We start from the raw sequence: 533933 nt of genomic DNA on the forward strand, positions 1-533933 counted from the left end.
CATAAAAGAGTATATCCCTAATCTGATATTTCCTCTTTTGTAAGAGTGTAATATATCAAAATGTGATACTTGGGATTTTCTATATAAAGCTGTTGATTTATAATAGAAAAACATATCAAATTACTGCTCTATTTTAATAAGATTTCAATATAATGGAATGAATTGCACTACATTAAGGGAAAAAAAAAAAGTGAAAATAATTCTGTTTTTGCATTATTTTCACTATCTCTCCGTAATGATCGTCTTAATGCCGCAGGCTACAGCTGCGAAACTTGAAAGTTACCTTCCCTTAAACAATCTTATCTCTACATATCTTCTCTACATATAGTAAAAGAAAGAGTCTGTCTGTGTGTGTGCGCCTTTCGATCGCGCTGCGCGTAAGCTAATAAACCCACGGCTACGAAATTTGGTACATAGGTACATCTACACAAGAGCCAGAGCACTTAGAAGCGATTTTTTTCGAAATTCGAATTCGAATTTTTTTAATTTCATGTTTTGTGAAGAAATCGTGTCATTTTGAAACATAATGGGCTATAGGAAATCGAGATTTTACTCTACACACTCCATTTTCACATCGTCATGAAACGTAGGCACTTAGCTATTTTACGAACTTTAAATAAATTTCGTGTTTCAATAAATCGATTAAATACGAATTTATTTAACAAAGGGAGCTTAACACTTTTACAATGGGATTTTTTCTAAAAAAGTTTATTTTTAAAAATGTACAGTTTATTTTTCTTTGATTTTTGGACACGTTAAACTTTCATCTTTGCGAATGCTTTTACAAAAAGAATTTTGGAAAAATGATAATATTTTGTATTTTTAAAAGATTTTTTAAATGAAGCTTCCGAGTACATTTCTCACATCTCACATCTTTAAAAATGTGATTTTGGCAACAATTTTCCTGTCTTATTGTTGTTGATAGATTTTTGATGAAATCGCATAATTTTGAATAGTTTCATTCTTTTATAAATATGGGTTTGGCAACAATTTTTCATCGTATTTCTTATGTCACTGTTTTTAAGAGATTGGCATATTTCATTGTCATTTTTATATAAATATAATATATTTTTATAGATTTTTTTTTTTTTTTTTTTTTTTTTTTTTTTTTTTTTTTTGATAATGTTGTTCTGTGGAGTAAAATTCTGCGCGGAATTTTATGTTTTTTGAGTTGCTTTCATGTCATTTTTTTGCTTATTTCACTGTTTATAAGATATTGAAAAGTTTTGCATTATTTTTGTTCTTCTACGGAAAGTTGGTTAATTTTTTAATTAGGATAATTAATATTTGTATTAAGAGATATAGCTTATTTCCTTGTAATTTTTTCCCTTGAAAACATAAGATAAAATATCATTAATTATACTTTGCTTTTCAGAATTTTTTTTTTTTTTTTTTTTTTTTTTTTGCATTCTTTTATTTTATTTATTGCTCATTTCACTGTTTTTAAGATATTGAAAAGTTTTGACTGATTTTTTTAGGAAACAAAGTTATTAACCTCCTTTATACCATTTGAGTTGTTAAGATTTTGCAAAGGGAATTAGGTTAATTTATTTATTAGGATAATTAATATTTGTATGAAGGGACATTGCTTATTTCATTGTAATTTTGTTATAGGTAATAACTTTTTTTATGAAGTTGTTCTGCAGAGTAAAATCCTACGCAGTTTTTAAATTTAACGTTTGGAGTTCCTTTCAGCCCTTTTCCCGGTACATTTAAAAGCCAGACGAAGGCTCGCAGCGAAGCTGATAGTTTTCAAATAAATTGGTTTTAAAATTTACCCGGTTAAATTTTAAATTATTACGCATTTTTAACCTAAGTAACCTAAATCTGTATGTCACTGATTATCACCGGAATTTCAGTGCAGACTGATTAAACTGCTATCACTAAAATTTTATTCTGACAAATATCTGGTGCAATTTTCATTCCTTCTGAGATATTTCTGAAACATTTCGTATTATTTCCGATTTTTTGTATTTTTGTCATTAATTAAAAATGTTTAAAACCTTCAGCATTTTCCTATATTCTTCAACTGCAGGCAACTAATAATTATTTTAAATAATTTCTTTTTTCCTTAATTATTACGTAGTTTTAAGAGAGTAATAAACGAAATATTTTGGTGTTTTTAAGGGTGATAATATTAATATTAAATTTGCATTTTACTTTTTCATATACATTCAAGATATTCAGAAAGGGAATTATAACATGAAATCGTTTTCAGTGTATCATAAATTTATGGATTCAAATTAAAAATTCTTGCTTTCCTGTCCAAGAATCACTAGTAAATTTTATCTGAAATAGGAAAGATGAGACATATTAATAACAAACAAAGCAATTAATTTGGAAGTCAAAGAACAAAAATCAGCGTTATATTTTCAAATTTTCACAGGACTAGTTTCGATGGTTTTAGCGAACCATCATCTTCAGCTGCAAAAGCGCAAATGAACGAGATAAGATATAATGAAAATTAGATAGTGAAAACTTGAAAATATAACGCTGATTTTTGTTGTTTGACTTCCAATTTAATGTTTGTTCGGCTTGTTATTGTATCTTAATTAAACAAAGCAATGTTCTTACTTATTAGCTTACAATATAATTTAATCAATATGGTATTTGTGTAAAGAAAGAGTGTTGCTGTACATTTGGTAAAGTATAAATAAGCATTTCATTTAATAATTATAAAAGTTATTAATTATTTAATAATTAAATATTTTTTCGGAGATATATTTTCCGGCGATATTTTTTTTTCTAGGGAACCCAGCATACATTTTCGAAGCATTATGCTCCAAATAAATGTCTTGTTTGAACATAGCATTTATTGTTGACAAATCTCCAACCAAAGGAAATACCTTACTAGGGAGGATATTCAAACAAAAATTTTTATTAGAATAAATATTTTCGTTATTTTAATACTACTAATAATATACACACATTAGTTTAAGTTCACTATAGTTGAGTGAATAAGATTGCTGGATGTTGGTAGTTTGTTGTTGGCAACCGAACAGTTTAGCTGCTTGTGGTCTTTATGATTTTCCCGATGCGTAACGTGAATTCAAGCCAATTTTATTTAGAAAATTGCCCACGAAGGTGTTCTCTTAAAGCAGATAACCCATGAATTTTTAAAAACTGTAAAATATAATCTGTGGATATTTTCCGTTATACGATAACACGAAGAAAATGATTTCCTATACGAAACATATGATCAGCGCTGTTATTGCCCGCCGTTTAATTAAATGCATCCATCTTATTCCTTACAATTAATTTTCCTTTTTCAAAGAAAGTTTGATTTCAGTAAAATGTACTATTTACAATGTGTCATTTTATTTTGCTCGTTTTTTATGCAAATATTCAAATTCAGATAGATATTGCGTAAGTTCAGAAAGCCAACTAGTCTCCAAGCGGTAAGATAGCTGAGCACCGGTAAATTCTAGCGGCTGCATGGGAGGCTTAGGGGTTTTTCATACGTACAATTGATTGTGAATTAACAGTTTCTTTCCCACAAAAAAAAATCTACTCTGAAGACTTCCTTTCCCTTAGACAAATAGGTCCTGTGTGCTTTATCATAATCCAAAATCTTAAGCGTATAAATCTTTTATCATAGCCGATGATGACGATAAAATATTTTCTATCTGATGTGTCAAGTTAGCATAATTGTATATTTCTAACGAAAATTGTTTGGCTCATGTTACCCTATAATGAAAAAAAGATTCAAATCGGTTTTTAGCTTAAACAGTATTTTCATTATTAATTATATCACGAATTTTATCAATAGTATTCTTAGTATTAATTGCAGGCATGTATTCAAGACTATAATATACACAAAGCTGTGTCTAATGATTACGGCTAATTTTTATATAAAATTTTATAGTATAAAAATTTAGGTTCATAGGTCAGCCATATTTGAAAGAGTACTTGTGTATTATAAGAAAAGAGAGAGAGAAATTTAAGAATAAAAAAATTTACCACGAAGTAATATAAAAATGCAATAGAATACAAAAGAGTACAATACTATTTCATGTTTTGTGGATATACTTGAAGTCAGAAACATGTTTCAGCTGTATTCGTTCATCGGAGAAAAACTTTTCATATGAAGCTATTTTTTTCAAATCTTTCACTATACAAGTAATACAAAAGCAGTATAGGAATTTCTTTTCTTAATACCCAACCGAAGAGCTGAGGGGACGTACAATGATTAACATACAATGGGTGCCTTGAATTATTTTGCTTTACATGCAGTTTTCTTATATATGTAAAACAAAATAAACTTTCACCCATTCCAAGATTTCAAGAACTCACAGAGAGAGAGAGAGAGAGAAATATCTATAACAAATTTTATTGCTGTCTGACTTCGGGAACATCTTCCAACTCAAGCTTTCAAGCTTCAAGCTATTCAAATACGAACGCTTCTCAGAAAAGCCATTTGGACCGCATCTGCTTTGTTAAAGAAAACCTTTTGGGGGTAAAATCATCCACTTCATCGGTTTTTTCACACAAAGCAGTCAGTGGTCCTGTTGCGTATTTCCAAACCCTACCCCACTTTTCGAATTTTTGACGTCACGGAAATATCGACTAGTTTCACCTTGCAAGACGCCTACCCCACTTTTGACTACTACGGCGCGCTTTCGAAAGAATTGTGCTGTTGAATAGTGTGTTTAGGTGCTAATTGTGAGATTTTCGCAATTTAAATTATTATGAGTGGGAATTTACGCAAAATCTTTAGTGAATGGTTATTGTTTATCGCCGTAGTGTATTTGAGGAAAGAGGAGAATAATTCGAAAAATCTGGAAGGTGATACTCAGCAATAAATGTGCTGCATTTCATCGCAAAATTTAGCGACGCCAGTAAAACAAACGAAAGTGTTCGAAAAACTTATCCACATCTGAAGCTACTATACAAAAATTGTATGTGTGCCAATACAGCAATTTAAATTTAAAAAAAAAAAAAAAAAAAAATTGCAGAAAACTTCAGATCAAGGAATAAGAAAGAATTGCAGTGCCTCTATGTGTTTAAAAACTGCGAAGCATTCTGCAGACTTTCGTGCCAAAATTAAGGTTGACAAATAGATTAATACATTTTATTGTTTCTTTTAGTGTATATATTTCAAAATTATTAAAATAACTTGAACAGTTGTTTAATTCAATCAAAATCGTAAAAAATTCTTCTTTTAGTCTAGTTGTTTAATTGCTTAAAACAGCTATAAAGTTCATTTATAAAGATATACAAGGAACTTCATAATTCTTTGGTGAACAACTGAAATTTACTAAATTACCTAACTTTATAACATTAAATATCTTCGTAACTGTGTTATTATGCTCTGTTTTATAAAAGCTTAATTATTTCTAAAAGCTAACTACTAACTAAAAGCTTAGCTACTTACTATTCATTTGTTATACATTAAAATATTTTCTGATTTACTTACTAAATGCGTAATCAATCATCAGGATTACTAAATATATTAAGAATTTCGGTACGTTTCCGTTTCGCCGGCACAAACGATAAAGTTGCCAATAATGGTACAACTGATGCCAAACGGCATATCTTCGCTGGTAACCTTTTACGCTTCCTTTTCAAAACAAGTTGCAAACAAACTTTTCTTATTAGATTGATTGTTTATTTCAATACTGGCATATAATCGCATAGAATGTTTACAAGATAGTTAAATTTTATGCACCAAGACCATTCGCGGTTATTAAGTCAATTCGAATGCAATCACACTGCTTACTCGAAGGCGAAAATATAAAAAAGGCAAAATCAAGGGTTAAATTCACCAATTCTAACGAGAATGCATTAGCGAAGTGAAGCACTGCGGTTTTACATAATTTCTGAGTAAGCTATTCGTGCGAATTGAAATAATTCTCGCATTTCAACTTGTATTCCAAATTAAGATTTCACATGAAATTACTGAGAGAATTTGATTTTTGGAGCGTAGTTTACATGAGATGAGATCACTTCGAGTTACGTGACATGAACCGGCGAACCAGGATGTTGAACCATGAAAGCATAGCAAATTCTTAAATTAATGTCTTTGTACAAATTTATTGTCTTTATTTATCGGCTTTTTACAAAATTTTAAACCATATTAAAATGTTTATGCCTTCAAAATAAAAAATTCTTAGAACTAACATATTTTATGTGTATACTGTATGCTGTCGCCAACGAAGTCTGCTTGGCGAGATTTGCGCCGGCGAAACGGAAAAGTACCGAATTTCCATACATGCTTGTGCAGTGTGAATGCATGTTTGTGTAATGAACTTTGATTTTTATGAACGAAAAAGAAATACACTCTCCGAATAAGTACTTTTTTTGTTTTCCAGTTCCTGTGTTTAGCTGTAAAAGCAAATTCACTTCAAGTATGTGTCTGTGCAATTTTGACGATGTAAATGCTGAAATGTATGTATAGTAAAAACTCAACAAAAAAAAAAAAAAAAATATCCAGAAAGCTCTTGAAATTTTGGATAGCCGAGCATATAAAAAATGAAATATTGTAATAAGTGAATGGAAGAATAAACTATTAGTCTAAAATCATAAAAACAGTTCATCTTATTTGTATCAACTTGACTCTCAAAAGCCAATATTTAATATTATGCACGATTTTGAAAAAAATGCTGCTGATCTTTGGAATATGATAACGGGTGATTTTTACAATGGTTGTTATGTGGATTAAGACTGCAAGTTGAGACTTTAAATACGAACAATAGTATCTGAAAATTTGAAGTAGTAATTTCATATCCAACAATCTCTGCCAAATAACTTCTATGTTTTAAGTAATTAAAAAATATATTTTTAACCACTTATTATTAATTTTATAAAGTACATTCTATAATTTAAATTTTATTTACTTTCATCTATTTTTAATGTTTGCCTTTATAAATTTCATACTATGTACTTTTTTAAGATTTCATAGTTGCTAATTAAACTTCCTTTACAATTTATTTAGTTATTCTATACATACATTTATATTTTATGTAAGAAAGGGATTTATGTGCAACAGATATACAGTGAAAATCATTTAACACAAAACAGCGAGGACTGAAACATTTTTTCGTGTTAAAGAATATTGAAAGGAAAAAAAAAAGCATATATTCAACAAAATTAAGCTTGTTAAAGTACATTTTATTTACATAGATATGTATATATGCATGTATTTAATAAAAACCAATGAAACAAAAACATCCACAACAACTTAATGGAATTTAATACAAATTTTTCAAGTTTTTAAAAAACAAAACATTTATTGAGTTTTGGGAAAATAATCTGATATTTTTCTTTGCATTGTCTTTTTCAGCATCAAATTGTTCAATGTCAAACATTTTGTTATTCATTTCACCATTGGAATGTGCCTCTAAATAAACGTCCATACTTTTTATGATATTCCTCATTTCGGATGACGTGGGAACAGGAACTGCATTAATTTTATTTTCGTCATCAGAATCTGCATCAATGATATCTTTTTAGCTTTGAACAAATTCCAGAATAACTTTGCCATAATTGGGGCTATACACACATTATCATAAACTACTGCAACAAATTCTTCCGATAGTACAGTAGGACAATTCATTAATACAGAAATATTCTCAAACATTTCATTAAGTGTTTGAGAAAACAGTGTCAGCTCAGTTTCAATAGCCTACTTCTTCATTTCTTTCGGCGCCGAAGAATCTGATACTTTTGAGAATTGTGTGTAATGAAAATAATTTTCATTTATCCTTGGAGTCGCTGAATTCTATGCAGTGCAACGTATGAGCCAAACTCACTAATTTTTACTCACACTGCCATGTACTCATCACTGAATTCCAAAGCTAACTGATGAGAGATGAGATGTTTGTGTGGCGCTTGTAGACGTGGAAGGCGAAAGTACCGTAGATAAACAAAACTGGCTTGTGTCACAGACTATTCCGAGGGTATTTCAAAGCCAAATTAGCCTCTTTTCTAAGAAACATGTGAAACCACCTCTCTTTTATTTCACACCCCGCTTAAATCTCGCCAGCGATGCCAGTGTTTTCTGTATTTTGTTCATTTCAAGAAAGGATACCTTTTCGTGTTAAGAGAAACAATATGCATGAAAATACATAATAGTTTGTCGGGACGGTTGCATTATTTCGTGTTAACCAATATTTCACGTTAAACGTATTCCACTGTATACAGATATGTTTGGACTATGTATATACAAATAATTTTTTAAAAGGAAAATTTATAATCCTTCCAAAAATTTTTGTGCATTATGCTGCTAAAAATTGATCAGTAAATATATAAAGAAAGAAATTTAGAACCAATTTTTCAGAAAGAATAAAAATTTAAATTCAAATTTGATAAAATCCTGTTTAGACTAGTAAAATCTTTTTAAATTGGAAGATATTTTTAATGATTTTACTTTCCCCCTCCCATTTTCCTTTGCTACTGCTGTTTGATAAGAGGTTCTAGTAAAGTTTTGTGTTTAAATTTTGAACTTTCAAAGATTTTCCACTGCAGGATTTTAATTTTTTCTACATTTTTAAGGGTACATTTTCTTTCTTTCTTTTTAGATTAGAAAAATATTTTTAAATCGGAAGATATTTTCAATGATTTTCCTTCGCTTTGAGGAGGACTAGAATTTTTTGGTGAACTATTAAGATAAAAAATATATTGAAATGGTTCATCAGCTGATTCTGGATACAGAAAAGCAAGGATTTTGTTTTAGAAGGGGAAATGTAATTAAATTTGACATACCTCCTCTTGACGATATTATGTTAAAGTTGGTTGGATTCCTCACCTTTCTTGTTCTTTTATACTACTTTTTTGGTTTTTCTTGTGATGGTTTATTTTAACATGTTGACTGCTGTGGCGGTCACCGGTGACCTGCACTCGACTTGGCTACAGCGCCTTGTGTGCCACTGGCAACGCGACCAATAGTAAAATACATAATTAGAATAAATATTGATACTGATAAATTTTTAAATAGTACCATTGTTACTATAATGGTTTGATGAATAATAAATATTAAAAATTTAAATTATAAATCACAAAAATGGTCTGCAGATGTTTGGAGGTCGCTGGTGACCCCCAGCATGAAGCACAATTATATAACATTATGTTCTGTAGATAATATTTCAACATAATATATATCACATAATAAAAATTTCAACTTGGCGTCATGCGCAAATCACGTAAAATGCACGCGGCAGTCAACGTGTTAATTTTTACATTTTAAATTATTCTTGTCCCACATTTATAGGATTTTATGTAGATCATTTGAACTTCAATTTTTTAGTCTTTGTGAAAAGTTGTTTCTAAATTTCTTTATATACTATATATAAGAACTCCTAGAAAAAACTTATTTATCCCAAATTTTCATTTTGAAACATTTTAGTACATGCTTTTCCTCAATATTTTAAAAGTTGATTTTTTGTTGAATGTAATATGGAAAAATTCTATCAAAAAACATAACTCAGAATCAAAACAGGAGATAAATAGAGATAATAATAATGTGGGATATTTGATTCTCTCCCCCTAATAGTCATTTGAAACATTTTAGCGTGTTTTTCCATTCAGCTGAAACAGTAAAAATATAGAAAAATTCCCCCAGAAACATAATTCAGCTGAGAAACAAAACAGGCAAAAAAATGGATTGGCGCCAGGAAACTGATTGGTCTAAAGCAGGGCTTCTTAAACTTTTTCAGTCGTGACCCTTTTTTACGACCCCAAAATACTTATGAAAATTTTGTGGGACCCCATAAGCATTGCAAAAATCTGACACACACATGAGTGAAACTGTCAATTTTTCACTTGTATTGTAAGATAGTATTGCAGTTTTAGGTCATTATCTTTAATTTCTCATTTTAAGACATAGAACAATGTGAAAATTTTAATTAATTAACTGACGAAATGACAGCATCACATGCAAAGCAAGTAAAATGAACATTTATATTATAAACAGAATGCGTTGAAACATTTTTGTTTTTCTCTTTGTCTGTATCTTTATCTATTTTCAGATACATTGTGTAAAAATATTGGGTAATTGTAAAATTATTATATTAAGTTTAAGAAATACCAAAACTACTAAAATTTTTTGCGACCCCCTGCTGTAGATGGGGGTTGCGATCTACAGTTTAAGGAAGTCTGGTCTAAAATAACATTACCATATTTGATTTTGTTGGAACATTGGATAACTGAGGCCACAGCCAGTGCAGGTATGCAAATTTTGGAATTTACAGAAATATCAAGTAGCAAAATTTTTTTAATTTAGGAATGGAAAAGTTTTTAGAATTTAGGACCCACAGAGATTGCATAGCACAACAAAATGTACCTGCTGAAGCTAGGACTACAGTGCATGGTTATATTCTTATAAAGAGTTTATGCCCGAATGCAAAGATGCATTTTGAGTCATCATTACTAGGTCACCAGCCTACACAGCATTGTGTGATACATCATTCAGGTAAATAAGAAATAAAATTGACTGCACTTTAGTTAAAAAACCTCTCATTCCTTGTAAGTAATTGCAAGAGTATTGTAATTGTTGAATAAGAATACAACACTTGCTTTCTGTTCATCTGAAATGGGATAGATATTCTAGCAGTTATTCCAGCAGAAGTTTGCAAGAACGGATCATTCTGTATTTAGTTAGATAATCAAAATATACAAGCTATGAACATAACATATTAAACCGTAATTCACTTTTCACATCGGACAGTCTATGTTTATCAATTTTCACATGTCGTACTTTCCCGTAAATTTGAAAATACTCTATTGTATGCTGTTTTGTTGAAGACAAGCCTGAAAAACAAATTTGCGGGGGGGAGGTCACCAAATTCATTTGACAATAAAAGATATACGGAATTTGAAGAGAATTTCGGATGTTTTTTAACATTTGCCAGGAATTTTAAATTAAACATTTCCATATTTTAATTCTGATTTTATTGCTTTCCACTTGATTTATGTGTTATGTTTGATGATTTCCAAACAGCTCGAATCAAATTTCAAAGCAACTGCATACGCGCAGCTAAGATTTAGTTTTTTCGGCTATCTTAGTAGTGTCTTGCAGGCAATTTGTAATTGTAATACGCATCATTTATAAGCTATGTTTCTTATTTCTAATCAAATTTGTTGTCAAGTAAGCACATAACAATTCCTAAGCATTGGAAAATTCAGTAGTGTCTTAAAGGATAATAAAAACAATTTTGTTTTCATTGCAATTTTGTTCATGGTAGTTAAATGGCCCAAAATCTCTTGTAAGAGAAATGGGATGGATGCACCAACATCAAGTAAACTTCGAGAGAAACTATTAATGTAAATGCAAACAAAAATGTAACCATTGGCTCTCTTTCTACTTCTAAAAAAATTGAGTAAATATCAAGTAGAGTTTATTTTATACTGTTTTACATGTTGCATTATCAATGGAAAAAGAATATCCATTGTGTGTTAAATGCAGTGAAAACTTGGCACATGGAAAGCATGAAACCTGCAAAATTAAAAATATATTTAGAAACAGTACTTTTCCCGTTTTGCCGTCACAAACAATAAAGTCACCAACAACGGTACTACTGATGCCAAACGGAATATCTTCGCTGCCAAGGTTTTACGCCTCATATTCAAAACAAGTCACAGCCATTTCTTATCAGATTGTTTCTTTCAATATTGGCATACAACTACATAGAATTTTTACAAGATAATTAAAATTTATGCCCCAAGACCATTTGCGGTAATTAAGACAATTAGACTGCAATCACACCACTCACCCAAAGGCAAAATCAAGTATTAAATTCATCAATTCTAATGAGAATGCAGTAGCGAAGTAAAGCACTGCGGTTTTACATAATTTTCTCAGTAAGCTATTTGTACGAATTGAAATAATTCTTGCATTTAAACTTCTATTCCAAATTAAGATTTAACTTGAAATTAATGTAGATAATTACTGAGAGAATTAGATTTTTGTAGCGTAGTTTACGTGAAATGAGATCACATGGTGTTACGTGATACGAACCGGCAAATCAGGATGTTGAACCATAAAACATAGTACAGAGTTGCCAACTCTCCCGATTTAGGCGGGAGACACCCGATTTTCGACCGCTCTTCCGCCTAAGGCTCCTATATACCAGGCTGAATCATCAGGCATTCGCGCTCCCAAGTGGGAGATTTAATAGCGGCTCTGTAGTTACGGTGCAACAATTTTTTGTGTTTTTTTGTGTAAAATGGGCGGATGTACAGCTATTACTTGTTCAAATCATTCACGGAAAGGTCATACATTGGTAAAATTTCCTAAAAATGAAGAAAGAAGAAAAATATGGGTAAATAATTGCCGAAGAGACAATTGGAAACCTGGTCCAGGCACTGAACTTTGCTTAGTAAGTATAATGTTAATTACGCCTTCATTTAGAGTTTATATCTTCTCTGATGTTTATAATGTGCAAGTAAAGTGAAATTCTTGTGTACAATAACCTGAGTATCTGCTAATTTCTGTAATAATAGCTATAATTAAATTAGTCTAGGGTTAATGTACCCGTCGCCAAACATCGCCAATGTAGATGTTTTGAATGTGGAAAAGAAATTTCTCTTCTAATATAAAGCGCAGATTTTGTTTTCCTGTGCTAATTGTGGAATTTATACTAATGTAACGTGAAAATCATTAGCATATTTAAATTTATTAAAAAATAATTTGGAAAGTCAAGATAAAATCTGAATGTTTGCTAAAGATATATGTAACATTATACTATAGTTGCAATATCGTTGGAATGATATATAATTTTTTCTTTATTTTATAATCACTATTGTTAAAAAGTTAGATGAGTTGTTTATGCACGGTGCCCACTACTGTTTCTTGGTTAAAATAACTTCCAGAATTTTGACATTGACATCTGAAGTCAATAGAATAAATTGAATAGTGTGAGACAATATATATATAATCTGACTTCAATAATTGCAAGGATTATGCAAGTTTATTTATAATCACAGTATTATACAATTTGGCAATGGAGTAAAGATTTAGAAATGAATGCAGAACATTCAAATTAGTATTTTCTTGTTTCTAATATATAGAAATATAGTCTATTTTCCAGTATAAAAGTTTTACTTAAAAGTATGGGAAAGCAGATTTGTTTCATGCATGATCTTTATAATACTGGTATGAAATGAATGAATTTTAATCTGTAAACAATTTTTTGTTAATATTGAAATGCGTTTCTTTGGGTACATTTTTAGGCACTTGTGGATCATGTCAGACAACATGCAATAGAAAAAAGATGTCCATGTGCATAAATTTTCCCATTGTGTTACTTCATTTTATCTAAATTTCAAGGATAATTCTTTTCATTTTTATATGGCATGTTATCAGTATAAAGGCTAGTGAAAATAAATTGGTATGTGTATCTGTTTTTGAAGTGTAATGCTTAAATAAAAAGATGGTGTGTGTTTCTTCATTTAAACAAAATTTCAAGGATAGTATTTTTCAGTGTTGTACTGTTTGTTATTTCTCAATGTAAAGGGTAATAAGGGGAAAAAAACTGGTATGGTATATCTGTTTTTTAAGCATGATAATTTTATTTATTTCTTTAGTGATGCATATATAGAGAGAGAAGGTGTTTGGTCCAACTGAAGTTATAATAAATCTAATTTTACTAGATCTCTCCCTCCCCTCAGGTGTAGAAAATTTTCAAGTGCAGAAAGTTAATTTGCAGAATTAATTCATTTCTGATAAACTTATTATCATTAATTTTTTATATAACATGTTATTAAGTTACACATTTGACTACTGTGTAATAAAATTGTATTTAGGGCAAAAAATTAACTATAATTTTGCATCTGGTGACTAATATCATATGCTTCTAAGAATATTACTTTAACTTTTTCCATAATTTTTGTATTTCAGGAACATGAAGCTGTTATTTTGATATACTTAAATAATAAAAGTGTGTATCTGAATCAATTAATGGATACAGATATTTTACAGTTATTTTTAGAAGATATTTGCCATATCGCTTCTAATAATTCATAAAGTATGTTAAAATATAGGTAAATAATTTGGTGCAGAATTCAAATTTAGGGTTTAAAATATAGTCAATCATAAGACTAAATGATTTTTATTGTCATGATTTGCCTGGGCTTAAGAATGTACTTTTCGCCCGGTGGAAATTATCATCAAACTGTCCTGAACAGGCTTTTTGTTGATAATAACTTCCAGGCTTATCAGTACCTCCTTTTGAGTGGAGGGTATGCAAATATAGTACCCAATTTAAATTACATTGTGATTGTAATAATATTGTGGTATTAAATAAGTGATTATAATTACAATTTAGGTAATTGCATTGTAATTATATTACATTGTATCTGTGAACTCTTAATTTCATTACTTTATGCAATTATATTGTAAGTGCATAATCTAATTGCAATAATATAATCTATTCACAATTACAAAATAATTATAAATGCAGTTACATCTTAAATAGAGGCCATTTTAATACTTTTAAATTTTCGCAAGATAACTTCCCATTAAGGTTCATTTGGAGGAAACTATGCAAATACTAAAAAAGAAGTTATGCTAAATTTACATATTTTGTACAGTACTTTCTTGTTATAATGCTGTTCAATATATTTTCAATACTTTTGTAAATTTAACGACATTCTTTGCAATCACTGTGGTGCTTTAAAAAAAAGTTTCTTAGTTATGCTTTCTAATAAGAATGGGTTTAAAATTAAGTATTATGTATAATAACTAGCAGTTAAAAAAAACTTGACTGCATGAAAATGCTGTTGCTGTGTAAAATAAAAAATAAGCTTTCTTTTATGCTTTGAAATGAATTACATGTGGTTAAGTCGTCCTTTTACAATTTAAGAATGTGATTAACACACATTCTTAAATTGGACAGGTTTTATCTAAATTATAAAATATATAAACTATGAATTATTTTGTAACATAACTCAAATTACAAAATTCATTCTATATACGTTCAAAGTTATTATCTTTTATGGAATAACTGTTTTTTAATTTAGGTAAAAATTGGATTTTTAGAAGTATTACAAATACAATGCAACACAAAGGTGATCTGATTGAAGAGGAAGGACTTTTTATTACGGTTTCTAGTTCGTATTTATATTACATTTGATGAAAAGCATCCAAAACACAGAATGCTGTACTTTCTTCTTCCATATATGTTATGAAATATTTCACACATTTAAAAGAAAGTGTTTCTTCAGAATCTTGCACAATTATTTCCATATACCTCAGACTTAAATGACAACATATTCTTAAGTTATTTTTTTAGTATGAATTTACAGTGTTTTTATGGAAATTTTTGTTAAAATGTCATTAAGATAAAGTTATTTGCACACTCTACGCTTTAACTATTTCCCCATTTGACACTATTGAAAGTTTTTATTCATATCTTATTTATTATAGTCTGCTAACGAAACTGAAACATCTAAAGAATAAGTTATTTTGAATATGTTTACAAAATATACACGAAATTTTTATTTAGGTGAAAACGTCTATATACTATTCGAGAATTAATAAATTATCCGAAAAGTTTATATGCGCTGAATGCCGCGCGTCTATAAAATAAATCTTTAAAAAAACAGCAGACATTCAGCCAGCGTGTGCGATAAACGCGCAAAAATTGGCAGCGCGTTCACTCCCTCGCCAAGAGAGAAAAGTTGGTGATTCAGCCTGGTTTAGAGGAGCCTTACTCCCGCCAACCCGATTTACAATATATTTCTCTCGACTTTTTTTCTTATTCTTAAAATTTCTCACGATTTTTATGGAACTTGGCTTAATGCTTTGTTATATGAACAAAAAGACCGAAAAGGAGTCGGAACCAGAGCTTTCTTTGGAGGCTCTGGAGAAGACACCTGAATAGGTCTCCCTTGTCACTACTTCCTTTGAAGTAGTATGCTAAGGATGCGGCTTTTAACTAAGTCTCTCCTAAAATCCTTCAGGGTAAGTTCTTTTCTTTCATTTAACCTGTTTTAATGGTTAAGATTAGTCAGTTAAACTTGCAACATAGCAGAGCAGCTTCATATAATTTAGCTGCTCAATTAGGTAAGCAAGACACTTTTGTTGCATTAATTCAAGAACCTTGGGTGTACAAGGGTAAAATCCTTGGTAGGCCCATGAACGCGCACTTCTTTTCGACAGAGGGACCTGATAAAAGACCTAGAACTAGCATTTACATTTCTAAAAATATAAAGGCTATGAAATTATCCCAATTTACATCAGAGGACTTAACTGCTATTGTAATTAAGGACATAAACAGTTCACTGAGAGGAAACATTTGTTTTTGCTCAGTTTACATGGCTTATGACCTTAACATTCCGCAAGAATTTATAGATCTTGTGAGCTTCTGTGAAATAAACAATATTCCTATGGTTATTGGTGGTGATGTTAACGCTCACCACCTGTCATGGGGCAGTTCTGATACTAATCCTAGAGGAGAAAAACTCATGGAATTTATAATGAATACCAACCTAACTTGGGTAAATAGGGGAAATCGCCCCACCTTTGTTAACAGAAGAAGAGAAGAAGTCATTGACCTCACATTAACTTCATCTGATATTTATAACCTTATTGAGAATTGGCATGTAAGTGACAATCCCTCACTTTCTGACCATCGCCTTATACAATTTTGTATTAGAGATGAAATTCCAGTTGAATATTTCAGAAACATTAAAAACACAAATTGGGACCTTTATAAGGATTTCCTGGTTTCTAATATTATTAACCTTCAGGTCTTAGACAATAATTGTACAGTCGAGGAGCTTGATATTCAAGCAAACAACTTGACAAATATCATTATTGAATCTTATCATGCATCATGCCCTCTCAAACGAAGGAAGTATTCTCCTAGCAAGAGAGTTTGGTGGACCAAGGAGCTTGAAAGCCTCCGCCTAGAGGTTCGGAGAGCGCACAGGAAAGCTGTCAGAAATAAATCTGAAGTTAACTGGTCTAACTTCAAAATTCTACAAAGGAAATTTAAAAGTGAAATCAGGAAAACTAAATACAACTCATGGAGATCGTTCTGCACAGATATTCTGTCCTACCATGAGACTGCCAGAGTACATAAGATTCTTAAAAGATCTCAGGAGTCTCAACTCTCATCGGTTATGCGACCTGATGGCAGTTATACTATAAACCCCTTGGATACACTTTCGACCATGTTGAATTTTCATCTGGGGGACAGAAGTGTCACCTCTGACCCCCAGGAAAATCCTTTGGAACTACTTCATAATCCATTAGATCTGGATTTTGCTAAGACAATTGTGAATTTTGAAAAGGCTAAAGCGGCCCTTGATGTATTTCTTCCCTTTAAATCTCCAGGGAACGATGGCATTTACCCAATTCTGCTTCAGAAAGGCTGGGATATTTTTGGTCACATTCTCGTGGACATATTCAGGTCCAGTTTGATTTTAGGATATGTTCCTAAGGTTTGGAGAACTTCACGAGGTGTGTTTCTTCCTAAACCAGGAAAAGATACATATGAGAAACCAAACTCTTTTAGAATGATCACGCTAACATCCTTCCAGCTTAAGCTGTTGGAGCGATTGATTTTCTGGCACCTCCAGTCAGATAATAATCTGAAACATATCTTTGGCTTAGACCAACACGGTTTTAGGCCTGGCTTCTCCACTGAGTCGGCCTTACACCAACTCGTGTGGAGAATAGAAAAGACAATTATAGACGGACACTTTGCCATTGGGATTCTACTGGATATTGTAAGAGCCTTTGATAACATCGGTTTCGAGAAAATACATAAGGCCCTTACTGGAAGTCATATTCACCCTATGATAACTAGATGGGTCATCTTCATGATTAAAAACAGGAATATCTGTGTTAGTCTCGCTGACTATGAAGTAAAGAGAGATATTACTAAAGGGTGTGTCCGCAGGGTGGTATTCTATCTCCGTTCCTGTGGAACCTGGTTTTCGACTCACTCTTAGTACTTCTACGGGAGGAACCTGGCATGTCACAGGCTTATGCAGACGACCTTATTGTGTTATTACAGGGTTTCGATATCGGAACCCTACATAATCAAGCTCAGCAGATCTTAAATAAAGTTTCACACTGGAGTGATACAAATGGCCTTTCTTTCTCTGCTGAAAAATCTGAGGTCATAGTTTTCACGTGGAGAAGGAAATGGAAACTGGCAGATTTATATCTGGGTCACCAGATTATTAGGCGTAAGGAATGCGTTAAATACCTAGGATGTTACCTGGATAGTAAACTTACATGTATCACCCATATAAAAGAAAAGGCACAAACAGCCACAAATGTTCTAGTACTTTGTAGGCGAATCGTTGGTAAACAATGGGGCCTTAACCCAAAATCTACTCTATGGATTTATACTGCCATTGTCCGGCCAATGCTTTCTTACGGATGCGTGGTCTGGATTAATGTTATTAACAAAAGCTCGTATTTAAACATTTTACAAAAGGTGCAAAGACTTGCTTGCCTAAGCATTAGTGGGGCTTTAAATAGTACCCCTACTGCTGCATTAGAATTTTTACTGCAAATTCCACCCTTGAAATTATTCTTGAGCGGAGAAGCAATTAAAGCCATGTATAGATTGAATAAAAATGGCACATGGTGCCAAAGGACAGGTTTTGGTCATAAAAGCCACCTGAAAAGCCACATTGACATATGCCTGGACTTGGGCAATGAGATCCCTATAATCTATATGCCCAAAGATGCAATTACTAAAACAATAGTTCCAGATAAACTATTCTCAACTCATATACCAAAAAGGAATGAGATAGAATCTCTAATTGACCTAATTCCAACAGGCTCAATTGAATGTTACACAGATGGATCAAAATCCAACTTCACTGGAGCTGGAGCTATTATAAGGACCAAGGGATCTGAAGAAGATTTCATTAGATTTCATCTATACCTTGGTAAATTTACAACTGTTTTCCAAGCCGAGGTTGTGGCGATCAATATGGTTGCCAAGGAGCTCTTAGCTAAAAATACAGTTGATAAGTATATATATATTCTCTCTGACAGCCAATCAGCCATCCTTGCCCTGGCTAATCGTGTCAAGTTACAAAACTGTGTTTTGAACTGTACTCAAGATCTCAATTCCCTGGCTCAGGCCCATAATACCATTAGTTTAGTCTGAGTCCCAGGTCATTGTGATTTTGCTGGAAATGAACTAGCTGATAAAGTAGCTAAAGATGCTTCGCAACTCCCCATGTCTGGCCCAGAACCATTTTACCCAGTTTCATATCAAACGGTTAAAAAAGAAGTAAGAAGCTGGATAAAGAACAAACATGATGATATATGGTCTAAACTTCCAGACTGTGCTCATTCTAAATTGGTGCTCAGTACACTTAACTTTTCAGGTAAACTCATACACCTCAGTAGAACTAACTTACGCCAGGTAATTCAAATTGTTACTGGACATGCTTATCTAGCTAAGCATCTCCACAAATGTGGTCTTGTTGAATCTCCTCTCTGCCCAGTTTGTGGAGAAGAAGAGGAAACATCTTTTCACTTTTTGGGACGATGTCCGGTGTTCTCTGTCCCTAGAAACAAATTCCTTGGGTTTCCCTATATTACCTTTGATCAAGCCCTTTTATACAAAGGGCTCTCTGGCATAATAGGGTTTCTGATGTATACTAAACACCTACAGGTAAGGTGAATATGGAACCACAAGAAACAAGCTTTGAGACGCCCTATGAGTTCTTTCTTTTTTTTCTTTTTTTTTTTTTTTTTTTTTGAAAAGAAACTATGCAGGGATTTCCCTCTCATAGCTGTGTTTTGGAATATAATGATATCAAATCTTTATACACTACCTGGCCATTTGGCTTGAGAATGCACCTCTGCCCTCCTTATTTATTTATTTATTTGACTCTCCATCGCACTCTTGTTTGGTCAAGAATTGCGTTTGGTGGTTTGGGAGGGATTGAATCGGTTTTCCATCCAATAGGGAAGTTTTTACGATCCAGCCGACACCTTGAACTTAGAGATGGGATCTTTTGCTGATACTATGATTTGGTGTCAGTTTAAGATCTTATCTATTTATTATTTACCTTTTATGGGAGTTACCATTTAAATCCCTTAACTTAAATGATCAAATGGCGGAAGAGTAATGGGCAATTTTGCCTAAACTCCTTTCCTTCTTTTCATAAGAAGGAAGCGCCCTATTGTTATGTTATTATATGAACAAAAAAAAAGTGATTTTGGACGTCTGAAAGCAATTGAATTTTCTCTAGCTTATATCTAAAACAAAACCTTGCGAATTAGATAACTTCTGCTTTGTGAGTGAGAGCATATATGTATCCAGAAAGGTCGTTCTCCAGTTCTCCAATGGGCATCGTGCTCCACTGCGTGTCATCTGGCATATGTTAACCAATGAGGACAAACCAAACTGTTATTTGGATGTTCTTTAGTTATTTCTGTCATTTTGTCCTGAGTTGTGTGAGTACACATGCCTTCGGGAAATAGTTTTAGAAATTATCATCTTTTGTTATGTCTGTGAGAAAGGTGAAATACTCGTGTACGTTTCAAAAATCCTACACAGTTGACTTTCCTTCCATTATTTCCTCAAGGAAATGTAATAAATTTGCAATGTGTACTGCCTGTCGTTGCGATTTTTTTATTTCGCATGGTGGAAGGGCAGATGTTCTCAAACATCTGTGTACACAAAAATACAAGGACAACATGAGTTGTTTTGAAAAAAAAAAACGGAAAATTAAATTTTTCTTCAGAAACAGAGGACCAAAAAGTTATTAATGCAGAATGTCTGTTCTCTGCCTTTTTGCTGGAGTACAACCTGCCACTGAATGCATCGGATCACGCTGCAGCTTTATTTAGAAAAATGTTTCCCGATAGTGAGATCGCTAAGAAATATTCAAGTGCAAGAACCAAAACAGGTGCATTTGTTAAAGAAATGGGTTTGAAAAATAAATCATCAGTTATTGATTGCAATAAAACACCTCCGTTCTGCCTCTCTATGGATGGAAGCAATAATACCAATTCAAAACTGTATCCAATTGTTGTTTCTTTTTATAATCCAGAGTCTTCAGAAATTGAGTGCAGTTTACTTTCTGTCCCCACTTTAGAAGGACATTTGACAGGCTTTAATATACCACAGCTAATTATTAAAACTTTAAAAGAAAATGTAGTCCCTCTGGATAATTGCTTAGCACTTGGTGCTGATAATACACCAGTATTGGTAGGCTTGAATACTGGTGTTGCAGGCATCTTAGGAAAATTCAGATTTGCAGATTATGAGGTGCACCTGTCACCCCTTAAATTTAGCAGCTGAAAAAAGGGAAGCTTCTTTACCAATAAATGTGGATGAATACATTGTTGATATTTATTATTATCTTGAAAGGAGTTCTAAAAAGAAGGAAAAATTGAAACAGTTCCAACAGCTGCATAACAGCAGTTTACAATTAGAGAACTTGGATGAAGTTATAAAATCAGCTAAGATTGACACCCAGTGGAGTTTAATTAGAAAACTGAAAGATGCTGATGGAATTTTGAAATATAGTGAACTGTCTAGAATTATGTTGGCCATCTTGACAGTTCCCCATAGTAATGCAGAGTGTGAGAGGATTTTCAGTGTTGTTGCGAAAACGAGGACTAAATTTAGATCTAATATTCGTGATGACACATTAGGAAAACTTTTATTAGCGAAAGCAGGCCTACGTGGCAATTGCTATGAACAAAATTATGATGTTTCTTTCTTAAAGAAAGCAAAATCTGCCACTGTTTATAACATTTGTACAAAAACTGATTAAAGTTTTTTTTTTTTTTTTTTTTCGTTTTCTTAAACGATTGCAAGTAATAAAAATGTTTTTTATGTGTAAGGTATTTTTGTGTTGTTTGCATTTAAGAATTAGTTACTATTTGAAATTAATTCATTATTAAAAACTATATTTTCATCATTTAAAGTTTTTTTAACATTGTGAAAAATCTCCTGATTTTTGAGTGTCATAGGTTGGCAAGTATGATAGTAAATTCTTAATGTCTTTTTACGAATTTATTATCTTTATTTATTGGCTTTTTCCAAAATTTTAAAAGATATTAAAATACTATATTAGTACCGTGTGCCTTCAAAATAAAAAATTCTTAGAACTAACGTTTGTTAACATTTTTTATGTGTATATTGTATGTTGTCGTCAACAAAGTCTGCTTGGCAAGATTTGCGTCAGTGAAACTGAAAAGTACCTCAGAAACTAAACATAAAGATTAAGTAAATAAATCTGAAGAATTTTTTTAAGGAATGAGCTGAGAGCATGAAAAATGAAAATGTATTTTTGAAAAAATATACAACAGTTCCTGAGAAGGATTTACAGGCATCCTTAAAAGTTTCATATTTAATTGTAAAAAATTTAAAACCTCATACAATTGGAGAATCGCTCATTCTTCCTTCAGCAATTAAAATGACATCATTTATGCATGCAGAAAAATATAGTAACGATTTAAAAACAATAGCATTAAAAAAAGATACTGTTTCTCACCAAATTTTTGTCATATCAGACACTATAGAATACAAAATCTAGTCTTTACTATAAAACTTGATGAAACTACCGAAATTACTAAAATGTTTCAATTCATCGTTTATGTGAGATATGTTTTTGAAAACGACGCAGTAGAATATTTTTTATGTTGTAATATTTGGGAAGGAAAAGCAACTGGAGAGAAAATATTTGAAATTATTAACAGACATTTTGAAACAAATAATCTTACCTAGACACACTGTGTCGCAGTTTGTACTAATGTAAGCTTTTAAAACTAAGCCAATACTTTGGCAAGCAGAATTGAATAAAAAAAATTAAAAAAAAAAAAAACATGCTTTTGACAATTTACTAAAGAAAATAATACAGATTTCTTGTTTAAAACAACATATGATAAAAAGTGTTTTTGACAGAAGTGTTTTTGAAAAATTTCCAAATAAGGAATTAGGTTGGATCTGTGACCCATTTTGCCTTTGGTATTTTCAATTCCAATGTATCTCTAAATGAAAAAGAACAATTAATTGATATTTGAAGTGACGGAATACTGTGTGTTAAGTCTCTAACTTGCCAAAAATTTTAGTTGATTGGAAACTAATATGCCGATTTAAAAGGAACGAAAGTAAATTATTACGTTTCTTACATAAAATTGTACAATAAACCTTTAGCTTATATTTAAAACTTCTAAAATGCTTATGTTACATTTTTCTGTTATATAAGTATTGAAAGTGGATTTCTCACTGAAATAGAAATAATTTTGCTATTGAATTAACATGGAGAACTTTTTTATTGAAATATTTTTTCTCTGTGACATTAGTTGCATCTACTACAAAATAAAGATTACAGAACTGTTTTTAAAACATTTTGAATTCGTTGTCATATTGATCTATGAAGCATTAGATTAGTGAGTTTTTATTATATTATTGAAAAACATAGTTTTTAAACAATAAAAAAATTTTCAGCGGAGATAATTATTTGTCAAATATGAATGTGTTTTCAAAGAGGAAATAAATAATAAGTGATAAAAAGAAAATTCAGTTAGAACATTTGCATCTCTAACAAAGTAATTTGCTTTGATTTAATCTTTATAATACAATTTATTTTAAAATGATAAGGCAAAATCCAATGTGAAAGGTTATGCGAAGATTACGATGTACCTAGAGTATTAAGCATTTCGTATAATCCTATAGCCAGATAATAATAATATTAAAATAAATTTTATCTGAATGAAGTTTTCTTATTACAGAAACAGTAAAATTATGCAATTACATAAACGAATACACTCTCAGACAATATACTTAATATCGTTTACAAGTGCAAGCCAAAGTTCTGTTTATGTTACTTCTCGCCCTTCAGCGCATGCTCAAGAATTACCATCCAGGCGAAACTAGTCGATTTGTCCATGACGTCAAAAATTCGAAAACTGGGGTAGGGTAGAGCTACTAGAGTAGCCTTTATAGTAGCCTTAGGGTAGGGTTTGGAAATACGCGGTCCTGTTACTACCTGCTGACCTAGAGAAATTTCTCAGAAACTTTTGTTCGAAGAAAACGAGTTTTATATTTTTAAGAATTTTCATTCTGACAGCAAGATTTTGTTATTTTTCATATATAGATGATAAGAAACTAATTTGTTTTTAATAAAGAAGAAAAAATTAATAAGCTTATTTAAATTTTTTACACAGCACCAAGTAAGGAGACGAAATTTAATTTTCTTTATAAATACTTTTCTCAGACAATACTTTAGTGTTTTTCAAATTACGAGAATAGCGCGTTAGTGCATGCATTTTCAAATCAGATTTATTTAATTAATATATATGGATATGCCGAACAAGCACACTTTCGCACACATACACTGTATATTAGTACATACGTAAAAATGAAATAAAATTTGAAAACAAGCAATTTAAAAACTACTGTATTGAAAAATTATTGAAAATTTGTTTTTACCTCATTTTTTTTCGTTATATACATTTACTTCATTTTTTTATATGCATTTACTTAATGTATTTTCTTATATGCATTTACTTAATTTTATTTTGTTATATGCATCTGTTAGCGTTTTTGAAATATTTTTAGATTTTTTGAGTATGGCAAAGGAAACGAGATCTATCAGCCGAAGGCAATGAATGTCTCCATGGACGATTTTCTAAGTAAAACGTACTCATGTTCATGTTACACATAGGGAAAATCACAAAATTCAACCAATTCGTTTGTTTGGCTTCGAATACGAGTCGAAACAGCAATAATCAGATATCTTAGCCAGGAGGCCATTGATTGGGTCTGACAGATTTGGAAACCTAATAAATAGTATTTAATACATAAAATATTATTTAACGAATCGGATTTACATAAACCAAATAAAATTCTTATATCGAACACAACTAAAACTTGATATAACTTACACTGATAAACTGATGTGTAATAACAACTATCATATATCATAGGTTATCACATATCTGATGGTTTGACTTTTACCTCAAAACACAAAGAATCCACAAAATTCAGTAAAATTAATAACTTTATTTCCCTGTTGAAAATTCTCTGAATCTTTTCAAATATAAAAGCACACGCGCCAAGCAGTTTGCTTGAAATAAATATATGCAGCAACGAGAAGATGCGCTTTTGACAGCAACTCGTTTCGAAAATCGAAAATTTTTCTAAATGTAAGAGATTTGTCGCTTAAATTAATTTTTCATTAAACAAAAAAACAAAATAGAATCGCATATTATTAAAAGAATTTTATTGATAATTCAGATTCTGAAAACAAGAACATTGTTGTTATAAAAAACAAAGGAAAAATAAACAACATATTTCATTCAACGGGGGCCAACTTTGGCGCATGAACTTTTCAACATAAAAATATTTGAAGCATGTTATGGATAAAGGTTTATTTGATTATGGCAAAGTACTCGAGGGTTATTTGCTTAAGGTGAAGGATGCCTTCGTTCGAGGACTGCCTAACGGAAATTGGCTTGCATACATGTTACACATATGGAAAACTAAGAATATCATCCTGGCAACCAGCTCGTTTTCCGGGATTCGAACCCCGGACAGAACCACCAGTTGTTCCGTTAGACTCCGCTCAATCGCTGGTGGGCTGTCCGATAACGGAAAAGTTCAAAATTTCATATTAGAGGAAAAGTGGTAGCATAGTACAATTCGAAGTTATTGCCATTTCAGTAATGTGAAGAGATTTCAAGAATGTTTAATTATTTTATTTAGCTTATGACAAACTAAATAAAATAATTAAACATTCTTGGAATCGCTTCTCTTAACATACTGGTAGTTTGACTTGCATTCAAACCCCCGTGAACAAGCTGATTGCATGGGCGTTTTTATGGTTTCAACATTTTGTAGTGCGAGATTGTTTCCCTTAGAAAATCTGTCACGAAAGCATACCTCCCCTTAGACAGATCGCCTTCACGTGCTTAATAATCTAACAAGCCAAACCAAACACAACCCGAGCGAGGACTCGTAGTCAAGGCACGTCATCATGAAAAGCTAACTAAAATTGTCTCATATTCACATTAAACATGCGCAACAAACATTCGCTAAAACTGGTATGCAGTATATTAGTATTCAACGATTTTACCGCTGCTTCGTTGGCGGCCTTTTGTAGTATCTATAAGAAAAGTTTTCGCAAAGACACAATCATTGCGTACCGACGGATGAACTAAGTTCGGAATTTAAAGAATAACTTTCATTCGTGCTATTGCTGTTAGCATTGACATTTGGACAGATGTTAATTTATTTTAAATTCTTTTAATGTAATTAATTTATATCTTTAAATAATTGATCTTCTGACTGTAATTTTATGTGCGCAGTACATCTAACCCTTCCGTACACTAACTGTTTTAATTAATTTACACTCCATTAATTTTAAGAGATTTTATATCGATAGATTTCTTTCCAAAAATGTTTCAAGGATTACATATTTTTTTCTTTAGATTTCAAAACATTTTGTATTTAAAATCTTAATAATAAAATTTTTAAAACAAATATTTCTAGAAATTCCTTCGGCGTATTCATTTATTCCATTTAGTTGAAGTTTCGAGTAGAATATCTTCCTTTCAACATTCATATAATTTTTTATATGTTAGTTCGCCATTTCTACGGATCATAGAGCCACACATACGAGTACAAAACTCAGGCATGCTGAAAGCACAGTTTTAACATTTAAGAATGTAAAATGAAGAATATAACATTATAATAACGCGCATTTGAAATACGAAGGCAAACAAGGAAGCTGGTTGCAATATTTTATATTTTTTCCTGACGAATCAGAAATTGTAATCATTTTTCAATACAAAAATAAAATATTTGATTCTATAACATATAGGCATAAAGGCGTCCTCCGTTACAATTCTTATTTTTTCTTGTTTCTACTAAAATTCGGCAATGTACTATAACAACGTCGGATCCTGTTTGACTTTCATTTGTATAAAGTACCACAAGGCAAACAGTTGTAAAACGATTTATCTTCTTTCGCAAACTTTTAGTCGGCACACAGATAATACATACCTGCTGTCTGACAAAGATACTTCACTCTAAGGACTTTTTCCTAAAGTGCTCTTTTCAAAGAGACTTCACACCCTATTAAGACCTTTGTGTCAACTGACAGCCGCCTGCAGAAAGGTAGGGGAAGGAAGACCAGATCGCGTCGTCTAAACACGTCTTAAGCAATCTTCGCGAAATTCGGGCTTCGTGTATACACGTCTTAAACATTTTTCGTGCGATTTGAAATTCGTGTAAAGACGTCTTAAGCATTTTTAAAGAATTCCAAAAAACGTTTAAACACGTCTTAAGCAGTTAAAGGGTTAATACTCGCTAATAAGCTGCCAAATTTATCTTCAAAAGTGTGCATGACTGAAGAATGCAGAAATATTAATTCATATGTAACATCAGAAATACTTGAAAGGGCTTTGAAAACTGAGGAGGAAGGTGTTTTTCCCTTAAATACTATTCATGATTTGAATTTGGATATCATAGAGGAACTTTCTCCTATGGCTTGGGAATTAGAATTGAATTTCACCAGACAATTTTCGACCGCCGAAAAAAAAGCATTAACATATGTTGCAGGTTATATTGCCTACCGTGTGCCACACAAAGACCCATCATTGGGAACAATATCTAAAAATAGTGCTGATGAACCAATGTTTTAATTCAGAATGGATTAAATTATTGTTCGTAGGAGGTTTGACTACACCTTCCCATTCATAGATGAATACAGTTTACGAGTTCGAAAACATATTTTGTGCAGTTCATGGTACAGCTTACTATAAAGGGAAGCATGTAATTGGCTTTTTAATTAATAAACTGGAGAAACTGAAGAAATCCTGAAGTTAACTAGAAGCAATTCGTTTATTTTGCAGAGTGCGAACTTTTATTAGAATACGTTTCTTAAATAGAAATGCATATGTTTTTTCCCAAAGAAAATCAATCCAAAAGACAAAAAGTGGATTGCTTCGAATGTTGTAGCCAATAAATAATATTTCAACAACTTGTAGTTGCATTGTGACTGTACAAGAAAGCATACGTAATATGTTTTGATTTGAAATATTTGTAGATGACATTTTAGAAGTTAATAGCGTAAAGCATATTTAAAATGAGAACTAATTTTGTTAAGTTATTGTTAAAGTTATTTTTATTGTATCCTGTGCTATTATTGATTCGATTTTGTGCAAGCTTAGCATTCTAGATAAAATATAATAATATAAAGTAATTGTCATAAGAAGACCTGCCTCGTTAACCCCCACTTTTGAAAAATTAAATAATTTTTTTTAGGTACTGTGAGTAAAGTTTTTTTGTCTAAATTAAGATAACAATCTTACATGTATTTATTTAAATGTAATATTGATGTAAGCCTAAGTTACAAAATTATTAAAAAAATATATGTTATTACGAGATATATTAACATATATCTTGTAAACAGAAGATATCACTCAAATGTATTGACCACTTTACTCACCCGACTTGAGCATGTGTGGGATGCCTTAAAACGCCGAATTCGTCCACGGACCTTCCAAGAGCTGACAAATCCACTTTTAGATCATTGGCGTACAATTCTACGAGACTTCATCAACACTTTGGTAAAGTCTATGAAATCAAGATGTCAGATGTGCAAACTTGCCCTAGGTGACCATACACCATATTAATGAAAAAATTTTTCTGCAAGAGGGGCTTAATTTTCCCATCAATTTGCTTTTAATTTAAATATTTTGCGAATAATCAACTGGCAAATATTGTAATTTATGTTAACTAATGCTTTTGTACAAAATTCTATTAATAATTTTTAAGTATCAGCTACTTTTATTTCTGTCATTATCCTTAAATTTTGATGACAGTGTAAATACGGCTCTGAAAGACGAGACGAATTAGTTGTTAATCAGCTGTAAGACTTTGAGGTTTAAAATAATGTTAGCGTTTTGTAGTTGATTCATGAGTGATTTGGGAATATGTAATATTTCTTATGCACTAAGGGGGATAGCTTAATGTCCACATTCTCTTTCAGCTATTTAATTTCTTGCTGCTCATCTGAAGTTACTGTTTAAAGAGACAACCATATGTATTCATATGTATATGACAAATGAGATTCTCGTATGTATTATGGCATATGAGACAGATGAGAATTGCCATATGTATATGACAAAAATCAGTTGCTTACAGTTGTTTATAGAGACAAGTAGTTAAAACCACAAACACTTGTAATTTTTCCTGAGGTTTATTCTGGTAGCTGGAAGAAACTGCTTGCATGCATTTCTGTAGATTTTATCTTGTGTAATGATGTATCAGCTAGTTTTTCTTAGAAAAATCTTCACAAAGCCATTCTGCTTGATAAACAAATAACAATATATTTTGTCATACTAAAAAAAAAAAAAAAAAAAAAAAAAAATTAGCCTAATCAGTTCTTTCCTTTCGGACCCAGAAGTAAAAGCTGGGATCATAGTGTTTCCTACATACAACATGAATATGAGACAGTTTCTTTTAGAAATTCCTCCACGAAGGCATCCCTTCATCTAAGCAGATAGCTGTAATGTAATTTGCTATATTCGAACAAATAAAACAAACAATTTAATGACTTCTGTTTCTACAGCATCTAGTCCCTCTCAATAGTTAGAATTTGCTGAATATTTTTTTCATGATGCATTCATTCAACAGTGTCTCTAGTTTCCTTACAAAGGTCATTTCAAAAATAGACATTGCACATAGTACCTTTCAGCAATTCGCAGAAAACCATTTAGTTTTTTTTTTTTCATATTAATGATGAATTCTGAGATTTTTAGCACATTTTTGCATTAGTCTGAATGAAGCAGGTGGATAGATAATTTGTGACAAATTATATAAAAGATATGCCTTTATGAGAAATTTTTTAAAGACAGTTAGCCTAAATTTCTCTAGGAATAAATGCAGCTTTTTTGAAGTTAAGTAATTTGTATTTTTATGGCAAAGCCTTGAAAACCATGTGTTTCCAATCTATTTATCTACTGGTTATTGAATCTGGAACAAACTAATAGCATTCCATGGCTTCAGACAACATTCTACCCATGATGAGCCTTTTTTTTCTAATACAGTAAAACATGGGTAATTTTTTATTAATGGGTAATGATAAATGATGACCTTTCAGTAAATTTATGAAAATTAATACATGTATGTGTACAGTTGGTTGAATACAAAATGAAGAGCAAAATATTAATGTAATTTACTGTATACCATACACAAAATGTTATAGCTATTTCACAATAAAAAGGAATGGAAAAATTTATTTGAATAAACATTTTAATTTTAAAAATGCATAAGCCAGGCTATTTTCCATATAAACATTCATAGTATTGAGCAACTAATTGAAGTGGGAGACAAGAGTTCATATCTACTTTGTAACATACTTCTGTCACCAGTCTATTGATTGAACAATAAGCAAGTGACAATCAAAATCATCCATTATCAGTCAATGATGTGTGCTAATTTAAGTTCTTATTTATATGAAGTGACACCTGCTTGATTTTTACTCGCTAGAAATACTCTTTCATGTGAAATTAAATATCAAATTACGGAAGTTTATGAAGTTGACCTGTTAAAAATTCAAAATTGAGACAGTGACATGGAAAGTTCTTGGGTGAAAGAGATGACATGCATTTCTAAGGAAAACTCACTCGTATACACATTACACATGGGGAAAACCACAAAAACACCCATGCAGCCAGCCTGTTTGCCTTTAATATAAGGTTAGGTACTTTTAATATAAAAAGATTTTACTAAACTAACAGTCTCTATCTTTTTCTTTTAAATATTTTATTCCTAAATGGATACTGCTTTTTGGATTTTTTCATGCATTCATGAATAAATATTTTTATGCTTCAGTTTTGCATGCTTGGATACTGAGCTGCCATTTTTCGAAGTTAATTAACTAAACTATAATTTTTTATCTTTAGGTATCTGACACATAAAATTCTAGTAAATTAAAAAAAAAAAAAAAAAAACTCAACTTTTATAATTACAAGAAACGCATAGTGAACTTTACGAGAATCTGTGGTTATATCTAATCTAATATTATTATAGATTTGTTTAATGGCTAAAGTCATGAACAGGTTTAAGAAATAATTATGTCTATACTTCTCATAGTATATATATATAAAAAAAAAATCTATTAATCAGACCTTAATATAGAAAATGCATAATTTTTGTAAACATACCAAAGGTTCTTCACTAGTTGTTAAACAAATAAAATCTGTTCAGAATTTTAATTCAAAATTCAGAAAGAAAATTAAATTTTGTGTGATTTCTGCATATATGTGATTCATGCATATTAATGATTCTAACTAAAACTTAAGAAAAGCCTCCATTAAGAATAATAATGATGAACTTTATCTCTTACAAGAATCTCAAAGATAAATTTTACTATTTTATTACAAAAGTGTTACTTTATAACAGCTGCACATTTAAATAACCCCTATGTTCTCAACAATTTTAGTACAGAAATTATCTTTAAAGTAAGAACCCCGAAATTAATCTCTAAGAATTGGTAATTCAATCCAGGTTAGACTATTGGCGCACAATTTGTCTTCATAATTTTTCCTATGTGTACAGTGAATATGAATGTTACATAATCTTTCACGAAGGAAAGATTCCTCTTAAGCAGATAGCCTTTGTGTGCGTTGCCATAAATTGACTAAAAAATACAGCTTCATAAAATAAGTAATTAGGGAAATATGAATAAAATAGCCATCAGTAAATTTTTTAATGAAGTTTTTCTTAAAAAATAATTATATTTTCAATTTTAGGGCAAGTACATTTCTGAAAATATTGAATGAACTGAATATTGTAATGAAGGTTCATTGTGTTCTCGATGAAATTAAATAATGCAGAATTTTTAATGTAATACTACTATATTGAATGCTTTAAACTCTTTAATTAAGTTAGCATAAAAATATTCAAATTAATTGCATTTTTATTTGAAATTCCAACAAGCAAACTTAAAACTGTAGTTACTTAAACTGTTTTTAAGTATTTTAAAATTTTAAATGCATTTATTTGCAACAAATATTTTAATTTTGATTCTTGTTTTTAATGGAAAATCAAAATCCTTAAATAAGTATAGAAACAGACAGCTATGTATAAATATTTACAGCACTAGAGAAAAGTACTCAAAGAAACTCTGTTTCACATTAAATTTACTGGGAGTTAATAAACAATAACTAAACTTTGACAAAACAAATAAATTTCCATTAATTGATGTAATAAATAAACAGAATATCAGAATGAAATGAGTAACAATGCAAAATTTATGAAAATATGCATATCAATACATGCAAATTATAAAAATAATGGGTAAAAGTTTACAATTGGGTGCCTTTTGTTTTTTGGGGATTCTTTTTTGACGCCAAGATCAGTGCCAGGAAGGCACAATTTCAAGATGGCCGCTACACAAAACCAAAATAAGAAGTCAAAAAATTGCACAAACTCTGTGTCCATGTACACATCAATCTGTTTTCACTTAAAAAAAACATCTTAGAATTGCACAAACTAGGCATTGCACACTGCCTTAAATTTGTCCATGTACACATCAATCTATTTTCATTTAAATAAATTCAGGAAGCTAAAACACAGTTAAAACTATCATGGTAATCAGAAGTGAGGTTTCATCGGCAAAATTTTTTAAAAAATTGTCGCTAATCCATAGCTAGGGTTTTCAGCGCCCAGGGGACAACTGAAGATTTCGCGCCCCCTACTGCGTGCCAAGGATGGAAAACATTTAATTCTAACATGTCGTAACATCAGTTTGGAGCCCCTTGGATTCTGCACCCGGGGACAGATGCCCCCTCTAGCTACGCCCCTGTACTAATCGAAGGGGCACCCAATTCTACACTAGAGCCAAATAATGAACAGTCAACGAGAAATATATACACTGCATGAATTAAAAAAGAGGGACAAGAAGAAGATGCATGAAATATGCTTTAGTTTCTTCCTTTATTTACCTTTAGTATTACAGCTTTTCAGTTATACAATGAATATTTAAACAATGTCTGGAAAGAATTAAAAAAGTCTAATTATCTGAGCCAAAATTGTTAGTATTGTGACAAGTAATATAAAATTATATAATCAAATTAATAAATCTGAATCAAGATAAGACAAATTATAATAAAAGAATATATAGAATTACAGGAAAATTAGTTTATTTGAAATATGAAAACAGCCTACAGTATAGCATCAGATTAAAACATTAGAAGGGTACCTTGGATTGTAAGAAGTTATTAATATAAATTAGAATATAGAGGAAAGGATGAAATGACAAGACTGGAATTTTAGAAAATTTGTTATTCAGTGACAGATTACATTCTTTTGATAAGATGGACAGAAAGCTATTTTGAAGTAAGATCTTATTTGTTCAAAATGTTTTCTAAATCTGGAACACTGCACCACTAGGTAAGGTTTGAGACTGTATATCCCAGAATGAAAATATTAATTAAAATGTAACTGAAATAATAATACAGTAATTTTATTATAATTCAATAAATGCACAAAATTGTGAGATAATTACTTCAAAGTACATCAAATTTAGAACTACAGTATACAAAAGTTTGGAATACAAAAGATCCCAAGTGTGAAAAATGTAAATGAAAAGAGTACCAGCTACACAAAATTCTTTGCTGAACCTAGATGTATACAGACATTTTATGATGAAAAAATGATTTTTAAAACATTCTGATAGAAAAATATGAAACTCTTTGAAGAGATCTAATGAAAATATCAACATAATCAACTTGAAGATGTTTACAAGTTTTTGCAAAACAGTACGTTTTTTATGAAAAAATAAATAATATTTCTTAATTTCTTGTAGAGTTTTAATCCATAAAAATAAAAGTCAAATATCATTGTCCTAGCAGTTCGTACATGTGGTATATAAATATTGTTAAGAATTAGTTCGATTTTCTATTCCTTTTCATTCATTACAAATAACTGTTTTGCTAATAACCGAAATATGAAATATACTGTGACCCAAAATGTTGTTCTATGCCGTTTAATTACTTTTTCTTACTGTTATTTATTTCACTTAGAGTGCAAGTAGATGCGTAGCAATACAATAACAACAGTATTCAAATTATAATAATTTAATTCAATATAAGACACAGAATATCATATGTAAATTTTCTGTCAAACATTGTGAATTATATGTAATAGGGAATGTTTACAAACTAAGAACAATATCTGTGAATTTAAAAATGTTCTGCCTAAAAGACACTCAAGCTGTATAGTTTTCCTATATCCTTAAAGTTCAAGTGCATACCATATAACAGCGATAGCAAATTGTTACCGATAACTGCTGTGCTTGTTTACGATATTATTTACCTATTCTAATTGCCAAGCAGTGATAAATCAAAGAGTAGGGCAACCACCGTTAGAACTATATTAACCCTGCTCGTATGCCATTGGTCAGCAAAGATAATGTAACGATGACGTAGGTGATGACACTTCCGGTGATGACGTAAAACACATTTTCGGGTTCCGATTTGCGGAATTGTAGCTCGTTCATATTTCACGGACAAGAGAAGGGAAGTTGTGTGTTCCTTTCTCTTTCCAGATCAACACACGTCTAGAATCACTGTTTATACTACGTGTGGACTTCTCAGTAAACAATACTCGGGATCAGTCGTTTTGGCTCCACTGAACATGACGACGGTACCAGTTTAAACGGGCCCCTCTGGAAGATGGAGTGAATGGGACACAAACCATTGGTTTTCTTGCATACAGTCCAACCTCGTTAAGCCTTCGTGTTCTAATTCGAGTTCCTATCGCAGCATGAAGCTCTAAAACCAAATCCCTTGCAGTTTCTTCGCGTGAACAAGGATATAAAACGCTCTTCTGATGCACATGTTGCTCTTGGTCGCCGTTGACCAAGGCTGTCTGTCAACCGATTCATTGCTTAAAAAAGCAGCTCCAGATTCAAATCTTTTGCGACTTCCATTTGTATTTGACTTCTCTCGATTATACCAATTTTTCGCCACTTTTGACCTTCACTTAAATGATGCTTTGAGCCATAACTATAGAATACTGATCACTCTCAGAAACCATATTCCATTTAAACAGTACAACAGACCGGAATTCCAACATGCATCCATTGCGCACCACATTGTCAGTCACCGAATTTGCATATTTCTGGCGTTAACGTACGCGGAAGTGCAATTTTGTGTTCAATTGTATATAATTAATAGAGGCGTAGCTAAGGTTTTCAGCGCCCGGGGACACCTAAAGATTTTGCGCCCCTTTCTTCCAAGAATTCCAAGAATGGAAAACATTTCATTCTGAATCCCCTTATTCCAAGAATGGAAAACATTTCATTCTGAAATGTATATCATCAATTTGCCGCCCCCTGGATGCTGCACCCGGGGACGGATGTCCCCCTTGTCCCACCCTAGCTACGCCACTGTTAATTAACGTAAATAATTATAGCATCGGGCATTGGTTGCAACATTAACTTAATAAGCATATTTTTTCCTCATTATCCTTTAATTTTGATAACCAGTGTATATGGTGCAGCACGAGTTCTGTAACAAAATTGGTCTTAGGGCTTCAAAAGCAAGTCAGCAGCAAGACGCGTTAGAAGCGTACTTGTTCATACTTAACGTATTATTTAAGCTATTTTTACAGTTTAAATATTTTTGAACTCAGACAAGTGCATGTAAGAAATATATCTATATAAGAATAAAATGAATTTAAATATTTATAGAAATTTGCAACAATTAATATTTATTTACCTACCACAGAAATGTAATCTTATAAACATGTCTGTCCGGTCATGTACTTACAGAAAAATACTTGTGTGTATTCAGAAATATTCATGAGCATTCACTGATCCATCTATATAATGTAAAAGAGATGACAGACCTCCTGAGGAACAGGATAGCTTATTTGAATACGGGAAAGCATACTAGTCTTATCTGCTGAGGGGAAATGAGGACTTTCTAAAGAAAACTGGATCAAATTCATGTTTCAGATGTAAATACTGTGAAAACCTATCATGCAACCAGCGTTCGCATGGGTTCGAACTTGGGTGATACTACTAGTATTCAGTAGTCTTAATCATTCAGCCTGTGAAAGTCTCATAAAACCTCCAAAGTATAGGTGGGAAGAACTTAGCACCTTTGTCGCCTCATCCGAATTTCAGCCCTCTGTTTTAGTGAAATTCTTAGTAACATGTTTCGTCTGATATTATTTCTTTATGCCTCTTGTTTTCATAAAGAGACAAATTAATCCTTAACAATTTAGAATCAGCCATAATTTAAGTTTTAGAAGCTAGAAGTCATTTCTGGCCAATCATCCAAGATATAGGTTTTAATGTGGTTTTGCATGCGATTCTCATGGACTATCTTATAAGACCTACAAAAAGCTTCCGAAATCTGTATTTATCTATCTTAAACTGCTCAGGTAGTTGAACTGCATAAACATCACATGTGATTGTGTGACACAGCAAGTCGCTTTTCAAAAGGTAGAACGGATCAGTCTAGGCATTTTGTACCGTTTTACACGTATCCTAATTACCTCTTTGCCTGCTCCCTTTTTCTCATTGACCTATGTTCATCGCCTTTGCTTTCCTTTTCATAGTGGTGCAGTTTCCGAGATGAGATGTCTACTCCAAATCCTTTTGACATCCTCACCGTCCCTCTCTGTCTTCTGGCATCTCGCGAAGACGGTGGTACTACTCACGTATAAGAATTATTTGAAAAATAAATGAATTTTATTCATTGTAAATTCCAGAATTATTTAATTTACTATATTCTGTATGGTTGCTAAGGCAGACTCCACAGATACACTACCTATCAATTCTTGCAGAACTGGACAGGCTGACTGCCAGTACATTGTGCATTTCGATGTCCGACGAAAAATGCTTTCCTTCTGGAACATCTATGTGTTTGGCTCACTACTGTCTTCAACCTGTACAGACTGATATTATATATCTGCTATCGATTTTACCTGCCTTCTAATGGACTCACAGATAATATCAACTGAAAACGCTTAAGATAGCACTTATCTGCATCATTCGTTCTAAACGATGATTTTAATGACTCTTTGAGGAAGTAAGGATAAGAACTTAAATATATAAACAGAGCTACTAAGTATGTCACTGCGTATGCCTCCATAATGATAGATAGCAAACCCATATCTACAAACTTAAAAGGCTACTTCACAGCACTGATCTGGTTATATGTACGCCATAACATCTATCATTTTATACATTTAGAATCTAGAGTGATCCATTCCCAATATTTGCGTCTTTTAAAGGAATATGAATGTTGGACATATTTAGAGTTCCAAGGTTTCTTTAAGAGTGAGAGACTTAAACTTGTTTCCCTCTCTAGCTTTTCTTACGAATGAAAAAGTAAGGTGTGTAAAAATAGATGATACTGTGAAGGCCGTTACTGATCTGTTGTCCAGGCGTTCAGAAACCACAAATCTGTATTCCTACGTCATCAGACAGACTTCCTAGATACATATCTAAAATCATAACAGAACCCTATGAAGAGAACTTTAGTTAAGACATATAAGGGAAACCCTAGTCTCAGAATATTAGCAATTCCATGCTGAAGCATTCGTTGACTAAGTCTTTTATTAGTTTCCCTTCTTACTCTTTGTAATAGAGGTTATAGCAGGGCATTTAATGTTGGGCATTGAGAAATCCAAAAAACAAAACTTGGAAAAGTCAGAATTTCAATAATGTTCCGTTATATATTAAAAAATGCTTTTTACTATACTTGCCCATCAGCAGCCGAGCGGTAAACTCACTGAACACTGATAGTTCGGCCCGTGGTTCGAATCTCGGAGAATGGGCTGGCTGCATGGGTGTTTTCTTGATTTTCCCCATGTGTAACGTATATACGTGGCAGTTTCCTTTAAAGAGTCCTCCAAGAAGGCATCCCTCCCTTTAGTCAGATAGCCCTTGAGTGTTTAGCTGCAATCAAACAAAACGAACGAAATCGCCAGAATTTTGCACTAACGAATCACCTACGCAAACTTCTGGGGGAGGATGGCATACTGCAGCCTTGATCATTATTTAGAAGAAAATGATAATAGCTTTCCTAATCACAATGGTTTTCTAGAAAAGGAGATCAATACTGAAAATGTACTTCTGTTCAGAGCTATATTTTCTGCTTTTTTTAAGAGGAATCACTTGATGTCAATATTTTTGTGACAAAGAAAAAAAGTGTATGAATTAGAGTTCTCTAAAATCTCTTCATTGTTGTTTGCAGAGACCTTCCAATTTTTAAACAAAAATTTCTCGAAGAACTGGTTGTTTCCCATAAAAACTGGTACTTTGTTGTTTTAAGTCATTAACTCTTTCCAAAATTTTTGGAGTGTTATGTTATGTAGATTATTAAATTATCTGCAGTATCTGAAACCTTTTGGCTGACTGCCAATAACCATCAATATTTTTGATGGGCACTGCTGTTCTTTAGTTTAGTTTTAAAATCTGTTCAGTCCTTTTTTCACCGTCTTAACCAGTAAACTAGGTAGGCGTTCATCTCCACTGGCTGCCAATTCATAGGCCAGTAGTGATCTTCACGGGTACAAGTATTCTTGGATTTAATTTTAAAAAGTATCTAAATTTACTGCAATATCATATATCAGGGATCTTTAACTTATAGGTCTCTGGCGATGAACAACATTGGCAGGCATCCATGTTCTTCAATATAATTTTAATTAAAAATGCTATTTAAATTTAGTGCACTACTCTGTACTAGTGAATCTGTTTGTTAACAAGAGACAACCAAGCTTTAACTTTTTTTGGATCGAATGTTATAAATTATGTAGGGGCTACCTTTCTCATGAAAACAGCCTCACATTAACTGAAGATTTGGAACATCTATTCACAGACTACGTGGTTTGCTTCTAGCAGTCACTGCACCTAAGGTACAAAAAGTTCTCTTTGATTTCAAAATTTTTTAGAAATCTGATCGTCCAGTGCTTAGTAACTACCATTCTTGGTACAAAATGCATCCATTCTGCACTCCTGCCTTCGGATCTCACGTCGAAAAGGTAACACAACTATTATTATGCCTGAATAGAGGATCTAGAAATATCCCTCTGCACATATCTATACAAATGTTTCTAGGTTCCCTAATCACATCTGTTTGGCTGTTATGTATAATACAACACTACCTTAAATACCTTATATGGCATTTAACCTATGGTAACGTTTTTAAAAAGTACAAAATCTTTTTTATAGATATATTAAGTTTGTGATGAAGCCACGGTTAATTTTTATACTCCATAAACACAACAACGTGGTTTAACATAGTAAAATCTAAATTTTTTTTGTAGTTTTTTCAACAGTTCACAACAATTTTATTTATATGTAGTAGTATTTTAAAACTGTACTTGGACGTATTCTTGTCTTTACTTACCAGTTTAGAAAATCTGGAAAATGTTTGGTATATACTTGATACTGTATAATGCATTTAATTTGCACCAACAAAACCAATTCTTATTTTTGTTTCACTTATACCTTGCAAAGTTCATAGGATATGTTTCATGTTTTGCAGGTGTAATCTTTGGCATGAAAATACAGTTATATCTTGAACAGATCACTTCCACATACACAAATGATATACCATAACACAAAATATTCTGGTGAAATCCTATCTGAAATGATCTAAATTTTTGTGTCATGTTTCTCAGTATAAATCATACACACCAATACAGAACAGTATATCGTATCTTAAAATATTTTTTGGTTCCTTACGTATATCATTACAGTATTCATTTATGAAACCTCTCAATTTCTAAAGTGCAGGTTTTATTCCATATACTTTTGACACTTTGACGTTTTCAATCTGTAATAGTGCTCAACTAGACCCAATATTTAAAATTGCTTGTTGTAGGCTTTTTACACCCCTATTCTGCATATCACAATATTAGTTGCTGTTATAATCAGTCACATTTATTCATGCTGTGAGAGAAAAACAGCACAGTTCAACATTGATGAAATAATTAACACTTAATTCCAAGAACCATTCCTACTATATTATGATACAAATTTAAGAGATTTATGAATGTGTTAGAATTGTAAAGTTTTCCGTTTAATGAAAACATTAGGAAATGTGACTTCAAATGGTTGCTACAGAATATTACAAGTTTGAATTTAACTGCACACTTTTGCCCAATTCATGCACTATAGAACCTCATTATTTTGGTTTAGTAGATTAATAATTAGATATCAGATTAGCATTAAGTTTTATTTTCTCAGTCATAGAGCATCCAAGAATAGAAATGATAATTAATTTAACACTTCAAAATATACTCATGTGCATGAAAATAACTGTAACTGATGCAAAATGGGAGAAAACATGGTCTTTGTAAAAGCAGTGTTTGTTCTTTAGTTATGAATGTTTAAATCAAATCTGGATTTTATGTATATGCTATTATTATTAAATTTAAATGAAATACATGTATATGCTTAGAGCAAATATTCACTTATTTTTAATGTGTCAAACAATTTATGGATATTAAGAGTTCTGCATAAAATTCAACTCTTTGAAACCATCCATGCAAATGGGAAACAAAGAAATTTCAGCAAGTACTTCTGTAATGACAGGAAATAATAATAGGCATTATCTAACTATTAAGTAATGATAAGACTTATTCTAGAATTAGAATTATTTAATTTCCTGAATGCTTTAACATAAGTCTGGCTACACTCTTCTGTGTGAAAGACCACAAGCCCTTTGCCTGACACACAAACTTTTAAGCCTCCTTATTTTGCAATAAATAGTTAAAAATTAAAAAATGGGCTGTAACTTTAGCACTCATTTTTCATAATTATTATAAGACCAGTATATTCATCTTTTTGATTAGCAGCAAGTTCACTCCTATTTCTTTGTTTTTGAATGTTGAAAAATTAAAATATCTAATTATTGGTAGCTCTTTTGATATTGGAATGTGTGAAAGTTTAATTTGTATACAGCTTTACATACTGAAACTTAATATGCAAGTACTCTTATTAACCAGAAAAAAAAAAAAAAGTGTCCACATTTTTAAGTGACTATAGTGTTTTTTAATCTTAATCAATGAAAATCAATTGATATCATGGATGATGAAATAAAGAATGAAAATATATTTTATTTAAGAAGAAATTGGGATAATGTATTAGTCAATGTCTTGTAAGAAACACTACTTATATTATGCTTCATAGATATGACTAATTCCTAATACGTGGAGTAATTTTCAGTAAAAAATAATTCAACAATGGATATTTTTTTCCCAGACTTTATTCAGAATACATAATAATTATTTTACACAGTTTTTATTCATCTTTTATTTCTGAAAATAAAGACATATCAGATAAAATTCCTTGAATAGAGTATAAATATTATTATTCAACCATATTACTCAAAAATTTATGAGTTTCAGTTTCAGAAAATTCTCCTGGCAGAGCTTGCTCTTGACTTTTAAATACATACCAGATTCCTGCCAATCGTTTACTGAAAAATAAAGAAGACTAAATTCAATTGTGAAACAGCCAAGATCACTGAAAACAATGCACTATTCATTTTGCAAACATAAGTCTGAAATATTAAAAATGATCAGATTGAGATCAGATATGAGATTATTTATGAACAGAAAAATTTGCAGTACTTGCATACTATCCCATTGGCCATGAAAATTGGTGCAGAACCACTAATCATTCCTGAGGAAATCCTTCACAGTCAATGTGATGAAGTGTTAAGTACAAATTCTCTGATTCCTCTTTAAAAATAAGAGAAAATTTTGGCATGTAGGTCCTCGAGAATGCATTGTTAACATAAAATGAACTATTCTCTATTATCCACAATTGGGGGTATCACCCTGGCCAAAAGGGTTCATTGTTGTCTACTTTAACAATTTTCTCTTATACTACCAAGTTACATACAAAACATAAGCATTTTTATTTGTTTATTGGCCATATAACATCATTACAAAATAAAGCAAACTAAAAAAAAAAAGTGTTTTTATAGAAACTGTATGGCAACAGATGAATTGCAAAATATTTGTCCATTATACTTTATATTTTTCAAGCATCACCAAAGAAATGGAATGCTGTCCTGAAAAACATTTCTTAATTTAAATTTCTTTAAATATATCAATCACTTAAAATTATATGCTTGTATATCAATTTCCGGAATTCAGTTATATTAACTGGTGTATTTAAACTTTGATTTTTAATCCTCTGATAAGCATAGTAGCATACTAAAACACCACAGCTCATATTATCAGTTTGCAAAATATGTGAAGGACAAATTATTTTCCATTTAGTGCTAGTAGCAAATATTTTAGCTAAAACCTCACACCATGTATGAATTAGGGCCGGCCCTTGTGATAAGTCATATGACCAAGTGTTCTTGGTTGGGTGGGCTGAGGGCTGCGCCCCCGTTAATTCACCATGTATGAATTAAAATTTGATACTTTTGCCCACATGATTTATTTTGTGGATCATAAAATTCAAAAACCATATCTGGAATATTTACTATTATTAATATCCAATGACAATTTAAATTTGCAGGGATAAAAAATAATTTCGCTGATTTCAATCTTGTTAGTAATGGATCTTTAATACAAAAATTTGGTTTAGGAATTTGTAAATTAGACTTAACAAAGGCAAAATCTTCATAACTGTTTAATATTTTAAATAAAAAAGAATCAATTATAGTATTATAGAGCCATCCTTTTCGAAAACATGAAGATACAGATTTAAACAAGTGCTCTTCTTCATTACTTATAAAAGGATCTATAGATTTTAACATATATGGTGTAATTTCAATATCATGTATTTTTAAACATGATTTGGTCAAATCTTTATTCATTCTAACATTTACTGAAAAGTTTTGCTCTGCTGATGATAAATTTATCTTTTCCTGTGTACAAGGTGGAACATTCTCAGTTAAAATATTATAAATAAATCTTCTAAATTGAAGGGTATCTAAAGAAAGATTTAAGGCTAATTTATTTACATGTTGAAATGCATAATAACAGATGAAGACCCCACAACTGCTTTCATCATTTTGTAAAGCATGCGGTGGACACTGAATATCCCATGAACCGTTAATTTGTAACTCACTGTTAATTACATTAGACCATTTATTAGTTAAGTTTATGTATTTTGGATTGCATGAATTTATTAACGAGTCATATAAATAAAAGGTATTTTTCTTTAAATCTGCTATGATCAGAACCCAATGAGAATCAATGCAAGCAGGAATCAATAAATATTTGAAAGATTTCAAAGAAACAGGAAAAACATTTCCAAGTGATAATGCATCAGATAAGATAAGCTGGGTAATCGAGGAATCAGCAAAAGTATATTGATCATCACTTTCTAAAATTTTGTATAAAAATGCATTTATGATTACATCAAATAACCACCCCCTAACAAAATCTGTACAAACCGATTTTATAAAAAATTCTTCACTTTTACTGATATAAGAATCTAAAGACTTTAAAGCAATACGATTGATACTATAGCAGCCAATTTGTAAAATTCTTTCAGAAATATCTTCGCTAGACTTTAATGGAAGGGAAAATGATTTATTTTGATCAACACTGGTTAAATCACATAGATATTTATCACTGTCATTTAAATCAAATGCTACGGCTTTAAATTTAATTTTCTTTTCCACACATTCATTTATTTCTGGGTCATCTACATTATCATTAAAATCTTGATTCTTATTCTGCTGACATTTCAGTAATTTTCTCTTTTTAGAAGTTTTAAACAATTGTGGATTAAGTTTTTGATTTGGTGCAACTGAACACGATGCACTTAAAACTGCTCTTGAATTTTCATTCGAGTTTAAAATTCCTCTACATTCTGAAACTAATGAATTTAATGTTGTATGAACACACTTTAACATGACATTTTGGACTTTTGGTTGTCTTATTAATTGCAGTAATTCTTCTACAAGCTTTTCACATGCATTTACTCTCTGTTCAATACTTTGTGGATTGTAATGATTAACAGAATACACATTTATTGATTTCATACTTTCATTGCATTTCTGATTCGATTCAAGATTAATCCCCGAGGGATTAAACACACAATCATTTTGTCTATTAAGGAATGAATGCACTTTATGTATATGTTTGCACAGCAATTTATCTAAGCAATTGCAGTGATACAAGTGACTACATAATTTGATACATGATACTTTAGGGCATCTATAAAAGCAAAAATCCTGACACGGACAAATTTCAAAAAGACGCTGCACAGTATATATTTTATTTTTTGTCTGAGAACAAACAGTCCAAGAAGTATCAGAGCATTTATTTACATCACTGTCCCTAATTTTTAGTCCTCTCTGATGCCTACTTAAACAAGAAATGGAATTTCTGGGAGCTACATTAGTGTATAATTTATAGGTATGATTTAAATATTTATCTTTCTCAATTGTCAGAAGTGTAGAAATTAAAATATCTAATCGTCTATTATGTCTCCGCTTAAAATAAACAGTTTTCAACTGATTGTGAAAAGATTCACAGTACATGTTAGTATCAGTAAATGCATGTGGAAAGTTCCGATAACACAAAGCCCATTCCTCTAATCTATTTTTATAATTTTCAGAAAAATATTCAATAAAATCTCTACTTTTCCTAGAATAGTCATTCAAAAACTTACTTATTTGATCATGAAAAGTGATCTGGTTTCTTTCATGTAATATTTTTGTTAATTCTCCTAGCATTTTTTGTCGCACTTCCTTTATCTACCACTTTAGAATTTAGTTGCCGGAACCAACTTTGGCGTACGTGCCACGAACATAAAAGATGCTTAACATCTTGACCAAAAACCTTTGAAAATACAGGATATGTAACTTTGTCATCATCTGTCATTACACAGTTTACATATAAATTTGGTACACGACACTTTAAACTATTAAATAAACAATAAAGAGTGTCAGCATCTAGAAAATTAATAATAAAATGAGCAACTGGATAGCCACAACCAAATTCATCAGGTACTATAAGATTAAGAAGGTAAAAATCATACTGGTTAGTCTTATGTGTAGAATCGATACATAAAATCTCTGTACAACCTTTTATCATCATTTCTTTCTGTTCACGCGTCTGAAGACCAAGAGCAAACGATACTTTATGATTTGGAAGATTATCTAGATCAGTTGGACCGTACAAAGTTGAATTATTCTGAGGCTTATATAATAACACAGGACTGCATGCTTCACATTTTAAAGTTTCAATGATTGAATTAACAGAAACTGTATCACTACTTGGACGCAATGAATTGTTTAAATATCTAGAAATAGTTTTACGGGAGACAAAGCTTTCCTTTACAGGGAAATTATTTCTATTCTCGCGATTTCCTGATCCATCTTGTAAGATATCCCTTATTTTTTGTGGAGGCACAGATAAACGTAAATTTGCTTTTATCAAACACCGCGTACTTTGTTTCAATGGCTGATATTTACAATTTTCAAACTTTTGCTCATGATTATGTTTAGGAAAGTAAAAAACAGAGATTTTATTCATTTCTTCACAAGACCATATTCTGACCGGACAACATACACTTTTTGAAATTGTACCTTTTTCATTTTTCCAACTAGTTTTTTTTTTCAAAATCAGAATAACCTTGCGTGGTAAACTGACAACAATAATAATGATAAGTTTTAGAATTTTTCGTTACTTTAGAAAACTTTCTGAATGAAGTAAATGTCGAGGTTCCTTCCAGTTCTAGCCAATCTTGAAAATAACTCATTGTTTCAAATGAATATTCTTTTAAGTTATTTAAATTATGTTCATCTGCTAAATGCTTATTAAAATTTAAAACATATGTAAAAGACTTATGGCAATCAGGTATGAAGCATACATACAATTTATTAACTTCTGTGCAAAATTTCTTATGTTTAAAAAAATGATAATTTGCAAGGATAACATTTATTACAATTTAGACATTTCCGAGGGTAAACAGATGAAAAATTTTGTTTTAAATCAGGTACTTGTTTATTTGAACATTTTTTTTTTTGTGGTTATAAAATGAATTCTTCGATTTATAAGTTTTCAAGCATATTTCACATTTACGAAGATAAGCCATTTCTATTTTATCACTAATACATTCTTTGGTTTCTAATTTTTTAGCACTCAATACATTATCAATGTTTATAAGAATATTACTCCGAGGAGAAGTTATTGAAAGTTTAAAATTTTCAGTTTCAAGTTTTTCTTTGCAATTTTTTTTTTATGATTATTAAAAGAACTTTTAGTTTTATAGTTTTTTTTTACAAATATCACATTTTCTAGGATAAAGCGATGGTGCATTAGAGTCAATTTCGGACCCCCCTCCAGTCAGAATAGAACACATAGACTTATTTTTCCTCACCTGACAATTAATTTCACTGCTTTCTACATGATCTTTTAGTAAACAAAATTTATTAAAGTGAAAGAAACTTAGGCCTGAACTACAAGAAGTGCTTCTTCTGGTCATAGAAATGTTCTTTTGCTGCAAAACATAACTAGAGGCAAAGTCAGAGTAAAAATCATCTTTTGTTGTACACAATTTAGGTTGTGAAATATCAAAATTTGTTGAATCATTTTTTAAACTCCCTTTGCCACTAACAGAAGCACAATACAATGGATAACAATCACTGAAAGAAACAGCACTTGCCTGCTGTACACTACAACCAGCAGCAGTGACTGCATTCTTTAGTGATGATCCCATGTAGGCCATTACACTTCTTAGGCGCAAAACAGCTGAAGCAGCATTCTTCAGATGCAAACTGCCACTAACAGTCAAATCCCTCCTTGGACACAAACCATCACCAAAAGCACGAATTGGTTTCTTCTGAAAACTAGCAATTGGGACAGTAGTGTTCGTAGAAGAATTAACAGTGGAACTAGCACTGCTCCTCAGAAAACGGCCAGAACCATGGACTGCAACACGCCTGGAGGAGTCAACATCAGCAAGGATATCATTTCTATGACAGGGGCTGGGAGTGACGTTATTCCTTGAATGCAAACCAGAAGCAGCATTCTTCGGATGACAGCCAGTACCACGGACACCAACAAGTCTAGAATGACAGCCAACACCGGGAATGACAACGTTCTCAGGACTTAGGCCAGGGGTAGCAACGTTCCTTGGACGCAAATCAGAACCAGAACGAGGGACGGCAGCATTCCTTGGACGTGAACTAAAACCATTGACATACTTAAAATGAGAGCCAACACTACATATGGCAACATTTCTAGGATGACATCTAGGTTTAGTCCCATTCCTTACATGCAAACCAGAACCAGTTCTATGGACAGAAGCGTTCCTTGGGCGAGATCCACCACCATGGCCAGCAATGCAAAGAGACCGAGAGCTAGCATCTGGGTTGGCAACGTTTTTCGGATGTGAGCCAGGGGTGGTATCATTTTGCAGATGCAAACTAAAACCATCTGTGTGGTTAACAGCATTCTTTGAATGAGAGTCACCACCATGGACAACACATTTAAAACGAGATCCAGCACCAGAAATAGCAACCCTCTTCAGCCGAGAGCCAGAAGCAACTTTAGCAGCATTTCTCAAATCAGAATTAGCCTTCCTAGTAGCATCTACAGCACAACCATGCTTTAAAACAGTTGAATAGAGAGGATAAGAAGGGCTTGCAGAAACAAAAGAATCACTCAGAGGTGGAAAATCCAATGTAGTAAATGAAACACAAGGCAATACAAAAGGACTTACCTTTGTAGAAACTGGCTTTGAAGTCAAAACAATCTTGATATTATCCAGGAAAACTGCCGCAAGTTTCTTGTTCCCCAGACGGTTTAGATGTAATCCATCCCTAGCCAATAACTTAGCTCCAAAATGATGAGACGACCTGCAAATAAAAAACGCTTCTCGATTTTGGCAGTACTTTTCAAGTTGGGAATTAATTTCTACAATCTTTCTATTAATTACCTGTAAACGGTTCAAAGCTGCTACTCGCTGATTTAAAGTTGTGAAAAAATCTTCACCACGTGGTAGGATATCTGAAATGATAACATTGATATTCAGGTTCAAACGTTTAATATCCTTAAAGAGGCAATCGTACTTTTTAAGAATATCTTCAACACTGTCATTCGAATTGTTGGTACCAACATGTACCAAAATTAAATGGTATCGATTGTCCAAAAAGGATATCTTACGTCTTAACCTTTCTATCGTTGCACCAGGAGAAGAATGTAAATCTACTTCATAATTCAGAAGATTCGCCGGTAAATATTCATCCAAATATTTAACCATTGAATCTCCAATTATAAGTAATTTCATCTTTTTTGGTTGCATATCGGCAAAACAAACAACTACAAATCGAAACACAGATCAATAATTATATATGCTGTAAATAAAATGCAACTATAAATTAAATGAAAATCAAACACTAATCATAAATATAACAAAATACAAATAATTATTAATAGAAAAAAAGAAGATAAATAGCTGAAGGAAAGCGAGAAAAATGGCGCAAAAAATACACACCTCACACTCGCTAATTAACACGTGAACTAAATTAGCGCCAATTCTTGACCTCGCGGAAAAATTTACGGGAAAAAAATAACGCCAAATGCTCGCCAAGCTTTGTTGCCAACGGAGATATCAAAGGTACATATCCGGTGATGACGTAGAACACACTTCCGGGTTCCGATCTGCGGAATTCTGTAAAACTCCACCATGGCTATGTCATCACTCCCCGCTGCCTGTTTCAGGGTAAAAAGCTCTATAAACTAGCCCTTCTCTTTGTGAATAGCCTGTTAGCTATTCCAAGGAGGTTCTATTCTAACCTCCTTGAGCTATTCGCACCACGCACCGTCGGTGCGATTATCCACTGCGGTTTCGCTAGCCGTCCGACGCTAGACAGGTAGTCACACCTTTAGGTCTGTCTGTCATTGTTACTGCGCTTATGGTTTCTACAAGCGAAGAATCCAAGTAATTTGTTTCTGGTCATAGTAATTGAGAACGTAGAGGCTGTAAAAATTGTGTGTTAACAGTATTGAAAATAAAACGGATATTATGATATATAATTCCATTTCTTGGTAGTGAAGATGGGTTCTATAGTTTTGAGCACACTTTCAATATTTTTAGGATTATTTTTTATCCTTGTAGGCTCCATGAAGATTTCTCCAAAAATTAATAAAGAAATGCATAGAGAAATTGTAAGTGAATGTTTTTATTTGTATGCTTTTTATTTTATTTGCATTTACAAGGAGTATATTTTGAAAAAAGTTCCAATAGTGCAAAAGTTTCCGCACAAAAGTCTCGATTGACAATTATAATTCTGACAGTCAAGCAGTGTAATGTTCAAAAGGTCAATTTCTTTACGCAAAGCAGAATTATTACATATGTATATGTAGGATTTGAAAGTGACAACCATGGAACAATGCCTTCTTTTTATTACATATGCAGACTTGCTAGAGAAAGTTGTTTTTTAACTGATTTAAAATTGTTCTCAACTGCATTGCAAGTAACATATTTTGTTTGTTGAATGTTCTTAATCATTAAGGTAAAAATAAGGGAAAGATCTTAGTCTTTTATTTTCCAGATTTTAAGGTTTAATTAAGTGAGAATATTTTATTAAATGATAAAAAAATATATTTATGAGGTTATTAAAATATATAGAAATTGAAAATTTTGGAGTGATACAGAGGATTTTATCAACCTAATTTTCATTTTATTGATATTATGTTGTACTTAATTGGTATGGTGAAACATCTGTACTAGTAAGGCTTTGCGAATCCATAAATATTTGCATAACTAGTAAGGCTTTGCGAATCCATAAATAAAATTTTAAAACAGTGTGTTACAATATTTTCCACACTTTTAATATATATAATAATTTTATTTTTAAATATGATTAACCTTTTGAAGACGGGATGGCCATTATAGTGGCCATAGAGTCCTCTCTTTGAAAAGACGGGGTTGTCCACTTTAGTGGCCATGTCTTTTTCCCCCATTTTCCAGGCTGAAAAGTGGGGTGAAATGTCAAATTTGACGTCCCTAGGGTTTTAACCACTTCTAAATCACATTTGATGTGGTGGACCTATAGAGGGAAACTGAAGTATTTACAACTTTGCCAATAGTAATTAGTGTATAGTTGGAGTGAAGTGGTAAATGGTAGGTAAAAGTCCTCTTTAGATAATAGAATATTTTTGCTTCTGAGAAAGAGAGACCTATGCTTCTTATTTTTCAGATAACAAGAACTTTTTTGTAGAACTAATACTAATGTGAAATGTGCCTGCTTAAAAATATTGTTAGTAATGTAAATATAATTTTTTAATTCATATGTTTCAGAGAAGAAACTTTGTGCAATATGCGAAAGTGTTTCCCTTGGCAAAAACCATGGGAATCAAAATGCCATCTAAATATTTCCGAGTAGTGGTTGGCTGGCTTGAAGTTCTTTGTGGAGCTATTCTTATATTTGTCCCAGGTATGTTTTAATTTTTTAATAGTAACAGTTGTATAGTTTATAACTATATTTTAGGATGGCAAAAATTTATGTGTTAATTATATTCCAACTCAGTTAGGTGTATCTATAATCAGAGCTTAATTTCTAAAATTAGAAGTGCTAGAACCCTACGGAGAGTCATCAGAAAAAAAGGAAAAAAATAAAAATAAATATTACAGTAATAAAATAAAAAGTAGTCAAAATATTACATAATTAAAATAATAAAATAATCAGCAATTAAAATACTGGGTAAAAATATATTTCATGCTGCCCCTTGGTGATTTTTGTTAATTGGCCAGCAAGGCACAATTTCAAGATGGATGCTATACAAAACCAAAATAACAAGTCAGAGAATTGCATAAGCTCGATGTTTATGCACACATAGAGGTAAAAATATATTTATGTGGCCCCCTTGTCTATAATTGCTGATATTTAGCGGTACATGGACACCAAGTTTGTGTAATTCTTTGACTTGTTATTTTGGCTTTATGTAGTGGTGATTTTTGGTGAAAAATTGCCGCTACACAAATCGAAAGTAAGGTACTTTTCCATTTTGCCGGCACAAGCGATAAAGTCACCAAAAATGGTACAGCCTATGCCAAACGGAATATCCTCGCTGGTAACCTTCTGCGCCTCATTTCCAAAACAAACCGCAGCCATTTCTTATCAGATTGATTGTTTCTTTCAATACTGGCATACAATTTCATAGAATTTTTACCAGATAGTTCAATTTTATACCCTAAGGCCATTAGCGGTAATTAAGTCAATTAGGATGCAATCTCACCGCTCGCTTGAAAGCGAAAATATAAAAAAGGCAAAATCAAGGGTTAAATTCATCAATTTTAATGAGAATGCACTAGTGAAGTAAAGCACTGTGGTTTTGCATAATTTCTGAGTAAGCTATTCGTATGAACTGAAATAAAGTAAATTCTTAATGTCTTTTCACAAATTTATTGTCTTTTTACAAAATTTTAAATGATATTAAAATTGTGATGCCTTCAAAATAAAAAAGTTATTAGAACTAACATTTTTTATATGTATACTGTGTGTTATACTGGTGTCGCCACATAAATTCACAGAAATAAGAGTAAAAAATATCCTCCATAGTGACGGTATCCTGACGGTCTACCATACGCATTTCTATAAGTGTTTATAATGTATTATAAAGTGTTGTATAATGTATTATAAGTGTCCTGTTTATAATGGCTACTAAGTAAACCTTCATTTACACACCTGTCAATTAACGCCTTTCCCCCCTTTGATTCCAAATCGTACAGAAACTTCAAATTATTCAAACTATTTTGGCCTGCATAGTGGCGATTTTTAGCACAAAAATTCCTGCTACGCATTTGTGCAATTCTTTGACTTGTTATGTTAAAAAAATAACAAGGTCAAAGAATTGTACAAACTCGGTATCCATGTACATAAATCGACCTATTTTCACTTAAAAAAAATCCCCGAATTGCACAACCTATGCTTTACGCACTCCCTTGAGTTTGTCCATGTACACATCGATGTATTTTCACCTAAAACGTCAAAGGAGCACCCAATTCTACAGTAGAGGCAAACAAAAAATACATAATCTCAATAAACTACATTTTGTATCAAACAATAAAATAACACAAAAAGGGAAAAACCTGTTATGTGTTTTAGCACTACACAAAGCAAAAATCCCCTTACCTTATTTAGAAATTCATTCGTCTTCAGTCTGTGGCACACAAAATTCCTTAACAGCATCCAAAAACTTCCTAAAATTATCTGAACTACAATCCGTACATTGACATCGCCACAGAAATTCACAAAAATAATAGTAAAAAATATACTACGTAGTTCCGTACCATGGCTACTAAGTAAACTTTTATTTACACAATTATTTCACTCAAATAATGCACTTTTCCCCTTTCGTTACAGAAACTTCAAATTAATCCTACTACATTCAGCCATTGTAACGTCTAAACAATGAAACAAACAATGTACTCCCTAAGCAACACACACCACAGAAGCCCTTGCAAAACATCCCATGATTCAAAATTTCTCAGAATAATGCAAATGATTACATCATAATAGGGTTTCCATAACATTCAACTACTCAAGTTACCATAAATGATACAAAAATTTGGCGATAAACGAAGCAACAACTTGGCGATAAACGAAACAACAACTTGGCGAAAATGAAACAACAACTTCGCGATAATGCAAGGGGTACCTTAAAGTCAACTCTAACCATATATAAATACTGTATTAAAACTACATAACTAAAATGTATTGCTCAGCTGCCAGGTTTAGACCAATATTTTAGAATGTTGAGATTTTCACGATCAGTGTACAGAAGTTCTGTATCTGCCTAAAAGTGTGTCAATGCCAAACACACTAACTTACACCATATGTTTTTTCTGTGATAATTATTATGATGATAGGAGGTATCTGATTCTTCTGTTATGTCAAATAACATTTGATAATGCTTTGCAGCGAATATCTGGACTGGGAGAAGTATGAATTTCTATAGGTCTTCAGTCTTATTTAATTTGATTATATGTCTAAATAAAACACTTTTTCGTATGAGATGTAATCAGATATATATATATATATATATATATATATATATACTGTGCAAAGAAAAGGACGGGGGAGGACAGTTCTATATCTCCCGTTCTACTGGGCCAATTGATGAAATTCAAATTGCATTTTTCATGTCTCAAAAGTGCGACTTGGGATGTATATTAGATTTATATATAGCATCATTCTAACAAAGGTATTTCGACACAAAATCTGACTTTTTCTGAAACGACGTCAATTTTTCCCCATATTTCGATTCTACGACTCAAATTATGCCTAAATATTAAATTTTATAAAATTTGGTGTGACATTTACGGAGAAATTAAAAAAATTATCTTGGCATATTTTTTTCAGTTTTTGCCAAGAATAATTTACTTAACAAACTTTTCCCATTTCCTTTTCAACTCCTTTTCCTTTTTTTTCTTTCATTGCAGACGAGTGGGGAAAAAGTCATCCTTCATACTTTCAAATAATTTTAACAAAGTGCGTAAACCACATTTGGCATTATTATTGCTAAAAAAAAAAAAGATGCCAAATTTCAAAACACTCCAATATATAAATTCATGTACATCTTAGACAATTTTGAATAAAAAAACTCCAATTTTTTGCAGGTGTGCCTAAAAATCCTTTTCCATTGATGAATTAGATTTTAAGAAATATTTTTGGATAATATTAAAAAGGCTAAGGCAAAGCGAATGAAAATAAAGAACCAAGAGCCTTTTGATATAAAAATAAAAAAATACAAACAGAATTTCTACACAGCCTTTGAAGAAATAGAGAAATAGGACTGCTCTTGCAAGACACCTTTTTTAGATTCAGGATAGATTTATAAAAATCTATCCTGAATAGTTAAAAAAAATGCAGCCCTAACAATAATAGCTCTTCCTCATACTCAAGTTAGTGTGGAAAGACTCTTCTCAGCTGTAAAGTTTATCAAATCGTAGCTATGGTCCTCCAACACAGAAGATCTTGCCGAAGCTATACTGTTTCTTAGAAATAACTAATGCCAGTTTTTCTATTTCATAATAAATGCTAAGGTATCGGACTACGTTCTGATTATCAATTTTGAAGAAATTTTTATTACTTTAATTTAAAGCTTATATTTTTAGCTTCCAAAACCCATTTTTGTTTTGTCTCTCTGGTGATTAGAAGTAGCATTATGGCTGTTTTTGTTCTACACCATGAACCGGAAGTTGATATTTAAGGGGCATAGACATAAGGGGGGGGGAACAACATAGCGCGCAATGAACTAGAAGTTGGTCTTTTAGCACTATCCTTATCTTCAGGGCAGATGTTTTTATTTTATTCGGCTTATAATTCCTTACTAAATGTAGTATTTCATCTCCATGTACTCCGTCTTTGATATGATTTAAATCAAATTCCTCGTCATTATAAATATCACGAATACACATCAAATAGTTTCCTGGTTACAATTTTCTAATTTCAAGTATGCGTAATGTATGCTTTACGCATGCACGCATTGAAAGAAATGTTTAATAAAATAAACAAATAAATATTAAGCTTTTTTTTTTTTTTTTTTTTTTTTAATTTTGATACTTTTTAGATCATAATTATTGCTCTTTATTTCATAAATTATGGTTTCATATTTTTAATTTTATAATTTTTGCATGCCATCTTACCAGATTTAAACTGATGATCTATAATCCAGAATCGCCGAAGTCCCAACAAGTCCGGATTAAAGACTTTTGACTGTACTGTGAAAGCTTCTGCCAGTGAATAGAAACTAGGAGACAATAAAACATTTTCTGAAAATTATAATGAAGCTAATAATGCTGCTGGTAATAGAATATTTGATGTTGAAATTCTAAAATCTGTATTTTCTGCATTATCCTGTCCAGTGTGTTTCAAAACTCAAAACAATAATGAGAGTTTTAATAACGTATCATACCAAAACAAATGCTTGTTGAGTTTGTTGTTTGAAAAAATGAGTTGACAACATTTTGTCTTGGTTCCTATATAGGAGTAATACATTTTAATAATGGATTTTTGGGTATGTTAAAAATATTGGCAGAACTTAATATGAAACATGGACAATATACTGTCAAGGGAAATAACTAAATTGATAAAATTCGGATTGTCGATTCAAAACGGCATTCTTTACATTCCGCAAAAATCGCAAGAAAAAAATTAAGAGCTTCTTTAAAGAAAAAATCTTCTAAAATAGAGTTAACAGAAGGAATAATATACAAAACAGGGCAGTTTTAGCAACATAATATATCAGTTTCTAATATATTTTCTAAAGATAAATCTTTAAATTTGTTTTTTGAAAAACTTGTTTTTGTCAATATTTCTAATACGAAAACACCGTAACATAAAATATTACTATAGCAATTTTATGATACTTCCCACAAATATTCTATAGAATATTGGGAATTAAATGGACTAAAAGTTTAGGTTTATATACATATTTAAGATTTTTGCAGACAATTTTGTAAATGAAGAGAGAAACATTTCTCGAAAAATAACTAGTGTATGTACTCAAACAGGTACATTTAATAGACATTTTGCTTTATGACTTAGATTTTAGTCCATTTTATTTCTTATACTTTAATAAATATAAGGGAAAAATAAATAAAATTAAAATATTGATAAATAATTTTGAGAGAACTAATCTTGTGATACTGAAATTTGAATACATATTTGATCCAAAATGTGAGACAAAAGTAAAAATTACATTTTAATAATATGTTTATAAACTGTTTCTATCATTTTAGGTAGCATTCTGCTAATTAACACCAAAAATGAATTTATTTGTACACTTTTTCAAAGTTAGGGTATCGAACGTAGTCAGATACCTTTTTATAAATAATTTGCTATGCCATCATTTTTTCTTCTGTAGTATCTATTATTTATTTTATATTAAAAAAATAAGCTGTAACCCAGTGGCGTAGCGAGGGGGGGCAAGGGGGTGTATGATGCCCCGGGCGTCGCTCGCAGAGGGGTGCCAAATGGTCTCCAAACAAGATTTTCATCATACCACTGTGTTTCTTTCGGGGGGGGGGGGCGCCAAAAAGGTATTTTGCCCCGGGTGCCAGTTATGCTCGCTACGCCACTGCTGTAACCCATGCGTATATGTTTACATATATGAGGGAGTTGGAGGCATTAAAATTCCAGGAGTCTGAGTCGGTCATTTTCCCTACTTACTTCACAGCCCAGCATTGAGGAGCTAAAATTTTGAGAGCCAATTTTTAAAAAACTGCTCGTGCGATTTTTACAAAACTTGGCAGTTTGGCATAATTTCAGTCGTAGAATTGAAATATGGATTAAAATTGGCATGTCATTTCAGAAAAAGTCCCATTTTATGTCAAAATACCTATATTAGAACAATGCTATATATAAATCTAATATATATCCTAAGTCGTGCTTTTGAGGCATGAAAAGCGCAACTTGAGTTTCGTCAATCGACCCAGTAGAACGGGAAATACAGAACTGTCCCTTTTTTGTGGTGTACATATTCCAACAACTGATATGGATAACATCATCATGAAGCCTCTACATTCAGTAAAATCGGAAACAGCATTTATAGTGGCTGCTACAAGAATGGATATCCTGCTTTATCTTAAAGTTAATTGGAAATTCCAGCTTTATACAAGGGTCTAATTAACAAGCCTTTGTATGATTAAATCTTCAGAATGAGCATCTGTTCTTGAAAACTGCTTCCACAGTTTGTGAACTTTAGTAATACATTATTCACACTATCATATCTTAGCTTGATGACTGTTGTGCCTCAAGCTACCTATGCTATTACATCGCACATTGTATGCAAGTGATATAGTGAAGTCTAAAAAATAGCTGAATTTTTAACTTATATTTAAAACATGAGTGACAATCCTTTTCAAAATAACTGTTTTATGCGACTTTTGTATTACAAAAAATGATACAACTTAGACAAAAGCTATGCAAACAATATTCACAAGCAATGCAAACTTTCTTTATGAGACTTATAAGCAAATTTGGTGAAGACCGCTTTATTTTTTAGGCAAATGATCATATACTGTGATTTCCCCCTTTCTTGATAAATAATCAGTGTGTTTTAAAAATTGTTGATATTTTTTTTCTTTAAAACTGTAAAAGTATTTAATATTTGTTACAAAATTTTAGTTAAAAAAAATTTTTTTTTTAGGTGTTGTAAAGCAACTGGCAAATATAATCTTACTAATCCTGATGTTGGGTGCGTTTTACACACACACAATTTTAGAAGACAAATTTGAAAGAACGGCTCCATCTATTGTGTTTGCTCTTATGCTAGGATGTCGGCTTGTCGTCTACATGCAAGTTAAACGTAAGGAAAAGAAATTGGCAAATGAAAAAACTCGGGACGCCACACATAGAGAGTTGTTTAGGACTGATATGGTTGCAAATAAAGATACTAAACAAGATTAGAATAATTCACTTTATCAGCCTTTAGTGAAATGGTATGCACAATATAAAAATAACTTATATTCTTTATATTATTTTCATATAAGTTCTATTAACACCTTTTTTTACTTATACACGTTTATGTTTTAGGTATATTTATTTTTTTTATTCTGTATATTACATACTAGTCATTTTCATGTTAACTGTTTTAGGAATTTTATTTAAATATATTCTTGTTAAATTAATTTTAATTATTTAAATATCTGTTTTGAAGTTGATTTCATAACTGTGAAATTTGTGCAAAGGGAGCCATTAAATGAATTTTTTTTTAATTTTAAAAAATTGCATGAATCATAATTAAAGCACTTTTCCCCCCTTTATACATTTTTTTATATCTAAAAAAGCTTTTAAAACTCACTGGCATTCCTTGTGAAATGAGTTTACACATGCATTATGAAATTTAAGAGTGCATTTTTGGTTTCATAATCTGTATGAGCTTGTATTTGCATGATATATATATATAAATACACACATATATTTGTATACTTCTAGTATAATTTTTTTGCTTCTGGCATAATATCAATAGTAAATATTTAAGCAACATTTTCAGTAAACGAAATTATTAGTTTAAATTTTTCCGTACATGTTAAATAATTTTTCACAGGAAAATTGATCATCCAAGTGAGATTATTTTTGTTATGGAACAATCTTGTATTACTCTTTGCATTATGTCATAAGTTCAAGGGATCAGTGGCAAACAGGCACATGCTACAAAAGTGCAATTTTAGATAAAAAAGGAACATATTAAAATTTTTTCTTGCAGAAATGTGATGCACAACAGGAATTATTCAAACTTGTACTTTTAACAGATATGACTATGCATGTATGAAGCTATGACACCTCCTTTAAAGATAAAACACAAAATTATTTATAAAATATTTCAGAAATGCAGTATAAATTTATGTATTAAAAGTAGTTGCATATACATGTTGCTTGGCAGGGATTCCATCATTATTTAAGCTAATCACGATATAAATGAAGCATTTCAGTTTTAAGTAAATAATGGTTATATATGAGATATGTTAGGATTTTGCATTCTGCTCTAGTATCATAATGTATTTCTTGGAAGCATTTTATTCAACATATTTACAAATTCTACTTTTTAGATATCCAAATATCATCAGTTAGGGATTTTCAATGAATGAAGGAATTATTGTGGGAACAGTTCTAAAATGTTACAGAATTAGTCTGCCTTATTATATCTCCCTCCGAAAAGTTTGATGGTATACTCCCTCATTTAGTTTAAAGGGCCGCCCGTGTTTAATGTGTAGGCTTACTGATGGAAGTTGGAGGATGGTATAGAAAAATTAAAATGAAGATTTTACACACACATACATTTAAGTTAAATTTATTCATTCAAAATGACCCTATGTAAAATTGGTCGATGATATTAGAAATAAGATACATAATTTGTCTGCAATTATATTCATAGTAAATATTAAAGCTGTTAATGAATTGCTATGTGTGCTTGGACAGTTACTTGGCATCATATTGAGATTAAAATGTTTCATAAAACCAAATGCCTTTTAATTTAGTTTGAAATCTCCAGTCTTAATAAGAGGAACATCTGTAGGCCACTTAATGAAATAGAATACACAAACACACTCACTGTCTAACAAACAACCTTGCCACTCCCATGGGGTTGCATCAACAAAATAGGGCTATTTTTGATGCATTACTATGCATATACCCTTTTCCCAGTTAAATTTTGTGTGTTTGTTAATGTGTTCTTTCATCTATTTAATTATGTATTTAAATTGATAGTAACATTTGTAGTTTCAAAGATATAAGCATTCACACACATTTCAAATAGCGTCTCAATTTTTACTTTCCCATCAGATCATTATGGAGGATCGTAATCCCACTTTAAAAAGTAGACACATAAAATGTGCCTCTTTTCTTTTAGGCCCTTTAATTTATGAACCTTTTGTTTCATGCTGTTTTGGAGTAAATCATTTTCTTGTATAGTTAAGCTGCATTCTTTACAATTTTAAATGTTTTCTTGCATATCAAAGCTTAAATATATTAGTGTGTGTTATGTAAATAGTTTATTAGATAGAATTTTCAAAGTATTACAATATAGTGTTAGCATAATTATAAAACTTAGATTCAATGTTGCATTTCTCTTACTGTTTACATCGACAGAACTAAACATTTTAACATAGTTAATATAGTGGTTCTTTAAAATTAGCATTTTAGAAAATAAATATTGCCATAAATGTGAATTTGTATGAATATTTGTGAATTTGCTCTTTCTGGTGATGAAAAGTGAGAATATTCCTTCATGTTTTTTACTGAAGAAGGTCTGCATTGGATAAGCAGTGCTATTTAATTTTTTAATGTGCCAATACTGAAAGATTCTGAAAAAAATTAATGCAAGGCATTGTAAAATAGTTATGTCTTATTAGCAATTGATTAATTTGTAACCTTAGCATATTCAAAAATTAAAATAATTGAATGGAGCATATTTTTTGTGAAAATCTATTGAATTTCATTTCCTAATCCCTGTATGTAATTTAATAAAAAATGTATATGTAATGTTTTCATTAGTATTTCTTTCAAATCTTTTTTTTTTTTTTTTAAAGAATGAACTTTAGAACAGAACTTTTAATAAATTTTTATTTTAAGAAAATGCACACTTATTTAAGGATATCAAAAATAAATGCATAAATTTAGTTCAATAGCATTCATAATGAATGGATACTCAGATAAATTTCAAGATTCACTGATTGAATTTACTGAAGTACTTCAGCTTATCTTCTGGATTAGGAATAATCTAAAACAAAAAAATAACATTAAAGAACAAACAAAAAATACTCATTTTTAGTTAATGTATAATTCTGAAATTTTATAATAAAGATCATGATATTGTATAGCATCATTATACAGACATAGTCTTTACATTCAAATTTTTCTATATATTGTACCTGCACGAATAGTGCTAGATTAAAGGCCTTTATGTGTGAGCTTTTATAATCGCATCAAATTTCAGATTCTTCTTTTTTCCAGCTGGGAGAACATTTCAGCCTTGCTGACTATTAGACTAGGTACAGGGTGGTCATAAACAAACTTGCCCGATATATGAACTCCTAACCGCTTATTCGCTGAACTAAATGAAAAGAAATTTAGGTACTTTTATCTGAAGGTATGTACTCGAGATTGTGATTAAAACAATACAGCTTTCATGGTTATGATTAGAATAAAAAGATTTAGAAATTTTTACAGCATCCACTTTTTTATGTGGAAATTGATCAATGCATTGAAAAACCATAAATGGCATTGGAAGATTTCTGGTTCTGGGGTTACCTGAAATCTAAAATGTACACATGTAATCCATGAGATTTGTCAGAATCGAAAGCTACCATAAAACATGAAGTTATACTAATTCCCCCCCCTGTCATGTGATATTCATCATTATTGTGAACTTTCCTGCATGCAATGTATTGTCTGTGAAGGAAGGCACTGGTAATTCCAATAACAGTTTTTTTCCCTGTCGTGTTGTCATTGATCCTTTGCAAAAGTTTTATGCCAACAGTTTTCATCATATGCGTATTGTTCAACATCATTTATGGTTTTTCAAAATGCTGATTAACAGGAAAAAAAGTAAGTGTTGCCATTAGAAAATTTCACAATGTTTTCAATGTAACCATAATCATAAGAGCTTTTTTTATTCTGAATCATCACAATCTCAAGCACCTGCGGTTAAATAACAGTATCTGAAACTTCATTTCAACTGGCTGAGCAGATAGGCAACTAGAGGAAAGTTTTTTTCTGACTACCATGTATTTAATGTTCGAAAATATCAACTAGACTGACCAATCCAAAATATACAAAGGAAATAGATTTATGTATCATTAATCTTGGTGCCGAAGATATTGTTTTTAATCCTAGGACTATTTTCAATAGATTACCCCCATGACAGCTATTTTATAAAGGTGGTGTTTCACATCTTTCCCTATATATATATATATATATTTTTTTTTTTTTTGAAAATATGGGTTTGTAGTGCTTTTTCTTTTGTTAAATTTTATCACTCTTTTAAATGTAATGATTTGATGCAAGAGCTTCTTGATAAGAAAAATTGTGTAGCTCTATCATTAATGCACTATATCTTTTAATCTGAAACAGACTACTTTGATGCACTTAGCAGTGCATTTCATCTAATAGACACCATAGTCATTAATATTTTAACCTATACTACTGGAAACTGTTGAATGCATACTATCCAGTAGTACAGATTTTTAGTGGTTTACAAAATAACACACAAGTTGCAGAAATTTAATTTCCAGGCTCTGTCTTAAGAATATTAATGGATACTACTGCTTTTAAAGAACTTTCCTTATGTACTTACAAATTAATTTAGACAACACTTTTCATTTCTGTTACTGGAAGCAGACTTGAAACACTCTTCTGTAATAACATTGAATTTTGCATGATGTTGGATATCAGTTCCATTAGAAAAGCTTCATCCCTTCGGTGCAGACATTAATTTTTATAATAGACAGTTGAATAGGCAGGGACTTTGCTTTTTTTGGCTAGAATGTGTCTCATAAGGACAGCACTTTGCTTACATATGTGAAGCACAATTTTAGTAGAAATTATTTTCATGCTCAGTTCTAAAATTAGCCAATTTCTTGAATTATTTTCAATTCTTCAGCTATCAGTCTCAATCTTGAGTGCAAAACGTAGTATAGTTGCATTGAAGAATACTATATCTTGCACTCTATTAATACTTTCGCTGCCAGTCATTTGAGGTTGTGTTGATAGTTATCGGCCTGATATAGAAGTAGACTGTACCAATATGCTGATTTATTTATTATAAGAAATATGATTTAAAATGAGGTCATAAAAGATGATTTTGTGCATGACACTGATTACCTTTAATCATAAAGTTTTATGACTACGTGCCAGCATGTGACTGGAACTAGAGGTAAAGTTATTTCCTCAATACCATATTACATGCCAGTGCGTGAAAAAAATTCATTTAAAATGAATCAAAATAATCTTTTCAAAATAAGAACACTATGTTAACTATATGCATTACATTTGCATGCAACTATATCACAAACAAACAAATATATATCACAAACAAAGAAAACATAAAAACACAAAACATTAATACAGTCAAAAGTCGTTAATCCGGACTCATGGGGACTTCAACGATTCTAGATTATCGATATTTCCGGATTATAGATCATCAGTTTAAATCTGGTAAGATGGCATGCAGAAATTATAAAATTAAAAATATGAAACCGTAATTTATGAAATAAAGAACAATTATGATCTAAAAGGTATCAAAATTTACAAAAAAAAAAAAAAAAAAAAAAAAAAAAGAAAGCTTAATATTTATTTGGTTACTTTATTAAACATTTCTTTCAATGTAAGTTGTTTAAGTTGCTTCGTTTTATGTGATAATAGTTTCTCTAATTCTATAAACAGACATAATTTCTTGTTCAGTTACAAAGTTCCGCTGTTCAAATCCTATAATTGCCGTGTCGAGAATACCGACTAATTTGTCAAGTGAAATTTTTTCATTTTCAATAACCTGTGTGTCACTTTCTTCACTATCGGAAGCGAATTATAATGATGAGGAATTTGATTTAAATCATATCAAAGACGAAGTACATCGAGATGAAATACTATATTTAGTAAGGAATTATAAGCCAAATAAAATAAAAACATCTGCACTGAAGATAAGGATAGTGCTGACAGATCAACTTCCAATTAATTGCGCGCTGCGGCGTCCCCCCCCCACGCAGAGCAGCGTGAAATTGATAAACAGATTTCGGAATGGTCAGAGAAACAAAGGATATGCCTTTATCCATTTTTTGCAGCAATTCCACTTTTTGTTTAATGGACTTCGAATCATACTTTCGCTTTGTAGATCCTTTACATATTAGTAAATATATATTGGAAATTCTATTTGACATAATCGAAAGTTCAAGCTTACTTTTATAAAATTGCTCTAACAGTCTGCAAAAAATAATAAGCCGAATTCAATTCGAAGATTAAGGAACGATGCAATCTGCAACATTAACTGAATTAGATAATTTTAGCTTAGCTTATACCGTCCGTTATACATTAAACGCGCATGCACACATGCATATTCGCAGCCGTAAAGGTCTTGCGCGCATGCGTCAACGCGACGTCAAAGTTTGTAGCTTTGAGGTCCGGATTATGGGTGTCCAAATTAACGACAACTGTATATAACACACATATATATATGTTACGAATGAATTTAATACAAGGTGGTTGTAATAATAATATTACAAAGCATATATTTCAGAATGTTATTCGTATATAATCTTTGCATGAAATAAAACTTTGCTGTAATTCAAAACCACATACTAGTTTCTAACCTTTATTCCATGACAATGCCAGCATAATAGTAAAAATGAATGTGGATTACACTAGAGCAGGGTTTCTTAAACTTTTTCCAGTTGCAACCCTTTTTTATCACTGAGATTGTTTCACGATTCCTAGGACCCCATAATATTTACAAAAGTTTTGTGGGACCCCATAAGTATTGTGCAAATCCGTTCTAATTTTAAAATTTTAAACAAGTAACAGACGAAACGACAGCGTTACGTGCAAAGCATGGAAAATGAATGTTTACATTATCAAAAACATGTGTCAAAATGATTTCATTTTTTTCCTTGTCTGTATTGTCTTATCTTTATCTATTTTGAGATCATTGTGTAAAAATATTTGGTAATTGTGAAATTTTTATAATAAGTTAACGAAATATCAAAGTTGCTAAAATTTTTGGCGACCCCCTGCTGCAGGTCCCGTGACCTACAGTGTAAGAAATCCTGCACTAGAGAATAAACGAGGTGCCAGCATATAACTGGCATCTGAGACATCATCCCACACCACATGCCAATGCATGAGCAGCTCTTCAGCAATAATAACACATTATGTGCCAACGTATGATTGGCAGTGAACGTGTTAATGCCTGCTGACTACTGGGATCATCTGTCACACATTCTCACCTGGTTTAATCATTCATGCCACTTAAGCAGACTTAGCTTTCTCACGGCTACAGTAGGTGCCACCTGATGTGATCACTTTTGTATGAAACTAATTTGATAACATTAAGCAATGAGAAAAAATATCCTTAAAATCAGCAATAGAACTTAGGTAATTTAATATAAATATACAGTAGATACCATTTAATGTGATCACAATGTTATCGAATTGCCAAAGGACTGCCCATCTATAAATGGGAACCATGGAAAATACATCACTTATTGTGACCAACAGTTTGGTTAATATGATCAAAATATAAAATATAATTTTTAAAATTTCAAAATAATTTTAAAATAGGCTATAAAAATTACCAAAGGGTTAAATTGGCAAAGAGTTTGGTTTCAGTTTTAATTAACTATTTAAAATTAGACCAAAAAGTTTGATATAAATTTTCAATAATTCTATTAATTTTGAATGCGATCAGACACATGTTCCCTTTTTCAAGAGCAACTCCTGAAAACATCTATGCCAAACTAAGGTTGCATTTTTGCCTAATTTAAAATCTTACATTGGCATATTCTCTTCTAATGAGGGATGCCCTCTCAATATTAAGATTAGATGTACAGCATCTCTCAAATAATTTTAAGAAACATTATGGACAGTCTTCAGAGTCACTAAGTTATATTGATGGAGGAAATATGAAGATGTGCTAAGCCCTTACTGGGATTCGAATTCTGGATCACCCAATTACCCAAAACACATGCTTCTAGTTCAAAAGGAAGATGAAAATACCTTATAAATTCATTAACAAACTTTTGCATTTTCCTAATTAAAATGCTGTGAAAGTACCTATTTACATATTTCTAGTTATATTCATATAAAATTAGTTTAAATCTATTGTTATTTTGAAGGATATTCCCCGTCACTGTTAAATGTTATCAAAACAACGTGATCAACAATGTTGTCAAAACAAATGTTATCAAAGCAACGTGGATGAACGTGATCATATTAATTGGTGCTACTGTAAACTGAAACATTTTTTTTAAATCCTTCACCAGACCTAGGCATGACAGTTATTAGTCTGTAACAGGCAGCCCAATATAATTCAGAAACATTAAAAAAAGTACAATAATTTTTGACAGCATTAGCCATTGGCACGGCATAAAACCCAGAACCAAGTGTCCAAATGGCCACCACACACGCTCTCAGCATCACATAATGGGTAAGATGGAGAGTCTGCTACACCAGATCTTTACGTTCTTCAAAGATATAACATGATGTACTTGGATTTGTTTCAGAAAGTATCTGGTAGATTTATCTTATGTTGTCTTCTGTTCGAACAATAGAAACCTGTGTCTGATCATTCTCGGAATCAACATGACCTAATCCCCCCACTTACTGACACAGTTATTTGATAATTTTTTAAATTTATTTTGATATTGTTTTGGAGAATTTACTTCAGTTTGAAAAATTCATTCTGCAGCATTTTGATAACATTAACTGAATTGTTGATTATAATAAGAGATGTATTTACCATGTTTTCATATACAAGTGAAGGGAACTTTGGCAACATAACAGTATCTGAATGATAATAATATACTATTGGCCATTAAACTTGCAACACCACGAAGGAAAACAAATATGCAAAAGTTATTTATTGTGCATAAACAGTACGGCATGAAGACAAAATGTTTAAATTTGTAAGAAGTTTGGGGGTTTACAAGGGTGAAATTAGTAGAAATAGCTGACCCCCTGGGCAACTAAAATGGTCCTTACCTGGCTATCCTTGGAGTGGAATGGAGTCGAACTGGGCTTGGGCAACTCATTCCATGCTGCTTCAAGTCTATGCCACACTTCAACTGTATTAGCTGAAAAGGGATGGCGGGCCTATCGCTCAGCAACCCATCACCAAATGTTTTCAGTAACAGATCTGGAGATCGCACAGGCCAGGGCTGCAATTGAATACCCTGTGTATCAAGGAAGGTCAGAACATGACTTGCACCATGTAGTCTTGCATAATCTTGTTAGAAAGTGGTGTTTGGCAGGCCTCGAAAATAGGGCACAACCACTGGACGTAAGATATCAGAAATATATCGATCTGCGTTCAAATAACTGTCGATCTGAACTACAGATATGTATGTTATTTACCCAATGTCTGCCCAAACCATTATACCAGGTGCAGAGCCCCTATGTGGATATTGAATGCAAGCAGGTGACGTGCAGTCTCCTCAGAGCCTCCAGACCCATATATGGCCCATAACAATACTGCACGCAGAACCGAGATTTCCTGACTAATGGTCTGTGATGTGGTTGTATGTTTTTGCAGGGCTAACAAAATGCCTGCCCTCTCGGGCATTGCAATCCTGCATGCAGTTCAGCATGATCCTCATTAACCCATTGATTCCATGTTCGCATGACAGTGGCTGGATGTCGACCAGTGCAACAAGTGACATTACGGAACTATAAACTACACTCTTGATAGGCAACGATCTTGGCTGTATCAAATTCTGACACTTGTTGGTAAGCATTTCTTCTTATTCAAGGCATAACGCTATATTCTGACTAATCTTTGGAATATGGTAACAGGTAGTTTGGTGACATTTTGGTAAGGGGATAAAGGTTACTAGCTAGGACTTTAGCAGTGTAGATGGATAAAGTCAAGAGTGTGCGCAATGCCATTTTTGTGCAATTCTGGGATGTTTTTTTAAGTGAAAATAGGTTGACGTGTACATGGTTACCATGTATGTGCAATTCTTAAAAAGCAGTTTGCGATTCTGCACTTTCTCCCAATTTCGCACCTAGTCTTCGTCATTATTAAGCACTTTTGTTCCATAAAAGTTCTAGCAAAAGCGTAATTCGGCTAGCAGATTGTTGAAAAAAATGTTGAGGGGAAAAAAAAAAAACATGCCTTTACTTCATGAAAACAAAATGGTGTCCAAACAAAAACTAGCAAGTTGCTGTAGCAGGGTTGGTCGCCAAATTTTTGTCAAAAAATCCCCAAGTTACCATAATCTAAAGATTAACCAATATTCTGACCTAACTCCAACCTTACAAAGCGCATTCCGAATAAGAAATCCACTATACAGCTTTTCTTTAATGCAGTGCTTCAGGTGCAATTCTTCTCTCCTGCATCATCTAAATGTGCTGAAATACTAATCATTTGCATATCTCAACCTCTTCCTTTCAAGTGATTTTGCATTTGTCAAATCACTCCTTCTTGGTGTTGCAATTTTAATGGCCAGCAGTTTATTAACAGTAATAACATTAAGCAATGTCTACTGTATATGATAGTTTTAGAATTTGAATATTTTGGTAGCACATCTAATTTTCACATGAAGTATGATGTTTAAATGATGCTGTCAATGTTGACTACACATTTTCATGCCAAAGTGACATGCAGTTATTTATTTTCTTCCTAAGAACTAATTATTACACTTGCATTAGTCAACTTAAATATATATTATACTTAAACATGAATATTAATGTGACTTCAATAGTTATGTCATAGTCAATTCTGGGAATTTCTGTATCACACCTTGTGTCTTCTGTAACACCATTTTTGAAATATTTTGAGAAATAATGTGAAGTTTATGAGTATTTTTTTAAAGCTACAAATCAGGTACATTTAGAAATATTTGGATTCATCTGTTTGCAATGAGAAATGTGTGCATTTTTTAATATTTTCAACAATTTGCATTCAAATATTGGACAATAATGGCACAGCATATGTATTAATTCTACAATAAATCTAAATGCCCTATTTACATTTTTAACACATATGTTCACCAGTATTTCTTTTAAAAACAGTCTCAATTTAAAGGGAATTTATTGGAACTATAAAAAACAAAATGTTATCTTGAATCTAACATCTCGTCAACAGCATTCAAGCTGTGTATGAAAAGAGTTATAATACAAACTGTTGCCACATACCATTTTCTAAATCACCGTGTTTTTACTACTTTTCCTGTTGCCATTCAGAGCTAGAGAAATGTATGTATTCAAATCAAAACAATTATCTTTAACTGCCCAGATGAGAAAGTGGTTAGTAATGCTGACCTGCTGTACTGGAAGGCCTGGGTTCGAATCCTGGAGAAGGCATGGATGCTTGTAAATATATAGTGTCTGTGTGGCATGGGGACACTAAAAATATGTGGCAAGCAGGAAGTTCTTTTGAGAGGTTGGTGATAGGGAAAGAGAGGTGGGAAACCCTCAGATCTGCCAGCCCCCGAGATGCTCTTCTTCAAAACTGGGACGGAACAAAGCAGAACATGTGCCATCACCTGTATTTTGCTCAAGGTTCATGCCAAACAACAGGTGTAAAAATTGCACTCCTTGCCGCCATAATATTTGTGAGTTTGTTCACTATATGTTAGACAGATAAGATATGATAACAATAACAACATCATCAATGTAAAGAAATTAATTAAAAAAATCAAAGTATTCTTTTAGGTAAAGATGATTAGGTGTTTTGAGGTATGATTCAAAAAATGTTGAAAAATATGGCTCACTTTTTACAAATTAAATTTAATTCTGGGTTTGTGAATACTAATCTATTTTCCATATAAATGGATGTTTTTTGTACTCATCACTTTGATTCATGAGTTTCAAAGAAATATCTACTTTTAGATGAGACAGAAAACACATATAAATAACCAAATTTAAAACTCTATACTAATTTCGGTATACTTATGAATTAAAATAATTACCGGCTATGCATTTAAGTGATCCATAAATTAAAAAAAAAATTCCTTGTCAAAAGTGTATTTTATCTATACTTGGCTAGAATAATTATTGCCACACACATTATCTAATTCAGTATCAGAAGGGTTTTGTTCAATTGCTAATTATGGTGTTGTTGCTTAATAGTTTATGTATAATACCCAGCTATCCATATCATACATTCAATAGCATTTTTGAACATAGCAAAATTAAAAAAAAAAAAAAAAAAATTTAAACTACTAGTTAAATAATGTACAATTACTCAATTACTTACAGTATCTCCACCTGGTTTCCATCCTGCAGGACAGACTTCTCCATGCTTGTCTGTGTACTGGAATGCCTGAACTAATCTTAAGGTTTCATCCACAGATCTCCCAACAGGCAAATCATTCATTGTAATTTGTCTTAATACACCTTTATCATCCACAATAAATAAACCTCTATTAAAAAAAATCAATGGGTTAGAAGCTTACTTATCCTGATTTTCAAATTTAATTAATGGCAGATATACATATTGCAGACATACGATTATATGTAATTTCACTTATATGAACTAAAAATTGTTTTAAAATCATTAATGCAAGTGTTCATGGTGTAATAATTTTAATGGCCAGCAAAAAATTGCTACACCATGGAGGAAAGCAATTACCAGAATCATGTTTTTTTTTACAAATATGATATAATAGACATTTTCAACTGGTGAGAAAGGTGGAGAACATGGTAGCTAAGATGGAAGATGAATACCTTGTGCAATGAGGAAACACAGGAAAGTATGGGGCAATAAGCTATCTTGAACTGTCCAAATAAAAGGTGGAATTGCCAAAAATTAAACTTGAATGAATTAACATAATTCAGGAGTTTCATTTATTTAGTTAAATAAGGAAAAATTCATCAGATTGCAGCAGTTTTTCCCACAGACATGATAATTATTAGCAACATTCTATAACATTTATACTCTTTGTGACAAGAATTTCTGTAATACATTGTTGAATGTTGTTTCATTACACAAAATTTAATTTATTTGTAGAGTATAATTTAGCCAGAATATACTGGAAATCCATTATACAGTACAAAGTCTTTAATCCGGACTCATTGGGACTTCGGCGATTCTGGATTAGGGTTTTTTCCAAATCATAGATCATCAATTTAAATATGGTAAGATGGCATGCAGAAATTATACAATTAAAAATATGAAACTGTAATTTATGAAATAAAGAGCAATTATGATCTAAAGGGTATCAAAATTTATAAAAAGAAAGCTTAATATTTATTTGTTTACTTTATTAAACATTTCTTTCAACACGCGCATGCGTAAAGCATACATTACACATAGTCGAAATTAGAAAATTGCAACCAGAAAACTATTTGATGTGTATTTGTGATATTTATAATGATGAGGAAATTGATTTAAATCATATCGGAGTACATCAAGATGAAACACTACATTTAGTAACGAATTATAAGTCGAATAAAATAAAAACATCTACCCTGAAGATGAGGATAGTGCTGACAGATCAACTTACAGTTCATTACGCGCCGCGGCGTTGGCACACTGATTTTTAGTGGCACAATGTCAAGAAACCGATTCGAACTCTTACTAAAGTTTTGGCACTTTAGAAATAATAAAATATATCAATAGAAAGGCTGTACAAGTTGCAAAAGATTTGTGATGCTTTCCTGGCTAATTTTCAGAAAAAATATACACCAGGTAAAGAACTCTGAATAGATCTTGACAGTTTTGTAGCAAGGACTTCTTGTTTTCCATCAATAGATTCTGAGCAAACAGCACAAATACAACATTTATATGCCTTCTGAGCATTTACATGGGAACTGTACTTGTGTATTGTGGTACAGTGGATCCTATTTTAGTATTAGATCTCGTGGAAAGAGTAGTAATGGCATTGATGAACAAATTTCTAAACAAAAGGCAGTTGCTTTAGACATAATTGTTACACAAGCATTCCTGTGGCAAATAAATGAAGCAAAACAACATTATGTGAAACGCTGCAAGCAAACAGAAAATATCTTTCTAAAGAAGTTGTGAATACAAAGCTAAAATGAGGAGAAACAATCCCGTACAGAAAGCATCATACAGTGATGACACAGAAAGACAAATGAGATATCCTTATACTTACAACTGAGCATTCTGGTCAAATGAAGACCTTGGGTTAAAAGAATCAAAAGGGGAATCTGTCACCAAACCAAATTGTGTTCTAGATTATAACAAACACATGTGTGGTGTCAATATAATTGATTAACTGCTTTCCGATTACTGATCATTATAGAAACCACTAAAATGGTACAGAAAAGTTGTGCTTCAACATTTCTATATATCAGTCTCTCACTTCTATGTTTTGCATACCAAAATTGGTGGAAAGCTACCTCAGATAAGGTTGTGAAAAGAAATGATACGTTCACTACTAAATTCTAATGAATGAAAGGATACACCATCTCCTAAAAATTATTTCATGCACCATATGTTGCAAATGAAAGCCAATAATTACATTGACACAATAGATGCAACATCAACTAACGACAACATGAAAATGTATTGTGTGCAGAACATGCATACAAAGCCTGTATTGTGTGTGGTGCCTTGCTTTGAAAAATATAGTTATTATATATCTATATTTGAAAAATATAGATAAATTCTAACTTTATGCAAGATTTATGGCTTTCATATTATTTTGTTATTTTTTTAAGTCTACACATAAATAGGTTTTAAATCATTACAAGGACTATTATTGATTATTATTTTTTAAAGTAAAATAAACAACTTTTAAAGGAATTCAACTTTAGTGTTGGAGGGGAATTATCATCCCATGGAGAAAGGCAAAGGTGTGCTATTTCCACGATGAATGTGTTAATAAGCAATGATCCTTAATTTCTCCTACATTAAAAAAAAAGGGGGTGTGTGGAAGATTTAAAGCATTTTAACTCTGTTTGGTTTAGTTGAATTTGACTTTAAATAATATTTACAAGTCTAAAGAAATAAATAAAAATGTCAAAATATGTAGGAAATGTATTTTATAATTGTCCCATAATGCAAATAATTTTATATTCAAATCATAATAAATATAAAAATACAGAGATACTCCATTAATATGTTTAAATTATATTTCCAAAAGTCATTCAAAATAATCATAAAAAATTCATGCAGTCTGGTACACCTACAAAATTAATAATGTATTTCACAGAAGTATGCTCAATTTCACATGGACTACAAATCAGTGCCTTTTCTATAGATGAAAACTTTCATAAAATGCTAGCAAAATTAAATTTCGTATATATTAAAAACTGTACAAATAAATATTGTATTATAGTACATTAGCTTATTCAAATATGGCTAAATAAATATTGCAAGGTCTATCTGCCTATGGGGAGGATGCCTTCGTGGAGGACAGACATTCTAAGAGGTATTTGCTTGTATTCATGTAACACCTAGTGAAAGCCAATCAACCATGCAGCCAACCTATTTGCTTGGGATTGAACCCAGGTCATACTACCAACATTCAGCAGTCTTCAGATACTGGTGGGGCTTATTATAATGTCATATACAAAAAAATATTAAAAAACACTGATACATTAAAACTCGCATGTCTAGATAAATTATTTTCTACATATGCAAATACAGCAAACAGAAACAGCATAAAAAATATTTACATTAATTATTACAATTAATTACAAGTTGAAGCATAAAACATACCTATTATTTTAAAATTCTTTCTATTTATAAAAATAGAAGCAATTTCAAAAGCTAATACATAAAATATTTATTGACATTTAAAATTTTAACTATTAAATTGATTGTTAATTCAATGCATGCTTCATTACCTCAAAGTATGTCCCAAATCTTCTAGATATACACCATAATCTTTTGAAATCTGATGTGTGAGATCAGATAACAATGGAATGTTAATTGGTCCTAAGCCGCCTAATTTTCGTGGAGTACTTATCCTATCAAAAAATTACATTATTAGAACTGAGATGCTTAAACATTTATACAACTTTCTCAAATGTATAAAACACACAATAAATCATATAAAATTAATAAAAATTTTCATACACAGACATAGTACTGTATAGGTAATTAATGACAAAGTATTCAAGGTCAATCTTGAATGCTTTGCAAAAATCTTTATGGATAGCTTTCTAAGGAAAACTGATTTTTGCTAAAGAAATGCAAGGAAGCTTATGAAATATGTATCAGAGAAGCTATTCTACAATAATCAAGACAAAAGTATAAATGTTCAGTAATTTTATCTACTCCAGCCTTGATAGTTGAAATTTGCACATAATTCAGAATTAACAATGATTCTTAATTTCTAATACTAATATTTAATTAATAAGAATTAATAATTTGATCTTTAATTAATATTTCAGAATTTAATCTAATTGTAAAGAAACTCACATCTACACTATAAAAATTATACAAAACTACTTCCTTAGCTTTTTAAATAAAGCATATTACATCTTGCTCATGCTTTGATGTGATATTTAAATGTTTTGTACTGAGAGTATAACTTAACATGAATACTTGTTGTTAGTATCACTTTTCAAAATTCTGCTTATTTTGCTATCCCTTTCCACATTTGATATTACGCTGCCTCAAGTTATATTAAATATGAATAACATAACGAGAATTTAAAGCACATGTTTTTTTTTTTTTTTTTTTTTTTTTTCCAGTTTTGATTTGAAAATAAAACAATCTAAACTGAACTTTATATAATATTTATTGTTTAATTATGCATAGCTTTTAAAGCTTGGTCAGATAAATTACACTGTCACTGAAAAATGACTATTAAAATTGCAGCTAATAAGTCTTTTTTTTTCTAACAAATAAAAAAAAGCATAAAAAATCCGACGAGGACAGCACATGACATTCCACCACTTCTATGTTTTAAATGACAATGAGCTTATCACTTTAATATCATAAAATATCACTTTAAGTTGTTGCTGTTTAAAACATTGAAATGGTTGAATCTTTGTAAATAAAATCTAATACTATGTTTACAAATTTTATGGCTAATGCTAATCATAAACTTATTTTTTAATTAGTTTGTTCTCCCAAACAACGGAAAATAGAACTACATGCGCTCACGCAAAAATTTTTTAGCAGCATATCTTTAGAATTCCTGATAAAGTGTTGTCATACAAATTTTTTTTCAGTCTTTTCTCAGTTCATGACATCAGTGTCCAGTTTTCTTAATAAGATGACAACTTTTTTATTTGTCCCTTTAGTTATATTTTTTAAACATTACTTTCTTTGCTCTCTCTTATGTGTTGTAACTACATAAAATTTAACAATAAAACATTCAAAAACAGTCTGTCTTTGGACTTCCTAATACAGCATTAAGTGTTACGTTTTTAGTCCAGCAAGGCAGAAAAAGAAAGACTTCAAGCAACTAAAAATGATTAAAGTGATTATATTTTTTATGACCGTAAGTGTTGTGGATTAATGCTTATAAGACAGGTGACCGAAAAAATAGCCAGAGCTGCAGAGTTTCAAGAAGACAGCTGTGGCCAAGATTTTAGCCAGAGAAATTCTTCCCCCCCCCCTTTAGTGTGCGGAGAAAGTCACTGTGCAATAACCTTCCCTTGCCATTTGTTCGATGACCTTCTCACCTTTCAACTATGGGGTTTCATAAATTCCCTTTCATTTTCCCGCAGCAGTGCAATGTTAGCAGGCAAAAACTTTTAGTTGTGTTTCGCATGATTAACTTGCTCTCTAGAATTCTACATAAGTAACCTAACCATACTGATATGCATATGCGTGTGGTATAGACTTGTACAAATGAGGTGTGCATGCATATGCAACAGAAACACCAATGTGTAACAAGTATGTATGCTAATTGTATACATGTATGCAAACAGATATATGAATATTATATGTACATGGAGATAAAAGCATACACATGTATGTATGTGTAAATACCATGCATATATGATATATATATATACATATACATATATCTATGTGTATACATATATTTGTAAATCACGGATTTAAATTCAAATGTGATATTAATTTATATTATTTCCACATTTGACATAGAAATTTTATTCAGAAATACAAAGAGATGAAACATGACAATATTCCAGTTATTGATGATTTTACGGAAAGAGATTAATTCCCCTTATAAAGTCAGGACTTTCTATGAGATCATCAATAATTACTCTTATATATTTGATTCTAATACTAAATACATTAATAACCAAGAACAATATGATAAACTATCTAACTGTCACGTATATGACAAATAAATTTTCCCCTGACTCTGACTAGCATGGATTTCACTAAAAGAGCCCAAATTTTCCAAAACAGACATGAGAAAGAGAAGGTATTTTCATGATTTTAATGCCTCCAGTCAGTACCTTATAACCTAAATTTGTGTACTTTTAATATATTGCTATAAATATAGTATATATACAGTCAAACGTCGTTAATTTGGACATCCATAATCCGGACCTCAAAGCTACAAACTTTCTGCGCATGTGTCGCGTTAAAGCATGCGCATAAGACCTTTACGGCTGTGCATAAGCGTGTGCGCATGTGCATAACACGTTTACGCATGCGCGTTTAACATACAACGGATGGTATAAGCTAAAATTATCTAATTACCTATTTCAGTTAATGTTGCAGATTGCATTGTTCCTTAATCTTCGAATTGGATCTGGCTTATTATTTTTTGCAGACTGTTAGAACAATTTTATAAAAATTAAACTTGAACTTTCGATTCTGTCAAAAAGAGTTTCCAATTCTGGAGCTGCCAAAGGATCTACAAAGTGAAAGCATGTTTCAATGTCCATTAAACAAAAAGTGGAATTACTGCAAAAAATGGATAAAGGCCTATCCGTATCAAAATTACACGAGAAGTATGGCAATGGAAAGTCCACTATATATGACACAAGGAACTTTTTGTAGAAGCATCTTAAACAACTTATATTGAAAGAAATGTTTAATACAGTAAACAAATAAATATTAATAATTTTTTTTGTAAATTTTGATACCCTTTAGTTCATAATTGTTCTTTATTTCATAAATTACGATTTCATATTTTTAATTGTATAATTTCTGCATGCCATCTTACCAGATTTAAATTGATGATCTATAATTCCGAATCGCCGAAGTCCCGATGAGTCCGGATTACAGACTCTGCACTGTATATGCTTTTGGCGATGTTACCAAATGTATCCTGACATGAAACTATACATACTTTTTCAACAATGGAATAGCAAATACACATGAATAGTCACAATGTACAATTAAGGACCTTTCTTTATAGATATTACTTTATAAATTACAGTTTCATATTTTTAATTTTATAATTTCTGCATGCCATCTTGCCAGATTTAAATTGATGATCTATAATCCGGAAAAATCGGTAATCCAGAATCGCCGAAGTTTCGACGAGTCCGGATTAACGACTTTTGACTGTACATATATATAAGTTTCAGCTTTTTCCAGAATTTTTAATAATATTAATGCGAAAGTGCATAGTGAAAAATATCATACCATGCTAAATGAGTAAATGGAGAATCTACAGAACAAGCAACAACTTCTGTATTAATAGCATGAAACTCTTTGATGCGGTCACTGAAAGCAATAATCTCCGTTGGACAGACGAAAGTGCTGAAATGATTAAATGTAAACATTAACAATTTATGAAATGAAGCTTACTGTTTTTATAACAAAAGTACAAAAAATATATGAAAACATATAATAATTTTAAAAATATTAAATTCAGCATAATCATTTATTCCACTAATCTAGCATGTAACTTTTTAAAACATAGTCTTTGTACATAACAAAATACTAATTTTGGACTTGACAACAAATGGTAAGAAATGCAATAGGGGAATAAAAAATTACATATATGATTTTTATTCCAGTATCATTTGATGTACATGCCACACAATGCAGATATATAAACCATATTCTTTTAGACAACTTGGGGGGGGGTGTTATTTTTAGCAATGAAATTGAAGGCATTTATATACACTAGTTTGAAAATTAAAGGAACAATTGTAAAAAGGTGCTTCATCTTAATGTTATTGAGTAAATTTCCAATGAAAGGTCATTGGTTGGCAGCTCAAGGTCAACATTATCATGTAGTGTCAATGGGGTCAATGTGCAAATTTTTTCAACTGTTCTATTGGCATGTGTAGAAAAGAGAGCAAGAGTGCTTCAGATTCTAATTTCAAGGGCTATATGAGTAACTGGATAAAATTTTCAAGTGTAAGAGACAGAACATGTTGTTGAGAAGGCATCTGATTGATAGTAAGAAATGATTTGTAATCAGGAGAATGGAAGTAGGACAGACCCTGACACAGGTCTGTGAAACTGTAAAAGTTCTCAAAAGTGTAATCTAAAGAATCTATAAATGGTTTGATAACACTAGCGATATATGCAGAGATTTAAGTCAAAGATAAAAACGTATCACAAGAGACTCTAAGAACTGTTACTTAACAATAATTGCTGAAAAAGAATTCACTGTAGCTACAGGAACTCAGCTATTTGGATGTACTCTTTCATGCAGTAAAAGGCTCCACTAAGGAGGGTTGTATGCAAGGAAATACATAACTTATGTCCCTCTAATTCAAGACATGAAATGTGTCTGGTTGCAGTAGAACAGAGATCATCATAATTGGAATACCACACACTGAAGCCAAGTTCTTTTTACTGACAAGTCTCGTTTTCATTCGCAGAATGATTTCAGACATGTTTTAATTCCGAGGGAGCAGACCACATGCCATAAGCCTGAAAACATCATGAAACGATTGGATGTTAGAATCATGCTATGGGTGAGCATCATTTTGAATTACTACACTGACCTACACATTTTTATGCTGGAATATACAGAGATAAGATTTTTTATTGTCATATAAATTGTTTAAAGGTGCAAACAGTAATAACTTGGTACAATCAGATGATAATATTGTTGCGTAGATGAAGGGATCATACAAATGAACAGGCAAGTACTCAAGTCTAAACTTGACTTTTTATTAACTCGAACTGAATGAAGAACTACTTATATACAGCTGGTGAACATGCTGGAACATTCCACTCAAAATGTTTTGGAAGAATAAGAAGGAAATTTACATAAATAACATAACATTAACTAGAAGGAAATTTACATGAAAACCAATTATCAGGCATCTTCCCGTTGATGGGTTTTGAACCCGGGACCTTCAGGTTTTGAGTCCTGCGTCTTCTCCGCTAAGCTACGAAAGAGCTACAAAAAGAGCAATTTTCGAACAGTTTACATTTTCCCTTTCTTAGGAAGAAGCAGCATCCTGCTGCAATCTGGTCTAGCTTCTGATTACCTGGAAATATAATTGGCTTTCTTTCATCGTCTAGTTGTACTTTTCGTTTTGGATCAAGATAGGGCTTCAATCTCAATACACGAACGATGTCTTTTGAATTCCGTAATTTCCTATTTTGTTCCATACTTTCTACTTCGTATGTCATGTCAGAGAGCTGTCGTGTTATTGGATACGGTCCAAAGTAAAGTCTTAGGAGCTTTTCAGATAACCTAACCTTTCGTACTGGAATGAAGACCCAGACTAAGTCTCCAATGTTGCAGCTGACAGGTCGATGCCTCTTGTCGTATCGGTGCTTGTCTATGATCTGCACTTTAAGAATATGGAGTTTTGCAAGCTGTCTAGCTTCTTCAGCTCTAGTGATCAGATGTTGCACATAACTATCATCGGAACCTTTGATACTGTATGGAAAAATTACGTTGAGAGGAGTCTGGATATCTCTGCCATAATTGAGAAAGAATGGGCTGAATCCCGTTGTGTCTTGTTTGGCTGAATGGTCTGAGGGTGGTATGCAGTTGTCAGAAGATGAGATGTCTTGCATAGACGAATTACTTCTTTAACAATAGTGGATAGAAAGTTGCATCCTCAGTCACTAATAATTTATTTGGGTCCATCATGCTTCAGTACAATTTCTTCAACTATAAACTTGGCAATTTTCGTGTCCTCAGTGGTTGGTATTGCCTTTGTGACTGTAAATCTGGTAAGGTAATCTGTGCAAACTATAATCCACCCGTTCTGATTTCGAGTAACAGGAAAGCATCCAAGTAGATCTATTCCAATTTTAGTACACAGTGTGTCAGGGGGGGTTTATTGGATGAAGCTGTCCTGGTGGACATTGTGGCGGCGATTTCCGTCTTTGGCATTCTTAGAAGTGTGATATATACCATGTGCTTCCATATAGCCCTGGCCAATGGTACTTCCTCCTTATTTGGTCGTATGTTTTAGCAAATCCAAGATGATCAGCAGTTGGAGCATCATGAAGACTTCTTAGAACCTTGCTACGAAGTTGCTTTGGTATCACCAAGAGCCATTGCTGTCCTATAGGATCATAGCTTCTTTTGCACAGTATACAATTTCTTATTTGATAATTTTGATATGTGTCACCTCTTTTCATAGTTGTAATCATGGATTTTAATCGTTTGTCCTTCTGCTGCTCTTTCCTGTAATCTACGATTGCCGCAAAGAAAGGGATGTCTTCATTGTTCTCAATTATTGGTTTTATAAGAGGCTTTCTTGATAGTGAATCTGCATCAGAGTCTTTGTGACCATTCTTGTAAACGATATTTATGTTGTATTCCTGCAACCTGATAGCCCACCGTGCAAGTCTTCTGGATGGATCCTTAACATTGGCCAGCCAACATAAAGGGTGGTGATCTGTGACTACTGTAAAGGGTCTTCAGTAGAGATATGGCCTGAATTTACTAATTGGCCAAATGACGACAAGGCATTCTTTTTCGGTGGTGGAATAGTTCCTTTCAGCTGCAGTAAGGGACCTGGATGCATAGGCCATTGGTCTTTCTTCGTCATCCTGTACCTGAACCAGTACTGCACCAATGGCCATAGCCACTAGCATCAGAATGTATCCTGTTTTCCGCGCATGGGATAATTACAGAAACAAATGCAGAATTACAGAAACAAACAATAGATAATATGCCTTAATGCATTGGTTAGCATAAGTTGAGTTTGGCAGCAGGAAATACTGGAATATAAGAAGTTGGATGACTTAAAGCATTATCAACGAACAGGTTAATAATGCTTTAAGTCATCATCAATTGGTTGAATTTGGTTCTAGTCTTTTAAATCAGCCAGGCAGTCCAAAGCATCATCGATGTGAGGTAATGGATAGACGTTTCTTTTAGTTACCTTGTTTAGTTTTCTGTAATCGACACAAAAACGCCATTCACCATTTTTCTTCTTCACAAGCATGACTGGAGATGACCATGGACTGTCTGATGGTTGTATCACGTCTTCTTTTAGCATTTGTTGTACTTCGTCTGCAATCACACGCCTCTCAGTGACTGACACACGGATGGCCTTTGTTTGATTGGTGCACTGTCACCTGTATCAATCTTATGCTTCACCGCATTGCATCGGGATTTTTTTTGCAATACTAATTTTTGTGTAAAAAATGCCACTAAATTAATCTAGTAGACTCAACAGCTCTCTTTCTCAGCATTGGTCAAATCAGTATCAAAAATTTCTTTTAAGTTTTCTTGAGATAACCTTTTCCTGGACCTATGTTCCTTGCAACCCTTTGGAGCCTGACCACTTAGAAAGCAAACAACGTTGTTTTTTTATGGTCGTTAAACAGCCTACATTCATCCCTTTCAGTATCAGTTGGGTTCGTCGAGAACAATTAGTTACCCATAATTTACCACAACCATCCTCTATAGTGACAATTGAAGCTGGTATCGATATTTTTTTCGCACATCAGAAATCTACTTCCAACAATTCATATTGTTGGAAGTAGAATTCAGGGCACATATTCGCCTTGTGGTGTTTGCTTCAATTACATAATCGGTTGCGGCAAACAAGGAGGGCTCTGACTTATTTATATATTCATTGTCTAATCGATAACAGCATTAGTGGCATGGAAAAAGTTCCACCCAAGTATAATTTGATGACTACATTCAGGAAACAAGAGGAATTCAAACGGCTTCCGAGTCCCATTCAAATCAACTTTTAATACACAGCATCCCGAGGCGGCTACAGGTTTACCACAAGCAGTTTTCAATACAGGTCCATTCTCAGTAAACACGGGAGCATTCAGCTTTCGACGTAACTCTTCGGATATGATGCAATAATCGGCACCAAATCAACAAGGGCTTTCACACACTGTCCGTTCACGGTGATAAAAGTGGTTTATTTATTTATTTATTTATTTTTTACTTGGCTGTGGTGTACGTCGGAGGATTTCCTTCAACTGTGGCCTCACTTCCTGTACAGGTTGCCTGAGCTAGTTTACCTCATTGGTTCGACGTGGGGAATGGCTGGAGCAGCGTACTAGTGACTGCAATTGAGAGAGTGTTGCGGATAAGGTGAACAGCTCCTTATTTGGGAAGAACAAGGTTGTGCATATTCGTCGTCGAAGCTGTATGTAGATTCACTATCCCTGCCCCATCAAGGGTTGGGCCATTTGCATTTTCAAATATCTGACGTCTCTCCATACAGTACCTCAGAACATGTCCTGGGCATCCGCAATGAAAACAGAGAGGCACATTATCGTCAGTTCTCCACAGATCTGTCCTACACTGTGGAGTAGTTCTCCGGTTGGCTTCATGTCTTGGCTGCAACCTAACTGGAAGTGAATGTTGGGTAGTGTTTTTGCTTCTTCCTGCTCCCCTGAGTAATACCTGGCGCCTCCACCAAACTGTCGTGTAGATGAAGGGATCGTACAAATGAACAGGCAAGTACTCAAGTCTAAACTCAAGACTTTTTATTAACTCAAACTGAATGAAGAACTATTTATATACAGCTGGTGAACATGCTGAAACATTCCACACTCAAAATGTTCTGGAAGAATAAGAAGGAAATTTACATAAATAAGATAACATTAACAAGAAGGAAATTTACATAAAAACCAATTATCAGGCATCTTGCCTTTGATGGGTTTCGAACCCAAGACCTCCGGGTTTTGAGTCCTGCGTCTTCTCCACTAAGCTATGAGGAGCTCGGTCAAAAAGAGCAATTTTCGTTACAATATTCATCTCCATTGCGTTACACCAGTCACTGGTCATCTTGATGGTAAAGGAATCCAACAGATGGAGTGACCCATATGTTTTCTGGATTTAATTTCTGTGGAATTTCTAATAGATTGTTTATCTTCTCATCAGTTTTATTGATCACTTGCTGAATTTTCTGCTGCAAATAATAAGCTTCAATAGATAATATGCCTTAATGCATTGATTAGCATAAGTTGAGTTTGGCAGCAGGAAATACTAGAATATAAGAAGTTGAATGACTTAAAGCATTATCAACGAACAGGTTAATAATGCTTTAAGTCATCATCAATTGGTTGAATTTGGTTCTAGTCTTTTAAATCTGTAGAAGCCTCTAACAGAATGGTAAACCAGTTAAAAATTTTTTATAGTTATTCAAGATTTTTTTTTTGACCGACTCCCAAATTACTGGTAAAGATCACTTTGAAATTCTCTTCAGTGCTTTTGAGGCTCTGTAATGATATACAAGCAGCGATTTAAATTTAGAATCTCCATTAGCGTTACCACCCAGTAAAGGTGTTAAACAATCTTTTGCAGCTTTAAATCCTAAAACAACACAGCAATACTAATACCATGTGCTATTCTGGAAAATCTAGTACTACCATGTAATACTAAAACAATGTGGGGTCTTACTGCATAGTAAAAATTTTATCTGTTATCCTCAAATCTGATTGTATATGTATGTACGAGTTATAAATACCAACTTTAAGAAGTTTTGGATTACATTCTAGAATACTTTTTCATGAAAATCAGTTCAGAGCTTCAAATAAAACATCAACTTCGATTTATCAATTTTAACCAAAACCTAACATGCTGTCACCACTGATGTAAAAGTCTTAAATACTGAACTTGAAAAGTTTTGAATTTTTATTTTTAATAGTTTTTCATACAAAACTGTTATGGGCTTCAAGTAAAGTACCACTTTCAGTCATCCAATTTTACCTCAAATCTAATCAACTCTTTATACAAATGAAGAAAGTTTAAATTCAGAAAATAGAAAATTTAGGAAGTTTAATATGAGAGTTATTATGGATTTAGAAACTGTCATACACATGCTCACAAACAAACATACATCATTCTAAAAATAGTAAAAACATGTTGTATGGACCCTAATTCATGCTTACTCACCATCGAATTTTTTTGACCAAAAACATTACTTGCCTTACCTATGCATATAAGTTGGTGAGAGGAGGAAAAAACAGCAGGTGTCCTGAAAAACCTATTTTTTCCCAACTAAGTGACATTCTTGCATGACACGTTCAAACGCCTAATGTCTAATGAGTCACACCATAATCAATGACAATTTATTAACCTTTTAACTGTCATGCCCGAAATAATCTCGGGCACAGCACTGGTATTCCAAAATGTCACGCCCGAATATTACTCGGGCTAATTTTTTTTGACTGCATCGTATTGTTATACCCGAATATATATCGTGAGAAGTTTATTTTGGCTTCAGTTCAATAGACGGCAGCATTTGACTGAAGGTTTCAAAGGATAGAGGTTAAAGTTCAAAGTGCGCGGCAATTTTTTTGATTTTTTGACTTTGAGGCAAACATTTCATTTTTGGAATAAAAAAAATTGACAATTTATGCACCCAAATCATCAAAATAACTTGACAGTTAAAAGGTTAATTAACATTAGCATGATCATACTTTTGCCCTTGAATGGCTGAGGAGGAGAGAGTTCACACTTCTTCGATTGATCTAAACAATAAGTGAAGCTTCAAAATAATAATAGTATTTACTGGAAGACAGATGCTGTTCATCATGGTTTTCTTTCATTGACATAGTTATGGAAAAGAGACAATAAATTAGATTCCAAAGAACTTCAGTTAATACAATACAAAGTTCGAAATCCGGACCTGTCGGGACTTTGGCGATTCCGGATATTGGATCATCAGTTTACATCTAGTAAAATGGAATGTAGATTGGTTGGTTGGTTGTTTTTTTTTAAATGGCACAAAACCTCGAGGGTTATTATGCGCCAGACAAATGGTGAGTAAAATTCAAGATGCATAAACAAGTATCAAGTGAATTGATGAAATACAGATGTAGGCATGGAGAAATAATGTCCAGGCAGAAATGACTGAAAAATGCTCTAACAACACGTAGAGCAGGATAAAATGTAGTTCAAATCATATGGTAAAAGGAGATGTCTTTTAAAAAACTTAGGTTGATGTGAGGGTTTCTTCCAATGAGATCTGTTAAGTTACCATTCGTAGAGTTAAAATAAAATTCCCGTTTCTGACTAAAAGCAGGACAGCAGGTTAAAATATGATCGACTGAAACGGGAATGTTGCAAGTGCCAAAAATAGGCTCATTGTCTCCTTTCAAGAGCTACTGATGTATCAGTATGCAATGATCAATTCATAAGCGAGTCAATAGTACATCCTCCTTCCGATTCCCTCTCGACTCCCAGTACTCCAAATTGGGTTTTACCTGCCTTAATTTGTTCAGAGTTTGGCATTCCCATAATTCTTGCCTCCCGAACAAGACCTTTGTTCTAATGTAATTCCGCATGCCTGTAAAAGGGACATAGTTTTCTGAGGTAATATCAGCAGATTTTGCTGCAATATCGGCAAGTTCACTGCCTTTGATGCCAGCGTGTCCAGGCACCCAGCAGTACACGATATAATAACCTGCGTTTCTCAAACGGAGGTGTGCCTTTAAAATTTCTAAGACCAAAGGGTGGCTGGTATTTTTATTTATTGATTCAAGAGGACTCAGAGAGTCGGAGTAGATGATGAACTTTCTGCTATTCTGTCTAGAGATAAAGATTAAGGCATTCAAAATGGCAAAAGTTTCCGCAGTAAAGACAGATGCAGCCTTATGAAGTTTACTACTCTTTATTTCTTTATCGCAAACAAAAGCTGCCCCGACGTGGTCATGATTCTTTGAGCCATCAGTAAAAATTGCTTTGTAATTAGAATAACTGCTTCTATGCTCTAGGAAAATTTGTTGGTAATGGATATCATTGGTACTGCTCTTCTTTAGTTCTCCAAAAATGTTCACTTCTTGCCAGGGAGCAATACCGAAAAGGTCAAAGCTTTTGGGATGTAGATCATTTAGGTTAAATTCTTCAATCAGTGAGTGAATACGAAGATCAAAAGGTGGGATACATGAAGGATGGGCATGGTAAAGACGCCAGTACTGATCACATATCATGAGTCAGACAGGATGTTCGGCCTGTGACATTACTTTATAATGAAGATCAATGGACAACTGCTTGCGTCTGAATTCTAAAGAAGGTTCAAAACAGATGACATATAAACATATAAAACACATAATTTGACATATAAACATATAAAACAAATACTTGAGAGACGTTCTGAAGGCTCCACAGCAAATCCGTAGCGCTTGATGGTGGATTGGATCCAATTTCAGGAGCACGGAAGGTCTTGCGGATCCGTAGATAACACAGCCATAGTCAAGTTTGGAACGGATTAAAGCTCTATAAATGCAGAGCATAGAACAACGTTCTGCTCCCCATGAGGTATTGGCCAGGACTTTCAGTATGTTGAGAGCTTTAGCACATTTTTTCTTTAGATTTAGGATATGCGGAAGGAAAGTAAGCTTTCTGTAAAAGATAACTCCTATGCTTCTGGCTCAACATGGATCAAAGAGCCGTTAAGATGCAGCTCTGGATCAAGATGTAGATTTCTTTTGCGACAGAAGTGCATGCAGACTGTCTTCTGGCTAGAAAATTTTTAACCATTGTTGTTGGACCACTTTATGATTCTATTTAGAGCAATTTGTAGTTGTCTCTCAATGTATCTCATATCTTGACCTTGACAATAGATCATCAGATCATCAACATACAGGGAACCGTGCACTGGTTGAGGAAGTTCTCTTAAAATGGAATTAATTTTCAGGCTGAAAAGAATGACACTGAGCACTGAACCTTGTGGTACACCTTCTTGTTGTACAAATACTTGAGAAAGCAACGAACCAATCTTGACTTGGAAAGTGCGGTCCTTCCAAAAGTTTTGAATAAAGATGGGTAGATTTTCTCGCAATCCAGTGCTGTAAAGGTCATGAAGAGTTCCATGCCGCTAAGTTCTATCGTACGCCTTTTCCATGTCAAAGAAGATAGAAACCACATGATTCCTTTTCACAAATGCATTGCGTACTGCAGTTTCTAAAAACAGGGCATTATCAAGTGAAGATCTTCCCTTACGGAAACCACCACTTTGGTGAGGCGATAGGCAATGATTAATCTCCAGATAATAGGTGAGACGGTGATTTACCATTTTTTTCCATAATCTTGCAAAGGGAGCTAGTGAGCGCGATGGGGCGATAATTTAAAGGATTTTTCGGGTCCTTGCGGGTTTTACTATAGGGATAACAAAGACCCTGCACCAAGCAGTAGGAAAAATTTCTTCCTTCCACATCTTATTATACAAAGCAAGAAGGACCACTAGAGATTCATAGGGCAGGTGCTTTATCATCAGATAACTTATGCCATCAGGACCAGGGCAAGTCCTATCAGTGCGAGATATTACATTTCTTAATTCAAACATGGTGAGATCTTTATTATAAGATTCTGCATTAGGATTTGAAAAGTAGATTTTAATCCTTTCCAAGTGCATCTTTGTGGGCAGAAACTCTTTTGAGTAATTGCTAGTGCCAGAGACAGCAGCAAATGTATCACCTAAAGCATCGGTTATTTCTTCGGCAAAACAACTGTATTTGGGGATAGATTTTGAATACCATTGATGGCAAGAAGAAATGTGCAGAAATGGTAATAAATGAATATGATATAACAAAAACTTTCTGTTGCAATAAAAATACTCCAATCAGCAATCACCTAACAGTTGGTAAAATCTTTTGTATAGTTTTGAACACAGAAAAATATCACGGTAAAAGTATATTTACGGGTAACCCTTAGCGATTTTTAATGGTACATGGATACCGAGTTTGTGCAATTCTTTAACTTGTTACAGTCAAAAGTCGTTAATCCGGACTCGTCGGGACTTCTGCGATTCCGGATTATAGATCATCAGTTTAAATCTGGTAAGATGGCATGCAGAAATTATAAAATTAAAAATATGAAACCGTAATTTATGAAATAAAGAACAATTATGATCTAAAGGGTATCAAAATTTACAAAAAGAAAAAGCTTAATATTTATTTGTTTACTTTATTAAACATTTCCTTCAATGCAAGTTGCTTTGTTTCATGTGATAATACTTTCTCTTTAATTCTATTAAACAGACATAATTTCTTGTTTAGTTACAAAGTTCCGCTGTTCAAGTCCTATAATTGCTGTGTTGAGAATACCGACTAATTTGTCAATCGAAATGTTTTCGTTTTCAATAACCTCTGGGTCACTTCACTATCGGAAGCGAATTATAATGACGAGGAACTTGATTTAAATCATATCAAAGACGGAGTATATCGAAATGAAATACTACACTTAGTACGGAATTATAAACCAAATAAAATAAAAACATCTGCTTTGAAGATAAGGATAGTGCTGACAGCGTGAAATTGATAAACAGATTTCGGATTTCAAAACATACTTTCGCTTTGTAGATACAAATTACATATTAGTAAATATATATTGGAAATTCTATTTGACATAATCTTTCTAATCTATCCTAATCTAATAATGACGTTTCTGCCCCCTTCCTCTGCCGCAGAGCAGCGTGAAATTGATAAACAGATTTCGGATTTCAAAACATACTTTCGCTTTGTAGTAAATATATATCGGAAATTCTATTTGACATAATCGAAAGTTCAAGCTTACTTTTATAAAATTGCTCTAACAGTCTGCAAAAAATAATAAGCCGGATCCAATTCGAAGATTAAGGAACAACGCAATCTGCAACATTAACTGAATTAGATAACTTTAGCTTAGCGTATAAACGCGCATGCGCACAAACATATTCGCAGCTGTAAGGGTCTTATGCGCTCTCGTAAACGCCTGTGCGCATGCGTGAACGCGACGCATGAGCAGAAAGTTTGTAGCTTTGAGGTCCGGATTATAGATCATTCCGGATTATGGGTGTCCGAATTAACGACTTTTGACTGTATTTTGTCTTTGTGCAGTGGCGATTGCCGCTATACAAAGACAAAATAACAAGTCAAAGAATTGCACAAACTTGGTATCCATGTACACATTTGACCTATTTCCACTTAAAAAAATCACAGAATTGCACAAACTTGGCATTGTGCACTCTCCTGACTTTATCCATGCACACGTCGACCTATTTTAACTTGAAAAAAATTTCAGAGAATTGCACAAACTTGGCACTGCACACTCGCCTGACTTTGTCCATGTACACATTGATATAATTTCACTTAAAAAGTCAAATTAGCACCCAAGTCGAGGTAAAAGTATATTTACGAAACATTCAACTACTCAGGTTATCATAAATGAAACAACAACTTGGCGATAAATGAAGCAAGAACTTTGCGGTAATACAAGGGGTACTGTTCAGTCTACTCTAACCAATATCGCTACCAATAGTGAAGAAAATGGCCAAGCGGTTTTAAAGAATGAAAAGATTTTGATTGACAGTTTAGTGGGAATTCTGGATATGTTAATTACCATTAACTGTTAATAACAAGACTCAAACGACAGAGCTTTGTAACTGAACAAATTATACACAACTCTAAATAAAAAGGAAGTATTACCAAACAAGACAAAGTAACTTAAACAATTTACATTGAAAGAAATGTTCAACGTAACAAATAAATATAGGTCTTTTGTGGTACATTTTGATTTCCTTAGGGTAATAAATGCTTCATTCTTTCACACGTAACTATTTCAGATTTTTAATTTTATAATTCGCACATGTCATTTTACTAGATAATCTCCTGATAATCTAGAAATTCCTGTAATCTGGAATCATCAAAGTCCATGATGATTCTGAATCTCAGACTTTCTACTATATAGTACAAAGTCTGTAATCCGGACCTCAAAGCTACAAACTTTATGCACATGCGTGTTTAATGTATAACGGATGATATACGCTAGGCTAAAATTATCTAAGGTATTTCAGTTAATGTTGCAGATTGCGCTGTTCCTTAATTTTCTAATTGGATCCGGCTTATTATTTTTTGCAGACTGTTAGAACAATTTTATAAAAATTAAACTTGAACTTTCGATTATGTCAAAAAGAGTTTCCGATTCTGGAGCTGCCAAAGGATCTACAAAGTGAAAGCATGTTTCGATGTCCATTAAACAAAAAGTGAAATTACTGCAAAAAATGGATAAAGGCCTATCTGTATCAAAATTATGCGAGAAGTACGGCAATGGAAAGTCCACTATATATGACACAAGGAACTTTTTGTAGAAACAACTTATATTGAAAGAAATGTTTAATACCCTTTAGATCATAATTGTTCTTTATTTCATAAGTTACGATTTCATATTCACCAAGACTGTACCCTATACTATACTAGGATTTTACCGAAAACTTTTTAATATCATACCTTAAAAAAGGAAAAAAAAATCTGAAAGTTTTCAGATTTTAAATTACGTCCAAAGGGGCATTTTTTTAACGTCTTGTGTGTTAACTTTATTTATTAAATATCATGTTCTTTGCACTTAAACCATAAAATTCAGTTCAACAGGAATGTCACAAAATAGTTTTAAAATGAGCATGTCTTTAGAATTTCCGATATACAGTTCCATGCGCTGGAGATAAAAAGGTTTTTTCCCCCAGTAAAGTGTTGCCGCTGCTCGCTTTTAAATTGTTGAGTTTGTTAATAAAAAATTCATTAAAGTTTTACAAAATATGAAATCGATAATACAACAAATTTCAAATCCGGGCTTTCTGATGCCCATATCTGCAGTAGGATTACATTATTCAAAATTGGATGGCTCTAGGTACCATTGTTTTAATTAAAATGCTAGAAACATACCTACATTTATGCAGATTCTTCGGCTGATCTTTAGAATATGGTAACTGGTAGTTTGGCGACATTTTGGAGGTGATAAAGGTCACTACCTGGGACTTTGGTAATAATGTGAGCAGTACTCAGTTCCGATTACGCATTATTTTGTGTGAGGGAAATGAGAGATCATGGGATATGTCATGCAATATTAATGGACGAATTACGGTTCTTTAATCGGAAAAGGGGGGAATTTGGAAAAATATCTGTGGCTGTATATTATTTTGTATTAAGCTTCATTGTGTGTTGTGTGAAGTAGGGTTGAATAATTTTGGGATTGTATGGCGCTGTCTAAAGTGAATTCTAGATTTTTAATGTGTTTGTGTGATAATTTAATGCGTAAGTGTATCCACCATGTAAGCAAGATTCTGAAGAAGATTAGGTAAGTTAGTATTTTTAATTATTTGAGGTTATTATTTTTATGCATTGTTCTAAATGTAAGGTGGAAGTAAAGTAATTTGGTAATATTGGGAAAATTGTTATTAGCAATGATTTAGTTTAAAGTAATTAGGATTGTAAGCTAATTTTTATTAATTTAATGTATGTGCTTATTTATATTTTAAGTAGTGTTTTTGAATTTAATTATATTTTAATTAAATGATAGTTATTTTGTGAATTTTATGTTTGTAGGAATTTGGTATACGTTTTAGTTGAAGTAAACGTGCATGGAAATAATGTAAATATTTGACACTAAGTATTTGTAATGTTTGCAGTATGAATTCGTTGGTGACGTTTATAATATAATAGATAATTTAGAGGTAAAAGTTTTTGGATATTTTATTTATTTGATACGTGGAAATGATATGGTGAAGAGTGTGCACAATGCCATTTCTCTGCAATTCTCGGATTTTTTTTTTTAAGTAAAAATAAGTCGACGTGTACATGGTTTAGTGATATTTTAATTAAATGATAGTTATTTTGTGAATTTTATGTTTGTAGGAATTTGGTATATGTTTTAGTTGAAGTAAACGTGCATGGAAAGAATTTAAATATTTGACACTAAGTATTTGTAATGCTTGCGGTATGAATTCGTTGGTGACGTTTATAATATAATAGATGATTTAGAGGTATAAGTTTTTGGATATTTTATTTATTTTATATGTGGAAATGTTCATATTTGGAAAGGGTATATACTTTTTCGCGATCAGGTAATTTCATATATGTTCTTTTTACCGGGTTTAAAGATTTAGAAAATTGTCATGTATTTTTGTGAAATTTTTCTAATTTATGAGAAAAAAGCAGTGTACATGGATATAGTGAAGAGTGTGCGCAATGCCATTTGTGTAATTCTGGGATGTTTTTTTAAGTAAAAATAAGTCGACGTGTACATGGTTTATGTGTATGTGTTATTTTGAAAAACGCGTAAGGAGTATGGTATTGTGCACTTTTTCCCAATTTTGCAGTGAATATTTGTCATTATTAAGCAGTTTTGTTAGATAAAATTTCTAGTATAAGTGTAATTTGGCTAGTAGATTGTTGGAAGAAGTGTTGAGTAAATAAAAAGAAAAGAAACATGTCTTTACTTCGTGAAGACAAAATGGCGGCGGGGAAAAAAATAGAGGGTTGCTGTAGGAGAGTTGGTCGCCAAATTTTCGCCAAAAAATCACCAAGTTACCATAATCTAAAGATCAACCGATTTTTCATTATTTAATTTCTTGAAATATAATACAGGGCAATAGCATTTGGTGGCAACGATTTGAAAAGTGATATGTCGTTTATAGAGTTTCAATATAAAATCGCAAAATGAAAACAATAGGCCTTCAGGGACAAAGCCCCTTCGGACTAAAAAATTAAAGGGTTAATCTTTGGATTATGGTAACTTAAAGATTTTTTGATGAAAATTTGGCGACCAACCCTGCTACAGCAACCTGCTAGTTTCTGTTTGGACGCCATTTTGTTTTCACGAAGTAAAGGCATTTGTTTTTTTAACTCAACATTTTTTTCCAACAATCTGCTAGCCGAATTACGCTTATACTAGAACTTTTATGGAACAAACGTGCTTAATCGTGACGAAGATTAGGTGCGAAATTGGGAGAAAGTGCAGAATCGCAAACTGCTTTTTAAGAATTGCACGTACACGGTATCCATGTACACGTCGACCTATTTTCACTTAAAAAAAATCCCAGAATTGCACAAAAAATGGCATTGCGCACACTCTTGACTTTATCCATCTACACTGCTAAAGTCCTAGCTAGTAACCTTTATCGCCTTACCAAAATGTCGCCAAACTACCTGTTACCATATTCCAAAGATTAGCCAATTAAAGTTAGCTCTTATTTGCAAACTTGATGATTTCTTTCAGCAGATATTTCTTCATATGTATATATTTACAAAATTTTAACAATCATATATAACATCATCAAAAATAAGAATTATATTATATTTTAAAGTAATTTTGTAACTCTACTACTGAACATAAATGGAGATAAAATTTTGGCTGGACGAACAATTATTAGATTGATATTGGTTTTATAGGATTTTAACATTTGTTAGCATTTTCTTATTGAAATGGAAATCTTATAAAATTTTGTTCAACTAATCAAGGTGGTTAAGGAAACAGCTATTTAATATTAATTCACTCACAAATATATAAATAAAGCAAATTAAGTACACTTACAAATCAAGAGGGTAAAAGAAAAATACAAGATATTTTCCTTTGAAATCCTTTAACTTTAGTTCCTTAAACTCGCCTTTCACAACAGCCGTGCTTTCCCATTCTGGTGCCGGCTTTGAAACTAATTCAAAAGCAAATAAATCTGTTAAGCTTTAAAAATGTGAATAATAAGAAAATTAATGTTTCTGAATTAAAGAGTGTACAAATAATTGTCATGAGAAATTTTAAAGGTTCATATGTCATGAATGATAAAAGAAAAACCTTACTCTGTGCTTTACTTGTAACTAAATTTTGTCCAACAGATGATCTTGTAGTTTCTTGAGGATAAACATGTCCACCTCCGTATGAATAACACGCTTCTTCCGCTAAGCCAACTGCTAAAACGCTTAGAAATATTAACCGCATTAAATTATTCATTTGTTCAGCTGAAATATGTTTCCGGCTCAAAGTTACCACATCAGCTAGATGATAGCACAGATAAAACACCTGTTAATGTTGGTAATGTTTTTCTCGCTAGTTGACAACACTTACGAACGTTAAAAAGCCGGCAACGCCAAAACTATAAGGAAAAAAAATAGAGATTAAATAAATAAATGAAAAAATAGACATATGAAATGCTATACAGATTGTATTTTACACAGAATACAACTTAAAATTTTTAATTTTAGTTGTTTCTTAGTTAAAAAAAAAATCTTTAATGTTCGTGAAAATATTACGCTGAGTAGTTCCTGTAAGAGAAATTTTACTGCAAACAAGACTTTTCATTTTTAGTCCAATAGAGTGGATCGATTTCTGAAATAAGAGCGGTGGAATCTAGTCCGTCACAATTATGTACAGACACACGCCAAAGGTGTACGGAAAAGTTTACCGTGACGTCACGGGCTTCTGGATGGGTTACAATATTTGGCTTTTTATCATGTTTCGCGGTGAATTATGGCAAAGATTAACAATTTATCGTGCGATGTAAACAAACATCGAAGATTTCTTGTTAGGGTGCAAACGTTGTTGTAGTCAAAGAATATCTTAGATATTCGTTGTTGTAGTGTTCGCTTATTAATAAATTTCTTCTGGTGATAATTCAGTTAAAATCACTGACAAAAGTTTGATAGGACATGTGAGAACTTCCATTGCAGTGTTCTTTGAATTAACATTTATTTCCTGCTAAACGTGTTATAAATAAAAGAACAAAACAATTTCAATTTTTAATATCTCTGTTAGCACTTCATATAATTTTTTTTAGTGGTATGAATAAATTTTGTGCATATTGATTTAAAACTATTACCATCAGGGATACAAAACTGAGTTTTTTTTCCTCTTACGAAAGCACTGAAACTGTTTAATTATAAAAATACTATTTTAATACTGAATTTTGAACGCATTTTTTCTGTTGATAATTTAGTTAATCGTAAAATGACTGTGCTTTCGCATAATTTAACATCATTTGTGAAGTGAATGACACTAAATTTCAGATGTGATGATTTTTTAAATTGTTTCTGCCTCTGAAATAAAAATTTATTCTAATGTTTTGCGAGTTTTTAAGTGTATCAAAATGTCAATGTTCCATCGGCACTTGTGCAGAAACATGGGAAATTGACTCATCGTTTGTTGTAATTATTATGTCATTTAATGTGAGCAAAATGTTGCAATGTATTTGATTTTTTTCTTGATGAATTTGAAATTATGAAAAAATAACGTATGGTGTAGATGATAACAGAAATTTTTAATGAATGAATTTAGAAATTGTAAGATGAAAAGAATTTTACCTTTGATCTGATTCACAACTGCATGTCACAAAACATACTTCATAAAGTATGCCGAAGTTTTATTCCTTGCAAAAAACATGATATCTATTATTCAAGTTTGTGATCAGAGAATTATTATAAAGCAATGAAAGAATATGATCTTCGTGAGGTGAGCTGTATTCTTCATAATGAGGAAAATTTGGAATTTTATTCCTTGCAGAAAACATGATATCTGTTATTCCAGTTTGCGATTAAGGAATTTTTATAGAGCGATGAAAGAATATGATCTTCGTGAGGTGAGCCGTATTCTTCATAATGTGGAAAATTTGGATGAAAGTGCAAATGAATTAATAAGGACTAACCTCCTTGGTGTATTTTCTGCATCTTCTAAATACATATTTTGAAACCATGTTTCAGAAAACACAATAATAAACTGTTTTAAGCAGGATAACTTTTACTGATGGCAAAATCAGTCACTTTCCCAAACAGATCCAAGTACAAAATATGAAAAAAATGTCTTTGAATATGATGATGAGAAAACTTTCTTACTTATTATTTCTCAAAACTGTCTCACCCAGTGCTCATAAACTGTGTATGAATGAAATTTTTCATGACAACTGCATGCTCTCCACTATTATTGAATTTTTAGCTCTTATTTCTTAATAAAAGTCCTGTGGAAACATGCAATTTTATATTTCTATTATACAACCATTTATTTAGTTAAACTGTATTGCAATTTCCTTGGGCATATTTCTCATCATTTAATATTATGATTCAGTTTTTGCTATCAACACAGATATGGACGAATGTAATGATATGCAAAACAGTGTGTGCTTTTTTTGTAGAAAATGCAATCGAACTTTCCAAAGTAATAACCTCTTACTTAAATAGATTTGTATTATGGGAGTGGTTATCTAAGGAAATGTGCTATTAGTGATGTTCTATTATCAGCCATTATTTTATTTTATATCAAGTATGCTAATCATTCGCAAAGGACCTCTTCACATAAATTTTCTCTCCATTATACATGTATAAATCAACTAGTTGAATGCTTTGGCATAATCAATAAAGTATTACTACTTGCACAGTGATGTTTTGGTAAAAGTATATTTACGAGTACCCATTGGTGATTTTTGGCGGCACATGGATACCGAGTTTGTGCACATTGACCTACATAAATGCGACACGAAAAATTACAAATTATGATCAGAACAAGAGAGTTATAATAAAACATTGGTATAACAAATACATTTGTTAATGGAAAAAAACATCACAGAATTGCACAAACTAGGCATTGTGCACTGCCTTGACTTTCTTTATCCATGAACACGTTGACCTATTTTCACTTAAAAAATCACCAGAGAATTGCAGAAACTTGGCATTGTTAACACTCCCTTGACTTTATTTACTGACTGAGTATATTTATGGATGTACAGAACATTCAACTACTCAGCAATCAACATAAATGAAACAACAACTTGGCAATAAATGAAACAACATCTTCGCAATAATACAAGGGGTACCCTTCAGTCTACTCTAACCGATGCTTTATATAATTGCCTGTACTTCTGATGAAATGATATTGTAGCTTTTGCTTACAATATTTTATCAATAATTATTTTCTTTTCTATTAAGAGCATGTATAGTCCTCACTGTACCTTTATTTACCTCATCTTTATGATATGCATTGCTATGCTTAATTTGACATCTGCTTTCTATTTTAAATATTTTTCCTCTTCTTTTTTTTTTTTTTTTTTTCCCCAACTCCTTAAAGGATGGGTCTTTGGGAGGAAAAATTAATGTCTCCTAAAGTGTCATGTGCTGTTCTCAAAGTGGGCCATTCTTTTTTTTCCTGCTTTTTTATTTTCAGCTTTCTTGAAGATAATCTTTTTAGCTCAAAGGGGCAATTTGCCCAGAAAGGCTATTAATTTTGTTTTGGCACTTTGCGTTGATTCATTATAAATGGTGAATCACTTTTTCAATTGTTGCCACCAAATATTAGAGTTTTATATTTAAAGAAGTTAAATAATGAAGAATCTGCATAAATGTATGTATGTTTCTCATGTTGTGATAAAACAACTGTGTTTAGGGCCATCAAATTTTGAATAATGTATGTCTCCATTAGAATATGGGCATCTGGAAGCCCTAATTTGGAATTTGTTTTATTATCTATTTCATATCTTGTAACGCATTTATAAGTCTTTGATTAAGAAACTCAATGATTTCAAAGTGAGCAATAGCAACTCTGTATGGGAGGAGGAACATTTTTATCTCCAATGTGCGAGACTGTGTACTGGGAATTCAAAAGACATGCTCTTTTAAACATTTGTGATATTGCTGTTGAATTGAATTTTATGATTTAAGTGTGAAGAACATGATATTTAATAAATAAAGATAACACAAAATGTTAAAAAAAAAAAAAAAAAAAACCTCAGGGCATAATATAAAATCTGAAAGCTTTCAGTTTATTTATTTATTTATTTTCAAAAAGTAGTCAATGGTTGATCATGTTCAGATAAATGACTTGGTGGTTTCACAAAATGAAATTTGCTGTCTGGTTCCGAAACGAAAAGTAAAACAGATCTGATGAATTGGAAACGGATGAGTAATTACACGAGATGTCAAATTCACTCAAAAAGTTGCCCTAAATGTATTTAATATGATACATAATTTGCTATTTTTATTTTCTTTTATATGAATTGTTGATAAATTATGATTAGCCATGTATACTTCAGATTGAAACTACTTTGTGAAATCAGGTAAGGTATGAGGATTGAATATTAAAATTATCGTACACAAACTTAAGAGCGTATTTCATTTCTTAAATGAGTTGAATGAAAAATTTAAATGGGTGAATTATCTGTTTTCTTGGTACATTCACTCTGCTAAAACAGATTACAATATTTGGATTTTATTTTTGCCTTGTGATTTGGTGCAGTTTTTTTAATCAAATCAATTAAATTACTACAAAAATTCAAGAGGGAGTCATACAGTGAGCTATAGTACAATGAAATTAATAAATATACAGATATTACATGATTTGTAAGTTTTAAAATGTTTTATTCTGTAACATATTACAGATAAAAAATGATTACTACATGAAATGAAATAAAAGTTCATCAAATTTGACATAATACCATAAAGGTCATTGTGTGTTCCTGTTGGTACAGGACACATATCGACCGGGTATCACAATTCTATTCACAAACATAGTAAAATTTCCCTGCTGATGGTCATCAAAGGAGCTATAATGCAGTCTTGGAGTTTTGATATTATTAGCAATAGGAGCATATAAATATAGTCTAAAGCACATTCCAAAAGCAAAAGATTACGGAGTGTATGGTCAATGATCTCATGGTCATCTGAACAACATTGAGTCATCTTCTGATATTGATCAATCCAAAAAAAAGATAGAAATTTATTATTAGGTAATACAACAGTTTTCAGAGAGGAAATGTGTATTTTTCTGAATCATATTTCATTTAGAGAAATAACAACTATAACGTATTAAAATCTGACATACCTTTTACAGTGTTTCTGTAGAAAAAAAGGACCCATGTACCTTTATCAGTGAAATGGCATATAAAATGTTCAAGTAAATATAATTTCTATTCAGTAACAGCATGACAATTTTCCATGTCCAGTACACAAACGTACCTATCCAACAAATGCTTCACCACTAGATAGTGGAAGAATTGTCTTCCATGCATACGATTGCAAAATTTATATTGCAGCATCTGTAAATAATATGGTTTTAGTTGTAATCAACATTGCAAAATCTTCCCTATGTTTGGTTATAGAACACATATATGCTACTAATGTAATTTGTAGACCTATCCTGTTTGTGGATTACATGCAGTGCTGAGCTATGAAAAACTTGACAAAGAGTTTGCATTTTATTCTATATAAACAACTTATGCAATTCTAATGAACTGTTATATTTTTTACAAAAACAGAAAATACTAATAATTGTATATGAATGAGAAAAACGTAATATCTTTTACCAATAAATCACAAAATATCAACTTTTAAATATTTCAATATGTTTACCATTACCAGTCTCAGGTTAATCTCATTGATTTTGGAGGGTTAATCTCATTGATTGGTGATAAAATGCATATAATGTATCAAGAAATATTTCAAAATGATTTCTTTAATGGTTTTGCTTACTGAATCTTGTGATACTACTGTAAATAAGAAGCTAAGCAGTATACAGTAATAAATTACAATATTAAGAAAAATATCTAAAAGTTTGATTACAGCTACTGTTTTTCCTTCTTAATGTCACACCAGCTGTATGTGAACAAACTGCAATTAAATCTTTCTTCAAATAGTTTTAAAAAAATAGGTATGAATGTTAACCACATACATGCATGTGTAGATTCAGCAGCAGCATTTTCTGAGTCTAAACAAAAAGAATAAGTTGTATCTATTATAGCTTAGATATAAATTTAATAAGGGGCTAATGCAAGTTTCCTATAGCTCAGGTACTAATTTATATGTGAAACTAAATTTTTGCACTATTTCATTGGAAATGACTGGCCATCTGGGGTTCTTGCCTTTATATAAGTAGCCAGTGTTCTTGAACTGTCAATACCATCATAGGATACTCTGCAGGCTTAGAGTCATAGGATGCTTTGTGTACACTGGTGTGCAAAAATTAAGGACGAAGTTGAAAAATTAGCATATCAGCTGAACGAAGAGGCAGAGCGGACAGAAAGACCAATCAGGAGATTAAGTAAGGTGATGTATGGTAGCACATGCGCAGATATGCAGGTAGACGTAATGGGGAAGTGTCTGAGTATTATACAGCATGTTGTCGGTGTAAGATCAGTATTTCTGGCAAAGAGATTGCACGCCGTATAGCAGTTAAAATCACACCGAGTTGCTGCCTCAGCGAGAAATGGCGAATAATCAATCTGTTAGACGACATCTGGATGCTTTTACCCGAGGTCGAATCATTGGGAAGTTGGAGGAAGGCCGCAGTGTGACAAGTGTGGCTGCAGAGTTCGGAATTGCTCACAGCATCGTTTCACGACTTTGGAGACAATTTCAAACTACAAGAACAGCTATCCGGGGGTTTAGTAGTGGTCGTCCACGAGGAGCCACACCCGCAGATGACCGGTATATTGCCTTACAGGCCAGAAGAAACAAGCAGGAGCTTATATAATTAAACAGGAGGCTCTTAGCTGTCCCCTGTAGTGTCAGTCGGTTGGTCATTAGTCCTTGGTATCAGTGGTTTCGGGTGTTTCCGCTTTTTGGAAAGCTTACTGTGGGGCTTCAGATTGCGTATAAAGTCAGTTCACCCTGTCGCAGGAATTTGCATCCCTATGTTGGACTCTGTGGTGGGCTGGGCTGCTGCCGGGGCTGAATCTTTTATTTCACTAAATATGGCTTCTAATACACAAACAAATGAACAAAATGAAAATTGTCCTATTTCTATAAAAGTTAAGACAAATGCAAATTCTGACAAGAATAAAAAATAAACTGCAGTTTCTGATAATTAGTAATCCATCAGGAAATCTTCAGAAAGTGACACTGTTTTTAATGTGTGTGTGTGTGTGTGTAAGAACGCTAAGTTCTGCAGCCAACAACCTGATAGGCAGATCATCGCCTGCGTACCTGAGACAGACAAGGATAGACACTATGCGAAGGTGGAGGCTATCGACTTCCGATTTTGTTCTGATTCCGTGAGGGCAAGAAGTGACTGTATAAAAAAATGAAAAATTTCCTTGTGTTTATCTAGCGCGAGGAGCCGCTAAACAACTGTTATATCTCTATTTAGTCTGTTAACTTTTATCCGTAAATAAATAAATGCTCTGTGACGTGGAAAACATTCCAATTTTCACTCAAAATTTTTTTAAGGCTAGAAGTTTTCAAGTTAGAATTGGCTCTGTTTTTTTTTTTTTTTTTTTTTTGTATAACTTTGAACAAGACGAGGTTTGCTCATGGGTGTGTTTTGAGTGTTATCTTAATCACGCTAAAAATAAACCGTATCTTAAAGGAACTTCCTCTTACTGTTTCAGGATAATTGTACGTTGACAATCTTCAAGTTACCAAGGGGCAGATATGAGATATGTGGAGAGGCAATTACGGATCACTATTAATAAGATCCAGATATAGTCAAAGAAAAATGGATTTGCGTCTTCAAAACGGAAGGCTGTCACAAGCACTTTTGCAGAAAGGGAAATCTGCATCCTGAGATTTAACTTGAAGGGTCATTAATTCCAACTACGCCCGAAGGGAAATTCCTAGGAGTGATTGTTCAATCGGAAACTTACTTTCCTTCCACGAATGATGTACCTGAGGAAGAAACGTTTCAGAACTTTTACCTTCTCAAAGGTCCTGGCGAACTCCTTTTGGGGTGCAGAGGATGGGATCATTGTCCGCATATATAGGCCATTCATCCGCTCTAGACTGGACTCCCGATAAAACGTGATTAGGTCTTTGTTTGTACCTTACTTCAACCCATATTATTACTCTCAACACATTTTATTATTCTAGTGTTAGCGCATTTATATACTTTGCATATAATTTTCAATCCTCATCGCTAGAATACAGTGTCTTAATCTAGATACTAATCTAAGTCGCGCAAAAGCGTTTATCCTTCTATTTCTAGCCAAAGGCCTCAGAGCACAATGCCAACTAGAGGTCAAAACTCCTAGTGGTTGATGCCTCAAGAGCCACCAGGGATGTCTAGACTGGCTCAGAAGTTAATGATTCGGTAGACACTTCTGTATTATTGAAACTTGATTCGATTCATCATTGAGCTCTGCGGATTTGCCCTAGAGCCTTTAGAATATCTCCTGTATAAAAACAGTATATTTATTGCTTAGAATCATCGTTTAAATTAAAACGTGAACAATTGACCCTTCATCACTAGTTTCGTATAATGTCGCAACCTAAACATCCTTGTTTGAGTACTCTTGATGACTGCTATAGCTTATTATTTGCAGCACGGCCTCTCTGCATTCCTACGTTCCCTGCAAGAGCTGAGCCTTTGATAGAAAAATATTCAGTGCTTGATGTGAATAACCGTGCCCCGAGCAGAATGACGTGATATCCTACCGTGAGATGGTCCAGAAATTCGGCTCATAGAAACTTTTACGATTATGATAACAGAAATACGAACGAGTTAGCTTACAAATAGCTTTTCTATGAACAAGGAACGAACACTGCAATTACATTCCAATATACATTAATGGCAACAAAACAGCAGGTCATGTGGAAGCATCATTTGCGTTTCGACGTCACGTAGAGAAAAGAAGGCTGCAATGTGCTTGCTGACTATTTAAAGCTGAAGTAACTTGAATGTATCGGTATTACAATACATTCAAGTTACTTCGTATATTTACTTTGATACTTACGTATCGGTATTACGAACTTAAATAATTCGGTGTATGACGCTGTTAAATATTCATCTAAGCCAAAAAAAGTTTATAAAGTTATTTCTCCGGCCTTTCTATCATTCCTTGGTTTGAGTCCCGGCTAGAGCATTGCTCATTTTTCTTGTCTCTTGCTTCGAAATAACCTAATGTCTGTACAACTTACACCGATTTGTTAAGTGCACAAAAAGCTTTTCAAAGTTTCTCTAGACCCAGAAACCGATGGTGACAGAAGTGTTATTGACTACCTGAAAACTTAATAAGCCGTGAGTATGAGATCCTTTACTGCTGGGTTCTTGGACACATACAGATAACGGGTAACGAACTGGCAGATATCACAGCAAAATCTGCCGTGGGACTGTTTAAATCAGCTTGTTACTTTGAGAAATATTAAAGTGATTATCAAGGGTAAAATCCTGAGTCTATGGCAAGGACCTGCAAGTGAATAATAAAATTAGAAGCATAATGCCTAGAATTAAATATTGGGAATCAGAGTAGGAGGAAGTCATTTGAACCTGTCTGACAAACGGTCACTTCCAAATTACGCACAATTATCTCTTAAAAGCGGATAGTGAACCAGTATATTCCAGTTGTAATATTAATCTGTCCTATATGACTGGCAGGTGGCGATTGGCCTCCCGAGGACAAATGTCCAAAACCGGCTGGAAACCACTGTAGGCGGTGTGAACCGTGCGCTTGAGATCGTCGTAGGCAGTGGCGGAAGGCAGGAGACCTGGCGTTTGATCGATGGGCGGGGACTGTGGGAATGGCTTTAGGCTTGCCTGCTTGCGTCTCCCACAGCTTAGCGTCAGCCTCCTCGTGGTCCCGCTGGAAACTATGCTGTGCCTTGGTCCAAGCCTTTGCTCGTATAGGCTAATGACGCTAAGCAACCAATCCCAGGGGATCGACTGGTGGGAATTTCCGGAACCGACCATTTATGGGAGGAGACCCGGGGTTCTCCCAGACCACTGGCTGGACTTGTGTCCTGCCAGCTTCGATTTGTTGGGTAAATAATCAGACTTCACAGGACTAGAACCACAGGTCCATCCTATGGTAGGCGCGGGCTTGGCAGGGACCGTACTGGTACTGTCGTATCCGTTGCCTTTGCTGTGGGGGCGCTCTCATGTAGATTTTGAGTGCTGTGCCGAGGTGGGGGGACGGCTCCCCGCGTAGCCCTCAGTGTGATGGATTATGGCGATGAACATGAGAAGTCCCTGCGGGCTGTTCGGTGGGTTGGCGCCCCGCCATCGCAGCCAACTGAGGAAGGCCTCTGTATCATGTTAAGGCGCTCTAGAAGCAGCCAGGTAATGTTGCCCGAATCGGAGTTAATGTTCTGTATGACAGATTTTGTTAGAAATGCTCACGTTTTGATAGACTTCAGGAAATACTATTTCACTTTTTCAGGTACTTCTCTCGACTTTTAATTGGAAAACCAATCGGGTCTCACGAAAATTTCCTGCCACCGCAAATATCGTTTGAGCAAATAGTTCGCGTTGACGTGTTGAATCATATTTTGTCAAACAATTTTTGGCGTTTGAAAGGAAGAGACTTGCTTTAGAACACTATATTGTGAAATTTGTAAAAAAAAATATCATTATTATTATGTACAAGATGTCTGAAATGGAACTATCACGCTACGAGATTTAAACTATCATTTACTTCCAGTTTTATTACAAAAAGTCAGCTACAGAATGTCACCAAATCGTGTGTATAGCTTTAGGTGTGTGTGTGACCATGGCAAAGCCTCGAGGGCTATCTGCCTAAGGGGAGGAATGCCTTCGTGGAGGACTTTCTAAGGGAAACTGTCTCGTAAACATGTTACACATGGGGAAAACCACGAAAACACCCATGCAGCCAGCCCATTCGCGGGATTCGAACCTCGTATAGCTTTAGGTACTACTAATGTTTGACATTGTTAAGGTCAGTGCCGGATTTATGTATAAGGTGAACATAGCTTAGGGCCCTCCGAAATATTGTAGCATATCCCATATAAAAAAAAAATTGACTGATATCCCTCATAAAGGGCCCCATATTTCAAATAGCTTAGGCTCTCGTCAAATCTAAATCTGGTGCTGGTGAAGGTTTGGTATCGAAATTTCAAAAACAAGTATTACGACATTCAAGAGGCAGAGCATTCGAGTCGGCCTACTGATGTTGATGAGGTCCGCCTGCGAGAGTATGTGGAAGAAGTGCAGTATGCAACCAATTGAGAGCTTGTTAATGAGTTAGTGCCATGTCCATTGATCGCAGTATGCATCTCATACACTTGACGTTAAAGTTGAATCGCTGGGTGCCACATGAGATGATTCAAGCAGATAAGGACGGACGTGTTTGGGCCTGCACTAATCTGCTCGAATATCAATGCAAGGATAAAATTCTGTACCGGATCATCACTTGTCATGAAAAGTGGACTTCAACAACACAGGCCAAAAAGAGGGGTTGGTCTGCACCCGACGAGCCCATCGGCAGCATCGCAAAGGGCAATTTGGCTAACAAAAAGATAATGCTTTGTATCTGATGGGATTGCCGGGGTATATATATGCTGCAATATGTATCTGGAAAAAGATAAAGAGCGAGATGCTAGTCTGTGTTGACGCTGCTATTAAGGGCAAACGTTGAATTGAGTTCCGGAGCAAAGAGGTAATGTTCCATCAAGATAATACAAGACCACATGTGTTTGCTTTCACTGACTGGACTCTTTAAGGACTCGAATGGAATCTTTTGTCACACACCCCATATAGCCCTGACATTGCTGCTTCGGATTTCTACCTTTTTTCACATCTGTGGTGCTATCTTCCATTCGGTACAGGACGTCTGAAATGAGGGTGATGTTTTTTGGATTCTTGGCTAACAAGTTTCTATGCCGAAAAACTACCAAAACTTTGGCAGAAAATCATAGATTTGGGAAGTGATTACTGCCCGCACTAAAGGTACTGGTTTCATGTTTTCTCCCTAACTTTAATGAAAACAATAAACAGATATTAATCCATTTAAGTTTTTAAGAGAGATTGGGTTTTATTCCTTAATCTGAAGTGGTTGTAAAGCGTTTTAATGTACTTTAATAATTAGAGATTTTACTTGGCTTTATATTTTATTTGATCTTGTGAATTTTATGCATCCCTTCACATCACGGTTTTACTATGAGGCGTTTCATTATTTTGTTGCTTTTATGTTGTTTTGCATTTTTCTCATTACATAATGCATTTTCAACATGTGTTAGCTGATTTTTATAATTTCATACCATTTCTAAAGGAGAGAATAGATTATCATGCTTTTGGCCCATTATAGTCATGTGCCAAAATATCCACCAACTAACCAACAGTATATAGTCATAAACAGACCTAAAATTGTATAAGCTTGGTTTTTTGAGATGAATCATAATTCTAGACGGAGCGCACCGGAGTCCTAAATAAGAACGCTCCGGCACTTCTATGTAACTGAACAATAATTTCAGTAGAAATATGGTCTCGAAAATTTTATTTTTAGCAATAAAATTATATTAAAAATTGCTTATTAAATTTTAATTCATCTCTGTACATTTCAGTGCTGGTTTAAGCTCATTTCCGGCGCTGTGCGCAGAGGATCTAGGGGGCCCCTTGGCACTGGCAGATCCAAGGAGGAGTGATAACAAATGAAACAAAATTTTAATTTTTATTGTAAAAATATATATAAAAATAAACAGTATTCTAAAAAAAAAAATAATAATAATAATTATACCAGCATTTGCTATGACTATACTTAAAGCACAAGGACAATCATTCAAAAAACTGTAGGTATACACTTAGCTGAACCTTTTGTCACATTAAGTAGAGTAAGAAATAGATACAATTTAAAAATTGCATTGCCCGTAGATTCAAAAGAACATATTACAAATGTAGTTTACAAGGAGTTATTGTAACCAGATTAAAAGAAGCAATACTTTTATGAAATATATATATACTTAAAAAAAACTTTTAAAGATGAATACTATAAAATCCATTCTCAGAACGGGTAGCTCTGCTAGTACTACTACTAATAATTTACCTTATTCAGTACTATCTGCTATCTTGCAAACCAGTACAGTAATCTATCGTTTTGTTTTTCTGGCAGTCCACACTCCATTATTTATTTATAATGTTTGTGTTGTGTTACATATTTGGTAAGGTACTGTCTGTAGTCTAATTCATCTGCCTGCTTCCTGATGTAAGACTCATTATAGTTGTCATCCCACTCTTACCACCCGGAGCCGCAAATTTGATATAGACAAATAATATGGACATGGATGTGCAGGTGAGAGGCGTGGATTATTTCCACAAAACTATTTATAGTTTTTCTATCGAAGTTTATAACCAAAACTTCTGGTTGGGTCCAGCTTATCCAGGCTATTTTATATTATTATTATAACTACTTAGGTTTTTAAATTATTAAAGTTTCTCATAGCCATTTTATTTATTTATTTACTTTTGTTCCTCTTTCCTGATGGTCTTGCATAGGGCTTCGGCATTTTAGAAACTAAACCCTGGTCATAAAAGACAAAAAACAAAAACATAGCACCAAAATGTATCAGATTTTGCAGATGAATTAAAGCTGTTTTCCCCAATATTTCAATAAATTATCAGCAGCTGTCTAACTATACTACATTACAAATATTAAAATAATTTGGGAAACTTTTCCTCCGGTGCGTATCAGTGCATCCCAATATATAAAGCCTCAGAAGAATGCAGTTTTGTGAAGCCAATAAAAAAATATTCACGATTTTCAACAAATGATGGAAAACTAACAGTTCTTTCAAAAAATAATAGCATAGGAAAATGAGTAGTTAGTTAAGGCATTTTCTGCTCTAAAAACAAGAAAATTAATTAATTTAGGAGGAAAATTATTCAAAGAGAAAGGAAAGAAATAAAAGGAAAAATTATGTACCATTTGTGAATGAACAAGACAGATTTTAATGCAAATTGATCAAAAGCATGTATTGTGATTTGCTAGATTATACATAAAGTATGCCAGACATTTTGAGATTTATTAATTCCTACAAATATTTTCCATTAGATGCTATTTCACTACCTTGTTGTAGAACAGCAATTTGCAACTGGAAAGCAGGGAAATGTGATTAGTTGCAGCTGTTCAGCCACATACCAGCAAGCCATCATTGTACCTTTTACACGAATTAGATGACTGGCTATTAATATCATATTGATCACCAATACGACATTCGACAGTTGCAACAGGATTCACTTTTTCTTCATAACTAGACTCGCACATTGCGACTCTTGTTTAGTACAACAAAAATTATTCCTTACTTAATAATGTCCTGAGCCATTCATTTCATTACACCAAGAATCTTAGCACCTTCACATTAATCCAATCTCTCTTGTCAGAACAGCTGTTACCAAAGGGTTTTCAAAGATCTACAGCAAATCACATCCAAGCAATCTTAAAAAAACTGTCTTCACTTAAAATGGAATATCTGCAATTCCTTGTCAGAATGTCAAAAAAAAAAAAAAAAAAAAAAAAAAAAAAAAAAAAAGTAATTTTCAAAACATAATATAATTATGAAATAAATCTTACCATTTCTTTTATGTCTTGAAATGTAGTGTTTCCCTTGTGCTACTTTAATTGAAAGTAGTGATTACACATTTCCATTTTTTGTCTATCATTTGTTAAAATCAATTCCTTCAAAAATTTCGGTACTGTTCTGTTATCAGGATCAGATTCAGAAATGTATGTGTTCATGTATGCATATATATATATATGTAAACATGAATGTATGTACATTTCTGAATCCAGTCCCGGTAACAAAACAGTACCAAAATTTCATTATAAAACACAGTTGTTACTAATAAATGCACATGTGTAACTGATGTTTGACAAATATCATTATATTAAAAAAATATTTTTATTTCATATAATAATCAACAGATGATAAAATAACAATCAAGAAAAACTATAATAAAGCAAAACTGAGCATAGGTGAACTTGCTATCCTAAGGAGGGTCCAGACACCAGACATAGAACTAAGATGTCCTAATTTTCACAAAAGGGAAATCTGAAAATATCCTAAAAGCACTTATTTTTTGAAAGCTATCCAAATGTACTACATAGACAATCATAAAAACAAGTGCCATTGGGATTTCATGAAATATGGTCAAAACTATATTGAAATCTACGTAAATTAATTTACATTTATATCTTTAAACAGACACAAAAACATCATGTAAGCTCTTATTTCAATATTAATAATAAAAAAATGTCAGCAGAGAAAAAGAAATTGATTATAAAAAAAATCCCTCCTGAAACAAAAATTTAAACTAGTTTTAGGAGACTTTAAAATTATTAACATTAGAAACAGTCCCGACACTGACAGACATCAAGGCCTAAATATGAAATCGAAACAAGATTCATCACAGCAATTTAATTATTAAATTTCAATATATAAAATTTTGAATGTATCAAATTGTATGGTTTTTCTTAATTTGCATAACATATTTATTTTAAGTTTTCCTGTTCTCAACTTCTCAAATTTCCCTTCACATTCTCTCCAGGACATAAATTTAAAATTAAGTGAAGTGCTATTTAAATGTGTGATTATATCAGTTTATTCAGAGCGTGTTTCGCTAGCCTAGCACACGTTTCGTAATTTCGCGGTCACTCGAGTAAGCCTTTTGGCCTCATCCGTTTAGTATCACACTGATTAGAATTCTGTGATTTATAATAACAAAATTATCGAAAAAAAGCAGATTTAAAGTTGTTATATAAAGCTTTATTATTGCTGTAAGTTCATCTCAAAATCTAATTGTATTGAATCTCATTCTAATCGTCTAATGGTAATAAATATTATTATTATTATTTCATTAAATTAGTCATTACCATTATTTTGTTAACGAAAATATGTTATTAAAAATCACATTCCAGCCTGCAGACTTACAAAGCTAGTTTGTATTTATTATGTTTTGTTAAATTTTTCTCTTGTTTTCTTATTTCTAATACGAAAATACACGAATATAAATGAAGAGTGAAAACAAAGTTAAAAAATTCACAAATTATTTACGAGATTGATCAGAAATAGTGAGTGAAATATAAACATTGCATACATTTTGTTCTAAATAAATAGTGCACTAGATATGCATCCAGTACTGCATATTTATTTAGAACTTCATTTAAATGAAAGCAAAATAAATATTGAAAAAATCACAAATCTAGCAACTCATCTACTATGGGACAGTGTCCGACAAACATGTAAATTTTACTGTATCCAAGGGGGGGGGACTAACGACTTTTCTCATTAGGAAATTTCAAAGAGGAGGCAAAACTGTTTCGGATCACGCCGGTCTGAAGTCTATATTATGAGAATTTCGGCCCAGTTTTAGAAGGTGAATAAAGGGTTATTTTGCACCCCTCTACCGTGCTAGTATTTATTTCACACCTGTGACAATTTGCCAGGTTCATCGTAGGATCTAAGTCAGTGTATGTGGAAAAGTAGATAGATCTTACAAAATTTAATATTTAGAAATAGCATAGCATAAAAATACACAGGTTTCCATGCCACCCAGGAGGTACTGTGTCAGCTCGTTACCATAATGGTTCCCCAAAACTTTAATATTTTTACATTCAGTTCTACATAATTACTATAATTTAGGTTTTAAAAGTAAAGTTTGTAGCTAGCCAAAGTAAAAATGTTTGTTAAAGGCCTATAATAAACTAACTTCATGAGATGGATTACAATGAAAGTTTCAGAAAAAAAAAATTAAGCTGTTTAAATTTTTTAAAAAGTGTTTACTTATATGATATAAAATACTAATAAAAAGATAAGTTTAGGACATATTAATTATTTTGAATATGAAAAACAGGATAAAATACATCACTTACATAAATTTAATACTACAAGAGAATTAAAATTTTTAAAAAACAAATATACTAAATATATCATTCAAAACCAGACTAGTTAAAACTTTAGCTCTCATTATCTCAGACACATCCATTTACTTGAGTTTTCAATCTTTAAATTTTTTTTTATCATTTCCAATGGCTTGGCAAAAAATTACAAAAAATTAAAATTTTATAAACAAAGGTTACAAACAATAGAACTATGGTTAAACAGATTCATGGTTTTTTTTATACAGACACAGTATTTTTATACAAATAAAGCAAAAATAAATTTTCTTAAAACAAACTTTATTACATGAATATTAAATTGTACTAAAAAAATCATTAAACATTTTAAATCATGACCTGCAGAAGATTTTGGCAAGCTTCAGAAAGCCACTGTTATTTCAACATAATGAAGGTATTAAAAAATGAAACAGATTAAAATTGTGTAAGATGAAACCATATAACCTGACTAATGTACTTTGGTGTAGGAATAAAAACTCAAAAATCTTGGTCTTCTGTTTCTTATCATTGAAACATGCAAAATTATTTCCTGAACTTACTTTCCTTCATTTATCTTCCCACCTAAACTAGTATAAATAAACTTTCTGAAATCATATGTATTAAAAGGCTGATCAATATCCAAATGTCGGCTAAGTTGATGCACAAAATAGCATATAAATACACCACAATTCGTACCATCATTTTGAACAGTGTGACTTGGAAATGAAACACACCAACTATCACTAATGTTTAAAATACTATTTATGACTTTTTGCCACAGCTGAATTAATGAAGATACTGAATTTTGAACTGAGTTAAAACCAAGCGGATCATAAAATTGAAACATTTTATCTTTAATTCTTGCTACCAGTAAAACCCAATGATTATTTTTTACAAGAACTGGAATAAAAAAGAAATCAACAGAAGCTAAATCCTCTTTTTGCCATACAGTTTGATCTTTACTACCTGATTGAAAGAAAGGTGTATGATAACACTTGACTGCTACTGAAGAAGAACCACAAAGACTAATAAAAAGGAAAGCATCAATAACATTGTCACTGAGCCAACCAGGCTGAAAATTTAAAGATGCAGATTTTAATGTTTGAATTTCCTCACATGGAATGTATGGATCCAGAGATTTTACATCCAAAAATGTTAGCGGTGTTTCTCCAACATATAAAATGCATTTTGAGATATCCTCATCAATAAGCTTGGGAGTAAAAGTACTTTTATTAATTGTGCACGCTAAATTAATGCCTAATAAATCTTCTTTAACGGTTTTTTTATTCTGAATATTCAGGTAAGTTGAAATTTTACACTTTGCACTTTTTGAAGCAGTTGTACGAAACAAAGTCTGACGGGCTAATTTTAAATTTGGGGGAACACTGACAAATGGCATTTTGTCAGGAAATTCTTTCAGATAGTTCGACTCTATTACACCTTTACAATTAGAAACAATTTCTTTCAAATTTTTTGTTATAGTAGGCAACAATATTTTTTTAACTGTTGGATTAGACAGCATAACCTGTAATTCAGATATTAAAGTCTTACAATTATCAATTTTATGTTCTAAGTTACATGCTACTGCATTCGAAATAACAGACTTTGTACCTGTTTGTATGGCTGATGAACAGCTTTCGCTTTTATAAGTATCTGTTACGAAGAAGGATGGATCTCTTTGTCTGACTGAATGTACTTTATGAATGTGTTTACATAATGGACTGAAATCTGGACAATTACAATTATATAAATGACTACACAAATTAAGGCAAGATAAGCTAATACATTTAGAGTAACAGTGATCAGTTTGAGGACATAACTCGTATAAGCATTTAACTGTATACTGAATATTAGAAGTCTGTGATTTTACAATCCACAACAAAAAACCAGCCCCTGTTACATCACTATCTAAAATTTTTATTCCCGAATCATGTCGCTTATTATATGTAGGTGGACAAGTACTCTGCTTGTAATTAGTTTTAATTTTATAGCTGTGAGCCATGTATGTATCCTCTTCAATTTTTAAAAGTACTTCAATTAATTTATCTAAACGCCTGTTAAATTTTCGTCTAAAATATGTAGTTTTTAATTTATTATGAAACGATTCACAATACATATTGGTATCTGTGAACGCAAGAGGGAAGTTTCTATGGGCCATTGACCAAAGAATAGCACGGCTATAGTAATGTTCTTCAAAATATTGTATAAAAGATGGTGCAATAGTTCGAAACTTCTGAAGGAAATTATCCATCATCACTATGAATCGAGCAGAATTGGTTTCTTCAAGTAATACTACCATATTAAAATAGATTTCATCTTTAAGTTTTTGATTAGAAACCATTCGGCACAAATTACGTTGCCAAGCACGATGCACATGCCATTTACATAACAAATGTGTAATACCAGGACCAAATACTTTATCAAATGCAGGATGGGTAGTCTTATCATCATCTGTCATAAGACAATTGACATAAAGTTCCGGTATTACACATTTGATACTAAGGAATAAATTATACATTGTATCCTGGTCTAACTGATTTGTAATGAAATGCGCTACAGGATAACCACTACCAAACTCATCAGGAACGATTAAATTTAATAAATAAAAATCATATTGATTTGTTTTGTGAGTAGAATCAATACATAAAATCCTGGAGCAACCTTTAATCATCATATCTTTCTGCTGTTTAGTCTGCAATCCTAATGCAAAAGACTCATTTGTAGAAGAAAGTTCATCAAGCCCTTTTGGACCGTACAATGCTAGCTTTCCTTGTGGTTTATAAATAAGTACTGGATCATATGATTCTTGCCTGAGTTTTTCAACTATTGTGGCAACTGAAAGTGAATCATCACCCGGAAAGGAACATACTAACTGCTTTTTTGTAAGTGTTTATCACTCTTCGTGTTACAAATACATCTTTATCATATATGCCCTCCCTATTATCCCGCAGTCCACTTCCATCTCTGATAAATTCTTGAATTTGATCCGTGGATACACCTAACTGTGCATAAGCTTTAATTTTGTTACGGCAACTCTGACTAAGTTGGTGGAACCTGCTATTTTCAAAAGACAATTCATGATTATGATTCGAATAAAATATGGCTGTGACAAGGTGCGATTCTTCACAAACTAAAATTTTTGACGGACACTTAAAGTTGGAAGGTATGTATCTTTTAGATTTTTTCTACTGGAAACAGGAACTTTCTTTTTATGCATTACGTTAAATTGACAACAGTAATAATGAAAAGTTTTATCATTCCTACATCTACTTCCAGCAGACTTTTTATAAGAACTGAATGTCTGCTTACTATGCGATTCTAACCAGAACTGAAATTCTCCTATTGATGAAAATGTAAGTTCTTGCATAGCCATCTCATAATCATGATATTCAGCCAAATGTTTATTACATTCATTATCAGAACAAAATATTTCCTTACAATCAGGAATAACACATGGCTTAGAATTATTAGATGTAGGATTTTTAATACTACAGATCTTTTTATGATGAAAAAGGTTACTGCGGCTTTTACAATCTCTCTCACACCGGTCACAAATATATGCCTTTGGAATACATTCAGCTGATGGTGCTTTGCAACATTTTTTATGATTGGAAAATGATTGTCTAGTGGAGTACGACTTCATGCAAACTTCACACACTCTGGGATATTTCATTTCTATAATACCTTTACAGTTACGTTTATGATTAGATAAGGACTGTTTAGAAGAAAAAGGTTTCTTACATTTAGGGCAAATCTTAGATTTTCCATTAGAAGCACAATTTTCTTTATCATAATTACTCACGAGTTCAATTTTATTGTTATTTTCAGATTTATTTGGACTCTTAGCACCCCCAAACTTAAAGTTTGAACATTCATTATCATCTTCAAAAAGTGAAATCGATGAAATGGTTGAAAAACAGCCGAGAGATCGAAGATCAACAACTGTAAGATCTGATGAGATGAAAGAAGCCGAGTCTGAAACAGGAGAACTAGAATAGGTGAGAACCTGAAAAGCAGAAGATTCAGAATTGAGCACAGAAGCAACAGAAAACTGAGGAACAGATGCAATGGCATCAACATTATTTGGACCAATGTTAACAGCACTTTCAAAAAATGGAAAATCTGATAAAGCAGATGAAATGGAATTAATTGCAAGCTCAGAAGCAACTGTAACAGGATACAAAGAACCAGAAAGCTGAGAAACAGATACACTTGGATCAGCAGAAAAATGAGAAACAGATGGAGTACTGGAATTCTGAGAAACTGGTGCAGTGATGTCAAGAATACTCGAAACACTGTCGGCTATAGGCTCAAGAACTGGAAAACCGATAACAAGAAACCACTGGGATGATTATCCAAAGACGTGTTGGTAGAACCATATTTTAAAACATCTGAATAATGAGGTTTAGAAAGAACATCAGGAGAATCCAACAATACTGAAATACTGGGATGGTTATCCAAATCAGTCAAAACACCTGGTAATGCTAAAGCATTAGGGCGACTATCCAATGTAGTACAGACATGCGAAAGTTTCAAAACACTTGAATAAAGTGGTTTCGAAGGAACACTTGAAGGAGCACACAAAACTGAAACACTAGAATCTGATAAGCCTAAAGTATCAGGATGACTATCCAAAGTGCTGCAAACAGAAGAAACCCGTTTCAAAACACTTGAATAAAGAGGTTTAGAGTGAGTACTTGAAGTATCTGAAATGACAGAAGCACGAGGATAATTATCCAAAATCGTGATAGGTACAGAAGGATGTTTTCCTGAAACAGTGGATAAAGCTGGAAACTCAATAGCAGATACAGAGGAAAAAGATGTAGCACTTACCTTTGGAAGGGATTTCACACTCAAAACGCTTTTTATGTCCTTCACAAAAATTCTCCCAAGCTGTGCATTACCCTTACGGTTCAGATGCAATCCGTCTCTTGACAGACAAGTACTCCAATAGTACTCACCAGATCTGCAAAAGGAAAAAGCTTCTCGGCCTTTGAATGCTTCGAAAAGATACAAATGTTTATCCGAGCTAATTTTCTGTTCAGCTTCTTTAAACTGTACGGGTTGAAACCATTCTCGAATAAATTTCGTTCACACGGGAGGACACCTGAAAAGAGAATGATCTTCGGGTTTAAACGCTCAATAACATTATACAGACAATCACATTTATGATGAATATCATCCAAAGTGTCACAAGAGTTATTGGTACCAACGTGAACCAAAACTAACTCAAATTGATTGTCTATCAAGGTTATCTTGCGTGTCAACCTTTCAATCGTAGCACCCGGAAAACAATGAAAATGAACTTCATAATCCAGTAAATTCAGCAATAAATATTCTTTTAAATATTTTATCATCGAATCTCCGATTATAAGTATTTTCACTTTTCCTGTTTGCTTAGACAAAGACATAATAAAAATAATACAAATAACAAAATCAAATTAAGAATTATCACGTGCAGAAAAAACACTCACCGACGAAAATGGCGGAATACGATTTCTATTTTTACTAGATTTACGTATTTGGCGCCAGGTCCAGTTTGGCGTGAAAAAGATAACCCTCCAACCAATCACAGCAAAGTACACTTTTCCGTAAACATTTGGCGTTTGGCTGTACATAATTGTTCAAACTCCGGTGGAATCTTTCTCAGATATTAAAAAAAAAAAAAAAAAAAGAAGAAGATTTAATTTTTTTTTTAAGATTTGTTGTTAGAATTTTTAAAAATAATTACGTTAAATCTTAAATAATACTTTTCTATCAGCCTAGATTTATGATCATATGTTTAAGAAACATCAATGCTGATTTTCTCAATAAAAGCAAAATCAGTATCTCCGAAAAATTGAGTTTCGAAGAAGTGGCATCAAGGTGAAATTGTGTTCTGCTATCTACAGCTACAATATTTTAGCGGTAAAGCATTTTACATTTACTCAGCGTTACTGTGTATAATTTTTTAAGGATTTTTCTCATCAGTAAACCGCAAAGATACAAATGTTAAAGGCCTAAAGTTGAACCGTAATATTCAAGTGTATTTAATAGTATTCTTTCCCTAACCTAATTTTTTATTTAATGTAAAATAATTAATTTGTAATCGAGTGTCTTAGAATGCCTAAAAGAGAGCAAGAATTCATACGCAGTTTAATAAAGTCAAAGAAGACTTCAGCATTTCATTCAGTTAATTGTATGATAAACAAGATTAAATTTCATTTTTAGAACACAATCCGATTTAAATTCTTGTATTAATCTGAAAAATACAAATTTAGTCACATGAACGAAAATACGTTTCTTCATTAAGTGAAAACTCACAAATTATCTAAATGAGTCTAAATGATTAAATATGTTAATAAACTGATATCACCAACTGAGAATACGTGTTGATTGAAATTTAATTTTGTTTATAGTTTTGGGAACTTTCATTTAAACATCTTTCAGAGGAAATCATTTATTTATTTTTGGTTTGGTTTATAGTAAGTGAAAAATTCAGATAAAATTTTACTTTAAGTTGGCAGGTATTTTTGTTAAAAGTATTTATACATAGTGTGCCATATTTTGAAGGTGTGAAATCCACCAGTGCCTAAACAGATAGAAGTGTTGATTGCTGAGATTTTTAAGCCAGGAAAACAGGTAGACTGCAGGGGTACTTTTGCAATTTTCCCACATAATTCTAAAAGCAAGCCAGTTTTTCTTATAAAATCCATGAAGGCAACCTTCTCCTTAGATAGATGGTTCTCGTGTGGCTGGCAGTGTTCAGTTAATTAAGATTGTCAAGAAGAAAAACGAAAATGTAATAAATTATTATTAGGGTAGATTAATAACAAACTTGAAATTTCAGGCATTTATTAAAAATGGGGAGATTTTAATTAAATGCTAATATAATTTAGTTTAAGTAGAGTTACACGATTTAATTCATTTAGAAATGTCGTATTTCTCTAAATTTTCTTATTTAGTTGATTATGAAATTTCAGTCTTTACAAATAATTTGTTTCCAAGAAAATTTTTTCCTTTGTTTTTATTTACATTAAGTGTAATATTAAATATTACTTTCATTAATATATTCAGTCAATGCTTATTTGAATTCTATGCTATTTATATTTGTTACATTTTTGTTAATAAACAGAGGTTATTTAAAAATGTATTTAATCTCTTTTGAATTAATTTAAATCAAGCTGTTTTAAAATTATTAAAGGTAAATCTGGAATATATTTGAATGTAAAATAGATAGCTGAAATATGTTAAAAGGAATTAAAAAAAATTATGTTATTGCAAAGTAAATCATTCTGAACATGGCATTTAAATAATACATGATTTCTAATACCTATTTATGGGAAATAACAGAATAATAATTTTATTGCAAACAAACTTGACTACAAATTCAATAAATAAATTAATTTTAATGTGAATGACTGTATGAGGTTACAGTCCACCAGCGGCTGAGTAGTAGAATCTCTGAATGCTGTTAGTTCTGACCTGTGTTTGATTTCAGGTGAATGGGCTGGCTTCATGGGCATTTTCGTTGTTCTCTCTATGTGTAACATGTATAAGAGCCAGTCTGCCATAGATAGCTCTCCATGAAGGCATCTATCCACTTAGGCAAATAGCCTTATTGTGCTTTGCCGTAATCAACTAAAACAAACCAGTTATAAGGTTATAATGTATATAAATTAGAGGATATCCTAGATCATATTTTATTAATGATAAAGTTTTATCATCAAGGATCTGGCAATCAACATTGCTAGTGACATTTTTGTAACTCTTATTTGTTCATCTCTAGCTATAGATTTTGGCTAAATATGCAGCAAATTCTATAAGGTATACTTAGTTGTCAATATACCTAGATTTTTACTTTTAATGTATTGTCATAATTTTATAAACATTTTTCAAATTGCAGGTATTATACTATCTTAAAGATGTCACTGGATATTCTGGTTCACATTTTGTTGACGATAAAGTTTTAGTACGAAGAATTTGGCAATAAAACATCACTAGTGATATTTTTATAACTCTTATCTGTGTATCTGTAGCTATAGATTCTAGCTCAATATGCAGCAAATTCTGTGACATATACTTGCTTGTCATTATTAATTAAATGTTTAGCTGCTGAAATGGGAAGGGGACAACAGTGAACTAGATTGTTGTATTATTAGATCAAAAGTATAGGATTATTGCGATATCATAGGAGGCGTTTTGTTATAGAAATGTCTTGGCATGACAAAAATTATCAAGGAAATATTATTTAGGATAACTGATAAGTGCCATTTGGAGAACTGAACAGATATAGAAGTATCTCTTTAGCATCACAAGATTTGCAGTCAAATATTTTACATTTCACTTCTCAAATCAGTACAAGATAATAGATAATTTGAAAATTTAAATATATGATTATTTTGTAAACATACTTAATTCATTAGCAAACATATTAGTTGAGTTAATGATAGAATGGGAATATTGAGTTTGCATAGTACAATATATAATCTTATTCAAAAAACAACAGCAAGACTAGGGACAGTATGGAATTACTGTACCACTGAACTACACATATATTCATGAATAAAAATATTAAATTATCCACTGTAGTTTATATCATGATGTTAAAGGCCAAATTATCACTTTGCTTATCAACATATTTAGGTACCATCTTTGTAAAATTCCTTTTTTTTTTTTTTTTTTTTTTGTGTGTGTGTGTGTGTGTGCTGTATACTATTATTAGTTTTCAGATAGAATATGACTTGTCTCTGAAATTTTAGCTGACTCTGCATTGAATTTGTTATATATCCATGTCAACAAGTATGGTGACTGATGAAGTTAATTGAAGGCTGATTTATGAAGAAGGGATGAGCTGAAATGTTTATTCAAGTATATTGTAGTGCAGATAAATAAGTGATGAGGATGGTAAACAGTTTTTGTTGGTTTGGTAATTGATGTTGCTGTTAACGAATTTGATGTTGTTATGTATATAAACATGTGATGAGGATGCTATAAAATTTTTGTTGGTATGGTAATTCATATTTTTGCTAGTGAATTCAGTATTTTCCTGTTGATCATGAAAATTGGTGAAGATCCTGTCAAAATTATGTCTGTTATTCTAATGAAACTTTAAAGAAACTTGTTGCTGTTTATTTAGTTAGATAATCAAAAGATAAAAGATATACTATTTGACACACATAACACTGTTAAATACTGGACTGTAACTATTACCAGTGCAACTGCTGCAGTGCTCCAGAGCCTCGAGCTTAGATGGCCCTCAAGTGAGAAGAAAAAAATATATGTCTTCCTTGTAAGGGAAATTTTATTTACAAAATTGAAAATTTAAACATGCTAATGATATCTATATTTTTCACTAAGCTGAGAAATTTATGTGAATTAAAATGATGCCTGAAAATGCATCAATGATGAATCAGATTATATCAACCCCGCTACCAGATGGCACCACTATGCAGACTGGTTTAGATTAAAGGTTTTTGAGTGAAGCTAATGATTACCAGAAAATGTGTTGAAAAAGGTGGTACTCATGAGAGTGTTCTAGTAGAAACTTGAGTCAGGTGTTCTAGAAGAACATTAGATACAAAAAAGTGATTCAAAGACCAGAAAGGCAGTTTGTTTCTTATCCAAAGAGTAGATTGGTGATAACCTCTTGTCATTGGCTTCCAGCTTTTATGGATAGCAATCTGCCTGCTTCTGCCTTTGCAAAGCTGTATGCCATAGGAAAGGCTTGCCAATTTAGCTCTGCTCTGAACTTGGAATAATCAGGCTAAAAAAATTAACCGTAAAATTTTCTTAATAGTTCGAAAATAAAGATTTTTATAATCCAAATTTAAAAATAAAGTATACTGAATAATTTGTTAGTAACATTTTACCTTAATTACATTATTTACATTTCATATTATATTTTGTATTGCACAAAATAACTTTTGATATCATATTCTCTTTGACTTAACAGAATTAAACACGAATCAGAAATAATATATTATAGCACACATGAACAAGAAATTCATAAAAACTTTTTTCATTTAGTTAAAGTGTACAAAGCTATTTCAGTTATGAAAAGTATAATCGGTAATATCTCAGCAAAAAGTGGATAAGGCTGCAAGCAACTATACAGAGGGAGCCTTATTATCAACTGTTGCCCTAAGGGCCTTAAGTCTCTTGTTAGAGCCCTGATTGAATACCCATTTATTTGTCACAGTATTTTATATTGTATTGTCATTGTTTATCTATTTCAAATAAAGTCTAATATTATGCCCATTAATGCACACTTTTTTTTTATACTTTCTGATTATCGGCACTTCCTTCCCAAAAAGCCACCAACTGTTAGTGATTAAATTTTCACCAAGATCAGACATGAAAGACAACAGCCATTTTAAAAAATGGTGGCACACTAGGAATTGCATAAAACAGCTAGCAATAAACAAAATAAAAAATGTGAAAAATATCCATAATAAACATGTTTTTTGTTGCACTGTTCTACCCATATACACAGCAATCTGTTTTATCTTAAAAAAAAAAAAAAAAAAAAAAAAAAAAAAAAAAAGAAACAGAGAAAACACAAATTCAGTAGTATCAGTATACAAATTTTGATCCATAAAATTTGATCCTTTATAAGTACAACTTCATGGAAAGCAAATTTATGCATTATCTACTGTTAGGTAAAATGCCATATTTCTGGGGAAAAAAAAAAAAAAAATGCAACACTTTCCTTTTTCATCAGCTGGAAAGCTCTACATTGTGATTTAGAATCCTTGCAAGAAAAAAAAAAATTGCTCTCAGTGAAATAAAAACAAACAATAATGAATGTTGAATATGAAGGTGAAAATGTGGCCTTTGGGGGAAAGTGGCACTGGCTAACTGTGTTGTGTGCATACCTGGATTGCCATGTAAATACATTGTGGGGACATCATGAGTTGACTCATGAATATATTCAAGGTGTGGATAGTTGGAAAGTATCTTTTCTTTTTAATCCCAGAATCCTGTAACTTTCAAATATTCCACATTATTCTGTTTGGTAGAAGGTAGATCCCAAATTTTATTTTAAAGTGCAAGGGGAAAACAGAGAAATGGCAGTTAAGTTATATCCTTTTTTGTAATAAACAAATTGTCTTATTGAGAATTAAACATGCTTGTATAAAACCGAAGTGAAGATTTTATGAGTGCATTGTCACGTCATACTTGTCTGTTATTAGAACTAAAGCACATTTGGCAGGAAAAATGGTCAATGGGAAATGACATAGGTGCTGCAAATTTTCTGATAACTTCTAGTTTCTGCAGTTTTCTGCAGAAAGCTCTTTTTACAGTCAAGGAATGATAGTCATACATCTTTATCAATGGATTTATAGCTCATGACTCTAACTATGTGTAGTTTACCATAATCCAACTTTTCTAATCCAATTCAATCTTTGAGATAAGTAATATTGATTTCAAAAAGATAATCCAATTATTTTGAAAATTAAAGATAAGTTGCATGCATTTGATGCAGTACTATAAAGTGCTAAGTTCTAAAATACATAACAATAGTTTACAAAAGGGGAAAAAATAAATAATGATAAGTTACAAGTGAAAACGATGGCAAAATACAGCTGCTAAAATGTGTCCTGTATTGTTTTAACATGACAATTCTGATCCTGAACTTTAAATGTGGATACTTGATTCTGACAAGTATTTCAATGATTTGATGATTGATGCTTTCAGTGATTGAATGATTTTATTTTAAATTGTTCTATTACTCCTTGAAATTTCATGTACTATAGATATGCTTGCTTTTTCATTGCATTATGTTTCTTGAAACTTCAGAATTCCTAACATTCATGTGTATGTGTAAAACAGAAGGATTAAGGGTTATTTTAATTATGGCAAAGTACTCGAGAGCTATCTGCCCAATGGGAGGGATGCCTTTGTGGAAGACTTCCTAAGGTAAACTTACTCGTATACATGTTATACATAAAGGAAACCAAGAAAACACCCTTGATGGTAGCCCATTTGCCAGGATTCAGACCTCAGACTGATTTACCAGAGTTTAGCAACTTTACCGCACGGCCCTGGTGTGCTGCAAAACAGAAAGGAAAGCAGAAAGTGTACTAAAAATATTTAACTACAATACATTTTATTATTACTTTATATAATGTTGATGATGTCTTCATATGCATGATTTATCAAACCTCATTTATATATTCTCCTTATATATTCTACTATTATGCATTTGTTTAGTAATATTTGTAGTTTCAGTAGATTATTGTATCTCCATTATTGTATTTTTATTTGTAGTTTCAGTAGATTATTCAATACTTATATGTATTGAAGATTGTATACTGTACATATTTCTAGGTATTGGGCATATTATTCTGCAAAAGAATTAAAATGGTATTTATGTATTATCCCATCAACTGGCTAAGTAGCATGATTTAGTGCCAGTTATGAATAATTGCTTACTTTAGAATTTCAAAGTTACAATTGGTGGTTGGTGACCATTACCAAAATTTCTGCAAGCAGTCAGTGGGATAATACATATGTACTGTTAACATATAATACAAAATTTTTTTCTTTTCCCCTCTTTTTTTTAAATGAGTTAAAAAAAGTGTTAGAAGAGCAATTAGTGTACAAATATGTGTGAAAGACAAATGTACTTAAATTAAAAATGAAACTTTTAAGTAAAATAAAATTTTAAAGTAAACTTTGTTTTAGAATGGCAAAAAAACTGTAAATACAATTGTGTTTTGTTGTCTACATATTCAGTGTCTGTGGTTTACAGTGAGGAATGGGGTGAAGGCATTTAAGTTCTTAAAGTGTAATGCCACGTAGAGTGAGCTATAACATACTGAAATACAGCACTTCACTTGTGTCCAGTACTGCTATTTTTTCACAGTAATCATGAACATCTGCATCAAGGTCCATAGAAAGAACAGGTTAGCTCACTTGGAGTAAACAAACGAAAAGCCAGCGACTCGTTCGGCTGTGACATCACTGAAGTTCGCTGTAGCATCTCCTAATAGTAGTTTCGTATTTCATTTTGAAATATTTTCTGTTTTTCATCGGAAAAGTAAAAATTCTAATATTTGGAGTTGAAACTTAACTACCTAAAATATTATTTACTGTATAGAATAAGTTTTAATTACGAAAAGTTCCCTCAGCAATTTATTGTTTCAGCAAAAATCTTCCAAACTTCCTTACAGAATTTGCTATTCAAGATTCAGCTGTTTATACCGTTACTCATTTTAGCTTCAACAGACTGAAAACCCACATTTCACAAGAACTGGAAAATATGTAGTGTAGTCAGAGCTTAAATTTTGCCGGCTCTGGTACTTTTCAGTTCATGGGATAAATGATAATTCTAGCCGGAGCGCATCGGAGCCCTACATAAGAAGGCTCCGGCACTTCTTTTATGTAATTAACGGAACTACAATTTCAGTAGAAATTTAATCTCAAAAATTTTATTTTTAGCAGCAATAAAATTATATTAAAAACCGCTTATTAAATGTTAATTTACCTCTACATTTTATAGAATTATTTTAATAAATAATAATCAATTATTAATTAATGGTTAGATAATAATTAATAAATATTAATTGCTAATATTAATTAAATAATTATTTATTAATTTAATAATAATTAACTATTTAATTTTTAAATGCTAAATGATTTTAATAGTCATTTTATTTATTTATTTACTCTTGTTCCTCTTTACTAACGGTCTTCCATAGGGTTCCGGTACTTCTACTTTTAGAAATTAAGCCCTGAGTGTAGCGATATAGAAGAAATTCAAATTAAGAATATTTATTCTATAAAGCTGTACAAACTTGTCCCTAATGTTTGGAATCTAATTTGGCTGAAATTTAAATTAATTTTTTACTAAAGCCTACTTTCGGTCCAATTGTTTCTGCAGTACTTGTCTCATTTAGAAATCTTAGTTTACTTGTGGCTTTTTTTTTTTTTTTCAGATGAACTCGCATGAGATTTTCCTGTAATATATGATTAATTTTAATAGATTAAAAAAAAGAAATTGCATAAAATTATAACTCGCTAGATTCTAAAACTTGTTTGTAATTTCTTGATGTAAAGCAGCAACAAGAAACATAAACAAATGAACTATTCAAGCTATAACTGAAAGGAAGTGTAATACTTAATCAGCAGACTCTTTAAAATCAGCAGCTGCATTATGTAATTTTATATAAAAATTGAGACTTAATTTTAATTTAAATCTTAATTCTTTGAATTTCACTTTTAAGCAAAAATAAAAAATAAAAATTTCTAAAAGTATTCAGATAGAAGATGTTAACTTTTTATATAAAAAATGAGTAAAAGATATTAAAAGAATAGTTGCATATCCTCTATTATGTTTTGCTATTAATATTGTATATTTAGAATTTTATCTTTTAGGTTTCTATATTTATTTCACTTATGTATTGTTTAATTTATAAAAATAATAACGAAATGAAACATGTAGTCATTTTCTGGATTGTCATCCTCATTTTTTATTTCAGAGAAGTAAATCCTAGATATTAATAGGTGGTGTGGTGTGTGTGATTATGGCAAAGCCTCGAAGGCTATGCGCTTGAAGGGAGGGATGCCTTCGTGGAGGACTTTCTTAGGGAAACTGGCTCATATACTCGTTACACATGGGGAAAACCACGAAAACGACAATGCAGCCAGCCCGTTCGCGGGATTCGAACCTCGGACCGAACTACCAGTGTTTAGCGACTTTACCACTCGGCCGCTGGTGGGCAGATATTAATAGGACTGAATGTTGTATGTGTTTGTTTTGGTATCAAAAAAGAAATATGTTTGTATAATAACTTAAATATTACATTTCATTTAGCATATTCAGTTTAACCATTCTATGAATAAAAAAAAATAGAGTTATCAGTTTAGTTATGGAAAAATATTATTCATACACAGATAAATGCACTCATAAAAACATTATGCAGTTTATCTTAACGTCATTTGACTGTCATCGTACTTTCTGTGAACACATGGAAAAAGGGTGAATGTTTATTTAATATGATGACCTGTGTACAATATCCCCACAGACATAATGATTACATTCGTAGATACTAGCAAAATATAATTCTGCAGGTAAATTTATATAATTAAATGCAAAAGTCAAAATTGGTACTAAATTTTAAACACTACATTCAACAAAATCTTAGTAAATATGGATCTTAATTTTATAAATAAAATTTTGTATGAAATATATCATGGTGCACTGTATAGTAATGGAATGCAAATTTTAAAACAATAATAAATAAAATATTTGCTTAAGTTATATTATTCATTCATAATACAAATCATAACAAATTATAAGTACAGATAGAAAATGAAATTTTATATTTTACAAGAATTTTAGCATATTTGTTTTTTAAACGTTTCTGTATTCTTAAATCGTACATTTCCTAAATTTTGATTGCATTTAAATGCATGTTGTGTATTACTCTGTTTTCAAATAATATGAAAGAAAAAAGCCTTAATAATTAGAAAATTAATATTGCTGAAGGAACTGTTTTACTATCTTTGCAAAATTACTGTAACTAAATTATCCAGAACTGATAGCCTTAAGTATAATAATACAACTTAATTTGCTCGCCAAATGAATTGTGGACTTCTAAAATGTTGCTTTCTGTACTCTGCGGTGTTGTTACTCCTTCTTATTGCTTACATGTACCCCGTGTATTAATGATATTGTATTTCTGGCATGTACCATATTAACAGTACAATAGGCTCAAATTCTAAGTAATTGACAAGGCCCATCAGCTGAACACTGGTGATTTGACTTCAATTTCTGGAGAAAAGGCTGGTTGCATGGCCAATTTTCCATGTGTAAAACGAGTTAATTAATGCAGTGAGCTACATACACATAATTTAAAACTATTTAAGCATATTTATATGCATCTGTCACAATTCACAACAATATTCAAAACCGTTGGCATTTAAATACACCTAATAAAATGCATAGAAGTTTCTATATATATTAATGAATAAATTAATTTAAGTAACCCGAAAATTCAAAATAACTTGCATCAAATCAAAAAACACTATAAGTTTCTATACCTATGAAATAATACATTTTGCTGATTATTTTTTATTTTGCCTGCATTATTGGTGCATAACGCAATCGCGCAGTGCGTACCAACCATTATACTACATAAATTTAATTATATTTGAGAGGAAAAAAAAAAAAAAAAAAAAAAAGAAAAAACCGAATGAGTTTCCACAGTCGCGCACAAGCTTACATTCAGCTTAAATCAATGCAAAAATCTATGTTGATCTGAGGAGAGAAAACTTCAGTGACGTCACAGCCAATAGACAGCGAGAACGCATTTTCGTTTGTTTACCCCAAGTGAACTAACCTGTTCTCTACGGACCTTGCATCTGCATAATGTTTTAGGACTAATTAATGAAATGTGGCACATGAAAGTGATTTTAGGAAATCTTATCTTATAGTTTAAGTTTCTTTCTTTTTTACTAAAGTGTGTTATTGCTTTTTGGCTGCAAATATATTAGCAGGGAATCAAAGCTGTCAGTGTTCAGGGAAAGGAGGGGACCTTTATTGATCTTTCATTGCTTCCATCCCAAATTTTTTGCATTAAAATTTTCTCCATTAGTGTCATGCTAGCTGTATTATTTTTTCATTGGTTTGTTACGTAAAGAATTATTATTTTTTTAATATTATGTCTTAATGCAGAACATTGTTATATTACAGAAATAGCATATCTTCTTTTTTCTACTTGGCTTTGGCAGTGAAGCAGCTGCAAAATGTTCGAATCGCTACTTACATATATATAACAGAGGAACAGAGTATATTGTAGTGTACAATATATTTTATATTGATTTATTTAATAACACGTTATGCATTGCAGTGTGATATACATTACTCAATGATGATAATGTCTAATTTATCAATTTAACTTAATCATGTTTATGTATTTGATATGAATATCCTGTTTCATGCAGGTTATTTGTATCAAATTATCTGTTATTATTGTACTAGAAAGCCCGGCGGTCATACGAAATGAGCACTGTTCTAGATATTATAAATTGTAATTAAAATGATTTGTACAAACTGCTAATTCAAATTGAATTGCCAAAGGCAGGCGGCGAGGACGCCCCTTTGCTTACTGCCCCACGGGGTTTCCCCGTTCTACTGCTTAATTGCTTAAAGTAGAGTGCAATGATGGAAACCACTGGCGGTACATTTCTCAAAAGCCACTGCTAGCTCAATAAATAAAGGTGGTTTAAATAATAAAATGTTAATTCATATGTCAAAGATCACTTTGTGCACAAAATTTCTTGTGTAGATCTTTCGATCATTTTTAAGCTCACCTTGCAGAGGACCATCCATTATTTTTAATTTTACGTCCGTTCTCTCACGAACTCTTGAACAGGCAACATAAAAATGACCGTGTCCAAATGCAGGCTCAGGTTAAAAAATTGCCAACACGCTGAAGCGTTTGGCCCTGAGACTTGCTGATGGTCACAGCAACAGTTTTACAGGAAATTGTCTACGTTCCAATTGAAACGGCAACCCTGTGCCGTGGCAACTTCACCCCATTGGCTAGTACAGTTACGCAACCCATAAACTATCGGCGACAAACAGACACTTAAGCCGCATATAATAAAAATATTTATTTATTTCATTTTATTTGTTTTTTCATCGTTGCCGGTTGCATATTTCCGAATTCTATTATATATAGATGTTAAATTTATTTATTAAATGTTAAATGCACGTGCTCTTTTATTTTCAATTTTTCCGTCTTAGCTTTTTCATAGTATTCGTCACGCGCTGCACTGCATGGGGAATAAAACAATTTACAGCTACGCAAGCAACCAATAAACTATCGGCGACAAACACTTAAGCCGCATATATATATGTTCTTAAAATTATCCCTATTTTATTATTCCTATTCTTTTTTAATTGTTACATTCGATTATAAAGTAATTTATAATTCTGTTCACTGTCCTTTTTTATTAGACATTTGGTACAGACGTATTATCCCGCCGACCGTGATACTGTCGCCAGACACCCCGATCTAGCCTCTGCATGACGCCATATCTTCTTTCGTTTGATATAACCTGATTGATTCCCGATAAGCCGCCTTTCTTTGCATGAACAGCGACAGAAATGAGCTGTTATTGCTGTATTTTTTCTTGTTTTTTTTTTTTTTTGGGGGGGGGTGAGGAAAAATAAAGGAGTTTGATGACTATAGAATCGCATTTGTGACTACATTCCGGTTCATCTAGAGTAACATACAAGGTATGACACACATACACACGCACCAAAAAAAAAAAAAAAAAAAAAAAAAAAAAAAAAAAAAAAAAACCACTTGTCCAATAAAATCATTGTACTTACAGAATCAGTTCTCCGCGACATTATCACCTTCAAAGTGGTTCAACATTCACACTCTTCTGCATTCGGTGCTGCCATTGCTGGTAACAGTTCTGAAACGAGGTTTTTGGAATAGAAGATTCTCCGTTTTTGCCTGAACCTCTTCAGCTGAGATAAAATGGGTTCCCTTTAAGTAAGATTTAACATTAGGAAATAAAAAAAGTCACATGGAGCCAATCAGGTGAATAAGGGGGATGCTCCATCACAGTATGTTTTTGCTGGTCAAAAAGTGCTTGACAGATACGTGTAAGCGAGTGCATTGTCCTAGTGCAACAACCATCCATCACTCCACAACTGTGGTCCTTTTTTTCCTAATTTTTTTCACAAAGTCATTTTAGTACTTTAATGTAGTAGTATTGATTAACAGTGGGACCACTGGGAACCCATTCAATCATGATGAACGCGCTGGGCGTTCATCATCTTCCACACTGTCCTTTCCCCCTGAAAACCGCTTATACTATTCAAACACACGTGCATGAGACAAAGTTTCATCTCGAAAAGCCTCGGTTAACATTTGAAATGTTTCCTCCGTGGCTGATTTCATTCTTAAGTTTCACAAGAAACTGAATGTTGAATCGCTGTTCGGTTTTTACATTTTTTCCGGCAGAACGCATTTGCACGTGTTCACTCAAAGGCGTAATACTTTCCACTGGCGTGGTCGGTTAAGTCGAAACTGGCGGCATGGATAGGGGAGGTGTGTTGGCACGACGTCACCAAAATAGTTATAGCCAACTCCACTGTGCTTTTAAACTACACATTTAGTTTTTTTTTTTTTTTTTTTTAGTCCAAAGGGATTTGAATCCCGAAGGACTATTAGTTTCGTTTTGGCATTTTGCGTCGGACTCATAAATGTCGGTTCACTTTTCAAACTGTTGACACAAAATGTTAGAGTCCTGCATTATATTTGAAGAAATTAAATAATGAAAAATCTGCATAAATGTATGTATATTTCTCGTATTGTGATAAAACAACGGTACATAGAGTCATCGAATTTTGAATAACGTAATCCTCCAACGAATATGAGCATGTGGAAGACCAAATTTGAAATTTGAAATTTGTTTTATGATCGATTTCCTATTTTTTAAAACTTTGACGAATTTTTGATTAACAAACTCAAGGATTTCAAAGCGAGCAATGGCAACGTTGTGCAGAAAAAACATTTTTATCTCCAGCGCGTGAGTCTCTGTATCGGAAATTCTAAAGATATGCTCGTTTTAAAACTATTTTGCGATATTGCTGTTGCACTGGATCTTATGGTTTAAGTGCGAGGAACATGATATTTAATAAAGAAAGGTAACACACAAAATGTTAAAAAACGCCCCTTTGGACGTAATTTAAAATCTGAAACATTTCAGATTTTCTTTTTTTTTTTCTTTTCTTTTTGTGTGTGTGTGTGTGTGTGTGTGTCACACCTTGTATGTTAAATTGGGACAAAACAGCTGGATATAGCCAACAAATAGATTGTAAAATTTACTTGCGAGAAGTTTGTGCTCATAGCATTGTAAACAAAGCTTCCGGTAAAATCGGAGGGCCTACAAAATAATAGAAACTGACGAAAGCTTTTTTATGAAGCGGGCTGAATACTTCAACAGTGGGTATTTGGTGGACTGTGCAGAGAGACTGATGAATATTTTTATTGTAAGGGCTGCAGATAAAAGTGCGGTTCAGAATTCCTAAGGAACGGTTGGCACGGGGATGGAATGGTTAGGATCTTCGCCAACTTTTATGATCAACGGGATAATACGTATGTATCGAAATTTGTTTTAGTGAATTATGCTTGCAGGTAAATATATGTACTTTATTTTCAGGTCAATTTGATACCATATATTGATATGATGAGCTCGAGTAAAGTGTTTTCTCGAATAAAGCGCATGTGTAAAAACATTTTGATCAGTGTGCCGGTTACTGTGGCTTTCCTTGATAGTATTGGTTATGTTGCTAAAGTGGAAGGTGTATCAATGCAGGTAATATCTCTTAATTTAAAACTAACATGTTGTAGAAGTAAATATATTCTGCGAATCAGTCTGTAAGTAATGTTTACAACACGCATTACCTGAGAGATAAATTTATTGTAATGAAAATAGAAGATATCAGTCTATATATCAGATAACTACAATAAAAGAGCGTATAAAATTTAATAATTTTGATTGTTTATATAATATGCATGTAATATTACTAAATTATTAATGAATGGATTAATATTTATTTGAATGTTAAATGTAGTTAAATGTATTTTTTTTTTTAGATTCAGCATGCATAACTAATTTTTTTAAATAAGAATTTCTGCTTAAAATTGGACAAAATTTTTCTTTGAATCGATATTTGTGAGGAGTCCTTCAAAATACAAAGAATTTTTCTGTAAGCTAGCTCCTTTTTAAGGTTGAATTCTGTTTAAGTTGGTATGTTTCTCTTATATCTATTAAATAGCTTGATATTTAAGCCTGGAAAAATTTTAAAGTTCTTTTTTGCTCAAGGTCTATAATTTAATTTTTTTTTTCACTATGAACTAGTTTCCGTGGACTAAAGAATGAGCTTTGTAGACACATAAACTTTATTCTTCTTTTTATTTTCATACAAAAAATATAAATATTGTTGCCAATAACAAGATTATCTCATATTAATGATAACATAGAATTAAATCCTGAGGGAAAAATACAAATATTAAATAAATCTAAACATACTTCCAACCTTGCCTTTACATTAAGAATAGATCATCTGCTATACAATGGTAAAAGTTTTACTGTAGGTCTTTTAAAATGGCCATGGACAGTTCTTACTGTACCAACTGTAACATTTCTATCTTTTCCAGGACGGAAACAATGCGACCTAATGACCAAACCCCAGGACGCGTGTTATCTTCCTTAATTAATACATTACGTACAGACAAATTTGGAAGTTGTTTCTTCCATTTATTGGTTTGAAGCATAAGGAATAGCCTTTTTTTACTTTAAAAGAATTTATTTTAACAAAACAAAAAGCAATAAATTAGTCAATTTGGACTTTCCCCATAGACCCAAGATGTCAAAATACAGTCTGGCTACAACCCATTCGTTTGGCTAAAATTCTCTAGTGGTTTGACGCGCGTCTTCGTGCAGAAGTTCATTCAAACGCTCTTCATCAAACTCATTGGGTCGTCCGTAACGAGCAGCGTCTTCGATGTCGAAATTTCCATTTCTGAATTTGGCAAACCAATTTCTTGCAGTTCGAGTTCGTTTAAGCATTGCACCTTCTCCATACACTTCACAAATCTCTCGACCAGCTTTTGCAGCATTGGCGCTTCGATTAAACGCAAAAAGAAGAAAGTGTCGAAAATTCTTATTTTTGTTGACTCGACCCTCCATTTTAATGATCTGAAAAATAACAAAAATTGTCTCAGACAAAAAAATCAAATACGCCATCTTGTAGAGGGAAAGATTCGCTTTCGAATAACACAAAACATTATGCCAATACCTTTTATTCTTACCGCGTAATTTTAAATACAACATAAACGGCCATTACTTATGTTTCAACTCAATATATCTTTGTCGTAAAGAATTTAAATACTTCTTCTAATATCTCTTCCAAAAGTTTTACTTAATTTGCTGTAATGATTTCCATCGTTTTAATAGAGTAAGAGAAATCCTCTTCTGGGAGACTAGTAATGACATCTCCAGTTAAAAAATGAGAAACAGTCAAGGCATCTAAATTAGATACATGAGAATGATTGGTTTTATACAAGGGCCGTTAATTTAACACGGCTTCAGTTTGAATCAGTAGAGTAGTTAATTCCTCAATTGTTAATTGTTTCTCCTATCATTCTTCTCAAATGAAATTTTATGGACTTTATTCCCCACTCCCACAAACTACCAAAGTGGGGAGAATCAGAGGGAGTCATTTTGCATGCCATTGTATTTTGAGCCAAGTAGTTTAAAATCAATTCATTGCTGTTAAGTGAAAGTAGTTAGAGTGTTCAATTCAGACAATTTTCATTTCGCCCCAACAAAGTTCGTATTATTATCCGAAAATAAATATCGAGGTGTACGACGCCTTGATGCAAATTGCCCAAGAGCAGCAATGAAAGAAGTTAAGTCGCTAAATGCCTGAATATGGTAAGCTTTGGTAGCTTAACATATGAAAAAAAACTATATAACCTTTTGCGGTCTTAAGAGGACGGTGGAGTTTAAAAATTAGTTTTTTAAGTTTTTGTGTTTTCAACGAGAAATTTTATAGATATACGTATTAGAGCATCAGTTCATAAAATATATGATCAAAATTTCAATTTATTTTAAATTAAAAAATTTTAAAACAAAAAATTAATTATTTTAATTAAAGATTTAAAATGCTCCTTGCGCGCTAATTTTCAATATTTTTTCCTAATGTTTCCTTTAAGTTAGTTATAAAGACTTGACAAAACATTTTGTGTATCCGTTATTGAATATGATGGATCAGAAATTTTTAAAAAGGATTTTTTGTGAACTTAAACCCAGTTTTCGGGAAAATGTCACCTTTTGTTAAACATTATCACTAGTTTAAACTTCTTAATAACCTCATATCCAAAATTGCATACTTAGATCTACTGTATCATATAACAAGATAGTTTCTTCCAAATATCATTCATTTTTAATTAAAAATGAGATTCATGGAGCATTTTCAAGAGATACGAACTGCGAAAAATTTTGTTTTGAGAAAACCGAATTTAACGATTTTCTTCAAACTTACCTTTAATACATGGTCATAAGAAACAGAAAATTAACTTTAAATATGAATATGTAGACACTAGATAACATTTTCGTATCATTTAATTATTTTCAATCTCATAATATTAAATAGGAGAAAAATAAACATATCGCAAATTGGTATGTGATTCGAAAGTTGGAGGTAGAAACAATTTATGCATAATATAAAATAAAACTTTTAAAATTCATTCGCATCATATGAACATTTTTTACTATTTCTGTTTTTTTTTTTTTTTTTTTTTTTTTTTTTTTTTTTTTCAAACAGGTAAACTCCTCCTTTTGCTTTGGTTCAAGCGACGTTGATCACCTTTTGCAACGAGTAGAGAAAACGAGTTTGTTTCATTCTCTTCTACGCGTATAGCATTCACACAACCAATGTTAAATTCATTAATAGTTGACGATACTGACTTTTCTAGCCCTTTTTCTTAGAAATAAACACTTCTTTTGAGCAAATATATAAATTATTACATCAATAAATATCTGTTGAAATACATTTTTTTTTTTTACATTTTCTTCAAAATTTAAAGGGCAAAGTTTACATTGTTTATACATTTGAAATGCTTGTAACTTCTTTAAAATTAAAAATATTTGAACTCGGTTTTTTTTTTTTTTTTTTTGCATACGATGTAGTTTTGTATATTTAATATTATGAGAGTAAAAAAACAAATTCAATATTTTGCTTGATTTTTTAGCTATTTTAAAGTCTACCGTCCCCTTAAAGCTGCGACCTTTGTAACATTTCAAAATTACAGGACCGGCATAGTCAGTAAATGTGTTAAAAATGCTCTGTCAAGTGTGATTCTTTGTTTCGGCAAGTCTCCCATTGGTTATTTGGACAGTTTATATCTGTGACGAAAATACATTTATGGATAAAAGACTGAATAAGTTCCTTACTACTAACAATCTAATAGTTTTGCTTTAAAATATTAGCTAATAAACTGGGTCGTGCATGCATTTATGTTGCATGATATTGTTTTAAACGTGTAACAAGGCAATCCTCTATTAACCAGGGATGATTATAGGGTGTTTAATATTGAACGCCAAGTCAGAATTTTGCACACGACTTTCCACTCTTAAAACACCACCATCAGCATCGAAAAAAGGACAAAGTGAGCTTAAAACACCTTTAGGACTTAAAGGTGAATTACACTCTTTTGCAAAGAAATCGAAGCACCATGAAGGAAGTGGTTGTTTTTGATTAAATTGAATATGTATATAGCTCAAAAACAGATAATAAAATCATTAAAAAATCAAGGTGATAGTATCTGTTCACGGCTCACAATCGCCCATTGAGTGTTCAAATTAGTAGTTGGTGAAACTGCCCCTGCGGAAATGCATGCTTGAATTCATCAAGGCAAGGTGTGGTAAGGATTCCTAATGTCATCCTGCGACACATTCTGTCAGGCATTCATCAGTTGTCGCTCCAGATCTGCGATATTTTGCGGTGCCCGAATCTGGAAGCCTACTATGTCGCAGACATGCTCGATTGGTGAAAGGTCTGGTCACCTTGCTGGCCAAGGAAGAATATCAACCGCACGGAGACAGTCCAGAGATATGCGAGCGGTATGTGGCCTGGCATTATCTTGTTGGAAAATGGCTCCAGGATGACGTGCCATGAAGGGTAATGCAAGCGGTCGCAGTATGGTATCAACATATCGTTGAGCTTTTAAAGATGTACGGAGGATGACTAAAGATGGCCTGCTGTCATAAGAAATAGCGCCCCACACCATCACACCAGGGGTTATGGCTGTATGTCTTTCTAAAACAAAGGCTGATTGGGACCGCTGGCCCTGTTCTCTCCAGACACGAACACGGTCGTCATCTTCTTCAAGACTGAAGCGACATTCATCGCTGAACACTATACGATGCCAGTCTGTTGGCAGCCATGATGATCGGCTACGACACCACTCCAGACGGCCCCGCGATTGTTGTGGGGTCAAAGGCAAACATCTTAAAGGCTTCTGTGAGTTTAACCCCCCTCAGACAAACGCCGTGAGATGGTGGATGGAACCACGGGAGGTATAACCGTGACTGTAGTGCGTTGAATAGTCGACAATGATACCGTTAGGGCGGTTTGGGCCTGGCGAACAATCATCCTACCTTGCTTCGCATTCGTGCTTTTTGTTCTTCCAGAGCCTTCATTTCCTCGGCAATTTCCTTGTAGCAACCATTGCTGCCAACATATTTGCATAGCAGTGTCTGTACGCTCCAGGTGGCGGCCTATTGCTGGTATGACCACCTAGCTTCACGCAACCCTACAATGCTACCACGTTCGAAGTCGTTTAGATGTCTGTAAAGTCTTCGATATCGCCGTAATGGCATCTTTAGTTGCTTCTTTACGGAATTACAATGGCAGCAACAAAAAAAAGATGAATGTTCCGACTCTGTTACTGGTTTTATACTTTGCGAATTGCGCACTAAAAATGTGCGCTATGATTGCAATTCCTGTTCATTTGCCTTGAAACGTTGATCATTTGCATGTTAGATCAAGATTTTTTTGCATACCAAATTTCGTCACGATCGCAAAAGTCCTTCTTGGTACTTCAATTTTTTACAAAAGAGTGTTTTTTTGAAACCCTTTATATTATTATGAATTCTGGATCCACCTTATGATCATACCTTCTTGTCTTTCATTAGATGAAGGCGGTACTGCAGGATATTTTTAACTGTTGTTTTCAGAAAAGACGTACTTTGCACCTAGAAATTAACCTCAAGCAAAAAGTGATTACATTAAATATTTAAGATAAAAAAGAACAGTTCCTTATCTACATATTTTATAGCTGAAATGGACAGAAAGGACTTTGTCAATGACAAAAATGTAAATTCAAGTCTCTTTCATATCATTTTGTTTTTTTCAACACCCAGATTACGCATAAGAAAAATTTAAATAATACATTTATAAAATACTTTCTAATTCTATATGTTATATATGTTTATATACATAAATAAGTCTTTTTATACATACAAGCTTTAAATTAAATTCAGTTGTAAATTATGCTCAAATAGCTAATTTTATCACCTAATTATATTATAATAATATGATTTACTCCTGAAACAAATCTCATCTCACATGAACGCAAAACAAAGCTTACAGTTGTATTCTGCTCATTTTAATTTAAAAAGAAATTTAAATGTTGAACAGAATACGAGATAATGTATTTTTGTTGTTAAGAAACAGTACAATTTTATGGAAATATTGAATTAGTATGAAGTTGATTTTTTGAATCGTTAATGAAGATGAGCCCGACTTAGGTAAGAGACGGAATTATAATGTCAGGAAATTTATAGGCATAATATCTATAATCACAGAAATTTTTAAATGTATTAATTAGAATCAATACCAGTTTAGCTGAAGTTTAATTGTATCTCAGAAGAGGTATATTCATGATGTAAACTTATTATATTAATTTACACAAAGAAATTTAAAGCAAACGTATAAACAGAAACTAAATTTGAAAAATACCTTTTAAATTTCTTATATCTAAAGTAAATTACTGCTTTTTAAATATATTTATTTTTTTGAAGAATTTTTTTGGCCCCCCACATATGTATAAATGTTTATTCCTTTTCGGTACTTTTCCGTTTTGCCGGCGCAGGCGGTAAAGTCGCCAATAATAGTACAACTGATGCCAAACGGAATATCCTCGCTGGTAATCTTATACGCCTGATTTTCAAAACAAGTCGCAACCATTTCTTATCAGATTGATTGTTTCTTTCAATACTGGCATACAATTATACAGAATTTTTACAAGAAGATAGTCCAGTTTTATGCCCTAAGGCCATTCGCGGTCATTAAGTCAATTAGGATGCAATCACACCTCTCACCCAAAGGCGAAAATATAGAAAAGGCAAAATCAAGAATTCAGTTCTAATGAGAATGCACTAGTGAAGAAAAGCACTGCGGTTTTACATAATTTCTGAATAAGCTAATCGTACTATTTGAAATAATTCTTGCATTTAAACTTGTATTCCAAATTAAGATTTAACTTGAAATTAATGTACATAATTACTTAGAGAATTATATTTTTGTAGCGTAGTTTACGTGAGATGAGATTACTTGGGGTTACGTGATACGAACCGGCGAATCAGGTTGTTGAACCATGAACGCGTAGTAAATTCTTAAATTGATGTCTTTGGTACAACTCTGATATACGCCCTAATTTCACCAAATGTGGCGATATGTATTCTGCGCTGGTTTTTGGCGCGATTGCGTGTTTTATGGCAACCCTGCTAACGTTGAAAAATCTTTCGCTGGACCTCGTTGGTTCGCGTCATGCTCTGTGTCTGAGAAGATAGGGGGAAAAGATAAAATGGTGGAAATTGTTGAATTGAAGTTCGTCAAAAGGAAATATCATCGTGTGGCCATCTTGTTAAGGGGCAATGAGTATTTGGAGGTGGGGAAAGAGGGTCTGGGAGATTATTTTTTAGTGGCTGTGCATGATAGAAGTAGGGATTTGTGATTTTATTTATTTGTGAACCATAGTATGAATTTTCTGGATAGTGTGTCTGGCTGTCATATAAATACGATAGTGATTACGTGGCAACACGTTAAAGGCGGTATGAAATTGGTATTTCTGCTGTTCGAAAAAATTAATTCATGGTAAGTGCATTTTATTTTATTCATGTTCATATTTTGTAAAATGTTATATTCTTTGTTTTTTTAGTATGGATTTCTGTCGTTATTGTTTTTTTTAATTGTTTGAAATTTATTTTAGTTTATTTTGTTGATTATTGCGTAGCGTCTAAATTGTGCAATTCATAGATGTTTTTTAAAGTTGAAATGGTAGTCTACTTTAATGGTAGAAATGGTACATGGTAGTCTTTGAAATTTATTGCTGTTATGTTAATTTATTAAATGTAGATTCGTTTGTTGCATAGATTGTGCAATTCGTAGATTTTTTTAAAGTTTAATCAGGATGCTGTGTACATGGTATTCTTTGAAATTTATTGTTGTTATGTTAATTTATTAAAGCGAGATGTGCGTAGTTCGTAGATTCGTTCGTCGCTTAGATTGTGCCATTCGTAGATGTTTTTTGAAGTTAAAACATATCACTGTGTACATGGGTTTTTGTCAACTATTTTTGATTAGAAACTTTACGTTTTTGCTATTTTTTTTGTTTGTTTTGGTTTTTGTTTCGGATTTTTAACTTAAATTACGTTTTTGGAGACATTTTAGGCTTAAAGTTCGAAATGTAGACAAAAAAATTTAGATAATAATATGGCAGCGTGGAGCTTCTCGCCAAAAATGTTTGGCGAGAAATTTGGCGACTTGAGGGCGCAAATCAGAGTAGTTCCCTTCAAAATAAAAAATTCTTAGAAATAAATTTGTTAACATTTTTTATGTGTATACTGTTTGTTGTCGCCAATAACGTCTGCTTGGCGAGATTTGCGCCGGCGAAATGGAAAAGTACCTTTTTTTCTTTAACCTGATTTAAGAGGATGGATTAACCATCCGATTAATCTGATTTACATTGTTTTTGGGACTTAAAAGGTGTTTATTTTAAATTGCTATACATATTTGTATAAATATGACTTTAAAACAGATAAATGATTGCAATGCATTTCCTTTAAATTGCCATATTATATGTAAATATTATTTTATATATACACTTCCAGTTTGCATTTTAGTTGTTATATTGTCAGATTTTTTGGTGTGAAAAAGTATAAAATTTTTTTTTATTAGTCATTTAAGCAATCAAACCAAATAGTTATTGATGCTGCTATACTATATGTTAATAGCTCATATTTTTGTATAAATAAATTACAGGAGTAGATAGAAAATGGGCGTTCTGCGACAGGTGGGTCAGTGGGTCAGGCGGCGTGGTCAATGACATCACAGAGGGCGGGGCCAAAGGCAACGTCATCACACTAGGGGGCGTGGTTTCGAGTGGAGTTGAGTTGTTCGTAGACTACTGATTGAGTTGTAGACCTCCTGCTTTTCATTTAAAGTTAGTTTTTTTATATTGGCAACGGGAAATATTTTCTGCATCTTAATTTTGATGATATAGCGATGCTGCCCTCTCTTGACGAAAAAGTGAATTATATGTTTTAGAAATATATTTTTTAAGTCTGGTGTTAAAATTATTTAATGCGCGACTCTGAAAACAATGTAAAAGAAACAAATATAAAAAAGACTTTCCTTTAATGATAGTTCATCATGTCATGAAAATGAAATTACAAGATAATTTGTTTTTATTACTCAATTTTATTCTGATACTTTTATCCTTTCTAGTTTTAAATGAAACTTTAACTTATTTCTTAGGTTTTCTGTTCATAATAACATATTCATTTACTGTCATATTTTTTTAATACTTAACACGTTTCTAATTGTAATATTTATTTAATTTCCACATACTATTTTTTTTTTCATATCTTTCATAAATTTCAGCATACCCTGATTTTTAACTTATATGTTATATTTCACAAACGTTCCCGCACATGCTGTTTATTTGTTACATTACTTAATTTTAGATGCAATTTAACACTTTTTTTTAACGTTATAATGTTCAATATATTCTGAATTTTAACTTCATTTACTTTTTTAAAACCACTCTAGTATTCTATACACACTTTAACTTAGTGGTATGAAATTGTATTTAAAAAGAAACGTTTATTTTTCGTGATCTTAGTTCTTTTACTAAATTTTCTACAGAATTTCTAATTTCTTTCACGTGTTTAACAATATCTTCCTTACATTACCGAATCTTTTTAAAAAAAACTTAAGTCTATAACTGTTAATTGCTTTTCTTACGTTCATGATTTCCCTTCTGTGTTTATATTTCTTAATTCTAGCTTAAATTATTTATTATAATGTTTTTATTTCTGTCTCATCACTCGTAATTCCAACATTTTATCCCTTTTTATTCATTTTAACGATATGGATTGTTTTCATTTACTCCATATTCAAATATTTCCTTACAATTTTTATAATACTTGTTTTATTCCTCGATCATAATAGATCATCTACAGGTTTTACTCAGAAATTTCCATTCACAACTTTGCAGTTTAATACCATTTATATCTAAATGTATTTCTTTCTCATATAGTTTTATGGTCTTCAAAGTTTCTAACATCATATTTAGTTTTAAATCCCGATTACCTTTAAGTGTGTTGATAATTTTCATTTCTAATTTTACAACCACGTTCAGTGTTTCATCCACACATACCAAAATATTTCTTACATTTTCTGATATTTAGTCTATGTCATATTTCAGTACTTCAAATGAATTTACACTGCTCACACTATTATTTTTTCATGTTTTAGAGACACTAACTATACTAATTTTACTATTTTTCCTGCACTAATTGCATCTATGTCAGCACTCATGCTAAACTAGCAATTGTTTTGCATCACATGCATAAAGAAATTCTTAAAACCAACTTTTTCAATATCGTACTCAAATTACTGTTTTCCAGATGGGAATTACCAGTATTCTTTGGTTTTACTCTGTTACATCTTTTTAAATTTTAACATCTTACTTTTAATTCTAACATACATCTTTTAAACAGTTTTTTCTTTTAATGATAGCCTTACCTTATTTGTTCAAATTAATTCTTTCATTCACCTTCTTTACTACCTTTCAGTACCTTCATAATTCACTATGCAAACGCAATGTCTTTCACTGACATTCTGTTTAATAATACCACAAGTTTCCTTAATTGACAAACAGCGAATTATTTCTCATTTCAAAATAGAACTACTATATTTTTGCACAAACATTACCTTTATCCATTCAAGCCACCCCTTAACCTGTAACTGACGTAGCGATAGGAAAGGAGATTCTTATCATATGCTCTTTCGACATTTGAGTTTCTAGAACTTCTTTGACAAGTATATCAATACCATCAGAAAATATACTTAACACTTTTACCCAGTTTAAAGGCAACATACTGTTATAAGAATGGTTTTAGTTAAATTTATAACACAAATAAACGCATTTTGTGCTAAATAGGCATAAACATTTAGATTCAGAATATTTCTTTTTAATCCGATGTAAGACTTGAATTTCATTCATGATACGGATTGTCTCTTGATTTTCTTTTTGTTTACCTTACACTAATAGAAAATTTTTATTTTACAAGTTCAGCTTTTAATGAAATAGAAATAAAAACTACGATACACCTGCTGTTTTTAAGAAAAGGAACTTTGATATATTTCTGGAAATGTAAATGCTTTTAGAGTTTTCTTTCAATAACGTTGATTTTCATTACTTTACTAACTTCTATAATTCTCTTATTAGCTAATATGAATGAAAGAAGATTGTCAAAAATGTGACACAGTATAATTCTTACGAACATATGTACCTTTACCAGCATACAGATATTACCGATTGAAATGAAGAAAGATACAGATATTTTACTCCAATCTACATTAAATTAAAAAAAAATATTTAAACTTTCATACATTCCAAAGAATAAACGAAAACTCAATAGATATTGTCATGTTTGTATATATGAGATAAAAGTTTTATGAATGGTATCTAAAGTAATGCTTAGAACTTCATAAAAGCGAACATTCACTATGTTAATACACATATCATCAGTTATTTACATTAATCAATGTAATATTAATCATTACATGTACTATATGCTTATATATTTAAAGTTTAATTGTCTTACAATTGAATAATTAACTATTGAGAGAAAGAGGTTCATATCTTACACTATTTAATTCACATGGAACAAATTTTTCCATCAACCACATTGAACCACGTTTATTAAATTCGCCAAAGCTCTTTTATTTCTGCATTTTCACACTCACGACACATTTTAAATGTAACTATTGATTACCATTTCAAACACCGATATCATAACTCAGTGTAAAACTACATCATAACTCATTTTTTCCCTACTAACTACAATTTTATATATTCAAGAAGTACATCTAAGACATGATCATTTTCTATGTTCTAGCAAATCGATTCAATTGCGAACATACTATTAAGACTTGCGATTTTAGAAGACTTGCATGTATTAACGATGTCAACGTTTCTTCGTTTTTGTAAGATTCGTATCAAACCATGTCGCATTCGAATGGGGTGTAAGAGATCACTTTTTCTTTTAAACACTTGTAAACAATGGATGCAATTTATAAGAAGAGAAGTATCATGCTGTTTCAAAACATCATCATCAGCATATTTCTGTTTCTTTTGACACCAGCAAAATTTAAAAAAAAAAAAAAAAAAAAAAGGTTCGTGAGATTTTCTTCAAATTCTGTTTTACTTGAAAAAAATGTCCGAACATTCAATACGATGTAAAGATTCATATTGTTTTAAATTCTTATGCTCACTAAATATTTTTTATCACGATTTACTCTTAAAAGTAACTTTATAAGTTTTCATATCCTTTTTACATGAAAAGAACTTGTGATTATTCACTACAAAATTCTAAGACGAAAAGCTTCGCGACTTTTCAAACTACAAACTTAAATTTCTTAGAACATACACTACATCTGATGTTTCTTTCATGAGATTTCAAATATCTCTTCAGATTACTCGTATTCAAGAAACCTTACAAATATATCACATAAGTTCAGCGAATAATCGCTTCATAAACTCTTAAATTTTCAACACGAGTGAATCACTTGAAGCATATACTGCACTGTAAACATACAATACTTAAAAAAATTGTTATAAAAAATAAAAATACATTCATTTCACCAAGAAGCTTTTCTATTTAAATACATTTATTTATTTCCAAAGAACATTTCGATTCAAAAAACCTATTACAAAATAAATGAAACATTTTTTTCTGCCTTAAAGAATCTCTTATATTTTTAAAATTAATACATAAAAATATATCTTCCCCAATATATTTAATTCTATCCTCAACACTTATTATAATGCAATCATGTCTTGTTTGTGAAGGATGATTTACAATACAACCTTCGCATTTAAATAGTTTTTTAATCACTGAATTTAATTCAGTTTTGATAGAGTTTATGAGTTCTTTAAAAAGTTCATCATCATCACTTACCATATCCGAACAATTGTTGTACATTTGATTTGCAACGGTAAAATAATTTCAAAAATACTTTTATATAAAGTATTAAATACATCAGGAATAATTTCTTTCAATTTTTTTAAAATATCACAGTTTACTTTTAGGTATGTACGTTTTAGTTTAAAAGAATTTTCATCTTGTTTAAAAACTTGTTGAAAAATACACTCACCTTCTTTGTTGAAAACTACCAACTCATTATTGCAAATGATGCTGGCAGTCGTATAGACAAGATTAAATTCATATATTTTTGAGGAAAATTCTTGCCATGTTGCAGGAGTTATAACAACACCGCGTGTAGTAGGGTATAATATTTTATTTTGTTCCACACATTCACGTAGATGAATGTTCATTCTGTTTTCAAACTGATTTATGGACACAAAATATCCCCAACCAAGAGTCCACTGTGCAATCAACTTCGAACTTTCTTTTTTCTGTTCTCGATTATTCGGCATGAAGATATTTTCAGGAACAGACTTCATATAGTGGGCAAACCAGTCATCCTCTGGAAGTTCATCCTCATTATCTTCCAAGCGTCGTTTTTTAATTTTCGAAATTTTTATGTTTCGGAATGTGATACTAATTCTAGGATCTTTAACGTCAGGTTGAGAGGGTATTCCGTGCATCCAAAATTGATTCGTTGGGGGTTTCATTACAAGGAGAGTTCCATGAGTTAAGTCCACGCTTCGAGATGTGAAATTTCGCCTGGTAAATACCATTTGACGTTTTACACCTAAACTGATGATAGGTATGTCACTTTCAGTTTCGAGACAAGTTTCATTGTCTTTATGCGTTGAAATTTTCGCCACTCCGTCAGGATAATAGTTCAATAAAGCAAAATTATATTTTTTGCCACTTATCGTTTCAACATAATCTTTTACATTTAGAAGAGTTTGAGTCCATGGTTCTGCACAAATGCTCGTTCCAGAGAATTCGTAACTAAGTCCTTCATCACCAAAACCAAGTACTTTTCTTCGTGGAACATATTGAGTCCCATTAATTTCAAAACTAATATTTTTAAAATCATAATTTGATAGTTCATCTAGCAAAATATCAGCTTCATTTCGTGAATAAAATTCTTCGTATAATTCCACATTTAACTCTGTATCACATATATTCCTCATATTCGCTTTTGAATCTAACGACAATTCTGAATGATATAGAAATACGTAGCATTCTTAAATAGCAAAAATTATCTAAAACATACATTAACGAAATGATTTCATCAACACTTATCGTAATACATTCTTGTCATGTCTTGTTTGTGAAGCCAGTCTTTCCGGCGTCATATGTGTAAAAATAATCATGATAGGATAGTGGGAAAGAGTTATAGTGTCCTAATGTTGTTATTGTGAACCTCGATATTACATATATGCATAAGGAGAATCTTAAAAGCATCATCCACTTATCATGATAGAGTAATGGAAAATTTCTAAAACTCTGATAATCATACGCGAAAGAATGTATTATCTTAAGGTTGTTGTTGCTATTCCAAGTTTGACAGTACATACAGAAGTGAAGGAAGATCCTTGATAAGCGCTGTAGACTTCACGTTATCATGATAACGTGCAGCAATTTCGTTAATGTATGTTTTAGATAATTTTTGCTATTTAAGAATGCTACGTATTTGTATATCATTCAGAATTGTCGTTAGATTCAAAAGCGAATATGAGGAATATATGTGATACAGAGTTAAATGTGGAATTATACGAAGAATTTTATTCACGAAATGAAGCTGATATTTTGCTAGATGAACTATCAAATTATGATTTTAAAAATATTAGTTTTGAAATTAATGGGACTCAGTATGTTCCACGAAGAAAAGTACTCGGTTTTGGTGATGAAGGACTTAGTTACGAATTCTCTGGAACGAGCATTTGTGCAGAACCATGGACTCAAACTCTTCTAAATGTAAAAGATTATGTTGAAACGATAACTGGCAAAAAATATAATTTTGCTTTATTGAACTATTATCCTGACGGAGTGGCGAAAATTTCAACGCATAAAGACAATGAAACTTGTCTCGAACCTGAAAGTGATATACCTATCATCAGTTTAGGTGTAAAACGTCAAATGGTATTTACCAGGCGAAATTTCACATCTCGAAGCGTGGACTTAACTCATGGAACTCTCCTTGTAATGAAACCCCCAACGAATCAATTTTGGATGCACGGAATACTCTCTCAACCTGACGTTAAAGATCCTAGAATTAGTATCACATTCCGAAACATAAAAATTTCGAAAATTAAAAAACGACGCTTGGAAGATAATGAGGATGAAATTCCAGAGGATGACTGGTTTGCCCACTATATGAAGTCTGTTCCTGAAAATATCTTCATGCCGAATAATCGAGAACAGAAAAAAGAAAGTTCGAAGTTGATTGCACAGTGGACTCTTGGTTGGGGATATTTTGTGTCCATAAATCAGTTTGAAAACAGAATGAACATTCATCTACGTGAATGTGTGGAACAAAATAAAATATTATAACCTACTACACGCGGTGTTGTTATAACTCCTGCAACATGGCAAGAATTTTCCTCAATATATGAATTTAATCTTGTCTATACGACTGCCAGCATCATTTGCAATAATGAGTTGGTAGTTTTCAACAAAGAAGGTGAGTGTATTTTTCAACAAGTTTTTAAACAAGATGAAAATTCTTTTAAACTAAAACCTACATACCTAAAAGTAAACTGTGATATTTTAAAAAAATTGAAAGAAATTATTCCTGATGTATCTAATACTTTATATAAAAGTATTTTTGAAATTATTTTACCGTTGCAAATCAAATGTAAAAACAATTGTTCGGATATGGTAAGTGATGATGATGAACTTTTTAAAGAACTCATAAACTCTATCAAAACTGAATTAAATTCAGTGATTAAAAAACTATTTAAATGCGAAGGTTGTATTGTAAATCATCCTTCACAAACAAGACATGATTGCATTATAATAAGTGTTGAGGATAGAATTAAATATATTGGGGAAGATATATTTTTATGTATTAATTTTAAAAATATAAGAGATTCTTTAGGGCAGAAAAAAATGTTTCATTTATTTTGTAATAGGTTTTTTGAATCGAAATGTTATGAAGATTATAAAAATGCACTAATATAAATACAGCTATTCTATTTAAATTTCTGTCTTTGGTTGATGTTATGAGTATATTTTTTTTTCATTATGTTTTTTTTAATAGAAATATATTGAAATTTTAGTTTTAATTTTAAAGCAAACATGTATATCAAATATCAGTAAATGGATATTGTTGTTAATTTGATATTAACTAATGAAAGAAAATTCTAAGTATATTTTATGTATAATACAGAAACTTGTTCTTTGGAAATAAATAAATGTATTTAAATAGAAAAGCTTCTTGGTGAAATGAATGTATTTTTATTTTTTATAACAATTTTTTTAAGTATTGTATGTTTACAGTGCAGTATATGCTTCAAGTGATTCACTCGTGTTGAAAATTTAAGAGTTTATGAAGCGATTATTCGCTGAACTTATGTGATATATTTGTAAGGTTTCTTGAATACGAGTAATCTGAAGAGATATTTGAAATCTCATGAAAGAAACATCAGATGTAGTGTATGTTCTAAGAAATTTAAGTTTGTAGTTTGAAAAGTCGCGAAGCTTCTCGTCTTAGAATTTTGTAGTGAATAATCACAAGTTCTTTTCATGTAAAAAGGATATGAAAACTTATAAAGTTACTTTTAAGAGTAAATCGTGATAAAAAATATTTAGTGAGCATAAGAATTTAAAACAATATGAATCTTTACATCGTATTGAATGTTCGGACATTTTTTTCAAGTAAAACAGAATTTGAAGAAAATCTCACGAACCTTTTTTTTTTTTTTTTTAAAATTTTGCTGGTGTCAAAAGAAACAGAAATATGCTGATGATGATGTTTTGAAACAGCATGATACTTCTCTTCTTATAAATTGCATCCATTGTTTACAAGTGTTTAAAAGAAAAAGTGATCTCTTACACCCCATTCGAATGCGACATGGTTTGATACGAATCTTACAAAAACGAAGAAACGTTGACATCGTTAATACATGCAAGTCTTCTAAAATCGCAAGTCTTAATAGTATGTTCGCAATTGAATCGATTTGCTAGAACATAGAAAATGATCATGTCTTAGATGTACTTCTTGAATATATAAAATTGTAGTTAGTAGGGAAAAAATGAGTTATGATGTAGTTTTACACTGAGTTATGATATCGGTGTTTGAAATGGTAATCAATAGTTACATTTAAAATGTGTCGTGAGTGTGAAAATGCAGAAATAAAAGAGCTTTGGCGAATTTAATAAACGTGGTTCAATGTGGTTGATGGAAAAATTTGTTCCATGTGAATTAAATAGTGTAAGATATGAACCTCTTTCTCTCAATAGTTAATTATTCAATTGTAAGACAATTAAACTTTAAATATATAAGCATATAGTACATGTAATGATTAATATTACATTGATTAATGTAAATAACTGATGATATGTGTATTAACATAGTGAATGTTCGCTTTTATGAAGTTCTAAGCATTATTTTAGATACCATTCATAAAACTTTTATCTCATATATACAAACATGACAATATCTATTGAGTTTTCGTTTATTCTTTGGAATGTATGAAAGTTTAAATATTTTTTTTTAATTTAATGTAGATTGGAGTAAAATATCTGTATCTTTCTTCATTTCAATCGGTAATATCTGTATGCTGGTAAAGGTACATATGTTCGTAAGAATTATACTGTGTCACATTTTTGACAATCTTCTTTCATTCATATTAGCTAATAAGAGAATTATTGAAGTTAGTAAAGTAATGAAAATCAACGTTATTGAAAGAAAACTCTAAAAGCATTTACATTTCCAGAAATATATTAAAGTTCCTTTTCTTAAAAACAGCAGGTGTATCGTAGTTTTTATTTCTATTTCATTAAAAGCTGAACTTGTAAAATAAAAATTTTCTATTAGTGTAAGGTAAACAAAAAGAAAATCAAGAGACAATCCGTATCATGAATGAAATTCAAATCTTACATCGGATTAAAAAGAAATATTCTGAATCTAAATGTTTATGCCTATTTAGCACAAAATGCGTTTATTTGTGTTATAAATTTAACTAAAACCATTCTTATAACAGTATGTTGCCTTTAAACTGGGTAAAAGTGTTAAGTATATTTTCTGATGGTATTGATATACTTGTCAAAGAAGTTCTAGAAACCTCAAATGTCGAAAGAGTATATGATAAGAATCTCCTTTCCTATCGCTACGTCAGTTACAGGTTAAGGGGTGGCTTGAATGGATAAAGGTAATGTTTGTGCAAAAATATAGTAGTTCTATTTTGAAATGAGAAATAATTCGCTTTTTGTCAATTAAGGAAACTTGTGGTATTATTAAACAGAATGTCAGTGAAAGACATTGCGTTTGCATAGTGAATTATGAAGGTACTGAAAGGTAGTAAAGAAGGTGAATGAAAGAATTAATTTGAACAAATAAGGTAAGGCTATCATTAAAAGAAAAAACTGTTTAAAAGATGTATGTTAGAATTAAAAGTAAGATGTTAAAATTTAAAAAGATGTAACAGAGTAAAACCAAAGAATACTGGTAATTCCCATCTGGAAAACAGTAATTTGAGTACGATATTGAAAAAGTTGGTTTTAAGAATTTCTTTATGCATGTGATGCAAAACAATTGCTAGTTTAGCATGAGTGCTGACATAGATGCAATTAGTGCAGGAAAAATAGTAAAATTAGTATAGTTAGTGTCTCTAAAACATGAAAAAATAATAGTGTGAGCAGTGTAAATTCATTTGAAGTACTGAAATATGACATAGACTAAATATCAGAAAATGTAAGAAATATTTTGGTATGTGTGGATGAAACACTGAACGTGGTTGTAAAATTAGAAATGAAAATTATCAACACACTTAAAGGTAATCGGGATTTAAAACTAAATATGATGTTAGAAACTTTGAAGACCATAAAACTATATGAGAAAGAAATACATTTAGATATAAATGGTATTAAACTGTAAAGTTTTGAATGGAAATTTCTGAGTAAAACCTGTAGATGATCTATTATGATCGAGGAATAAAACAAGTATTATAAAAATTGTGAGGAAATATTTGAATATGGAGTAAATGAAAACAATCCATATCGTTAAAATGAATAAAAAGGGATAAAATGTTGGAATTACGAGTGATGAGACAGAAATAAAAACATTATAATAAATAAGTTAAGCTAGAATTAAAGAAATATAAACACAGAAGGGAAATCATGAACGTAAGAAAAGCAATTAACAGTTATAGACTTAAGTTTTTTTAAAAAATATTCGGTAATGTAAGGAAGATATTGTTAAACACGTGAAAGAAATTAGAAATTCTGTAGAAAATTTAGTAAAAGAACTAAGATCACGAAAAATAAACGTTTCTTTTTAAATACAATTTCATACCACTAAGTTAAAGTGTGTATAGAATACTAGAGTGGTTTAAAAAGAGTAAATGAAGTTAAAATTCAGAATATATTGAACATTATAACGTTAAAAAAAAGTGTTAAATTGCATCTAAAATTAAGTAATGTAATAAATAAACAGCATGTGCGGGAACGTTTGTGAAATATAACATATAAGTTAAAAATCAGGGTATGCTGAAATTTATGAAAGGTATGAAAAAAAATAGTATGTGGAAATTAAATAAATATTACAATTAGAAACGTGTTAAGTATTAAAAAAATATGACAGTAAATGAATATGTTATTATGAACAGAAAACCTAAGAAATAAGTTAAAGTTTCATTTAAAACTAGAAAGGATAAAAGTATCAGAATAAAATTGAGTAATAAAAACAAATTATCTTGTAATTTCATTTTCATGACATGATGAACTATCATTAAAGGAAAGTCTTTTTTATATTTGTTTCTTTTACATTGTTTTCAGAGTCGCGCATTAAATAATTTTAACACCAGACTTAAAAAATATATTTCTAAAACATATAATTCACTTTTTCGTCAAGAGAGGGCAGCATCGCTATATCATCAAAATTAAGATGCAGAAAATATTTCCCGTTGCCAATATAAAAAAACTAACTTTAAATGAAAAGCAGGAGGTCTACAACTCAATCAGTAGTCTACGAACAACTCAACTCCACTCGAAACCACGCCCCCTAGTGTGATGACGTTGCCTTTGGCCCCGCCCTCTGTGATGTCATTGACCACGCCCCCTGACCCACTGACCCACCTGTCGCAGAACGCCCATTTTCTATCTACTTACAGGTGTCCCTCTTATAACACAATAGATAGGCTTCTAGAAAATACCATGTTGTGTGAAACCGTGTTATACGAGACTAATAACCAATGCAAAATACAGGAATGGGTTCCGAAAACTTCTAAGAGCAAAATTTTTTTTAATAGTTCTCGCTGCTGCATCATTTAAATTCATCCCTTTTGTAACGTCAGATGCTTTTCCTTTTAACAAATGATTCAAAATTTATATTTTCGCCCCAAGAAACAAATTTTTATTTAAAAGTTGTTTTCTTACATTTAGACATAGTTTGGGACTGAAAGATAATTATTTAATAATTACTTCTAAACACGACAAAGATAATTAATAACGCATATCCAAAAAATTTTTTTTTTTCTAAAATCACAGTTACGCAATTTATGAAGTCTCTTAACTAAACATTGGGTTCACGAGATATATACTGTAGAACTTGTTGTCCAAATCAATTGGAACCGGACCCTATTCGGATAATCAAAAATTCGGATAATTGGATTTTTTCCGAAAAAAGGGGCTACATACACTTTAATTAATCACTGTATGTTGAAAACGAGAGAGAAAAAAAGAAACTATTTTTAAACAAAAAGAAGTTTGAATTAATTAAAATAAAAAGGCAACACTTTTACGTACATGTTATATAGCGTACTGTACAGTACTTACAAGTTCTGAAAGTCATTGCTTGCTGAACATCTCGGTCAAAGTAAGCTGTTTGATTGTCTTATCCGTTTTCGAGTACCCAAGTCGCGCATCCGCTTGACAATGAGAAATTGCATGTGGTCAGATTCGGACTGACGCTCCATCCCCTTCAACGCAGTTTCAAGGCCGTCAAACGCTTCATTAGCTGATGACCCCTTGTCTACTTCAACTTTGACATCAAGGTCATCTTCTTCCTCGACACTTTCTTCTCTCACACTTTCAATAAGTTCATCATCATTTAGAATTTGAGATCCAGGGTCTGACGAATCACACACCATGCATTCTGCTGTATTTTCAACATAAATTTCTGAACATCCGGGAACTTTCAAAAGAATGTTTCTTCATTCCTCAGGTGATATCTTATACTCATCTTCTCCCGTCTCTTCCCTTTCCTTTTCTTGAGCTTCTTTTTCCTTTTCCTCTTTTTTCTTCTCTTCTTCAGCTGATTCTGAAAAATTCTAAAATTCTGAAAGCGATTCGGATAATTGAAGTTGTAAATGATGGGCGTGATAGAATTTCAACGTGAGAGAATGCAGGCATTACAGGAGTTTATTTTATTTTTGGGTGTATAAATGTATTATATTTTGTTATTGTGTACTATGCATGATATCATAGTATGTAACTTAATTTTTGCAGATGTTTAGAATAAAAGTCTTGCTATCGAAGTATGTACATACATAAAGTGTTATACGAGAACCTAACACACTGTAATACTTCTTTGGCGATATGAAGCAACTCCAATGATGGAACACAGCAATAACTTTTATTTAACACTGAAAAAAATGGCGACATACAAACAAGAAGAGAAAACATATTCTAACATTTAAAAAATAAATTACATTCTTCGTGCGAGAGTCGCACGTGGCACTCGAATCTGGTTTCAAAAATTGCCATTCACAAATACCTTAATGTTCAACTATTTAAATTATTTAAACTACAAGATTTTAATAATATGTAAAGCTGTTACAACCTCTTCCCCAACGGAGAGACTTTTACCGAAGGGAAAAGTTCTGTAAAATTCGAAAGTTTATAAGCTCGGCTTGCTCAAATGCTTAAAGAGAAAAGGTAATTTCTCTTATAAATTTCCAAATTTCAGGGCAAAAATTTTAAGTTTTAAACAAATACTTTTACACCACATTTAAATAGAAAGAAAAAATGGAGAACGTTCAAATACATCAGTTGAGCATACATTAAATAATAAAATAAATTCTGAACGTGGTTACATACACTAAGAGTTATTACATTACTTAATTCTACTCAGAACATCTACGTTCTTGTGCAAAGATCCTTTGCGATGAATGACCTTAATATTATAAGGTTGTAATGAGAGTGCCCAGCGCATCAATTTAGAGTTACATTTGGCGTTGGATTGTAGCCAAACCAAAGGATTATGATCAGTTTGAATCAAGAATTCTTGCTGACCATCCAGATAAAAATGCAGTTTCTTGATAGCGTAGATGATAGCAGCGCACTCCTTTTCAGTAGTACAATAATTTTTTTCAAACTTAGTAAATTTTTTGCTTATATACAAGATAGGATGTTCACGTTGTTCATCATCTAATTGGCATAGTACTATACCCATGCCATTGTCTGAGGCATCGGTTTGTATAATAAACCTTTTATCAAAGTCGGGTGCATACAGAATTGGTTTCTTGCATAGCAACTCTTTTAAATTTTTAAAAGCTTTGTCACATATTTCAGACCATTGTATATTTCCTTTTTTTGTTACCCCCTTCAAAGCGTCTGTGAGGGGTGAAGCAATTTCCGAAATCTCGGTATGTACTGGCGATAATACCCTACCAGTCCTAAGAAAGCACGTACTTCTTCTAAGAAAGCACGTTTTTGGTTTTAGGTGTAGGATACTCCTTTACAGCCAGGATCTTTACTTCATCCGGGGTTCGTTGTCCTTGTCCCACAACATGGCCTAGGTATCTCACTTGATCTGGTGCAAATTTACATTTTGATGGTTTTAGTCGTAAATTTGCTTTCTGTATTCTCTCTAGAACAGAAGTTAAGTTTTTAAGGTGCTCTTCCCAGTTTTCTGAGAAAATGGCAATGTCATCCAGGTATGGTACAGCGAAACCTTCGCATCTAGCCAGGACTTTAGTCATAACTTTGCTAAAATACTATGAGGCATTTTTAAATCCAAAGGGTAAACGTAGAGGCCTGAAACTTCATAAACTAGTTACAAATGTTGCATATCTTTGGGCTCTTTCTGTTAACGGAATTTGCCAGTAGCTTCTAGATAAATCTAATAGGGTAATATATTTTGCTTTTGCTAGTTTCGATACGTTCTTCAATATTAGGCAAAGGATAGTATTCAGTTTTAGTAACAGCATTGAGTTTACGATAATCAATACAAGGCCTAGGATCCTTTGATGAAGATTCTATCAAAATCATGGGAGATGTATTGTCCGATTCTCCCGGCTCTATAATTTTAAGATCGAGCATTTTCTGGATTTCCCTTTTGAGAATTTCAGTCTGTCGGGGTGACAGTCTATATGGCTTTATTTGTATTGGTTCGTTATTTAATAGCTCAATATCGTGACAAACTAAGTTTGTTAGTCCAGGATTATTTGAAAAACAACCAGAATATTTCCATAAAATCTTTCGTAAATCATCCATTTGCTCGGATTTCAACCTTTTCTCGAGTTCATTCTCCTCTATGATGTCCGAGAAATTTAATATACTAGGATTGGAAGGTAAATGAGGAATGTCCATTTCTAAGTCTCCTTCCACTTCAGTTATCATATTAATCATTTCTGGTCTTTTGTAATATGGTTTAAGCATGTTAATGTGATATACTTGATTTGGCTCATTTTGTTCCTCGAAACTTACAATATAATTGGTTTCTGAAATTTTCTGCTCTATTTTTCCAGGTCCTTTCCACTGTTCTTCTAGTTTATTTTGACGATTCGTTGATAAAACAAGAACTAAATCTCCTCTAGCAAATTCTCTTTTCACTGCGTTTCGATCGTACCGTGTTTTCCTCCGTTGTTGAGCTTCTTTCATGTTTTCCACGGCAAGTTCTTGGCATTTCTTCATTCGATTAATAAGTTCGAAAACGTAACTGGCAACATTATTACTTTCTTCAATCGGTTCTAGCCACTGCTCATAAAGTAAAGTGACTGGCGTTCGTAGGTTTTTGCCATGAACTAACTCTGCTGGTGTAAAACCAGTGCTTTCGTGTGTGACTGTTCTGAGAGCAAAAAGAACTGATGGTAGATAATTCTCCCAATCCGAAGTCGCTCCTATACATACGACTCTTAACACCCTTTTTAGCGTTCTATGGAATCGCTCAACGGGATTACTCTGCGGATGATACACAGAGCTTCTTACATGTTTAATGCCGAAACGCTCCAAAAATTCCTCTGTCAAAGCACTGACGAAAGAGGTCCCCTGATCTGCTTGGATCACTTTTGGGAAACCCATACGACTGAAAATCTGTAAGAAAGCATCAATCACAGATGGCAAAGAAATGTCTGTCACCGCAACAGCATCTGGATATTTGGACGACATACACAGAGCTGTAATAATATATTTTTTTCCAGTCTTTGAAATAGGTAGCGGACCAACGGCATCGACATTTATTTTAGTGAATATTTCGGAAATTACTGTCATTGGAGCCATCTTTTTGTCATTTCCTTTTCCAGCGCGCTGACAAGCATCACAGGTTCTTACAAAATCTTCAGTTTCTTTGTAACACCTCGTCCAGTAAAAATATCTAGCAAGTCATAAAACAAGAACCAAATCTCCTCTAGCAAATTCTCTTTTCACTGCGTTTCGATCGTACCATGTTTTTTTTGACACCCAAATGACCAGAAGTTCCTTCGTGGCACATCTTTATAATTGACGACTTGAGGTTTTCAGGTATAACGACAAGCTGTCTTTCAAAGCCCATTTTATCCGTCGTTTTTTTAACTAAAAGCTCTTTTCTTGTCAGACTATAGTTCTCATTTTTGCATGTACCTTCTTTAACTTCTTGGATGATTTTAGACAGTTCCTCATCAGCAAGCTGAAGTTGTGCAATTTCTTCTGAGTCAATGTTTACCAGTTTCATGAGAGTTTTATCTTCCGAATTTAGCTCCGGTAAATTATCTTCTTCTTCAAAAACATCTCTGGATGCTTTATTTCTAGGACACGTAGTTGGTTTCGGTTCACACGAACCTGACCCAGAAAAAGTTGAAGCCATACAGAATTTAGAAGTTCCCCGGACTAAGAAAGATGTAAGAAGTATTTTAGGACTATTATCGTATTACCGATCTTATGTACCCAATTTTTCTGCGATAGCACAACCTTTAACGGCGTTAACAAAAGAAGGGCTTCGAACGAAATTACTTGGTCGAAGGAACACGATGAAGCGTTTATTCAACTAAAACGTGCCATTTGCAATGCCCCTAAATGTTACTCTCCAAATTTTAGTTTGCCTTTCATCATTTACGCAGACGCATCGGCATACGCTGTAAGAGCTTGTTTAGCTCAACAAGATGAAAATAGTGTAGAACACCCAATAGCCTTCGCTAGTAAAAAGTTGACCGAGACACAAAGAAATTACGCTGTTATTGAAAAGGAAGCGTTTGTCGTTATCTTTGCCCTGAAGAAGTTTGAAGCTTATATCTTCAGTTCTGAAATAGTCATCGTTAGTGATCATAACCCTCTCAGATTTCTCACCGAATGTTCTTCACAAAGTTCTCGTTTACAACGCTGGTCTTTAGCTTACAGCGATTTCATGCAGTGATTACATACCGGAAAGGAAAAGATCATATTAATGCAGATTCGTTATCTCGATTGACTGCCTCTCACTGGAAGCATGACTGATGTTATGAACTATGAACTATAAGACATTTTGACTGTTTAGTTTGATTTTTTTTTTTTAGCTAAAATGCTAAATTTTTTTTTCCTAACGTTAGGTAATGTGTTTAAAGATTTAGCTAGGGTTTGCTAAAGTATTATGTTTAATGTTAATGATTGATTTGTATTGTCTCGTTTATATGATAACTACTTATATGATTATGATTATGTGAAGGATTTAAGTTTGAAATGTTAATTGGATGTTACATTTTTTTTAAATGAATAGGATTACTGAATTTATGTTGAAGTAATTTTAATTTAAAATGGTAAGAATTGGTTAATTAAGTTCGAAAATTTCATGGATGTTATTTTATTTTGTTTCAAGAAATGTTTATATATGTGGATTTGACAGGTCATTGAAAGACGCAATCAAATCTTTTCGAGGGGAGGTGTCATGACGTGATGACCACGCATGCGCAGTTCAGCCGAACGGCCTGCAACGCCTCTCTCTCATGAGACTTACTAGAGAAGAGTAGTTAGTAGGTAGTAGCGAAGTAACGAAGGAAATGTGTTGTATGTCAGCTTAGATGCGAGATACGAAGTGATACTTGTGTGTTCATCGTTTGTACTTATTATTTTAATTTGTGTGTTAATAAAGTGTTGTGCCGTTAAAATGGCTGTTTTATGCAACGCACACAATACGATACGTCTACGGTAAGAAGTAAACACATATCCAGAAGCTACACGCCCAAGAAAAGGAAGGATATGACAAGATCTTCCCTTCAGCTATTTCTCTTTTCTTTTGAGCTCTAGTAGAGACAGCATTAACCTGGTGAGGACAACTATCAGGTTCCTTTCCTTGTTTATTCAACAGTGCAAAAGTTCGATTGCCTAATAAATACCTTCCTTTGTCGAGTTCATTTCTAATAATGGCAGCCTTAGTTATTACTCGCCCAAGATCGCAATTTAGTTCGATCTCAGCCAATGGTAAACAGGTTGGATTCAAATCTAATGGCTGTTGCACCCACACATTTTCACCTGTCAGCATTTCCGGCGTGATGTATTTGCGACAAACTATATCAATACTAGCGTCTGAATCCCTTAATATAGAAATTTTATGACCATTTACGTAACCCATACTAGTATAAGGTAATAGAAATTTATCCTCTGGTTTTGCACTAATTCTGTTAAGATTAGCAGGAGATTCAGTACTATTCTTAAGTTTTGGATATTGGGGTCTTAAATGCTGATAGGACCACATTGTGGCGTTTTTCGTTTTTCAGATTTATCATCTGGACGTGGACTTCTAGGTCTATGAAACCAGCTTTGCGAATTAAATCCTGATGACAATTTTTTTTTTCAGTTTTATTTTTATTATCTGAACTCAATTTAACTTGAGTTAGTGCATTGTATCTTTCTTTCTGCCGATCCACTACAGGCCTTTTTTGAAAGTTTCCGCAAACGTTTTCATAGGCATCAAGTTTTTCAGCTAATTTTTTAGATGAAATCCTCTCTACCCACTCATCAAGAAAATGATCTCAAATTTCAGGAGGAACTCGACGTTTAAGTTGGTCAATCACCATCAAATCTAGCAACTGATCAAAAGTCTTAACTCCTAGACCAGTCACCAATTCTTTGCAATAATTTTCTATTTCATAATTGAAATCCACCCATGTGGATTCTGTACTCTTTTGATGTTTCATAAATTTCTGCCTAAACTTTTCCGGGCTTAGTTTAAACCGTCTTAACAATAAATTCTTCACGTGCTCATAGTCTTTAGCTTTATCGGAGGGTTCTCTAGCTATTAACCGGGTTACTTCGTAAGGAAGTAGTCCTAGTAAATGAGATACAAATTCTTCTTTATCAATTTTAGCCCATTCTGCTTGCCTTTCAAACAAATATAGACTGATATCTCCTTTCTTGTCATCGAATTTCTGCATAAGGTGACGCAGCTCCGTTTTCGGCCAGATCTGTCCGGTATTTTGAGACTTTGTCTCTGCTTCAAGTCTTAATCTCTCTAATTCATACTGTTCGTTCCTTCTCCGTTCTTCTGCTTCTTCCTGTCTCCTACGTTCTTCTCTTTCCCTTTCCTCTTTCCGTTCTTCTCTTTCCCTTTCCTCCCTCTCTTTCCGTTCTTCTCTTTTCTCCCTCTCTTTCCGTTCTTCTATTATTGTGTCTAAGACTCCTTTGACGAAGACTTCATCATAATCTCTACTTTCAACAATTTTCTATTTTAAATCGACTATTTTCAAATCTGCAGTCACATGAACTCCCAGTTCAGCCGCGAGATTTTGCAAATCTTCCTTACGAGCTCTTCCTAAGTAAGACATTGTTTCTATGTTTAAAATTAACGAACACTGTGTTCTTTATATTTCCTCAAAATAGCTCAATTCAATTACTTTATTTAATTAATGCAGTCCGGAATCACGAAATTAAATGCACTTTGTTAAGTACGTATACCTCAAAAATGAAATATTTAAATTATATGAAGTTCATTCTCTCTACCACATTAATTGTGATTAAAATAAGAATAATAACATAGAGCAATATATATATCTACCGTCTGGACAACTAAAATGAATATTAAATATAATATCAAATACGGTAATAAAATAAGACAATTTATTATTAACAGGAAGTAATAATCTGGTATCACTAATATTGCGTTCAGTGAATAAAGCAATTCTATATGAACAGGAAGTAATAATCTGGTATCACTAATATTATGTTCAGTGATGAACTAATAAAATAAAAATACGCATGATTATTCGATCTCGGTCGGTGCCTCCAAAATAATTAAGACTGTAATACTTCTTTGGCGATATGAAGCAACTCCAATGATGGAACACAGCAATAACTTTTATTTAACACTGAAAAAAATGGCGATATACAAGCAAGAAGAGAAAACATGTTCTAACATTTAAAAATAAATTACATTCTTCGTGCGAGAGTCGCACGTGGCACTCGAGTCTGGTTTCAAAAATTGCCATTCGCAAATACCTTAATGTTCAACTATTTAAATTATTTAAACTACAAGATTTTAATAATATGTAAAACTGTTACAACACGCTTGAATGAAACCGTGTTCCAGTGCTATACGAGGGTTCGCGCAATTTCCTTATCGTGTAAGAGCGAAACCGTGTTATGAGAGGGATACCTATACATTCAAATTTTTGTACATGATTTATATCTTTTAAATTAAATTTTATTGCCTAGCCTTCCCTGAATCCTGAAAATGAGAAAACAAATGATTATGTTCTGCTAAACAAATGGGCCATGCGAAACTTTGAAATTCAACATGGGGACGTAGTAGCTATAATGTAAGTAAAGATTAAGCAGCTGTTTATGTATTTCTGCATGCTGTAGGTACGTGTTTATAAAATGCGCTTTGTTAAATGTTATTAATTTTGCATCTTTTCAGTGTAGGTAAAATTATATTTGAATATAAATTAAGATTAAATAATGATTCAAAAGTATTAAAATTCGTTAAATTATCTTTCTTAATTAGTTATGAGATTTTGATTTTTTTTACATTCGCATTAATATTTGCATGAGTATGATAGACATGTTGCAAATTACTTTCCATAGTACCTGAACTAGTAAAAATAGTAATGTTATTTTCAGTCAAGTGTAATTAATATGTTAATTGTAAATTGTTCAATCTGAAAAATTTTGATGGTCAGTTTACAGAATAATGTGAATTATGACTTATAATGTGTCTTTTAAAGTATATGGTAATCTGTGGTTTGTTGAAAAATGAACTTCAATTTTAAAGTCAGCTTATGTACTTCTCATTCAGAATCCTGAAGATTTCCGATTTTATCAACATCAGCAGAATGTGAAGTTTGAATTTTCAGACGTACTAGAGGTACTAACTTAAAACATTGAGAATTTTGACACAAATGGGAGATTTACTTGAGTTCAAAGGAGGGCAAATTTTTCATGCTTATGTGGTTGGTGTATCTCTAACAAAGGCTGCTTCGATTGGTCGACTCTTATACCAAGTCGGCATAGAGTTGAAAACTTCCAACTTTATGCCCAAACCTCTAAACCATATTTTGTGACGTACCAAGGTTTGGTTACCTAGCAACGAAGGCTCGGCTTAAACCAGTTATTTTCATTTATACCAACGCCTGAACGAAGCCTAAGAAGCGCTGAAGTTGTCCATGTTGTGCGCGTGCGCTGAAATCGTAATCATTTGCATATTTCATCGCGGCAAACAGATAATGCTGGTTTCATGCCGTTTGGATGCTTCCTTCAGGGTGTTGCATTTTGGATAGCCAGCAGTTTAGCTGGACACTTTTTCGTAAAGTGGCGTAGTAAAATAAAAATTGCGACTATTTTTTTTTTTGAGGCAAAAGTGTCATGGGACCCAAATTATCGAAATCTGAAAGTGTCCTTTATTTGATTCGTTTCTTCAACTGAAAACAAATTCAAAGAATGAGTCAACAAAGTAGTGCATCATCTTTCAAAAGATTTAGTCGTGCAGTTTCTAAAAATCCTGTGTATCAAATATTTGCTTATTATCACTGTCTATTTCGAGATTTTGGAATTTTAGTCTAATAATTTAAATTTTATACTGCCTTTTTTTAAAAGAATTCTCAGCGCTATATCTTAAGTTCTTTTTCAGTGATCAAGGCTCTCAGAATTTATTTTATTAAAAAAATGAAATAAAATGTAAGTTGCCTCTTTAAGGCCATTTACCATCTTTATAATTTGTTACCATTAGCCTTGTTGATTATTATCAACGAAAATATCGATAGTTTTACTGGACGCTTCACCCTTCATTCTTCAAATTAGAGCTGCCAGGAAAATTTTAAGTAAAACGAGCGTGATGACTAGTTTAGAATAGAGTTAAGACAAGACTCTCACTGACGGTTTAATCAAAACTGATAGCTTGTCAGATACAGAAGACGTTAATTTAAAAAGATCTGAAACTGTTAAATAAGACAAGTATGAATTTGTCATATAAAATGAGCTTCTAGTTAATTTAACTTCCTTACTGTAATGAGTTAAGAATAAAAGTAATTCATTAAAGTTGTTACGGAGTTTACATTTAGATAAGGCGGAATTTTCTGTCTCGGTAATTTTGTGATAATAAAAAGTTCAACTTTTGAAGAGAAAATTGTTAAATGGAGTCAGAAATCATTTTGAATTTCTACGTTTTTAAAATGAATGTCATTGAATGCTATGAATTTACTGTTTTGAAATACACATTTTTGGACATTCATTTATTAAATTAATTAATGCATTTTATTTAAATATATTAAATTAATAGTTGAAATGTATTTAATATGTTGAAAGATGTATAAGATAGTTATTTATTGAAATTATTGTTTGAAAATGCAATTATAAAATTTCAGGACTTGACAAGCAACACTTTGAAATTAAAATTTTGAAAGTTTAGGCATAAGACTTTCTGTGTTAAGAGTTTTTTTTGGGAGTGCCTTTCCAAACAAGTCAGACATTGGAGGGGAAGAGGGGATTAGGTAGATTAATTGATTTTAATGTAAGTTAATGAAAGAAATGGAAGCAGGGAGTGAACTACATGGCAGGAATTAAAAAAAAATTAAGGTAATAATGAGTAGTAAAATAAGTTAACTGAATTAGTATAAGTGCAATAGGACCGCACCCAGTCGTTTTTTGTTGCTTTGGTCAGAGTAGTTATAATTCATAAGAGGAATTGAAGTATTATTTACTTTACTGATCTTTTAAGAATATCTTCGCAATTGTTGCGATAAAATTGTTAATTTTGTTTACATCCAGTTCACTGTGAATTGCATTGTTCCTAATAAACTATTGGCAGTTGGCTATTTGTCTCAGTGCAACATTTTGAGTTTGCTGTATTTTTTCATTTTTGAATCACAAGCAAAACCCCAGACGAAACAGACGTAAGGTATGATGTGCCGCATCATGGTTTTATACACGAGTACCTTGTTTTCTATAGAAAGAATGGAGTTTCGGGAAATTAAGGGGTTGAGTAAAGCTTTAGTACCCCGAAACTTATTTAAAATATATGTTACGTGTGGGGCTTATGTGAGTCTTTGGTCTAAAATAACACCAAGGTATTTATTTCACTTGCTTGGTCCAGGGAATGCTAGTATTATATCTATACTGATTGTGATATTTAAAGCCACTTTTCTTTTGTTGGTGAAGAATACAGCTTCTGATTTTTCAACATTGGATTTTATTTCCCATTCGAGCATCCAGGACATTAATGCTTGGATCCATTCTTGTAATGTGTGCACAACTGAGATCATAGACGCATTTTGGTGGAGGAACGCAGTATCATCTGCGTATAATGCTAGTGTAGTGAAGGGGTTGTGTGGAATGTCGTTTATATAAAGTGAAAAAAGGGTTGGCGAGAGCAACGAACCTTGTGGTAAATCAGCAGGGATTTCTCGGCGTGTGGAGTGAATATTGTTATAACGAACGATAAAGTATCTATCGTAAAGATAAGAATTTATGAGGTTTATGATGTGATTTGGGAAATTCATGGTGATTAACTTGTGAGTGAGTCCCTGTAACCATACGCAATCAAAAGCATTCGAAATATGAAGAGGGCGCCAGTGATGAGTTTCTTCTTAAGTCCATGTGCAATAATTTCAGTACCCGATATAGTTGGTGCGTTGTTGAATGCTTTCGACGGAATCCATAATGCTGAGGGATCATGATGTTATTTTCATCGATGAAGTCTTGTATGCGTTTGAGGATGACAACTTCTGGAATTTAAGGTAAGCAGGAGCGCGTGAAGCAGCAGACTAGTAGACTGAGAACCTTAATAAATTCTTTTGGGCGGCCATTAAAATCTGAAACTTTTCAGATTTTTATTTTAACTTCATTTAATATTTGTAGACGAAATGTCGTTTGCTTATTGATATTTATTATTAAATTAATTTAATTTGAGTAAAATTTTATGAGAGGCACTCTAATAATTAATTTTAATTTGCATAGAATTTGCTTATTTGGTTGGTTGATTGATTACAAGAAAGCACGTGAGGACTAGCTATCTTAGAAAGAATGCTTTCATTCGAAACATCTTAAGGGAAATTGACTTAGATTCTTGTTACACATGGGACAAACCATAAAAGCCTCATGTAGGCAGGTTCCTTCGCCGGGAACAGAACTCGGATGCAATTGCAGTACTGATAGTATTCGTTTGTATTCACATTACATTTGGGAGAAAAGCACGAAAACCTTATTCTGCTGACCGGATGAACCATCAATATTCAGGGATCTAATCTATTCAACTAGTGATGGGCGCATATAGTTTGAAAATATATTGTTACGAAATGTCCAGGCGCGGTAAAATGGCTTCCCCGCAAAGCAGTTTTAGGGTTGCCATAAAATGGCAAGAGAAAGCATGGTTGCCATATTTGGCGACAAATCTCCCATTTGACCACAAAATTGGCGATATACCTTGGACGGTTGGAGAACCTTCTGGATCGAATTCTTACCGGTTTAACCCAGAATGTTCTCGAACACAAGCCGAAAGCTATATAAACCCTGCTGCCCCGCAGTCAGTGTGTGTATGCCTCGTCTAGCGAGCTGGTAGTCAGTCATTGAGCGAGTGTCTCGAAGTCTAGCGCCGAGTTGGTTGTCGAGTGCATCGAGAAAGTCTTTTAGTGCATCGTGAATTAGTACATCGTCACGTTTTGTCTTAGAATGTGCTGAGTCGAGAGCTATACTCTTGTGTATCGTCGTGTGCATCGCGTGGAGAGTCTCGAGAGTACGTGGAGTTCCGAGAACAACCAAGCAGAGTTGGGAGCCGTACTCGGGTGCTTTGCAGTGAAGCTGTCTCCATCGTTATTGCCTGACAGTGTGAAGGCTGTGTCGCTGATCGTGTCAGCGTGTTTATAACAGTTCGACGACTGTAAAAGTGATTTTGGAGCTATCTGATTAATATTGGTAAATAACGTGCGTTTCGATACTTCATCAAGTGTCGTCGTTATTCACTCCAAATTTACGAACCCCGTACGAACGTGAAGGAAGAAAATAACGTAACAATATTATTTTTCTTTCTGTGCGAAAATGTCCACTTAGATGCTGGAATTTCAAGATCTCTAAAACAGACGTCGGCTACCTTCGAGTGTAAAACGTCGTGTGTAAAACTTCGTGTGTAAAAGCAATGTTTCAAAATCGCTCACTGGGCCAACTTAGGCTCACGACATTTTCATGTTCAGCAGCCACTAAAACATATTAAATTCATCTTATAGTAACAGGTTTTCGTTAAATTAAATAGCCGTTTTAATGTTTGTTCGCAATGCAAGACTTGAATGCCAATAGCAAAAAATATAAAAACTCCGTATATTTTACAGGATTTAGTCTCTAACGCATTGTATTGGAGTCCCGTTGTTTGAAATTAAGTAAACCAAGCACAACACTCGTTACTTAAGTTTTCATTTGAGTAATCATCGATTATTATTGATCGGAGTTATTTAATGTATCAATAGAATACTTGTTCTTGCTTCTTAGTAAATTGTTCGGTATCAAGTTTTTTTTTATCACTTTTAGGTTCATACAGATATAAATACTGGGCAACTGCTATGTGGATTTAAAGCAGCTTTTACAAGTGTGAAAATTTGTTCACGTATGTGATTTGATCAAAAAGCCGAAAACGGAACAAATGGGAAAAAAAAAAAAAAAAAAAAAAAACTTTACAGTTGTTTGTTGAGATTATGAATAATCTTTGCTTTGAATATGCATTTTACTCTCTCAAATGCTTACAACACATTATCGCCAGAACTAACAACCTTCGTTTGGAGGACCATTGGTTAACACACAGGCTTGGAAGCAATTTGTCGAGAATGATCGAACCTATTGTTCTTTTAGCCATCTCATTACCGAGAATGTTACCCAGGTTGCATCAGAGGGGGTAGTCCATTTACGAGAAAAAAAAGAAGAACGTACACTACCAAGCTCTACAATAACAATCGAACTCACCTCCTGGAATTTAGACAAGCAATCAGTTTTTGTTAACAACTAGCGGTTATTGAGCAATTATCGAGGGGATTTATGCAATAGTGCTATAAATATATATAACTTTGTTACTTCAATATTGTAAATTAAATTAATTTTAATTTATATCAGTTAATTATTGAAAAATAACGATCAAGTTATTAAATGCGCCACTTTGTTTTAGATCGCTCAGTTTATTAAGCTGGCTGATAGAATTCTCCATATTTAACTTATTTCTCCATATATTAACTTATTTCTCCATATCAGTTTACTGAGTATTCCCCTGAAAATTTCTTGTGCTACGCATAGACAGAATGTCTAGGATTCCGATGGCCGATTTAGGAATTTTGAAACAACGAGATGAGAAGTTTGATGTTTGTTTGATGTTAAAACAGCGATAGGAAAAGTAATTAATTTTTGTTTCTTTGTTTTTTGAACATTTCGTTCTAATATCGTCTTTTAGCTAAAAACATTATATGGTTGTGATGGTCATGGTGTATATATATAAATATAGGCTTTAGAAAATAAAGCAGGCCCATAAAATAAATAAAAAAATTGCTTTATAAGGTTTTTAATAATTGACTGAATTTTGAAAAGATCCAATAAAAATCATTTATAGCTAGTTCCCTAAGCGGTTAGTCCCTAGGTTTAATATATTCACTACCTACGAATTCTCATGCCTTTTTTTTTTTCTACAGCTGATCATATTGTCATTGAATTTTTGCCAAGAGATAATGCTTACCGCCAGTAAGTGAACGTGATTTGCATAATTGCATTCCTTTCTACTTCTTTCACGGCATGAGCTGTAAAGAATAAAAGTGAACTTAATGCATGCATAAATATATGATATAATATATTTAATGTGCCCACTAAATACTACCTTTTTCATATTCACAGCTAAGACACTAAATTTGTCTTATTTTGGATTTTCTCATTTCTGTTCCTCAAGAAAGTCGATATATGTTGCATAAAGTCATGCAAGAAAGAAATATGCTGTAATGGTTATCGATAATGAATAAATATTGTGCATTGGTTAACGGATCCTTTCTTTAGGTAAACTGATATAAACTGATGATTTGTATTACTTGAATTTATCGAAAAGTGTTTAAATTTTTAAAAAATTTCTTCTATTGAATTAGCGGCGTGAAGCAATTTCACTTTTTGTCAATCTTGTCTGGCTTATTTACCTGTGTGCAATCGATGTATTTTTCAGTCTTCTTTTGTATTTTTCTCATTGTAGTTTCAGATATGTTATTTTTCATCAGTAGTATTTTGCGACAGGTTTTGCAATGGATATTGAAATTTTTCCACGCCATGGCAAAGCTATCTGGGAAATGATATTCCAATTAATTATTACACTGTACTTTGTGAATTACTGCTTTTCCAAAGGCAGCGAAGAATTAATTCGAAGTATTCCTTTTCATGCATTATTGTAGTATAGTGTTTAAAAACGGTTGTATGCTTAATCATATCTTAAACGCTTGATAATGGGCTCTTGCTTCTAACTTCAGAAATGAATTGCCATCGAAACTGCGGCAGTTTTGATCACGTAATATGTTTTAGAAAACATACCCGAAATTGAAATTTTTATGTGGACCCTATTAAAAAAATGTGTCACTGAGATAAATGCATTTCATATCCGGATTTGTCAAACACGTAAAGGAATAAAAATTCCATCTTTGTAGAGTTAAAATTATCTGAGATATCACTAATTAAAAATTTTTGGAGATACAGATATTGTCAAAGATAGTTATGGATATTAAATTTTCGAATATCATTTTCCAAAGATAGATTTGATAGAGCGCTTAAGATTAAAAATATGATTATACTTAATCGATTGTTCTTATTTTACAATCCTATTTTTTATATACAATTGCATATGAAAATTAATAGGATTAATTAATAATGAGATGTGGAACTGTGGTGCTGGTATTAATAAGGTCTGGCATAAATCACTATTTGTGCTTAAAAACGTAGAATTTATCAAAAAGTTAGGTAAGGAGATGTTTATAAAGACACTATGAAAGCGCTATTGGAACAAATAAGCTGTGTGTAACGTAACTATCAGTCAAAAAGTTTTGATAATCTTCCTTTTTAGATTAAAGAGGAAGATTTTAAAGCATTTTGCATAGAAACAAATTGTAGAAGCTTAAATTTGCTGAAGAGAAGTACGAATAAAACTATTCATTCTTATTTTAATTTTTCAATTATTTTGATATCACTGCAATATGCATGTAAAGGGACTTGGGCAAGCCTAGGGTTTCGACGCATGTACCATAACATAGGAATGCACTCCTAAGGGCTGATATGACGGTTTGATAATGATCATGTTCTAGGTCTGTCTGATTTAAGAGGTATCTATGATAAAGTTGCAGGTAAGAGTTAAATAAATTGCAAGTTAAGAATAAAAACTACTAGTAATTCTTATGGTGAAGAAACGTATGTGATATTTCATTATTTTGAATAGTTAGAAAATAATCAATCAAGCTTTATTCTTAATGTCTGAAGGGGTTCAAGAAAAAATTCGGTGAACCCATCTTTCAAGTATTTTTGGTAAAAGTATATTTACAGGTACCCATTGGCGAAAATTGGCGATTTTTGGCGGTACATGGGTACCGAGTTTATGCAATTTTGTTATTTTGGCTTTGCGTAGCGGCGATTTTAGCGCCAAAAACTCCGCTCCACGAAGACAAAATAACAAGTCAAAGAATTGCACAAACTCGGTATCCATGTGCACATTGACCTATTTTCACTTAACATCACAGAATTGCACAAACTAGGCATTGCGCACTCCTTTGACTTTATCCAGGTATACGTCGACCTATTTTCACTTAAAAAAAATCAAAGGATTGCACAAACTTGGCACTGCGCGCTCCTTGACTTTATCCACACACATCGATATATTTTCACTTAAAAAGTCAAAGGAGCACCCAATTCTAGGTAAAAGTATATTTACGGAACATTCAACTACTCGGGTTACCATAAATGAAACAACTTGGCGATAATACAAGCGGTACCCATCAGTATACTCTAACCGTATTTTTAGTTGTTCGGTATAGTGGGTTATTCAAAATAACTGATCTCATTTCAGACTGCTTTGCTTTTGAAATTTTCTAAGCGTAAAATGACAAGTAAAACAGAAAATGAGGGAGATAGGAACTGTAATTTTTTTTTGATGATGCAAGTTTTTTGGGAAAATATTTGTACAGATGTATTTGTAACAATTTTATCATATACGTGTTAAATAAGTAAGTCTTTTATTTATTAAATTAATGCACGAATTTCCACGTATCGATAACTTGTGATGAAATAATATCAAAGTTCTTTCCCACCTCCTGTCACTAGACATTACTATTTTTAACAGTCCTTTTTAAATAGGATAAATGTTCCATACTTAGAAATCCTGATGAAAAAAATTTTTAAACTAGTAGGATAATTGTAATCCTTTAGCTTATGTTATTATTTTAGGCGTTGATTTTACTAATTTTAATTTACACTATGTAGAGACTACTAGATGTCTAAAAAATTAATAATAATAATAATAAAAAAATAAACTTTAACTAAGCTTTTGTCTAAAACTCTAGCCACCGCATTTTCCATTTTTTCAGGCTGGATGCACTTTTGGGGTCTTATTAATTGCTAGACACCCATTTGGAAAAGTAAACTCTTTTAATAAATCAAAATGTATATCTTGTCCATAAGTTCGTGCGCATTAAGAGTATGCGTGGAATTCACTATGGCGCATTTACTAAAACAATACAATTTTGAGCCTCTTGAAACTTGTCATCGTTTGACTAACATATTATTTAGTTCATCACCAACTTTCTTAAATATCGAACGCATTTTAGTACCCATAGGAGATGAAAATAGATAATCAGTACAAACGTGCTGTGCTACATATTTTATTTTCGTGTGGTGAATCTGCCAGGTTTGCAGCGATAAAAATTAGTAGTGTACATGGTGAATACACTATTGGCGTAAGGACTGCCCAGAAATGGTTTAAAAAATTTAAAGTTGGAAAAAGCAGCATTGATGATGAACGGCGTTAAGGACGTTTTGAACTATTAGAGCCAAATCAAACGATTCATTCAGAAGTTTATAGTGAACAACTTTGCCATCTAAACTCAGAATGGATCAAAAAACGCCACGGTTGGTGACTATCAAAAAAGTGTTGTTTCATCATGATAACGCTAGACCGCATATGGCTCGAACGACGCTGAAAAAAAATTAGTGAATTTAATTGGGAGCTTTTGCCATATCCTGCTTACTCCCCAGATATTGCCCCAAGTGATTTTCACTTATTTCGTGCCTAAAATTTTCTACTGGGAAAAAAAATTAAATTCTAAACAGGATGTACACAATGAACTTTCAAGTTTTTTTGCATGAAAACCAGAGTCTTTCTACAGCAATGGCATAAAAAAGCTGCCTGTAAGATGACGAGACATTGTAGATAATGGAGGAAAATATATAATTGATTAAAATGTTAAATTGTGTTTTTTTTATATTATTTGAAAATTTACCAAAAAATGCGTGTGAATTTGTGGACTGACCCAATACATAGCATTAGGATAACATAAATCTCAGCGATGAATACGGTGCGTAAGCGGACTCGTAAAAACAGAAGGCAAAAGTTCTCTTTTTGCAGTCACGCAGAGATGACATTCTTATCGCGCATGCGCGAAGAGGAGCTGAAGAAATATTGGGGGGGGGAAGGATGTAGCCCCACAGACTACACAAAACGCATACAGAGTAGTGTGATAATTCCGTACAACTTTAATGGCAGACCTTTTGAGGAATTAGAAGTTGAATAGTGAGAATATTTAGTGAGGTGGCTGTAATCTGAAATTTTCAGACTTCGTTTTCCAAGTAACTTGCTGCTTAATGTGTTTACATTCTTTCAATTATTTTAGTTTTATGACTATTAGTTCGATTCGTATAAGGCTGAGATTCGTGATTAGTTCTTTTATTGAAGAAATACAACATTTTGTGTTTTTATGTATTTTTCCCTATTCTGAGCTACCCTACCAGTGGCTGAATAGTTACTGAATACTGGTAGTTCCGCTACCGCTGAATACTGGTAGTTCGACCTGGACTTGCACCCAGGCAAACGGGCTAGCTGCGTAGTTGGTTTTCGTGATTTTTCTCATGTGTAACGCAAATACGAACCAGTTCTTCTTAGGAAGCCCTCCATGAAAGTATAACTTCCCTTAGCAGGTAATCTTAGTTAGCGTTGCCATATTTCGATAACCAGCTACAACTTAAACATGGTTTTGGCCTTACTTTTGAAGCGACGTAAGTCTGAATGCTTTACAGTGAACCACCGCAAAACAGGTGCTGGCTGTCATGTATATACATATTTTAGAAAATATGGTATCTAGAGATTATACGATAATAAATTAAAAAATGTGAAACTTGAAAAATTTAGCAATTTACACGTTTTGGGATCTTAACGGAACCACAGATAGGTAAAATCATTGTTTCACGAAAACCGAATTTAAGCGTTTTAAATGTTTGATGGAGGTGGGAAAAGTAAAAAGAAAAATTATGTTTCTATTAATATCTAATAATTATTTTATCTTCTTCTTTTAATGTAACGTCAAACAACGGAAAGCAACCAAGCAAATGCTTGGAAGTGAGAAGAGTAAAAAGTTCAGATTCTTGATTTTTGGAGGGTTCCTAGTGATGCGGTATGATTTTACTTTTAACTACGAAAGACGCATTCTGATTTTCAAACTAGTTAGTTTAAAGAAAATTGAATTACCGAGCAAACTTTTGACAAATCAGCCAAATTAAGTGAACGTGTGATCTTTATATTGAACTACATTCTGTAGGTAGATAATGCATGTTGCGAAATTTGTATACATGTAAATAATTTCAGAGAAATTATATGTAAATTCCAATGCATCTTGTGTAATGTAACACGAAAGGCATCAGAAAGCGTAGCATCGCCGGAAAAATAGTATTACAGGGGTAAATCCATTTGAAGTAAATGCCTAGCGCTAAGCTAGCAATATTTTTGGTGGCTAATTATTATCAGCAAATTAGGCGAGAAATTGCCAAAAGTCGTCGAGCTTGGTGACCATGTGGCGGCATTTTGGTCCGATGTGTAACTGTAACTCATACATACCTGGAAATCAAACATGATTCAAACTAATTCAATATTCCAAGCTTAATTACTAGCAATAAGGGAAGCCATAGTATATGCAAAGCAACTTTCAATAGCCAGCATCATAATATCTGACAGTGCCTCAAGCATACAAGCGATAACAGCTAAAAGTAAATCACCTCTAGTCCAAGGCATACAGTTCCTACTTGCTAATTTTCATAAAGAGTACATACCAAAACTCCACTGGACAAGAGCTCAAAAAGGAACGATTGAAAACGAATTAGCAGATACATTAGCAAGAAAGGCAGCAAACAATACTACTATTCCAGTATCTTTTCCAATTTCAAATCCTATTTCAGTATTAAAATCAAGACTGAAAGAAGATTTAATAACACAATGGAATGCATCTTGGTCAAGAGACAATGCAGGCAGACGAAATACTTATCTTACCAAAACCATCAAGGAATTTAATAACTATAAATAATGCAATAACTTATTTCCTTACCTCGCATGGACCTTTTATTTCATATCTTCGTCGTTTTGGCTTCCATCATATTGACAACTGCATCTTGTGGCTCAATAGGAAAAATAGATCATTATATGTTCGAATGCTCAATTAACCAAAGATTTCCACTTTCGCCCCTTCACAGCACAAATCTGGTTGAAACAACTTCTTAAAAGTAATTTCCTTCGTAATAAACTGCAATACTTAATCAAATATCTAATACAAAATTGTGAACATTTAAAAGGAACATAAAGTAAATCCAAAATTCAAGATATTTCATGTTTCAATATATTTCATATTTCAATATATCTCATATTTCAAGATATTTCATATCATAAGCTGTTACAGAACTTTCATATTAGAATTAATTAATTTTTATGTATATTTATCAAAATATATCTTATAACTTTATTTAATGTATATACTAATGTATAATGATTTAATGTATATATCCAAATTTCATATCCAAATTTCATAGTTATGAAATTTAAATAAACATGGTCCCACTGAGTGAGCAAAAAAGCTGAAAGTCTTCTTGGCGGCACAGCTGCTAACCCAGTGGTCTCCTTGTAACTTTAACTGTATACGGCTCTGTGTAACTGTAACTGTCTATATCTTCCAGCAATTTCGAGAAATCGAAGGAACGAAAAATTTCTCGGCAGATCGAGGAAAACTATATAAGACTGTAGAGAGTATCAGTTTTGAGTTCAGAGATCTCCGTGCAAGCTTCGCTTTTAGATGCGCTTTGCATTGCTTTGTGTTCAATGCTTTCAGTAGTTTTAAGTGGTAATTACCGATTGGGCTTTTTCTTGCTGAGAAGAGCTGTACGGGTACTTTTATGTGAAAAGTTTCAGAACTGTAAGACGTTTTTGAAAAAAATAAATTTCATCAAGCTGTCTTCGGTTTCTATGTGCATTCAGTCCGTTACGAACCCGTACGCACATAAGAGTATGTAAGGTCTTTTCCGTTTTAAATTGCAATAAAGAGAGGAGAAGTTGCCTTACATTTCAACAGATGGGTATCAAATTCCGCTTTATTGTATCGGTTATCTAGCACATTGCCAACAGATGGTTTTGATAAGATACAATGGGACATGCCGTCCAGACGGTATAGTGGTTAGGGAAGCCTGACTGCGATACCAAAGGGCCCGGGTTGGAATCCCGAAGAAGAAATAAAAATAATAATGAATAAAAAATTGTTTGTCCCTTCATAGGAGGTAACGGCTATTAGGTGCCTCCATAATAAAATGGCTATCACTTCTGGCCTTAGTAGTGGCCAATGCCGTTATAGGCAAAAGCCCGCCATTTGTATTAAAAAAAAACACTAATAAAAAAAAAACACTTATAGTTAAAGCTTACCCTCAAATTGGTCAGATTATCTTTAGATACATAATTGGCTTAGTTTCAGCATTTGAGGACTGTTTAATCTCTGTTATACGAACGTGGCATATGATGAATATTTCTCTTATACTAAAACTTTCTAAATGAACTTATGATCCATGATTGTGTTAGGATAACCATATATATATAAATTGCTCATGTATTATCTGTCTGTTCTAAATTTGCAAATATGATTTGTAATACAACACTTATAATTTTTCAATTAATAGAAATGTAATCGTATTATGTTAAATATTTTGAGCGTAAATTTAAGCGTTAACTATGAGAGTATATTAAATATATGCATAATTTTCCATTCATACTAAAATCTGAGTTTTTTTTTTTTTTTTTTTTTTTTTTGTTAAAGGGCAGATTTGAATTGCAGAAACACAGAATTATGTTCTCTAAATGGATCTGTTTTGAGGATTGGTTTACAATCAATGTTTTAATGATTTTATTTATGATCAAATCACACATTTTAAACAAAACATGCCTTTATTTATGCAAATTTAGTACACATATTCTATAATATGAGGTACTCTAAAGCGTATTTAATATGTCGACGCTTGTGTAAAATGCCTGCAATACTAGCTTGTATGGAGCTAGTAGGAAATGCAAGTAGCTGTTGTTATTTCGTTTTGGACAGTGAACAAGAACCTAAATTATAAACGAAATAATTAAATATTTAAGCACTTGTGAAATTCTACATTTTTAAAAATCTCTCATAATATATTCTTGAATGTCCAACCAGATTTTAACAATGGCTGTTTTTATTTTTATTATGTTTTTCTCCTAGAACAGAGGAGAAATAAAATGAAATAAATGACTCTCCTCCACTACATTTAAAAATAATTTTATGCTATCCCATGTGATGATCAGGTGACATTTGAGGAATTCAAAGTGGATAATATACATTCTTAGCAATTAAAAATATATTTTTAGCTGTTTTAAAAAATCACCATGTTAAAACTGACTATATTTACAACAATTTAATTGTCGTAAATTTCAGAAGCAAAGGTTATTTTAAGTGTTATGACATTCGAAATTAAAATAAGGCTATGATGTTTTATATTCTGTATAGCTGATCTGTTGCTAAATAACTTTCACTAAATTCAGATAACAATTTTTTAAAATTTATATTTATTATGTAACTATTGTGTGTTGCTTCGTAAGCTATTTTTTTATCTATACACTCATTCTTCCATTCTTTTTTGATTTCTTGAATGTATAGTGCTTTCGATATTTGAATAAAGGTTAATGTTTGAGATTTAGATAGTAATTCAGTTTAAAGCTCGGTTCGAAGTATCGTTAATGATATTAATGATTTTGGATGAAAGAAAGGGGCATTTTTTTGTGCATTGAAATCCCTTGAGCTAAATTCTAGATATTTTCAATCCCTTTACTTCTGACTATTTTTAGACTGTGAAATTTCAAATGAAACAAAATATAAACATTATCAAATAAAGTTTTTTAATTTATTCAATAGGAACATATTTTCGAGAGCTTAATGAATTAATTGTACTGATAAATTTCAAAAGTTAATTCGAAATATTAAGTTAATTCGAATATATAAATAAATATATAAGTTACTGAAGTTGTTTAAATTTGTTAAAAGGTAAACATTTTATCCATTTTTAACGAACTCGAATTATCCATTTATAACGAAGTAATGGTTCTATTGATTACAATGTACTGTTTTTCAATATTCCGTTAAATTAGTATTGCATTTTTAAAGAGGTTTTTAAAACTTGAGTTAAAGATAGAAGGAAAAGATTTTTCGTCTATTTAAACATACTTTTGTTTCACATTTAAATTTCTTACAGAATGTCATCTATTGTTTCCTCTGCTAAAGAAATAATTTTCTTAGCTTCAAAATTATTGTCTTTTAGTTAATAATCGTATTTGGTCATTTAGTTTGTTTGTCAAATTATTTTATGGTAAATAACACTATATGCAGAAACAGAAGGGCAAAACATAATGCAGAAAATGGTATTTAGAAATTACATATGCATGTTTTGAATATTTAAATTCTCTTTATATATAATTGCAAGTATTTAAGTATTGACAAAAATAATACTCTTATGCAAGACATTTTTGTCATGTGTAACCAATAATATTTTAATATTTATTCTAAAATTTGTATCTTTGATGCATTGTTTCTTTAAAATAGTAAAAATAAGCACTGTAATTAAGCTCTAGTCTCAGCTAGAATTATCGCACTAATTTAGCAATAAGAATAAAAAATCATGCTATATAATATATATATTCATAATTATATAGATTTTATTTTTTGTATAATGCAGAATGTTTTCGGAGTATGAAATCCTTCATTTGATTTCATTCTTAGAAAAACATCCTTCATTATTTCATAAAACGGTTGCTAAAATCGATGCCACTTCCAATGGAATATTTTGAAACATAGAAATTCGGTCACAAAAATTATCTTTTCATTTTAAAGATAGTTGATGACTTTTATATTTATTCATATAATTCTTCTTAACATATTTACAATCTGTATAATGTTTAGGTAAAACAGAGGACTTCAGTTACGAACTGTGTTCGTATTCCAAATAATTCTAAGATATTAAGGTTTATGTTGTTACGTTTGTCTATGAACTTAAAGCTGATAGGATGTGTTTGATAGGAAAGCCTTTTTTTTTTCTACGTGTCCATTTCTAGTTCAATTACACTGTATTGCTGTAATTACGAACTTTACATCCACTATGACCCAACGTGAGACATGAGGGGACTGTGTAAATTCTCCATTGGTATTTGTGCCATGTTGCTAACAAGAGATTTCTCTGGTGTATCATAATGTCTTTGGCGGTACTTCCTGGCGGCGACAGTCACGACGCATACGACGACCATCATGCTTGCTACAATGCCTAAAACTACAGCCACTGCTACATTGCTGGTATGGTGAATCCCTTGCATCAAGAAGCTTTCATCTCGGGTCCGCACCCACATGCAAGAAAACTGGACGTACTGTTTGTCTTCTTTACTCTTGACGCCAATGCAGAACTTGTAAGTGCTCTGCGGTTGTAAGTTGTTTATGGTATAAGAACGGAAAAACTGGCTCACTGTGACGGACTGATACTCCTTTTTGGGACTCCCATCATTTTCTTTGCGGTATATGATTTCGTACTCGGGAAAAGCGTTTCTAGCTGTTCCATTCCATACTACGGTTACGAACGTGGATGCCACTCCCAGTGGAAAAATATTAATGTCAATATTCTCTACAGTCAGTTGAGTCACTCCCATAGCTTCGCCCAAAGCATTTTCCGCTATGCAAATATAAGTACCCGAGTCTTTGGGCTTGAGATGGTATATTCCGAGGCTACCAGGACTCTTAAGGTGAATGTGTATGTCATTGGACGTTTGATTGAGGACAGCGCCATTGGGCAGGATCCAGTGGACGTTAGGAACGGGTATTCCGTGAGCCCTGCATTGGAATATGTGTTTGTCACCTATTTTTTTATCCACGGTATTATTGATAGAACCTACTAATACTGGAGGGCAGTTATCTGGAATCTGTGATTTGATTAAACTCTTAACTTGGACTTGGTGAAGTTCCGATGGTCGATCACAAACCATAGTTTCAGCATTGAGCATTTTAATCTGACTGGTATTATTAGTCACAACTTCGTGTATCCATTTGACATTGCAATCACAAAGGAGAGGGTTCTCATACAAACTAATCTGTAAAGGTTTTCTGAATGTTTTAAGTACATCTTGACTGATAGCTGATAAGTTATTGCCATGCAAAGAAAGTATTCTCAAATTTGGCACATTTATGAAAGCTTGGGAATCTACGAATTGAAGTTTTGCATTGTGATGCAAATGCAATGTCCTAAGATAAGGTAAATTCCAGAAAGCTCCTCGATCAATTATTGTCAGATCAGCGATGTTCTCGATGAAAGCTTCTTCCAGCCTCAAACGCACAAAATCACCGGTGTGTAGCTGCGGGAAAAAATTCCCCCCGAGTTTTAATATTTTAATGCTTTTTGTAGCTTGTAAGGATATCGATGGCACTTTCATAAGTTGGTTATCCTCTATGAAGAGGGAAGTGAGGTTCTCTAGACCATCAAAAGCGTGGTCACTCACCCCACGTATTTTGTTACCACTGAGAGACAGTCGCTGAAGATTCTTGAGCGCCGCAAATGATCCACTGTTAACGTACGAGATGTGATTATTTTCCAAGTGTAATTCTTCCAACTTAGGCAGTTCTTTAAACCACTCGGGAAAAATTGCATTTAGTTGATTGTGTGCCAGATATAGGCGTTGCAATTCACTTAGACCATCAAACACATGTTCTTCAATAAATTTGATTTGTACGTGCGTCATGATGAGAAACTGAAGACGGTGTATGCCTCTAAATACGCCATTGAATACTGTTCTGAAATCATTGTACGATAAATTAAGCACACGCAAATCCGTGAAGTTGTGAAATATCAGACCCCTGCCCAACTGTTTAATCTGGTTATGGGATAAATCGAGCCACAAAAGGTTTTGCAAAGGTGGAAGCTGACCGTACAAGTCGGTAAGATTATTGCGCTGCAAAACTAAAGCTTGAGTATCTATAGATATTCCTACGGGTACTGTCACTAATTGTTGTCTAGAGCAGTTTGTTGTTCTTAAGGTAAGATTACCGAGTAGAGTAAATGGCTGTGGCTGGCAAATGCAAGGTGATGGACAAAGGGTCTTTGGAGGTCGAAGGGTCGTTGTTGTGTCGGTCGAGAAGGACACTGCTGGGGTAAGAAGCGGTGGCAGCAGGAGGAGCAGGTGCAGCACACGTGGTTCCGTCATGTCGGACCACGATGGTCCATTCTTAACTTACCCAGCATAATGCTTCATAGTATTCGTAAGTACCTTCTTGTTTGCCCTGTTAAAAAAAGAAGAAAGAAACTAAGTCGTTAAGCATACATAATATATTACTGTTGCTACAATAGACCATATCACATATTATCGCTAATTTTTAAATTAAGGTGCTAATTAACATAAAAGAATGGTGCCTATTCTTCTGGAAAATTGCAAATGCAGGAAAATTGGGAGATTACTGAACATGGGTCAGTATCTCCCATGCGGCCATAATTCTTATAAATTATATTCTGCCCTATCGACTGGTGATCTAGTGTAGTAACAGAAATCATGTGCTGAAAGGTTACTATGTAAGGATTATGTTAATTTATTTAACAGTTAATCTTTAGTTAAAAGTTACTGTCCTATCTTTTCTTAATTTCAAGTTTACAACTTCCGGCCAGAACGTATTTTTAGAATCGCGGTTGAATGCAAATGAGGAGAAGTATTTAACTCTGAATTTCTACTGATTTCGTGAGAGAGAACCAGCGATTCTGACTAACTCGCTTTCGCCTTTTTAGGCTGCTCTCTCTTAAGCTATTATTACGCTTGGCCGTACTTTATGCCCTTGATAGCTTCGCCGTTATTTAGCGTTAAGGGACCAACTCTGTTAGAATATTGATAGCTTCGGCTATATCTTTTTTAGTTAAGATTAGTTAAGTTTAATTTCTTAGTTTCTGAGCTCAAGCCCGAGTAGAGGCTTTATTGTAAAACTTCAAGAAGAAGTTCTGTGAAATTAATTTGGAATAATAGAGGGTATTTAACCCTTCCCAAATTTTTTTTTCTGTCTCATGAACTCAAGCGATTATTCGCTTACTAGTTCTTAAGATTCTTCAACTTTAACTGTAAATTAAAAGTACACAGGTTAGAATCTTACAACTAGTTTGGTAAATCTTTAATGAACAATCGATTTGATTACTTCTTATAATGGGATACCTAATGATTTTACAGAAAACTGTATAATTAGCTATGAATCTTTTTTGCTAAAAGCAGCTCCTTATGTTTATATATAGTAGATATACTATGTATATTATATATATACACACACACACGCACGCACGCAGGCACACACGCACGCACGCACGCAGGCACACACGCACGCACACACACACACGCGTACACGTATACAAAAAGAAACATAACAAGAGGTTAAAATTAAAAACAAATTTTTAAACCCTTCCTGGGCTATAGCTGCAGGTTTGAAGTGAAAGAGCTTCTGAATTGAAGCCGCAGGATTGAAGACTTTGTACTAATATGAATTCTTACTTTAATTTTTATATGTTTGGATTTTGTGTTAAACATCTTTTACACGATTGCTAATATTAATATTGTTGAGGCATAACCTTGCTTTGACTCCAATTTACTTTTAACTTTAGACTCTTTAAGTCTCTCTCTCTCTATATATATACATATATAATTTTACATTAACTAATTAAATTACTACTGTGCTATCATTTAAAGTTACACATTTCGGAATTTTATAACAAATGCATTCTCTGAATTTTAGTCAAGAAATAAGCCTGCCCTGGCCGAGTGGTTAAGATTGATGTATACTGGTAGTTCAACCTGGCTTGGGTTTGATCCCAGGCGAATTCGCTGGCTGCATCGTTAATTTCCGTAGTTTTCCTCATGTGTAAAGTGAATACGAACCAGTTTCCCTTAGAAAGTCCTCCGCAGAGGCATCGCTCCTTTTAGGCGAATAGTTACGTTTTAGCTTTGCCATATTCAGCCTAATCATACCTAACCTGGTCTAGAAATAAAATCTAATGATTACGTGACATTTTTGTCTAATACTGCGAAGTGTTTCAATATTTTAGTTAAATGTTTTTTCAATCATATTCAGTAATGCTAATTCTTTATAGTTTTAGAGATCTTTAATAAAATTAACTATCGTTTATAGCCAAAATATGTAACGCGAGATTTGAAGAATGTAAATTACTTTTTTTGTATGAAATATTATCTGTAAAACAACGAAACTTTAACAACTTTTATGAATACGCGAAATTTAGTCTTTCTTTAAGTTCTACAGAAAAAGATGTGATTTTTTTTTTTTTAGTTAATAAAATGTGCTACATTTCTCCTTCGCTTTAAATAACAAAACTGATTGATTTTATATGTAGTTAATTATTAAAAAAAAATCTTGGTTTTCGCTTATGCTTAATTTTATTTCAAGAAATTACTGTCAGAAACGGAGCGTAATTAAATTTTAGACAGCCGAAGTTAATATTTTTGGTTTAATTGGGCAATTAATGATATAACTACTATAATTCCTTTTGAACTATCGTGGATGTAAGCCAGTTTCCGTTAGAAAGTCCTCCGCGAAGGCATTTCTTCCCTTACGCGGATAGCCCTTGCATTGCTGGGCCATAATCAAATAAAATCAAAGACAGAAACCTTTTGAACTGCCTGGACATAAACGTTTTATTTGAGTAGATCTCTAAAAATTTAATGTTTCAGGTAATAGTAAGTAAATACGATCTTGTATATACAGAAATTTTTCACCGAAAGATTTTCTTTCTCAAGGTAAATAACGATTGATAATATTTTGACATCAGTTAATGAAATTTTTACCGAATTGGCATATTTTTCTACGGGTTGTGGTTTTGGTTAGGCATACATTTATTTCTTTTCTTTCAATGCTTTTATTTCTTTTCTTTCAATTACTTTTATTTCTTTTCTTTCAATTACTTTTATTTCTTTTCTTTCAATTACTGTTATTTCTTTTCTTTCAATTACTTTTATTTCTTTTCTTTCAATTACTTTTATTTCTTTTCTTTCAATACTTTTATTTCTTTTCTTTCAATTACTTTTATTTCTTTTCTTTCCTAGATATTTGTAAAATTTGATGCGAAATTTACGGAGAAATTCAAAAATTTATCTTAGGGCAATTTGTTTCAGTTTGCGCCAAGAATAATTCACTTGGCGAACTTCGTAATATATGGCAACCATTTTTCCTTTCCCTTCCATTCTGCCGGAGCGGAGAAAAAGGCATCTTTCCTATCTTTTTACATTGTGCATGAGCGGAAAAAGTCACATCGTGCCTACTTTCAAATAATTTTAGCAAAGTGTCGAAACCACATTTGATGTTTTATCGCTTTCAACAAATATGCCAAATTTTAAAACGCGCCAATATATAAATTCACGTATGTCTTCGGAAATTTTGAATAAAAAACTTATTTTTTGCAGGTATGCTTAGAAATACGTCTACTTTAAGATACTGGTAAAAATTTATAGATTATAATTCAAAATTTTTTTCGAAAAATTGATAAAAAATATTTTAAAATACAAATTTAATAAAATAAATCATAAAAAATGGGTGAATTTTGTTTGGAATGAACCTGAATTTCGAAATGTGAAAGAAAGAATCAAATAAGTTTAATAAAAAAAGAGAAATTAAATATATACCAAACTCAATTAACATTGAGGAGTTAAAATTTTGAAAGCTAATTTTTTAAAAACTACTCGTGCGATTTTTACAAAATTTGGTAGTTTGGCGTAATTTGAGTCGAAGAATTGAAATATGGAAAAAAATATTGGTTTATTAATTTCAGAAAAAGTCCGATTTTGTGTCAAAATACCTATATTAGAACAATCTTGCGATATGTAAATCTAATACATATCGTAAGTCGCGCTTTCGATACATGAAAAACGCTAGTTGAAATTCGTCAATCGCCCAGTAGAACGGGAGATATAGAACAGTCCCTTTTTTTTGGCGCAGTGTACTTATCGAAGAATAAATTACTACAATATTTGCAAATATTCATGTCTCGGTATTGAAAAGTAGACGAATAAATATTTGGTATTCATTACAAATTTTTGCAAAATTCTATGTATTCAGAAAATTCTCAGGAAAGGTGCAGCCATTGCATTCTTTAACCAAGAATTGCGATAAATTTTTTTTTTTTTTTTTTTTTTTTTTTAAATATGATTTTTTTTGGTCCAGCTGGCCAACAGCAAACGTTTGATAAAGTTCCTGAAATATGCAATTGTGAATAAAAAATCATTCCTTTGTTAACGAACTGTGAAAAATGCCGATACGTACTGCGGAACATCGCATCTTTTTCTTAGGCTACTTTCAGTTTCAATCTGTTCGATGAAAAAACGAATTAATTACTCCGCTTATTTGAAAAATACTGCGCTTTTCTATTAAAAGTAATCTAAATCGATAATTGACTTTCGCTTGATATTTTAACTTTTCGCTCGAAGCGTTTGACATAATTAATTAAGCCGAAAATGATTTAAACTAGTAGATCGTCAGATGGTTGGTTTATAGAAGAATATTACAGATTTAAATACGACTGACTGATAGAAATTTGTTTACCCATTTCTTGTCTGGAATATTATTATTATTTTTTTTTTAGTTTTAATTCGTGTATAGTTAATAAACACTTGCCTTATAAATACTCATATTATTTTTAGTACATATATTTTACAGATAAATATATACAAATATTATGCAATATATCATAAAATATATTATAACATATTATAAAATAAATATTACAGATTTAAATACGACTGATTTATAGAAATTTGTTTACCCATTTCTTGTCTGGAATATTATTATTATTATTATTTTAGTTTAATTAGTGTATAGTTGATAAACACATGCCTTGTAAATACTCAGTTCTTTATTTAACACATGTAGGGCTTCTTCGTGAGCCCTTATGTATCCTCCTAACTTCCTCTTAAGATATTTTAGAGTAGCAGAAGTAGCATTTAAGAAAAGGAACTATGTGCTCTTGATTCAAAATATTTGCAGCGCTTCCAGCGGCAACATGAAGAAGTAAACGGCAAAGCAAGCTAGGCAAAAAAAAATTTATAAATGAGTACCGATCCTAGACCATCGCCACCCACGTGCAAATTAAAACCGTCTGCCCTTACAGATATTCCAAATACGTTCAATAATCATTTCGCCGCCCTTAAAATTGGCGCCCCCCCATGTGCTGTGTACCATCTTGGCCGCCGCTAGGATCCATCCTGAATAACGGCAAAGCGAGATAGGCAAAAAATTTCCATATACAAAGTCTTAGATTTTTTTTGTGTGTGCTTGGGTACAGTATATATTATTTTAGAATATTATGTGTTAGTAAAGAAATTAGGAACATGGCAGTTCTCAGACCCTCTTGGCCGGTAAAAAAAGTAAGTAGATCGCGTTTGTTTTGCATTTAAAACCTCTCTTCTCACCCTTTAAATATTGCGAGCGTTTCATGTAATAAAATATCACAGTTCTAAATGCAGAGGCATTTTCTTTTCACTGCCACTCGCCTATTTTAAAATAATCAATGATTTAAATTCACTTGTGCCCGAAAACGTTTTTTAAAATATATAATTGTTATACTGATAAATCTAACAGAGAATAGGCCCAGTTTTATATGAGTTACAACATACAATAGGCCCAGTTTTATATTGATGTTGTGATAATTAACCTTTCTTTTTACTTCCTTGTGCGAAGTAAAGAGGAAGTATTGTAATCGCGAAAAGTTTCAGGCAGCATATTTCAACGAAAATATCCATTTTGACCGCTATCGAAGACAATTTAACGCTGTTTTTGCGTGAAATCTGTACATAAGGACAGAATAAAAACCTCTTTTCCTAATATATATATATATGTATATATAAATCTGTTTTAAAATGAATTCTGAAGAGAATTTTCTGTGGTGCCTGTACATACGTATGTATCTCGCATAACTCAAAAACTTCACATCTACTGCTATAACATGTAAATGTGCACCTCGTATTTTGGCTACAATCGGCCGCACCAAACGTATGTGAATATATTTGTATATATATCCACTATATTACCCGGCTTAGTGATCTCAGGTTCTTTACTCTTATATGTTTGGAAATTGTGCATTTTTTGCTTTAAAAATGATTGAATTATGTTGTTCTTATCTTCCGGTTAAGGTTTTTATGCCTTTACGAAATCTGCAAGCAATATTTATAGAATTATCAACAATTTAATAGCTGTTTAAGTGCGGTTAAGCCTAATTTTTAAATAACATGGCGGACATGTTTGTTTACATTTGAAACAACAGAATAGTAGATTTGTTGACAATATAGAGAGACTAAGCTTCGCAACAACAAAGATAATGCCTTCATTTTTTATTGTGAATTAAATCATGCTTAAAAATTTCTGGAATTTTTTCGAGGAAATAAGCGTTTAAGATTTACTTCGAAATTTTTAATACAGATATTTTGAGTTTTTATGTATATTTGCCTTGTCGCGAAGTGAGAATAGAATTAATTGAAGGAGAAATACTGAATCGTCTGTAAAAAACTGCTTCTTTGTTGTTGTCGTTTGCTTAATTTCTTTTATACATCGTTCTAGATTTATTACAGTATTTGAATAGAACATGTGGAAACGATTAGATAATTCTTCAAATGATATAAATTTTGTGCATTCTGAGTTGTTATATGAAGGAAATGTAACGCTATTAAGTGAACCTAGCGCCAGAGTGTCGCTATGGTAAACAAATATAGTGAACTTTAAAGAGTGCATTTATTCTATTGTGGTTTATGCGCTATCGACGAAGTAGATTTAATTCAGTCCAATAAATTTAAATGAAATACAAGAAAAGATCCGTATAATTAATATTCCGTACAAGGAAGCCGTGGTGTACACATCAGAGGTTTCCCTGTAAGGTTTCATGTACAATATTTTTCTCAGCAATCACAGAAATCTTCACATATAGGAATTTTTTCTACAATGCAACGATTGTCTTTAGATCGATTCCTCCACTATCGTTATAAATAGAAAATGGTAAACATTGATTGCAGTAAATATGAGTAACGCCGTAGCCTTTAAGTTAACTTTGTTCCAGTAATAGCTTTCATAGTATACAGGGTGTATTAGTACAGAAGTGACAAACTTTCAGGAGAAATAGAGTACACCTAGACGACGGGAAATCACATAGCAATGCATGTGCGGAAACGCTTTCCTGGCGCGGTAGTGACGACAGAAAGCGCAAAATAGAAAGGACAGAAATTGTCAGAACGTGTTTTATTATGTTTAGTACAGCAGAAAGCTACAAATAAGAAGAAAAACGGACAATGATCGTCATTAAAGAAGGTGTTCGAAATTACGACCTCGAACTGGATGCAGACCTCACTTCTCTGGCGCATGGAAGATCTGCATCACGAATGGAAAATCGCATGGAAGATGCATAACGCACGGTTCCTGCATCACGTTCCGGGTCGTAATTTCGAACACCTTTGGTGATGATCGCTGTCTCTTTATGTTGTTTTTTCTTTGTTTTTGTTCTACTCCGAATAACAAATATGCTTCTTCACCCCGTTCTTATCTTTTCTTTCTTAACTTCTGTGTCGTCACTACCGTGTCAGGAAAGCGTTTCCGATCATGCATTGCTATGTGATTTCTCATCGTGTAAGTGTACTCTATCTCTCCTGAAAGTTTGTCACCGCTGTGCTGATACACCCTATATATCGTTAAGTAATGCTCAAATATAATTAATCTCTTTCATGGTTACAACATGAGCACTGTAAAAAAAAAATCTGTAAGGTTACTAAGAAAACTCATGGAAACTGGGATGCCATGGGTTATTTGAGTAACAGAAACAGGTGTTTTCTTTGTAACATTACTAGAGTTTTGCCTGTAATGGTTACAGATCTTTTTCTTGTAATATCACAGCATATAGTTATGTAAGTAGAACATATTTTTCTCATGTAAATTCCCAAACGATATATCTGTAATGGTTACAGATTATTTGCGTGTAATATTACAGCAAATAATTATGTAAAAAGAACATGTTTTTCTCATGTAAAATCCCAAACGATATATCTGTAATGGTTACAGATTATTTGCGTGTAATATTACAACAAATAATTATGTAAAAAAAAACATGTTTTTCTCATGTAAAATCTCAACAGATATATCTGTAACCGTTACAGGTTATTTGCTTGTATTATTTTAGCAAGTTATTATGTGAGTAGAAGATACTTTTCTTACGTAAAATTCCAATGGCTGTATCTGTAAAGGTTTCAGATTATTTCCTTCTAATATCCTATTAAGTAATTATGTGTGTAGTATATATTTTTCATAGATAATACTAAAGGATATGTCTATAAAAGTAATAGATTTTTTTTGTCTAAAATGATGCTTATTATAATAAAATATATTGAAATCAAGATGTTTTGAGTAAAACAATATCTGCATGTGTATATGCATATCATTATACAGATATATGCAAGTGAAGCATAATAGTTTGTCTTTTTAAATTAGTCAATTTGACCTCAGAATAGCATTAATTTAAAAGATGCGCTTTCAATAGCAATTTTCTTTTTTCAAAAAGTAACATTAGTCTGTTGCAGAGTATTTTTGTTTTATGAAGAGAAACTTATGTCTGATATTATTGAAAGGCCTCTCATATTATCATTTTGATTAATTTAAAAGTTCAAATTGATATGCTACTCCTTATATTTGCCCTGTAAAATAGCTGAAAAAAATAGTATGTTTTATTTGCATGTTTTAGTGTCAGTTAGTAAGATATGTTCTAGAACTTTCTTTTTAGTAACTTTAGCTAAAATAGACACATGTTGCTTTAGATTTAACTTATATGAGTAAACGTGTTGCATGTTGATATGATCATATTATTACAGTAAAAGACATTTTGTGAAATATTTCTATGAAGAACTCAGAACAGCTGTTCTTCATATTTCAAAAATATATTCTCTCCTTCTAAAAAATGACATTTTCAGTAAATTAAAGAATTCAACATAGCAATGAACTTCATTTTGTTACTACAAGGAATTCAAATTTTGTTCATACGCTTGAATTACAACGTCTAATTTTTTCATTCTTATCTGCACTCAGTGTTTGTCAACAGTCTGCTTTGTTTGAAATAATGCATAACTTTTTTACTTACCTTCAAATAATTTCCTTTGAATTAACAGATAGAAGTCTTTCATTAAAAACCTAATGTCATGCTTTTTGAATAAGCATAAAACTTTGCCAACTGACCTTAATTTTTAAAGCCTTATTTCCCTTAAAATTCTTAATACAATTATGCCTTTAAGAAATTTATTTCTAAAATTAATACTTCAGTTTAGCTTAAAATTTAATGCATTTTAATTTTACCTATAATTTTTTACAAACATAATATGTAATAAATCTAAGCTTAATATTTACCCATTTCGAAAGTGATACTGAAAAGTATTCCTAGTTATTATAAATTTCGAGATTCGCATACAAAATTGTGAAATAAACATGCGACAACAGAAAACAAACTTTATGCTCTCTCTATATTACAGCATGTTAATTAAGAAGTTTATTGAATTTATAATTTTATTGTAAAACACTATGAAGCAAATGATATGCTAATTAAAATACAGAAGTAAAAATAATTTATTACTTAATTCATAAACTTTACATAAAACTTGAAAAAAGAATTAATTAAAAAATAACATAATATAATTTAATAAACATTTCATAAAAATTCGTTTCGACTGCTTGGAAAAAATGAATGGTTTTTCTCCTCTTTGTAAACCATGTCTCCTAAATAAAGAAAAAAACATTTCTTTTAAAATCATAATCATGCTCTTAAAAAGCTTATAAAAATTATTTTAATAGATGTTTTAAACATGTGCTTATATAAAACTTTTAATCATATTTCTTTATAATATCTTAATTAATTAAGAACAGCTTAAATTCTTTAAAAAATTGGATTACAGTGAACCGTCTCATTACGACAAGCTACCTCAGTCAATCACTTTTTTAATTTAACCAGCATTCCTCATAAAATAACTAATTAGTAAACATAACTTCTCTAGGATGCCCACTATCATTTAAAGATCAAAATTTTCAGGAATCACGTATAGCTAGCTTAGAGAAGGTTCATTGTACAAAAACAGCCAATATTCAAATATTTTCATAAATGAAGCCACCATAGTTATTAAATATAATATACAGTATACTTATATTCAGAATTCAGAACTTGAATAAATTTCTCGAACTGTTTTAGCATTCGAAAAATATTATATTTATTAACTTAAATTTCTAAAACAATATTACATATTCGTCCAAAGGAATCACTGGGACTCGGACAACATTTTCCCCCTAGCTTTCTTTTAGCACAGGATTCTGAATATGTTTTAAAGATATAGGTAATGTTTGTCTTCCTTAAGGCGGTCACAAAACAAGTTACCCTAAATGTTTTGTCCGCATAGTGGTCATTTTCATCTTACTAACTGATTTGCTAGTGGATTTTGGGTGCATGGCCTACCATTGATGAAACAATAATAGTGAACAGCTTCAAGAAAATGGGGATATCTAATGCTCTTGATGCCATATTCCCACTTATTTTTACTAATTTTATCTTCCGAAAATTAAGAGGGAAAAATTAAACGAATAATTTAATTTCCAAAGGACACAGTCACAGTAGGAATATAACAAATGAAAAGTAATCATGGATAAACTACTACTATCACAATATTATTTATTTAAAAGAAACCTCTATTTCAATAAGAATACACATAATTGCAACATCTAATAAGTTATCTCATTTCTTCTTTATAATTTGAACTTCTGTCATTCTCATTGTTGTTCTTGCAAATCTTTAGGCCTCAGATCATACATAAATAATTAGAGAAGGTTGTGGTCCGATGCTTGCTAGGGTGAACATTCAGCTGATATGGCAAAATTGCACAGTGAATGGCAGTTGGTATTTGCTTTCACTATCATAGATCATTGTTTGTATTAGGCTGACATAATATTCAACAGTTAGAAGAGAAAGATTCAACGGGGCCTTAAGTGTGCAAAAGTTTGCCTTTGTTAGTATGACGAAAACAATCATTATGTTGATAAATCCATTTTAAAATCTTGGGATATTCATTTTCTGAATGCATTAAAAGGGGGTAAAATTATGTAAATATTTTTTTACTTTTCAGAATCTGGTTTTAAAGCTCGGTGGGGTGGAATATGCAACGCAATACGGTAATTCTGAAGATCATTGCTCGTGGCAGTACAAACTACACGGTGATAACTTGCATGCTGTAGAAGAAGAAATATTGCAGTTCCAGATGCATTAAATGCTTTGAGGTCTAGGGAGTAGCAGTGGGCAATACTAAGAGTGAAATTCAAGGTATAGGGAAGTAGGAATGAAAATTACTTTTATCAGATAACTTAAATGGTTATGTTACTAAGCGTTCTTATTGGAATGTAGGTTTCTTTTAAATAATAATACTATGATAGTTACCAGTAGTTCATTCATGAATATTTTTGATTGGTTATGATCTTATTGTAATCACATCCTTCAAAATTAAATTGATTGTTTAATTTCCCCCTTGATTTTCATACTATAATATTAGTAAAAAGGAAGAAAAAAGTCTGCAAGTAAACATAACTCCTCTTTCTCCCTCTCTCTCTCTCTCTATATATATATATATAGGTATGTATCTTCGTGTGCAACTAAGCAAACCAAATGTGACTTTTCTTCTTTAAAAAAATTGTGTAAATAAATAGAATTAAGTTCATTTCAAAGACTTATGACACATGAAATGTACATGATCAAAATAAATTAGAAAATTAAGTTCAAATAAATTTTAAGCTAAATTACGTGTTGCAATGTAAGTTTCAATAATTCATTTGTAATAATTAATACTAACAAAACCAAACATCATATTCCCATTCTGCAAAGTATAAAAATTCTTCTGCAAAACTGAAAAAATGACCAATACTTTGGCTTATTTGATAACTTTCAAATTCACTCCTTTGTTTGCATTTCGAATTTATAACTTTAATTTTCCACAGAAATTTGTTTTTGATTTTAAAAAATTTCACTGGCATAATTTCATTCACTTCAGCATATATTAATAGATGCAGAAGGTTTTTGTACCTTACATAATTTTAAATCTTATGTAAACTAACGTAATTAATAACAAAATCAAAACATAGATCAGAAACAGCATAAAATTTAATTAATAATTACTACTAGTGTCACACAAAATGCTATAAAATTAATTAATAAAATAAGAATGAGATAAAATATATAGAATTAATATTCCACATGTGTGAAGTTTGGAAATTTTACGTTAAATATTTTTTTTTAATTAAGTATTTTTAAAAATGACCCCTTAAAGCATGGGACCTTTCGTAATTAGAACTTGCAAATCCACTTCGCTAGTCTTTCATAACATTGCTTTTCTTTTATTAACAAGAAATCTTGCATTCAGTTATTTAATTTAAGATATCAAAAATAATGCTACTGAAAGGCATGAATACTTACTTAAATTTGAAATTAATTTGGTTGACTTAGAATAATATTTAAAAAAATAAATCTTCATATATACGTCTAAAAATCAGACCTTATTAATTTTCTTTTATTTGAACGATATCTGAATTCTGCCTTAGTTTGGACTAGTATATCATTGGGCAATTAAATGCCAAGCTATAAGAGAACTAATGTAGTTTACAAATGCACTGAATTTTATTTCCGGTATTAACTTTCAAAGAAAGTAAAATTTTCTGCATATTTGCATCATTTGGATTGATAGAATATGGCAAAGCATGCAAAGGCTATCAGCCTAAAGGGAAGTATATATTCATGGGCGGTTTTATAAGGAAAAGTAGCTTGCATTTCCATTTATTCATGTATATATATATATATATATATATATTTACATTGTTAATGCTAAAATCAATGCTTCATTAAAAATTCATTATTATTTTATTTTTAATACAACATACAGATACAGAATTGTTTTAAATTCCAATAAACAATAATAATTTATTTTTAAGAAAACTTATTTTATGATTTATATATTATATTACATAAATAAGAGAAACATTTGTCAAGAAATGTATTAAACCTGTATTAGCAGATTCATGCTATCCTAGTAACAAGACTATCATACTTCAAAACTGTATTAAAACTGGGCAAAATAAAATCAACATAAATTCTACATTAAATGTTTAAAAACTTATAAGTATGCAATGGTAGTTATATATACAATATAATATATGTTGTCATTTATAAAATATTAATGAAATGATATTTTTGGAAATAATGCACAAAATTTTAGTTTTGTTTTATAATTAGTTTAACGAATTGTTAGAAAAATATTTTAGGTCATTTCCATTTTTCCCCTCTTGATATTGGTATATTAAAATATATGGAATAATTAAGTTGCATCTAGTTAGTAAAACAAAACATTACGAAAAGTATGATACGGCATATTTTTAATCAATATAATTACTTCATTTTGGAGTTATAATATTTTCGTAAGAAATTAATACCACTGAAAAAAATATTATTACACTAAAGGAATAAACGAGATTCTCGACCGCGTTGTTCAAGTTTTTGTAATTTTACTTCATAACACACTCGTACATAAACATATTAGACTGAATTATAAACCAGGTATAACTAATTAGATAATCCTAGAAAAAGAATAAACTAAACCTAGTAAGCAAAAAAATATATACATTAGATTCAGAATTCTAAATGTTTATATAAACGTTTCTCGCAAGGCCTGCCGGGAAAAAGATGTCAAACGTTCTTTGGTCAGACGATTGGAAAAGAACGCTAAAATGATTAGTTTTGTTTTCAACAACCACATTACCATTTCGATTATATACCACAAACAGTGATTAAATTTTGGAATAATTAGTTTTAAATAATAATACGGGCAATTTAAGGCGTAATTTATCGGATGCACAATGACAAAATACTACTATTAGATCTGCATTTGGAATAAATATTTTGCACTCTTTCAACTCATTAGACATTACGAACACTGATATTAATTAATCGCAAAGCTTAAACGTTTAAATACTTACTCACTACATATAACAGTGCAAAGTGCATGAGAATATTCTGCATAAAATGAACAAAAAATATTTCAAGTAGTAATTGTAAACATTTTCTTACTTACCTGCGCTATACAACCAACATGCATTCAGCCATGTTTTTTTCTGCAACTAGCTTTCAAACACTTTTCTCCTGATTGGCTAATTTCCAGTCAGTCACGTGATTCTTCCGCGCGGCTACTGAAACATTATCTGTAATGTTACAAGCAAATCAGCTGTTACCGCTACAGTTTGCTTTCAACCTGTTACCATTACAGGAAATTCTTCTGTAACTTTTTGATTTCTGTAACTTTACAAACTTTTGCCTGTAAAGAGCGAACTTTTTTTTTACCGTGAGCTACAGGAATTGAAGATAATGCATTCGCACTACTAATAATAACTTCCTTTAAATTGACTTTGGAAAAGTTAATAAAAAGCCTCTAGATTTTGAAGTGATACAGTATATTAATATAGTCATCAGTTCTTGATTATCATGACGACAATATTTTCATTTACAAATAATAAAACAACTACTTTTTCCTTTTTAATAGATACGGTGCCATATTTTATAATGTTTGTATCATGAGAATAAATATTAATATAGATTATAATAATACAGTGTGTACCAAAACGATGTGCACATTTTATATTTGAAACACAAAATTTGTTTTTGAAGTTGCAGTGTTTTGCAGCTGCATTTGTTTTTGACTGCATGTCGAATGCGCATGAGAACATGGAGGCGTTTTATTGTTTTTACTTCCGCAAGTGGCACGCGCTATTACTATATATATATATATATATATATATATATATATATATATATATATATATATATATATTCGAACTAAATGAATTTAAGATCATACAACATTATATATATATATATATATAATGTACCAGCTTTTGTCCGGAATAAATAGAATGCTGAAGAATCATAAATGTAGTCGTAGCTTAAATAATCAGACGATAAGTTTAAAAAACAGGATCCATTATTTATTATTCAGGAGAAAATAGTAGTTACAAAAATCAGATATCCGGAGTAAAGAAAAGAATTACTAATAACTTTTTGTATGAAGTTTACTGCATCGTGACATTTAAGAAAAAGCCCCGATATTCCTTTTGCGAGTCATTTTATAGCCTCTGGAAAGCGGAGCTTCCAAGAAATGACGTCAGCCTCGTCAGCCAATCCAGTTCGCTTGAAATATTTCCAGAACATTCTAAAACTGTACGTGTAGAAAAGGCGGCAAAAACAACTTGACTACGGGGCTGTGGATTTAATTCCACGTACTTTCAAATAAGAGAACGTCGCCATTAGAAATGAAAAGAACATACAGTTAGAATTTAAGTGTAATCTTGATTATGGAATTTTATTATGACATATAATATATATGTCATAATAAAAGCACAAGGAAAAGCCGGAACACTGTAGATGGGTGATTAGACCCATATTGAAGAAGAATTTTGATTGCGTAGTATTTAAAGAACTTGGCAGTTTTAATTCCATTTTTATTTCCAATTTATATTTGTGGCCACAATCACTTGGCACTCTAGTCGTGCCTTTCCACAGAAGATTTACATTTTTGATATTGTTGGGATAGAAAGCAAGCCAGCGAAATTACATCTTAGCACAGTAGAGAGCAAAAGCTGAAGTGCGTCGTTATGAAAGATGGAAGTACGCGAAGAGAAAAGTTTTGGTTTACAATTCGGTGATTGGTCGTCAAGAGGCATCTGGTATTAACGGTTACGTAAGATCGCATGATTAATTTGAATGACGCAATGCAGATAAGTTATTACGATTTTAGAATAGAGAGGAAGAATTAATGTTTATAGTTATATTATAATTCTGATTCATACATTGTTATCTTACATATATATATGTATATGTGTGATGAAAAGAGAAAAAGACGTAGCAAATGTGGATGGTGTAGCACATAGATATCTTAGAATGTAGATCCATATTGAAGAGGAAGTATTCTGATTGCGTAGAATGCTAAAATGTTGAATCCGTAATGACTAGGAAACTTATAATAATTAGTAAGATTAAATATTCATTTGTATATCAATTGATGTTTGTGACCACAGTTTACTTGGTACTATAATCATGCCTATTCAAGAACATTTATATTTTTAATACTGTTGTGATAGAAAGAGAGAACAGCGAAAAGCTTCCGAACAGCACAGAGGTAGAAGCTAAAGTAAGCGATTATCCGCTATGGAAGCTCACCAAGAGAAAGTTTTGGTTTAGGTTAAAAAGCTTTAAGTTCTCAAAACTTTAAGTTCAAGTTCCAAATTAGCTATGTCGTCAGCGTTACGGAAGCCATGTGGCATAGATTAATCTAGAAATGTCGCAGTCCAGAAACGTTATTGCTACTTTTAGAATGTATCTAACTAAAAAAGGGAACTAAGAGGCTATTACTAAATTAAATTATGAAGCTGATTTACAGATTTATATGTATTGAGCAACATATATGAAACCTAACTATCTTAAAGACTAATTTCTGGTTCTTTGAAGACAACCAGGCAACTTATTGTTCTATACATAATCCTTCGGTAAAGAAACATAAAGAGAAGGTTTAAAACAAACCTTATTCGAGCTTCAGCCTAACAATTTACACAATTCATGTAATAACAGACGGGGCACCACTACTTGCGGGATTAACAGAACATAAAAGTTAAAACGGAAGTTATTCACAAGGCAATATGGGCCTGTAACTTTTGGCTCAGGCCCTCGATCACGAGAGAAAACACCGTAGCAAAGGCTAAAGCTCATTCAAGTCAATCAAGAAATGGTGAGATGGTTACCAGTCGCTGCTAAACACTGCCTCTTAAATTTAAGAACTCTATTTATATACATTGCTGACTTGCATCCGGATGGGTGCCGACGAAAGTAGACTTGATAGTACAGGCAAAATAATAAGGTAATGGGTTGATAAAATCCTACAAATGTCGATGAATTTTAGGATTAGTTGAAAATTGAGAATGTTTGTTAGGTGCAAAGTCGATGAAAGGCATAATTTCATGCTCCACCATCGTAAGGATCGTTAGATTACACGATAACTTTGAGTTGGAGAGAATTTCCTGTGAATTGTGATGTGAAGAAAGGATAGCAAAGGGAGGAATTGTAGAGACTGTTACAGATGGTTCAATAAATCCCAAAGAAAAGCTACGGATCCTGGTTGACATTAAATATGCAAGTGGGACTAACTGTTTCTCTTCCTATGGAAATCATGTCCACTCTCTGTCGATGTACTCTAATAGCGTTGCAAATAATGTCTTACTACCTGTTCTAGCCATTTTGGAAATCTATAATTTTAACACATATTATAACGGGGGACAATTTATGCTTACTTTAATCAGTATTTCTGTTGTAAACGCTTATCAAGTGAAAACATTATTTTGGGGTCACGCTTTTATCATTATAATAATCGCAAGAAATTAGAGTTGGCATATAATAAAAACTTTTCGTTCTATGCCCGTGCTTTTCCTGCAGCAAAATTCCACCTTTATGTTAAAAGAACTTATTACTAAAAAATGGTGCTCGATACATAATTTTGTAGGCCATTTTCTGAATAAATAGGGTTTAAATTATACATTATCTTGTCAGTTTTGTATGTTTTCTACTGCAGAACAATGTAACTAAGGAGATGAGTAAAATAATTAGACAATGCTCTAAACTCAAATTTTGAGTAAAATGTCGTAAAAATTTTTGGTATTTTTACACCAAAAGCAAACACATTGTCTTTTTTAGGCATATTTTACTACTAATATTATATTTAGCCCAAAGGACGTTAGCCCAGAATGGCTATTAATTTCGTTTTGGCATTTTGCATTGGTTCACTTTTCAAATTGTTGCCACAAAATATTAGAGCCATGTGTTGTATATAAAGAAATTAAATAATGAAGAATCTCCATAAATGCATGTATGTGTCTCGCATCGTGATAAAACGACGGTACCTAGAGAAATAAGGACCTATTAAAATAGGATGTGTACACATCCGATTTTAAGAAGCCTCACTTCCCTAATCGATGGTTTACCAACTTATGGTGATACGGGCTACCGTATCTGTTTATCTTTAGATGATTCATCATGACAAGGTTCGATATATCGACATCGTTCTGGAAAACATGATATTATCGGTATAAATAAGGCGATTAGCGATTAAAAGAATGTATCAAATGATCCTTATTTATCAGTAAATGATTATATAAATAAGTTTAGAAATATTCGATCTCAGTAGATTTCTCATTTCATTGCAAATCTTGACGAATTGTACTTCAAAGCAGTCATTCTTAATTCTTACAGTTCTCACGATGACCGAAATATTTGATGATCAGTTAATACTATCCTATTTCAAAGATTTTCATAGTGAAGAAAAGACAAATTCTATTTTTGAGGAACTCTGTACGTATCCTTTCCAACCTGTGAAACTGAATATTTACGGCTACCAATATATTCCAGCTCGACTTTGTTGCGCTTTCGGGGATGAAGATGGACTCACCTACAGTTTTTCGGGGACATCGATCGTTGCCCAGGCCTGGACTCCTATGCTGCACCAAATTAAAAGTGAAGTGGAAGCCCTCGAAAAATATAATTACGTTCTTCTCAACAAATACCCTGACGGAGATGTCAAGATATCCGCGCATAGAGACGATGAAAGCTCCCTGGATCCTTCCTACTGCATTCCCACGCTGAGTTACAGTGCGACGCGAGTGATGCATTTTACAAGAGAGAATTATATGACTCACATTCTGAGTCTGGAACATGGATCGCTTTTAGTGATGAAACCCCCCACTAATGTAGTCTGGAAACACGGTATCCCATCCCAGCCCGAAGTGAAGACTATTCGAATAAGTTTGACGTTTAGAAAAATTATATCTCCGCAAGTGAAGCGTTCTTCTGATGAAATGGACTTTGGTTATTATGACAACACAGTCCCTATACCGTGCATGAATAAAAGAACTTTTCCGCGTAAGAAACCATGTTTAGAAGATGAGGTGCTTGAGATACCCCAGGACGACTGGCTGAGTCGTCATTACCAGTCATCACGAAATCATGATGAAGTGATCAATTATTGGTCATTAGAACGGATGTCTCGTCTTTCCATCGTTGTAAGTAGAAATAATAATGTTCGAATTCTTATACAAAACTTTGCAGAAACGAATAATTTCAACTGTGGATCTTCTCTTGTGGGTGTGAGTATGACTCCTGCGACTTGGTATGATTTCATGAACAAATTACCAAACTTTAATTTCAAATATTCAGAAGCACCTTTCATAGCCAATAATCAGTTGGCGGTATTTTGTACAAACGCGCAATGTGTTCTTCAACAAATTTTTAAAAACTCCTGCGGTGGTTTCCGTCTCGTAGCAGATTGTTTTGAATTAGAATCATATCAGACCGATAAACTTTCAGATTTATACGGTGAAATATTTCAGACTATCCAAACTGCTCTATTTCAAAATGTGTTACCGCATGAGATAAGAAAACGGCGATCAAAATGCCAGCAGCTGGAACATTTAACTAGCGAGCAATGCATGCAGAAACTTAACAATATTATTTACGAGGAGTACTTAACCAGGCTCAACGAGGTATTTATCTGTGAGGGATGTGCTGTCGATCATCCAAGTCAGCGTCGCCATCCCTGTATACTGCAGACTACTCGGGAAAAAGCTATGAATAATATTGACAAAGCTATATTGTCAATGAACTTTAAAAGACTTGCTCAAAAGCTTTATGTAAACAATTGTTGTTGTATGTATGACAGTGATGACGTTTTAAAGAATATTTCATTGTCAACTTTATGTGATAGAATAGAAAATTTGTGAGAAAAAATTGTTTTAGTAAGTATGTATTTTAATAAAGAAATGTTTTATTTATATTGAAATGTATCTTTATTTAGCTGTCCACTGTTTCATATTATGTTTTTAAATGAATATCTCTTTACATTACTCTTACTGCTCAAGTCTTCATAAGAATACGGCCCACCAGCGGCCGAGCGGTAAAATCGCTGAACACTGGTAGTTCGGTCCGAGGTTCGAATCCCGCGAACGGGCTGGCTGCATGGGCGTTTTCGTGGTTTTCCCCATGTGTAACGTGTATACGAGCCAGTTTGCCTTAGAAAGACCTCCACGAAGGCATCCCTCCCCTTAGGCAGATAGCCCTCGAGGCTTTGTCATAATCACATACTTCATAAGAATACTCTTTTTTTTTTTTTTTTTACCGTTTACTGCTTATAGGAAATTAATTGTTACTCAAGTTTTATACTAATGCATTGCAAGATTTTACATTTCATTTTAGTATTGGTAAAGTTTTACTGTTCCTAATGAATGGGATTTTCGTATTGTGTACGTGGATATTTAATTGCATTTATCTTAATAATGCTTGGGAATAACTTGATAATATGTCGCATAAATATACTTTTCTTTTTAAAATCTTAATTGAAAGTTAATTAAAATTGTTAATGAGTATTAAAATTTTAATTGTACTGCAAAATGATTCATGACTTTTTTGTATATACTGACAAGGCTAGATGAAGTTAACTTTATGTTTTCCCCACTGATAGTAAATCTGAAGCCGATAAAAAATCTGTTAATACTCATGTTTAGGTAAATATAAATTTACATTATTATTAAATAAGTTGCTTTCTACAGCACATTTTCTAAATTTTTTTGGAATTCTGGGTAAAAGAACTTAAATTTGGTAAAGGTTCTATCTTCATTTTGCATAAAACAGTAAATATTCTAAAGTGGACAATGATTCTTTCGTATTTAGTTCTTAAGAAAATAGTTCTAAGATAGATATTCGGTACTGCGGGAAATACTGCAGGCGAAGATGAATGATTTGAATAGTCTTTGGAGTTGGAAAGTTGAATGATCTTTGGAGTTTTCGCCTTAGAAAAAGGCATTAATTAAATTACATACATAGGAAGTTCCTGTAATGTAAATTTATATGTACAATTATAGGAAAATGGAACACTTATTTGGATGTAATTTTATATTCTAAAGGGGTTATTGACATTAAATGGGTATTAGTAAGGAATATTTAATTGATGTAATGAGTATTTATGAATAAATTTCTGTGTTCGAGATGGATGAAAGTTAAAATATTCGAAAATATAGCGGAGATTTTGGTAAAATGTCTCTTACTGTTTCTTTCTTTGGTTCGTTCTGCAAATATAAGTATATTGGTAATGATATATGTTGTATAAAGGTATGGTAGTGTTTCACAAGATTTCATTCATAAGAGAATAAATTGGTAAATAAATTAATGAAAACTGACACTCACGAAAGAAAATCCTAGTATAAGAAATTAGAAAAATAGACTATGTATGCAGTTGCCTAGGGAAATTGAGTTGGAATTGAACTAGGTTCGAAGAAATGTGTTAACATTATGCACTACAAATAAAAGTATATCGATATATATATGTAACGTAAATAATCGGTAATTTCACTTGAACGTTGTCCATGAAGGCAGAAATACTCGTACTTGGTGCAGAAAAAAAGTGATAAATTTAAAATTTGCATAGTCGGGGCATTTAAAGTGTAAAAATGATGGTATGAATGCAGTGAATTAGCAAAAAATACCGAATTAAAAACGTATTAAGTGTCCAAAACAATATGAAAGATTTCTGTATGTGTACATGAATCAGTGAAAATGGTTCTAAAATTATAGATGAAAACTGAGAATCCATTCTAAAAATTCGGAGCCTATCAAGTTAGCTTAATAGCAATCGAGGTTCAAAACTGAACATTGGTAATACTGAAGGGCTTAAAAACATATATTCAAATATAAATGATGTAAGAAAATACCAGAATATGCAAGAAATTCTAAAGTTTGATAATGCGAATGAAGTTAATAATGAAGGAAAATAGTAGAATCAGTCATGTTAAGAGTACTACAGAATGATAAATTGTACAGCTGGCAAATTAAAACAGCACTATAAAATATAGACTAAGTAAGGCTATTCAACGAATTGGGTTGGAATAACAGTTAAAGGTTCTAAAATAAAATGTTTAATTGAAAACTGTTTCTATATTTAAGACATTGAAACGTGTAAATTTAGCTAAAATAGTAAAATCAAAAGCATGATTACAAAAAAAAAAAAAAAAAAAAAAAAAAAAAAAAAAAAATTGCCCACCAGCGGCCGAGCGATAAAGTCGCTGAACACTGGTAGTTCGGTCCGAGGTTCGAATCCCGCGAACGGGCTGGCTGCATGGGTGTTTTCGTGGTTTTCCCCATGTGTAACGTGTATACGAGCCAGTTTCCCTTAGAAAGTCCTCCACGAAGGCATCCCTCCCCTTAGGCAGATAGCCCTCGAGGCTTTGCCGTAATTAAACCTAACCAATCAAAAATTATAAAAAAAGAGTTAAAATTTAGAGTATTTTGGAAACTAGAAAGAAACAAGTGTCAGAAATGTATAAAAAATGCATCTAAAATTAATTAAAGTTCATGTATATGGTAGGAAGATGCAATAAACGTTAAAAATATCATCTAAAATTAAATAAAGTTCATATATATGGTAAGAAAATAGAGGAATTAAGCTAAAATTAAGGATAAGTTTGAAATTACGAAGTTTAAAACGTAAGAAAGTAGTTAAAAATTAAATGAAAGTCATGTAGATAGTGTGAAAATCTAGCAAATTAGTTAAAAATTCAGAGTATGTTTGAAACTAAAAACATTAAAAAGTAGAAAATAAGTTAAAATTTACATCTAAAGTTAAGTAAAAGTTAGGTATATGATCTGAAAATATAGGAATTGTGTTAAAATTAAGACTATATTGGAAATTATGAAGGTTAAAATGTATGAAAACAATCCAATAACATTCATGTATGTAGTGTGAAAATATAAATTGGTTAAAAATTAGAGTACATTGAATATTATGAAGGTTAAAATGTATAAAAAAATTTAACATTTAAAATAAAGTAAAAGTCATCTAAATGATGATGAAAATGATCAAAATACAGAGTATGTTGAAGATCGCTAACTTTAAAAAGAGCAAAAAAAGTTACAAATTGCATCTAACATTGAATAAAATAACACATAAAAACGCGTGTTTTAGTAATTACACTTGTAAAATAAAATATAACAGATAAGTTAAAAGTATTGATTAAAAGGAATTCTGGGTAGAATAAATTTAATACTAAAAATGAGTAATGTAATTAAGGTTACGGAAAGTAAATCTGGTATTATGAACAGAAGATTTAGGAAATAAGGTAAAATTCTGAGTATATATATAGGGAAGTCTTAAAAAAAATTTACATCTAAAATTAAGAACTTCTGAATCAATGATTAAATTTGAAAATAAGCCCCGTTAAAGGTACCTAGAAAATAACCATCATATATGTAGTAAAATAGCTGGAACACAAAGAAAAAATACAAAGGCTAAAAACTGATTAACAAAGAACTTCCATAAAATCAATAAAAGATAATCTCTTATCAAAGTGTGACGTCATCTTATCAGTTAAATGAATCCCCGAAACACTCCTTATCTACTGCGCCTCCGGGTGCTGGCTCATCCGCAATCCGCCTTCGCAATCTGCCTGGGAGCTTGCTCTGCGCTTCGTCTCCTGTCGCTGAACTGTTCGTTTCACACTACTGCTGTGTATCGGAAATTCTAAACTTATGCTCATTTTAAAATTATTTTGCGATATTGCTATTGAATTGAATTTTATGGTTTAAGTGCGAAGAACATGTTATTTAATAAATAAAGGTAGCACACAAAACGTTAAAAACAAAGCCCCTTTGGGCGCAATGTAAAATCTGAAAGGCTTTCAGATTTTATTTATTTACTTTTATATTAAATTTCTCGTAATTGTAGCAAACATAAGATGTTATATAAGAAAAAGCAAACAAAAGCACATTTACACCGAGTTTTGAAAGCAAATAAAAAGAATTCGCAAAATGTGATATTATAATTATGCTTTTTGGTATTACAAATAAGATGCGGGGGGTGGGGGTGGGGATTAGGAAAGGAACATTGTGAGATGACTTTCTCTACTATTGCGTTTTGTTTGTTGAGATAACGGCAAAGCATACCAGGGCTATCTCTGTAAAGGTAGGAGAGCTTTCGCGGAGGATTTTCTAAGGGAAGCTGGTTCGTATATACGTTATACATGAAGGAAAGCCATAAAAACGGCTATGCAGCAAGCTCGCTTGGCTGGAGTCTAACCCAGGTCGGAACTACCAGTGTGCAGCGATTTTACTGCTTCGCCGCTTTTAGGCTTTTCTTTGGGCGCCACTGTAGCATTCTTGAAATAGCAAAGTAGTTTTTGATGCCAAAGACAGCAGAGAAATGTGGATGTGTCAAAACATCTTCTTCTCACTATTTCATTTAGAAATATATTTAAATACAAACGAGGCATAATTTAATAAAAAGTTTAAACGAGACATTCGCAGAATTACTGCAATTCATTTACCTGATTTTTGTTGTTGTTGACTGTATACAGCATATACAGTTATAAGCTAACTAAACGTCTTTCCATATTAAAAGAAGAGCGCTCAGTAATTTTGTTACCGAAAATATTCGTTTTCGAGATGATGTCATCTTTAAGTCGCTACTAGAGATGCTGCATATGTTTTTAATCAGCAGAGAATTGTCACTTTAGCATAGTCTAGTTCTACAGTAATTCCTGTAGAATATAGAATTCTTCAAAGGAAAGTTAAAAGGATTGCTTTCATTATAATACTACAGTGCTTAAGATACAATAACACGCCGAACGAATATTAATTTAGAAGTCAAACAACGAAAATCAGTGTTATATTTTCAAATTTTCACAGGACTAGTTTCGATGGTTTTACCGAACTACTACGCTCAGCTGCAAAAGCGCAAATGAATGAGATAAGATATAATGATTAGATAAGACAATATCAGAAAGCCTGGACTGGAGATAAGCTACTGGCGCCATCTGTTGATGAAACCAGATCTAAAACATCTTTAAAGGCTGAAGGCAAAGATGAATTGGAATTAGGGTTGTTAACTAGAACAAAACGATTTTTTTGAATGTGAAATGCCTCTAAAAAATCCAATTCACCAATGGAAGATGTTTTTTTGAATAATTTTGGCAGCAGAAAAATTGAAAGTGTTATTTTCGGACCAACAATATTGGGCAACAGAAGACTTCTGTGTTTTCTTTTTTTCTAACATATGCCTCATGTTCCTTAACGCGAAATTTTAAGGCTCTCTTAGTTTGGCCAATGTAAATTAAACCACACTGGCAAGGAATCCTGTAAATACCCCAGGAATTCATATCCGGAATGGAGTCCTTGAGTATGGAACTCGGAATTTTATTGATGGGAGAATAAACGACCCGAAAGTTAAATTTCTGCAAAATCCGTGCAACTTTATAGCTAATTGAAGATGAGAGAGTTAGTTTATTTTTCTATCGAAATTTTTTATGTGGGTTTCATATCGCATCAGAGTAAAATATGTATGACTCTGAATCGTATTTTTTGCATCGTTATTAGAGAAGGATTACAGCGGTATCATTCTCTCTATTGTTAGATGTATTAATCTCTACCTAACTCAACTGGCATCGGGTACTTCCGCTAGTTGAAAATAAAATAAAGCAAATAAATTAGTTGCAGCTTTTTTTTTTTTTTAAATAAAAGCAGCATATTATGTAAAAAAAAAATGCATCATTACAGAAATTTGCCAATTCAGTTATGCTCTTGACATTAGTGTAGAATTATTAGATACTTATTTTTGTCATTATCATTGAAATGGTAGTTTAATGTCAACACTGTCATTTCAACCTTTCCAAAATCCCCGTTTCTCTTAGTTCATTTCCACTCATGAATTTCTGTAGTCTTGCACCACTTCACTTTTTCATCTGAAATTTGATGATCTTCCAATACCTTACTTTCTTTTCCATTGGGTAAGCGAAGGATATTTTCTTTATAATTTTGTAGTGCATGGCTTGTCTTGATTGAGAGATGTCTGAATAACTCTTTTTTTTTACGTCATTAGCTTCCCTTATTCAAGAAAATACAGAATGTACATTTGCATATTTTTACATAATTTTCTCAGTAACATCAGTAAAAAAAAAAAAAAAAAAAATCAGTAAAAACGTAATTGTCAGCATTATTCTGTATCCAAGAAATGCTAATGAATATTTATTTGCTATTTAAACCGGTTTTAAACTGGAATTAATTTCTAAGCATTTATGAATTTAATAGAAACTTAAAAAATTCAAATTGTATACATGCTATCCTAAAGATGATGCATGTTTTATGTTCTTTAAATATTATTTTTGGCTTTGTTTTTAAATTTCTAATAAGACTTACTTAGAAACTTGAAAATTTTGAGCTTGCATCTGCATAACTTATTTCACGAGAATTATTATTATCCATTGAAAGTTTAGTTTAAAAAAAATTTTGTATTCTAAAAATTACAGAAAAAAGTTGTTTTCAGAATTTACGTCATCAAATAAAAATAAAGCAAGACAACAAAAATTATTTATTCTTTTTTTTTTTTTTTTTTTTTTTTTTTACATTTTAAGTCTGATATGGTATAAAGGATTTAATTTTATCAGATTTTTAAACTTTTCTTCTTTACGAATCACTTATGTTCCTCCTCTTATCAGTGACAAAATATACGAGCAAAACTCGTCTCGTATAAATTAATTATTCAGCAATTATTAATTGGGAGAATAGAATCACTAATATTTAACAAAGAAAATATTCGTATTTTTTGATTATTAAATACTATTCAGAAATTTAATGCATTATTAGTATTATTTTTTAAAAGAATATGTGATAAAAGAAATGAATTTTTATTGAATTATGTTTGAATTGATTATTTTATTTGAAGTGAAGGAAAATGTATTCAGCAGGGCGTATATAATTATTATTCAAAGTATTCTTCTACTGGGAACAAAGAAAATCTAAAACAGTAAACGCTTTTATAGTTCGGTTGGATATTAGGTGAAATAATTACAAACAAAATGGTAAAATTGCTATTCTGTAGCTACCGTTTGTTTCTTAAAAAGGGCTGCGTTTTATTTTAGTTAAGTAGTGTTTTAATTTTATTTTGCACTAAATTCGGAAAAATAAAAATATTTCCCCTGACGTGCCATAATGAACTTCGAATTGTGCTAATCAACCATTTACCGCTTCTTAATTTTATTTTAACTCGATTAATTAGTTAGTATTTTTACTAACTAGTTTAGCATACAACTTACTATTATTGTTGAGTATTACTTGTAATTAATCAAATATTGTATTTTTCTCTTTTAACGCAATTCATTGCAAATAAATTTGCTTATGTTAAAGTTTTCACCGAACCACAGTATTTTAGCAACTTTTTAGCGTGCGTACTAAAATTTATCTTCTTATTTCCTTAATTTTGCAGCACAATGCGCAAAATTTTTGACCACATAGGTCTTTTATCGTTTGTTCTTTCTACTTTACGTTTAATTATATATATATATATATATATATATATATATATATAATATGTATATCTTTCTCCACTTATCAATATATATTTGAATTGTCTACATTCCTGTAATCCGCGATCCTTCCAGACATCTACAGTAAACTCGTGGCAGCTACCTCTTTAAGACAACCACCTTTGAAAATGACCGTTATTTCTGAGAATATAAATATTGGTATTGAACATATCTCTTTAATACGACCACTTTCCCATAGGATTGAAATCATTTGAAGCCATAGATTGTTGTCTTAGAGAAGAATCGTTGTATATTCATCTTGTTGTTAAGTAAAACAAAAAATAGCTTCATGTTGGTAGTATATTAATTTCGATATGCGTGAAATATATTTACAGTACTACATTTTCTTTTCTCCAATTCTTGCATGCTTTATTTCTAAACTCTTAAAAAAAATAGAAAGTATGTTTAATTTTTAAGTCAAGATTAAATACTTTGATCTCACAAAATGTAAATTTTCAAGCAAAAATTTATTTTCTTCTGGGGGGGGAGTAGGTGAGAGGAGGGGCGCTGTATTTCGGATTATCATAGACATTGTTTACTAAAGGAAGTAATTTATCTTAATGACCCTTCATGAGTTTGAGGCTTAAATGCAGAAGATCAATATTTAGAGAACTGTTAATTAAAAACTCTAGTATTGACAATAATTCCTCATCCGCAGAAAGTTTTAAAATGCATTTTGAAATGTTGAAAAATTGATGATTTGGAAAGTTGTCTTGCGTTACATTTTTGATAGTTTTTTTTTTGACAGTTACATAAAAACTAGTATTGCGCTATGCATTTTTTTTAACACAGTCACATACTCTGAATTATATGTTGTTTAAAATGTTTTCATGCTGATTGCTTAAGATTTTTTTTAGTTCATGTGTTTATTAGTCCAAAGGGGCTTTGTCATTGAGGGACTATTGTTTTCGTTTTGCGATTTTGAGTCGAATCACTCTGAATGTCCGTTTCACTTTTTAAACTGTTGCCACAAAATATTATTGACCTGTATTTTATTTGAAGAAATTAAATAATGAAGAATGTGCATAAAATGTATGTTTCTCGCATTGTGATAAAACAACGATACCTGGAGCCATCCAATTTTGAATGTCGTGATCATACTGCGAATATGGGCATCTGGAAGCCCAAATTTGAAATCTGGAATTTGTTATATTATTGATTCCATATTTTGTAAAACTTTAACGAATTTTTGATTAACAAACTTAAGGATTTCAGAGCGAACCATTGCAACGTTGCACAGAAAAAACATTTTTATCTCCAGCGCGCGAGTCTCTGTATCGGAAATTCTAAAGATATGCTCAATTTAAAATTATTTTGCGATATTGCTGTTTAAATGAATTTTATGCTTTAAGAGCGAAGAACATGATAATTAATAAATAAAGGTAACACACAAAATGTTAAAAAAACGCTTCTTGGACGTAATTTAAAATCTGAAAAACGTGCAGATATCACGCAAAAACATCGTTAAATTGCATTCGATAGCGGTCAAAATGGATATTTTCGTTGAAATATGCTGCCTGAAACTTTTCGCGATTACAATACTGCCTTTTTACTTCGTACAAGGAAGTAAAAATGAATGAAATGTAACGCTGTTAAGTGAACCTAGGGCCAGAGTGTCGCTGTGGTAAACAAATACACTGACTACCAATAAGTATTTGGACACCTATGCAAGTGACGATATCTGCGGTCCTAAGGTACGTCACGGACTCCGCCGGTATATATCGTGTAGGAAACTGCATCTGCTTTAGTCGCATGCAAGATGCCTCTCAGTTCGCAGCTCTCTGATTTCGAGAAAGGTATAATTATCGGGTATCACAAATGTGGCTGATCCTTAAGGGACATATCTAGTGATCTGAAGTACCCAAAATCGACAGTGACCTATGTGATTAAGAAGTGGAAGGTGAACCGTGATTGTCGGAATGTGCCCCGAGTCGGCAGACCAGCGAAACTGGGATATAGAGACCGACGAGTGCTGTCCAGAGAAATTCGGAAGAACCGCACCCAACCGATGGCCCTCATCCGCGAGGAGTTTCAACAGGCATCCGGGAGTATTGTTTCAATGAATAACATCCGTAAGGAAGCACATCTGCTTGGTTTTTATGGTCGTGCTGCTGCCCATAAGCCTTTGATCACAAAGTCCAACCACGCTGCTCGGTTAATGTGGTGCAAAGCACATCGAAATTGGACCGTAGATCAGTGGAAACGGGTTCTTTGGAGTGACGAATCAAGGTTCACCCTTTACCGTTCGGATGGCAGGGTCTATGTCTGGCGTTTACCTGGAGAACGTCTCCTGCCAGAATGCATTGTGCCAACTGTCAAGTTCGGCGGAGGTGGAATTATGGTCTGGTGGTGTTTCTTTTGGTATGGGCTGGGACCCTTGGTCCCCATTCATGGTAAGCTCAACTCCGATGCCTACTGCACTATTTTGGATGACAATGTGCTTCCTACGTTATGGCAGTTTTACGGGTTGGACCCCTGTTACTTTCAGGACGACAATGCCAGTTGTCATGTTTCGACGTTAACCAAGGCTTGGTATGGTGCCAATAGAGTTCATCGAATGGACTGGCCTGCCCAGAGTCCAGACCTGAACCCTATCGAGAACCTCTGGGACGAGTTGCATCGCCGAATTCAGGGGTGCATTACCCGTGCAAAATCGGTGAAGGAACTTCTATGTCTTCTCCAAGCCGAGTGGAAGAAAATACCACTAACTGTCATACAAAGACTTGTGGAAAGTATGTCCCGGAGGGTCCACGCTGTAATTACCTCTCGTGGAGGCTCTACCAACTATTGATTTTGAATAAAGTTAGTTTTTCTTTTCTATGACAGGTGTCCAAATACTTATTGGTAGTCAGTGTATAGTGAATTTTAAAGATTGCATTTATTCTATTGTGGTTTAGGCGCTACCGACGAAGTAAATTTAATTCCAAGTTTAATTTCAAAACATACTCTTAAAAATTTTTTTTTTTTTTTGGTGCAGTTTTAAATGCGAAAGTAATAAGAGAGCTGAAATTGGAATCTTTACAAAGAAAAATAGTTAAAATAATGGAACTAAGCTTGTAAAAATCATAGCAATGAAATAAAACTATTGCAATTAATTTTAAGTAGTTTTAGTTATAGTAAATTATTTTGTGATAGTAAAATTTTTTGTTTTTCATAATTTATCTTACAAAAATGATCGTATATTTCGTATTACAAAATGATCGCTTATTTCGAAAAAATGTTTCATTTATCGATTACGAATTTTTGATAATTTATTTTACCAATTAACTGATAATTTTTAATCGATACTGATCAGTTAAACTGCCAAACTAGAAGCTTTGATTGTGCGGAATCTTTCGAACCATTCTTTGTGATAACGCAAGTATCTTTTAAAATCATCTTCGTTTCCCTTCTGTCAATATGAAAGATAAACGTCTGCTCTTTTAAGGATTCTCCATCTTCAATTCGCATTCACCTTACAGCTGAATCGCAGCAAACGGAACGAAAACTCAGAAATAGATTAATTACAACTGCCCTGCTTCCCGCTTCATAAGGCATTTTAATCATTTCGCTTCCCGCTGTCTTTTTTCCTCCACGGATTTACACGAATTTCCACTCATGAATATGCCAAGCTTTAATTTGATGTATGCGAATGCTTAATGAAGGGTAGCCATGTTTATGTTAATTGTCTCCCAAAACGTGCTGCATCGGAGCTTGTTTCTCCACGTCTTTAGTTTTACGAGAGAATATAGAATTTTCGGGAGTTCTAACGCAAAATCTTTTTTAAAATATTAAATTATCAAGCAGCAGTTTCTTTAGACTAATTAAAAACGGCAGGTTTTGATTTAATGAAGTGCATATAAAAATGAGCCTACTGAATGCTCTGAAGTGGGAATTACGATTTTCTATTCGGAGGGTGGTACATTCACTGAAGGATATATTTTAATCTAAGGTTTTCGAAAAAGTCTTAAAACTGACGCCTTGACAATTGTAAATAATTTTAATTATTTCGATGTAGGAAAAAAATATTTCAGATTTTAAATTACGTTCAAAGGGGCGTTTTTTTAAAAAACATTTTGTGTGTTACATTTATTTATTAAATATCACGTTCTTCGCACTTAAACTATAAAGTTCAGTTGAATAGCAATATCGAAAAATAGTTTTAAAATGAGCATATCTTTAGAATGTCCAATACAGAGGCTCGCGCGCTGGAGATAATTTTTTTTTTTTTTTTTTTTTTTTGTACAACGTTGCCATTGTTCGCTTTGAAATCCTTGAGTCCGTTAATCAAAAATTCATTACAGTTTTACAAAATAGGAAATCGATAATAAAACAAATTCCAAATTTCAAATTTGGTTTTCCACATGCCATATTCGTAAGAGCATTGCGTCATTCAAAATTCGATGGCTCTATATACCGATGTTTTATCACAATGCGAAAAATGTACATACATTTATGCAGATTTTTCATTATTTAATTTCTTAAAAAAAAACATAGAGCGATAATACTTTGTGGCAACAGTTTGAAAAGTGACTAAAAAAAAAAAAAAAAAAAAAAAAAAAAAAACTTCGGAACATCATATGGTCACAGTTTGTAGAGACGTAGAGATATTAGGTATTTTTTTTGGAAAGCAGGATAGATGAAAAAATGAGCAACGCCCTCGCAGGGAATCGAACCACGAACCTGTGGAATACGCGCCCCGCGTACAGACCACTACACTGCGAAGGCGTGCTACGAAGGCCGGAGAAATACCTTATATACTCCTCCTTTTCAAGGACGACTGGGGTTTTAGAGGACCCAATCGCCAAATCCTGGGTGTGGAGAATCATCATCCGCCACCCTTGTAGTTCGGGCGTCAATGTAGAGACATTAGGTATTTTTTTTTGAAAGCAGGAGAGATGAAAAATGAGCAACACCCTGGTCGGGAATCGAACCACGAACCTCTGGAATACGCGCCCCGGGTGCAGACCACTACACTACGATGGCAGGCTAAAAAGTCCAGAGAAATACCTTATATACTTCCTGTTTTATTATAGGGCGACTGGGGTTTTTAGAGGACCCAGTTATCAAATCCTGGGTGTGGAGAATCATCATCCACCACCCTTGTAGTTCGGGCGCCACTGTAGGGACATTAGGTATTTTTTTTTGAAAGCAGGAGAGATGAAAAATGAGCAACGCCCTCGCCGGTAATCGAACCACGGACCTCTAGAATACGCGCCCAGCGTGCAGACCACTACACTACGAAGGCATGTTAAGAAGGCGGGAAAATGCCTTATAAATTTTCCGATAGAAGAGCAAGGTGAAAGAAAAAAATTCAAGCTTATTCAAACTGATTAGCCTAATTTCAAATGAACATAATTCTCCACCTGTTGAGAATGTATGGATTTGATTCATGGTATTTCAACAAATAGTAAACTTTTTAAGAAGTCTTGTTTCTGTGATTTTATACTATAAAACGAAATGTAATTAGCACAGAATTAATGAAATTACGAATTTGTAAAAGAAGTATATCTGTGTAGATTTTCTTACAGGACTGTATCACGGAATCCTGAATGCATGGATATGCTTTTGAATTGCTGATCTGTTACAAATCAACAGTATTTTTAAGCTTTAAGACATCCATTCGATTCTGAGACACTCTTGCAGGATAATGCATCACTCCATGTTGCTCCTCTCTTGCTGACAACTTTTGTCGAAAATATTTCAATAAGCCATCACTTTCAATATGAGTGACCTGAAATATTCAAATTAATTCTTATTCCTAGGCCTAAAATAATGCGATTTTTCTATATAAAGTCCCATGCGCACAGACACGATCTAACATAACTTACAATGCGAAAAGATGTAATGCAACAGCACGTTTGAATGATACTTGCAGAAATGTTTCTGATTCCATACATCTCTGATGACGAAACATTATTCCTAACCTGGGAGGGGGGAGGTTGGGGGACAGGTAAATAACTGGATTTACAGATAATCCTGCAAGATAAAGCATTTGCGATATTTCTCTTTCTAATGTGATATTCCTCTTTTTTTCCTTCACGCAGTCTGAAAAACACAATGGTAATTAAAAAATTATAAAATATCATTCGTTGAACCTCCATTGAACATCTTTTCTGGTATCATGCATTTCTGTGATAATTGCCTTACTGTACATTGAAAATTTTGTGTCTTTATAATTCTTTTTAGTTCAAAGGGGCTTTGTCCCTGAAGGACTATTGTTTTCGTTTTGCGATTTTGCGTTGGTTCACTATAAATGTCCGTTTCACTTTTCAAACTGTTGCCACCAAATGTTAGAGCCGTGCATTATATTTGAGGAAATTAAATAATGAAAAATCTGCATAAATGTATCTATATTTCTCGTATTGTGATAAAACAACGGTACATAGAGCCATCGAATTTTGATTGACGCAATCCTACTGCGAATATGGGCATGTGGAAGCCCAAATTTGGAATTTGTTTTATTATCGATTACGTTATTATCGATTTTATATTTTGTTTTATTATCGATTTCATCTTTTGTAAAACTTTAACGAATTTTTCATTAATAAACTCAAGGATTTCAAAGCGAGCCATGGCAACGTTGTGCAGAAAAAGCAATTTTATCTCCAGCGCGTGAGACTGCGTATCGTAAATTCTAAAGATATGCTCAATTTAAAACTATTTTGCGATATTGCCCTTGAACTGAATTTTATGGTTAAGTGCGAAGAACCTGATATTTAATAAATAAAGGTAACAGACAAAATGTTTAAAAAATGCCCCTTTGGATGTAATTTAAAATCTGAAACCTTTCAGATTTTTATCTTTTTTATCCTTTTTTTTTTTTTAGTCCAAAGGGATTTGAATCCCGAAGGACTATTAGTTTCGTTTTGGCATTTTGCGTCGGACTCATAAATGTCGGTTCACTTTTCAAACTGTTGCCACAAAATGTTAAGAGTCCTGCATTATATTTGAAGAAATTAAATAATGAAAAATCTGCATAAATGTATGTATATTTCTCGTATTGTGATAAAACAACGGTACATAGAGTCATCGAATTTTGAATAACGTAATCCTCCAACGAATATGAGCATGTGGAAGACCAAATTTGAAATTTGAAATTTGTTTTATGATCGATTTCCTATTTTTTAAAACTTTGACGAATTTTTGATTAACAAACTCAAGGATTTCAAAGCGAGCAATGGCAACGTTGTGCAGAAAAAACATTTTTATCTCCAGCGCGTGAGTCTCTGTATCGGAAATTCTAAAGATATGCTCGTTTTAAAACTATTTTGCGATATTGCTGTTGCACTGGATCTTATGGTTTAAGTGCGAGGAACATGATATTTAATAAAGAAAGGTAACACACAAAATGTTAAAAAACGCCCCTTTGGACGTAATTTAAAATCTGAAACATTTCAGATTTTGTTTTTTAAAGTTTTTATTGATTTTTGGATCACGGATCACAATCTACACAGAGGAAAGTTTCTGACGTTTACTACATTTTGGATTTTAATAAATTGAACAAGGAAATCGCTGTATCATTAAATTGTAGTGGAATGTCATTCTTTCTTTAATGCCAGTGCCATGTAATTGCCACCATGTAAATTGTTGTGGTTCCGATGTCTTGGTTTATTTTAACTGTCCGCCTACTTCCAGACCTTCTGCTCAGTAAATTGGCTTTTAGAGATGATCACCAACTCTTTTTCCTTCGGATTTTTTTATTAGGTATATATTAGAACTGTTGTATTTCTGCGACCTTTGCATATAAACTTACATAATATAGAAAATTCTAATTATTGCTATTCTGAAGACAACAATACTAGAACAAATATGACACGGAATTTTAAATCTATCTTTATGATGTTAGTGATGTTCAGAGAAATCGCATAAAAGAATTGTGAGTAAAACTTGCATCGTTTTAATTTCATGTATTATTTTTCACTGTGTGCTTTAAATATAAAATTTAACGAAAAATTATTAAAATCCTATAAAATCATGGTGTACGCAATTTTTTTATGATACATGGTAATAAATGTGTTTTTCTAGGTCTCTTTAGGATAACTTTAAAGATAATAGCCAATGTATTCAAGAAACAGAAAGAGAAAGGAATCAAAAGATCTCTTTCATGCATTTTAAAGCCGTTAACTGATTTTTTTAAAAAAAATATCATTAAAAGATAAATTGCACTTCATTATCTGGTTCCTGATCTTTCGATGCTGTTACTTGTACTTGCCAAATCACTTCAAAATTAGTTAAATCGATTAGAATAAAATAACACCCTTAAAACTTTTTCTAAACAAGACGGCCCTTTGAAAGCGAGCTGTATTTTTGGTAAGTTTCTATACATGTTCTAAATATATGTTGGAAGTAATCTGAATATGACTTTATGGAGAGTCCATCAGTTTTGAATTTCTAGAATTATTGAGCTGTATTAAAATTTATAATTACTTTTTATTCTTTTATATTTGATTTTATTTTTTAAGCACATGTAGAGAAGTTAAATATAAAATTCTAGGTTTGTTAATCCACGCAGCTGGCATTTTTTAAGCGACTTACTTCGTTATATTTTCTATATTGTTATGAAAAAAATTATTTATTTCACTATTTTTTAATATGCGATAGATTTTTGAAATTTAGATTAGAAATCTAGTTCACAGCTGTCACGGATATTCCGGAGAATTGTTTCCTGTCTTTCTCCTCTCCAGGCCAAATATATAATTAATTGTAACTGAGGAAAGATAATTTTTATTTTTGTTTCATTTTTGGCCTTTGTTATAAATATTATAATTCTAAAAAAGTATGTTTTTTTTTTTTTTTTTTTTTTGTTTAACTAAACATGAAATTCTATTTTTTTTGGACACAATTAAAGATTGAAATTCTTTTTTGCTTTGCGTAAACAAATAACCCATTTATTTTTAAACTAAAATGAAATCGTGAAATTTTTTTTGTTTACTAGGGTATAAAATTAAACACATTATTAGTCCTAAATGGCTTTGTCTCTGAAGGACTATTGTTTTCGTTTTGCGATTTTGCGTTGAATTAAATTAGAATAAATGGCGAATCACTTTTCAAACTGTTGCCACCAAATGTTAGAGTCCTGCAATATATATTTTAAGAAATTAAATAATGAAAAATCTGCATAAATGTATGTATATTTCTCGCATTGTGATGAAACAACGGTACATAGAGCCATATAATTTTGAATGACGTAAACCTCCTACTAATATGGGCACGTGGAAGACCAAATTTGAAATTTGGAATTTATTTTATTATCGATTTCATATTTTGTAAAGCTTTAACGAATTTTTGATTAACAAACTCAAAGATTTTAAAGCGAACGATGCCAACGCTTTATAGAAAAAAAACATTTTTATCTTCAGCGCGTAAGACTCTGTATCGGAAATTCTAAAGATATGGTCATTTTAAAATTATTTTGCGTCATTGCTATGAATTTTATGGTTTAAGTTCAAAGAACATGATATTTAATAAATAAAGGTAATGCACAGAACGTTAAAAAAACGCCTCTTTGGTAATTTAAAATCTGAAACCTTTAGATTTTTTTTTCCGTTTTTAATTCTGCGGTACTAAATAAAAATTAAATGAAAATTCATAATCACCTTATATTCAATTAAAGCCAAATTAATTAATTATTTTTTAACATAAAATAATAAAATTACTTACAGAACGAAGAAAGAGCAACAGCACGACGTACAATGTACAACTATTTTCCCATTAACGTTTATAGCCACTCTTTATAAGTACGTAACTAACTTGAGAACTTTTTAAAAGTGCATGATATACTGTATTATCTTTTAATATTATTGTAATCAACAAAAGCGTTAAAAGTTAATTAGCAGCAGGTAGGTTAACTAAACCTAGAAAGACGAACAAACGATTGGATAGTTGACGTTTCGAATCTCTGGAATTCAGAAAGCTGGAGTTATACTATCTATATGCTTCATTTAACTCAAAAAAGTGACACAGAGCCATTATATTACTTTTAACTATTTTCGTATTCCGACAGCGCTGTGATCTCTAACCTGTCAAATAACCATAAGGATATATTTCACACTGTATATATGTTCATATGTACCACATAAGGATATATGTTCACTTAAATAAACTGATTTGCAAATTTCAGATCTGTGAAATTCATTAAAAAATAAATGAACTCTCTTTTCTGAATTTTGAAGTTTGAATCTTTAAGTACCTTTCTGTGGAAGCAAATTTTATGTTTTCAAATGAAAATCTAAATTTTCTAGTGATCCAAAGCGTGTAAAGTTAGTCAGTGTAGATTATTATTTAGAAATGTATTATTTAGAAATTCACATCAGCTTTAAAAATCTTACGTATTTTGCGAAGCATTTGCAAAACTGTCTCGAATTTTAAGCACCCCTTGATTAAAGATTTACTAAAAATCTGTCTTTATCTCGCAAAATACATGAACCATGACTTGTATAAAGAAAAAATGATTTAAACATCTTTGGATTGACCAAGTGACGAATTATATCAATTTGTGAAAAGAAGATTCCATTTTATTTCATCAAAAATATTTGCGAAAATTATGTTTTAAGAATATTTATATTTTCGAACGTTATTTCAAAACAAAGAAACAGTTTTAAAGTATTTATTTTAAGTAAGAGAACTGAAGCAATATTTTTATAGAAATACAGAATCAGCGCATATGCATTTTATAATATTGGCACATACGTATAAAAAATTCTGAAACTGATTTTTATTGACATCATATATTTTGCGGAAAATTTACATATGGATATATAAAGTAAAATAGATTACAATCTGAGCAATCAATTTTCCCTTCATAGATATAAAATTTGAGTACATTAATTAATTTACAAATAAGCAATCAACAGAGAATTTTTTGTATTATTTTAAATGAGAGTTTAAACTCAAAGTAATTTACACACTTAAATGGCGCTAGACATTTTGCCGCCCGATGCAAAGGCCCACCATCGGCTGAGAGTTCGGTCCACGTTTCGAATCCTGACGAACGTGTTGGCTGCATTGGCGTTTTCGTGGTTTTTTTTTTATGTGTAACGTGTACACCAGCCAGTCTTCCACGAAGGTATTCCTCCCTTTACACAGAGAGCCCTCGAGTGCTTTGCCGCAATCAAATAAACCAAATCGCCCAATGCAATCTCTGCAGCTTCAATACTGGCCCACTTGTACACCTATCTGTATTCAAAATTTTGCCACCTCTAAATTCCGTCGCCTACTGCTGCTCTACCGACTTTGGTGCCGATGTTGTTTGCATGAAAACTGAATTTTGTTCATTATAAAACTTCAGTCATGTAACTATTAAAATGAGGTCCATGCTGCTTTTGTGAACAGAAATATTGAATTTACTTTATCATTAAGGTTTATAAAAAATTCAAAAGGGAAATATTTTCAAATGGGATAAAAAAGAGCTTTTCAAGTATTCAAAATTGAAAAATACAATTTAAACAATGCAATGAAAACGATTTGTAATCTTTCCATGTTTCGATATTATATTATTTTGATGTTAGAAATGGATACCGGTTTTTATTGGTATCAGTGCGACTTCAGTGACGATTAACTCATCTTTTTTATTTTTATCTATTGTTATTTTAAAAATTGCTGCTGACATCAAAAAGCCATCATTTCATTCATCCTTTCCAGATGAATATTGATTAAAAAATTCATGATGTTTACTTTTAATGTTCTGTTAAAATATAAATTTCAATAATGCAAAACCATTTTTGTAAACACGTGAAAATAGCAAACAGTTAACAGGAAACTTAATTGTTAAAACTTGCAATTGATTTTTCATAAATGGGATAATTTCTTAAATAATTAGCGTTAAAATTGTTTGAACACTTTATATAAGTTTTTGGAAGAATGAAGAATAGCATTCACGAAAAAGCTCGCAATTAATTATCTGAATTTCAGATCATGAAAAAGATACCTTTTAAGGCATTTAACTTAATCGAAATTAATGAATTACTTTCAAAGAAGTTTGGAGATGCTTTGTGCCATCAAAACTAAAGACTACAATTCGGTATTAAACAAGGCTTAAAAGCCGAACTGTTTGGTTCCTTAAAATTTCTTTCAAATAACAGCTATTCATAACAGAAGCTACGAAATTTATGAGGAATAGTTTATGGAGATACTTTAACAGTGCTAAAAATGAATAAACAAAAATTTAGCATACGTAATCTGGTTTTCAAATAAAATTCATACATAACACTAAAACTGCAATTTTTAATTAATTATCTTCTTTTTAGCCTTTTTATGCATATTTACATTCCTTACTTCATAAAAAATAGCATGCTACTTAATAATAAATAATTATATTTAATACTTCCTTTTTATATCAAAAGAATTCTTAAGTGTTCCATATTATAGATTATAGATTTTTAGAAGGCATGTACCATTTTTAAAATTATTAAATTATTTTCTTTGAGAATGTTTGTTTCTGAACTTTTGTCAAAATTAAGTTCTTAAATTTAATTTATGTTAATAATTGTAAACATTGATTATTCTTTACGTAATATAATAGTATCAAGCCTCTGTTAAATAGTTATTATTGTTCTTATTATAATAATGCTATTTTGTTTGTACCACATTTTTTGCAGTATGCAGAAACTTTAAGATAAATTGTTAATATATCTTTCTCGAAAACTCTTCTTGTACTCTTTTTCATTTTTGATTTATGTGGAAAAAAAATTCCTAATATTTTGAGATAGGCGGATTTAATCAAAAACGGACACTACTGACCTAGATTTTGCGGCGCCCGAGAGTCTAGACATTCATACTTTATAAGATTATAAGGCCCGTATTCGATTCTTTGTCAGGCAGTTTCGAAAAATTACATGCATATTTCTTTTTCTACTACGACTATCAGAGTTTTCTCACCTGTTGTGCGTTCTCCGACAGATCAGTTGCGTATTCCTTTGGCAAATTCTTTATGAATGAGATTGGGATGCGGCGTCCGGCGTGTCCGGACGCAGCTGGACGAAACGAGACCTGATCGCTGTAATCGCTATCTACCGTCTTTCACTTGCCGCCTGGATGAAGGGGTATTGTGGCAGCCGGATTTTTCCACGCAAGCGCTGTGGATGTTGCGGCGCCTGCGTGGCGATGCTTCAAACTGCCTTGTCTACCGTAATTCTGTTTGGGGTTTACTGTTCCTGCGATGACAGTTACCCGAATGTTAATTTTACAATTCGAAGGAAAATTCAGTTTTAGTATAATTTTATTCTTCTCTTGTAATAATTGGAGATTTATTTTAGTTGAAATTTATCTGTATTTTGTGATAAATACTGCTGGTGTTCCCATAAAATACGTTTTAGAAAACGTCTGTTTGTTCAAACCAAGTTTAAATGAAAATTGTTTGAGCATTTTTGTGATTTTAATGATTGCTGATGTTTTATTTTATTATGAGCGGAAGTACCCGATGCCAGTAAAGTTAAATTGAGAGTAATGTATCTAAAACAACAGAGAGAACGATACTGCTTGCTGTAATCCTTCTGTAATAACGATGCAAAATATACGATTCATAATCATACATTTTTCAGTCTGATGCTATATGGAACCCACGTAAGAAATTTCGATCGAAAAATAAACTAATTCTCTCTCATTATATCAGCAGTAATGGCACGCAGTTGTTAATGATTTTCGTCTTTTTAATCAAACGGTCTTAAAAACTGAAATTTCAACCTATATTCCATTTCAGTCGATTAAATGTGGCAAAAAATGTATCATAATTGATTAGAAATCAGTAACACGAAAAAACACAAGAACATGACATTCTTCTTTATATAGAGAGATTTTGTAAAACTTACAAATGTTTTATTAACAAACTCTACGATTTGAAAGCGAGCAAAAGCAACACTTTTCGAAATCAAGCCTTTTTATCTCCAACGCGCGAGACTGTTGCCGTTCGGAAAAATGAGTGCGAAAATAATATTTTTTAATTATTTAATTAATAATAATTTTTTAATTAATATCTCGGTTGATTAAAGTCGTACGAAGATGGGAATAGTCGAAATGGTTTCGCACGAGTTTTTGGAATTGGAAATAATGTATTTAATGTTTGGCAATGCTATTTTCATTTAGTAAAACTTAGAAATTTTTTATTAACAAACTCTAGGATTTGAAAGCGAGCAGTGGCAACAACTTAAGCAACGAAACTAAAGCAGATTTTCATCTCCAGCTTGCGAAACTGTTGCCACTGGGAAAAATGAAAGCGAAAATGATCGTTTTCCCGAGTTTTTAATTAACATTTCTGATTTTAGCCCCTTTTTTTTGTGGGAAAAACGTGAAAATTGACCTTCTCCATCACCCAGAAAAGAATCGTAGAAAGTTTGGTGACGATAGCTGTAGTAGTGACTGAGTTAAAGGACAAACAAACATACTTTCTTCTTTATATATATATATATAACCTTTCTTTCAGCAGCTGTTCAAGCGAGTTTCGTTTTCTACTGTACAATCGATTATTGTTTTGCCATTACGAGTATAACAATGTTTACCTGTCATTTGGGATTTTGTTGTTATGAAAGTAAATTTATTCACTTTGCCCTTTATAATGCCATTTATTTAAATGGAGGATTAGATGTACACAATGGATCGCACATAAGGAAAGTACATAATTTTGTGCCTATTTTATTTGAAGGGTTCTGCGATTCCTATATTGTTTCCTTTCTTATTAGAAGATTATAAAGCAGTTTGATATGGGAAGAATAATTCTGCAGAAACAAAAAGTGATGGATGAGTTTTTGTCGGTAGCAGGTATCGAATATTGTGATACTATGTATTGCATCTCTGACTATCGTTTTGTAAGAGCTTTACACATTTTATATCAGGTGGTTTTTACAGATGAGGCATGGTTTCGTCTGATGACTATATCTGTAACAAAAATTATCGAACATAGAGATTTGAGAACTTGGATTGTTTGTCGACGTTCCTCTGAACCTAACTGAAACTGGGTTCATGTCAGGGCGACGAATAACCAGTCTCTTATTTTTTGAAAAACAAATGGACACTGAAGTCTACCAAGATACTGTGTAGCTCATTCCTGTACTGCAGGGAGTATGCATTAGTTTTGGGTATAGCTAGATCAGGTGTTTTTAACCAGGAAGAAATTCCCGCCTGATGGGCTTTCATAGTTTCAAGGGGGAATGGGGGTGTGCCTTTTTTTTATTCCTTCAATATTTAGTTTTAGCTTATGAATAAAAAAAACTACGTTTATTCAAATTTTAGTATTTATTAACATTTTCCTTATTTTGTCCTTGTGTATAAAAGATATTAAAAATAATTAATATTTAAAAAAATGTATGCATGTTTTTCGAGTTTGGAAAAGAAGGGGCAAAATGATCGCATAGCAACGATGAAAGGGATGATTGGAGCAAAAGCGTTTGAGAACCACTGAGCTAGATTGTGCGACACGTTCGTACAGCAGATTCCAACATCAAGATATAGAGGAGACTGTTGATATCAGAATTATATTTAAGGGGTGTTGGAACCCCAAAATCTTCAAAAAATTGTAATTTCGGATTTTTGCATTTTCAAATTCTCTACACTTTTATCTTTCTTAAAATACCATTCTTTAATCTCTATGAAAATTAGAAATGTAAAAAAATCTAGTTTTAATTTGTCATCTACTGCTTTGATCAATGAGGATTTTTACATAAAAACGCGTTTTTCTCCAAACATGATTTTTTTTAATACTCGATATACCTTTTCTCAGGAACTATTGCTCACAGGTATCTAAACTTTTTATGGCTTATTTATTAGGTTCCCTAATATTTACTGAAATGAGCTTTTTGTAATAAACGTAGAAAAAAAATTCTTTAATTTTTTTTGTGTGAGAAAAGTGCTAAATTTTACTATGCCTAACAAAATATTCTGTAACTCTAAAATTCAAAATGTTTAAAAGCTCATTTCAGTATAATCAAATAGGTATACTTTAATTACAGAAAAATTTCAAGCTTGTATTGTAAGGATCCTAAGTTTTACTAACGTTTATTTTATTTTAAAACTGTACTATCACTTCTTATTTTCTACTTATGGCCAGAATTAAATGATTTAACTTGTTTATGCAAATTGTCTTGCTAACGCCCAAGTACTTAAGTTGTGGCTTTTTGACGAGAGAGAGAGAGAGAGAGAGAAGGAGTTTTAGGAAGCAAGCCGCTTGCCACTGTAGTTTTACGAGTTTTCACTCGGTTTCTGGTTGCCTTTAAGGCCAGAGGTTTAGCCCTCTTGATATTTGCAGACGTATCGTAGTTTCAGCAGCTCGGCGTACTACATACGTACCTTTCTTAAATAAAGGCCAGTCTTAGTGCTAGGCATTTGTATACTAAATAAAAGTTAGCTTTTTAGTTAGAGTTTTAGTTAGTAGTTTTTATATTCTTACGCTCAAATCACAAGTGGTTGGTCTCTGTATTCCGAAGTTCGGAAGTGCCTGTAAAAGATTGAAAATAAGGGGTTTCGTATACCCTTCCTGCTTGTGTTGTCTACTTCACACCTTCTTGAACATAGCTTGAGTAAGCTCCCTGTTCCTATTCAGGATCATTCATGTTTCCAACGCAAAACAAGAGAAACACAAGTCCTGACAGTATCTACAGCAGATTTTGAGAGAAAAGGTACATCAAAAATGGCCAATTTAACATTGTCGGTATAGGGTTTTCTGATACCCCTTAAAGTCTGTTATCATTATCATTAACATTATAAAGGCACAGCCCCGATCCTCCTAGGCGGCATAAGCCGGCCGTATGATCAAAAATTGGGACTGGCCAGAAAAAAACAAATACAAGAAAAAACAAAAAAGGTCCAAATCTGAGTCTCATTTTCGAATTCCAGTTCTATCTTTGTTCGTCTTTATAATTTTCATTATTGTCTCTGCAAAATCTTTCAAATTTGAATAGTTCCTTTTAAATTCTTCCTTATATTTCTCTTTTGCACTCCGGGTAAGCGTATATTCATCGGCGATGTGCCTGGCGTCCCCAAACTAGTCACATATTAAGCAATTATAATTATTTTGTAGATAGAACCGATTAAAATAAGTTGGGAAACCCCCATGATTAGTCAGTACCTGATTTAAATCAACATTATTTATAATATTCATCTTCTTGTTTAACTTTATATTTTTAATTAAATGTTTTTTCTTATTAGACGACTCCCAGCAAAAATTCCAGTCTGTATAAATCCAGTTTTCCATTTCAGCAATGTTCTTGACTCTTGGATGTCAAAATTATCCTTCCCATCCTCAAGTGCCACCATTTTATCAAGGGTGTCTGCCCTTTCATTTTCGACAATTCCACTGTGTGCTTTCACCCAGATCTAAAGTCTATAGCCAACTATAGATCTTGAACTCAGACCATGTACAATTTTTTTTGGGGGGGGGATACTTTTCAAATTATGCGTATAAACAACACACGGATCTAGGGAGAGTTAAATAGCACTGCTATCATATTAATATTGCTATCATAAAATATTGTAAATAAAGAAACTTCTTAAAGTTGCTTGGAACATGACGAAACGTGTAGAAAAATAGGTAGAATTGGGTGGAAGTCATTTCGAACATATGCCGTTAAGAAATACGTCTCATAAATATGTATATATTGTGTCTACGAAGAGTTCACTTTTAAAGTGAACACTTTAAAAGGGAATTTATAAACACTTTTAAAGTGAACACCCTCTATCTCTCTATATACATTTGATCGCTATTCCAAGACTCACGCTTCACATGATAATCAGTTTTTCGCTTGTTCTCACTTTGAAATAATGCCATATTATGCCATCACAAGCCATGAAATTGTTATCTGTTCCACGCAGGATGAGGAGCCTGATTCAAGTGTTCTCTTGCATTTAAGTCTTGATAATGTAATATAGAATGGTGCACAGCTGAATTCCACTCCTCGTTAAGAGGATCTGCTTATTATCTAGGCCCACAAAATCCAGGCTTAGGGCCCCAGAATTTAGTGGGCTTCCAAATCAACATAAAACTTTTTATAACTCTGTTTTCTCTCATGAAAACAGAGGAAAAGTTGTTTTCTCTGTTTTCATGAGAGAAATTTGAAAAATGAATTTTGTTTGCCACACATTTATAACATTCCATTGTGAATGTATTAAATGTTGTCCTCTCCTCTACTATTCCGCTTCCTGACAGCCACGAGAAGGTGTTGTTTTGACACAGTATTCAAATATAAAATGTGTCAAGTGGCTCATTATATATACTTTCTTTTCTACATGAAACTATATTTGGAAGTGAAATGCATTATAAAATCACCCATTGTTTAGTTTCTTTCTTTTTCTTTTTTTCTTTTTTTTTTATAGGATAAAAATAAAACGTACCTTTTCAATTGGATTAGATTTTTGACAAAGCATTTGAAAACTGCTACTTTATCTGCCTAGAGAGAGAGATGCCTTTGTGAAGGATATTTAAAAGGAAACTGGCTCGATTCACGTTATAAATCGGGAAAAATTACGAAAACTGTCATGCAGACAGCCCGTTCGCCTACCTTGATCACGGATCGAATTACCAATGTTCCAGTGATCTTACCGCCCGGCCGCTGGTATGCTTAACGTTTCGAAGTTCCAATGAAATTCAGTTTTCACCAATAAGATTGAGAAAAACTCTTTTATTTATTTTGTGATAAAATATTTATTGAGAAGTAAAACGTACTTTAAATTTTTATTATTTATTATGTTATTTCTTTTTGATGTTTTTCGTAGTAAAGCTGGAATTTGATTCAGCTGTTTTACCGCCTTGAAGGGAAGGGGAATAACATGTTACATCAATATTTTGAAATTTTTTACAATAATTAAATCTCTCAGGTTAAAACTAATTTTACTGCAAATTGACTGATTATCATTGATATGAACTTTAAAAGTAAAACAGAAAAGAATGTCGTAAACATAAACAAAAAGTATCAGTAGATTTGGTATAGTTGGCTTATTTTAAGTAAATATTGTGTTCTTCATCGAAATTATTAAAATATGAGTTGATGAGGAATATTTTGTTAGAGAGAAGAGCAAAATATTTTTAAAAACCCCGCATTTTGAAAATAACACGGATTATCCATGGAGATAAAAAGTGATAAAACAGACAGTCTTAATATCATTCCACATTAAAACAAAATGCCCTGAAAATTACATGTTTTCGATGGAATCTGGTAAATGTTCCTAAGAGTTCACACTTTTTTTTTATAAAACCTTTAGTAAAACAAGTTTAATATTTGAAAAAAGAAAAGAAAAAATCTGAAAGGTTCCAGGTTTTAAATTACGTCCAAAGGGACTTTTTTTTTAATATTTTATGTATTATCTTTATTTATTAAATTTCATGTTCTTCGCACTTAAACCATAAAATTTAGTTCAAGAGCAGTATCACAAAATAATTTTAAATTGAGCCTATCTTTAGAATTTCCGATACACGGTCTCACGCTGGAGATAAAAATGTGTTTTCTGTGCAACGTTGCCATGGCTCGCCTTGAAATCCTTGAATTTGTTAACCAAAAATTCGTTAAAACTTTACAACGTATGAAATCGATAATAAAACCAATTCCAAATTCCAAATTTGGGCTTCCAGATGCCCCTATTCGCAGTAGGATTACGTCATTCAAAATTGGATGGCTGTAGGTATAGTTGCTTCATTACAATGCGAGAAACATGTATACATTTATGCAGATTGTTCATTATTTAATTTCTTCAAATATAATACAAGGCGATAATATTTAGTGGCAAGAATCTGAAAAGCGAAACGGACATTAAGAATGATTCGACGCAGAATCGCAAAACGAAAACAATAGTCGTATACGAAATGAAGAAGTACGACGTGCTAAAAACTTGTAAAGTTGTAAAATTATATAAGTATTATTATTTTAAGTTAGAATTTCGTCAGTTCCGAATGATTTCCTTAACTATTCATTTATGATATCTTTTGTCTAAAAACTAATATTAGTTTATACTGTAGTTTTTCTAGCGTGTCATAAAGAACTCTTCCGATGGCTTTCACTCATCAAATACGCTAATCCTTAGTTGGTAAATATGTAAATGAAGTTCATTCAAAATGCAAAATTTTAGAGACATCTACTAATTTAATTACGAGCTGCCTTCCCTTCAGCCGGATAACTTCAACCTGACGACAGGAGCGGATTTCGCGAAGAGCTGGAAACTCTCCACTAGGGGTAATTTGATTGAAGGTCGATCGTATTACTCAGTGTATTTTGTAAATATCGAATGAACTGAAATTAGTGAATAAAATGGTTAACTTTGGTTCTCAGAGAGATATTCATCTAGTCATGTTCAGGTTACTATGTTCTGTGCGTGGATAGTTTTATCTCTTTGATAAACCTATTTAATCTTGGATGAAACAAACTTGGATGTGAATGATTGGAGAGAGTCAAGTGAAAGAACAATAAAAAGTTTGTTGAATCTTAAATATGACTTCAAACATATCTAAATCTTAAATCATTCCATTTGTAGTGAGCCTTCTCCATAAACTTTTGTTGTGATGACATGATATATTAAGGTAAAATAAGACGTCGTAAAAGCATTAATTTAGAAGTCAAACAACAAAAATCAGCTTTAAATTTGAAAATTAATGCTGATTTTTGTTGTTTGACTTATTTTGTTGTTTGTTTGTTGTTTGATAAATTAATGACATATTGGGTTTATCATTTCGCTGGTTTTCCGGGGTCATGACATCAACCAACGAGTATTAAAAAGTATGCAATTTTGCGAGCTTTTACCGATGTGATTCTAATTCTTCTCGATCATGCGCGAACTATCGATGAAATTTATGTTTTTTGTCTGTAAACTTATTTATGTTGTTTATTGTAAAAGAAAATTTTATAATTAAATTAGTTTATACACTGTTAAATTACTATTTAATACTTTGGCATTGTTGTGCTTAGAAAACATTTTCAAACTTGGTCGTCAAATGTAAAATTTGAAGAGATGTTAGCTAAGTATTTCTTAAAGGATACTGACAGAGGTAAAATTCATTATCAGCAAGATGTGTAACGTGTATACGAGCCAGTGTCCCTTAGAAAGAGACTATATTCTTTAGTGGATATATTCTTTTCGTATTAGAAAAAGGAATCTGGTCAATAGGTTTCGGCTACATTTGCTCAGGAGTTTCCTAGGTCGTAGTTGATTTTAACGTGAAACTTGCCAATATTGTGGTCTTTTGTGTAATTGTTAGGGATAATTTGTTTATATCGTTAAAGTGAGTTCCGTTGGTAAAAACAAGGCATTTCACAATGGCGATGCTAAGAAATCGCTACATAAGGTCATTACACTTTATGATATGGAAGCTGAGAAAGGAGAACTTAGCATTACCATCTCACAGCCAACGAATAAAGCCATTAACATTGCAGATGTATATTTTAGTTGAAATATAAAAACGATAGGATTATTATTAATTGTAATATAAATTTAATAACTATTTGTTTTCGTATAAATAGTATGATTATTTACAACACTAATTAAATTATTAGAATTCATTGTAATAATGATATTATAATTAAAGTCATGCAACAAAATATAATAATTGAATATTTAGAATTACAGTTATATCAAACGAAAATAAAATAAAATTCATTTATTACGTTTTGTTTAAAATAATGTATGTATAGTAAAACTAATCGGGCAAAGCAGTTGTATTTTTACGAATATGTAAATAAATAAATGCACAAAATTAAAACACGATGCAATAAAACAGTTAATTATAAATGATCACCAGTATACCAGCTAGATTACTTAAAAGCAATATTCTGTCTTCTCATTCCAATTCTCTGCTCTTTTAACGCTGTAAAAATAAACAGAGAAATAATAAGAACAGAAAAAATCTCTACATGATTCATGCCTATCCATCCTATTTTGAGAATACATCGATCCGAATCGCGCTTGCGTGTTTGCGATCATGGCCGCGGCTGAAGCGGTCGACTTATTGGCCCGTTATTTGGAAGTGTAACTTTTGAATTTAATCAACCGACTCTTGTTGCTCAGCTGAAGAGGTGAAGACTGTTTAAGTCTAAACTCAACCCAAGAAAAGCAAGGGTTGCTGCCGGAGGAATTAAATGTGTTGTTAAAAAGATGCTTGTAAAGGGCTCCTCAGAAGAAGATAAGAAACGGGTTCAAGAAGCTTTATTGAATAAACCAAATTTAACATCCGCTTCTGCTAAAGGTAGAAGTACCACGTTCCTTCTAAATGTTCCAAATAATATTGTAGAGTCATTAGGTTATTTTTAAAGTAGGAGTGATGACAAATTAGCAATGCCCTCGTCGGGAATCGAACCACGGACCTCTGGAATACGCGCCCAGCGTGCAGAACACCACACTACGAAGGCACGCTAAGAAGGCTGGAAAAATGCCTTATATACTCTCCCCTTTTAAAGGACGTCTGGTGTTTTAGGGGACCCAATCGCCAAATCCTGGGTGTGGAGAATCATCAACCACCACTCTTTTTTAAGTTCGGGCTCCACTGTAGAGACATTAGGTATTTTTTGAAAAATGGGCAACGCCTTCGCCGGGAATCGAACCACGGACCTCTGGAATACGCGCCCAGCGTGCAGACCACTACACCACGAAGGCACTCTAAGGAGGCGGGAGAAATACCTTATAATATTAGAGACATCGAATTAATAAATGTGCTGAAAAAGCAAAATCCTGAATTAGATGAGTTAGGAGAAGTACGGGATCTAACAAAAGTGAGATTTATATTGAAGAAGTTTGGAGAGGGTGGTCTAAACTTTATAAATTGAATCCAAGCCCCTCAAAAGCAAAGTTGTGATGGTACATAAAAAGACGAATATTGACTGCAGAATAAGTTTATCATTTGAGGACGTTCCTATAGAAGTTACTGCAATAAAGTATTTAAGAGTTATGTTGCATAACAGATTTCAGTGTAAGTATCATACTTCGTATCTCTCAGGCAGGAGGTATAATCAAGATTATTTAAAATTTCTAAAAACATTTATGGAGTCAAAATATATATTCTTAAATTGGTCTATAGACTAAGAATAAAATCGATTATTTCCTATGCATTCAAGGACGTGGAGCGTTTCTTACTGAAGAAACTAAATTGCAAGCTTCTAAGGAAAATTTCAAGATTTCATTTAAAAATTATTAGCAGCTACGGGACTATTAAGTCTTAGTCCAAAGGGGCTTTGTCCCATAGGATTTGCCATTTTGCGTCAAATCACTCTGAATGTCAGTGTCACTTTTCAAACTGTTGCCATCAAATGTTAGAGTGCTGCATTATATTTGAAGAAACTAAATAATGAAAAATCTGCATAAATATATATATATTTCTCACATTGTGATAAAACAACGGTACATAGAGCCATCGAATTTTTAATGACGTAATCCTTCTACAAATATGGCACGTGGAAGCCCAAATTTGAAATTTGGAATTTGTTTTATTATCGATTTCATATTTTGTAAAACTTTAACGAATTTTTTATTAACAAACTCAAGGATTTCAAAGCGAACAATGGCAACGTTAAGATTAGGCAAGATAAGATTGGCCGTCTTTTGTTGTTTATGAAGAAAACTAAAAGAGAGACTTCAAACAGTACCGAATTAATGATGAGTGCAATTTGCAGTCAAAATTCTTGTAGTAGTTTGAAATCAATGCGCATTTTAATATTTAGTGATTTTCTTTTTTCACTGCAATACTACAAAAAATTAGCATTTCAGAGAAACTTGCTGTAAAATTCAGGTTATTATTAAGTTGTCGACAGCGATAAAGATGCGATTAATATTTTTTTCTTTTACTTATCATTATTTTTAATTTCCTCCCATTTGCAATGATATTATACAGTTGTTTATTAATTGTTTTAATGTTATAACTTACTACTTGTGTAAGTCTCGTAGTATTCTTTGATGAACACGAGGAGTGAAGTTGCAATCAAAGTTAACAAAATAAATTATAATTAATGTTGACTATATTTTATATGCATATTACAAAATGAATTTATTTTAAATACTTATTTTTAAATTTTTCTTTTCAAGTCTCATATTATTTTGCTGAAGCCACTACTCTATTGACAAACATAACGTAAATGGTATATAACTGAAATTCAAATTTCTCTAATTGATAATTATTTGTCGAAAAAAATTCCATGTTTTAATGCTCGAAGTTTAAATACTTGAATAGCATTTATCAAATGTTGCGTGTTGTGACAATTTTTGATTATGTTTTATTTACTTTGTTGTGACAATTTTTGATTATGTTATAATTTTTAAAATCCCTTTTTCTAAGTCGTTTTTTTATAGAACTTTTGTATAATTATATATATATATATATATATATATATATATGTCTTTATTATTAGTGCTGATGGAAGTTAGTCAACTCAGAATGTACTTAATTAAATGCTTTACTCTAAATTGGCATTAATTTTTCAGTAATTATATTTCCTTTTGTTTAAGAATATAGTAGCCGAATGGTCAAGTTCTCTTCAGCTTTAAATCCTGTTGAATGGACTGATTGAATGGGAGTTTTCTCATATGCAACGCAAATACGTGTAAATTCACGTAGAAAGTCTTCTGTGAAAGCATGTTTGTTATTTATTCTTTGTTAATTGAATAAAACCAACATCCTTACGTTACAATCTTCAACTCAATCATAATTTAAAATTAGGCAATAAAACAATCTTAGTTTCGTATTGGTTTTTGAATAGAACTCTATCGATTTCAAAGGCGGTCAAACAAAGCTCCATGTTCTTCAGAAGTGAAAGCAATTTTTTCCCTGAAGGAGAGGAATCTGTGTTTGGTCGCCCTCGAAATCGATAGTTTTATTCAAAATCTACACCAAACGTTTTTTTGCACGATTTTAAAATATCGCAATATGATTGATTACATGTGTAATTTACAATTCCTTATTTATTTAAATTTTTAATTGGAAGACCTGGTTTCTAACTATTTACTTAAATTTGTCAAGTAAATAATAATTATGTTACTCCCCTGAAGTTTAAACAAAGAACACGAGAGACCATTCTAGACAGGAGTGAAAAATCGAAGAATGGTTTTAAATTTTTCTTTTTTTTTGGGGGGGGGAGAGGAGTTCTAAAAGATGTGGTTTCCACGTATTGAATATGAAAACTTCGTGAACTGTAGGCAATTTGCCTTTTTAGGTAAAGAAACATTTCCTTTGCCGTTGGAGAGTGGTCATGGATTGAGTTTGGTGCCTTTTTTGAGCATGGCGATATACCCATTAGTGAATAAATACCTCCGTTTCGACGTAGTAGATGACGAAGTGGACGGACAGCAAAATGACCATGTAGTAATGGATGAAGAAAGCGGAACTTTGAGGAAATGACTCCAAATAGCCCTCAATTTCAATGGAAGAAGAATAGCGACAAAGCAAAAGAGGTTTCGGTTTTGAAAGGAGACCGAGACCTCCGCCCTGCGAAGCCAAAAGTAAGCTTGCGGAGCAAAGACTGAGTAAAAATTTTTCATCTATGATTTGAGAGATTTAACCACCTTTCTTCTTGGCGAAAGACTGAATTAGCTTGTCAGAACCCTGGAATAATCCTCTCCGTCCAATTCGTAGTAGGAATAAAGGAGGTTGTCTCCGGTCTTCGACTTCTCCCTCGAGGAAATCAGCGGAATATCCTCGACGTGACCGAGTGCCCAAATTAATTCAGAAGGAACTCTATCTTGTGTAAAGACAATGTCAAATGACATTAGTGGTACTCCCGTTCACTCTCCGGAATATTCTGTGTGTTAGTCTCATTTATCCTGTGGACTAGATAAGAACATCTATGATAAACTTTGCTATTAAGATGGAAATCGGCGGACATAAAATAATTTTTCCAGGTATGATCTTAAATTTATAGTTAGCTATAAATCTACCTGTGTGTTTGAAGTGTTATGTTGTTTATTTTGTGCGTAAACTCCGGACTTCTTTTAAAAGTTTTATATTTGCTCAGGAACTTGTGCAATTCCTTCAGGTAAAGATAAATAGCCCTGTCTCACCTCTCTGCTCAATCATTGGTAGATTGGTCAGCAATCATTGGTAGATGCCTATTGATAACCGTTGGTAGATGCCTGTTGATAATCGTTGGTCAACAGTCATTGGTAGATGCCTGTTGATAGATGCTCAATCATTGGTAGATTAGTAGATTGGTCTCACCTCTCTGCTCAATCATTGGTAGATTTGTTTAGTTTGGAAAGTCTGATTTCGTCACATCGCTTAATTTCTGGAATGAATACTGTTGTTAAAATAGTTAATTACATAGTATCTCATTCTTCACTGGTACACAGGCAATTTAAATCTCTTTTAGAAGAAGTGGAAAGCGAATATGCGGAATATCGATTATGCAGATAATATTTTAAATAAGTTTGTGTCATGTATAGAACGCATTAAAGTTTTTCTTAATAAGAAAAATCAACATTTCCCCAAATTAAACAGTAAAGAATGGTTATGCTAATGAATGTTTCTGACGGATATAGCTAAACATTTCAATGAACTAAGGATTGAAAAGAAAGGGCCAAACAGTGCTTGAATTTAGGCTTTGCTACAAAATTTAACATATTTTCCTGTGATATTAATACTAGTACCTATTAGTACTTACCAAATGTAACGCTCTTGCAAATACATAGACAAAGATGAACTTCAAATCTACGTTGAAAGCACTTAAGGAGGGATTTTCCAAAAAGTGCGAAGACTTTGAAATTTGTATACTGTATTTTCCTTCCTAATCAAACCAGATTTAATAGACACATTATTAATCCCATCAAATTTGTCAACTTTTGAGTGGCTGCAAGTTGAAAATCCTGAAATGGAACTTAATAAACTAACATCTCTACAATTATGGAAAGCAAAATTTATGGAATTACGAAAATGTCTGGAAGATAACGGTAACGTTAAATCGACATATATTTTAAACTATGTCAATGGCGAAGAAATTTAATTTGTTTGAAGAAAATTGCATTGTCCTGTGCTTTCCGCTTTTGCTTCCACATATCTGTGTGAACATATCTTTTCTCATATGAAAAATATTTTGAGTCCACAAAGAAGTTCTTTAACAATTGGTTATTCAGAATCATGTATCAAACAGAGAGTCACAAATTATATCCCTGATATTGCGATGTTAAGTAAAGTGGTACAGGGACAAGGTTCACATTAAAATTTAAATTTTTTATTTAACTATACTGAAGGAATACTTATATTTTCTGTCGTTTATTTTAATAATGTTAATAATATAATATTTTTTATTTTAATAAATATGTTTAAAAGGCCACTATAAATAACCATTCTTGTAGCAGCCACTGTAAATATTGTTTCAGATTTTACTGAATGTAGAGGCTTCATGATGATGTTATCCATATCAGTTATTAGAATATGTACACTGCTGGGGGGGAGACAGTTCTATATCTTCCGTTCTACTGGCCGATTGACGAAATTCAAATTGCGTTTTTCATGTCTCGAAAGCACGACTTAGGATATATATCAGATTTATATATAGCATTGTTCTAGTATAGGTATTTTCATATAAAATCGAACTTTTTCTGAAATGACATGCCAATTGTTTACCATATTTCTATTCTGCGACTTAAATTATGCTTAAATATTAAATTTTGTAAAAATTGGCGCGAAATTTACGGAGAAATTCAAAAATTTATCTTGGCAGATTTTTTTCAGTTTGCGCATTTCACTTGGCGAACTTCTTAATTTATAGCAAACTATTTTCCTTTCTCTTTCTTCATTGTAAACGAGCGGAAGAAAGTTATCTTTCATTATTTAAATAGTTTTGACAAAGTGCGTAAACCACATTTAGCGTTATTACTGCTTATAACAAATATGCCAAATTTCACAACGCGCCAATATATAAATTCACGTACATCTTAGGAAATTTGGAATTAAAAACTCTAATTTTTTGCAGGTGTGCTTAGAAATACATCAACTTTAAGGTGATGGTAAAAATTATATAAAAGTACAAATTTTAAAACTAAATCATAAAAGAGGCTGAATTTTATTTGAAATGAACCTAAATTTCGAATTCTAGAAGAAGGAGTCAAGTAACTTTAATAAAAAAAGAGATATTAATAAATATATATCAAATTCTATTAGCACTGAGGAGCTAAAATTTTGAGAGCTAATGTTTTAAAAACTACTTGTGCGATTTTTATCAAACTTGGCAGTTTGGCATAATTTGAGTCGTAGAAGCGAAATATGGAAAAAAAATGGGCGTGTCGTTTCAGAAAAAGTCCGATTTTGTGTCAAAATATCTATATTAGAACACTGCTATATATAAATCTGATTCATAACCTAAGCTGTCTTTGGAGATGACATGAAAACCGCAAGTTGAATTTCGTCAATCAGCCCAGTAGAACGTGAGATATAGAACTGTCCTATTTTTTTTCGCAGTGTGCATCATACATAATATATGCACAATTTTAATTTTTTATTTATGTTGAAAGAGTAGTTATCTTTTATGTTGCTTATTTTTATGTGAATAAATATATTTAAATGATGCATAATTAATATATAATGAAACTCTAACTCTGTATTCTTGTCCTCATCTATTATCGCAGGAATCGAATTGTTTCAAATATTTCTTATTATGCGGCATCCTGAATCATTTGTAGATTGATTTGGCACACCTTAGCTGCAAGGTTGCCGACCCCTGTTTTAAACCGTTTAAGTAATTTTCGAAGATCTACTGATATTAATTTCTCCCTATAAAGAAATTCTTTCTAAGTTTGTTCTGTTTCTCGTCTGATTTTGCTATTTGAAATTTACGATATAAACAATTTTTCAGCAGTAATTTTATTTTTGGATGGGCTAATATTTTTGTATTCTTTCAACCGGGTTTGTTTGAAAGAGTACCAGCTTTAGATCAGCAGATAAATTCATCCAGATAACATTTTCTATGCCATGCTTTGGTTCAAAATATATAATACCAGACAGTGTAGAAGAGACTGTCACAGAATAATAGCATAGATCCTGGGTTATGAATCTATTTGTAAGACAATGGTAATCGATAAAGCGAGCATCGTTGCTATCGAAATAATCGCTCTTTCAATAATAGTGCAGCTTGCTTAACATCCATTTCTTAGTTTATATTTGCTTAGTGTAACATTAATGTTTAACTGTGTGCATCGTTAATTGGATATCTGATCCACATAATGCGCTTTTCAACATTTAATGTCCATTCAATGTAAGAACAGATAAATGCTTCCACATACAGGTATAGTGACGAGAATGTGGAAGTTAGTGGAAGTTACATGCGTTATCTCTTTGTTCTCCCGCATTAAGATACATTTTCCAATATTATTATTACAAATACATTGATTTACGGCGAATATAATGCAGTGCAGTTCATGATAAATACAGCACTAAATATAGCTAAGCACTGCTACAAATTCTCTGCATGAGTAGACAAAAAAATCTTAATTACATTCAATATTCTTGTTTTTAATACGTTATTTAGTTATTGAATACGATGCATTATTAAAACAAATAATTTTAAATTTTATATAACTAGTAGACGTACCCGATGCCGGTTACGTTAGATTGAGAGTAATGCATCTAACAACAGAGAGAACGATACCTGCATTTTCAATCTGATACGATATGGAACCCACATACAAAATTTCGATAGAAAAATAAGATAATTCTCTCTCATTATATCTGCAACAACGGCACGCAGCTTTTAATGATTTTCGTTTTTCTAATGAAATGGTCGTAAAAGCTGAAGTTCCATCCAATATTTCACCTATATTCAATTTTAATCGATTAAATGTGGCAAAAAATAGATCATAATTGATCAGAAATCAATAACGCGAATAAACACACAAACAGACATTCTTCTTTATAGGTATAGATTTTGTAAAACTTACAAATTGTTGATTAACAAACTCTACGATTTGAAAGCGAGCAGTAGCAACACGGTTTCAGAATTTTTAATTAATACTTCGGTTGATTAAAGTCGTGCGAAGATGGGAATAGTCGAAATGGCTTCCCACGAATTTTTGGAATCGGGAATAATGTACTTAATGTTTGGCAATACTATTTTTATTTTATCGTAAAATTTAGAAATTTTTTATTAACAAACTCTAGGATTTGAAAGCGAGCAGTGGCAGCAAATTTCAAAATAAATCAGATTTTCAGCTCCAGCTTGCGAGACTGTTGCCACTCGGAAAAATGAGGGTAAAAATGATCGTTTTGCCGAGTTTTTAATTAATATATCTGATTTTAGTTACCTTTTTTTTTTTTTTTTTTTTTTTTTTTTTTGAAAAATAGACGTCGACCTTTTCAAGGACCCAGAAAAGAATCGTAGAAAGTGTGGTGACGATAGCTATAGTAGTGACCGAGTTATTAGCGAACAAACACAAAGAATTTTTTCTTTATATGTATATAGATATACTAATTAAAAATGTTACATTTGGTGAATAAAACAAGTTATGTTGCTTTCATAAAGTATTGCAGCCGCTAGATCGACTAATGTGTACAACTTAAGTTATCAATATTTGGAAGATATGAAATTTTGATTAACTTAGAGTGCAGTGAAATGCTTTTAGAATCATACCTGTAACTGTGCATTGCATTTAGTATTCTGACTGCATTTACTCCTGGCCACTACAATATGCCATGCAGTGCAGTTCATTAAAAATCCTTATGGTTGTGTTTGTACAAAATATTGTTTACTGCACTCAGTATTCCTTTTACGTGTACTGCTTCATTACTTATGCCGTTTACAAATTTGAAGCGTATTTTATGATGCATCGCTAAGCTCTTTGTTAATGCTTTTCAATGTTTCCCGAGGTGGATTCGTTGCATAGATAGAAAGAAAAAAAAAGAATTGTATTACAGAAGTAATATATGTAATGATTACTACAGAAGAGCTATAGTGTCTCCTCCTATCATTGAATTCTTCAATAAAAACAAAAGAAAAGTTAAATGTTCGATGTCTGAGTTAACATAGTACTGTTAATGTACATTTTGTAACATACATTACATAACAGGTATTTGAAACACACCAGAAGCATTGTGATTTAAATATGAAGGAACGAAATAAATTGAATTATATTTCATTCTTTATATTTAACGGTAAAATATGATATCTAAAATAATATTAGTAAATTATCGCAAGTAAACAAAAAATATTTGCAAGGACAGCTTCTGTTTTCCTCACTTACACCTTCTATTTCATAATATATTTCTTCTCATAAAGCCTTTTGTTTTTTGTCCTTGAGACCTTTCGTCTATGCAGTTTTCAAATTTCAGTCTTTCGTGCTGAAGGTCATAAATGACGCATGTACTATCATAAACACTGTGCGTCCCGAAATAACATAAGCATTGATTACCCATTTTTTAGCTACAAAGTTCGTTACATTCGAACAAGATAAACTAAAACACAAATTCGAAAGTGAAAATTTGGACTCCGAGATGCACATGTTCGGATGCAAGATTGCATATGTTCTATGTTCGACAGCTCTAAGTATTACTGTGTTTCCACATACTCACAGAATTTTCTTGTTTTAATAATAGAGAAGAAAATAATTAAATTTATCTTCTCTGCACAGATATTTTAAAGTAGGAGAAAATCGAATGTTTTATATGCATTGTCAATAATACTTTAAAAAATAAAATAAGAATGATGATATTTGTATCTTGTCATCCGTATTATTATTTTGCTAGCCATTGTATCATTCAAAAATGTATCAAAATAAATTTTAGTTTCAGGAAATTTTTAATTACATTTATTTTTAAAATTTTAGAAAATAGTATTTGAAGAAAACGTTAAAACAAAAAAGTCCCGAGCATCTCTCAAACTAAAATAGAAATTTTCTCTGGTTCGATATAGGTAAAATTAATTTCATACATATTTTTTCGCTTTTTTTTTTTTTTTTCATCATCCATTTAGGATCTTAAAACGTTAAAGATTTTAAAGATTCTTAGGTTAGGAGTATTTACTTTTGACAAAGATTTTAGAGATTCCTAGGTTAAGAATATTTTTGACATACTTTAGCTTTTTATATTCCCTAATCAATGTCTTTTTCCTTCGAGTTCTTTTAATAAGTTTACCCAAAATAAATGTGTTCCGAAATATTGTTTCGCTTCTACTTTCATAAAATGTTTTCCGAAAGCTCATTCAATCACGCACTTCAGCGAATGAAATTAAGTGGTACATCGCCCGTCAACCACTTTATGCCACGCTTTGATTCTACTTTTCCAATCTAATCCCCAAAAGGAATCGCAAATTTGTGCTTCGGACCGCCAGCCTCTAAAGTGGGCTTAGGATATGTTGTCAATTACTGACCCTCGGGACAATTCTGAGGCCTAGTCACGTAATGTGAAGAGATTTAGGAGCTTGTTTGTCGCCTGCGCCTTGTCTTTACTGGCGCTCTGTAGAAATTCTCCACTCTCTTTATCTTTCCTTCCTTTTCAGGCTGCGCCCTTTTTACTTGTTTCCATTCTGAGAGAGCTGCACACAGCTGTTGACGATTGATTAGAGTTGCTGACAGCATTTGTTCATGCTAGTGCTTTTAGCCATCGAAAGAAAAAGAAGTTTTAGGGATTCCGTTTCTTGTTTGCTTTCCCCAGCGAGACCCGGTCCACTGCCTGCGATCTATTAGTTAGAATAATATTTTGACTTTATTCCTTTGAACGACCGTATTTCTTCAGACAACTAGGGCCTTGGCTAAAAGTTTTTCCTTTGGCGGGAGAACTAACAAAGATTGTGTTGCTCTTGGAGAGATGTTGTATTAACATCTGCTGAAGAGACCTCATTGAACACTATTAAATGCTATCAATGCTTTACAAGTATATGTGATATAAAATGGAGGACGAATAATTGTTTGTTGAAATGCAAGTAATTTCTAGCGGCAAGTTATCTTTACTTTTATGCAGAAGCTGAAGAAAGTAAAAAACCTCAAACAGGGTTCTGATTTTCTCGCATGTAAGTAAATAAGAGAAATTTTCATTTACATAATTCTCCTCAAAGGCATTTCTCTTCTAGAAGAGTAGCTTTCGTGCTATGCTGTATTTAAGGGTGCTCATACACCTTAAACCCGTTATGATCTTCGAATTATGTGACTGTGACAAAAATTGGGATATTTTATTTATTTTAAAAGCAATTACTTCCAACTTTTTACAGCTGACTACATAATATAGCTGCTTTGGAAACTACTAACCAGAAAGTTTGTGTTGCCACATATAGTTTTGTAATTTAATCTGATTTGTGACAAAATGTTTCGTCGTGTTTCCACCTTGCGGGCATGATATTTTAAAAATGGCTAATGGTACATACTTGAAATTGGATGGAATTCTTTATATGGGCACTATTTACTAACTCAACAAAAAATCTGATGAATATTATAATATTAAAAAATTTTATACACGAAAACATTACAGATTTTTTTTAAGAAAATACATTTTATAAACTCAGCTACAAATTAAATAAAAATTTAACATGAAATTCTCAGTATTTTTGATTTACAATAGTTTCTAAATGTTGTAAAAGCTCTATATTAAATATGGAATTAAATTATGCGACAGAATGTTTTAAACTGTGTGCGCAAGGTGGAAACATGACGAAAAATTTTGCCACGAAGCGGATTAAATTATAAAAATATTTGTGGCAACAAAAACTTTCTAATTACTTTTTCAAAAAAGCTACTATATTATTATGTAGTCAGCCATTAAAAAGTCGGAAGTAATTGCTTTTAAAATAAATATGTTATCCCAATTCTTACAACAGTCACATATTCGAAGATCTTACGGGTTTAAAGGTGTATGAGTCCCCTTAAACATGTAAGCAGACATGCTATATTTAAGCATGTAAGACAGGGTCTAACTCTGTTATAGTATTGTTACGGATTTTATATTTAGTTAGCTATTTTTTTTAGTAAAATTGTAATTAAAATTGTTCATTTTCCCGTGCAATGCAGCGCGTGACGAGTTTTAAGAGAAAGCTACTCCGAAAAAGTAAAAATACAGGAGCACGTGCATTTAATAAATAGATATCTCGTAATTTATATTTAAACTGAATAATTGTAATTGACTACTGTGGCCGTAATTCTGCTTTTTTGCTTTCCAGAAATTTCGAGAAAACGGAAATTACCAGAGCATTCTCGTGCCCGATTAAAAAACTGAACATTATTTAATTTTCGAATGTATTTTAAGATTAATACTGCATAACATCATTCAAGTCGAAATTGTTGATAAATCGAGTGCATTGCGAGAATATAAGAATTTAAAAATTAACTTTTCTTGATTAAAGAATTTTATATTTATGAATTTTTTTCTGGTCACTTTGTAGAGTCATTAGGTTAATTGGAAGCAGAAAAGATGAAAAATATGCAACCGCCTTCGCCGGGAATCGAACCTCGGACCTCTGGAATACGGGCCCAGCTTGCTACCGTTACACCACGAAGGCATGCTAGGGAAGTGGGAGAAATACCTTATATACTCCCCTTTTTAAAGGGCTACTAGAGTTTTAGGGGACCTAGTCGCCAAATCCTGAGTGCGGAGGATCATCATCCACAACCCTTTTTAGTTCGGGCGCGACTATAGAGACATTAGGTTAATTGGAAGCAGAAAAGATGAAAAATATGCAACCGCCTTCGCCGGGAATCGAACCACGGACCTCTGGAATACCGGCCCAACGTGCTACCGTTACGCCACGAAGGCACGCTAGGGAAGGGGGAGAAATACCTTATAACTTCAATTTCGGTTTATCGAAGTTCGATTGTATATATTTAGCAATTTCTAAACTTATGAATTTAGACATTATTTTTTGCAATCACTTACATTACTTTGTAAAACATATTTTTCACGTATTTTGAAATATTAAAAAAGTTCATTTGCTATATAAAGTGTTACTCGTTTGTAGCATAAACTCAATATTCTTAAAAACCCCCAGAAAGTCTTAAAACAGACATCTTTGTAGGTAGCTCTTGCGTTCATTGCTTTCTAATAAATTCAGTGCTTTATTAGACTTGATTATTTTTAATTATGGTGTAAGGTATTTTCTCACTTCTTACTGCGTGTCTCCTTGGTGTAACTGGGAGCTCGTTCGGCTAGCAGTTGAGAGGTCCCAAATTCAAATCTCAGCGAAGGCGTAGCTCATTTCTTCTGTTTTTCTGGCTTCCAAAAATTCTAAGGAATCTGCAAGTGGCTTCCGAACTAAAATATGGTGGTCGATAATTCATTACCTTCAGGATTTCTCGATTAGGTACATTCCGTCCTTAAAGTAGTCGTTCCTAGTCGTCCTTAAAGTAGGCGAGAATGTAAGGTATCTTCTCCCTTCCTTGCTGCGTACCATTGTGGTGTAACCGGAAGCACGTTCGACTAACAATTGAGAGGTCCAGAGTTCGAATCCTGACAAGAGCATTACTGATTTTTCCTATTTCTTTCCTTTGAAAAATTTAGTAAGCCTACAGTGAAACATGTAAATTTTTTAAAAATAGATAATTTGTTCAATTAATTTATCTTACTTTTCTTTTGAGAATTTCATGTATATTTGCATTCAAAGTAGAAATTTTAACAGTGCTTAAAATCATGAAATCGTATTTAGGATTTATACATATTTATTTTTATATACAAAATATATTTTATACTATATATTATTTTTATATTATTTATGCATATTTATTTTTATATTATTTAGCAACAGAATAGAACTAAATTATGTCTCTTTTGATGGATTTTGTGTAACGTCTCTTTCGTAATATTTTCATTACTTTTATATGTATGTGAAATTTAAACGCTGTTTTGTGAAATCGTATTGTAGAGACATTAGGTATTTTTTGAAAGCAGGAAAGATGAAAATGAGCAACGGGAATCGAACCACGGACCTCTGGAATACGCGCCCAGCGTGCAGACCACCACACCACGAAGGCATGCTAAGAGGGCGGGAGAAATATCTTATAATATTATTTTATATCTGTAGGAATGTTTAATCCATCTTTTAGACGTACACTTAACTTTAAAAATGCTTCTACATCACATTTTATGTTTTTAAAGCAAGTATTCCAAATTTCCTGTAGAAATTTTAGACATTTACCTAAGTAAGAGTTTTAAAATGCAACATTGCGGTGTTCAAAAGAGAAATCCACACAAAAATTATCCCTTCGTTTAAGTTCGGCCTTATCGAAAGGCTTCGTAATCTTTGTTTTGTAAGTATAATATTAATAATGTATATATATAGTATATATGTATAAAGAAGTATAATAATAACAATGTATATATATAAAGAAGTATAATAATAATAATAATGTATATATATATATATATATATATATAAAGAAGTATAATAATAATAATGTATATATATATATATAAAGAAGTATAATAATAATAATGTATATATATAGTATATATAAAGAAGTATAATAATAATAATGCATATATATATATATATATATATAAAGAAGTATAATAATAATAATTTATATATATATATAAAGAAAAAAGTCTGGGTGTTTGTTTGTTCGCTAATAACTCAGTCACTACTATAGCTATCGTCTCCAAACTTTCTGCAATTATATTCTGGGTCCTGAAAAAGGTCGACGTAGAATCAGATATATTAATTAAAAACGCTTAAAACGCTAAATTTCGCCCTCATTTTCCGGAGTGGCAGTTGTCTCGCGTGCTGGAGGTAAAAATCTGCTTTATTTCGAGAATTGTTGCCACTGCTCCCTTTCAAATCGTAGAGTTTGTTAATAAAATATTTCTAGGTTTTTTTAAGGACGAAATAAAAATAACATTGCAAAGAAATTAAATACATTATACATCCCGATTCCAAAAATTTGTTACAAACCATTTCGACTGTTGCCATCTTCGTACGACTTTAATCAGCCCAGATATTAATTAAAAACTCCGAAAACACTAAATTTTCGCACTCGTTTTCCCGAGTGACAACAGTCTCGCCCATTGGACATAAAAATGTTTTATTTTGAAAAGTGTTGCTACTGCTCGCTTTCAAATCGTAGAGTCTGTAAATCAAAAATTTGCAAGTATTTCGAAATCTATATATGTAAAGAAGAATGTGTGTTTGTTTATTCGCGTTATTGATTTCTAATCAATTATGATAAATTTTTTGCCATTTTTAAATGACTAAAATGGGAAGGAACTTGAGCTTTTACGACCATTTGATAAGAAAGACGAAAATCATTCAAAATTTCGTGCCATTGTTGCTTATATAATGAGAGAGAATTTGTTTTTCTATGGAAATTTTTAATGTGAGTTCCATATCGCATCACACTGAAAAATGTATGAGTATGAATCATATTTTTTGCATCGTTATTAGAAAAGGATTACAGCTGTATCGTTCTCTCTGTTGTTAGCTACATTACTTTCAATCTAATTTAACTGGCATCTGGTTCTTCCGTTAATAAAAGGTTAAAAAATGCAGCGAGCTTCTGTGATTCTTTTTTGATTTTACTGTTTACGAAGTTTTTAAGACTGTTTAAATTAAGATTCTGACGGTTTGTAAAGATACATTTAAAATATTAATGCATGTTTTGTTATATTTTTTCTTTATTTGAAACGGAAGGACGAGGAGGAAAGAAAATTGAGGGAGGAAGTTACCTTTCTTATTTTGACTACTTTTAAAAATGGTTTTTTAAATAATTGCTTTACATTAAGTAATGCTTATTCTTTATTTGAATTGCTTACATTTAAAATAAATGGCTGAAGATAAAGAATAAGAGGATTACATTTTTTGAGAGGATCGCCTTGGTGGAGGAATTAAGAGAAACTGGCTCACGTTTCTTCAAACCTATGGGGCATAACCTAAGTACTCATATTCCGGAAGTTGCATTGTAGTTCATTGTTATAAACGAGAAAATAACGACTTAAATATTTGGGAAGGGTAGTTTTAAGTAAAATTAATTTTTAGGAGAAACCTTCATATTGAAAGTTTGAAGTTTGAAATTGTGAGGAAATTAAAATATCAACTGAGGTTTTGAAGCTACAGATAACTGAAATAAGAGAATTATGCATATTATCCCAAACAAAAATATAATATTGAAAATATCCCACTTTCTGTTTCTTTTTCTTCTATATCTTTCTTTCTATTTTTTTTTCTTCTATTTCTTTCTTTCTATTTCTTTTAGTATTATTGTATTTCAAATTAAGTGATTCACTTTATGCAAAATTTTAATTAAAATGCTGGAAGTTTACTTGGCTAAAATGCCAGATGAAAATAATAAAATTCTCCAAATTAGATACACATGCCATCTTTTTGAATAACTAAAGCATGTTAAACAAGCATTGCTTTAGACAACTGAATTTTGAGTCACAGTAGTTAATAAAGTCTAAAATAATCAGAGAATAGACTATATTTTTCAGAACAAAGAATTCAGAGATTTCAATCTATTGTAACAAGTTATGAAGCTGTTCATTATTTGAATTATATTATTTCCATCAATTAAAAATTTTAAGTGAGTCATAATTGAAAAACCTTTCCATGATTATCAGCTTCGAAAAGTCCCCAGTTTATCTCTTATTACAAATAAATATCTGCAGTGAAAGTTATTTGTTTAAAGAGGCCATCTTCCTCCAAGATCAAAATCGCTTTTGGAACCATAGGTGATTGTCTTTGGAAAGTTTCACTGTGTTCGTTTTATTATTCACTTGTTAAATAATTACACGTAAAACAATTTTTTCACATAGTCACGCTTTTTTGGTTCATATTTAATGGGACTCATACACCTTAAATCCCTTAAGATCTTCGAGTATATGACTGTTGCAAGAATTGGGATATTTTATTTATTTTAAAAGCAATTACTTCCAAATTTTTACAGCTGACTACACAATATAGCTGCTTTGGAAACTGGTAACCAGAAAACTGATGTTGCCACAAATATTTTTATAATACAATCTGCTTTGTGAGAAAATTTCTTTTTCCGTTCAAGTCATGTTTCAACCTTGCTATGCTTGATGATATTTTAAAAATGGCTAACGATACATACTTCACATTTGATGGAATTCTTTATGTGGGCACTATCTTCTAACTTAACTAAAAATCTGAGGAATATTTTAATATTAAAAAATTTTATGCACGAAAACATTATAGATTTTTTTTAATAAAATACATTTTATAAACTCAACTGCAAATAAAATTAAAATTTAAAATGAAATTCTTAGGATTTTTGGTTCACAGTAGTTTTCAAATGTTATAAAGCTATATGTTAAATATGGAATTAAATTATGCAACAGAGTATTTTAAACTGTGCGAGCAAGGTGGAAGCATGACGTGAACGCATAAAACATTTTGTCACAAAGCAGATAGAATTATAAAAGTATTTGTGACAACACAAACTTTCTGGTTACCAGTTACCAAAGCAACTATATTATGCAGTCAGCTGTGAAACGTTGGAAGTAATTGCTTATATATTTTCCCAATTCTTGCAACAGTCACATATTCGAAGATCTTAAGGGTTTTAAGGTGTGATTAATCTCTTTGAGTAACATTAGTCCTCATTCAGTATTTGAGTATTGAAATATAGATTTAGCATATGAACATGTGTGAAGGGAAGAAATGTTTAAAGCTGAAAAAGGTTTTGAAATCTGTTATGTATGAGTTGATAGTAATTTTATCCTGCAATTTTTTAGTTGTAACCATACAATATTTCACTCAGTTTATTTCTTCCGCCTTCCTAGCATGCTTTCGTGGTGTGGTGTGTGCTGGTCTGTACGCGGGCGCATATTCCAGAGGTCTGCGGTTCGATTTCCGGCGAAGACGTTGCTTATTTTTCATCTCGCCTGCTTTAAAAAAAAACAGTTACTGTCTCTACAGTGGCGCCTGAACTAAGAAAGGGTGTTGGATGATGATTCTCCAGACCCAGGATTTGGCGATTAGGTTCCCTAAAAATCCCAGTCGCCCTTTAAAAGGAGGAGTATATAAGGTATCTCTTCCGCCTTCCTAGCATGCCTTCGTGGTGTGGTGGTCTTCACGCTGGGCACGTATTCCAGAGGTTCGTGGTTCGATTCCCGGCGAAGGCGTTGCTCATTTTTCATCTTGCCTGCTTCCAAAAAATACCTAATGTCTCTACAAGTTGAGATTTAGAGAAGAATAATGCAAAACAATCGAAAAACGCCATGTCATGTGTCTTTTGATTTCCTTAAATTTTCTTCATCAATCAATTAATTTTAATTCCGTAAATTTCCTTTATTTGCAAAACAAAATATACGAGACGCTTTCACAAAGGAAACTTAACCGAACTCAATCACGAAGCTGTGCAAACCTTTTCGTTAAGAAGGGCATCTTAAAATAAAGCAAGCAAAACAGCAAACTCGAAAGCACTTAACGCGAGCGAACAAAGAATTTAGCTTTCTTTCGACTTCTGACGTTTATAGACCCAGTTCCCACACTTTCTACAGCTGTGTTTCTCTCACACATTAAGATTATTATCCTTCTTACTCGCCTATTTGGAGTTGTTCATGGACAGACCCTAGTGACCATTGCATTCGCAAGTGGATAAGTTTTTTTTCCTTTCCCCAGAGTAATGGATAACAGTATGAAATAAATTGGCGAAATTTCTTTTGGAAGTTAATGGATTTATTCATATAAATATAAAAATTCATACATATAATTAGTATTGTTACGAAATGTCTAGCCGTGGAAAGATAGCTTTCCCGCAAAGCAGGTTTAGGGTTGCCACATTTGTTTAGAAATCGCTCATTTGGCAACAAAACTGTCGATATGCCGTAGACGGATGGAGAACCTTCTGGAGCGAATTCTTACTGGTTTAGCCCAGAACGTTCTCGAATACAAGCCAAAAGCTATGTAAACCCTGCTGGTACGCGGAGAGTCAGCCAGTACGGAGACCATCGAGTTGATAGTCATCCTAGTCGAGCAAATGAGCGAGTGTCTCGTAGTCTAGTGCCGAGTTGGTTGTCGAGAGAGTGTATCGCGAGTTAGTGCATCGTCGAGTTTTATCTTAGACTGTGTTGAGTCAGTACCTCCTACATACAAAGCCAAGGCTCTAGGGTTGCTTGAACGCTCTGACGTCACGAAAGTCGTCTCTCCATTTTGTCTTCAAAACCCTCAGATTATTTCGAAAAATATCATACAATCATCAACAAATATTCTTCTAAATAATTACTGCAAAAAGTTAAATGATAATCTGTTAAGCAATAATTTAACTAAGCAACGGAAATTGAAAACATTAAAAAAATAGTTTATGTATGTATCAGAAATGAAATATGTTATGTGTTTAAGGTACAAAATAAGAGAGTGAAACTAACCTATTTTTTCTTAATATTTTCAGACTTGTAATTCATTTTTTAAATGAATATTCTCCGCAGAATGTGTATAATATGTTGAATAAAAAAGTGCTTTTTCTATTTGTGTTGCGAAGTCTTTTTTTGCCGCCTATTCCAAAATGCATGCACGCATACACACACACAAAAAGGGAAATATTTGCAATTATCATAGCAAAGTGCTAAAGCTCTAAGGTCTGTTATATAATATACTAAGCTTTTTCATCATAAACTAAAGAAATATTCATTTTTGAAGATAAAATACTTTGTCAATTAATATTACTTTCGTTTATATTTTAAAATCAATATCTTGAAATTTTCTAATCTTATTTTAATTGAAACAGACGTGTTTGTTACATTAATTTTAAACTGTAAGAAGGAAGTATGTACAATTTGTAGCCAAATACAATTCCAGATGACTAATTTTTATAGATATTTACTAATATATTATTTTCATTTTATTCTATGTTTAATTCTGTCAAAGAAATAAAATTTCTAGAAATATAGTTGTACGTATACAGGGAAAAACACTAAACTCCTTATTCCTTATTCCTTACTCCTTATTTTTAGGAACAAAAATTTACTAGTTCCAAGAAAATTATATATGTACATATTAAACAAAAGGGATGTTACAGACATTAAATGATAAGAATGAAACTTGAGAATTTTGAATTCCAAACAAGTGTAAAGTTTGTTGAATTTTTGCAATTTTCCTTTTTTGTTATTGACAAAGATGGAATTAGAAATTCTTCAAAAATAGGAATCTAATTGAAAAAGCTTAAATGTATGGAGTTTTTTGCGCCTATATTGAAAATTAACACTGAATAAATACGAATATATGCTCAAAAATAGCATTTTTCATATTGCTCAAAAATAGTATTCAAATCATATTCCAGGTTTATTATATGTTGCGAAATTCAATCCTACAGTGAAGTGAACAAGATCAAAACCGGAAAATTACTAAACAAATATGTGTAAATAGCAAATGTTGTTAAAAACTGATATTGCAAAAATAAAACATGATTAATAAATTTAGGATTAGGGATTTTTAGTTTTAATCAACTGTTAACTTGTCATTATGCATTATCGTTGCCTTTTTATTAAGCTAGAAGATATTTAGTAAAATATATATTCAAAAAACAAACCAGCAACAGCCAGATCTTAAACATGTATTTTATTACCACCATCTGAAGTATGTTAAATCAATTTCTGTTCTATTATTTTAAGTGTAAAATTATTTAAGAAAAGTTAAGGTACGTATTTGAAATTAGGAAATGCAGTCGATGAAGGGCAAATCGGATATACATATTTATTTATTTAAAACCGAATGATATAAGCCTTCTGCAAGGGGGGGGGACTACGTTTCATTTTCTCTCGTCTTAAGGGAATAACAGAGATAAGTGGCTTCATGTGGCAACTATGTTGTCTGTAGATAAGGACGACTTTAGTGACGTAGTGTCAGCCGTGCCGTGGCTTTGTATGTAGGAGGTACTTGTTGAGTTCCGGAAATGACTGAACCGAGTCGGGAGCTGTACTGTAGTGTATCATCGAGTGCTTCGCGAGTTGTAGAGTGGAGAGTCTCGAGAGTACGTAGAGTTCCGAGAACGACCGAGCAGAGTCGGGAGCTGTACTCTTGTGCTTTGCCGTGAAGCTGTCTCCACCGTTATACCCTGATAGCCTGGAGGCTGTGTCGCTGATTGTTTCAGCGTGTTTATAGTAGTTTTTCGACGACTGTAAACTTATATATAGAGTTGTTTTGAATACTGGCTTATAAATTGTGTTTAGATACTTTATCGAGTGCTGTCGTCGTTATTTACTCCAAATCCACGAACCCATAACGAACATGAAGGAGAAAAAAATACATAACAGTATAATAGGGAATCATTTTTTTGTCGATCGATGATGAAATATAACGTGTTGGAAAAATAAAAAGCAAAAGTCTTTGAAAAAGTTAGACCTTCATATTAAAAAGGTTTAAGAAATTTTAGAAATGGGTTTCGAAATTCCCCTATTCGTTGCTCTCGCATTTATCCAAATTAACAGAAGCAAACATTATATTAAATGCTTTTATTTAGCACGCTCATAGTTTTTTTATTGTGGGTGAAAATTTGTTGTCGACTTTTAACCGACTTTCTGAAACCTATAAGGTTTAAACATTGTACACACACTGTTTGTCGGTGGAAAGGCAATAATGATAAGCGATTTTTTTTTTCAAAATCGATTTAGATTTCTTTTATTTGATGTTAAAAAGATTTTTCTTAAATATCTTCGTTCTCCGTTTAAGAGACAAACCAAGCATATTAGAATTTTATTTTTGCACCACCGAATACAGCGGAAAAAAGTCTTTTCAATGAAATTTGCCTGAAAATTCTAACTTTAGTTTTAAATTGTTGGCAGATTTTTTAGAATTGCTTGATTTTGCAGGCTATTTGACTTTTATGATGATTTTAAAATTTCAACATCTTAAAATGTATCAGGTATAAAGTTTTGAAATTTTCACATACTATAAAACAAACTTTTCACTTTCTTTTCAAACAAGATCGCTAAAAAAATAAAATTCAAAGATTTTTTGTATTTAAAAAAAAAAAAAAAAAAAAAAAAAATGTGTTAGTCTAAAGCAATGAGACGAAAAAGTGTTTTGTGTCCCTTCATCTTCGCTCAAAAATAGCAAAGTTAATCTTGGCGCACTTGTTGATGAATAGGCGATATTCGTTTTTACTTCCTGGTACGAGGTTAAAGTAAGTGTTATAACAGGAAAAAATGCAGGTATCTTATTTCAAAGAAAATATCCATTTTGATCACTCTCGAATCCGTTTAAACGATATTTTTGCGTGACATCTGTATGTACGAAAAGAATAATGTTTTTTTTTTTTTTTTTTTTTTTTTCCCAAAACAGACTGTACAATGGATTTAAAATGAATTCAAAAGAGTTTTTTTTAACAGACGTCTGTACTTAAAAAATCTGGCATAATTCACGTATGTATCTGGCATAATTCAAAAACGAGTACTCGAACAAGTTTGAAATTTTGTACATGGGACTGCTATAACATCTAGTTATGCATCTCCCTTTTTCTTTGCAATCGAGCGCATCAAAGGTATATATCTCAATCTCTTACCCGGCTTGGTGAATTCATATTTTTTATTCATATATGGTTAATTGTGCATTTTTTGCTTTGAAACTGATTGAGTTATGTTGTTCATATGTTCCGGTTAAGGTTTTTATGCCTTTAGTTGATTTGCATGCAATAACTGTAGAATTAGCCACAATTTAAAAGTTTAAGTGGCGCTAGGCCTAATCGCCATTTACTAACCGAAACTGTTAGTAGAGCAGTGAATTTAGTCAGTTTGAGCACCAACTCCAGTGTCTTTTTGTCTAGCGGGACGGAAAGTTTGCTTTCAGTTTTGTGCACCGGAAATTTGGTCTTCCTGCCTGCAGGCCGAATTGCTTGTTTTTGCGTAGAAACTTTAATTGTAAATGTAAAAACTGTTTTTGGTGTTTTAAGGTTTTTTTTGTATTTTACAATTTTGAATGAAGATGTTTTGAGTTACGTATTTTGTCTTGCCGCGCAGTAAGAACTGAATTGATTGAATGAGAACTGTAGCTGTAATGAAATGCGATGCAGTAAGTTTAAATTAAGTGCAGCAAAAAGTATGCATAATTTAACAGGCAGTGCAAGGAAGTCATGTGTGGTATCCACATCAGATTTTTTAATTTTAGCTTCAAGTAAAATGCTCTTTGTAACATTGTTATTACATCCATTTTCCGAAACTGCATATTAAAAGCGATTTCTTCATGAGAAATGGAATGAATGGCGTTCAGTTATTTTTCTTTATTTCATAATTTTCTTATAATTCATTGCTTGTATTTTAATAAGGATTAAAAATTTCATCACTGATAACATGCAATTGACATTTAAAACAAAAAGATAAAATACAATTAAAAAAAGGGTTTTTATACAATGTGCTTTTATTTAAAATGAATATGGTAATTATTGCGCTAAAAGGAGAGAAATTAATTTATCATATGGTCTAATGGGAAAAATAGACGATAAAACGAGAAAAAACTGGAAAAAAAAAAAAAAAAAAAAAAAAAAAAAAGGAAAAGTATGCACTTAACACTGCATCGGAAATCCTAAATATATACTGCTATACTATTTTTAAACGTTTTGTGATTTTTTTTGTAAACTATATATGATGTAAATGCGAAAAAAAGGATACTTAATAATAAAGCTAAAAAAATAAGTACAAATTGAGACTGTGCGGAATTTAAAATCCTGTATGTGTATGTCAGTATTGAAAATCAATTAATAGAAAAATAAAAAATCTGAAAGGTTTCAGATTTTAAATTACGTTTAAAATGTCTTTTTTTAACATTTTGTGTGTTAAATATCATGTTCTTCGCACTCAAATCATAAAATATAGTTCAACAGCAATATCGCAAAATAATTTTAAAATGAGCATATCTTTAGAATTGCCGATACAGAGTTTCGCGCGCCGGAGATAAAAAATATATATATATGTGTATATTTTTTCCCTACAGTGTTGCTATGGCTCGCTTTGAAATCGTTGAGTTTGTTAATCAAAAATTCGTTCAAGTGTTACAAAATAGAAAATCGATAATAAAACAAATTTCAAATTCAAATTAGGGCTTCCACCTGCCCATATTCTATGGAAGAATACGTTATTCAAATTTTCATGGCTCTAGGTACCGTCGTTTTATCGCAATATGAGAAACATACATACATTCATGCAGATTCTTCATTATTTAATTTCTTTAAATATAAAACAGGGCGATAATATTTGGTGCCGACAATTTGAAAAGTGAAACAGCGCTTATCGTGAATCGACGCAAAATTCCAAAACGAAATTAATAGTCCTTCTGGGCCAGTTGCACCTTTGGACTAATAAGAAAAAAAGAAAAAGAATGAAAAAAGAAAAGGGGAAAAAGAGAAGAAAAACAGCAGACTGGTAGACTGCGAACTCATCGAGAGCGTTAAAAGCGTTAACAAACCCTTTTGGACGAATGTTAAAACCTGAAACTTTTTAGATTTTTTTTTACTAATTTTTTGCCAACATTAATGTACAAATGATGTATAAATTGAAAAGGACGCTTTTTATGCTTTTTTGTATATTGGTAGCTTTAATTAATAGCTTTATGATGAATGTATTTTAGCTGCATTTACTGTGGTATATTAAAGTAGAAATGCTCTACCTGTATCTCAAAGTGAACTCGCATGTATTAGCTTAATTCCCATGTTTCTTCATTTTTAGAAGAAACTGAAAAATGAAAAAAATGAAGTTTCTTTCTTAAATTTTTTTTTTAATTCGCATTCTTTTGATGTTCCAGACTACGAAATAAATATTTATGATCTTTCAAGAATTGGATGCCCTTCGGAGAATGAAGCTGATTTGCATAGACGCCCTTTAATTGTAAAACTTCAACGATGTGGAAAAGTTGTTTTTTCGCGGGGTTTTCCCCTTTCATGCTGCCTTTTCATTTTCTTTTTTTTTTTTATTTAATAAACGCAGAACAATTCCTCTCTTAATTAATTCCAAGTTCTTCTTTTTCATAGTGTTACTGAGTTTCTTTTAAGTTGAAATTACTATTTTAAAATTAAGCAACCACTTTTAACATTCGAAAACTGAAGAGGGTTTTTTATCTTCAGTGAAGTGTGTACTTTTAAAATTTTTCTGATTAGGTATATGAAGTTTTGTTAATTTCTAGAACTACTTGCGATTAATTTTTTTTGAGATAATTTCCGATAACAAGTATAAATTGTATATAAATTTCAAACTTCTGTTTCCTTATTTTGTGAAGGTATTAATTTAATGCCATCTTTATTTTTTAGTCTTCCAAATGATTAATTTTCATTTCTGTTGAGTATGAAGAATTTTCTAAATGTCCATTAGTCTTTAGCTCTGTATCTCTGTGGTATTTACTGCATGTCGTTTTTTGTATCACTGAAGCGTGGCTGTTTTTGCCTTTTCAATTCAGGTCTTTCTTCAAAATGATCTGTTCCTTGCTTTTCCTACATTTTAATTATTTAAATTACTAGCGGAAGTACCCGATGGCAGTTAAGTCAGATTGAAAATAATGTATCTAACAACAGAGAAAACGATACCGCTGTAATCCTTCTCTAATAATGATGCAAAAGATACGATTCGTAGTCATACATTTTTCGGTCTCATGCGATATGGATTCAGATGAAAAATTTCGATAGGAAAATAAACTCATCCTCTGTCATTATACCAGCAACAATGGCACACAGTTTTGAACGATTTTCGTCTTTCTAATCGAATGGTCCCAAAAGCTTAAGTTCCATCGAATACTTCACGTATATTCAATTTTAGTCGATTAAATGTGGCAAAAAGTTAATCATAGTTAATCAGAAATCAATAATGCGAACAAACAAACACACAAACATATAATCTTCCTTATATATATAGATTTGTAAAAATTACAAATTTTGGATTAACAAACTCTGCGATTTGAAAGCGAGCAGTAGCAACGCTTTTCAAAATAAAGCATTTTTATCTCTAATGCGCGAGACTGTTGCCACTCGGGAAAAAATTGCGAAAATTAATGTTTTCGGAGTTTTTAATTAATATCTCGGCTGATTAAAGTCGTACGCAGTCGAAATGTCTTCTTACGAATTTTTGGAATCGGAAATAATTTTAATTAATGTTTGGCACTGCTATTTTTAATTAACAAACCCTAGGATTTGAAAGCGAGCAATGGCAACAACTTTCAAAATAAAGCATAATTTTCATCTCCAGCTTGCGAGTCTGAGCTAGTTAGTCTCATCTAGTTTTCATTTAGTTTATGTTACCAAAGAGGGTGAGACTCTAAGTATTACAACTTAAAAATTTGATTTGTTGCCGTTTGTATCATCCGTCGATCTTTGTATCAGTGGAGTACTGTGGCTGGAGGATAAAGAAAGTATCTATAACGACTTCCATGAGGGAATGCCTTAATGCTAACGTTACATGTGGGTCAAGGAAGTTCGACTGGAATGCTGAGGTCTGTTACGTCCAGCATGGATGGTCGTGCATGATGGCTAGGTTCTCATATGATGTAAATATCATCAAATCTGATCTTCTGGCTGTACAATTTAGATTCAATAAGCTTTAGAAGGTCTGCTCATTAGAGCTATTTTTAGTAAATTTTATATCTACAGGTTATTATTCTGTATGCAATCAATATCACCGGACTCTCTAACGACTTTTTAGCTAATGTTTTCCATCAGTGTCTGCTTAAGCATCTTTTAATTGGATAGTATAATTGCTTGTATTATTAATTTCGTACCAGTTTTGATTGATTGGGGAAATACGGTAATGACTTTGGCACACTGTCTTAGTTATTGAACTTTCTTAAATGCATTTGATATGATAATTAGCAAATTTTATACCTACAGGTTATTATTCTGTATGCAATCAATATCATCGGACTCTCTAACGACTTTTTAGCTAATGTTTTCCATCAGTGTCTGCTTGAGCATCTTTTAATTGGATAGTATAATTGCTTGTATTATTAACTTCGTATCAGTTTTGATTGATTGGGGAAACATGGCAATGACTTTGGCACACTGTCTTAGTCATCGGACTTTCTTAAATATAGTCGATATGATAATTAGCAAATTTTATACCTACAGGTTATTATTCTGTATGCAATCAATATCATCGGACTCTCTAACGACATTTTAGCTAATGTTTTCCATCAGTGTCTGCTTGAGCATCTTTTAATTGGATAGTATAATTGCTTGTATTATTAACTTCGTATCAGTTTTGATTGATTGGGGAAACATGGCAATGACTTTGGCACACTGTCTTAGTCATCGGACTTTCTTAAATATAGTCGATATGATAATTAGCAAATTTTATACCTACAGGTTATTATTCTGTATGCAATCAATATCATCGGACTCTCTAACGACATTTTAGCTAATGTTTTCCATCATTGTCTGCTTGAGCATCTTTTAATTGGATAGTATAATTGCTTGTATTATTAACTTCGTACCAGTTTTGATTGATTGGAGAAATATGGCAATGACTTTGACACATGGCCTTAGTTATCAGACTTTCTTAAATGTAGTCAGTATGATAATTTTGATAAAGCAGGATGCAAATGCTGCTAATCCTTCTTTAAGAAATATGCATGAATTCATGTAGGTGAAATTGTAGGGTGTTTGAAAATTTGTTGAATTTGTTTTCTGACGTCTATCGGTACTGATTGTTTAGAATGTTGGATGAAAGCATTTTTAGATTGACATTCTTAATGTTCACTTAATATAGAATCTCATTTTAAGCTCTGTTGATACAGAAGTTCATAAGTTTTTAATACAAATTTGGCATCTGGTTGCCAATTTTATAGTTTAAACCATTAACTGAAGCTATTTTCTTTCAGATTGTTGTACAGTTTTTTTTTTTTTTTTTTTTTTTTTTTTTTTTTTTTTTTAGCAGGAAACACTACATTGTAATTCCTATAACAAATTTTGATTTATAGGAGAAAGTATTTGGTGTTAGAGGTGCAGTTACAACGGGCTAAGATATATGTATTTTAAAAGAAGCCTTTGCATTTTCATGTTGCAGCAGAAAGAGAAAAAAATCTTCTTATAAATCCTTCTTTTAAGGGGAAAATATTAATAAAATGTTTTTTAACTTATATGAGACACTGACAAGTTCTTTCCAATATTGTCTGAGCATATGAAATATTTTAACCTCCATTTTTCGTTTGTTTCAGCATATTATCACTTTTTATCCGATATAATGTATATTTTTGAAGTTTGAAATATTTCTGTTTAGAATAATATTTTTTATACCAACTATTTGTTACATTGCTGCTGCTGCTGCATGTGTTTTGAATAATCGGACATGTTAAGTGCAATAATGTGAATTATGTGTGAATCTCATGTGATGTGCAATTATATAATTTGAGCTGATTAAACTTCAGAAAAGAGGCGTCTAAACAATTTCCATCTCTCTGCTTAAAGCTGGTAGAATCATTTCCATATATGAGATATAAGTTAAACTATTTTAGATAAATGTAAAAAGTATTACATATTATAAAAATAAATGATATATAATATAATAAATAGATTATAAATTATATATATATTTAAAAAAATATATATTATTATTTAGTATCTATTTAGTATCTCTCCATCATTTAGTATTTATCTGGTTTTCGAACAAATGCGCTAGTATTTATTTGGTTTTCGAACAAATGCGCTAGTATTTATTGGAAAGTTAAAGTAAGTGTCATTTTTAAACTCTTAGTTGATTCGAAAAAAATAAATACTTTTTTATGTACATGTTAAATACTGGTGTCCTGAAAACATTTTTAGTCCAAAGGAGCAATTTTTCCAGAAGGACTATTTATTTCGTTTTGGCATTTTGCGTCGATTCACTACAAGCGTTGTTTCACTTTTCAAATTGTTGCCACCAAATATTATCACCCTGTATTATATTTAAAGAAATTAAATAATGAAGAATCTGCATGAATGTATATATGTATGTTTCTCGCATTGTGATAAAACAACGGTACCTAGAGCAATCCAGTTTTGAATAACGCAATTCTCCTGCGAATATGGGCATCTGGAAGCACAAAATTTGGAATTTATTATCGATTTCATATTTTGTAAAACTTTAACGAATTTTTGATTAACAAACTCAAGGATTTAGAAGCGAGCCATGGCAACGTTGTAGAGAAAAAATATTTTTATCTCCAGCGCACGAGACTGAGTATCGGAAATTCTAGAGATATGCTCATTTTAAAATTATTTTGCGGTATTGCTGTTGAACTGAATTTTATGGTTTAAGTGCGAAGAACACGATATTTAATAAATAAAGGTAACGCACAAAAAATTAAAAAAAAAACCACTCCTTTCGACGTAATTTAAAATCTGAAACCTTTCAGATTTTTTTGAAATTTAATTTTATTTTTTTTTCAGTTTTCTGCTTTTATATATATATATATATATATATATATATATTTGTGGGGTGAAATTCATAGCTGAGTCACATACAAATTATCTCATGCACTGCATGTAGATTTGTTGCGCTGATTAGTAGAGCGATAAGCGATGCTCCTTATAGTTGGATCGAAGATAGAATCCAGGAGAAGGCATGGATGTAGTAAACATATATTTGTGGCAGAGGAATATTTAAAATAACGTCAAGCCTCATAAAGAGACTGATGGTAGTAATAGGAGACCCTGAATCCATTCCCAGGGATGTTTTCCATCAAAATTGGGATGGAACTGGCCAGACCATAAACTTGGGCTATTACATATAGGTCCAAAGCTTTAGCCAATGACTGGCGATGCCTCTTCTGGTCATAATGCATTCATAGAACTGATATAGATTATGATCAAATTAGGAGAATTAGTAACAACAACAGCAAGCATATTCATATTATTCACTTGTAGAGTTCAGCAGGTCCGCTTCTGTTTGAAAACTGGGATAGTAGTAACTGCACAAGAGAAGGGTTAAAAGTACCCTTTATTAACTCTTTAAAATTTACAATGCGTCAACACGACACTAACAAAATGCGCCTCTGCTTGAGCGGTAACTGAAAATCAGATAACGAAATTAAAAGTTTGAAGTTATTAACAAGCGATAGAACTAAACTACAGGGCTCAGCGAGATTCCATTTCTTAACCCCCTTCGAAACTAGTGGCAGCAAGTAAATGCAATTAAGCCACGTGAACCAGCGATAAGAAAACGTCTTTAAACAGCAGAGGTGGCAGCCGTAGCGTAACTCTCTTCTTTCCTACCGAAACTCGGGTTTTAAATTCTTTCTGCAAAGTAGAATTTGCATTCTTTTCACGCGCGCTGCAAAATTTAAATATTCTGCCACTGACAATTAGAAGAATGAAGGCTTATAGAAGAAACGGAATCTTTATTTTTGTTGTTGAATAGCAACCTAAATAGAATTGGTTATTTTAAAATAGATATAAATTACTACACTCTAGAAAAGCGTGGCACTGAGATTAAAAAGCAAGACGAGTTCATATTTGAGTCCATGCTGTGTGTGCATTATATCTGAATTATCTGAACTAATATTGTCCTTATTCTTTATTTTACTAAGTGCAATCATGGATGCAGTAATTTATATATGAGAAGCATTTTTGTGTTTTCATATTTTAGGGATATTTTCACAGGTAATGAAGGGCGAAAGAAAGTAGGGATACAATAGGAGATATTGAAGGCTTTATATTATTTTGCTTAAGGTATGTGCCAACCCTAAATTCGTCGTTTTCGTGAAAAATTTTCGAAAATTGTTTTATTATTCCTTTTATAGGCCATACATTTAGGTTTCCAAAAATGCTTTATTTTTGTTTTTACGATAACTAGAAGCAAAGTTATAGTATAAAAAATAAACCGGAAGTGAATTTTGGGGTGCCGGAAGTTGGCATTTAAATGGTCGTAAAAATGTAAACAATAAGTTTAAACAACTATTTTCTAATTATTAAACAATATAAAAGCTGTAAAAGCAACACATCTTTCACTGTGTGACACTTTGCTGATAAAATGCCTGCATGAGAAGACTCAAAAGAATAATGAATGTTTTAATAACCTTTTGAGGACTATTTTATCTAAAGAAACTTTAGCCCAACTGAAAACGTTGCTTTAAGGTGCACGTATTGCTGTATCATTATTTAATTAAAGGTATTTAAAGGACTTTTACCTATTTTCAGGTACATAGAAATAGAAATTAATCCCATTATGGTTGAAAGCTACATGGGAATAGACAAACAGCGAATTCAGAAATCGAAACGCGAATCACTACAACCAGCAAAGCTATCCAGAAAAATGCTAAAAGAAAGTCAAAATTAGTTAAGAATGAAGTAAAAGAGGGCCTAATATACAAATATGGCGAGTTTTAAAGGTCTAAAGTGGCTACAAAAGTTTTTGTGCTGTATTAAAATCTGTAAATGCATTTTCTGAGAAATTGTGTTTTTCGTTACTTTTGATTGCAATTACGTTAATTTCTCAAAATGTATTTAGAATATTGAAATGAAATTTTGCTAAAATGTTTTATTCATCTTTAGCTGTGTTCTGTAGCAAAATCTGACCTCTTTGTATTTATTTATTGATTTTATTGACAGTATTTTGAAGAAAAGATGATTTTTTTTTTGTTTTAATTTTGAGTTTTTGTACCAAGCTTTGAATATTTCAAAAAATTTTACAAGTACAGCAAATCTTTTGCTAAAGAACACAGGTAAGTATGTTATTTATATACTTTGTAAAGATTATTGAAGTATATTAATTAGAATCTATTATAGGAGATCTGGCGTAAATGAAAATTTTCACTAAAATTTTACTAAATATTGCCTATATTCAAAAAAATTAATGAAACGTTCTATAAAATCCTATTTAAATTTATAGTTTTATATCCCATCTTACTCAAAAACATGTGCGTTTAATTAAAATTTTATGAATTAAAAAAAAGTGCTTTGTATTTAGGCACATTAAAGCATTTATTTTTCGAGCGGACGTTTGCTTATATTTTTATTTTTATGTTTCAACTAAAAATTAAGCATAAAATTTAAATGGTTTTTGGTAACACCAAAGTACTATTCTCTAAGCTATAGGCGATAATATATTCATCGGATATTTTTCTTTAGAGCAAAAATTGTTTGACTTCTTTTAAAAATGAGGAAGTTGCATCTCCAAAGCAGATGTATAAATTTCCTTCATCTTCTTAAGTATATTTACCTCAAAGTGAAAACATAGCTGTAGTTTAGCTTAAGGTCATATATACTTCCTGGAATTTTAACAGAAAATTTTAAAATTATAACTGCCTACCAGTTACATTTTGGCAACGTGCCGTCAATTTTTCTTGATTTATAATGTACTTATATATACATGCAAGTATTCTCTTACTAAATTGTTTTTATAATATTTATTCTCTGCCCTGATGTAATTTTGCATGTATTTTTTGTTTGTTATATGAAACTTTTGATTAAATCTTAAAAAATAAAAACTTTTGCTTATACTTTCAACCTTCAAATTGTATTTTTATGTGATTATTTTCTTTTGAGGGTTTTTTTTTATCATTCTTAATTTTACGACATATTTAAAAATAAATGTCATCTGTTTTGAAAATGAAAGCATTTTTATTTAAAGCTCATTTTTCATGTCTTCTGTTTCAAAATAGCCTAATGACTCATCAAATCTAATAGGAAAGTGAGTAGCTTGAAGATCTCTTACGCAAAAATTACGTGATAGAGTCTGAAGATTTCATGGGTATTTAAAGGATAGTAGAACATTCGTACTTTTCCTGCTTCTGCGTATTCATTCACTGCGATGACTTTTTAGCGTTATAAAACACGTATTTATCTTATAAAAGAGGAAAATGAAACGAAAGATACTAAAAATCATGGAAATAATTGGTTTTCGGGCTTAATAGTTATGTCATATTTTACTTCTCCGTTTTCGTTAAGTGGGATTTACTGTAATACTGAAGTTCTTTGTGGCAAAAGCTCTGTCTGTTATGCTCAATTTAAGACTAAATAAAAAAGTTATTTTAACCTTCTTTAGGATTTGTGATTTGTTTAAGACTAAGCGATGGCTCGCTAGCAATCGCTATGGTAAACAAATATAATGAATTTTAAAGAGTGCATTTATTCTATTGTGGTTTATGCGTTGTCGTCGAAGTAGATTTAATTCAATCCAATAAGTTTAAATGAAATGCAAGAAAAAAATGCGTATAGTTTAATATTCCGTACAAGGAAGTCATGTGGTGTACGCATTAGATTTTTTAAAGAAAATCTTTACTATAAAGTTTCTAAATTTCTAGGCCTTTGTTTCATTTCTTTATTTTGTCCTTCTGATTCGGTCTTTCGGCATTTAGTTTTCTTTCTACATTTCTCCCATTAGCTCGTATTCCTTTGTTCGTTATCAATCACTGATGCTCTTTTGAACCGAAATCTTTTTTTTTTTACATATTGTTCTTTATTTTTTATCAGTATATCAGCTTTTTTTTTTTTTTTTTTTTTTTTTTTTTTTTTTTTTTTTTGGCTTTTCCCTGCTAGATCTTTATTTTCATTGTAACCTTTCTCTTCTATTGATTTCTTTACATTTTTTCTTTGTAGTAAATAGCATACAACCTAACCATAATACAAGTAACCGCGCGTAAATATCTTCAAGATAACAACTGAGAATATAAACAAAAGTTTTGAAGAAATAATTTATTAGACATATTTTTATTATTTTGGATTTTATAAATATATAAAGATCAAACAGGAAATCATAGATTTTAATTGCCCAACAGTTAGATTTTAATGTAGAGACATTTTTGGAAGCAGGAAAGTTGAAAAGTTGCAACCGCCTTCGCCGGGAATCGAACCACGGACCTCTGGAATACCGGCTCAGCGTGCAGAACCACTACACCACGAAGGCACGCAAGGAAAGCGGGAGAAATACCTTATATACTCCCCTTTTTAAAGGGCGACTGGGGTTTTTAGGGGACTCAATCGCCAAATCCTGAGTGTGGAGAATCCTCATCCAACACCCTTTTAGTTCAAGCGCCACTGTAGAGACATTAGGTACATTTTTGAAAGCAGAAAAGATGAAAAGTTGCAACCGCCTTCGCCGGGAATCGAACAACGGACTTCTTTAATACCGGCCCAGCGTTCAGAACCACTACACCACGAAGGCATGCTAGGAAAGCTGGAGAAATACCTTATAAAGTGATGACTGCGCTTAATGTAATTTTGTTTTTAAAAATTTGGCATAAAATTTCTAAATTTAATTTTAAATCGCCTCTTTCAGAAATATTCAATTTATTTCTTGTTTTCTGTAGTAAGTTATTGATTTTACAGAAGCCTGCTTTCATCGAGTAAGCATAGGGAAAAGTCAATAATGTTGGCTTAGTAACAACTTTAATTTTGGGATACTTCTTTCGGCTGACTTTTAAATTTCGAAACGTAGCATACCTATGTGTTTTGAATGAGATTTATTTGCATGATAAAGCTTTGTATCAATAAATCATTAATTATCAATTTTATTAATATATTATTTGTAACCAATGGAATTTTGTCCATGCCGATCGATTGCTGGTGTATATTCGGCTATGGACCAATAATCTAGCTCTTCATTATCATAGACCCCATTTAAAATTTCATCGACTCTCAGGGATCCATATCGACCCTATAGAGAATTTCTGCTGAAGATATTTCTTGGTTATCCCACAGATAGTATCTTTTGTATAAATAAATTATAACCATATATTTTTTTTTTTTTCCAAGTGCACTGTGAATAAGCAGCTTGTTGAAATCAAAGTTTCGGAATCAGATAGATAAATCTATGTCAAATTTGCTGACAAAAGAGATGGAGATTTGTATAAATGTCGTAGAGATTTGTATTGTTGAAATTAGTATAAACATGTGTTTATACCAGTTTTTTTCACCGTATATTGGATTTGTCTTAGCAAATGTTGTGCCTATATAGAGCCATGTTTCAGTCTTGAGTGATATTTCATGTTTTGCCTTTTTTAAAACATTCATTTGATTATCTTTATGAAAATACACTTTGATTCATATACTAAACTATACTGAAACTTTTTTTAACTGCAATGAGCTTAATACACGGTTTCTGATTTTTTAAAATTTGTTTTTGAAATTAGAAAGAACGTCAAAACCTTTAATTATGAAGTGATTGAAGCCTAGTAAAACTTTAAAGATTTTTAACAATATGGATGCAATACCGTATAAAATTTTAAAATATAATGAACAACTTAAAGTGTAGACGGTACACTTTTATATAGCTTTATTTATGGTTTTGTAGGCGTTAATGCAATTCAATGCAAAAGTATAAAATCAGTTTATGTTATTTAAATTACGGCAAAACACATAAGGGATACCTTTCTCTAGAAATAATTAAATTAAATTAGTTATAATTTCACAGCTAATTTAATGCTAACAATATGAATTTTTTTAAAAATATTTTTTGAATCCGTAGAAGAGTTTTACACTGAAAGAGCAATTAGTTTTTCCAATATTACTGTTTTCTGACTTTTGTAAACCTTGAATACAGTGGAACCTCGAGATGCGAGTTTAATTTGTTCCAGCATTGAGCTCGCATAGCGAATTTCTCGTATCTAGAGACAAACTTTCCCACCGAAAACAATGGAAATCCAGTTAATCAGTTCCGCACCCTCAAAAATCTCATTACCATATTATGTTCTGTCAACGTACCAGGTGTTTTTCAGAGAAAGTTCAAGTACAGATTCTTAGCAAATGATAGCTTCCGACACCGAATCGCCTTTTAGCTGCTCTTCGTTAATCTACACCAATAACAGCTTCTCAACATCTACGAGTTTTGGACGGTGCTTGGATGTAACGATAACTCCTTTGGCCCCATCAAGTTTCTTAATTTCTTCCTTCTTCAGAATAGTGCAGATCGTTGATGACGAACGGCCGTAAGTCTTCGCCAATTCCGTCACTCTTACGCCACGCTTGTTTATCTATGATTCCTTTCTTAATTTCAATGGCCATGTCTTCCTTATTTTTCTTTGCCGCATTATCTGAGGCAACATTCTTCTTGGGAGGCATCGTGAAATAATTATTTTCACCTTGAATGTAATAAACAATTGACTCACAAGCGCACAAACACGTAGATCAAAGAACACCGAGTGATGTGACGAAAGAATTCTCGACTCGAGCAGGATTGGGAAACGCGCCACACATCCCAACAGCCTGGTTCGTTGCTCGAGTCAATGCTCGTATTTAGATACGACATTTTCGCTCGTACTTTCCTCCTACCTCGAATTTTTCGTATATAGATATGCTCGTATCTCGAGGTTTCACTGTATTAATTACTATTTTTTTATTCAGTTGTCGATCTTAAAATTTTTCTGAGTTAACTATAGTCATATAATGTCGATTGTCGAGTTAAAATTTCCGATATTTTCTGCGTTCGGTTATATATGTATCCCCATCATTAACTGAAATAAAATACTTTACTATTGGATAAAATTATTAGTGAAGTATATAGTTAATGTTTTCAAAATTGAAACCGTTACCTTCGAGAAATAAGTAAGTAAATAATAATTATAAAAAAATAATTTAGAAGTAAAACTGATATATAGTTTTCTTAATATAAAATGTAAAATGTAAATGAAAAATGGGAGATGAGTATTATTTATAGTCATCTGTGGACGAGCTAAAAATTTTGCATAACTAGCAAAAAGAAATAAATAATCGAGGAAAATAATTTTGTGCATTTTAATAGTGAGCAAATGAAGAAATTCAATATAAAAATTAGCAAAAATAAATAAGAAAATATCTCTAACTGTAGTTTCGTTGGAGTTTAGTCCAACTTTATCAAAGCCTAGCTATTATGATTGAACGCAGTAGAAGCTGTAGTGCTCCACGTGGAAATTGAACGCTTCCTCGAAAGAAGAGTCACCTTTTTTTTTTCCTTTCAGTTTTGTAGTTTTCAGTTTCAGTTTCCAGTTTTCAGTTTGGTACTATTAGTTAAGCAGTATTCCCAACTAACTGGAGAAGATACTACTGCAAACGAGATATTGCTGCTTACTATTCGCTATATTTCGCGACAGTGTGGCTCACTGGAATGCAAAGTCAATCCGTATGTCTTCTCATAGTGAGAGAAAAGTCATCTCGCAAAGTTTAGATTGTATGCATTCTTTGCTTGTGGACGATGCGGTATGAAAACAGATGATAAATGCATTGTGATCGGTAATGTTCGTGCGGTTTTCACATGCGCTTTATGATGACGTTTTGTCGTTCCTCTGGCGATCATGCGAGGGCTTATATCATTAAGGTTGTTGTTTCATCAAATAATGTGCCCTCAGGCAGACCGCTTTCGTGTCCTTTCCCATATTCAAATAATCAAATAAATTCATGAGATAATGGCTTCAGCATCTTAAATTTCTATTTTGTTTGGACCCTTTACAGTACATCGAAAGACGCAACAACTATATATTTTCCCAGCCCGAAGAACGCCTTTTCCATCCCATTTTCACTTTCTTGTATGGTTTCAAATCTGACATCAGGGCTTCTTTAAACCTTTGCGGCACAGTGTCCGGTGTGGACACACGTAAAAATTTCCTTCTGTACTTCGAAACATTTGTTTGTTTTTATTTTATTTCGTGCAAAAGAGACTTTCCTGTATGAATGTAAAAAACACGTATTGCAAATTTGTATTCTGCAAATTTTGCAAGCAATATTTGTAGAATTATCAACAATTTAAAAGCTGTTTAAGTGCGGTTAAGCCTAATTTTTAAATAACATGGCAGGCATATTTGTTTACATTTGAAACAGCGGAATAGTAGATTTGTTGCCAATCTAGAGAGACTAAGCTTCGAAACAACAAAGATAACGCCTTCATTTATTATTGCGAATTAAATCATGCTTAATCCTTTCTGGAATTTTTCGAGGAAATAAGTATTTAAGATTTACTTCGTAATTTTTAATATAGATATTTTGATTTAGCCTTGTAGAGAAGTGATGACTGAAATAATTGAATGAGAAATACTGAATCGTCTGTGAAAAACTGTTTCTTTTCTTTCTTTCTTTCTTTTTTTTTTTTTTTTTTGGTTTGTTTAATTTCTTTTCTACATCGTTTTAGATTTATTATAATATTTTAATAGAACGTGTGGCAACGATTAGATAATTCTTCAGATGATATAAATTTTGTGCATTCTGAGTTATAAAATGAATTTAATGTAACGCTGTTAAAGGAACTTAGCCTAGCGCCAGAGTGTCACTATGATAAATATAGTGAATTTTAAAGAGTGCATTTATTCTATTGTGGTTTATGCGGCATCGACGAAGTAAATTTAATTCAATCCAATACGTTTAAATAAAATGCAAGAAAAATGCGTGTAATAGAATATTCCGTATAAGGAAGTTATGTGGTGTACTCATTAGATTTTTTATTTTACGCACACGCGTGTATGCACGCACATCTGAAGACAAAGGAAGAGCTGAGATAAAATTTTTTTATTCCTCTTTTTTATCCTAAAAATAATAATATCCTTGTAAGAAATTATTCTGAAGTGTATCATTTCAAAACTTATACGTATTTTATGATTTTTATGTAATGATGATATTATATGTTCTATATTCTAGAGGTCCGTGGTTCGATTTTCGGCGAAGACGTTTGCTAATTTTTCATCTCTCTTGCTTCCAAAAAATAGTATTATCTCTACAGTGTCGCCCGAACTAAAAGGGTGTTGGATGATGATTCTTCACACCCAGGATTTGGCGATTGGGTCCCCCCCAAAAAAACCCAGTCGCCCTTTAAAAGGGGGAGTATATAAGGAATTTCTCCTGCCCTCCCTAGCATGCCTTCGTGGTGTAGTAGTTCTGCACGTTGGGCCGGTATTTCAGAGGGCCTTGGTTCGATTCCCGGCGAAGGCGATAGCCCATTTTTCATCTCTCCAGCTTTTCCAATTAACCTAGTGTCTCTACAGTACTTACATAAAGGCAAACTCATTTACCCAATAATAATAAAATTATTGGAAACAAAGACTTTTAGTTAATCAATAGAAATATAGCTAATCTACAACTGTGGTTAGTCTTAAAATTTAACTTGAATATACACTTTTTCATAAATAGAATAATTTCGGTTTATGTGAGAATTTATTCAAGAATGCTTATAATGCATCTACTTTTTAGTATCTTTTATGTCACTATCTAAATTTTATTATTACACTCACACATATGTGTATTAAATATACATAGGGAAAGAAAGGGTTGTTTATAATGTTGCTGTATATGTGTGTGTATTTAATTATGGCAAAGCATACTAGGGCTATCTACCTAAGGGGAGGGATGCCTTCGTGGAGGACATTCTAAGGGAAACTGGCTCGTATACACGTTACACATGGGGAAAACCACGAAAACGCCCATGCAGCCAGCCCATTCGCAGGATTCGAGCCTCGGACCGAACTACTAGTGTTCAGCGACTTTACCGCTCGGCCGCAATGTTGCTGTATAATTTCGCTAAGAGCCCCTACCCCCGTCTCACAACTTAAGAAAACTCTGCGTAATATCTGTAAAGAAAAGTGGCAAGAAGAATGGAATAGTGGCGACACAGGGAGAAGGACGTATAACTTCCTACCAAAGGTAGACACGGAACGTCTTATAACAATAGCCCCACTGACACAGTACATAACGGGTCATGGCCCATTTCCATCTTATTTTATGCGTCATGGCATCTCAGCATCTGACAATTGTGTGTGTGGCATGCTAGGTTCTCCCGAGCACTACCTATTTGACTGCAGTCTAACAACAAACCACCACTTACCACATCCAACGAATGATAGAACACTTTACTATCGTTTCATAATCAAACACCCGCCAGCTATAAGGAGTATCTGCGCAGTTGTACAGCAAATCAACGCCCTAGGGCAAGACATTTGCGAGCCACAGTAGCATGGTACTGCAGACAATGTACTCAACGATTAGATATTCGCAGTATGTACACATTCTGTAATACACATTCCACATTCAATTTCGAGCCTCGTGTTAACATCTGCTTTCAATAGCCACCAACTTGCAGAAATAATATTACTGACATGTTTATCAGTGTAAAGCACTGGGCACCCAATGGAATGATGTGTTATCGTAAATCGAAATATATAATATCCGTGCAATGCACGAATGTAGTGTATGCAACGAAATATGTAATTCATGCAACAGAAGCCCCTAATGAAAGTATGTACATTATGTATTATGGGAACTGAGCATATTTCCGCACAGCGCTACTGCTTTACGCACGCCTTACTATGTCTCATATGTTTCTTCTGTGTGTAATATTTGCATTTATGTGCTCTACGTGTTTCCATATGTATTCTATGTGTCATGATATGTATTCTCGTGTGTGTTTTTATGTCTTTATGTTACGTAATTACGAGTGTGTTTTTATGCTTTTACGTTTAATTTTGTATATCTATGTGTTTCAGCTTATATGAGTGATTTAGTGTTTTAATGCTATCCTTTATATTCTTTTTTAAGTTACTTTGTGTTATTAACAACGTCCTATGTAAAAACTACTCGACATCTAGCCCCTGTATGGCCTTGTAAACTCCCGGTGCAGCCTCACGGGGCTCAAGCGAGTTGCTTCTTCGAGATAGTGGAGGACGTGGTACATATGCCTGTTTACCTATGTTATACGCCAGGCGTCCCCGTCCTCCGTCACCTGTATAATTTCGCTCTTATCATATAATAATATTCTCCCGCCTTCTTAGCTTGCCTTCATGGTGTAGTGGTCAGCACATTCGGCGCGTATTCGAGGTGTGGTTCGAGTCCCGGAGAGGGCATTGCTCATTTTCCATCTCTCCTGCTTAAAAAAAATACCTAATGCAATAACCTAATGGCACCCGAACTAAAAGGTGGTGGATAATGATTCTTTATCCACCAGCATTTGGCGATTGGTTCCCTAATCTCCAGTCTCCCTTTAAAAAAAGCGCGTATATAAGGTATTTCTCCCGCCTTTTAGCAAGCCTTCGTGGTGTAATGGCCAGCACACTCGGCGCGTATTCAAGAGGTCCGTGGTTCGAGTCCCGACTAGGGCATTACTCATTTTTCACGTCTGTCAGCATCAAAAATCCTAATGTCTCTACAATCATTATATTTTTCTTTTGCTGCATATAATACTGTTACGATTTTCTTTCTTCTGACACCAGTTGTTCCGTTATTTTCTTCCTTCACGTTCGTACGGGGTTTCTGTGGATTTGGAGTGAATAACGACGACACTTGATGAAGTATCGAATAACACACTTTATTTAGCCAATACTGATCGGGACAGCTCCAAAGTCACGTTTTACAGTCGTCGAAGATCTACTATAAACACGCTGACACGATTAGTGACACAGCCTCCAGGTTATCAGGCTATAACGGTGGAGACAGCTTCACTGCAAAGCACATGAGTACAGCTCGAGACACTGCTTGGTCCTTCTCGGAACTCCACGTACTCTCGAGACTCTCCACGCTACAATTCGCGATGCACTCGACGACACACAGAGCACGGCTCCTGACTATTCGGTTCAGTCGTTCCCGGAGCTCAACACGCTCTCTCGACCATGCACTAACCGCGATACACTACGAGACTCTTTCGGTGCACTCGACGACCCACTCGGCACTCGCTGCCCGACAGTCAACTCGATCGACTTCTTAGGGATTGACTCGCTAGACGAGACAACTCGATACTTACTCGCACTCTAGACGAAGCACACACACACTGACTGCGGACCAACAAGATTTATATAGCTTTCGGCTTGTGTTCGAGAACATTCTGGGCTAAACCGGTAAGAATTCGTTCCAGAAGGTTCTCCATCCGTCCATGGTATATCGAAAATTTTGTCGCCAAACGGGCGATTTCTCGCCAAATGTGGCAACCCTGCTTTCTCCCCTTGCCAATTTATGGCAACCCTAAAACTGCTTTGCGGGGAAGCTATCTTACCGCGCCTTTACATTTCGTAACAATACTATACATACGAACTAGAATTCCTTTTGTTGTGTTCTTATTATCTATGTCTTTCTGAAATTAAATTGTTCACATACTTTTTCTTATTTCGATTTTCGAACGATAAAGTTAATATGAAAGGGGATAAAATACGCCAGTAAATATGGTATTCAAAATTATGTTTTAGTTGTTCTACTTCTTTGAACTATAGAATATGTAGCATTTTCACTGATTTTTCAGAGGAACGTTTTCATTTTAAAGCAAGCTGTCTCGTGCAAAAAGCTAGCTGAATGTTTCATGCCACATTTTGACATACTTGAAATTATGGATAGTATATTTTCATCTCTTTGTTGCGATTGAGATCTTAAGAATTTGTTTGCTGTGCACGCTAAATTTGCCTTTCAAGTTCAGCAAAGAAACTTGTATAATAGAAAATAGAATGTTTCTGCTATTTATTCTACTAAGTTAAAATCATTTCAATGTATGTCGCTTATCTGTTTCCAAATTCCAAAGCCGTTTCATTTAATGAGATGTTTCGTAATCAAGTATTATTTTTTCTGATGTCTTTGAAGCTCTTTAAAACGAATCAATTGGAAAAGCACACCATGAAATTTAAATGGTTATCACGAACAAAACTACATGCACTGGTGGAATTGCGAAAAATTCTCTGAACGAAAATTCATATTATTACATACAAGAAAGGCGTTTAGCTTAAATAATGAAAAACTGCATAAATGTATGTCTATTTTCGCATTGTGAAAAACAACGGCACATAGAGCGATGGAAATTTGAATGACGTAATCCTCCTACGAATATGCGCATGTGGAAGCCCAAATTTGAAATTTGGAATTTGTTTTATGATCGATTTCATATTTTGTAAAACAAAACGAATTTTTGATTAACAAACTCAAGGATTTCAAAGCGAGCAATGGCAACATTGTACAAAAAACACATTTTTATCTCCAGCGCGCGAGTCTCTGTATCGGAAATTCTAAAGATATACTCATTTTAAAACTATTTTGCGATATTGCAGTTGAACTGAATTTTATGGTTTAAGTGTGAAGAACGTGATATTAAATGAATAAATGTAACACACAAAATGTTAAAAATTTGGACGTAATTTAAAATCTGAAACCTTTCAGATTTTTATTATTTTTTCATTTTTTATTAATATTTATGGCGTAAAAGATTAATTTCATTCGTATTTATTAATAAAGTGAACACTATTTCTTTTCAGAATCAAATTACTGTCTCTTTTGAATTTAAACAAGTTTTTACGAATGTTCCAGTCGAACGAGCTCTAAAATATTTTGAAACCAGAATCATTTATTTTATTGAAAAAGTAATCTTTCTCACACTGAATTTTTTCTAAATCAGGATATTAGGATTTCTAAATCAGATATATTTAATAATCCTATAACAATAGGATTATCAAAGCAGGAAACATGAAAACGGAGCAATGCCTTCGACGGGACATCAACTTCGGATCTTCCGATTGTTAGTTGGGCATGCTTTGGACAACTTCCACCATCAAATGTTCAAATGTATTGCTTAACCTGCATTGGCAGGTTTACTTGTTGGATGGAAGCCATCCCTCTGCCAGACATTACTGCAGAAACAGTATGCAAACTGTATCTGTTGATTTGATGTACCAAGCAGAATAATCACAGACCAAGGGAGACAGTTTGAATCTGAATTATTTCAGAATCTGGCCATAATATGTGGGGCCAAAGTTTGTCATACAGCTCCTTACCACTCACAGAGCAATAGAAAAGTCGAACGTTTCCACAGAACACTAAAAGCAGCTATTATAGCTCATAAAAATGTAAAATGGACTGATGTCCTACCAACTGTGTTTTTGGGACTGAGATCAGCAATAAGGGAGGATATAATCCGCTCCATAGCACAAATGGTTTATGGGACAAACATTCAACTTCCTGGTGAGTTCTTTGATGCTCCTACTTTCAAGATTGAACCTGATATCTTTGCAAGCAGGCTTCAGGGATACATGGACAGGTTGAAACCAATCAAAGGTCAACGAAGATACGCTGCAAGAAGGTACAAAAACTTAAAATTTGCCCCATTTAACTCTCTGAAGTGCGTTGGTTACCTACAGTAACCACCTTTTGAACTGAAAGTCTTACTCATTTGTGTGAGTGCTTTCAGGACTGACCGTTTCTGAAGTCCCCTTGTAGCTCACTAAATGGTAATCAGGAAACATAAGGCCAGTAGTTGATGCAGCAATTCGTCTTCAGGAAAATACAGAAACTTTATAGTTTTCTCCATTTAACTACTTGAAGTGCGTTGGTTAGCTACAGTAACCACCTTTGGAATTGAACGTCGTACTCACTTGTGTGAGGGGTTTTCAAAACTGACCGTTTCTGAAGGTCCCTTGTAGCTCACTAGATGGCAAGAAACATAAGCCAGTAGTTGATGCAGCAATTCGTCTTCAAGAAAATAAGCATCAGCCATCGAAGGCAACATCATGACGATCACTCTGTAACACCAAGAAAAAGCCTGTAAAAGCAGTGTAGGAATGCAGCACATGTAAAGTTGCACTCTGCTTGAAAAAGAAAAATTTGTTTCCAGGAGTATCTTAGAGACTGATTGGTAGGGATGTGTTCTGTGAGCGGTGGTCACTGACACTAACCACCAGAAGTGGTCATTTTTTTCACGCGTCTTGTAATTGTCGCAATTTTTGTAATTTCATTGTAACACCTGATATAGTAAATGAAACAGAAGTTTTGCTGAAAAAGTTAATTTATTTTTTCTGCCTTTCAAAGAGGCCCGGGAGAAGGGTACCCAATCGCCAAATCTTTGCGGCGGCGAATTACCTTCCGACACTTATTTAGTTCTGGTGCTATCGTAGCCTTTAAAGCATGTCATAAACATTACTGTTTTCTTTGCGTCTAACACCCGCAATTTTTCATTTTAATTTTTTCTTAAACTATATAATATGGGACACAATAACACGCCGAACAAATACTAATTCAGAAGTCAAACAACAAACAGGGGCTTTTTACCCAACATTATTAATCAAGCAGTTAAAAAATTCTCATCTCAACACACTAAACGGTACACTCTTGTTTTCGGAGATTATAAAAATTCTGTTGTCATTCCCTTCTTTCCATCAATTAGCTATAAAGTTGCACATATTTTACAGAAATTTAACTTTCGTGTCGTTTATTCCCCCATCAATAAAATTCCGAGTTCCATACTCAAGGTCCCCATTCCGGATATGAATTCCTGGGGTATTTATAGGATTCCTTGCCAGTGTAGTTTAATTTACATTGGCCAAACTAAGAGAGCCTTAAAATTTTGCTTCAAGGAACATGAGGCATATATTAGAAAAAAAAGGAAACACAGAAGTCTTCTGTTGCCCAATATTGTTGGTCCGAAAATCACACTTTCAATTTTTCTGCTGCCAAAATTATTCAATAAACATCTTCCATTGGAGAACTGGATTTTCTAGAGGCATTTCACATTCAAAAAAATCTTTCTGTTCTAGTTAACGATCCTAATTCCAATCCATCTTTGCCTTGGGCCTTTAAAGAAATTATGTTTTACTTCTGGTTTCGTCAACAGATGGCGCCACTAGCTTATTTTCTGTCCAGGCTTTCTTATCTTACTTGATCATTATATCCTATCTCATTCATTTGCGCTTTTGCAGCTGACGATGGTGGTTCGGTAAAACCATCGAAACTAGTCCTGTGAAAATTTGAATATATAACGCTGATTTTTATTGTTTGACTTCTGAATAACTATATAATCTGATTTCAGTTTTAATCAATTCTCTATTTTGTAATTTTTTAAAAATAATTCGATTGCTATTTGATTGCATGTTCAGTCCTGAATTCAGATTCAAATAAAATAAATTGTACGGTCTGGAAGTACTTGGTATTTTTAATTGTACCCTTTTCTGCTTTGTTCGTTAACTCCTCAAAATATTGCAAGGAATCTCATTCAAACGCGAATAATGCTTTGAAATATTGTTACAAAATATATCATTCAAATGGAAAGGATGCTTATTTCCTGTCACTTGCATAGTTGTTGATGATATATTTAAAATATTTCCGAGGAAAATCCCGAGAATCCATCCATTGTGTTTTGAAAGCTCGAAAATATAACAGAAAGAAAAATGGGAAACTTCTGCTGTATATAGTTCAGTGAAGTGCGGCCATCTTTAGTTTAGAAAAATACAAATGTCATATTCTAGACGCTGCGTTATTCTGCCTTTTGTTGTTGCTTGTAGTTTTTCATCTATATTTTCTCTCAAAGGGATTTTCTAGATCTCAAGTAGCCCGGTTGATAAATAACCTTTTCCCGACGCCGGCTTTTGCTGTCATTTTGGTGGGACACTGCCGAAATGCTCCTTCAGTTTTCCACATGCCCTTGCGTGTGGAATAACGGTGGATATAACCCCTGGGAATAGGGCGAAAGAAGTACTGGTTTTTGTTGGTGGTATTTTCTTCTCCTTGTTATATTTCGCTATTACCAAAAACAGTCGAAGTTTGAGACGAGGATTTTTTATATTTCAAATATGTAGCGAAGAATGTTTTAGCGCTAAATGAGCTTACATTCCAGTTGTATGTGCTAAAAATGCTTCAGATAAGCGTAAATTAAGTGTATATTAGTCCTCAGAATATGAATGAAGGGATATTCTTTAGCGACTTTTATCGCTTTCTCGTGCACTGGCAAACAAATGCACGGTTAATTTTAAGGAGATCTGCGTTTAAGGAGATACTCGTTTCACTTCTCAAACTGTTGTCACCAAATGTTAGAGTCCTGCATTATATTTGAAGAAATAAAATAAGGAAAAATCTGCATAAATGTACGTATATTTCTCGCATTGTGATAAAACTAATGTACATAGAGCCATCGAATTTTTAATGACGTAATCCTACTGCGAATATGGGCATGTGGAAGCCCAAATTTGAAATTTAGAATTTGTTTTATTATCGATTTCATATTTTGTAAATCTTTAAAGAATTTTTGATTAACAAACTCAAGGATTTCAAAGCGAACAATGGCAACGTTGTACAGAAAAAATTTTTTTTATCTCCAGCGCACGAGACTGCGTATCGGAAATTCTAAAGATATGCTCAATTTAAAATTATTTTGCGATATTCGTCTTGAACTGAAATTTACGGTTTAAGTTCGAAGAACGTGATATTTGATAAATAAAGGTAACAGACAAACGCCCCTTTGGACGTAATTTATGTTACAAATGCAGTTAAATAAACGCTCCTTTGTACGTAGTTTAATCTGAAACCTTTCAGATTTTTATCTTTTGTTTACTTGTCTTTCCTCTTGTTTGTTGTTATCCTTGCTTTTTATAAATGCCTGTTTCCACTTCTTTTATATCTTCCTAACTTGCTTAGTTATAAAGTACAATCCCTTTACTTCGAACTAATAAACGCTGAACCGTTTTGAATAACCATGAGAGTATTTTCGGCAGTTCTTGGAAAATGGAAGTAATTATATGTAAATAAACGAAAGTAAAACTCTGATTCTTGCGTTTGTAAGGAATAAACCCATTCCCCGTGCTTGCCCTTGTGGCTTAATGGCTTATTAAACCTACGGATGTGAAACGCAATAAAATCCGTTTTTCTCATTTTACTTCATTCATCGTGAAAAGATTTCTTACACCTTACTTATACTAGCATTTTAAGCACGTGTAACCCCACGTCATAAAAAAAAAATTGCATGCGTCATCCCTAGCACGTATTGAAATGAAAATCTCAAAGGTTTTAATCCGTTGGCCAATGTGTGTGTATATATATATATATATATACGATGTTAAAAATAATGAATAATGCGCTTTTGATACTCACCCATCACCTCATCGTTCGCAACATTTCCATGAGTGGATTACCCGCTACGGTGTTTTGAGCAATGCAGAAGAAAGTTACTTCTTGGGCAAAGATTTCAAACTTCACTTCATTCAGTTGACTGAACTCAACTGTTTACATTACAAAATGTAGTAGCACTTTATCCGCGGGTAATTCGTTTAAGCACATACTGAGGCTAACGGCGAACGCTATTTAGAACAAGACATTCATAGAACATGTGTAATGCTGTAAGGTTTAATTGATAAATCTGGCACAGTAATACATTATAAGTCTTAAGAAAAAAAAAAAAAGGATAAAATATACTATGCAGTGTATCATGTCATATACTTTGCTGTTTATATAATGAAGCAAAATTTCCTGTCCAAACATTTTTACTTTCTGACTAATAGCTTCTTTTAAGTTTAGAAGCACCGGTAAAAAAAAAATTTTGAGTTCGAAACCTGCGATGGAATGTTAGCGATGAGAACAAAGATATGCTAAAAGGTGAGATGAGTTAACAGGGAAATCTTTGTACGAAAAGGAGGTGTCAGATGTTTTTATCAGTGATAGTCGCGATCGTCTGCTGACATTTTTATTGCCGTCTTGGGAGAAAGATCAATTATGAAAAGCCGAAATCTGAGGAGCGACCTGTAGCTACGAGGTTCCGAAGATGATTATTTTCATCTCTCGCCCATTTAGTTATATCCATTAGGGAAGTGTATGCGTAATAGTGATTACTATAGGGGTATAAATGCTTAGCCTCTTTCAGTAACTGTATTTCGCATTTGGTCGTACAGTGATTATTACTTGGCGTACATTTTCAAACTTCAAGTAGAATCCGCATATATGAAGATAACGATTGTGCTTTTAATTTATTTTATTCGATTTTTTTCGAAGAGCACTAACGGAAAGCAGCTCCCTTAATGGTCCCCAGAAGTGTTTTCATTCCCAGCATAATACTATTTGATTGGACTAACTATCATGTGTAATACACTACCTCGCAGAGAAAATGCAACAACATGAAGATTTGGTTGAATAATTATGCAAATTGGAATAATGAATAGCTGACTTATTTGTATAAACCTGAAATCAAATTTCGTCATGTGATATATTAGCGATATTAAAGGGAAGGATACCTTTGGTGAATACACAATTGGTTCTTTCTGTCGCTGTTGGGAACCTATTTTTTTCGAACTAGTTTTCATGACAGAAGATACGTGCACTTGAAGAGACGGCTGGCAGACGTCGCGGTAGCTAATTTTTTCAATTAGACGTTTTCACAAAGAGTTTCGTTTTAGACCTTTTGGACTATCCTCCCGTCCTAACGCAGCTTAAACACATTTGTATGCATCCACTGTGCAAACGATTTATTTAAGATGGATTGAAGAATGGAATGCGAATCGAGCCAGAAGTACTGGTGCATCTACATGCACGTTGGTAAGCTTTCATCGATACATCCGAAGGCATGTGGTGACAGCGCACAAAGGACTACCATGGATGTTATGCAGAATGTATGCTCCAATATCAGCAAGATAAAATTCTTGAAAATTGCTCGAAAGCAGCTTTGAGTCATGCCGTCCTTTAGAAAAACTGACATTTATGCAAAGCCACTGACGCCTACGTTTGCAATGGTGTCGGGAGAGCCTCATGGGTAGTGTGCAGCGATGAGTCTTGTTTCTGTTTCAACGATGACAGTCGCCGAGCAAGATTGCAAGCGACGCGGGGATAGATCCAATTCCTTTTGTGATTGCTGAACGCTTTAATGCTCAGCAACGCAGGGCTGTCGCTATGGTAGATGATCATCTCCGATACGTATCAGAGGTAAATTGCCGACACGACAATTCATGAGGGAAGTGTTGCAGGCTGTTGCATCAGCTTATTTTCAGTGGTTGAAAAATGCTGCAAGATAATGCCCGACCGTAAGCGGTAGTCATCAGCAGACAAAAAATCCAAAGTAAGTTGTGGTTATAATTAAAGTTCTACTTTGGAATGGTCATAAAAGGAACACTACTGGACCAAATGTTATCAAACTTGGTAATCTTGTAAAGGAGGTCATGAGAATTTATTTTCCGCGAAACAAAGGCTCAAAAACTCACCACTAGGGGTGAAATGGCGCTGTATGCAATATTGTTAAACGACACGAAGACATCGGTTTAAAATGTGTTTAATCATTTCTGAAACGTGTTACAAAGCATGTTCAATGTAGCGTTCACCATTTTCCGAAAGCAAGTTAAATCGCATTACTGCATTCTCAATAGCAGCTCTTAGCATATCAAGAGGAGTGTTACGGACATGTCGCTGTATCACATCTTTCAATTACATCAGATTGTTTAGATTATTTGCACAAATTTTTTGCTTCTTCCTGCCGTAAGCCAATTACAAGCCATTGCGGTTTTGCCTCACCTCACAAACAGTTCCGTTTTAGGAACAATTAAAAACGTTTTAAACCGATATCTTCATGTCTTACGGCCGAATTCAGGCTTCAAAAATCGCAAATTAGCGATCTGTAAGAAAACGATTCCCGGAATGCGCACACTTTTGCGAGTGATTTGCTATCTCACATTTTCTAATCTCTAATTTGTGGTTTTTCACGGAAGAATTTCTCCGTTACATGGATAGCGCACTCAACTTTTATCGCCTTTAATTTTGTTTAGGTCAATGCTTCTTAAGGCTATTACAACATGTTAAACCCGTGTAACGAAACGTTAAGTTAGATTCCGACCCTTATTTTTTTAATAATATTGTATATAGCGTCATTGCACCCCTCGCAGCGAGATTTTGAACTTTTGTTTTCACAGGAAATAAATTTCCATGACCTCCTTTACACGATTACCAAGTTTGATAACATTTGGTCCAGTAGTTTTCATTTTATGACAATTTGAATGTAGAACTTTAATTATAACCACCTCGTACTTGGATGCTTTCTTCGTCGTCGAGATCTCTAGATCCACAGCTATCGAGTCTTTGTGGGTTGTTGGCTTTACGTCGTTTGCTTGATTCCCTCCAGTCGGGCGATGGTCAATGGACAATGGTTGAAAGTATATGGAGATCAGTCCTGAAGAACCTATGCATACGGGCTGATTTTTTCTGTACCGGCCGCCCAAACGGTATAGTGGTTAGGGGAGGTAAACCGCTGAGTTGGCTTCCGACTCAGGTATAGATATATCCATGCAGAATTGGTTACCAACTCGGCGGGAGTCAACCACTAGCTACCAGGCTGCAACCCTGGACAGCCCCGGCTGAGCAGACGACATTTATAAAATGCAAAAAAGAGATATACATATGCATACAAGGCACTTGAAGAAGGGTACAACAATGTACAAAGAAATATATACACGTGCATACAAGGCACTTGAAGAAGAGTACAGCAATGTACAAAGAAATATATACATGTGCATACAAGGCACTTGAAGAAGAGTACAATCAAAATATATGTGTATACATATAAATACAAACTCATATACAGATATATAGTACACACTTACATACATAGATATTCCGAAACAAATAAAAGTATACATACTCCCACTCATATTGATATATACACCCATACATATACGTTATCATGATAGTTAAAGTTTACAAGAAGCATGCCATTGAGGTACGCGTGATCCTTAGTATGAATTAGGTACCATAAATAAAAGATATAAACATGTGCAGATACATTACAGCATTCAGATACAGTACCAACTTTATGCATGAAAACCTGGCAAAGCATAAATACAAAATTACATATTGTACATACATGTCACATACTCTGTTGCTGACCTATTGTACTAGCTTATATAGACTTTTATGACTACTATCTTCCAGTGTCAGAAGAGTAATTGCTAGTGCAGTAGTCAATTATTGTTTTCAGTTTCCGCAGGGCAACTCTGTTACTTTGTAGATTCTGGAACCAATTTGGCCAGAATCTGGCTCCTGGTTGCTTGAGGCTGTTAAGTGCTGTGTGTGGGCAGGAGAACACAAAGTGATCTGGATGACCCTCCTCCCCACATTCACAGTTACCATTCTCTCTCAACCCCAAGCGGCAGAGATATGAAGGAAAGGGCCCATGACCAGTGAGGAAATACGTCATGTAATTGCTATTAGTTTGGATTGTTGTCTTGACCTTGGGAATAAGATTGTAAACACGTCTCCCTGTGGAGGCTTGATCCCAACGTTCTTGCCATATTCTTAGGAGCTGATGGAATGTCCGACTCTTTAGGTCCGAGACTGGTCTAAGGGTCGGGACTTCTCGCAAAGTGGATGAATCTGCTGCTTCCTTTGCGAGAACATCTGCTTTCTCATTTCCTTCTATTTCCGTATGAGCGGGCACCCAGATGAGTGAGGGTCTTTGCGATGCAGGCATGTGTATTAGAATGCTCTAATGCTGCTGACGATAGGACTGCGAGAACGAATTCCAGCTATCGCAGCGAGGCTTGAGGCTGAGCCTGTGTAGGTGATATTGGGCACTGTGAGATTATTCTTCAGGTGGAGAAGAGCTGCTATGATTACTATAAGCTCCGCCTGAAAGACGGAGTTTTCAGAAGCGAGCTTTCTTTTCCACTCATACGTTAAACTCCTCCAGATAGTATACAGAATCCGCTTCCCGTGCCCCCTGGAGTTTTAGAGCCATCAGTGAAAACACCATTTGTAAATACCAAGTCCTGTGTTCTATTAAAGTAGATAGTGTCCACAAGGTTATTTTTAGCAGGGTGGCAGGTAGATTGCGGTATGTGATGCTCATAATCAGTATAGATATAAATTTGTCCCCAGAGACTCATGGTGTGTCGTAGTCTGCTTACGTTAACCACTGCAGCCTCTCGTTCAATTAACAAGTCCAGAGGCGGCGTGCCTGCGATAGTTTGTAAGGCTGCCGTGGACGTGGTACGGTAAGCCTTGCAAATGAGAAGAAGCTGGTGTCGCTGTATGGAGAGTAGGGAACGTCTCATTTGGGAAGAGATGTTAGTTCCGCAAATAGCAGCGGCATATAGAATAATTCTTTCCACTACTGTCTTGTACCATATTCTAAGTAAGTGACATGGGATACCCCATGTTAACGAGGTCGTTGATCACATGGAAGTAGTCATTCTAGTTGCCAGGAAAGTCTATTATCTATTACTACTCCTAGGTACTTAAGTTGTTTAACACATTTAATGGAGGACCCCAAGAGCTTTAGACAGGGGTTTCTACGTAATGGAGAGCCTCGACTAATTATGAGTACTTGTGTTTTAGGCACCGAGAGTTTCAGTTTATGTTCTCTCACCCAGTCAGCAAATAAATTAAGGATATCCTGAGTTCGCGTTTCAAGGTCGCTTCTGCCTGCTACAATGAGTAAAAATTCGTCTGCGTATGCTAAAAGCCTTACTCCTTCTTTGTTTTCAAAGACTGAAAAAACTGAGTTAGCAACTACGTTCCAAAGAACGGGTCCAAGACAGGAACCTTGCGGACATCCCCTCTTAAGACCCTTCCTTACCAATTCCCTGTCTTACGTCATTAAAACTTGTCTTTTGTCAAGATAGCTGCGAATCAGGTGTGTTATGGAAGCAGAGCATTTGAGGGCATCCAAACTGTTCATGATGTCGGGCCACCACAGCGAGTCGAAAGCTCCTTGAATATCGAGGGATACGACTGCTATGTGCCTATCTTCCATTTTGTTAGTGAGTATTATATCCAACAGCTGATTCAATGCGTGCTCCGTGGACATACCTGGTTTGAAACCGAATTGATTCTGATGAAGGCTTTTAGATCGTTCAATGAAGTACACGAGTCTGCTGAGTACAACTCGCTCAAGTAGTTTACCCAGAGCAGGCAGGAGACAAACTGGCCTATATGAGGATGGAAGGAAAGAGTATTTTCCTGGTTTTAGAAAAAGGGCCAGTTCAGCCGTCTTAGTACCAGCGGGAAAAAACCGGAGACGCCAGCAAGCAGTCAGAAAAGCCAAGTTTAAGACTGGGAATTTTTGGAAGATGATTTTAATCACTAGATTATCGACTCCATCCGGACATGGTGCTTTACGAGGTGAGAGTGCTTTTATGATGCTCTAGATAGAACTTCTGCTCTAGATGGAAGAGGTTCTGTGTCTTGCATACCAAATGTAGAGTAATTCTCAAAATTTTGGCGTAGGGAACGATGTTTTTCCAGGTCTTCATCCGGATCGTCATCAGGAAAGATATTGCTAAGGAGAAATTTGGCTACCTCTGCTGTTGAATTGGCAGTGGGACGGATACTCCGTGGAAGTGAGGTAGGCCTGAACACTTTATTCATCGAGATTTTGTAAGCTTGTCCGTAAGAATGCGTAGTTTCGGTACAAAAATTTCTCCATGAAGAGAGCTTCGCTTGGTATATGTGTTTTTTATAGATGGCACGCTCCCTCCTAAAGTCCTGCATACGTAAGTTTCTAAGAGCTTGTTCTTGGGTGACCTGCGCACGCCTTCGTAGAGCTCTTAGACGGCTTCGTTCTTTTTGTAGGTCTTGGGTCCACCAGTGTGTTCTAAGGTTGCTCTTATACGCTTTGGTTTTGTAAGCTGTACGACAAGCTACGTCAATCATCTAGGTGGGTTGATCATAAGCTTCATCGAGGGTTTGCTCATTTGAAGCTGTTATTGAGCAAAACAGTAATGTACGTGACTCTCGGTGCAAGACAGTCTAGAAACGTTTTTTGACCTCCATATATAGTCGTGTTTTCTCACCAAATAGCTGATTGGTATATCTATGCTATAAGTAATTAGGCGATGATCGCTTGCTGTGGGGATATCTTCGATCCTGCAGTTCTGAATGTAAGGGGCCATGAGAGCCGTAGTGTTGGTAAGATCAGGCCAACCTTCTGATTTGGTTGTCCAAAAGGTTGCTGGAGAGTCTGATTCGTTAATTTGGATCAAATTGTTAGTGGCCATGAAGTCAATCATGTGGGTGGCTCTGGCATCCTCTCTCCTGCCTCCCCATAGAGGGCTCGTGGCGTTGTAGTCTCCCGCAAAAATACCATATGATGCTGGAAATGGTAGTCTTTCCTCAAGTTCTCTGATTGGTGCCTCAATATCCACACTCGGAGGGAAATACGATGAAGTGGCTGAGAGTTTTTGATTGCAAGTCTCCAGGATAATGGTGACTGAGTGTTTAGTGCTCAGGAGTAATGTTGGAGAAAGAGGACCTTCGTAAATGATGCCTGCTAAGGAGTTTCCAGACAAAAAGCAATTGCTTGTGTTGGGTAAACCTATGATCTTGCCGTAGGTGGTATAAGGTTCTTGAACCATGAGGAGATCTGCCTTCATCTGTCCCATAATCTGAATAATATTCAGTGTAGCCGCACGTGATCGCTGCAGATTACATTGCATGCGTTTCCATCCTCGTAAGAGACGAGGGAGAACAAATCCCTGCTGGTGCTGGTCTATGAATAGACCCGAAGTTGTTGAAGAATGTCCTTGTACGTGTGGCATGTTTTTGCGTTTGCCTGGTGATTTACACTGTAATTTGTGCTCCTGAGAGCGTTTGAGTGAGAGCAGTTGTTACGATGCTCTGCCTCCGCAGTACACTTCTCAATCCAGTGCCCCTGTCCGCACCTGGCGCACACCGGATTGGACTTGCACGTTCTACTGATATGTCCAAATTCCTGACAGTTATAGCACCTGGTAATATTAAAGAATTTTTTAATCTGGCAGGAATTAAAACCCAAGTAGATTCTACGTAGAGAAAGGATAATTTCTTCTAGAGCTGGGTCTATATCAAGAATCCAATTTTGGCTCTCTAAGTGTCTACTCTTGACAGACTTACGAGAAACAATAGCGTCTTTCTCCGTGTTGTGTACCAGTTGAGAAATCGCGTCCGCTACTTGCTCTCCCGTGAATTCTTTTGGAGCTCCAAATAGTATAAGAGCACGCCGCTTTGGACGTGGAAACCTGAGAGAAATGGAATCTTTAAGTAGAGGTTGTTCCTCTATGGCGTTCTTGATAGAGATAATATCAGAAATGGAATTGCACCTAATGAGCAGTTTCCTGCTGTGCGTAGGGCGTATTTGAACTATTTTAGTTCCGAGCTCCGCTGCCTTAAGTTCAGTTGCCAACTGGATCCTAACGCTTTCAGGCGTTCTGGAGGAATCCTTAGGTCGAAGAAGGAGAACGTGCTCTGGTAAATTAAGTTTAGGCTCTGTGCGTAAAATATTATTGGAGCAGGAGGGAGCAGAAATCAGGTTAGACTACTGTATTGCCTTTTTCCCTCCTCGTCGAACTACTTCAGTGAATGGCGTACGGTCTTCTTCAATAAGATCACGCTCCTTATCTTTGGCTGTTATTGTCCTAGTGGAGGGGGTTTGAACAAAGATGTTGCGTGAAGCTGCCCTTCCAAATTAGCTATGTAAAGTTCTTGCTCTGTGAGCAAAGATCTAATGTTGCTGAGGCAGATTTTAAGGGTGGTGCAATCAGCTTTGTTTAGCCTGTGGGTCGCGTTCTTGGCAGTAAGAAATGTAATTACTCTATCGCAGATCTTATTGAATGCGTCAGCTCTCTTTGGGGCTTCTGAGTTTGATGTTGCTGGTTGTTCAGATGAGGGGGAAGTAATCAGAGAGGTGCTAGTAAGAAACGAGGTAGTCAATTTTGCCGGCGATATTGACTCATTTGCCATTTTGAACAGGGTACATGCAATAGAGAATTGCGGCTCTAAACCGTGAAGTGAAACTATATTGTGCTATTAGATGCTTTGTCTAGTGATGACGAAAAAGAATTACATATAGGTAAATACAAGCATAGGTAGTCAGTAAATATAATTACTAATTACTTCAGAAAACAGCTAGTCTGATAAAGACAACAATAGAAATAATAATAATAATATTCACGAGTACAGTATCTCATCTGAATGGGGCTAGAAAATTTTAAGTTAGTTACTACAGTATTAACATAAGTTGCAGACAATGGCAGTTAATATGCAGAATTTACAATAAAAAGCGAACAGTTACATAATCTAAGGCAGTAAAGGCAGTACAATTAAATATAAGTGCGTGCAATGGAAGCGCTGCCAACAGTTAGCGTGCACGGATACAAGGTGACAAGTAAATGAGAAGTGAATGGAAGTAACAGAAAACTCATTAATTTTCGTCACAAATGTCAAATGTATGGAACTGAATGCTGTGAACAGAAGCTATTACTTATACAATGCATACAATACACAGAATAATTGCATATACAGAAATAAATCCTAAACGAACATAACAAGGTATGGAAACAGAGTACAATAGATGGCTATCAGTAAATGAGCACAAACAAAAATTTACAGGAAAATGAAATTAAATAAGTATAAAAATTATAATAATATTGATAAAGTATTAAAAAAGTAAATATAATAGAATAAAAGTTAAATGCACAGTGAAAAACTAGAACAATGTTAAAAATTTGGCTGTACTAAAGGTTGGCTAAGTACCGTGCAGCTAAGTTCAAAAGGTAAACAAAAGCACGTGCAAGACTTCTAGCAACTGCACTCTACTATGCGCGCATGCGCTTGAAGAGGTTGACAAGGTGTTGTCCGACAAGTTCAAAGAGCGACCTGTCCTGCTGGACCGACCCAATAATTTTTTCATTTTTATTTTCTTAAATGAATATCATTCCACTCTGATTTTACGCTTAAATGAAATCGAATTAGGGTGGTCTTTCATGAAATCTAGAAAAGCTTTTTATTGTTTGTAGTGTTACTCTTTCTGTTATTAGAAGTAAGGATAAGAAAGTAATGCATATAAATTAAGAATAGAAAAAATGAAATAGATAGAGACTGAAGTAAAATATAATATAAATAAGGGGCTACTAATAATTATTATGTGTTTAAACTGAAATGTATAAAACTTTTATTTACATGTGTAGAGACATTAGGAGTTTTCTGGAAGCAGAAGTCTTGAAAAATGAGCAACGTCTTCGCCGGGAATCGAATGGTATACGCGCCCAGCGTGCAGACCACCATATCACGAAGGCGAGAGAGATACCTTTTATAGTCCCCCTTTTAAAGGGCGACTGACGTTTTTAGGGAACCCAATCGCCAAATCCTGAGTGTGGAGAATCATCATGTAACACTCTTTTTAGTTCGGGCGCCACTGTAGAGACATTAGGTATTTTTGGGAGCAGGCAACATGAAAAATGAGCTACACCTTCGCCGGGAGTCGAACCGCGGACCTCTGGAATACGCGCCCAGCGTGCAGACCACCACACTACGAAGACATGCCAAGAAGGCGGGAGAAATACCTTATATATATTTCAAAAATTTTATACATTCTTTTATTAATAAGAAATTAAATATCTATTTTTACAGAAAAACAAGTATTTTAAAATTACACATGCAAGCATCTCGAAGCAGGATGTATGCGGATTTAATAAGTATTTCTCTATGTTCTTGATGTACTTTATTGACGTGAAAGGTATAGCTATACCTCATTTTGAGGTATTTTGAGTCATATAAAGGTATAGCTATACCATTATGTGACTGATTTTATATGTAAAGCTAATATTCTAATATTGTTAATCTATCTTCTAATATTGTTAATGGCTTAAAGTTTCCCTAGAAAAATCATTTTTTTTGTTCCTTTATTTAAACACGTAGGGCTTGGTTTTGAGTAAATAACTTTTTAATTTTGTTTTATATCATTATTTTAATTTAATAGGTTCTGTTATCCTGCGGCACATCAATGGCAAACTGATTAAAACCCACGAGCGCTAGTATTTTGACCCAGAATTTCAAATCTTGACAAACGGACCAACTGCATTGGTGTTAGTGTGATTTTTCCTTTACGTAATGTAAATGCTAGCTAGTTTTCCCTAGAACGTCTTCCCCAATCGGCTGTCTTAAACAGATAGCTCTTGTATGCTTTGGCATATAACAAACAAATAAACAGCAGTTATTGGTTTCAGTTTTGGTTAGATTTAAGGCAGAGAAACGGGTCCATTGCAGTGATTTTTTTTATACACATACATATATAAATAAATAAATAAAAGTTGTGAATGCATGTATATATATATGTGTATTGTAGAGACATTAGGTATTTGTTTTGGGGGGAAGCAGAAGACGTAAAAAATTAGCAACACCTTCGCCAGGAATCGGACCACGGACCTCTGGAATTCGCGTGCAGACCACCACACCACGAAGGCATGCCAAGAAGGCGGGAGAAATACCTTATAGTGCGTATAAATTGTTGCGTGCATACAGGTTCGTAATGGATTGAATGCTTGCAGTACCAAGTTATTCTCTATAAAATTTATTTTCTCAAAAGAATCACTTTATAGTTCCGGAACTTTTCACAATAGTACTGGCACAGCATTTCTCAGTAGTACAGAGCACAAACAGTAGTTACAACTTCAAACGAATATTAACGTTAAACGCAATGCAGTGCAAAGCGCATCCAAAAAGCGAGGCTCACGCAATGATCTTTCAATACGCCGAAGTCAACTCTGAACTGAAAGAAAACTGAGAACAGATGCTCTTTCCGGGCTGATATAGTTTTCACCCGACCGTCGAGAAAGCTCTGATACCTTCCATTTCTCGAAATTATTGGAAGGCATATACGGTTAAAGTTACACTTAAAGCCTGGATACGGTTGCAGTTACATACAGGTATCAACGATCAACTACAGTTGCTTAATTACAGTATCTATTACAATTAAACTGGAACTGGACCCAAACGTCGTCAAATGGTCGCCACGTTTGGGGACTTTTAGCGATTTCTTGCCAAATTTGGTGACAAAATTTAGCTGCCGAAACCTTCACCAGCTTGGCAATATCTCGCCAATTTAGCGAGAGAGCCATTTGCTTTAACGTTAAATAAACATGCCCTGTAATCTAATTTTTCCAGCAGAGCTCCTGTCTCTTCATACTTTTCATGTCACACTATGCAAAACTGGTAACAATGTGTGTATGTGTAAGGTAAGTTCGAGGCACTTTTTCTTAGACTGTCCTTCAATATGATGGTTCGGATAGTTAAAAGGCGCTTGGATCTTTTGCCGTAATTAACTACCGACTATAAGTCTGTTCATTTGCTAATCATGTTTATACCCGAATACAAAGTTGTGAATGTGTGCTGCATAATCATGTGTCCGTTTATTTGAAAATTTGAAAATCACTGAAAGCTATAGATATGTAATGAATGCTTGTTGTTTTTCTGTATGCTCTGTGTTTGTAAATTATTTTACACTGCTCGACATTGAAAATGCAGAACCAAGAAGGAGTGGTCAGAAATTTATGAAAATTTTAGAGTAGACGCACGTCACCGAGTTATGCGAATGATGTGAAATGCGCAGCTCTCCGACGCACGTGAAGTAAGGTATAAGGGAAGGAACGTGTAGAATCGGCAATATTCGTGTCGTTATTTCTGCCAGACGAATTATCGAAGAAAGTTGGTTTTTGTTCCGGAGGATACGTGTAATAGGAGAGAATGCCAGGCCGCCGTCAACGAAGGCACTTCCAGCAGATAGACGATTTTACGAGGGGTATGTTGATCGGACTGAGAAGGGCGGGTTGGTCCTTACGTCGAATCGCAGCTGATACCCACATGGATGCGAGCACGGTGCATCGGCTATGGCGAACATGGTTGGAACAAGGAAATGTGGGAAGAAGAATGGGTGCAGGTGCAACTAGAGTGACTTCAGCACGCCTGGATCGACGCATTCGCCGACAAGCTGTGGCGGTCCCGCAAGTCACTTATACCGCGATTCTGAAGCATGTGCAAGATACCCTGGATGTTCCCGTGTCGACCAGAACCATTTACCGTCGATTGGTTGAACGTGGCCTGCACTCACGGCGTCCGTTCAGAAGACTGACATTGACCCCACAGCATAGACGCCAACGTTTAGAATGGTGCCGGACTGGAGCGATGTGGATGAGAGAATGGCGAAACGTCGTGTTCTCAGATGAGTCACGCTTCTGTTTATCCAGTGACAGTCGCCGCATACGTGTGTGGCGTCGACGTGGAGACAGATCTAATCCGGCAGTAAGTGTGGAACGCCCCACCGCGCGACAATGTGGCATAATGGTTTGGGGCGCTATTGCCTACGATTCTAGGTCAACTCTAGTTCGTATTCAGGGCACTATGACGGCCCAACAATACTTGGATAATGTACTGCGGCCGGTAACGATCCCCTACCTTCAGGGGCTGCCTAATGCAATTTTTCAGCAGGATAACGCCCGACCATACAGTGCTTGCATCTACCAACATGCTCTGCAAGGTATACAGATGCTTCCCTGGCCACCGTACTCTCCTGACCTGTCACCAATCGAAAATGTGTGGGACGTGATGGGACACCATTTGCAGACTCTGCCCCTGCCTCGTTCAGAAGAGGAACTCTGTCAAATAGTTGAAAAGGAATGGAGAGCCATCCCTCAGGACACCATTCTCACTCTTATTGTCTCTATGCCTAGATGTGTTTCTTCGTTATCTGTTATGATTATTTGCTGTTTAGTTTTATTAACTTCCTAGTTTTATTCCTGTGTCATCATAAGTAATAGCGTAGGTTGATAAATAAAAATGTTCCCGTGGAATTAGTCTTTGATATTTATGCAATTCCTGTTTACCGATTTGAAATATGTAGTCTGATTTCTGCAATCTCGCCCAGGTTTTGAGTTCACACCTATTCTTGACCTCTATTGTGGGATATACAACCGTGCCTTTGTATCTGCGGTTTCTAGCAGTACGAGGACATAAAAGAAATAAATAAATGATTGATAAACTTCAGAGTATATTCCAAGAAAATGAAGAACTTCCAGTTTAGGAAATGCCAGTGGTGTAGTGCAAAACAGAAGCTCAGCGGTTTTATGTATCCGAGACAAATTTTCCAACTTTATTAGTGGCAAAAGAAAAAGCCTGTTGATTTTGTGCGATCATATACTATATATTTATATTTTTTTTATCAGAAATTTCGATCATTTGTTGAATGTAGTTGAAAAAGCTTCTTGGCAAACTTTCAAGAATGCTTGCGAAAATTTTTTATAGAAATGTAAACACAGGAATACGTACCCCCTTCTCACAAACACGCACGTAAACTGTATGGGATGTACTTCAATTCAAGCGAAGTTCTGGGATCCGTCGCTCCTTAAAACTTCAGTTTTTTTATTTTCTTCTAGATTTCTTTTTATGCCAACCTAGAAGTTATGAGAGATGAACATTAAAATCGCTTTAAATATAAAACTTCTGTTACCGAGTTATGTGAAACTACTGAAGTTCCAGTATGTTTTTTCGACTTCTCATTACCCGGTAAGAGGGATAGTTGTTAAAAAACAGTACATCAGAAATTCGTATATACGAGGCATGATCCAAAGAAAAGTTTACAAAGCAAATGAAAAAGTATTTATTAACAATAGAAACAAGATACAAATGGGAATCAAGAGACACATCTGGCCTTCACTTTTCCACATAGTCGCCAAACCTGTTTAGGCATTTGTCAGAACGTTCGACCAACTTGTTTATCCCGTGTTGGTAGTAATCAGGGCCCTGCTCATTTAGCCATTTCTCGGCAGCTGTTTTCACTGCATCGTCTGAGGTGAACCGTGTTCCGGATAAGTATCGCTTCAACGCCGGAAAAATGAAATAGTCACTTGGAGCTAAATCGGGGCTGTATGGGGGGTGATTCCAGACCTCCCACTTGAACCTTTCCAGCAATTCCTGAGTCTAGCGAGCTGTATGGGGCCTGGCATTGTCATGCAGAAGAATGACGCCTTTGCTCAGTAATCCAGGCCGTTTGCGTCGGGTGGCTTTACGCAATTTCGTTAAGATGGCACAATAACGATCGGTCTTAATGGTATGGCCACGCTCCAAATACTCGATTAGGATAACACCAGTCGTATCCCAGAAAACAGTTGCCATGACTTTACCGGCAGAAGGTGTGACCTTAAACTTCTTCCTCGTCGGTGATCCAGCGTGTTTCTACTCCATCGTGGCTCTTTTGGATGTGGGGGTGAAGTGATGAAGCCATGTTTCATCACCGGTAACGATGCGATCGATGAAGTGTTGGCCGTCTGAATGGTATCGCTGAAGAAATGTGAGGCTGCACATCTATCGAGTGGCCTTATGCTCCGCGTACAACGCACGTGGAATCCAGCGGGCACAAACTTTGGAATATCGCAACTCATCGGTTACGATACGCTGAACGTTACCATAACTCAGGTCCAATTCTGAGGCAATCTCCCGCATGGTTACTCGTCGATCACTTTGGATGATTTCTTCAACACGTGCCGTGTTGATATCCGTCCTTGAAGAACTTGGACGGCCGCTCGCTTCCATATTGCGGTTTTCCATATGCTCCCTGCCCGCTTGATAAGAACGACACCATTTCGCTACCTGTTGTCTACTCATTGCTTTGTCCCCGTATACCTCAACGATTTGTCTGTGAATTTCGGATGCGGCCACATTCTTGGCCCATAAGAATCGAATTACGGCTCGCACCTCTATGCGAGACCACTTTTCTAGACGTCGTGCCGTTACTGTCGCTCTTAAGAGTCTCCGTAGTGACGCTACTTACTTGTAGAACCGCTGTAGGACAACTAGCGCCATCTGTCAACCACCCTGGGTGAAAATATTCGCTCCACAATTATTACGTTTCAGATGCTTCTGCTTGTAAACGTTTTTTTGGATTAACCTTCGTAGTTGGAGCTTTTTTTAGAAGATTTGTTTCTTTTATGCGCATGTAAATTCGTCTATGCAAAATTTAAGAGATCGTCACAAAAATTGTTTGTTTGATACAGAAATTTCTATAACATACTTTAATTCATGTTTCAAGAAAATAAAGCAAAATTTTGGTGCTGGAAGTTATTTTAATTTAGGTTTTTGATTTTATGTACTGTGTGGTGTTTCTGCCATTTTGTAATACATTTTCCGCCTTTCTTGCTAGTGAAATTTTGTAACATTATTTCAGTTAGCAATTGTTTATTAGGAAGAATTGAAAAGATAACATAAATTGTAATGCTATGGTACATTTTCCGAATGTTTCCATTTTGTAATACATTTTCCGCCTTTCTTGCTAGTGAAATTTTGTAACATTATTTCAGTTAGCAATTGCTTGTTAGAAAGAAATGAAAAGATAAGATAAATTGTAATGCTATGGTACATTTTCCGAATGTTTCCATTTTGTAATACATTTTCCGCCTTTCTTGCTAGTGAAATTTGTAACATTATTTCAGTTCACAATTGTTTGTCAAGAAGAATTGAAATACTATGGTACATTTTCCCCATGTTTAACCTTTAACAAAGACTAAGCGTTTGTGTCAGAGATTTTCTCCATGCTTAATGTAAACTCGAGTCAATCCTTTCAAGAAATTCCACACAAACATCAGCTATTCTTTATCCAAAGTAGCTCTTATATTTTGTTGCTTTAAATAATTCAACCGAAGTCTAAGTAGAAAATATTTATTCCGCTTATTTCCATGAGTATAAAATATTTTACTCTTGTTATTTTTTTTATTTCAGATATTTTGAAAGACAGTAACCCTTAGCCTTTGCATTTAATTTTTTTTCTTTAGAGCCATACTTTAAGCAGACCTATTTTAAATCATTCTTTATTACTTCGACCTGTCGTTAGAAGTAATCACCCTTTTTAAAATAATTTCTCCTTACTTTGGATTTTAGTGACTTTTATTTATAATTAATTTTTTTAACGACGTAATTTTTTATTCGCTTTTATTTAGACGACGATGTTTTGGACCACGATGGTTTTAGAACTGCGATATTTTGTCCTTGCTTTCTTTTCTCTCACGATGTTTTGTACGATGACGTTTTCGCCCTGCATTTTCGTCTCTACGACGTTTTCGGCTGATACCAAAAAAGCTGATATTTTACTCATTCTCTGTATTTAATTATTAAACAATAAGAAGTTTTATGCACTGAAGAATAATATGTTTTGAAACTTTTTCCTTCATTCCAGAGCATAATTATAAAATTGTTGTTTGGTTAAAAAAATTATACAGCGAGGTGCAGTATTTACTACAATTCATTGTATAATTTCTTCTGCATCTGAAGACTAGAATCATTGGAGTGGAACAATTGTTTATATAAGTATAAAAAATCTGATGTGTGCACCACATGACTTCCTTGTACACGGAATATTAAATTGTACCCATTTTTTCTTGCATTTCACTTAAACTTATTGGATTGAATTAATCTACTTCGTCGACAGCGTATAAAACACAATAGAATAAATGCATTCTTTAAAATTTACTATATTTGTTTACCATAGCGACAATTTGGCCCTAGCGTTACATTTCGTTCATTATTTAACTCAGAATGCGCGAAATTTATATCATCTTAATAATTATATAATCGTTGCCACATGTTCCATTCAAATACTATAATAAATCTAAAACGATGTATAAAAGAAATTAAGCAAAGAACAACAACAACAACAACAACAACAACAAAAAAAAAAAAAAAAAAAAAAAAAAAAAAAAAAAAGAAAAGAAAAGAAGAAGAAACAGTTTTTCACGGACAATTCAGTATTTCTCATTCAATTAACTCAGTTCTCACTTCGCGACAAGGCAAAAATACATTAAAACTCAAGATGTCTGTATTGAAAATTATGAAGTAAATTTTAAACACTTATTTCCTCGAATAAATTCCAGAATAGATTAAGCACGATTTAATTCGCAATAATAAAAGAAGGCGTTATCTTTGTTATTGCGAAGCTTACTTTCTCTAGATTAGCAACAAATCTACTATTCTGCTGTTTCAAATGTAAACAAGCAATGGCCGCCATAGAAAAAAATTATTAGGCTTAGCGGCACCTAAACAACTTTTAAATTGTTGATAATTCTAAAAATATCGCATACAGATTTACTAAGAGCATAAAAACCTTAACCGGAAGATAAGAACAACATAATTCAATCATTTTTAAAGCAGAAAATGTACAATTTACAAACATATAATGTTCATGCGATGCGTGCGTTGTTATACAACAATTTCAAATTAACTAGAAGTGGACTGTACTAAATATTTTATTCGACAACTTTAATCAAATGCGTGCCATCTTTCAAGCGATGACTTACTACTAACAACAACAGCAATAAAAAATAAAACTGAGTAAGCGTTTACAGGGTTGCTGTAATGAACATCTGCGCCATGCAAGGCGCCAAGAAGAGAAAAAATGACGTAATCTTACAGTTAAATAGTCTTAATGACTTAACATATAAGAATAATAAAACTAAGCTCACTGAGCCGAGTGACAAAGTAGATATATATATATATGTACACCGCTCAAAAAAAAAAAAAAAAAAAAAAAAAAAAAAAATTGGACAGTGCTATATCTCCCATTCTACTGGGGCGATTCACAAAATTCAAATTGCGTTCTTCATGTCTCGAAAGCGCGACTTAGGATATATATTAGATTTATATATAACACTATTCTAACATAGGTATTTTGACACAAAATCGGACTTTTTCTGAAACAACATACCAATTTTTTTTTCAATATTTTGATTCTACGACTCAAATTATGACAGAATACCAAATTTTGTAAAAATCGTGCGAGTAGTTATTAAAATATTAGCTCTCAAAATTTTAGCTCCTCAATGTTAATTGAATTTGGCAAATATTTATTAATATCTCTTTTTTTATTAAACTTTTTTATTTTTCCTTTCACATTTCGAAATTTAGGTTCATTCCAAATAACATTTACCCATTTTTTGTGTTTATTTTTTAAATTGCTATTTTTAAATAATTTTTATAAATTTTTCGAAAAAAAAAAAAAAAAAAAAAAACTGAATTATAACCTATAAAATTTTTACCATCATCTTAAAGTAGGTGTATTTTTAAGCATATCTGCAAAAAATTAGATTTTTTTATTCAAAATTTTCTAAGATATACACGAATATACATATTTTCGCGTTTTGAAATTTGGCATCTTTTTTTTGAGCGATAATAACAACAAATGTGGTCTATGGATTTTTGTTACAGTGAATTGCCACAGCTATTTTTAACCTTAAATTTCAAGTAAAATTTTACGGAGAATTAATTATATGACATTTTTTCCCTCAAGGATGCGTAATAAATATTTATTAATACTATATGAAAAGCTATTTTTTTTAAATTAAAATTATATTATATTATTCAAATGTTTAACTATTTTTTTTTAATTTCTCTCTAATTTTTAGTCCAAAGGGATTTGAATCCCGAAGGACTATTAGTTTCGTTTTGGCATTTTGCGTCGGACTCATAAATGTCGGTTCACTTTTCAAACTGTTGCCACAAAATGTTAGAGCCCTGCATTATATTTGAAGAAATTAAATAATGAAAAATCTGCATAAATGTATGTATATTTCTCGTATTGTGATAAAACAACGGTACATAGAGTCATCGAATTTTGAATAACGTAATCCTCCAACGAATATGAGCATGTGGAAGACCAAATTTGAAATTTGTTTTATGATCGATTTCCTATTTTTTAAAACTTTGACGAATTTTTGATTAACAAACTCAAGGATTTCAAAGCGAGCAATGGCAACGTTGTGCAGAAAAAACTTTTTATCTCCAGCGCGTGAGTCTCTGTATCGGAAATTCTAAAGATATGCTCGTTTTAAAACTATTTTGCGATATTGCTGTTGCACTGGATCTTATGGTTTAAGTGCGAGGAACATGATATTTAATAAAGAAAGGTAACACACAAAATGTTAAAAAACGCCCCTTTGGACGTAATTTAAAATCTAAAACATTTCAGTTTTTTTTTTTTTTTTTTAGAGTAAATTTTTGTAAAAATAAATTTTTACCTTCGGCGTTTTATCGTCTGCTACTTTACTTCGTTTAAATCGAATTGTCTAAAACTGAAAATTTTCGTTTGATGTTTATTTCAATTTTATGACATTAACTGCGTAATTTATTTCTAAACAAACTGTTGCTTTTGAAGTGGCTGAAAGAGCGGCTGATACTATCATCCACATTTTTAAAGCACAGTATAATTTTATAGAAACATAAGATTTAGAATAATCATTTTTATAAAAGCAAATTATGATATAAACATACAACCCTCTAGAGACTGAATTAATGGAAGTTCAATGCTTATGTAGAAATGATCTGCAGCTACTTAATAGCTGGATAAGTCAGCAGATTCTGTGGACAAGTAAGAATAATTATATAAACGACACCAACATTCTGGATTGAATTAACAACGAGGATACGATGTCTATTAAATGAATTTAAGAAGTTTTAAAACATAAAAAATGAACTCATTTTTTATCCTAAAATTTATTTTTGTGCGTAGCGTATTTTTATTATATCTTAAAATTCTAATTTAGAATGTAATTGTCAAGAACTGAATCCTAATCATCAGTAATATAATAAGTAATTATTACGGTTATTAATAAATCCTTCTTATAAAGTAATTGCAAATATTTCAAAAAACTTTCTGTCTGAATGCAAACATTTTTCTATGCAAATATTTTTAATTTTATATTAATCAAGATTGCACACCATATTACTTATTTCCCCTTCAATTCTTACCGTCAGTTCTAGTAGAATTTACAAATCAATTATATTTAATTAAGGATTGTATTGGATTATTTAATTATGGCAAAGCACACGAGGGCTATCTGCCTAAAGGGAGGGATGCCTTCGTGGAGGACTTTCTAAGGGAAACTGGCTCGTATACACGTTACACATGGGGAACACCACGAAACCGCCCATGCGGCCAGCCCGTTCGCGGGATTCGAACCTCGGACTGAACTACTAGTGTTCAGCGTCTTTACCGCTCGGCCGTTGGTGGGCTATTTAATTAAGGAATGACCATCTAAGTTAAGAAGTTAAGAAACAGCGTACCGTAACAACATTTCAATTATTGGCGCCGTATCTTTCATGTTACTCCCGATTGGCTAGCTACATGATTTTTAATGAGTATTCGGATTTTACTAGTAACTTCACTTGGAAATCGCGCTTAAACTAGGTTAGTTGGTTATTGGAACATAGGAAGAACATGGGAGCTATTTGATTAAGATGCTTTCAGAGAGAACCTTTGTAAAGAGAACCTAGAAAACTGCGAAAACCAACCATGCAGCCTGGGTTAGACTTCGCAACAAACAATTAGTATTTAACAATCTTCAAATGCTAGGCAATTGGTGAGGCTCCAATTAAATCTCCAATTTAATAGTTTATTTGTAAATATTTAAAATATTGTTGTATTCTTAGGCACAAAAAGCAGAATTTAAGTTTTGTTAACTCGTTAGTAAACTACCAAGCCGTAGTGCAAATGAATATTCAATTTCTTTTGCAATAATTGTATTTCACTTAGTATTCTTGGAATATGAGCTAAAGAACGAACGTTCTCGGAAGATTAAAGAAGTGTTTAAATCCAGTGATATTAGGTTTGTCTTACAAGCTCGAGGATCAAAACGATTCTGCAATTGCCCTAGTAGTTGACTTGTAAATGGCTGTGAATTAAACAGATGACTTTTAATCTTACGTTATTCAGCCAGAAACGTATTCCAGATGTTTTGTATTGCATGACAATGCATCTTTTCATTATTCAATAACCAGTCGGAGAACCGCTTGTGTTCCGAAAATAAGTATGTGTACTCAGTCGTCCTCCATGTTCTTCAAATTTGTCTTCTTGTGACTTTTTTTTTTTCTCAAAAACTAAAGTTGCCTCTCTAAGGAAAGTTTTTTGACATTGAAGAGACAAAAGGAATATGACATCTACTTTTAGAGGCATGTCAAAAACAGATCTCTACAAACCTTCTCTTCCATTACATGTTGTGCAGTCAGACAAAAAGTTACATCAGCGTAAATTCTATAATCTATTTTTATTACACTCTGATTACTTTATTAACATATAGTGAATATATACTAAATCTTTTACTTCAGCTTAAGTAATTCGGAATTTTTTACGGGATTGTTGTCGGAACTAGGACTTAGAAGATAAGCCAAATTAAATATTTCGATAACCCAATAAATTCAAGGTCGAAATTTCAATATTTTATTTTCGGAGGAAGGGAAATTTTTTCAGTTTTGGTCAATATTAAAATATTAAAATAGTCAATATTAAAATGTTTCGTGATACATGAACTGCAGTAACGTGGCATTTTAGATACTACGATTTTTATGCAGGGCTGGGCCCCACCTCACAAGTGCCGCACAGTTACTTGGGCAACATTTCACGAATGAACGTCTTATAGGCCAACACTTCCCCTCTTCCCACCAGACCTCAACCTCTGTGACTTTTGTCTTTGGTGTTATCTCAAAAGCACTATTTATGGTGATAATCTAAACAATTTGGCAGAAATGAAAAATGTGATTCTCTGATAACATTCCTCCTGATATGCTCAGAGCTGCTGTTGAGAATGCAGTAACAGGATTTAACTTGCTTTCGGAAAATGCTGGATGCTACATTGAACATGCTTTGTAACACGTTTCGGAAAATATTAAACACATTTTAAACAGATGTTTTCGGGTCTTATTTCATTTAACAATATTGTATACAGCGCCATTTTTCCCCTGGTGGTGAGTTTTTAAACTCTTTTTTTTTTTCCCGCGGAAAATAAATTCCCATAACCTCCTTTACACGATTCCCAAGTTTGATAACATTTGGTCCGGTAGTTTTCTTTTTATGACCATTTCAAATTGGAACTTTAATTATAACCATCATGTAAATTAAACTTTAAAAGTTTGACAATTTGGTTCAAGTCCCAGCTTTAAATATATATATATATATATATATATATAAATATAATCTTTTACATTAATCCTCTTAGAAAGAATGTTTTAAGAAGCTAATTTTTCTCTCGCGTTATAGATTGTATAAAAAAACATGATCTTTAATATGATTTAGATTGTTTCAGCCGATATAGGAATCGGGTCACTCGGTGGTACAGAATAAACCCTGCTGGACTGTTTTATTTCTTTGTCATTTAGCAAAAATTTTTTAATTAAAATATTTATCCTTTGGATATCGCTTTAAACTTTATTTATAGTTAAAATGACTAGAATGTGAAAAGCTGTCTTCAGCTAAAACGCAATTCATGTAACTGATATTTAAAAAAATTGACAAGAATGCAAAATTTATGGAAGCCTAGCAATCGAAAAATCTTAATTTTCTTGTGTGAGCACTGAAAATAACTGTAGAAGGAAAGAAGAAAATTAGGGAGAAAAGTAAGCAAAAATTTGCAGGGAAATTCGGCTAACAGACATACCAAGATGTTTAAAAAAATTGGACGCTTTTGAATATACATTCAGGATACTTCAAAGAATTTAGGCGTTCAAAGAGAAAACACTTGGACCTGTACACCAGCAAATACCATCAATTGAGCTTGTATTAACAGAAAAGGCAAAAACAATATCATTGCAGATTAAAGTGAAGAGCGAATGGTTTTAGAATATATGGTTGTATAAATTTAAATTACGTTATAGAACATCATATCGTATCATAAATGGAGAATCCTACGATTTTCTCAGTCGAATTATTTGAAGATTCAGGAGTTTATCCAGTATTGTGTGTGGATGTCATCTAAAGGCGTTTTTTTCCCCTCCTGATGGAACAGCGGCCGAGCGGTAAAGTCGCTGAACACTGGTAGTTCGGTCCGAGGTTCGAATCCTGCGAACGAGCTGGCTGCACGGGCGTTTTCGTGGTTTTCCCCATGTGTAACGTGTATGCGAGCTAGTTTCCCTTAGAAAGTCCTCCACGAAGGCATCATTCCCCCTAGGCAGATAGCCCTAGTGTGCTTTGTCATAATTAAGTAACCAAAACCTCTTGATGAAACCAGTCTTTCCTTTCATCTCATGCCTTCAAAATGTTTAACCTCTAAAGACTGATAAAGGTTCTGACGAAATACTTCGTGAAGAACTTTCTAAGGGAAACCAGCTGTCATACACGGTACACATGAGAAAATTCACGAAAACGCCCATGCAACCAGCCCGTTTACCGAGATTCGAAGCCCGGAGTGAACTACCAATGTTCAGCGACTTTACCGCTGGGCCGTTTGTGGGCCTTTATAAAATGGAAGGCGATAACTTTATTTAAAATGATTGTCAGAAATATCAAGATATTTCGAAAAGTTGGATACTTTTTAATATACTTGTAGAATGCCTAAAGAAAAAGAGCAAGAATAAAGTAGAAATGCCTGAAGAAAAAGAGAAGAAAAAATAAATTTTTGCGTAAAATTTAGTATTAGTATTTTTTTAAATTTAAAACCTTTTAATCTTATGATATTTGATTCTTGCGATTTCAAAAATAAAATATTTGACTAAAATATGAATAACATTTTAAGAAACTAAATGTAGGATAAAATTGTGTAAAGCAATGGGCACAATGATAAAACTGTTTAAACAGTGTATGCAAGTCATCCTAAGTTAAAGTGTCGGTTATACATCTCTCTTATTTATATATATCTTTTCTGAACGGAACATTGAAAGGCGTGTTAACTGTGCTTTACTGTATTTTCTCTTTTAATATATGCAGTTTTCAAACGCATCGTAGTCTGGGTTGCAATGTATTCTTCCGAAAGAAACGCAATTCAAATAAATAAAATCAAATTCTGGAAAATTTATATTAATAAATATATTTAAAATGCTCAGTTCGAAGGAATAAATAGAAAACTTTAAAACAATTATCTGAAGAGACAATGCAACAAAATAAAAGTATAAAAATTTTAAAATTACCTAAAATAATAACTATGACAAAAATATATATAAAGAAAACTATTTGAAAAAAAATAAACGCTGCACCTATATTTACGCAGTTCGAATAGGTAAATAGAAATTTTTAAAACAGTTATTCGGAAAAAACATGCAACTTAAACAATTAAAATGAAATTCGAAAAAGAAAAAGTTACTTAAAATAATAAGTTATAATTAAAAATATAATATAAAGAATATCATTTGGAAAAAAGGAACGATGGTGACTTTTCTTCCTCTTTCGCGAAAGGAAACTAGGTTGCCATATATTAAGAAATTTGCCAAGTGAACTATTCTTGGCGCGAATTGAAAAAAAAGTGCCAATATAAATTTGTGAATTTCTCCGTAAATTTCGTTCCAAATTTTACAAAATTTCATATTTAGGCGTAATTTGAGTTGTAGAATCGAAATATGTAAAAACATTGGTATGTTATTTCAGAAAAAGTCCGATTTTGTGTCAAAATACCTATGTTAGAATAGTGCTATATATAAATCTAATATATATCCTAAGTCGCGCTTTCGAGACATGAAGAACGCAATTTGAATTTTGTCAATCAGCCCAGTAGAACGGGAGATATAGCACTGTCCCATTTTTTTTAGCAGTGTACATACTATATTTATATACGTTTGGCGCGGCCGATTGCAACCAAAATACGAGGTGCACATGCACATGTTATAGCAGCCCCATATACAAATTTCAACGTTCTGAGGCTACTCCCCCCTCAGGGGGGCTCACTTTTGTGAGTACGGGTGTGGCAATCCCGAGGTACCCTAGCCCTTCAGCGGATGATCTTCTTGGTGAGACGGGTGTCACGATCCTGGAGCCCCAGTGATCTATCCTCTTTTCCGTCTCCTCTCCTCTTGGCTGGAACGTTTTCCCTTCCCTTCTCCCTCGTGGTTTCTCTCTACGGAGTTTTTAGGCTCGTCACGAGAGACTGGAGCAGCCCTTGTCTCTAGTTTTCGAGTGGCGAGAAAACTGCCCACGTGTTTGCCGTGCGTGGAGACCCGTGGCGTCCTGGTAGTTGAGGGGCGAGGTACTGTCCCCAACACACTGGTTTGGCCTCTGCTTCAGCTAAACGAGAGGCACCTTAGTCGTCCTCACGGGTGTCAATCGGCTGGTCACTAGTCCTTGTGTCAGTGGCTTGGGGTCAAGCTCTCGGGAGTACCTGCTTACGGGAAAGCCGACTGTGGGGCTTCAGTTTGCGTATAGGTCCGTCTAGCCCTAACACAGGAATCTGTGTTCCCTTGTTGGGCTCCGTGGTGGGCGGGGCCGTCGGACCCGAATCATATTTTTTATCATGGCTTCCCTTTTTATTTTAAAAAAACCTGAGTCAAATGACACCAATCAAGACATTGAAATCATAGACAAATCAGTGAGCAAGAAAATTCGTACCGTTGCAAATGCCAAAGCAACTACTGAATATCCTCGCTTTGTTGTTGTTTCCAGTGCCTCTGAAGAACTTAAAAAGATGTCTCCTTTTCTGATAAACAAATATATCCATTCTTTCATAGGTGAACCAAAAAACATAAAGCGTCTCCGTTCTGGAGACCTGCTTATAGATACTGTCTTGCCAACCCAATCTGCTTCCCTTTTGTCACAAACCAAACTTGGAAATGTAGCTATAACTGTGTCAGCGCATAAAACTCTGAATTTTTGTAGAGGTATGATCTCGGAAATCGACCTTCTGTGTGTTTCAGAAGAAGAGTTCGTTTCCGAGTTAGCTGACCAAAACGTCTGTGGTGTTAGGCGGATCAAGATGCGTAAGGAAGGTCAGTTGACTGACACGAAACACGTGATCCTGACCTTCAAATCGCCTGATCTGCCGAAAAATATTAAGGCTGAATATCTAAATTGCCCCGTAAGGCCTTATATTCCAAATCCCATGCGATGCTTCCAGTGTCAGAGTTTTGGCCATTCGAAGATGTCCTGTCGTGGGACCCTGACGTGCGCTCGGTGTTCGTCGGTTGGCCACGACAGCGATAATTGCACTGCTGCAGCACTGTGTATTAATTGCAAGGGCGACCATCCAGCATTTTCCCGTTCCTGTCCAAAATGGAAATTAGAAAAGGAAGTTTAGACCATAAAAGTTTCTAAGAACATTTCCTATGCCGAAGCGAGGAGACAAGTTCAAAGCACACAGCCTCATTCAAAAAAATCATATGCCAGCGCCGTTAAATCAACACGCACTACAGCCACCCAAACTTCCATAAGTACACAGACTCCACCAAATAAAACCCAGCAACCTGCAAACAAGAAAAAGGAAAATACAACACACATCGTACAAAATAAAGAAATACCTATTCAAAGCAAACAAAAACATGTCCCTCCAAAACCAATTAACAAAAATAGAAGTCTCAGCAAAAGTTCTGTAAATGAAACTATTTCTGAATCTGCAGATTCAGACAGTATGGAAGTGGAAGACGGTCTGGAAGTTCCCGAACATATGCTTCCGCGCAAAACTAAAAAGAAACACAGAAAGAACAAACATCAATCATAATTCATAATGGCCGCCCTCGTCTCATGGAACTGTCGCGGTTTCCACCGAAATTTCCTTGACATCAAAGCTATGATCAATGCTTATCATCCTGTGTGCTTCGCAATACAAGAGACAAATCTGAAACCAGATCAACATGCAAAACTTCGGAGGTTTTCTCTCGTCAGGAAGGATAACCTTGCAGGTGAGCGTGCCAGTGGAAGTGTATGTCTTCTCACCTCACTGGACTATCCCTCAAATTCCTTTCCTTTGACGACTTCTCTCCAAGTTGTCGCTGTACAAGTAAACTTTCATATTGTAGTTTCAGTCGTTTCTCTTTATTTGCCTCCTAATGAGCACATTGATCAGGAAGATTTAAATGATCTTTTAGAGCAGCTGCCTGAGCCTTTCATCATAATAGGAGATTTTAACGTCCATAGTCCGCTCTGGGGTAGTAAAGATACAAATTGCCGAGGAAGACAAATAGAGCAGATGATCGAAGATCATAGCCTTTGTCACCTGAATAATGGGCAGGATACTTACTTTCATGAGCCTTCAAGGACATTCCACGCTCTCGACCTGGCCATCTGTTCACCATCTCTGTTGCCATTTTGCACTTTTAGTGTCGGAAATGATCTGTACAACAGCGATCATTATCCCATTTTTGTGTCTCTTGCACGAAGAGGAGCAAACCCCATGTCGAGACTCCCTCGGTTTATACTGGACAGGGCAAACTGGGAACTCTTCTCTTCCTCCGCAGAGCTCACAGAGGAAATGGTAGAAGATGTGCATATCGATGACGCTGTTGAAGCTGTTACTAATACTATTATTCAGGCAGCTATGCTTTCGATTCCTAGAACATCAGGAAAAATACTAAAATATTCGAAACCGTGGTGGAATCGCGACTGTCATGAAGCACTGAAAAAACAGAAAAAAGCATGGGGTATTTTTCGTAGATATCCTACTCTGCGAAACCTCATAGCATTTAGAAGAGCCAAAGCAAATGCACGAAAAGTAAGAAGGCAGAGCCAGAGGGATTCCTGGATTTCATATGTGTCGTCAATAACATCCTCTACGCCTAGTAAGCGGGTTTGGGAAAGAGTTCGAAAAGCATGCGGAATATATTAAGACCACTCACTTTCCTTTCGGGAAAATGATGGCTGAGTGATTAGCTCCATAGAAGAAATTGCAAATACTATTGATGAGACATTTGCTGCCGTTTCTTCCAGCAGAAACTATTCACCTGCATTTCTCTCTATCAAGCAGCACTCTGAAATAAATCCCATCGCATTCAACTCTTTCAAATCTGAGCCTTACAATAGAGCATTTACTATGCTGGAATTTAAGAGAGCTTTATTGCAGACACATAGGTCTTCTCCGGGTTTTGATGGCATAAATTACGAAATGCTAAAACATCTGTCTGCCTGAAATGAATGTAAACTGAATGCCCTTCTCACTGTGTGTGGGAGTGTGGAAGGAGTATATTTTCCCCAGTGCATGGAGGAGAGCTATTGTAATTCCTATTGCTAAGCCAGGGAAAGACCCAAGAAATCCCTCCAACTGTCGGCCAATTGCCCTTACCAGTTGTGTATGCAAATTGTTTGAAAAGATGGTAAACAGCCGCCTAGTTTACTTCTTGGAAAATAATAATATTGTATCGCCTTATCAAAGCGGTTTTCGAAAGGGGAGAACAACCGTAGATAACATGCTCCTCTTAGAGACATCCATTTTTTAAGACATCCTCTTAGAGCATTTGTAAGAAGAAGCCACCTTGTCTCGGTATTCTTCGACATTGAGAAAGCTTATGATAAGGCATGGAGATACGGTATACTTCGGGATCTTCACGAGAGTGGCTTGCGCGGCAACCTACCAATTTTCATTCAGAATTTCTTGAACACTAGAACTTTTCAAGTAAGGATTGACTCTGTTTCAACAGGAAGAGGGTGTGCCTCAAGGCTGTGTGCTTAGTGTAACGCTGTTCAGTTTAAAAATAAATTCTGTATTAAAAGAACTTCCTACCACCATCTTGGGATCACTATATGTAGATGATTTACAGATTAGCTGTCGAGGAGCAGACATGAGATACATAGAAAGGCAATTGCAGATGGCTTTGAATAAGATCCAAGAATGGTCAGACAAACAGGGATTTACTTTTTCGAAACAGAAAACTGTGTGCGTGCACTTTTGTAGGAAGCGAGGTCTCCATCCTGAACCTGAGTTATATCTAAATGGTACAATTATTCCAGTTGCGCCCGAAGTAAAATTTTTAGGAGTGACGTTAGACCAGAAATTGACTTTCCTTTCTCATGTTTTAAACCTGAGAAAGAAGTGTTTTAAAAAACTAAATATTTTAAAAGTGTTGGCGAACACCTCCTGGGGTGCAGAGCGTTGCTCTATGCTTCGCATTTACAGAGCGCTTGTTCGCTCCAGACTGGACTATGGCTCAGTTGTTTATGAATCCGCTCGGTCATCAGTTTTGTTAAAACTGGATCCTGTTCACCATCAAGCTCTGCGGATTTGTTCAGGAGCTTTCAGGACTTCTCCTGTCCAGAGTCTGTATGTTGACTCTAACGAACCATCACTTTATCTGAGGCGTGATCAATTGTCCCTTTTGAAATATTTTCATATTCTATCCCAACCTGAACATCCCAATAAGCTGTGCTTACTTGATAATGTGTGTAACACATTATTTGAAACACGTCCATCCTGTGTTCCTACCTTTCTTTTAAGAGTTCGCCCTGTCATTGAGGAACTTTCCCTCTCTGATATGCGTCCCCAAGCAGTACAGAATTTTGAAATCCCACCTTGGGAAAACGTACGGATTCAGCTTCTTAATGTTTTAAGCATCATGCGAAGGCAAGCACTAACGAGATCATTTACAGACAACTCTTCGCTGAGCACAGGCACAAATATAGCAGTTATCTTCCAATCTATACAGATGGTTCAAAGTCAAAAGATCATGTCGGAATGGCATTTGTAATTGAAGATCACATGGAGGACGGACGCTTGAACCATGCTTTCTCTGTCTTAACATCCGAACTAACTGCGATATATTATAGTCTTTTGTACATCTCAAGGCTCTTCCATAAAACGTTTATAATTTATATAGACTCCTGTAGTGCGCTTAAATCATTAGAAGCTTTTTCCCATACTCAAAATCCAGTCATAGTGGATATTCTAAAGTTACATATAAACTTAACGAGTCGTGGATATGATATCCTGTACTGCTGGGTTCCCGGCCATGTGGGAATAAAAGGGAATGAGCTGGCAGATATCACAGCGAAATGTGCTGTTGATCTGTCCAGTCGCCTCATCCCTTTTGGAGACATCTGTTGTGTAGTCAAAGAGATGATTCGAAACAAATGGCAGCAACTTTGGGATGTGCTGCTTCAAAACAAGTTAAGACATGTAAAGCCTAGAATTGAGCATTGGGATTTTGCTGGAAATCGTAAGGATGAAGTTCTTTTGACTCGCCTCAGAATTGGTCACACCAGAGTGACACATAACTACCTTTTAAAAGCTGAGAATGAGCCTGTTTGTTCAAATTGTAATGTTTGTCTATCTGTTCGTCATATTTTAATTGAGTGTCCCTGTTTTAACAGTCTTCGTCAGAAATATTTTAATAGCTGTGACTTACCTCTCGACCGTTTAATCAGAAGAGAGGTCAATTGTTATTTATTTTATTATTTAAAAGAGACTGGCTTTTATTATCTAATGTAATCTGTTCAGCAGATTTTGTTTTGTATTTTAATGTGTGCTTTTACTAGGTTCTTTATATGACTCCATCCTCTGGATTTGGTACATGTAGCTTTTTAATAATTTTTATTAATAAGTATTTCATTTCTAAATTAGGTCATCCCACCATTTGTTTGGCGCATCATAATCATCATTGGTTTTTGCGCCAAGAAACTCACTCACTCACTCTGAGGCTACTGCTTTTTGAGTTATGCGAGATACGCACGTACGTACATACGTTCGTACAGACGCCACGAAAAATTCTCTTCAGAATTCATTTTAAACTAGTTTACAATTTTTGTGGGGCAAAAGAGTCCTTTATCCTGTCCTTACCTACATATACCACACAAAATCATCGTTAAATTGCTTTCGAAAGCGGTGAAAATGGATATTTGTGTTGAAATATGATGCCTGAAACTTTTCGCAATTACAATACTCCCTTTTTACTTCGTACAAGGAAGTAAAAATGGAAAGAAATTCTTTTTATTTTCGGCTTGTTATTAAAACCATTAAATGTTTTAGAACCCCCTGAAACTTTGCTAGCTGGACTCAGTTATTACATATTTTTTGTTTTTTATAATAATTGTTTTAAGTGGCTGGTACAAAAAATTACGAGTTAATTACACTTAGCGAAAAACTTAGGAAAAACGAAACTCAGAAAAATTTGAATACTACTTCTTTACAAGTACAACCTCTTAACGGCCTTGGCTGACTCAACGATGTACTCCTTCCAGCATCTTCTAACTTCCGCGACTGCTTTCCAGTTTTTAATTTTCAAAGGTATTAAGTCTTTTCCAATGTCATCTAACATCTAGTCGGTAGTATTCCTTTCGCTCGGGATTCCTCAAGTTTTTTGAACGTCAGGATCTTAGTGGGATTATCTTTCGAGCTTCTACAAACGTGGCCCAACCATCTAAATGTATTATGAATGACTTGTATTATTTGTGCTTACCTATAATGCTTGTACAGTTCAAAGTTATATATTGCTCTCCAGTGTCCCTCTTCCTGTACTGGGCCAAAACGTACTCTGAGAATATTTCTCTCAGACATGTCTAGTGAGCGTGTATGTCTTTATTGAAGTCCATGTCTCACTCGCATAAAATGGGCAGTGTTAGTGTCTTATACACTCATGTCCTATAAAGGATAATTAAGAATCACATGGAAATCGAACTCCAAAGTAAAAATTTCACCTGTATAATTATCGCACACGCCTTCAAGAATAATATGCAATTTACAGGACGTCATCAGATGACGCCTATATTACGTCACAATGACGAGAGTGTAAATAAAGAATGGCAGCAAAAAAGTAAAATTGTTCACGAGCGTTCTGTAAGCAACTCAGTGCCGCAGCCGAATAATTATGACACAGAAGACGCATGTGAATGATTTTTTCCGTGGTAGAATTATTGGCCGCCAGGAATGTGGGCGCACTCAGATTCAGTATCCTAGGAACTTGTGGTCTTGGCAATGATTCCAAAATGATGGAAATGTTAGTAGACCTTACAGTACAGGCCGTCACCGTGTTACAACACTGAATAACGACCGTGTTTCAACAGTAATTGCCAAAATAAGCATACGAAGCACAGCATCAGACCTATCTCGTCAGCTATCTTCAGCCACGGGTACGACAGTTTCAACGAAACCCATGTACAGACGTTTGGGACAGACTAGTCTATATACTCGAAGCCCTATTAGATGTTTTCCTCTCACGGCAACTCACTTTCGCCAGCAGTTAGCCTGGAGTAGAGAACATCCAGTGTGGACATCATCACAGTGGGCTTGTGTGATGTTTTCCGACGAGCCCAGGTTTAGCTTGCAGTCTGATTCACGTCTGACTTTCATATGGAGAACTCCAAGTACCCGATAGCACTAAGACAACGTCATTGAAAGACACCGTTAGAATGGTGCAGGATTGCTCGTTTGGGGTGGAATTAAGTGAACAAATCTGCATGTTCAGATTGGAACCATGATGGGCTAAATCGATCGGGACATCATTCTGGAACAACATTTACGTTTGTTTAGGGGTGCCATGGGCGCAGAATTTGTGTTTATGGATGATAACGCCCGTCCTTACTGTGCAAACATTGTAAAGGAATGTCTTCAATCTGAGAATATTACCCGTATGGAATGTCCAGCATTCCCAACTGAGTTTAATGCTATACAGCATGTGTGGGACATGTTCGGCCGACGAATTGCAGCCCGTCAAAACACCTCTTACATATGTACTCCAACTTCTGTGAGCATTGCTTGCTGAGTGGATTAATCTTTCCCAGGATAATCTCGGTAATTTGATACTCAGTATTCCTAGACGTTGTACGGACTGTTTTCAGCGTCTGGGAGACATACAATGTGTGAACCATTCTACCAACCATGTAATATTAAGCTTTTGTAAGGAAGATATTTTTTTAATGCTCCCAGGAGCAAAAATCGTAGTTTATATGAATGGTATCTTTTTTGTTCTTTTGTTTAGTAAATGGGCTTTATAAATAAGTCACGTTTGTTTTGTTTCTGAACCTTTATTTGCCGGAGTTGGCGTTATCCGTAATTCATGGAGATTGCATATTTGTAGTTTTGTTTTGCGACTTATAAGGCTAGATCTTAATTGTCTTCTTAGCCCAATGAAGCATTTATAAGCCATTTTAATTCTATTATCAATTTCTGCTCTTAACTTATTTTTGTCATTAATTAGAGTGCCAAAGTATTTAAATTCCCCAACCTTTACAAAGGTGTAGCTATTAATGCACATTGGGTTGCGATAGTTTACCATGCAGCGTGTTAATTTGCATGAATTTTGTTTTATCCTCGTTCACTGTAAGGCCTGTATTTGTGGCAAAATATTCGAGAACTGAAAACATCCCAATCACTGCCTTCTTCGATCTTCCAATAATATCTGAATCATTCACGTAGGCCAGTATTTCCAGGATTCATTTCGCAAACTGTCCGTTCAGTGTAAACCGCTGTCTCTTATGTACTTTTCTGAAGCTAAAGTGAATAGCTGGGAAGCAAGGGAATCTTCTTGACATAGGCCCCTTTATGTTGTAAAAGGTTAAGACAGAAGATTTTGAATGTTAATCCTAAAAAAATTAAATTAAACTTAAGCCCGCAGAAGTCGTATAAATTTCATTTAGAGATGGTAAAAGCATCTGCTAATACATTTGTCGAACGAATTCCATCTGTACTGGATTTTGTCTTTTTTGTCTAATCACTTCTGTTTCTAGAACAGTTTAAACTTCATAAAATAAATCATTTATTTTGTCATCTATTAAATTACAACATAGGTCCTTCAAATTTTTCGGTTAGAGAACTGATAGAATTTCTTCATTTTTCTTTCAACTAGCGATTGTTCCACTTCTTTAGAAATACAGGTATTGCTATGTTGTCTTTCCACGGGGGGAACTTCAACTTAACGTTTCTTTTGTATTTCAAGTTTATGATGTCAATACTTAGCTGTTGATTTAACTATACGGCTTCATTTTAGGTTAGAGGTAAATTTATTTTTAATGCTTTCATGTAACTCGCAATTAATATGACTTTTTTTCTAAACATTTCATTGCCATATTATCATTCACATAAATCTAAACTAAAGAAGCTGATGTCCTGAGAGAGAAATGCGTATCTGTTTTACAGAAATACTTTACATTTTTAAATATTTTTTTTTCTGATCACTATCAAATTATCTTTACTATTAAATTCCAGTGCAATGTAGATAATTTATGCAAATATTTCTTTCTTTGTGTATGTGTGCCTGTTTAATATACAGAAATGTAGTTGTATGTTAGATAATTGAAAATTATATAGTAACACTTGTAGATATTTAGAATATAAACATCTCTTTTAATTATTAATTATATGGCTTGAATTTTTTATGAATTAAATAGATTATATTTTGAAAGAGCCATTGTTTATCATTATTCTTTGCAGAAACTATTATGGTGATGAAAATTTTGCCTGTCCGGCATGATGTTTTTTAGTTTTCTCATGATACTTTTACTGTCTTAATTATCATGTTTGTATTAGAAATTATCCACGAAGTTACCTGCCGTAACGAAGACGCGTGCTTTGCCAGAATCATTCAAAAAAGAGTTAGCTTTCAATTTAACGTTTTAAGTGTAATGTGTTATTAAATATAAAAAATCTGATGTGTACACCACAGGACTTCCTTGCACGGAATATTAAATTATACGCATTTTTTCTTGCATTTCAATTAAACTTATTGGATATAATTAAATCTACACCGTCCATAGCGCATAAACCACAATAGAATAAATGCATTTTTAAAAACTCACTATATTTGTTTACCGTAGCGACACTCTGGCGCTAGGTTCACTTAACAGCGTTACATTTCGTCCATATTATAACTCAAAATGCATATAAATTTATATCATTTGAAGAATTATCCAATCGTAGCCACATGTTCTATTCAAATACTATAATAAATCTAAAACGATGTATAAAAGAAATTAAGCCAACGAAACAAAAACAAAATAGTTTTTCACAGACCATTCAAGATTTCTCATTCAATTAATTCTGTTCTCACTTCCCGACAAGGTAAAAATACATAAAAACTCAAAATATCTATATTAAAAATTACGAAATAAATCTGAAACTCTTATTTCCTCGAATAAATTCCAGAATGGATTAAACATGATTTAATTTGCAATAATAAAAGAAGACGTTGTCTTTGTTGTTGCGAAGCTTAGTTTCTCTAGATTGGCAACAAATCCACTATTTTGCCAAGTTTAAAATGCAACAAACATGTCCGCCATCGCAAAATTCATTAGGCTTAGCTGCTCTTAAACAACTTTTAAATTGTTGATAACTCTACAAATGCATGCAGATTTATTAAAGGCATAAAAACCTTAACCGGAAGATAAGAACAACATAATTCAGTCATTTTTAAAGCAAAAAGTGCACAATTTACAAACATATAAGAATAAAGAAACTAAGCTCACTGAGCCGAGTAACAGAGTGGACATATATATACATATATTTATATACTTTTGAGCCGGCCGATTGCAACCAAAATACGAGGTGCACATCTACATGTTATAGCAGTCCTACATAGAAAATTTCAACGTTCTGTTGCTACTTACTCGTTTTTGAGTTAGGAGAGATACGTACGTACGTACGCACAGAGACCACGAAAAATTCTCTTCAGAATTTATTTTAAATCAGTTTTATATTTTTTTTTGAGGGAAAGAGTCCTTTATTCTGTTCTTACTTGCGGATGTCACGCAAAAACATCATTAAATTGCATTGGATAGCGCTCAAAATGGATATTTTATTTGAAACATGATACCCGAAATTTTTTGCGATTACAATACTTCTTTTTTACTTCGTAGAAGGAAGTAAAAACGGTCAGTGCGCTTACCTAACTGATTATATTAAATTGTAGCTCGAATTTGCTAATATTTAAAACACCCTTAAATTATAAATACATTTATCATAAAAATTCATCAGTTAATTCTTGTAAGATTGGAAATTAAATAATTAATGAATTATACATCAATTTAAGGCACTACCAAAAATTCATATTATTTAATTAAAGTTGTGAAATGGAATTATGATATTTCACTCGATTCTATATCACTATATCACTTATTTTTGACTATCATTATGTAGCGAACATTTTGTAAATATTTGAGACCAATTTTGAATATTAGCTTGTTTTCCAGTAAGAGCTAGAGCATTTGTTGCGATATAAGAATGATTGTCTTTTAATCTAGAACTTTCTTAGAATATTTCGAGTAGGAGAAAATACTTTTGAACGTACTGACGGTGCCTCAAGCTATATTTGGAAGAATAGCCGCGAGTAAACATACCGATCGTATTTCCGAAACTACGAGAAAATAGAGCAAGAATGTAAACAAGGAAAATCCGGTAAACTGTTATGGTACAAAGGAAATGTATCGCTTGTATACATTTGAAGGGACGCAATTACTTAGAAATCTATATTGTCTTTCTCGAGCTCCAACTTTCTAGAAATGCAAAGGCTTTTCCGAATTTTTAAGGAACTGTGTATTACTATCGATTGTGTTTACCTGTTTACTCTACTTATGTCTCAGATTTAGTTAAGACTTAGTATTAGCACTAAGTTATACAAAAGCACTTTGTGATCTATATATTTTACATTGTACTCGTTTATTTCAGGGCACTTGGATAAAATACATTGTTTATCTTTTTACGAAGTAATTGTCTTATTTATATTTTTTTTGCTGGATTTCTGCTACGAAAACCATTTATCGGAAATTTAAATAGCTGGAAACTTCATAGAAAATATTTCTATAAGGCCCACATAGGCCTGTAAATTTCTTGCGCATTAATCGTTTTGGCTGCAACATATAAGCAAACTTTGCTATCTTTTCGTTCGTTTTTCTTGAAATATTAACAGCGTTTTTCTCTGTTCTTCATTTCACTTTCGAGGCCCACCAGCGGCCGAGCGGTAAAGTCGTTGAACACTGGTAGTTTGGTCGAGGTTCGAATCCCGCGAACGGGCTGGCTGCATGGGTGTTTTCGTGGTTTTCCCCATGTGTAACGTGTATACGAGCCAGTTTCCCTTATAAAGTCCTCCACGAAGGCATCCCTCCCCTTAGGCAGATAGCCCTTGAGGCTTTGCCGTAATTAAATAACCTAACCTAACCTAACATTTCACTTTCGGTCTATATTTATCTGACTTTTATAATTTTTACTTACAGTTCAAATTTTACGCATAAAATGTAATTACGAGGCAACATTTGATGAGAATGAAAGCATGGCTAACCACCATGATCTGATTAACTTTAAACAGTGTTAGTCACAAAAAAGGTTTTAAAATGCAATTTTTTTATACTCTTTCAGCTCTGCACCATGTGTATTTATTGGCATCATATATTCTTTGTACCAAGTGTATTTACTCGTTCTTCACTTGTACTGCATCTACTCATCACTATGTCATTTAATTACCCCTATATTTGTTCTGCATCATGTATATATATTAATATCATATTTGAACTGCATCATGTGTTCCAATCGCATGACAGCCTAAGTTCGTGCGCTATGAGTTGTCTAATCATAATTTTTTTTTACACATAGTATCATATGTATTATCTGAAACACCAACTGTTTACCCCAAATATTTATCTGCATTATATATTTTCATTTGTATTACATCTACTTTACATTATGCGTTCCTATTAGTACAACATATGCTCTGCACCATGTGAGCCTATAAGCTATTTATCTGTTCTGCATCATGTATATTCATTAGTATCATATCTGTCCTGCATCAAATGATTTTAATAGTACTATACCTGCTCAGCGGCATGTGGCCTTTTTTTTTTTTTTTTCTTTCTCATATCTGATATGCATCATACGTGTTCATTAGAACTTAAACTGCATTGCATAATGTATTTTCATGTATCTTTATTAGTATCATATCTGCCCTGTGTCACGTTTATTAATTAGCTCTATATTTGCTCTGCATCATGTGTATATATCAGCATCATACCTGTTCTGCATAAAGTGTTTCTATCATGTGTTCGCCTAGACTCGTGCACTATGAGTTGTCTCATTAAAATATTACTACACACATACTATCATATGTTCTAACACCAACTGTTCACCCTAATATTTATTTGCATCATATGCTCCCATTTGTATTATATCTGCTTTGCATCATGCATTTCTATTAGCATAACATATGCCCTGTACCATGTGTGCCAATAAGCTAGTATTTATCTGTTCTGCATCATGTGTTTCTCATTAGCATTATCTCTGTCCTGCACCATGTGCTTTTAAATAGCATCATATTTACCCAAAGTCATGTGTTTTTATCAGTATTATAGTTGCCCTGAATCATGTCTCTTAATTAGCTCTATATTTGCTCTGTATCATGTATATATACTATTAACATATTTGCTCTGCATCATGTACTCCTATCATGTGTTAACCTATGTTCATGCACTATGAGTTGTCTCCCCATAAGTATTATTACTCATATACTACCATCTGTTTCATATGTAACACCAAGAGTTCATTGCTAATAATTATTTACAACTTATGTTTATTATCTGTCTTATAACTGCCCTGCATCATGTGTTTTAATTAGTATACACGCGTGCTTTATATCTGGAAATCTTACACGCGTGCTTTATATCTGGCATGCACCATGTGTTTTCACTAGTATCACAGCTTTATCTCTGCTCTGCATCCTGTGATCTTACCAGTATTATTACACATTTTTATATATCACATAGTATCACATCTGCCCAGCATTATGTGTTTTAACAGCATCATATGAATGCATTATTAGTACTCTACTTAGTAGTCTGTGAGTATCTTCTGTGCATTTTAAGTGTTTTTATGTGTACTGTATGGTCTAAATGTTATAAGTGTTATGTGTTTCAGGTTATTCAATGTTGTTATGTGTATTATGTCTTATATTGTTATCCCACCTTCCGCCCTTTTTTTAATTTCCTGTAACCACTGTAATCCTAAAACTTTCAAATGTCATACACATCACTCGTAATGTAGACTATGTCAACCGCCCTTGTATGGCCATGTAACTTTCTCATTAAGATCCAAATAAACTCCCGAGGCAGGTGACAGGTGACAGCAGGACAGGGCACCCGGACGGCTTTCTATGACAGCCTGATGAGGCTCCAGGGAGTTGTTGCCACTAGGTAGTAGAGGACGCGGGGCATATGCCTGTTTACCTATGTTAAACATCAGGCGCCCTCGTCCTCCGTCACCTGTCACCTGTAGTTCCGAACAACGTTACGTTGAAACAATATAATTTTATACCAATTGAAAAATTTCTTGGTGAACTTATAAGGTATTTCTCCCACTTCCCTAGCGTGCCTGCGTGGTGTAACGGTAGCACGCTGGGCCGGTATTCCAGAGGTCCATGGTTTGATTCCCGGCGAAGGCGTTTGCGCTGGGCCGGTATTCCAGAGGTCCATGGTTCGATTCCCGGCGAAGGCGTTTGCAATTTTTCATCTCTCCGGCCTCCAAAAAATACCTAATGTCTCTACAAATTCTGGAATTCAAAGTACGAGTACCGTACATCGAATTCAAAACATGTTTCCCCGCCTTCAGTATATTTCTTTTAATGTATAGAGTTTATTTTATAACGGTCACCTTTACTAGTGACTACGGAAGGTAACAGAGTCCTGCACCAAGATGAGGGAAGAATTCCCCCACCTCCCCCCGCCGAAACTGTGTTTTCACAAAGTGTCGAATCTGCGCGTAAAGAGAAGGAAGACCATTGAGCATTGTCTTAGGAATGGGCTAATTTCACTTGTCACACGAATGCAGTATGGACGGATAATGACTTCTCTTCTGGCTTTCAGAGATGCAGTACCATAAAAACAGAGTACCTTTTTTTTTTTTTTTTAAATCAAAAATGAGCGATTTTGTTCTCATGTAGATGCCATTGCTCTTATCATTAAGTTGTTTCTATTTTGTGCTTGACATGTGACGCGTTTTTCATGCGCGATTAAAAGGCATTGAATATGAATTTAGAATTCTGTAGAAGTCTTAGAGCATATTTAACGAATACTTCTCTTTGTTTTATTTTTCCAAATATAGGAATATTAATTTTCATGTATAATGCAAATTTGAAAGAAAATATGGTTTTACTTCACTACTTGAATAAAAATTACTGTTATTTTATAATATTCAATCTTTATTATCTAATTTCTGAGCATAGTACGTTATATAGCATTGTAAATATGGAACTGCTAGTTTTATAGTAAACTTTTACTGTAAATACATAAAATATTTTCTTTCAGTTACGCACTTTTTATGTGCATAAAGAGTACCATTTCTGTAAATATATAATTATTTTTCTTACACGAAATATTGCGATTAATTTTATTGGAAATACTGTGTTAAAATCTTTTAATGCAGAATATCTGCTTTGTTATGACGCGTAACTAAATATCATATATGTATTGTTTAGTAATGAATTTATCTGTGTTATTGCATAGAAATTTACAGAATTTCATAATCTATACCAAAGTGAAAGATGTTTCTAACTTTTTAATTTCGGATTCTCTTAAGCTTCTTCGAGTTACTATTTTAAAACACTATTATTTGCAATAAAAATTTACTTAAGAAGGTATGTAATACTTAAATATATTTTGATGGATTTATAAAACAGTTTCAGGCCGTTTGGAATCGATGTAAGATTATTCTCCTGGTGTTAGAACAAATGACACGAATCTTAGCAGTAAGTTCCTATTAAATTGCATCTTTGTAAACATTAACATACTGAGCATCGAAAATAAAACTGTTGTCGTAAGAACTCCATGCTACAGAAGGTGTTACATGATTTTAGAACAATTTCGGGGCCGTTTAATTGTGTTTAAAGTGTGTAATGATGATGTCATGATTCAAGTCATTCATGTTTCAGTTGGTAGAGCATAGTATCGTTTTCAAAATTCATAGAACAATTGTACTGGTGGGAATAATCATTAATATAGGTTAAACCGGGATTAATTAACTTAACAGCATAGAGCAACATTTTATTAACGAAACTCAACACATTTATATAATTTTTCCACATAGCTGCTGCTATGAAAATCATTTTAAGTATTTTTGACTTCAAGGTTCAAGCATCAAGAGTTCTACTATAGCAAGTTATTTTTTTATACTTTTTTATCGGCGCGTGCCGAGAGTGCAACCTCTCTGCTAAAGTCAGAACAAAGTTTAAAGCATCTCTCTCTCTCTCTCTTTTTTTTTTGTTTTTTTTTTGTACTATAATTCTGCATCATGATTGCCATTGTAGAGGGTTTTTTTTTTAAAAATAAAATTTAGAGGGGGAACTGATTTACATTATCTTCCACTGCTTTCCAGACTTTCTCAATTGTTGTGGGTTTGCGCTTAGAAAGAGGTCTTGTCAAGCGACCAAAAGCACAATAATCCGTACGTAAAACATCAGGGAACATCGCAGGAATACATTAAAAAAGTATATATGCAATATTTCTATCATTGTTAAATTTCCAACGTAGTTCTTGCCTTCATTTTTGCAAAATAATTCTCCGAGGAAGATTTATGCAATTAAATCGAGACGTTGACTATCCGGCGTCTCGTAGAACTATGTCCATTTTTCCGGGCTCCTGGGTACAGACCCCATCCCAATGTAGCTGCGTAATCTTTTTTCGAACATTGTGCGTAGCATGGGAATGGCATAAGTGAAGATGAAGAATTTTAAGCAATTATTTAGTAGTTGATGAGAAAAGTTGAGATGATGAGACATATCTTGTGAGAGCAATTGTTAAAAAACCAAATGTTGAGTAGAAGAGTGGTAGAGCGAGACAAGGAAAAATTGAAATACGGTTCCGAAGAGATAGTCCTTCAGCGATGCGAGTCCGAGGCTGAATGTGGTAGCTGGGTCTAGAGTCAGAAGGGAGTCAGGAATAGCAGGCTTCTGGTTGGATTGGAGAAATCATTAGGGAAAGTAGACCTATAGTGTGCTAGGGGGGGAATCTCTTTTTTCAGTTCCATACAAATTTAAAAGGGAGATCTAATGGTTGGGGGTTGGGAGAAGATTAATTAGCCTGCATAAGTTGATTAGTTGTTATTTCCTATTTCGTGTAATTAAAACGTATAAATTGATATATTATGATGCCTAGAAGGCTAAGAGTTAAGGTTTATTCATTTTTTTAAATATTCTTAAATGCACAAATTAGTTTTAAATACTTATTCATTTAATAGATTTAGATGATGTCTAAAATGTGCAATGACCATCCGGAAGCCTGAGAACACTTTATTTCACCCTTGCTGCTATTTTTAAATTAAAAAAATTACATCACCCATATATTATCAATATTATGCTCTTCCATTTTTTATATTTCCTCTGGCATTTTAGTTCAGTAATCAACTTTTCTTATACACTTTTATGCTACGAGGTATTCGAGTAAGTTCGAATAATTTAAGCTAAACAAAATAATAGAACGGTTATCAAAATTCCTTTCTTTAATCCTTGAAGTTTGAGTTTGTTAATGACATCTCTGTCTTCTCTAAATACAGTCACTGCGCATACTTGTTAATGCAGAGCTTCCTATGTAAGCATTAAAATAAAAAATATTGTTAAAAAAATATTCTCTGGCAAAACTTACTTTATTTGAAAATAACAAACAAACAAACAAAAAAAAAAAAAAAAAAAAAAAAAAGAAAACAGGCCTTGCATCTCTGAACCTCTCCCTTCCTCAAGTTAGGTTCCTGAGATAAGATGGAAGGCCAGATAACCGGAGACGTGAGTTATTGTCGTTTGGAAGCGGCTGTCGGGCCACTTCCGCAGAGCCGATATCGACTGTCGACCATCATCTTTTCTCAATTTGTCATCCTCGGCACGATGAAGAATTTCTCTCACAGACTTCAGACGGTACCCCCTTCTCTTTGTCAGTGTCTTCCCTTTAACCCCCTCCCCCATTTCCTCGATCTATGAAGCAGTCCATGGATTCACTCTGAACACACGTCACGACCAACGCTGCCTATATTAAGTTATAGCCAGATATGATTCTGAATAATATGACATGATCAAATGGCTGTGTACGAAAGTATTCTTTCTAGCGGGCTTTTATTCAGAATCGGGGATAGGCTTTTATTCAGAATCGGGGATAGGCTTTTTGCCATTCAGTGCAGTTTCTGACGCTCCTAAATTTTACGTTCTGGAGTCTCTTTAAATTCTAAAAATTTTGCCGTCCCTAAATTCTGCCGCCTTTAGCAGCTGCATCAGTTGCATTAGCTCTGGCGTCGAGGCGTAGCCTTACAAATTAGCCTTACCTTTACAATTTTTGGCTCCGAATGTAGGTCATGTAAGCTAAAGCTGTCTTCAGCTTTCCTTAGTAACGAATCAATTTTTCGGTTTTAAGGAAAGGGTTTCCATCCTGGATTTCCTGCATCTTTAACACGTGTCAAATGGAATTTCATGGGTTGCTATAGAGACTGACATATGTTTTTGAATCATAGATTGGTTATTGTCAATGAAGGCACACAAGTATATTGTTGCCTTTTTCTTTTCTGACACCAGTTGTTATGTTATTTTCTTCCTTCACGTTCGTACGGGGTTTGTAGATTTGGAGTGAATAACGACGACACTTGTTGAAGTATCGAAACACATTTTATTTACTAATATTAATCAGGACAACTGACACAGCTTTCAGGTTATCAAGCTATCACGGTGGAGACAGCTTCACTGCAAAGCATCAGAGTACAGTTCCCGACTCTGCTTAGTCGTTCTCAGAACTCCACGTACTCTCGAGGCTCTCCACGCTACAACTCGCGATGCACTCGACGACACACAAAGCACAGCTCCTGACTCTTCGGTTCAGTCGTTCCCGGAGCTCAACACGCTCTCTCGACGATGCACTAACCGCGATAGACTAAGAGACTCTTTCGGTGCACTCGACGATCCACTCGGCACTCGCTGTCCGGCTTTCAACACGATCGACTCCGCAGGGATTGACTCGCTAGACGAGACACCAACTCGATACTAACTAACTCTTCGCGTACCAGCGGGGTTTATATAGCTTTTGACTGGTGTTCGAGAACATTCTGGGCTAAACCAGTAAGAATTCGTTCCAGAAGGTTCTCCATCCGTCCATGGCATATCGCCAATTTTGTCGCCAAGTGTCGTCAAGTGGACGTTTTCTCGCCAAATGTGGCATCCCTGCCTTTCCTTGCCATTTTATGGCAATCCTAAAACTGCTTTGCGGGTAAGCCATCTTACCGCGCCTGTACATTTCGTAACAATATGAATAATTATGGCTATAAACAATCAATAAACGAAGACTGAAAATTTTTCTGTAATATTAGATTTAGAGGAGATTTCACGTTTCGGGAATTACATGGTAGGAAGAGTTCATTTTGATTTACATGGTTTTAATAAGTACCTACTCATATCTTTCACAGCCACTAAAACTACAGGTGAGTCTTTCTCTGACAGAAATAAAGAAGTTAAACGTAAAAGTTAATTAAAATAAGCAAGAAATCGTTATTGAATACTAGAAGGTAGATGCCTGCGCCATGTTTTCTCAGTCCTAACATCTGAACTAACTGCAATATATTATAGTCTTCTGTACATCTCAATTGCCACAAAAAGTTCATAGTTTATACAGACTCATATAGTGCTCTTAAATTGTTGGAAGCTTTTCGCAGCACTCACACTCCTGTGGTAATGGATGTTCTCAAGATTCATATAAACTTAACGATTCAAGGATATGAAGTCCTGTACTGCTGGGTTCCTGGGCATGCGGGATTAAAGGGAAATGAGCTTTGCAGATATCGCAGCAAAATCTGCTGTTGAACTGTCCAGTCGCCTCATCCCTTTTAGAGACATCTGCTGTGTCATCAAGGGTAAGATCCGAAAAAAATGGCAGCAAATTTGGGACGTTCAGATTCACAACAAGTTGAGAAATGTAAAGCCTAGAATTGAGCATTGGAATTTTGCTGGAAATCGTAAGGATGAAGTTCTTTTGACTCACCTCAGAATTGGTTTCACTAGGGTGACACATAACTACCTTTTGAAGGCTGAGAATGAGCCTGTTTGTTTGAATTGTAATGTTTGTCTATCAGTCCGTCATATTTTAATCGAGTGCCCATGTTTAAATAGTCTTCGTCAGAAATATTTTAATAGCTGTGACTTTTCTCTCGACCATTTAATCGGAAGAGAGGTCAATTGTAATTTATTTTATTATTTAAAAGAGACTGGCTTTTATTATCTAATGTAATTTGTTTTGAAGATTGTGTCTTGGATTTTAATGTGCGCTTTTACCTTGTTTTTATATGACTTCATCCTCTGGATTTGGCACATTTGTCCACCTGTTTTTATTTATTGTATTTCAGGTTCATCAATTTTGATCATCCCACCTCGTGTTTGGCGCGTTATAATCATCTTTGGTTTTGCGCCAATAGCCTCACTCTCGCTCACTCACATTATTGAATACGTTTGATATCACTAGAACCCAGGCCTTTTTCATCAAAGAATTGTTTTTAAGGTAAACACAGCAGAAGTTAAATTGCTTTATGTGCAAAGTGGAGTGCTTATTATTACATCTATTTCTTTGATGTCAAAATTATTTCTTGAACTAATTCACCCCTGAATTAGGATTTCTTAACAGCTTTCTAAATTTTCCTGCATAGCATTTTTATGAATAGGAGAAGTTTTCACTCCGTTCCTGCATGAGGTGTAGAAAAATGTGTTTTGAGCAGACACTCGAAATACCATTTGAAGAGTTACAATTTTTACTGTGTTCACAACATAACAGTAAGTTCAATGGAACTATGTTAATGGCAATTTCTTGCTTATTTGTATTTGATTTCACACTAAACTTCTTTATTTGTTTGGTGTTAAACTACAGTAAGTTATTTTCTTTCAGTACAATATTTCTGTCATATATAATTGTGAAGTAGGGTAAGTAAGGGCTAGTTGTAACAATTTTAGGAAAAATCTTTATATTCCTAAATGTATTTGTGATTCCTTGATTGTGATTGTCGTTTTTCGTAGAATAATTTTTCATTCATCAGATACACAAAACCAAATGTTCGGTAATTTTGCTGATATGAATACAAGAAATAAATTCAAACTAAGTTTGAATAAGAATGAATTAAAGTTATTTGCAAATACATTTAGATACATAGATGATATTATAACTTTCAATAATAATTCTGCTTTGGGTAGTTTAACACTTAATAAAACTAATACGAATCATGATACTATTGAATATCTAGACCTGAAAATAATTAAACACATTAAAATTAAATTATATGATAAATGGAGGAATTTCCAGTTTAATACTATTAAACTAATTAATTGGAACTCTAATATCTCTAGAAAAGTAATAGGAAACACTTTTTATAGCCAAATAATCAGAATAAAAAATATATGTACTGAAATAGAAGATTTAAAGGAAGAAATAATAAAACTGATTAATGTTCAAGTTAATAACCAAGTTCCAACACAATTTATTAATTTATATATTAAAAAGGCAGGCATGAACTTTTTTAAATAATATTTTGACTCTTTATGGTATGATAACATTACCTTAAACCTTAACTGAAGGGTAATGAAGGATTTTGAAGAGTTAAGGGATTATCTTGTAAATATTGTAAAAATTAATTTGTAAATATGCATATAATCAATACTGTATTCTTTACTTTTACTAATGAAGGACAACTTTTTTCAAAAGTCTCAATTATAGTCCGAATTGAGTGAAGATTTTTATCTTTTTCTAATTTTTCTAACCTTTGGCCGGTATTTAGTAAAGTTTTAATTAAACCATTTAATAAATTTAGAATATTACAATTAATTTCTTTCTTTAAATATAACATTTATATATAAAATTTTCTTCAAAATATAAATTAAAATTAAATTTTACTTCAAAATTTTATTAGTACTTTTTCAAAAACTTTTCAGTATTTACATCCTTAATATTTTACTTTTTTTAATAATTTGCAACATTTTTTTCATATAACGCTACAGTTTGAATTTTGCAATTTTTTTTACACATTTTTACAACAGAACACACATTTTACATTGCTTAGCTTATCAAATTAGTTACATTACTTACTTATTTACATCACTTAGTTTATCAATGCTTATCCACCCCCGCCCAACAACAAACTAGTTGGTAAGTTAAATTAAAACTTACTATTTACTTGCCTTTTTAGTATTATTTAAGTATAATAATTTTAGTATTATTTAAGTAAAGTAATTTATATATGTTTTTTATAGATAATGCCTAGTTTCTTTTGATTTATATGTATAATTCGTATAGGGGAAGTTTCTGTGGGCAAGAGTTTCTAAACTACTTTGGTTTTATAAAAGATTTGGTATTCTGCTCTTATTTTTTAATTTTTTAAATTTTAATTCTTGTCTTTTAATTGCTAATTTCTTAAAATTAGACTTGTTTAAATTTCTTTTTAGTAATTCACCACATTTGGTATTACTTTTGGTTTGACTTTTACTCTTGTTTACATGAATGACGACACACGAATTGAATGATTGAAGAGTTAGCTTTGGAGGCGCAACTTCCCCTTGATAAGTCTGTCTCCTGCCTGCTCAACAATCATTCACTTATGCATTTTTCTAAATAATTTTTAAGATTAAATAATTTTTAGAATTATATATTTATTCATGGATTTTGATACTTGCACTTGATTTACATATGCTCTCAGAATTTAAATGATATTGTAGATTAGTTCGCAGCAACATTAATCATTTATTTGTTTGCATTAAATTAAATTTATATTAACTTTAAATTTGCTTTTTACGAATAGAGAATGTTTGTTAAATTTATATATATAATAATAATAATAATGCATATATGAATAATATATAGGAATGTATATTTTCCCGTTAACTGGTTAAATCGAAGCACGTGCACACAACTCCTTGCTGTCCGTTTCAGTGGAGTATTGACTGTACTTACATAATACGGCCCGTCGTGAAAATTCTGATAAAGTAAACCTCTGCGTAACTTGTGTGTTACTACTTACCCCGATTACAACTACATTTGGCACCTCTACTAAAAATATATTCTTTCATTTTTTTGGTTACTTCCATTTTGGGGTGGGGGGTCATAGAAGAGTTTTGCATTTCACTGCTTACTGAAAAATGTAATTACGCCTTGCTCATACTAACTCTGTGATCACAAGTACCTTTATTACTGCATGTTTTGTTTCGTTTTGTAAATTAATTGACCAATGTTCTTTTTGATGCAGAAAAACCTTTTAGATCCTTTACGAAACCTTAAAATAATAATATTCATGTTTCAAAGAAACCCCTAACTTTAATACTACGTACGATTACACAAATACTGTCGTTCGATTGTGTATTTGCCAATTGCTCTTTTATTTTCGTTAACCCTTTACGCTACCTTTTAAAGTCGGAGTTTTGATTAAAAAAAAAAGGTAGGCAGTCTAAGGCCTAGAGGAGTACAACGGTAAAGTTTTGTGAAGATAGCATTTATCGTTTTAATTGTGTAGGTGTGCACAAAGTGGGCACACTGATTCAATAGAGCTTCGAAAAGAGTTCTGAAACGAGCATTGTTGTCAATGAACTGACCGATGAGATGCAAAGAAACAAAATACAGGCTCTCAGTTGTCCTAGATGATCGGTGAGCATGGTCTGGGCACATTTCGGGTTCCCTGTTTGATTTTAGGCAAAATTTCAAGGTAAAAATTTAAAACTAATAGAGAATAAGGAGATTAGCATACAGCCAAAAAATATCATAGAAATTTCGTTTCAAACAATTCCTTTTATACACTAAAAAAATCTGGAAGATTTCTTTGAAAAATGAGGGTCTTAAAAACTAAACATGGCTAAAATATATTAACTGTTTTGTGTTGAGCTGCCATCTGCGATAAATAAAGAAGGTTCAGAGTAACCTATAGTAACCTATAAATTCTTTTTCATTCAATTTTTCTGTGCGTACAGAAGGAAATTTTTAGGTGTGTCCAGACCGGACACACTGTGCCGCAAAGGGGTAACTTCATGACTACCATTCGGTATTTGATTGGAATTATTTCGGAATATCCTTATAAACGAGTAAGCCTTAGTTCACCTTTGTGTATTTGTTGAAATTGATAGCACATGGACTCAATTTATTGGTGGCAATTACCAACTCAATGTTTGAACTGATTTAAGTATCAAGTGACTGTGTAAAACTTATTCAACGGACAATGAATGTAAACTGTGTTTTGAAATAACTGAGCACCAATATATAACATCATGTCGTCTGAACTCTAATGTATAAACTGCATTTTCTCCATGACATGTCTGCTTCATCATGAAAGAGCTGAAACTATGTTCTCAAGGATGTGTTTTGATTTAGAACAGTTTGAAAGATAAAAAACTTTAATTATTTTATTATTTTGAATTGCGAAAATAATATTTTTAATAATTTTAATATTTTTAAATATAATATTTTTATGGACATGTAAACTGCGTAATTTTGAGTAAGTGTAGAGACTTAACTTGAATCAGCTGCACTGTGAACATATTTTATTACCAGATTAGTATTGAATTATGAGCTTTCACGGGAATATATATGAGCTTTCACGGGAGTTCCTCACTTTGTAATTCTGAGTTACTGTTGGAAGTGAAGAATCTTAAGAACTGATAAGCGAATAATCGCTTGAGTTCGTGTGACAGGAAACAAGATAGAAGGGTAAACTACCCTTTTATTATTCCAACTAAAATTTAACAAAACTCTGTCTTGGAGTGTACAATAGAGCCTACCCTTCGGCTTGAACTTAAGATACTAAGAATTAACCGAAACTAATCTAAACTAAAAAGGTATAGCCGAAGCTATCAAAGTTCTAACGGAGTTGGCCCTTAACGTTAATAGACTGCGAAGCTATCAAGGGCCTAAAGTACGGCCGAGCGTGATAATTGCTTATGAGAGAGTAGCCTAACAAGGCGGACGCGTGCAGCCAGTATACCAGGTATCTCTCTCCCAAAGAACTTCGCGGTTAAATTCCGCTCTTCCTCATTATGTATTCAGACGTGATTCTAAAATTACGTTCTGGCCGGAAGTGGTAAGTTGAAGTTAATTGATAGGAAAGGAACTCAAAATTTAACTGTTAATAAAATTAACATAACCTTTACAAACTCATTACACAAAAGGGCAGTGTTTTCAAAATTTGTTTATGTACTTTATAAGGTATTTCTCCCGCTTTCTTAGCATGCCTTCATAGTGCAGTGGTCAGCACGCTCGGCGCGTGTTCCAGAGGTCTGTGGTTCGATTCCCGGCGATTGCTTTTACTGAATGTAATCGTAGCACTATGTGCAAAGATGTATTAAGTGTATGTAAAATTGCATTGTATCTGTATTTTGCTTATGCTTTCAATAAATGCCACTGATCTTCAAAGCTGTGGGGGCAGCTAGCGTAGTAGATTTTCCCCCGCAATTGAGAGTGCAAATCCCGTTCAGTTATACTTTAGGTCGGGAACTCACACGGCGGCGTTCTGTCTGTTTGCTACTATTTTCTATTGGAAGCTTTGCAACTTCTCCTGGAACTTCCGGGATCCGGAAAATTCTGTTTAAGAGTCATTGGGATAGACTTTTATATATCTCTTAAACACGAACCGGAATATTAGTTCTTGATCTTACTTCTAATGATATGCACATTAAGATTATAAGCTTAATTTCGTGAGCGCCGTTTCTGTGTACCGCAAGAATCTTCAATGTTGAAAATGGCAATTTCCTGCGTATTTGCGATTGACTTACCGGCATATTTGTACTCGAGTACAAAAACGTACAGCATTAAAAAAATCCATAGATGTGTGTACGCATAAAATAAGTCTCCAAACGAATAGGTGCATATATCTGTGTAAATAGCGTAATTATAATTAAGAAAGTGTTCAATTTCATATCCTCAGCAATGTACTCAGTAATATATAAAAATTATAATTAAGCAAGTATTTACTTTCAGTCTTAAGTAATGTGCACTAAGCATTCAACAATATTTTCAGTAATGTATAGTAATTATAATTAAGCACGTGTTTATTTTCAAATCCTCAGTAATGTTTACTAAGAATTCAGCAATGTCTTCAGTAATGTGTGCCAAGTTATGGAACTTATAAATAATAATGTGTATTTTAAATTATGAGTAACTAAATGTAAATGTGTACCAATGTTCTATAAATGTAAATGTGTACCAATGTTTTAATCCCAAGTAATGTGTACTAAGCATTCGGTAATGTATAATAATTATAACTAAGCAAGTTTTTACTTTCAAATCCTCGGTAATGTGTACTAAGCATTCAGCAGTGTGTACCTAAATGTACCAAGGTTGCTTTAGATAAGAGTGGACGTGATGCTATACCAATTAACCAATATGGTAGAGGGGTGGTGTCCGCGTTCTCCGTCACTCACTCATTCGAGTACAAAAGCGAACTGAGGTGGATTTCGATTGAAAGCAACTACGTACATTGTTTAATATGCTAATTTCTCTTTTCCTTCTGGGAACTCAACGTGTAAAATAACTGCATTTATATTCATCCCTCGTTGCCTGAATTAGAGCCCGAGAAGAGGCTTATGTGGGAGTGATGAGAAAGAAAAAGCAGTGTCTTTAATTCCAATTTGGAAATTGATTCAGATTTGCATTAAGAAACTTTTAGATCAAGGATGTCAAACTCGCGGCCCACAACAAATATTTTTGCGGCCCGGCCAATATATCGGCAAATATAATAATAATATATATATAATAATAAAATAAATATATATAATAATAAAATAACATATCGAAGAAGAAAAAAATGAAATGTTTACTGCTAAGTAATTAACGATAATTTATTCAGTGTTGTTAGATTACTCACAGCGAGCTGACACACACACTACTTAAATTACAAATGCGTGTGAGTAGCTTGCGTTCAGCTACCTTCAGCTTTTGGGGGACACGTGCACTCAGAACTTGTACGCATACCCCGATAGCCGAATGTGGCCGAACTCATGGTCTCAGTTTTCCAATCATAGTTTTGTACGATATATTGGTGCATGCATGTGCATGCACTTTGCTTTATTATTAATTATTACTTAATTCATATTGTTACAGATTTCATAGTTATTTATTTAGTTAGTTTTTTTATTTAGAATTGTAATTAGATTTGCTTCATGTTGCCTTAGCAACGCAGACGATTTTTGAAAAGACAGCTGCGTTGGAAGGTTAAACGTGCATTTAATACCTAATAAATAAATATCTCGCAATTGCTGTTGCCATCCACAAAAATCCAGATATTTATAGATGATTTCAGTATATTCGAGAAATTAATTACAAAGCTTATAAAAGCCGAGAACAAACAACTCATCTCAGTAGTAGCTGTAGTTCTAGCGAACTGTTTGTTTACTTAATGCTGTGATTGATTTGTAGCGATTTCGCTGTGAGATAGAATTAGTTTCTCTTCTGAATTGATTTTTGCTAGACGTTTGACATTTTGTGATATTGTTAGAATATTTTTGAAGAAATATTTCAGCATTTTGATTTATCTCTTGTGGAAATAATAAATTTTTGTTAACTTTTTAACGTTAACCGTGTTTATTCCAGCCCTTTGTATTCAGTATGTCTATATCAAAACCAAGTGGTAGTAAAATTAAACGAAAAATCGCTGACGAACATAGAATATTCCAAGTAAAATGGGAATTAGAATATTTTTGCTGTGAAATAAAAGATAAAATAATCTGCTTGATATGTAATAATACTATTAATGTACCAAAGGTATATAATATTAAACGTCATTACGAACAACACAAATCGAAATATAACAATTACGAAGGATTACTGAGAGAAGAAAAGTTGAAAGAGCTCAAGTTAGGAGTGAAAAAGCAACAGTCCATGTTTAGTAAAGTATTGCAAGAAAGTGAAGCGGTGATACATGCAAGCTACGTCTTGTCCGAGTTGATAGCTAAACATTCGAAGCCTTTTACTGACGGTGATTTCATCAAGGAATGCTTAATGAAAGCTGGAGAAATTGTTTGTCTTGGAAATGTGAAGGCTTTTCAATCAATTTCATTGTCTCGAAATACAGTTGCGGAAAGAGTTACTGATTTAGCCGCGAATTTAAGTGATCAGATCAAAGCAAAGTCATCTAGTTTCGAAAGTTTCTCCATTGCCTGTGACGAGAGCACGGACATTAGTGGCAAAGCTCAATTAGCAGTGTTTCTTCGTTCTTGTGACAAGAATTTTAACATTTCTTCGTTCTTGTGACAAGAATTTTAACATTTTTGAGGAATTACTGGAACTAATACCGATGCCTGGTACTACCACAGGAGAAGATATATTTACTTGTGTTTTTGGACTTCTGCAGAAATACAATCTACCTTTGGCAAAATTAAATTCTGTAGCTACAGATGGCGCTCCATCAATGACCGGGAAAAACAAGGGCTTCGTAGCATTACTAAGAAAAAAACTTAGTGAAAATCACGGCTCAAACATTCATCATATGCATTGTATTATACATCAAGAAGTTCTATGCACGAAAGTAATAAATATGGAGAATGTTTTGTCATATATAAAAAAAGTTATAAATTTTATAAGATCTCGAGTTTTAAATCAGCGTCAATTCACTGCTTTCTTAAGTGAGTTAGATAGTGAATATTCGGGTTTGTCCTACTATACCGAGGTACGTTGGTTATCTTGCTCCAAGATTCTCAAAAAATTCTGGGAAAAAGAAATATGTCAGTTTTTGAAAACGAAAAATCAAGACGTAAGTTTGTTTTACGATCCAATATGGATACAAGATTTATCTTTCTTGGTTGATATAAGCAAACACTTAACCGATTTAAATTTATCGTTACAAGGAAAAGATCATATCATTACGAACATGTTTGACATAATTAAAGCATTCAAATGTCAACTAGTTCTTTGGGAAAAACAACTTAAAAATGAAGATTTGACGCACTTCCCGACGTGCAGCATGAACAAATCAAGTTTAGATGATACTTGTTCGTATCAAAAATACGCAGAAAAAATTGCAAATTTAACAACTGAATTTGAAACGAGGTTTAATGATTTTAGTTCCCTCGAAAATAATTTTTTTTTTTTTTTTGTTTTCTTCGATTTTCTCAATAAGTATTGACTCAGTACCTAGCCATATCCAAATGGAGGTGATCGAGATTCAATGCAACTCAAATTTGAAAGCAAAATTCATTGAAGTGGGCGTGCCTGAATTTTACAAATATTTACCAGCCAGGTTTGAAAATACTCGAAAATTCGCATATGAAATTATTTCCATGTTTGGTAGCACTTATCGGTGCGAGCAGTTATTTTCAGTCATGAAAGGTAATAAGTCTCCTATTAGAAACCGTATTAATGATGCTCACCTTGGGTCAGCGTTGAAAGTTATCACTGCAAACAAAATTTCTCCCGAAATAGGAAAGATAATAGCAGAGAAGAGATGTCAAGTATCAGGACGTAAACATTAAATTTTTCTTGTTCTTTTCTATATAAATATATATATATGTTTATTATTGTATTATTCAAAATAAATCTACGTTTCTATAAATATTGTATTTTTTTTTTTTTTTTTTTTGGCCCGCCTAAAGTTAAACCTTGTTTGTTTGGCCCAAGAGTACCTATGAGTTTGACATCCCTGTTTTAGATTATTAATAGCATATTCTAGAGACATTTCGTGTAAGCGAAGAATCTTTTGGCTTTTGTCACAAACAGCAACAATGTGTAAGTTGATTGATTTGGCTTATGTCAAGGTTTCTTAAACTGAGGATAGCGACCCCCAAGGGGGATCCCCCGAAGGCTGAGTTGCCACATTTGGCGAGAAATCGTCCATTTGGAGACAAAATTGGCGATATGCCACGACGGAGGGAGAACCTTCTGGAACGAATTCTTACCGGTTTAGCTCAGAATGTTCTCGAACACAAACTGAAAGCTATATAAACCCTGCTGGGAGTGCGAATTAGTTAGTGTGTCTCCAGTTAGTCAGTTCGTGCGGAGTCAATCGAGTTGACAGTCGGTCCGCAAGTGCCGAGTGGGTCGTCGAGTGCATCGAAAGAGTCTTTTAGTGTTTCGCGGTTAGTGCATCGTCGAGAGAGTGTGCTGAGCTCCGGGAACAACTGAACCAAAGAGTCGGGAGCTGTACTCTGTGTGTCGTCGAGTGAATCGCGAGTTGTAGCGAGGAGAGTCTCGAGAGTACGTGAAGTTCCGAGTACGACCGAGCAGAGTCGGGAGCTGTATTCTTTTGCTTTACAGTGAAGCTGTCACCACCGTCATAGCCTGATAATTTGAAGGCTGTGTCGCTGATTGTTCCAGCGAGTTTATAGTAGATCTTCGACAATTGTAAAACGTGACTTTGGAGCTATTCTGATTATTACCTGTCAATAAAGTGTGTTTCGATATTCCATCAAGTGCTGTCGTCGTTATTCACTACAAATCCACACGAACTCCGTACGAACGTGAAGGAAGAAAATAACGTAACAACTGGTGTCAGAAAATAACGCAACAATATAAACTTTCGTTTTCCTTGCTTTGCGCGTGACGTTGTCATTTCGTCTATTACTTATTATAAATTTTCACATTATTCTATGTGTTAAAATTAGAAATTAAAGTTAATGACCTAAAACTGCAATAGTATATTACAGTACAAGTGAAAAAATGGACAGTTTCACTCACGCGTGTGTCGGATTTGCGCAATACTTATGGGGTCCCACAAAATTTTTGTAAATATTATGGGGTCTTGGCGGTCGCGAAAAATTCTCAGTGAAAAAAGGGAGTCGCTACTGAAAACAGTTTAAGAAACCCTGGTTTATGTGATACGGCAAAGCCTTGAGGACTATCTGCCTAAGGGTTAGATGCCTTCATGGAGGATTTTGTGAGGGAAACTGGCTCGTATACGCGTTACACATGGAGAAATCCACGAAAGCGCCCATGTCGCAAGTCCGTTCGAGAGATATGAACCTTAACAAGGAGTAAGAGACGTATTTATGTTTTAGAAATATATTTCAGAACTAATATAAATGAAGAAAATTAGGAATTGACCTTAGCTTGCATTTTTCATACTTTTGTGTATTTGGTGACGTAATAGTATCTGCATCATACGTTGATCTCCAAATGGATCTTCACATACAATGAAAATAACGATATTTTATAAAACAACCAATTATTTCGACTTTTTCATTATTCGAAGCAAAATGCAACTTAATTATTCTTATTAATACAATTTCATCAATTCATTTTTAAACTTAAAATAATAATCGTGTGATATAAATCAAACGTTTGGAATATGTAACCACGGGAATTTCTGAAATTCAGGGTCTGAATTTAGTGTTTAAAAAGTTTAGAGTCATTAGGAGTTTTGTGATGATGATCGTGAAAAATGAGCTATGCCTTCTCTCTTCTCTTTCGCATGCCTGATCTACCCTTAAAGTTTGTCTAAAATCTTTTAATTGAACCTGTGTAATGAATAATATATTAGTAAAACAAAAATAAATGTAATCATATTAGGAAATTGGAAGCTTTCCCTTTATTTATATTAATGCTCATAGTGTTTATTAAGAAAATTAACGATGATTGCCGTAAATGATATTTTTGCAGTAAAATAACATATATGCCATGCGATCTTTGTCTCGCACGTGAAACGCCCGAGATTTAATCCGCTGAATTGTTGAATTAAAATCTACGCCTTCCCAATCAGTTTACTTGCTTGTGATTCTTTCCCGTACATGTTATTCTTTTTGTCAATTTCTTTGTTTGTATGTATGTTTTAAAGCTTGCTGCATTGAATAATTTCATTCCAAACAAATCTTGAAATATTCAAAATTAATTACTAAGAAATTAAGATATGGATGGCAATTACTTTAGACTAGTCACTAGGACCGCCAAATGAAAAATATTAGTCTGATTTCTAGTCGAAGTAGACAAACACTTAGATTGGGATTAAGAATTTAAAAAACGCTTGGAGAAGCTTATGAACTTAATGACTACTTAGACCAGGGTTAGGAGCTTACAGAATGGAAATTAAGAAAGCTCCAGCAGAGGAATAATTTTCAGGGACGTAGGATTTCTTTATGCAGAGGAAATCTCTCTCTATATAAAGAAGAAAGTATGCTTGTTTGTTCGCTAATAACTCAGCCACTATTATAGCTATTGTCGCCAAACTCTCTACGATTCTTTTTTGGGCCCTGGAAAAGGTCAACATTCACCTTTTTTTTTTTCCAAAAAAAAAGTAGCTAACATCAGAGATATTAATTAAAAACTCGGAATAACGATCATTTTCGCCCTCATTTTTCTCAGTGGCAACAGTCTCGCAAGCTGGAGATTAAAATCTGCTTTATTTCGAAAGTTGTTGCCACTGCTCGCTTTCAAATCCTAGAGTTTGTTAATAAAAAAACTCTAAGTTTTACGATGAAGTAAAAATAGCATTGCCAAACATTAAATACATTATTCCCGATTCCAAAAATTCGTGGAAAACCATTTCGACAGCCGAGATATTAATTAAAATCTCTGAAAACATTAATTTTCGCACTCATTTTTCCGAGTGGCAACAGCCTCGCGCGTTGGATATAAAAATGCTTTATTTCGAAAAGTGTTGCTACTGCTCGCTTTCAAATCGTAGAGTTTGTTAATAAAATATTTGTAAGTTTCACAAAATATGTCCATATAAAGAAGAATGTCTGTTTGCGTGTTTGTTCGCGCAATTGATTTCTGATCAATTATGATAAATTTTTTGCGACATTTAATCGACTGAATTTGAATATTAGGTGAAGTATTGGATGGAACTTGAGCTTTTACGACCATTTGATTAGAAAGACGAAAATCATTAGAAACTGCGTGCCATTGTTGCTGATAATGAGATAGAATTAGCTTATTTTTCTATCGAAATTTTTTATGTGGGTTCCATATCGCATCAGACTGAAAAATAGAGGACTTATGAATTGTATTTTTTTGCATCGTTGTTAGAGAAGGATTACAGCCGTATGGTTCCTCTGTTGTTAGATACACTACTCTCAATCGAACTTAACTATCATCGGGTATTTTCGCTATTATAAAAATATAGTAGAAATGAGAAGTTCGCGCTTTTTTGTGCGCCATATATATAGTGTCATTTTGTTTACTTCAATTTCCATTTCTGTCAGTGTTTTGTAAGTTATTTGCGACAAAATTGGTAATTAATTAGACAAAGTAATGCTACAGTAATAATTAATGATAATCCAAAATCCTTTTCCAAAAATAATGATTCTATAAAATTACCTATTTGAAAAAGGATAAACCGAGATCCTTTTTCAAATAAGTAATTTTATAGGACCATTTAAATAAAAGTATAAACACACTTCAGTTCATACTGCATTCTTTACAAAATTATTGTCTACATTGTATTTATAAATAAAAAAAGAAAAATCTATTATTGAATCGCAAGATATACACCATCATCGAATCATTCCCTAGTTGGAAATCTTATTTTGGTCACTCAAAGTTTTTTCGCCGTGTTTTTTTCAGAGAGTATTGATTTTTCTTTGAAAGAAATTTATGATCTTGAAAGGCATTAAAACCTTTTATTTAACGATCTAAAAGTGTATGTCTCTACTCTTTTATGGCTCTGGGCTTTCTTTCAACTACGCTTACAAATATTTAGCTCATTTCGGATTTCTTTTTGAAGATATTTTTTATGACCAAACCCTTATTTGGTATTATTTTTTATATGTCTTCTAAGATTCTGGTTGTTACTATACTCTTCTGTATTTTGTTGGTTATTGCTATAGATAAAATGTTTCATAAATATTGCATTATAGTATGCTACTAAGAATATTAAAACATTTTGCTTTCGGGAAAGTAAAAGAATATTATTTTTAGTTATGAAATTCTTTTAAAAAGTATATATCTTGCCAATTTGTGATAAAGTTTTCAAAGCTAAATCAGGAATGTTCTCATGCGCATTCGTTAAAAACTTCTTTTTTTAAAATTTGTTTTGCAGAAAAAAATTAAATGCGTCAGTGAAATTAAAAAAAAAAAAAATGCAATTGCTGAAAATTGCGATTTAAAAATAAAAATGGCATTTAATTTAGTTTGGATCTTATCATTGGCTGGCAGTAATAAGATTTGATTTTACAAAGATAGTTTTGGAAGTATATCAGATTAGTTGCTTATAGCGATGTCGTATGTACTAAACTCAACTTTTAATCGTACTATTATCGTTAGATCGCATAGGTATACCTTATCGTTCTTGTACATAGACTTGGTGATGCCCATTTAATAGTGTAAAGATGACTTATCTTTCTCTGGAAAACAGAAATATGTCTTATCATCTTGAGCAGCAACTTAAAGAAATGACTGCTGCTTTTGGCTAAAGGCCTATAAAAGTCCAGGAGATTTGGTTCTGCGCTTCAAAACCAACCATTTAAGCAGCATCCGAGAGACATAGTTTCAGAATGTCAAAACCGATGTCAAGGTAGAGCATTTTTTGGGCAAATCGGAGCAATTAGAAATTGGCTTCATGAGTACCGATCAGTAGATCAAATCTATAACGTGGGCCGGCTTTGATGGGCATCTTCATGGCATGGGATGAGGTGCATGTAATGGATATGTTATTGAAGCATGGACACTGAATCAATTCACCAAATTTCTCCCGCCTTTTTAGCATGCCTTCGTGGTGTAATGGTCAGCAGACTCGCTGCATATTCGAGAGGTCCAGGTTAGAGTCCTGGCGAGGGTATAGCTCATTTTTCACGTCTCTCAGCATCAAAAATCCTAATTAGGTTTAATTATCGTCTGCAGCATTAAAAACATTTTTTTCTTTAAAATGTCTCTGAAAAATAAACAACGTATCGAAGGCTATATTTTTGCGCTGTCTGAAGAGAAATACTGTTATTCGGTTATTAAAAACATGGTTTTAATATTTCTACACGTAAAATAAGCGACAAAATTAATCTGAAAGGAAAGAAACGAAGTTTACATTTGACTGGGAAAAAGTCAAAAAATGCATACCCAACAAAAGTATGTACAGATCTTATTAATTCTAAAGTCGCATAATGCAGCCCCCCCCCCAAAGAGCTAAAGCAAAATCTCTGAATATATTTGTAGGAACCGTGAACAAAATTATAAAATCTAATTTAAAGATAACAAAAAAAAAAAAAAAAAAAAAAAAAAAAAAAAAAAAAAAAATTATGTTCGTCAACTAACGTTGAAAAATGTTTCTCAGCTTAAGACTATGTGCAGATTGTTGCTGTATGAAAATTATTTCGCCGGTGAAAAATGAAAATACATAGTGAATAATGATATATTAGTAAATTCAGTTTTATTTTATTGACCACTTGTAACATTCCTTTTGGACTCAAAGAGCCGTTGTCAGGAGTATCAATTATAATAGCATAATAAGAGCAGACTGTTAGGAAGAAAATAAGAAAAGAACAAAATTAAAAGGAAATTAATAATATTTTCGTTATAGAGAGCAGGTGTTATCTGTTATGTCATGACTTTGCAGCAAAATAATGGTGAAAAAAGCGAGGAAGAAACAAATGTAAATTTTTTTAAGAAAAACTATTGATTTAAATTAAATTTTATCCTTTCTCGAAAAATTTTACTTTTGTTACATAAAAAATATATGTGCCTGTCTTTATTAAATGTAACATTAATTTTATTTTAGTATTCACTGAGTAGGAAAATGTGTTCTTTAATTTCCTTTCCAGCATCATCGTATTCAATGAAGGTGCTTCTGATTTCTAGAATTCACATCGTAATTAGTATTTTAAACTTTATATGGAATTTCTGAATTTTAGATTCATATCAAGGTATGAATTAATTAAAAGCTGTAATAAATTGTTTGTCTATCCAGATTTACCAAAATTTTGTTTTCCTTTTCTTTATTGATCGTGCTTCGCTTTTCTGAATTTCGTGGCAGCGAATCCTCTTTTAATTAATTGTTCTTTTCTTTCTTCTCAAAAGCTAATTTTGACTCTCTCTAAAATCATGCTTTTTAAAAACGTCTCTGATGCGTCACTGGGAATTGCCGTATTGATTACTGTGTGGCATTAGCTTTCTGTAAAAGAAATTTTTCAAAAGGAAATTTTTATTAATAACCATGTATTGCTTTAATGACACTTAGCCGACAATCTCCTTGCTGACGAAACACGTAGCGGAAAGAATATTTAGACGACAAGGACACGTACATTAGCCGACATGGACGGTTAGGCAACAGAATACGTCATTCATAGGATCACTTTGCCGACAGGACATTTAGTCGACAGGACGCTTAGCCTACAGGACACTTAGCTGACAGAATATTTAGCCGACAACACGTTTAACCGACTACACATTTAGCCGACAGGACGTTTAGTTGACAACGCGTATATGTAGATAAAAAACATGCGAAAATGATTTAGTAAAATTTATTTGATATTGTCTGGCATGTTTATCAGACAAGAGGCTGTTTCCAGAGTATACAGCGAGAAAGTTGTAGAGACATTAGGTTTTTTTTGGAAGCAGGAAAGATGAAAAAAATAGCAACGACTTCGACGAGAATCGAACCGCGGACCTCTGGATTATGCCCCCAGCGTGCAGACCACCACACCACGAAGGCATGCGAAGAAGGCGGGAGAAAAACCTTGTAAGGTATATGACCAAGTACCACATTTTAGTCCTTATTTAATGTTAAAAAAATTATAAATTAGACAAAAAAAAAAAAAAAAAAAAAAACAATCTTATTTTGACTTAGATTTTGAAATCAATTTCGACAGCAATCGGACATAGGTCTCTCTATTTCAGGAGAGAGGAAGAAAACTTCAGCAGTCAGAGGAGGGAAATGATTTTATATGGAAAGAAATGAGTAGAGCAAAGGGAAAACAAATGTAAGGGAATCTATCCAGGAAAGTAATAAGGAGATGTGAAAAAGCTAGAAAATTAGAATGTGAAAGCGTTGAAAAATTAATGTCATTAAAAAAGGAAGTAAAACTTTTTTTTTTTTTTTTTTTTTTTGTGTAAAAGGATTCAAACATGTCCAGCTTACTAACTAAAGAAGCTCAAAGGATAAATTTGCAGATCGGCAGGTAGAATAAGTCAAAATTATGATTATGTGTTCGTTTATGATTAGCTATAAAAAATTGATTTATTTCTCCTTTCAAACATACGATTCATGTTCCCTGATGAAACATTCCAACGCTCTTTCAGTTTAGCCAATGTATAACAAACAGCACTGACATGATAGGCTAAAATTACAGAAGAATTAAAATCAAAGATGGGATTTTTAAGAATTGAACAATGAATTTGACTCATAAGTCAGAAAATGACTTAAGATGAATTTATGGAGAAACCGAGCAATTTTGTAATTGACAAAAAGATTAAACGGTATTATGGCGTTGCTGCTGGGATTTTTTTTAATGTCGAAATGTGCTTTGTCATGACAAGAGACACGATTTAGATGCCTATTATGTATTGTTTTGCAGTATATTTGTTCTCTTTTTGTTATTTGTGATACTTTTAAATTATAAACATCTATTAAAATGTGTTTCAGAAAATGTAGCTTTTTTTATTGTATGCTAAAGATTTGTATTATATATGCAAGTTTAGAATTAATATAAATGTAATATTTATCAAAACTGAGCATTTCGAACAGATAAGTCCAGAACTATGTAAATGCTTTATTCTTTTTAATTGAGCTTAATTTCAAGAAAAATACCTGAATCAAGTTTGTTGTATTTAGGACAGTAAGAATAAAATAAGTTAATTAAATTTATAAAACCTGCGTTTTTTACAATTAGTATATTTTTGGCTTGTTAGAAGGCTGGTAACTGCCGAATTTAGCTATTTATTTATTTTTTATCTCAAATTACTCTGTTTTAACAGTAGAACATAACGGATATAAAAAGAAGAACTTTTTTTTTCCTGTAAAATACCCATAAATACAAGCTAACTCAAAAGTATAGGAACAAGCTTCTCGAAGAGTTAGGGTACACCTTGGGACTTGGAATTCCATAGCAATGCAGGTTCGGAAATGCAGGAGGATATTAAGATGAACAGAATCATAAATTTTATAGTTTACAGCAAACTAAAAATCGCATTTTAAAAATCCAAGTGTGTTACAGTTCTGGCTACATTAACAAGATGAATTCAAAATTTTGTTTGAGGAAGCAAAATTAGTATTCTTGCTTTTCTCAAATACATACCTTTGTAAGACAGTGTTTTCTGCTTATACAGGTACCAAAATAAAATATAGAAGCCGTAGAAATGCAGGACTTCGCTTGTAATTGATATCAACTGAACCTAAATAAGAAAGCTATTAAAAAATTGCAATTCACTGGTGTCTGTCTCGTGAAGAGTTTAAGAGTTTTATTACGTTATATCTTAATTTAGGCCTATTGTTGTACTACAGTGCACGCTCGTTGTACCACAGTTGGAAAAATTAAATTAGAAAAATTTATAAAATGAAAATAAAGTTTCGAATAACAAGTAATGAACGCACATGCATTTGAATTAAATTGAAGGAACTGAGTTTCTTGTACGGATCGTTTTTATGATTGCTGTCATTAGCAATATAAAATCTGTTGCAATGTAAATGGTTCGAAGTGTTGAGCTACAGAAGAATGCTTATAGTTTTTGTTTTGCCAATAACATGTATGTTGGTGATAAGTGTGAAATATATTTAATATTATAAATTTTAAAGCTTTTTACGATATATATAATTGCATGGCCATTCCGGTATTGTTTAGATCTCTTTTTGCGTACCATATCGTATGTTCTTCCAACTGTAGCACCATTACTTATGTAAATCTAAGATAGATCAAAGGAGGTCCACCGTTGCAAATGATAGTTGTTGTTGACTAATGCTGACTTGTCTGACCTATAGTCAGCCCAAGCCCACGAAACTCCTCGTGGCAAGGAGCGCAAGATTACGCCTGTCGTTGGCAACAGCCTTGAGCACCTTACAGGTGACAGTGCGATTTGGCTGGGTTTTGCCCCTCCCAGTTTTGATGGAGAGCACCCCGGGGGACGGGTCCGAGGGTCTCCTATCCTCTTCCCCTACCACCAACCTCTCGAGAAGACTTTTGGCTCGCCGTATATTTATAATACCCCCATGCCTCACGGACACTATACATTTACAAATATCCATGCCTTCTCCGGGATTCGAACCCAGGACCTTCAGCTCGGCAGTTAGCGACACTAACTCTATACCTGTTGGAAAAAGAGCTTCCCGAGTCGAAAATCTGGGAACCGCTATTAAGGGTTTAGAATTTGGTTATGTTGACTGGATACTGCAAAGCTCACGAGGGCTTTCTGTCTATGGGGAGGGATACCTTCGTGGAAAACGTTCCGTGAGAAACTTTCTCGTATTCACGTTGCACATGAGGAAAACCTTAAAGACTCGGCTGTGGTGCGTCATTTATCTAAACGAACGCATGCTTACTTGAAGGACGTTCTAAATTAAATTGGTTCATTCATAGTTAGGTTACAGACGAGGTTAATCACGAAATACACCCGTACGGCCAGTCGTTCGACAGGATTCGGAATTACTAGTATTCAATTGTCTCATCTGCAGGACCGCAGAGGGATTCAAGGTCTGTAGGCAAAAAGGTTAGGCTCTCGCAATGTTGACGTTACCTATACAAGTGGGAGAAACGGTGATATAAAGGAAGCACTTACTTTTGAACAGACAAGGACTCATCAACGACAAACTCTTTTAACCGCTTCTGCTACTGAAAGCAACTGTGGCGTTTTATAACGATTGCTGCCAGTAAGTGAGTTTGAATCCACGCTTCTAGACACTCCATTATCTCACTCCGGATTGGACAGGAGGAGACAGGTGCTAACTGCCAAGCTGAGCAAAAGTCAATAGGCTAAATAACGAGTCCCAGCACGTCAGCTGAGAAAGGGGGCCTCAAAGAAAAATCATACGATTAAATGCGAAGGGGGCGCCTTTCGGCTAAAAAAGGGAAGAAACAAAAAGCTAAAAACTGGTCTAAGAAGGGAAGAGCCTTCACGGCTAAAAAAGAGGGGGAACAGGCGAAATGAAGCAATGCCTATCGACGAAAGAAGGCTGAGAGGGAAGGCTAAACGGCGAAAGGGTGTCTCATAAGAGTCAGTGGTGTCTCATAAGAGCAAACCTTGTACAACCATGGTTGGATCTTTTATGTAACTAAATGAAAACTTATTTTGAGTGCTTGCATTGAATTTAAAGAAATAAAAGGTGACAGTTTTTATAATGATTACCCCTCACGACACAGATCATTTATTAGTTCACAAGCCATTAGGATAAATGAACTCTTCTGCCATCCGCTTGAAAAAATAAACATACCAGGTAAAACATTTAACAGAATTATTTTTCGGGCAGAGAGATAAGCTCTATTATTTTTTTTTTCCTTTTGATTAAAATTTTTTGATGGATTATTTTTAAAATTTGATCATTTATCTTTTTTTCAGATATTAGCAAAGCTTTCTAACCTTTAAAACTGCGTCATTAATTACTAATGAAATATTTTAATAAGAATGATTTGAAATTTAATTTATCTATTTTTTATCTATCCTCCTAAAACTAACTGACGACCGTTATTGGTCTTCTTAATGAGTAACTGCGTAACACCTACAGTGAATTCAAGTTCTTTGAAGTGAATTATTACCACACGGATATCTAACCATCGAACAAACAGATACATAAAAATTTGTTCTGCAACACAATAGGTGAGTGATTAAATTAAAATATACAAACATAAATTTACCAGCCAACCTGGATCTGATATAAAACTCAAAATTTCCTTCGACAGTGAGTATAAATTCAACAATTTAAATCTTAACTACAAGCTTTACCTAAACCACTACAGAAATTTAAATATGCCATTTACCGAAAATGGAATCTAATCTCAATCTGCAATATTCAAACAAGATTAGCATTGGAGTCGCCAAAAGACTTAGCTGAGTTGGCGAGACAGCGGACTCTAACAAAACTATTTGTCCAAACTCTCATACACCTATTCGTAATTACTCTATAATAAAATTAATTACCACTCAAATGTTCATGAATTCTGGAATGAGTGAATCTTGTGGAAAGAAGTAAACGAAAGTAACTTTTAGTTACTTACATATTAATGTCACTACTGAATTAACAGTTACCGTCTACACAACCATGTTTAACGTATTACGAGCCAGTTTTCTTTAGAAATTCCTCTATGAAGACATCTCTCGCTTAGGCAGATGGCCCTCGAGGTTTTGCCATAAACCAAACCACCAAACCGTCTGCATAAATAACAACAGCAAAGTATTATTTGCATAGTTAAATAAATAAATTTCACGTTTATTTATGCTAAGTTTTTTTTTTTTTTCGTTTAATATCTTCAGTCGTCTGCTATTAAACTACCCAAAGTTATTTTCCTCATAGTAATCGCCATGGTCGTTCCTCATAAACATCTTAGTGGTTGCATGTAAAGAATTATATGAATAATTAATTCTTTATGTTTCTAACTTCTTTTATTATTCTTTCCACTAAGAAATTTACGTATGTGCCACTTTCCGTGGAGAATTTATGGCAGAAATGTCAAAAGCGTTTTCTTTTATTGTAAAAATAAGTTTTGATTAATATGATTTTCTTATGCAAAATTTTACGTTGCCTACGTTATTTACTATTTTAAAGTAACAATGCGTTATAATGCACTATGAATAGGTCTATCAAAATTTTTAAAGCCATTTCAAATATTAAAGCATTGCATACTAACATGAATTACTGCCCTAGTCACTGAGATAATTTAGAATATACATTAATTTTCTCCACTTTTCTAAATGACTAAGTTTGTAAAATACGGTAATAAATAAAACCAATACTAGTAGATACTTACTTTCGAAAACTCGTAATTTTAAACAACGTATTTTTGTTTAAAATTACGCTTCGTAATTTTAAACAAAAATAACCTGATATGTATAATAAAAGATGAGAAATTTTATCATTCCTAGAATTTTTCAGTTTTTGTTTTCATATTTTTTTTAACAGCATAGGCAGTATTTTCTCTGTTTATTCTTAGTTTGTAATATAATTGTAATCGCTTGTTGTTCTGTACGGATGGTTTAGGTGTGTGTGTGTGTGTGTGTGTGATTATGGCAAAGCCTCGAGGGCTATCTGCCTAAGGGGAGGGATGCCTCCGTGGAGGACTTTCTAAGGGAAATTGGCTCGTATACACGTTACACATGGGGAAAACCACGAAAACGCCCATGCAGCCAGCCCGTTCGCGGGATTCGAACCTCGGACCGAACTACCAGTGTTCAGCGACTTTACCGCTCGGCCGCTGGTGGGCCCCGGATGGTTTGGGGAATATTTTAAAAAATTATTTTGGCTTAAGGTACGTAATTATGAGGGAAAACCTATGTACTGAAGGAAAAAAATCTTCACTTTTAACAAAGTTGACAGAATTTCTTTCTTAGGGTTTAGGGAATATTTTAAAAAATTATTTTGGCTTAAGGTACGTAATTATGAGGGAAAACCTATGTACTGAAGGAAAAAAATCTTCACTTTTAACAAAGTTGACAGAATTTCTTTCTTTTTCTTGGAAATTATTTTTGATAATTTCGGAATCAATTTTTATCGGTTTTTATTATTTTTGAATAGTATCGACTTTAAATAGCTTGCTTTAAATTTAAAATCACTAATAAACATTCATCGAATCGTTTCTTTGGAGTAACAATTCTTGAAAAGGTGTTTTAAACATCTGTACCTATTGTATAAAGATATAATCTCATTTTTAGAAATTTCATTTAGAAGTTTATGTCATTAGTGTCACACTGAGAAATTTCGTTTTAGAAAATCAAAAGCCCTCATGATGATGATGTTTTTTTTCCCCATTTTTTGAACTTCCAGCAGCTTTTAGGAATGTTCACCGCGGAAAAAAAAAAAAAAGGAAAGGGGGGGGGACAGTTCTGTATCTCCCATTGTACTGGGTCGATTGACGAAATTCAACTTGCGGTTTTCATGTCTCGAAGGCGCGACTTAGGACATGTATTAGATTTATAAATAGCATCATTATAATATAGGTATTTTGACACAAAATCGGACTTTTTCTCAAATAACATACCAATTTTTTTCTATATTTCCATTCTACGACTCAAATTACGCCAAATTACCAAGTTTTGTAAAAATCGCACGAGTAGTTTTTACAAAATTAGCTCTTAACATTTTAGCTGAATGTTAATTTAGTATATATTTATTAAACTTATTTGATTCTTCTTCCACATTTCGAAATTTAAGTTCATTCCAAATAAAATTCACCCATTTTTTATGATTTATTTTTAAATAATTTTTATAAATTTGTCAAACAAATTTTGAATTATAATCTATAAAAATTTTACCATCATCTTAAAGTAGACGTATTTCCAAGCATACCTGCAAAACATTACAGTTTTTTTATTCAAAATTTCGGGAGTTTTGCGTGAATCTATATATTGGTCTATTTTATAATTTTTGATATTTGTTGAAAGCGATAAAACGTCAATTGTGGTTTAGACACTTTGCTAAAATTATTTGGAAGTCGAAACGAGGTACCTTTTTTTCCGCTTACTCATAATGTAAAAAGGTAGGAACGAGGTACCTTTTTTTCCGCTTACTCATAATGTAAAAAGGTAGGAACGAGGTACCTTTTTTTCCGCTCGGGCATAATGGAGGGGAAAGGAAAATTGGTTGCCACATGTCAAGAAGTTCGCCAAGTGAATTATTCTTGGCGTAAACTGAAAAAAATTCGCAAAGATAAATTTCTGCGTAAATTTCTCACCAAATTTTACAAAATTTAATATCTAGGCATAATTTCAGTCGTAGAATCGAAATATGGAAATAAAGTGGTATGTTATTTCAGAAAAAGTTCGATTTTGTGTCAAAATACCTATGTTAGAACAATGCTATACATAAATCTAATATATATCCTCGAGGCGTGAAAAATGCAATTTGAATTTTGTCAATCAGCCCAGTAGAACGAGAGATGCAGAACTGTTCCCCCCCCCCTTTTTTTTTTTTTTTTTTTTTTTTTTTTGCGCAGTGTTTACTAGGCCTAAAATTTCTTGCGATGTATTTATGATTGCATTGTAATCAACTCAGCGTACATTATACGATGAGTTTTAGGTTTTTCATGTTTGTAAAATTAATTTATGTAAGATTTATGTAAGATTTTTAGTAGTTGAATGTATTACATTCCCTATGTTAAGATATTACTAAAGTTCCTTTAAATTGATTCAAGTAAAAGAAAAAATAACAAATTTATTCAGTTAATATGAAAGCATAGCATTAATTTAAAAGAATATAATATTAACTTACTTAACATGGAACTATAGGTGTTTTGTGTTAGCGCAACCATTTTGGTGCATTTTTATAATTTTTATAGATGAGAAAATATAATGACTTACAATTGAAAAAAAATACAAAATTGCTTGTTACATACATTTGAAATTTGGATCAATTAGGTATTTGTCCGAAAATTAAACAATAAACTTATTTTCAAGCTGGTTTTTGTTTCATTGTTTCATTTATTCTGGTGGATATTTCTATAATTATTTTCTTTAGCGGATTCGCGACAAAATAGTATATTGCCATTGAAATTTTTCACCAGTTCCGTCTAATGCAAGTGAATTCTAGAAATACGTATTTTAAAATTAAAAAAAAAAAATATCATCATTTATCTACAAAAACGGTTGTAATTTGGAATGCAACTAAAAAGAACTCGTAGAAAAGTAGCGACTTTGCTTGTTAAAAACTGTAGAATTGTTATACTCGTTTTTGCTAGAATTTTGCGCATTCTGAAAATTTGGTAACTTTTCTACTCAGGTGGTTGACCTAATATATAAGTGCAATATATTTATAGCTCAGCTATTAACTTTAAATGATAAAGCTAATATCTTAAATTAAGAAGTAAGAGTATGCTATGATAAAATTTCTGTTAGCTATTTGGATATTTTTGTCACTGTGGGAGATGTTTATATTGGATGTCTTATTTGCATTCTGCGCTTAAAGCTGCAGATGGACAATATCGATTCTTGGTCTTTCATGCGCAAATGGTCGTTATCTTAACAGAAAACTGTAAATTTTGCACATTTTTATGTTTTATATCCTTAAATGCGAGTTTCAACTGCAAAAAATGATTTAATGTCACATTACATTGTATTTTTTTCGGTGACCATTTTAGGTGAAGTTTTAAGATTTGCTTTTGCTGATGAATGCGCAAATTTTTTACTTCTCAGTCAACGTTTGTAGAATATGTTATTCATCATATTTACTTATTTGAGTATTTTTGCTCACCACTCTGTAAAATAATTTGTTCTCTATTAGCGTTTTTAGAGCATAATATTTGCCCGATTGAGGTTCTGCTGCTATTGGTTCCCGAATCCACAAAATTTGATCTTGGTTAGCGTTTGTAAAACATATTATACATCTGATTTCCTTATTTGTTCACGAATTTCTTGCTAGCGTTTTTTTGCTTACAAATGCACAAAGCAGTGTTTCTCATTAGCGTGCGTAGGGTATTCACACTAGTTATCATAAATTAAGGAAAAATCACAAAACTAGGGAAACTCCCTCAAAAATAAGCCAAACCGTGAAAAATTTGAATATGTTGCCAAGTAAGAGTAGCTGAATAAAACTGCAATATGCAAATTAGTGGCGCTGCACTCGGAATACGTCAACTGCGAGGACAATAAAAGTCCATGTTTGAGAGCAAGCCCACATCTTTCACTGTGATAGTGACATCAGAAATCTGAGATAGCCAATTCGTAAAAATGACCTCCAGGCATCATTTGAATGCAGAACTACGATGGAGAGCCATTGGGAGACTAGAGGCAGAATAAAGTCAAACAGAAGTGGCCAGATGGCTAAATGTGAATCCTTCTGTGGTTCATAGACTTTGGAGGCAATTTCAAACCACAGATTCGGCATCTAGGAGGTTCAGCCAAGGACGGCCAACTGCTACAACGTGCGCCGATGACTGATATTTGACATTATGTGCACGCAGGAATAGAACCGCTACTTCGACTCTTCTTAGATCCTCCCTTGCTGCAGCCACCGGAAGGTTGGTGTCAACGTCAACTGTGCGTAGAAGGCTTCAGGAAGGTGGTCTGTATGCGAGGCGACCAGCCATTTGCGTGCCGCTCACATCACGCCATAGGAGGGACCGTCTAGAGTAGGCACTACAACATGTCTACTGGACGCCTGATCAGTGGAGGGCTGTTCTCTTTACGGATGAGTCTAGGTTTAGTCTAGAAAGCGATAGTAGGCGTTATTTGATATTTAGAGAACCTAGAACCCGTTATCATCCGTCAAACATCCGTTAAAGAGAAGCATACGGAAGAGGCAGTGTCTGTATTTGGGGTGGCAGACCTCCATGTCTTTCCAACGGAAATCGTGAATGATCCGGTTTATAGAGAGGATATCCTTGATGCTTATGTGCGCCCATGTGCCGGGGCAATAGGTGATGCTTTCCTGTTACAGGACGATAACGCAAGACCACACAGGGCTCGCATTGTAAATGATTATCTTCAACAGGAAACAATTATGCGCATGGAGTGACCAGCTCGATCCCGGACTTGAATCCTATCGAGCACGTTTGGGATGCTTTAGAGAGACGTCTAACTGCTCTCAATCCGCCCCTCAGACCCTTACCGTGCTTGCAACTGCTTTGCAAGAGCAATGGCTCTCGCTTCCTATGGAACTGATAGACCGCATAATTGAAAGCATCACGCATCGCTGTATATGCTGTATTGCTTCTAGAGGCGACCACATTCCATATTGAAGGTACTTTTCCTATAGCAAACCGACACCTTCGATTTGTTCATTTTATACATGTGCTAATTTCTATACTACCATAATTGTCTGGTAATTTATTTTTATGTTAATTGATACCTTACTATGTGTTGTATATTGTGAGTAAGTTTCATAGAATTCTACATGTAACTTTTTCAATAATCGTGATTTTTGTGATTTTTTCTTAATTTATGATAACCACTGTATTTCCGATTTCTTTGTTTACTCGAGAGGTTTTTCTAAAACGCCTCAAAGAACTACTGCCGAAGTGTTTATTGTTTTCATTTAGCGGTTATGGAATCCTGACAAAATAACAATTATTGCCGCTTGAGGGAAATATTTATCGCAAGCCTCCTGCGCAAACGATCAAATGAAACATATGCACAGCTACGTTTTGAAGCGCTTAAATATTCATGCGGTGAGAGTTTACAGTAAAATAGTTGCACGTTTTTCCTCCTACCGATCGGCATTGCTAAATGGTTTGTGCAGTGCAATGCCATAGATTTTTAAACATTTGATTTGTGTTTTATATCGTGGATTAGTAGGGGATTAATTCTTAAACGAATATGCTAATGGTAAATGCTTAGCCTAAAATTGTTTTAGCCTTAAAAGTGAAATTAGCGTTCGAAGAACAGATTGAAATTTTTTATACATTTAGTATTTTTATATTTAAAAATGTTTTAATTATTTCCCTTTAATTTTTTAAAACTTTTAAGTCTTTGAAGTGTTAAACTGCAATTCGAAATTTTTCCATTGCATTTTTTCCCCCGTGTGGTTTCATAATTCCTTAAAAGGAAGGACAAGGATAAAATTCCACGAATGAGCAACTATCAAGTCTATAAATGAGCCACGAATGAGCAACTATATATAAATGAGCTAAGCATGTCCCCACTAACGAAAACTGTATATCTAAAGGAGGAAGACAGCGAAGATTTTAATTGATCCATACTGCTAATTTCTATTGTCTCATTTCTTAGAACTACTACAAATATCGTGTTGTGTATTCATTGATGTGCATTTTAAGCAGCGAATCACTTCAGGCACGCTCTTGAGACAGGCTTTGCTTGTTTAGTTCCTCTTTTCCTATTCTATCCTAGTCATTAACTGCGCGATCTTAGCCATCAAATTAAATTTAAACCTCTAACGTTTCCACTTTATACAAAGCTCGAATCAACGCAACTGCTTAATTGTTATTATCCTTACGGGGAACTATAATTTTTATTCCTGCGTGCTGTCAACAGTTACGGGAGACCTAACGGCCAACCAGTCTGCTCTTAATGCGACCATTAAATCACTTGCTCCGACAAACAAGGGAAGGACACGATAGGGGAAGAACCGAATTAACGACCAGCCAGGGATAGCTGAAAGGGAATTGGTTGACTCGTCTTGGAGATGAGCTTCGTATCCAAGCATTTTTTTTCCCGTTTTAGATGACTTCTTTGTTTCAGAGGGAGGAATAATTCGGAAGTTGCTAGTGGCGAAAGACTTGAAAAGTAAACTTCCGCAAATTTAAGAGAACGAACAAGGTATTGAGTGACGAAGTTCAATGGCAGAAAACAAATATGGCTGCCATGGTAAAAAAATCAGGCTCACTTAAACAACTTTTAAATTGTTGATAATTCTACAACTATAATATACAGGTTAACTAAAGCTTAACCGGAAGATAAGAACAGCATAATTCAATAATTTTTAAAGCAAAAAATGAACAATTTACAAACATATAAGACTAAAGAAACTGATATCATTGAACCAGATAACAGAGTGGATATCTATATTTATATACTTTCGGTGCGGCCGATTGCAACCAAAATAGGAGGTGAACACCTACATGTTATAGCAGTCCTATATGCAAAATTTCAACTCTCTGTGAGGCTATTCGTTTTTGAGTTATGAGAGATACTTACATACGTAAGTCAGACGACACGAAAAAATGTCTTCAGAATCCATTTTAAATCGGTTTTATAATTTTTTTTGGTAAAAAAGAGTCCTTTATTCTGTCCTTACGTACAGATGTCAGGCAAAAACATCGTTAAATTGCATTCGATAGCGGCTTAAATGGAATTTTTTTTTGGAAATATGATACCTGAAATTTTTTGCGATTACAATTCTTCTGTTTTACTTCGTAATTACTTCTTTTAGTAAAAGAAAGTTCTTAAATATTTCAGGTAGTTTGGTTATCTTGCAATTTGTTCTAAAAATGTGACTAATAGACCGTAGACACATATTTCAGTAACAAATTTTATTGAAATAAAGTAAAATTTTTTTAAAGCAATATGACTTTTGTATTTGTAATGTAAAACTAATACTAATAATTACTAAACTAATACTTCTTTATTATTGCTATTCAGCTTAACTAATGAAAACAAAACATTCATTAATACTCCTTTAAAAATAAAATGTTTTGCACATGGACCTTATAAGAAATAGACTAACCCAAATGGGTTTTCTCCCTCGTCTGAGGCATTCCCGGCTGTCACCTTGATCACATCCGAAGCAGTAGGGACGACTTGCAGAAATTTAACAGTGGTTGCCTATTGCAGCGTGTATAATTGTTAATAAAAAGCTGGTTGTAGCGCCTCATTTCACAAATTAGAATTTCTCCGTATTTTTATTTTTGAAATTGAGATTGGTTTTTAAAAATTTAGCATAGTTATCAAGCATAATTAACGTTCCAAATAATTATAAAGCTATTGCATGCTTTTCAAGGCTGGATATTTTTTTAGCTTTTCGTATGCTGTAAGGAAATTTGTAACTACTTCTTTTAGAAAATAATATTTTAAATCTGAACAAATAGAAAATTTCACACAAGCAGTTTTCTTGCAATTTTTATGCTTTTTATTAGTATAAATAAATAAAAAGTTACTAAAATATTTAAAAACAAATTTTTGAAAGTTTTGTTTGAAATTCTAAATTGTGCTGCCTTTTTAAAATTATAGATGAGTATTATAATAGCACAATTTCTATAAAAGAATTTTATTTCAGTTATATTTCATAATACATCATAGTGATAAACACTTTTGACTCCTTAAAAATTTTTATACATTTAATTTTAATATTAAAATTTTATTTAACTGTAATAATTATGAGAGATACTTACATACGTAAGTAAAATAATTAATTTTGCTTGTATTTTATAGTGATTATTTTTTAAAATTTATTTTTAGTTCTGCGTAAGATTTTTTTTATTAACTGTTAATTTAATTTATTAGCCCAAAGGAGCGGTAACCTAGAAAGGCTGTTAATTTCGAAGCGGCATTTTGCGCTGTTTTATTATAAATGTCCGTGTCTCCTTGCAAATTGTTGTTGCCAAATATTATCGCCCTGTATTATATTTAAAGAAATTAAGTAATGAAGAATCTGCATAAATACATGCATATTTCTAGCACTGTGACAAAAACGACAGTATCTAGAGCCATCAAATTTTGAATAATGTAATCCTCCACCTGAACATGTGCATCTGGACGGCGGAATTTCGAATTTGTTTTAATCTATTTCATATTTTGTAAAACGAATTTTTGATTAACAAACTCAACGAGTTCAGAGAGAGCACTGTACGGAAAATAACAGTTTTATCTCCAGTGCGGAAATTCTAAAGATATGCTGTTTTCAAATGTATGTGGCATTTTGGGTAATGTATGTGGTATTGGCCTTTTGGGCGTAATATAAAATCTGAGTGCTTCTAGATTTTATTTTACCTTTTTTTACCCCCTTCATTACACTCAGAAGATTTTATGCTCCGAATTTTATAAATTACTAAAATAAATATGCCATTTTAATGTTAATAAGTTAAGATGATATAATCAAATAAATGATTGTTTTGTAATGTTATTAGAGTTTTGAAAATCACTGCCTGAAAATGGTCATTAAATTTTTTAAAAAGAGTTTTCAGATCTTGTTTAATTTTACCTTATTTCAAAGCATGACGTACTATCAATCTTATTTAATTTTACGTTATTTGTACGCAAAATTAAGTCAATAAATTTTGTGCCTAGTTTTTACCGTTTTACCAAAGTAAAGATGTTTGTACAAGAATTACGCGTGAAAAAATGCGCGAAATGCAGTAAAAAGTGCTTTAATGAGATATATTAAATCCTATTTGGAAAAAACTGTGGCTTTCATAATCTCATCACTGTACAACGTATCACATTTAATAATTAAAAAGAGTTATGTGATACAAACGCCATAGGTTCAGTGTTAAGTAAACCAGATCGTCCCTGTTCTTTCTTGCGGACATGTCGGTGACGCGCGCCCCGCCCACTGGGTTAGTCTATATCTTATAAGGTCCATGGTTCTACATTGTTTACGTTAAAAATCGAAACTATATACTTAACGAATATTTTCTCCTGAAATAAAGGATAAAGTTACATTTCGACACTCTTGATATTTAGCTTTAGATAGTCTGTGTCTGCTTCCTTAATTTCTTTTGAAAATCTTCGAATATTTCATAGCTGTGAAACAAAAGCCAGGTGAATAAATTTGTTCTCAAATATCTTCACGAATTTTCTTTGCAAATACGTGTATGCTATTCGTTAGTTAAATCATTGGTTTGTTCGTAGGTACACTGCGCAAAAAAAAAGGGTGGGCAGTTCTATATCTCCCGTTCTACTGGGCCAATTGACGAAATTCAGATTCATGTCTCGAAAGTGTGACTTAGGATATATATTAGATTTATATATATAGCATCATTCTAACATAGTGTTTTGACACAAAATCGAACTTTTTCTGAAATGACATGCCATTGTTTTTTTTCATATTTCGATTCTACCACTCAAATTATGCCTAAATATTAAATTTTGTACAATTTGGTGGGAAATTTACGGAGAAATTCAAGATTTTTATCTTGACTTATTTTTTTTCAGTTTTCGCCAAGAATAATTTACTTGGCGAACTTCTTAATTTATAGCAACCTATTTCCCTTATCTTTTTTTTCATTGCAGACGAGCGGGAGAAAAGTCATCGTTCATACTTTCAAATGATTTTAATAAAGTGCGTTAACTACATTTGGCGTTATTATGTATATCTTAGAAAATTTTGAATAAAAAACTCTAAATTTTTGCAGGTATGCCTAGAAATTTAAGATGATGTTAAAAATTCTATAGGTTATAATACAAAAAAAAATATTTAAAAATACAAATTTTAAACATAAATAATAAAAAAATGCGCGAATTATATTTGGATTAAGCCTAAATTTCGAATTCTGGAAGAAGGAATCAAGTAAGTTTAATAAAAAAATTAATAAATATATATCAAATTCAATTAACATTGAGGAGCTAACATTTTGAGAGCTGATTTTTTAATAACTACTCGTGCGATTTTTATAAAACTTGGCAGTTTGGCACAATTTGAGTCGTAAAATCGAAATATGGAAATAAAATGGCATGTGATTTCAGAAAAAGTCCGAATTTGTGTCCAAATACCTATATTAGGACAGCGCTATATATAAATCTAATACATATCCTAAGTCGCGCTTTCGAGACAGGGAAAACTCAATCGGCCCATTAGAGCGGAACATATAAAACTGCCCCCCCTTTTTTTTGCGCAGGTAATTGCAACAGTATTAATTTTTAAAAAGCAAACTTAAAATTTTTTTAAAACATTTTTGGTAAACTCAACTTTTAATAAAGCTTAATTAAAAAAAAAAAAAAAAAAAAAAAAAAAAAACTGAGTTAAAAATGTGATCAGTTCTGAAGCCTAGGTTTCGCGAAAGCCTAAAGTTTCGCCGAACATTGTTTGGGAAACGCTAATTTATGTACTTTTTTGTCGCAAGATTTCAGTTCGTGGTTTTATAGATTTCTCGACCATTATTAGTGTCTTCAGCTTTTGCAATTTCTTCTTTTTGATTTTGTTTTAATTGGTTAATGATAAAAGAGGAAACATTTGTATAATTGGCTAATGTGTTGCTAAAAGCCAACGTAAAAAAAATGCTGCAAAGAAAGTTTCTCATTAATTAGAACCTGATATTCCGAAGTTACTCGAAAATTGCTGCTGCTTTGCAAAAAAATCTTAATCTTTCTTTCCTTTGGGAACTGACTCATATTTAATGGAAAAAAAGTAATATTTGTAGTTCATAACATATAATATCAAAAAATATTTGGCTGTATTTAATAGGGATAGTAATTAAATATACAGCACTTCTTATAAGAGATAATGAATAATGGTTTAGAACCTATTAAAATGTAATTTATTCGACAGTTAAAGAGGGATTGACTATTCACATCGCAGAGTAAAGGTGTAGTTAAGAGTAAGTAATCGCAGAGTAAAGGTTAGTTTCTAATAATGTTACGAGTTTTGAACCTATGTAGATAAGTTTAGTGTAATTATAGGTGAAATTGTAGTATTTTTTTGGTATAACGTAACATGGAAATCTAAAGTGACTATGCTCTGCGGGAAAAATAAAAATACAGGGGCGAATCTATTTAACGTTGAGTAAATGGCTATCTCGCTAATTGGGCGATATATCGCCAAGCTGGTGACTGTTTTGGCGACTATGTCCCCAGATTTGGCGAGAAATCGTCAGAAGTCGCCAAGCTTGGCAACATTTTGGTTCGGTCCCATTATAACTGTAATTGATATCGGAATTGATTAACTGTAATTAATTCTTATGTTAGCTGTAACCGAATCCGGCCCTCACTACACTTCTATTCTTTAAATAAAAGTGAAGCGAAAATTCTTGATTTAATGAGTATTTTATATCAGTTTACGAATTCTAAAATAAGTCTGAAATTTTTAAACAATTATTCTCGAAAGCAAGCAGTTTAGTTTTCATCTTCATAACTGATTTCTGTTAACATGCAAGACTATTTTTTTTTCTTTAAACTGTAGGAGAAAAGTACGGCATCTGGATAGGAAAACATTTCATTCAATTAAAATTAATTATAGAAATGTTTTCATCGGAGTGGATCGAATCATTTACAAGCGAAATTTCAAACTAGTACATTTGAGTTCAATATTTTTGGGAGGTTGTTTTGTCAAATATTTATGAAATTTAGTACTATTAAGCATAATTAGTATCTGATGTTTACGGAAGCAGAAATGTTTTTATTACAAGGGGGTCAAACAAATGTGGTCGATATCCGCTATCGCAGACAAGTGTGGTGAAGATATTAGAATCAGTTTCACATGGTTGAAAATTTCAGATTGTGAATCTAACGAAGTTGATTTCTCGGCTTTCGAGGTATAATATGATAAAAAAAAAAATCAGCTATGTGTTCAGTGTTGATAATGAATGAGAAAGACAGCAAATAGTATTTATCGATACTGTTTTTGATATACCAACGTATTTAAAAAATTTCTAATTATACATCAAACGACTATCTATTTATCTATTATCTATCTATTTATTATCAAAAACGGAAAGGAAAACGTGTACCTGGTTCCGTCGTCACAAAGAAAGTTTCAGTAAGAGGTTTATGATTGTCGCAGGATTCTCTCAAGTGAGAAATTAAGAACATGATGTGTAGAAAAAAATGTTAACATAAACTCGATTTACTATTATCAAGAGAACGTTTTAGGTACGATATTTATAGCAGAAATTTCATTTCTTTATCCCAATGACTTTCAAAGAGTGAAACTTCATCAAGGCAAAGCAACAAGTAATACTTCAAAAAGTACCACTGTATTCCTTGAAAAAGTGAAAACTGATACAAGTATTGTATATATACCTTTTCGACGTATTCCTGCAAAGTATGAACAGGAATTGAAATTTTACGAAAAGTCGTTCTATTATGGAAATTACGATTCAGACTTATAGTACAGAAAAAAGGTTATCAAATCGAAGATTTAAAAATGTACTCTTTGCATTCTAAGCATTTTAAAGGACCCCGACATAGTTCTAAAAATGTATAAACTCCCTTTGTGCCTTTCATTTAATATTTCACCCAAAGCTTTATACTGAGATATTGTACACCTAATATTTGTGTTTCCTTGAATATTCTTTTGCCTAATTTAGTATCTCCTGTTTTAAAAAATACTTTAGGTTTAATTAATTTTATGGCTGATCCAAGGAAACTCATTAAATTCGGTTTCGACTATATATGGTTTTCTTTTAATTTAAACATCTCAGTCATCCTTCATCACCATCATAATATCATGCTTTTATCTTTCGGTTAAAGAATTTTGAAAGACAAAGGCCTGTAAATGTGATGGGGAAAGAACAATAAATAATTTTAAATTGTATAAGTGATGTCAGTATAGTTGATGAATACAGAACAGCTCAGCATTCGCCACAAGAATTTGTTGCTCACTTCGGAACTAAGAACAAAAGAAATGCGGATAATAAGTGCAACGACAAATCATTTTTGGGCTATCATCACCTCTGTCCATTAAATCATTCTTTTACTTCTTGAGCAGATTTTGCTTAGGCTTTCGAAAAGCTGCGTCAGCCATCTTTCTAGATCCTTGCCGCTTTTAAAACAAAGAACGTTCGCTTTTAAATCATCCTGGACGGATCTGAAAAATGCTTTGTTTGGAACATAACGGTCCTAACAGACTCTTATATTTCTATTCATTAGGATCGATAGGGCACTCATTGGACGGCATTGAATATTTCCCACGTACTTTTTGCGGTTTTATGACGGATAATCTTTTAATGACATTAGTTTGGTGGATCGTTACCCTCCCCCCTTATCTGCGTGAAGATTCTGCTCTTTTGAAAGATTTTCATATGAATGGTTTGAGGCATATTTCTCATTCTTTTTACGGTAGCGGAAGAGAAAGGATTTTTTTATCAGTTGAAGATAATATTTAAGAATGTCGCATCAGCACTGGCTTAAGGTTTTTAATAATCAGAGGAAATATGAAAAAAAAAAAAAAAAGAGTGTGCGGTAATATGTTTTAAATTGAAATTTTCTTTTTAAGGCAGGATCTCCTAACAAAAGAAGTTATTTAAGGCGGCATCAGCTCTTTTATGGTGGGATATTTGAGGAAACAGTGTTGTTTGGAACTCATTTTTAAATTTCGGCACTTAAAATGTCAATTTATTTGCGAGTGATTATTAATGCTATAGAATTACAATGCTTTAAAGAGGATGACAAGTTAAAGCTTTAAAAAGAATGACAAAATAAATACATTTATAAGGAATGCCTTATTTAGAACTTTTTCTTGTCACTAGAGTGAGAACAAGCGATTGTGATTAGTGACTAGTGGCTCACTATTGTCTAGTAAGATTACGTGCTGATGAACCCATTATAAACTGAAAGTACTATAAGTCAAAAACGCATTTAATGATTCTATCGTGCATTATAACTTAGCATCAGATACATTGATGGAACACATATGAAACTTGAAATGAAATTGATCTTGATACGAAGTATCATAATTCAGGTATTCAAAATTTTATAATTTATCAAAATATTATTGATTAGTATTTATTGCATGTTATCGGTATCCCACGTAAAGTAACAAATATTGGAATAATTATGAAATTCTTAAAATTTTTAAATGAAACTTTATAAGGTATTTCTCCCGCATCTTAATGAGCCTTCGTGGTGTAGTGGTCTGCACGCTCAGCGCGTAATTGAGATGTCCGCGTTTCGATTCCGGCGAAGGCGTTGCTAATGTTTCATCTTGCTTGCTTCCAAAAAAAGATACCTGATGTCTCTACAAGTTTTCAAAAAAAAAAAAAAAAAAAAAAAAAAAAAAAAAAAAAAAAAAATCATAACAGAAATGAAACAAATTAATTCTTAGGAAGTTAAATAGAAAACAAGATCTGATGATGCTGAAAAGGTTTTTAATGTTTGTTTAGTTATGATGGCAAAGGGCATGAAGGCTTCCTGCTTAAGGAGAATGGTACTTTTGTGAAGACTCAACAAGGAAAACTGATTTATAGTTATACATGAGACATGCTCAGTCAGCCTGTCTGTTCGTCAGACTTTGAAACCGAGTCGAAATACCTTTATTCAGCTGTCTTATTTATCGGTCACTGGTCTGCAAAAACAGAATTGGCAGAGTGTATTAAAACAGTTGAGTTTGTCCCTCTAAAAGTAATTAGGATTTAGGGAATAGGTATTTGAATTTTTTGATTGAAGAGATTAAATTTAAAAAATCGTCAAAACTCGAGGAAGTTGTTTTCTGATAATTAGAAAGCATCGATTTTTAGTATAAATGATACGATGCAATCTAGATTCTCGTTCTTCATACGAAAATGCTAGTTCTGCACATAAGAAGACTAACGTAACTTAATTATTTAAAGTTGCTCATGACAAAACTGATGGGTGGTAAGACCACCATAAGAAAAGAGTTTGAAAATTATGCAGATATTTGGTTGTAGTTTTCGTGGATAATTTTTATTCTAATAGATAATTTTCGTGGATAATTTCGTGGATAATTTTTATTCTAACTCGATATTTCAATTCTTCAGTTTAGAAGGGGCGTATTGTTGAATAATGAAACTAATTATTATAATAATAGATAAATAAGATAACACATTTTATCGCAGAAGAATGTGTAGAGACATTACGTAATTTTCGAAAGCAGGAGAAGTGAAAAATGAGCAACGTCTTCGCCGAGAATCGAACCACGGACCTCTGGAATACGCACCCAGCTGACCACTGTACTACGAAAGCATGCTAAGAAGGCAGGAGAAATACCTTATAAATGGAGTTAAAATATTGTGAAATAATTTTGTGAGTCCATCAACTTTAGCTGGGTAGATGTTTATTTATGCATTCTGAGAGCAGTGGTTATTATTCATTTTATCATCTTAAAAATAGTCTATGAATCATGAATCATTATATATTGTTTTATAGTAAATGCAGTTTTCGCTGAATGAATTTGAATTTTTTTTTGTAATTTATATGATAAATGTGGTGACATCTGATGAATATTTTATTCTTTTTTAACTATTATTATCTGAAATGTACATTTGTAATACGTCATTCTTAAGTAATGTGTGTAATTTTTAAGTAATATGTTTTATATTTCATTCGTTTGAGTGAAAAGGACTTTACTGTGTATGATATTAATTATTGCCTTATGTCACGTATGGTTAAGTGTTTTCGCAAGAATAACGATCACAAACATTCAACAGAATGCAATGCAAAATACAAGGCAGTACAAGGCATACTTGTGTATCAAGGACTGCAATTCATGATATTATTTTAATTTAACAGAATATTTTTTTAATTACCTACAAATCACTTATCTGAGGAAAAAAGATTACTGCAACGAAATACATGCTAATTTTGTCACTAGATAGCAGCACATTTTTTCCAGAAATCACAACAATTATAAAAATCTCTGATGCCTCAAGAATTGTGTTTTTGCTATAAAAAAAATCCATTATATTTTATGCTTCCTCTTGTTTATTGACGAAAAAAATTACCAGGTAAGAAATTTAAACATTTTATGCTCATTTAAAAGTAATTTTGATTTTCTAATGGAAAAAGTTTGAAAGAAATTTGATTTTAATTATATGTTGCAGGTCTGCAACATTAGTCTTTGGTTACCATTTTGACATGGCCAAAAAGACCATTTGGTTACCATTTGACACTATGGTTACCATTTGACACTAACCCAAAATGAAATTGCTAGACATATGAATAATTTGGACAAATTAAGTGATTTAAGTGAGGATGGTCTTTAATATTCTGCTGATGATGTTCATTTTTTACCTGATTGTGTGTCATCTAATGATGATTCGGATAGCGACTGTAAAAATAGTGTTGTTTCACAAAATACAGTTCAGAATATAAAAAATTCCGATGATGATAATAAATTTGATAGAAATATTTCAGTCAGTGTGTGATTATGGCAAAGCCTCGAGAGCTATCTGCCTAAGGGGAGGGATGCCTTCGTGGAGGATTTTCTAAGGGAAACTGGCTTGTATACAAGTTACACATGGGGAAAACCACGAAAACGACCAGGCAGCAAGCCCCGTTCACGGGATTCGAACCTCGAACCGAACTACCAGTGTTCAGCGACTTTACCGCTCGGCCGCTGGTATATTTCAGTCAGAGAACCTTTTTTAAATTTAACTGTTAGGAATAATAAAACATTGTCAAAGAATATTTTATGGAAAAATCAAAACATTTGATTGATTGAAGAAGTAATAAAATTCCATGGAGATGACACGCTCCCAAGAGAAATTACGGATTTGGACACTACGTACCAATTGTTTAAATATTTATGGACGGAAGAGATCATAAGTAACATTTATGAAGACAGCAAACGATATGCTATTCAAAAGAATCCAAGTAAGCCTTTGAGTATATCAGAGAATGAAATAAATCAATATTTGAGTATTTGCATTTATGCATCTCTAGTTCACCTGCCAAACTATAGAGCATACTGGTCATAAGAGCTTGGATTTGATCGAATTAAAGAAACAATGCCTTTTAAAAAATTTGAAACTACTAGACAGTATCTCCATTTTAATAATAATGATGAACATCTACCAAGAGATCATCTTAACCATGATAGGCTGCATAAAATTAGACTCCTTGATGATGAGCTAAATAAAAATTTTGCTAAAGTTCCTTTAGAAAGGAATCTATCGTTCGATGAGCAAATATGATCAACTAAAGTAAAACATTATGTGAAACAATACTTACAACTGAAGCCACATAAATGGGGATTTAAATTTTTTGTACTTTGTAGGATATCAGGTTTTGCCTATAAATTAAGAGTTATAATCAGGCCAAGAAAATAATGAAAAGTATAGGCTGAAGGGTGAACCAGATTTAGGTGCTAGTGCAAATGTCGTAATAGGATTAGCAAGAATTATACATCGTAATAAAAATTATACACTCTACTTTGATAATTATTATACTTCTATTCCACTTTTAGCATATTTATCTAAAGAAGAAATGTATTCTTTAGGAACCATAAATAGGAACCGAATTCCTAATTCTAAAATTCCTACTGAAAACGTTTTCAATAAAATGGAACGAGGACATTCAATGGAATTTGTTGAAAATTATAATGATGTAGAAATCTCTGTGACAGCATGGAAAGACAATAAAACTGTAATAATGGCCTCAACATCTGCTGGTGAAAAGCCACTTGGAAAAGTATTGAGACATGACAAGAAAACTAGAGATCGTGTAGAAATTATTAGGCATCATGCCATTGTAGAATATAACAAACATATGGGAAGTGTTGACTTACTCGATATCATAATAGCTCGACACAAAATATTAATGAGAAGCAAGAAATGGTTTATGAGAATTTTTCTTTCATTTGTTAGATCTAGTTATCGTAAATGTATGGTTACTATACAAGAATGTGGAAACTGATAAGAAATCTGAAAATAAAAAAAAATCTAATGAATTTACAAAAATTCAAATCTGAGGTTGCATCATGCTTATGCAAATTGGGGTACGATGGAAATGCTAAAAGAGGAAGACCTAGTAATACTTCAATAGAACAAATGTCTCAGACTAAAAGATGCAAAGGGACTGCCCAATCCGTTCCATGTAAGGACATTCGTAGAGATGGTATAAATCATTGGCCAATATGGTCAGAAAAGAATACGGTGCAAGTTTCCCAAACTGCAAGAGCTACACTCAAACTGAGTGCGAATAGTGTAAAGTAGGGGACTTTACAACAAAGTCAATAACTGCTTTAAAAATTTTCATTGTAAGTAACGCTAAAGTGTTAGCATAAATTTAGGTATTTTGCATAATGAAACTCGAAAGGCATACGAAACGAACGTGCGCCAAGATATATATTGGGGGGAGAAAGTAAAGTTCGCGTGCAATGCAGTATATTTGACTTTCACCTTAGGTACGGTGTCAAAGTATGTTCCTTTTTTTGTTGCCTAAATAGGTAAGCCTGATGATATTTAGGACTGATGATGATTCTATGTAAGTTATCTTCTTTTCGATAATTCAGTGTTTTAATGTCTGTGAAGATTATTACTTTTTATTATGATTAAGTTAAGGAAAATTATCCTATTTTATTAAATAAAGATTTCGTAGTTAATTTTTTGACTTATGATTCTTTAATGAAAACTGCGCTTGAGGAAACTTACTCATTACGCCTTCAGTGCTAATGCACAAATCCAACATAAAGCAATTTATAACAATGAATAATAAAATCCTCATATAAAAAATAGTTTGTAATTTTACAGCACTACTGCGGAATTTTGCACTTCTGCAACAAACAAAAAAATGACTGAAATTCAATTTAAAACTGCTTAATTTTTTAAAAAAATATTTTTCCCTTTTATTATTTTTTAAGAAGTAAGTGATATAATTTTTTCATAGAAATTTAAAAAATTGGGAAATTAAGGGTTAAAGGGCGACTGGGGTTTTTAGGGGACCCAATCGCCAAATCTTGGGTATGGAGAACCCAAATCCAACAGCCTATTCGTTTGGGCGCCACTGTAGAAACATAAGGATTTTTTTGGAAGCAGGCAAGATGAAAAATTAGCAACATCCTTCGCCGGGAATCGAACCACGGACCTCTCAAATACCGACTCAGTGTGCTCACCACGAAGGCACGCTAGGAAGGCAGGAGAAATACCTAATATACTTCCTCTTTTGAAGGGCAACTGGGGTTTTTAGGAGACTCATTCGCCAAATCCTGGGTGTGGATAATTTTCATACAACATCCTTTAAGTTCGGGCGCCATTGTAGAGACATCATGATTTCTTTGAAAGCAAGAGAGATGAAAAATAGCAACCGCCTTCCCCGGGAATCCAACCACGGCGCTCTGGAATACCGGCCTAGCGTATTGAGGCTAGGTTAATAGGAATATATTGTACCTTGGATCTTGATAAAATAATTTTATGAAATGATACAGACGTTAAAAGTAAGCACGAAGACAAATAGCATATGAGATTGAACTTTGCCAGATTTCCTTCTCTTTTTGAGTTAGCAAAGTGTGTGGAATACTGATAGATTATTGTAGATTTTAAACACCTTTCTCATAGCTTAGGAAAGACTATTCTCTTTTCCAAAGTAAACGGGTAATTATCACTATTAAAGAAAGCTGCTTGTTTTTTTCGTGAGCCATTCTTCCAAGAAATTCGCACAGGATTCGAGTGCAATTTCTGTTGGAAAAAATAACCTACTAATTGCGAGAGCTAATTTCATTTATACCTGCTAATTTCTTTGAATTGATTAAAAGGATGCCGTGGGAATGAAATTAAGAACTGGGCTGTGGCATTAATTTGTAATTAGATAAATGCATTTATGTCTTACATTCATGTTATTATCGTTTAAGTGAATATTTTTTTTTTTTATTAAAAAAAGCTGTGATAATGAATACCATTCTGGGGAGATTTAGTATCTACCTTAAAAGAGAAGTCTGCAAGCTGTTTAGAAATTGCAGCACTGTAATGGAATTGTTTAAAATAGTTTAATTTGTTACTCTGTGTAATGTATTTAATTCTTTAGTAATAAGTATTGCAATGCAGAGTTTTCTGACTTTAATATTGTGAAGTGGCATTTCCGCTGTGCAGAGTTTGGACAGGAATAACTGGTATTCATTTTTGTCATTTAATTATCCCAGAACATTCCAATTCTAACTTTCCTCTCATCAGTGCAATTTCCAAGATATTCTCAGAATTATATTTTTTATATCAAAGAGTACCAATAAAGCAGCCACGCAAAATATTCAGCTGATTTTACAAATTCGTTTACCGAAATCTTAGTTATTAATGGATTATTAGTGGTGTAATATAGGTATTAATACTTGCATAAATGTGGCAAGTTTTATAGTGGGATTTGCACGAACTTTTTATTTTGTTTTTACTTTCAATTAACATATTTTGTAATCATTTTATTAGATATTGTTTGTAACGAAAATTCAAAACGAAAATCAGAACTACGCCGAGACTACCCGTCAACGGTTGTTATGCACAGGCTCTTAATATAAAGCTTAATAATAATTAGACACAGTGAGTCTACTATTAGAACATCTACTTATACTTTCAGTATTTATAGAAAAAGAAATAAACTTTATCTATTTGGATTCTGCACATGCTTCTTCACGAATAACAATTTTATTAACACTTGACATCAGCAGCTGCGTAAGTTCCTTGAATCAAAGCAGGAATTCTCTACTAAGATATTATTCAATAAATAGAAAAAAATACAGTACAATATACCATTCAATTAATACATTAAATTCATAGAACGCTTATATCACTAAGCAAACACGCATCAGAACGTGAACAGCAATGCCGAAAACTGATGCCATCCACAAAAAGAGATGCATAAAACAAAGTATCGTGCTCATTCAACGAAGTCTCCCGAAGTTTATTGACGGCATTACGTAATGTATATTATGTAATCATTAATGCTAACCATATTCGAACCAATTCAATCTAATTCTATGAGATGCTATCTTCCTGACAATGCTGTAGAAGGTTGGTTGTGAATGGATAGATTTAAAATGTTTAAATAAGGAATTCAGAGATTCTTTGTTGGAAACAATAGGCCTAGTGTCTGCTTCATGAAATTTCCTTGACATTATGATCGAGCCGCCGCTGGCTTATTATAATGATATTAAAAATTTAGTTCTCATGACTTCATGCATTTTGCTACGTATCTTCCAACTGCATAGTGGTGGAACTGAAATTTAGATCCGTGGGACCAGGTTTTTCGTATTCCAGTGCCAACGTTTACGAACTAAATGAATTACAGGGTGTTTCATACTGAATGGGACAAGGAGAAAGCATTCCTGTGAACGCTGTAATTATTTTATTTTGATAAATCAAATTTACAGTGATGCTATAGTTATCCAAGTTTCTATATATGTTCTATGTGTGCTTCTCCAGTGACACGGAAAACATCAATCCGTTCTTGCCACACTCGTGATAGAATATCCTTTATTGATGATTTGAGCACTTCAGTTATCCACTGACTTAGTTGCTGTAATACCTAAGTTCCTAGGAGGCACGAACAAAATCGCGAAGGGTTCGATCTGGGAATCTCGGTGGGTAACAAAGCAATGGCATATCGTGTGACCCAGCACGACCAAGACAGTGATGGAGCAGCGTCTTGCTGCAGAACGAAGATGGAAATCGCTTCCTTTAACTGAGGGAACAAGCATGTTGACAGCGTGTCTTGTAAATGCACCCGTTAATCGAGGTGTCCACGAAGAATAAAGTACCAGAAACACAACTGTTGGAAATGATGCAGAAAACGTCGACCATGCTCTTGTTCAATTACATCATGTAGATTTTCCGTGCCCCAAAGTCGTAAATTATGGCGATGAACATTCTCAGAAAGGTGAAAAGTGGTTACGTCCGCAAATACAAGTCTATTTGTGAAACCTTCTACCTCCAGCTTATCTTGCAAATTCTCACAAAAAGCTTTACACAACGGTTTGTTGGAAGGTTTTAAAGCCTGCACCATCTGGGAGATGTTTGACCGGAATAGTAGATGTTTCTATAACACACGCTGTACCGTTACGTGAGGCACACTGATTTCAACACTCACACGACGCGTTGCTTTTGTGGAACTTTCTACAAACGTTTCACGAATTTTTTCAACCACTTAGGTTTTGTGTGCTGTTCATCCTGGCTGGGTTTCTTATTTAAACAGGTGTCCTGAAACTTGTTCACCCATCGGTTCATGTTGTTACGATGCGGTGGTTCTTTACCAAATTTCGTGCGAAAGTGTCTTTGAACGAGGATAAACGATTATGTTGTAGAGAAATTACGTATTTTTTCGAAGCAGGAAAGTTTAAAAATATGCAACGCTTTCGCCGAGAATTGAACCGCGGACCTCTGGAATACGCGCCCAACCAGCAGACCACCACACCACGAAGACATGCCAAGAAGGCGGGAGAAATACTTTATATACTCCCCCTTTTAAAGGGTGGTGTTTTTAGGGGTTTCAATCACCAAATCCAGGGTGGGGAGAATCATTATGCACCTCCCTTTTAGTTCGGGCGCCATTGTAGAGACAGGAAGTATTTTTTGCAAGCAGGAAAGATGAAAAATATGGAACGCCTTCGCCGGGAATCGAACCGCGGATCTCTGGAGTACGCGCTCAGCGTGCAAATTACCACACCAAGAAGACGGGAGAAATACCTTATAATGTTGTAGCGTATTCCAAAACACAGTACGCTTTCGCCTGCATAGATGGCGCCTTTTTGATTAATAGTGCCTCTAATGGCAATTTCGTAACCGGAAAATGTTTCGTTGTTGCTAGATAAAACTTGTATAATTGTAGTTTTAGAATTAATTTGTTTCTGCTTTGTAAATTAATTACGGAATTTTTACTATGATATTCGTTTTGTCTCATTCGTATGAAACTCCCTGTAAATCTTTTAACTACTTTGTTTCTTTTATACATTAACAATTTTTTTTGTGTTTAGCGGTTGGACCTGGTGGTATCATTACACACAGCTAGGTGTTATAGTCGATTCGATTCCATCGAATAGTGCGTTCCAGAAGTTTTATTCTGTATTTAATTTTCGTCTAATCTGTGATTGAATTAACTGGGTGTCAAATGAAGTGAAGATTCTAGCCTATCTTGACAAACCTCTTTCTTCGATGGCTGCTTCAGCGTACTATGCTTAGATGTTTTTAATGCGTTGTACAATTGTCTATATACTACTCAAACTACGTTTCAAGGAAAAACTCCAAACAATTTGTAGTATGTTTAATCTGAAAGTACAGTTCATTCAAATGTCAAGCTGTATAAATGGAAATGATCTTAAATTCGTAATTTATTTTTAATGCTGCTGACCTTCAGAAGAGATTATTATTTAAGCTGTAGTTTTTCAGTTCTTTTTGCCAGATTCATGACTCTCACGATGTGTTAGAATATGACTCCGCCCTCAAAATTTTAATTAAAATAGTGCATTCTGAATAATATGTAAAAATGAAAATGTTTTATTTTATAATAAAGTGTATCAAAGTTTATTGTATTTGGTAAACATGTATTAATTAAGTACTTTTAATACACATATTCATATTTTATTTAATAAATATAAATAAGGAAATAGTTCTATTACTTCCGCTGCGCTTATGTGAGGCGTACGTTAACCGTTTTTAGCACTTTTTGATCACGTGCCATCTGGTGTTCAAACCTGCTGACTTCAATGAAAGGTGACGTTACATACCGATTTTATCTATAATCTTGGAAATACTTGTCATTTTCATATGCGGTCCTTTTAGGGAGATGGTCTTTACAAAAGTGTTTACTGTATTAACTACTAATATCTCCTCGAATTTTCATGTAAACGTATGAAATATTTTGTACTTACTAAATCAGAATCAAGAAAATCAAGAAAAGAATTTTTGCTTCAAAGGAGGACTTTATATTAAGTTAAAATATACAATAACAAAACTCTCCTATTTCCACTCTTCCTTGAGTTTTCATAACATTCTCCACCTGATTGTTTGAATACTGTCTAATTTGAAATGTATATCTGGAATTAAAATGGAAATTAATAAAATATCTTACTTCATTTTTCGAGCTCTATCTTGTTTATCTAAATTATGTAAAATAATCATATCCAGTACATGTAAGATAATTCATTTTTTATTCAAAATCACGTTTAATATTTGGAATATTTAATAAAATATTTATTGGCGGAACCGATTTTATGAACTGTCCTATAAACACATTTATTCACATTTATCGCCACTAATTTATAAGTGTTTTGGTGTTAAAGATATTTGTGTGTCATAAAAAGATATGTTAATTTTGCTTATATTGCTTTAAATTATTAGCCCAAAGAGCGTTAGCTCAGAAGGGCTATTAATTTTGTTTTGGAATTTTGCGTCGATTACCTTTCTACGTTGACCACTTTTCAAACTGTTGCCACCAAGTATTACAATCCTGTATTATATTTAAAGAAATTAAATAATAAAGAATCTACATAAATGTATGTATGTTTCTCGCATTATGATAAAACAACGGTACCTAGAGCCATCCCATTTTGAATAACGTAATCCTCCAGCGAACATGGGCTTGGAACTTGGAATTTTTTTTTATTATCTACTTCATATTTTGTCAGACATTAAAGAATTTTTGATTAAGGAAATCAACGATTTCAAAGCGAGAAATGGCAACATTGTACGCGGGGGTTCAGTTTAACATAGGTTTAACATCTCCAGCGCGCGAGATTGTATCCTGAAATTCTATAGATATGCTCATTTTAATATTATTTTGCGTTATTGCCATTGAATTGAATTTTATGGTTTAAGTGCAAGAACATGATATTTGATAAATAAAGGTAACACACAAAATGTTAAAAAAACGCCCCTTGGGCGTAATGTAAAATCTGAAAGCTTTTAGATTTTTTATTAGCTTTTTTCTTTCCCCTTTAAAATTATGTATTATATTAAATAAAATTATTGAAACATATAGCAAATTAGGAAAACTAATAACTTTTCCCCCCTCATTCTGAGGTTGAACTCGCCGGAGGGACTTTTCTCTCCTCTCTCCTAAGGTTTGAATTTACATTGCATCTGCACTGGCGGACAACTGAAAAGACGATTCCGCTGTTGTCTTCTAGAAGCGCCATGGCATTACATTACGGTAATCCACCTCCAGCTGTAATATTCTGCTTGTAGTCCCTTTTATGTTTTGAAAAGAAAATATTTTAAAAATTATTTGTCCAGTGTTTATACTGAAGAAAGGGAATCTGCATTATTTTTATAAGTATATTTTGGAGAAGTTCAAAATTAGTTTAAATGATTTAGAACTGTATTTAACAACATTTTTCAGCCCGTACTCGTTGTAATCATATATATGTTTCATGTTCTGTGTAATATATTTTTTTTTTTACAATCTTACTTAAGTAAAGATCTAATTTGCCAAATATACTATCATGTTAGATTGCAATCTAACACATGTATTTTACCGTTGAATTTTAAAGAATTATAAAATAAAAAAAAAATACAATTTGATCTCAATAGGCAGGTTTCAGTTTAACATAGGAAACCATTTTAAGACAAGCATTTACAGTAGTTTAAGAGTTGCTTCTCCATAGAATGTATTCCACAGAAATCTTGCATTTGAAACGGGCTAATCAAAATTGCATAGCCAAATGGTAGGCAGAAAAGTTGCTGCGTTATTATTTCATCTAAATTAGCACTACAGGAAAACTAGTGTATTTATTTAACGAAAAAATGATTTTATTATTCAATAACTAGCCTTGCATTTATTTCATTGGATCATTTTCGCACGAGGCTTGCAACAAATATTATCCTCAAGTACCAATACCTTTTATTTTTCAAGGAAAAGAATCGCTACTAAAAACCATGAAACTTTCTGGAAGTTTTTAAAAATAAATTATGCAAATGTAATGAAAAAAAAAAAAAAAAAAAAAAAAAAAAGGAACACAACTCATAATATTTTCATATGCTAGCAAGTATCGATAAAAACTGCGCTTAGTGTAGTGTGATAGAATTGGTTACTTAGTCATTCATAAAAAGTATAATGTTGCCATATTCTTGCCATATTTATTTATTATTTTAATGCCCAATATTTATGATTTTTTCTAGTGTCCGGCGATTGCTGCTTTAGGAATCTTTGGTTTACGCCAAAGATTCATAAATAAATAAATAAGTAAATTTTATTTTTTCTTGAAAATGTATTGCTTCATAAATACTAAAAAAAGCATTTTTTTTTGTCGTTGAACAAAATTAATAATTTGATTGAAAATTATCTGCATTAAGTATCTTTTCTCTTTTCGCATGTGTAGTCATCGTTTTTTAAGCACGAAATAATAATTTCCGCTTGCTGAATTTTAACAATTTCTTTTTTTTTTTTGATATTTTTATCTATCTTCATAAATCCTGTTATTTTTTCTGTGATTAATGGTTGAGAATTTGAATACTTCTTTCGTAATCATTGCATATTTCGAAATATGAAGAATGCTACTTTGTTATAGCTTTACAAGGATAATTAAGAACGTTTTCAATTCTCTTGAAAGTGTTCAATTGTATTTGATCATACTTATCTTTGAAAGAAAAACGTTCTGGAAATATTTTTAAAAATCTTTTCCCGTACCTGTGTACTTACCTGTAGACTGCTTAACTTCTTAATTAATAATTGCACGTTTGGTAAAAAAGGCTTGAATTTTATTTGAGAGATATTTATATTGTTATGAATAGAATCTTCTAGAATAGTCGTCGTCTTTTACATCCTCACGAACTAAATTTTTAGTTTTTATTCATCTATAACAGTAACAACAGATGTTAAAAAGTAGGTTCTACGGTTCTTAGATAAGCCATATTTCAGAGTAAAATCTAAATGTAATTTGTGTAAAGCTAAAAATAAACTTCATATTACATTGTGCGTACGAGTGTGTAATAAATTGAATGCGCAAGTCCGATAAAAAGTTAATAAAATTTATTCCTATCACAAGAAATATAACAAAATACTGAAATTTTTCCTCACAGATATTCGTACAATATCACGCAGTAGTTATATTTTAAACCACTAAAACGTTAAATAGAACATAATTCAAAACTCACAGAAAGCTAATCCGATGTCAAAATTTACAGCAGCTAAGTAAACAGCAGCTCAGTAAAACAACTGAACTGAGATGCTTTTCTCCGGCTTTTTAAAGCTTTATAATCATGCACTAGAGTATTCTGGAAATTTCTATTTTCTTGAGGTTTCTGGAAAGCAAAGGAGAATTAGGGTTACAGCTAACATACAATTGCATTTATTCAGTTTAAATATAAATTAAGAGATATCCGTTTATTAAATGCGCGTGCTCCTGTATTTTTACTTTTTCGGTATAGCTTTCTCTTAAAATTCGTCATGCGCTGCCTTACCCGGGGAAATAAAACAATTTTAATTACAATTCTACTGAAAATAGCTAAATAAATACAAAATCCGTAACAATATATAGTAATGACGGTATGAAACAAAATTTAGTCTAAATCGAAAAATAATCACAGGTTGAAGCAAAAGTATTGCAGCAAATGTATACCTTTTTTAGCATTTGAATTCATTTTATAAAAGAATACGAATTTAAAATATGCTTAGTATTCCTCTCTGAAGACAATTTCATAAGAGCGCGAAACGTTTTGTTGAGCTTAAACATCATTACTTATAAAGTACGACAAAAGACTTTTCAAGAATGAAGTGGCCTCACGTGTAGTAGGGCTTAGTTCAATCTTTATGCTGATCGAAAATATTTGTAGCGCATCACAAGTACAGTTTAACATTGTCTCGAAATGAAATATTTTAAATAATATGGAAATTTTCCACAAGTCGGTAATGTTTAGTTTCACGTGCTTTGACATCAGATTGTCAGGGTTGTCAGATGTTTGGGATTTATAATTTCGTCCATTTATACGTCCTTGTACGAAGTAAAGGAAATATTGGAATCGCGAAAAATTTTGCATATCATCTTTCAACGAAAATATTCATTTCGGCGTTTTTTTTTTTTTTTTTTTTTTTGCGTGATATCTGTATGCGCGGACAGAATAAAGGCCTCTTTTTCCAAAAGGGATTGTAAAATGAATTTAAAATGGATTCAAAAGGGAATTTTTCATGGCATCTTTGTACGTACATCCGTACGTAGTTATATATGTACGTTTATCGCTTAACTCAAAAACGACTAGCGGTGTTGAAATTTTGCATATAGGACTGTTATCACATCTAGTTGTGCTCCCCTCCTTCCCTTTTCATTATACTTGGCAGTAGTGTGTATATATATAATATTTTTGATGCGTAGTTTGTGAAAGCCGAGCTGCAAGACGGGACGAGGATGCTGCTGCCAAATCAAGTTCAGCTAATTACCATTTTTATTTCCAGGCATATTAGAATAGTTATTCGTATTTTTTGATCATAAGCAATTACAATAATTTCTTATATACACAGATTAACAGGACAATATCATTTTAGACGGAAAAGCAAAGCAGTGCAGATGTTGGCGTGGCGGAAACTAGGAGAAGAAGATGACGCAGTTTATTTGCGAGCGGTATTTATACTAAGTACATGTAGAAGGTACTCTAAGCTATGATTGGTTAATTTTATGTTGTTATATAATCATGGAAGGATCGCGAATTTGGGAGAATAGATGAATTTAGGGGGAGAGCACCAAATCTAGAATCGTTAATTTTGAGGTCACCAATTATTTTTAAAGCAGCTATCGTATTTTCTTATGTATATAATCAAACTGTTCCATTATTGTGATGAAACTGCTTTATTATTAAAATAAGATGATTTGGTAGGGAAAAGTTGGAACGAATGGGCGTTGGAGACGACTGCATCATAACTGCATTTGCTGCGTAGTTAGCAAGGTAAGGCTCAAAGAACACACATAACGGTAAATTCAACAATTAATTTTATTTTTGGATAATGCACAATATCATTGTGGGTGCGCTATGTACCTTCGAATTTTCTACAGCTCGCATTTTAAACAATGAACGAATGTAGAAAAGTAAACTTCGCGTAGCTAGCGACACTTTGACACACTTCTAATCCCTGAAATTAATTTTTCATAAAGTGCCCTACACGGGCATTCACAGGAAATTTTGTGTGGATTAAAGGAAAAATAATAATGCACCTACTATACATGTATCAGTACAAAATACACGAAATCATGTATCTCCTCATTGCAGTGGGTTCATATGCGCCATACCCCCTGCGGAAAAGCAAATGGTTCGGTATTTTCATTCGCAAAATATGATAATCATATCATTACACCATTGGTTACTTTACACAGAGTTTAAATTTTGCAGAGGAAATAACTAATATGAAATAAACTAAATTCAATCTATAATCCTTCAACAGTTAAAGTTGGGCTGCTGTTAAACTTAAGTAGGTACCCATTATATTTTCATTTTTCACTTCTTCCGCTCCAAAACATTTGACGTAACTGTACATATTCTGCCCGTATTTTCTCATTTAAAAGTTCGTATTTCTTTTTTTCCATTGAATTGCAGTCTGTGCCAGCTGTCATATATGCGCGAATGGCACATATTTTTAGGGCACCTCGCTGGGGGGGGGGAGGAAATTCTCTACTCTTCCAATTTTAAATTCTTAAAGGAGACTTCTTATTTTTGGGTATAGAAAAATGCTCTACTTCCCTTCAAATGAATTTTTCAAACTACGAATTTTGTGCTTCTTTGTTACTGATGATAGAAATGTAAATGAAGCTGGTGTTTCTTCACAATATCCTGTCAATGTCAGATAAAGATGGAATCGTTTTTGAAAGACGTTTTCAAAAGTTAATATTTTCTATAGGATAGAGAGTTTCGTTCGCATTTTATTTATCTTAAGTATTTCAATTCGAATAGTCGACAATTTTGGGGATTTGATTTGAGTAAGAGAACATTTATTTGCTATAATAAAACACTGTAAGACGTAAGCAATCAATAAGAGGGCAGAAACAAAGTATTGACCTGCAGTGATACCATGTAATGGTCGTAAATTTTCATTTTACCTTAAAATCATATTAAATATGGCTGGAAAAAATTGCTAACATATAAATTTGAAGACGAAAATTATTTGTTGTCCAAAATTCGCTATAAAGGAAAGTTACTGTGTGCGCATAATTGCTTATGAAAAATTACTAGGCTTGGCATTGAACCACGTTCATGAAATTTAAAATTTGTTTAAAGTATGTATGCCAAAATGAGGCAAGGTCTGCTGTTAAATTCGAGTGTTGTAGACCCATTACTAAAACCTCTTTACCACTGCTTTCTAAATATATTATCGATAACGAAAATGGATTTAAAATAATAAAATAATACTTTATTGTTATAATTTTCCAAATTAACCTTTAACTGCTGTGAGCGGTCTCGCAGACCGCGCGACATTTTCCATTAAATACTTCCACCTCTTAGAATAATAATTAATGGGTATTGCCATTCTTAGTACCTTCCTAAAACAGTAGTCCAAGGTCACATACCAAGTTGCATTTGGCTAGCTCTATTTCTTCTTTTATTTTTTAAAAATTTTCCTCCTCATCGGTCTGTGGGACCGATCACAGCAGATACGATTCAAATTTCGGCCCGATAAAGTTCACTTTTCGTTGTTGTTACATACTTCACTTTTTTATAAATATCCTTGAAATTGTTTCAAATGCGTGCAGGAAACAAATATGTCTTACCCAAGACCAAATTTAATAAATAGTTCGAAATTGGTCTAATTTAGAGTTCTCTGATGAAAGTTCCTATGTTGAAATTATTGAAAGCGACCACGACACAAATTCAGAAATATCTGCCGAAGAAAATGAAAATCCATGTTCTCCTTCTACAAGAGATTTTTTATTGGAAAAAAATGAATTCAAATAGAATTCAAGAGCCCAACAAGGGTGTTCGAATTTGTAGTCACAATATTATTCTTCGTTCAATCTATACAACTGATCGTAGAACCCGACGTTGGCCTATGGCAATATTCTTCAGAAACTTGGATATCTGTGCATTAAATGCATTCGTATTATTTAAATCTAATCCCATTGGCTACGAAAATGAGACGAAAAGATTTCATTAGCAATTCAGTTGGTGTAGTCTCATATAAAACGGAGGATAACTTCATCATTTTTACCTAAAGAACTCAAACTTACAATAAGAGGAGTTTTCGGAATAAATGATGATGAAGGAAACATTGCGATCGAAGACGATAAATTAGATAAAAAAAAAAAACGTGCTAGATTTGTCCACCGAACAAAAAAAAAAAAAAAAAAAAAAAAAAAAAAAAAAAAAAGGAAAACAGCTTACAAATGTATAGAATGCAAAGAACCAGTGTGTCTACAATGCAGTAGAAAAGCATGCATAAAATGCAGCTCGAATTATAATTTTTAAAATAAAAATTAATTTTCTATATTCTTATTAAAGCATTCTTATCGCAAATTTTAATGTAAGATAAAAAAGTTGAATTTTAAAATTTACTTCTTCCATCCAGATACGTAAGCGAAGGAATTATTATCATAGTATATATTTTATTTTAATGAACTGATTTAAGTATAAAAATTGCTTTATATCTCCATTAAAAAGTTAAATATATGAAATTAAATAACATTTATTCAAATAAAAAAACATAAAACAATATCGTCCTTTGTCTTTAGCAGAAGCGGTCTGAGAGACCGCTCACAGTAGTTATGCGACAATTAAGTCACAGTAGTTAAAGGTTAAGAATCATGGAGCATGTTAGATAAATATGTTTGAATTATTAAAGGACGTTTCCACAGCAAATGGCGTAAAAGGAGCATATTTGGAACAACTTATTTTGCATAGTGAAAGTGGAACTTTGACCGAAATATCACAACCAGAAGTTTTTTTCTTTATCTTTAATGCGTTGTAGTCTCATCTTCGATGTGATAACTGCTGAATATTTTTTTTCTGGAAGTTTTGCTATCATCGATTTTTTAACATTCGAGTTTTTTTAGGTGGCAAGCGAATACATCTGCGCGAAAGAGTTGTTTTTATTTGTTCTTTAGCTTTCGATTCTCCAGATTTATGCTAATTTTATTTAAGTGTTGCTCTACAAAATATGTTCCTCTGCAAAATTTATCGAGGTTTTCGCAAAAGCTTCAGACTGAAACACTCTTATCCTATAAGAAGACATCTAATTTGAATTTTTCATGAAAATATTTAATTTTTTATCGGCGCTAGAATTTGCTTTATGCATCGGAAGCGTAATCGAACTAAAAGCTCAAATCTCTTGTATAAAAATAACTTTTTTAACCCTCTATGTATAAAATTCAAACACAATTCTTCATAGTGCTATATAGTCACACTTGTCTGATTCCCATTCTTTTGGTTAGCTCTTGCTTATTTTTGCCACTGGTGAACTATCAGTTCATATTAACGTCATACGACTTATTGATAACAATTAAAAGCGCAAATCGCTAGAAAGTCATCTTTCCGTCAAGGGATGCAAATGCATAACCAGAAAAGAATTCAAAATATTCTTGTCTTTACAAGGTATTTCTCCCGCCTTCCTATCATGCCTTCGTGGTGTGGTTGTCTGCAGCTGGGCGCGTATTCCAGAGCTCCGTGGTTCGATTCCCGGCGATTAGAAAGTCTTCCACGAAGGCATTCCTCCCCTTAGGCAGATAGCCCTAGTGTGCTTTGCCATAATTAAATACACCATCACCACATCGATTCCCGGCGAAGGCGCTGCTCATTTTTCAATCTCTTTTGCTTGCAAAAATCCTAATAACTCTACAGTGGCGTCCGAACTAAAAGGGTGGTGGATGATGATTCTCTACCATGCCTTCATGGTATGGTGGTCTGTACGCTGGGCGCATATTCCAGAGGTCTGCGGTTTGATTACCGGCGAAGGCGTTGCTCATTTTGCAATCTTTCTTGTTTCCAAAAAATCCCAATGTCTCTACATCTTAAAATAATTGAATTTAAATAGGAAATAAAAAGAAATATGCTTTAAATTAAAAAGTAGATATTCATAACAGGAAATCAGACAAAAGGGCGCAATATACAAAATATGGCACTTTTTTGCATGTTTAAATTTTAGTAATTCGTTATCCATGAAGCGATTAATATTTTTATTCCAAGCTAAAATGCGCTTTGTAGTTTCAGTAAAAAGGATGGTGATGTGATATTTTCAGAAAAATAGAAAGGGAATCAGGCTTAGCGGGAAGAGGCAAGGCCCCTTGGGCCCAAACCATACCATCTGAAAGTTAGTATTTATTTCAATAAAAATATATTTTTGCTTAGAACTGAATGAATTTCTGTCTTCAGAATGAATTAAATTATCAATGAATTTTATGCTTTGCTGTCTAAAACTTTCCTAAATAGGCAAAATATGGCATTTTGTCTGCGTATACACATTTCATTAATCTGTTATTCATTGAAATTGTTAATAACGTTTTCTCAAGAATAAACTTAATATTTCCTCTGGAAAGGTTTTAGGTATAATTATATTTCTGCCTGAATACAAAAAGGATTAGGATTAACGGGTAGAAAGGTGTGTGGACTAAGCCATACCTGTCGCAGGTTAATATTTATGTCAATAAACAATATATTTTTGCTTTTAGTTATGTCAGTAAAATGAATGTATGAAATTTTACATCAGGATGAAAAATATGTTTACTGATTCAAGCTGTTTTTTCCTGTCCAAATTTGCATTAATAATATTAAGAAAGAGTTTTACACACAAGAAAGCAATATGAGAACTTAGTCTTATATTGCTTTCTTGTGTGTAAAATGTAAGTCTTATTTATGCAAAAAATTGTAATTTGTAATATTAAAAATTTCTACCTTTTCAAAATCATTGTTTGAAATATAATACTTATATCATATATCGATTGTTGCGTATCTGGCCACATTCTCAGTGCCTTTTATCAGTTTATCTTGCTCAATACGCCTATGTTATTTTGGTATTAAAAGTAGTGAGACACAAAAGCAGTGCCTAGAAAGTTAAGGATTTTTAACAAAATACTGTGCAAAGTGGGGCAGGGGAAAAACGAACAGTAAAAAATTCAAGAAATCAGGAATCATACAACTGGAGTCAGGTAGAGTTATAAAAAGGTCATGCGACATGTCTTTTGACGTGAAGTAGTGAATTCTAGAAAAGAGTAAAAGAATAAGAATGTGAGTCGATTCAATCATAAGATGAAGCATTGATTTTGAAATTTCGGCAGATCACATGATGCAGAAGCTATAGCGGTGCTCTTGAAATTTCGCTAAATCTTGAACACGAAAAAAAATTTAGTCTGAAAGTAAACTTTTCATAGTATGGAAGGTCGAGGGGGCAATGGAAGATCGCAGCCCCCCCCCCACTTACACTCAATCAGGTCAAATCTGATACCATCATCTGATTTCAAGTAATCTAACACCAGGAATTCTAACATCAATGCTGTCAGAAACAACAATTGATCCTAGGACTTAGCAGTCTCATGGTGTTTAAATATTATTTCTAACCATCTGTTATCTGCAAAACGCAACCAAGGGTGATGCGCCCAGTCAGACAGCAGTCATTTATCTAAATACAAACAAATAATTTTTTTCAGAGTCACAAGGGTTACAAAGTAATGCTTCTGATAAAAGATTCTTTAACGTTTGGGTAAAAAAAAAGAATTTGATTTCCAAATTTAAGCACAATAAAGTTTATAGTCTTCGGGAGAAAGTCCTGAAGGTGCCTACGGCTTGAAATTGTTAGAACACAAAGGTACAAATTATGATATAATAAATGCAGTTACAAATGTAATTAAAATGAAAGTATGAGAACTTTTCTAGCTATACTTATTTAAGAATGCTATATAAGGCTAGAGCTATACAAATGAAGATCTCATTACTGGCGTGGTATATAGAGATACAAAAAATAAATTTGTTCAAATCACAAATACAATAATATTGACTAAACACTAGATAAAGGTAACAATAGATATGCGAATGAAAAACACATGAACAAATAATTACATACTAATATTAATGATTAGAGATGGCTGGGATAAAACCTATTTCGAACCACTTGTGTGCATAGAAAGTAATATGACAATAACACAAGTAAGTAAAAGGGTTTTACACATAAAAGTAAACACTTTTGGGAAAGTTCTTTAATACATATGTACCTTGAATCTATGCCCGAATTCAGCGTCAGTCCATTGATTATACTTACCTGAAGTCAACAAAGAGTGGCAATCATCTGTTATATTTATGTAAAAAAAGTCAGCCTTTCACAGCTGAGCGTGTTCTATGTCCTGAAACTTTGAACTGTTCATTAGTTCACTATTCAAGCAAAGTGTTCTTTTTCACAAATTAGAACGCAGTACTGTTTCATGATCATGTAACTGCTGCTGTTTCACGGGATCATAGGTGGATATTTTTTATAATCTTCTGCACAGTATTTCATGATATCTATAAGTTTGTGCAGTGATCTTTTACTTCGTAGCATTTTCTGAGTCCGGTATAATCTTTGCTCTTCTGCCGGTTTCTTGAAATTAAATGCAGCCGTATTGGGACAGTTGATAATGATCGGGATCACCTACCTCTCCACAGCTGCAGACATCGGTTCCCATCTTGCCGAAACACTTTAGGTAACTGAGGAACGGGACATGGCCACTGATTGTGTTGTGGCTTCTCTTGTGTTTTTCAGATAGTTCATGCTGTGAGACATAACGCGTGGTGCTTCTTCCCGTAGCTGCTGTGTTCCACTGAGCCTGACAGGCACGGAATACAATTTTCAAGGTTGTTGTTTTGAGGTAAGAGACGGGAAATTCTACCGGAGGTTCCATTCTGTGTATATTATCAGCAGTCTTCTTAACCAATTCTTTGTACGACAATTTGAGATACTGAGAAGGTGTATGTGATTATGGCAAAGCCTCGAGGGCTATCTGCCTAAGCGGGAGGGATGCCTTCGTTCGATAAGGACTAAGAGAAACTGGTTCCTATACGCATTACACATGGGGAAAACCACGAAAACGCCCATGCATCCAGCACATTCGTGGGATTCGAACCTCGGACCCGAACTACCAGTGTTCAGCTACTTTACTACATGGCCGCTGGTGGGCTCTGATACTGAGAAGGAGCGTCCCGACTGTGTGTTGTGGTTCTCTGCATTGAGTTTATGATAATGCTAATTTTCTGTTCAGTTTGCCTTGCATATAGCATGAAGGAGAGCCCGTTATCAAAGCTAACTTCTACATATTTTACTTTCTTGATTGATATGGGCAGAATGTCCTAGAAGACATTGAGAGAGATTTTGTTTTGGTATATTTTTTTGCTTATTTTAAGAAGTTTTATCTTATTGACAAATATCGTAAGTTAGAGCTAGCCCACTCAGCCAATATGTTCAGAACGCGTTGTGTCTATGTCTATTCTACTTGCCATCACCAGCACAAGGTCACGTGCGAAAGCTGTATCTTATGTCTGTTACAGGTTTTCAGAGTTTGCAAAAGCTTTTTTTGCTATGAGATTCCACAGGGTTCGGCCCAGGAAAGACCCTATGAACATCTTTATAGTTTTTTGGTAACTGTGCTCTTATCGGTAGTGACAAATACATATCTGTCTTGAAGGTAGCCTTATGATAAGATTGATAATCTCTATTCCGATGGCTGTATTCAGGGTTCGTACGGTCCTTAAAAGTCCTTAATTTTTTCAAAAATGATTTTTGGTCCTTAAAAGTCCTTAATTTTGGCCAAAATTAATAAACGGTCCTTAATTTTGCTCATTTGACATTTCTTATCATTTCTAATGATTGCCATTCTATGTGTGAATTGCGATTTCTCGTGAATATGGAATTAAAATTGCACTGCTCTTAACCAATCTGTTGGCGGATTTGCGTTGCAAACGAAAAAAAAAAAAAAAAAAAATTAGCTACCCGAACGAAAGTATCGGTGTCTGATTGCCTTTTCACCCAATCTTTCGAAACAGGTGTTATCCATAAATTTAGGCAGATCGTGACGAAAGCGTGAAGCCGGAAGTTCTTTAAGAGGCGAAAGTGATGATGAAGGTGCTCGAGAAAAAAAAAGGGGGGGATTATGAAAATATTTACCAAAATTAGAGCAATCCCAACCTGGAAGGCCACAACCTTTCCGACGCCAATAGGAACGAGATGCCTGGAAAGTGCATTTTCAATAAACTGTGGCTTCATCAAGCTGACTACAAAGACTGGATATTGATGGATGGCAATCCTTATAAAGCTAAATGTGGTCTTTGTCTGAAACAAATTGGAATTTCTATAATGGGAGAATCAGCGCTGAAAATTCACATGAAAATTAAGTTTCGTTTTATCATTTCAATTTGTTTTTACACGGTTTTGCTTAGCTTAATTTCTGTGTTTGTTTCAATTAAGCCATAAATAAATTTTTTATCACCTTCTACGGAGTTTATTCTCTTTTGCACATACTATATGTATGGGATATCGGGATTATGAGTTTATTTCTGCAGAGGGTCTGTTATCGATTTCGCGGGAAATCTGTTGGCTCCATTTCGATTTTAGGTCGCCAAGGTCAAATTCGGTAACCCTAGCCGAGAAAAAGTGAAGTTCGGAAATACGTTTTGAAGCTTCAATAGACAATTAAGTATTTGGTTTAATCCTGCGCTGTTGATAGTAATGCATTATTTTTCCTAATGGCGATACAATTATTAGTTGAAAACAACTAACTAATTAAAACTTTTTAAATATTTTTAAAGCTGAAAACAACTAATTGAAACTAATTTTCCTGAATTACCTAGACGCAAAATTAACTTTCATGAATTACTAAAGTTATTGGGTAGAAGTTTAACTGAAAATATACATTCCGTATTATATATATATATATATATATATATATATATATATTTATACAGTACAAAATCCGAGGTAGGGACTTCGGCGATCCCAGATTTGAGATTTTTACGGATATTAGATCATTTTAAATCTAGTAAGATGGCACGTAGAAATTATAAAATTGAAAATATGAAATCGTGATTTATGAAATAATGAACCATTTATAATTTAAAGGGTATCAAAATTTACAAAAGAAAAGAGCTTAATATTTATATGTTTACTTTATTAAACATTTCTTTCAATGTGAGGTGTTTAATTTGTTTTCTCTGCTGATACTTTAGACTAATACTATAGACATATAATTTCTTGTTGAGTTATTAAGTTCCATTGTTCAAGTCCTGTAATTGCTGTGTCGAGAATTCCGAATAACTTGTCAATCAAAATTTTTTCTCGTTCATTAACCTCTCTGTTACTTTCTTCACTATCGGTAGCTGTATTTTCTGGATTTAGAACCATACTACAGATTTCGCCCTCCGTTAATTGATTGATGATTGGGGCATTTATTTTGGTCTTGGCCCTTATTTTAAAACTTTGTTACTAAAGCATTGTAAAAATGCTGAGTTTTTTACATTACTATTTGATGAGACTCTTAATCTGACAAATCAAAAGAAGCAACTAGATATTTATGTGAGGTACTGGCATCACGAAAATAAGATCAAAACTCAACACCTTACTTCTGCATTTATAGGGCATGCAAAAAGTGAAATTATTTTATCCAAATTTTATGAATGTGTTAAAAAACTAGACTTGTCAAAACTCTTACAAATATCGATGGATGGTCCTGCAGTAAACTGGAAATTTTATGATTTATTGCAACAGGACTTGACAAAGGAATATAACATTCAATGCTTGACATTAGGTTTACACATTCTTAACAATGCTTTCAAGCATAAGATGTCATCCACTGGCTGTGACATTTCATCATTCTTATCCTCCTTATATTGGATTTTTAAAGATTCTCCTGCAAGACGTGAAAATTTTTTAAGTATATCTGGCTTAAAAAAGCTACCTGTGAAGTTCTGCTTTTACCGATGGTTGCAAAATGTCCCAGCAGTTGAAAGAGCCATTGAAATGTGGGATGACTTGCTACTGTACATTAAAGAAGTTGAAATGGGGAAGTTTAAAAAAAAATTCATCGAAATCCTTCTCAAATATTTTGGAGGCAACTAAAGATAAAACATTTCTTATAAAATTAAATTTTTTCTCTCTCTGTCGAAAATATTATTGCCTTTCCTTGAATATTATCAAAGTGATAAACCACTTATTCCCTTTTTTGCTGAAGATATCTTAAAACTTGTAAATGATTGCCTTCAGCACTTTAAAATTTAACTTTAAAATGTGTACGAACCCTGTGTATTCCATAAGATTAGCTTTCATATCTAGCCACCAAAGGGCGTCAAACGCGTCTTTAGTCTGCTTACTGATTGACTGTCCTTGATTAGCCTGTCACTGCTTACACTTAACTGATTCACTGCTTAAGAGACAGTTTCAGGTTCTTTGTTATGATATTTTGGGAGATATTTAGGTCTTGGGTAATTTTCACTTGTGTTTTGTCCCTCAAGACCATCAGTAACCACCATTCTTTAACGCCATTTAAATGATGACTTTGAGTCATAACCGATGAGTTCTAATGTTTGTCAGAAATCATATTAATTTTAACCAATACGCTACATTTGAGTTTCAACATGCGTCCTTTGTGAAGCACATTGGCAAGCGTCTTATTTACATATGTCGTGTGCTAACCTGTGTTCAGACGTCGAGTTTTACTTTCAGCTGCAGATAATTAAACGAATGGGCATTCCTTCATTGAAAGCCTTAATTAATGAACATATTTCTTAAGATTATTCTTTAATTATGACAATCGGTGTATAATCGGCCTTCCTAGCGTTCCTTCGTGGTGTAGTGGTTCTACATGCTGGGCCGGTATTCCAGAGGTCCGTGGTTCGATTCCCGGCGAAGGTGTTTGCTCATTTTTCATCTTGCTTGCTTCCAAAAATACCTAATATCTCTACAAGTGTAATGTATGTGATAAATAATATAGATCACAATTTAATTTGTGGATTTTAAAGATGATTTATTTCTGCGAAATTTCTGGCTTCCAGCATAGAGGAAAAAGGAAAGAAAGAATTCTGTGAAAAGTAAATGCAAATTATGTATTAAATATTCTCATTCGAGCAAATGCCATGAACTTATAACAAAGAAAATTCTGCTCTAGAAGTTTGCAATATGCTCTGAATTTATTCACATTCTGTGTGTTGTGCAAATAAAAATATCTTTTCATGAGTTATTTCATTTTTATTTAACAATTACCATGCACGACTTGAAGAATAAATTCAAAGATGCTGGTATGAAATTTTGCCATATTTTTCGTGTCATTTCTGTACCGAAGAATGATTATCACTCTCACTGGTAGTAAGTTTTTGCGATTTTTAAGTTACTATTGTTTAATTCATAAATGCTGAAAATATCTAAATTATATTTTGAAATTTTATTCGTATCAGCTTTTTTTATACCTCTGCTTTGAGATTTTTGAGGATTAATGTTTTTAACAAGAATAACAGCATTATTCAGTTGCGTGTAAATAATATATTAAGTCTCTTTAAATTTGAAAGCTTTCATATTTTTAGTACAGTATTTTATTAAATGTATATTTCCTTTCCTTTCACAAAATTCTAAATGTCGAATAACAATGCACAGATAAATTCTTTTCCCAGATGAATATATTTGATACACTTTTAATCCTTTTAAATCAGATTTTTAGAAGGATTTTTTACGAAATCTTAAATACATTTAATATTAATAATGAAATATTTATTCTGCTATGTTCGTACAAAACAAATAATAATACGACAGAATTAAAACTTTGTCATTTATTATATTCATATCAAAACTTAAAAAGCGGCATTCTAATTTTCTTCATTTTGCTTTTCAGTGGAAATATACGTGGCGATAACTTCAAAAGTTATCGTTCGTAAAAAATTAAACGAGTAGGATTTCCTATTTTTTCGAAGAACTGGAAATAATCCTTTGGTATACTGGATATGTTTGAACAAATTCTATTATTATGGAACCAAAATAAATAAATAAATAAATAAAAATAAAAAATAAATTCACTGTTTCGCATTCTTAAGTGTAAAATTGAACTGAATCTTAATTTTTAAGAAACATGTAAATAAATTCTCTCATATAAATAAATTCTTCATGTAAATATTTATCTTCAAAAATTTATTGCTTTACTGGGAAAAAAATTAATTTACAGACACTTGCTTTTTTGTTTCTTTCACGCTTGAAGAATGATAGTTTTAGAATAGCTTTTGAATGGATATCCACCGGTAAGATTTAATATAGCGCATCTTGCTTTAGCTAGAGAATTTATTTACATTTATAAAGAGAATTTATTTAGATATATTTTTATGTTATCCTTTTAGTGTAAATGCATCCCGCGTAAATGCTATTGGCTTTATTTTCTGCGATGTTTGTTTGTAAAAGGCAATGCTTCTTCTATATTTCTTTTGCAGTTTTCGGAAATTGCGTATATTTCATTAAATCAGTATGATATTTATTTTAGAAACGAAGCGGAGTAATTAATTGAATGCTATGATATCATCCTAGTAAAAAAATAATTGATATGGGCTTTCAAGAATTGCTTTATTTATTCTTTTATAACAAATTAGTAAACTTTTTCTAAATAAGACTGTTACTTGATGATGTTTTTGTAACATAAATATGCATTATATAATACAAAATTCATTTATATTATGAAATAACGTTTTTGCAGAAATATTGCGTCTCAGACGTGTTTACATGTATTCAATATTCATAATTCATGTACACAATGAATATTTATTGGAGTGAGAGAACTTCATGAAAAATTCTTTCGTCTGCATGCATTTTCATTTAAAAAATAACCAATGATTTTTCAGAGTTTTATTTCATTTGGGTGGATGTTTAAGGATAATTTATTCGTTATAAGTGTTATTTTCTCTTGTAAAGATGTTATCAGGACTACTATTTCTCCTTATCTGTTTAGGAAATATGTAAGTGTCCTGAAAAGAACAGGGAGCTTACTGGAAGCTGTGTTCTGTTGAATTGTAGATGAGATAGCAAAGATGCGAAAGGTTTAATTACCCTTTATTCTCCATGAATTACAGGCGTTTCTGCACTTCGGGATACAAAGACCAACCACTTGTGGTCTGTACGTAAGAAAACAAGAACTACTAGCTAACTAAATTTAAATAAGAGCTAAACTCGAATACTTTACACAGATGAATAACACTAAGATTGGCCTTTCAGATTATTACGTATGTAGAACGCGAACTGCGGAAAACTACAATACGTCTTGGGTATAAAGAAGACTAAACCTCTGGTCTTAAAGGCGGACAGCAACTGACTGAAAGCACGCGTGAAATAAAGTGGCAAGAAGGCTCACTCTCTCTCCTAACTCTGTTCTTGGCGGAAAGCCACAACTTAAATACTTAAGCGTTAGCAAGCACAATTTGCATAAACCGATTTGTATTTCTCTCTCTCTCTCTTTTATCCCTGTCCCGAATTAACGCTAATTCTTTTTCGAAATTTACGTTATCACTGCTGCTTTTTAGGCCTTATTCATCCTAAGAAATCTGAGCCAGCCAAATGACGAATTTTACGCTCAGCAGAGAAGATTTTGAAATAGTGACAAATAGTAGAATATATTGTAAAGATTAAGTTTTATTAACGTTTATTTTATGTTAAAACTTTGCTATCCTCTCTTATTTTCCGTTTCCGACCATAATAAGCGCGAGTAGAATCGCTTATGCTTATTGAGGTTGCAAACTGTACAGGTATTTAGGATGTGGCTTTTAGCCAAGAGAGAGAGCGACTTCTCTCTGCCTTATCACGCGCGTGCTTTTCAATCAGTTCATATCTGCCCTTTGAAAAAATGTTTTTTGATTAAAAGAAATACAATAAGTTCCCCATGTACCACATAGTATCACATGGGGCTTACAGAAGTAAGTATGAAACACAATACAAAATAAACAGAACAGAAAACTGAAATAAAATTAAGCATGATTACAAAGTTTTACAATGAATAACAAGCCGTATGTGAATCGAACAAAGACCGTCATCAAGAAGCAGTACGTATGCCCTATCGGGAACCCATGTTCCTTCAGGCCATCATCAAAAATGGACGACAAGCCAGCACTGCCAAATTCGTGAGAAGCAACAGCCAACGACATCAACCACAACTCCCATTTCTCCAGGAGCATTAAACCTGTTGAATCCCTGATATTATGCCATAATTTCAAGGAACTGGAAATTGGGACTTCGGGAACAGAAACAACCATTTCTAGCCTATCTTCTTCTTTAGGATTCTCAATTTCCACTTCCTTGGAAATTGCAACAAAATAATATTCGGGCCTTTCGAACGCAGCAGCAGCCAAACGCGTGGGAACATGCAAAACACATAAAACAAAGAATGCCATACGCCACCCGTACTCACCTAAAAGAAAATCAATTAGAAAGGGAAGCATAAATACTACCGTACACTCTCCGCACATATACAAGGCAAAAGCTAAACAAAGCTGAAGACACTTCTCTCAGAAATAAATTAGTAAAATTCTGGAGGCCAGTTAATATAAAAATTTTTCAGTTTCAATTTCAGGACATTTCTTTCACTCTCATGTTTAGGACATAGAAGAAGCACATACCCAACATTCTCCTCGCCACCGAGGCTACAATCACAAACAGACTCGGTGCTGAGTTCTGCCTTTAAAGCCAGAACTCAGTTCTCGCTGAAACTTGAAGACGTATTGTAGTCCTCTGCATTTCGCTTGCACGTACGTAGTGTCGAAAGGCCAATCTCGCGTTACTAGTCTCTGTAAAGCATCTAAGTTTAATTCTTATTTAGTTAAGTTAGTTTATTTCTTATTTTCTACGTTTTAGACCATAAGTGCTGATCTTTGTATCCCGAAGTGCGAGAACGGCTGTACGCTGTGAGAAATAAAGGGTAAATTTAGCCCTTCTTGTCTTTGTTGTATCGTCTACACACGAACAAGCATAGTTTTGAGTAAACTTCCTGTTCTTACTCAGTACTCCAGTTATGTTTCCAAAGGCAATTAGAAAGAATGGGAATGACAATATAAATGAAAGAAGGATACAGTGTTGTATTTTACCATTTTCTTTACTTGAAAATAAATACATAAAACTTTTATGAGTTCAGTGCTAAATTCGTATGTACTTTCCTTATGTTATTTGCACTTTCCTTATGTTATTTGCATTTTCTTTATTCAAAATATTACTTTGAATAGAATTATTATTAAGTTCAGTTATGGTAGAACTGTCTTTATGTCAAATAAATGTTCGATACTGTAATAGACACAAGAGCCATCGCCAGCAACGATTGGAACTCAGATGTTTATAACTATAAATGAAGTTCCTTCTTTGTTGTTCCCACTCACTTCCTTTGTCAGTGTTCGTGTACCAACATTTTTGAGCTAAAGGTATAATTTTTGCGCTATTTATGATTTTTTTCATTGAGCCGATCGCATCCAAGCGATAGTGGTTAGTGACTGTGACTACGGTACCGAAGGGCCCAGGTTCGAATCCCAGAGAAGGCATGAATGTTGTAAATGTATAGTGTCTTTTCGGCATGGGGTTAAGTGTATCGCGAGTCGAAAGCCCTCTCTCTGGTTTGTAGTAGCGGGAGAGGGGTGACCCTCAGACCTCTCTCCCGAGGGCTTTCTCTCAAAACTGGGAAGGAACTGAGCAAAAGACATGATGTCACCTGTATGTGCTGAAGGCTTATACCAAAAGACAGGTGCTGAAGGCTCATGCCAAAAGACAGGTGCTAAAGGTTCATGCCAAAAGACAGGTGCTGAAGGCTCATGCCGAAAGACAGGTGCTGAAGGCTCATGCCAAAAGGCAGGTACAAAAAACTGCGCTCCCTGCCATGATAATATTTGTGGGTTTATTCCGAATATATATCAGTCAAATGCGAGATACGACAGTAAAAATAACATTGAGTCAATTACATTACTACGCAAAAACGTGAGTAATGCTAATGAATTTTTTAAAATTTGTTTACTATAATCATAACTGTGGCAGCTCGATTGTTGCTATTCAACACAATTTAGTGCATATATTGCAGTATTTCCATCTTGACTTCCACTTCGATTTTTTGATATGTGTAATCGCTAGGAAATCGTATAGAGACAAGTTATTTTATAATCATCCTATGCATTTAGGAAAGAAGTTTTTTTAATTTTATTTTTTGCGGATGCTAGTTGCCGTGAATATTGTTTAGACTAAAAAGCACAAGAACTGACTTATCGAAAACCAAAGTGATGTCATACGAAATCCGAATTTCTTTTTTCGATATCATAAAAAAAGATGTGTCAAAAGTCGAAGAATGCTTTTGTTACAATAATTGATTTTTTGTTCTTTTCAGGGATATGAATTGGAAAACTGTAGTTATATTAGTAACGCATATATTCAAAGGCTGATTTTTTATTCTAAGGAACACTAAAAATTTATTCCTTCGTATTCCTATCCTTGCGATTTTTATTTTCTCTTTTTTTATGAGATTCTCCTCATATATTGCATTTCCGGGGCTTACGAATACACAAATCAGTCAGAATAGAGTCGAGGGATAACTATCGTCAGAGAAATAAAAGATAAGATAATTATTTCCGAGAGCCAATGCATATTTTTTTCGTCTTCCTTTTGTATTCATCGCCTTTTCATTTCTTTTCACCTGCGTTTTTTTTATTCCATTGCATTTCTTTAGTAATGCAAATCTGCATGGTTGAATTGTTTATGATAAGAAAAATATGCGATATTTCAGCGATGTTGATATATATTTTATGTCAGGTAATTAAGTTGCTTAATGGTATTTTTACATAATATTATTCAGCATGGTATTTATGTTAATTTAAAACAAATCATAAATTAATGTTTGACCAATTTCTGCGAACCTGATTCTATTGAATTTTCTTTCTTTTTTTTTTCTTTCTTTCTTTTTTTTTTTTTTTCTAAACATACATGCGAACGGCAGTACAGTATTCCATAGGAGGTTTTTTTCAAAATTCTGGATAGATTTTTTTTTCTTTGATTGAGTGTTGAATTTTTGTCTTAAATCCTTATTGAAAAGCAAAATTTATTGTTATTGCTGTTTGCTTTATTGGTTTGATAGAAAAATACTCTCTTAAATGAAGGTTTTTTAGAATTTTTAGCATAATTTACCGTTCCAATTATCTTACATGTATATATAATTAAAATTAATATTTAAACTTTAATTAGCCAATAGGAGTAGAATCAAACCAAAAAAAAGCACGTCCGGCCAGCATTCGGAGGGTCGGGTGTTCGAATCTTGGGGAGGCCCACTGTACATTTTTCACGTCTCCTGTGCCGAAATAAAATATTTAATGGCCTTTGCAGGGGTGCCAGAACTATGAAGGTGATGGACACCCGCAAATTTGCAATAAATGTGCGTTTTTATACACCGGAATATACGGCTTATAAGAAAATACTTAGTTTTAGGATTTTTATTCAAATATACAAACATTAATGAAAGGACAGATTTCTGGCTCGTAGCTGGTGGAATTCTGGCTCTAAGCTCATATTTTAACGTTACAGATCGGATTGCTTTTTGCTATTTAACAAATTAAATCTTGGTGCAAGATTGAAAGCGTTGAAAGTTATCACTGCAAACAAAATTTCTCCCGAAATAGGAAAGATAATAGCAGAGAAGAGATGTCAAGTATCAGGACGTAAACATTAAATTTTTCTTGTTCTTTTCTATATAAATATATACAGTGGATGGACAAAAATATGGAAACACCTTGTGAAATGCATGTTTGAAAAGAAAGATTGATTTTAATGAAATATGTAGGTGGCGCTGGCGTTTTTGACTACTGATGCCACCTATACAACTTCGTAAATATGCTAAACAGTTCAGTTGTTGTCGGAGTACTGTTATGTGAGGTTGTCATTGCATTATGTCAGAGTTAACAGACTTCGAACGTGGGCAAATTGTTCGAGCACGTATGGTAGGTGCTTCCGTAAGCAAGGTAGCCGAGGTGTTTAGTGTTTCAAGAGGTACTGTATCGAAGATTTATTCCGCATATTTGAAAAGCGGAAAAAATCATCTGCTAAATCACAGCGCGGACGAAAGTGTGTCCTGAGTGATCGTGACAGACGATCATTAAGGGCAATTGTGACGAAAAATAAGAAGACCACAGCTGCAAAAGTTACTGCTGAAATGAATGTTGTGTTACCGAAACCTTGTGAGTACCAAAACAGTTAGAAGGGAGCTTCATAAACAGGGAATTGCTGGCCGTGCTGCAATTGAGAAGCCACTCATCAGTGATGCTAATGCCCGTAACAGGAAAAGGTGGTGTTTAAGTCATAAAGCCTGGACCATAGAGCAGTGGAAGCGAGTAATATGGTCTGTCTTCTTTCACATTGTTTCCCACTTCTGGCCGAGTTTACGTCTGGAGAACGCCATCTCAAGCCTATAATACAGACTGCTTGTTGCCAAGAGTGAAACATGGCGGGGGTTCTGTTATGGTTTGGGCAGCCATATCGTGGTTCTCTGTTAGCCCCATGATAACTGTGTCAGGGCACATGACTGCCAAGACTTATGTGAACATTTTGGACGATCAAGTTCATCCCATGGTACAAACTTTGTTCCCCCGACGGGGATGGTGTCTTCCAAGACGACAAAGCCCCTGTTCACACAGCTCACATTGTCCAGGACTGGTTTTCTGAGCACGAGGATGAGTTGTCCCATCTCCACTGGCCACCACAGTCACCAGACCTGAATATTATCGAACCTTTGTGGTCTACATTGGAACGGAAAGTGCGTTCTCGTTATCCACCGCCAACATCGTTATCTGAACTTGCCACCGTTTTGCAGGAAGAATGGTATAATATTCCCTTGGCAAACATACAGGAACTGTATTTATCCATTCCGAGAAGACTGCAAGCTGTTTTGGATGCCAACGGGTTTCCTACACCATATTAAGCAAAGAAACATGTTTTTTAAAGGTGTTTCCATATTTTTGTCCAACCCCTGTATATATATATGTTTATTATTGTATTATTCGAAATAAATCTACGTTTCTATGAATATTGATTTTTTTTTTTTTTTTTTTTTCCCGGCCCGCCTAAAGTTAAACCTTGTTTGTTTGGCCCAAGTGTACCTATGAGTTTGACATCCCTGCTCTAGATCAATCTGAAACGTTATTTTATTTAGCAGTACAATATATTATGTACTATTAAATAATATAACGGTATTTAATAGTATAGTATAATATATTTTCTATTCAATAAAAATTATGTGTTGTGGTGTTAAAGGCCAAAGCGGCAATTTGCTCAGAACGGCTATTAATGTCGTTTTGGCATTTTGGCGAATCACTTTTTAAATTGTTGCCACCAATTATTACAGCCCTGTATTATATTTAAGGAAATTAAATGATGAAGAATCTGCATCAATGTATGTATGTTTCTCGCAGTGTGATAAAACAACGGTACCTAGAGCTATCAAATTTTGAATAACATACGTGTTCACCTAATATGGGCATTCGGAATCCCAAATTTAGAATTTGTTTTATTATCTATTTCATATTTTATGAAACTTTAACGAATGTTTGATTAAGAAACTTAACGATTTCAAAGCGAGAAATGACAACATTGTACGGGGGGGACACTTTTTTTCTCCAGCTCGCCAGACTGTGTATCGGAAATTCTTAAGATACGCTCTTTTAAATATTTTGTGATATTGCCGTTGAATTGAATTTTATGGTTTAAATGCGAAGAACATGACATTTAATAAATAAAGGTAGCACACAAAAGGTTAAAAAAGGGCTTTTTGGGAGTAATATAAAATCTGAAGTCTTTCAGATATTTTTTTTATTATTATTCTCATTATTACTATCAATTTAATGATAACAGATGAAAAAAAATTTGCTTTTCTAATGATAAATAAAAGACGTCATAGTTTTGAAATTCTGAGAATTTGAAATAGAGAAATCTTCGACGCTATTGTATTAGTATGGTACTCACTCATTGCGACCTCTGTCAATTCTAATTACTGAATCGATCTCTGCGCAAGTCTCTGATAATTCCTACATCAAACGGACAAAAGCTTACTTGCTTTTGCACGCAGTAATTCTGTATGCAAATCACTTATGTAAATAGACGGTGCCCAAACATGTGCAGATTTTAAGTTGCTTCCGCTAATTATTTCCAGGTGGGGCAGTTTCAAAGCAGGATAGTGTATATAATTATATATGACTAGACACTGAATAAATTTACGCACCTAACAAAGATTCACTTCTTATTTTGATGCGAAGTGTAACAGTGAATGTAACATTAGGATTCTTAAAGAACTGCAAATGAGCAAGTTGTCTTTCAGAATACGGTTTAATAGTTATTTGCAAATTTAACTGAATAAATTTTATTAAAAATGTTACAGTACCCTTTATATTGATTAGAAATGAGGAGATGTTTTTTTATCCTTAAAACGCCATTTCAAGAAATGCATTCAGTTGTCATAGTTTAACATTTAAAATATATGCAATGTTGTAGAGTCATTAGGTTAATTGGAAGCAGAAAAGATGAAACATATGCAACCGCCTCCGCCGGGAATCGAACCACGGACCTCTGGAATACCGGCCCGGCTTGCTACCGTTACACGACGAAGGCACGCTAGGGAATTGGGAGAAATATTTTATATACTCCCCTTTTTAAAGGGCGACTAGTGTTTTAGGGGACTTAGTCGATAAATCCTCTGCGGAGATTCATCATCCACAACCCTTTTAGTTCGGGCGCCACTTGTAGAGTCATTAATTTAATTGGAAGCAGAAAAGATGAAAAATATGCAACCGCCTTCGCCGGGAATCGAACCACGGACCTCTGGAATACCGACCCAGCGTGCTACCGTTACACCACGAAGGCACGCTAGGGAAGTGGGAGAAATACCTTATAATGTCACTTATTTTTGCGTTAAATGAAAATTAAGGCTTTAGCTGTTTTTCCTCTTCGCGAAGTACTTTCATTATATCAAGCTTACACATGGTGTCCCATAAATATGGACATTTTGCAAAAATCATATCAATCATATAAAATCAACAAGTTGGGTACCAGGGAGTGAGACAGGAAAACGTTTAGTCAAATTTTCTCCAATGGAGGGCACGATTAGCATTGCATTAACAGAGTGAAACAAATTAAGATTATAACACCATGCATTCGTTTGAAATTAGGAACAGCAACCTATCCTGAATCCGCAGTGATATATATCTTATTTTAAAAGATTTAAATGTGGATGGATCGTCTGTCGTTGGAAGTTTAAACTAAAAGGTAAATTATGAAGGGAGGATAAGCCTTTTATGGAAATTGCATTCTGGTTCCTCAAGTTAAAGATTCAATATTTAAAAAACAGGTGTCCGAATTTATAGCACAGCCTGTATGTATAAGATTGCTTTTAAAATAAGCTATCTTTTTTACATCCAAAACGCTTTCAAAAACAAAGATTCACCTTCTTGTGATTTTGTGTTCACACTTTTATATTTACGATTATGCAGAATGATTCCAAAATCACACACACTGATATTTCAGAAATTGTGAAAATATTAAAATCTGTATTATTGACAAATGGTTTCAATGGATAAACACCCTATGTTGTTACAAGTAATATATCGCTAGAAATTTCAGTTTATGATGTTAGCTTAAAAAAATCTTTAGTTTGGTGCAAGATGGTGATATTTTCATCAAAAATAATGAATTTTTAAGATTGATCATTACTTCGCAAAGTGTTTTAACAGAAGCGTGGTTGAAGCATTTCGCAGATGTTCATGAGTCTGTAACGGTAGCACGCTGGGTCGGTATTCCAGAGGTCCGTGGTTCGATTCCCGGCGAAGGCGGTTGCATATTTTTCATCTTTTCTGCTTCCAATTAAATTAATGACTCTACAAGTGGCGCCCGAACTAAAAGGGTTGTGGATGATGAATCTCCGCAGAGGATTTATCGACTAAGTCCCCTAAAACACTAGTCGCCCTTTAAAAAGGGGAGTATATAAAATATTTCTCCCAATTCCCTAGCGTGCCTTCGTCGTGTAACGGTAGCAAGCCGGGCCGGTATTCCAGAGGTCCGTGGTTCGATTCCCGGCGGAGGCGGTTGCATATGTTTCATCTTTTCTGCTTCCAATTAACACAGTGACCCTCTTGTTAACCCGATTTCGACAAACTAAAAGCATTCAGCATAAGAAATGAAATGGCCGCCCTTCTCTTCTGAGTTCGAATAAAACGGACGCATCCAGGAATAAAATATTGCAACTACCAATCAAGAGTGTGAGAAATTTGGCATAGCACTCAAACTGATTCTTTGCGAAATAATACTCAGTCATTAAAATTCATTCTGTGTGTTGAAAATTCTTCTTGATCATGCCGCAAATAAACCTTTTTTAAAGTTAACAGCATAAACTGCAACTGAAATGGCAAATGATATACACTGTGTCTTTTAACACTATGCAGGTGCCAGTTATTGAAACAATTTGTCGGTATGCACGAATTCAAGATCACACTGTATATTAGCGTTTTGTGCGTATCTTTATTCTTACTATGTAATTGCTTGAAAAGTCCTATCGACTTAATTTTGGTCATATTAATTAAGGCGGAAAATTTTCTCTGCTTTGCTTTATTAAACCTGAGAATGTAACAAAAGCGAAATTTTTACTCTTCATAACTTATGAGAAAAAGTTCTCGTACTTGATTTTACACGAAATAATTTCTCGTATGATTATATATTACACTTTAAATTCAATTATTGTAAAGAGTCAGCAGTCTGTAAAATTTCGTCAAGTGTTATGTTCGGTATAAAATATCTGTATTTAAGAAGTAATGAATTCTGAAATATAGGCAAGCCTGACATATTTCAAACTAGCGAAAGTACCCGATGCCAGTTAAGTTAGATTGAGAGTAATGCATCTAACAACAGACAGAACGATGCTGCTGTAATCCTTCTCTAATGACGATGCAAAAAATACAATTCATAGTCATACATTTTTCAGTCTGATGCGATATGGAACACACATAAAAATTTCGATAGAAAAATAAGCTAATTCTCTCTCATCATATCAGCAACAATGGCACGCAGTTTTGAATGATTTTCGTCTTTCTAATCGAATGGTCGTAAAAGCTCAAGTTCCATCCAATATTTCACCTATATTCAATTTTAATGGATTAAATGTGGCAAAACATTTATCATAATTGATCAGAAATCAATAGCGCGAACAAACAAACACACAGACATTCTTCTTTATATATGTATAGATTTTGTAAAACTTACAAATTTTTGATTAACTAACGCTGCGATTTGAAAGCGAGCAGTAGCAACGCTTTTAGAAATAAAGCATTTTATCTCCATTGCGTGAGACTGTTGCCACTCGGAAATATGAGTGCGAAAATGAGCGCTTTCAGAGTTTTTAATTAGTATTTCGGCTGATTAAAGTCGTACGAAGACGGGAATAGTCGAAATGGCTTTGCACGAATTTTTTGGAATCGGGAATAATATATTTAATGTTTGGCAATGCTATTTTCATTTCATCGGAAAACTTAGAAATTTTTATTAACAAAGTCTAGACTATGAAAGCGAGCAGTGGCAACAACTTTCCAAATAAAGCAGATTTTCATCTCCAGCTTGCCAGGCTGTTGCCATTCCGAAAAGTGAGGGCGAAAATGATCGTTTTTCCGAATTTTTAATTAATATCTCTGATTTTAGCTACTTTTTTTTTTGGAAAAAAGTGGACGTTGACCTTTTCCAGGACCCAGAAAAGAATGGCAGAAAATTTAGTGACGATAGCTATAGTAGTGACTGAGTTATTAAAGGACAAACAAACACACATACTTTCTTCTTTATATATATATATATATATATATATATATATATATATATATATATAGATAGATAGATAGATGGATAGATACTTCTCGTTTCTGCTGATATGAAATAGCACTACTTAGCCCAGGTCTTGGAAGTGATGTTTGTTATTTGAACATATACTGATCATTGTATTTCTTTCACTGGATAGAAACCATATTCTTACCTTGATGCGTTCCTTCTCTTGCAATTTTATATCATGGTTTGAAATACGTAGCGATGGAGTATGCGGTGTGAGTACTATTCGTCTTAGAGGCTCGAAAACTTCGATTACGTTTTTGATCTTCTGGGAATATTCGAAAGCAGGCGTTCGTTTCCTTCGGCCGAGGAGGCAATGGGAAAAAGAGATCTTCGCTTTCTTACTATTGTCTACCCTCTTCCCAGGTGTTTCAGAAAACTGTATTTGTTTACCATTGATGGAAGTGGTGGAAATTTAAATAGGATTTCTCTTGCTGTCTCCTGTTTACGCCCGACTACGCACATCTGCGTCTGCTATGTTAAAAAAATGAAAGTTATTCAGGAAGAAAATTCGATTAAATGTAGTTCGAGATTTTTTATCTTTTTGAGAGAACGGAAGAATTTTTTTCCAATTGCAATTCTCTATTGGGATTTTTTTCCATGTGCGAAAGAGAAAGGCTCGTTTATTGAAAATTTAACAGGACTGGTATTTTGCTTTTTAGTTAATTATGAATATGCCAGAATATAATCCCTATTTGAAAATTCTATTTACATAGAGACGTGAAACTATTGAAAATAAGATCTCATGATAGAACTAAGATTTTCGGAGTAGTGCATTGAGATGTATGAACGTTTTCTAGTATTACAAGTTTTATTTCAGACATTCTACTGAGAATGCATTGTTTCATTCTTCTGAAACAGGCAATACTGATTATTCAGGAAGAAATTTTCATGAAGACTTCTTTTCACTAACAAGATTCCTGTTAGAAGGTAATTTTGATTCATTTCAAAATAGCATGGAAAATGTTATTTCTGATTCGAATGAAAAATTATATTAAGCAAACTGCATGCAGTAGATGTACGTAGAATAAACTATACGGTTTTGTAAATGATATATAATGGTCAGAAAACAATTAAATGAAAATTAATATTAAAAAAAATTAAGTATTTCCGTGTCATTTTGCTCACAAACAAAAACTTTTTTTTTTTTTTTTTTTCCTATTTTCGTTTTTAGTCTAAAGGGATTTGAGTCTCGAAGGACTATTACTTTCGTTCTGGCGTTTCGCGTCATACTCCTATAAATGTCAGTTCATTTTTCAAACTATTGCCACAAAATGTTAGAGTCCTGTATTATATTTGAAAAAATTAAATAATGAAAAATCTGCATAAATGTATGTATATTTCTCGCATTGTGATAAAACAACGGTATCTAGAGCCATCTAATTTTGAATGACGTAATCCTACTGCGAATATCGGCATCTGAAATCCCAAATTTGAAATTTTAATTTGTTTTATAATTGATTTCATATTTTGTAAAACTTTAACGAATTTTTGAGTAACATACTCAACGATTTGAAAGCGAGCAATGGCAACACTCTACTAAAAAAAAAAAAAAAAAAAAAAAAAAAAAAAACTTTTTATCTGCAGCGCGTCGAACTGTGTATCGGAAATTCAAAAGATAGGCTCATTTTAAAATTATTTTGCGACATTTATATTGAACTAAATTTTATGGTTTAAGTGCAATGAAAGTTATATTTAATAAATAAAGGTAACACACGAAACGTTAAAAAGCGACCCTTTGGACGTAATTTGAAATCTGAAACGTTTCAGATTTTTTCCCTTAATTTCTTTTTCATATTAAAAAAAGCAAAAGACTTTTTCTAGTGCATAATATATGGTAGGAGTGTCCAAACGTCTTGTTGGTAAGGGCCTGTTTCAGTCAGTAACAGGCGGAATTAAGGAAAGTTTGAGAGCCATAAATAGAGATTCTAAAATATTATTCCAAAAAATGTGATTTTCCAAGTCCACATTTATATTATTTTAAAAGTTTTTAAACAGGTTTCAAATGGAAAGGAAAGTATAATTCTGAACAGTCATTTAATGAGTATTTTCCTACAGCATGTGATGATGCGTCGAAAACAACATGGTTTTGTGTTGTCTTTGTTTTCTCTAACTACAGCTTGATGTAATATACAATATTCTTCTTCAGATTTTAAATACCATAATTCTACCACGATACCTTCTTGTAAATGTTGGTCTATCATAATTTTGAAATATTCAAAAAACCTTGGATTCTTCTTAAATCTTCGCCACAGCGACTTAAATCATTTTGCTGCTACCTTAGATTATCTCATAATTTCCCTATATGCTCGTTTCAAGACAAGCAAGCTGTATATCTGTTGTCCTCAAATTTACGAGTTCTCGAACTGTTTTAAAGGTAACATCGTCTTCATAGCTGCGACTGTCATCAGATTTATTAAAAATTCCCAAAGCTTCCTGTTGCCATAAATTTCTGATCAATTCAGAAGTCGAATCAACTTCTAAATTATTTTAAACTTGTATAAAATTCTGTACGATATTAAATGTTTCTGTTCCCACAGATCACCCCAGTTTAGTTTCTACTGCTGCCGGTTCAGAAAATCGACAGACACACTTGTAAAGCAGCCACAGAATTTAACTTTAAAAATTTTTCTTTACAAAATTTTTTGATAAAATCGGAACAATATTTTTTTAATATTTTAGAATAATGTTATCAAATTTCTTTACTAACAAGAAATAAAATAAAAAAATATCTGAAAGGTTTCAGATTTTAAATTACGTCCAAACAGGCGTTTTTTTAACATTTTGTCTGTTACCTTTATTTATTAAATATCACGTTCTTCGCACTTAAATCATAAAATTCAGTTCAAGAGCAATATTGCAAAATAGTTTTAAATGGAGCATATGTCTAGAATTTCCGATACAGAGTCTCGCGCGCTGGAGATAAAAATTTTTCTTCTGTAGACTGTTGCCATGGCTCGCTTTGAAATCCTTCAGTTTGTTAATCAAAAATTCGTTAAAGATTTACAAAATATGCAGTCGATCATAAAACAAATTCCAAATTTTAAATTTGGCCTTCCACATGCCCATATTCGCAGTAGCAACATTCAAAGTTCGATGCCTCTATGTACCGTTATCTTAATGCGAGAAATATACATGCATTTATGCAGATTTTTAGTTATTTAATTTCTTCAAGTATAATGCAGGACTCTTAACATTTGGTGGCAACCGTTTGAAAAGTGAAACGGACATTTATAGTGAGCCAACGCAAAATCGCAAAACGAAAACAAAGTTCTTCAGGGACAAAGCTCCTTTGGACTAATAATGACGTTTGGGCAGTTTAAGTTTACTAATAAATTTATAAAAAGAATGAAATAAGTTAATCACTTTCTTTAGGATATTGAGTAGTTTTAGCTTACCATACACCATACGTACATTTTATTTGCATAAACGCCACACCACTTCCTTGCGAGATCCGTATGCGGTTCGCGAGTCATACTATTGCAATCCCTGATATATAGCATCAGGAACATGTTTTATTTGTTACAGTAATATCATAAGCATTTATAAAAATTATTAGTTAGATGTATCATAAATTAAATTCATATTTTAATTTACATCAGTTACATATTATTAAAAACAAAATGTTAAAAACAGTTATTAACAAATTATTTAAATTAGTAAGAAGTATATTTATTACTTTTAAATCGTTCAGTTTGTTAAGTAATTAAAGAATGAATTTTAAAGGCATTTTAAAAATACTAAAAAAAATTAAATTAAAAAAATAAAAATAATTAAATTTTGCCGAGTAGTAAAACCATGAAAACTGGGTGCGTGACATGTTCCGTGGAAGATGTATTCAAGATAAATTTAGATCATGGCAACGTTTATTAAGGCCAGGGTATGGTGTGTGCATAGTGGCGTAATATAAGATTATGTAATGGGCTAGAAATATCGTTAAAACTCTGCTAAAGAAGTTTCTAATGATCCGGACAGAACCATAAATTAATTTAATTCGCTGAGCATAAATGTCTTGATAAGATACTTCTCTCGCCTTCCTAGCCTTCGTGGTGTAATGGTCAACACACTCGGCGTGTATTCGAGAGGTCCGAATTTCGAGGCCCGGCGAGGGCATTGATTATTTTCACGTGCTTCGAAATAACTTAATGTCTCTACAAATGTTAAATTGTAAAAACATATTGCACTGTATTTTTACAATACATTTTTGCCTACATGTTTACGTTTTTTTCTACAGCTGACGGGGAATTAATAAAATTAGAAGTTTCTTAGTTATCTTTTCGTGTATTTCCGCTGTTACACATTAGGTAGTTAATAGTACAGAAGATTACAAAGAAAAAGTTACAAACGAGTTAGGTTAATGTCTTTCAGGCTCACTTCTTTGCAACTGGGATCCTTTATTTAGAGTGCATGTACAGTAATAAATATAAAATAAAAAACTACCTAATGTCCCTACTGTGGCGCTCGAACTAAGAAATGTGGTGAATGATGATTCTCCACCACCAGGATTTGGCGATTGGGTTTCCTAATCCTCAATCGCCCTTTAAAAGGGGGATATGTAAGGTATTATGCCTTCTTGGTGTAATTGGCGCACATTCGAGAGGTCCGAAGTTCGAGTCCCGGCGAGGGTATTGTTTATTTTTCATGTCTCCTGCTTTAAAAAAATACCCAATGTCTCTACATCTTGACTTGAGTAATTTGTAACTAAAATATACAGACAAAAAATGGCTCTTTCTGCCATTGGCTAGAAAGTATAAAACAAGAGGATTTGGTCATTTTATATAAGTACCTTGAAAATAACTTAAAAGAATGCAGCTGTTTTCTTCTAACAAGCTATAAAATAATATTTCTACTTTAAATTAACATTCTTATGATATCAGGCTGTCAAACATACTTCAGATTTTAAAATGTAATTTGGTACTTATTTAGGAAAATTATTTGAATGCTATAGTTGAGTTGAATCTTTTCCTGAATTCATGTCAAAGCCCTAAAAAATTGATTGCTGTGTTTGACTTTGTACATCACTGTGCCTTTTTAAAGGCATGTCTTATTTATAATTTCCATCTTATTTAATATAATTTTATGAATTTCGAAATTAAATTGGTCAACGATATTATACTGGTAAAAATGATGTATTATTTAAATTTTAATTTGCTTTATAGGTCAAAAACCGCTTAAATTTTCTTGTAGTACTTATGGTATGTTTGCCAAAGCGATTGTTGCTTGAGCATTTTAGAATGCTCTGCTGTGTTTGTTGCATAAGCTATTTTATTAGGATTTTCAAATGACCAGTATCTGGATGGCTTCTTATTCGTTAAGGTTAACTAATATTGAATAGCTAATATGGACGAAGGGTCAAACTAATTAATTTCTTAAAGTATACAGAATGAGAAAACAGAATGTTAATGTAATATCTTCTGGTGCAATATATGCGGTTGTTGTTATTTAATTTTTAACTCTTTAAAGATATTATTTCTCTTTTTTGGGGCTAATTATTCTCTTTTCTAGTGTAATAGAAACTTCGCTGGAAATTTATTAAATTAAAATTTTTATTACTGCGTAATATCAAAGCAAGGATTTATAACACCATGTAATACCAGTTTTTATCAGATTGTAATGTAGGATATTGGCTAAAATGATTTTTTTGCAATCGAAGTGTTATTGATTATTATCGTCTTGCTATCATACCATATCTTTATCAGTTCTACTGAATTAACATTTCATTAATTTTATTTGTAGGTAAATGATGTCCTATGATACGATGCAGATTCCTCCGCGGTATGCTTCGTGAATTTCGCCTGTATGAAATCGCTGCAAAAGCAGTCAAAGAATTTTTTAAGCGTACCCAAATACTGTCAACGAATTTTAATGTCAGAGGTGGCTTGGGAACTACCAAAGAGGAAATTTTAGTCATGAGAATGAACCTAGACATCGGCGACCAAAAATACTAGTAGAATCATTGAAGCTTCTGTTTTTACTGGTCAACCAGTAAAACCAACGCCTTCAATGTGTTTAGCTAACTGCAATATGTCACTCAAAACGAATATAGAAGTTTTCTCGTACTGATGTTTTTGTTCAACATGAATCTCACAGCATGACAGCATGAGGATTGATTTGCATTTCTTTATTGGCAGGAATGAGCATTTCTTAAGACGCATTTTGACTGGCCATGAGAAGAGGATTATTTATTCTAACATTACTCGAAAAAAAATCATGGTTTATCCGAGAAACAAAAATCATACAGAAAAACCAGGATTGCGTGTAGAGTAAGTTTTGCTTCACATATGATGGAATATGGAAATGTGGAAAGTGCGGTTTATTTTTAACTTCTAGAAACATCCAGATCAGCGGTCGTCAACCCTTAGAACTTCAAGGACCACTACATATATAATTTTATGTTTGGCGGACCACTAATATGGGGGAAAAACACCTTAAATCAGACCTTAAATCTGAGAAGTTTACACTATTGATTAAATGCCTAAAATATTTTCGTATTATGCAATGTCTAACAACATATTATTACGCAAAAACAATATTCAACTTTCCAATACATGTTAATCTAATTTTCATTAGTTAATATAATTTTCGAAACATTTGGTGTTCAGCACCATGCCTTTATGGAAATTCAGGCTACGCCTCTGATTATGAGTAACAATTAAAATATTATTAACATCTCACTGATACACATATTTCGTTTACATTGAAAAGTTATATGAAAAGTACAAAAATCTTACTTTCTTGTACAGAGAAAGCTTCACATTTCCATACCACTGAAAATGAGCTTCACGAAAAGCAAGAAGAAACCGGCGAACGCAAATGAATATCAATAAACTGAAAGTGTTATGCTGCCATTTTTTAATTATTGTAAACATAATAATCATCTCAGCAATGGTGCCATCGATCAACAGTTAGACGAAACAAAAACGGAAACTTCCAGTGATGCAATTATAAAGAAGAATGCAGATGGTTCTCATGAAAATCCATGAAGTTGCCTATTGACATGGAGAAAAACAGTGTTATTAACTACTACAATAACATACGTTTGCAATTCAAAAGGAAATAGAATTCCAGTTCGCGCTATTATTGATAACAGTAGGATATCCATGGATGCCAACTCTTACTTTAAAATTTCGCTAGATACACCTGCAAAAGTAGCTAAAGAGTCGCTAAATAGGAATTTTGCTAAAAATAGTAGCTAAAATTTAAAAAAATGGTATAATCTCTATTCCATAATAGGTTTTGTTACTTGTCATTTTTAAAGCTGAATCTTCAGAAAAGTATAAATAATGTCCCAATTGTTCTGCGGACTATCAAAAAGTTTTCACGGACCACCAGTGGTCGTGAACCACCGGTTGGCGACCCCTGATCCAGACCGTTAAAGGATACATCTGTGGTCATCAAACAGATAATTTGGGACAGTTGTTTATTCCTCTCTCTCCAATTATTACCACAGTAGCACTTTTTTTAATCGCAGAAACGTCCGCAATATACATATAATAATTTAGATGAGAAGACTGACATACTTGCAATCATGGCGGATTTAATATTTCTTTATTTTCATTAACAACTATTTTATTTAATACAGATAAATTGGCGCAATAAACGTGTCCGTTTCTGAACTAAATATTTTTTGAAAATATACGTGAAGATAGCTGTAGCAGCAAAGCGAGAAAGAGAGAGAATGGGACATTTCCAAGGTGAAAGTTTAGTTCAAAATAAACTAGTTTCATTTCAACTATATCCCAATTGGTTAATTGTCAATTTTGGTTCTCAAATTTTGAATAATTATTGTCTGAATCGTTATGTAAGCATCTGCGTTATCAGCATTTTGCAAGAATCATACAGCATGGATTAGTTTTGAAATGACGCAGTGTAGAGTGACTTATTATAAGCAGTTAACTATTTTTAGGACAGGAATAGAAAATAACCATATTAAAATGGTCAGTTAAGTTATCATTGCAAAGTAAAGTTAGAAGTTTGATTTGCGTATTTTTTTAATCTTACATGTAAATTTGGAATTCGAAACTTAAGTATTAGCTAATGGAGGCAAATTTGAACTGAAACTAAATCATTGTGAACTGAGCTTCATCTTGATGACGTCGCATTCTGTCTCTCGCATCGCTATTGCCAGCTTGCTACTCTGCTTCTTTTAAATATTTTTTCAGAACTTCAACAACAAGCGCACTTACTGCGCCACGTTATCTGTGTTGGCTTTTAACGATACTTGTCGTAGAAACATATAGAAGCTTATACCAGCCATCATGGCAAGTATCTACGTATTCTGTTTTGAATTAGTACATGCAAAAGGCCAAAAATGTGATAAATGAAAATTTTGCTTAAAAACCAGTAGCAATTTATATAACAATGTTTTCTTTTCTTCGTTTTGCATTTGAAGTTGTCTGTGTTATTTTTGCATTACTTTTCGGCTAACCGAATATACGAGTAATTCAGCAAAAATTAATACTTTTTTATATGTTAGAAGAAAGGAAATTGGAATTACTTGCCTTTATTTTCTCTAAATACGTATGCCACTATTACTGTAGGAATTTGCGGTTCTGATTTATTGTTAACACAGCTTCTAGATTAATCTACTGAGTTGTTTGCGTGATACATTGTTAATTAGTATATGATTGCAGACATCAAATCAAGCATAGTTCTGATTGATTTATGAATTACTGACAAAGTTAGAAATTTGGCGTTGTATAGAAGAGTTAGGCGTTGTACATGCTGTTTAATCCTCAAGATAAGCTGTAAAATAAAATTATTTGCGCACATTTCCTGAAATTATCTCATTCATTCTAGTTGTTGCCGTGAAACGAGTGAAATACTGTAAAGAAAAGTCTTTTCGAAGTATATGTTGGACTTTATTGCTATTTATAAGTTAGATTGTAATTGTTTATACATATATATGTCATGATTTCGAAGCATGGTAGAACGCTGGAACTGTTAACAGCTTTCGATGTCCTTCATAGCTGTGGTTAAGGCGTACAAATGAAGGCAAGAAAACTGAATTTGGACAAATCACCAGTCTTTAGTTTCACACATATCCAAATTACTTGTGCAGACACTTATTCAATTATAATTAAATATGATAAATTTCTATGTACATTAGTTTTTAACAAGAAATGACGAAGACAGTTAAGCAAAGGTAAAGCGACGCGGTGTTGACAGTGCAGCAGTTAGGGAAGGGAAGAATGACACAATTAACTCGCCAGGGTAAATCTGAGGTATAAGTAGAGCTAGTCTGTGATTGGTTAATATTAGATTTAGTTGCCCTTTTCTAGTAGCGTTACATAACGTAGAAAGATCTCGAATTTGGGGAACAGATGAATTTAGGGGGAGATCACCAAATATGTATGTTATACAAATTACAGGAAAATAAAAGTAAAAAACAATCTTTTGCAAAAAAATCGAAGCACCAAGAAGGACTTTTGCGATTGTGACGAAATTCGGTATGCAAAAATATCTTGATCGAACATGCAATTCATCAAAGTTTCAAGGCAAAAGAACATAAATTCCGATCATAGCGAGTATTTCTAGTGCGCAGTTCGCAAAGTATAAAATCAGTAACAGAGGGGAAAATTTATCTTCTCTTTTTTTTTTTTTTTTTTTTTTCTTGCTGCCATTGTAATTCCGTAAAGAAGCAACTAAAGATTCCATTACAATGATATCGAAGACCTTACAGACAACTAAACGACTTCGAACGTGGTCGCATTGTAGGGTTCCTTGAAGCTGGGTGGTCATACCGAGCAATAGGCCGCCACCTGAAGCCTATAGGCACTACAGTGCAAAGATGTTGGCAGCAATGGTTGCTACAAGGAAATAGGTGACGAAATGAAGGCTCTGGAAGGCCAAGGAGGATAAATGTAAGGCAAGCTAGGATGATTGTTCGCCAGGGTCGAGCCATCCCAGCGGTATCATTGTCGACTATTTAACGCACTACAGCCACGTCTATACCTCCCATGGTACCGTCCACAATCTCACGGCGCTTGTTCTGAGGCGGGGTTACTCTCACAGAGGCCTTTAAGACGTTTGTCTTTGACCCCACAACATCGACGGAGTCGTCTTGACTGATGTCGCAGCCGATCATCATAGCTGCCATCAGACTGTCATCGTATAGTGCTGAGCAACGAATCCCGCTTCACTCTTGAAGCAGATGACCACTGTATTTTGATGGTGTGGGGCCCTATTTCTTATGACAGCAGGTCATTTTTAGTCGTCATCTGTACATCTTTAACAGCTCAACGATATGTTGATACCATCCTGCGGCCGGTTGCGTTACCCTTCATGGCACGTCATCCTGGGACCATTTTCCAGCAAGATAAGGCCAGACCACATACCGCTCGCATATCTCTGAACTGTTCCCGTGCGGTTGATGCTACTCTTCCTTGGCCAGCAAGGTTACCAGACCTTACGTTAATCGAGCATGTCTGGGGCATGGTAGGCCGCCATATGCGGCTACCACAAAATATCCTAGATCTGAAGCGACAACTCATGAATGCCTGGCAGACTGTGTCGCGGGATGACATTAAGAAGCTCTACTACTCCTTGCCTCGACGAATTCAAGCATGCATTGCCGCCAGGGGCGGTTCGATCAACTACTAATTTGAACACTGAATGGGTGATTGTGAACTGTGAACGGGTACAATGACCTTGATTTTTTAATTATTTTATTATCTATGTATGGGCTATACACGTATTCAATTTCATCCAAAACAACCGCTTCCTTTATGATACTTCGATTTTTTTGCAAAAGTGTGTATACCTATAAAATATTAGTTCGTAAAATTCTTTAAGGACGCAAATGAAAATATGTATTATTATAATTATTATATTACTATTATTATTTTTTCAGTACGAACTAAATAAAGCTGAAAAGCAAGAAGCAATTGTATGCTTGAAATACGGTGCCACAGTTTTATCAAAATTCTAAAAGTTAGCACTTTTAGGAGGATTCTTCGTTCTGTAGTTTTGTGATGTGCAATACTGATCGTTTTATATGATAATCAGTATGATGATTGGTGATTAAAGGTATTGAACAAGAATGATGAATTGATCAAAAGAATGTATTTTATTATTTGCTGTATATACCGAAATGATTGAAAGATGAGAATTCTAAAAACCTGCATTTTTCCTACGAAGTGCAAATCAATCGAAATAAAAGTTTGCTTTTATGCCGATATTCATAAGTAACTACTAACTAGTCATTAATCAAAGTAAAACGTATATTTTCATGACTTAGTTCAAAGTATAGATTGCAAATGTTTTCGAATTTAAGTACACTCATGTCCATAAATTAAGGATAATGCAAAATCAGGCAAGGGAAGAGTTAGAAGCAAAACAAATTTGACTTAATTGTAAAGCTTATTTATTAAACAAAAGGTAAAGAGCAAAAAAAAGATGCTATATGTTTGATATTATTAAAAAAATAGCGATTTTTTCTCTCTGGAGCAAATTACAAAAACAACTATTTACAAAAAGCCAATATTACATGGTTGATATGATTGTTAATACATTGTATGTCTCCTAGACGATGCAATATAGTCCGTACAACGCCTAGGCATGCTGAGTATCAAATTATCGATCTGATCTTGGGGGATATTACACCACTCAAAAAGCAATGCTCTCCGAAATTCCGGTAGACATGTAGGAGGAGGTTGACGGGCTGCAACTCGTCCATCAAGCATGTCTCACACGTGCTTTGCTGGATTCAAGTCCGGTGAGAATGCTGGCCAGTCCATACGGGTGATATCCTCCGATTGAAGGCCTTCGCTTACGATGTTTGCACGGTGAGGATGGGCGTTGTCATCCATAAACAAAAATTGTGCGCCCATGGCGCTCCGAAACAAACGTACATGTTATTCCAGAATTACGTCCCGATAGATTTGGCTTGTCATGGTTCCAATTTCAACATGCAGGTCAGTTCTGGAACCCAGAATAATTCCACCCCAAACGAACACTCCTGCACCACCGTAACGGTGTCGTCCAATGATGTTTTCTTGGTTGTAATGGGTACCTGGAGCTCTCCATTTGAACGTCCGGCGAGAATCAGACTGCAAGCTAAACCTGGACTCGTCGGAAAACATCACACAAACCTACTGTTGCGGTGTCCACAGTGCATGCTCTCTACTTCAGGCTAACCGCAGGCGACAGTGAGTTGCAGTAAGTGGAACGCATCCGACAGGTCTACGAGCATATAGACCAATCTGCCCTAACCGCCTGTACGCGGTCTGCCTTGAAATTGTCGTACCAGTGGCTGAAGAGAGCTGACGAGACAGGTCTGAGGCTGTGCTCCGCCTGTTTCTTTCGGCAGTAACTGCCAAATACCGGTCCTCATTCGGTGTTGTAACTCTGGGGCGACCCGTGCTGTAACGTCTACTCACATTACCATCATCTTGGAATCGTTGCCAAAGCCTGGAGATGACACTCTGGGCAATTCCAAGTTCGTCTGATACTTCCAGTCGGGTACGCCCATATTCCTGACGGCCGATAATCCTACCACGTAAAAAATCATCCAAATGCGTCCTTTGTGTCATAACTATTCGGTTATTGCACTGAAATGCTTATAAAGCGCCTGCGAACAATTTTACTTCTTTGTCTGTATTCCTTACATATCACTCTCTTACACTCTCGTCGTTGTGACGTACCATCGGTGTCATCTGGTTACTTCCTGGAATTTGCATATGATTCTTGAAGATGTGTGTAGTGATTTTACAGGTGATATATTTATTTTAGAGTTCGATTTCCGCGTGACTCCGAATTATCCTTAATTTATGGACATGAGTGTATATGCATGAGAGTAATATGATTTAGGTAATACCATGACATTTGATAAATACCGATGAGATAAGAATAATATTGTTGCTTGCGTATGGGTTCGTAATAGACTGAATGCACAAATCCGATAACAGATTAATAAAAATTTATTTTTATAAAAAAAAAAATATTTCAGAACTCTGGAATTTCCCACAGAAATATTCGTACAAGTGTTCACAGTATCACACAGTATAATCAGTAGTTACACCTCAAACTACTAAGAACGTCAAACATAACGCAATGCAAAGCGCATCTAAAGAGAAAGCTAACTCGTATATCTTAGTTCACGCGGAACTGAGCAACTGGCAACAACAGTAACTAAGCAGCTGAGAACAGATATTCTTTCTTCGGCCTTAAATAGTTTTTAACTGGCCGTGGAATATTTCTAGTATTTTCTGCTTTTCGAAATTACTGGAAAGCAATACGAAGGGGGAATTATTACGGTTACAGCCAGCAAAGGGTTCAATTACATCTCTTCAATTCCAATGCATACTACGGTGATACAGGGACCGAACCAAAATCGGCAAAGGTAGTCAAATTTGGCAACCATTTGGCGATTCCTCACCAAATTACCGAGATAACCCTTAGCTCAATGTTAAATGCACTTTGCCCTTTATTCTTACTTTTCCGGTATAACTTTCTCTTAAAATTGTGTCGCGCTGCATTACACATAAAAATACAATTTTACATATAATTCTACTAAAATTACCTATCTAAGTACAAAATTAACGGACGAAACTTCAAAATAACTAAAAACTACAAATTGACGTACGTTATAAACGCACACACACATAATCATACATACATGCATACATACGCACCACATGCACATGCGCATATATATATATATATATGTGTGTGTGTGTGTGTATTATTTACTAAATAAATATTGATTGTATTATCTCCTAATATAAATTTAGTTGAAGTATCAAAAAGAGGGAACCCATATGTAGGAAGTTTAATTTTGAAAATTGTGTTTTAAAGTAACTTGAATGTAAATTCTGGAAAAAACGCCTTACAGGGACTTGAATTTAAATCATGAATTTCAAAATTTCAAACTTTGAAAAAGAAATTAAAAATTAAAAACAAGTAATTATTATCTTACTTTGCAGCTATTGCGCAAGTATTAGAAAAACTTGTTTTCGAACTAAGTGAATTTTAGATCATTCAATATATATATATAATTATATTTGACATTATATTGAAATAAGCTGTTTTGTCGGCTTTCTGAAATATCTAGTTGCTGACATATGCCGTCAGAAACTTCATCTATGGCAGTAGAAAACATCACATTGAATAATTTTTGGTTCCTGTATAAATGATATCGCAATTAGCAACTATTTTTAACAGATATCATTATAAATGCACAGAATCGATTCCATTTTTTTCCAGCCAGTCTGGAGTTCAGAGTTCCCAGGCGTTCCTTCTTAACTAGATTATTAACAATTTTAAAAGGCATTTTATGTGTAATAGATTATTTGAGGATACGTGTCATACATTAAGGAAACATTTTAAATGGGCCTTTGTTTTAGACACCAAAATATCCAGTTTCTGTCGAAGATACATACTTAACTTGGTATTTATGATTTTGTGGTTTGGTTGAATAAAGTTAAATATTCAGTCGAAACGTTTTAAGTCATTTTAATGGTATGTAGATATTGTATGCGATATATAAGTCGAAAAAAGTTAATTTTTTAAAATTGGGTTATAAGGTTATTTCTCCCACCTTCTTGGTGTGGTGGTCTGCACGCTTTGTCGGTATTCCAGATATCCGCGTTTCGATTCCTGGCGAAGGCTTTATTAATTTTTTTATCTTTCCTGCTTCCAAAATACCTAATGTCTCTTACAGGGTAAAAAATATATATCGCATTCAACTGCTTTGAAAATATTGCAAGATGAATAAATGTGAGTGTTTTACTATGTTGATGTACTTTCCATAACTTTTTTTAAATAAATAATTTGTCAGCAGAATACATGATTATGTGCTTATCTTCTTATGCTTATCCTATACTTATGTTTAGATTAGCATATTCTTCAAATTTTTCAGGTTTCACTTTTATATTGTTGCATTTTTATTAATTTTCTTGTTAATATTTCGGTGTTTGCATGTTACTTGGGCTGCTGTTGGAAAAATATTTTCTTTTCACGACGGAGCTATTCCCACTTTCTTTAGATGCCAGTCCAAATTAAACCTTTTCAAAACTTTATATAAAAATGACATTATTTCTTATGCTTTTTACTTCAATAATTCCAAAGCGTTGTCGCAAAAACCTCGACTCGTACTGTATAGTGACCTCGTTTTTTTAAATTTTATTTTTATTTTTTTGCCAAAACGGCTCTGGTGCTGTTAAGACGCTGAACTTGTTCAAGAATACAATGGAAATAGTGCGCAAAATAAAATAAAAAATTTCTGCCATCGTTTCAAACGAGATGGCAATGTCTCTTCCTGCTTGTATTACTTTGAAAGGGTTCTTACCTTAACGAACAGTTTTATCGTTCTTCAAATAATAGTTACTAGTTTCTGTAAAAGCCCGAGGGTTTTTCGTGGAATAAAAGTAATATTCTTTTGTCAAATTTCTTTCTACGGTTTCTTCTTTTTGAAGCAATGTACGGAAGAAGAGGTAAAATTTTTTTGATGTGCCTGAGATATTTACTGTCATTATTATGGTTTGTGTTTTGATCCTACAATATATTTCCTTCTTTGACATAAATTGCAATTGCATTGGTAACCTTTTATTACAATTTTGAGAGCAAATGTTTTTATTTGAGCTCACATTTTAAATACTTAATACATTTCATTTGAAACTTATTTCTCAGCTGTAGCTCTGCCTCAAATGATTAACTTATTGTTATTGTCTTAAGATACATCAAGGTAACTTTTCTTGTAATATAAACGTTATTTTGTAGGATGTTAAGAGTATTTCTGCGAACAGCATTGTCCAACTTTCAGTGTAGAAGGCCATTAAAAATTTGCATACACATAGTGAACAATAAAAATATTTTATGAAAGCATAAAAAAATTATAAAATCTTAAAATCAGGCATTACAAATTTCTGCGCATAAATATTACAAATGCAAAATTTGTAATATTTATGCAGTTTAGTTCGCAACCCTCCTTTCGATGGGGCAAGGTGTCGCCCATACATCTTTCTTATTTTAAACATCTTATTTTTCTTCAAGTTTTATTTCTACTAAAAAATCTAGGATTCTTAAAATATATATATATATATAACAATGGGCAGAATTAAAATCTTTGGCAGGTCCTGTTGTCATTCGCAAACCCTATGTGGGAAAAGCCTTAATATTATTTATTCAAAGCTGTTTTCCCGAAATTTTCCATTCTTATAGATAAATAAAAATTAATTGAAATTAATTATACTTCACTAATAAAAATAACTAAAAGTAGTACAAGAAAATAAATAGTAATAATTATAAGGTATTTCTACCGCCTTCTGAGCGAGCTTTCGTGGTGTGTAGTAGTGGTTTGCGTGCTCAGCGCGTAATTGAGAGGTCCGTGGTTCGATTCCCGGCGAAGGTTTTGCTAATTTTTCATTTTGCCTGCTTCCAAAAAATCCTAATGTCTATAAATAATAAATAAATAAAATTAAAGTAATCCAACAAAATAAGACTAATACAAATTAATTAAAAGTAATTATACTTTACTTAACTTCTAATTCGTTTTTAGGGACTAGTGGTGATTTTAAATGATGTATAGCTTACGCAGTGCGTCAGTATTATCTGGCCTTACATTTATATTAACAATGCACTGAAATTTGAGGGAGCTTCATTTTTTTTGACACAGTTTCCATTCTTAAAAATAGCGTTTCGCAATAATGAATTGCCATCATGAATTGAGGGACTTTTTAGAAGCATTTAATAAGAATCTGAGACAGCATAATTTCTGTGACATGTTAGCAAGTCACTATTTAAGAAAACTTTGTTCATATTAGTGTTATTTTTTTAGACTAATTAATTCGCAAGAAGAGCATCACTGACATCAGTTCCTTGGTGGATGCAGGAAAAGCCTTTCTTCACTAACCTGCATTGCTCTTAATTCTGACAAACATTCTTCGCGAATTCATTGCCAGGTTTTTTTACTTACTTTCCGAATAATTCATGTAGTTCACTGCTTCCAAATGGCTGCTCTTGACAAAGAAGTAAAATGGAAAATTTAATTCGCCTTCAGCGGTTGATGAAACAGTCTTTGACATGATCATACAGTTTGTTAACAATTTGATTTCTTTCTTATAACGTCAGATTTAAATTTGAATGGTACTGATTTGCGGGTGGTTCACATTGAATGGGACTGATACTTGCGGTGGCGCGAAACCTTCGTTAAATGAATGCCAGCCCGCCGTCAACGAAGGCAGTTCCAGAAGATAGACGATTTTACGAGGGGTATGGTGATCGGACTAAGAAGGGCGGATTGGTTCTTACGTCAAATCGCAGCTGATACCCACATGGATGCGAGCACGGTGCATTGGCTATGGCGAACATGTTTGGAACAAAGAAATGGGGGAAGAAGGAGGGGTGCAGGTGCAGCCAGAGGGACGTCAGCACGCGTGGATCGACGCATCCGCCGACAAGCTGTGGCGGTCCCGCAAGTCACTTGTACCGCGATTCTGAAACATGTGCAAGATACCCTGGATATTCCCGTGTCGACCAAAACCATTTCCCGTCGATTGGTTGAACGTGGCCTGCACTCACGGCATCCGTTAAGAAGACTGCCATTGACCCCACAGCATAGACGCCAACGTTTAGAATGGTGCCGGACTGGAGCGATGTGGATGAGAGAATGGCGAAACGTCGTGTTCTCAGATGAGTCACGCTTCTGTTTATCCAGTGACAGTCGCCGCATACGTGTGTGGCGTCGATGTGGAGACAGATCTAATCCGGCAGTAACTGTGGAACGCCCCACCGCGCGACAACGTGGCATAATGGTTTGGGGCGCTATTGCCTACGATTCTAGGTCACCTCTATTTCGTATCCAGGGCACTATGACGGTGAAACGGTACTTGGATAATGTACTGTGGACGGTGGCAATCCCCTACCTTCAGGGGCTGCCTAATGCAATTTTTCAGCAGGATAACGCCCGACCACACAGTGCTCGCATCTGCCAACATGCTCTGCAAGGTATACAGATGCTTCCCTGGCCACCGTACTCTCCTGACCTGTCACCAATCGAACATGTGTGGGATGTGATTGGACGCCGTTTGCAGACTCTGCGCCTGCCTCGTTCAGAGACGAACTGTGGCAAATGGTTGAAAGGGAATGGAGAGCCATCCCTCAGCACACCATCCGCACTTTTATTGACTTTATGCCTAGACGTGTTTCTTCGTGCATCGCTGTCCACGGTGGTTCTACGATGCCGTTCTCACTCTGTATTCTGACTATCATTTTGAAATAAAGATCGCCTATTGGTGCTTGCTGTCTCTGTCTTTATTAAGTCGATATTTAAGGGTGGGACTCATGTATCCTACCATTAACTACGGCTGTGACATATGTATCCCACCATTAACTACGGCTGGGACATATGTATCCCACCATTAACTACGGCTTGGTCATATGTATCCCACCATTAACTATGGCTGGGACATATGTTTCCCAGCCTTTGGCTTAAAACCCGTTTGTCCAAAACAATCCCAAACGCTAAATTTACCTTATTTATTGCATATTTTATTCACTTGGCTAGAGAACGTGGTAAATTGTTTTTTTTTTTTTAATTCGTAGTCAAAGGTTTAAGCCAATCCGCATTTAAATCTCAAGGAAATGATCAGTGGCCACAGCCGTCTTCTTGTCATGCCCATCCGTCTATCAATTCTTCTTGAAAGGTACAGCACCATTCACCTAGACTATTACTAAATTATTTTTTTTAAAAAAGTTACATTGCACAGTTTACGATGAATGTCAGCTGCGCTTTAGCTTCAAGAAATTTTAAAATATATTGGACCATGTATGTTTGAAAACTATTTTCTTCATTCGTCTATTATTTTAAAGTTATTTGGAATTTGATTAATATAGCCTTATTATTAATGCAAAAAAAAATGAAATAAAAGGGGATCCCTGTACTTATTTGTGTTCGAAAGATAAAAATTTGTATTATTTATATTTCAAATTTCTTATTAATTAGACATTAGTTAACAGTTGATGGCAACATTTAATGTATAAATCAATCCACCAAATATATAATAATAATTTGAATTATAAAAATTTTGAAATCTTTTTTTGTTTTTTATTTAAAAGCAATGGTGTTTTGATTTAGTATGACAAAAATGGCTCCAAAATTAGGAATTTCATCTGAAAGAGTAATAATGGTATATTGCCTGAATTTTTGTTGAAGAAGATAGCAGAAAGTTTTACAAAAATTTCTAATGTCTAAATTGTGTGCTTTTTTTTACCTGCACTTTTAACAGAACAAATTTAAAAATAATAATAATTTTGCATTGCAATGGATTTTGCAGTATTTTAAAATGAATATAAGAAATACCTTAGTGTTTCATAGTTTTGAATTTTCGTTACTAACATGAGAATCATAACTATTTGAATGCAATATTTTCTTAGAATTTGCTTGAAATGTGATAATTATTTTCATATCTTAAACTTTGATGCAAGACTGAATTTTACTTAATAACTTACTGTTATATTCTTACCTCTATTTACATTGAATTTTAGTGCGTTTATTTTGAATTTTAGTTACTCTGTCCTTCCGTTTGGCGTCGACCACATGATATTGCATGTGATAGGCTTATTGGGTTTCTAGTTTGCGTGTGAATTTAATTACAGTGAATTTGGGCTTTGCAAAGTTTCCTAGTTTAGTTTCCTGTGACTAATTATGAACTTAGTCATCATCGAGGTGATTTTTTGACCCCACATTAGGTGTTGGAAATTAGTTTCTGCCTGGGATAGAACACGGATGAAGATGTGTAATGGAAACTGAATAATCGATTATTAGATAATCATAAATCAACCTTATCTGATACATTTGTGAAATTACTAAATTTAATTAATTTCATTTACATGCGTAAACGATAAGACATGTCATTTAGAAGGGTTTGGAAGTCCATTTGCTTAAAACATTAGTGTCAATACGGGAGGAATGTATAGTGAATGTTTCAAATTTTAACACTAATTTCTTCTGCATGTATTTTTCAGAATAATCTCTATTAAATAATTTCGAATTTTTTTCATAACTGTTTTTAGTTTTATGAGAGCTGTTTAGCATTTGAGGTTCTAAAGTTGTTTAACATTATTTTATCTAGTGATGCCTTAAACTTCATTTAAAGTACATAATATGCTGTACTTTAAATAACAATAACGTCTGTTATTGTTGTTGTGAAATACTGAAATTACTGAAGTTCTAATTTGTTTATTTATTTCTTAGAGACTTTGCACTTCTCCTTAGTTACAAACTAGGACTTTGCTAATAGTGTGTAGAGACATTAAGTATTTTTGGAAGCAGGAGTGATGAAAAATGAGCAAGGCCTTCGCCGGGAATCGAACCACGGAGCTCTGGAATACGCGCCCAGCGCTCAGACTTTAAAGTACTCAGACTGTACACTACGAAGGCATGCTAAGAAGGCGGGAGAAATACCTTATATACTTCCCCTTTTAAAGGGCGACTGGGGTTTTCGGGGACCCAGTCGCCAAATCCTGGGTGTGGAGAATCATCATCCACGATCCTTTTTAGTTCGTTCGCCACTGTAGAGACATTAGGTATTTTTTTTGACGAAGACACGTTAAGAAGGCGAGAAAAATGCCAGATATACTCCCCCTTTTAAAGGGCGACTGTGGATTAGGGGACCCAAACGCCAAATCCTGATGGCGGAGAATCGTCATCCACAACTTTTTTTAGTTCGGGTGCCACTTGTAGAGATATTAGGTTATTTTTGAAACAGGAAGAATGAGCAACGATTTCGCCGGGAATCTAACCATGGACCTCTGGAATACGCACCGAACGTGCAGACCACTACACCACGAAGGCACGCTAAGAAGACGGGAGAAATACTTTATAAAAAAATTCTCTCTTTTGCTTTATAGTTTAGAGAAGGCAGTTGTGGAACATACAGATTTTTATAATTAGCAATGAAACTTCTGCGTGAAAGCCTGAAATTTAAATCCAGATATTTTATCTTACCCCCATCGAAATGTACCAAAATCTTATTAAGAAACGTTTTGGTCCATTCTGCTACGCTGTTAAACTGTTCGACGTTGTATTTGAAATGTAGATTTTACGTGCAATGTAAGTAAAATAAACATAAAGTTTAACAATAATGGATCAAGTCAAAAAAGTTCTTTCTTCTGTTATATGAATTTCATCGGGACGATTTTTAGCTAAATACGTACATAGAAATGTTATGTATAAAGGATAACTATAACCTATAATATATATATAATGATTGAAAAGAGTCTCAAAATTATTTCTTTCCTCCAACGACAAGATACTTTCTTAGTTAAGCATTCATCTTCAAAGGGCGAAATCCTAGGTTATTTAATCCTCTCATCACTGGGAACGTTGCTAGGATGCACTACAGACCAATATGACTGATTGTACACCCTCAAGAGAAAGGATGTTCCATCCAAATTGCATTGGAGAACATTCCAAGAGACAAATCTAATGGTCTCCGACCCCAAACTACCAAACCTGTCGAGAGAACTTGCAGCATTTTAAGTGCCTCTTTACCGCACAAACATTATGTACTTAGAAGCAACTACTTTTCCTCCCGAATTCAGCAGGCACCAGTGCTAATCAGTGGATTAATCAACGCAGCGTACTGCAAATCTTATTCCTTTTCATATTTTAATTACAATCTTGTTAAATCTAAGCTAAGAAAACATATGCATTTTAAATCTGCATCATATCAAGAGTGTTTCTGGTTTCTTACGTTTTTATCGCAAATATTATAGTAATTTGAAATTTTAAATGTTTTTAAAACTGATTCCAGAAAATTTAAGAAAATTTCAAATTTGAGTTTTCATTTTTGCACTAGTAACTGAAAACATATATATATATATATATATATATACCACATCTCATTACTAGTTCCACATATGTACATTCACTCACAGATTGAAAAATTCAACCTAAAAGATCTGCATCCCAAAAGCTTTAACTTTTTCGGTATTGCTCCCTGGCAAGAAGTGAACATTTTTGGAGAACTTAAGAAGAGCAGTACCAATAATGTCCAATATCAACAAATTTTAATAGAGCAGTCATTCGAGCTATAAAGCAATTTTCACTGATGGCTAAAAGAATCATAATCATGTCGGGGGAGCTTTTGTTTGTGATAAAGAAATCAAAAGTGGTAACCTTCATAAGGCTACGTCTGTCTTTATTGCAGAAACGTTTACCATTTTGAATTCCTTATTCTTTATCTTTAAACAGAATAGCAGAAAGTTCGTCATCTACTTTGACTCTCAGAGTGCTCTTGAATCAATAAATACAAATACTAGCCACCCTTTGGTCTTAGAAATTTTAAAGGCACACCTCCGTTTGTGAAACGCAGGTTATTATATTGCGTACTGCTGGGTGCCTGGACATGCTGACATCAAAGGCAATGAACTTACCGATGTCGCAGCAAAATCTGCTGATATTATCTCTGAAAATGATATCCTTTTTACAGACATACGGAATTACATGAGAACAAGGATTTTGTTCAGGTGGCAAGAACTCTGAAAATGCCAGACACTGAACAAATTAAGGCAGGTAAAACCCAATTTGGAGTATTGGGAGTCGAGAAGGAATCGAAAGGAGGATGTGCTGCTGACCGCCTAGGAATTGGTCACAGCACACTGACACATCAGTATCTCTCGAAAGGAGATAATGAGCCTATTTGTGGCACTTGCAACGTTCCCGTTTCAAGTCAATCACATTTTAACCTGCTGTCCTGCGTTTAGTCAGAAACTTGAATATCATTTTAACTCTATGAATGTTAACAGATCTCATTGGAAGAAACCCTCACATCAACCATATAAGATTTTTAAAAGACATCTCTTTTTGTCATATGATTTGAATTTTTTCCTTTTTATCCTGCTCTACGTGTTGCTAGAGCATTTCTCAAAGTCATTTCTCCAAACCTTCATCAGCATTACAAATTCATTTCAACAATTTATCTGATGCAGTGTGTTTTTGTGCATTTGGATTTTATTCACCATTCATCTGCCGCATATTAATCTTCACGGTTTTGCGCCATAAAAAGACAACCAACCAACCACATAGGTACTTCATCTCTTACTTACGGTGGTGTGAAAAAATTAAGGACGAAGTCGAAAAATTAGCATATCAGCTGAACGAAGAGGCAGAGCGGACAGAAAGACCAATCAGGAGATTAAGCAAGGTGATGTACGGTAGCACATGCGCAGATATGCAGGTAGACGTAATGGGGCAGTGTCTGAGTAGTATAAAGCATGTTGTCGGTGTAAGATCAGTATTTCTGGCAAAGAGATTGCGCGCCGTATAGCAGTTAAAATCACACCGAGTTGCTGCCTCAGCGAGAAATGGCGAATAATCAATCTGTTAGACGACATCTGGATGCTTTTACCCGAGGTCGAATCATTGGGAAGATGCAGGAAGGCGCAGTGTGACAAGTGTGGCTGCAGAGTTCGGAATTGCTCACAGCATGTGGAGACAATTTCAAACTACAGGAACAGCTATCCGGGGGTTTGGTAGTGGTCGTCCACGAGGAACCACACCCGCAGATGACCGGTATATTGCCTTACAGGCCAAACGAAACAGGCGGCAGACAGCGGGAGAAATCGCTAGACACACGACACAGGCGACTGGACGACCGATATCGCGTTTTACCGTGGCCAGAAGACTGCACGGTGGTGGTCTGTTTGCACGACGCCCTGTACGGTGTGTACCTCTAACGCCTGCCCATCGGAGAAGGCGTTCTCTGTGGTGCCAGGAACACCGGAATTGGAGAGAAAATGAATGGGGACGAGTACTCTTTACAGATGAGAGCAGATACAGTCTGAGTAGCGATTTTCATCGTATATTCATCTGGAGAGAGCGGGGAAGCCGCAATCCTCCCTCAAACATCATTGAAAGGGATAGGTATGGAGGTGGCGGTGTTCTCGTTTGGGGAGGCATCATGCTTGGTAGTCGTACAGACCTTCACATTTTCGACGCAGGTTCAATCAACGGGACCCGTTATTGTAACGCAATTCTTCTTCCATATGTGCGTCTTTTTAGAGGCGCTATGGGTCCGCAGTTCCTTATCATAGACGACAATGCACCATGTCATCGCACAGTAGCTGCCGAACAGCTCTTAGAGAGTGAGGATATTGAACGTATGGATTGGCCGGCACGATCTCCGGATCACAATCCCATCGAGCATGTATGGGATTTTCTAGACAGACGCTTGGCAGCTCGTACCTTACCACCAGTAACGATTCCGGAGCTTTGATTGGCGCTGGAAGACGAATGGGCAGCAATGCCTCAACAACTCATTGACACCCTCATTCTCAGCATGGGAAGACGCTGTGAAACCTGCCTAGCAGTCAGGGGAGATCATATCCCCTATTAAACACCGGCTGTTTCTTGCTGGACACCCATCACAGGGATGTTTCGGCTTTCAGTCGCATTGCGCTCCATGCTACTTTTTCAATAAAGCTTCTTTTTATCCCTCTGATTTCTCTTTTAGTAAGTGTTGCTTACATTACTCATGTCCTTACGTTTTGGGGATCTTACGGTATTAAATGTGTTGATTTGGAAAGCTTTTGTACAAAGTTATATTGAAAAAACCGTCTCGTCCTTAATTTTTGCACACCAGTGTATATATGTACGACATCTCATTACTAGTTACCACATCTCACTACATTTCTCATTACACGTTACCATAAGAAAATATTAATTGAACTACTATTATATTATTATTATTAATATTTAGAATTTTTAGTGCAAAGGGGCTTTGTCCCTGAAGGACTAATGTTTTCGTTTTGCGATTTTGCGTTGGTTCACTATAATTGTCCGTTTCACTCTTCAAATTGTTGCCACCGAATGTTAGAGTCCTGTGCTATATTTGAAGAAATTAAATAAGGAAAATCTGCATAAACGTACACTGTTCAAAAAAAAAAAAAAAAAAAAGGGGGGGGCAGTGCTATATCTCCCGTTCTAGTGGGGCGATTCACAAAATTCAAATTGCGTGCGTTCTTCATGTCTCGAAAGCGCGACTTAGGATATATATTAGATTTATATATAGCACTGTTCTAACATAGGTATTTTGACACAAAATCGGACTTTTTCTGAAACAACATACCAATTTTTTTGCATATTTCGATTCTACGACTCAAATTATGCCAGAATACCAAATTTTGAAAAAAATCGTGCGAGTAGGTAGGTTTTAAAATATTAGTGCTCAAAATTTTAGCTCCTCAATGTTAATTGAATTTGGCAAATATTTATTAATATCTCTTTGTTTATTAAACTTTTTTGATTTTTTCTCTCACATTTCGAAATTTAGGTTCATTCCAAATAAAATTTACCCATTTTTTATGTTTTATTTTTTAAATTTCTATTTTTAAATAATTTTTATAAATTTTTCGAAAAAAATTGGAATTGTAACTTATAAAATTTTTACCATCATCTTAAAGTAGGTGTATTTTTAAGCATATCTGCAAAAAATTAGATTTTTTTATTCAAAATTTTCTAAGATATACACGAATATACATATTTTCGCGTTTTGAAATTTGGCATCTTTTTTTTTGAGCGATAATAACAACAAATGTGGTCTATGGATTTTTGTTACAGTGAATTGCCACAGCTATTTTTAACCTTAAATTTCAAGTAAAATTTTACGGAGAATTAATTATATGACATTTTTTCCCTCAAGGATGCGTAATAAATATTTATTAATACTATATGTAAAGCTATTTTTTTAAATTATAGATGATATTATTTTATTCAAATGTTTAACTATTTTTTTTTAATTTCTCTGTACTTTTTTTTTTTTTTTTTTTTTTTTTTTTAAATAAGAGTAAACTTTTACCTTCGGCGTCTTATCGTCTGCTACTTTACTTCGTTTAAATCGAATTGTCTAAAACTGAGAATTTTCGTTTGATGTTTATTTGAATTTTATGACATTAACTGTATAATTTATTTCTAAACAAACTGTTGCTTTTGAAGTGGCTGAAAGAGCGGCTGATACTATCATCCACATTTTTAAAGCACAGTATAATTTTATAGAAACATAAGATTTAGAATAATCATTTTTATAAAATTCAAATTATGATATAAACACATAACCCTCTTGAGACTGAATTAATGGAAGTTCAATGGTTATGTAGAAATGATCTGCAGCTACTTAATGGCTGGATAAGTCAGCAGATTCTGTAGACAAGTAAGAATAATTATATAAACGACACCGACATTCTGGATTCAATTAACAACGAGGATACGATGTTTATTAAATGAATTTAAGAAGTTTTAAAACATAAAATATCAACTCATTTTTTGGCCTAAAATGTATTTTTGTGCGTAGCGTATTCTCATTATATCCTTAAAATTCTAATTTAGAATGTAATTGTGAAGAACTGAATCCTAATCTTCAGTAATATAATAAGTAATTATTACGGTTATTAATAAATCCTTCTTATAAAGTAATTGCAAATATTTCAAAAAACTTTCTGCAATAATTTTTTTGCAAATAAATAACGATATTATTTATTTGCACTTCAATTCCTACCGTCAGCTCTAGTACAAGTTACAAATCAATTATATTTAATTAAGGATTGGATTATTTAATTATGGCAAAGCACACGAGGGCTATCTGCCTAAAGGGAGGGATGCCTTCGTGGAAGACTTTCTAAGGGAAACTGGCTCGTATACACGTTACACATGGGGGAATACCACGAAAACGCCCATGCGGCCAGCCCGTTCGCGGGATTCGAACCTCGGACTGAACTACCTGTGTTCAGCGTCTTTACCGCTCGGCCGCTAGTGGGCTATTTAATTAAGGAATGACCATCTAAGTTTAGAAACAGCGTACCGTAACAAAAATTCATGGCGCCGTATCATTCATGTTACTCCCGATTGGCAAGCTACATGATTTTTAATGAATATTCGGGTTTTGCTAGTAATTTCACTTGGAAATAGCGCTTAAAATAGGTTAGTTGGTTATTTGAACATAGAAAGAACATGGGAGGATTTGATTAAGATGCTTTCATAGAGAACCTTTGTAAAGAGAACCTAGAAAACTACGAAAACCAACCATGCAGCCTGGGTTAGACTTTGCAACAAACAATTAGTATTAAATAATCTACAAATGCTAGGCAACTGGTGAGGCTCCAATTAAATCTCCAATTTAATATTTTATTTGTAAATATTTAAAATATTGTTGTATTCTTAGACACAAAAAGCAGAATTTAAGTTTTGTTAACTCGTTAGTAAACCACCAAGCCGTAGTGCAAATAAATTTTCAATTTCTTTTGCAATAATTTTATTCACTTAATTTTCTTGAAATATGAGCTGAAGAAGGAGCGTTCTCGGAAGATTAAAGAAGTATTTAAATCCAGTGATATTAGGTTTGTCTTACAAGCTCAGGATCAAAACGATTCTGCAATTGCCCGAGTAGTTTACTTGTAAATGGCTGTGAATTAAGCTGATGAGTTTTAATCTTACGTTATTCAGCCAGAAAACGTATTCCAAATGTTTTGTATTGCATGACAATGCATCTTTTCATTATTCAATAACAAGTCGGAGAACCGCGTGTGTTCCGAAAATAAGTATGTGTACTCAATCGTCCTGCATGATCTTCAAATTTATCTTCTTGCGATTTTTTTCCTTTCCCAAAAACTAAAGTTGCCTCTCAAAGGAAAGTTTTTTGACATTGAAGAGACAAAAGGAATATGACATCTACTTTTAGAGGCATGTCAAAAACAGATCTCTACAAACCTTTTTTTCCATTACATGTTGTGCAGTCAGATAAAAAGTTGCATCAGTGTAAATTCTATAATCTATTTTTATTACACTCTGATTACTTTATTAACATATAGTGAATATATACTAAATCTTTTACTTCAGCTTAAGTAATTCGGAATTTTTTACGGAGTTGTTGTCGGAACTAGGACTTAGAAGATAAGTCAAATTAAATATTTCGATAATTCAATAAATTCAAGGTCGAAATTTCAATATTTTGTTTTCGGAGGGAGGGGAAATTTTTTCAGTTTTGGTCCATTATACTAAGTATATTTACTTCGATTCTTTATTTTTCCATAAAAGCGAGAATTTTACGCATGGTATACATATAACGCATAGCTTCAAATTAAAATTTAATAGTATACAGAAATGTTATAATTAAAGTTCCACATTGAAACGGTCATAAAAGGAAAACTACTGGATCAAATGTATCAAACTTGGAAATCGTGTAAAGTAGGTCATGGGAATTTATTTTCCGCGAAAAAAAGGAAGTTCGAAATCTCATCACCAGGGGGGGGGGAATTGGCGCTGTATGCAATATTGTTAAACGGAATATGAGTCGTAATCTAACTTAACCTTTTGTTACACGGGTTTAATATGTTGTATACCCTTAAGAAACTTTGAAGTAGGCAAATTACCATTTAAAGGCGTTAAATTCGATAAATGTCGAGTGCGCCATCCCTGTAAGTGAGAAATTCGTCTGTGAAAACCACGAATTAGCGATTAGAAAATGTGAGATCGGAAATCACTCTCACAAGTGCGTACAATCTGGAAAACGTTTTCTTACAGATCGCTAATTTGTAATTTTTTAAGCCTGAATTCGGCACTAAAACATGAAGATACTGATTCAAAACGATTTGGGCCAAAGAAATTCCTCATGTCATCTATCTAGTTCCATTGCATTCTCCTACTGCATTTGATTGCATAGCAGTCATTCCACACCGTTTAGTGTCGAATGACAGCTAGTTTTATAACTGAACCATTTTTCTATGAAGAGCAGTCGACAGCTGGACCACTGCGATTGCAGCTCACTTAGAGTCAATATTAAAATGTTTCGTGATACATGAACTGCAGTAACGTGGCATTTTAGATACTATGATTTTTATGCAGGGCTGGGCCCCACCTCACGAGTGTCGCGCAGTTACTTAGGCAACATTTCACGAATGAACGTCTTATAGGCCAACACTACCCCTCTTGCCACCAGACCTCAAGCTCTGTGACTTTTGTCTATGGGGTTATCTCAAAAGCACTGTTTATGGTGATAATCTAAACAATTTGGCAGGAATGGAAAATGTGATACACTGATAACATTCCTCCTGCTATGCTCAGAGCTGCTGTTGAAAATGCAGTAACAGGATTTAACTTGCTTTCGGAAAATGCTGGACGCTACATTGAACATGCTTTGTAACACGTTTCGGAAAATATTAAAAACATTTTAAACAGATGTTTTCGTGTCTTATTTCATTTAACAATATTGTATACAGCTCCATTTTTCCTCTGGTGGTGAGCTTTTGAACTCTTTTTTTCGCGAAAAATAAATTCCCATAACGTCTTTTACACGATTCCCAAATTTGATAACATTTGGTCCGGTAGTTTTCCTTTTATGACCATTTCAAACTGAAACTTTAATTATAACCACTATGTAAATTAAACTTTAAAAGTTTGACAGTTTGGTTCAAGTCCCAGCTTTAAAAATATATATATAAATATAATCTTTTACATTAATCCTCTTAAAAAGAATGTTTTAAGAAGCTAATTTTTCTCTCGCGTTATAGATTGTATAAAAAAACATGATCTTTAGTATGATTTAAATTGTTTCAGCCGATATAAGAATCGGATTACTCGGTGGTACAGAATAAACCCTGCTGGACTGTTTTATTTTTTTGTCATTTAGCAAAAATCTTCTAATTAAAATATTTATCCTTTGGACTTCGCTTTAAACTTTATTTATAGTTAAAATGACTAGAATGTGAAAAGCTGTCTTCAGCTAAAACGCAATTCATGTAACTGATATTTAAAAAAATTGACAAGAATGCAAAATTTATGGAAGTCTAGCAATCGAAAAATCTTAATTTTCTTGTGTGAGCACTGAAAATAACTGTAGAAGGAAAGAAGAAAATTAGGGAGAAAAGTAAGCAAAAATTTGCAGGGAAATTTGGCTATCAGACATACCAAGATGTTTCAAAAAGTTGGACGCTTTTGAATATACATTCAGGATACTTCAAAGAATTTAGGCGTTCAAAGAGAAAACACTTGGACGTGTACACCAGCAAATACCATCAATTGAGCTTGTATTAACAGAAAAGGCAAAAACAATATCATTGCAGATTAAAGTGAAGAGCGAATGGTTTTAGAATATATGGTTGTATAAATTTAAATTACGTTATAGAACATCATATCGTATCATAAATGGAGAATCCTACGATTTTCTCAGTCGAATTATTTGAAGATTCAGTAGTTTATCCAGTATTGTATGTGGATGTCATCTAAAGGCGTTTTTTTCCTCTCCTGATGGAACAGCGGCCGAGCGGTAATGTCGCTGAACACTAGTAGTTCGGTCCGAGGTTCGAATCCCGCAAACGGGCTGGCTGCACGGGAGTTTTTGTGGTTTTCCCCATGTGTAACGTGTATGCGAGCTAGTTTCCCTTAGAAAGTCCTCCACGAAGGCATCCTTCCGCTTAGGCAGATAGCCCTAGTGTGCTTTGTCATAATTAAATAAATCAAAACCTCTTGATGAAACCAGTCTTTCCTTTCATCTCATGCCTTCAAAATGTTAAACCTCTAAAGAGTGATAAAGGTTCTGACGAAATACTTCGTGAAGAACTTTGTAAGGGAAACCAGCTGTCTTACACGGTACACATGAGAAAATTCACGAAAACGCCCATGCAGCCAGCCCGTTTACCGGGATTTGAAGCCCGGAGTGAACTACGAGTGTTCAGCGACTTTACCGCTGGGCCGTTTGTGGGCCTTTATAAAATGGAAGGCGATAACTTTATTTAAAATGATTGTCAGAAATATCAAGATATTTCGAAAAGTTGGATACCTTTTAATATACTTGCAGAATGCCTAAAGAAAAAGAGCAAGAATAAAGTAGAATGCCTGAAGAAAAAGAGAAGAAAAAATAAATTTTTGCGTAAAATTTAGTATTAGTATTTTTTTAAATTTAAAACCTTTTAATCTTATGATATTTGATTCTTGCGATTTCAAAAATAAAATAGACTAAAATATGAATAACATTTTAAGAAACTAAATGTAGGATAAAATTGTGTAAAGCAATGGGCACAATGATAAAACTGTTTAAAGCAGTGTATGCAAGTCATCCTAAGTTAAAATGTCGGTTATACATCTCTCTTATTTATATATATCTTTTCTGAACGGAACATTGAAAGGCGTGTTAACTGTGCTTTACTGTATTTTCTCTTTTAATATATGCAGTTTTCAAACGCATCGTAGTCTGGGTTGTAAAGTATTCTTCCGAAAGAAACGCAATTCAAATAAATAAAATCAAATTCTGGAAAATTTATATTAATAAATATATTTAAAATGCTCAGTTCGAAGGAATAAATAGAAAATTTTAAAACAATTATCTGAAGAGACAATGCAACACAAACAATTAAAATAAAAGTATAAAAATTTAAAATTACCTAAAATAATAACTATGACAAAAAATATATATAAAGAAAACTATTTGAAAAAAAAAAAAAAATAAATAAATGCTGCACCTATATTTACGCAGTTTGAATAGGGAAATAGAAATTTTTGAAACAGTTATTCGAAAAAAACGTGCAACTTAAACAAAGTGAAATTCGAAAAAGAAAAAGTTACTTAAAATAATAAGTTATAATTAAAAATATAATATAAAGAATATCATTTGGAAAAAAGGAACGATGGTGACTCTTTTTCCTCTTTCGGGAAAGGAAACTAGGTTGCCATATATTAAGAAGTTCGCCAAGTGAACTATTCTTGGCGCGAACTGAAAAAAAAGTGCCAACATACATTTGTGAATTTCTCCGTAAATTTCGCTCCAAATTTTACAAAATTTCATATTTAGGCGTAATTTCAGTTGTAGAATCGAAATATGTAAAAAAATTGGTATGTTATTTCAGAAAAAGTCCGATTTTGTGTCAAAATACCTATGTTAGAATAGTGCTATATATAAATCTAATATATATCCTAAGTCGCGCTTTCGAGACATGAAGAACGCAATTTGAATTTTGTCAATCGGCCCACTAGAATGGGAGATATAGCACTGACCCTTTTTTTTTTTTTTTTTTTTTTTTTTTTTTTTTTTTTTTTTTTTTTAGCAGTGTACGTATATTTCTCGCATTGTGATAAAACAACGATACATAGAGGCATCGAATTTTGAATGACGTAATACTCCTACGAATATGGGCATGTAGAAGCCGACATTTGGAATATGTTTTATTACCGATTTCATATTTTGTAACATATTAACGAATTTTTGAGTAAAAAACTGATTTCCAAGCGAGCCATGGCAACGTTGTACATAAAAAACATTTTTATCTTCAGCGCGCGGAACTGTATATCGAAAATTCTAAAGATAGGCTCATTTAAAAATTTTGCGATATTGCTATTGAATCGAATTTTATGGTTTAAGTGCAAAGAACATGATATTTAATAAACAAGCTCCCACCTAAAAAAATCTGAATGGTTTCACATTTTAAATTACGTCCAAAGGGGCGTTTTTTTTAACGTCTTGTGTGTTGCCTTTATTTATTAAACATCATGTTCTTTGCACTTAAACCATAAAATTCAGTTCAAGAGCAATATCGCAAAATAATTTTAAAATTAGCATATCTTTAGAATTTCCGATACACATTTCTGTGCCCACTGGAGATAAAAAGGCTTTTTTCCCTGCCGTAGAGTGTTGCCATGGCTCGCTCTTAAATCGTTGAGTTTGTTACTCAGAAATTCGTTAAAAGTTTACAAAATATGAAATCGATAATTAAACGGATAACGATAAATAAAAGGATTACGTCATTCAAAATTCGATGGCTCTATGTACCTTGTTTTATCACAATGCGAGAAATAGACATACATTTATGCAGATATTTAATTTCTTCAAATATATTGTAAGACTCTAACATTTGGGTGGCAACAGTTTGAAAAGGGAAACGGAGATTTATAGTGAACCAACGCAAAATCGCAAAACGAAAACAATAGTCCTTCAGGGACAAAGACCCTTTGGACTAATAAAGGTAACACACAAGACATTTAAAAAACGCCCCTTTGGACGGAATTTAAAATCTGAAACCTATAAGAGTTTTTTTTCCACTGTATGAAAAGAAGCCGTGTTGACAAACGCTGACCGTGTTATTTACAGAAAAAACATGCCAGAGAAAACTTGGTGGAATGTATTGAATTTAACTGTGTTGCAGTAATTAAATATATAAAGTAAAAGTCGGACACATTTATAATGATATATACTGGAATTGTTAGCAGTATATTTCTGCGTTGATGAATTTGAAAGTTAGCATTTAGGCAAGCAAAACGTTAGTTAGCAGAAAGGCCGGTTGCCTTGCATTTGAAATTTAACAATATGATTTTGCTATTTAATTTTTGTGATTTCGTGCTAATCTGGCCGCTCCGTGCTATATAGTGATTAACAAAGGTCGATTGAAACAATATTTTAGGCTTGTAGGGTTTATATTTATTTTAACTAACATTTATTTTAAGTTTAAACTTTCCTGTCAAGCCTTACTTTCCCCTGGAACTGCCAATGCCAGAATATGTAAATTTTATTAGAACGCGCAAGGATTCAAATTATCAGCGGAAGTATTATGATTTAAATAGTAAGGAAACGAGTTCGGTGTGTGATATTCTTACTTCACGAGCGCGGAGGTAGTTAGCGAGAAATTGAAGAACCCCGCGTTTCGGCCTATGTGCTTGGCGGGAAGTAGTGTTAATCGTTCAAGTGAGCTTCAAGTCTGCTGAATTAGCAGCGGTATTGTAAAACGCGGTGAGTTAGTTATTTTAGAGAGCCTCGTAGTTAGAGTCTTGTCTTTAAGTTCTTTTCAGGTTATTATTTTTATTTGACCGCCGAGTTGGCGCAGTCGGTGAGCGTCAAGAGCACGCAATTGTAATTTTTACGTTGAATAAAAAGGGACTTAAACCCTTCACAAGACTCTCTATTTTATCCAGTTTTCACAGTCACCTCTTGGTTGCGTGCAAGTTGGAGGCGCGCAACGTTACATTGGCGCCCGAACACTTATCGAACTGAAATGGCCGAAAATTGGATGGAAGCCGCTGGACAACACCAAGAAATGACAAGCCAGTTAGAAGGATTTGGATACCTGGTCCAGACTTTGAGAGCGTCAATCAAGCCAAACGTCCATTTCGACGGAAAAAATTCGGTGGCGGTATTTCTAGAAGCTCTAGAAAACCACTTTCAGCTCTACCCTGTTCCTGAAAGACAAAAAGTTGCCATCGCCACATCAGCACTAAGAGGACAGGCCGCGCTATGGTGGAAAAATATAGGCAAATTTTTATTAGGGGAATTTGGAAGCCAGACATATACATTTGAAAATTTCAAAAAATCGTTAGTAAAGGCCTTCCCCATAGTGAAAGTTCGCGCACGGCTGGAAGCCGAACTATATAGTTTCTATCAACGGGATATAGCAGAATTGACGGACTTTATTCTACGAAAAATCAAGCTAACGGATATGCTGTATGGAAAGAAACCCGATGCGGAGATTATTGGAATAATATTACCAAGATTGTTACCCGCTGTTCAAGACTACTTTGAAATTAGAAACCCAAGCACATTGCAGGAACTCTTCGAATTGTCGGTGAAGTTTCAAAATCGCAGAATAGCGGAAAAAGCGAGAGGGGAAACATATTCTCAAAGTACCCGAAGGAAATCTTCAAATGAGGAAACCGGAAATGGAAATCGCTCTTATGGGGGAAAGAGCTATCAAGCTAACTCATCGAAACTCGAAGGTCAAGGCCAAAAAAGAAAATTTGAAAATAAACATCCGCGTACCCAGAAGACACAGATTGAAAGGAAAGCTTTCAACGAGTAGAGGGGCCTGTGAAAGGGAGGGTCCAGACCCCGGAAGTTTTAAAAAAACCCTCAAATAGACATTTAAATACGGTCATCGTAAAAAACTCACAGCTACCAATTATACAAGTCCTGGTTGGCGATGTACCAGTAGAAGCCCTCATCGATACAGGAGCAGAAGGAAATTTTATGAGTGAAAATTTCTTCAAAAAGAATTTTTATAGGGTACGATTATTTAAAACCAAAAATACGGAAATTATAGCGGCGCAAGGAAAAACATGTCACTGCATCGGGAAATTATCATTAAACTTACAGGTAAAAGAGGAAAGTCTCAAAGTATTAATTTTTGTAGTGAAAGACCTGCAAAACTCTCTTATTTTAGGTATGGAGTTTTTAAGGGCCGCGAGGGCCAAATTAAATTTTCAAGATAGTTCCGTGGTGTTGGAGATGGACCAGAGGGTGGTGGAACCTGTGGAGACACCTCAAGCGGACCTTAGCCATCTGAATGACCATGAAAGGAAAGCAATACAGCAAGTGGTGAGTAATTTTTCTCATTTGTTTTCAGAAAAACCAGGAAACTGCCAAATAGTTACGCACAAGATTCAATTAAATGCCGAAAAACCTTGTAGGACTAAACCTTATCGGTATGACAAACAAAAAGACGTAATCATCGAAGAACATATTCAGGAGATGTTAAAGAATAAAATAATAACGCCCATAAATAGTGAGTACGCGAGTCCAGTCGTACTAGGTAGGGAAAAGAACGAGTTTCCTCCTTCGGATAAAAGGGCTTGGAGGTTTGCTATTGAAATAGTATAGAAAACTAAATAGTATTACCAAATTTCCAGTTTACCCTTTGCCGGTTATAGACGAGATCATTAGACAGATCAAATCGACAAGATACATGTCTACTTTGGACTTAACGTCTGGCTACTATCAAATAGCTATGAGACCCGAAGACATACATACAACCGAGTTTATAACAAAATCGGGTATGCATTTTTACGCATGCCGTTTGAGTTGTGTGGGGCCCCATCAACATTCCAGAGAGCTATGGACATTGTTCTAAAGCCTGTCCTAGGAAAATCAACTTTAATTTATCTAGATGATATAATTATAACGAGTAGTACGTTGGAACAACACATTAATGATCTAGAACAAGTTTTTAAATTATTAAAAGAGGCCGGTCTTACAATTAACGCCTCAAAATGCAAGTTCGTAACTAAAGAACTTAAATATCTCGGTTATAAAATTTCGCAAAAGGGTATAGAAACGCAAGATTCAAAAATAAAAGCTATCAAGAATTTCCCACCGCCCAACACCGCCAAGAAACTTTCTTCTTTCCTTGGGTTATGTTCTTACTATCGATCTTTCATAAAAGATTTCGCTAATATTGTTGAACCACTCTTAGTAATCAAAAGAAAAAGGGGTAAATTTACGTAGACAGCGGAAGCAAACACAGCACTTGAAAGATTAAAAGAAGCGCTCATTAATGCCCCTGTTTTAAAATTCCCGGAGGGGGACGAAAACCTGGAAATTGCAGCAGATGCGTCAGACTATGCGGTGGGGGCGGTTCTTATGCAAAATAACCATCCTCTGGCATTTTTTAGTAAAACATTGAATCAGACACAAAGGAATTATACAGCTACAGAAAGAGAAACATTAGCCGTATTAATGGCTGTACACCAATTTCGAGTTTATTTCGGCAAATCGCCAGTAACAGTCTTTTCGGATCATGCGGCTGTTGGTAGACTTTACTCGGGGAAAAACCTAACGCCCAGGTTAATAAGGTGGGCTTTAAAACTCCAAGAATATAATATCACAATAAAATATATACCGGGTAAGGAAAACAATGTAGCTGACGCACTTTCTCGTATAAAACTGGACGATGAAGGCAATGAACTTAAATGCGCTGTGTTGACTTCAAAAATTTTAGATTCTAGAGATACGGTTATTACTGAACTGAAAGCTGATCCTGAATTTGGAAATATCTATGCTTATTTGAAAGACCCCGAAAGCTTCGAGCACACAGATATCGATGCGATAAGAAATAGAGCAAAAAACTATGAAATAATAGATAATTTATTATTTTATACGAAAACAACAAACGAAAATCTTGAGTATAAACCAGTCATCCCAGCCTCGCTTCGATTAAGCATTTTGAAGGAATTACACGAAGCAAAAACAGCGGGCCATTTAGGGGTCAGAAAGACTTTAAAAAGGGTACGCGAGGCGGTATATTTCCCGCAATTATACAAAATAGTAACGGCGTATGTCAGGTCCTGCAATCAATGTCAGTTAATAAATGATATTAATTACAGCCCGGCCGGGTACTTAAATAGCATTCGCGCTACATTTCCGAATGAAATTTTAGGCATAGTTCTTCTTGGTCCCTTCCCCCAGAGCGAGTTAAATAAAAATCGTTTTCTTTTAGTAATAGTAGATCATTTTTCAAAATGGACAGAAATTGTTCCACTTAAACGCGCGTCAGCCAAAACAGTCGCAGATGCATTCTTACACAGATACATTTTAAAATACGGTGCACCGATAAAAGTCATTAGCGATAACGGAAAACAATTCATTAGTCAAATATTTGAAAACATATGCAATGGACTTGGCATACGCCATATCAAAATGGTTCCGTATAGACCACAAGCTAACATAGCAGAAAGAGTTAATAAAAATATAGTAAAAATAATTCGCAGTTACGTGAGCACACATCACAAGCGCTGGGATGGCTACATAAATGAATTAGCTTATACTTTAAGAACGGCAAATCATGATACTACGGGAAAAACTCCAGCAGAATTATTTTTAGGCAGAAAGTTAATTACGCCTTTAGATAAATTATTCTTTGTGCAACAAAGAGAGCAGGAGTTTAAACAAAAAGATGTGCAAAAGCTGATTGATCAGGCGCTTAACACCTCGGATACGGCAAGAAATAGGCAGAAAATATATTATGATAGAAAACGCCGTGAAGCAGATTTTAAAGTTGGGGATAAAGTATTGAAGCGGAAATTTTCTTTATCAAGTGCCCCAGATAATTTTACGGCAAAGCTAGCTCCAAAGTTTGAAGGCCCCTATGTAATTCAGGAAATCAAAGGAGTAGTATTATATCTTAAGAACGAGAGAGGGGAAATCTGTAAAGCAACACCCGACCAGGTGAAAAAATACTATAATCCAAATGATTTTGAAATCCTTAAAAGTTTCTTGCAGGACTCAAGTCTAAACGAAATAGAAGAGAGACAACAACAACTATTCCACCACCCAAAAAACAGAGAACTGAAGAGAGACCTAGCCCTTCTACAACCCGGACGTCGGTATCAAAAAGAAAAAATAATTTTCAAACTCCAGCGTTTAAGAAAAACAAAAATACAGATGCACCGGGTAAAGAAACCGTGGTAAAGAGAAAGACACCACCTAAAAAGGATTGCAGGAAAAATTATACATCAAGGAGAACGCGCACACGGCCACAGAGTCAGGTGCCAGCAAGGCCGCCGTTCCGGAAACTGAAACGGCAACAGGAGGCACAAAAATACGAGGAACAGAAGAAATTCAAGAATGACTCCAGACCGGAGGACGTCAAGACCAGCCGTCCCAGGGAAAAACGGAAATGCCAATCACCAGACGTTTACTCCGCCAAGAGGCCAGCATGTAGAGGACGCAAAAGAAAAAGTAATGTGGACGACACTCGGAGGGCAGTAAGGAGAAGATTGACGTCCATGAAACCTCTAACTTGGGACCAATTTTGCCAAAAACGGATGACGGAGTTTCAAGCATCGAAAACTCAAAGATGCTGGAAGGAAAGACCAAGATTGATTGATGAAGTCCAGGAAAAGTTGCTGTAAGAAGAAAGCTTTGTAACGAGCAACAGAATTTTAGTATAATTGTTACATAAGATTTTTTTTTTGTGTAAACAAGTTTCTCGCCAGTTAGTTCAGAATTAGAGAAACTTACAACAGGTCGTTTGTAGGACCTGCTTCCAAGTTTTCCAAATTCTTTCAGCGGCAAATGTAGGGTTTATATTTATTTTAACTAACATTTATTTTAAGTTTAAACTATCTTTCCTGTCAAGCCTTACTTTCCCCTGGAACTGCCAATGCCAGAATATGTAAATTTGAGTAGAACGCGCAAGGATTCAAATTATCAGCGGAAGTATTCTGATTTAAATAGAAGGAAACAAGTTCGGTGTGAGAGATTCTCTTACTTAGCGAGCGCGGAGGTAGTTAGCGAGAATTGAAGAACCCCGCGTTTCGGCCTATGTGCTTGGCGGGAAGTAGTGGTCATCGTTCCAGTGAGCTTCAAGTCTGCTATTGTAAAACGCGGTGAGTTAGTTATTTTAGAGAGCCTCGTAGTTAGAATCTTGTCTTTACTTTCTTTTCAGGTTATTATTTTTATTTGACTGCCAAGTTGGCACAGTCTGTAAGCGTCAAGAGGACGCAATTGTAATTTATTACGTTGAATAAAAAGGGACTTAAACCCTTCACAAGGCTCTATCTTTTATACAAGCTTTCACAGCCACCTCTTGGTTGCGTGCAAGTTAGAGGCGCGCAACGTTATAATGTAAAAGATTAAATTAGCAGCGTAAATTTATCACCAGACGTTTACTCCGCCAAGAGGCCAGCATGTAGAGGACGCAAAAGAAAAAGTAATGTGGACGACACTCGGAGGGCAGTAAGGAGAAGATTGACGTCCATGAAACCTCTAACTTGGGACCAATTTTGCCAAAAACGAATGACGGAGTTTCAAGCATCGAAAACTCAAAGATAAGTTAAAACCTTCTATAATTTTTTTTTCTCTTTTGTTCCGAAATGTTATGCATAAGTACGAAGTTCTATGTTTTGACGAAAGTCAATATGTCTCGGTTGAGACTTAGTTTTGTTTTACTTTATTTAGATAAGGCAAAAGTATTATTTTCTTTAAGTGTAAAAGCTAAAAACAAGCATTTTCTGTTTGTCGAAAGACTAATTCTGTTATGTTAAAGCCAAAATTTGGCCGAAGATAAAAATAACTTCGTATTCTTGTATTAATAAGAATTTTAGTTTCAGTGCCACCAGCTTGGCGAAGATTGAGTAAAGTAAAAATTTATTTTCTCTTATTCATTTTATGGTAAATTGTAAAAATCATATGTATTAAAATTTTGTAAATGTACATAAATACTTGAATGTTATGTAAAAGTAGAATTTAGTCTAGAAGCATAAAATTGTAGATGCTGAAAGTGAATGCTTAAAAGCAATGAAGTCAAAATTTAAGTATTAAATTGTAGATAAAGTCATGCTTTAGAGCGAAAGCCTGCATGTTTAAAGATGAATGAGGGGGAAGTTAGAATGAATGTGTTTTGTAGGGTTCTCCACCTACATTTGAATTTTTAAGAATATTAAAGTAGCTCATTGAGTTGTAGAATGTCGAGTAAGGTGTGTCTATTTGGTCGTTGAATTCTAACAAATCATGGTGGTTAGGGGAAGTGTTGTAAGACTAAAACACGAATATTCCCGTTTGACACCACACACGGTGGAGAGCCAGGGTAAAGTTAAATTAATGCTTGAAAAATTGAATGAATGTGAAGTAAGCAATAACTAAGAAAAACGAATCGTTTAAAAACAAAAATTTATTGTGTCAAGAAAGTGTAAATTATAATGTATGTAGAAAGATACTGATACTTATTCCTTCCAGATGCTGGAAGATTGATTGATGCAAGATTGATTGATGAAGTCCAGGAAAAGTTGCTGTAAGAAGAGAGCTTTATAACGATCAACAGAATTTTAGTATACAATTTGTTACATAAGATTTTTTTTGTGTAAACGAGGTTCTCGCCAGTTAGTTCAGAATTAGAGAAACTTACAACAGGTCGTTTGTAGGACCTGCTTCCAAGTTTTCCTAATTCTGGCAGCGGCAAATGTAGGGTTTATATTTATTTTAACTAACATTTATTTTAAGTTTAAACTATCTTTCCTGTCAAGCCTTACTTTCCCCTGGAACTGCCAATGCCAGAATATGTAAATTTTATTAGAACGCGCAAGGATTCAAATTATCAGCGGAAGTATTATGATTTAAATAGTAAGGAAACGAGTTCGGTGTGTGATATTCTTACTTCACGAGCGCGGAGGTAGTTAGCGAGAAATTGAAGAACCCCGCGTTTCGGCCTATGTGCTTGGCGGGAAGTAGTGTTAATCGTTCAAGTGAGCTTCAAGTCTGCTGAATTAGCAGCGGTATTGTAAAACGCGGTGAGTTAGTTATTTTAGAGAGCCTCGTAGTTAGAGTCTTGTCTTTAAGTTCTTTTCAGGTTATTATTTTTATTTGACCGCCGAGTTGGCGCAGTCGGTGAGCGTCAAGAGCACGCAATTGTAATTTTTACGTTGAATAAAAAGGGACTTAAACCCTTCACAAGACTCTGTATTTTATCCAGTTTTCACAGTCACCTCTTGGTTGCGTGCAAGTTGGAGGCGCGCAACGTTACAGGCTTAAGTTCGAAATTTGGATAAGGCAAGGACATTTATGACGGTCCTTTGTGGAATAAGAATGCTTAAAATATGTTAATGCGAAAATCTTCTCAAAGGCTGATACTAGGGTAAGAAGGCAGCGAAACTCTGTCGAACAAAAATGCGTGGCAGAAAAGGTAAATGATGAGAAAACATCGTAATTTAGAAACATCGCAGTTCAAAAAATCATAGTGAAGTGGTGACAAAATTTCGTAGTTTCGAAGTTTAAAGAATCATTATATCTATCATATAAATCTATGTCATATATTATGATATCTATCTATTAGTACCTTTTTGCATTATTATTATAAAGAATCACGTGAAACATCACAGAAATGATGCATTTAAAAATTTGCTGATTCTATAAAACATTTCTTTGCAATATATTCTTTAATTTTTTAATTAGATAAATAAAACAAAAATTTACTTTGTTTTCAATGGTAATTATTTTATTTTAAATTTTTATATTCTTTCTTTCTGAATTTCAACCACTGTTTAATGCGCAGTGCGAAAATATCCATTAATATTTTTTTTTAAAACTAAACTAAAACTACACTCAGTGGCGCAAACAGCCCTAATGGACCAAGGCCTGCAGTGCCCCGAAATCTGCTTTCTAGACTGTTAATATTTTTTAACCCTTTCTTTATTCGAATAATGTATATTATGAAAATAAACAAAGTCATAAGTTTTAATACGCTATTTTCCTACTTTAATTTCCTGCAAATCCATGTTATTACAGGGCCCGCTAATGAAGCGGGATATTTTTAAAGTCCTTGTGTTTCATTTTCTGCTGATGAGTCGGTATAGAGGCTCTGAATTATTGTTTGACATATAATGCCATTAATTAAACATGGAGCAACGGACCGGTATACAAAGTACCTTCTGCGGAAAATCGTTTTATAAGAATTGTGATTGTTTGACTCCTTGGTCCATATTGGAATGATGGAAACCCAGGTGAATTACTATTACAACCATTAAAGCCATTATACAGGGTGATTCTAAATTACTTTTACAAATTAAGAGGGGTGATAGTACTTATCCAGATGAGCAATAATTACCATAGAACATAGGGTCGCATTCCACTCTGACAGCCGGAACGCAGGATGAGCTTTTCATACTAATCTAGGCATGCAGCGGACGTTATAGTTAGTTGATAATATTCAGCCCTTGATTACATAATTAACTTGTTGCAATCGTTTGCGAGGTTGAGACCTTGCAAACCAAAGATGTGCATCTGAGTGCTTGCCATCAAAGTCTGAGCTCGAATTTACAGTCGAAGGTTTTCGGTTTTATCCGTTTTTTGTACTCTCTCTGAGTTTGTCGCTAAAGAGATTGTGCAAAATTTGGTTCCGTTCATTCGCTTTTGCAACACCGTTGTAAGTTCAGATTGGAATTCTGATATTCTTTTTTTTCTGCCTCTCAGAGCGGAATGCGACCTATGATCTGTCGTAATTATTGCTCATTTGGATAAGTACTATCACAACTCTTAATTTGTAAAAATAATTTAGAATCAACTTGTATAATCCGAAAGTTACGGTGTGGTATGCTCTTTCATCATCACTGGGCCATATGGGTTTTGAAAATTATGGAGGAAACATCACAACTGTTAATGCAGATCGCTCCGCACACATGGTCAGAAAGTTTTGAAAGCAAGAGCTTCTTAAGTTTCTGAAAATTATTTTGTTTTCAGCAGGATGGAGCGAGAAGTTATACTGCTCATGTGTCCATGGCTGCTTTGAAAACTCTTTCCGGACAGATTCATTTTCCAAAGATGGTGACATTCCGTGGGCTGCAAGATCCTCAGATTTGTTCGCATGCGGTTTTTTCTTTGGGGATTTCTGAACAGCAGCGTGTACACTGATCCGTTCGCGACGGGCACCTCTGTTACCGAAGCTTTTTCTTGGGACGGCGCGTTAACCGGGTGCGTCGTCCTGTGGGGACGGGTAATTTACGCTGCTAAGCCTAACTTTGATAAAAAATCGTATAAATGAAATTTGTCGTCCAATTTTTCCAATTTTGGGTACATTATGAGAAGAACATTCAGGTAATCGTCAGAATTAATTTTAAGCCTTTATTATTATATCTTCCTTAAAAATTTTATAAAATACTCATTCTAGGATAATATAATTTTCTCCTTATCCCATAAATAAATATATATGGAAAAATATCCAAACAATCGCAGATTTTATTTAACACAACACATAATTAAAATTAAAAAATATTAAAAATGTCTTTCATAAAAATTCAACGGACAAAAAACGAAAAGTAAGCAATGTTTCAAAATGAGACAGTGTGTGATAATTCTTTGAAACATGGGTGTACGCAAAGTCCAACGTTGCATTAGTCACATGAATATAATATCTGCTGCTATTTTACTCAGCAAAATTTGACTCATTTAGCATTTGTATATGTTCTACGGTCAGATATTGCTTTCGTTTTGCCATTTAAAAAAAAAAGAAAAAACCTTTCGCTAAGCGATACAAAATATTCGTCTCAGTGGCGGAAAACTCAAAGAGTAATAAAAAAGTCTCTAATGATAGAACATCTACTCCACTATAACCGATAAAAAATAAAAAAATAAAAATAAAAAAATAATAAATTAAATTAAAAGTATTCCAGAGCATCGAGAACATGCTCATTTGTTTATATAAAATGACGCACTAAGAGCCATTACATTACTCAACACTAACGAATTAGCGATTGTGTTATATTCTACGTTTAGATACTGCTTTCGTTTGCCATTCAAAATAAGATACGTTTTGCTGACGATTAAAAATATTCATCTCAAAGCACGAAAAATCTAAGAGTAATAATAAAAAAAGGAAAAATATAAGAGAAATAAAAAAAAATCTCTAATGATAGAACGTCTATCCCACTATATCGCAAAAATAAAAATAAAAAGTACCTCAATGCAGCGAGAGCACGTGCATTTGTTTATATCAAATGACTCAGCTAAAGAGACGTTACATTGCTCAACACCCACCCACGAATCTCACTCTCAACCCGACACAAAATACCAAAAATAAATATCATTCCATAGGAATGTAGGTAAACATACTTTTAACTTTCGATATATTTCCTCATAACCAGGCATACAGCTACATCTAGCGGCAACAAAAAATATTAATTAAACGTTCTATTTAAAAAATTAAATGAAATACGCCCGTCTGGTAGAGCGAATTAAATGGCGATTCAAATATGACACACCCGGCCGTGAGGTAATGTTCGCTGCTGATGCACATATGACACGCCCGTACTGAACAGGTTGATAGACTGCAAACGTAAAAACGAATATCATAACAAAAATTTCACGGTTTCAACTTGACATGCTTCGTTGAGTGATGGAAGAATTTCGGTCAGGATTAGTATCATATTTATAATATATTTCTCAGGCTTTCTTGACATGCCTTCATGATGTAGTGGTCAGCATGCTCGACGCGTATTCGAGAGGTCCATGGTTCAAGTTCCGGCGAGAGCATTGCTAATTTTTCACATCTTTTGCTTCGAAATAACCTAACGTCTCTACAGCAATGCCCGAACTAAAACGGTGGTGGATGATGAATCTCCACCACCAGGGTTTGGCGACTGCGTCCGCTAATCCCCAGTCGTCCTCTAAAAGGGGGAGTATATAAGGCATTTCTCCCGCCTTCGTGGTGTAGTCGGCGCGTATTCGAGAGGTCCATGGTTCGAGTCCCAGCTAGAGCATTGCTCATTTTTCATTTTCTCTGCTTCAAAATAACCTTATATGTCTACATGTTTACACAGGATTGGCTTACACATGAGGGGAGTTATTCTTAAAATATAAAATGATATACTTTATACTGAACTCAGATCTATAAAAAAATCTGATACTAAGTTTCAGTGAAAAAACTAGATATTTTAAAACTTTCCTGCTTTATTGGCATACCTTGTATTATAGCTGAAGTTTTGATTAAAAAATTAGTGAAGTTGTCTAATAAGTCATTATAAACTAATACTTAAAGATGCTGATAAAGCTGAAGCTATGTTTAAGATAATCGTAAAGTATTAAAAAATTGTAGGAATGCAGCAATAATTTCTGGATGATCAGCAGAATAATAGATTATTCTGTATTTGCTCGTAAATATAGTTTAGAATTTTTTCAATATATGAAAATTGTGACTTCTGATACAAAATGCAAATAAAGAGTGAGACCAAATATTATTAAGAAACAGTTTCGTTGTCCATTACTATGTCTCAAATGCAGAGCGGGGAGGGGGCAGGAAACCGAACAAAATATATATATATATATTTAAATATGTTTTTCCTTGCAATCTAAAACGCACTCGCAAACATATGTTTTATCGAATTCTGTACTTCTCAGATGCGTAATCTTCATACACCCATGTTTAACAGCTGCTATTTTTTTTCTATTATGATATTTTGAACTGTTTTGTTTCAAAACTGCTGACTTTCTTCATTGCTTGATTTCGTACTTCGACGTTTAGAACTGATTTTTATTTTTGCTTTCCTTTCCATTACGATGCACTGTAAAGTCATTAGGATATTTTGGAATGCAGAAGACATGAAAAATGAGCAATGCCTTCCCCGGGGCTCGAACCTGGATCTTTCGAATACGAGCCGATTTTACTAACCGTTACAGAACGGAGGAATGCTGGAAGGAGGGAGAAAATACCTTTATAGTACGACAGTGTGTTCCTGTGGCGTTTTTCTTTTCGTGACGTTTATCTCCGCGAAATTTTTACCTCTTTTTATTCGACACATTTCTCATGTCATGAAAATTATAATATAATTAAGATAAAGCTAAGTAAATAACCTTCCTGTTCTGAACTTCTATTTTAGTCCATCCAATGCTGGTACGTATTCAGTACAGACAGATTCACGCAATTCGGAACTTTTTCATATCATCAGTATGTGCAAGCAAACAGTATTTATTATGCATTCCAAAAAGAGTGGGCCCCACTTTTTTCTACGAAGAAGTCATCTGTTATAAAATGCATAGTGAAGCAGTAGCTGCAGGCTTACAGTGCAAGATTTCATTTAAATGTTCCAGTGCCTTTATTTAGTACTTTATGTGAAAAACAAAATGAGCATTATTTGCAAATTATCTTACTATTTCTGTATGTATGTATTGTAACGCATCATTAATGGCTCTTCTTTTCTGTTTCAGGTAAGTGTTGCAGAATTTTTTTACAGTTAGATTCAAATCTTAAAACATCTGATCAGTAAGTTTAACTTTAATGCATGAGTTTTTGGATGTTACACATGGGGTTGTTTTAAACAAAGAATCAGAAGAATTTGTTCTATTACGAAAACTAAATCGTGAAATTTTATATGTGTTGTTATTGAGCTGGATAACCATAAAAAAGTTTCAAGAATTTATTAGAGAAGTACTTCAGAAACAATATTAAAAAATAAAAAACGTCATTCATTAACTCTGAGATGCTTAGATGTTTAAAATAGTTTTATTTAATTTAAATTATTAAGCAATATTTTTAGGTACTTCGAAATCAAACGAAGTGTGGATATTAAATATGTTAATTTATCAGCGAAATAAGGTTACCATAGTTTTGCAGTCTGTAATGTTATATATAACTGAAATTTGGAGTATATCGGTTTGAACGGTGTCCACCGAAAACATCGTGGCAAATACGTCGTGGACGAAAACTTCGCGGAGAAAACAACGCAAGGCGAAAACATGGACCTACAAAACACCGTGGGAGAAAACAAAGCAAGGACAAAACATCGTCATCGAAAAAAATTCTGTTCGAAAACTTCGATTTAAAAACATCGTGGTAAGAAATAAAGCATCTACAAATCATCGCATAACGATAACATCGCAGACATGCGTTTTTCAGGATTTAAAAGTTGTAAATGCACATTCGCATAATGATTTTTGAGATGAAGAAGGAATGAAGAATACCTTTAATTTTAAATTTCGTATTTTTGAATTTAACTAATAAATTTTTGCTGAAAAAATACGAAGAATGTTCAAAAACGAAAAACGAGTATAAAAATAACGCTAGCTATAGCAGTTAATAAAATTACGAAGAAATTACTGAAATTACTGAAATAAAAATTACTGAAAATAATAAAATTACTGAAAAATACGAAGAATGTTCAAAAACGAAAAACGAGTATAAAATTAACGCTTACTATAGCAGTGAATAAAATTTTAAACTAATATAGTTAATTAATAAATGTCATTAATTAAATAATCACTTTTATTACGTTTTATTGATATTTTTCACGTAAAATATAGTCTAAAAATATTAGAAAAAGGAAGATGAATAACTGCATGCGGTTACCTCTATTAAAATTGTTTAATTAATTTCAAATAATAAGTTTCTACCAACTGTTATAAGTAGCATTAGTTTTCTAGTCATTTCCAGTTTCTGAATGCTTAAGTTTCCTTCTTAATTTTACAGCAAAAATTTATTAGCTAATTGAAAAATATAAAAGCATAAATATTCCTCATTCCTTTTTCGTCTCGAAAATCACTACGCAATTATGCATTTACAACTTTTAAAATCTGAAAAGCACATTTTTGCGAAGTTATCGTCATGCGATGATGTGTAGATGCTTTATTTTTTTACCACGATATTTTCGACGACGATGCCTTTAAACTGTGAAATTTTTTAACCTCTTTACTTTCGACAACGATGTTTTGTACTAAAGTGTTTTAGAATTGCGATGTTTTCTTCTTACGTTGTTTTCTCTCACGATGTTTTGTACTAACGACGTTTTCGCCTTGCGCCTCCGGGACGTTTTCGTCCGCGATGTTTTCTCCTGTAACCGGTTTGAACAGTGCAGACTCATTTATATTCGGATAGTTTTCAACAAAATGTATTGAGAATTTGCTGCAACGTGGAAAGAGTAACAACTTTTAAGCATTTCATGATTGTCCAGAAGATTTGTAAGTACTACTATATTTGCTACAGCGAAATAAACACGAATCTGTTATACAAAGTAAAATTTGCCAAGAAATTATCAAGAAACTCTTACCACCTTAGTATGTTGTGACTTGAATGAAAGAAAAGTAAACAAACATAAGGATAGCTGGTATCTCATAAAATTAAATGCATTGTGATCGCCCGATGTCTTTAGTTATTTTTTCATGGCGTTACAAATCTTAAAAGAAAATGAGTAAGTCCCTAATGATATTTATCTAATTTTGCCAGAATTATTCTCAAGAAGCTGCGACAAGTCATTACATATTGTACGGTTACTATTAATTTTCATGAACTAGTTATTTATAATCTCAGATTTTAACATCAGTTCTCCTTTTCCGTTTACTCACTAGAAATTTAAATTAGTTGGAGAGTATTTAAGTCGGGATTTTGGATTGTAAGACAGAACATATTTCTCCTTCTCGAGGCCACGTTACTAGGTTCAGCCAGCTCTGATAATACTGTATTTCTTCAGAATTGCGGCTTTTGCTTCCGATATTTTATTATTAAGGCATTGAGAAGTTCTGAGCCCTACTTAAAGCTAAATTGTGTAGTCTTTGACTACTAGGCTTAGTGCATCTTTTGAATTCGACTTACTTTAAATTCATCGCCACAAGTGGTGTCTGATTTTGTAAGCGAGGTGTGCGTTTTATACTCAAGTTATTATTTAGTAGAAAGGTTATTTTACCATTTTCAAACCTCTGTTGTTAATTCAGACCAGTGATAATTCGTTCTACGTCTGTTATGAGTTTGATACTAGTTTATGCTACCAAAGCACGTCAGACACTAAAATGTCAAGAAAAAGTTGAGGTTCTTGATATGTATAATACGTGGTATATATAATGCTTGACATGTATAAGATTTGCACGGTTCTGCTAAAGATATAAATGTAATTATGTACATTATAAACGTTGTATAGCGATTATGATGATTCATTATATAGTGCATTGGCCATACTAACGCTAAGTAATCGTATCGATCGCATTTACCTTGCTATTTAAACGCAATGAGGTTTCTACTTTCTTATCATATATTTGCGAATTCTGAATTTGTAAAACAAAATAACTTTTAGGCGTTATCTTTTCATTAAAAAACGTTGTTACCTGTAAAACACATAATTTCTACATAGGTTTAGATTATGCAAAACAGGACTAGTGTGTATATAAGCAGTCGATGTATTTTGCAAATAGGCGACGTAAACTATTGTCTATCATTTGAACGAACAGAGAATAGTATAGTATAGTATTTTCCGTCTTCAAAATGTTTCTTTTCTGAAGCTTACTATATTGCAAAAATTATAGGATATGATACATATAGCGTACAAAATGTATGTGTTATACAGTTGTAGAGACATTAAGTTATTTCGAAGCAGAAAAGATGAAAAATGAGCAACGCCTTTGCCGGAACTCCAACCACGGGTCTCTCGAATACGCCCCGAGCATGCTGACCGCTACACTACGAAGGCATTCTAAAAAGATGGGACAAATCCTTATATACTCCCCTTTTTAAAGGGCGACTGTAGATTAGAGGACCCAATCGCCAAATCCTGGTGGTGGAGAATCATCATCCACCACCTTTAATAGTTAAGGCGCCAGAGTAGAGACATTAGGTTATTTCGAAGCAAGAGAGATGAAAAATGAGCAACGCCTTCTCCGGGTTTCGAACCACGGTCCTCTCGAATACGCGTCGAGCGTGCTGACCACTACACTACGAAGGCGGGAGAGAAGTACCTTATACAGTTTTTAACTAGGAAAGTACTCATGTTAAGAATATTACTGGAAAATTTTATTACCATTTCTTTGTTTACCGATTTTTAAACTAGCAATCTCAGAGATGGCAGTAACCTTTTGTGCACCAAAATTTCTCACCGGTTAACGGTTAAGTGATAAAAAAGTGCACTGTTTGCTGCATTGTACGTTTAAAGTGAACTTTCTCTGTACCTAAATGGATAAGTAATGAATTTTGGTATTTTAGTTTAATTTTTAAAAAATGTTAGAATAATTAAAAAAATACGCCTCGTGGGTGAATATTTAGTTATTATGGCAGATTATGTGAGAGCTGTCTGCTTACAGGGGATGTATGAAATCTTAAAAAAATTTTTAAGTGGAATTTTCTATGTTTATGTTATATGCGAGAGAAACGAGCACCACCCTGCAGCTGGTTAGTTCAGTCGCTGTCTAAAGACCCGAGGTACACTACCAGCATTTTACAAGTTTAATCGCCATGGTATCTGTACCAGTATTATATACCGCTTCAAAGGATAGAGAGCATTCATACGTGTGTTTTTAATCAAAGGACTGAATGACCGAGTACTAAACTCTATTAAGTTGCTTCTCATTCTGAATGGATCTGTGTTTTGTAGCGTTTGCAATTTATAACTATCTATTTTTTATAACTATTTATGATGTTATTCAGTAAAAAACATTATATAAAATGTCTCTACCACCATTTGTTTGGATAAAGAGGATTCTGTTGTCAATTTTTATTATTTAAAATCCATTTAAAAAATGAAGAATTATTGCAGAATGCAGACCAGTCTGAGGAAAATCTCATGTCTTTCCATTCAGCGAAACGGTAGCAAATCTAAACCAACAATTTTGTATCGAGAATACAGTTCCTAGAAATCGGATTTGACTAACGAACGAACCATATCTGTTCTCGCTTCGCAAATGGAATCAGTATAAAAGGCTGCGAACAGATAATAATCTGGAAGAAATTCCAAGAAAGAAGGAATTTTAACAAGAGAGAGAAAGGGAATGTAATCTTTCACTATCTCTTTTCTTTGCAATAGTTTAGCTGAAACGCAATTTTTCTCAGCTTATCGAAAAAAATCGCGATTTGGAACACGAGATCTCAAAGAAAAATGGCGAAAGATAGAGCTTAAATGACAAGAATTTCTAAGGTTTTGACATGCCAAGCGTTGCAGAATGAAATGGGAAGTTGGAATCTTTAAGGAATCTCCAAACTTTTTTTGGCATAATTTTCTGCGATTTTTTTATTGCTTGAAAATGTCATATAATAAAAAAAATAAGATATGAAATCTTTTTCATCACTGAATGAATGAAGATAATTAAAACATACAGTTATATTGCCTTTTTACTACCTTGTACGAAGTAAAAAAAAAGTATTGTAATCGCGAAAAGTTTCAGGCATCATATTTCAACGTAAATATCCAACTTCACCGCTATCGAATGCAATTTAACGATGTTTTTGCCTGACATCTGTACATAAGGACAGAATAAAAGACTCTTTTTCCTCAAAAAAATTTTAAAACTAATTTAGAATGAATTCTGAAGAGAATTGTTCGTGGCGTCTGTGCGTACGTACGTACGTGTATGTATCTCGCATAACTCAAAAACGAGTAGCCTCAGAATTTTGTATATAGGACTGCTATAAAATATAGATATGCAACTCGTATTTTGGTTCTAATCGGCCGCACTAAAAGTATATAAATATATGTATATATACATCCACTCTGTTACTCGGCTGAGTGATCTCAGTTTCTTTATTCTTATATGTTTGTAAATTGTGCATTTTTTGCTTTAAAAATGATTGAATTATGTTTTTCTTTTCTTCCGGTTAAGACTGTATGCCTTTAGTAAATATGTATGCAATACTTTTAGAATTATCAACAATTTATAAGTTATTTAAGTGCCGCTAAGCCTAATAATTTTTGCCATGTCGGCCATTGCTTGTTTACATTTGATACAGCAGAATTGTAGATTTGTTGCCAATCTAGAGAAAGTAAGCTTCGCAATAACAAAGATAACGCCTTCCTTTATTATTGCGAATTAATCATGCTTAATCCATTCTGGAGGGAGTGAGTGAGTGAGTGAGTGCACCGCTATGATGGCTTCCGACCACGGACATGAACCAAACGGAATTATATACCATCACGGCGGGAAAGACTCCAGAGTAACAAGGTTGAATATTATAAACTAATAATAGTTTTTACATATTGTTAACTGCAAGGCACTAAGCGTTATTCTGGTTATCTGCTTTAAGTTCTGAACTTTTGAAACATTATAATATTATCCACGGTTGTTTCTGCTTAGGCAGTGTTCTGAGATTTTCTCTATTTTATCAAGGGCTATTCTGTTTTTGAGTGTGTTTGTTTTGAGTCCGCTGGTTTCTTCAAGTGCCAGGTTCTTGTATGTACACAATGGAAGTAATAATGGTCCGTGTCGCCTTCCTCTCCGCATTCGCAGAAAGGAGTATCTTTAAGTCTGAATCTGTTCAGGTATACTGGGAATGGTCCATGACCTGTCAAGAACTGTGTTAGGCTAGCACAGTGGGTCTTTATTTCCATGTTAACTTTTGGCAGTAAGCGAAATGTCCTTCGTCCTACCTCTGCCTCTGTCCATCTACTTTGCCAATTTTGTAGAAGACTTGTCAAAGTTGTTCGCTTAATATGAGACCAAGGAAGTTTAGTTGGTCTTTCTAATATATCCGTACAGTTGGCTGCCTGCTTGGCCAGTAGGTCAGCAGGCTTCATTGCCTTGAATCCCTGTGTGAGCGGGAACCCATTTTAAAGTGGGTCTTTGCGAAATAGGCATTGTCAGAAGCTGTTTCTGAATTCTGTATACCAATGGACTCCGGCTGTTTTGACTTGCGATAGCCGTCAGACTTGATGCCGAATCACTGAGTATGGAGAATTTCTCCTGTTGACATGTGTTCGCATATCTAATTGCAGCACTGATAGCTAGAAGCTCTGCTTGGTATACCGAGTTATTCAAGCCTAATTTCCTTTTCCACTCGAATGTTACAACTCCATTTTCTAGTCTACAGAAGGCGCTGCCCGTGCCGTTCTCAGTTTTGGAGCCATCTGTGAAAAGGTTATTACTGTACCTCTGAATTGGTTGGTCGTTTATACTGATACCGTCAGAGAGATTAAAAGCTGCTGGATGAAAGTTATTGCAGTTGTTTTGCTACTCGTAGTCCGAGTGGTGATAACTATGACCCCAGAGTGTTGAAGTTTGACCCAGCCTGGTAACCCTTACGATAGCTGCCTCCCTTTCTACTATCAAATCTAAGGGAGGAATTCCTGCTAGTTGTTGTAGGGCTAGTGTTGACGTGGTACGGTAGGCCCTGCATACTTGAAGTAGCTGCTGTCTCTGAATAGAGAGCAGGGATCTTTTCATATGAGAGGTAAGTTCACCACCCCAGATTGCTGCTCCATAAGTTATTACTCTTTCTGTAATGGTTCTATGCCAAATTTTTAGTAGCTTAGATGAGATACCCCATTTATGTGAAGTCATGCGTCTCATGTTGTTGCTTAGGATGCTAATTCGAGTCTTAAGATTCCTGACATGTGGCATCCAAGAAAGTCTGTTGTCGAGTAATAGCCCAAGATATTTCAATTGGGGGAAACATTTTACCGGTATCCCATGGAGTTTAATGCTTGGGTTGCGTCTTAGCTGCCTGCTGCGTCCTATGAGCAAAGCTTTAGTTTTCTCTGCCGAAATCTGAAGCTTATGTGCTCTGGCCCATTGGGAGAACAGATCAAGACAGTATTGAGATCTCATTTCGAGGTTACTCCTTCCTGCCACAACTAGCATAAAATCGTCCGCATAGGCTATGATTCGAGCGTATTCTACGCTCTCAAACTGACGAAATGCCGAGTTTGCTACTATATTCCACAGTGTTGGTCCAAGGCATGACCCCTGTGGGCATCCTCTAAAGACATTTTTGACATAAATGCCGCTGTCTGATGTTACTTGTACACTTCGATCTTGAAGGTACGAGCGAAGGATGGTAATAATGGCTGTTGGGCACGCCATGTTGTGCAGAAAATTTATTACGTCTGGCCACCAAAGGGAGTCAAAGGCTCCCTTGATGTCAATGGCTATTGCCAGTGAGTGCAAATTGTTATCCTTGTTCTGTTTGATAGTGGCCATTAAGTCTTTTATGGCATGTTCAGTTGAGTTGCTCATTCGGAATCCATATTGGTTGGGATGCAGGGCGTTGTTCCTTTGCAGGAAGAAGTCCAATCTGTAAAGAATTACTCTTTCCAATACCTTACCGAGCGCTGGCAGTAGACAGACTGGCCTGTAAGATGTAGGTTCTGCCGGAGTTTTGCCTGATTTTAGGAATAACGCCACTTCTGCCAACTTCATATTTTTAGGAAAGTACTGATGTTTCCAGCAAGCTGAAATGACCGCAAGGAATAGTTTTGGGAATTCCCGGTGTATCTCTCTAATGATGATATTATCAATTTCATCCGGACCTGGAGCTTTTTTGGGTGCCAGAGTACGTATGATGTTATCCACTTCCATTTGCGTAGGAGGGAGTTCGTCTCTTCTGGTAACTTGGCGAAATTTCATACTGTAGGTTTTTCTCGCTTCCTCTTGCTCCTCTAAGAAATCCTCTTCATCATCATCAGGAGAAACTGCATTTATGATCTCACTGATTACTTCGATGTTGGATGAGGCAGTGCTATTCACCATAGGCGAAAGGGTCGTAGGACGAAACACCTTGTTACATGTTATCTTTTGAGTAGGTCCAAAGGCTTTAGTGACATTACTACAGTAAGTTCTCCATGAGATTAACTTGGCCTCTTTAATTTTTCTTTTATATAAAGCTCTGGCTTTATTGTATGTTATCATTTTGAGTTGCCGTAGATATGGATCTACCGTGGATTGTGCTTTTCTGCGAAGTGCTCGAACTCTGCTCCTCTCTGTGTTAAGCTCTGGTGACCACCAGGATATCGAGTGTTTTGCCTTTACAGATTTCAAACGATATGCTTTGTGGGCGGCTTGCACTATTTTTGTAACTAGTAAGTCGTAGAGATTATCTAAGGAGTTTCTGTCCTGGTAGTTGTTGAAATCTTTGATAAATTTCTCTACGTGCGCTCGAATGTGTTCCCGTAAAACGGAATGTCCTCCAAATGCCGTTTTGAATCTTTTCTTTATTATGTAGTCTATAGGAGTATCCAGCCTGTAAGTAATAATTTTTTGATCACTGAGTGACGGCAGGTCACTCACTGTCCAATCTTGTATGTACGGAGTTGTATTGGGAGTTGATATTGTTAGATCTGGCCACCCTCGAGCTCTAGATGTTTCAAAGGTAGGCGGTGAGTCCTGAGCGTTGATGACAATGAAATGCTTACTGTCCAAGAATTCGAGTACCGCAATTCCCCTTCGGTTCTCCGAGTCAGCACCCCATAGTTGACTGGTGGCGTTAAAGTCTCCTGCTATGATACAGTGTGATGCCCCAGTTAGAAGGTTAGAATTAAGTTTCTCTAATAGAGAGGTAATATCTTCGCTCGGGGGTAGATACACAGCAATAATATCAATGCTGCAATTACTAGTGTCTAGTCTGATGGAGACTGTATGCTCTGTGATTTTCATTAGGAGAGGGGAGAGAGGGCCACTGTAAATAATCGCAGCTAGCTGATTCTTTGAGAGAAACGTTCTGCTGTGTTTTGGAACACCAGGAATCACTCCGTTGTGAACGTATGGCTCTTGGAAGATTCCGACATTGGCAGCAGTATGTGTCATTACTTGCAGCGTGTTTATGGTTGCTGCATAGCACTTCTGCAAGTTACACTGTAAAAATCGAAGACCTGCTATATGTTTGTTTAGTGTCATCTTGGTTTAGTTCTTTGCAGTGGTCCTTCTCAGACTCTCGAAATGGGCTCTATACACTGGGAAGGAATTGAAGTAGCTGGGTGATCTGTGCTGAAAGAGGTCCCCTTTTCAGAATTACTACTGCAGCAATTAGTGCAACTCACTTTTTCCGAGCTACACTCCTGCGTCGGGTGGCTGTTGCCACACTTCGCGCAAACTGGAGCGTTTTTACAGTTCCTGCTATAGTGACCGAACTCCTGGCAGTTGTAACAGCGTATGATCCTAATGTACGGATGGAGAGGACAAGACTCAAAACCCACTAAAAGACGGCCTAGCTTAACTAGGTGTTCTGCTGACTTAGGGTCTATGTCTATCACCCAGTTTTTCCTTCCGCTTTGCCCGGAACGGCTTGCTCGTATTTGAAAAGCACTGGGATTGAAATTGGGCAGTTGGTCTACAAGTGCTGCTGTTAGATCTTCTTTTCCTAGATTCTCAGGTACTCCAAAAATAATTACACTTTCCCTTCTTGGCTTGGGCTCCCGAAATTCAAGTGTCTCTAGTAGTGCTGGCCTGTCCTCGATTGCCTGTTTCAGGCGTAGCAGGTGAGCTTTTTCTCGACACCGGATGAGAAGCTCTCTGGACCTTGTCGGCCGAATCTGCACTAAAGTGATCCCTAGCTGGGAGGGTTTCAAATCTGCCGAAAGTTGAGCTTTAATCCCTTCGGGTGTCCGTGTGGAGTTCTTTGACCTTAATAATAGAACGTGCTCCGATAGAACTGGAGAAGATCTTGAAGGTGGAGAAGCTTTCCGCTTCTTTCGTGTCACCTCAGTGAAGGAATATTCTTTTGTGGACTGTTCTTCTGGGGCTGAGGATTCCACTGCTTGATAAGACTCGGAATGTTGAGGATTTTCGTGAGATGGCTGTAAACTGTATGCGAGTTGCTGTTGTTGCAGAGCCAAGACTTGTCCCTGTAGCTGGGCGAGATAAACCTCTTGTTCCGTTAACGTTATACGAACGGTGTTCACAAAAGATGTAAATTACTTTCTTTCAGAAGCGTTTAGTCTGCGAGATTCCTTTGCTTGTAAGATGAATAACTGGAGTTGGTTACAGCTGTGGTTAATTGCTTCCAACCTGGAGTTAGGTGTCGATGTGCTAGCAGCCCCTTTAACAGCAGGGGGAGAATGTTGAATATTATGCTCCGTGCCGGCTGGTTATGAGGGAGTATCCGAAGGCATAGTAAGTAAGAGAACACAATGAAGATGCTTTCAGAGCATAAAAAACGAATGATGAGATGAATGATCGATACACGTGCACCTGCAATATTCCAGGAATACTCAGTTTACGCGATAGCACTGTAAGGAAATGTAGCGGAACACAATGAACACACTTCACGACGCTAAACTTGAATGAGAAGATGCACGATCAGATCGCATGCACTTGGGCTAGAGTACTAAGCATGTACCGTAGCAATAATAGATTAGATAGTTGCGAGAAAACAATGCACTTTCACGGCACTAAAGAGGATGAGGTGATGTGTAATGAAACCTCATAAGCTAATAGACTTTCTTGTATATTGAGTATGGGCTGTAGCACTAAAAGAGGAAAATATAAATATATATATTTGTTTTATATAAAATGTGACGCACACACTTTAACCTTATATACTAAACAGTTCTAAGTAAGCACAGACTGATAATCACGCACACTATTACACAGCACTGAATAATAACAAAATGACTATTAGAACACGATGCACACACTTTCTAGGACTAAACTCGAAGGAGAAGATGCGCAATCAAATCACATAAACTGACAGTAAAGTATGCACTATAGCACTATAAGATGAGATAACTGCAAAAACACTATACTTTCACAGCACTGAAAATTTTATTAGGAGATGAATGAAGATATCTCACAAATAAATTATCTTGCATAAATATTGAGTTTGCGCTGTAGCACTATGAAAGAAAAGATTAAAAAAAAAAAAAAAAAAAGAAAAAGAAAAAGAAAAAGAAAGAGCAATAGCGTATGCACACACTCACGGTAAGCACTGAATAAAAATTACGCGCTTGATGAAGAAAAGATGAATACTTGAGCACAATACACGCACTTTTCACTGCACTAAGTAAGTACTGAATAATATTCACACGCACTATATCAAAGCACTGAATAATATGATTAATACTGGAGCTCTTCGTAGCATTAAACTTGAATGAGGAGATGTACAATCAAATCGCATACACTGCCGATAAAGTATGTACCGTACTGCGAGAACACGATGCACAAACTTCCGGTATTAATAATGAATAAGGAGATGTTTGGTGAAATTTCAAAAATCTTCTTTACATATATTGAGTATGTGCTATAGCACTAGTTCGGACTGGGGTATGTAAGAGGTAAATACTTCGTAAGCGTTAAAATCTCTTTCAAAATAAGCAATGCACACACTTTCACAGATAGGAACTTGGATGAGAAATTGCATTAAGCAATGCACACACTTTCACAGATATGAACTTGATGAGGAATTTCACTGTAGTACTAATAGAGGAAAATACTGCTTGAGCTGAATGCAAATACGCACTTGGCACGAATGATGTGTAGTACTACTAAAAAAAAAAAAAAAAAAAAAAATCAAATACACTGACAGTCGTAAGATGATTACTACTCTTATGTGGCCAAAGATGGCGGTTGACAATCTTTTCCTTCTTGTTTGGAAGGGGTGGATTTAGAGTAGTATTCGATTACAAGCGCACCCCTGCGCTGCCTGTGTCCGAGACTGAGAGGAGGGGAGAATGCTAAAGTTCCTTTTTCTTATCAGTAGAAGGAAGGAGGGTCGGGTAACCGCGTTACTGTGTTAAAGTAACAACGGTCAGGAACACAAGCCGGAACAGTAATACTTAGAAAATTAATTAAATAATCACTGAATAATGATGAAACTTACACTACTGAAGTCCTAGTGCTTTGCTGTAACTGCAGATACAAAAAAATCTCTTGTAAGGCTGAATATTCCGTTCACCGTGAAGCAAAATGTGGGAGCAAAATACATACGACCTCTTATCTCTGCGTATACACGCGCTCCTAATCCATTCTGGAATTTATTCGAGGAAATAAGTGTTTAAGATTTACTTCATAATTTTCAATACAGACATTTTGAGTTTTTATGTATTTTTGCCTTGTCGCGAAGTGAGAACTGAATTGATTGAATGAGAAATACTGAATCGTCTGTGCAAAACTGTTTCTTTCTTTCTTTCTTTTTTTTTTTTTTTTTCTTTTTTGTTCTTTGCTTAATTTCTTTTATAAATAATTTTAGATTTATTATAATATTTGAATAGAACATGTGGCAACGATATAAATTTTGTGCATTCTGAGTTAAAAAATGAATGAAATGTAACGCTGTTGAGTGAACCGAGGGCCAGAGTGTCGCTGTGGTAAACAAATCTAGTGAATTTTAAAGAGTGCGTTTATTCTATTTTGGTTTATGCGCTTTCGACGAAGTATATTAATTCAATTCAATAAGTTTAAATAAAATGAAAAAAAAATGCGTATAATTTAATATTCCGTACAAGGAAGTCATGTGGTGCACACATCAAATTTTTTTTTAAAGTTAAAAATAAGCGCAGTGTAACTTTCCATTTTCCCATGTACCGTTATGTTCCATTAATTGCACATTAATCTTCAGTCCAACTTAACATATTTCCAAAACTTTGCGTATTATTGCCAGTCTTGTTGAGCAGAATTTTTAGTTTAAGTACCAAGTTATTTGCAAAATTTATTACTTATCAGCGTAAAAGTCTGTGTTTAAAGCTTGTGGAGTTCCACCCTTTTATCTAACAATCAAATGTGGAGGAACCCAGTGAACAGCTAAGCGAATAATCGCTTAAGTTTAGTAACAGAAACGTAAACTCGAAAAAAGCTAATTACCTTTTATTGCTCAAAATAAGAGTTAACAGATGGCCCCTTTCTCAGGGCGTGCAGAAAAGCCTCCACTTGGGCTTGAACTCAAAATAATAAGAAATAAGTCTTAATTAATGCTTAACTAAAGAGATATAGCTGAAGCTATCAACATTCTAAGTAGTTGGCCTCTAAATATCGAATAAACTGGCGAAGCTATCAAGGGCCCGTAATATGGCCGAGCGTATTAACAGCTTAGAGAAATATAAACGAAAGGCAAACGCGCGTTAGTCAGAAACTCTGATGCTCTCTCTCGAAGTCAGTGGAACTTCGACTTAAATACTACTCTTACTTATTTGCCTTAAATGCGATTCTAAAAGCACTTCTTTGGCAGGAAATTGTAAGCTGAAATTAGGATGGAGAGGAAAGTAGCTTTAAAGTAACTGTTAAAAACTTTGAATAAACCTTACAAGCTAATTAACCCTGTTCCACGCAGAAAAAGCAAAGCTCTAAAAATTTTATCGAAACTTCATGCAGATTTCAAATTACACTTATGGATGCAAGGTATGGAAATTTTTACGTCTTTTAGTCTTTGGCGTTATTTGAAAGTACGATGTAAAGAGAAAAGTTACTCCATTCGGCTAACTTTTGAGACTTTGTCATTCTCAAGAAAATACAATTAGTCTTCTTCTGCCACTTTCTGTCTCACAATAAATATTAAAAGATGAAAATAATTTACATTGAGGGATAATATGGCATTCATGACGTTTCGTCAAGCCGGTAAGTTTACTAGCAATTTAATACACGCTACCATCAATTAATCTTCATATCATGTTGTTGGGGAAACTTAGCGGAATGAAAAAATCATGGCTCGAAGATAATAGATGGAAGAAGGAGATAGTCGGATAATTCGTTTTCCAAGTTTAATTTCGCTACTGCTGTCAGAGCCATGTTTCCGAATACTCGCATGTATTAATAGTTTTAGAGAAGAAGGAATTCTAAAACATTGTTTGTAAGCACAAAAAATATATAAGTTTATGCCAGGGGTGGCCATCCTGCGGATCGCGAGCCACATGCGGCTCTTTGAAGGATTATTTGTGGCTCTCGATAAATGTACCCCAGTTCCCTTTCTACTATTGTGTTATTATATTTTTAAAAATTATTATCGTTCCGTATGTGTTTCAAAATGTCTTTTAATTTACAGACAACAAATATGAAATACTAAGTGCAACGTTGTAACAAATTTCATTTCCGTCCATCGTCTCTTGATTTTATTCTGAATCCATTTGAAATTAACATAATTCAAGGTGAGTTTTCCATTTCCAACATAGTTATGACCCAAAAAGCATTTGGATAATTAGAATTAACAGAGATGCAGGAAGATCAAGCTCTACAATTACAATATAAATCGACGTCGATTACTGAATTTTGGAAATTTGTACCAGAATCGAAGTATCCTGAATTAAAAAAGACTGCTTGTCGAATTATTTCAATATTCGAAACAACGTACTTATGTGAATCATTTTATTCCACTTTAAAATTCGTGAAATCCAAACACCAATCAGTATTAACTAACCAGCATCTGAAAGAATTACTGAGAAGTGCTGTCACTAATTATCCACCAAATTTTAAAGAATTATCAAGAGAAGTAAAATAAATGTGCTTAATTTGTAATATTTAAATCCGATACACATATTTTGTACTTTTATTTATATGATTTTAATAAATATAATTTCCGTAAAAAAATTTTAATACCTTTTTTGCATACCTTTTAAATACGTATTGAATTGCGGCTCGCGAAAAATTTAAAATTTTGAAAAATGGCTCGAACTATCAAGGAGCTTGGCCACCTCTGATCTATGCCATCCCAATCAATTAACTGTATAGGGTTTTATGTTTATTAAACAATTATCTTATCATTTTGCCCTCACTGACCATTCCGTTACTCTTTCTTCCGGCGTCCGAATTGAGAAAATATCTACCGATTTTAGCTTTATTAATCGCTGTTGTTCACGGATGTTGAAGTCCTGAACTTGTAGGAGGAGTTTGCTTGTAATGCTGTGAATTTTATTTTAACTTTGTTTCGGTTATTTCCACTAACATTTGAGTTTATGGTCTGTACACTTAAGAGTTAAGATGGGGTGATACGTCTCCTGACTATTCCTTCATAGATCTACAGGTTAAGACAGTTAGGATCTGTGCAATTAAAAGACTCGTTAGGCTTGTTTTGCGGAAAGTGTCCAAATCTTAGATTTTGCGATTCTATGAATGCCTCTCTATTATTTTGTCTTGATTCTTCAGTTATTTTGCACCATTATTGCGATACTGTTTAATTAATGCCAAACGTGGCTCATCATATTGTAGAGACATTAGGTATTTTGGAAGCAAGAGTAATGAAAAATGAGCAACGCCTTCGCCGGGAATCAAACCACGGACCTCTTTCACGCACCCAGCGACCACGAGGGCATGCCAAAAAGTGTCCAAATCTTAGATTTTGCGATTCTATGAATGCCTCTCTATTATTTTGTCTTGATTCTTCAGTTATTTTGCATCATTATTGCGATACTGTTTAATTAATGCCAAACGTGGCTCATCATATTGTAGAGACATTAGGTATCTTGGAAGCAAGAGTAATGAAAAATGAGCAACGCCTTCGCCGGGAATCAAACCACGGACCTCTTTCACGCACCCAGCGACCACGAGGGCATGCCAAAAAGTGTCCAAATCTTAGATTTTGCGATTCTATGAATGCCTCTCTATTATTTTGTCTTGATTCTTCAGTTATTTTGCATCATTATTGCGATACTGTTTAATTAATGCCAAACGTGGCTCATCATATTGTAGAGACATTAGGTATCTTGGAAGCAAGAGTAATGAAAAATGAGCAACGCCTTCGCCGGGAATCAAACCACGGACCTCTTTCACGCACCCAGCGACCACGAGGGCATGCCAAAAAGTGTCCAAATCTTAGATTTTGCGATTCTATGAATGCCTCTCTATTATTTTGTTTTGATTCTTCAGTTATTTTGCATCATTATTGCGATACTGTTTAATTAATGCCAAACGTGGCTCATCATATTGTAGAGACATTAGGTATCTTGGAAGCAAGAGTAATGAAAAATGAGCAACGCCTTCGCCGGGAATCAAACCACGGACCTCTTTCACGCACCCAGCGACCACGAGGGCATGCCAAAAAGTGTCCAAATCTTAGATTTTGCGATTCTATGAATGCCTCTCTATTATTTTGTTTTGATTCTTCAGTTATTTTGCATCATTATTGCGATACTGTTTAATTAATGCCAAACGTGGCTCATCATATTGTAGAGACATTAGGTATCTTGGAAGCAAGAGTAATGAAAAATGAGCAACGCCTTCGCCGGGAATCAAACCACGGACCTCTTTCACGCACCCAGCGACCACGAGGGCATGCCAAAAAGTGTCCAAATCTTAGATTTTGCGATTCTATGAATGCCTCTCTATTATTTTGTCTTGATTCTTCAGTTATTTTGCATCATTATTGCGATACTGTTTAATTAATGCCAAACGTGGCTCATCATATTGTAGAGACATTAGGTATCTTGGAAGCAGGAGTAATGAAAAATGAGCAACGCCTTCGCCGGGAATCAAACCACGGACCTCTTTCACGCACCCAGCGTGCAGGCCACCACACCACGAGGGCATGCCAAAAAGGCGGGAGAAATACCTTATATGCATATGAGTAATGATGGGGAGTTAACAAGACTTCTTGACCACACAGTACAATGTTTTTTCACGAGCAAATGATTAAAGGAGCATAAAAGGAATCTAATCATTATAGTTCAGGCGTGCAACTGAAACAAATTTACGTATAATGTAGATACTAAGAAAGTTATACGCTCTCTTTAATTATCTGTATAAAAGTTTCGTTGTTATGACTGGTTTTGTATTTAACTGGTTTCATTGCGAATTAAGTAATACGTGACAAATAGTGATTGTTCAGGTGATTGAGAAGTCTATCTATAGTAGAAGCTGAGAAATCCCTTCCCTTTAAATTTTTAGTATTCATTGATTTTGCTTACGAGTTAATTAGAAAAATATTTTGATTCCATTTCCAAGTAGATAGCAATGTTGCCAAAATTCTTCGATCAGTTCCAGATGGCAATTATGTTTTTGAGGATGGTGTGTAAGTTATTATTAGAAACGATAGCGACTTAATAAAGTCCTCAACATAAGTGAAATATTGATATTTCCAGAGATTACCATATATTTTGCATTTAAAATTGAAAATACATTTATTGTAATAATTTCCAGCACTAATCTATTGTCAATGCAAAGGATCACTAGCTCTCTCTTCTATGAACAGTGTAACAGTGAGTTACATTATTGTTCCTAAATCGCGTTACTAGTTCAAGCAAATATGATTTGTTTTCGCCTTGAAGAAAACTGTCATTTTCTTTCAAATATACAACCACAGACAGCCAATAATTATAATATTAAGTAAGGTACTTAAATATATATCTGTGTTTATTAGTGGAGTAAAGAAACTGTGTAACCTTAAAAATTAAAATGAACAAGATTTGACACCCGGCATATGAATATATTCATCTATTCAACCCAAGTGATATAATTAATAGTTTTACCTTGTAAGTTATTTCTCTCGCCATCTTAGCATGCCTTCGTGGTGCAATGGTCAGCACGTTTGACGCGTATTCGATAAGTCCGTGGTTCGAGTCTCGGCGAGGTCATGGCTCATTTCTCATCTCTCCTGCTTCGAAATAACCTAATGACTCTACAGTGGCACCCGAACTAAAGAAGGTGATGGATGATGGTTCTTCACCCCCGGGATTTGGCGATTGAGTCCCCTAAACCTCAGTTGTCCTTTAAAAGGTGCAGTATATAAAGTATTTTTCTCACCGTTTTAGCATGCCTTCGGGGTGTAATGGTCAGCACGCTTGACGTGTGTTCGACAGGTTTGTGGTTCGAGTCCCGGCGAGGGCATTGCTCATTTTCAACTTCTACTGCTTCGAAGTAACCTAATGTCTCTATAATTTCATGCTAGCGATAGTTAGAACTTAATTTAGTTGCTTTTTTGATGTTAGGAAATAGTTTAAAGGGGAAAATATTTGCACCAGATGAATTCTGTGAACAACATACTTAACTATATTCTGTAAAATATTCACTCATATTTTTTGTAATCGAGATCTATTAATGGGATTGTACATTTGTTCTTATTGTGGTAATCGTAAACTTTGTGAATCTCTTGCTAGAGATTTCTGCTTCTTTTATATCAGTATATGTTATTTTAAACAAATTTAAAACGAAGATGGAAAGAGAATAATTTTAAAAAGAGTTTTATAAATCCCCATTGTATGCGAATAAAAATGCTGCAACTTTATAAGTGGATCAGGTTTTTTTTTTTTTTTTTTTTTTTCCCCCCCCCCCCCCCGTAAACGTGAACTTTCTCTGAAGAGTTTTTCTTTTACACTGAAAGGAAATCCCTGGATTCTCAGAATCCTTTTTCAGGCCCATCCCGAATTCGTAATGGATAAATAATCCTCCAGTTCCTTTTTCGACTTTCTTCCGGTTAGTTATATACGCTTGGTATTTCTTTTTTTTTATCCCTACCAGAAATCCTTTGCTTTCTCGATTAATATCGACATCGGAATGTGTATTGTTTCGCATCAAGTATTCTATACCTGAGTGTTTCGTGTTTTGCACTTGTAGAACTGCAATTTTAGGTTGTTTTTTACAGAAAAGCTTTTGCTTATTTTATTAAGGTGTACTTTTTTTCAAGAGTAATGTTTTTATGTCTCAGGAAAGCTAAATAGTATAGATTTAGAAAGTAAAGTAGTATAACAAAGTAAAATATTAAATAAATAATAATCATAATAAAACCTCGTCGTTGGGCGAAGCTCAGACGGTTATTATGTATTGCATTTTGTGGTATATGGTTAGAGAAATATGTTTTATTATTGCAGTAAGGAATCAAGTGTTAATGAAAATCATCAGTATATTAGATGTATTATAAAACATATGAATTAAATATGTTATATAGCTTGTGTATGGTTTTTTATGAAATAGTATTTTACGACTTCGAAATTCAAGGAAAAATGTGTATTTATAAAATTTCTCGCAACTGACAGACAGAAATGACTTGTTAAATAGAAATAATTGAACTGTTATTATAAAATTAAAAAATACAGTCATGTCTAACAGATGAAATATTTTTGTATATACATAAAATTGAGATATTTTGACATGAATTGAATATTTGTTTCTTTATAAGGTATTTCTTCCTTCTTAGCATGCCTTCGTAGTGTAGTTCACAACACTCTGGGTGCGTATTCCAGAAGTCCGTGGTTCGATTCCTGGCGAGGGCATTGCTCATTTTTTATCACTCCTGCTTCCAATTAACCTAATATCTCTACGACTTGAATGATTGGTATCTTTCTGCTTAAAATTTTATTTTGTTACCTCAAAATATGAAATATCATCTTTTTCTTCCGAAAACATTGCTTTTTCCCCTTTCTTATAACGATTGTAAATATTTTAAATAGTAATAGCAAAATGTATTAACATACGTACGCTAATTTAGATTTCGTTGTTCTATAGGTACAAAATTCTCCTTAAGAGCATCTCGTTGTATGGATACAGTTTACATTTATATTGACGTGTTATATATATGAAACTTACTATTTATCTTAAAGCTTGCAAACATATAACTGTGTACTAATGATTCTTTTAGGGGGAAAAAAAAATTCAAAAGTCTTTTGCGATTTTAATTAAATGTGTGATATCTTCTGCAGCAGGTGTCACAATAAGGAATCGAGTTGAACCTTTAAGGAAAAAGCTAAGATTATTATGCTTACATAGTTTGGAACATTAGTTTCGGAAAAGATAATCAGAAATGCTTTATTCGGCCCCTCTACGGCAGCGTTTCCCAAACTTGCTTTACAATTTGATCTATATATAGGTATCATTACCCCTAGATCTATCATCGCTGCTCCACATATCCCACCCCACACACATTATGTAATATTTACTAATATCTACATCTACAGGTACAGTAATGAGTCTGTAATGAGTCATCTTAATAGCTATAATACAAAGACAATTCTACCAGTTACATAAATGTGATGTGTACTGGTAATTACCGTATTTGCCGGCTTATAAAACGCATCGGCCTATAAGAGCACCCCTTTTTTATACACGTTTTTGAAGGATAAAACTTTGTTGCTGATCATTGTAATGAATTTACATTATTTTAAATATAAAGTAATACAAATACAAAGCAAAATTTTCTGCAAATACCCAATTTTATCTGGGAAAAATCACCTTTTAATATTCTTCGTCAAAACCCAAACAGTTCATTTTTAACATCTGTTCTGTGAGAACGAAACTAATCCTATACTAGTAGGGCAGGTTTCTTTACCGAACTTTACATAACTGTAATATTCCCGCACTCCTCAAGGAAACAAGAAAAAAATTGCATAATAGCATTAATCATTAATAAAGAAAAAAGTACGTCTTATATGCCGGCAAATACTGCATATATATATATTTAATTAAATTAAAAAAGTGTAAGCACATTTAATAGGAGTTTTAAGGCTGTTTGGCACCATTCGGTAATTTGAAATGCGGATCGGAGGATGAAAAATGCATATCTCCTTATACCTATTTTTTAAGTAAGTGTGTAAGATCTGTGTCTGCTATTCCACATAAACTAAATTAGATCCTACAATGAACCTGGCGAATTCTTGCACAGGCGTGAATAAATTACCAGCACAGAAGAAGGTTGATAATACTTTTTATTTAATTCAAATAATTAACAGAAATGCACGATCTTCGTGCTTAGAACTTGCGGTGCAACTGAAACGTAGAATATAATTCAAGTCAAAATCTAAAATAAAATAGTGCTTGATTAAGTTATGCCTAACAGTTTGACTCAACAAAAACCTAACAGGCGTGACGATAATCCGAAATGGCCTAAGAGGCTTACTGGCGTATCAGCGAGGTAGCAACGAAACATGCACTGGCTAGCGAAAACACAGTCTGAATAAACTCAGAGATTCACCCGTTTAAATACTCACTTCACTTAACTTTAAAGTTACATCCTGGCGAGGAAATGCGAGGGGAAGTTGAGGAGTTCAAGAAAGGTATCAAACTTAAAATAAATTTGTTATGCAAAATAAGGGAAACCCTACTCGTGTAGGAGAAGGAAGCTCTCTCCACTAATGCAAGGCTTGTGAATGGTAGCTGAATAGTGATTGCCTTGTTGAATATTTCAGGGTTTCTTTCTTCCAAATCAGTTCAGAATGAGATGAGGGAGTTATTTTCAAATTCTTCCTAAAGTGAAGAACCCATTTTAGGTTCATTCAACTTAGCTTTTTCACAGATTGGGAGAGACACGCATTGGAATAATATTCGCTGAAGAGGAACGCAATCCAGTGGTTGTCTATTTCACGCGTCAGAAAATACTTTTCGAAAGTTGCAGTCTATTCAGATGTTTTATTACCTCTGATTTTTCGCTGAAATAAAATTTTATTACAAGAATTCTTTCTTGTTCGACCTGCCTGATTTGTATAAAGAGTATATGACGAATTACCTGCCTGATTTGTATAAAGATTCTTGAAATATTTATATTATTGCATGTTGGCCCGTGATCTGATCCCTCTCGACAGGTACTGGTCCTGAAAATAAAACACATACCAAAGTTAAAATTATTTCGAATTCAATTAAATTTTTTTGATTTTTCGTACTAAAATATTTGAATAGGAATGGCAACAAGTACTAAATTATTGAGACACTTAACTTTGTTTAAAAGTATTGTTGCGTGCGTACGGGTTCGTTATCAAATGAATGCACAAGTCCGATGAAAAATGAACAAAAATTTATTATTATCACAACAGAAATGCTTAAATTTTCTCAAATTATCATGCAGTATCACAATATCTCACAGTAGTTATCTTTTAACTACTTAAATGTACAATAGAACGTAATTCAAAACAGCTAAAGAACGCTAATCCGCGAATTCGCTATAATCAACAACGGCAGTTTTCTAAACAACAACAAACTAAGCAACTACTACAAACTGAGATGTTTTCCTCCTTTTATAAGATTTTAAAATCAAGCGCTAGAATTTTCCAGCACATTCTCGAAATCAAAAAGAGATATTTATTTATTTAACGCACGCGCTCTTGTATTTTTAATTTTTCCGGCTTAGCTTTCTTTTAATATTCGTCACGCGCTGCACTGCGCGAGAAATAAAACCATTTAATTTATAATTGAACTAACATTAGCTTTTTAAATACCAAATTCGTAACACTGCCCCCTTCCCAAGGACTGCACGTTCCGGGCAGTACAATCCCTGGACAGGAAGCTAAACTTACAACTGTGGCATAAATGCAACTGAGGCATAAATCTTACATTACAATATCAAACAATATAAACAATAAATGCAATAACTAACTTAAACAAATCAAATTCTATCGAATACTAAATACAAAACAAATACTAAATACAAATCAAATACTAAATGCAAATCAAATACTAAATACAAATCAAATCAAATACACATTTATAAACAAAAAGGACCATGGTCTGATACTATTTACAATTATTTACATTACGTACTATGGCCATAGTAATAAGCTAACCTGTCGTAAGAGTTCGAAGACTCACGGATCCGAACCACGACGTCATTCGTGTTCAGCACTGTATATGAACAATCCGAAGGTGACTGTAATTTAGGACTCAGTCCTTTTCGTTGAATTGGGTTCCACAACCACACCTTGTCTCCTTTGTTGGATCTCTGTCTAGTAGCTCTTGTGTCGCATCTGGTCTTCATTTTCTCCGTCGCCAAGTTGACTCGCTTTCGTGCAGAACGGTGCATCCCCTCAAACCGGGCCTGGGCATCTTGGATGTGTTCCTCAGGCGATGAAGGCGCATCCGTAGGGCGACTAAACAGGCCGTCACAAGGCAGACGAAGGTCTCGACCGAAGAGCTTCTGGGATGGAGAATAGCTGGTAGTCTTGAGTTTCTTTTCGACTCTAGCATGATTTCGGCGGCTTCCCGAGCTGGGTCTTTCGGACAGGGCGTCGGCATTTCCAAGTGAGGATCTCTTCTGAGGATGGATAGTCATGTCACCAGATGCTGAAAGCAGTTAGTTGTTTTTGAAGTCTAAAGAAAAATTGTATTTCCTTAAAAAGTCCAATCCGAGTATGCATGGATCTGTGATATCCGCCACATATGCCGTGTGATGGTAGGCGGCACTTCCAAACGTGATGCTTACGTTTAACTTCCCAGTTATGTCGATCTTATCACCAGACGCAGTCTGAAGTGTAACACAGGATGGCGTCCAAATAAGTTTATCTTTAAACTGTTCAGCTAAATCTTTCGTAATGATGGTAACATTAGCTCCTGTGTCAATGATCATATTGCAAGGAACTCCATCGATATTTCCATTAATGGACAGTCCGTTACTGTTGCCACTCACTGTGTAAATTTTAAGCGCTTTAAAACAAGGTTTTTCATTATCTGGCAACCTCCGTTCCTCGATATGGTCACTAATTTGATTACTGCGTCGTTGCTGGGAAATGGTCTTATTTTCCGTACCTCGGGGTGTTTTGCAGTTTCTTCGTATGTGGCCTTCAACTCCGCAGTTCCAGCACTTTAGAACTAGTTTCTTTTCACTTCTGTTCCGTCTCAAGCCACTGACTTGTCTGGTAAAATCATCTGCTTTGTATTCCGTACCCTGGGGCGTTCTGCAATTCCGTCTTAGGTGACCTTCACTACCACATCTCCAACACCTTGGAGCCACTTTCTTCTCGCTCCTACTTCGTATCAAAGCTTCGACTTGTCTGGCTAAATCATCTAAACGAGCCATTAGTTGATCCATTGGCTCATGAACTCGCACAGCTCTAACTGGGTAGCGATCTCTACTACTTGCTTGCTGGGCTGCCTCGAACTTCATGGCGTACAACAGAGCGCTTTTTATGTCCTTTACATCTGCCATTCGAAGAGCTTTCTGTATTTCAGGATCCCGGATGCCGTCGATGAAATATTGCAGCGACAGGATTTCTCTTGTTTCTGTCGGGCACTCCGAAAAGGCGTGATGTGACAGCCTTTCAACATCCGTGGCGAGCTCCTGAAGTGTTTCGGTGGGCTTCTGCTGACGGGATTTTAGTTGAAGCCTGCTGTAGTCTTTCAAACATTTCTCGCCAAAGCGCAGCTCCAAGGCGCCGGACAGAGCTTTGAAATCTAACCTTTTGTTTTCGGGAAGCGTCTGCAGGATATCCGCTGCGTCTGCTCTCAGAGAAGCGGCGAGATGACAGGCCTTAGCTTGGGAATCCCATCCATTCGCATCCGCAACGATAGAAAATTGTGTCCTATACACCTGCCAGGAGGTCTTCCCATCATATGTAGATAGTTTCAGAACGGAACGAGCAGGCATCGATAAAAATTTGAAACCTTCAGAATTGTTTCCTACCGTCGCTATGCACTTCTTTAGGCTGTCAACTTCTTTGGCGACGGCAGCAGAAACCCTATCATCAATTTGTTGTTCGACGGCAGAAACTCTCTCTTCTATTAGTTCTTTTACAGAAGAAATTCTTTCTTCTACTTGTTCTTTTACCGAAGAAACTCTTTCTTCTATTTGTCCAACTTTAGTTTCAACCGCGTCTATTCTGCCTTCCATAGCCTCAAATTTATTTTCTATTACGCAGGTAATTTCTCTTTTCATTTCGTCCTGACCTGCTTTCATCTCATTTTTAAGAGATTTCATCTCTTCCTTAACGGATTCCTGGCCCAATTTCATTTCTCCTTTAACGGATTCCTGGCCCAACTTCATTTCTTCTTTAACGGACCTAATTTCTTCTTTAACAGAGTCTTTCATTTCTTCTTTAAATGTAGCAAAGGCTACCATGAATTGTTTAAACTGTTCTTCCATCGCTCTTGTGATTGGCATTCAAAACCCCACTCCTGACACCAAAAATTGTTGCGTGCGTACGGGTTCGTTATGAAATGAATGCACAAGTCCGATGAAAAATGAACAAAAATTTATTATTATCACAACAGAAATGCTTAAATTTTCTCAAATTATCATGCAGTATCACAATATCTCACAGTAGTTATCTTTTAACTACTTAAATGTACAACAGAACGTAATTCAAAACAGCTAAAGAACGCTAATCCGCGAATTCGCTATAATCAACAACGGCAGTTTTCTAAACAACAACAAACTAAGCAACTACTACAAACTGAGATGTTTTCCTCCTTTTATAAGATTTTAAAATCACGCGCTAGAATTTTCCAGCACTTTCTCGAAATCAAAAAGAGATATTTATTTATTTAACGCACGCGCTCTTGTATTTTTAATTTTTCCGGCTTAGCTTTCTTTTAATATTCGTCACGCGCTGCACTGCGCGAGAAATAAAACCATTTAATTTATAATTGAACTAACATTAGCTTTTTAAATACCAAATTCGTAACAGTATGTTGCATTTTTTTACGAATTAGAATTTTCTTGAGCTAAAAAACATTTCAAAACTTTTTAGCTCTAAATGTTGCAATAAAAATAGGTTCACTTAAATTTCTGAATAAATTTGCAACTATCAATGCAAATTTGAAGTATTTTTAGAAATAATTCTTTTTATTTATTTATTTATTTATTTATTTATTTATTTGTACCTAAGTGTGATCATGTATTTAAATCTATCATTTCAAGGACCTTTCAAGATTTCGAATCAAAATCGATTGGAAATCAAATTAGGCTTTGCGATTAATTGTGTGAAGAAATACTTGTGTGGTTCGTTAAACGAGTTCTTACTGTACCTGATGCAATTTTCTTGCAAATTAATATAGTCCATCTTAATGAGCAATCAATTTTTACTGTAAATTATTTATAAAGGAAAGTAACGTCTATTTTCTTTGATGTTAATGCTTTTGCCATTTATGTATTCTCTGACAACGTCCTTTCATTTTAGAAAAAGGTCTTAAATAGTACTAAAATAAGTTAGATAATAATTAATAGTTAATTTCTGTCGATGACAGGGAGTATATCCACTTTTTAATGAAAAGGGAAAGGACGAGGTATTAATTTCTGCTTTAGTATCTTCCTTGTAAAGGTGTAAACGGTTTTGGTATAATCACCAAAAGCTATAAAATTTTTTACCGGACATTTTGTGTATTCGCATATCAAATATAGCGTTGATTGTTCCTCCAGAAAATGATGAATATACAGCATTCACATTAATGTTTCTATTAAATCCGTAATCCTTTTTCATCATCATATATTTCCAACTGTCATAAGTTGGGGTCCATCTCTGTAAGTAATGATGTAATAATAAACAAACTGGCATGTTTTAACTTTATAAATTTGTCATATAATCCTGGTATGTAATACGATGCTATTTTTGTAATTAGTTTTTGTTTGGTTTCCTGGATATAAAATGCTTCAGTTCGTTGAATTTTAATGAAAATTTATAAGATATTTCTCCCGCCTTCTTAGCATGCCTCCATAGTGTAGTGGTCAGCATACGGGGCGCGTATTCCAGAGGTTCGATTCCTGGCGAAGGCGTTGCTCATTTTTCATCGCTTCTGCTTTCAAAAATACCTAATGTCTCTACAGTGGCGCCTGACCTGAAAGGGTGGTGGATGGTGAGTCTCCAGACCCAGGACTTGGCGATTGGGTCCCCTAAAAAGCCCAGTCGCTCTTTAAAAGAGGGAGTACATAAGTTATTTATCCCACCTTCTTAGAATGCCTTCGTAGTGTAGTGGTCAGCACATTGGGCGCGTGTCCAGAGCTCCGTGATTCGACTCCCGGCGAGGGCGTTGCTCATTTTTCATCTCTCCTGCTTCCCCCCCCAAAAAAAACCTAATGTCTCTACAAACTTACTGAATTTTCAAAAAGTCAAATAATTATTATCAGTGAGATATTGGATGCAGTTTACTGTTATGGCTGTATATTTAGTTTATTTCAATTTATTAAATCATTTTAATTTAATGCGACTTCTAATTTTTAAATTAATTTATTAAAACATTTAATTTTATTCCATTTTGTGTTATTAATTTGACATGCATAGTGTAAGTATCAACGTCTTCTTTGAAAGATAATTAGTCATTTCTACTTTCGGGAATTAGATACATTAAATGAAATGAACATAATAAGCTGCCGCATAGCATTAGTAATGCTTCTCTTGACTGACGTTGAGTTCAGTTTGAAATGTTCTTTACTATTCGAGAATCAAAAGCGGTGCGTTTTGAGAAAAACTTGATTTATTTTTCGACAGAATATTCTTATAGATTGCTTTTAACTGTTCTACAAATGTTGAAATCTTCTTCATATAGTGGGCGTTGATTTTCATTTAAAAAGCTGAGTGCAATTCGAGAGGTACTGCGTTTGCTTCTCAAAATACACTGAGCGTTTCGAGTTAATATCAGTGCTAAAAAAACTGTGAATTTTAAGAACTGTTAATATTCAGTTTGTTGTGATTGTTTTATACTTAATTACTGTCTATTTTGTTATACATAAACATAAAGAACTTGCATAAAAGGGTTTTCTTGAAAATACCAAAGCAGAGCGTAAAATATTTGGAAAATGTTAGATTATTGTGTTCTTTGTTTTTTTGTGTGCACAACCTCATTATAAATGAAGATTTTTAGATCTTTATATGCTACATGTTTATGGTTTATAGTGTCAAAAATCTCTATAGTTTCATTTATTTCATAACTTTCCGTTTGTATGCTTACATAACTGTTATTACTCTAGAGATCTCCGAAGCTCAACTCTTATCCATCCAGATTCTGAGCGAGCCGCATTCACACATCAGTCCTACGTCTCATTGCAATTAACATCTGGCGTGTGCTCCTGAAACTCAGTTTGTTGCTGTGGCAAAGTGGCATCGTTCCCAGATGCTTTCCTGAGATCTCCGATCGATTAGGGTCAGAATTCCTAAAGAATTGTGGTTATTGCACTGTCTCTCGCGTCCATTTCGTTCAGAATTTGCTCTTCACTCCCTAGTAGTATCGATTAGGCTATCATGCAGTTTCGTAAGGAGCTCAGATCTGAAAATTTAATGTAGATTATTTAACAACCTCTTCCGCTGAAGAGAAAGGAAATCTTTTATAGATGCAGTTCGGATTAGTTTCGCATCATGATATGATCTATCTGTAAAACTGGATTTCGTGCTTATTTAGGCATTGGTTAAGTGTATTTTCTAAGAGGAATTTAGTGCTGTTAAGTAAGATTTTCGGAAATCTGTATAGTTTTCATATTCTTTCACTTTTATTGCAGTGTCTGAATCATTAAATATTTGCTTTTCCAAACCAATCTCTCACCGAAACATATCCACATTTATATTACTCGCTATTAAAGAAGTAATTATATAACTAGTGCATGAGATAAAATGAAAATTCGAAACCGTTTGGTAGAATCACAGATATATTTATCTGAGCTGCTCATAGAATTATACTTTTATGTCAAACGCACTTAAAGCAGATAGATAAATCTGGTAATTAAAAAAGAATTGTATTCTGGTGAATAAATAGAAATTAAGTATGATAATTTTGCTATTTTAGAAGGCTAACTTAAAAACTTAAAACAGATATATAGGTCTGTTAATTAAAAAAGAATAGTTGTCTGATGAATAAACAGCAATTCAGTATGATAATTTTGCTATTTTAGAAAGGTAAAAAAGAATGCTCCTAATTATGTATAGCCATAATTTGGAGACATTTAATAGAATTATATTTTTTGCCAAACGCACTTAAAACAGATAGATAAGTCTGTTAATTAAAAAAGAATAGTTTTCTGATGAATAAACAGCAATTCAGTATGATAATTTTGCTATTTTAGAAAGGTAACAAAGAATGCCTCCTAATTATGTATGGGCATAATTAGGAGACATTTAATCTTAATATCAGCTATGCACACCTTTAAATAAAACAACACAATATTGTTGCGTACGTAAGTGTATAAGGTATTTCTCCTACCTTCGTGCCCAGCGGTGTAGCGGTTTGCACACTGAACCGATATTTCAGAGGTCCGCGGTTCGATTTCCGGCGAAGGCTTTGTTAATTTTTCATCTCTCCGGCCTCCAAAAATACCTGATGTCTTTACAAGGGTTCGTAATAGATTGAATGCACAAATGTGATAAAAAGTTAATAAAATTTATTCTTATTGCAAGAAATAAAACAAAATGCTGAAATTTTTCCTCACAGATTTTCGTACAATATCACACAGTAGTTATATTTAAAACTACTAAAACGTTAAATAGAACGCAATTCAAAGTGCAAAGAAAGCTAATCCATTCCACAAAATTTACCGCAGCTAAGTTAACAACAACTAATAAAGAACTGAGCGGAGAAGTTTTTCTCCGGCTTTTTAAAGCTTTTTAATCATTCACGAGAACATTCTGGTAATTTTTATTTTCTCGAGGTTTCTGTAAAGCAAATGAGACGAATTACAGTTACAGCTAACACACAATTGCATTTATTAAATTTAAATGTATATTACGAGATATCTATTTATTAAATACACGTGCTCCTGTATTTTTGCTTTTTTTCGGCGTAGCTTTCTCTTGAAACTCGTTACGCGCTGCATTGCACGGGGAAATGAAACAATTTTAATTACAATTCTATTAAAAATAGTTAAATAAATACAAAATCCATAACAATATAAGCATTCTTTCCTTTTTTTTTTTTTTTTTTTGCTTAGAAGATCTTATCGTTTCTGTTTATTTCTTGAATTCCTACTTTGCAGCTTTTTTTGCATGACTAACCACAACTAAATTTACTGCTTCCATTTGCGTTTTCTATATCGTTGAAAGAAGGATCAAAGCAGTATTCCTTGCCACCTCGTCATTAAATAGCATATATGAAGGCGTTAATCCTTCATTTATTTGAGTCGCACTCTTCGAGGTAAAACTTCTTTAATTCATATTAATATACTCTTACGTCTACGTTAATTTCTTTTATTTTCTAAAAAAAATTTTTGTTGCATATATCGTTAGTCCAAACACACTAATAGACTGTTAGAGACAGAGAGCTATAACAATGCAAAAATTTTCACAAAATGAAATAAACACAGTTAAGAAAATATTGCTGATATCGTTGAATAGGCAGCTGAAACCTTTACGCAAATGTGCCATTGGTTAATAAGTATGCAGATTCACGTCACGCAGAAAGAAATGAGTTTGACAAAGTATTTCTCGACAGCTTGACAAGCTTGCACTAGAAATAAACTGCAGACTAGTCGTTGACTGTACAATAGCCAAACAATGTAATTCTAGAACTATTTTGCTTTCACATAAGAGGGATGAAAAAGGAATTCCCAGAGAAAAGTTTGCATAATGTCTCAGCACTTATTGCCGAAGTGTAGCCTCTCTATCGCATGAAGCAGATTTTGGTGAGCTCATCAGATTTACATTACTCAATTAGCAAGCGACTATTCTATTAAAAGTAAAAGGCCAGTATCTCTTTTCAGGATGCATAGATGAATGTTTTATGAAGCCATGATTAAACTGGATGCTTTAGTTCTTCTTTGATGCTTTGTTTTCTCCATAAAAATTAGAACGGTGCTGCAACTCCGCAACCTTCTGCGCAGAAACATACTTTGTATTTCCTGGTAGCGTAACAGTCTCGCACAGGAATACGACTTTGTATGCAACGTTAACAGGGTATTAAACTGAAAATTGCAGTCAGATGATCAAATATCAAATATGTCTGAAGAGTGAGCTTGTCGCCACCACTGGTTTGAGGATTAATGCTTTTTGCCTGAGTCTGTGTTTCGCTTGGATGACTCTTATATACTGGAGAGCAGTTTATGGCTTTTAATGATGAGATTTTTCTAACCTTGGAGCTAATATAGTTTCCTTCCTTAAAATCTTAAAAACTAAGTTTGCAAGAAGTGAAACAAAGGGAAAGATTTTCTTTGAAAGTTAAGTTTGGTAATTTAAGTTGAATGACTTCTCAGTGAAGCATTATTTTTCTGAGTGCAGTGGAAATCTAATGAGAAGCATTGTAAATTAACTGTGTCTATGGAATCACTTCTATACGAAACTAAAGTTGTTATTACTTTTAGTTTTCTAGAAGATTAAAAGCAAGACATAATGTAAGATAAATACGTTAAATCCTTAATTGGTTTTCTGATACTTTATTAAAGCGTTTATTTTAACAAAAGAAGTATAAATTAACATAGTTTTTTATTATTTGCTGTTGCCTTTTATTTATTTATGCACGCATATATTATTTAGCTTTAGAAATCAATTTAAAAATTTTGTATTTCTGGATTTTGTAGAAAAATTCAAAACCGTATATTATGTACAAAAAAATTTTCCATTTAGTTTAGACTGTATGAGTCACAGTAGCTATGTATCCGAAAATTAATTAATTAAATAACTGAAACATGATAATATAATATTGATTACTTTTTTAAAGCATTTAGACACGAACAAAATATTAAGTTTAATTAACTCTTAAATCGATAAAATGTAAACATATTTTTTAACTGTGAGAACACAGAATTCTCACAGTGAACACGGTGGCTGTATCGATTCTTAAATCGTTATCGCGCCCTGCCACGTGCATCGCAGTGGATAAAAACTGGAAGGACTGGTTTTGTCTTCCTCTTTGCTCTGAGCTCCGCAATGCGAATAATGGAACCTCGAATACGGCGCCGCCAGCAGGCAACCACTCCACTTCTCCTCAACCTTTACAAGTTCTGACCGATATGGACACTACAAATTCAACTCCTCCTGCTTCTCCTTCTGCACTAGAACTCTCAAAAAGTACACTGCAAATTTACGCTCTGAAGACTCGGCATACTGATCTGCTCTTCGATATTCAACGTTTACAAAGATCTGAAACACCAAACAAGGACCTGATGATGAAAAAACTACAGGATGGGGGTGAGAAAATTTTATTTTCCTTACACACACTCTGTACGAAACTTAACATCAATCTATTCACCTTACCTGCCACTGAAGAAGAATTTATCAGAGAATTCCAAAAAACTACAATAGCCCCTGATCCTGAATCTAAAAATCCAAAACCTAAAACACCCTCATCCTTAGACCCGCCTAAAGAAATTTCTAAACAAGACACTAAAAAACGCACCAGACCTGTCGACAGTGACGGCTTTTCAGTCCCCCCTAAACACTTGATTGCAAAGAAATTACCCAACACTAATGAAAATACAACAACATTCCAACATCAAACTCATACACAAACATTCAAAACGTCACAGAAAACACGGAAAATTTAACGCAGCAGCCGGCTGACACTCCAACACCTAAAATTCAAACACCACCACCCATCTTCATTAAACCGCGTGCTGATTGGTTCTTTCTACTAAATCAGTTACGCAGACACGCACCAACTGTCCAATCCAAACAAGATATTGAATTTTTACGCCTCACCACCACTAATGAAACAGATTACAGGACAGTTGTCAGATTTCTTACAGAAAACAACATCCAATTTAAGTCACACACATTAAAATCTGACAGACCACTCAAAGTGGTCATTAAGGGATTACCCTCCAACACACCGATCAACGTTGTGCAGACTGCGGTCGAAGGTGGTGTGTGTTGGTGTATTTAATTATGGCAAAGCACACGAGGGCTATCTGCCTAAACGGAGGGATGCCTTTCGTGGAGGACTTTCTAAGGGAAACTGGCTCGTATACACGTTACACATGGGGAAAACCACGAAAACGCCCATGCAGCCAGCCCGTTCGCGGGATTCGAACCTCAGACCGAACTACCAGTGTTCAGCGTCTTTACCGCTCGGCCGCTGGTGGGCCCTGCGGTCGAAGTACTTGGTTTCAAAATTCACAAAATATCCCAGCTCAAGAAATTCAAGACCAAAATGCCGATGCCTCTCTTCTATATTCTATATATATATTCAAATCCATAATAGCCTTAAAGCAACAGAAATATACTCCATCACCGAACTCCTTGGCACAGAAGTCGTCATGGAGCACTTCAAAGGGCAGAAAGGTCCCTCTCAATGCTGGCGTTGTCAGGGATTCTTCCATTCATCGGAGGTCTGCACTCTACCACAACGCTGTGTCAGATGCGCTGGTCCGCATCAGGCTGAAGATTGTACAAAGCACTTCGAAGAACCCAACAAATGTGCAAACTGCTCCGGAAGTCACGCAGCTAACTGGAGATCATGCCCAAGATTCCCAGGATCCAAAAATCGACAGCCACCGAAACCAAGTACCAAGCCCAGTCAGACCGTTGACAACACAAACAAATTTAATTTACAAAGCACTACATTTCCAAAATTGCCGGTAGCACACACACCCAGTGCAAGGAATATTCGCCCTGGAGTTTCCTACTCTGCTGCCCTTACGGGTATGCAACAGACTGCACCCCAACTCATTCCAAATTTATCGGTCCCCATTGGAGTAAATTCGAATCTAAATTGCACCGAAATCCTTTTGGCTATAATTCAAATTTCTAACCAGCCTGGTGTTGACCAGAACAAATTACTTTTGGCATTCAAAAACGCCTTACCGCAGCTCAGAGTGGCTCCATCTGGTGCTGACGCGGCTTACTACATCTTTGAGAGTTATGTCACTCTCCAATTTTCTGATTCCCACAATCATTAAAATTCAGTACTTTGAAAGGGTTGAAAAATCTTAAACTATGCACCTGGAATGGAAATGGCATTCTTTCCAAATTCCATGAGTTTAGAGACTATGTAGAAGAGAAGGATTTTGATATCATTTTTGTCAAAGAGACCAAACTCCAGCCAGGGAGAGCTCCCAAGCTTGTAAATTATGCATTATATAAAAATGACAGACAAGCTTCAGATTCACGTGATGTTTATCATGGTGGCACTTGTGTCTACATAAAAAATTCAATACCCCATCGAAGAATTGACACACCGAATATGAGCAAACTTGAAGCAACAATTATCGAAATTTTTATTCAAAATTCGCCTTCCCTAGTTATGATCTCTGCCTATCTCCCACCAGGTGGAAATTTTCCTGTGGTAGATTTCAACAAACTGCTCAATTTTTCAAATAATCTAATCATAGCTGGTGATTTAAATTGTCACCATCAGCATTGGCGTTGTCACAGATCAAACCCTGCTGGTCGTGGCCTCCTAAAATGGACTCAGTGCGCCCAAATTAAAATTATTGCGCCGGATTCCCCCACTAGATATGGTTCACGGGGTGCCCCCTCTTTCATTGACTTGGCACTTTTTAGAAACATCCCTTTTGGATACAAAGTGACTGTTGAAAATTGTTTATCATCAGATCACAACCCCGTGATCATCGACCTTAGCTGTACTATTTTTACTCAAAATTTTCCGGCACTCGTCTCAACAAATTGGGACAATTTTCGTTTTAAACTTAATTCTAAAAGCTTACCCTCCCTCGAAATTAAATCCAGCCATGATATAGACACGGCAGTAGATCAATTAACGAACACCTTAACTGATACTTATAAGGAAGTATCAAAACCCACCCTCAGACCCAATTTTCGTAAATTACCTCAAGAAATTAAACACAAAATTAAAGAAAAGAATAAAGTACGGAGACTTTGGCAAAGAAATAGAAATCCTGGCTTAAAAATTCAACTCCGTACTCTCCAAGATGAGATCAAGGCATCATGTGACCAGTTCTTCCAATCACAATACACGAATTACATTCAGTCCTTAACGACCAATGATAACAGTCTTTGGCGCGCATCAGCCCGCCTACGCAAACACAAATCTCACATTCCGTCCTTAGCTACGGACGCAGTGGTGGCTCACACAGACGCTGAGAAATCTGAACTAATTGCGGATTCTCTTCAAACTCAATTTACACCACATAATGAAGGAATTTTTGAGAACAACGCAAGTTCTTTCCCACAAGATGTTGAACGTTTCCTTTCCTCGCCTTTCGCGAGAGAAATACAGTACACATCCATGAGCGAGGTAAGTGAATACATTACCAAGCTCAAACCCAAAAAAGCCCCTGGTATGGACTCTATCTCTAATCGTATGATTAAAAATTTACCCACCAGTTATCTATTTTTCTTAGTAATGCTTATAAATTTTATGATACAGCATTGCTATTTTCCTCAAAGCTGGAAACAAGCACTCATTTTGCCTATTCCAAAACCAGGCCAAAGCCTTTCAAATCCTCAAAATTATAGACCTATCAGCCTCCTATCATCGTTATCAAAGATATACGAATTTGTGTTACTTAAACGCCTGAATGATTTTCTCCGAAATCACAACGTTCTGATTGATGAACAATTTGGATTTCGAGCAAAACACTGCACTACGCACCAGCTGCTGAGGACAGTGGAGTTCATTCACGAAGGGTTTCGTAACAATATGCTTACTGGCGCTTTATTTCTTGACATAGCCAAAGCATTTGAAAGGACTTGGCATATAGGAATCATTATCAAGCTCATACGACTTGACGTTTCGGCCCATTTAATTCATATAATTAACTCGTACCTCACTAATAGATCTTTTTCTGTACGAGTTAATTTTTTCATTTCGGCACCCCGTCCTATACTAAGTGGCGTCCCCCAAGGGTCACTTTTAGGCCCAATTTTGTTCAACATTTTCATAAATGACATACCAAAATCACCTAGTATCACTCTCGCACTTTATGCAGATGATACGGCCATCCTAGCTCAGCACAAACGCCTTGAAAACCTGGTTCACATCATTCAGAGATATCTCTCCAGCCTTGAGCACTGGCTGATCACTTGGAAAATTAAAATTAATGTTGCTAAATGTGCTGCTATGATATTCAAACGTAGCCCCCTCCCGTACCCTTCCATTAATTTAAAGTTTTTCGACGACTATGTTCCCTGGTCAAATTCTTACAAGTACCTAGGAGTTGTACTTGATTCAAAATTACGCTGGCACCTTCACATTGAAAATGTTCTCAATAAAGCAAAAGGTGCTAGAGCCCAACTTTACCCTCTCTTAGCTCGAAAGAGCCATCTGTCAATTAAAAACAAAATTCTTCTCTATACATCAATTATAAGACCTGTCTTTATGTATGCATGTACAATCTGGGGTACTGCTGCAAAAACTCATGTGAAAAAACTTCGACCTTTTCAAAGTAAGACCTTACGTATGGCCCTAAATGCAGCCTGGTACGTCCGTACAGATGTGATTCATTCGGACCTTAACATTAAACCTGTTGATTACTATATTAAAAAACTTAGTTAAAATTTATTCCTCAAAATTGAACAGATTGATAACCGAGCACTCCAGCAGATTCCAGCATACGATCCTGCTATTCGCAGCTCACAGAAGAGACCGAGAGCCATGATTGGCCGAGAGTTCGGCATTTACCCGCCGTCCAAAAGGGCAAGACACGCCCTCTCAACATCAGTTCCAGCCCCCGCGCCATGAAGGAAGGACATCTCTTCAGCGAGCTGCCATATAATTGCTTTTACATCTTCAACAACGGGAACTCAAGATCTTCAAGCAAAGTTATCAATCTGTTTACTTAAGAATCACATCTCCCGCAGATTCTAAATCTGTCTAAGAATATTTTCATCGCGTTCCCATTTATTATTTGCACTTTCCTACGCAAGCCACATATTAATGAGCCTATTAATCGTAAACTCTTTCCTATCCGCTTTTTGCTTTAGTGTTTGTATCGTGTATTAAAAAATTATAAAAACCAAAAAAAGTATAAAATATAAAAGTACAAAAAAATTATGAAAACCTAAAAACTTATAAAAAATTATGATATTTAAGTTTTTATTTTCTTATCCCTATCCCTAAACTTTCTCGAGCCTGTGGCTCCCTCTATTGAGCATCAAGTAACTCACTTATGCCAAATTTTTCCTATTTCTGCTCACTTTTAGTAATTCTGATGTGGAGGTACATGGTTTTGAACCATAGGCACTCCGAAAATTGCAAATCATTGGCATTGGCATTGTCTTCCTCTTTCTGCCTGTCGTCGTGTTAACGAGTGTGTGGGCCTTCGAGCCACACACACACACAGCTCTCGCCATCGTCCAGGGTAAAACATAATGTACTCGAGCTGATGTTCCTTTTCATAAGATGGAGGAGAAAATATGTTCTTGTACGAAGAATATAGTATATATAATAGAAATATAGCATATATATAGAATAATATAGAATATAGAATAATAAGAATATAGTATATATATAGAATATAGAAGAATATAGTACTCAGGTAAACTTTACTGATTAGGCTGCGAGGTAAAAATTGTTCCTGTGCTGTGACTCAACGTGTATAATCCTGACAATTGGATGTTTCGAAGAGACGACCATGTGCGCCAAATTCAAGCCTATCTACAGGAAATCTGCTCTCTTCTATCACGAGTAATTGCACTGCATATTAATTAAGCTTCTTGCAAGATGCTGATAAGTAATGGGCCAGCGATGCTAGAGGATTAGGAATTACAGTATACAGAAAAAAATGAACGCTGTGACAGTCCCGTAGGACTAACGAGTAGGACATGCCGAAGGGCATTCATGAGTGTGTTTTTTTTCTTATAACATATCGAATATAGGCTAATCAAGAAAAGTGTGTTTTTGTGATTTATCTAGGCTAATCAAGAAATGTGTGTTTTGTGATTTAATAGATATATATTTAAAAGAGAGCTACTGACTCATGCATGCCTTATTGGGTAAGTCATTTTATTCTTATTATTAAAAATCATGCAATGTACTAACCACTAAATGTTTAGTTTACTATTTACGCGAAATTAATTCGCATTTGATACTCTTAGTATAATTACTTTGATACGATCACGGCAAGCAACACCACATTTATGGTGCTGTGGAAAAAAAAAAAAAAAAAAAAAAAATTTAAGTTTTAACTGTTTGATTTCAAGTAGAGAACCATTTTATGCTTATGCCTAAAAATATAACTACACATGTGATTCCAGTATGAATACTATTGATAATTGCTTAAATATTTTGAATTTTGTGATTATCTGATATGAATCATTAAGAAAGATTAAGTTAAAAATTGCATATGTAAAAAAAAAAAAAAAAAAAAAAAAAAAAAAAAAAAAAAAATAGAATTCCATATGACTATGTTTTCTGCTAATGTGAAATAATTTAATGATAAAAAATAGATATGTGAAAATGGTAATGTCACTTCAAAATTGGTCAGTATTTAAGAAATTATTCCTGAATGTATATCATATTGTGTGGTAATGAGTATGTAATAACTTGTATCCATGTGAAAAATTTCGATAAGTTACAATAGTGTATTTATGAATGTACTATGTATTAGGAATAATAAAAATAGTAATTTATAGTGGTACTAAAAATTGTAAATTGATTTAGAATGGCTAAGAAAAATAATGTAATGAACATGAGTCTGGCTACTGCTCTGCCTACTTTTTCAGGGGAGCATGACGAAAATATAACATTTTTTTGAGAACAGAATGAGAACAGAAAAAGTTTGGTGTTAAAAATTCAATTGAGGGGTAAAGCATTAAAATTTGTAATTGATAATGAATCGTGTAAAGATATGTCATTTGATGATTTAAAAGCATTACTAAGTAAAAAATTTGCAAAATCTCAGTCATTTGACACCATTCAAAATAACTTTAACTCAATTAGACAGACCCCAGATCAGTCAGTCGATGACTTAGCGGAAAAAGTGAATACTTATGCCACAAAATATTTTGGGTGCTATTTTAGTTCGAGTGAAGAGGTACATAACCTCACTCAAAAAGCAATGCTTTCAAAATTCTTAGAAGCTCTCAGACCAGATTTAAGATTGGAGGTTAAAAAACTAGGACCTGTTGATTTTGCTACTGCTGTTAAACAGGCAAAGAATATAGAAAAAGCATTGGAGGATTCTGGTAATAGCTCACAGACACAGGATTTTTCACCTGAATTAAATACATTAATTATGCAACAAATGCAAAATAATAGAGCCATTGAGGATTTGTCAAAAAAATTTAATGAAATTTTACCTAATGGTAGTGTAAACAATGTAACTAGACTGGAAAATAATGCTACACAAAGTAGTAATAATAGAGAATCTTGTCATATTTGCCAACAGAATCATTGGACTACAGAGTGTCCTTATTTTCCTTCAAACAATAATTTTCAATATTATAGACAGGCTAGGAACAACCACAGAAGAAATTTTTATAGGAGTAACTTAATCAATAGAAGGAATAGATATAATAGTCAGTATGTTTTCACGCGAGGTAATAGACCACAGAACAGTAATAGAAATAGGCCACAATACAGAAGATACAATACTCGTAGAAATAATTTAAACTAATGAAGGGTACTTGCAGATCTCCCAGATACACAAAGTATTACTCAAGTGCCCATAAAAAAATTTGGGGGAAACAAGACAAAATTAAGAAAATAAGGAACTCAAATAGGCCAAATACACATGAAAGATTCCGACACAAAATTAAAGAAAGTAATGAACAAAAATTGGTAGCTTCTTGCCAGACTAATAGTATCACAGAATTACCAGTAATAGAAATCAAATTTGGCGACTTTGTGGTAGAAGCATTACTCGATACAGGTGCAAATTTAAGCTTAATACAGCCAGACACCTTGCAGGTAATAAAAAATTATACAAAGATTCATTACGTAAGCAGATCTGCAAGAATACATACGCTAAATAATGCTACTATCCCATATTTATCTGCTGTAAACTTAAAATTTCGTTTAAGAAATAAATGGCTTGCCAACCAATTTTTTGTTACACAACATAATTGGAACACAAATTATCAAATGATTTTAGGGTATGATTTCATTGAAAAAAATAAGATACTTATAGATGCAGATAAAAGTCAGTTAATCATTGATAACACATATTTTGATGTTCTGGACAAAAGAAAAAATTGTACTAACATTAATGCAAAAAAGGTAGACAAGAATAGTAGACCAGAGGAGTCGGGTATTGTAAGAGTAGTATTAAATACCAGAATTGCGCCAAATACAGCAGAGATAGTAAAGTTAAGCATTCCAATTAATATGCAGAAAGAAAAGCAAATAATGTTCTCACCAGACAGGCGAAAAGTGGGCAAGATAGGTATGACTGATTCAATTCATGAGATAAGTGTCAGGCAATATATATTCACCATAATTGAAAACAATTCCAATTCCACAATTATTCTAAGAAAGGGTGAAAAGATTGGTAAGGTATATAAAGTCAAAGAAAAACAATTTGAAAAACCTAGAGTGCAACAAAATTTGCAGATTAACCATATAACTTTAAAAGAAATTAAAAAATTGAGAAAGGAGGAATTAAGCCCAGATGATTTTGATTTAAGTCATTTAGAAGCAGAACAAAAAAATAAGATGATTGAAATGCTCATGAGAAATTCAGCTGTGTTTTCAAAATCTCACACCACTCTGGGTGAGACTAATGCTGTCGTGCCAGAATTTAATTTATTACATAACTTTCAAATTCAAACTAGACCGTACACTATTCCTCGCATTGCTAAAAAATATGCCCAAGAGGAGATAGCCAAATTGTTAGAAGCAGGTATTATAGAGCCATCGACATCGAGTTACAGTTTTCCAGTAATTTTTGTCAAAAAGAAAGCACCACCTAATACTGATCCTAGCAAATTAAAATTTAGAATGGCAGTAGATTATAGATTGCTAAATTGCATAACTGAATTATATCAAATATGTCTACCTAAGATTTCAGATATTTTGCATAATATAGCAGATAAAAGTTATTATTGTGTGCTAGATCTTAAGTCAGCATTTTTTCAAATAAAGTTAATTAGAAAGATAAAGAAAAATTAGCCTTTTGCACGGAACTTGGCAATTTTCAACCAACTCGGTTACCTTTTGGTGCAAAAAATTCATCTGCTTATTTCCATACTCTAATATCAAAATGTTTAGGTGAATTGCAGGGTCCAAATTTACAATATTTTCTAGATGACATAATTGTTGCAGCTAACAGTATAAATGAACTAGTAATTATTTTACAAAAGGTGTTTGACAAGTTAAAAAAATTTAATTTAACGCTAGACCCAGCCAAATTGCAGTTATGTAAACAAGAGATTAAGTATTTAGGTTTTTCGGTTAATAAGAATGGTTTCGCTCCTTCAGAGGAGAATATTCAGAAAGTAGCCAAATTTCCTAGGACAAGAAATGTGAAAGAGGTTCAAACATTCATAGGCATGGTAAATTATTTTCGACACTTAATTTTTAATTATGCAGAAATTGTCAAGCCAATAGTAAATTTAACAAGAAAGAATATACCATTCGTGTGGAACGAGAGATGCCAAAATGCATTAGATAAAATACAAGAATTAATTTTAGAAAAACTCACAATAAAAAAATAGAAAATGATAAACCTTTATATTTAGTAACCGATGCTTCTAGATCAGCCATTTGTGGCATATTAATGCAAAAAAATGATGATAAGTTTTTCCCAGTACAATTTTACTCAAAAATTTTAACACCTGCGGAGGCTAGATATCCTTCAATTAGGAGAGAACTTTATGCAATCTTCAGATCAGTAAAGCAATTTCACGAACATCTGTATGGAAAAAAATTTATAATATTAACTGATGCTAAACCTCTGACTTTCCATATTAGTCTTGACAAACAGCCAGATATTGTAGCACGCTGGTTGTTATATTTACAGGAATTTCAATACACGATGGAGCATATTCCTGGTTTAAAAAACCCAACAGACTACTTGTCAAGAGTTTCAGAGGATGTAGTGGTAAACAATGTAAATATATTTAAGACCAATGATAATTTGTCTATTCAAAACATAATTAGTAAACAGCAAAGTGATCCAGACATAAATTCAATTATAAAAAAATTACAGGATAACCACAAGGAAAGTGTAGAACAATATTTTATTGACAGTCATACAGATGTAGTAATGATAAAATTAAAACCTGTAAATGTTAGAAAGAAAGACAGAAGTATCCAGAATAAAATTCTAATTCCTAAGGCATTAATTAAAGATGTATTACAGACAGTTCATGCGCCTCACTTTGGTATTCAAAAGACATATGAGTTTGTAAAGGCAAAGTATTATTGGAAAGGTATGTACAGCGATACGAAAAGTTTTGTAGAAAATTGTTCAGATTGCTTACAAAATAAGTCTAGACCTCACAACACTCTGCCACGTCTAATTCCTAAGAAAGATCTTGCTCCTGGAGAGGTCATAGCTATAGACATAGTTGGTAAACTGCCAAGATCCGTAGATAATAAGTTTTATGTACTCACTATCATTGATCATTATTCCAGATATTTGGAAACAGTTCCGTTAAACAACTGCACTTCTCAATCCATCATAAAGTCTTTAAATGATTATTTTGCCAGATTTGGCATTCCAAAAATTTTGTTATCAGACAACGGTTCCTATTTTTGTTCCACAGAATTTAATCAGTTTTTAAAATCGCTTAAAATAGAACACAGAAAAAGTTCAATTTATTATCCACAGTTCAATGTGTTGATTGAAAGAGTTCACAGGGTAATGAAAGAATCAATTGCAGCAATATCAAACAAAATATTTGAATGGCCACAAAAAGTACTGATGTTTAAACTGTATTATAATAATGCTAAACATTCTGTAACTCAATTTTCACCAGCAGAATTATTTTTTGGTAGAACATTAAATACTCCCATAGATAGCAATGATCCTCTTAAATTAGCAGAAGATTTTCAGGAATATTCCAAAAGACTAAAGGAACAATTGAGTAGAGATAAGCAACAAGGATGAATACTTTAATTGTGCAAAAACATATTTGAAAGGGAGAAAAATTCCAGAATTGAAATCAGGGTATAAAGTTTTTATGCAGGAATTTACTGATCGAAGGGTGCTACATCCAAAATACAAGGGGCCATATGAGATCATTAAAAAGCTACGAAATGATAATTATATAATACAATTAGATAATAAAACCACTAAAGTTCACGTAAGTAAATTGTTTTTACAAAAGCCTTCAAGAATATAAGAATAGATTCTACACAAATGAGGATTAGGAGTATAACACAATTGTAAATTGTAGATCAGCAAATCAAAAAAAAAAAAAAAAAAAAAAAAAGGTGTAAAGAAGTCGTGATTATAATAAGAATGTAGCATGTGTACAAGCTAGATAATGAATGATGATCATGTGTGGTATGGGTCAATTTAGTGTAATAAAGCGCTAATTGCATGATTTTGGTAGAGTTGGCTGGTCCATATACCAGAAGAATTGAGTTGTACTATGCAGGGTCTCATTGATTACTAGGTAGCAGATTAAAAAACAAAGAGTGTGGTGCTAATCTCCTTGTCTTACTGCTGAATCAAATTGAAGGTATGTAATTTAGTGGATCTAATACAAATGTAGCTAACAATGTCATGACACATTGGTATATGAAATATATATGTGAAATGAATATGATCAAATGATAAAAGTAGATAAGTAATGAAATAGTGCATGTGATTCTAAAATGTAAAAAATGAGATAATGTAAACAAAGGTAAACAATGGTTAAGACGAGTAACATCAAATTGATAATGCAATATCATTAGTAGTTGATAAATTGATTTTATCACATGTGAGTTATAAATTATTTATGTCAAAATTTCTTTTATGGAATCACATCTGTGGTGATATTTTAGGTAAGAGTAGACATGCATGAGTACGTAAAAGAATAATACTAATTTAAGAATGTAAAAAAAATGTGTATCACAAAGTATTTAAAGTGCTGTGTTTTTTTCCCAAGCAGTGTGAAAAATTAATATGAATTATGTGTGTATAATGCATACGAGAGCTCAACTGTGTGCATGTAATGTGAAATGTTTATATAATGCCAACGAAATGATAAAGTGCAGTGCCTTTGCAAGTGATATAAAGATTGGTTTGAAATGTGTATATGATGATGACCAAAGTTCAAGTATGTCCAGCAGAGAGGGATTGCATTTGTCCAGTGATCGGACAAATTTTCTTTTCTTCGGCCGGAGGGAATGTGAGAACACAGAATTCTCACAGTGAACACGGTGGCTGTATCGATTCTTAAATCGTAATCGCGCCCTGCCACGTGCATCGCAGTGGATAAAAACTGGAAGGACTGGTTTTGTCTTCCTCTTTCTGCCTATCGTCGTGTTAACGAGTGTGTGGGCCTTTGGGACACACACACAGCTCTCGCCATCGTCCAGGGTAAAACATAATGTACTCGAGCTGATGTTCCTTTTCATAAGATGGAGGAGAAAATATGTACGAAGAATATAAGAACTCAGGTAAACTTTACTGATTAGGCTGCGAGGTAAAAATTGTTCCTGTGCTGTGACTCAACGTGTATAATCCTGACAATTGGATGTTTCGAAGAGACGACCATGTGCGCCAAATTCAAGCCTATCTACAAGAAATCTGCTCTCTTCTATCACGAGTAATTGCACTGCATATTAATTAAGCTTCTTGCAAGATGCTGATAAGTAATGGGCCAGCAATGCTAGAGGATTAGGAATTACAGTATACAGAAAAAAATGAACGCTGTGACAGTCCCGTAGGAATAACGAGTAGGACATGCCGAAGGGCATTCATGAATGTGTTTTTTTCTTATAACATATTGAATATAGGCTAATCAAGAAAAGTGTGTTTTTGTGATTTATCTAGGCTAATCAAGAAATGTGTGTTTTGTGATTTAATAAATGTATATTTAAAAGAGAGCTACTGACTCATGCATGCTTTATTGAGTAAGTCATTTTATTCTTATTATTAAAAATCATGCAATGTACTAACCACTAAATTTTTAGTTTACTATTTACGCGAAATTAATTCGCATTTGATACTCTTGGTATAATTAGTTTGATACGATCACGGCCAGCAACACCATATTAACAAAATATGGTTCTTTACCAGGATCAGGGTTTCTAAGCCATGAGAGAATTACAGCTTTAGGGGGAGGGATGAGGCCAGCCTTTTATTCGGCTGTTAAATACTTTGTTTTGGTTTATGAATGTAAAAAACTGCTTTTCTCGAGTTCTAGTAATTTTCAATATTTTTTATACTTCTTATTGTTTAATTCACAGAGCATATTAAAAAATAATCTAAATAAATGCATGTATATATTCTTCGAGTCTGGAAGGGAGGGGGTGTGATTTACCTTCTTGTGGTAGTGAAAGGTTTGGTATGGGACAAAGCTATAGATGCATCACTTTTTGCATCCAAATCGTTTAGTTGAATGTTATAATACCTGTAAATCTGGTTTCTCTGCCGACATACATTTGATGTGGAAAAGAAAGCCCTGCAATTGCTAAATAAAAAAAATTCGCATAAATTCTCGTATATTTGTATAAATCTCATTTGTGCTGTATTTTAGTGTAATAAACAAAAATTATTACCTTAAAATAAATGTACTGAAGTTATCTGCGGTTGTATATAAACGTTATGCTAGTTCCTTATTTTATCGTATTAAATTATGATAACGTACGTGTTCTGAGGTTATTTCATTAAATAATTAATATTACATGAATTTAATATTATTTATCTTATGAAACTAATGAAATTAATAATATTTACCTAATTTATGGAAAAAAGTTCTTACAATAATTTTTTTTTAAAGCTGTGTACACATGGCAATGCATTACGTAAAAGTGTTCAGTTTGAATATTGCAAATTTTTAATTTGGTGTTTCAAACATTTTCGGTGAATGGAAGAAAGAAATGCTGTAGTTGCAGTTTACTACTCTTTTTTTGAAAATTAATTATATTTTTCGAGAATTCGAAAAATATTTCATAATTCTGAATTAACTCATGTTATTTACAAATATTTTGCTGAAGTGCTAAACTTGTCAATTATTATTTTAGTTTGGAAATTATATATTATGTCTTTATTGGGGAAATTAAATGTTATGTCTTTTATGTATTATGTATCTTATCTCTCACCCCGATAAGAGAATGGAAAAATAATTTTCAAATTAAAAAAAAAATAAATTTGTAAATGTAAAAAAATTAAAATTAATTTACAGAATACCTAAAATTTCATTAAAATCTGCAAATTTAATGATACTTCCATACATAAATCGAAATTATCAATCATATTTTTAGTCACTTTTTGTATTGCATGTATGCATATTTTGTATACATATGCACACTTACAAAAAATTATAGTCTTGTTGTCATGGCACGACTTAACTTTCAGAAGAAAGTTGTAAGGTATATATTAATTTTATAAGAGTTATTTTAATTTTGGAAAATCTTTCCTATCGATTCTTGTTTGCACTTACAACTCCCTACCACAATGAGGTTTTAGAATCGCGTTGAATGCAAATGAGTTAGAAGAAGTATTTAAGGAAGGTTGAACTGACTTCGTGTGAAACTGCTAGGAATCCTTAGTAGCGCGTGTTTGTGTTCGGGCTAAGTGTCTCTTAAAGCTGTTACGCTCGGCCGTATTATTACGTGTCTTTTGATATTCGTCGGCTAGTTTAAATTAAGGGGCAACTACGATAGATACTTGTGACTTATAAGTATTATTTTCTGAATATAAAAAAAGCTACTTTTATTCAGGTTTTTGTATCGCTAGCAGTTGTGAAAGAAGTGCATGGAGCAAAAAACTTTGAGAGCCACTGTTCTAAGAATATAACTGCCCCTGTGACAAACTGTAATAATGAACTAGCAGAAAATGGATTCCAAAATCCTCTAGTAGTTCTATATGAAGTACACCAGCGTACTTCATGTATGTGACAGGAAGTGACTATCTTGAAGTATGTATAGTGTAAACTATTTTGATACCATTTGATAAAATGTTAAAGCGTAAGATTCAAGTTACTTTTAATGTGAATAAAATAATACAATAAGCAAAATATTCTCAGACTAGTAGATATTTAACATTTTCATGGCATTAAGAATAAATGCACTATGTTTTTGATGACATTATCTGGTTGAAAAATGGTTCCGGGATGACGTGGCATGAAGGGTAATGCAACTGGCCGCAGTATGGTATCAACATATCGCTGAGCTGTTAAAGATGTGCGGAGGGTTACTGCTGTCATAAGAAATACCGCCCCACATAATCACACATTATGGCTGCATGCCTTTGTAAAACAAAGGCTGATTGGGGCCGCTGGCCCCGTCCTCTCCAGACATGAACACGGTGGTCATCTTCTTCAAGATTGAAGCGGGATTCATCGCTGAAAACTATACGATGCCAGTCTGATGGCCGCCATGATGATCGGCTGAGACACCACTTCAGACGACTCCGCCGATGTTGTGGGGTCAAAGGCAAACACCTTAAAGGCTCCCCGTCTCAGACAAGCACCGTGAGATGGTGGACGGTACCACGTGGGGTATAGACGTAGTGCTTTGAATAGTCGATAATGATACCGTTGGGGTGGTTCAGGCCTAGAAAACAATCATCCTATCTTGCCACGCATTTGTGATACTTAGCCTTCCAGAGCTTTCATTTCCCTGGCAATTTTGTTGTAGCAAACATTGCTGCCATCATCTTTGCACAGCAGTGTCTGTACGCTGCAGGTGGCGGCCTATTGCTCGGTATGGCCACCCAGCTTCACGCAACCGTAAACTGCGACCATGTTCGTTGTCTGTTTAGTTGTCTGTAAGGTCTTCAATATCGTCGTAATGTCATCTTTAGTTGCTTCTTTACGGAATTACAATGGCAGCAACAAAAAAAAAAGATAAATATTTCGCCTCTGTTACTGGTTTTATACTTTGCGAATTGCGCACTAGAAGTAATCGCAATTCCTGTTCATTTGCCTTGAAACTTTGATCATTTGCATGCTCGATGAAGATCTTTTTGCGTATTAAATTTCGTCACGAACGCAAAAGTCCTTCTTAGTGCTTCAATTTCTTTTGCAAGAGAGTGTAAGTAACGTTCTAAAGCTTACATAAAATTGCTTACATAAAATTGCGGACCATACATATATGAACAATTTGGGTATCTTTTGCTGCAATCTGTTTCAATAATTCAATATTTAAATATATATCTGTTTTATAAAAGCTGATTATTTAAATTTATTTTAGGTTTTTGTAGCCACAAGTAGGGTTGCGATTTATCTTTATTTGCCGCTTCCTTTGGTTAATAGATTATTTGTTTTCTATATAGGTACATGTATCTTGCGTGCACAGTAAATTAAGATAGACACTTTATTTAAATTATTGATAAATACTTTTGTGTGCACATGTACTACTCTACTTAACTTTTGTGCATGGAAGCATAAATTGTTTTATTGACGGAGCGTTTTGCCTTAGCAGTATTTCAAAAGCTTGCATGGCTGAAATATGAGAAGAAAAAAAATACATAAGCGAAATAAAAAAAAGAAACAATTATAACTTCATTAATTTAGTTTACTTTTTTCATTGGTTTGCTTAAACGTATTTCATCATCAAAGCTTAGGTATTTTTAACACAAAATGTTATCATTGGTTTAAAATTTGCATTAAATTCCGATGTATTTATGAAGGAATTTTTTGTCACAATATTGCGTTAAATTTGTATTAAAGAATAGCTTATATTTCCTTTCATTTTTAGATTTGTTTCGTATATTATGCAGTTGTTCACATCCCCCTCTCATTAATATTTATTGAATGTAATTTTCTTCTCGTTGCTCATCGTATCTTTTCAGGATTTTCTTATTAATATTAATTGTCTTTCTGTGCCCTTGAAACGAATACATTTAAACTATTTATACGGTGCAAAGCGCTTACTCATGCGCCAAATTTGCAACTGTTTTTCAATTTTCGAAAAACCATTTTATGCATCTATGCATTTTAAATGATAGAAGAGGAGAAAATTACCATTTATGCGTGTTTGAAAGAAAAATTCCTCCTCATTACTTTTTATGAAAAACTTAATTTAGACGTAATATGAATATTAAAATGGGATTCAAAACTTTTAATAATTTACTTGAACGGAATGACGTTTTTGATTTAATTTCTATAAAAAATATCAATATAATTTAAGAGTTAAATTAAAGAATTAAAGTCGATATAATTTGTAGTTTGTTGTCAAAGTAATTTTCAACATCTAAGAATCGAAAACACTTAGTTGTGCCTGTATGAGAATCACTATATCCGTAAACTTTCTCGTTGGAAAAAGGAATGAATATTAGCCTTTAGGATATTAGCAATTATATATATTGTTGCTTGCGTATGGATTTGTAACAGACTGAATGCATAAGTCTTATAATAAATTAATAAAATTTATTCTTATTAACAGAAATATATCACAACTCTAGAATTTTCCTCAGAGATATTCGAAAAAATGTCCACAATATCGCGCAGTATGGTCAGTAGTTATACTTCAAGCTACTAAAAACGTTGAACACAACGCAATGCAATGCTCATCCAAAGAGAAATCTAAATCTGATATCTCAATTCACGAGGAACTAAACACCTCGCAACAACAATAACTAAGCAACTGAACTGAGGTCTTCCAAGTTCCAAATTCCGCTGTTTCCACGAATAGCAAGCATGCTCGCTTGCTGTTTTCCGGCTGGCATCATGTAGTTGCTTCTTACAGCACTTAAGGTAGAGAAATGCAGAAAGATGACGCTCCGGCCAGAGTAGCAGGTATGAAGGGGTGTGACCGAGTCACGTGAGCATCGCTGAGGCGTCTGATTGGATGAGTTAAATCCAGAAAATTCAGAATTGAATAGCGAATGCAGAAAAAATAGCTCAAAGTCAGGATGTCTGGTCACGTGGAAGGTCACCCTCTCAGGTGCAGACTCAGAGGATGCTGTTTGATATGGCTGAACTGAGATGCTCTCGTCCCGGCTTTTTATAGTTTTCAACTGGTCGCGAGGTATTTCTATTAATTTCTGTTTCTCGAAATTATTGGAAAAAGTAAGAGGATGGAATTACGGTTACAACTAACATAGTGGTCAATTGCATTTCTTCAGTTTTAATACGAATTACCGAGATATCCCTTTACTCAATATAAAGTACACGTACCCTGTATTCTTATTTTTCTGGCATAGCTTTCAATTAAAAGTGGTCTCGCACTGTATTGCACCGAGACATACAACAATTTTAATTATAATTTTATTAAAATTAGATAACTAAATACAAAATTCATAACAATATACATAATCAAAATATAAAAACTCACTTAAAATTAAATGAATAGTATCAGGAGAAACATTTTTGAAGACTTTGTCCGTACTGTTTTCTTCTGCTGTCACTTTGTGAACAAGACGCCGTCCACGTGAGAATGTAGGAAAAAGTTATAAAAAATGTTATATAAAAGTGGCAGTATAGTAAAATAATAATAATAAAAAAATCTAAAAGGTTTCAGATTTTAAATTACGTTCAAAGGGACTTTTTTAACGTTTTGTGTGTTACCTTTATATTAAATATAAATTATATTGATATTAATATCATGTTCTACGTACTCAACCATATTAAATATCATGTTCTACGTACTCAAACCATAAAATTCAGTTCAACAGCAATATCGCAAAATAATTTCAGAATGAGCATATCTTTAGAATTTACGATACAGAGTCTCGCGCGAAGGAAATATTTTTTTTTTTCCCTGTACAGTGTTGCCATTGCTCGCTTTGAAATCGTTTAGTTTTTTTAATAAAAAATTTGTTCAAGTGTTACGAAATCTGAATCTGAAATCGATAATAAAACAAATTTCAAATTCAAATTAGGACTTCCACATGCCCAACTTCTATGGAAGATTACGTTATTCAAATTTTGATGGCTCTAGGTACCGCCGTGTTATCACAAGCGAGAAACATACATACATCCATGCAGATTCTTCATTATTTAATTTCTTTAAATATAATACAGGGCGATAATTTTTGGTGGCAACAATTTGAAAAGTGATTCGCAGTTTATAGTTTTTAACGCAAAATCCCAAATCGAAATTAATAGTTCTTCAGGGAAAATTGCCCCTTTGGACTAAAAAGGAAAAACACCTAATGCTACGTATTTGTGGGAAGGAAAATGGAAAGAATTCAAGAATTAGCTGTATAGATAGTAAATTAGAATTAAGATTTAAATTAGCAATCAAAACAGGAAGACTTTTCTCGTTACGGAAAACTTCCAGGAAGCCTAATTCGTTGACTGAAGAAGCGTTTGGATGATTTTGGCAATAAAAATTCAGAAGTATATTCTTCCATCCAACAATGTTCTTCAGCAGTTAATGAAATCAGCGTGCATTTTTAACCTAACTTTCTCTTTACTTATTTTATCTTCAATACATATTTCAACTAATATGTTTTACTATATTTATGGATTCATATTTTTTGTAGCCGAGCCGCCTGTTTTCTTCCGTCCTTTTTCTTCGGTCTCTTTTTTCTCTATCTTCTGAGCCGGCTGAAGAAAGTTGATTTATGATATTGTCTTTCGAAATGATGCATTGCGACTTTCTTTCCTATTGTAATTTTTGATAAATCAGATTTGAATTTTGACGGTTATTGCTACATGTTCTAAATTATTTTTGCTTATTTTAAAATAATATTGTATTTTTTATTACTCAAGTTGATATTATTGTGCATAGCTTTAAAATTTTATTTTGATAATCTACGAGTTAGTCATTCAAGATGTGATTTTCATCACATCTTGAATCTTCATTACATCTTGATCATTCAAGAAGTTTTTTTATAAATCAGATTTGAACTTTGACGCTTATTGCTACTTGTTCTCTACTGGGTACTCTCTAAACAGGCTTCTAATTAAGTGACATTTATGCAGGGTTATTAACGGCCTGTTTAGATGTGATATTTAATAAATATTATTTCCTGATACGTTTATTTTATTTTTGCTTATTTAAAAATAATATTGTATTTTTTATTACTGAAGTTGATATTATTGTGCATAACTTTAAAATTTTATTTTGATAATCTATTAGTCATTCAAGATGTGTGAATCTAAGCCTTTGAATCAAGTTGGAGTTGTGTAGTGGTCCTTTTATGTGTAGCAGTTTAACTGTTTATTCCCCATAAGAAGGAACTTGGGTAAGGTGTGGGTCCGACAAAAGGAAAAGAAAGGAATGATTGAAAAGTGTTTTTAATTATGAAAAAGTGTGAACGGCGCGTTGGTAAACTGTGTACTCTCTAAACAGGCTTCTAATTAAGTGACATTTATGCAGGGTTATTAACGGCCTGTTTAGATGTGATATTAAATGAAGACTAAATGTTATTTCCTGGTACATTTATTTTTCATTCATTAAAAAAAAATTGCATCAGACGTCATCATCTGATAGCTGCTTAACTCTTTCTCTGATCAGGAAAAGGAAAATGATTATGTCTGTGTGTTCTCTTCCGTTACGTTATGTACTTAAAATTAACTATACCTTATGGTTTAAGTGATAGAAATTTGTTACTTGAATATACTCTTTGCCTTCCAAGTTCTCTGTACGGAAACTTCATAATTTATTTTCTAATGGGAATCGTTATACTTTTCGCCCACATCACATTACAAGAAATTTGGCTACTTGTTGTTGGGAGAGTGAAGTTCATGATCTGTCGAGTATGACAACGCGTGGTGCATTCGTTGTCATCTTTTCCGTTTAAGATGGAAGTCCACTAGTGGTACTGAATATTGACGGTTATATCGCGGTTCAGTTCTTGGCGAACGAACTGACTGCCGAGGGTTTTCATAACATTCTCCATCTGTAACGTAAATACAAACCAGCTTCCGTTAGAAAATCCTCCAAAGCATCTTTTCTTAGACAAACAGCCCACGCGTGCTCCTTTGGCATAATAAAATAGCCAACGAACACTATTGGGAGACGTATGATACATTTTTGTATTATAAGAAATAATAGATCTGCGGGCAAAAAAGCTTGCTTTTCCTTTTTGAAGTTAACTGTATTTCTAGTCGGAACAGTATTAAAACCAATGTCTTTATCTATGCTGCCTATGTTCTCTTTTTAGAATCATTAGATCATCGAAGCAGAAGACGTAAAAAATGTGCAAATTCTCACCAAAACTCGAATTCTGGGGCCTTTCGTATACCCGTCGACTATACTTCAAATTACACGATGAAGTCGTACGGAAAAAAAGAAGAAAAAACCTTATATACTCCAACTTTAAAGGGCGACTGGGGACGAGGGGAGCCAATCGCCTAATCCTGGCGGTAATGAATTATCGTCCACCACCTTTTTACTTCGGGCGCCACTTGTAGAGTCATAAGTTTTTTAGTCTAAAGAGGCAATTCACCCAGAAGGACTTAATTTCGTTTTGGCATTTTGCTTCGACTCGCGATAAGCGTTGTTTCACTTTTCAAATTGTTGCCACCAAATATTATCGCTCTGCATTATATTTAAAGAAATTAAATAATGAAGAATCTGCATCAATGTATGTAAGTTTCTCGCATTGTGATAAAACAACGATACCTAGAGCCATCCAGTTTTGAATGACGTAATCCTCCTACGAATATGGGCATGTGGAAAGACCAAATTTTAATTTATTTACGAATTTCCATTCATGAATGCAGTTTTTTGCAGGTAAAAACGAATTTTCTAATAACAACGCGCACTAAATTTGAATTTGTTGATGCATGCTAGTTTAAGTGCGGAAACAGTTTGTAGTCCTCACATCAAAATTGAACGTATCTAAGTGTTTATATTATATGCAACTCAGAAGTAACTTGAGTATTTTAATACATTTTCAGTTTGAAATATCTAAAATAGCTCTTCTCACTTATTACGGGAAAGCGAAAATTGACATCATGATATAGAAAAAGAAATTTTTGCTGTCAGTTTCCTACATATCAAAATCACGCTATCGCAAAAGAGACTCACGATGTTCTGGAAGTTTCTTCCTTTTGTTGTCAAGAATATTTTTTGCTTCAAGAAACTCTCGGATATTAGAACAGACATTTTAAGGACATTTCTTCTTTCCTTCTCGTAGAATTTTTCTGTTTTCCCTTTAATGTTTTAATTTCTTTCAGTTTGTTCCGTCTTCTTTTCTTTATAAATAAAAAGAAGAAAGATTGCTTCTGTTCTTAAATTTTTTTTTTTTTTTTTTTTTTTTTTTTTTTTTAAGTAGAGACTTGGATTATCCTTACACAGATATGGTAACAAAATCAAACATAAAGAAATTTATTTTACGCAACTTTTCCTTTTTTAATATTTAGAAGAAAATTTGTTCATTAGTTCAGATCCTTTTATTTCATTAATTGCTAAGTAGTTTCTGTCAAAATTAAAATAGTCATCGTGGCTGGAAAACATCCTAATGTTATTATAGTTTAAAAAAAATTTAGAGTTCGTATCTATTTTATTGCAAACAAAATATGCGAAATGTTTTAGGAATTCTCAAAACTATGCTTTCAAATTAGAATAGTGTATTATAATAAGGATTATTTTCATCTGTTGAATTACAGTAAACTAATTGAAATTCGAAAGTAGTTTTCGAGTTGGTTTTTATCGAATAATCAAAAATTTGAAAGCAAATAGTTTCATATTTTCATAGTTAAAAAATTATTGTAATTAATAAAGTAAGACATGAGTATTTCTTTACATTTTCTTTTTTATTTAAAAATTAATCTTTACCGAAGTCTGTCTTTGCTTAGAAATAACGACGTTAATTTTTATGTATGTCAAAAAAAAAGTGGCAACGAAGTTTTCTTAGTAATTCATTAAACTGATATTTAACTTCTTTAAATTCCTCCTTATGAAAAGATCAGATCTCAAAGCGTAACAGAATCTCACAAAATGGAATTATAAAAGCACCTCTCTGAGATACAACTAAATCTACGAAGTATTTTACTAAGCCTCAGTTGCCACCTATTATTATTAGGATCCTGATAGGTGGCTACTGAAGCCTTTCTGAAATCCTTGGAAGAGAATAAATATCCAGTACTTACATATTTTTAGAGTTGTAATTATTTACCTCCCTCCAGACTATATAGATAGGTAAGGCGGTAATGCTTCTGGTCCAAAATTCGATAGTGAGTTTTCAGTGAATAAGCAGGAATTAGGGTCGTAGCGACACGTTTTTACTATTTTTCCAATGATATCTGTACATCTGTGATGGTTTTTTTCGTACACGGTAACTCTTACATGAAACTTCAAAAATTTATATTTTCCTTAATTAGCTTCTTACATTCATATAAAGAGTTGCTTAGATTTTGGGTAAAATTTGACAACCGGACGTGGTATTTTACTTGAACACTATTATGTTTAATAAACTATAATCCAACTTTCCAACATTTTGTATTCAAGACTTTTATTTCTCATAGGAATAACATATTAGAGTTTGGCTAAAACTGATTGAATGGAAATCACTTGAAGTAATATAAAAGTTTAATCCAAAACTTTCCAACATATTTTATTTAAGAATTTTATTTCAATAGCCACGTGATTCTAGCCACGTGAGAATCTGCTTCTGCCTAAACATCACGATTAAATTCAGAGATTTTATAGCTTCTTCCAATTTCAGAAACTTTTCCGCAACCGAACTCATTTTCGTAAAATCCGTATTAGAAACAGTTTTCCTGTTTCTAAGAAAACATCTTCCATCAGACTCTCTGTGATCTTGAGCGGGGGAATTTTTAATCGTGAAATGTGATATGTAACTGTTCAGTTAACTAGAGCAATTTATGAATCAAGAAAGAGAGCGAATTTCTTTACTCATTTCAATTGGGAATTTCGCTCCACATTATTTGCAGCTCAAGTATTTGCAGCTCAAGTCCACAAATTTGCAGCTCTGTCTCTTGAGATTATTGTTGGGAATATCTTCAACATTAATCGAATTATTCGGAATTCCTGCATGTCGGAACCATATGAGCACTGTATTCGTGCTGACGGGTAAAATCTCTTTATAAAGTATTTCTCTCGCCTTCTTAGCTTAGTATACCTTCGTGGTCTAGTGGTCAGCACGCTTGACTCGAATTCGAGAGGTCCGTGGTCCGCATCCCGGGGAGCGCATTTCTCATTTTCCATCTCTCCTGCTTCGAAATAACCTAATGTCTCTACAGTGGTGCCCGAAATAAAAAAGGTGGTGGATGATGATTCTCCATCACCAGGATTTGGCGACTGGGTCCCCTAATCCCCCGTTGCTCTTTTAAAGGGGGGTATTTCTCAGACTTACGTATTTCTTCCGTCTTATTAGCATACCTTCGTGGTGTAGTGCTCAGCTCTACAATATTTACTCTGAAGAATCGTGTACCGTACATAATTTTGATCAGGCTTGTTTAAAAATGCTTGATATTATACTTAACTTACCCCTAACCGAAAAACAAATTAGGTAAAGAGTCTGGCTACACTCTTAGGTCTAAAATTATCTAGTTGTTGGTCATAATACTATTATAGCAAATCTTCGACCTCGTACCAAAAACATTCTGGCATGTATAATAATTTTAGTTATTTAAATTTTTTTAAATTCTAACAGATCAATAGATTATTAAAAATAATTTCTTGTACATAACATTGAATACGATAAAAATATTTAATACAATGTAAAGTGATTTTTAAACAAAGCAGATTTTTGCTAGAATTCGAAAATTTAATTTTCTTTCTTAAATATAACATCTTAAATGACTCACTAACATCTTCAACAGTATAATCCCATATCATAAAAAACATCATTTTATAAAAACCACCCAAACCTACTGTTTCAGATTCTGTCTCCAAATGCACGATAGCTTCTTACGTCTTGTGTGAGATAATAATTAAACTTTATGATTGCATTTACTCCTATAAAGAGTTTTTTGCTTTAAAGCATTGGAACTAACATATGTTTCAAACATACTAAAACAATAGTCATTTGTTTAATCAGTCACAATCAATCATTCTTTGAGAACTTTCCATGTTTTACAGCCATCCAAAATGAATTTTTAAAAATTTAGCCCATCAATACAAACACAGCATAACAGCAATTTTAAGAACTGTAACATATAAGCATGTTATGTTATGAAATATAGTACAGAATTAAAAATAGCAAAACTGTTTAAATCTTTCTACTCCATAAAAACATCAGGAATAATATTAATCGATATATTCTTAAAAGCACCGTATATTTAACTCTGCATTAGTATCAGCAAGATTAAGGACTAATTAATTATGAAATAAGAATTACAGTTTGTTACTAAAACATTTTTTCTTATATCGTCCGAATATCGAATTTAAGTGAAGAAGTATTCTTAATGAGATCAATCTTTTGAGGTGAAGGAAACTACAGTCCCATTTGGTGGAGTCAATTGTCTGTTGTCTCTAAAAGCGCTGAGTGACATTCAGACGGTTCCACGAAAAAGGATAAAATCCAATAGCACGACGAAAACGAATTCTTTGACATCTGTTCTAGAAGAAAGGAAGAATATATTATTTTTGACGGTATACGACAATATTCTGCACCCTTAGTCATGCCACTCTCAGGAATCTCTCTAAAGGAAAAGGATAAATGTGGATGCAAACTGTAGATTGAAGGCACCTTAAATGTTATGTTTCTGAGCTATACTTTTAATTCCATATTGGGAATTGTATGAGTAAAACAATTTTTATTTCTTTTTAAATTAGTTTATAAAATCGTGCGTGAAATTAAGCATTTTATAAGAAAATAATTTATTTAATGAAATTGGTATGATATAGCTTTAATATGAAATAGCTTTTTAGCAACATCGTATGTAGATCAAGAATTTAAAAAAATGAAAAATGTAGATCTCTACGATATTCTTTTCGATTATTAAATGATGGGATTACGTATTAAAAAATATGATGTATAAGCCAACATGATTTCCTTCAACGGAATACTAAATTGTACACATTTTATTCTTGCATTTCATTTAAATTTATTGGATTGAATTAAGTCTACTTCGTTGATAGCGCATAAACCACAATAGAATAAATGTACTCTTTAAAATTCACTATATTTGTTTACCATAGCGACACTCTGGCGCTAAGTTCACTTAACAGCGTTATATTTCTTTCATATTATAACTCAAAATGCACAAAAGTTATATCATTTGAAGAATTACCTAATCGTTGAACACGTTCTATTCAAATAGTATAATAAATCTAGAACTATGTATAAAACAAATTAAGAGAGCAAAATAAAAAAGAAACAGTTTTTCACAGACCATTCAGTATTTCATATTCAATTAAATCAGTTCTCACTTCCCGACAAGGCAAAAATACATAAAAACTCAAAATATCTACTATATTAAACATTACGAAGTAAATCTGAAACACTTATTTCCTCGAAAAAATTCCAGAAAGGATTAAGCATTATTTAATTCGCAATAATAAATGACGGCATTATCTTTGTTGTTGCAAAGCTTCATCTCTCTAGATTGGCAACAAATCTACTATTCTGCTGTTTCAAATGTAAACAAACATGTCCGCCATGTTATTTAAAAATTAGGCTTAACCGCACTTAAACAGCTATTAAATTGTTGATAATTCTATAAATATTGCTTGCAGATTTCGTAAAGGCATAAAAACCTTAACCGGAAGATAAGAACAACATAATTCAATCATATTTAAAGCAAAAAGTGTACAATTTATAAACATATAAGAATAAAGAAACTGAGATCACTGAGGCGGGAAACAGAGTGGATATATAGTTAAATATATTTATATACATTTGGTGCGTTCTGAGGCTACTCGCTTTTGAGCTATGCGAGATACGTACGCACGTACGTACAAGCACCACGAAAAATTCTCTTCAGAATTCATTTTAAAGAAGTTTCATTAGTTTTTTTTTTTTTTTTTGAAGGAGAAGAGTCTTTTATTTTGTCCTTACGTACAGATGTCACGCAAAAACATCGTTAAAATGCATTCGATAGCGGCCAAAATGGATATTTTCGTTGAAATATGCTGTCTGAAACTTTTCGCGATTACAATACTTCCTTTTTACTTCGTACAAGGAAGTAAAAAAAAAAAAAACACTCGTTTTTATTATGCGCGAGAACATTGGAAAATTGTCTCATAATATTTAATTTTTAAATATTTATTAGGTATGATAATGACAGCACCAGTAGCAAAATGAGTAATGTTTTGTTTGTTATTACTCAAGAAAGAACTCAATACGTCAAAAATAGTTTGAGCTTAGAAGTGTGTACTTATATAAATGAATAAATGCGAAGTTAAAAGCAATTCCGAACCAAATCTGATGCGGTCTAATAGTAGCAACAAGTGTTGATAATAGTGCAAAGTTAACTTAATTAATACGTTTAAATTCCCTTTCATATACATTTCGGATCAAACCATATGTACCAATAAAAAACTAGAAGCTGAGTAATCAAATACATGAAGGGTGCAAAAAATGCTAAAATTAAAAACGGAAAAGAGTAATTTTCATCTTTTATTACTATGAAATACAGTTTGTTACTTTTTCTACAGTCCATAAGATCAATCCTCGTTCTTAACTACAAGTCATATATGTTCACTGTTACGAAATCCGATCACGTTTTACTAATTTTTCGCCAATTTTGTAGCAACGCTTTTTAACTAACCACCTTGGCTACTTTTTTTTTACAATAGAAGTACTATATTTAAGTCGCCAATTATAGCTTTTTGATACTTCTGCTCATTTGTACAATTATTTTAGCCTTCATGGGCCACCGAGTACCATTTTAGCATCCCAAAGCTCTAAGAAAGCTTTGGAGTTTCTTAATTTTTGTAATGCCAATTCTTTTTCAACACTCTTGCTCTTAGCTGATAAGGCCGCCGTTTTCTTTTATCTTATAGGGATGTTTGAATAAGTCTTAGGTAAAATTTAAGTAATGAAGTATTAATCGTGAATTTCTATTTTAATTTTGCATATTTAACGTACAATTAGCTTTCAGATTTTTTGGGATTTAAATTCAACAGCTTATAAAAGTTCGCGTTGTTTTATTTGTTGTTATTTCTTTACTTATTTAAGTAGTACTGCGATTTTTAGCCTTCATTGGCATTAAAGAAATTTCTTGCAGGCCTTAATAACAATAAGAAATAATAAAAATTAGATTTTTTTTTTTTTTTTTTTTTTTTTTTTAAGAATAGCATTTTTAGTGTTCACAAACATGTTTTTTGCCAATTAGGGCGCCATTTAATTTTTCAGAAGATAAAGTTTTTTTTAATAAATTTTTTGTCATAATTTTTGACGTACTGTATATTTCTTTGTCAAATTTGACGTACTTAATTTGTTAGTCTAGAGTTTTTAATTTTCATATCTTAAATGCAATAAACGCGTTTTCCACATTTTATTTGTATTTTGAAATTTAATTCTACAGTTTAATTTTTGAGGTCTGAATTCGCGTTGGGGTATGTTCTTTACTCTCTAAGAGTAGAATATAAAAAATTTTGTATCCATTTTTTAATATTTCTTATAGATGTGTGTAATATATATGTAACAGTTATGTATATATTATACGTAAAAGCCACAGTTATAGTAACATATATATATATATATATATATATAATATTTAAAAAGTTATATATATAATTAAACTAATAAATTAATACTTTACAGCATGTTTCTGTAAAATAGCGAGCAAATAATTACTGTAATAAAATTTATTAAAATGCAATTTTATTGTGTCAAAAGAAAGAAAAAGATCTCTTAAAACAGTAAGGTAAAAATTACCGTAGGTGAAGGTCTAAAAGGAATCAACCGGAAAATATAAATTAAACAATAACTGGTGTAGCTAATTGAACAGACTCTGATAGGTCTCGTTAGGGGATATTTATCTAATATCCCCTGATTTTATTTATGTAAATAAGAAAGTCTGAAAAATAATTATAACAAGTTCCGAATTAGAAGCTAAGCATAAGCTATGCATGAAGAGACAAAAATTAGAAAGCTTAAAGCTGTTAATAGGTAAAAAATGGTAAAAATGCAAATATCCTTAAATATTCTTAAAACCTATATAAATAATTACAGTTTTATATTTTTAATTAGTAAACTATAAATCCGTCATATCAATTATACAGCGACTCAAATGCAAATTAACTAAGTGGCCACAAAAATGGCCATTTTGGTTTCTTGATGAAACATTGTCTTCTTTCTTAGGAAAGAAATAGGGCTGCTAGTACAATGTACTGTGAGATGTATATATTGGATGTATTATTACATATTTTTCTCTCTGTATATATATGCAAGATTATGAGATATTTCTTCCGCCTTCGTAGTGTAGTAGTCAGCATGCTGGCCGCCTATTTCCAGAGGTCCGTGTTTCGATTCCCGGTGAAATCTTTGCTCATTTTTCATCTCTCCTGCTTTGAAATAACCTAATGTTTCTATAAGGTATAAAAGAATACAATAGCTGCTTTAAAAATAATCGGCGACCTCAAAATTAACGATTCTAGATTTGGTGCTCTCTCCTATCCTAATTCGAGATCCTACCATGATTATATAACAACTTAAATTTAATCGATAATACCTTAGAGTACTTTCTGCATGTACTTAGTATAAATACTCTTGGCACAAAACTACGCCATTCTTCTCCTAGCTTCGCCACTATTAATATATCCCCGCTGCTTCTCTTCCCAAATTACTACGTCGTTTTTTTAAAAAAAAACCAATGTACATAGCAATTTATCCTATTTATTTATGACTGAATAATAAGTATCTGCCAAACAAATTGGATATGTGTGAAAATAAAGATTGGTGATTTACCAATATCCAATTTATTATCTTCATTTGTATGCCTTAACCATAAGCCATGACTGCTACCGAAAACTGTTTAGAGTTCCAGTGTTTCCTTCTACGCATACAATCATTACATATATGTCAGAAAAATAAAGAATATGTAAAAGATTAAATTAGCAGCGTAAATCAATTTCCCTTCTCTATTCTAAAAATAGCAACATCTATCTGCACTGCGTCATTTCGAGACTTTTCTATGTCATATGATTCTTACGTAATTTTGATGATGTAAACTGAACTAAAACTCAAGCAGCCAATAATAATTTTACAGCAATATTAACTATCTAATCAAAAAGTTTTGAGAACTAAAACTAATTCAGTCTGACTTGAGATTTCATCCTGAACATTACGCACTTGCTTTCCACGCTTTGGCCTAGCTACAGTGTTGTCTGTCTGTTGCTGCTTTCTTGCTGCAAAGTTATCAAAAATGTAAGGCTTTGGAACAGGCACATTTAATGTGCCGACTTATGTGTTGCCGCAACATTTTTCTGAAAATAAAACTGAAGATTTAATCTGCATTCGCCTCCAATTTCGTAGTCATTATGGGTCAACACGTCTACGCAATCAAAATTCCTCCTCTTTGAATATATTACGAATGAGTCGACAGGATCCATGTCCTGTACGTTGGAATTCCAGTGGAAATGTCTGCAATAACCAACCATCTCTTCAAACTTCCACGTGTAACGGAAATTCATAATGGATATCGAGTACCTGCAAGTCCAAAAGTGCTAACGTCAGTGAAAACGAAGTGTACCGCCATCTCTTAAATGTTTCGAAGGAAAGAAAAGTGTTTTACATCATCAAAGTGTACGTGTGCTTCGCAGAAGTGTTATCATCGAAATTGTGGCTACGATTGTGAAAGCGAATTAGTTAATTAATGCCTGTATCTTCAATATATCTTTGGCTCCGTCATCTATGTGCGCAACCTGGAATCAGCAAGTCGTTTTAAAATTGTTAAATGTTCTAAATCAAAATCCATTTTTCAATCGAATAATAGATTTGCTGCGAGTTAAAAATGAAATCTAGTGCCAGCCCTTCAAAATTAATCCAGCGTTTGTTTATAGTAAAATGACGAATGTTTTCCGAATGCTAACGTTTCAAATCGTTCCAGTGCTTTCAAGGTCATGGAGCTGCGTATCTTAATATGACTCTTATGCGAATAAATTAGGTTGTTCTTTTACAGTTATAGGATTAAATTTACACTTGAAGTAGGTGTCAGAAAATGATATTCGCTTCTGCTTTTGCGTAATTAAATCTCCAATGGGAACTGATGTTTTTTCTTAATAAATTGGACATTAAAAATGAACCCTGTGACATGAAAAATGTAATTTAATAATATTAAAATTTGAATTCTAATAATTTAGTAAAGTAAGTAAATAATTCTTAGATTTTTAATTATTTTTAGGGAAGGTTATTAAGATAAGTTTTTATATTTTTGAAATTTTGTTAAAAATTTTGAATACGAATTTTATAATTATTCTAAAAAATGGAGTAGATGTAAAAAATAAGTGAAATTAGTACAGATAAGTAATATGAAATTATGGTAAATGCATATTAAAATTTATGGGGGATTGTATGTTAAGTATAGAGTATGTCGTGGGTTCCTAAAAAAGAGGCCTGTAATTACGTCTGTAAAGTTGTTCCTTTTGCCCTCTTCATGTAAGATAATTTTAGAGGCTCTCATTTTAAGAGTGTGTGTAACTTTTTTTTTATTGTGGAATGTATTAGTGCAGTTCTCAAAGGCCAGTTACCTTATGCAAGGAAGAGGCCTTTTCAAGTAACTGCCTAGGCACCCTGAGCCACCAGTGCAGAGAACACACAGGTGAGCTCAAGAGGACAGCCCTATTGATGGATATGTTTGTTTAGAATTATTGCGAGGCCTTCCAGTTTAGTAAAATCAGGAATTGTAAATGAAAGATAATAACGGTGAAACCATAATTTCTGAAACTATTATATTTATGGTGTTTTATCAGTATGGAAATTAGTATAATAAATATTTATATGCGTTACATTTAATTAACATCGTAAAAAACTCACAGCTACCAATTATACAAGTCCTGGTTGGCGATGTACCAGTAGAAGCCCTCATCGATACAGGAGCAGAAGGAAATTTCATGAGTGAAAAGTTCTTCAAAAAGAATTTTTATAGGATACGACTATTTAAAACCAGAAATACGGAAATTATAGCGACGCAAGGAAAAACATGTCACTGCATCGGGAAAGTATCATTAAACGTACAGGTAAAAGAGGAAAATCTCAAAGTATTAATTTTTGTGGTGAAACACCTGCAACACTCTCTTATTTTAGGTATGGAGTTTTTAAGGGCCGCGAGGGCCAAATTAAATTTTCAAGATAGTTCCGTGGTGTTGGAGATGGACCAGAGGGTCGTGGAACCTGTGGAGACACCTGAATTGGACCTTAGCCATTTGAATGACCAGGAAAGTAAAGCAATACAGCAAGTGGTGAGTAATTTTTCTCATTTGTTTTCAGAAAAACCAGGAAACTGTCAAATCGTGACTCACAAGATTCAATTAAATGCCGAAAAACCTTGTAGGACTAAACCGTATCGCTATGATAAACAAAAAGACTTAATCATCGAAGAACATATTCAGGAGATGTTAAAGAATAAAATAATAACGCCCATAAATAGTGAGTACGCGAGTCCAGTCGTACTATGTAGGAAAAAGAACGAGTTTCCTCCTTCAGATAAAAGGGCTTGGAGGTTTGCTATCGATTATAGAAAACTAAATAGTATCACTAAATTTCCAGTTTACCCTTTGCCGGTTATAGACGAGATCATTAGACAGATCAAATCGACAAGATATATGTCTACTTTGGACTTAACGTCTGGCTACTATCAAATAGCTATGAGACCCGAAGATATACACAAAACCGCGTTTATAACAAAATCGGGCACTTTTGCATTTTTACGCATGCCCTTTGAGTTGTGTGGGGCCCCATCAACATTCCAGAGAGCTATGGACATTGTTCTAAAGCCTGTCCTAGGAAAATCAACTTTAATTTATCTAGATGATATAATTATAACGAGTAGTACGTTGGAACAACGCATTAATGACCTCGAACAAGTTTTTAAATTATTAAAAGAGGCCGGTCTTACAATTAACGCCTCAAAATGCAAGTTCGCAACTAAAGAACTTAAATATCTCGGTTATAAAATTTCGCAAAAGGGTATAGAAACGCAAGATTCAAAAATAAAAGCTATTAAGAATTTCCCACCGCCCAACACCGCCAAGAAACTTTCGTCTTTCCTTGGATTATGTTCTTACTATCGATCTTTCATAAAAGATTTCGCTAATATTGTTGAACCACTCTTAGTAATCAAAAGAAAAAAGAGTAAATTTACGTGGACAGCGGAAGCTAACACAGTTTTTGAAAGATTAAAAGAAGCGCTTATTAATGCCCCTGTTTTAAAATTCCCGGAGGGGGACGAAAACCTGGAAATTGCAGCAGATGCGTCAGACTCTGCGGTGGGGGCCGTTCTTATGCAAAATAACCATCCGCTGGCATTTTTTAGTAAAACATTGAATCAGACACAAAGGAATTATACAGCTACAGAAAGAGAAACATTAGCCGTATTAATGGCTGTACACAAATTTCGAGTTTATTTCGGAAAATCGCCAGTAACAGTCTTTTCGGATCATGCGGCTGTTGGTAGACTTTACTCGGGAAAAAACCTAACGCCCAGGTTAATAAGATGGGCTTTAAAACTCCAAGAATATAATATCACAATAAAATATAAACCGGGTAAGGAAAACAATGTAGCTGACGCACTTTCTCGTATAAAACTGGACGACGAAGGAAATGAACTTAAATGCGCTGTGTTGACTTCAAAAATTTTAGATTCTAGAGATACGGTTATTACTGAACTGAAAGCTGATTCTGAATTTGGAAATATCTATGCTTATTTGAAAGACCCCGAAAGCTTTGAGCATACAGATATCGATGCGATAAGAAATAGAGCAAAAAACTATGAAATAATAGATAATTTATTATTCTATACGAAAACAACAAACGAAAATCTTGAGTATAAGCCAGTCATCCCAGCCTCGCTTCGATTAAGCATTTTGAAGGAGTTGCACGAAAAAAAAAAAAACAGCGGGCCACCTAGGGGTCAGAAAGACTTTAAAAAGGGTACGCGAGGCGGTATATTTCCCGCAATTATACAAAATAGTAACGGCGTATGTCAGGTCCTGCAATCAATGTCAGTTAATAAATGATACTAATTACAGCCCGGCCGGGTACTTAAATAGCATTCGCGCTACATTTCCGAATGAAATTTTAGGCATAGATCTCCTTGGTCCCTTCCCCCAGAGCGAGTTAAATAAAAATCGTTTTCTTTTAGTAATAGTAGATCATTTTTCAAAATGGATAGAAATTGTTCCTCTTAAACGCGCGTCAGCCAAAACAGTCGCAGATGCATTCTTTCACAGATACATTTTAAAATACGGTGCACCGATAAAAGTCATTAACGATAACGGAAAACAATTCATTAGTCAAGTATTTGAAAACATATGCAATGGACTTGGCATACGCCATATCAAAATGGTTCCGTATAGACCACAGGCTAACATAGCAGAAAGAGTTAATAAAAACATTGTAAAAATAATTCGCAGTTACGTGAGCACACATCACAAGGGTTGGGATGGCTACATAAATGAATTAGCTTATGCTTTAAGAACGGCACATTATGATACTACGGGAAAAACTCCAGCAGAATTATTTTTAGGTAGAAAGTTAATTACGCCTATAGATAAATTATTCTTTGTGCAACAAAGAGAGCAGGAGTTTAAACAACAAGATGTGCAAAAGTTGATTGATCAGACGCTTAAAACCTCGGATACGGCAAGAAATAGACAAAAGTTATATTATGATAGAAAACGCCGTGAAGCAGATTTTAAAGTTGGGGATAAAGTATTGAAGCGGAAATTTTCTTTATCAAGTGCCCCAGACAATTTTATGGCAAAGCTAGCTCCAAAGTTTGAAGGCCCCTATGTAATTCAGGAAATCAAAGGGGTAGTATTATATCTTAAGAACGACAGAGGGGAAATCTGTAAAGCAAGTCCCGACCAGGTGAAAAAATACTATAATCCAAATGATTTTGAAATCCTTAAAAGTTTCTTGCAGGACTCAAGTCTAAACGAAGTAGAAGGTTCAAACACTACAACAACTATTCCACCACCGAAGAAACAGAGAACTGAAGAGAGACCTAGCACTTCTACAACCCGGACGTCGGTATCAAAAAGAAAAAATGATTTTCAAACTCCGGCGTTTAAGAAAAACAAAAATACAGATGCACCGGGTAAAGAAACCGTGGTAAAGAGAAAATAACCACCTGCAAAGGATAGCAGGAGAAATTACACATCAAGGAGAACGCGCACACGGCCACAGAGTCAGGTGCCAGCAAGGCCGCCGTTCCGGAAACTGAAACGCCAACAGGAGGCACAAAAATACGACGAACAGAAGAAATTCAAGAAGGACTCCAGACCGGAGGACGTCAAGACCAGCCGTCCCAGGCAGAAACGCAAAGGCCTACAACCAGACGATTACTCCGTCAAGAGGCCAGCATGTAGAGGACGCAAAAGAAAAAGTAATGTGGACGACACTCGGAGATCAGTAAGGAGAAGATTGACATCCATGAAACCTCTAACTTGGGATCAATTTTGCCAAAAACGGATGACGGAGTTTCAAGCATCGAAAACTCAAAGATGCTGGAAGGAAAGACCAAGATTGATTGATGAAGTCCAGGAAAAGTTGCTGTAAGAAGAAAGCTTTGTAACGAGCAACAGAATTTTAGTATAATTGTTACATAAGATTTTTTTTTTGTGTAAACGAGTTTCTCGCCAGTTAGTTCAGAATTAGAGAAACTTACAACAGGTCGTTTGTAGGACCTGCTTCCAAGTTTTCCAAATTCTTTCAGCGGCAAATGTAGGGTTTATATTTATTTTAACTAACATTTATTTTAAGTTTAAACTATCTTTCCTGTCAAGCCTTACTTTCCCCTGGAACTGCCAATGCCAGAATATGTAAATTTGAGTAGAACGCGCAAGGATTCAAATTATCAGCGGAAGTATTCTGATTTAAATAGAAGGAAACAAGTTCGGTGTGAGAGATTCTCTTACTTAGCGAGCGCGGAGGTAGTTAGCGAGAATTGAAGAACCCCGCGTTTCGGCCTATGTGCTTGGCGGGAAGTAGTGGTCATCGTTCCAGTGAGCTTCAAGTCTGCTATTGTAAAACGCGGTGAGTTAGTTATTTTAGAGAGCCTCGTAGTTAGAATCTTGTCTTTACTTTCTTTTCAGGTTATTATTTTTATTTGACTGCCAAGTTGGCACAGTCTGTAAGCGTCAAGAGGACGCAATTGTAATTTATTACGTTGAATAAAAAGGGACTTAAACCCTTCACAAGGCTCTATCTTTTATACAAGCTTTCACAGCCACCTCTTGGTTGCGTGCAAGTTAGAGGCGCGCAACGTTATAATGTAAAAGATTAAATTAGCAGCGTAAATTTATTTCCCTTCTCTATTCTAAAAATAGCAACATCTATCAGCACTGCGTCATTTCGAGACTTTTCTATGTGATATGATTCTTACGCAATTATGATGGTGTAAACTGAACTAGAACTCAAGCAGCCAATAATAATTTTACAGCAATATTAACTATCCAATCAAAATGCTTTGAGAACCAAAACTAACTCAGTCTGACTTAAAATTTCATCCTGAACATTACGCACTTGCTTTCCGCGCTTTGGCCTAGCTACACTGTTGTCTGTCTGCTGCTGCTTTCTTGCTGCAAAGTTATCAAAAATGTAAGTCTTTTGGAACTGGCACATTTAATGTGCAGACTTGTGTGTTGCCGCAACATTTTGCTGAAAATAAAACTGAAGATTTACCCTGCATTCGCCTCCAATTTCCTTCCTTGAATATATTACATATATATATATCTATATATAAATATCCTTATTAAGTCGCTACATTTGTTCCGTTGTTAAGCAATATTCTGTTGCAACTTGAAAGGTAAAATATTTCAGCAGTGTGATGTGACAACAAATCACAAATTGGCAATTTACTAAGCTGTGTGAAGGCTGAATGTAGAAAGGCAAGGTCGACAGCGATTTGATGAGCGGAATTATATAAGTAGCAAATAATAAATTACGATATGAATAAACTTTTAAAAACTGAAGTCTTTTTTTCATTTATGGATTAAAAACTATCCTTGTACTTTTAACATTGGGGTTATTTGATATCTCTTTCCAAACTAAATAAAACAATGGCTTTTTTTTTCTTTACATACGCACGAAGAAAATGTTCTATCTCTTCATTATTTCTCAATGAGAGTGAATCAAGATTTCAAATAATATCATTTTACATCCATAATAACCAGAAAATCTTTCACCATTCATAAATTAGGTATTTCCCTCTACAGTATTAATTTTTAAGTGTAAATACCAAAACCTGTTATTAGGAGCAATTAATTTAAACGAATTTTGTTTTGTAAAACATTCATTTCGTGTTTGAAGGCATGCAGTAGTATCCAATTTACGTAGGTTTTAAACTCAATTTCCAAGCGTCAACCATCATAATATTATCTTGGATGAAATGTTTACTTTTGATTCGAATGAAATAGTTTCCATCTATGATTCTAGATTTGAAATCTACTTTAGCTTTCTTCTTTGACAGATCAATTTCAACTAACCTATTGTTTGTTTTATTGAAGAATCGTTTTTTGAAATGCGTGGGTAGAAATGCCATTTCCAGAATACTTTTTATTTTCTACAGCATCTCAATCCTTCTGAGCCCTCTTCTGTGAGTTTATTTTGTTTAGGCTTCTGCTGTGGAGCCTGCAATTTTTACCTATTTGTTTCTCGCTGTCATTTTCTTCTCTTGAAAGAAAGAATTGAACTTGTATATTTCATTGTGAAAGGAATGTACTTTCAAATCTTTTTAGCATTATTTGGCGATTAGTTAAATGATGAGCTATCATAAGTTATAATTTCATTGAATTAAACTTTTTTAATATCTTTCTGACTTGCAATTTTCTGTTAATATCAGTTTCTGATTATAATATAAATGATGCTTAATCTACGTGCCATGATATATAAAAAAATATGTATAAAAAAATAAATGTCAATTTCTACCTAGGTAAAGAAAGAAAAATTTTATTTTAGTTACTTTTTATTAACATTAACATTTTTTCGTTTAGGCTACATAATGGAACATTACATCCGCTATATCCAACTCTATAAAACTACAATTCTTCATTTCCATACACTTTAAAAATCTTTACTGTGTCTTACTGTTGCCACTTATTTTTGTTAAATCTTACAATCCCATTTATCACAGTCATGTACTATTATTTATAAGTTATTATGAAATTAATTTTTACAGAAAGTGAGAATTCCTAATAAACGGTCATTATTTGTAAGTCTTATAATCTCTCTCTTTCTCTGTATATAAGCGAAATACCGCTGACTCATCACGAGATCTCCGAAACTGTACATCCGATTGACTTGAAATTTAGCATAGTTACACATTCCAAGATGTAGACGCGCACTAAGAACGAATTTTACGTAAATCCTGTCTAAAATGGATTTTTGTTATACAATAGAAGTTTCTCATACATTTGGTTTTAAAATCCAAGTTCAGAATTTTCCTTTATTGTTGCCAAAACCAGATATGAAATGCAATGTAGCCAATGAATGTAGTTTACTTTAAAATTATTAAATAACTTGCATCCGTCCAATGAACACAAACAACATTTAAATGATAAGGTTAATAATAACATTTATATTTAACTGTTATCATGAGTTTCATGACAATAAACGTTATTATTAAGAAAAATAAATAATTGTGATGAAAAATAAAAATGTTTTTGTTATTTATAAAAATTGCCATACATAAAAAACCAAGGACAAATAATTATAAATGATTAAAAATTTTCGCAACATTTATTTTCATGAAACGTATGATAACAGTTAAATATATGTAAACATTAGTTTTATGTTGGTAATTTTTCGTGTTGTAGGTTTGTTGGAGATCTCGCCACATTAAATAATGGGGACGCATCCCAATATACAGTACCTCATGTGTGATGTGGAAATCTGTGTATGACAGCTGGCACTATATTTCCCGACTTTAAATTTCAGTTTACATTAATTATCAATTCGAAATTAGACATTTCTTCCATATAAGAAGTCTAGGTTCCCATTCGAATAGACAATGAGCGCAGCAAAGCGGGCGGGTATGAGCTGGTATATTTAACAAAAACAGCATATCTTTAGTTCCGATAAACAGGAATAAATAAGGAGGAATTGACTTTAATATGTGAAAAAACTGTATTAAAATCAGGTGTTATCCACTGCAAGTTTAAAAAATGTTTTCGAACTTGAGTGGATGAATAAAAAGTATTTTATTAGCGATTCAAAATTTGAACAAGACACGGGGAGAGTGTGAGCTAATAGTAGGAATTTAATAAACGGAAATGCCCCAAAAAGTCAAAAGCAAGCAAAGGAGAATAAATCAACTATGCAGAATCCCCTTGTGTTTGTGTTTATGTAGTTTAGAAAGCAATAATGGAAAATAATGTTTAATTAAACGTTTTTAATGTATAAATATGTGGAGTTCCACCCTTTCATCTAACAGCTAAATTTGTAGGAACCTCGTGAACATATAAGCGAATAATTGCTTTAGCTAAGAAACAGGGACTTAAAATTCAACATAAGTTAATTACCCTTTATTATTCAAAATAAGAATTGAACGGTTGGCTCCTTTTTCAGAGCGTACAGCAAAGCTTCCACTTGGGCTTGAACGCAACGTAATAAGAAATAAAACTTAATTAACTAAAAAGATGTAGCCGAGGCTATCAAAATTTTAAGTAGTTGGCTCCTAAATAACGAATAAGCTAGCAAGCTATCAAGGCCTGAAATACGGCCGAGCGTAGTAACAGCTTGGAGAGAGACGCAGCCAAAAAGGCGAACGCGCGCTAGTCAGAAACGCTGAGACTCTCTAACGAAGTCAGTGGAACTTCGACTTAAATACCACTCTTACCCATTTGCATTAAATACGATTCTAAAAACACATTCTGGTAGGAGATTGTAAGCTGAAATTAGGAAGGACAGGAAAGTAACTTTAACTAAAGATAACTGTTAAAAACTTAGGATAAACCTTACAAACGTATTGTTGCGTGCGTACGGGTACGTTACGAAATGAATGCACAAGTCCGATGAAAAATGAAGAAAAATTTATTATTATCACAATAAAAATGCTTAAATTTTCTCAAATTATCATGCAGTATTACGGTATCTCACAGTAGTTATCTTTTAACTACTCAAATGTCCAATAGAACGTAATTCAAAACAGCTAAAGAAAGCTAATCCGCGAATTCGCTACAAATTCAAGACAACAAGAGCAGTTTTCTAAACAACAACAAACTAAGCAACTACTACGAACTGAGATGTTTTCCTCCTTTTATAAGATTTTAAAATCACGCGCTAGGATTTTCTGGTACTTTCTCGAAATCAGAAAGACATATTTATTTATTTAATGCACGCGCTCTTGTATTTTCAATTTTCCGGCTTAGCTTTCTTTTAATATTCGTCACGCGCTGCACTGCGCGAGAAATAAAACCATTTAATTTATAATTGAACTAACGTTAGCTTTTTAAATACCAAATTCGTAATACTGCCCCCTTCCCAAGGACTGCACGTCCCGGGCAGTACAATCCCTGGACAGGAAGCTAAACTTACAACTGTGGCATAAATGCGTTAATAAGCATTACATTACAATAATAAACAACATGAACAATAAATGCAATAAATAAAACAAATCAAATGCTATGAAATACAAATCAAATACTAAATGCAAATCAAATCAAATACACATTTAAAAACAAAAAGGACCATGGTCTTATACTATTTACAATTATTTACATTACGTACTATGGCCATAGTAATGAGCTAACCTGTCGTAATGAACGACTTTAGGTTTAGAGTTCGAAGACTTACGAATCCGAACCACGACGTCATTCAGCCTGTTTAGGACTGTGTACGGGCCATCCCAAGGTGACTGTAATTTCGGACAAAGTCCTTTCCGTCGAGTCGGATTCCGCAACCACACCTTCTCTCCTTCGTGGAATTGATGTTCAGTAGCTCTTGTGTCGTATCGGGTCTTCCTCTTCTACGTCGCCAAGTTGACTCGCTCTCGTGCAAAGTTCTGCATCACTTCAAACCGGGCCTGGAGATCTTGAATATATTCCTCAGACGATGAAGGAGAATTCGGAGGGCGGCCAAACAATAGATCACAAGGCAGACGAAGGTCACGACCGAAGAGCATCTGTGATGGAGAATAGCCGGTAGTCTCGTGGACAGCACTGCGGTAAGCCAGTAAAAACAGCGATAATTTCTTGTCCCAGTCCTGCTGGTTTCTGGAAACCACTAATGAGAGGTTATTCAGAATGGTTCGATTGAACCTCTCTACCATGCCGTCCGACTAGGGATGTAATGGCGTCGTTTGGGTCTTGTCAATGCCGAGTAGTTTGCATAGTTCTTTGATTACTACCGAGGTAAAATTCCTTCCTTGATCGGAATGTAACTGAAGAGGCACTCCGAACCTGGAAATCCAGTGCTGTATCATCACCTCAGCTACTGTAACAGCCTCTTGATCAGGAATAGGATACACTTCGGGCCACTTGGTGAAGTAATCAACGACGACGAGTATGTATTTGTTGCCATCAGCAGTTCGTGGCAGAGGTTCCAAGATATCAAAGGCGATACGTTCAAAAGGCGCGCCTACGTTGTAACGTTGCAGTTTGCCTCGGCTGCGTCTCTTCGGTCCTTTCCGACCTGCACAGGCATCGCAAGATCGGCACCACTTTTGCACTTCATCCTTCGCATTATTCCAGTAAAAGCGCTCACGAACTCTCTGCAAGGTCTTCATTATTCCAAAGTGACCTCATGTTGGGCTGTTATGTAGTTCATTAAGGACATCAGGATTCCGGGATCTCGGAAGTATTAGCTGCCATCGGAACATCTTCCCATCATCCGATTCGAATTTTCGGTATAAGACGCCGTTTCGAATGTGAAGTGAATCCCAGAGTGCCCAATATTGTTTGGTTGTAGGACTACAGATAGAAATGTTCTGCCAGGTAGGTTTTCTGTTTGATGACTCCATTAAATCAATTATGGGTTTAATGTCGCGGTCTTCCAGCTGGTCTTTCCTGACTTCATCATCCCTCCACGGTTCTCGATCAGCCGATGTTGATGTTGTAATTTGTCTTGCGACCGGAGTCAGCAGCTCGTATTTCGCTTCCACCCTCGAACAATATCGGCAGCTTTCTTGGCAAGGTCTTCTAGACAGGGCGTCGGCGTTTCCGTGTGATGATCCCTTACGATGACGGATAGTGATGTCATATTCTTGGAGTCTCTGTATCCACCTGGCTATTTGACCCTCAGGATTCTTGAAATTTAAAAGCCAGGTCAATGATGCATGATCGGTGCGGAGCAGGAATTTTCTGCCGCATAGATAGTGATGGAACTGTTCTACAGCTTTGACTATGGCGAGCAACTCTTTCCTGGTGACACAATAATTCCTCTTCGGTTTAGACAGGCACTTGCTCCAGTACGCCACTACACGTTCTTGGCCGTCTATTTCTTGGGACAAAACAGCACCGACTCTTTCATTGCTCGCGTCGGTGTCGAGAATAAATGGTCGGTCAAGCTGAGGATATGTTAGGATTGGAGCAGATGTTAAAGCCTCCTTTAAGTTGTTAAATGCATCGTCGCATTCTTTTGTCCACAATAACATTTGGTTGCTCTCTGTCAGCTTGTGAAGGGATCTTGCGATGGAAGAAAAGTCCTTCACGAACCTCCTGTAGTAGGTGCAAAGCCCTAGGAAGCTTCTCAGCTGATGGGCATTTTCGGGACGTTTCCAGGATTTAACCGCTGATACTTTTTCAGGATCCGTGCGCACACCTTCTGCAGAGATGACATGTTCCAGGTAAGTCACTTCCTTTCGGAACAATTTGCATTTAGCAGGACTCAGCTTCAGATTGGGTTCTTTCAGTTTCTGAAGCACCTTTCTAAGATTTTCTAAATGTTCTTCAAAACTCTTTCCGATGATGGTGATGTCGTCCAGGTATATCAGGCACGCTTCGTAGGAAATGCCTTTCAAAACAGTCTCCAAAAGATGTTCGAATGTTGCAGGCGCATTACACAGTCCAAACAGCATCACCTTGAATTGTCAAAGCCCTTGTCCCGTAGTAAATGCCGTCTTTTCTCGGTCATCAGGCTGTATTTCTACCTGCCAATACCCACTCTTTAAATCAAGTGTTGAGAACCACTTGCTTCCAGAAAGAGTGTCTAGAATGTCGTCAATTCTAGGAAGAGGGTAACTGTCTTTCTTTGTAACCTCATTCAACCGGCGATAGTCAACGCAAAATCTTGTTGAGCCATCTTTCTTTCTGACTAGGACGATGGGAGATGCCCATGGACTTACTGAAGGCTCGATGACATGCCTTCTTCCATATCTTTTAACAGTGTTCGCACCTCTTCCTGTTTAGCCAACGGTAGACGTCTTGGATGTTCCTTGATCGGGGGATGATCGCCGGTATCTATTCTATGTTGTGTCAAACTAGTTCGACCCACGTCAGAAGACGAGCGGGAGAAAACAACTTGAAGATCTTTAGTGACGCGATCGGCAGCATTCTTCTCTTCATCGTTCAATTGCGCATTCTGAAGTAATTCTGATGTAATGCTTTCTGAAGACACGGATTCTTGGATGTTACTCTTTCTTTCAACGGTGGTTACTGGAGTACATGCTGCAACCACTTCACCTTTCTTAATAATTCTCACCTTCTCAGTTACATTGGCGACTCTCACCGGGATAACCATTCTGGATAGGTCGACGAGTGTTGAGGCTACTAGTACTCCTTTTGGGCTATTACAGTTATTTGGATATTCTATGATGCCGTAGCGGAAATTTCTGTTTTCTGCTATGGATCCAGGAAGTAATATTTCTGTTCTTGCCGGTATTGTGATATTGTCTTGTGCTATGATTTTATGGACAGATTTAACTTCTTCATCATTAACTTCAAATAACGCCATGTCCTCAGATCTAGAATGCAATTCGTTATTTTTAAAGTCCAGGTAAAAATTGTATTTCCTTAGAAAGTCCAATCCGAGTATGCAAGAATCAGTGATCTCTGCTACATATGCCGTGTGATGGCAAGCGACACTTCCAAATATGATGTTAACGTTTACTTTTCCGTCGATGTTGATCTTCTCACCGGACACAGTCAGGAGGGTAACGCAGGGCGGCGTCCAGATAAGTTTGCTTCACAGTTGTTCAGCCAAATCTTTTCGGATGATGGTAACGTTGGCTCCTGTATCTATCGTCATATTGCAGGGAATTCCATTAATATGTCCTATTATGAAAAGTCCATTACTGCCTCTCACTGCAGAAATTTGAAGCGCTTTAAACTGGGGCTTTTCTTTATCTGGCAACCTCCGCCCCTCGAGATGGCCACTAATTAGTTTCCCTTCTGTTAGTTAGGAGCGGTCTTAACATCCGTACCCTGGGGTATTCTGCAGTTTCGTCGTATGTGTCCTTCAGCACCGCAGTTCCAGCACTTAACGGTCGGTTTCTTATCACAATTATTCCGTCTCAAGGCGTTCAGTTGTCTAGTTAAATCGTCTAGACGAGCGGTGACTTGATCCCCTGGCTCTTGGACTTGAATAGCTCTGACTGGGTGGCGGTCTCGACGAGTGGCTTGCTGGGCTGCATCGCATTTCATGGCGTACACTAAAGCGCTTTTCAAATCTTTAACATCCGCCATTCGCAGTGCTTTCTGTATTTCAGGGTCCCGGATGCCCTCGATGAAATATTGCAGCGACAGAATTTCCCTCGTTTCTCTCGGGCACTCCGTAAAGGCGAGCTGGGACAGCCTTTCAACATCCGTGGCGAGTTCCTGGAGTGATTCAGTGAGCTTCTGTTGACGGGATTTTAATTGAAGCCTGCTGTAGTCTTTTAAACATTACTCATGTTAAAAACATATGCATATTTAGAAAAGGCATGTATGATTTTAAAAAGTGTAACTAATAGCAAAACGTTTTTATTATTGAGTATAAACAATATTTACTGTGCACTAAATTTAATAAGCAAAGTTATGCAACTTCATGAAAGCTGTCGTGGACCAAAACGTGCCTCGTTAATGGATCAGTTGGACACTATCAAACTGTTCTCCATACCTGCTGTAGAGCATTATATACAGTAAACTACTTTGGAAAGAATAATCCCAAGACTCTGAAAATAATGCCTGTATAACAAAAAACCCTTGGAAAAAAAAAATGATACGTTACGTCCAAAGGGACTTTTTTTAACATTTTGTGTGTTGCCTTTATTTATTAAATATCACGTTCTTTGTATTTAAACTATAAAATTCAGTTCAGTAGCAATGTCGCAAAATAATTTTAAAATGAGCATATCTTTAGAATTTCCGATACACAGTTCCGCGCCCGCTGGAGATAAAAAGTTTCTCTTCTCTTAGAGTGTTGCCATTCCTCACTTGCAAATCGTTGAGTTTGTTCCTCAAAAATTCGTTAAAGTTTTACAAAATAGGAAATCTATAATAAAGCAAATTCTAAATTTCAAATTTGGTCTTCCGCATGCCCATATTCGTAACAGGATAACATCATTCAAAATTCGATGGCTGTGTGTACCGCTGTTTTATCACAATGCGAGAAACATACATACATTTTATGCAGATTTTTCATTATTTAATTTCTTCAAGTAGAATGCATGACTCTAACATTTGGTGGCAACAGTTTGAAAAGTGAAACTGACATTTACAGTGAACCAAAGCACAATCCCAAAATGAAAACAATAGTCCCTCAGGGACAAAGCCTCTTTGGACTAATACATAAATAAAAATCTGAAATGTTTCAGGTTTTAAATTACGTCGAAAGGGGCGTGTTTTAACATTTTGTGTGTTACCTTTATTTATTAAATATCATGCTTTTGCACTTAAACCATAAAATTCAGTTCAACAGCAATATCGCAAAATAATTTTAAACTGATCATATCATTAGAATTTCCGATACACAGTCTTACGCGCCGGAGGTAAAAATGTTTTTTCTGTACAACATTGCCATTGCTCACTTTGAAATCCTTGAGTTTGTTAATAACAAATTCGTTAAAGATTTACAAGCTATGAAATCGGTAGCAAAAGAAATTCGAAATTTCAAATTTGGGCTTTCAGATGCCCATATTCGTATTACATCATTCAAAATTGGATAGCTCTAAATACCATTGTTTTATAAACATACGTTGATATATGCAGATTCCTCGTTCCTTAATTTCTTTAAATATAATGCAAGGCGATAACATTGGGTGGCAATAGTTTGAAAAGGACATTCAGAGTGATTCGACGCAAAATCGCAAAACGAAAATAATACTTCCTCAGGGACAAAGCCCATTTGGACTAAATCTAATGAATTTTACTACTATCCAGTTCGTCATTCAACTGAGTTGTCTTAGGAAATAATATTTTTATCTAAATATTAGAGTGTTTTTAATCATGCTCATTCAGGCATGAAAAATCACTTTTAAATTGTTACTGAATGATTTATTTCATAACCCAAATTGTTTGCTCAAAAATCTCTTTCAAGGAATTAATACTCATTCTTTTGATCTGTTTAAATTTCTACTACCTAAAACCAAAACTGCATCTTTGTGAAACAATGTATTTCAATGAGGAATTCAAGTTTTGAGGCTACCTGCTCAAGAAACTCGAAAGAAATGCACTTCATTTTTTTTAATAAATCTAACAAAATGTAAAAGAAAACAGATGGCCTGAGGCTTTTCTGGTAGCTTATTAAAATATGAATCTTTTACCGAGAAGTTACAATCTGCAAAGATTTAAAAACTTTTTTCTTTTTGTTTCCCATTTTTAAGTAGGGAAAACATTTTTCTCTAAACTGGCTCTGAATTATTCATGCTATCCTGAGGACTGGCGGCGGTTGTTGTATTCAAATTACCACGGTTTTCAAAAATCGTGAATTTATTTATCAGTCTTTCAGTAAAACTAATTTAGAGCAGTCGCAGTTTTGCTTGGAGTATATTAAAAACACTCTTCTAGGTACACGTAAAGAGGTGATTTGAATTCAGCGGGTTTCCTAATTAAAATTCTTGAAGCTACATTTTAAGTTTTCAATAACGAGCAAGGAGTTTGAATAAGTTCACTGTGGTTGTAATACCATTGTGGTTTTGCATTGTTTTGAATTTAAAAGCTCTCGCTCTCTCTTTTTATTATTTTTTATTTTTTTGCTAACATGCAAGAGATGTACAAATTTTTTAAAGCTGCTCAAGTTTTAAACTTTCTTTCTAAAAAGAAAAGCTAACGTTTTTATTTATTCGAAAAATATCTTGCAATATTAGTTAAGCTTTATTTATATAACCAACTATTTAAAAAATAATTCGTATCTGTCGTGCTTAGTTTTTTTTTATCTTCCTTCATCAAAAGGCAAATTTTGAAAAGCTTAAATAACGTTGCGCGGTTATTATTAAGTCAGGTCACATTGGCAACACAATTAGTCCAAAAGGGCAATTTGCCCAGCAGGACTATTAATTTTGTTTTGGCATTTTGCGTTGATTCACTACAACCGTTGTTTCACTTTTCAAATTGTTGGCACAAATATTATCGCCCTGCATTATATTTAAAGAAATTAAATAATGAAGAATCTTGATAAATGTATGTATGTTTTTCGCATTGTGATAACACAAAGGTACATAGAGCCATCCAATTTTGAATAACGTAATCCTCCTCCAAATATGGGCAACTGGAGGCCAAATTTTTAACTGAAATTTGTTTTATCGATTTAATATTTTGAATATTTTGTAAACCTTTAACGAATTTTTGACTAACAAACTCAAGGTTTTCAAAGCTACACATGGCAACGTTATACAGAAAAAAACATTTTTATCTCCAGCGAGCGAGACTGTGTATCGGAAATTCTAAAGATATACTCATTTTAAAATTATTTTGCGATATAACTCTTGAACTGAATTTTATGGTTTAAGTGCGAAGAACATGATATTTAATAAATAAAGGTAACACACAAAACGTAAAAAAAAACACCCCTTTGGGCGTAATGTAAAATCTAAAAGCTTTCAGATTTTTTTAATTTTATTAATGGTTTATTTAGTAAACCAATTTAGGCCCTTAAACTAGACTACCATGTGTGCACGTATTTTGTTTAGTTGTGCCTGTTATAAGTTTGATAAGTGAACTTATTATTAAGTTTTATTTTCTAATAATGACATAACAAAGACACATAGTGACCTAACGAGGGGCGTGATCAAAAACATACATTAATTTATTTGTGAACATTTGAAAAGCATAAGCAGGTTCACATATCATTTTGGGTGCGTCCTCCACATTTTTATAAAACGGATCTTATCATTAGCCAGTGGTTGAAACACTACTGAGAGTTTTTAAATTTTCTGTTACTGAGAGTTTTTAAATTTTCTGTTACTGAGAAATGAATGAAGCGCGTTTGCGCAGCAAGAGGAAGATATGAAAAAAAAAGTAATTGCTCATTTCAGCAAAGCGTATTTGACAAGCTGAGTCCTTTTTTTAAATCTTGAATGGCAACTAGGCAAGGGCTAACCGCATTGCAGAATTAAAGATGACATAAGCAAATAACTATTGAGTGCTTTGCCATAATAAATAACCTAACATGAATGTTAATGTTTTATCTTCGGAACTGCCTAGAACTGTTCTAACTAAAACTTATATTAGTTTTACATTATAACCTATTATAAACTTAACGTTAGTCACTGTGTAATAATCAGTATGATAATCTTCACAGGTGGGTGTTTTTCTGTTCAGTTTGCTTCACATTCTAAATTCAAATATGAATATAACATAATTCGCAGTTTTGTTAATTATTATTGTTATGGCTAATGATAATTAGGAAACCAGTTGGTGTTCTCTTCATTACATAATTAATTTCTAGTATTACATGCGTTGAGAAAATTTTCTTCTTAAGCATAGGAAATGTTAATGCATTCTGCCAGTTTTTTGTGAAAGTTTCTTTCCAGACAATTTTCTAGAAGAAATTCTTGAGTATCATAAAAACTCTACCGTAGAAATTCATTGTCATACGTCTACAATGTTTTTATATTTTTGAAAGAGTTAGTATTTCTTGGCGATTCTTTGCAAAGCTGTAATTTGCGAATTTTATTTCTAAACAATTTAAGTCGCGCTGTTTGAGTAGTGGCATTACCATGAACTACGACTACTTTTCATAGGGTATGAATGAGCGCTTAATAGCTTTTTGAGGTGAATGGCGTTGAAAAATGGCGTATCATGACCAAGAGACGTGAGACTGCTCATCAATCACATCGTAATGAACTCTAATGACCCGAGATCGTAACCACCTAACAATGCCATTTTCTTTCTCTTTTGCTCCCATTTTTATTCTCTCTTTTTTAGGTTAAATTTTCTGTTACTGAGAGTGTTTATACCTAGATGTTTCGAAAACGGGTGAGATACTGAAGAATAATGTTGAATACTTTGAGTATAATGAAATTTCAAATACTGTTAACAAAAATGTAGGAAATTTAAACTTCAAATGGATTATTAGTGTTATAAATCGTACCTTTCAAAACCAACTGATGATTTAAAGCTGGAAATTATTTACTTCTTAAAACAGCACTAATAAAAGACAGCTTAAAACAGCACAACCGCTTCTTAAAACAGCACAATCAAAATGTATAATTATGTAGGGTGTTCTTAAAAAATGGCAACAAGGTTTATTCTATAATTATTGACTCAAGAAAGGTTTTTCTAAACACAAAATTTCCCTAAAATTAGGAGGGGGGGGAACCTTACATTGGCATAGATCTCTATATATAAAAAAGAAAGTTTGTGTGTTTGTTTGTTCGCTAATAACTCAGTCACTACTATAGCTCAGTCACCAAACTTTCTACAGCTCTTTTCTGGGTCCTGGAAAAGGTCGACGTCCACTTAAAAAAATCAGAGATATTAATTAAAAACGCTAATTTTCACCCTCATTTTTCCGAATGGCAACAGTGCTGATATAATGAGAGAGAATTAGTTTATTTTTCAACCGAAATTTATATATGGGTTCATATGGCATCAGACTGAAAAATATAGGACTATGAATCGTATTTTTTGCTCAAAATAATGATGTGTGTTTTTATATTTGCTGACCCAAACGGGCAATTCTATATGTGATATGGAATGATGTGATATACCATATGATTCTATGAATATGTAGTCATTTGTGGTTTGTGTGTTGAACATTGCTTTGCTTTTTTTTGGTATTTTTATGCATTACAGTGGCGCATCATATTCTTTATGACGTGTAATATGCTATTATACGAATTTCCAAAAGGTAGCCTGAGTAAAACTGTGCAAAAGGAGAAGATGTATTCATACCACGAACTCTCGTAGGAATTGGAAAGAATCGCTACATTTTCGTTCCGGGTGGTAAATTTCGAAATATTGTATATCACACAGCTTTACAATAAAAATGCGTTTAAGTGAATGGTCTTATTTTAATAAAAATACCTCATAACAGAAGAAAACACCCTCACCCGATTTTGTTACATCAAAGGTAAATAATTAGCGAAGGATTACAGCGATATCGTTCTCTCTGTTGTTAGATACATTACTCTCAATTTAACTGAACTATCATCGGGTACTTCCGCTAGTTTCGAATAGCATTCTTTTGTTTTCGAGGGCTACTTGATAAATTGTAGATTTAATAAGATTTTTGAAAGCAAGAGCGATGAAAAATGAGCAACGCCTTCGCCGGGAATCGATTCACTGACCTCTGAAATACGCACCCAGCGTGCTGAGCACTACACTACGAAATCATGTTAAGAAGGCGTGAGGAAAACCTTTAATGCTTCCCCTTTTAAAGGGCGACTGGGGTTTTAGGGGACCCATTCTCCAAATCCTGGGTGTGAAGAACCATCATCCACTACCCTTTTAGTTCGAGCGCCACTGTAGAGTCATTAGATTATTTTCTAAACAGGAAAAAGATGAAAAATTAGCAACATCTTCGCTGGGAATCGAACCACGGGCCTCTGGAATACGCGCCCAGCGTGCTGACCACTACACTAAGAAGGCGGGAGAAATACCTTATAAAATAACCCTCTTTCGAAGCAAAACATGTTCGAAAAGGTAGAAGCAACTAACTCAATTTATAAGCAAATCCATGGAAAAATAAAGGGAACGCAACGGGATCTATCGAGGGAAACTGCAGTGAAATCTGAGAAAGCTATTTCTAACATTTCATTATTATTTCATCGAGTTTTATTCAATATTTACAACGATCTAAATCTGCTTTTTCCCTAATTTGAAATTTATGGTGGCATGTTTCTGTTTCAGAAAGCTTGAAAATTTTATGAAAATCATGTTAATATTTTTTAATTAAAGCGCTTTGTGGATGCTTTTAAAACAAATGTTTTACGTGCAGTTCGCAGCTGGAAAAAGAAGTAAAATATTCGTTATACTTTGATAAATTAAATACAAAACTTAAAATATTTAAGTAATTAAGTGGATGGGAATATATTACGCACTTGATCGTTTTCCATTGTCTACTGTTAATTTATTCTGAACAGATTTTCATCAGATTTACGAAATACCAAATCAAAGTAGTTCGGTTTATTTATATTTTCCTAATACATAAATGAGCACTAATTGTTAAATTTTAGCTGGTGTCAAGGAGCTTTTATTAATATATCCTCAAATTTTGCATGCAATACTTGTAGTATGAATTTTTTTTTTATTTACTTAACTAAATTATAATGAATATTTCATTTACTGAATTTCTTTCTTCCAAATCTTATCTACTCCAAGCTGACTTTTGCATATTGAATATGTGAGAGCTTTGCTGAGACATTTCCAGAGGAGTTTCAATCCCCTAGTTATTATGCATAAATTTACGCGAAGTGCAGATATTTGAACAGTCTAATTCTAATTTATGTAGCTTAAATTCGACAGGAACAGGGTATTATTTTTCAGATATAATTTCAAAGCTAGGGAATAAAGTTTTAGCAATGCAGATAATGCAAGTGAACGGCAAGGTAATAAAGATTAAGTAATTAGGAGCTGGTATGAATAAAAAAAAATAATTACAGGTCTAGTTGAACTTAATTCGAAAGCATAAAATGAACATATAAATTGCAAGGAAGATTCATCGCAGAAGTGCTTATATGCTTCCTCTTGTGACACATAACTGAAACTTTTTTTTAGTAAACATATGGCGACGTTAATCATAAACGCATTACAAACATTAGATTGTGTAACTAGAAATAAATATTAATTATTAGATGCTGAAAAAATGGGAACAGCTAATCATATTTTTTGAATTCTTTTTTTTTACTTAATATTATTATTAATCTGATTAATTGTCTTCTTCTTATTAATTTTTTCAGCGGGAAGTCTAGATTTTCCCAAAATTTGAAGTAGGAGAAATACATGAAGCAAGTTCGGTTCAAGAGGAGTCAGTCGAAAGGTATTAGGTTCTTCGTATTAAAGATAGTATCTCGGAGCAATAGAGAAACAGGATTCTGTTCTTCAAGGTCACCTTTGGCATTTTGTCAAGGAGAAAGACGTGACTTAATTTCCCTTCGGTAGAAATTACTGAGCAGAAACGCGAAAGAAAATCACAGAAATAATTTATTTAAATAAAAAATAATCGGAACTAGTAAAGATAGTTGGATAAACCTTTCTAAATTATAAGCTAAAAAACATGACCTGCTTTTGTGCTGTGGTCAGACTTGCTTAATCCATAAAGAGGAAAAAGTAATCCATGAAAATGAAATGATCGAGAAAGAATTATTGTATGTTTTAGAGTAGTAGATATGCACAATATAAACACAGAAGTACCTCCACAAGAAACCCTGGAACCTTGGCATAAATTCACACACAATTAGTTTCGTGGATTATGAAATATTCCGTTCAAATCACTTGCTAAAAATGGAACTCAATTCGGAATTTCACTGTTTGTGTTCATACAGACCAGAGTTTATTAAACTTCTTAAACTCCAATGGGGCTCGAGGGACCTGCAGCAGGGGCTCTCCAAAACTTCTAGCAGTTTCGATATTTCTTTAACTTACTATAATAATTTTACAATGACCAAATATTTTTACGCAATGTATCTGAAAATAGATAAGACAATACAGACAAAGAAGAAAACGAAAACGTTTCGACGCATTTTTTTTATAATATAAACTTTCATTTTACTTGCTTTTCACGTGACGTTGTCACTTCGTCTGTTTCTTATTTAAAATGTTCACATTGTTCTGTATCTTAAAATTAGAAATTATTACAGGTTTAATGATCTTAAACTATATATTACAGTACAAGTGAAAAAATTGACAGTTTCACCCACGCGTGTGTCGGATTTGCGCAATGCTTAAGGGGGTCCCACAAAATTTTCGTAAATATTATGGGGTCTTGATGTCGCAAAAAAATCTCAGTGATAAAAAGGGGTCGTGACTGAAGAAAAGTTGAAGAAGTCCTGATATAGACAATGGAATAAAAGTCTCATAATCTTAGTTGACAAAAGTTGCAGTAAATTAAGAAATAATCGTGTTAAATATCTTAAAATTTATTGGTTTTAATAGTTTTTTAAAACTTTAACTTTGACTCAACTTATGGTGCCGGACAAATTAACTAAAAAAACATATAATCAAAATAAATCTAATTCATAATATATCAAAAGATCAATCGAATAAACAATCGTATAGTGGTATTGGTTTAGTACAACAGGGGGCGTTGTGAAGCCCACTAGGGAAAAATCAGTAACCTAAATACAATAAAACTCCATGTTTCTTAAAAGCCTCCCGGCTTACATGACAGACCACAGTAAATTACACACTAAATTAAACAAATGAAACATAGAATATATATCAAACACATTTATTAATTTCTAGAATATTCAAACATATGATAACTATGTAAACTGATCAGTCCCCTACAAATTAACCTTAAGATGTAAATTAACATATATATCATTTTAAATCTTACACTGATGTTAAGTGTAGGTGTACTAATTTTTTTTAACGTTACATAACTCACAATTTAGGTGGTTGTACCAATTTTCTAATTATTCGTTTACAAGTATATTTAAATAGCTTGTCATTACTTAAATCTCCAAATCATTTCGTTTACAAGTACATTAATATAACTACTCATTATTTAATTCTTCTATTCACTTCGTTTACACGTATATTAATATAAATATCATTACTCGGTTACAGTTTAAATAGAAAAAAAAAAAATCACTCACAGGGTGAAGTTTATACATCAAACTCCTGTTTTCTCGCGTGTGCCATCGTCGACGGATAAATACAGAGTTTTAAATAGTTCAACAGATAGTCCTGCTTATTTCGTTGACTGATTAATACGGAGGGTTAATAGTTCAACAGATCGTCCAACTCATTTCGTTGACCATTGGAAGAAATCCACAAACCCCAAATCGTGCTGCTTGCTGGATGCAGGTCAATGATACACCCTGCATTCAGGAACACCTCAATCAAGTCAAAACCCCAGGAAAATACTGGTATCAGGCAGCCTTTTTTAAAAATCAGGAACATTCTTAATCAGGAACGCTAACGCTTCAACAAAATCAAGACCCAAAGAAGACACAGGTACCGAGATGCGTCTTTTAAATCCAGAACAGTCTTTCTCAGAAACGCTTCAGTAAACCAGGAAAAAACGCCTTGAAAGGACGCAAACTGGAAAGGCACTAGGCAGGTTAAGCAAGAAACCCACTGGTATCTGCATCACCCTGAGAATACCTATTTACAATTTTCGGAAAATTATGATGGAGAAACGACGATGCTATAAATTTTTGCGATGAGCCTTTTTTTTAAATGTGATTTCTCATCTGATCAAAGCCGGGAATCCATCGCCGCAGTCCGCTGGTACACGCCGATCGCGAGAGCAAGACCCGCAAGGGGTCAAACCCCCACTTTTTTTCTTTTTCCTTCTTCTTCAAAAATCATAATCCGAATGAATTCTAGCAAGGTGTAAACCTCCCAGGAAATCTCGTTTTCTCCGTCTCTGTAAGTTCATAGGCTTTCAAAAATCATAAAATTAAAATCACACCAATGTCAGAATTTTACGTTATCTAGACTGAGAAAATGACACCCCTATGACGAATCCAAAACAAGAAAAATCTCACAATGAGCCATGGAGGTAGGAAGTTAGATGGAGTGGCCCTAAACCGGTTTCCCCATACCCTGCCTTGAAGCACTGGCGATCCCTTTTTTGGTGACCAAAACATTGGGTAATTTACCATTGAGTTCAATGGGTTTTGACACGATCGGATGTAAATATTTTGTAATTACGTCGTAAATATGCATATAAATGTATATATTTTCTTTTTATACAATACTCCAGAGTCCTAAGTATATGAAAAGAAAACAGTTTTAAACAACATTTCGTTCTGAACGGAATTAAATGCTATACTTTTCACAGAACAATTTTCTCAGAATGGTTTAATTTGAAATATTTTCACAAGTTTTCGTTAATTACATTAGAAAAAAAATGAAGGTAATTCGATTTGATTCGGTTAAGGATTACAAAAATTAAGATCCAAGTTTATTGTATTATTAAAATTATGCACTATTTCTTTTCTATTTATAGAACTTCTTCCTAAAATACTTTCTCATATATATGACATGATTTTTTAGCTTCTGAGGCATCTTTTAAATCGAAAAATATAAGTCAATTTATAATTAATGCTCTATTCGGCCCATTTCAAATTAGAGCACCTTTTCATTTAATAGCGAAATACTTTAAATAGTACTTAACTTTCTCTGAATATTTCTGAAAGAGAATAAAATAAGGATTATTTTTTAAATATTATTTAAAACTTGTATTTGAGTTATTATAAAATGTAAGGGGAATAATTCTTTTAATTATACTTATCAGATTTTTTTACCCTTAATTTCAACAATACATATTCCAAAACTCTTCTTTATTACTTTCTTAAGTACGCATTTCATAGAAATTGCTTTACAATACCTTTTAACAGATTGCTTTCCAGTACGAACAATTCTTACTTAACTAGTTTTATAACGTATTTGTCAACAGGATATCAATTTATGTTTACAATTCAATGTTAAGGTTATTATATATTTAGATAATATTTATAATCATTATAAATTTAGATACATTTAATAATTATATTTTTTCACAGTAACTTTCACAGTTGTTTATGAATGAATAAATCCTTCATTTCAAATACATTTATAAATAATTTAATAAATATTTACGTATTTTGTTAAATGCAGATGCATGCTTTTTGCAAGCACATGCATAAATACCATTTTTCAGTTCCGGCATATGGAAATCTTTAATTTCTGTGCATTCACTATATTTTTCGAATAAAGTAATTTACACTAATTTTAAAAAAAGTACATGTTACAATAATATGTGGATGTGAAAAAAATTATTTTATTTAAAACATTTTGGCGTTTGGAACATAAAATAAAAGTAGCGAATACTCTATCAAGGGTATCGAAAGATATATACAATTTTAAAGGTACCGTGAGGTATTTTTCATTCTTTAAGCAAAACATTTTTGCTAACATCTATATTTTTGTAGTTGAACAGCTTAGAATTTTATAAAACTAATTCATAATCAAAATCGCTGTTGTTAGTTATCGAAAAATAACCAAGATGTGATTTTTGCGTAAATGTCACTAAACTATACAAATTGCTATTATCCATCACACTAGGAATTTTTCTTTTATGCAGAAGTGTCTCGTTTTTCGATTTGTATGGAACTGTCGTGTGTCGAAATACTATCAGAGCGTTGTCAAGCGAGCTTCTGAATGTAAACAAAAACACCCCATCTGGTGACCGAAGCTTCGGAGCGATGCTTCACTTCTAATGCCGGATTGGCCACTCCTTCCTTTCTTACCTAGCTAGTTCTCTAGTTAGTTTACCTAGCTCCTTTCTCACCGGGCTAATTTCTTTTCTGTAATATATGTGAAAAATGATCTAGTACTATATATATATGCAAAATATATGTAAAGTGATTTAGTACTATTGATTTGATAATGTCAAAAGGAACAAAGATACATTCTTAGTACTTTTGCTGTTCAATGACAATCAGCGATTATTAATAAGAGGAATACTCATACTAATATTTATAGTCTGTTTCGTTCATTTCTAATTGCCTATAATTCTAAATGAAGACGAGTTCCTTTTTGGAACAATTAAAGAAGATCACTTCGCATGTGTTTATTATACTTTGACATTTTTATGTCAGTAATATAGCGCCGTGAACAAAAGGCAACATTTCCTTCGGTAAATCTTTATTCCCTTTCACTCCATCGTAGCTTACTCGTCATACGCACATTTTCTCATGCATCAATTCAAGAATTCCTTTCAGAATTTAATTTGCGTTTCTAGATTTCATGATTCTTTCTCCGTCATTATTTCTGCATTGAAAGGCTTCACAGTCTTGCCGATTCCAAAGGACTCCCGCAGATTTCTCTTTATTACAAAACTTTTGTCAGGCTAACAAAGCATGGAGAATAATTGCTTCGAGTGGTTCGAAGTTATGGTATTCTTCCCCTTTCCCATTTTTTCTTCATCTTGCTTAGTTTCTTTGTCCTGGTTGACACAGCTAGTGTGCAGGGGCGTTTTCTTCGAGGTGACGTAAATGAAAATGAATGATTCTAATTTCTTGATCATGAGGATGTATTTATTGTCAATACCATTACATGCTAGAAGTAGTTACTTGCTTCTAAATAAATAATCCATTGGTAAGAGAGAAACCTAAGAAATCCTACTTCATCTGCATTCAATGAAATTGTTAAGAGTAATGAGTAAAATGTATTTCGAGTAATGTGGAAGAAACAGTAGCATAATTTCTCAAATTAGGTATATTGAAGATAAAAAGGTGACAAAAACACATGCTAAAAATACGCATTAAAACGTACGAGATGTTAAAAGTTGTTCTTAAATTGTGGACTCTTTTACTGGATTAAATACTTAAGTGATCGCTTTTTTTAAAATTACTACTATTAGCTCACACTCTCCCTATATCTTGTTCAAATTTTCAATCGTTAATAAAATACTTTTTATTCATCCACTCAAGTTCAAATACATTTCTTTAAACTTGTAGTGGATGACACTATATGTTAATACAGTGTTTTCACATATAAAAGTCAATTCCTACTTATTTATTTCTGTTTATCTTAACTAAAGATATGCTGTTTGTATTAAATATATTATAAGACTTACAAATAATGACCGTTTGTTAGGAATTCTCACGTGCTGTAAAAATTAATTTTATAACAACTTATAAGTAATAATACATGACTGTGATAAATGGGATTGTAATATTAACAAAAATAAGTGAAAACGGTAAGACAGAGTTCCAAGAGTGTATGGAGTGAAAACAATTGTAATTTTATAGAGTTGAATGAAGCGGATGTAATGTCCCATTATGTAGCGAAAATTCTCCGCATATTTCTGTGCTAACGTAATAATATTATATGTTTAAAATATAACCCTTTAAAATGCCCCTTGCTTCACAAACGAAGAATGCGAAACGAAACTACAACACAACGTAAGTGACGATTAGAGAAAGAAAAACAGCAGCTGGTCAAGCATATGTCACCATGAGTGGTGTGAAATCATTAGATGGAATATTAATTGAAGAACTGGACTGCTCAAAATTCACTGGAAATGTTCCTTGCAATAATGGAGCATTACAAGAGATGGATAGAATGAGAAAATTATAGGCAACCATCAGCTTCATAAATTAGATACGAAAAAGTGTTAATAGTGCTAATAAAAAGTAACTAAAATAAAATTTTACTTTGTTGACCTAAGTAGGAATCGACTTTAATTTTTTTTTTCTTTTTTTTTTTAATATCACTTGTTTACTCGTCAACTGCTTCAAGTTCCAATTTATTGGATTCTTAATGATCCGTATCCTAGCCAGTAGATTTTTTTCTCGAAACTTAGAAAAAAATTATCTTCCGGAAACTTAAAAACGTTTTCAGAAGAGATTCAAATAGTTGCCGCTATATTTTGCTTATTTGTTGCCAATTTTGTGATAAAATCTGCAAAATTTGAAGAGGTGCGTTCGAATCCCACCGCTGCCGCCAGATATATATTTTTTCATACGTCTGTAATGAACTTTTAAAGAAATCTCGTCATTTTTGATCGAACAACAGACTTTATTAGTCAAACTTACAGAATAACTGAAAAACACTTTAAGTGCGTGCATCTTTCAAGCACAGATATTTTATGCCCGAGGTTTCTTTACATTTCTTACTGGTATTATGTTGGTAGCGTAACAACTCAAATAAGTTGTTCCGGTTCTGCAGGAGTTAATTCTGTTTTTAAGATGTAAAATGATTATAAGCGCTCCATGTAAAAAGTAAAGCAAAGTAAATCAGTTATATAGGTAAATCCGTAAATTTAGACGTAATTGTTGGACATATGCAAATTTACCACAATGTAAATTATGAAGCAAGTATGCATTAATCTACTGTATCAAAACAAAAAAATGCAAATATATGTATAGGTAATTTGCAAATATGGAAAAGTTTTGACATGTTTGCATTAACCTTTGAACTGTTATCTTGAAAATAATGTGTACGTTTGGCAATCCAATCAGAAGTGGTATAGAAAAGTAAGAGGGTAATGACTAATTTCGCTATAAAAGAAGAAAAAATTATTATTTTGCTAAAGATAAGTTACCGTATACGCTGGTGTAATGTCCGCACCTCGACTTTAAAGATAAAATTTATGTAAAAAAGAAGTGACCCGCACAATGTCCGCACCCCAAAATCTAAAAAAATTCTTACTTTAAAATCTATTTTTTAACATCACCTTTTTCCCTTTAGTCAATAACATTAGTCAATAAACATCCTTAAAGTAACAATATGCATTTGTTTTGTCTTTGGTTGGCGCCAGGATGGAAAGCAGAGTCTTTCCTTGCGTTCTGGTGCAGCTGTTATTCAGTCGTAATATCGGCGCCAGCAATCCACTTGGCACACGCGATAATAAATGAAGGCAGTCCAAACAGGTTTTCACCGCAGTGGCTTCCAGGAAATACTGTTTTGTAATGAAATTACTTTCCCCTCCTTCCTCCTTGGAGCATTCGCGTATTTCAAGCTTTCTCTTTTCATTCATAGTATCATTTGGAATTCGTGATAGTTAGAAAGTAGCGTGCTTGAAATGGGAAAATACAGTAGCTGTACAGCGGCTTTTAAACTGAAAGTTGTAGAATTTGCTTAGGTAAAGGGAAAAAGAGCAGCAGCAAGAGTATATAAGATGGAAGAAAAGTGTTAACGTTAAATTGGAGCAAACAGCGTGATCATCTGGCGACAACGAACAAAACAAGACGTGCGTTTCGTGGTTCAAAATGTAAGTTTCCGAACTTAGGGGAAAAAAAAAGTAGTTGCGTATGTTCGTGATATGTGTACTGAAGGGTACGGAGTAACACGGGAAATGTGCACATAAAAGTACTTGCTGCGGCACGAGAAGAAGACATTCCTACATCGCAAATTTAAGGCGAGTGAAGGCTGGTTGCGTCGAATGATGAAACGAAATGGATTTTCATACAATGCGTCAGAACAGATTTTTTTAAAAAAGTAATATGTGCGAGATATTAAAAGCACCAGCATTTATATAATTTGTGCAAAAGTAAATATTAAAATTGCAAGTGTTGGTTAATTTTTGCCTCTATATTGTGCTCCTGTGCGAACTAATACGCGCCAAGTTTTGATAACATAAACGGGTAATTTATATTTTCTATGTGGATGGGAGAAAGTGAGTTTGTAAATTTTAGGTAGCTATTAGAGAACTTTAAATTTGATACTTTTATTACTTATGCCATTTTCTTCCACTTATAACTTAACTTGGCTGTTTGAAATGAAATTTATACCCAAAATTACTCATGATAAAAAGCGCAACATTTGAACGACTCGTGTAATGTCCGAACCTGCATTTTAGTGATGTAATTTTTGTAAAAAAAATGCGGACATTACGTGAGCATATACGGCAAAGATTTTGATTGAAATTCTGCTAAGAACTTCATTTTTTTTTTCTATTTCCCTCCTTTTCTTTTGTTTACATCTATATATATTACCTTCGATTTTTTTAAGGAGTTGGGAGAATGATGTTTTTACTTTTTTTTAATGTGCATTTTGTGGAAAATGCTTTACTTCTTTAATGAGAGTAAAGTTAGTTGGAAATTAAGGTTCAAAACTGCACTGAGACCCAATTTGTTTTAGACTGCGTTTTATTCTTTTTGCTTAATTTTCAAAGAATTTTCTTTTGTCAAATGTAATTTTCTGAAGTACGACATTATTGGTATCTAATGTAAAACTACCGATATAATCTTTACATGCAAAATTAAATGTTCCGATTCTTTTCTGCTATTTTAGTGTTTTTTAAGATGCTGCAAATTCTGTTATCTATCTGTCTACAAAACAGAGACAAAAGTTTTAAACTGCTGTTCTAATCATTTAGCCTTTTTATTACACATACACAACCTCTTATACAATATATATATATATATATATATATATATATATATCGTACATGCCCTCTGTATGTAATGGTTTTAACTGTTCAGCGGTTGCGAGATTTAGCAATTGTTTCTTTCCAAATACGCGCTGTATCTGTCAGTCGTAAATTTGTAATGCGATCTGTTTTCGTCCACTGCGATGCGCAACTGGAATGCGAGCTGAGCTCGTTAATGACCATAAAAAGCTTAGTTTCGAATTGTAAAATTTATGGGCTTTTGTTTCTTTCATTTTCCTGGCCTCTGTCTTACGAAAATTTTGACCATAAAATGTACACGTTAGCATAATATTTTAATTTAAATGCAATGAATTAATGTTAA

The 533933-nt window shown here is 33.5% G+C and overlaps 5 protein-coding genes and 1 long non-coding RNA gene across 19 annotated transcripts; 2 read left to right on the top strand and 4 right to left on the bottom strand.

Annotated features, from left to right (window-relative positions):
- Positions 1-41160: 41160 nt before the first annotated feature.
- LOC118180527 (platelet-activating factor acetylhydrolase IB subunit alpha2-like) lies at positions 41161-48525 on the bottom strand. Of its 10 annotated transcripts, none has more exons than XR_015042892.1 (4): positions 48388-48525; positions 47830-47900; positions 47614-47749; positions 41161-41389 (listed from the first exon to the last, which is right to left on the bottom strand). XR_015042892.1 is itself a non-coding variant. In XM_085823057.1 (2 exons), the coding sequence occupies exons 1-2, from the start codon at positions 48193-48195 to the stop codon at positions 41387-41389; spliced, it is 585 nt and encodes a 194-aa protein (XP_085679183.1). In that variant the 5' UTR covers positions 48196-48451; the 3' UTR covers positions 41161-41386. The 10 variants fall into 10 exon arrangements, 2 of the variants coding, with proteins under 2 accessions (XP_085679183.1, XP_085679172.1); XR_015042887.1 differs by adding an exon at positions 41544-41654 and having other exon boundaries at positions 47830-48451; XR_015042891.1 differs by having other exon boundaries at positions 47614-47900; positions 48388-48481.
- Positions 48526-48583: 58 nt separating this feature from the next.
- On the top strand, positions 48584-59888 carry LOC118189205 (putative acetylcholine receptor chaperone). Its single transcript, XM_035359768.2, has 3 exons — positions 48584-49061; positions 50197-50332; positions 57051-59888. Exons 1-3 carry the CDS (start codon positions 48951-48953, stop codon positions 57308-57310), a joined length of 507 nt encoding a protein of 168 aa, XP_035215659.1. The 5' UTR covers positions 48584-48950; the 3' UTR covers positions 57311-59888.
- Positions 59889-59947: 59 nt separating this feature from the next.
- Positions 59948-93467, bottom strand: Prx4 (Peroxiredoxin 4). Of its 2 annotated transcripts, XM_035359766.2 has the most exons (7): positions 93312-93467; positions 92862-93154; positions 92599-92716; positions 76551-76667; positions 72869-72991; positions 69309-69474; positions 59948-60122 (listed from the first exon to the last, which is right to left on the bottom strand). In XM_035359766.2, exons 2-7 carry the CDS (start codon positions 93010-93012, stop codon positions 60069-60071), a joined length of 729 nt encoding a protein of 242 aa, XP_035215657.1. In that variant the 5' UTR covers positions 93013-93154; positions 93312-93467; the 3' UTR covers positions 59948-60068. The 2 variants fall into 2 exon arrangements, with proteins under 2 accessions (XP_035215657.1, XP_035215658.1); XM_035359767.2 differs by lacking the exon at positions 76551-76667.
- Positions 93468-97376: 3909 nt separating this feature from the next.
- LOC118190656 (uncharacterized) lies at positions 97377-99890 on the bottom strand. The gene is made up of 2 exons (XR_004758458.2): positions 97861-99890; positions 97377-97721 (listed from the first exon to the last, which is right to left on the bottom strand). It is a non-coding gene; the product is annotated as an uncharacterized LOC118190656 (long non-coding RNA).
- Positions 99891-115221: 15331 nt separating this feature from the next.
- Positions 115222-409032, top strand: LOC118190648 (mitochondrial inner membrane protease subunit 2-like). 4 transcript variants are annotated; one of them, XM_085823070.1, is made up of 4 exons: positions 115222-115477; positions 129743-129898; positions 158624-158727; positions 311535-314290. In XM_085823070.1, exons 2-4 carry the CDS (start codon positions 129767-129769, stop codon positions 311719-311721), a joined length of 423 nt encoding a protein of 140 aa, XP_085679196.1. In that variant the 5' UTR covers positions 115222-115477; positions 129743-129766; the 3' UTR covers positions 311722-314290. The 4 variants fall into 4 exon arrangements, with proteins under 4 accessions (XP_085679196.1, XP_085679199.1, XP_085679198.1 ...); XM_085823073.1 differs by lacking the exon at positions 311535-314290 and adding an exon at positions 399653-409032 and having other exon boundaries at positions 115245-115477; XM_085823072.1 differs by lacking the exon at positions 311535-314290 and adding an exon at positions 163922-165398 and having other exon boundaries at positions 115246-115477.
- Positions 172687-217479, bottom strand: LOC118190643 (leucine-rich repeat neuronal protein 1-like). Its single transcript, XM_035361394.2, has 2 exons — positions 217324-217479; positions 172687-177237 (listed from the first exon to the last, which is right to left on the bottom strand). The coding sequence occupies exon 2, from the start codon at positions 177159-177161 to the stop codon at positions 175077-175079; it is 2085 nt and encodes a 694-aa protein (XP_035217285.2). The 5' UTR covers positions 177162-177237; positions 217324-217479; the 3' UTR covers positions 172687-175076.
- Positions 409033-533933: the final 124901 nt, after the last annotated feature.

Source organism: Stegodyphus dumicola, chromosome 1 (genome assembly GCF_044657685.1).
Source record: "Stegodyphus dumicola isolate Sdum_Otavi_A_Nest chromosome 1, ASM4465768v1".
NCBI lineage: Eukaryota > Metazoa > Arthropoda > Arachnida > Araneae > Eresidae > Stegodyphus > Stegodyphus dumicola.

What these genes read in the sequence shown, in the direction of transcription:
- LOC118190643 (XM_035361394.2), bottom strand. Translation starts at nt 177,161, where the DNA reads ATGACGGAACCACGTGTGCTGCACCTGCTCCTCCTGCTGCCACCGCTT.
- Prx4 (XM_035359766.2), bottom strand. Translation starts at nt 93,012, where the DNA reads ATGAATAATTTAATGCGGTTAATATTTCTAAGCGTTTTAGCAGTTGGC. An exon ending in CCATTTACTCATTTAGCATG is followed by an intron (nt 72,992 to 76,550) that starts GTATGATATTTT and finishes ATTTTTTGATAG; the next exon opens with GATAAGTACTCCACGAAAAT. An exon ending in GATTTGGGACATACTTTGAG is followed by an intron (nt 69,475 to 72,868) that starts GTAATGAAGCAT and finishes TTTTTTTAATAG; the next exon opens with AGGTTTATTTATTGTGGATG.
- LOC118190648 (XM_085823070.1), top strand. Translation starts at nt 129,767, where the DNA reads ATGATGAGCTCGAGTAAAGTGTTTTCTCGAATAAAGCGCATGTGTAAA. An exon ending in TGGAAGGTGTATCAATGCAG is followed by an intron (nt 129,899 to 158,623) that starts GTAATATCTCTT and finishes TTTATTGCCTAG; the next exon opens with CCTTCCCTGAATCCTGAAAA. An exon ending in GGGGACGTAGTAGCTATAAT is followed by an intron (nt 158,728 to 311,534) that starts GTAAGTAAAGAT and finishes ATACTCTTTCAG; the next exon opens with CTCTGCACCATGTGTATTTA.
- LOC118180527 (XM_085823046.1), bottom strand. Translation starts at nt 48,195, where the DNA reads ATGCAACCAAAAAAGATGAAATTACTTATAATTGGAGATTCAATGGTT. An exon ending in CAAAGCCAGTTTCTACAAAG is followed by an intron (nt 41,407 to 47,613) that starts GTAAGTCCTTTT and finishes AATTGAATTTAG; the next exon opens with TCTTCTTTATTTTTCAGTAA.
- LOC118189205 (XM_035359768.2), top strand. Translation starts at nt 48,951, where the DNA reads ATGGGTTCTATAGTTTTGAGCACACTTTCAATATTTTTAGGATTATTT. An exon ending in AAGAAATGCATAGAGAAATT is followed by an intron (nt 49,062 to 50,196) that starts GTAAGTGAATGT and finishes CATATGTTTCAG; the next exon opens with AGAAGAAACTTTGTGCAATA. An exon ending in TATTCTTATATTTGTCCCAG is followed by an intron (nt 50,333 to 57,050) that starts GTATGTTTTAAT and finishes TTTTTTTTTTAG; the next exon opens with GTGTTGTAAAGCAACTGGCA.